The sequence below is a fragment of the Lissotriton vulgaris genome, chromosome 7, assembly GCF_964263255.1.
Source record: "Lissotriton vulgaris chromosome 7, aLisVul1.2, whole genome shotgun sequence".
Lineage (NCBI taxonomy): Eukaryota > Metazoa > Chordata > Amphibia > Caudata > Salamandridae > Lissotriton > Lissotriton vulgaris.
Window position 1 is genome coordinate 1,746,237,450 of NC_141695.1, and position 576,716 is coordinate 1,746,814,165.

General features: G+C 48.6%; 1 protein-coding gene across 1 annotated transcript; it reads right to left on the reverse strand.

Moving 5' to 3' along the window:
• Nucleotides 1-27,746: 27,746 nt before the first annotated feature.
• Nucleotides 27,747-423,915, reverse strand: GRIK5 (glutamate ionotropic receptor kainate type subunit 5). The gene is made up of 19 exons (XM_086929097.1): nt 423,816-423,915; nt 306,897-307,061; nt 304,059-304,156; nt 254,244-254,409; nt 224,317-224,495; nt 217,496-217,549; nt 206,302-206,463; nt 203,062-203,214; nt 190,884-190,988; nt 188,543-188,650; nt 187,385-187,588; nt 185,344-185,457; nt 147,034-147,143; nt 88,631-88,804; nt 76,972-77,137; nt 58,767-58,992; nt 56,274-56,402; nt 44,593-44,714; nt 27,747-29,021 (listed from the first exon to the last, which is right to left on the reverse strand). Exons 1-19 carry the CDS (start codon nt 423,898-423,900, stop codon nt 28,644-28,646), a joined length of 2,898 nt encoding a protein of 965 aa, XP_086785223.1. The 5' UTR covers nt 423,901-423,915; the 3' UTR covers nt 27,747-28,643.
• Nucleotides 423,916-576,716: the final 152,801 nt, after the last annotated feature.

Here is a 576,716-nt window from a genome sequence, read left to right on the forward strand (position 1 = left end):
GCGGGTTCTGGATTAGTGATGAGAGTTGCTGGTCTATGGTCATTTTGCTCCAGCATCTACGGGGGATTTGTTGCGTGCGGTGGTGTGATGTATTCTTTTTGAAGGTGAAGTGGAAGTGGATGCATCTGTGGTCAGTCCAGTGTAGTCCGGTGGAGTGGCTGAAGGAGACGTGGTTGCTGGTGGAGAAGATGGGGTCGAGCGTGTGGCCAGCGAGGTGGGTGGGGGTGTTCACCAGTTGTTTGAGTCCGAGGTTGGCAAGGTTGTCGAGCAGGCTGGTGTGGTTGTTGTCGTTATTTTTCTCCAGGTGGAAGTTCAGGTCCCCTAGGAGGAGGTATTCTGGCGAGGCCAGGGCGTGTGGGCTGATGAAGTCGGCGATGGTTTCGCTGAATTGTGTGTGCGGGCCCGTGGGTCTGTAGATGAGCGTTCCTCTGAGGGGGGTCTTGGGGTTGATGTGAATCTGGAAGTGTAGGTGTTCGGCGGTGGAGAGTGATGGCGATTCCTCTTCCGGTTTGGTTGATGCCGTCCTTCCGGGTGATCTTGTAGCCGTCCGTGATGTCGGGGGCCGAGGAAGTGTTCACCCATGTCTCTGTGAGGAAGGCGATGTCTGGTGATGTTGTGTCGAGGAGGTCTCAAAGTTCGACGGCGTGCTTGTGGACGGAGCACGCCCTCAGAACATCCAGAGTTGAAGCCCACATAAGAAGGCAAGGTGGGCGGCTTTGTTGAAGCTTCATATCAAAGGCAACTTCCTTCGAACATCTTAGACCTTCCAGCGTTGACCTCTCAATGTCCACACCTGCAGGTGCTACTGAGAGACATGGAACTGAGCCGGTCACGGATTCCGAAGAGGAGGACGGTTCAAGGGAAGGTGATTATCTTCACCCATGGCCAAGTGAGTGACCCAATAGAGAGAACCGTTCGTATCATAGACAAAATGGCGCTATAAGAATCACCATCGCTTGCACCATGTGCATCTTCTGCAAGATCCTTTAGGAGTAGGGGAATTGGTGGAAAAGCAAACAGTATCCCCAAAGCCAAAGGGCTGAAGTGGCATCCCCCCCTCCCCGGTCAATCCTGAGGCCCTCCGGTCTCCAGGCAGACATTGGGAAGCCGGATATCAATCCTGGAGGCAAAGAGGTCCATATAACATACAAAATCCATGGGTCTGATGTGGGAAAGTGAATGAAAAGAGACACTAAAAAACATCACACAGAAATATCCGTGGGATAATCCCTTTCAGGACGCAATACCTCATCCACCAAAGGTGGCATGCTTCATCATCTGGGATTCTCCTCTTGGTGGAAACCTAGTTCCACCAAGGGCCACAACCCCCTCTCTGAGAGGGAGGAGCTCAGGGATGTTTTGTATCTTCTCTACAAAGGATTTTCGAAATCCACCAGATAGGAGAGAACTAAGTTGGCGGAGGGCGCTGAGCAGCAAAAAGATAACGTGTAGGAAGTGAAGCTTAAACTAACTAGTGAGAACAAATAGATGCCTTATTTGTGTGCTCCTGCTGTCAGGATTAAAAACAGTGCATTTGCAGTATGGATTTAAACTGCATGTGTCGGACGAAAACAGGAGGTCAATATGTTTCAGCCGTGATAACCCGCAAGGCGTCAAGGCTTTCATCAGGACCTAAGGAGATGCTACTCCACATAAACCAGTGAATAGTGAAGAAAGGTTGTAGATGAACAACATGTGAGAATAGGTACATCCGACACAGGGAAGAGCTTCTTTGTTTTGTTTTATGGCAAGAAACAAAATAGGGTATATGCTCTGTCCCCTCTGGTCCTAAGGAACAGGAACAACTCTCCTTTGTCCATCAGAGGATACATTCCCTGAAGGACAGTTTCCATCCTGAAGTCTTCCTTCAGGAGGGGCATTCTTTGAAAAAAACATGGAGGTCGCAGTTTTAGCTTTAAAACAAAGCCTTCTTTTATTATTTTTTGTTGCAACCTTTATTTATGTGTTTTAGCAGAAGTAAAGGAGAAAACAATATATATACAATAACGGAAATGGTAAATGAAAGAGCAGAGCAATATACAGTTGAGGATCAGTAGTCAGCATGGGTTGGGGTACACCTATTGGAAGCAGACAACTGGCCAGGGCAAAGAGTCAAGACAAGATAGGACAGCCAGCAGTAAGGTGGGTGGAGTGACCTAGAGATAAGTGGAAAGGGCTAGGGCACAGGGCGCCCTGAGGGACCTTCCCATTGCAGTAGAGACAAGAAGGAAAATGGAAGTAGGGGTGGGGGAGAAGAACAGGAGGGGTGGGGTGATGGGGAGATTGAGGGCTAATAAAAAAGTCTTAGGCGGGGTCCCTAAAGTGGTTACACACAAAGGCAGACCATCAAATACACACAAACAGCTATTGTGCTGTAGCAAAAACATATGTCAGCATAGCATTGTAAAAGGCTGATCGCACATGTATAAGTAACCATACTCACCCCCGGAGGGGCAGGCCAGGGGACAACAAGCCACGGGCAGCGGCTAACCATGGGCCAGAACAATATCCCGGACCTACCCGAATATCTCAGGACAACCAGGCACGAGAGCTCGTGAGGTAAAGGTATGTGAGGGGGGCGCTCACTGACGCTCAATCCCATCTGCACCGCCGAGGCACTGAGGTGCCGTGCCCACTGATGCAGGCGCGCAACGCCCATTGGGCTCAAAGGCTTCCGCCCCCTCCCCGTTGTGTGTGGCAGCCCGACCTGAGACAGCTTCCGGGGCACACGCTTGAGTACTTCACAGGTCTTTAAAAACCAATACCATTTACTTGTTGACAAGGGTTGGTTGTGTTTTCACCCCTTCTTAGAGCCCCTTCATCTCCACTCCACCTATAGCTGGAGGAATTACCCCCCCCACAATTTTTATTAGCCCCCCCCCCCGAAATTTGGCTCTAGTTGCACCTCTACACGTATGTACCCCCCTGCGAGCAGACATCAGCCTACGTCTGCACGCGAGAGCGCCCGGAGGGCATCGGAGGCACAGGGCAGGGGGTGCTTCCTAGGGGGCAGCGGAGAGAGACCTACCCCTGCCAGGGCAAGGGCGAGGAAGAGCAGCACATGAAAAGCAATGCTTCATTTGTACAAATGTAAGTGCCAGGGCAGCTCTTAGAAGGCCACCGTAATGTGCACCACCCAGTGCACTGCCAGAGCTGCCAATGACAGTACCAACACAAGTACAAACCATCGCCCATCGCACAATTGTGACATTTCAGACGATTTTAGGCTACTAAATCAATAAGAATTGGGTGGTATAATCTTGTCATTTTTAATGTATGTTGAATTATTAAACGCGCTTGTCCTGCTCATCTTAAAACTAGATGGACAGCACCACCATGTGGTGGACTGTCTTTAGTGCTGGTGCTGAGGATCAGGTGCCGGTACTGAGCACCGGAAACCTCAGCTCAAATTAAGCACTGGCAAGGGCTCTTATATAAAGGAAGAGAGGTCTGCACTTCGCACTGCTTCAGGTATTGCTGTTTTATCATTACGTTTGTGGGTAGTTTTTCGTGAAATGCTATCCTATGCAGTTGTAGTGATCTCTGGCTGCCTCCGATAATAGAGAATACAAATTTTGGCCACTCCCAGGGAAGGGGGGCTAGCTAGCCATTGGTGGAAGTGGCAGTCTAAGTCGGGTGTCTCAATGGTATCATGTAAAAGTGGAAGGTGGGACATGGGAGGGATCACTACGGAGATGTAACTATGGAGACCGGCACACACCACTGATCAATAGCATTGAAACGTTGCGAACGCCTACAGAATATGATGTAGATGGCAACCGGATGTGCCACAGGTCCAGCGCCAATCATGAGGTAACAGGTGGGCCCGATGCAGCTTCCCAGGGTCACCAATACCAATTCTTGAGCACCTTGAAACAAAGGAGCTTCAATCTTGATTCCTGGAGCACCAGATGGTGATCTAGAAGGAGTGATGCCAAATACTCGGATGGATAGTCCCTACCCAGCCAATGTAGCCTGGCGGATTTCAAGGAGGGACCAGTGTGCAGGGTCATAATCATATGAATACAACCAAGAGGGGGGAGAGAGAGAGAGCAAGTGGATTCAGTCTCCTAAGTCTAATTTCACACCCCTAGACAACCAACTCCCTGTGGAGGTTTTGGCATTCGAGAAAGCAATTATGCACGAACTCAAGAACTTGGACACTAAGCAGAAGGTGTTCCAGAATACTAGCAAACTTGAAAATGAGGCAATCAGGGAACTAAGACTTAACAAAAACGTAACCATAAAACCTGCAGACAAGGGTGGGGCAGTGGTTATTCAAACTACTACCGCCTATGACAAAGAGTGCAGGAGACTCCTCTCTGACAGCAGGAACTATCAGGTCTTGGTAGAAGATCCCACTGAGTCTCTGCGAGTACAAATAGAAGGGATGATTGAGGAGGCCCTTGCACATGACTGGCTCACCAAAAAAGAATCCGAATTCCTGGTTCAAAAAAATCCTCGTATCCCCTATTTCTACACTATACCCAAAGTGCATAAAAACCTTGAAAATCCACCAGGGCGCCCGATTGTGTCCGGCATCTCATCCATCCTGGAACCTTTATCTAAGTTTGCCGATGCCTTTCTGAGACCATTGGTGCAAGCTACCGACACGTATCTAAGGGATACAAAAGCAGTGCTGCAACTATTACAGAACCATCCCTTTGATCCTGACTCACAAATGCTTCTGAGCCTTGATGTGGAGAGTCTCTACACCAGCCTCCCACATGATGAGACACTTCTGATTATCGAAGAAGTACTCCACTCTACCCATTGGAAATACCAAACCCCCCGTGGAGTAGTCATGGAATGTATCTCGCTAGCCCTCACAAAAAACTTTTTCGAATACGAAGGCACCTTGTTTTGGCAAAGCCACGGAACCAGCATGGGGAGCACATTTGCCCCGAGTCTGGTGGGACTTTACGTCCATCACTTGGAATCCTCCAAGATCCTTCACCCCAGCAACCCCTTCAGGGGAAGGATCCACACATGGCGACGATATATTGATGACATTTTGGTGATTTGGGAGGGGGATGGAAATTCAATCTCTGAGTTTATGCAATGGCTCAACAACCAGAACCCTTTCCTAAAATTCACCCACCAAATGTCCAACAGCGCAATGGTTTTCTTGGATCTCAATATCTACCATGAAGCAGGTTTTCTGAAAACCGAGACCCATTTTAAACCCACGGCAAGGAACTGCCTCCTCAGGTTTGACAGTTTCCATCCTAGTCACCTGAGGGAGAATCTGCCATACGGGCAGTTCCTCCGCCTACGCCGGAACTGCAGTGATCTGGCTAAATATAAAAGTCAGGCTAAGGACCTCAGCACAAAACTGAGACAAAGAAAATATCCTAACCATGTGATTCGCAAGGCCATGAAGAGAGCTAGGAATAACAATCGTGAAGCCCTCTTGGAAGATAAACCCAAGAAAGACAACCAATTGAGCAGAACAGTCTGTGTCACCACGTACAGCCCAGTAACTAACCAAGTAGCCAAACTGGTCAACAAACATTGGCGCACACTTACAAGCGGCACACTGACACTGGAGAAACCGCTGTTTGCCCACAGACGTGGGAGGAATCTAAAAGACATGCTCGTCCATACAAGACCTCCCCCACACAGAGTGGAACAAACACGATTACAAGGGATACAGGGCCATCACCCGTGTGGCAATTGTAACAGTTGTCACCTCACTAAGAAAAGCCAGACTCTGACCTTCACTAATGGTACTAGTTGGGAACAACGTACATTCACCAACTGTAACAGCAAGAATGTAGTGTACCTAATCACATGTCCCTGCAAAAAAGAATACGTGGGAATGACAACGAGACAAGTCAAAATAAGGATTAACGAGCACAAAAGCAACATTAGATGCAAGAAATCAACCACAAAAATGGCAGCCCACTTCCTTGAATACCAACATTGTGTGAATGAGTTACAGTGGACAGTGATTGAGCAGCTACCCTCAGAGACAGGGCTATTTGAAAAAGAACAGCGGTGGGTGTTCCGCCTCGGGACTGACACCTCTGGGCTCAATGACTCAATTCCTTGGAGCCAACTGCGTTGAATACACAATGACATCTGGCTAGCCGTTTCATGAATTGTATACAGGGTGTGGTTTAAGAACCTGGCACACCTTAAATGACCTGGCAAAACCCTAATGTTGATGGCACAGCCCCAATAAACATTCCTGTGATCTATTTGCGCTTTACTAGCCCCATGCGCTACTTCTTCCCCTAGTCAGTACTGTTAGCATGACCTTATTCATTAATATGGGCGCGCGTTCATTTGCCTCTATTCTTCCTTTTGTCCCCGACTGTATGCAAAAACCGGAGCCGGTGACAGATACCGCTTTCCGAGTACTGCCCATGCGCATTTGATTCACACTAATCTCTAGCGCATGCACGTCTCGGTCACAGCCCCGGGTAACCACGCATGCGCAGATCTGCCTACGCTGCTTCCCTACGCGTGCGCATTTCCCTCCCGCACCGCACCCAGCCCATCGCGCAACACCGGATCCGATGTGCTGAATACCGCCGTATTTGGGCATATTTCCAAGGATAATTAACCAATCTTCCTCCCCTAATAACCAGCCCAGGAGTATAAATAGAAAATCGCCAAACCAACCCCACACTTCACCGGAGCAGCGTTGAGGGGAAGGCAGACGATTTGACCATGCAGCAACCGTGAGTGGGGCTACTCGATCTAGGAGGAGCATTGTGCACTTGTTACCTTGCACTTTTTACCTTCTTCTGATCTTACCACAAATCAACCTAAAACTCACCCTTAATATCCTTTAGGTTGCTTTACTGAGCAGTGAGGAAGGAATCCCCCAATACCACGCTTAGACTCATGAGGTCATCATACTTTGAACTATAAGTAAGCCTTCATTTAACCACTCTCTCCCTCTCCTCATCCATACCTGGGAGACAACTATTTATACTGTAAATGTATGTCTGTGATTTTCTGTATGTCCTTTTTCAATGTCTTTTTTTACAGGGTCTCTGAACCTCATTATGGGTTCTGTTATTTACCCTCATTCACTAGGAAAGCATTTTCTTTCCTGAGTTCCTGGACATCCGACTATGATGTTTATTATGTCTTTTTCCACAGGTTCTCTTCAACGCCAATTGGGCGCAACTGAGCTTACTAATACAAACAACATTGATAGGTACATTTCACCTTTAATTTTATTTTTGTAGAATACACTTTAACATTTCATGTGAGTAAGGTGAGGATAACGTGCATATCCTTGTCCTGAAGAAGGAGTCCTTGTACTCTGAAACATGTTGACACTCTGAATGGTTGACATACCCTAGTACGTATATAATCAACCTCACTCTGCACCTTTTTAATAATACCAGCCGAGGACATAATAAATAATTTTTCCTACGTGCCAGGTATTTTTTAAACTCACTTTTTCACCTCACCTCACTAACTCACATTCTCTCCCTAAACACACACCCTTACATAGTTCACTACCAAGTGCTCCTACGCAGCCGTTAGTTGTAGCACGCCGCATCCCGTAGAGGGGTGCGAAGGCCCCGATGATGAAGCATGACACCAAGGGGCCTGTTGGTGTGTGAGGGGCATTTAAACAACACTGTGTGCTCCCCATCACTTTAGGGACCACTACCACTTTCTAAGTGGATTCCTTTTTGTTTAATCATAGGGTCATAATCATGACCAGGGCTTACGGTTTTATGGTATTTATTTTTTTAACATTTCCGTATGTATTTATTCATATTTATTTTTGGGACATTTTATCTGTATTTATCCATATTTATTTTGTGTTTAGCGGATAAGTTGTAAAACTGTACATGTCCATATTAATTTAACTGATAGGCATGCACTCATACTTTGATATCTTTTGTGATTTTGCTATTTAAGCTACCAAATATTACATAACAATACATCCACTAAATATTAGCATTATACAACAAATGTATGTTGACATATGGTGTTATTTAAAGTAATTTCATCCTGTTTTTTAATTTCTCATGCTGTGCATCTGCTCAGCTGTTGGGTGACAATTCATGAAAGACAGCACGGAGAGTCACATAAAAGAAGCACAATTTTCTGAATGTATCACCTTTTAAAAATAAATGCAGAAAAAACACATTGTTTTCTGCCTGTGTTTATCTGTAAAAATCAGTAAAAACAGACAAAAGGGAGCCTTAATCATAACCCAGTAGAGTCCTGAGACAACCCCCCCTGAACTGGCTCCAGAGCTGAAGATATTGTTGGATGGGGGATGTAGTTATTTCCAGCGGTGAAGGACCCATGGTCTACCAGAGACAGTGAGCCGGTTGTCTCTATTTCCAGTGGTCTGCGCCCAGTAGAACAAATTTGTACCGGAGCTACTGAAAGGATTTTAAGGTGCCAGTCTGAAACAGCTGGCCAAAACACCAAATCCCTTTGTGATAATAAGTCACTCATCAAAATTGCTTATTTGCTATACAAAGTTTGAAATTGTACAACAGTTGAGCTCCAGCGTGTAGACAGGGAAACACGCCAAGGAGATTGTGCGCTAAGGGCCACAATATGAGTGTCGCATTGACCATCGGGTTCCCCACAATGGAGAGATGTATGAGAGGTAAGTAGGCCAGGCCTGTGAGATTAGGGTAGTTCAGGAATTGTCGTTCATTCTTAATCCACATGGGTGCATCCCCAGTCGCAGGTTAATGTGATGGCAGTTGTGAGAGGTGGAAAGCCAAGCTATAGGAGGCCAGATGTGGACGGCAGAAGTCTCCAGTCATAGAGTCTACCAACAGCTGCGAGGCCCATTGACGGGGCCTATGGCCACTCCATATGTATTACAAAACAAAAAGAGTCCACTCAGAATTTACAAAATAAAGTGCTTACTTTCCAAAAGATGACTAAACCCAAGTGAACTCCATAGGTGTGACCAGATGTCTGCCTCTATTTCCAGTAAGAGAGACCTAGGCATACGAAGGGACAGCATCCCATACATATAAGTATATCCAAGGGACACTGTCAGTTGGCCATTTGTACACGATCCCAGAGAGAGAAAGATTCAGGTGTCTCCACTTGAGAAAGTCTTCTCTCATTTATTCTCTCAATGGCAGGCAATTTTCCTCCACAATGCTGTGGAGGCCTCTATTGATAGGGATCCCCAGATATTTGAAGCCCTGAGGGACCCACCCCATGTCATATGACTGAATACACTCCCTGGTGGTAACCTGTACTTCGGGAGCACCACGCATTTAAACCAGTTCATTTTTGTAGCGGCACAAGATTTAGAATTGTCCGATCATAGTCATGGTGGCCGATATCGAAGTGTCCAGTGGGGATAATGGCAACAAGACATCATCTGCGTATAATATTGTCTTGTTCTCTCTATTTCTTAGTTGGGGACCCTCAATCCTTAGGGAGAGAGGAATGGTTGTGGAAAAAGGCTCAAGGGCCAACAGAAAGTGTGGACAAAGGCCAGCCCTGCCGGATGCCTCGATGGATGGTAAGCGTGCTGTACATGGAGCCCCCACAGTTAACAACCACTGCGGCCGAATCATAGAGGAGCTTCACCTTACCAAACAAAATCATACCTATGCCTACAAGACATCATCTGGAGGAGATCGGCCATTCCATACGGTCAAATGCCTTCTCAGCATCCGAGGAGAGAGCTACTCTGGACTCATCATCATCCTTCACATGCCATAACACATGGGCTAGCGTCCTGATAAGGTTACCGATGTTAAGGTCTGGAACAAAGCCCACCTGCATTATATGGACGAGCTGCGGTATCACCTTATGCAGCCTGCCTTCAAGGATTTTGGCCATTATTTTAAAATCAGCATTAACCAATGAGATTGAGCGGTAGCCAGCGCAGTCCAAAGGATCTCTAGTCTCTTTAATAAGGAAGTGGAATGGTATCCGTATTAGAAAGCATCTCTAGGGAGCCCATTGCATCAGCCTCCTGCAACGCCCACATCAAAAGTGGCCCCAGAATAGATTTGCCAGTCCTATAAAACTCGCTAGGGAAACCATCTTCTCCTGGATATTTGCAGGATGGCAAAGCCAAAATGGCCTCTGCCACTTCCTCTTCCATAAATTCCCCCTCCAAGAGCCTCTACCCTCCCTATTGAGAGTGGGGATGTAGAGGTGCATCAGGACATTAGTGATGTCTCCATAGAAGATTGAGCCTCTGAAGTATAAAGAGAGGAGTAAAAAAAGGCAAAGCGATCCGTGATACACCAGGGGTGAGTCCGAATCTCTACCTGGGCATCACAAATCACTGGTATGGCCATTCGTGATTCACGTTAGATTAGTTGTGCTGCAGTCACCGGCCCTCCTTCTCCTCCACTGCAACTTGACTACAGCCTTTTCAGCACTGCCAAGTTGTATGACTTAAGGTGTCATTAAGCCTCTTCCATCTCCTTCTGAGGTGATGGAAGAGGCCACGTATGCAAAAGGCATGTCCTCCAGGAGATCAAGTAGGTGGGCCCTATCGGCCTGATTGTAACCATCCAATCGACCAGTGGGATCCAAAGCTGGATCCGTGGCAGAATCCAGTCACCCGCCACCAGTAGCAGGGTGTACGGCCAAAACCAGTATAAGCCTTGATAGGCGGGTTAAGAAATTAGACTTATCTTCATTAGGAACATAAATAGAGCTCATTACCAATGATTTGTATGTCATTTAGAAAAGGTTCTTTCACCCTTCTTGCCAGTCAAGATCTTGAGCATAATACAAAGAATTTTCTGGTTACTTAGAATGACGACTCCACAATTCTTGAAGGAGCTATGGGAAGGTGCCATCGTGCCAGTAGCTTGCACCATTCTGCCGCTGCCTAATTCAATCCCTCTTCTACTTAAGAGATGTTTGAAGGACAGATGTGTCTATGGTGGCAAAGGCATGGCGCAGCGGCTAGAGCAGCTGACTCCGAAGCGCAGGCTTCACGGTTCGATCGACGGCGGTAGCTCAGCTCAGCACCATGTGAGACTGGGCAACACCTCAATTAATCTGCCCGATGGCCCCAAGGCCTTGAGACCACTAGGGGTGAGTAGTCGACGCTTTACAAATAGCAGATTTATGTGTCTCCTGAAGAAGAGCAATGTTGCTATGTTTCATATTGAGATACTGCAGAACGTTTTCACACTTGATATAGTTTGACAAACCATTCACATTCTATGCAAGAAGAGACAATGATTCAGACATACTTATATGAAGACTGCTGGCTGGGTACTCCCACACAGGTAAGCAAGTAGTGAGTCGATGTGGTAGGATGGTAAGTAGGAGAGTGGTAAGCCCCACCAATGGAAGCCTCGATTGAGGGGAGCACCTCAGGAATCCCCACACAAACTCTGGAAACCTAGGGCCATATGTATCAAGCCTTTTGCGATTCGTTAAGGCCGTGATTCCCAGAATTTCGGCCTTAGCGAATCGCAAACAGCCTTTTTACCGATTTTGGAATGTATGAAAAATTAGCAAAATAAGGAATCGCAAAAAATTGCGATTCCTTATTTTGCTTAAGCATTTAAGGAATCGCAAATTTGCGATTCCTTAAATGCTATGTATGAAGCTTTTCCAATTTGCGATTTCAGGTTTAGAAAACGCAAATTACCACCAACTTGTAGTTGGTGGTAATTTGCGATTTCTTGTAAATATGCACAATTGTGCATTTGTGAGGGTGGCATATGACGCACATACATGCCCTTTGGGCATGTATGTGCGCCATATGCATACATATGTAATTAACAGGGGTGCAGCAGGGTGTCCTTGAGACACCCCTGCACCCTTGAAATAATTCTCAAATTACGATTAGCAAATTGAGAATTCGCAAATTGAGAATTATTTCACAGTCATTTCTATGGACCTCCTGGCCCATAGAAATGAATGGGAAATTATTCCTTATTTGTGAATTCGCAAATTGCGAATTCGCAAACAAGGAATATTTGGAAATCGCTAAAAAATACCGATTTTGTACATACATACCATTTAGCGATTTCTAAATAGCGGTTCCTTAAAATTCGCTATTTAGAAATCGCAAATGGTGATGATGATACATATGGCCCTTAGTGGCAATGCAATACCAGAAAACCAAGAGACCTGAGGTGGAGAAGAAGAACAAAAATGAGAGTAAAAATAGGAAAGAAGGGATAAGAGGGAAGCCCTAAATGGAAAAATAACCTTTCGTTGGAAGCTAGGCCCAGCAACACAGTCAAGGCCCACCCACATCAATGCCTAATTACTTATTTTTTGTTGTACAACTGAAATGAGAGAGGAAACAACTATAATGAGAACAGGTGCAGGGTCAAAGAAACCGATGCACGGGTAGACCCACTGGAATACAACTGTGCAAATACAACCCACACCACACTGGACCAAAAAGTAGTACAATAGAGGTTGGGGTCTAACAAGGCCTTGCAGTTACTGACAAAAGCGTGGTTAATGATAGGGGAGGGTGAAATATTTCATTCCGCCTGATGAATTGGTAGAATTTGGTGACTCGGACTCTACCTCCTGCTCTGGCTCTGCGGATGCGGGGGATCTCTGCGTGGGCGAGGTCTACATAGCAAAGGTTCCTCTTGGGTACGTGGAAGGAGACTCTCTCATGAGGTATTTAGGTCCGATGTTGTGGAAGGATTTGTAGGTGTGGGTGAGCAGTTTGAAGGTGTCTCTTTTCTCGACGGGGAGCCAGTGGAGGGTACGCAGGTGTTGGGTCTTGTGTTGGTGCCGTGGGGTTCCGAGGACGAGTCTGGCTGCGACGTTTTGGATAGTCTGCAGCCTGGCTTTTTTGTTAGTACCACAGAAGCAACCCATATACCTAGAGCAGACAGGGTATACAGTACAGAAAAACAAGTTCTCTCTAGATTTCACTTCAACATACATCTTAAGAAGAATTCTTTGATTGTCAATCAATACAATCACAGACAAATAAATGTCAAAACAGATAATTGTATTAAAAATATGACAATGTATTCAATTTCAAACACTGCACACCTGGATCAATGATAAACTTCAATGGTGCTCCGTGAAAAGTGATCACACAGTACTAGTCGTGCAAAAATAAGGAAAACATAAAAAGTGATCTTGAAATGGGCAGTAGACAATATAATGATCCAAGTACAGTGCTTAGTACAGTGAATGATAACATTTCAAAACAGACATGAAGTCATTTTAGTTCGCTTTCTAGCTCCTGGTGGAACAAATCCTTAGTTCAATGGCTTCATGTCCCTGAGTGTAGAAGGTGTTTCGACCAAGGGGTGATTTAATGGGTCATCATCAGGACACAATTCAATTTGTGGAGGAAACAGTAGATCCTATGTCACTTGGTGAAAAATGATGGAAAAAGTTCCTAATAGGCAGCCCTGAAGGGCAATGGGTTCAGAAATGTCTTGTAACTGATCAAACAGAGAATGTAAGTCCTTTAAAAGTACTTGAGTGGCATAGACAACATACGGCAAAGTTGGAGGAAGCAAAAGAGCTTTATAAGGGAGTTCTTTTTCTGTCTACTACATCTGCAAGCATAGATTTATCAGATGACAGGGAAGAAGTGAGTGCCATAGAGGAGATGATTGAGATTACTTTAGGAACTTGAGGAAATTCCTCATCAAATGTATAAAGCAGATATAATGTTTTATAAAAAAAAATGGGGTACGTCCAATTTAGCAATATCCTTCTGCCCCTTAAAGGGCAATTCTTTATTACTTCAATGGGGGGGGGGGGGGGGGGGTGATCATCTACTGAATGAGTATCATAAAGGGCATGGAGTTCATCCTTCTGCTGAGATTTGTTTCAAAGCCCATCACCAATCTCATGTGCACCAAATGTCCATGTATATGGGCTATTTGCACATATTTGCCCTTGGGTGCCCCCTCACCCTGATTGTCATCCACCCTGCCCTTTATCGTTGCACTGCAAACAAACTGACAACGGCACTAACAGCCGGGGTTCCTTTTTATATGAGCTGACGGGTTACCAAATTTCATCTCGCGAGATGAGCCATGCATCGAAGCAACCATGTGCCTGCTTTCTTGAAGTGTGTTACCAACAAGGACAAGATTGCAGACCCTGAAGCTTCAGAATGGCACACTTCAAGACCTCAAGACACTCCCCAGCCCATCAGTGCAGAATGCACCTCGGAGCCCCGCACATCACTTTTTGTTCACTGAGTGAGATGAAGGTAAGTAAATGAACACATTTATAAATCAATAAAGATTGTGGGTCTGATTTACAAAGGGCCTCTACTCTGCACTCATGGTGGAGGCTTCTTCGTCGTGGGGGAGTCTCTGCTCTCAAGATTTCTCATGGCTGAGTTTTCGCCCGAGTGCGGAGGCTCCCCTGAATCTGTGGAGGCTATGCCACGAGTGAGGAGACCCCCCAAAACTGTGAAGACTATGCCACAAGTGCAGAAACTCCCCTGAAACTGTGGATGCTACGCCACAAGTGTGGAGACTCTCCTGAAGCTGTGGAGGCTATTCCACGAGTGAGGAGCCTACCCCAAAACTGTGGAGGCTACGCCATGAGTGCGGACACTCCTTAAGCTGTGGAGGCTATTCCATGAGTGCGGAGACTCCCCCGAAACTGTTATGGCTATGGCAGGAGTCTGGAGACCCCCCAAAACTGTGAAGGCTATGCCACGAGTGAGGAGACCCCTTCGAAAACGTGGAGGCTATGCCAGGAGTGAGGAGACTCCCCTGAAACTGTGAATGCTATGCCACGAGTGAGGAGACTCCCCTGAAACTGTGGATGCTATGCCACGAGTGAGGAGCCTCCCCAAAAACTGTGAAGGCTACGCCACAAGGAGTGCGGACACTCCTCAAACTGTGGAGGCTACGCCATGAGTTCAGAGGCTCCCCTGAATCTATGAAGGCTATGCCACGAGTGAGGAGACCCCGCCAAAACTGTGAAGGCTATGCCACAAGTGTGGAGACTCCCCTGAAACTGTGGATGGTACGCCACAAGTGTGGAGACTCCCCCGAAACTGTGGGGGCAATGCCACGAGTGAGGAGCCTCCCCCAAAACTGTGGAGGCTATGCCACGAGTGCGGACACTCCTCAAACTGTTGAGGCTATTCCATGAGTGCGGAGACTCCCCCGAAACTATGAAGGCTATGCCACGAGTGCGGAGACTCCCCATAAACTGTGGAGGCTATGCCACAAGTGTGGAGACTCCCCCGAAACTGTGGAGGCTATTCCATGAGTGAGGAGCCTCCCCCAAAACTGTGGAGGCTACGCCACGAGTGCGGACACTCCTTAAACTGTGGAGGCTATTCCATGAGTGAGGAGACTCCCCCGAAACTGTGAAGGCTATGCCACGAGTGCGGAGACTCCCCCGAAACTGTGAAGGTTATGCCACGAGTGCGGCGACTCCCCTGAAACTGTGGAGGCTATGCCATGAGTGCCGAGGCTCCCCTGAATCTGTGGAGGCTATGCCATGAGTCTGGAGTCCCCCCAAAACTGTGAAGGCTATGCCACAAGTGCAGAGACTCCCCCGAAACTGTGGAGGCACCAGCCGACTGGACTACGTCACCAGCCGACTGGACTACGGCAACTCCCTCTACGCCGGAACCACCGCCAAACTCCAGAAGAGACTCCAGCGGATCCAGAACGCCTCAGCACGACTCATCCTGGACATCCCCCGTCGCAGCCACATCTCCGGACACCTGAGAGACCTGCACTGGCTCCCGGTCAACAAGAGAATCACCTTCCGACTCCTCACCCACGCACACAAAGCCCTACACAACCAAGGCCCAGGATACCTCAACAGCCGCCTCAACTTCTACGCTCCCAAACGCAAGCTTCGATAGACCGGCCACGCCCTCGCCGCCGTCCCCCACATCCGAAGAGCCACCACAGGGGGACGGTCCTTCTCCTACCTCGCCGCCAAGACATGGAACTCCCTCCCGACCCACCTCCGCCTGACCCAGGACCACCTCGCCTTCAGGAAGCAACTCAAGACCTGGCTGTTCAAGCAGTAGTGGACCCCCCCTAGCACCTTGAGACCCTCTGGGTGAGTAGTGCGCTATATAAATGCTTTGATTGATTGATTGATTGATTGAGGCTATGCCACGAGTGAGGAGACTCCCCTGAAACTGTGGATGCTATGCCACGAGAGAGGAGTCTTCCCCAAAACTGTGGAGGCTACGCCACGAGTGCGGGCACTCCTCAAACTGTGGAGGCTATTCCATGAGTGCGGAAACTCCCCCGAAACTGTGAAGGCTATGCCACAAGTGCAGAGACTCCCCCGTAACTGTGAAGGTTATGCCACTAATGGGGAGACTCCCCTGAAACTGTGGATGCTACACCACAAGTGTGGAGACTCCCCCGAAACTGTGGAGGCTATGCCACGAGGGAGGAGCCTCCCCCAAAACTGTGGAGGCTATGCCACAAGTGCGGAGATTCCCTCGAAACTGTGAAGGCTATGCCACGAGTGCAGAGACTCCCCCGAAACTGTGAAGGTTATGCCACGAGTGCGGACAGTCCCCCAAACTGTGGAGGCTATGCCACAAGTGCGGAGACTCCCTCAAAACTGTGAAGGCTATGCCACGAGAGTGGAGACTCCCTCGAAACTGTGGAGGCTATGCCACAAGTGCGGAGACTCCCTCGAAACTGTGAAGGCTATGCCACGAGTGCAGAGACTCCCCCGAAACTGTGAAGGTTATGCCACGAGTGCGGAGACTCCCTCGAAACTGTGAAGGCTATGCCACGAGTGCAGAGACTCCCCCGAAACTGTGAAGGTTATGCCACGAGTGCGGAGACTCCCCTGAAACTGTGAAGGCTATGCCACGAGTGCAGAGACTCCCCCGAAACTGTGGAGGTTATGCCACGAGTGCGGACAGTCCCCCAAACTGTGGAGGCTATGCCACAAGTGCGGAGACTCCCTCAAAACTGTGAAGGCTATGCCACGAGTGTGGAGACTCCCTCGAAACTGTGGAGGCTATGCCACAAGTGCGGAGACTCCCTCGAAACTGTGAAGGCTATGCCACGAGTGCAGAGACTCCCCCGAAACTGTGAAGGTTATGCCACGAGTGCGGAGACTCCCTCGAAACTGTGAAGGCTATGCCACGAGTGCAGAGACTCCCCGAAACTGTGAAGGTTATGCCACGAGTGCGGAGACTCCCCTGAAACTGTGAAGGCTATGCCACAAGTGCAGAGACTCCCCCGAAACTGTGGAGGCTATGCCACAAGTGCGAAACCTCCCCCGAAACAGTGGAGGCTACACCACGAGTGTGGACACTCCCCCCAAACTGTGGAGCCTACACCATGAGTGCGGAGGCCCTTTGTGATTCAGGCCCAAAGCGTATTACTTGTCGGAGATAGACACTCACAGACCACACTGGGAAGGAGGAGGATATGTAGACATCACTGTGATGTTAATTAGAATAAAGAGTATACTGTTCATAGCCAAAGTTTTCTTAAAGTGTGAAGAAAACTGTCTAGTGCAAGGGGTCCCTCCTTGAGTAGTAAGGACTGGGACAAGGAAGGCGGGCAAAGGGATAATGAGCTGTGCACTGCAGCTCGAAGTGCATAGATTTAAAGTGCACATTATGCAGGCTGTGCTGATTGAATGTGACCCGGGATGCCACTGTGAAGTAGCAGATGATTTGCCTGTGCATCCCCCTCTCTCTGCGGATGGGCTCCAGGGATGCCCATACTTATGCAGGAAAGGTGCAGATGGTGACCATCCCGCACCCTCACTTGGTCCTGACTTTTGATAGCGCATAGATGGACTTTGGCAAAAGCATGTGACTGCCTGAGCAGGCTCTAATCCTCAGACATGCAGGGCGCGCACTCCACATGATTATAAATTGCGAATGTTGAAAGGGGGCTGAAACAAAAAGTGGCCTTTAACATGCACAATACATGGCTGAATGAAGCCCTTCTAATGCCCACTTCCTTGTGCTGCTGACATGGGCACTTTGCACAATCAGCAGCATCACAGGCCACAGAAATTTAAACAGATGAACTGACAGATCTGCAGTTTCAACTGTTTACATTTGTGTCATATGTAGCAGGAAAAGCAATCATTTCTTATGTGCATGTTGGTGTGGAGGGGCAGAGCCCTAGTGCCCCTATGCATTGTCCACTGTGATTTAGCGTGGTCACTTTCACAACATCATTTAAGGTATCCTTGAACCTCCCATTGTTCTGAAGTAGTCTATAGATCAGGTGGAATGAGCAAGAAAAGATAGCAATGGGTGTTAAAAATTGGGTTACTGGTTGACTGGGGTATGAGTTCTGGTCGAGCAGCAACCACAATCCTCGCCAGGCTAAGAGTAAGCCTGGGTGGGGACCTCCGCTCTGCTCGTGGAGTTTGATGAGTTTTCTGCACTCTGAGTTACACGCTCATCAACATAAAGTTGGCAAGCGCAAGCGAGTGAAATCACCCTCCTGGCGAGATTTCTCAATGCAGGCGGTCGGATTTCTCAATGTGAGTGGCTGCATATGCTCGCGTAGAGAAACCGTCCATTCGCGTTGAGAAAGCTGCCGCTTAAGTAGAAAATCTACACGAGCGTCAGAAAGGAAGCAGCGCCTGCTTGAGCTGTGGATGGTGCCATTTGTGATAATTTCACCCCACGGACAAACACCGCCGCTGAAAAATACAGCGAACTGCATTGTTCTAACGCACTTCGCCGCTTGTGGAGCTCCATGTAGAGTGGCAAGTTTTTTTTTCACTTCACAGAGTTCCACGAAGCAGATTTCTGCCCAGGCGTAGCTAAGAGGCAGGCAACCCTAAATTAACCTGTGCTCCCCCTCTGGTAGCTTGGAACAGAGTAGCCAGGCTTAACATAGAGGCAGTGTGTAAAGTATTTGTGTAACAGGAAAACAGTGATAAAACCACACAAAAATCCCACACCAAGTTAGAAATATAGATCCGACTTTAATAAATAAAACACGACCAAAACAACAAAAATACAATCAGTTGAACTGGAGATATGTAATTTTAAAGATTTCTGTGACAATAACCTCTAAAAGCACAAAGAGCCAATTGTAATTATGTGGTTGTGTTGGGACAAAGTCACAAGTTCTTTCAGGCCGACTGTGATGGAGCATGGGCCGGCTACAGGGACCGATCTAGGTCCGCTGAACACAGTACCTTAAATCCTGGTGCGTGGTCTGCTTAGCGTTGCTTTAAGAGACCTTGCAATGCTGAGCATCAGTTAGGAGAAAACAGTGTGGCAAAGCTTTGCGGTGCTTGGAGTACTGTTGCACCGTTTCCGAGGAGCTGTGTGGCAAGGCTTTTCTGGGCTTGACATTACTTTGCAACGGTTGAGGAGTTGTGCGGCAAGGCTTTGCGGGGCTTGTCATTGTTTTGTGTTGGTTCCAAAGAGCTATGCGACGAAGCCTGGCAGGGCTTGTCGCTGCTCGGCGTCAAAGCCAGTGAGGCTGGTTACTGTGCTGTGAGGTCTTGTGAGGCTTCATGTTGCTTTGCATTGTTTCGATGAGGACTACTGCTTAGCTTAGCAGAGGCACCTTCAGGCTCACTTCCAAGGATCCAGGACTGGGGTGGCACAGTTTGGGAGGGAAGGACTCACAGATGGCAGAGTCCAGGTGTTGGGTTCAAGGTTGTCAGAAGCCTGTTATGTCCCTGTGACTTCTGATCAGGAGGCCTATCAACTATCCCTTGGAGTCACTCTGGGTTCAAGAGATACAGGTCCAGTCCTTCACATCTAGGAGTGTGGGCATCCGGCAGCATGTCAGCACAGCACAGCAGCACTCCTTCAGAGCATAAGTGTTTCAGAGCAGCAATCCAACCAAGTGGCACTCCTTATAGCAGCACAGCTGTCCTTCTTCCTGGCAACGTATCCAGAGGTACAGACGTGTACTGAAGTAGTGTGGTCTGAAGTCCAGTATTTACTCACAGTGGTGCCTTTCATTTGGAGGAGACCTTAAAGACATGCCTTTGAAGTGCACAGAGGTCCTCTCTTCCTGCTGTGGCTTCTGACTCACTACAGTGGGTTATACAGCCCTTTGTGTTTGAACAAGGCACAGCCAATTCAGGTGTAAGTTAGGCTGTGCCCAGCTCTTCCATCCTCTCCTGCCGGGGATTGCCCATTCAGACACATCTACGCTCCCAGTGTTTGCGGCTGACTAGGAGGAATATACAAAGCTCAGCTGTCAACTACATCAAGTCATGTGTTTAGAGACAGCCTACAGTCACAAAAAAGCTAAAGCAAGAAAGTGGAAAATTCCTAAAAGTGGCATTTTCAAAATTGTAATTTAAAATCCAACTTCGCCATAAGCTAAGACTTTAAATTAGGATTCCAGAGACACCAAACTTGAATGAGTTATATCTTCCCATTTAGAAATGACTCTAATAAAATGTAATAAGGTAATCCCAATGCTATCCTATGGGAGATATAGGTCTTTAAGTAGTGATTTAAGGGGGGCCTGGACATCTCCATAAAACCAAGTAGATCTCAACTGTGCATGGGGATAGAGGACCACAATGGTACCAACTGACCTCGGTAAGCTATCAGTGGTGTCTGGCTAGACCAAAAGACATATTTTGCTGCACCAGGAGGCTCAAAGGTCTACAGTGACTGCCAGCCAGATCTCACTGACTATGTCCCATAGGGCACATATGTATCGGTTAAGCAAATATCTGGTGTTGACCGACATCAAGGCTAGGCTGGCTTATGAGAACACTTATTTCCCGAGGTGCCTCCGTCCTTTTCTACTTTGTCATGGGAAGTTGCAATGATGGAGTTGAGGTTCACCTTGCTGGCAGATTACTGAACCACCAAACTCTCATGAGTGGAACGCTGAGTCAAGAAGTCAAGATCACAAGGTGCTAGCATGTGGCATCAGGAAACCTGCCTGTTCACTGCCACGCATGAACAAGGCATTGTCCATGTGCCCACTGGTGTGTCAATCAAGGATTAGTTAAACAGCGACAATTGTTTGCCCAGGTTGCAGGAGCTCTGTAAGAGAATTTGTTTTGACCTCCACAGAGGGAAGTTGTGAATCCAAGAATTCCACTACCCATATAATGACCATAGTGAAGGAAGCACTGCCTTCTGGGATTTGGTCCAGAGGTAGAAGCCAACCGAGTATCAGGGGATGTATCAAGCCAACTAACTCCATGCAAGTCCATATATCAGTTGGACTGGGGCCGTACAGGGGTAACACGTCTGCATCATCAGCAATTACATCCCCAAATGGTCGCAGACTCAATTTCTGCTTCAACGTAGACCTGAACTTATCTGAAGACTTCATCTGTGATGAGGACCTGTTGCCAGAACAGCATTGGGAGTGGCAGCGAGTCTGCACTCTCAACTTTTAGCAGGACTTGAAAGGTTTCTTCTGGTGTTCAGTGACGTACAGCTTCACTTCAAGGTTGTGGATCGCCCTCGCGTTCATAAGGGGGGATTTCTCATCCAACCTGGAGTTATGCCCTGAGCACAAACACCAAAGGCATATCCTATGGGGTCTGTCACAGGAATTTGCTTGTGACAGTGCCTACTTAGTTAAAATCCTGCTGTCTTTGAAGGGGTGAAACAGGATCCTGTTTTACTATCTAGTGCCCCAGGCCCCTTCTGTCCACATCTGAAGCATGAGAGTCTCAAATGTCCCTGCCAGCCCATAGACAGGGCAGTGCTAAATTGTCCACACTGCCTTGAGCATCTGAAGCAGTAGGCCTCATGCTCTTCTGTAACTTCAGATCTATCTCTCGTGTAAAGGCAAATAACCTCGGGTCACTGCTGTCTGATAAAGAAGTCCCCTAGCCACTGTCCTCTGCGTGCACATCTTACTGTACGTTGAGATCAGGAAGAAATAACCCGATGCACATCTCGTCTAGAAGAAGAAGATGGGCTAAGAGTAGAGGTGGGGCCAACCGCAGTTTCTCACACACAAAACTCGCCTCTCTGTAACATTTCACTGTAAATTAAAGCGGCAAACTGCGCAAAAAATAATTTCACATGAGTGATGAGGGTAGAGAGAGGATGGAAATAATTCTGCGCTTATTGCACAACCAACCTGTTGCCTTATTCAGCAGCCAAACAGACAATAACGCCAATTACTGCTCATCAGAGTGACATTCTGTCAGGGGCTTGGGACATCCTGGGAATAGACAGAGCCACAATTCAAGAGGCAAGGGTGTCATGCCTGACTTTGAAGGGACTTCTGGTACATTGCACCAGAAATACAGACTCTTGATCAATGATGTGTCTTTGACACTTGTTACTTGCTAGTTTGAGTAAAGTGCCACTCCTGACTCGATTTCTGCTTCTCAGAAGTGTATCTTGTTATTTCAGATAACACATTCAGTGTTCGTCCCTGTGGTTAAAAACCGCCCTCTAACAGGGGACGGAGGAGCATATTATCAAGCCCCTTATCGCCGCGTTATCAGCACTTTTCTGCCGATAACGCAACGATATTTGCATCGCCCTATTATCAAGGCAGCGTTAAGTCAATTAACGTGGCTTAAAGCCACGTTGATTGACTTAACGCTGCCTTGGTAATAGGGCCCCTTTTCACGATAAACTCATAGTGAAAGGGGGCGTGCAGTGGGTGTTGCAGTGGGCGTTCCACCGCAACACCCATTCACTTTGACGCTGCCACCTATTATCAAGAGAGGCGACAATAGGTGGCAGTGCCGAATTTAAGCACAGGAACGACCTGTTCTTAAGGTGGCGAAACGAGGAGAAAGGCTTCATTTCTCCTCATTTTTGCTTTTTCCATGTGTGCTGCCTTTGCAGCACACATGGAAAAAGCAAAATGCGAAGGTTTGTTTATGTACAGGAAGGTGTCCCTTCCTGTGCATAAACAAACCTCTTATTAAAAATGCCAATTTGTAACTTACATGTGTGCTGCATGAAGCAGCCCACATGTAAGTTACAAAATGGCATTTAAGGTTTGTTTATGTGCAGGAAGGAACACCTTCTTCAACATAAACAAACCTCCCTGATCGCAGACACCCTTGTTCTCTGGTGCAAGGGTGCCTGTGCTGGCGATCAGTTGTAAAAACTACCGCCATCGCAGGGGGAAATGCTAGGCTGCACCATATCCTTGGTAATATGGTGCAGCCTAGAGTGTCCGAAGTGGTGAAGAGAGGCGTTAAGCCAAGATGGCTAACGCCTCTCTTCGCCACTTTGTTGATAATATGCCCCGAAGTTCCCATGCATACCAGTTTTGACATTTTGCGAAAAAGAAGAGTGGAGCCAGGTCTGAAGGAGCAGTAAGAAAGAACTGGCATCAGCATGCAGGGGTGCCATCTATACCGGCTTCGCTCCTTCACTTATAGGGCAGAACAAAGTCAACGCAGAACAGCATGAAACGATGCTCCGATGCGGAGGAACGCTGCTGTGAAAAGCTTCACCATCCAGGGCGGCACCTGGGGAAAACTCTAAAGGTGAGGAATCCGCAGGTAGAAGTAAACATAGGGAAAAATAAATAATCATGATGCTTCAGTTAGTGAAAGTATTAAGGTGTTGAATAGACATATGGGACACATAGGCACGCACACACACACATGCAATGCACACTTGAACAACCAAAGAGACACAAATACGTGTCACGTGGATGTTACAACCCTTTGAGACATGAGTGGGTGTATCAGGAGCAGCCCGTGCAGGTAAGAGTGGTGGGCGGGGTGGGGAGGGGGTGGACAGATGACGACGGAAAATTAAATTTAAAAATAGAAAATAACATACCTTGAGCTTGCTGCATTGCTGACTCAGCAAAGTGGCACGCTTAAGGTAAGTAGTTTTTGTTTTTTTAAATTTAATTTTCCCTCGTCGTCATCTGTCAGGCCGCTCCCAGGGTGTATGCACACATATGTATATGTGTGTCTGTGTGCTTATGCATATGTCTCTGTGTTCATGTGTGTGTGCAAGCGCCTATGTGTCTTTATGTATGTTTACGTATGTTGGGAAGTCTACTTATATTTGCATTTATGACTCCCTGGTATGTGGAAGGTCTCAAGGAGAGAAGCATGTGATGCTTGTGTTATACTGCAAGGCTGCATGAGAAGGCAGAGTTCCTCTTCAGTACATGGTGAGGGAACCCAAGAAGACACTGCATCTGTGCAGAGCTTAGAGGAATAATGTAAAATATCTCACAAGTGTAGTAGATGAAAAGCGACCGCTTGCCTGTCTGCAGAGTGACCCCCATTACTACATAGTATGATGAGGTAGATATCTAATATTATTGTATACACGCTTTTATGGACAAATTGGCCGAAATAAAGTTTCATTGAATGAATGAATGAATTAATATCTAATAGGATACATTCTCTCCACAAAACATAACAGTGCAATATCAGACACACTGGGTGGACACCATCTCCCTCTGCCCATGCACAGAAAGATGACACAGAGGACACACACTGTTACCCAAAACCAGGCAATCAGCACAATCTCCTGTTACTCCCAGGGAGCAGCATTGCACACCAAGGCTGAACACCCTCTACCAGCCTTAACAGGGAGCAGTATTACACACCAAGGCTGAACACCCGCTTTCAGCCTTACCAGGGAGCATCTTTGTACCCACAGGCTGAACATGCTTTCCTGATTCCCATAGACACAATATCCCACCAAGATAATCCACCTGTGAGTCCCTGACCAGCCACTGGGGTTTCACTTCCCAAGGTGTGTTACAAAAAAACAAACAGCTCTGATGGCTTAGAGGGCCAATACGCCCACTGTAGGGGCCTAAGTTCGATCTCATGGTCACAGGTTCAAATCCCATTGGGTCCACTCAGACGTTCATCCTTCTGAGATCGATAAAATGAGTTCCATTGAGTTGGGTAACAATAAACATCTGTAATTCAGCGCTAAAATACTCTAAAGTGCCCTTTATAAATATACGTTATGTTAAAAAAATGATAATATCAAGGATCACAGGTATTTTATCGATGGAACACGAATCATGTAGATCCATTGGAGGCTACTAGTGCAGATTGACACTTGTGCCTTCCATCCAATGCAGGAGGGACCCCAAAGGTCCACTGAGAGCTGTGGATGCTTTGATGTCACATGGAAGGGTTAGGGAAAATATGAGGGCGTGGACGAGTGTCTAAGGGACAGTATTTAACGACCAACTAAACTCCATACCCATAATTCAAATTTTTTATATAACACAAGGGAGATAGTCTATTTAATCAAACTGAAATTCTAGAAGCTCAGAAGGAGTGTTCAACAAATTCAGACAACTTGCCTAGTGCTTGGCATGAGTATGAATTCCATCAGCCCACCATTTTAGCGGAGCCTCATCATCTGGAAAACAAAGGAGTCGGGTCTTTTGCAGCCAATGTTGCCCATAGGCTAGCAGAGTTGGATACCAGACCTATTACTCCTAATTTACTCGGCCAAAGAGCTTTTCGAGATATGTGGGTGCTGATAGAGTGCAGTGCTAAGTGAAAGTGAAGTTAAAAATGATTATAAGGGCGAAAAAATATGTTTATTAAGAATCATCCAAATGTTATAGATAAAACAACCTGATAGTGTGGAGCAAATTTACTATCTCATGGTAATACGTGAGGTCGACATGTTTCAGCCTCTATGGTGATTTATCCGGCTTTCTTCAGGACCTAATAGATGAAATGTGCTACTGCATGAAAAACGTAATATTTACAAATATGTAATAGGAACGTATACATCAGTGGTACAGGACCACCCTACCAGAACGGGATCGCGTGTGTGTTGGACGGTAGGTAAGCATGTACTCTAATTCCTCCTACAACAAAAAGGAAAATTAGACTGATAAGTGAAGAACACAACCTTCTGAATAAGAAGAAAAATAATCGACAGTACTGGCCCTATAAGTGGCTCCATCTATGTGTAAGTTTAATTTATCAATTGTAAAATTACTCACCCAGCTTTCTGTGGGAGTATGCCTCACCTCACCCGGCAACTGCTCGGTGGTTGAGGCCCGCTCTATTTGTGAGTAAAAAAGGGTAACATAAATGATATGAGCATGGTCCCTTAATTCTACTCTTACATCAAATTAAATTAAAACCTAAATCAAATCACAGGGTTTTCGGTAGAAATCACACGCAACACTCATTGCCCACCCCTTTCACGCTAAGCATAGCATGAGAGGGGGACTTATTTACAAGGCAGCGTTAAGCCATGTAAGTGGCTTAACGCTGCCTTGTACATAAGGCAAAGCTCCTATCGCCACAGGAACGTCGAAAAAAGTGTTGTTCCCGTGGTGATAGGGGCTTGTACCTATGCCCCCTGGATGTGTTCCCTAGTGTAGCAGGAAGTGAGAGAAAGTGTTATGAGTTGAAGCATTGTACAATACAAAGAGAGAGTATTAGGAGCAACTCTGATGCCAACATTTGGGGAGATAGGAGGATGATGAATGTTGCTGTAAGGACTGAAGGATAATCCGGGCATAATATAGCCTCATTAGAGCACTTTTGGTCTGTAATGGATTTTCGAAAAAAGAAAAGCGGAGGAAAAATTCTAAGTTGCCAAGAAAAGATAGTGAGTTGGCTCCACTAAGAGGAGATGAGTATTAGCAACCTGAAATGGGGGAGTTTTCAGAAGTGAAAGAGAGTCGAAGTTATGTTGAGAAATTAAAGTTGAGGAATTGCCATGCGTTGAGCGATGATCTTGGGAAGTACAAAGGTGTTAAACATCAAAGTGCATTTAGAGAGAGAATTCTATTCCCTTTAGACACAGCATGTGTAATGTTTCTTTTACATACTTTGAGTGACCTTTGCAAGAAGGGCATGATAGGACCAATCAGTTCATCACCATGGGCGGCACCTGTGGTGATTAGACTAAAACCATCTGTTGGCTTAAGACTGTGTGGAGACCTATGAAGAATAAGCAATACCATAAGGATTGATTTCCATCCATTAGCAAACTTGCACAAGATGATGTTGTTGTTGTTGTAGGATGACATAGTGTTTCAACACTTTTATCATGAGATGAAACTAGATAAACAATCTATGCTAAAAGCATTTCTGTTACCAAAGGCCGGGCTCAGTACAGGTGGATGCCATTCAGTATTGTTCTTGCCATCTCAATCTTGCAAAAATTAGTGATGCAGGTGCTAGAAGCTGTGCCATTGGCTGTGGCATTCAAGGACAATATTCTGCAAGCAAACATATGCCAGGCCTGCAGCTGGAAGAAACATTATTAACATGAAAATGAATAACTGCAAATGTAGTTTTGCCGACGTGGAATACTTGGGTCATAACATGGCTGAAGAAAGCAAAAGAAAACAATGTGAAACCAATTTTGGAAGCTCGAGAGCACACAACGAAACAACAGTTGGTAATCTTCTTGGGGTTGACCGAGTTTTATACATAATTTGAGGAGATTCTAGGTAGGAAGGTAAAATCTTTCTGGAAATTATTGGAAAACACAATATTGTTTTTGATGGTTATAAGAAACAATTTTTCCTGGTGCCTGTGTTAAAATCTTTTGTGATTGGTGAATAATGCACTGCTGTGGTAGACACAAGCAACTGTAGTGTGCATGCAGTTCTGAAGCAACATGATAAAAACAAACAGTGGATTGCTTTATATGGTTTGAGAAGCTTGGGGGAAGCAGAAAAGCAGAAAATAAAACAACAACTCAATATATGCATCAGATCCAAAGAGTTCAGAGTTAAAACTGTCCCACAGAAGGTGAGGGCAGAAAAGGGGGCAGGAGATGAATTTACCTGCCATAACCGTCTTTTCTCCACCCACTCTTGTTACCCCAAAACCAGACCTGCCGGTGAAAGGAGGGTGAAAAGGGACGAGCTCACTGTATTTCTAAGGGTTAAATGAAAGAATTGTGGCCCTTCCAAATCAGTCTCATCTGCCTTAAATACAGTATACCCAGAGCAGGGGGCACACCTCCTCATGCCCCCATGGCATCCTTCCACAACCAACACAGGAGGAATCACCAAAGAAAAGGTCTGAAGTGGTTTATTCCAGCCTGCAAGAATTTCTCAGTTTATAATTGCAGTAAGACCCCACTAGTATGGCACTAAAAAAACATGAAAAGACAAACAAAAAAAACATACGCTAGAAAACCTAAAGAAAAAATAACGAAAGCAACAATTTGAAGAAAAACACTTTAAAAGTTCAAAGCATGTCCGTTTTTTCACTTTAATGTTTTCCATTATTATTCATTTTTAAACGGCTGGGAGCCATGGGCAGGCCGGGCTCCTCCTCTGTTTTATGGAATTTCATGATTTTTTTTTCTGGGTCCATCTTCAAGAGTCCCTTTGTTTTTAAAAGCGCAGAATTTAGACAGTTCCAAAATTCTGAGGCAAGGCGAATACTGTTTTCAGTTTTTTCTTTTGTTTTAAGAAACCCTGAGTTCAACACCAGCTGGCGATGCGACAGCCACGGGGTGAAGGGCACCAGAGTAGTGACTTCCCCGCGCAGAAGTAGGTGTGACGGCCATCTTTTTTATCTGCCCATTCTCTTCTCCTGCCAAATGCCCCCTCCCTTAAAAAAAAACTAAAAATTATCCCCAAAAAATATGACAGTACAATTGCTAGGAAAGGGGAGCAACTTCCCCTTCCCCCGCACCAGGGTGGGGGTGGGGGGCAATGCAAGGTCCCATCGCACGCACAGCGCACACTTGGTGACAGAATCAAATCTAAAGTCAGGGGAATGCAAAACCTCCAAAAAAGCGAAGGCAATTCTGTTTTACCCCAAGTCTCCGCCAATCACACTTCTCTGTTGAGAAGAAGGAAGGCCATGCCAACTCCATGACCTCATTCTTGGCTGGGGATCTCCATTGGCTGTCCTCGCCTCGGCGTGCCCCCGTCGGGTGGCAGCAGGGGTATCCTGGGCAGGTGTGATGCCCGTAACGTCTGTATCCGCCGGCACTCCTGGCAGATGCGGATGTGCGTGCAGCTGCGTGGTGGCCCCGGTGGCTCGTCCAAGAGGCGCTGAGGACCGGGGCCTGGCTCGGTCAAAGCTGTCCCCGAGTAGAGCTTGCCGTTGCTAAGCCTCATCTCTCGGACAGAGCGGAGTGGCTTGGTGAGGGAGAGGGTGGGGCGACCGTGCCTCCGCCGCCGGCGTGAGCGGGAGGTCTTACGGCAGGAAACTGCACTACGGAGCTCGCTCAGCATCTCCTGGCATACAGACACCTGTGGTGGAAACAAAATAATATAATAAATAAATGATGCAGTTCAGAGTTAGATGGGCAGAGGAGAGAAGTTGATATAGGGAAAATGTGAAACATTATATACAAACACACAGAGAACTGAGGCCAGCAACTTCCATGCAAAAATTTTAAGTTAGAAACAGTTTTAGGCCCCAGTAGGAACACAGGCCTCTGCACGAGAAACAGAGCAGATATAGCATGGTACAAAGGACAATGTGTTTAGCTGAAATAATGAGGTCACATAGTTTGTTGAGAGGTCAGGAAGTAGCATGTGGTTAATAAGTTAAGCTACTGCATGTAGCATTGATCATATCTTCCTTCAGACTCGGGAATCCAGAAGTGCTTAAGCACAGAAGCTGCAAAAATAGGTTACCACAATTTCCATCTGCTAGAGAAAAGAGCCAAAATACACCAATCAAATAAGAGCCTTCTCCCTCTGAAGCGCTGAGGTTTTTTACAGCTATAAACTTGAACACGTACATATGAAGAAATACCAGACGTACATCCTGCCTTAGTACATACTGACGCACAGATGCATGCTTCTGCCGAGATCACACCTACAAGTCAGATAGCTGGTCACTCGCTTCTGCAGAAACCACAGCGTCACACCTACCCGGCTACGTGGCTGAATGTAAGAAATCACATAAAAAAGACCAGATAGGCTTGACCAATCAAAGTTGAGCAGGACATAACCATGCGCTGTGCAGTTAGATAAATATATCTTTGCTCCACTTAGATTCCGAGAACCGAAGCCCACATAGGGGTTTCCATGATCATTATTTGAGGCCAGGCCAACCTATATGCACTTCTGTTTCTAAGAAATTGCTACATCTACTGATATTACCTTATATGTCCTGCGTGAACGTTGCTAACGTTAATGGTCAGCTTGTGAATCTTTCCTTTGTGGTGTGGAAGAATAAATAGAGCTGCTTCTGAGCTAAATCTCCAGACATCAAGTTGCAACTCCTCTGAGGTGAGCTGATCTCTCCTGTAGTGTCTGATCCTCACTGCAGTATTGTAATAAACCCATATTATATTGTCAACCTGCTTTTCTTGGTGTTTGTTCAATAGATTTTTCCTCCAACAAAGGACAACGCAAAGGGTGTAGTAGAGCTGAGAGAAGCACAAGACAAAGGGAGTAGTAGTGCAGAGAGAAGGACAACACAGAGTGTGTAGTAGTGCTGAAGAGAGGGTGTAGTAGTGCTGAAAGAAGGACAACACAGAGGATGTGGTAGTGCAGAGAGAAAGGGAAGACACGGGGAGTAGTAGTGCTGAAGAAAGGGTATAGTAGTGCTGAGAGAAGGACAACACAAAGGGTGCAGTAGTGCTGAAAGAAGGACAACACAAAGTGTGTAGTAGTGCTGAAGAAAGGGTGTAGTAGTGCTGAGAGAAGGACAACACAAAGGGTGCAGTAGTGCTGAAGAAAGGGTGTAGTAGTGCTGAGAGATGGACGACACAAAGTGGGTAGTAGTGCTGAAGAAAGGGTGTAGTAGTGCTGAAAGATGGACAACACAAAAGGTGTAGTGCTGAGGAACGGTTTAGTAGTGCTGAAAGATGGACAACACAGAGGGCGTGGTAGGGCAGAGGCCCAGACAAGGGCTCTAGTTGTGCTGAAGAAAGAGTGTAGTAGTGCTGAGAGGACAACACAAAAGGTGTAGTAGTGCTGAGGAAAGGTTTAGTAGTGCTGAAAGAAGGACAACACAAAAGGTGTAGTGCTGAGGAAAGGTTTAGTAGTGCTGAAAGATGGACAACACAGAAGGCGTGGTAGGGCAGAGGCCCAGACAAAGGGTCTAGTTGTGCTGAAGAAAGAGTGTAGTAGTGCTGAGAGGACAACACAAAGGGTGTAGTAGTGTTGATGGAAGGATGTAGTAGTGCAGAGAGAAGGACAATGCCAAGGATCTATTAGTACTGGGAGAAGAACAAGACAAGTGGTGTAGTAGAGCTGAAGGAAGGGTCTAGTATTGCTAAGAGAAGGACAACTTAAGGCATGCAGTAGTGCTGATAGAAGGAAACACAAAGGGAGTAGTAGTGCTGATAGAAAAGGTCTGCAGACACAGTATACGTGTTGAAAAACAGAAAATAATCACACAGGTGCAGTAGTTTTGAGAGAAAAGAAGGATAGAGCATCAAATATAACAGAGCTTGGTGGATAGGAGGCCTATACTCAGGGTGTACTCACAAGAGTGGAGAGAAGAAAAACCACAAGAGTCTAACAGTGGTTAAAAGAGAGAAACACAACACAAAGTGTGGTGAAGCTGAGGTGAGAGGACTACACTGCTAGACAGGGGTGCAGAGGTGTAGAGGAGGCAAGAACACCAAATAAGAGTTCAGGAGTGGTGAAGGGGGAGTCGGAAAACAGAGAGTGTAGCTGGGCTGATAGGAGAGAAGGATTATAACCAAGGCTCCCTGCTTTTTACAAACAAATACACACAGAAAAACATTTATTTTCTTGCCTGTACTTCTTTTTAAATGTGGCTAAAAACAGAAATTGGGTTGCTTTTTGAGTGATTGTAAATACTGCCTGCCATGACTGCCAGCTCATAGGGCAGAGGTTAAAAAACAAAAGAATTGTAGTAAAGAGGCTTAAACTGCAGTAGATGTGCACAAGGGTGATTCTTAATTTTTTTTATTTTCAAATAAGTGCATTGATTTACCTTCTGAGGGTGTTCATAGCAGTGAACCCTGGCCGGCATTTAAACATGAATGCATATTTATCCGTTACATAAATGTAGAAATATATTCATTTCAGGTTCATTTTATGACAAACCCCAAATTAAATACAGATAAAAGTAGCAACAAATAAATATGGATACATTCAGACGGAAATGCCCAAAAAATAAATACCATAAAACTGTGGTCCCCAATTATAAACTCACAGTAGTAGTGGTAAAGGGAGAGATGGATTATGTACAGGAGGCAGTAGTGGTGAGAGGAGAGAAGAAGTAAACACAGGAGGTAGAAGCACCGAGAGGAAAGAAGGACTGAGCACAGGAAGTAGCTTCACTGAGAGGAAAGAAGGACTAAGCACTGGAAGTAGAAGCACCGAGAGGAAAGGACTAACCACAGGAAGTAGGATTACCAAGAGGAAAGAAGGACTGAGCACAGGACGTAGCATAACTGAGAGGAAAGAAGGACTGAGAACAGGAAATAGCAGCACAGAGAGGAAAAAAGGACTAAGCACAGGAAGAAGCATTACTGAGAGGAAAGAATGACTAAGCACAGGAAGTAAAAGCACTGAGAGGAGAGAATGACTAAGCACAGGAAGTAGCAGCATCTAGAGGAAAGAAGGACTGAGCAAAAGAGTAGCAGCACCGAGAGAAAGAAGGACTAAGCACAGGAAATAACAGTACTGAAAGGTGAGAAGGATTTCACACAGGAGGTAACAGTACTGAGAGGAGAGAAAGAGTAACCACAGGAGGTAGCAGTACTGAGAAGAGGGAAGGAATAGCCACAGGAGGTAACAGTACTGAAAGGAGAGAAGAAAGACACACACAGGGGTAGTAGCCCTGTATGACACTCACAGCTGTAGTAATACTGAAGGAGAGAAGGAGAATACATAGGTGTACAAGTGTGTAGAGGGAAAGAAGATTACACTCTGGCTGTTACAACAGAGGATGATATACAGGGGGAAGAAGTAATGATTGGAGAAAAGAACAACACATGCTGTAGTAGAAATGAGTGCAGAGGATGACATTCAGTGTAGTAGCACTAAGTGCAGACAAGAACAACATATGTGTTGTAGTAGAATAGAGGGGCAGAGAATAACGTAAAGGTGCAGTAGTATTGAAAGGACAGAATGAGAATGAATGGTAGTACACAGAGGTCATTTAGATTACTCACAGTGTGTAGTAGTACTGAGAGGGAAGAAGGACAACACACAGGTGTAGTGGTGCAGGAGAAGAACAGGACCACACACATGCTGTTGTTGTACTAAGAGGAGGGTGTACTAACACTGATAGGTCAGAAAGACAACGCTGAGGTGTAGTAGTAGTACTTAAAGAAGAGAACAAATGGGCTCAGGGTTAGCAGTGTGGAGAAAGCAGGATTACACAGAGAGTATATCCTTCTCATTCCTGGGAAGTATATCACACCAGATGTAGTGATGCTGAAAGGAGATCAGGATTACACAGAGGGTGCCGCAGTGCTTACTGGTGACGACAACGCACAGCATCTAGCAGTGGTGAAAAGAGATCAGGTGAGAAGTGCAACACCCAGGTTGTAGTAGTAGTGAAAGGAGATCAGGATTACACGTGGTGTAGCAGAGTCGACAGGAGAGGAAAACATTACTCGGTGCGGTAGTGCAAATGGGAGAGAAGGGTGAAATAAGGGATAGCAGTGTGGAGAGAAGGTCAACACACAAGATGTAGTAGTTGTGGAAGGAGATCAGGATTACACACGTTGCAGGAGTACTCACATGTGAGAAGCATCTCCATTCACTACTACTACCCAGGATGTGGTAGTTGTAGTAGTAAAAGAGTGAGAAATCAAACAGGTAACAGCACGAGGAATCCCTGTTGTTTACAAGAACCCTCACTCACCAACCTAGTCGGTGACATGCTTCATCATCGGGCCCCACCAGAGTGGCCGAGTGCCTCCCTGGTGTGCAGGAGTCGTAGCACACAAGGGAGGCACTCGGCCACTCTGGCGGAAACCCAATGATGAAGCGTGCCACCGACTAGGTTGGTGAGTGAGGGTTCTTTTAAACAACAGGGATTCCTCGTGCTGGTACCTGCTTGATTTCTCACTCTTTTGTTGTTATTGATATTTAAATAGGGGGAATAAGAGTGACTATCCCTCCCTCTCTTGTTGTTATTACGTAGTAGTATTAGTTTTATTAGTAGTGAATGGAGATCAGGATTACACACAGGATGCAGGAGTACTCACTTGTGAGAAGCATTTCCATTCACTACTACTACTCAGGATGTTGTAGTAGTTGAAGGAGATCTGGATTACACACAGGATATAGCCAGGTGGGAAGGAGGTGATGGCACTCAGGGTGCAGCAGTGCAAAAGGGAGGGAAGGGTGACACACGGTGTAGAAGTGTGGAGAGGACAGAAGGACAAGGCAAGTGAAAGTTCAAAATTACACACAGGATGTAGCAGTTTCAACGGCAGTGAGGCACATCCGGTAGGGAGTGGTAGTGCTAAGGGGATAAAAGGATGACGCAGGGAGTAGGATGCACTGATAAGAAGCCTTTCTTCCCCTGGTATCAAGGTTTTCTTGTGTCTGCCTGTCTGTGGTAGGAGCCTGCAGGTACTTACTCTGTATTTGGTCATTGTTTGCCTGTGTTTGTGTATTCAGAGGTGCAACACTGCCCCCTGCAGGGGGGAGGGGCAGCTCTAACAGGGGGGCCCCGGACTCTTGCAGGGCCGCCTATTCATTCCAAGGTCAATGAATATCTGTGAGATATAGGAGACTCAGGGACTCCTCATTACATTCTGCAGGGGCCCCCATTACTCTCCGTTACGCCACTGAGGGCCCGATTCACAATGGGTCTCCGCAGTCGTGGCGGGTTCACCGGCTCACAGCCCTCGTTCAACGCTCTGTCACATTTCTTCTTGTGGAGTCCCTGCATGTGTTTTTCTTGGTGCCCTAGAAGTGCAGAGACACATTTTATTCACCCCCTCCTGACTCTAGAGTGGTAATGTTTGTTGTCACTGTTACTTGGATGAGCTCAGACATTTCTGTGAAGATGTCTAGATCCAGCAGCAGAGGGCACCTGCCAAGCTCTGTCTATATGTATTGTTATGAGGTCTTCTGAGGACTTTATGAATCACATATGGAATATTAAAAGCATCTCTTCAGCGAGAGTCGTGCCCTACTTCACAGGGAATCGATTCATAGCAGCTCACAGATGTCAGTGCCAGGGGGCTGGGGTGGCAGGATTGGATTTACGATGCTTCAAGCAGTGGTACCTTCCTCCCACTGATGAGTCAGGCTGGCTCATTTGCATTTTGTAGCGCATCCCCTGCTCTGCCTCTTCCTGCAGGGTGTTCGTGGCTTGTGTGAAGCTCCTGAGCCAGTGAAAACAAAGTTGATTGATGGATTTCTGTGCCATTTTTCTAAAAATCAATTTCTCCCTGAGAAATGTCCCTGTTCTCACAATGACTTGGACAGTTTAAACAATAACCCAATTAAAAAATCAATGTAAAAATCCTTATGGTTTTATTGATTTCCTGCTTCCTCTTGTGTTTCATTTCTTGGTAAACCACCACAATTTATTCATGGTCAAGAAATATGTTCATTTTTCAATGATATGTATTATTGATTGATTGATCGTAATCCATTTGACGCAACAGTTGTCTAATAACTGCATTTCTCTTATACACTAATGCATTTCAGACAGCCCTGGCCCTCTATCTGAGGGACACTCTATTTTTTACATTATCAAAGCCTTGACCCTGAACCTTTAAAAAGACATTTGTTGTTCAATGAATTCACTAGATAAAAAAAGAATCACTTCGAACCTGATGACTTATTGGATGATAGAACAAGAATACAAGAACAGATTTCACACCAGGGGTTATACAAATCAGATAATAAACCAAACAGTCGAGGATAGCCTCCCGCTAAAACATAATACAATTATTGGAAGAGCCTAATAAAAACACCAAATCCTGATTTACTTTTGTGTCAAAATTCTCTATGTACAGTTTGAAAATCAAGGGAATTTCAACAGAAGGTGGGAAATACTACAAAAGTAACAAGATTTTGGTGCCTTATATAAAGACTCTCCGTTATATGCTTTTCAAAGATCATGCAATATCAGAGATTTATTGATCAACAAACAAAAACACCACACATCAAAAGAGAGTTTAAATGTTCCAAAAAATGTTTAACTTCTGTGCATTGCAACAACATGATACAGAGGAATAACATGATTCATCCACATAAAGGTTTTCTGATATTCCTTTACTGTAATGTGACGTGACACTAAAAACTGTATATATGCACTCAAATGTCCATGCAGACTGTTGTACGTGGGCAAAACAGAGCATAAAATCAAGACAAGAATTTCAGAACATAAGGATAACACAAAGAACTTCAATATTAAATCAAGTGTGGCCACACATTTCATGGACAAAAGGCACATTAAAACACAAACAAGAATTGATTTGTCCAAGAAACTACTCCAGAAGGAAATATGCTGGATCAAGCACCTTGACACACTACAACCCAAAGGAATGAATGATTGTATAGAAATTACCTGTTTTATTTGTAGGATGAACAACAGGCAACTTGAATATTGTATGGTGTTATTGAAATGTTAGATAGTGAATATAACAACAATCAACTAAAATATTGTTTTGCTCAGCTATTTTCAGTACACTACAATTGAATTTGTAGTAGTAACAATACTTAGATGATGTAAACATAAATTGGTAACAGATTGGCTGCACTTAACTCACTCACTGTAAGTTTTACCCTATACCTTATGCAGGAATACTGATAATATACACTAGGTAACCCACCATTTGTACGAAGACAACATACACAAAATACCTGTTGATAAATGTGACTATTGTTTCAATACAACAAGTATCAACAGAGGGAGGTAGAGTATTGAGATAGGATTCTCACTCCACGGGCACTGATAATTAAACAAGAAGAATCCTACTCAGAGTGTACACCTCAGAGGTGGGGGACACCCAGTGTTGTGTTAAATACCCCTCACACACCAACAGGCCCCTTGGTGTCATGCTTCATCATCGGGGTCTTCGCACCCCGCTAGAGGGATGCGGCGTGCTACGACCAGCGACTGCGCGGGAGCACTAGAGTGGTTGACTATGTGTGGTGTGTGTTGTGTGCATGTGCTGGGGTATTTGGGAGAATGTGAGTGAAGGGTGTGGTGAGGATTAAAAAGACACCTGGCCAGTAGGTTGTGAGAAAAAACTTTATTCGAAAACTCTGGCTGGTGCTATTAAAAAAGGTGCAAGGCGAGGTTAGTAGTCTTGATTATGGACTCTACCTCTGGTGTGCGTCAACATGTTTCGGAACTCAGTGTTCCTTCTTCAGGACGGGTGCACAACTTCCCAACCCTACTCACGTGTTTTTTAATGAAAAATGTTGTTATTTTCTAAACTTTAGAAAAAAGTGAAAATTATTTACAGTGATAAACAAGGCTATAGTGTGCCTACAGCGGTTTGACGGGATCATGCGGTTGCATGTCCTGAAAAGAAAAGGAAAAATTTTTGAGTTTGGTTGCCACTCGGGAATGGCTCAAACAAGTGCAGTCACTTGGAGCCCCAAACGGTTAAATAAACCTGTAAAAGAAACACATACACAAAATACATAAAAGACACATTTTTAGTTTCTAATAGTTCTGAATTCATACTCATTTAGACTGTCATGTTTTGCCTCACGAGCATGTCCAGAAAGCCAGGGTAGGTAGATGGACTCCTAATCTGTAAAAGGTTTGAAAAGAAGGATTCAGTCCTTTCCTCACTGTTCTCAATATGTTCAGTGGGTTTTGTCAAAAAGGAAGTTTTCTACTCATACTCACAAAGTCCGCCAAAGTAGGTCTCTTTCCTCCCCGCAATACTCCGCTGGTAATGCTTAGCGTGCAGGGTTGTGGTATATATGGGGCCTATGGCGTTCTATGATTCGTTAATTAACGGATGTGATTTAAAGCCCATATATGGGACATCCGCCTCTGTGCCTATCATGATCCTTGACCTGTTGGAGGGATACCATGTGTCGTTCTGAGCATGTAGAATGAGTTAGTGACTCTCTTTCTAAGCGCGCATGCGCATGGTAGGTTGTCTAGATGGATTTAACTGCCATGCGCATGCGTAGAAGATTAAGTATGTTTAGGTACACTACTCCTTTGTTTACATAGATCTGGCACGGTTCATGATCTGAAAATACAGCATGTTAAACAAAACCTACTGAATATTTTCAAAAAAACAATTTTGCTTGATAGAGTGGAGGAGGTGTGAGCCTGGCTACCATTATTTTGCGGATTAGGAAGGTAAGTTCTGGTACTTTCCATTGTTCTATCCAGACAATTGACCCCAAGGGATGTCGTCATTTAGGCCGTCCAGATGAGTGCCCAAACGGAAAATCCAGCGCTGTTCTTTCTGAAATAGGCTAGTTTCCGAGGGCAAGCGTTCGATTACGGTCCAATGTAGATCGTTGACACAGTGTTCTTTGTCTAAAAAGTGAGATGCCATTTTTGTGGTTGTTTTCTTGCATCGGATGTTACTCTTGTGTTCTCCAATCCTTACTTTCACTGGTCGGGATGTCATGCCGATGTATTCTAGGCCACAAGGGCAGGTGATCATATAGACAACATTTTTTGTGTTGCAGTTCGAGAATTGTCTTTGCTCCCATGATGTGCCATTTCTGAAGCGTATTTCTTTGCTTTTTCGTGTCAGGTGGCAACTGTTACAATCTCCGCATGGGAAATGTCCTTGTACCCCAATGCTGGTTTGTCTGCCCGTGGGGATTTGGCGTGGTCTTGTGTGGACCAAAATATCTTTGATATTTCTGCCTCTGCGATGTGCATACATCGGTTTTTCAAAGTTCAGCTGGCCACAGTTCAGTATTCTCCAATGCTTATTGATTACTTTCGACACCTCATTAGACAGGGTTGTGTATGTTGTGACACATATTGGTCTTTTCTCTACTTCCTTTGACTTGTGATTGTCTTCTAGGAGTGCATCCCTGTGATTATTCTTTGCCCTCTTTAATGCCCTGTTTATTGTTTTAACTGGGTATTGCCTCTGTATCAATTTCTTCTTGAGGTCTTTTGCCTGGTTGTTGAACTGGTTCAGTTCCGTACAGTTTCGTCTGAGGCGTAGAAACTGCCCATAGGGTAGGTTCTCCCTTAGGTGCCTGGGGTGGAAACTGTCGTACCTCAGTAGGCAATTCCTTGAGGTGGGTTTGAAGTGAGTTCGACTTTTCAATCTGCCTTCCTCGCTGTATATGCTCAGATCCAGGAATATCATCTTTGTGTTTGATATCGTGCTCGTGAACTTTAGAAATCGATTCTGAGTGTTCAGCCATGTTACAAACTCTTGGGCACTCTCCATATCTCCATCCCAGATGATAAAAATATCGTCAATGTACCTTTTCCAGGTGTTGATCTGGGAATGGTATGGGTTGTCGGTGTTCAGGATTTTGGTATGTTCAAGATGGTACACATAAAGGCCAGCCAGACTCGGCGCAAAAGTGCTGCCCATACTTGTCCCATGGGTCTGTAGGTATAGTGTTTGGTCGTATTGGAAAAAGTTCTCTTGCAAAGCTATGGAGATGCATTCCATAACCAAATTACGTGGGGTTTGGTATTTCCATCTCTCGCTGAAGAGGACTTCTTCTATAATTTGCAACGTTTCGTCATGCGGGAGGCTCGTGTATAAGCTCTCTACATCGAGGCTTAGTAGGAACTGTCTAGCCGGGTCGAATTGTTTGTCTTCGAGCAGTTGTAATACGGCTTTGGTGTCCTTTAGGTAGGTGCTGGTGGATTGAACCAGAGGGCGCAATAAGGCGTCAGCAAACTTGGATAGTGGTTCAAGAATCGACCCTATCCCGGAGACGATAGGTCTTCCCGGTGGATTGTTGACGTTCTTGTGGATCTTGGGGATGCAGTAAAAGTACGGTATCCTCGGTGATGGTTGCTGTAGGAAGTCTGCCTCTTTTCTACTGAACCAGTTATGGGTTAGACCTTCCTCTACCATTCCTCCGATTTTTACACGTAATCTTTCCGTAGGATCTTCTTGAAGGATTTTGTAATTGCGCTCGTCTGATAATAGACGTTTACACTCCATATCGTATGCCTCAAGGGTCTGTAGGACAATGGCTCCCCCTTTATCCGCTGGTTTTATTATCAGTTCATTATTGTCTGTTAATTCCCTCAGGGCTCGATGTTCATCACCGCTGGTGTTATGAAAAGTGCTCCGGCCACTGGGGTTCATCTGATTAACCTCCGTGATGACCGCTTTTTCAAATGTTAAAATTTCCACCGGTATCGCTGAGTCTGGTGGGCTGAAAGTCGATTTTAACCGCAAGCCGGTGTCTGTATTGTCCTCCGGTGGTGGTTTATCCTTGAAAAAGGCCTGGAGCTTCAATTTCCGAAAGAACTCCTGCAGTTCCATGTTTAGTTTGAATATGTCCGGTTTGTGGGTAGGTACAAACCCCAAACCCTTGTTTAACACACTCTCCTGTGTTGTTGTTAGACTCAACGGTGTTAAGTTGACTATTAGGTTCCTCTCTTTCTTGTCGATGGCTGGTTGGGGAGGGACCCGGTCATGCTCCTGGTTGTTCGTGTGTTGGGCTGTTCCTGGTCCTGCCATGCCACGTTGTTGCCTTTCCGGTTTCTTCCTCGTGTTATCTGGCGTGTGCCTAAAAAAGGCTGCTGTTGTCCTCCAAAAGCCTGTTGTTGGCCATAGAAACCTTCATTATATTCTTGGTTCCACTGTGGGTAGTTCATTGCCATTGGGGTTGGTCCAAACTGGTATGGGTTGAATTGAGGGGGGCCCATATATTGTGGATACTGATTTTGAGGTTGGTAACCTCTCCATCCCCTTTGTTTTGGGAATTGTTGTCTGCGTTGTCTCCATCCACCACGTCTTTGTCTCGATCCTTTGTTGCCACTCGAGTTTGATCCTGACGAGCTATTGTCTGAGACGTCGCTTTCTGCATCGCTGTTTGTGTTTCTGGAGACATAGTCCACTTTGGTATATGGATATGGGGTCTCTGGAGTGAATTTGGCTACATCTTTAGCCAATTTGTTTGTTTTGCTTTGTTTCAAAGTACATTCGAATTCTGTCATCTGCTGGTTCAATTCATCCAGTCTTGTTTTCAGTTCCTCTGTGCTTATGTACGTGTTGAGTTGGACCTCAATCTTATTGATTTCAATTTTCAGTTCATGTGTTATCCTTGCGGCAGTTTTTACTATAAGTACCAACCAGTCCCTCGAGCAGTGCCAGGAAATCAGGGACCATTCTTTTTTAAAAACCATGTCATTTTGAAAAATGAAGGGTTTGTTTTTCACAATTAGTCCTGGTGGAGCCATTTTGTTGCGAAGGTACTCGGTCTTGAAAAGGCCGTGGAGGGCAGCTTTTATTTGGCTGCGTCTCAAGTTCAATAGTTCGTTCCAGTCGTTAGTGTTTGGACCAGTTTCTTGGTTACTCAAACCTTCGAAGAGGTTAGAGTCCGATAGGATTTTATCAATTTCATCCTCAGGAAAGGTAAGGCCATGCTCGTCCTCCATTTCTGAGAAAGGAGTTGGACCGCTGGCTTCTATTGAATATGGTGTGTGTCTTTTATGTGTGTGTTCAGTGTTGTCGGAGCAAAAGGACTCCCGCAGCTCTGCGCTGCCTAGAACAACAAGTATCAACAGAGGGAGGTAGAGTATTGAGATAGGATTCTCACTCCACGGGCACTGATAATTAAACAAGAAGAATCCTACTCAGAGTGTACACCTCAGAGGTGGGGGACACCCAGTGTTGTGTTAAATACCCCTCACACACCAACAGGCCCCTTGGTGTCATGCTTCATCATCGGGGTCTTCGCACCCCGCTAGAGGGATGCGGCGTGCTACGACCAGCGACTGCGCGGGAGCACTAGAGTGGTTGACTATGTGTGGTGTGTGTTGTGTGCATGTGCTGGGGTATTTGGGAGAATGTGAGTGAAGGGTGTGGTGAGGATTAAAAAGACACCTGGCCAGTAGGTTGTGAGAAAAAACTTTATTCGAAAACTCTGGCTGGTGCTATTAAAAAAGGTGCAAGGCGAGGTTAGTAGTCTTGATTATGGACTCTACCTCTGGTGTGCGTCAACATGTTTCGGAACTCAGTGTTCCTTCTTCAGGACGGGTGCACAACTTCCCAACCCTACTCACGTGTTTTTTAATGAAAAATGTTGTTATTTTCTAAACTTTAGGGGCTCCAAGTGACTGCACTTGTTTGAGCCATTCCCGAGTGGCAACCAAACTCAAAAATTTTTCCTTTTCTTTTCAGGACATGCAACCGCATGATCCCGTCAAACCGCTGTAGGCACACTATAGCCTTGTTTATCACTGTAAATAATTTTCACTTTTTTCTAAAGTTTAGAAAATAACAACATTTTTCATTAAAAAACACGTGAGTAGGGTTGGGAAGTTGTGCACCCGTCCTGAAGAAGGAACACTCAGTTCCGAAACATGTTGACGCACACCAGAGGTAGAGTCCATAATCAAGACTACTAACCTCGCCTTGCACCTTTTTTAATAGCACCAGCCAGAGTTTTCGAATAAAGTTTTTTCTCACAACCTACTGGCCAGGTGTCTTTTTAATCCTCACCACACCCTTCACTCACATTCTCCCAAATACCCCAGCACATGCACACAACACACACCACACATAGTCAACCACTCTAGTGCTCCCGCGCAGTCGCTGGTCGTAGCACGCCGCATCCCTCTAGCGGGGTGCGAAGACCCCGATGATGAAGCATGACACCAAGGGGCCTGTTGGTGTGTGAGGGGTATTGTTTCAATACTTCTTTTAATACACATTTCTTGTTTTGGTACCTAGGTAAAAACTTTTTCATATGCACACTCAGTATTTTTTTGCAGGACATAGAGATAACGTTCATCATTTCAATATGGCCTCTACGCTATGGTGATGCGGTATTGACCGGTCACATTATGACACCTGTCTAAGAGATGTTATGGAAGAAACAAGTGAACCACATGGAATGCGCATCATTGAGACGCGCTGGAGGAGACACAAACTAGACTCCACAGTAACTTTTATTCACAGCAGTATCAAAATTGACAGGAATTAGACTCAGTAAGATTGTAATACTTGAGATTTTGACTTTTGATGAATGTTCAGTTGAGGCGGAAAGTGCAATAGACTTTTGCACAACAAATAGTTTAAGAGTAAAGTATGCTAGCAAGGGTTCCATGGATGCACACATGGCAGTTAGTGAAGACATAGAAGGCTTATTCAAATTAGTTTTGAACAGTTAAGAGGAAGAGATTGCAGGTGTTATAATCATATGCTGTTATGTTATGTTGTACAGCATAACAAGTGAGTAAGCACCAAACGGAAATACTATAAGTGAATCCATTGAATAACTTGTCAAATTCCATAGCACTGTATATAGTAAAGAAAAACAAAAGATTTGGATAAAGATAAGTGCTACTTTGATGATGTGTGACACAATATTAGATTGTTTTGTGATTTGATCAATATAGGTACAGTGAAATTTGATACAGATTTTGTTTTGATTTTTTTTTGTATTGTAGATAGAGCGTTCCCCCAGAAAGGACCAGGGAGGTTAGAAATGTGTTAAGGTATAAGAGAAAGACAGTCATTTGACAAATTGTCATGACAAATGGATGATGATCAATCGATCATGGATATAATTGAAAAATGAACTTATTGCATTACCATGAATACATTGTGGTTGTTTATCAATAAATGTAATACGCAGAGGAGCAGGAAATCAATAAAACCAACAAGGATATTTACGTTTGTTCATTGTTTGAATTGTGCAACCCATTGTAGGCGCATATAACCATTGCACCCTGGGACTGCGATCATCAGAGTACAGAGAATAAACCACCTCTTACTTTTTACACCACAGAATGGTTTCTGTGTTGTGCTTCCCAGAGAGATATCACAATAGGGATCTGTGACGTGTCTGTCATGAGGTACATGTTCCTAAGCTTGTTCCCTTTTGTAGTAAGTATTCCCCATTTACTACTAAAATGTAACCATACGTGTGAAAAGATGGGGAGACAAGGACTTTGTTCATAGGTTTGTGCAAAGCATGTTGTAGTATATGAGCAGGACGACTGTAGTAATATTTCATGTGTTACAAATAGGCCCCAGGGTCATTGCAAAGTCTGTGCCTGACTCATAATTCAAGTTAGGACATAAATCCTGTTGACTAGAATTGATGGAGGATGCATTCAAACATAAACCCATCCTAAAACAAAGTCAGACTTGTGCACTATCTGTATATCGTGATACGCAACTGGTCAACTGGCATTCACCAAGCACCCTGGCTGAATAGTATAGTGACTTTGGATTCCACCTCAAACTCAAGACTTTCAACAAAACAAAGACATTCATGGAAAAGTAAGCTTTCCACATGATCTCAGGTTACAATGAAGGGACAACAAAACAAAACGAAAGTTTTAAAAATCTGATAAAGCCTCTTTTGTAAAGATGCTTCTTTAAGGTGCCACATTAGCACTATAAGTCACTCAATTTCCCTATGCTTAAACAACTTTGTAAAGTGATCAGTTGCTCATGTAAAGTGGTCTAATGCCCTTGAGCGAAGTTCCCCCTATATGAAATAGAAAATACAATAAAATAAAATAAATTCATCTTCTGTCTGGTTTATTTCTTTCCTATGGTTTGTGCTTCCTTTTCTGGTTCACCCATTCACTGTTTGCTTCTTTCTTGTCCTCTCTTTATCTATGTCATCTTTTTCACTTTCACCCCTTGTCCTTGTTTTCTTTCCCTATCTTTAGCAATATTTTCCTCTTCTCAACATCTCCCTCTTCTTCCTCTTGATTTTCATTCCTTCCTCCACCACTCCACCCTGTTCACTCTTTTACCTCTTCAGTTTCCGCCGACCGCCGCGTCGACCAGACGAACTCCATGATGGCGACGAAGACCGCAATGATGAGCCCGCAGATGAGGACGACGAAAATACCACCAATGTTCTCCATGCCCAGACCTGAAAGAATGAAAAGAGAAGAGAGGATTTAGGAGATGGTCAAAGTCATAATCAGAGGACACATGATGTTCACAATCTACTGAGAGCCATTGCATCCCTTTGGTAGCAACTCTGGGAGGTGCAGGCTGGCACATATTAGGTGAGTGTTGATTCTCTGTGGGAGCACACCTAGGAAGGGAATGATGTCACACACTAGGTGAGCTACTGCATCTGTACTGGTGCATGGCTGAGAGGTTAAGAAAGGTCCACAGTAAGTCACTTACTGCACTTCTCTGAGAGCACACCTGGGAGGAGAAGAATGGACCACACTGGAGGAATGATTGCATCCACATCTGAAATGCCTGCAAGTTGAAGCCTGGATTAACAGATGAGTCACTGCATCCCTATGGGAGCACCTGTAGGAGGGGAAAGGGGCACACACTAGGTGAGGTACTGCATCTGTGCTGGTGCATGGCTGAGAGGGAAAGAAAGGCCCACAGCTGGAGCGTCACTCCTTTCCTATGCTTTACTAAGTGAGTCACTGCATCCCTGTGGGAGCACATCTGGGAGGGAGAAGATCTCCCACCCTAGGTGAGTCACTGCTTCCACCTGGAGCACACCTGGGAGAGGGAGGATCTCCCATCCTAGGTGAGTCACTGCATCCCTGTGGGAGCACACCTGGGATGGGGAGGATCTCCCATCCTTAGTGAGTCACTGCATCCCTGTGGGAGCACACCTGGGAGGGGGAGGATCTCCCATCCTTAGTGAGTCACTGCTTCCACCTGGAGCACACCTGGGAGGGGGAGGATCTCCCATCCTAGGTGAGTCACTGCATCCCTGTGGGAGCACACCTGGGAGGGGGTGGATCCCCCATCCTAGGTGAGTCACTGCATCCCTGTGGGAGCACACCTGGGAGGATCTCCTATCCTTAGTGAGTCACTGCTTCCACCTGGAGCACACCTGGGAGGGGGAGGATCCCCCATCCTAGGTGAGTCACTGCATCCCTGTAGGAGCACACCTGGGAGGATCTCCCATCCTAGGTGAGTCACTGCTTCCACCTGGAGCACACCTGGGAGTGGGAGGATCTCCCATCCTAGGTGAGTCGCTGCTTCCTCCTGGAAGCACACCTGGGAGGGGGAGGATCTCCCATCCTAGGTGAGTCACTGCTTCCACCTGGAGCACACCTGGGAGAGGGAGGATCTCCCATCCTAGGTGAGTCACTGCATCCTCCTGAAAGCACACCGGGGAGGGGGTTCGATCGCCCACCGTAGGTGAGTAACTGCATCCCTGTGGGAGCACACCTGGGAGGGGAGGATCTCCCATTCTAAGTGAGTCACTGCATCCCTGTGGGGGCACACCTGGGAGTGGGAGGATCTCCCATCCTAGGTCAGTCACTGCATCCCTGTGGGAGCACACCTGGGAGGGGAGGATCCCCCATCCTAGGTGAGTCACTGCTTCCACCGGGAGCACACATGGGAGGGGGTGGATCTCCCACCCAGGTCAGTCACTGTATCCCTGTGGGAGCACACCTGGGAGGGGAGGGTCCCCCATCCTAGGTGAGTCACTGCTTCCACCGGGAGCATACCTGTGAGTGGGAGGATCTCCCATCCTAGGTGAGTCACTGCATCCACCTGGAGCACACCTGGGAGGGGAGGATCCCCCATCCTAGGTGAGTCTCTGCTTCCACCGGGAGCACACATGGGAGGGGGTGGATCTCCCACCCTAGGTGAGTCACTGCATCCCTGTGGGAGCACACCTGGGAGGGGGTGGATTGCCCATCCTAGGTGAGTCACTGCTTCCACCTGGAGCACACCTGGGAGGGGGAGGATCTCCAATCCTAGGTGAGTCACTGCTTTCACCTGGAGCACACCTGGGAGTGGGAGGATCTCCAATCCTAGGTGAGTGACTCCATCCACCTGGAGCACACCTGGGAGAGGAAGGATCTCCCATCCTAGGTGAGTCACTTCATCCTCCTGGAAGCACACCTGGGAGAGGGGGGATCGCCCATCCTAGGTGAGTCACTGCATCCCTGTGGGAGCACACCTGGGAGGGGAGGATCCCCCATCCTAGGTGAGTCACTGCTTCCACCTGGAGCACACATGGGAGGGGGTGGATCTCCCACCCTAGGTGAGTCACTGCATTCCTGTGGGAGCATACCTGTGAGTGGGAGGATCTCCCATCCTAGGTGAGTCACTGCATCCACCTGGAGCACACCTGGGAGGGGAGGATCCCCCATCCTAGGTGAGTCACTGCTTCCACCGGGAGCACACATGGGAGGGGGTGGATCTCCCACCCTGGTTGAGTCACTGCATCCCTGTGGTAGCACACCTGGGAGGGGGTGGATCGCCCATCCTAGGTGAGTCACTGCTTCCACCTGGAGCACACCTGGGAGGGGGAGGATCTCCAATCCTAGGTGAGTCACAGCTTTCGCCTGGAGCTACACCTGGGAGTGGGAGGATCTCAAATCCTAGGTGAGGGACTCCATCCACCTGGAGCACACCTGGGAGAGGAAGGATCTCCCATCCTATGTGAGTCACTGCATCCTCCTGGAAGCACACCTGGGAGAGGGGGAATCGCCCATCCTAGGTGAGTCGCTGCTTCCACCTGGAGCACACCTGGGAGGGGGAGGATCTCCCATCCTAGGCGAGTCACTGCATCCTTCTGGAAGCACACCTGGGAGAGGGAGATTCTCCCATCCTAGGTGAGTCGCTGCTTCCATCAGGAGCACACCTGGGAGGGGGGGTCGCCCATCCTGGGTGAGATGGTGCATGGGAGCACACCTTGGAGGGGGTGGATCGCCGATGCTGCCCCAGCAACTGGCTCCCCAATTTGGGCAAGAGAATTGCCAGGAAAACCAACCTAGAAGGAGAGGTGTGCCCACTTTTGCCAACCCTCTGTGCTTGGCAGTGAATAGTCTGCTTGGTGATGCCCCGGATATTGCTCCAAACCACCATTCTGTGCCTCAGCCCCCCCTTTGCCAAGACCCTTTCCTCCTTTGCTATGTCCTGACATGGCTTTCTCTGACTCAGAACAGAACTTATAATAAAGTGCCTAGATTACCCTCAAGGGTGATTAGCACAATATATAAATATACTTAACATAACATAACAAAACAAAGTAGTCCTATTTTTCAAAAATAAGTTATTTTACCCAGCATCTGCAAACACCAACACAAATTGAAGTGTTTAATTATTTTTTTATTTTTGCCGCTTTATATAGTGCAAACTTAGGGCATCCAAGTGCTTTACAAGAGAACAAGACGAAGAATATAGATAACAATCGACATAAAAATAACGGATAAATTACATAAAATGCACATGAACCCAGCAGATGGAATAAAGAGAGAAAGGTTAGGCGGAATATATATAGATCCATTGGAAAGATCAAAAAGGGGATGTGGAGAATAGACCATAGTTTCCTCCAAAGTGTCCCACAGTCAGGAGGATTTTGAGATACTTTTAAAGCTGTGTGAAGAGCTGGTCAGTCCCTGTTGAGCTCCAGATATTTTCAGTTTTCCAACAAAGTAGGAGGGCGTGGCCTTGTGGAGGGTGTTGCGGGTGATGCTGGCAGTCTTATAATGGGCTCTTGTTTTAATGGGACACCATTGTAGGTTGTGAAGAGTAGAAGAAATGTTATCACATTTATGTAATCTGTCACAAAGCATGCAGCTGTGTGAAGCTCTCCTCTTAGGGGTGCCAGATGTTGTTTAGGGAGATCAGAGAGAAGAAAGTTCCAACAGTTGTGCCTGGAGAGTACCCGTGACTGACTGCAGTTTTCAGGCCCTGCTGAGGAGTGAAATACCTGATGTTCCACAGGAGGCTAGGATGGTGGTGTCTTCCCTTGGCCATTGGTACAATTTGCCTCTGAAGGTTAAGACGATTGTCAAGGATAAATCCCAATTAATTTAGCACCCGGTATAAATGCTGGTTTACAGTTCCGTGGTGAGAAGGATTCAAGCCTCTCTTGTGCGGGGAGGTTGGATTTTTTGAAGAGATTAGAAGAAACATATTTTTGGTTGAGTTGAGTTTGCAGTGATGGTTGGCCACACACTTTTGAACCCTGTTGAGTTGAGTAGAAGGATGTCTACAGGCAAGGAATATCCCAGTGGACCTGAGTATCATCCACATATTGGTGACTGAAAATTCTAGAGTTACTCAGAATCTTTCCAAGTGGTTTGAGATGGAGATTAAACAAGTCTGGGCATAGGTAAACAAGCGAACTTGACAGTGGAGCCCTCTGTTTAACAGAACCTAACCTGATATACCTCTGCTAATATTATCCCCTCTGTCCTTACTGGGGTCTGTGTGCACTCTGAATCGCACCCACTGTCACAATGCTAGCTCCTGTATGAACCTAACAATTTAAAACAAAAGCAAAGGTGCACCATACATCAATTTCAAAACAAGAAGAACAATTATATGGTCCAAATCCAACACTAATGTTCTTGAAGATTTTCTGTTTAATCCATTTTTTATAGTTTAAAAGCGAAGACAAAAAATGTATGTAGCTTTTCACAATGATACCGCCGAGGCGTTTCGTCCTAATACAGGACTTCTTCAGGTTTCGTGTTCGAATGCTTCACTGGAAAATACATGGCATTTCAAGTCACTCAATTCAGTTGCTTCCCGAATTTTGAGGCATCAGTTACTGCAACTTTTCTCCAACAGGTCCAGGTCAGAAAGACATCTCTTTCTGACTTTCTGTAATAAACAGAAAATCTTGAAGAACATCAGTGTTGGATTTGGACCATATAATTGTTCTTCTTGTTTTGAAATTCATGTGTGGTGTACCTTTGCTTTTGTTTTAAAAGGCTGGGGATAGAACTGAGTCCTAGGCAACCCCTTGCTTTAGGTCAGCCTTGCCAGAAACAGAGCCTCCTATATCATCTATTTGTGATTATATTGACAAATAGGAACTGAATCAGTTTAGGACTGTATCATTGACACCCAACGGTTCCTTCAGGATGGTAATCAGGGAATGGTTGTTGACGTATCAAAGACAATCCAGAGGTCCAAAAGCACAGGTAGGTACAAGTTCCCTAAACCAAGGAAGCATAGAGAATCACACTCAATTTGCAGTGAGGTATTTCAGTGCAGTGGTCCTGTCAGAAAGATTGAGAAGAATGTTTGCCTGGATATGCAGGGACAGTTGAGTAGCTACACAGCTCCCTAACACCTTGCCTAAGAAGGAAAGTGTTGAAATTAGATGGAAGTTGTTCGAGCCATTGGTGCCAGCTGTGGGCTGCATCAGGATGGGGACGACCTGGCCAATTTTGAAACAATCTGGGAAAATACCTTGCTCCAGTGAGTAATGTACCAGGGATGCCCAGTATAGGAGCAGCAGCTTGGCTATTTCCTTGCTCAAGGTCCTGGGCAGTGAGTCGCAAAGGTGGGAAAGAGTGTATAACCGTCGTCATTGCCTCGGAGTCTGCATCGAAGTGTGACCAGGTCCATTGGGCTTTGAAGTTCAGCACGTCATTGCCAGGACTGACAGATGTTGGCAGAGTGGAAGGTCAACAGAGTCTACTTTCTCTGCAAAGAAGTTCCCAAAATGTGCTAGCTATGACTGGCTATTGGATTGTTTAATGATGTTGAAGAGAGGTTCTGGATGGTTTTTGGGGACATGGATCCAGGGCCCTGCCCAGGAGGCCAATGCAGCTTGCACCACCCATTACCCCTGTCATTGCTGCCAAAACAACTACATCTCTCTCGCATGTAAATGCGACAGTTCAGATTATTCCAGGTCCCCAAAGCTAAGGGAATGGCTGGGGAGGCAGGTATTCACAATTTTTTTATGTATATTGCATTCCCAAACAACCGTTGTAGCGCTCACCTCAAAATTAGATGAGCAGCGCCACCATGTGGTGGACTGTTCTGAGTATGGTGTTGACAATTAGGTACCTGTGCCGAGCACCGGAAAACTATTAAGTGCAGGTACTGAGCACAAGAAAGCACTGGCTCAAATTAAGCACTGCATGAAGCAGAGTTATGATTGCACATTTAGGAGAAAATGTCAGAGCACGGAGCTGCGCCAAATTTGGAAGTGCTCCAACATTTCCAAGATGCAGGGATGTGCTGTATTCACAAGAATACAGTGCACCCCTGTGTTTTCCCCAGTGCTTGCGCTAAATTGAGCTACCTAGTGCCAGCCCAGTCACCCTTGCACCGTAGTGCTATGGTGCCTACGTTTAAGTGAATGATTGTTTATGCCAGGAAGGTGTCAATTCCTCCACATAAATAACCCATAATGGTGATTTATACTTCTATGTGTGCTGCACTCTGCAGCACACACAGAAGTGGGGAATCACCATTAATTAATGGTTGTTTATGCGCAGGAAGGGTCACCTCCAAGGCATTTTCCTCTTTCTGTGTATACTACAGAATGGAGCACATAAAAAAGCAAAAATGAGGAGAAATAAAAGTATTTCTCATCTTTTCGCCATTCTAATGCCCGCTCTTGCATGGCGCCCCTTTCACGCTAAGTGATGTTTGTAAAGGAGCTGCATTTACAAGGCGGCGTCAAGCCACAAAAAGTGGCTTAATGCTGTTTTGTAAAATGGAGAAGGGCAAAGCGACACCAGAACGTTGCTAAAAGTGACATTCTGGTGGCGATATTCTCTTGTAAATATGCCCCCTGATGTGGTTAGATTCAGCTTGAAGATGTTTAATTTGTAGTTTCTTCTAGCAGCCCTCAGGCTAGTCAGATTAGATGCGGAGCGTGCTTGTCTCCTCATCTCTTCACAGTCTGTTAAGAGAGGAATTGAACGTGATCTCGGTCTGAGTGGTTGCACACAATACGTGAAGAGTATGCAAGGCAAGGTCTATCTGAGTAGTGACTGAACATCATTGGCATGGACAGGTAAAGCCTGATCAGATCATAGCTTCCCATCTGGATACATTTCAAGTCCCACTCATGATGCAAATCCTGCATTCCCATTGGAAGAGCTGCCTGAAGAGGATAAACTGGAGACAGGGATCACCGGTGGAGAAGATTTTCCTCGTGTTCTCCGTACTGGTGTATCGACCAGCGGATGCAGCGCAGGCGGTGCTGGATCTGAGCGTGTCTCCTGACATCCTTCGGGCCCGGAAGCTGATCACAGAGGTCAGATGTCAATCGATAGTAGATCACTCTTAGACTGGTCTACACAATTGTTGGGGTCGCTGGATCTCAGATGTGTGCAGAGCTGACCCCGCAGAGAGACGCGAGGAGGGCTAACTCAAGTATGCCAGGTAACCATGAATTTGGTGACCACTGGGTGATTTGGGAGGTGCCCTCTAGTCCACATTATTGGTGGGTGCAGATGTTGTTTTTGGGAAATATTCCTGAGTCAGAGGAGGGATTTACATGGGGTGTGATCTCGTGCCTCAGAGCTCACCAGGGAGCGTCCATGTCCATGGCTCTCTCTGGCAATTATAATTGTGTTAGAATTACCATTGATTGGAAACTATGGGCCTGGTTTAGATGTTTAGCTCAGCTCCTGCTGTGAATTCTGTGTGGAAGACTGATGGAGATGAGAGATTCTAACAGATAGTTTTGCCAGAGCCTCATCAAGAGGCGTCCAATGTGGAGGCCATCTTGAGCAGTGATCGTTGATCGGATAACAGGGCGCTTCACTTTGTATGGGAAACATCAATCACAATGCAACTTTTACAACGCACTTCCATCACAACGCAACTTTTACAACACAGGATCCATTACAATGCATGCCATTACAACGCATGCCTTTACAACGCAGATGTTATTACAACGCATGCCATTACAACATAAGTATAGGTAAGTATATAATTGTATTAATATTATTTTTATTTTTATTTAATTACAATTTTTTTATTAATTTTCTTAAAATAATTATACACTATCCAACACTTACCCTACTATTACAACCCCCTGGAGTTAGAATGGTAATTTCTACCCCTACACTATCCAGCACTTACCCTACTATTACATCCCACTGGAGTTAGAATAGTAATTTTTACCCCTAAACTATCCAGCACTTACCCTACTGTTGCACCCCCCTGGAGTTAGAATAGTAATTTTTACCCCTACACTATCCATCACTTACCCTACTATTACACCCCCCTGGAGTTAGAATAGTAATTTTTACCCCTACACTATCCATCACTTACCCTACTATTACACCCCCTGGAGTTAGAATAGTAATTTTTATCCCTACACTATCCATCACTTACCCTACTATTACACCCCCTTGGAGTTAGAATAGTAATTTTTACCCCTAAACTATCCAGCACTTACCCTACTATTACACCCCCCTGGAGTTAGAATAGTAATTTTTACCCCTACACTATCCATCACTTACCCTACTATTACACCCCCTGGAGTTAGAATAGTAATTTTTATGCCTACACTATCCATCACTTACCCTACTATTACACCCCCCTGGAGTTAGAATAGTAAGTTTTACCCCGACACTATCCAGCACTTACCCTACTACTACACCCCCTGGAGTTAGAATAGCAATTTTTACCCCTACACTATCCAGCACTTACCCTACTATTACACCCCCCTGGAGTTAGAATAGTATTTTTTACCCCTACACTATCCAGCACTTACCCTACTATTACACCCCCCTGGAGTTAGAATAGTAATTTTTACCCCTACACTATCCAACACTTACACTACTATTACACCCCCTGGATTTAGAATAGTAAATTATATTTTATTAATTAAAAATTAAAATTAATTTAATTACCTTATTTAAAAAAATTGTAATTAAATTACATTTAAATAATATTAATTAAATTATATACTTACCTATACTTACGTTGTAATGGCATGCGTTGTAATGGCTTGCGTTGTAATGGATCCTGCGTGTAAAAGTTGTGTTGTGATGGTATGCATTGTGAATGTATGCGTTGTAACATCATACATCCCTTTGTATAGAGAGTCAAGTGTCTTGGAGGGACAGGCTTGGTACAAACGAGGGGTGGTGAAGGTATTGATAAGACATATGCCTGTGAGTGACAGCCTAGACATATTAACTTTACATGGAATGTGCCTACCAGACACAGGATCGTCACATACTGACATGAGTGCCTTTATGCAGGCAGATGAAGAGGATTTAGGAAGCCAGATCAGTGAAAGAGGAGAGTGGAAGACAACATCCTAGATAGTAGGAGGTGTGAGAGTCGAAAGAAATGAAGCAGGTAGAAAGTTGAGAAATAGTGTCGAGTGGATATGAGCATAGGAGGGAGGTGAGAAGAGAAGTAGGAATGGAAGAGGAGAGGAGAAGTATGAATGGAAAAGCAGAGGGAAGTAGGGATGGAAGATGAGTGTGGATGGAGAAATGGGAGAGCAGAGAAAAAGGGGGATTGGAAAATGGGCAATGTAGAATGGCTACAGATCAGGCTTGCCGCAGACTCTTAAACATAAACGCAAGACCCAACATTGTCTTTGTGCTGATGCTGGGACTTGCAGCTACATATAATTGTGAACTTTTCTCATCTGCCTACTTTAGATGGATGCAAAACTCTGAATAAAAAGGTGCAACTTCCTGAGAATCTGCCAGGATTGCAACCTGCGCCCATGTCCTTCAATGAACCCACTAACCCCCTTCCTCTGGTGACAGGTAATTGCAACAATGAAGGGCCATGAACAGATCTAGCCACTAGGGACCCGTCAATTTGTGTTCCTCGTACTAAAGGAGCCTCCTGGTGGCTACAAGCGGCCTATCACATTGTCAGTAAACATTCTATGCTCAGTTCTCATCCAACACATATAATCAGAAACCATTGATAATGCACAAGAATGAGCCAGAAAGACCTTCTCACTTCTTCTGTCCATGAAGATGAAGGCCCTGTGGCCTTTTGCTTGTTATGTTGTTATGTGTATTTGTGTAACACGCAAGTCACATGGGAGGGTATCCAGGCTCTGACGTGGGTGTTGTATGTGCTGAGTCATAGTGCGGCTTAGGTGAAGAGCGAGGCCTTCTGTTTCTTGCAGAATTCAAGAACTGAGGAGGCTCTGATGTGCCCTCAAAACCCTGTGCATATTCTGGCAGGCAGGGGTCCTTAGCAGATATCTTTAAGCAAAATAAAAACCAAATGGAGGATAATATAGACATTCTGTCTATTACATGGACATCCAGGGCCCGATTCACAGAATTAAACTTAGACCTGAAATCTATGTTTAGACCTGAAGTCTGAGTTCAGACCTGAAGCCTAAGGGCCGAATCCACAAAGGTAAACTTAGACCTGAAATCTTTGTTTAGACCTGAAGTCTGAGTCTAGACCTGAAGCCTAAGGGCCGAATCCACAAAGGTAAACTTAGACCTGAAATCTATGTTTAGACCTGAAGTCTGAGTTCAGACCTGAAGCCTAAGGGCCGAATCCACAAAGGTAAACTTAGACCTGAAATCTTTGTTTAGACCTGAAGTCTGAGTCTAGACCTGAAGCCTAAGGGCCGAATCCACAAAGGTAAACTTAGACCTGAAATCTTTGTTTAGACCTGAAGTCTGAGTCTAGACCTGAAGCCTAAGGGCCGAATCCACAAAGGTAAACTTAGACCTGAAATCTATGTTTAGACCTGAAGTCTGAGTTCAGACCTGAAGCCTAAGGGCCGAATCCACAAAGGTAAACTTAGACCTGAAATCTTTGTTTAGACCTGAAGTCTGAGTCTAGACCTGAAGCCTAAGGGCCGAATCCACAAAGGTAAACTTAGACCTGAAATCTATGTTTAGACCTGAAGTCTGAGTTCAGACCTGAAGCCTAAGGGCCGAATCCACAAAGGTAAACTTAGACCTGAAATCTATGTTTAGACCTGAAGTCTGAGTCTAGACCTGAGGCCTAAGGGCCGAATCCACAAAGGTAAACTTAGACCTGAAATCTATGTTTAGACCTGAAGTCTGAGTCTAGACCTGAGGCCTAAGGGCCGAATCCACAAAGGTAAACTTAGACCTGAAATCTATGTTTAGACCTGAAGTCTGAGTTCAGACCTGAAGCCTAAGGGCCGAATCCACAAAGGTAAACTTAGACCTGAAATCTATGTTTAGACCTGAAGTCTGAGTTCAGACCTGAAGCCTAAGGGCCGAATCCACAAAGGTAAACTTAGACCTGAAATCTATGTTTAGACCTGAAGTCTGAGTCTAGACCTGAGGCCTAAGGGCCGAATCCACAAAGGTAAACTTAGACCTGAAATCTATGTTTAGACCTGAAGTCTGAGTCTAGACCTGAAGCCTAAGGGCCGAATCCACAAAGGTAAACTTAGACCTGAAATCTATGTTTAGACCTGAAGTCTGAGTTTAGACCTGAGGCCTAAGGGCCGAATCCAAAAAAGGTAAACTTAGACCTGAAATCTATGTTTAGACCTGAAGTCTGAGTCTAGACCTGAGGCCTAAGGGCCGAATCCACAAAGGTAAACTTAGACCTGAAATCTATGTTTAGACCTGAAGTCTGAGTCTAGACCTGAAGCCTAAGGGCCGAATCCACAAAAATAAACTTAGACTTCAGGTCTATGTTTACATTTTTAAATTGTGTCCACAGTCTGGAGTCAGGCATAGGCGGAAGCTGAGGAGAAGGGAATCTTATTTTAGGGCGGGCTGCATTTGCGGCTTCGCACTCTGACCTTTGGCCCGATGGTCCTCCTCCTTTGGACACTTGCCGCCTTCCCACCACTTCCGCTTCAGGATCTCCAGTCGGTTGTTCTCCTGCATCTGGAGGATGGCCAGGGTGATCTCATCCCGGAAGGGAGAGCCTGTGGAGGCAGAAGGAGCAGGTCAGTAGCGCCCAAGCTGAATTGGCACTGAAGAGGTTATCCTTGCTCACCCTGTTCTCTCCATTCTTTTCACTCCCCAACACACTCTTCCACTTTCATGATACAGATTCAATTCCTAGTTCCCTCTTCTCCACTACAATGAATGTGCCCTACAACCACTGGGGTGCAGGGCTCCAACTTCCTTTACCTTTCTACTGACTCATATATTCTCCCTCACTTTCGTATCTCACTCTTATCAATTTATTCAACAGTTAATATAATGCACAGACACCGAGGTGATTTCCAAAGATCATTTACTATGACACGGGGTCTTACAATGAACTAAAGATAAACAAAGAGAGGAGGTGAAGAGAAGACTGGGGAAGACCTGGATTTATTGTGCAGGAGAGAGTGGGGGAAGGGGAGGAAAGTGGGAGACAAAAAATGAAGTAAAAATGAAGGTGAGAAGAGGGGTAGGTGGAAGGCAAAAGCAGCAGAGAATAGAAAGAATGGGTGAAGGATGGGAGGCAGGTAAGTAAAGGGGGAAGAGAGCCAGGATTGGAGATAAAGAAGGGGAAGAGGCAGAGGCAAAGAGGGAGAGATGGAATGTGAGTGGGTAAGGGATTGAAAGTGGAGGGTGGGAGAGGAGGGGACGGAACAAAGGTAGGAGTGGGATGGGAATACGGAAGGGTAAAGGTGGAGGGGAGGGGATGACAAACGAGTAGAGAGATGGATGGTGGTGGTTAAGAGGAGAAGATAAAAGCAACATAGAAGAGCTTTACTTAGCAGGATCAGACTATGGGCCAGGTTTTGATGTGGGTGAATGAGATGCTCTTTCATAAACCTGACGGATACTCCGTCCACCATATTACAGTGCATTATATCCTATGCCACTTATAATAAGGTAGACAGGATATCTGTCACATCTGTGACAGAGTATTCCATCTAGGTTCCTCACAGTCACGGCGGCTCTTCTCTTGAGTTTCCCTGCACAGTACATGCCCCACCCTTGCTTCTCCGCTAGGTTCCTCACAGTCATGGTGACTCTTCTCTTGAGTTTCCCTGCACAGTACATGCACCACCCTTGCTTCTCTTCCACTAAGTTCCTCACAGTCATGGTGACTCTTCTCTTGAGTTCCCCTGCACAGTACATGCACAACCCTTGCTTCTCCGCTAGGTTCCTCACAGTCATGGCGGCTCTTCTCTTTAGATCCCTGCACAGTACATGCACCACCCTTGCTTCTCCGCTAGGTTCCTCACAGTCATGGGGACTCTTCTCTTGAGTTTCCCTGCACAGTACATGCACCACCCTTGCTTCTCTTCCACTAGGTTCCTCACAGTCATGATGACTCTTCCCTTTAGTTTCCCTGCCGTCAATTCATCCCACTCTTGTTTTTTTTCCAACAGGTGGTTCACATGTTTGTCTCTTTCCTGGTGTTCATGCAACAACCCAAGTATCTCATCATTTCTCTGTCCTTCACCCACAGATGTTGCTTCTACTTCCCACAGTCTTGTGTGCCCACCATGTGGATATCTTTCCCCGAATCCTGTTGGGAAATGAAGACAGCGGATACTTCCACCCATATCAGAGGTTTTCTGGAAACCACTCCCAACTACCTCCTCGCCTCTGTCTCATTTGCTTCAAGTGAATGTGACAACACAGTGGCACCACTCCCTTTCCTGCAAAATTCTCCCCTTGCTTCTCTACAGAGGGGTCCCTTCACTCCATACTTCCCACTTCGTGGGTGTCTCTACCATTCTCAGGGTATTCTTCCCTTCCTCTGGGTTATGCCTCCAGCATAAGGGCTCTCTCGACAGCTCTCAGTATTACAAAAAATTACGCAGTCTTTCCTCTTGGCCAGTGCCCCATAATGCCACACCTTCTGGCCCTTCCACATCTCCAGAGTCACAAACTTCCTGAGGGCCTCTTCCCCTTCCCTATGGTCTCTCCTCATCTTTCTCCAGCATTCTGATTGTATTTCTCCCTTCCTGGAACACATGTGCACTACTTTTCAAATTGTCTCCCGAATATGGCTCATTTATGACATCTTCCACCCCTCCTGAAGTTCACCTCCATGTCTCTCCCCCAGTCCTTGAATCCATATCTAATTTGCCCACATTACCTGAGCATCACACCCTCTGCTTTCATCAGACTCTCATGTTTTTAGTTGTCTTAGTGTCAATCCCCTTTCCAGGAACCATTGTGCCCACACTTGGGTCTCCCCCCCTTCCTTTTATGCCACCCATGTGCATAGGATCGCCTATAGGTCTGCCCCCTTAACCTGTGACACTTGTATTTATGGGTTCTATGTATCCCTAGGCCCCAACAGTGGTCCCCCTTCTACAGGTCTAGGTGATACTCACCGAGCGGCATGCCGATACCATAGCCCTTGGTGTCCAGGAGTCCTCCGATCTGCGTGAGGTTACAGTTGAGCCGCCGGTGGTACTCGTTCATGGTGGACTCTAGCAGGAAGGCGTACTTAGAGTTGAGGACTCGTGCGATGCCCTCCTCCGTGCTCTTCACAAAGACACTGGGCTGCTTTGAGTGCATGTAATTCCACATCCGCTGGTAAGTCTGGTATCGCGAGTTCTGAGACGTGAGAAACGCAAAGGTTCAAATGATGAACAAAATCTGCATTGGACAATACAACACTCAAACACGAAGAACACTTAGGTATGGACATGTAGGATATCAGCGGAATCTCACCAGATCCCTGTCCGTAAAGTTGGAAAGGCTGAGGCAGAACTATTTTCAGAACAGGTAAAGCCGTCTATCTGTTGCAGCTCCCTGTGTTTTCATCTGCCTACAATGCAACCAGTATGCTCTCCGTGGACCCCAACATCAGGGAATCCCCCAGGATTTCTAGACCCAGCCAGAAAGCAAACATATTTTCAGATCTTGAGGGAGTCACCACACACAGGTCAGAGAATCTGAGTGTTTAGAGATATCCTCACTCAGAGAGCAAAGGTCCATCCAGAAAAAGGATTGCATGTACGGCGAGTGATCAACCCTACGCATACCTGAGATCACGACCAGATGTGACCCTATTAACACGCTTTGCATCTCTGAAATGGAAGCCTCTGTTTGGATCATGGGAGTGATTTCCCATCCGATCTTGGTGCAACCCAGGCATGGATGGCCAAATGAGAAATGATGAAAAAAAGTCTAGTGCTCCAGCACTCATGTGCAGCTAGAAGTCTAGATATGAACATGCAGCGCATCCTATAATAAGGGTGATTAGGGACTTCAAATTCCAGCTCCCACTTTCACCTGTCCCTCTTTATGCCTCCTCCTCATTGACAATCAGCACCCCTAAAATATCTGCCAAGCAATCCAGCAACATTCACCCAAGAACAGGTCATTATAACTCTTTACCCTTAGCTCAGCCCGGCGGGTAATCTGGCGGCAATGACAAACTCGCGTTTGCCCTCAAAACAGGACTACGACTTGAGTGGAAGCTGTGCTCAATGCGTGCATCTACCCAACCTACTTTTGTTAGGTTAACCCTGGCTCAAGTCAGGAGATGGGAGGAAACTGGACACACTACTTTAAGCACCTGTACAAATGGTAATAAGTAGGTGCACAGTCGCTTTACACTTGCGAAAGCAGCAGAGTCGTAATTAGGATGTAGGGTCTTTATTGTTCCTCGGACAAAAACATGGTGTGGTAACTGTGTCAGTGCAGGGGGGAAGTATTTATTGATTTCTGACCTGGAGTGATCAATAAATTGTCCACCTAATTCACTTTTGGTGATTTTTCGACGTAACAATGGATTCACTCAGTATGGCATTTGGTGCAATATTTGAGCACAAAATGCATCCTTTCGTCCATTTTGGACTAACAAATAGAGCAAAAACACAAGTGACATGAACACCGCCATCAGGTTCTCACTTGATATCACCAACGTTATTTCTCAATATTCTCACATGCACACTCACATCACCTTGGTGTCAACTCACCTTGTTTTGGACTTGTACCATTGGGTTTCCACGTGCTTTAGGTGGCCTTCACCTATGTCACATAGAGAGTGTTCGCTCTCCAGCTACAGTTACCCTATTCTATGTGTTTATACCAATATTTGTATCATTCCCAGCCCTGAAGAAGTCGTAGGACTACTTTTCCCTGCCGAAACACGTGTTGGCTGGTTGCGTTTTTACCACAATAAAGGAATATACAGTACAACTCAGGAACTCTGTTCATATGTTTACAGCAACTCTCGTATCAACTTGTTCTAATCTGTATGTGTGCCCAGGATACAACTATAATGAACACAGCCGTTCACATTCTGGTAGAGGGCATTGTTCTAGTGCTAACATTTGCCATGAAGAGACATTTTGAATAAAACGTGTATCACAAACGTGTCGTATTCCGAAAAGATTATGACAGCATAGCAGGAATTTCACCTGGCCTAGTCACAAGTTGATGCGCAAAAACCCTCAACCATGTTTTTGATACATGTAGATGCTCAAGGAAGCCTCCATCATGCTGTGTAATAGCAGATTGAGGATTTAAGACAGCCATATCATTCCTTGGCGAACGCCTAATGAATCCCTACCAAGATTTGGTACAGCATGTGAATGCCTGAAAAAACCCTCTACCATGCTTTGTTGACACTTGAAGAATCCCCATCTGTGCTTTGTTGCAGCAGTTCAATTCTTGATGTACCCGGTGCTGAGCTTCATTGCTTGAAGAACCCTCTGCCATGCTTGGTTGCAGCACTTCAAAGCTCGAAGAGTTTCGCACTATGGTTTATTGTCAGAGGTCAATGCTCAAAGAATCCTGGGTTATGTTTTTTTGCCACAGTTCAATGCTCAAAGAATCTCGTACTATGGTTTACTGCTACTAAGCGTTATTGTCACAGTTCAATGCTTGAAGAATCCTGTGTTATCTTTTATTGTCACAGCTCAATGCTCGAAGAGTCTCGTACTATGGTTTATTGTTACTTTGCTTTACTGTCAAAGGTCAATGCTTGAAGAACCCTTCAATATGCTTTATTGTCACAGCTCAGTGCTTGAAGAACCCTCAACTATTAATTGTTACAGAAGCCCAATGCTTGAATGATACCATGCTTGGTTGCAGCAGTTCAATGCTTGAAGAGTTTCACACTATGGTTTATTGTTACTATGCTTTATTGTCACAGGTCCCTGCTTGAAGAATCCTGTGTCATGTTTTATTGTTACAGTTCAATGCTCGAAGAGTCTCGTACTATGGTTTATTGTTACTTTGCTTTACTGTCAAAGGTCAATGTTTGAATAACCCTGCACTATGCTTTATTGTCACAGTTCCATGCTTGAAGAATGCTGTTTTGTCTTTTATTTACAACAAGGGGTGGTGAGGGACAGAGTCTCTGAATTAAGCAGAAAGCTCTCACCCAGTCAAGAGATCAGGGCTAGATCCAACACCGTTTTTTAGCTCACTGCACCATCCCAGTTTCAGAACCTGGCTGTATGCAAATTAGTCTGTTCCTGTCCCAGTGCATGATAGGAACAGGGCAAACCAAACTCCAAAAGCCAATTCTTACACTGGGAAGGAAACAAGCTCCCGGGGACCGGTTTCTGGCATTACAGCCGTCTTCGGCCCGGTTTGCTTGAATCCTGATGGTGCAATGAGCAAGGGTCTCACATCTGAGAATACCCTTCCACGCTTAGGGTGGACAAAAATATTTACAACAAGGGGTGGTGAGGGACAGAGTCTCTGAATTAAGCAGAAAGCTCTCACCCAGTCAAGAGATCAGGGCTAGATCCAACACCGTTTTTTAGCTCACTGCACCATCCCAGTTTCAGAACCTGGCTGTATGCAAATTGGTCTGTTCCTGTCCCAGTGCATGATGGGAACAGGGCAAACCAAACTACAAAAGCCAATTCTTACACTGGGAAGGAAACAAGCTCCCGGGGACCGGTTTCTGGCATTACAGCCGTCTTCGGCCCGGTTTGCTTGAATCCTGATGGTGCAATGAGCAAGGGTCTCACATCTGAGAATACCCTTCCACGCTTAGGGTGGACAAAAATATTTACAACAAGGGGTGGTGAGGGACAGAGTCTCTGAATTAAGCGGAAAGCTCTCACCCAGTCAAGAGATCAGGGCTAGATCCAACACCGTTTTTTAGCTCACTGCACCATCCCAGTTTCAGAACCTGGCTGTATGCAAATTAGTCTGTTCCTGTCCCAGTGCATGATGGGAACAGGGCAAACCAAACTACAAAAGCCAATTCTTACACTGGGAAGGAAACAAGCTCCCGGGGACCGGTTTCTGGCATTACAGCCGTCTTCGGCCCGGTTTGCTTGAATCCTGATGGTGCAATGAGCAAGGGTCTCACATCTGAGAATACCCTTCCATGCTTAGGGTGGACAAAAATATTTACAACAAGGGGTGGTGAGGGACAGAGTCTCTGAATTAAGCAGAAAGCTCTCACCCAGTCAAGAGATCAGGGCTAGATCCAACACCGTTTTTTAGCTCACTGCACCATCCCAGTTTCAGAACCTGGCTGTATGCAAATTAGTCTGTTCCAGTCCCAGTGCATGATGGGAACAGGGCAAACCAAACTACAAAAGCCAATTCTTACACTGGGAAGGAAACAAGCTCCCGGGGACCACTATAGGTGTGGCAGGGTATACTCAGACATGAGTCCCTTTCTCACTGCACCATCAGGATTCAAGCAAGCCGGGCCGAAGACGGCTGAAATGCCAGAAACCGGTCCCCGGTAGCTTGTCTCCTTTCTGGTGAAGAATTGGCTTAGTAGTTTAGTCTGCCCTGTTCCCATGATGCACTGGGCCAGGGACAGACTGATTTGCATATAGCCAGGTTCTGAGCTGGGATGGTGCAGTGAGATAAATAACGGTGATGGATCAAGCCCTGATCTTTGGACTGGGTAAGAGTGGTCTGCTTAATTCAGACACTCTGTTCATCACCACCCCCTTTTCTGAATCGTTTTTGGCCACTATAGGTGTGGCAGGGTATACTCAGACATGAGTCCCTTTCTCACTGCACCATCAGGATTCAAGCAAGCCGGGCCGAAGACGGCTGAAATGCCAGAAACCGGTCCCCGGTAGCTTGTCTCCTTTCTGGTGAAGAATTGGCTTGGTAGTTCATGATGCACTGGGCCAGGGACAGACTGATTTGCATATAGCCAGGTTCTGAGCTGGGATGGTGCAGTGAGATAAATAACGGTGATGGATCAAGCCCTGATCTTTGGACTGGGTAAGAGTGGTCTGCTTAATTCAGACACTCTGTTCATCACCACCCCCTTTTCTGAATCGTTTTTGGCCACTATAGGTGTGGCAGGGTATACTCAGACATGAGTCCCTTTCTCACTGCACCATCAGGATTCAAGCAAGCCGGGCCGAAGATGGCTGAAATGCCAGAAACCGGTCCCCGGTAGCTTGTCTCCTTTCTGGTGAAGAATTGGCTTGGTAGTTTAGTCTGCCCTGTTCCCATGATGCACTGGGCCAGGGACAGACTGATTTGCATATAGCCAGGTTCTGAGCTGGGATGGTGCAGTGAGATAAATAACGGTGATGGATCAAGCCCTGATCTTTGGACTGGGTAAGAGTGGTCTGCTTAATTCAGACACTCTGTTCATCACCAGCCCCTTTTCTGAATCGTTTTTGGCCACTATAGGTGTGGCAGGGTATACTCAGACATGAGTCCCTTTCTCACTGCACCATCAGGATTCAAGCAAGCCGGGCCGAAGACGGCTGAAATGCCAGAAACCGGTCCCCGGTAGCTTGTCTCCTTTCTGGTGAAGAATTGGCTTGGTAGTTTAGTCTGCCCTGTTCCCATGATGCACTGGGCCAGGGACAGACTGATTTGCATATAGCCAGGTTCTGAGCTGGGATGGTGCAGTGAGATAAATAACGGTGATGGATCAAGCCCTGATCTTTGGACTGGGTAAGAGTGGTCTGCTTAATTCAGACACGCTGTTCATCACCACCCCCTTTTCTGAATCGTTTTTGGCCACTATAGGTGTGGCAGGGTATACTCAGACATGAGTCCCTTTCTCACTGCACCATCAGGATTCAAGCAAGCCGGGCCGAAGACGGCTGAAATGCCAGAAACCGGTCCCCGGTAGCTTGTCTCCTTTCTGGTGAAGAATTGGCTTGGTAGTTTAGTCTGCCCTGTTCCCATGATGCACTGGGCCAGGGACAGACTGATTTGCATATAGCCAGGTTCTGAGCTGGGATGGTGCAGTGAGATAAATAACGGTGATGGATCAAGCCCTGATCTTTGGACTGGGTAAGAGTGGTCTGCTTAATTCAGACACTCTGTTCATCACCACCCCCTTTTCTGAATCGTTTTTGGCCACTATAGGTGTGGCAGGGTATACTCAGACATGAGTCCCTTTCTCACTGCACCATCAGGATTCAAGCAAGCCGGGCCGAAGACGGCTGAAATGCCAGAAACCGGTCTCCGGTAGCTTGTCTCCTTTCTGGTGAAGAATTGGCTTGGTAGTTTAGTCTGCCCTGTTCCCATGATGCACTGGGCCAGGGCCAGACTGATTTGCATATAGCCAGGTTCTGAGCTGGGATGGTGCAGTGAGATAAATAACGGTGATGGATCAAGCCCTGATCTTTGGACTGGGTAAGAGTGGTCTGCTTAATTCAGACACTCTGTTCATCACCACCCCCTTTTCTGAATCGTTTTTGGCCACTATAGGTGCGGCAGTGTATACTCAGACATGAGTCCCTTTCTCACTGCACCATCAGGATTCAAGCAAGCCGGGCCGAAGACGGCTGAAATGCCAGAAACCGGTCCCCGGTAGCTTGTCTCCTTTCTGGTGAAGAATTGGCTTGGTAGTTTAGTCTGCCCTGTTCCCATGATGCACTGGGCCAGGGACAGACTGATTTGCATATAGCCAGGTTCTGAGCTGGGATGGTGCAGTGAGATAAATAACGGTGATGGATCAAGCCCTGATCTTTGGACTGGGTAAGAGTGGTCTGCTTAATTCAGACACTCTGTTCATCACCACCCCCTTTTCTGAATCGTTTTTGGCCACTATAGGTGTGGCAGGGTATACTCAGACATGAGTCCCTTTCTCACTGCACCATCAGGATTCAAGCAAGCCGGGCCGAAGACGGCTGAAATGCCAGAAACCGGTCCCCGGTAGCTTGTCTCCTTTCTGGTGAAGAATTGGCTTGGTAGTTTAGTCTGCCCTGTTCCCATGATGCACTGGGCCAGGGACAGACTGATTTGCATATAGCCAGGTTCTGAGCTGGGATGGTGCAGTGAGATAAATAACGGTGATGGATCAAGCCCTGATCTTTGGACTGGGTAAGAGTGGTCTGCTTAATTCAGACACTCTGTTCATCACCACCCCCTTTTCTGAATCGTTTTTGGCCACTATAGGTGTGGCAGGGTATACTCAGACATGAGTCCCTTTCTCACTGCACCATCAGGATTCAAGCAAGCCGGGCCGAAGACGGCTGAAATGCCAGAAACCGGTCCCCGTTAGCTTGTCTCCTTTCTGGTGAAGAATTGGCTTGGTAGTTTAGTCTGCCCTGTTCCCATGATGCACTGGGCCAGGTACAGACTGATTTGCATATAGCCAGGTTCTGAGCTGGGATGGTGCAGTGAGATAAATAACAGTGATGGATCAAGCCCTGATCTTTGGACTGGGTAAGAGTGGTCTGCTTAATTCAGACACTCTGTTCATCACCACCCCCTTTTCTGAATCGTTTTTGGCCACTATAGGTGTGGCAGGGTATACTCAGACATGAGTCCCTTTCTCACTGCACCATCAGGATTCAAGCAAGCCGGGCCGAAGACGGCTGAAATGCCAGAAACCGGTCCCCGGTAGCTTGTCTCCTTTCTGGTGAAGAATTGGCTTGGTAGTTTAGTCTGCCCTGTTCCCATGATGCACTGGGCCAGGGGCAGACTGATTTGCATATAGCCAGGTTCTGAGCTGGGATGGTGCAGTGAGATAAATAACGGTGATGGATCAAGCCCTGATCTTTGGACTGGGTAAGAGTGGTCTGCTTAATTCAGACACTCTGTTCATCACCACCCCCTTTTCTGAATCGTTTTTGGCCACTATAGGTGTGGCAGGGTATACTCAGACATGAGTCCCTTTCTCACTGCACCATCAGGATTCAAGCAAGCCGGGCCGAAGACGGCTGAAATGCCAGAAACCGGTCCCCGGTAGCTTGTCTCCTTTCTGGTGAAAAATTGGCTTGGTAGTTTAGTCTGCCCTGTTCCCATGATGCACTGGGCCAGGGACAGACTGATTTGCATATAGCCAGGTTCTGAGCTGGTATGGTGCAGTGAGATAAATAACGGTGATGGATCAAGCCCTGATCTTTGGACTGGGTAAGAGTGGTCTGCTTAATTCAGACACTCTGTTCTTCACCACCCCCTTTTCTGAATCGTTTTGTCTTTTATTGTCACAGCTCTGTGTTTGAATAACCCTCTGACATGCTTGGTTTCAGCAGTTCAATGCTCGAAGAATCCTGTGTTATGTTTTATTGTTACAGTTCAATGCTCGAAGAGTCTCGTACTATGGTTTATTGCTAGTAAGCGTTATTGTCCCAGTTCCATGCTTGAAGAATCCTGTCTTATCTTTTATTGTCACAGCTCGGTGCTTGAAGAACCCTCTGCCATGCTTGGTGGCAGCCGTTCAATGCTCGAAGAATCCTGTTATGTTTTATTGTCACAGTTCAATGCTCGAAGAGTCTCGTACTATGGTTTATTGTTACTAAGCATTATTGTCATAGGTCCATGCTTGAAGAATCCTCTATTATGTTTTATTGTAACAGTTCAATGCTCGAAGAGTCTCGTACTATGGTTTATTGTTAGTTTGCTTTACTGTCAAAGATCGTTGCTTGAAGAACCCTGCACTATGCTTTATTGTCACAGGTCCATGCTTGAAGAATCCTGTGTTACTCTTTTATTGTCGCAGCTCGGTGCTTGAAGAACCCTCTGCCATGCTTGGTGGCAGCCGTTCAATGCTCAAGGAATCCTGTTATGTTTTATTGTCACAGTTCAATGCTCGAATAGTCTCGTACTATGGTTTATTGTTACTTTGCTTGACTGTCAACGGTCAATGCTTGAGGAACCCTGCACTATGCTTTATTGTAACAGCTCAGTGCTTGAAGTACCCTCTGCCATGCTTGGTGGCAGCAGTTCAATGCTCGAAGAATCCTGTGTTATCTTTTATTGTCACAGTTCAATGCTCGAAGAGTTTTGCACTATGGTTTATTGTAACTTTGCTTTATTGTCACAGGTCCATGCTTGAAGAATCCCGTGTTATGTTTTATTGTCACATCTCTGTGTTTGAAGAACCCTCTGACATGCTTGGTTTCAGCAGTTCAATGCTCGAAGAATCCTGTTATGTTTTATTGTCACAGTTCAATGCTCGAATAGTCTCGTACTGTGGTTTATTGTTACTTTGCTTGACTGTCAACGGTCAATGCTTGAGGAACCCTGCACTATGCTTTATTGTAACAGCTCAGTGCTTGAAGTACCCTCTGCCATGCTTGGTGGCAGCAGTTCAATGCTCGAAGAATCCTGTGTTATCTTTTATTGTCACAGTTCAATGCTCGAAGAGTCTTGCACTATGGTTTATTGTAACTTTGCTTTATTGTCACAGGTCCATGCTTGAAGAATCCCGTGTTATGTTTTATTGTCACATCTCTGTGTTTGAAGAACCCTCTGACATGCTTGGTTTCAGCAGTTCAATGCTCGAAGAATCCTGTTATGTTTTATTGTCACAGTTCAATGCTTGAAGAATCCTCTATTATGTTTTATTGTAACAGTTCAATGCTTGAAGAGTCTCGTCCTATGGTTTGCTTTACTGTCAAAGGTCGATGTTTGAATAACCCTGCAATATGCTTTATTGTCACAGTTCCATGCTTGAAGAACCCTGTGTTATGTTTTATTGTCACAGCTCAGTGCTTGAAGTACCCTCTGACAGTCTTTGTTTCAGCAGTTCAATGCTCAAAGAATCCTGTTATGTTTTATTGTTACAGTTCAATGCTGGAAGAGTCTCGTACTATGGTTTATTGTTACTTTGCTCTACTGTCTAAGATCAGTGCTTGAAGAACCCTGCACTATGCTTTATTGTCACAGGTCCATGCCTGAAGAATGCTGTGTTTTCTTTTATTGTCACAGCTCGGTGCTTGAAGAACCCTCTGAGATGCTTGGTTTCAACAATTCAATGCTCTAAGAATCCCGTATTATGTTTTATTGTCACAGTTCAATTCTCGAAGAGTCTTGTACTATGGTTTATTGTTAGTAAGCGTTATTGTCACAGTTCCATGCTTGAAGAATCCTGTGTTACTCTTTTATTGTCGCAGCTCGAAGCTTGAAGAACCCTCTGACATGCTTGGTGGCAGCAGTTCAATGCTCGAGGAATCCTGTTATGTTTTATTGTCACAGTTCAATGCACGAAGAGTCTCGTACTATGGTTTATTGATACTTTGCTTTACTGTCAAAGGTCAATGCTTGAAGTACCCTGCATTATGCTTTATTTTCATAGCTCAGTGCTTGAAGAACCCTCAACTATTAATTGTTACAGAAGCCCAATGCTTGAATGATACCATGCTTGGTTGCGGCAGTTCAATGCTTGAAGAGTTTCACACTATGGTTTATTGTTACTAAGCTTTATTGTCACAGGTCCCTGCTTGAAGAATCCTGTGTTATGTTTTATTGTCACAGCTCAGTGCTTGAAAAACCCTCTGCCATGCTTGGTTTCAGCAGTTCATTGCTCGAAGAATCCTGTGTTATGTTTTATTGTCACAGTTCATTGCTCGAAGAGTCCTGTACTATGGTTTATTGTTACGATGCTTTATTGTCACAGGTTGATGCTAGAAGAACCCTCTATTATTATTTGTTGCAGCAGTCCAATGCTTGAATAATACCATGCTTGGTTACGGCAGTTCATTGCTTGAATAATATCATGTCGTACTTTGTTGTCACAGTTCAATGCTCGAAGAGTTTCTTACTATGGTTTGTTGTTACTATGCTTTTATGTCACAGGTCCATGCTTGAAGAATCCTGTGTTATGTTTAATTGTCAAAGCTCGGTGCTTGAAGAACCCTCTGCCATGCTTGGTGGCAGCAGTTCAATGCTCGAAGAATCCTGTTATGTTTTATTGTCATAGTTCAATGCTCGAAGAGTCTCGTACTATGGTTTATTGTTACTAAGCGTTATTGTCGCAGTTCGCTGCTTGAAGAACTCTCTAACATGCTTGGTTTCAGCAGTTCAGTGCTCAAAGAATCCTGTGATATGTTTTATTGTCACAGTTCAATGCTCGAAGAGTCTCGTACTATGGTTTATTGTTACTAAGCGTTATTGTCGCAGTTCGCTGCTTGAAGAACTCTCTAACCTGCTTGGTTTCAGCAGTTCAGTGCTCAAAGAATCCTGTGATATGTTTTATTGTCACAGTTCAATGCTCGAAGAGTCTCATACTATGGTTTATTGTTACTTTGCTTCACTTTCAAAGGTCAATGCTTGAAGAACCCTGCACTACGCTTTATTGTCACAGCTCAGTGCTTGAAGAACCCTCAACTATTAATTGTTACAGCAGCCCAATGCTTGAATAATGCCATGCTTGGTTGGGGCAGTTCAATGCTTGAATGATACCATGCTTGGTTGCGGCAGTTCAATGCTTGAAGAGTTTCGCACTATGGTTTATTGTAACTAAGCTTTATTGTCACAGGTCCATGCTTGAAGAATCCTGTGTTATCTTTTATTGTCACAGCTCAGTGCTTGAAGAACCCTCTGCCATGCTTGGTTTCAGCAGTTCAATGCTCGAGGAATCCTGTTATGTTTTATTGTCACAGTTCAATGCTCGAAGAGTCTCGTACTATGGTTTATTGTTACTTTGCTTTACTGTCAAAGATCGGTGCTTGAAGAACCCTGCACTATGCTTTATTGTCACAGCTCAGTGCTTGAAGAACCCTCAACTATTAATTGTTACAGCAGCCCAATGCTTGAATGATACCATGCTTGGTTGCGGCAGTTCAGTGCTTGAAGAACCCTCTGCCATGATTGGTGGCAGCAGTTCATTGCTCGAAGAATCCAGCGTTATGTTTTTTTGTCACAGTTCAATACTCGAAGAGCTTCATTGTCACAGGTCTATGCTTGAAGAATCCTGTGTTATGTTTAATTGTTACAGCTCAGTGCTTGAAGAACCCTCTGCCATGCTAGGTGGCTGCAGTTCAATGCGCGAAGAATCCGGTTATGTTTTATTGTAACAGTTCAATGCTCGAAGAGTTTTGCACTGTGGTTTATTGTTACTAAGCTTTATTGTCACAGGTTGATGCTTGAAGTACCCTCTACTATTATTTGGTGCAGCAGTCCAATGCTTGAATAATACCATGCTTGGTTGCGGCAGTTCAATGCTTGAATGATAACATGCTTGGTTACGGCAGTCCAATGCTTGAATAATACCATGCTTGGTTACGGCAGTTCAATGCTTGAATGATAACATGCTTGGTTACGGCAGTCCAATGCTTGAATAATACCATGCTTGGTTACGGCAGTTCAATGCTTGAATAATACCATGCTTGGTTACGGCAGTCCAATGCTTGAATAATACCATGCTTGGTTGCGGCAGTTCAATGTTTGAATAATACCATGCTTGGTTACGGCAGTCCAATGCTTGAATAATACCATGCTTGGTTGCAGCAGTCCAATGCTTGAATGATACCATGCTTGGTTACGGCAGTCCAATGCTTGAATAATACCATGCTTGGTTACGGAAGTCCAATGCTTGAATAATACCATGCTTGGTTACGGCAGTTCAATGCTTGAATGATACCATGCTTGGTTACCCAGTTCAATGCCTGAATGATACCATGCTTGGTTACGGCAGTCCAATGCTTGAATAATACCATGCTTGGTTGCGGCAGTTCAATGCTTGAATAATACCATGCTTGGTTGCGGCAGTCCAATGCTTGAATAATACCATGCTTGGTTATGGCAGTTCAATGCTTGAATGATACCATGCTTGGTTACCCAGTTCAATGCCTGAATGATACCATGCTTGGTTACGGCAGTCCAATGCTTGAATAATACCATGCTTGGTTGCGGCAGTTCAATGCTTGAATAATACCATGCTTGGTTGCGGCAGTCCAATGCTTGAATTTCCCTCTTCTTGCTCTATTGTCAGAAGGCGATGCACGCAAATCCTTCCACTACACGTTGTTGTTACCAGTCAAGGCTGAAATAGTCCCTTCCAGGCCTGGCTGACACAGATCGATGCTCAAGTGCTAGAAACCTTTTTTGTATTCATTGTGTCCATTTATTATTTATGTACAGTGCTCACGCTGCCCTAAGGCTGCTGCACTGTTCTTTGCGGTAAAAGGAGGGATGCAGGGTGGCATCTGTGGTGGTAAAACGAAAGGATGAAAAGCATGTAAGAATTAACTGTAGCCAAAAGCGGAAATGTCTTGATGAATGGATTGTGACTACGATTAAAGAATCTTTGAGAGTTAAAAAAAAAAGAAAAGCTTGTAAGATCATGCAGAGCGTAGGTGGTATATTTGGATGAGCAGGAAAGTGCTGTGGGTTTCCAGCATTTTCTGAAGTCTCTATTGGAATGGCTCTCCGGGTGTGCAGCACTGCTCCTGAAAGGACCCCTCCCACACCTGTCCATAAAACCTTTGTTTCCTTGAATGATCTCTCCTGCTCTGGATATTATTGTGTGCTCCCAGCTTCTCTTGCTTCCCTCAAGAGCACAGGTACAGTCCTTCGTCAGCTGTCTGGAAGGTGGCTAGCTTCTTTTCCCCCCTCCATCACTGGTGTCCTTAACTCTGTTCACATAGGCTTTTGAGTTAATTGTCCATTGTAATGTAAAAGCACAATACTGGATCCATTCAGGTGCCCAACCTGTTTCCTTGCTTTCTCTGGGGTTCCTTAGATGCATTTATTTTTGTGCTTTTTTTCTCTAACAGTGATTTCTTCTCTTGTGAGAATCCTTTCAACTTGGTAGTTCCTTATCTTTTTGTTTTATTTCTAACATTTTGTGTTTTTTGTCATTTGAAATTGTAACTCATGTTTTAAGTTCCCTTTTGGACCCACTTTGGTTCTCCCTTAGTTTTGCATGTTACACATTTTAGGCTGCCATTGCTTTGCATGTTCACACATAACACATTTGTTTTTTTGCCATGATATTATTTTAGATATATGCTGCACATGCTATTGTTGTTCAATTCTTCTTCTCAGGATTCAGTCTAAACATTCCGTACAAGGTGGAACAACATGGTGTACTCTTTTCCTTGTGTCTGGTCAGCAACATCTCCTAACGTTATAGAAATAGATTGGTAGCACAGCTGCTGTTTTCTAACACAGGAGTTCTTATCACATAAACTCTGACTTGCCCTTTGAAACACAGAGAGGACAATTCCAGCGGCGGGGACCTGTCTTGGAACAGGAGCACCGGCCTTGAGTAAACAGGGTTTACACCTTTGATGCGGACCATAAGACTACAAATGCCAGGTATGGGGTACGGTGCTATTTCCAGAGCTCATGGATATATGCCTAAGCTCACATAGTGAGGGTAGACTTAGACTGTTATATCATTTGCCACAGTGGGGTTGTTTATTGTATACAGTTTGCTAGTAATGCTGATTACTTTGCTTAGTTGTATATGTCCTCTAATCACAGCATAACTGCTTCATAATAGACTATGATGGTTTCAATAAATATTGTAAACTCTCCTTGTTTTTTTCTTTTGTTTATTGTGGACATGCCTGGTTGAGAAACAAAAGGTGAGGATCTGGTTCCATGGTTCCGTTGGGGACTAGTGGATCATATTCTAGATTCCCAAATCACCTGCAACCCCGGGAAGATTAGGAGCTCAGGTAAGAATCTGTGAGATGGTCAGATTTGGGCCCATGGGTTTTATTAACGTAGAGAGACATAGTCCCTACATCCTGACGTCTTGTTATCCCAAAGCCCAGTTCTGTTTCAAGACAGAATCCATGCGACACTCAGACATTCTTGTTTGCATTTTGGACCATCTTTTTGATTGATTCACTAACCTGTAGAGTAAATAAGCACCTTTATTTATGTTTTCTAAACTATTACTGTGGCTTGGCATTGTTCTTCATCTATTGTTATTTGGTTGGATCACACTGTATCTTAGTCTCTAACCCACATCGTGCATCCTCACTACCTTCGGAGAGTACACACCCACCTCGTGCATCCTCACTACCTTCAGAGAGTCCACACCCACCTCGTGCATCCTCACTACCTTCGGAGAGTCCACACCCACCTCGTGCATCCTCACTACCTTCAGAGAGTCCACACCCACCTCGTGCATCCTCACTACCTCCGGAGAGTCCACACCCACCTTGTGCATCCTCACTACCTTCAGAGAGTCCACACCCACCTCGTGCATCCTCACTACCTCCGGAGAGTCCACACCCACCTCGTGCATCCTCACTACCTTCAGAGAGTCCACACCCACCTCGTGCATCCTCACTACCTCCGGAGAGTCCACACCCACCTCGTGCATCCTCACTACCTTCGGAGAGTCAAGATGCAGCTCGGAACATTATCCCTTTTGAGAGGTAAAACAATAATCTGCATCTGGAATATAACTGTTAAAACGCTGTCACTGCCCCAGGAACAGGAGAGAGATCTGACACAAGGACAGAGGACAGAGGCCACAGGGACCACACTCTTGGAGCAGGAGAGAGGTCTGACCCAAGGCAACAAAGCAGAGAGTACAAGGACCGCTATCCAGGAACAGGAGAGAGGTCTGACCCAAGGACAGAGGACACAGGGACCACACTCTTGGACAGGAGAGACGTCTGACCCAAGGACAGAGGACAGAGGCCACAGGGACCACACTCTTGGAGCAGGAAAGAGGTCTGACCCAAGGCCAGAGGACAGAGGCCACAGGGACCACACTCTTGGAACAGGAGAGAGGTCTGACCCAAGGACAGAGGACAGACGACACAGGGACCACACTCTTGGAGCAGGAGAGAGGTCTGACACAAGGACAGAGGACACAGGGACCACACTCTTGGAACAGGAGAGAGGTCTGACCCAAGGCAACAGAGCAGAGAGTACAAGGACCCCTCTCCAGGAACAGGAGAGAGGTCTGACCCAAGGACAGAGGACAGAGGACACAGGGACCACACTCTTGGAACAGGAGAGAGGTCTGACCCAAGGCAACAGAGCAGAGAGTACAAGGACCCCTCTCCGGGAACAGGAGAGAGGTCTGACCCAAGGCAACAGAGCAGAGAGTACAAGGACCCCTCTCCAGGAACAGGAGAGAGGTCTGACCCAAGGACAGAGGACAGAGGCCACAGGGACCACACTCTTAAAACAGGAGAGAGGTCTGACACAAGGCAACAGAGCAGAGAGTACAAGGACCCCTCTCCAGGAACAGGAGAGAGGTCTGACCCAAGGCAACAGAGCAGAGAGTACAAGGACCCCTCTCTGGGAACAGGAGAGATGTCTGACACAAGGACTGAGGCTCCGGATGGGAATTTAATAAACAGAAATCAGGTCGTAAAACCACTTCCAGTAGAGAAGTGCTGGGGCAAAGACAGAGACCAACAACCACGTCCATCGCAACAGGAAGATCCTTGCATGGGGACTAGGACGGGCATAAGGACATAGCTGACTGTATGCATACTATGACAAGTACACACCAGCACAGAAGGGTACTAAGCATGGGCGAATTTTGCGAATCTTGCATTCGCGAATTTTGCGGATTTGCGAACTCGCAATTCGCAAAATCCGCGAATTCTCGTGAATTTTCGGCTTTTTTTTTTGTGTGTTTGCGCGGGTTTCTGCCAGTTCGCGAGGGTTTTGTACAATTTCGCAAACGCGAACTTACCTGTCGGGTCGCAAGTTTTGTGAACTTGTTGTTTCTACGTGTCCAGCCTGTTTGGGACACTCTTCTTCATCACTGCCACTCTCTGTCACCACTGCCACTCTCTGACTACTCATGCCACCCTCTGGCCCACCCATGCCACCCTCTGTTTCATCACAGCACCCTCTGGTTGTCCAGTCAGTGTACATTATTGTGGCAAAGCAAAGCACACCTTCCCTGCCTCAAGTGACCTGAATTAATTTGGGGCTGATTAATGTGTCACAGAATATTTTTTTAGCTGGCACCTGCTTCCTTAGTGCTTCCTGATTAGTGATCTTTTGCACTTGCTAAGTGCTTTCATTGTTGCAAAATTAGTTACAACACCTGCCCTGCCCCAACTGACAATAATGAATTAGGGGCTGATTAATGGATTTGAACTTCCAGCCTGGCTCCTGCTTGTCTCCCTTAGCTGTAATTCAGGACCTTTGTGGCATATGTGTAACTATTCTGAGGTTCAGAGCAGGGTCACATAATAGTTGCAAGTAGGCAACTGAACTCTGGAGGGGCCCCTCAGGAAGTACTACAGGAAATGGCTACTAATGATGAGCCTGAACTTTTGAACCTGGTAAGTAGTTTCAGTTTTGCTAAGATCGTATTTCTGCAATTTAGCGCTTATTCGCGGGGCGCGAAGTTGTACTGGGAAGCCGCGAACTCACGCGAACAGTGCGAGCAAAATCCGCTGCTTGCGGATTTGCGGATTTTGCGGGAGATTCGCGAATCTCGCGGATTGCGAATTTACCGAAAATCCGCAAAATCCGCGAGCGAAACGGATTTTCCGCCCATGCTTAAAGGGTACACACATTTTTACTGGGACACAGCAACAGATCCATGGTCAAATTTAATACACAGACGGACTGAGTGCAATCACACAGATACTGGGGGGACGCACTAAAGCCTCACACCCCACTGAACCACTCTGTAACCTCAGAACCACTAGACAAACATCTACACTCCAGATCACCTCACAGTGCCATGAAGCCATGTGATAGACAAACACTGTGTGACATTAAACCATGTGACATAACATTACCATCTCAGGTATTACACTGCCCCTGAGCCATGTACACACCTGAGTACCACTGCCTCAGGTAGTCAGAACACCTGATGCATGATGATCAAAGGGAAAAATGGACCAAGAACATCCCAGGCAGACATGGGCAACACACACTGCACAGGGGTGGGTAAATCAACAACAGTGAGTTCAACAACCCCGACACTCACACATTGGGACAGGAACAAAGAAGACTTGCACAATGAAATGGACACAAGTGAGTACTGATCAGACTAACACGGTTTGAGAGATCAGAACTACGCCGGGGCGTAATTTCAATTACGCTGAGTACTCACAGTAATATTGGTAATACTGTATTACCTTTTTACGTGGAATTATCGATAATTATACAATTACTCCTGCCCACATAATGCTGAGTAATTGGGAGCCGGGGGATAAATCCTTCTGCGATATGACATTACCAAGTGTGAGCGGCCGCTCACCCTCGCTATTCACGGTCTACTGCATTTAGAGCTATTTCTTATTGCAAAATGCATCCTGGCATCCAAAATAAAAAAAAGGGGTCATTTTGCGCTAAGGAAATTGCGCTGAATGCTGAGAGCAAGTATGGGGGGGGGGGGGATCCTACCCAAAGAGCACATTTAGCGATTGCTAACGGCTGCACGCGCGTGATAATCATGTTCTGTTCCATAACCACACAAACAGACCCCAGTGCCCACAGTTGTTTCACCTGGAAGAAGGTCATGGTGGAACCCCCCTGGATTGTGCCATACTCGATGTTGGTTTGGTCGGCCAGGTCGTCGGCCGATTCGATGGGCACCTCCATTCGCTGCACTGTCAGGAAGGCGGCTAGGTTGGCAGTGTATGAGGAGATGATGATAAGTGTGAAGGCCCACCTAGAAGAAATAAAATAAAAAGAATTAACCTATAATATGAAAAACCATGAACCTGGGGACACACAGAATAAATGCCAGGATTTTAGGAGACAATACAAAAAAACCACAGGTGATCATGGGGGGCATAGAGAATAAATACAGGAAGGTCTGGAGGATTCAGAATATATAAAGGGGAACCCAGAGGACACATGAAAACTAGAAGGGGACATGGAGGAGACAGTCAAGAAATACAGGAGGTACAGATGACCCAGAAAGTCAATACTGGTGAGCCTGAGGGTTACAAGGATGCCATAAGGATATAGGAGATGAAATAAAAGGTGACACTTGATGACACAAGGAATGCACACAAGAACCCTGAAGGAAATTGAATAATAACTGCTGAACAAGGGTAATGCAGAATTTAAATGCAGATGAGTTTGGAAAACTCAGAGCAGGCAAACTTTTAGGGAGTAACTTTTGGGCCAGAGATTGAGACCCATAGTGGGGCTCTGTGGTCAGAGGAGCTTGCCATGTGCAACCTCCTTTCCAAGCGCCGCTCATCGCACTCTACAGGACTGACGGCGGGGGAAGCTAAATGATCCTTGTGGATTGACAGAACTTTTTGCCTGCCACCTAAGCAGGAGAGTGGCCTCTCACTTGTTTTTTAAGTTTCCTGCCAGTCCCCTACAAAGACATCCTTCCCCCATACATGTGGGACATGAATGCTGCATGTGTGTATCCTTTAAGGTATGTAGAAGACGCGAGTATAGAGTGTGCGTGACACAGATGGCATAGGCACACTCAGATCTGTTTTGTATTTGCTACATTTTTGTGGTACCTAAGTTGAAGGGTTTTAAAGGTCCAGACAATAGATGTGAACTTCAGAGCTCCTCAGACCTTCCAGAGACCCTTTAAAATGGGTTGGACTGAGGACTGTTCACGGGGAGGAGACTTGGGGTCCCATGAAATGGCTGTGATTCATCCTACCCATTGTACCCTTTCCTGGCCCGGTGTTCTCTGGAACGGATAACCCCATAGGTAAACAGGTAGTTAAGTGGAGCAACCTATGTTGCCTCTGCACCCTTTTTTGGGTTCATCCTGGAAGGAGACTCCTGCTTACACTTTGGAACAAAGGTCTGGCTGGACCAGTCCAAGTGGAATAGGCAAAAGGCCAGGAGAGGCTGCGATGGCTCTACGTTGAAGAGAAGAGAGGACCAGATGTTCAGGAGAGATAATGAAGGCGTCCTTGCAGGATAAAGATGCTGCTCAGAAGAAGTGAGGATCCATGAAGTATCTCAGGTCGGATGAGCTGAAAATATCTGCTGGGCACCATGGAACGATTTGTAAGGCCGTGCGAGGGAGGCTTCCAGGGACCTCCGAGGTGCTGCTGCCGTTTGACAAGCCTGCATACCCCCATGGAGGGATGATACATAGCAACGTAAGACCACTCAAGTTCTCCTCTTGCAAGCGCCTCAAACCTGTAAGGTGCTACAAGACTGGGCCAAAGGCTTCACAAAACCCAAGCAAAAGTGCCAGAGGAGATTTGCCCAGATGGAGAGGCCAACATCACAAACTAAGTACACCCGTGTGGTGGGCGCCTAGGTGTTCGCGTAGTGGGTTTGTGTCGGCTGTGAGTACGTCGCAAGACCCACTGAGACACAAGCACCAGAACCTATTGACTGACTGTATGACTGGTGCTGCCTCCGCTCACCTGGTATTTGTGTAGCAGTGCAGATGCTCAGCACATACCTGTTGGCTGGGATGGAGCGAGACCTCAGCTCTTTGAACACCAGGGTTGTGCAGCGCACACCCCACAAGCAGCACAGATCCACAGAAGACACCCATCATCACAGACAAGACCTGGATCGGAGCTGAGTGGACAATGCAAAAGGTGTTTTGTGCTGCAAGGCAGCATAGACAGGGGATCAAAAACAAACCAAGAGAGGCAGGGTTGTTGACTCGAAACAGACCGCACTGGTCGCCAGTTAATCGATTTAGGGCCTGATTACGATCTTGGCAGATGGGATACTCGCTTACAAACGTGGCAACATTCCATCCACTGTATTGCACATGGCGGACATTCCATCCACAGTATTGCACGTGGCGGACATTCCATCCACCGTATTGCACATGGCGGACATTCCATCCACCGAATTGCACGTGGCAGACATTCCATCCACCGTATTGCATGTGGCGGACATTCCATCCACCGTATTGCACGTGGCGGACATTCCATGTGGCGGACATTCCATCCACCGTATTGCACGTGGCGGACATTCCATCCACCGTATTGCACGTGGCGGACATTCCATCCACCGTATTGCACGTGGCGGACATTCCATCCACCGTATTGCATGTGACGGACATTCCATCCACCGTATTGACGTGGCGGACATTCCATCCACTGTATTGCACGTGGCGGACATTCCATCCACCGTATTGCATGTGGCGGACATTTCATCCACCGTATTGCAAGATCCATGGGATATAATGGAATTGTAATCTGACGGACTGGATATACGTCACATTTGTGTCGGAGAAACCCTGTCCGCCAAGATCGTAATCAGGCCCTTAATGTAGCCTCATGTGCATGACGAACGGAAACACAGATCCTACCTGAGGGGGGGATAGTGACGCAATGAGAACACATAGAGGTTGTCCCAGTGGAGTAGCGTAACCTCCTCCCAAAAACAACCGGTTAATAACCACTGTAACTTGTAGCTTTGTGAACCATTAATGCGCAGTATTGCATTCTGTGTGATTGGAAGTTCCATTCCAAAGACAAATCATTGACTGGACGGTCAGCTAATTACTCGTGTTTTATGCGGTGTGGTCAGTTCTGAGCTACTACCTCCACGCCACCTCCCTGAGTGAGTCTTGGAGTGTTCGGCTTCACTACCCTGTGGATAAAGTACTAAAGAGCTGTGGTTGGTGATCAGTTTTGGGTTCAACAGAAAGGCTGAGCCCTGGCACCGGTGGCTAAAGCCTCTGATGGGCACAGTCCCAGCCTGCCTTGGCACTTGTGGACGGTGGCCCACAGGGGACACATCAATGTTTTCCACAAGGGGCTGTGTGGTCAGGAGCAGTTGCAGAAAATCTCAGAGCTCACACTCTTCAGAAATTAACACCGGCCTGCACCTTTCAGAATACCCATGTCCCAGCATGCTCTAATGTGACAAAAATCAAGGGGCAGATCTACAAGGAGGTGCCGCAGCGCGGCACAGCAAGCCCTTTGGCTGCGGAACGCTGCAGCACTTCTGAAGCACAGGAATGCAGCATCTTTACAATGTCGCATCAATGTGCTTCCCCCTGCGCTGGTGCACAAACTGCAGCTGTGCACTGTCACAAGCGCCCTTGCACTGTGCTGTGCCCGGGCCTTGCCTGAACGGTCCGCATACGGCTATAACTGCACTCTGGTGCAAGGGTGCCTGTGTCATGGGGAGATGGTTTTTGTGCAGGAAGGGTCACCTTCATGCACAAAAACAATCACGACAGGCATTTTCCTTTTTCAATGTGTGATTTAGAATGCAGCACGCATTGAAAGAGGAAAAAACGAGGAGAAATCAAAACATTTCTCCTCGTTGTGCCGCGCTACGCCTCCCCTTGTAAATATGGAGAAGTGAAATGCGCCTCCAGTACGTCACAAAAAGTGACGTACTGGTGGCGCAAGGGGCTTGTAAATCTGCCCCAAAAGGTTTAGGCACAGAAAATATTGCTTCACTGTTCCAGGCCAAAAGATTTCATATTATTGTTGATGGCTATTAGCCAATCCCTTTGCAAGAGCTGCTGCATCACAGCCTCCCTGCTGAGGCTCTCAGGGAAGCCTTTATTTCACGCTGACCCAGCAGAGCGCTTATCATGCTAATATTATCGGAAAGAAAATGTAGAAGTCTGCTAATATGGTGATGACGTGAGAGTGAGACCCTTGTTCTGTTAAGGACATGACTGCTATCACATAAAATAGCTTTTAAGTCTATAGCTCACAGAAGAGGCAGCGTGGTGCCCAGCGCTTTAGTCTCCCAGACTTCTAAGCACTCGTCCCTGCCTCACAGCCTTGAGTGTGAGCCTCTTTCCCTCACTGCTGGCTGGACACATCACTGGAAGGCCGTGCCCTGTCTAGGGACTTGTTTCTGTTCGACTTGCTGCGCAGTGGGAACCTTCCGCCTGCGGGGAGTATGGGATTTGAAACCCCTTAAATAGGGGTCGGCCTGCTCACGAAAGGCAGCAGTCCCCTGGTGAACCGCTATTGTTTCATGAACGGTGTTGCTGAGAATGAAAGGCCTGATTCATTCATAATTCCTTCTCATCCAGCTCACATCTGCCCCCCCCCCCCCCCAGGCTCCCTGCTCTTCCCTCGACTGCCTTTTCAACTCCTTTCCATACTAAGTAACCCCGCGCCTGGGATTTGGTGGTTGAATATTAATAGATTTGAGAAGATGCACTGTATCCTCAGCCCCAGATAATTCTGGGTTAGACGGAGTCGGTCCCACAAGGGGGCTGCACGGCGAGACCCCAATCCTATGGGGACTCATCCCTCGCGACCACGCGGGCAGGGTTTGGGGTGGGAGGAACCCTTCAGCGCTGCGCTGGAGAAGCTTGAACTCAAATCAGTTCTTCAGTCTACTCTTCGTGCATACAGGTCAACTCCGCATTCTACCACCGGTGAACGCCGGGCCTCCTCAATATTTGGGAAAGCCAAAGGCCAAGTTGCCACAATGGCCGTTCACGTATCTGATCCGCTGTGCGCTGTAACCGAAAGTTTATAGCCATATGAGGCAAATTCAGGCAAGGCCCGGGCACAATAGACTGAGGCCAAATAAACAGCCTGTAGGGTCGCGACTGAGAAACTCGCTGAAAAACAGATGAACCCATCAGCATTCAGCCGTGTGATGCCATGAGGACCTCTTGGTACCAGCCACTCGTGCGACCGGTCTGATGAAGACTGCTCTGGGTGCAGCTGGAGTCGATCTGTCTGTCCCCAGACCAGATGAACTCTCCTCCAGGGATCAAATAAATGTTGGAAATCCTGACAATGATCAAGAATCGGATCCTTCAATCATACACTCATTCTTTGCCACAGAGATGACATTAAAGTTAGTAAAATGAAAACAACTGGCAGAGTTAGGTGGAGCACTGGGCGAGCCACTACTTGAGTGTTTATTTTTAATTTTTTACTAAAGGTGTAACTTCTTCTTGTTAAGAAGAGCAGTTTATCACTGCTGGAAGCGCAGAGGGGTCTGTAAACCATGGCCTGGCCAGTACTTCTGTGCTTGAGTTTCATGATCTTCTAGTTCTTTTTTTTTTTTGATCAACCGTGAGTTTTCATCACCTTTCAATTCCTGGGTGCTGTCATACATGTGTGTAACAAAAGAGAGTTTTGCGCACATTATGGTGACTTTTATCCCAGCCTCTGGATGCAGGCCAAGGTTAAATTTAAGTGTTTGGTTATATATGTCACTTGTTAGTAAACTGTAAATAACACTGTGGCACTCCGCCTTTGCGTCAATCAAGGCTGCGGTTGATGTCATCTCAGGGATGAATTGTTGCTCAACAGAAAAATCTGACCTTCTGAGATCGCCCCAGGATTGCTTACATGCTCCCTAAAGACATAGATCACAACTTCTAACAACAGGCAACATCCATCCATCAACCATCTTGTAAAACGGTGCATTCAGCCCATTTGTCCTATCCCATCAGTCATGGGAAACCTTCGCCCAGGAGTGTTGGTGGGCGCGATGTACAGTTGGCATCAGCGACAGTACCCCCTTTCCAGACATTGGATGTGTGCGTCAACCCACCATTCTTGGGTGACATCAACGTGCGCCTCTCACCTCTCCATGGCCGTTTGTGTGAGGGTACACTGACACATCATCAAGCAAAGGGTAATTTTTGGAATCCTTCGCCTCTCTGATCTCAACTTCACCGCAAAAGTCAAAGAAGGTCTTTCACTTGTAATAAAGTGTTGAAACACGTGGCTATAACCTTTGCACCCGTTTTAGTCCTGCTTCCAGTATGGTCCGACTGATGGTTGTCAGGCAGCTGCCACTAGCTTACACCTGAATGTACCTCCCTGCTACCTTGCAGCTAATCGTACCTCCCTACTAGTTTGTAGTTGATGGTACCATCCACTACCTTTCTTCTGATAGTACCTCCCTGCTAGCTTGCACCTGATGGTAGCTCCCTGCTAACTTGCACCTGATGGTACCTCCCTGCTAGCTTGCACCTGATGGTAGCTCCCTGCTAGCTTGCAGTTGATGGTACCTTCCCACTAGCCTGTTTCTGATGGTAGCTCACCCCTAATTTGCAGCTGATGGCATTTCCTCATTAGCTTGGAGATGATTGTAGCCCTATTGCTTGCAGCGTGTGGTACCTCCCTGGTAGCTTGCAGATGACACTACCGCTAACTTGCAGCTAATAGTACCTTGCTAGATTGAGGCTGACAGTATCTCCCTGTTACCTTGCAGTTAATGGTACCCCGCAAGCTTGAGGGTGACAGTACCTCCCTGCTAGTTTGCAGGTGATCGGAACTCTACTAGCTTGAAGCTGATGGTAGCTTGCTAGCTTGGAACTAATGCGACCTCCCTGCTAGCTTGCAGCTGATGGTACCTCTCTGCTAGCTTGCAGCTGATGGTACCTCTCTGCTAGCTGCCAGCTGATGGTACCTCTCTGCTAGCTTGCAGCTGATGGTACCTCTCTGCTAGCTGCCAGCTGATGGTACCTCCCTGCTAGCTTGCAGCTGATGGTACCTCCCTGCTAGCTTGCAGCTGATGGTACCTCTCTGCTAGCTGCCAGCTGATGGTACCTCCCTGCTAGCTTGCAGCTGATGGTACCTCTCTGCTAGCTTCCAGCTGATTGTACCTCCCTGCTAGCTTGCAGCTGACGGCACCTGTCCACAAGCTTGCAGTTCATCATATATCGCTAGCTTGAGGCTGACAGTACCTCCCGCTAGCTTGGAGCTAGTGAACCCGCACTAACCTGAGGCTGACAGTACATAACTGCTAGCTTGATGGGGCCTCCCTGCTAGCTTGCATAAGATGGTAACTACATGTGCAAACCAGAGCGCAAAATAGTAGTGACACAAGCAAAAGGGAAGCATAATAAACATACTTTTTTCCCATTGATCACAACCAAGGTCATAATTGGTGCAAAGACATGCCATTCACATATTTTTGACGCAAGCCAGTTTTTGCACCTGTTATCATCCTGTTGGTCTAAATAGCCCAGAAGGGTACCCTATGTGCACATTGTGATGTGAGAATGTGTGAGAATTAAAACACAAATATCCTCACCAAGGACTTTTGTTAAATTCAATAGTTCAAAGCTGCAATGGGGTGGTAGCGACTGACGGGTTGACGGGTGAGCTTCAGCTGGAGACCATGACCCAGACCTCGCTATTCAAAGGAGTTCTGAGCGGGCATCCTTTAGTAAAGGTGAGGAGCCAGAAGGACTGATGTCGATCTCCGCTGTAGGGTAAAGTCATGGTGTCTCCTTCCTGGCTAGCAGAGTTGGCGGGTGTCCTTTCCCACCGAAATGGTGGAGGCCACCTGTGCCTACCTGCCGTACCGATCACCGCACACATCTCCAACAGGTCCAAAGAGCCTTTTACCAGAATGATCATCTTCCATCCTACACCACAGTGCAGAAAGGCCAGTCACATGAAACTAGAGACCACAGCTCTCTAATTTTGTTGTCACGTTTTTTTTAAAAGCCCAACATAAAACACAGGTGTTCTTGATACAATAAAAACAACTGGAGGTGACTGGGGGATTTCGGCTAAGGTAATAAATGAAAAGCTATTCAGATGCCTTCTAATAAGGAATGCTGTCCACCAAAATATTGAACACCTTCAGGGAAATTCAGTGTTATAATTTATGGGATGTTTAATTCCACACCTTAGGGAAGCTTCAGTTCCATATCCTGGGGAAAACTTCAGCTCAAGGCCCCAGGAGAACTTCAATCCCATGCCCCAGGAGAACCTCAATCCCATGCCCCAGGAGAACTTCAATCTCATGCCCCAGGAGAACTGCAATCCCATGCCCCAGGAGAACTTCAATCCCATGCCCCAGGAGAACTTCAATCCTATTCCCCATGAGAACCTCAATCTCATGCCCCAGGAGAACTTCAACCCCTTGCCCCAGGAGAACCTCAATACCATGACCCAGGAGAACTTCAAATCCATGACCCAGGAGAACTTCAATCCCATGATCCAGGAGAACTTCAATCCCACATCCCATGAGAACTTCAATCCCACATCCCATGAGAACTTCAATCCCATGCCCCAGAAGAACTTCAATCCCATGGCCCAGGAGAACTTCAATCCCATGCCCCAGGAGAACTTCAATCCCACATCCCATGAGAACTTCAATCCCACGACCCAGGAGAACCCATGGCCCAGGAGAACTTCAATCCCACATCCCATGAGAACTTCAATCCCACGACCCAGGAGAACTTCAATCCCATGACCCAGGAGAACTTCAATCCCATGCCCCAGGAGAACCTCAATCCCACATCCCATGAGAACTTCAATCCCATGCCCCAGGAGAACTGCAATCCCATGCCCCAGGAGAACTGCAATCCCACATCCCATGAGAACTTCAATCCCATGCCCCAGGAGAACTGCAATCCCACATCCCATAAGAACCTCAATTCTATGACCCAAGAGAACTTCAATCCCATGCCTCAGGGGAACTTTAATCCCACATCCCATGAGAACTTCAATCCATGACCCAAGAGAACTTCAATCCAACATCCCATGAGAACCTCAATTCTATGACCCAAGAGAACTTCGATCACATGCCTCAGGGGAACTTTAATCCCACATCCCATGAGAACTTCAATTCCATGACCCAAGAGAACTTCAATCCCATAACCCAGGAGAACGTCTATCCCACATCCCATGAGAACTTTAATCCCATAACCTAGGAGAACGTCAATCCATGCCCCAGGAGAACTTTGATCCCATAACCTGGGGAAACGTCTATCCTATGCCCCAGGAAAACTTCAATCCCATGCTCTGAGGTAGAGGAACTTCAGTACTCTACTACAGTGGAACTGCAATCTCTTACGCCAGCGGAAATTAAATTCTAAATCTTGGGGAAACTTCAGTCACATACTGTAGGATAACCTCTGACTCATACCTCAATGGAAATTAAATCTCATACCACAGGAGGACTTCAGTGAAGTCCCACACCCTAGAAGGACATCAACCCCATGCTGGAGGACAGCGTCAATCCCATACCCCAAGGAAACTACCCGCTGCTGGAGGCTCTGAAGGTCTGTATACTACCCCTTCTGGAGGCTTTGAGGATCTGTATACTACCCCTGCTGGAGGCTCTGAGGGTCTGTATACTTCCCCTGCTGGAGGCTCTGAGGGTCTGTATACTTCCCCTGCTGGAGGCTCTGAGGGTCTGTATACTTCCCCTTCTGGAGGCTTTGAGGATCTGTATACTACCACTGCTGGAGGCTCTGAGGGTCTGTATATAACTCCCTGTTGGAAGCTCTGAGAGCATGCATGTGCACTACCCCCTGCTGGAGACTCTAAGGTGCTGCATACTACTCCCTACTGGAGGCTCTGTAATTCTACACAATTCCCATTGCTAGCGTCTCTGAAATTCTGCATACTACGCCGTGCAGAAGGCTCTGAGAGTCTGTAAACTAGCACTGCTGGAGGCTCTGGGTCTGTATACTTCTCCCTACTGGAGGCTCTTTGTATCTTTATCCCACCCCCTGCCAGAGGCTCTGAGGGTCTCTATACTACGCCTGTTAAAGGCTTTGAAGGTCTGTATACTACCCCCTCCTGGAGGCTCTGAGGTTATGTATACTGCCCCCTGCTGGAAGCTCTGAGAGTCTGTAAACAACCCCTGCTGGAGGCTCTGAGAGTCTGTGTACTACCCCCTGCTGGAGGCTCTGAGGTTCTGTACACTACCCCCTGCTGGAGGCTCTAAGAATCTGTATACTACCCCCTGCTGGAGGCTCTGAGAGCCTACATACTACTCCCTGCTGAAGGATTTGAGACTCTGTATACTACCCCCTGCCGGTGGGTCTGAGAGTCTATATACTACCCCTGCTGGAGGCTCTGAGTCTGTATACTACGCCTATTGAAGGCTTTGAAGGTCTGTATACTACCCCCTGCTGGAGGCTCTGAGGTTATGTATACTGCCCCCTGCTGGAAGCTCTGAGAGTCTGTAAACAACCCCTGCTGGAGGCTCTGAGAGTCTGTGTACTACCCCCTGCTGGAGGCTCTGAGGTTATGTATACTGCCCCCTGCTGGAAGCTCTGAGAGTCTGTAAACAACCCCTGCTGGAGGCTCTGAGAGTCTGTGTACTACCCCCTGCTGGAGGCTCTGAGGTTCTGTATACTACCCCCTGCTGGAGGCTCTAAGAGTCTGTATACTACCCCTGCTGGAGGCTCTGAGAGAATGTATACTACTCCCTGCTGGAGGTACGAAGGGTCTATATACTACCCCCTGCTGGAGGTACGAAGGGTCTGTATACTACCCCCTACTGGTTGCTCTAAGAGTCTGTATACTACCCCCTGCTGGAGGCTCTGAGAGTCTGAATACTACTCCATGCTCACTTCTGCATACTGCCCGCTTCAGGAGCCTTTGTGAGTTTTTACTCTGCCCCCTTCTGCAAACTGACAATTCAGGATCCCTGGTGAGATCATACCCTGCTCACGTCTGTATAGTGCCCTCTTCAGGAACCTTGTTTATACACTGGACCCTTCCAAATACTGCCCACTTCAGGAGCCTTGGTGAGTTAATACACTGCCCCTTCCAAATATTGTCCTCTTCGGGAGCCTTGTTTATACACTGGCCCCTTCTGGAAGCTCCGATAGGGCATAAACTGCATCATGGTCAGACTGGGACATAGAATAGGTCTGGACCCTAGAACAAAAGTGGCCACATTGGTGAATTCTACCAAGTATGGAGAGTCCTGGGTCTTTATACTGCCCGCTCCTGAAGGCTGTGACTGTTCTACCCTTGCTGGATGCTCTGTAACTATGTCAACTGCCCCCTGCTAGAAACTCTACCTGCCTGAACACTGCCCCTGCCACAGCATCACCTTTTAAGGAGACTGACTCTCTGTATGCTGCCCCCTATTGGTAGCTCTGGTAGTACTATACTGCCCTGCCAGAAGATCTAGTTTCTGTATCCTGCCCCCAGGGAAGGCTCTAATGTGCATATAGTGCTCCTTAATGGAGGTGTATACTGTCCCTCCTAAATGATGAATATGTGCTGTTCCATCTTGGAGCATATCCAGACCTACATAGTGCCACGTCATAGAGTTTCCAGTGTGCCTCTACCGCCCCTGCTGGATGCTCTGGGAATGTGTGTATTCCCATATGAGAGACAGGTTTTGAAAGTCTGTGCACAGACCCCACTCAAGGTACGTTATACAGTGTTTCCATAGCACCACGCGCCCCAGTTACGAGCCTTCTTAGCACTCTAGTCTCTTGGACAGACTGCAAGCTGTCACTGTGGGTGGAAGATAAAACAAGGCACTGGTCACCTACCAGACCCCGCTGACACAGCGGGTGGACAGGGCCCGCGGCATGATCTCCGACCCCTGCTGCATGAAGCCACCCACCGGGAACCAGAGGCTGTTCCCCAGGGTGTACTGGTTCTCCAGCACATTGTGCCGCTCTCGTAGACAAGGGTGAGGGTTGTACCACTCGTAGGGGCTCAGCCTGCAAAAGGAGAAGAGAGGAGTCAGGGAGAAACGGCACCAAAACAACCTGACATTATTACAACCCACCAAACGCTAACCCGCCTGTGCAACCATGCTGTCCATCCATCCTCCCACCCACCAAACTATCCTGGCAGTCACCCATCCATCAAACCATACAACTATCTAACACAACATCTTACCACCCACTCAACCACGCCTCCAACCCATCCATCCTCCCACCCACCAAACTATCCTGGCAGTCACCCTTCCATCAAACAATACAACTATCTAACACAACATCTTACCACCCACTCAACCACCCTTCCAACCCATCCATCCCCACACCCACCAAACTATCCTGGCAGTCACCCTTCCATCAAACCATACAACTAACATAACATCTTACCACCCACTCAACCACCCTTCCAACCCATCCATACTCCCACCCACCAAACTATCCTGCCAATCACCCATCCATCAAACCATACAACTATCTAACACAACATCTTACCACCCACTCAACCACCCTTCCAACCCATCCATCCCCACACCCACCAAACTATCCTGCCAATCACCCTTCCATCAAACCATACAACTAACATAACATCTTACCACCCACTCAACCACCCTTCCAACCCATCCATACTCCCACCCACCAAACTATCCTGCCAATCACCCATCCATCAAACCATACAACTATCTAACGCAACATCTTACCACCCACTCAACCACCCTTCCAACCCATCCATCCCCACACCCACCAAACTATCCTGGCAGTCACCCTTCCATCAAACCATACAACTAACATAACATCTTACCACCCACTCAACCACCCTTCCAACCCATCCATACTCCCACCCACCAAACTATCCTGCCAATCACCCATCCATCAAACCATACAACTATCTAACACAACATCTTACTACCCACTCAACCACCCTTCCAACCCATCCATACTCCCACCCACCAAACTATCCTGCCAATCACCCTTCCATCAAACCATACAACTATCTAACACAACATCTTACCACCCACTCAACCACCATTCCAACCCATCCATACTCCCACCCACCAAACTATCCTGGAGGTCACCCTTCCATCAAACCATACAACTATCTAACACAACATCTTACCACCCACTCATCCACCCTTCCAACCCATCCATCCTCCCACCCACCAAACTATCCTGGCAGTCACCCTACCATCAAACCATACAACTATCTAACACAACATCTTACCACCCACTCAACCACCCTTCCAACCCATCCATCCTCCCACCCACCAAACTATCCTGCCAATCACCCTTCCATCAAACCATACAACTATCTAACACAACATCTTACCACCCACTCAACCACCCTTCCAACCCATCCATGCTCCCACCCACCAAACTATCCTGCCAATCACCCATCCATCAAACCATACAACTCACATAACTTCTTACCACCCACTCAACCATACTACTGCATACCCATTCATCCTCCCACCCACCACACTATCCTGCCAAGTCACCCATCCATCAAACCATCCAACTAACACAATATCTTACCATTTACTCAACCATCCTGCATTATACTCATCCATCCTCCCACCCACCAACCTCTCCCATCATTCACCCATCCATCCTGCTATCAAACCATAGAGCATAACATCTCACCAGCAACTCAACCATCCTGCCACATACCCACCCTCCCAAACACCAAACTCTCCTGCTGGTCACCCATCCATTAAACCATTCAACTATCTAACATAACATCTTACCACCCACTCAACCACCCTTCCATAGACCCATCCATCCTCCCACCCACCACACTATACTGCCAGTCTCCCACCCATCAAACCATCCAACTAACACATCTTACCACCCACTCAACCATCCTTTTCTACACCCACCCATTAAACTCTTACAATTCATCTATACATCACACAACTAACATAACATCTTACCACCCACTCAACCATCCTACCATACAGCTATCCTACCTCCCACCAAACTCTCCTGTCATCCAACCAACTGTCATACAATCTAACCATCTAAGATAACATCTTACCACGCACTCAACCATCCAGGCGTTACCACTAATATATTGATAGCACATGCCACGATCTCATGCTGCCACCCACACTGCACGTAAGACCAACCACCCACCACCATCCACCCTACGCTCTCCCCAATCACCTGATCTATCTAGCTATAAGACCAGGCAGAGAAGAATATTTCCAGAATATTAAAATATAAAAAGCTATTTTATCACATAGCTTGTGTTTTTTCTTTCTGTGTTCAATTTAAAAACAAGAAACTTGTGTTATGTTGATATGTATCCAAGATATCTTTAAGTTCTTTAACTTAGGTGACCCCTCTAGAGGCCAAAGTTGCATGTGCGTCATTCATTCATATTTTCACATACCTAATATATAAATATTTATGTACAATCATCTTTTATTTGCTGTAAAACATTTCAAGATGCTCGCTGAGTCTATGCGCTTTATAAATAATAGAATACATTCTGTTACATTATGGATGTCGATACTGAATTAATGTCACAATTTACATTCTTGAGGAAAGTGCAAAGACAAGAAAATCAATTTTATAACAGTGGGTTCAGAAATCTGCTGATTAGCAACAGTTTTCTTCAGGACAAATGTGTCACAGCAACCGTCATACAGCAGTTGAAGTTCATTGAGCTTCTCACCAGCCCGGATAAACATGTCTCCAGGTCAGCGTTGAGGGTGGCCTGGATAGCCATGTCTCCAGGTCAGCTTTGAGGATGGCCTGGATAGACATATCCCCGGGTCAGCGTTGAGGATGGCCTGGATAGCCATGTCTCCAGGTCAGCTTTGAGGATGGCCTGGATAGCCATGTCTCCAGGTCAGCGTTAAGGATGGCCTGGATAGCCATGTCTCCAGGTCAGCTTTGAGGATGGCCTGGATAGCCATGTCTCCAGGTCAGCGTTGAGGGTGGCCTGGATAGCCATGTCTCCAGGTCAGCGTTAAGGATGGCCTGGATAGCCATGTCTCCAGGTCAGCTTTGAGGATGGCCTGGATAGCCATGTCTCCAGGTCAGCGTTGAGGGTGGCCTGGATAGCCATGCCTCCAGGTCAGCGTTAAGGATGGCCTGGATAGCCATGTCTCCAGGTCAGCTTTGAGGATGGCCTGGATAGCCATGTCTCCAGGTCAGCGTTGAGGGTGGCCTGGATAGCCATGTCTCCAGGTCAGCGTTAAGGATGGCCTGGATAGCCATGTCTCCAGGTCAGCTTTGAGGATGGCCTGGATAGGCATGTCTCCAGGTCAGCTTTGAGGATGGCCTGGATAGGCATGTCTCCAGGTCAGCTTTGAGGGTGGCCTGGATAGCCATGTCTCCAGGTCAGCGTTAAGGATGGCCTGGATAGCCATGTCTCCAGGTCAGCTTTGAGGATGGCCTGGATAGCCATGTCTCCAGGTCAGCTTTGAGGATGGCCTGGATAGGCATGTCTCCAGGTCAGCTTTGAGGGTGGCCTGGATAGCCATGTCTCCAGGTCAGCGTTGAGGATGGCCTGGATAGGCATGTCTCCAGGTCAGCGTTGAGGGTGGCCTGGATAGGCATGTCTCCAGGTCAGCGTTGAGGGTGGCCTGGATAGCCATGTCTCCAGGTCAGCTTTGAGGATGGCCTGGATAGGCATGTCTCCAGGTCAGCTTTGAGGATGGCCTGGTTAGACATGTCTCTAGGTCAGCGTTGAGGGTGGCCTGGATAGCCATGTCTCCAGGTCAGCTTTGAGGATGGCCTGGTTAGACATGTCTCTAGGTCAGCGTTGAGGGTGGCCTGGATAGCCATGTCTCCAGGTCAGCTTTGAGGATGGCCTGGTTAGACATGTCTCTAGGTCAGCGTTGAGGGTGGCCTGGATAGCCATGTCTCCAGGTCAGCTTTGAGGATGGCCTGGTTAGACATGTCTCTAGGTCAGCGTTGAGGGTGGCCTGGATAGCCATGTCTCCAGGTCAGCTTTGAGGATGGCCTGGACAGGCATGTCTCCAGGTCAGCGTTGAGGATGGCCTGGACAGGCATGTCTCCAGGTCAGCGTTGAGGATGGCCTGGATAGGCATGTCTCCAGGTCAGCGTTGAGGATGGCCTGGACAGGCATGTCTCTAAGTAAGCTTTGAGTATGGCCTGGATAGACATATCCCCGGGTCAGTGTTGAGGATGGCCTGGATAGACATGTCTCCAGGTCAGCGTTGAGGATGGCCTGGATAGCCATGTCTCCAGGTCAGCGTTGAGGATGGCCTGGATAGAGATGTCTCTAGGTCAGCTTTGAGGATGGCCTGGATAGCCATGTCTCCAGGTCAGCGTTGAGGATGGCCTGGTTAGACATGTCGCCAGGTCAGCGTTTAGAAAGGCCTGGATAGACATATCTCTAGGTCAGCAATGTGGATGGCCTGGGTAGACATGTCTCCAGGTCAGCGTTTAGAAAGGCCCGGATAGACATGTCTCCAGGTCAGCGTTTGGAATGGCCCGGAAAGACATATCTCTAGGTCAGCATTGAGGATGGCCTGGATAGACATGTCTCCAGGTCAGCGTTTAGAAAGGCCTGAATAGACATATCTCTAGGTTAGCTATGAGGAGGGCCTGGATAGACCTGTCTCTAGGTCAGCCTTTAGAAAGGCCTGGATAGACATGTCTCCAGGTCAGCGTTTGGAATGGCCCGGAAAGACATGTCTCCAGGTCAGCGTTTAGAAAGGCCTGGATAGATATATCTCTAGGTCAACTTTGATGATTACCTGGATAGACATGTCTCTAGGTCAGCGTTTATAAAGGCCTGGATAGACATATCTCTAGGTCAGCGTTGAGGATGGCCTGGGTAGGCTTGTCTCCAGATCAGCGTTGAGGATGGCCTGGATAGACATATCCCCGGGTCAGGGTTGAATTTGGCCTGGATAGACATGTCTCCAGGTCAGCGTTGAGGATGCCCTGGATAGACATATCCCCGGGTCAGCGTTGAGGATGGCCTGGATAGAGATGTCTCCAGGTCAGCGTTGAGCATGGCCTGGATAGACATGTCTCCAGGTCAGCTTTGAGGATGGCCTGGATAGACATGTCTCCGGGTCAGCGTTGAGGATGGCCTGGATAGACATGTCTCCAGGTCAGCTTTGAGGATGGCCTGGATAGACATGTCTCTAGGTCAGCGTTAAGGATGGCCTGGATAGAGATGTCTCTAGGTCAGCGTTGAGGGTGGCCTGGATAGAGATGTCTCTAGGTCAGCTTTGAGGATGGCCTGGATAGCCATGTCTCCAAGTCAGCGTTGAGGATGGCCTGGTTAGACATGTCTCTAGGTCAGCGTTAAGGATGGCCTGGATAGGCATGTCTCCAGGTCAGCTTTGAGGATGGCCTGGACAGGCATGTCTCCAGGTCAGCTTTGAGGATGGCCTGGATAGACATGTCTCTAGGTCAGCGTTGAGGATGGCCTGGATAGGCATGTCTCCAGGTCAGCTTTGAGGATGGCCTGGACAGGCATGTCTCCAGGTCAGCGTTGAGGATGGCCTGGATAGCCATGTCTCCAGGTCAGCTTTGAGGATGGCCTGGATAGCCATGTCTCCAGGTCAGCGTTGAGGATGGCCTGGATAGGCATGTCTCCAGGTCAGCTTTGAGGATGGCCTGGATAGCCATGTCTCCAGGTCAGCGTTGAGGATGGCCTGGTTAGACATGTCTCTAGGTCAGCGTTGAGGGTGGCCTGGATAGAGATGTCTCTAGGTCAGCTTTGAGGATGGCCTGGATAGCCATGTCTCTAGGTCAGCGTTAAGGATGGCCTGGTTAGACATGTCTCCAGGTCAGCGTTGAGCATGGCCTGGATAGACATGTCTCTAGGTCAGCGTTGAGGATGGCCTGGATAGAGATGTCTCTAGGTCAGCGTTGAGGATGGCCTGGATAGAGATGTCTCTAGGTCAGCTTTGAGGATGGCCTGGATAGAGATGTCTCTAGGTCAGTCTTGAGGATGGCCTGGTTAGACATGTCTCCAGGTCAGCGTTGAGGATGGCCTGGATAGAGATGTCTCTAGGTCAGCTTTGAGGATGGCCTGGATAGAGATGTCTCTAGGTCAGTGTGAGAAGTTGGCCTGGTATATAATGCTCACTAGTTCTTAGTGATCACTTTGTACCATGCCAAGCAACCCTTATGATGATGGTTGTAATTCAACCTTGTAGACCAGTTATCCTAGTGGTAACGTGGACAAAGCAGTCTTAGGCTAAACTCTGAAAGGCATGTGAAGCCAGCTGTTATACCATACACAACCCCCCTGAATACCAAATGAAAGGGACACCACACAGATATATATTGAAAATATATATTGATTTATTAACTATAAAATCCCCTGGACTCTTTATGAGCACAGAAGCACAAGCGTAAAATCACAAGACAGTTTAAAATACACAAAAGTTGCACAATATGGATGAGCCCTAGGGGCCACCTAAACCATATACTAAATAAGTGGTATAAGGGATACCAGGAGGAAAGTGAAGAGGCCTAGGGCCTTGGGAATCGCTGGAGATATTCGAGACTGGAGTTAGCTAAGTCGGGAAAGGCCCACGGGACTCGGGTGCAGTGTCCAAAGTGCACGCACTTCTCAATACAAAGTCTATGGTGCGTAAAAAGCACAAAGTTAGAAAGTTAGGAACCTTCCGAGTGACCTACGGAGCTGAAACTTAAAACACAGGCCCTTGGGATGTGTACCAGTGCAGGAGCACCGGCGGAGCTGAGTTACCTCACCCACAGGAAGCGGGTGCACAGGGTCGAAGATGTGTCGGGTTTCGTCACGCTGGTCGATGGTGCTTGGAGCAGGAGATGCTGCAGGCGGCTCGATGAGAAGAGTTCCGGTGGATCCAAGGGTGGATCTGTAGATGTGAAGACCTGAAAGCAGAGGGGACAGTGTTCAAAGTCACTAGCCAGTGACTGCCGTGGAACCAGAGTGGAACCAGGTGATGTCGGGTGCAAACAGGCGTTGTCGGGTAGCTTCTTTCTGCAGCCACGTGGATACCCGGGGTCGAGGACGTCCAGGAGTCGGTCACGAGCTGTCCCACGTAGGCTTCTCGCTGTTGGCGGTGTCGGCGACCTGATTGGAGCAAACAGGCCTTGGCAAATGCAAGCCACGCAGAAGTTGAAAGATGCTGTTCACTCGGACCAGCAAGGTCAGAGCGGGTGCTCCTTTTCACAGGAGCTTGGGTAGGTCTGGAGCAACCAGACCTGCTGTTTAAATCTTCGGGTTCGTCGCCAAGATGGCCGCTGGCCGCGTGGCTAGTGGCCGGGATGGCGCGTCGAGTGGCACAATGCAAAAGGGCCCCACGCAGATCGTGGAGATGCTGGAGGGCTGATCTTCGGTGCAAGGGCTGCTCGGTGGTGGGGGTTCTCAATCCCCAAAGCACAACGTCGAGGATGCCTCAGAAGCTGCGCAGTCAGCTTTTCGGGTGTCTTTCAAGAGGTCCGGTCCCACGTCACTCGGTGCCTCCACGGGTCCCTTCTTCGCAGGGACTGTGGATCGGGCTCTGAGAGGTCTGGGAGTCTGGTTCTTGTCGGGCTCTGGGCTCGGTCTCCGGCGGGAGGCGGCGGCAAAGCAGACGTCGAGTTGCTGGTTGGTGCCTGTGTTCACAGGGTGGTCACTCCTTGGCCACAAGGGAGATTCTTCTTCAGTCTTCTGTGCAGCAGAATGTCGAAGTCCAGTCTTCTTCTTAGTTTTAAGTTGATTTCGGGATGATCTGATCTGCAATGGCACTGCTCCCCCTCTTATTCCAATCTAGGGGGTGGATCACCTACTAGGTCCCTCCTCTGGGAGGAACCAGGAAGGGGGGCGGTTACACCCCCTTTCCTTTGTCCAGCTCCGCGCCAGGACTGGGGCTGGAAGGCCCCAGAACCGGTTTGGGCTGGCCTATGCACGGGGACACCTTGTGTGCCCCGGGCATGTCTGATTCTATTCAGCCCTGTCCTACCCAATACACAAAATCCTGTCTGGGGTGGTGCTCGCACCTCCCAAGGCAGGAAACCCTTTGTCCAGGCCACCATCTGCCGAGTTTCGGTCAGCAGCAGGAGGCCAGACTTGTGTCTGTGGTGGCAGCGTCCATTTTGTGAAGCTGAGGCTCTGTTTAACTTTAACCGGGGTTAAGGCTACACACATGTCGTGTCCCTCTAGAAGGGTGGAATGCTATCCCCGTCGCCAGAATTGGCGAGGGGATAGTATTCCAATTCGTATGACACCTTACTCGACATGTTTTGATAAAGCCAAACCAAAGATAGCATTTAACCGCGAGGATTATAATGCACTTAAGAGTATATGGTATGGCAATATCCCGGAACAGCTTAGGGAGTGGTTCCCGACAGCTGCAGACAGGCTCAGCTCATGCTAGAGCACCATCTCACATATTTCCAAGCACTCTGCCTCCAGGATTGATGAGGCCTTCCATAGGAGTGGCTGATAGGAACATATGTGTCCAGTTTAGGGTTAGGCACAGACATACTGTACCTAAGTAAGAGGTGATTACACCAACTTACCCCAGCTGAGTGATCAGCCAGTTGTGTCAAATATGGAGGCCAGGCCAGGGGTGGCACAATACATGCTGCAGCCCCTGGCAGGCCTTGGCTACACCTATGCCCTGGGTACCTATGGTACACTGTTACAGGGGCCTATAAGGTGGACCAATTCCAATTGTGTTATGCACCTAAGGTACATGGAGTCCATTTTAAGGAGAGAGCAATCAGCCTGGGGCCCTGAATAGCAGGATCCCAGGCCAACTAAGACAAAAACCAGCTAAACACCAGGCAAAAAGTTTGGGGGTAACCATAGTCAGATATCCACCTTCCTACATAACCCCCCCCCAAACGAAAGGAGATAAGGCTATCCTTGACCAGGTAAGCCTATATTGCCTAAGTGGCCATATAAGGAAGTACCAGCTCTGGCTTGGTAACCCCCTGTTTCATGGTCCACTAAGCAATCCCTCACCCTAAGGGTATCTGAGGGTCTCCACCATAGGGAATCTCTACCTGTGGTGTGTCTTTGCAAAGTCAAAGGCTGGTGTTGAGATGGAGTACTGAAGTGAGTTTCCTCTGTAGGGCTCAGCTTCCTCCAATCACTCTCCACCATGTGTGCCTTTCTTTCTCTGACTGAGTTGCACTGTGCTCTCAGGGTCAACCTCCGGCTACCTAAAGCTGGAGGCTGGGTCCCTCTGTTTGGCTTACTGGAGGGACAGGTCAGGTTTGGGCCCTTAGGGTCCCAGGTTTGGCTGTGCCCAACAATATCCATCTGGGGGAGGTCCCTAACTACTTTTAAGGGGGATCCCTCAGGAGTTTTTAAAGCTTGCACCTCACTAGGGCTACTAGTTTCGGTGCCCCTAATCTGCTGATGGGGGTGCTTTATTTGACAGGGGGCCCTTTGGGTCTCACTGTCCTTCTTGTCCTCTGCAGCCCTGGGCTGAGTAAGGCAAGGTAGAGAGGGGCAGGTTACCTGCTCCAGACTGGGTCCCTCCTGAGAAGGGTCCACTGCCATCAGAGGCTCTGTCAGGCCAGGCCTAACAACCTCTGGGACAGTTCCTTCATCAGGGGTAAGATCAGTTCCCTGAGGAGGCTGATCCTTTCCTAAAGTCTGGTGGGAGGGAGATTTCTCTTCCTCCTCAATGCTCTCTGTTTGGGTGGAGTGATCCATCATTTCAGGCTTCACTACCCAGGTATCGGTTTGAGTTTGGGCTGTGGCCATCACAGCCCCACCAACCTTTTCAGGAGGAGACTCAGTTTGGGTATGGGCTGTTACTAGTACAGCCCTGCTACTCTTTCCAGGAGGGAAGTTATCTAAAGATGGGGCTGAGGTTTGCTCAGCCCTCCCAACCTTTTCAGGAAGGACATCTTGAATTGGGGCTGTAGCCATTACAGCCCCACTAACCTTTCCATGGAGATTTACCATTCTAGAATGGGTTTGCTGTTCAACCTCAGCCCAGGCTGAGATTTCCAAATCATTTCCCAGTAGGCAATCTACAGGCAAGTTTGCTGACACTGCCACTCTCTTTGGGCCAGTGACACCTCCCCAGCTAAGATTGACTACTGCCATGGGATGATTGGTTTCCATGCCATCAATGTTTGTCACCTGATATTTGGCATCAGGTAAAAGTTGCCTTGAGGGGACTAGACATTCAGCCACCATGGTGATGCTAGCCCCTGTGTCTCTGAAGGCCTCAACTTTCAAACCATTGATGAGGGGCTCCTGTCTATACTTGCTCAAAGTGTTTGGGCAAGCAGTGAAATTGGCAAACCCCATGCCAGTCTCATAGACAAGAGTATCTGGGTTAGGGGACCTGGATAGGCCAGAGTCCACCTGTCCTCCAAAAGTAAACCCACCCAAATTCTTGGGGGTGCTCCCACCACCTGGGGGACCACTGCTAACAGTGACAGGAGGTGTTGGAGCCTTACCTGGAGGTATATTCTCCTTATTGCCATTCTTGGGACAACAGCTATCTGTTTTGTAATGCCCCACCTGTTTACAGGTATGACAATAAGGCTTTTTCTGGGATGTAGAAGTGTCTTGGGACCCACCCCCATTCTTGGAGTTTTGGGGCCCTGGGGAAGTCTTTTCCTTACTTTTATCCCCACCCTTCTCTTGAGGCTTGGTAGTCTCTTTCTTTTGGTCACCACCCTGGTTCTTAGGCCTGATCCTGGTTCTGACCCATTTGTCTGCCCTCCTACCCAATTCTTGTGGGGAGGTCAGATCAGAGTCAACCAGGTGCTGATGTAGAAGCTGATTTTGACAATTACTTAAGATTTGCTCTCTCATAATTAAATTATACAATCCTGTATAGTCAGTAACCTTACTTCCCAGCAACCAGCCCTCCAGAGCCTTAGTGGCACACTCAACAAATTCAGACCAGTCCTGAGTCTGTGTCTTCTGGGTATCTCTGAACATTAACCTGTACTGTTCAGTGGTTAAGCCTAACCCATCAATCAGAGCACTCTTCAGGACCATGTAGTTTCTAGAATCCTCATCACTAACTGTGAGGAGTCTGTCTCTGCCTCTACCTTCAAAGGAGAGCCACAAGATTGCTGCCCACTGCTCCTGAGGGATCTGCTGTACTCTGCAGGCTCTCTCCATTGCAGTAATCCATTTATGGATATCATCCCCAGCTTTGTAGGGGGGCACAATCTTACTCAGGTTTCTTGTATCAAAGGACCTGTCTTTATCCTTGTGGATATTGCTGCCACCAGTGGGTTCTATTACCCCACTCTCTCTAGGCTGTCTTGCTCTAGCAAGTTTCTCCTTAGCCAGGGCAACCTCTAATTCTTGCCTCTGGATCCTAAGCTCAGCCTCTCTCATCTTGGCCTCATGTTCCCTTCTCTGAGGGCTAGTCATCTCCTTCCTGGAGTGACCATGAGAGCCTCTAGAGACATGGGAGGTATTGGATTCACCTGAGTGATGCCTCCTCCTCCTATGGCCCTGGTTAAGTCCACCTGAGGGTCTGAATGGGTTGTTACCTGATTCATTCCCAAGTTGACTTAAGTTAGCCTGGTTCAGTCTACTGACCAGCACCTGACTATCTCTGTCATCATCTGACTCACTGCTTTCCACCTCCTCCTCCTCTTCTTCTTCCTCTACCTCTACCTGAGGAGCTCCAGTGGTGGAGGCTTCCTCATCTACCAGGATGATAGGGGCAGGGGTGTCTACAGTGTCATCCTCTGAAGGATGGCCTCCTTCAGCATTCCCTGTGGGGTTTGCTTTAGAGGTCTTTAGAGCCTCAGACTGATCCAAGAGCTCTCTTAGGTGGTCTGTAGTAGGGGAAGGCCCTGTCTTCAGACCCCTTAAGACACAAAGCTGTCTTAATTCCTTAAAGGGAAAAATAGCAAATTTGGATGGTGCCCTTGGAGGGTCACTCTCAACAGGAGTAAGTCCACTGGACCCCTCTGCTCCAGACATTGCTCTAGTGTGGGTGGATGTGTTGCAATCTACCTACACTGGTGTTTACCTACTAAACCTATCTAGTAGTTGTAGCTAGGGTGTGCTACTCCCTTTGCTCTACAACAACTAAGTTCAGTAGAACTTAAGTATACTAGTCTTGTTTTATATGTACCTAGCAGGTACCTGTGTGATCTTTCAGATGATAATCTCAAAGATTGTAATGGTAAAACAACAGCAAGCTCAGATCCCAATCCGCTGCTCACCAATGTGAGAAGTTGGCCTGGTATATAATGCTCACTAGTTCTTAGTGATCACTTTGTACCATGCCAAGCAACCCTTATGATGATGGTTGTAATTCAACCTTGTAGACCAGTTATCCTAGTGGTAACGTGGACAAAGCAGTCTTAGGCTAAACTCTGAAAGGCATGTGAAGCCAGCTGTTATACCATACACAACCCCCCTGAATACCAAATGAAAGGGACACCACACAGATATATATTGAAAATATATATTGATTTATTAACTATAAAATCCCCTGGACTCTTTATGAGCACAGAAGCACAAGCGTAAAATCACAAGACAGTTTAAAATACACAAAAGTTGCACAATATGGATGAGCCCTAGGGGCCACCTAAACCATATACTAAATAAGTGGTATAAGGGATACCAGGAGGAAAGTGAAGAGGCCTAGGGCCTTGGGAATCGCTGGAGATATTCGAGACTGGAGTTAGCTAAGTCGGGAAAGGCCCACGGGACTCGGGTGCAGTGTCCAAAGTGCACGCACTTCTCAATACAAAGTCTATGGTGCGTAAAAAGCACAAAGTTAGAAAGTTAGGAACCTTCCGAGTGACCTACGGAGCTGAAACTTAAAACACAGGCCCTTGGGATGTGTACCAGTGCAGGAGCACCGGCGGAGCTGAGTTACCTCACCCACAGGAAGCGGGTGCACAGGGTCGAAGATGTGTCGGGTTTCGTCACGCTGGTCGATGGTGCTTGGAGCAGGAGATGCTGCAGGCGGCTCGATGAGAAGAGTTCCGGTGGATCCAAGGGTGGATCTGTAGATGTGAAGACCTGAAAGCAGAGGGGACAGTGTTCAAAGTCACTAGCCAGTGACTGCCGTGGAACCAGAGTGGAACCAGGTGATGTCGGGTGCAAACAGGCGTTGTCGGGTAGCTTCTTTCTGCAGCCACGTGGATACCCGGGGTCGAGGACGTCCAGTAGTCGGTCACGAGCTGTCCCACGTAGGCTTCTCGCTGTTGGCGGTGTCGGCGACCTGATCGGAGCAAACAGGCCTTGGCAAATGCAAGCCACGCAGAAGTTGAAAGATGCTGTTCACTCGGACCAGCAAGGTCAGAGCGGGTGCTCCTTTTCACAGGAGCTTGGGTAGGTCTGGAGCAACCAGACCTGCTGTTTAAATCTTCGGGTTCGTCGCCAAGATGGCCGCTGGCCGCGTGGCTAGTGGCCGGGATGGCGCGTCGAGTGGCACAATGCAAAAGGGCCCCACGCAGATCGTGGAGATGCTGGAGGGCTGATCTTCGGTGCAAGGGCTGCTCGGTGGTGGGGGTTCTCAATCCCCAAAGCACAACGTCGAGGATGCCTCAGAAGCTGCGCAGTCAGCTTTTCGGGTGTCTTTCAAGAGGTCCGGTCCCACGTCACTCGGTGCCTCCACGGGTCCCTTCTTCGCAGGGACTGTGGATCGGGCTCTGAGAGGTCTGGGAGTCTGGTTCTTGTCGGGCTCTGGGCTCGGTCTCCGGCGGGAGGCGGCGGCAAAGCAGACGTCGAGTTGCTGGTTGGTGCCTGTGTTCACAGGGTGGTCACTCCTTGGCCACAAGGGAGATTCTTCTTCAGTCTTCTGTGCAGCAGAATGTCGAAGTCCAGTCTTCTTCTTAGTTTTAAGTTGATTTCGGGATGATCTGATCTGCAATGGCACTGCTCCCCCTCTTATTCCAATCTAGGGGGTGGATCACCTACTAGGTCCCTCCTCTGGGAGGAACCAGGAAGGGGGGCGGTTACACCCCCTTTCCTTTGTCCAGCTCCGCGCCAGGACTGGGGCTGGAAGGCCCCAGAACCGGTTTGGGCTGGCCTATGCACGGGGACACCTTGTGTGCCCCGGGCATGTCTGATTCTATTCAGCCCTGTCCTACCCAATACACAAAATCCTGTCTGGGGTGGTGCTCGCACCTCCCAAGGCAGGAAACCCTTTGTCCAGGCCACCATCTGCCGAGTTTCGGTCAGCAGCAGGAGGCCAGACTTGTGTCTGTGGTGGCAGCGTCCATTTTGTGAAGCTGAGGCTCTGTTTAACTTTAACCGGGGTTAAGGCTACACACATGTCGTGTCCCTCTAGAAGGGTGGAATGCTATCCCCGTCGCCAGAATTGGCGAGGGGATAGTATTCCAATTCGTATGACACCTTACTCGACATGTTTTGATAAAGCCAAACCAAAGATAGCATTTAACCGCGAGGATTATAATGCACTTAAGAGTATATGGTATGGCAATATCCCGGAACAGCTTAGGGAGTGGTTCCCGACAGCTGCAGACAGGCTCAGCTCATGCTAGAGCACCATCTCACATATTTCCAAGCACTCTGCCTCCAGGATTGATGAGGCCTTCCATAGGAGTGGCTGATAGGAACATATGTGTCCAGTTTAGGGTTAGGCACAGACATACTGTACCTAAGTAAGAGGTGATTACACCAACTTACCCCAGCTGAGTGATCAGCCAGTTGTGTCAAATATGGAGGCCAGGCCAGGGGTGGCACAATACATGCTGCAGCCCCTGGCAGGCCTTGGCTACACCTATGCCCTGGGTACCTATGGTACACTGTTACAGGGGCCTATAAGGTGGACCAATTCCAATTGTGTTATGCACCTAAGGTACATGGAGTCCATTTTAAGGAGAGAGCAATCAGCCTGGGGCCCTGAATAGCAGGATCCCAGGCCAACTAAGACAAAAACCAGCTAAACACCAGGCAAAAAGTTTGGGGGTAACCATAGTCAGATATCCACCTTCCTACAGTCAGCGTTGAGGATGGCCTGGATAGAGATGTCTCTAGGTCAGCTTTGAGGATGGCCTGGATAGCCATGTCTCCAGGTCAGCGTTGAGGATGGCCTGGTTAGACATGTCTCTAGGTCAGCGTTAAGGATGGCCTGGTTAGACATGTCTCCAGGTCAGCGTTGAGCATGGCCTGGATAGACATGTCTCTAGGTCAGCGTTGAGGATGGCCTGGATAGAGATGTCTCTAGGTCAGCTTTGAGGATGGCCTGGATAGCCATGTCTCCAGGTCAGCGTTGAGGATGGCCTGGTTAGACATGTCTCTAGGTCAGCGTTAAGGATGGCCTGGTTAGACATGTCTCCAGGTCAGCTTTGAGGATGGCCTGGACAGGCATGTCTCCAGGTCAGCGTTGAGGATGGCCTGGATAGCCATGTCTCCAGGTCAGCGTTGAGGATGGCCTGGATAGCCATGTCTCCAGGTCAGCGTTGAGGGTGGCCTGGATAGAGATGTCTCTAGGTCAGCTTTGAGGATGGCCTGGATAGCCATGTCTCTAGGTCAGCGTTAAGGATGGCCTGGTTAGACATGTCTCCAGGTCAGCTTTGAGGATGGCCTGGATAGCCATGTCTCCAGGTCAGCGTTGAGGGTGGCCTGGATAGAGATGTCTCTAGGTCAGCTTTGAGGATGGCCTGGATAGAGATGTCTCTAGGTCAGCTTTGAGGATGGCCTGGATAGGCATGTCTCCAGGTCAGCGTTAAGGATGGCCTGGTTAGACATGTCTCTAGGTCAGCTTTGAGGATGGCCTGGATAGAGATGTCTCTAGGTCAGCTTTGAGGATGGCCTGGATAGGCATGTCTCCAGGTCAGCTTTGAGGATGGCCTGGATAGCCATGTCTCCAGGTCAGCGTTGAGGATGGCCTGGATAGGCATGTCTCCAGGTCAGCGTTGAGGATGGCCTGGATAGCCATGTCTCCAGGTCAGCGTTGAGGGTGGCCTGGACAGGCATGTCTCCAGGTCAGCGTTGAGGATGGCCTGGATAGCCATGTCTCCAGGTCAGCGTTGAGGGTGGCCTGGATAGCCATGTCTCCAGGTCAGCGTTGAGGGTGGCCTGGATAGGCATGTCTCCAGGTCAGCTTTGAGGATGGCCTGGATAGCCATGTCTCCAGGTCAGCGTTGAGGATGGCCTGGATAGCCATGTCTCCAGGTCAGCGTTGAGGATGGCCTGGTTAGACATGTCTCTAGGTCAGCGTTGAGGGTGGCCTGGATAGAGATGTCTCTAGGTCAGCTTTGAGGATGGCCTGGTTAGACATGTCTCTAGGTCAGCGTTGAGGGTGGCCTGGATAGGCATGTCTCCAGGTCAGCGTTGAGGATGGCCTGGATAGCCATGTCTCCAGGTCAGCGTTGAGGATGGCCTGGATAGGCATGTCTCCAGGTCAGCTTTGAGGATGGCCTGGATAGCCATGTCTCCAGGTCAGCATTGAGGATGGCCTGGATAGCCATGTCTCCAGGTCAGCGTTGAGGATGGCCTGGTTAGACATGTCTCCAGGTCAGCGTTGAGGATGGCCTGGTTAGACATGTCTCTAGGTCAGCGTTGAGGGTGGCCTGGATAGAGATGTCTCTAGGTCAGCTTTGAGGATGGCCTGGTTAGACATGTCTCTAGGTCAGCGTTGAGGGTGGCCTGGATAGGCATGTCTCCAGGTCAGCGTTGAGGATGGCCTGGATAGCCATGTCTCCAGGTCAGCGTTGAGGATGGCCTGGTTAGACATGTCTCCAGGTCAGCGTTGAGGGTGGCCTGGATAGCCATGTCTCCAGGTCAGCGTTGAGGGTGGCCTGGATAGGCATGTCTCCAGGTCAGCTTTGAGGATGGCCTGGATAGCCATGTCTCCAGGTCAGCGTTGAGGATGGCCTGGATAGCCATGTCTCCAGGTCAGCGTTGAGGGTGTCTCCAGGTCAGCGTTGAGGGTGGCCTGGATAGGCATGTCTCCAGGTCAGCGTTGAGGGTGGCCTGGATAGCCATGTCTCCAGGTCAGCTTTGAGGATGGCCTGGATAGGCATGTCTCCAGGTCAGCTTTGAGGATGGCCTGGATAGCCATGTCTCCAGGTCAGCTTTGAGGATGGCCTGGATAGGCATGTCTCCAGGTCAGCTTTGAGGATGGCCTGGATAGGCATGTCTCCAGGTCAGCGTTGAGGATGGCCTGGATAGACATATCCCCGGGTCAGCTTTGAGGATGGCCTGGATAGCCATGTCTCCAGGTCAGCGTTGAGGATGGCCTGGATAGCGATGTCTCCAGGTCAGCGTTGAGGATGGCCTGGATAGCCATGTCTCCAGGTCAGCGTTGAGCATGGCCTGGATAGCCATGTCTCCAGGTCAGCGTTGAGCATGGCCTGGATAGCCATGTCTCCAGGTCAGCGTTGAGGGTGGCCTGGATAGCCATGTCTCCAGGTCAGCGTTGAGGGTGGCCTGGATAGGCATGTCTCCAGGTCAGCTTTGAGGATGGCCTGGATAGGCATGTCTCCAGGTCAGCGTTGAGGGTGGCCTGGATAGCCATGTCTCCAGGTCAGCGTTGAGGGTGGCCTGGATAGGCATGTCTCCAGGTCAGCTTTGAGGATGGCCTGGATAGAGATGTCTCTAGGTCAGCTTTGAGGATGGCCTGGTTAGACATGTCTCTAGGTCAGCGTTGAGGGTGGCCTGGATAGGCATGTCTCCAGGTCAGCGTTGAGGATGGCCTGGATAGCCATGTCTCCAGGTCAGCGTTGAGGATGGCCTGGTTAGACATGTCTCCAGGTCAGCGTTGAGGGTGGCCTGGATAGCCATGTCTCCAGGTCAGCGTTGAGGGTGGCCTGGATAGGCATGTCTCCAGGTCAGCTTTGAGGATGGCCTGGATAGCCATGTCTCCAGGTCAGCGTTGAGGATGGCCTGGATAGCCATGTCTCCAGGTCAGCGTTGAGGGTGTCTCCAGGTCAGCGTTGAGGGTGGCCTGGATAGGCATGTCTCCAGGTCAGCGTTGAGGGTGGCCTGGATAGCCATGTCTCCAGGTCAGCTTTGAGGATGGCCTGGATAGGCATGTCTCCAGGTCAGCTTTGAGGATGGCCTGGATAGCCATGTCTCCAGGTCAGCTTTGAGGATGGCCTGGATAGGCATGTCTCCAGGTCAGCTTTGAGGATGGCCTGGATAGGCATGTCTCCAGGTCAGCGTTGAGGATGGCCTGGATAGACATATCCCCGGGTCAGCTTTGAGGATGGCCTGGATAGCCATGTCTCCAGGTCAGCGTTGAGGATGGCCTGGATAGCGATGTCTCCAGGTCAGCGTTGAGGATGGCCTGGATAGCCATGTCTCCAGGTCAGCGTTGAGCATGGCCTGGATAGCCATGTCTCCAGGTCAGCGTTGAGCATGGCCTGGATAGCCATGTCTCCAGGTCAGCGTTGAGGGTGGCCTGGATAGCCATGTCTCCAGGTCAGCGTTGAGGGTGGCCTGGATAGGCATGTCTCCAGGTCAGCTTTGAGGATGGCCTGGATAGGCATGTCTCTAGGTCAGCGTTAAGGATGGCCTGGTTAGCCATGTCTCTAGGTCAGCGTTGAGGGTGGCCTGGATAGAGATGTCTCTAGGTCAGCTTTGAGGATGGCCTGGATAGCCATGTCTCCAGGTCAGCTTTGAGGATGGCCTGGATAGGCATGTCTCCAGGTCAGCTTTGAGGATGGCCTGGATAGCCATGTCTCCAGGTCAGCTTTGAGGATGGCCTGGATAGGCATGTCTCCAGGTCAGCTTTGAGGATGGCCTGGATAGCCATGTCTCCAGGTCAGCTTTGAGGATGGCCTGGACAGGCATGTCTCCAGGTCAGCGTTGAGGGTGGCCTGGATAGCCATGTCTCTAGGTCAGCTTTGAGGATGGCCTGGATAGGCATGTCTCCAGGTCAGCTTTGAGGATGGCCTGGACAGGCATGTCTCCAGGTCAGCTTTGAGGATGGCCTGGACAGGCATGTCTCTAGGTCAGCGTTAAGGATGGCCTGGTTAGCCATGTTTCTAGGTCAGCGTTGAGGGTGGCCTGGATAGAGATGTCTCTAGGTCAGCTTTGAGGATGGCCTGGATAGCCATGTCTCCAGGTCAGCGTTGAGGATGGCCTGGATAGGCATGTCTCCAGGTCAGCTTTGAGGATGGCCTGGACAGGCATGTCTCCAGGTCAGCTTTGAGGATGGCCTGGATAGCCATGTCTCCAGGTCAGCTTTGAGGATGGCCTGGATAGGCATGTCTCCAGGTCAGCTTTGAGGATGGCCTGGATAGCCATGTCTCCAGGTCAGCTTTGAGGATGGCCTGGATAGGCATGTCTCTAGGTCAGCTTTGAGGATGGCCTGGATAGGCATGTCTCCAGGTCAGCTTTGAGGATGGCCTGGATAGCCATGTCTCCAGGTCAGCTTTGTGGATGGCCTGGACAGGCATGTCTCCAGGTCAGCTTTGAGGATGGCCTGGATAGCCATGTCTCCAGGTCAGCTTTGAGGATGGCCTGGATAGGCATGTCTCCAGGTCAGCTTTGAGGATGGCCTGGATAGCCATGTCTCTAGGTCAGCTTTGAGGATGGCCTGGATAGGCATGTCTCCAGGTCAGCTTTGAGGATGGCCTGGACAGGCATGTCTCCAGGTCAGCTTTGAGGATGGCCTGGACAGGCATGTCTCTAGGTCAGCGTTAAGGATGGCCTGGTTAGCCATGTTTCTAGGTCAGCGTTGAGGGTGGCCTGGATAGAGATGTCTCTAGGTCAGCTTTGAGGATGGCCTGGATAGCCATGTCTCCAGGTCAGCGTTGAGGATGGCCTGGATAGGCATGTCTCCAGGTCAGCTTTGAGGATGGCCAGGATAGCCATGTCTCCAGGTCAGCTTTGAGGATGGCCTGGATAGCCATGTCTCCAGGTCAGCTTTGAGGATGGACTGGATAGCCATGTCTCCAGGTCAGCTTTGAGGATGGCCTGGATAGCCATGTCTCCAGGTCAGCTTTGAGGATGGCCTGGATAGGCATGTCTCCAGGTCAGCTTTGAGGATGGCCTGGATAGGCATGTCTCCAGGTCAGCTTTGAGTATGGCCTGGATAGCCATGTCTCCAGGTCAGCGTTGAGGGTGGCCTGGATAGCCATGTCTCCAGGTCAGCGTTGAGGGTGGCCTGGATAGGCATGTCTCCAGGTCAGTTTTGAGGATGGCCTGGACAGGCATGTCTCCAGGTCAGCGTTGAGGATGGCCTGGATAGGCATGTCTCCAGGTCAGTTTTGAGTATGGCCTGGATAGCCATGTCTCCAGGTCAGCGTTGAGGGTGGCCTGGATAGCCATGTCTCCAGGTCAGCTTTGAGGATGGCCTGGATAGCCATGTCTCCAGGTCAGCTTTGAGGATGGCCTGGATAGGCATGTCTCCAGGTCAGCGTTGAGGATGGCCTGGACAGGCATGTCTCCAGGTCAGCGTTGAGATGGCCTGGATAGGCATGTCTCCAGGTCAGCTTTGAGTATGGCCTGGATAGCCATGTCTCCAGGTCAGCGTTGAGGGTGGCCTGGATAGCCATGTCTCTAGGTCAGCGTTAAGGATGGCCTGGATAGCCATGTCTCTAGGTCAGCGTTGAGGGTGGCCTGGATAGCCATGTCTCCAGGTCAGCGTTGAGCATGGCCTGGATAGCCATGTCTCTAGGTCAGCGTTAAGGATGGCCTGGATAGCCATGTCTCTAGGTCAGCGTTAAGGATGGCCTGGATAGCCATGTCTCTACGTCAGCTTTGAGGATGGCCTGGACAGGCATGTCTCCAGGTCAGCTTTGAGTATGGCCTGGATAGGCATGTCTCCAGGTCAGCTTTGAGGATGGCCTGGATAGCCATGTCTCCAGGTCAGCTTTGAGGATGGCCTGGATAGAGATGTCTCTAGGTCAGCTTTGAGGATGGCCTGGATAGGCATGTCTCCAGGTCAGCTTTGAGGATGGCCTGGACAGGCATGTCTCCAGGTCAGCGTTGAGGATGGCCTGGATAGCCATGTCTCCAGGTCAGCGTTGAGGATGGCCTGGATAGGCATGTCTCCAGGTCAGCTTTGAGGATGGCCTGGACAGGCATGTCTCCAGGTCAGCGTTGAGGGTGGCCTGGATAGCCATGTCTCCAGGTCAGCGTTGAGGGTGGCCTGGATAGGCATGTCTCCAGGTCAGCTTTGAGGATGGCCTGGACAGGCATGTCTCCAGGTCAGCTTTGAGGATGGCCTGGACAGGCATGTCTCCAGGTCAGCGTTGAGGATGGCCTGGTTAGACATGTCTCTAGGTCAGCGTTAAGGATGGCCTGGTTAGACATGTCTCTAGGTCAGCTTTGAGGATGGCCTGGATAGAGATGTCTCTAGGTCAGCTTTGAGGATGGCCTGGATAGGCATGTCTCCAGGTCAGCTTTGAGGATGGCCTGGATAGCCATGTCTCCAGGTCAGCGTTGAGGATGGCCTGGTTAGACATGTCTCTAGGTCAGCGTTGAGGGTGGCCTGGATAGAGATGTCTCCAGGTCAGCTTTGAGGATGGCCTGGACAGGCATGTCTCCAGGTCAGCTTTGAGGATGGCCTGGTTAGACATGTCTCTAGGTCAGCGTTAAGGATGGCCTGGTTAGACATGTCTCCAGGTCAGCGTTAAGGATGGCCTGGTTAGACATGTCTCCAGGTCAGCGTTGAGGGTGGCCTGGATAGACATGTCTCTAGGTCAGCTTTGAGGATGGCCTGGATAGGCATGTCTCCAGGTCAGCGTTGAGGGTGGCCTGGATAGGCATGTCTCCAGGTCAGCGTTGAGGGTGGCCTGGATAGGCATGTCTCCAGGTCAGCGTTGAGGGTGGCCTGGATAGCCATGACTCCAGGTCAGCTTTGAGGATGGCCTGGACAGGCATGTCTCCAGGTCAGCGTTGAGGATGGCCTGGATAGCCATGTCTCCAGGTCAGCGTTGAGCATGGCCTGGATAGCCATGTCTCCAGCCATGTCTCCAGGTCAGCGTTGAGCATGGCCTGGATAGCCATGTCTCCAGGTCAGCGTTGAGGGTGGCCTGGATAGCCATGTCTCCAGGTCAGCGTTGAGGGTGGCCTGGATAGGCATGTCTCCAGGTCAGCTTTGAGGATGGCCTGGATAGGCATGTCTCTAGGTCAGCGTTAAGGATGGCCTGGTTAGCCATGTCTCCAGGTCAGCTTTGAGGATGGCCTGGATAGGCATGTCTCCAGGTCAGCTTTGAGGATGGCCTGGATAGCCATGTCTCCAGGTCAGCTTTGATGATGGCCTGGATAGGCATGTCTCCAGGTCAGCTTTGAGGATGGCCTGGATAGCCATGTCTCCAGGTCAGCTTTGAGGATGGCCTGGATAGGCATGTCTCTAGGTCAGCTTTGAGGATGGCCTGGATAGGCATGTCTCCAGGTCAGCTTTGAGGATGGCCTGGATAGCCATGTCTCCAGGTCAGCTTTGAGGATGGCCTGGACAGGCATGTCTCCAGGTCAGCTTTGAGGATGGCCTGGATAGCCATGTCTCCAGGTCAGCTTTGAGGATGGCCTGGATAGCCATGTCTCTAGGTCAGCTTTGAGGATGGCCTGGATAGGCATGTCTCCAGGTCAGCTTTGAGGATGGCCTGGACAGGCATGTCTCCAGGTCAGCTTTGAGGATGGCCTGGACAGGCATGTCTCTAGGTCAGCGTTAAGGATGGCCTGGTTAGCCATGTTTCTAGGTCAGCGTTGAGGGTGGCCTGGATAGAGATGTCTCTAGGTCAGCTTTGAGGATGGCCTGGATAGCCATGTCTCCAGGTCAGCGTTGAGGATGGCCTGGATAGGCATGTCTCCAGGTCAGCTTTGAGGATGGCCTGGATAGGCATGTCTCCAGGTCAGCTTTGAGGATGGCCTGGACAGGCATGTCTCCAGGTCAGCTTTGAGGATGGCCTGGATAGCCATGTCTCCAGGTCAGCTTTGAGGATGGCCTGGATAGGCATGTCTCCAGGTCAGCTTTGAGGATGGCCTGGATAGGCATGTCTCCAGGTCAGCGTTGAGGGTGGCCTGGATAGCCATGTCTCCAGGTCAGCGTTAAGGATGGCCTGGATAGGCATGTCTCCAGGTCAGCTTTGAGGATGGCCTGGACAGGCATGTCTCCAGGTCAGCGTTGAGGATGGCCTGGATAGGCATGTCTCCAGGTCAGCTTTGAGTATGGCCTGGATAGCCATGTCTCCAGGTCAGCGTTAAGGGTGGCCTGGATAGCCATGTCTCCAGGTCAGCTTTGATGATGGCCTGGATAGCCATGTCTCCAGGTCAGCTTTGAGGATGGCCTGGATAGCCATGTCTCCAGGTCAGCTTTGAGGATGGCCTGGACAGGCATGTCTCCAGGTCAGCGTTGAGGATGGCCTGGACAGGCATGTCTCCAGGTCAGCGTTGAGGATGGCCTGGATAGGCATGTCTCCAGGTCAGCTTTGAGTATGGCCTGGATAGCCATGTCTCCAGGTCAGCGTTGAGGGTGGCCTGGATAGCCATGTCTCTAGGTCAGCGTTAAGGATGGCCTGGATAGCCATGTCTCTACGTCAGCTTTGAGGATGGCCTGGATAGCCATGTCTCCAGGTCAGCGTTGAGGGTGGCCTGGATAGCCATGTCTCTAGGTCAGCGTTAAGGATGGCCTGGATAGCCATGTCTCTACGTCAGCTTTGAGGATGGCCTGGATAGAGATGTCTCTAGGTCAGCTTTGAGGGTGGCCTGGATAGAGATGTCTCCAGGTCAGCTTTTAGGATGGCCTGGATAGAGATGTCTCTAGGTCAGCTTTGAGGATGGCCTGGATAGCCATGTCTCCAGGTCAGCTTTGAGGATGGCCTGGACATGCATGTCTCCAGGTCAGCGTTGAGGATGGCCTGGATAGCCATGTCTCCAGGTCAGCGTTGAGGATGGCCTGGATTGGCATGTCTCCAGGTCAGCTTTGAGGATGGCCTGGACAGGCATGTCTCCAGGTCAGCGTTGAGGGTGGCCTGGATAGGCATGTCTCCAGGTCAGCTTTGAGGATGGCCTGGACAGGCATGTCTCCAGGTCAGCTTTGAGGATGGCCTGGACAGGCATGTCTCTAGGTCAGCGTTGAGGGTGGCCTGGATAGCCATGTCTCCAGGTCAGCGTTGAGGATGGCCTGGATAGCCATGTCTCTAGGTCAGCGTTAAGGATGGCCTGGATAGCCATGTCTCTACGTCAGCTTTGAGGATGGCCTGGACAGGCATGTCTCCAGGTCAGCTTTGAGTATGGCCTGGATAGGCATGTCTCCAGGTCAGCTTTGAGGATGGCCTGGATAGCCATGTCTCCAGGTCAGCTTTGAGGATGGCCTGGATAGAGATGTCTCTAGGTCAGCTTTGAGGATGGCCTGGATAGGCATGTCTCCAGGTCAGCTTTGAGGATGGCCTGGACAGGCATGTCTCCAGGTCAGCGTTGAGGATGGCCTGGATAGCCATGTCTCCAGGTCAGCGTTGAGGATGGCCTGGATAGGCATGTCTCCAGGTCAGCTTTGAGGATGGCCTGGACAGGCATGTCTCCAGGTCAGCGTTGAGGCTGGCCTGGATAGCCATGTCTCCAGGTCAGCGTTGAGGGTGGCCTGGATAGGCATGTCTCCAGGTCAGCTTTGAGGATGGCCTGGACAGGCATGTCTCCAGGTCAGCTTTGAGGATGGCCTGGACAGGCATGTCTCCAGGTCAGCTTTGAGGATGGCCTGGATAGCCATGTCTCCAGGTCAGCGTTGAGGATGGCCTGGTTAGACATGTCTCTAGGTCAGCGTTGAGGGTGGCCTGGATAGAGATGTCTCCAGGTCAGCTTTGAGGATGGCCTGGACAGGCATGTCTCCAGGTCAGCTTTGAGGATGGCCTGGTTAGACATGTCTCTAGGTCAGCGTTAAGGATGGCCTGGTTAGACATGTCTCCAGGTCAGCGTTGAGGATGGCCTGGTTAGACATGTCTCCAGGTCAGCGTTGAGGGTGGCCTGGATAGACACGTCTCTAGGTCAGCTTTGAGGATGGCCTGGATAGGCATGTCTCCAGGTCAGCGTTGAGGGTGGCCTGGATAGGCATGTCTCCAGGTCAGCGTTGAGGGTGGCCTGGATAGGCATGTCTCCAGGTCAGCGTTGAGGGTGGCCTGGATAGCCATGTCTCCAGGTCAGCTTTGAGGATGGCCTGGACAGGCATGTCTCCAGGTCAGCTTTGAGGATGGCCTGGATAGCCATGTCTCCAGGTCAGCGTTGAGGATGGCCTGGATAGCCATGTCTCCAGGTCAGCGTTGAGCATGGCCTGGATAGCCATGTCTCCAGGTCAGCGTTGAGCATGGCCTGGATAGCCATGTCTCCAGGTCAGCGTTGAGGGTGGCCTGGATAGCCATGTCTCCAGGTCAGCGTTGAGGGTGGCCTGGATAGGCATGTCTCCAGGTCAGCTTTGAGGATGGCCTGGATAGGCATGTCTCTAGGTCAGCGTTAAGGATGGCCTGGTTAGCCATGTCTCCAGGTCAGCTTTGAGGATGGCCTGGATAGGCATGTCTCCAGGTCAGCTTTGAGGATGGCCTGGATAGCCATGTCTCCAGGTCAGCTTTGAGGATGGCCTGGATAGGCATGTCTCCAGGTCAGCTTTGAGGATGGCCTGGATAGCCATGTCTCCAGGTCAGCTTTGAGGATGGCCTGGACAGGCATGTCTCCAGGTCAGCTTTGAGGATGGCCTGGATAGCCATGTCTCCAGGTCAGCGTTGAGGGTGGCCTGGATAGCCATGTCTCTAGGTCAGCGTTAAGGATGGCCTGGATAGCCATGTCTCTAGGTCAGCGTTGAGGGTGGCCTGGATAGCCATGTCTCCAGGTCAGCGTTGAGCATGGCCTGGATAGCCATGTCTCTAGGTCAGCGTTAAGGATGGCCTGGATAGCCATGTCTCTAGGTCAGCGTTAAGGATGGCCTGGATAGCCATGTCTCTACGTCAGCTTTGAGGATGGCCTGGACAGGCATGTCTCCAGGTCAGCTTTGAGTATGGCCTGGATAGGCATGTCTCCAGGTCAGCTTTGAGGATGGCCTGGATAGCCATGTCTCCAGGTCAGCTTTGAGGATGGCCTGGATAGAGATGTCTCTAGGTCAGCTTTGAGGATGGCCTGGATAGGCATGTCTCCAGGTCAGCTTTGAGGATGGCCTGGACAGGCATGTCTCCAGGTCAGCGTTGAGGATGGCCTGGATAGCCATGTCTCCAGGTCAGCGTTGAGGATGGCCTGGATAGGCATGTCTCCAGGTCAGCTTTGAGGATGGCCTGGACAGGCATGTCTCCAGGTCAGCGTTGAGGGTGGCCTGGATAGCCATTTCTCCAGGTCAGCGTTGAGGGTGGCCTGGATAGGCATGTCTCCAGGTCAGCTTTGAGGATGGCCTGGACAGGCATGTCTCCAGGTCAGCTTTGAGGATGGCCTGGACAGGCATGTCTCCAGGTCAGCGTTGAGGATGGCCTGGTTAGACATGTCTCTAGGTCAGCGTTAAGGATGGCCTGGTTAGACATGTCTCTAGGTCAGCTTTGAGGATGGCCTGGATAGAGATGTCTCTAGGTCAGCTTTGAGGATGGCCTGGATAGGCATGTCTCCAGGTCAGCTTTGAGGATGGCCTGGATAGCCATGTCTCCAGGTCAGCGTTGAGGATGGCCTGGTTAGACATGTCTCTAGGTCAGCGTTGAGGGTGGCCTGGATCGAGATGTCTCCAGGTCAGCTTTGAGGATGGCCTGGACAGGCATGTCTCCAGGTCAGCTTTGAGGATGGCCTGGTTAGACATGTCTCTAGGTCAGCGTTAAGGATGGCCTGGTTAGACATGTCTCCAGGTCAGCGTTAAGGATGGCCTGGTTAGACATGTCTCCAGGTCAGCGTTGAGGGTGGCCTGGATAGACATGTCTCTAGGTCAGCTTTGAGGATGGCCTGGATAGGCATGTCTCCAGGTCAGCGTTGAGGGTGGCCTGGATAGGCATGTCTCCAGGTCAGCGTTGAGGGTGGCCTGGATAGGCATGTCTCCAGGTCAGCGTTGAGGGTGGCCTGGATAGCCATGTCTCCAGGTCAGCTTTGAGGATGGCCTGGACAGGCATGTCTCCAGGTCAGCTTTGAGGATGGCCTGGATAGCCATGTCTCCAGGTCAGCGTTGAGGATGGCCTGGATAGCCATGTCTCCAGGTCACGTTGAGCATGGCCTGGATAGCCATGTCTCCAGGTCAGCGTTGAGCGTGGCCTGGATAGCCATGTCTCCAGGTCAGCGTTGAGGGTGGCCTGGATAGCCATGTCTCCAGGTCAGCGTTGAGGGTGGCCTGGATAGGCATGTCTCCAGGTCAGCTTTGAGGATGGCCTGGATAGGCATGTCTCTAGGTCAGCGTTAAGGATGGCCTGGTTAGCCATGTCTCCAGGTCAGCTTTGAGGATGGCCTGGATAGGCATGTCTCCAGGTCAGCTTTGAGGATGGCCTGGATAGCCATGTCTCCAGGTCAGCTTTGAGGATGGCCTGGATAGGCATGTCTCCAGGTCAGCTTTGAGGATGGCCTGGATAGCCATGTCTCCAGGTCAGCTTTGAGGATGGCCTGGATAGGCATGTCTCTAGGTCAGCTTTGAGGATGGCCTGGATAGGCATGTCTCCAGGTCAGCTTTGAGGATGGCCTGGATAGCCATGTCTCCAGGTCAGCTTTGAGGATGGCCTGGACAGGCATGTCTCCAGGTCAGCTTTGAGGATGGCCTGGATAGCCATGTCTCCAGGTCAGCTTTGAGGATGGCCTGGATAGCCATGTCTCTAGGTCAGCTTTGAGGATGGCCTGGATAGGCATGTCTCCAGGTCAGCTTTGAGGATGGCCTGGACAGGCATGTCTCCAGGTCAGCTTTGAGGATGGCCTGGACAGGCATGTCTCTAGGTCAGCGTTAAGGATGGCCTGGTTAGCCATGTTTCTAGGTCAGCGTTGAGGGTGGCCTGGATAGAGATGTCTCTAGGTCAGCTTTGAGGATGGCCTGGATAGCCATGTCTCCAGGTCAGCGTTGAGGATGGCCTGGATAGGCATGTCTCCAGGTCAGCTTTGAGGATGGCCTGGATAGGCATGTCTCCAGGTCAGCTTTGAGGATGGCCTGGACAGGCATGTCTCCAGGTCAGCTTTGAGGATGGCCTGGATAGCCATGTCTCCAGGTCAGCTTTGAGGATGGCCTGGATAGGCATGTCTCCAGGTCAGCTTTGAGGATGGCCTGGATAGGCATGTCTCCAGGTCAGCGTTGAGGGTGGCCTGGATAGGCATGTCTCCAGGTCAGCTTTGAGGATGGCCTGGACAGGCATGTCTCCAGGTCAGCGTTGAGGATGGCCTGGACAGGCATGTCTCCAGGTCAGCGTTGAGGATGGCCTGGATAGGCATGTCTCCAGGTCAGCTTTGAGTATGGCCTGGATAGCCATGTCTCCAGGTCAGCGTTAAGGGTGGCCTGGATAGCCATGTCTCCAGGTCAGCTTTGATGATGGCCTGGATAGCCATGTCTCCAGGTCAGCTTTGAGGATGGCCTGGATAGCCATGTCTCCAGGTCAGCTTTGAGGATGGCCTGGACAGGCATGTCTCCAGGTCAGCGTTGAGGATGGCCTGGACAGGCATGTCTCCAGGTCAGCGTTGAGGATGGCCTGGATAGGCATGTCTCCAGGTCAGCTTTGAGTATGGCCTGGATAGCCATGTCTCCAGGTCAGCGTTGAGGGTGGCCTGGATAGCCATGTCTCTAGGTCAGCGTTAAGGATGGCCTGGATAGCCATGTCTCTACGTCAGCTTTGAGGATGGCCTGGATAGCCATGTCTCCAGGTCAGCGTTGAGGGTGGCCTGGATAGCCATGTCTCTAGGTCAGCGTTAAGGATGGCCTGGATAGCCATGTCTCTACGTCAGCTTTGAGGATGGCCTGGATAGAGATGTCTCTAGGTCAGCTTTGAGGGTGGCCTGGATAGAGATGTCTCCAGGTCAGCTTTGAGGATGGCCTGGATAGAGATGTCTCTAGGTCAGCTTTGAGGATGGCCTGGATAGCCATGTCTCCAGGTCAGCTTTGAGGATGGCCTGGACAGGCATGTCTCCAGGTCAGCGTTGAGGATGGCCTGGATAGCCATGTCTCCAGGTCAGCGTTGAGGATGGCCTGGATTGGCATGTCTCCAGGTCAGCTTTGAGGATGGCCTGGACAGGCATGTCTCCAGGTCAGCGTTGAGGGTGGCCTGGATAGGCATGTCTCCAGGTCAGCTTTGAGGATGGCCTGGACAGGAATGTCTCCAGGTCAGCTTTGAGGATGGCCTGGACAGGCATGTCTCTAGGTCAGCGTTGAGGGTGGCCTGGATAGCCATGTCTCCAGGTCAGCGTTGAGGATGGCCTGGATAGCCATGTCTCTAGGTCAGCGTTAAGGATGGCCTGGATAGCCATGTCTCTACGTCAGCTTTGAGGATGGCCTGGACAGGCATGTCTCCAGGTCAGCTTTGAGTATGGCCTGGATAGGCATGTCTCCAGGTCAGCTTTGAGGATGGCCTGGATAGCCATGTCTCCAGGTCAGCTTTGAGGATGGCCTGGATAGAGATGTCTCTAGGTCAGCTTTGAGGATGGCCTGGATAGGCATGTCTCCAGGTCAGCTTTGAGGATGGCCTGGACAGGCATGTCTCCAGGTCAGCGTTGAGGATGGCCTGGATAGCCATGTCTCCAGGTCAGCGTTGAGGATGGCCTGGATAGGCATGTCTCCAGGTCAGCTTTGAGGATGGCCTGGACAGGCATGTCTCCAGGTCAGCGTTGAGGGTGGCCTGGATAGCCATGTCTCCAGGTCAGCGTTGAGGGTGGCCTGGATAGGCATGTCCCCAGGTCAGCTTTGAGGATGGCCTGGACAGGCATGTCTCCAGGTCAGCTTTGAGGATGGCCTGGACAGGCATGTCTCCAGGTCAGCGTTGAGGATGGCCTGGTTAGACATGTCTCTAGGTCAGCGTTAAGGATGGCCTGGTTAGACATGTCTCTAGGTCAGCTTTGAGGATGGCCTGGATAGAGATGTCTCTAGGTCAGCTTTGAGGATGGCCTGGATAGGCATGTCTCCAGGTCAGCTTTGAGGATGGCCTGGATAGCCATGTCTCCAGGTCAGCGTTGAGGATGGCCTGGTTAGACATGTCTCTAGGTCAGCGTTGAGGGTGGCCTGGATAGAGATGTCTCCAGGTCAGCTTTGAGGATGGCCTGGACAGGCATGTCTCCAGGTCAGCTTTGAGGATGGCCTGGTTAGACATGTCTCTAGGTCAGCGTTAAGGATGGCCTGGTTAGACATGTCTCCAGGTCAGCGTTGAGGATGGCCTGGTTAGACATGTCTCCAGGTCAGCGTTGAGGGTGGCCTGGATAGACATGTCTCCAGGTCAGCGTTGAGGGTGGCCTGGATAGGCATGTCTCCAGGTCAGCGTTGAGGGTGGCCTGGATAGCCATGTCTCCAGGTCAGCTTTGAGGATGGCCTGGACAGGCATGTCTCCAGGTCAGCTTTGAGGATGGCCTGGATAGCCATGTCTCCAGGTCAGCGTTGAGCATGGCCTGGATAGCCATGTCTCCAGGTCAGCGTTGAGGATGGCCTGGATAGCCATGTCTCCAGGTCAGCGTTGAGCATGGCCTGGATAGCCATGTCTCCAGGTCAGCGTTGAGCATGGCCTGGATAGCCATGTCTCCAGGTCAGCGTTGAGGGTGGCCTGGATAGCCATGTCTCCAGGTCAGCGTTGAGGGTGGCCTGGACAGGCATGTCTCCAGGTCAGCTTTGAGGATGGCCTGGTTAGACATGTCTCTAGGTCAGCGTTAAGGATGGCCTGGTTAGACATGTCTCCAGGTCAGCTTTGAGGATGGCCTGGATAGGCATGTCTCCAGGTCAGCGTTGAGGGTGGCCTGGATAGACATGTCTCCAGGTCAGCGTTGAGGGTGGCCTGGATAGGCATGTCTCCAGGTCAGCGTTGAGGGTGGCCTGGATAGCCATGTCTCCAGGTCAGCTTTGAGGATGGCCTGGACAGGCATGTCTCCAGGTCAGCTTTGAGGATGGCCTGGATAGCCATGTCTCCAGGTCAGCGTTGAGGATGGCCTGGATAGCCATGTCTCCAGGTCAGCGTTGAGCATGGCCTGGATAGCCATGTCTCCAGGTCAGCGTTGAGCATGGCCTGGATAGCCATGTCTCCAGGTCAGCGTTGAGGGTGGCCTGGATAGCCATGTCTCCAGGTCAGCGTTGAGGGTGGCCTGGATAGGCATGTCTCCAGGTCAGCTTTGAGGATGGCCTGGATAGGCATGTCTCTAGGTCAGCGTTGAGGATGGCCTGGTTAGCCATGTCTCCAGGTCAGCTTTGAGGATGGCCTGGATAGGCATGTCTCTAGGTCAGCGTTGAGGATGGCCTGGATAGGCATGTCTCCAGGTCAGCTTTGAGGATGGCCTGGATAGCCATGTCTCCAGGTCAGCTTTGAGGATGGCCTGGATAGGCATGTCTCCAGGTCAGCTTTGAGGATGGCCTGGATAGCCATGTCTCCAGGTCAGCTTTGAGGATGGCCTGGACAGGCATGTCTCCAGGTCAGCTTTGAGGATGGCCTGGATAGCCATGTCTCCAGGTCAGCTTTGAGGATGGCCTGGATAGGCATGTCTCCAGGTCAGCTTTGAGGATGGCCTGGATAGCCATGTCTCCAGGTCAGCTTTGAGGATGGCCTGGATAGCCATGTCTCCAGGTCAGCTTTGAGGATGGCCTGGATAGGCATGTCTCTAGGTCAGCTTTGAGGATGGCCTGGACAGGCATGTCTCCAGGTCAGCTTTGAGGATGGCCTGGATAGCCATGTCTCCAGGTCAGCTTTGAGGATGGCCTGGATAGCCATGTCTCTAGGTCAGCTTTGAGGATGGCCTGGATAGGCATGTCTCCAGGTCAGCTTTGAGGATGGCCTGGACAGGCATGTCTCCAGGTCAGCTTTGAGGATGGCCTGGACAGGCATGTCTCTAGGTCAGCGTTAAGGATGGCCTGGTTAGCCATGTTTCTAGGTCAGCGTTGAGGGTGGCCTGGATAGAGATGTCTCTAGGTCAGCTTTGAGGATGGCCTGGATAGCCATGTCTCCAGGTCAGCGTTGAGGATGGCCTGGATAGGCATGTCTCCAGGTCAGCTTTGAGGATGGCCTGGATAGGCATGTCTCCAGGTCAGCTTTGAGGATGGCCTGGATAGCCATGTCTCCAGGTCAGCTTTGAGGATGGCCTGGATAGGCATGTCTCCAGGTCAGCTTTGAGTATGGCCTGGATAGCCATGTCTCCAGGTCAGCGTTGAGGGTGGCCTGGATAGCCATGTCTCCAGGTCAGCTTTGAGGATGGCCTGGACAGGCATGTCTCCAGGTCAGCTTTGAGGATGGCCTGGACAGGCATGTCTCCAGGTCAGCGTTGAGGATGGCCTGGATAGGCATGTCTCCAGGTCAGCTTTGAGTATGGCCTGGATAGGCATGTCTCCAGGTCAGCGTTGAGGGTGGCCTGGATAGCCATGTCTCTAGGTCAGCGTTAAGGATGGCCTGGATAGCCATGTCTCTACGTCAGCTTTGAGGATGGCCTGGATAGCCATGTCTCCAGGTCAGCGTTGAGGGTGGCCTGGATAGCCATGTCTCTAGGTCAGCGTTAAGGATGGCCTGGATAGCCATGTCTCTACGTCAGCTTTGAGGATGGCCTGGATAGAGATGTCTCTAGGTCAGCTTTGAGGGTGGCCTGGATAGAGATGTCTCCAGGTCAGCTTTGAGGATGGCCTGGATAGAGATGTCTCTAGGTCAGCTTTGAGGATGGCCTGGATAGCCATGTCTCCAGGTCAGCTTTGAGGATGGCCTGGACAGGCATGTCTCCAGGTCAGCGTTGAGGATGGCCTGGATAGCCATGTCTCCAGGTCAGCGTTGAGGATGGCCTGGATAGGCATGTCTCCAGGTCAGCTTTGAGGATGGCCTGGACAGGCATGTCTCCAGGTCAGCGTTGAGGGTGGCCTGGATAGGCATGTCTCCAGGTCAGCTTTGAGGATGGCCTGGACAGGCATGTCTCCAGGTCAGCTTTGAGGACGGCCTGGACAGGCATGTCTCCAGGTCAGCGTTGAGGATGGCCTGGTTAGACATGTCTCTAGGTCAGCGTTAAGGATGGCCTGGTTAGACATGTCTCTAGGTCAGCTTTGAGGATGGCCTGGATAGAGATGTATCCAGGTCAGCTTTGAGGATGGCCTGGATAGGCATGTCTCCAGGTCAGCTTTGAGGATGGCCTGGATAGCCATTTCTCTAGGTCAGCGTTGAGGGTGGCCTGGATAGAGATGTCTCTAGGTCAGCTTTGAGGATGGCCTGGATAGGCATGTCTCCAGGTCAGCTTTGAGGATGGCCTGGATAGCCATGTCTCCAGGTCAGCGTTGAGGATGGCCTGGATAGACATATCTCCAGGTCAGCGTTGAGGGTGGCCTGGATAGGCATGTCTCCAGGTCAGCTTTGAGGATGGCCTGGATAGGCATGTCTCCAGGTCAGCTTTGAGGATGGCCTGGATAGCCATGTCTCCAGGTCAGCGTTGAGGATGGCCTGGTTAGACATGTCTCTAGGTCAGCGTTGAGGGTGGCCTGGATAGAGATGTCTCCAGGTCAGCTTTGAGGATGGCCTGGACAGGCATGTCTCCAGGTCAGCTTTGAGGATGGCCTGGTTAGACATGTCTCTAGGTCAGCGTTAAGGATGGCCTGGTTAGACATGTCTCCAGGTCAGCGTTAAGGATGGCCTGGTTAGACATGTCTCCAGGTCAGCGTTGAGGGTGGCCTGGATAGACATGTCTCTAGGTCAGCCTTGAGGATGGCCTGGATAGGCATGTCTCCAGGTCAGCCTTGAGGATGGCCTGGATAGACATGTCTCCAGGTCAGCGTTGAGCATGGCCTGGATAGACATGTCTCCAGGTCAGCGTTGCTGATGATGTACGGCCACAACTTCTTGGAACTTGACATGAGTAAACCTGACCTGCTCGTTGGAAGGATAGCATAGATTACTGGGCACCTGCCCTGCATGGGGTGTTCCTGAATGCAGCCATTGAGTTCTGTCAGATCAGGAGGTCCCCTTAATGGCGCTCTAGTGTCCGGTTCTTTTTTCCATGTGCTCCATCTTCTGTGGAATATACCCCCTTTCTTGCCTCAACCCCAGAATGCTTGCACTGTCTTTCTAGACTCAACTACTGAAAGAGTCTGTTCTCTGGCACTAAAGCAAACCTTCTGCAAATCCACACTGTGTCAAAAACATTGCACACGTATCCGAAATTTGGACAAGATATCAGCTGCAAGTCAGAATTTGCACTGTCTGGTAGGAGAGCAAAATTGCACCTTCGCCTGAACAAGAATGTTGTCTATGGACCAGAGATATCTTACCTTTTTAACGGATAGAACACAAGCTGTCAGCCTGGCATCTTACCCCTCTGTAGCCTGCAAACCCACCTGCATAGTGCCTCAAGGTTCATCACTCAATCCCACCCTCTTCAAAGCATACATGATCTCTCTATCCAGTGTCATCCTCACACACATCAACATCCTCTCCTATGCTGACAAAACACAACTCACACTGTCCCTCTAAGATAACACCCCAAACACAAGATACAAATACATAGCCTGCATGACCTCAGCCACTAACTAAATAGAAACCAACTGTCTCAGGCTTAGCGCTGACAAGACAGAAGTTGTGATCTTTGGCAAGAACATCTCACCTTGGGACTCCAGCCGGTGACCGGCCAAAATTGTATCAATACCCACAGGCTGCACCCATGCCATGAACCTTGGAATAGCATCAACAGCAAACTGGACATGACTGCACAAGTTGGCGCCATCATTGCACCCTGCTTCCACCCCCTAAAGATGCTGAGGAAGATCTGCAAATGGTTCCCAAGCAACACAAGAAAACCTGCCACTCACATCGTAGTCACCAGCAAGTTGGACTACCGGAACACCCTCTACACCGGGATAACCAAGCAACTCAATAGAAGACTACAAACCATCCAGAACTCAGCAGCCAGCTCATGATCAACATCCCACACAGAAATCACATCACACAGCACCTTAGGGAGCTCCACCGGCTACCGAATTACTAATGCACTGATTTTAAACTCCTCACACACACATTCAACGTGCTATACAACTTAGGTCCTACCTACCAGAACAGTTGTATCTCCTCCCATCAACCACCCAGACACCTCCACACTGCAGGACTCCTACTCACACACATCACACACATGCAGAGAACTAGATCAGGACAGGCGTTCTCTTAGATTGCTCTTAAAGCATGGAACGAGGTCCCACTAAACATCAGAGATTTCTCCTCTCTTCTTGAATTCTACAACATGAGTAAGACCTGGCTTTTCAATCCACCAACCTACCATGGGCGGGGCTAGGCACATACACCTGCTCAGAAGCAGGATACCCTCGCGGGTGAGAGTGCGCTTTACAAGTACACATGACATAACATGAGGATATTCTATGTCTTCTTTGAGTTTGCAAAACTCTGATGACTCTGAATCCTACAAATTTGGAGAGATCGTTCCTGTATTTATTAGCTCCTAGACTGTGGCATAACATGCTGATGGACCCCACGAAGAGAAATAACTGTTTGGTTTTAAGAAGGGCCCTAATACGTATCTTTTATGTTAACGTCTTGTTGAGTCTCCTTTGGTTCTTTACTTTGTTTTAGTATCACAGTAGCACCAAGAAGCCTTTCTGGTCTCCATGAGCTCTATTAATAATAAAAAAGAATATTCATAAATGATGGGCCAATCTCTTGACACCTCGCTGCATGGCGGTGTTAAGGAAACGTATACAAATCGCAGAAGCATCACTTTATTGGGTAAACAAGTTACTTGTGTCTACATTGGGAAACGAGTCTGCAAACCAAGATGTCTGGAACTGTTTGAGAATGACAAGGTCTGGAGATTTCTTTTGGGGATTCAAGATTATCCAGCAGGAAAAAGGTCTTCTTTGGTGTGGGACTGGCTCGGCTTCATTGAGTAAGCGTCTTGACTTGGAGGGTCGACCCTTCCCAGCGATGGCCTCCAAGAGAGTGGCCAGGTAGAAGCACATGCTTGAGCTCTCATGGGCTATGTTAAATGTGGGTTTCTCAGAAGCTTTTGATCCTTGCACCTAGTCTGGTAGCAGGAGGGAGGGTGTCCTTCAGTAGGAAGAGGAGATTTGGGTGCCCAATGTAGTAGACTAAGCATGGGCGAATTTTGCGAATCTGGCATTCGCGAATTTTGCGAATTTGCGAACTCGCAATCCGCAAAATCCGCGAATTCTCGTGAATTTGCGGATTTTTTTTTTGTGTTCGCAAGGATTTCTGCCAGTTCGCAAGGATTTCTGACAGTTCGCGAGGGTTTTGTAACAGTTCGCAATCGCGAACTTACATGTCGGCTCGCAACGGTCACGATGATGTTGTTTCTACGTCTGGTTCATCATCATAGGTTCCCAGCACCCTCTGTTTCACCCCTGCCACCCTCTGTTTTACCCATGCCACCCTCTGGTACATCAATGCCTTATGCCACCCTCTGGTTCATCATCACTGTAGATTATGGGGGGAAAAAGCAAGCACACCTGCCTGCTTCAACTGACATGATTTAATTTGGGGTTGATTTATTAATGTGTCACTGTTTTAAAATTCCAGTCTGGCACCTGCATCCTTATCTGTAATTTGCTTTCTGTTGCAGTGCAATTTTATTTTCCAGGACCTTTGTGGCCTACTTGTAGCTATTCTATGAGCCTGCTGTGAGGGTCAGAGCAGGGTCATACAATTGTTGCAACTAGCAACTGAACAATTGTTGCAACTAGCAACTGAACTTTGGAGGGGCCCTTGTCAGGAAGCACTACAGGGAACAGTTACTAATGATGAGTTTGAACTTTTGAACCTGCTTTCACTTTTGCAAAACTCGTTTTTCTGCAGAGCAGCATTACAGCAACTTTAATGCCCCACCAAGCTTATATGAGAAAGTTGATTTCTAATCCAAAAGTTATCCAAAGAAAATCAAAAGGCCTCAAATCTAAAAAAGTGCAGGCAAATGTCAACCTGAGGAGTTATTCTGATAAAAAATAATCATTTTCAGAAGGTCTATGCTGCTTGCTAGTAGATTTCTTGTGCGGAATTGCAATTTTTGTAATTTTGCGAGTGCGAGATTGTTGCTGCCCGCCGCACCTACATGTTCGCAATTGCGAACTTACACCGCAAAGAAAAAAAATCCGCTGCGTGCGAATTTGCGAATTTTGCGGGAAATTCGCGAATCTCGCGGATTGCGAATTTACCGAAAATCCGCAAAATCCGCGAGCGTAACGGATTTTCCGCCCATGCTTATAGTAGACATCACAACAGTCATTTTGAGCAGTGGGCAGTGCTTGTCCTGGTGTGGAGCATTCTGGACGGAATGAGTTTAGTGTTATTCTGGGTGGCATCCTTGGATGCAATTGGTGCTCATGTAAAGCTCTCTGGTAACATTGGGTTGCGTTTGCTCTAATTAAAGCTAAAAAATAAAGACAAAAAAAGACATCCTCCGTCTCTGAGTCTACAGTCTGTACCGCAGCACAGGTGGCTTGCTCCCTGCTATTTCAGCGTATGGCCATCGAGGCGGGCAGTCCTGCCAGTGTTGGAGGTTTGGCAAATGTGTTTGTGACTGTTGTCTGGCTATTGTTATTTTCTTATGGACAATATGAAGAATTGGGGGAGAAATCCTGCTCAAGCATCAGCCAGAATTCTTTTCAGGGTGAACTACCAAGAGTCACTATATTATCCTGTGCTTAACCCTCTGGTCACTTAGCACAAAAGCAGTCTGCGTTAACTGAGGGGCAATGTGTAAAGTATTTATGCATGCATGCAGCACTTAAACAATAATAAAGTGGAAATACTACACAAGATAAATATGGCACACTAATTTAGAAAAATAGAAAACACGTTAGTAAACTATTTGAAAATAAAAACAAGAAAAATACAAGTAGAACTGGAGTTATGAATGTTTTAAGTTTAAAGTGAAAATGAGCGCCTAAAAGATCAAAGCACCAACCGTGGACATCTATTCGTGCCAGACCAGGGCAAAGCTGAATGTTTACGGCAGTTAGAGATGGAGCTGGGTGAGTTATACAAATTGGATCGGGCCTGGTCTAACTTACCTTCAGGCTTAGAAGAAAGTTTGAAGAAAAATATCTGAGAGGGTAAAGTTCAGTGGGGCAAGGCAGCTGTTGGTGTCCAAGAAGGAGGTGTTGCCATCAGAGAGCCAATGGATAAAGTCTTGGTGAAGACTTCTATGTTCAGTCCTGGTCTCTTTTACGGAAGATAAAAATATCCAGTAGAACAAAGCAGCTGGCTATAGAAGACAAGGGCTCCACGAGGTCAGCTACCCCTCCTGTGAGGAGCCATTGAACAGAATTTGCTGCAGCGGAGAAGAACATAGTGGGAGCTGCCATTAAGTCAGGGTGAATAGCAACACTCCTTGGGCAGATTTGAAAGCAGGTAGGCTCCAGTCGCCTCAGTTCTCAGAACAATTTTTGGTAGAAGTATTGGGGAATTTGGTTATTTTGGCACCTTTAGAACCACTTCACAAGGTCCAACTCTGAAGGGACACCACATGGAGGATCAAGGCTTATTCAGACTGGGTCCAGGCGCGAATGCAAGATGTTTGACGCCTTTTCAACCCCCGAGGCTCTGATCAGGAGGCCAGACAACCAGCCCTAGAACTCCCTCTGAAAGTCTTGAGTTCAAGCAGGAAAATAGGTCTCAAGTAACAGGACAGTCCTCTGATGGCACAGGGCAGGCTCCGAGCAACTGGGCCGTAATCTTGGTTCAGCAAGGAATTCCTCTGAAATATACAGCAGGCCACAGGCAACAGGGCATTCCTCTGGGAGTCCTTCCGCAGGTCCTGAAGGGAACTGAAGAGTGTGTCTGTAAGTCTTGATTTTAGACCTGCTGCCAGCTTTGAAGTGAATGAAACTTCTGGAGTACCCCCCGCCCTCCTCCCACAGTATTGTCTTGAAGTTCCTGCGTTCCTTTCCTGGTCCCAGTCTATCTGTAGTCACAATAGACTTGTGTGAAGTTCTTTGTGGGTGAGTTGAGGCAGGGTCTTTGAATTGTAAATGGGGCTGTGCACAGTTTTGCCTCAACCTGCCTGGATGGTCCATCCTGCAAACATCTATCCCCCCTTTGCCTCACTGTCTGGGATGAATACACAAAGGCTAACTACCCCCAGTCATGTGACCCAGAATAAAGGCAGCAGGCACCAAATGGTTAAGACAAGAAAATGGAAACTTTCTTAAAGTGGCATTTTCAAAATTGTGACTTGAAATTGAACATTGTAATTACAGATGTTTTTAAATTACAGTTCTTTTGAGATCAAATATAACATTTTTACTTCTTCCCAATCAAAGATTAGCACTTATTAAATGGTATAGGTAACCCAACGTTGTCCTATTAGTGAAAAACAAATTTAGGCATCGTTACCTACCTACAAATTAAAAGTAAATGTCCAGTTGAAAACTTCACATACAAGCTGCAATGGCAGGCCTTAGACATGTTTAAAGGGCTACTTAAGTGGGTGGCTCGATAAGTGCTGCAGACCCACTAGCAGCAAACTTTTCAGACCCTCTCAACGAGTTGCGAAGTGCTTTAGTCTGTGGCGGATTCTTTCAGTGGGATTCACAAATGGCAGGGAGAAAAAGTCAGATATGTGTTTGTAAGAGTATCTCGATGTATGGACCAACATTTTGTCGTGTATGGTTTCCATAAGGGATCCAGGGAATTACACTGAAAATTCAAGGGTTTCTGCAGACTTTCGGATGTACTGATGTATGACAGTTCATGAATAAAACTATGCATTTGCACATTTGTTGCATTCTCCATGTTTATATATTTATTTAAATGCAGAAGTGCCCCCCTCTGCACCCTCGTTACATTTATGGGGGCTCCCTTATCACTTTCACTTTGGAAAAACACTGACTTACCAAATGTACTTCTGGAAACCACTCCCAGGTTGCAATCCACCTTCAAGGGGTATGTGAATCCCTACAGACGTGGGAGTTTGTAGGTGTCAATCTCTCACGAATGCCACCCCCCCCCCCCACCACCCACCACCCGGTGTCTGCGAATGCAGAATTCAACCACATTGAGTAAATTCCCAGCGCATAAAACCCATTTACAGCGTACAAATTCGGTGAACTGGAATCAATACTTTGCCTTGGCTCTTATTTTTATTGTGAAACCCAAGGTGAACTTCGGTGCACCAGCACCTTTGGGATTCGGACCCAATGTCACCTCAATCTGTCGCTCTGTCTCTCTGCCTCTGCTTATGCTTCGGTCTGACTTCTCAGAGATTCTCCCATTGTCTCTCCAGCTCACTCTTTGTTTCTCTGATCTGTTTCACAGTCTCTCTTCTCCTTCTGTTTCACTATCATTGGCAGTCTCTTTCCCTGATCTACTTTACAGTCTCTCTTCTTCTTCTGTTTGACTGTCATTGGTGTGTCTCTTTCCCTGATCTGTTTCAGTCTCTCTTCTCCTTCTGTTTCCCTGTCATTGGTGTCTCTTTCCCTGATCTTTACAGTCTCTCTTCTCCTTCTGTTTGACTGTCATTGGTGTGTCTCTTTGTCTGATCTGTTTCAGTCTCTCTTCTCCTTCTGTTTCCCTGTCATTGGTGTGTCTCTTTCTCTGATCTGTTTCAGTCTCTCTTCTCCTTCTGTTTCCCTGTCATTGGTGTGTCTCGTTCTCTGATCAGTTTCAGTCTCTCTTCTCCTTCTGTTTGACTGTCATTGGTGTGTCTCTTTCCATGATCTTTACAGTCTCTCTTCTCCTTCTGTTTGACTGTCATTGGTGTGTCTCTTTCTCTGAGTCTCTCTTCTCCTTCTGCTTGACTGTCATTGGTGTCTCTTTCCCTGGTCTGTTTCAGTCTCTCTTCTTCTTCTGCTTGACTGTCATTGGTGTCTCTTTCCCTGGTCTGTTTCAGTCTCTCTTCTTCTTCTGTTTCCCTGTCATTGGTGTGTATCGTTCTCTGATCTGTTTCAGTCTCTCTTCTCCTTCTGTTTCCCTGTCATTGGTGTGTCTCTTTGTCTGATCTGTTTCAGTCTCTCTTCTCCTTCTGTTTCCCTGTCATTGTCGCGCCTCGTTCCCTGGTCTGTTTCAGTCTCTCTTCCTTCTCTTACATTGCCACTGGCCCGTGTCTGCGCTCCTCTCTCTGCTTGTCTCATTGATGCGTCCCTATCTTCTTTTTTTGATAAACTCTCCCAAGCTTTGATGGATGGAGAATCACGGCTCACCTGCCCCCCTCTCGGAGCCAAACACGAGATTATAAAAGATTCAAAGTCTTCGCTGTGGAGCGATAAGGGGAGAGGAGAGGATAAAAAGCACAAAGCAGGCTCCGAGAAGGCACCGGGAGAGCACCTCTGGGGCACGAGAGGGAGGGGGAGAGCTCGCCACTTCCGGAAACGAGGGGGTGAACATTAAATATCAGTGTCGGTGAGATCTGCCTGGGGCCCTGTCGTCGATGGTTTAGATGCTGTGGCAGCCACCCTGGATAGTGGATACACAATCACCATCATCAGAGCCCATGAACCCAGCAACACTGCCTCCGGTAGCTGATGTTTACCAAATGTCTGGCTTGGGGCTGGAATACACATTCTGCCTTTAGATAACTCTCCCAGGACAGCCTAGAGAGAGCAAACACTCTTTTGATTTTCCCTGGTTTGCAGACAACCAATCTCCTGTGTTGGCTGCAGGGAGACCGCTGCACGACCCCCCCCCCCCCTCCCCCTTAAAAGAATGAATAAACCTCGAAAGGTCTATGTGGGTGTTGTCCGGCTGCTGCTCAGCCTGGGTGCCTGGGTGTGAGAATGCTGGTGATTGGATTTTTTTTGTAATTCATTTAATGCCCTGTGTTGCATGTTTTTATTCGAATGTCATCTTGTACATGCTGCCTTTACCTTGTATTCATATTGATTCTGTTTCCCTTTGGAAAACAAGGAGATGTGTTGTACCGGGAGCCTGGTGCGAGAATGCTGCTGATTGGAATGTTGGTGTGTGGGGGGGTCAGTGGGATGAGAGGCTGAGCAGCAGGGAGGCTGCTCCTGGTGGGGCTCTGATGTTACCATCATACCTGGAATAAATTACCTATAAGAATCTACCTGGACTGGACTACATTTTATTACTACAGTGGACCTGGCTGGTGATTACTGGGCATTGGAGATGCAAGCCCCCCCCGCACCTTGGACCACGCTGGAAGACGTCTTCCCTCCTGGACATGGAAGGGCTTCCCTGGACTAGAAGTGCAGCCTGCATGAGGAAGGAGTCAGTGACGTGCCCAGGACTGACCCCCCAGTGACCGCAGAGAGATGAGCTCCTCTGAAGGTGAAGAGCCGCTGGAGTGAAGGCGCAGATCCACCCACAAGGGATGATAGGAAAGTCCTTTTGAGAAGTCAAGAGTAGTGAATGAATACGATGCTCCTTCACCATCACTCACAAGTCACCTTTGTTGCTTAGGATTGAGGCGGATGTCACAGATCACACATTGCGTGCCTTCCTGGTTGCGCCGTGGGATCCGAGACTCCCCTCCAGCACACTTAAGAGTATCCAGAGATACATCAACACCTCCTCTGCCTTGAGCCTGGCAGCCACTGCGGTCCAGAACGCATGATCAAGCATGTAGTAGATCTGCTCCATCAATGTGAGGTCCACCTTGCCTTGACACCCTTGCCCAGGCCAGCAAGGACACACCGGTGAAGGATCTTTCACCCACCACCAGCAGACCCTGCACTACAGCCACCTACGACACCTGGTGACCCTGGCCCTAACCATGAGGCTTCTAAACCCCTGGATCCTCCGGGCAGCGCGGCGTCCAGACCACATTCAAAGGTTCCGAGGCACAGGTGGCTCAGCCTGAATGGTGCGGCCAGACCTTATCGAGGGGTCTCAGTATTGCATGACCATTTGAGCGCGGAGGAGGCTGGGCTGTGCCACCCCTCAGCACTGAACAGGTGTTTCAGAGCTGCCTGCAGATCCCGCAGCATGGGACATGTGTGGGGGGCCCGGTGTCCTCCTGGGCATAGACCGGGCCAAGAGCAGGCCCGTCTGCGCCCGTCCGAGCCCAGAAGAGGCTGGGCCACCCTTCTTGGTTCCCGTATTATTGTGATATTTTCATTCTGTTTTTAAAAAAGGAAAGAGGAACTTGAGCACACATTCTGACATCGCCCAGATAAAACCCCAGACTCCATAACTACCTCACTGACGAACGCCACGGGTGCAGGGTGCAAGCGATACGGAACTTAGTGATGCGGAGGGGAGGCTGGCATCCGCACAACAATCACTGAGAGAAGCCGCTGGTCTCTCCCACGAACTCCGGGGCAGAACTACCCGGAAGCGAGAAGGGAAATGTGTCAACGCCATTTTAGATCCATGTGGGTCCATGAAGCCCTATCGGTTGAAGTCTTTCTTTGCTTTCCCCTGAGACTTCCCCACCCCCAAAGAGGAATGGAAGCAGCGGCTAAAACTTCAAGTAACAAATCTGAGGGAAGAGGAGCCCGGACAGTGCCGTGGATCTGACAAAAAGATCCTTAAAAACCCCGATGTAACCCTGCCTTGGATATAAATAATCTTACGACTGCCACACAGGGTGTGAGGTGCTGGTAAACAAACGCTGTACTCATTGCTGCCTAGATTACAGGAGGTGGAAAGGTTTGCAACCGATAGGTAGATACATAGGGCCTGTTCGCGATCTTTGTGGATGGGATACGGAATGGTAATAAGTAGGGCACAAGTCGTAAAAAAAGAAGTGGGGGACGCTGTCACAGTCACCGGAAGTGACGTCACGACAGGAAGTGACGTCACGAAAGGTGCCGAGCTCCTCGTCCAAGAGAGGCCAAAGAGTGAAGTCCAGCTGTTTGGCAGGGGGGATGGTGTCCCCCAGGTAAAATAAGTTGGGGGATGCCGTCCACCCGCGTGGTACCCCGACTCGAGCCCTGGTAATAAGTCCCTTAGGATGTAATGGAATAGTTATTTGACGTTTGTGACTGAATAACCCTGTCCGCTAGGATCATAATCAGTCACGTAATCAAGATTGGCAAACTTTAGTCAAACATTGTCATGGAATTTGTCTCCAGGAGACAGAGGCCATTAATTGTCCCCATATTGCCGGACGTACTATACTTCAGTTCAAACTCCGGGGGTCCCTTCTATCGAGGGCAAGGCAAAAGAGGGCCTTCTTACCAATGTATCTATTTTGACTTCAGTGGGTGAGTTTAGTAAAATTTTGACTCTCCTTTTTTTCAGGTTATTGGCCTTAAAACGTCGAGAAGTTCACTCCTTTACATATTTAATTTGTATAATATTTTTCCTGGAAATAAAGGTTTTGTGCTAGAAACCTTAGAAAAAGATCCATAAAATATCTGGCCCACAAATGTAGTAATCAACTGTGTTATATAGGGGTGATTTTAATAATATGCATTTTTGTTGTGTTGTAATATGTTTTTATTAAATTATAGCGATTGCACTGCCATTAAATCCGAGAAACATGGAATTTAGAGTTTGATAATAATTGTACTGTTTCATGTGTTACATGAATAAATAAATTAAATGTTTCATATATTCATGTTTGCTTATCCCTGATGTGTGCTTTGTGAGTTTTAACGTTTACCGTTGCCGGGGTTTTTGTAGTACAATCATACATCCCAGTGATTTAACTAAGTACCCTGTTCAGGCCAAAGCATAAACATGTGTTTTTATGCATTTTCAGGAGGTGAAGGGCCCATCTACAACTCTATTACTGATGGTGGCCACCCAAGTGAAAGCCCTATCACTCACTCTTACGTTTGGGACTCTCAAGCCGAAGAACAGACTTGCGTCCAGTAAGGCTCAGGCCACTGCAGTCCCCAACTTCTGAGCTAACTATAGGGGTTCTCCCAGGACAAGTTTCCTGTAAGCCATAGTGGCAAACTTGTGGTGATAGTGAGAAAGCTAGTGCAAAGAGAACACAATAGGAGTGGCGTGGTAGAATCTCTTCCCACCAGTCATTCCGCTGAGCCTACGACTGATTATGAAGGGGGAACATCCTTTACAACGCAGATGTTACCCCGCAGTGCAGTTACGACGCGTCTTTTACAACGCAAGGCGTAACCACAACTTGTGCTGGAGGGCGCTCTAGGGTAAGGAATAGTAGATTTACTATTCCAACACCTTCCCTACTGTACGTAGGCTGGTGTTGGAATAGTAAATGTAACTATTCCTAAGTCCAGCACCCCTACAGCGCAAGCCGTGGTAACGACTTGCGTTGTAAAAGACGCGTTGTAAAGTACCGTGATGTAATACATCGCGTGGTAACAACTTACATCCATTTTGAAGCTGCAAGAGGGGACACAGGAAGTCAGTCGAGAGTAAGCTCCTCATTCTGAGCACAAGACACCAAAAGTTATGTTATGTTATGTTAATTACATTTCTAAAGCGCGTCGATTACCCAGAGGTGTCCTGGCGCTAGCTAGATTTCCTTCTGGCCGAGAACGGAAAAACGGATTTATTGGGACCAAATTATCGGGAAAAGAGCCAAGTTTTTAAGCCCTTCCTAAAGGACAAAAGTTCTGTGGCAATTCTCAGGTGGAACGGCAAATCATTCCAAGCTTTTGCCGTGCAGTGAACAAAGCTTCTGTCACCCTGTAGGAAGGTACCTCCTGACTATGGTTGCCCCCAACTTTTTGCCCTGTGTTTTAGCTGGTTTTTGACATAGTCGACCTGGGACCCTGCCAATCAGGACCCCAGGCCTACTGCTCTCTCTGTAAAATGGATTCCATGTACCTTAGGTACATTTCCAATTGGTACTGGGCCACCTTATCAGACCCTGTTACTCAGGGCATAGGTGTACCCAGAGCCTGCCAGGGGCTGCAGCATGTATTATACCACCCCTGGCTGGGCATCTAAATTTGACACAACTGGCTGCAAGACAGCTGGGGCAAAGTCGTGTAATCACCCTTTGCTGTAGATATAGTATACCTATATCTAACCCTAAAAATGGACACACAGATTCCTATCAGTCACTCCTATGGCAGGCCTTGACAATCCTGAAGGCAGAGTGCTTGGAATCGTGTGAGATGGTGCTCTGGCATGAGCTGAGCCTGTCTGCAGCTTGCGGAACCAAGTCCTAATAGCTGTTCCATGATAACGCATACCATATACTCTTAAGTGCATTATAATCCTCGCGGTTAAATGCTATCTTTGGTATTGCTTTATCAAAACATGTCGAGTAAGGTGTCATACGAATTGGAATACTAACCCCTCGCCAATTCTGGCGACGGGGTTAGCATTCCACCCTTCTAGAGGGACACGACATGTATGTAACTGTGAACCCCGGTTAAAGTTAAACGAAGCCTCAGCTCCACAAAATGGATGCTGCCACCACAGACACGAGTCTGCCCCCCTGCAGCTGGGAGTCCTTCCAGCGAGGGGAGCCTAGACAAAGGGTTTCCTGTCAAGGGCGGTGCTAGCACCGTCCCAGACAGGGTTTTGTGTATCCTGGGTAGGCAGGGCTTTACAGGAAGGTGACTGCTGAGTGGCACCCCGGTGCTCACTACGCATAGGCCGGTCAGAACCAGTTCCAGGGGCACACCAGCCCCTGGCCTGGGGAAAGTCCGGCATGGGAGAGGGGTGTAACCACCCCCCCTCCTAGTCCCACCCATAGGCAGGACCTAGTCACCGGGTCAGCCCCTTTTCTTAGTATAAAGATGGGAGCGGCCCCCCTGTTCAAATTAGATCATCTTTGGAATCAAGACACGACTTTCTACGAAAGGACTTCAAGATTTCTTCTTCAAGATTCTCCCTTGTGACTAAGGAGTAGTCACCCTGCATCCGCAGGCACCATCTTAAGAACACTGCGGTCTGCTGCAAGTCCTTCCTCAGGAATCCGACGACACAGCTCGACGAGACCCGGCTTCCCTGGCACCTCTGACCTCTACTCACCTCTACAGCCAAGCTGAGAACCGTGAGTGCGACGAGACCTCGAGGGACCGACGATCGCCAAGACTGCACGACTTCTTCACAGCAAGCCCGCCGAGTATCCCTCTGGTGAGTGCTTTGGGGTCCGAGAAGCCCCGACCCTGAGCAGCTCCAGCACCGAAGTCCAGCCTCCCAGCATCTCCACGATCTGCGTGGGGCCCTTCTGCTTTTTGCTGCTCACCGCGTTGTTTGGCTACTAGCCCGCTGGCTTGTGGCCTTCTTAGCGACGCCCGACGACATCACTGCTGCTAGTCTGGTTGCTCCAGACTGGCCCTTGCTCCCTTCCAAAAGAGGAGCACCCCGGAACCTACTGGTCCACTCAAGACGCCATTTTAGGTCCACCGCGTGGGCTTGAATTTGCCAAGGCTTTGTTGCCCAATCCTGGGCCCAGCGACGCCAACAGCTTCATCCATCGTGGGACAGCTCGCTCCTCCATCCTGGTTGCCGACAACGCCTCCTGGTCCGTGAGATCTGCAGAGCCCAGCGTCGCCCACTCACCTAGTCGAGGTGACTACCATCCGGTGCCCTCCTGGTGCCACCTGACTACTGGCTAGTAGTCACAAACTTGGTCCCCTCTGCTTTCAGGTATCATCTACCTTCAGGATCCAGGCTTGGATCACTTCGAACTCTCTTCACTGGTCGCCTGCCAGCATCTTTCTTCCAGGCTCCTGGTCCGTCTACGAGGATTCCCGACATCTTTTGAGAACTATGCAGCTGCAGCCCCTGGGCTAGGTAACTTCGGCATTTTGGTGCCCCAGCATAGCCTCACTATCCAAGGGTCAGAATCCACTTTCGTTTTCCTCCTACCAGGTCGGGTTTGCCCGAGAACACTAACTTTGCTTTTACTAGCTACCATAGACTTTGTCCCGCATCACGCGTGAGAGTGCACACTCTGCACCCGAGTCCCCTGGGCCTCCTAGAAGTAATCTAAAGATTCTATAGTCAAGTCCTAGCGATTCCAAAGCCTATTAGTACTGTACTTACCTGCTAGTAATTTCGCATTCCACTTTCAGAGTATATGGTTTTCCGTGCCCCTCGGGCATTTGTATATACTGTGCTAACTTAAGTATTTTCGTAAGAGTTTTGTTTTGTGCTTAGTACCCTGTCCTCATAAAGAGTACAGGGCTGTTGTGATTTTAATAAATACACTGTTTATTTTCATAACACTTGTGTGGTGTCCTTTCACTTGGTATTCAAGGGGTATATGTGTGGTATAACAGCTGGCTTAACACGCCCTCTCGAGTCTTTAGCCTTAGACTGCTCGTATCCACGCTACTAGGATAGCTGGTCTATAAGGTTGACTTACAACCAATCATCAATAAGGGTTGTTGGACTGATACATAGTGATCACTAGAATAGTGAGCACTGCATATCAGGCCACCTTCTCACATTGGTGAGCAGCGGTTGGGATTTGAGCTTGCTGTTGTTTTACCACACGTATCCTAAGAATATCTTGTTGAAAGATCACATAAGTACTTTTAGGTACATATAACTTAGCTTAGAATACTCTGAGTTCTACTGAACCAGCTGTTGCAGCTCCTCAAGGCTTAGCACACCTTGGCTGCAACTCTTAGCAAGGGATCAGTAGGCAAACACATAGTGTAGGTAGGTGCATCACTTACACCACACTAGAAGCATGTCTAACCACGGAGAGTCTACTGAGACCCCTCTGGTGGTTGAGGACCCTCCACAGGCCTCTTCTAGATATGCAGCCCTTAGCTTCCAGGAGATGAGACAAGTGTGTACCTCCAGGAAGCTAAAACAGGGGTCTAACCCCACAATCCCATTTCTGATTGGTCTCTTAGAGACTTATGATGCCAGAAAGGCTGAGAAACTTCTTAGCTCTTCTCATCCAGAAGGGGACATGCCTGCCCTAGAGGGAACCAGGGGTGACCCAGATCTCATCCATCTCTCAGGAGAGGAGGATGATGATCAGGAGACATCTGGGGATGAGGCAGACAAAGGTCCAGAAGTAGTTAGTCAGCTAACTAGGGACAACTTAAGCAGGCATGAGAATGGTACTAGGAGATCCCTGGGACCCCTCTCAGGCCAGCTTAACATTGGGAATGGACGAGTTAGGTCTCTATCAAGAGGCTCTAACAGATCCATTCAAACCAATGGCTCTCAGGCCTCTGCTCTGAGGAGGATGACCTCCCCTCAGAGGAGAATCTATGAAGCCAAGGAAAGGGAAGTCAATCTGAGGATTGAAAGGGAAGAACTTGCCCTGGCCAAAGAAAGACTTGCCTTTGCTAGAGAGCAAGAATTGAGTGGGTCAAAACCCACTGGTGGCAGCAATATACCTAGCAATAGGGAAAGGAGTTTTGATACAAAGCACCTGAATAAGATAGTGCCCCCCTTTAAACAAGGGGATGACATCCACAAATGGATTACTGCTTTGGAGAGGGCCTGCACTGTGCAGGGTGTTCCCCAAAGTCAGTGGGCAGCTATCTTGTGGCTCTCCTTTGAAGGCAAAGGTAGAGATAAGCTCCTCACTACTAGAGTGGAGGATGCTAACAATTACCAAGTCCTGAAGAATACACTGGTTGATGGGTTTGGTTTAACCACTGAACAGTACAGGATGATGTTCAGAGACACCCAGAAAACTCAGTCTCAGGATTGGACTGACTTTGTTGATTGTGCCACTAAGGCTTTTGAAGGCTGGCTACTGGGTAGTAAGGTTACTGATTTTAAAGGAGTGTACAATCTAATTATGAGGGAGCAAATCTTAAGTAATTGTCAGAACCAGTTATTACACCAGCACCTGGTAGACTCTGAACTGACCTCTCCACAGGAATTGGGTAGGAGGGCAGACAAATGGGTCAGAACCAGGGTCAGGCCTAAGAACCAGGGTGGTGACCAAAAGGAGGAATCAACCAAGCCTCAAGAGAAGGGTGGGGATAAATCCACAGAGAAGACTTCCCAAGGGCCCCAAAACTCCAACAAGGGTGGTGGGTCCCAGAACACCCCTTCAGAACAAAATAAACCTTATTGCCATACCTGTAAACAGGTGGGCCATTACAAAAGTGATGTCAGTTGCCCTAAAAATTGCAATAAGGAAAACATACCCCCAGGTAATACTCCCAGACCTCCTGTTACCACTAGTGGTAATCCCCCAGGTGGTGGGAGTGCCCCCAAGAACATAGTGGGCATTACTTTGGGAAACCAGGAGGACTATGGCCTAGCCAGGTCCCCTAACAACACTCTTGTCTGTGAGACTGGCATGGGGTTTGCCAACTTCACTACTGGTCCCCACATTTTGGGAAAGTATAGACAAGAGCTCCTAGTCAATGGTCAGAAAGTTGAGGCATTCAGAGACACAGGGGCCAGCATCACCATGGTGATTGACCATCTAGTCCCCTCTGCTCAACTGACCCCTGGTTTTACTTATCAGGTGACAGTCATTCATGGAGTGAAAAGAAGGCATCCCATGGCAGTAGTCAAGCTCAGCTGGGGTAATGTCACAGGGCCCATGAGAGTGGCAGTGACAGACAACCTACCTGTAGATTGCTTACTGGGGAATGACCTGGAACTCTCAGCATGGGCTGAGGTGGAGCAAGAAACCCACTCCAGGATGATAGGCCTATCCAGAAAGGTTAGTGGGGCAGTAACAGCTACAGCCCCAGTCCAAGCGCCATTCCTCCCTGAAAAGGTTGGAAGGGCAGTGGTAGCCACTGCCCAGGCTTAGACAGACTGCCCAGAACAGGATAGGAGGGCTGTGACAGTCACAGCCCAAACACAAACTGAGTGCCCTCCTGAAAAGGTTGGCAAGGCTGTAATGGTCTCAGCCTCCACTCAAACAGATAGTGTTGTGAAGCCTGAAACAATGGATCACTCCACTCAGACAGAGAGCATTGAGGAGGAAGAGAAATCTCCCTCCCACCAGACTCTAGGAAAGGATCAGCCTCCTCAGGGAACTGATCTGACCCCTTGTGAAGGAACTGACCCAGAGGTAGTCAGGCCTAGCCTGGCAGAGCCCCTGATGTCAGTGGACCCTTCCAAGGTGGGACCCAGTCTCGAGCAGGTAACCTGCCCCTCTCTACCCTGCCTCAGTCAGCCCAGGGCTGAAAAGGTCAGGGAGGCCAGTGGTGGACCCCAAGGGACCCCCTGTCCAACAGAACTCCTTAATTAACAGATTAGGGTCACTGAAGCTGGTAGTCCTAGCCAAGTGAAAATAAATCAGACTCCTGAGGGATCCCCCTTAAAAGTAGTTAGGGAACTCTCACAGCTGGACACTGTTGGGCACAGCCAAACATGGGGCCTAAAAACCCCAAACCTGACCTGTCCCTCCAGTAAGCCAAACAGAGGAACTCAGCCTCCAGCTTTAGGTAGCCAGAGGCTGACCCTGAGAGCACAGTGCATCTCAGCTAAGGAAAGAAAGGCACACATGATGGATGGTGATTGGAGGAAGTTGAGCCCAAAGGTAGAGGAGCCTCCCTTCAGCACTCCATCCCAGCATCAGTCTTTTTCCTTCCCAAGACACACCAAAGACAGAGATTCCCTATGGTGGAGACCCTCAGATGCCCTTAGGGTGAGGGGTTGCTTAGTGGACCATGACACAGGGGGAAACCAAGCCAGAGCTGGTCCTTCCTTATATGGCCACTTAGGTAATAGAGGCTTACCTGGGCAAGGATAGCCTTATCTCCTTTCGTTTGGGGGGGTGGGGGGGGGTTGTGTAGGAAGGTACCTCCTGACTATGGTTGCCCCCAACTTTTTGCCCTGTGTTTTAGCTGGTTTTTGACATAGTCGACCTGGGACCCTGCCAATCAGGACCCCAGGCCTACTGCTCTCTCTGTAAAATGGATTCCATGTACCTTAGGTACATTTCCAATTGGTACTGGGCCACCTTATCAGACCCTGTAACTCAGGGCATAGGTGTACCCAGAGCCTGCCAGGGGCTGCAGCATGTATTATGCCACCCCTGGCTGGGCATCTAAATTTGACACAACTGGCTGCAAGACAGCTGGGGCAAAGTCGTGTAATCACCCTTTGCTGTAGATATAGTATACCTATATCTAACCCTAAAAATGGACACACAGATTCCTATCAGTCACTCCTATGGCAGGCCTTGACAATCCTGAAGGCAGAGTGCTTGGAATTGTGTGAGATGGTGCTCTGGCATGAGCTGAGCCTGTCTGCAGCTTGCGGAACCAAGTCCTAATAGCTGTTCCATGATAACGCATACCATATACTCTTAAGTGCATTATAATCCTCGCGGTTAAATGCTATCTTTGGTATTGCTTTATCAAAACATGTCGAGTAAGGTGTCATACGAATTGGAATACTAACCCCTCGCCAATTCTGGCGACGGGGTTAGCATTCCACCCTTCTAGAGGGACACGACATTTATGTAACTGTGAACCCCGGTTAAAGTTAAACGAAGCCTCAGCTCCACAAAATGGATGCTGCCACTACAGACACGAGTCTGACCCCCTGCAGCTGGGAGTCCTTCCAGCGAGGGGAGCCTGGACAAAGGGTTTCCTGTCAAGGGCGGTACTAGCACCGTCCCAGACAGGGTTTTGTGTATCCTGGGTAGGCAGGGCTTTACAGGAAGGTGACTGCTGAGTGGCACCCCGGTGCTCACTACGCATAGGCCGGTCAGAACCAGTTCCAGGGGCACACCAGCCCCTGGCCTGGGGAAAGTCCGGCATGGGAGAGGGGTGTAACCACCCCCCTCCTAGTCCCACCCATAGGCAGGACCTAGTCACCGGGTCAGCCCCTTTTCTTAGTATAAAGATGGGAGCGGGCCCCCTGTTCAAATTAGATCATCTTTGGAATCAAGACACGACTTTCTACGAAAGGACTTCAAGATTTCTTCTTCAAGATTCTCCCTTGTGACTAAGGAGTAGTCACCCTGCATCCGCAGGCACCATCTTAAGAACACTGCGGTCTGCTGCAAGTCCTTCCTCAGGAATCCGACGTCACAGCTCGACGAGACCCGGCTTCAATGGCACCTCTGACCTCTACTCACCTCTACAGCCAAGCTGAGAACCGTGAGTGCGACGAGACCTCGAGGGACCGACGATCGCCAAGACTGCACAACTTCTTCACAGCAAGCCCGCCGAGATTCCCTCTGGTGAGTGCTTTGGGGTCCGAGAAGCCCCGACCCTGAGCAGCTCCAGCACCGAAGTCCAGCCTCCCAGCATCTCCACGATCTGCGTGGGGCCCTTCTGCTTTTTGCTGCTCACCGCGTTGTTTGGCTACTAGCCCGCTGGCTTGTGGCCTTCTTAGCGATGCCCGACGACATCACTGCTACTAGTCTGGTTGCTCCAGACTGGCCCTTGCTCCCTTCCAAAAGAGGAGCACCCCGGACCCTCCTGGTCCACTCAAGACGCCATTTTAGGTCCACCCTGTGGGCTTGAATTTGCCAAGGCTTTGTTGCCCAATCCTGGGTCCAGCGACACTGACAGCTTCATCCATCGTGGGACAGCTCGCTCCTCCATCCTGGTCGCCGACAACGCCTCCTGGTCCGTGAGATCTGCAGAGCCCAGCATCGCCCACTCACCTAGTCGAGGTGACTACCATCCGGTGCCCTCCTGGTGCCACCTGACTACTGGCTAGTAGTCACGAACTTGGTCCCCTCTGCTTTCAGGTATCATCTACCTTCAGGATCCAGGCTTGGATTACTTCGAACTCTCTTCACTGGTCGCCTGCCAGCATCTTTCTTCCAGGCTCCTGGTCCGTCTACGAGGATTCCCGACGTCTTTTGAGACCTATGCAGCTGCAGCCCCTGGGCTAGGTAACTTCGGCATTTCGGTGCCCCAGCATAGCCTCACTATCCAAGGGTCAGAATCCACTTTCGTTTTCCTCCTACCAGGTCGGGTTTGCCAGAGAACACTAACTTTGCTTTTACTAGCTACCATAGACCTTGTCCCGCATCACGCGTGAGAGTGCACACTCTGCACCCGAGTCCCCTGGGCCTTCTAGAAGTAATCTAAAGATTCTATAGTCAAGTCCTAGCGATTCCAAAGCCTATTAGTACTGTACTTACCTGCTAGTAATTTCGCATTCCACTTTCAGAGTATATGGTTTTCCGTGCCCCTCGGGCATTTGTATATACTGTGCTAACTTAAGTATTTTCGTAAGAGTTTTGTTTTGTGCTTAGTACCCTGTCCTCATAAAGAGTACAGGGCTGTTGTGATTTTAATAAATACACTGTTTATTTTCATAACACTTGTGTGGTGTCCTTTCACTTGGTATTCAAGGGGTATATGTGTGGTATAACAGCTGGCTTAACACGCCCTCTCGAGTCTTTAGCCTTAGACTGCTCGTATCCACGCTACTAGGATAGCTGGTCTATAAGGTTGACTTACAACCAATCATCAATAAGGGTTGTTGGACTGATACATAGTGATCACTAGAATAGTGAGCACTGCATATCAGGCCACCTTCTCACACACCCCTTCAGGCTTTTTTGTGCGTGGCAACAGGACCAGCGTGGCCCCCATTGATGGCAGTTTTCTTTCCGGGATATACCATTGGTAGATAGTCTGGCCCCATGCCTTGGAGGGCTTTAAGAACCATGCATAGAGCCTTAAAACTTACTTGACTCCTTACCGTGAGCCAATGCAATTTTTTTATTTCCTTAGAAATCAAGGAGAATCTCGATGTACCAGTGAGCAGTCTAGCTGCTGCGTTTGGCTACACTTGTAATTTGTTAAAGAATCTTTGTTGAACGTTTAGGTAAAGACTGTAGTCCAGTCTTGCCATGACCACAGCCGTGACCACTGTTTGCCTATACACCGGGGGCAAGAACAGCAATATTTTCCTGAGCATTTTCATAACAAACATTGTTTTCGAAACCACTGAATTTACTTGGGGCTCAAAGGTGAGACTCTTGTCAACTATTACACCCAGGTTTTTAACCTTTTTTGTGGGGACAGGGAGAATACACATCGAGTCCAGTTTGGTGTCCAAAAGTTGGTATTGTTGCTGAACAATATAACCTCGGTTTTACCCGTGTTAACTTTTAGGCAAATTTTGGCAATCCAACTTCCCACTGACAACAAATAAGAAATCCCAACTGAAGCTAGGTCTCCTGCTAAGATTTAAACCAAGGAAAAAGAAAAACATCAGAAGACAATAAACGATGGGCCTAGAAAGGTTAGATTTGAAGGAATGTAAAGACATCCAGTCTTCCAGCACACTGTCCTGTACGAATGAAGGGCTGTAGACCTCAGTTCCATATCACTCGGGGTCACGTGCACAGTAATAGGGCTCATATCTCAGTTTGACACTTGTGATTGACAATGCTTGATTTCATTTGCTGTGTCTGTTTCTCTTCGTTTATTTTAAAGGAGGAGCTGGACAATGGCCTTTCTTTCTTGGTTGCCACCACGTCGTTGTTGTTTCTTACTCCGGCATCAACTTCCTTGTGTAAGTCTTGACTTTTCAACCACAGGACCACCAGAGTAAAGGATTTTAAGGGGTCCTGGCTATCCAAGCTGGCATCAGTGTCCTGCATGATGGTCTGATGAGGACCACAGGAAGTGTCATCATGACCCCGCCCAGCGCTCCCTGCGTATGGCCATTGTGAAGAGACTGATAGTGATTCCCAGAGGTGTTAATACTTCCTGGGTGTATAAGCGAGCACATGGAGTCCCCTTACTCATAGTCAGGGTCGGATTGGTAAGGCGGGCGAGCACATGGAGTCCCCTTACTCATACTCAGGGTCGGATTGGTAAGGCGGGCGAGCACATGGAGTCCCCTTACTCAAAGTCAGGCTCTGATTGGTAAGGCGGGCACTCAGGCAATGGCCGAGCGCGGCCAGTGTTGAAGTTCCAGCTGTGGGCAGTTTTTTTGGCTGCCTGGGGGACCGCTTTAGGCTGTCTCTGCTGTGTTCAGATGTCACCAGCGGGACCGAGTGCCCTTTCTGGAGGCAGATGGTCGTCCATTACCTCACTTTTATCAACGGGCAGAGGTTTCACTCCTGTTCTCTCGCTGGGCCGGCCAATTAATGTGGGCATACTGAGCAGAGGCAGGGTGCCTGAGCAGGGGTGGCCTAACTTGTTTTCAGGTGTTTATGAAACTTTGGCGAAGAAGTGTTTCGAGGAAAGGCAATATGCAAATGTGGGATACTTTTTTTTAGCGTGCCCGGGCTGATTTCTAATCCCAATCCAACCCTGCTCATGGGATACAGAATTGTATCCTCCTGTAACGTAAACCCTATCAGATGCACTACTGCAAGGCCATTCTGCTAGCCACTCATTCTCATTTTAACTGGTCTGTGGTCGGAACTGATATTGGGGGAAGATGGGAAGGGAGAGGATGTGGCGTAACAGCCAGAGCTGCATATTTTGGATTTGGGTACCAGGTCCGAGTCTCAAGTCGGCTCAACCTCCTGTGATTCTGGGCAAATCACTTAATCTTGCCGTGCCTAACAAAAATGAATGTGCCCCGGTGTAATGTAACTGGTGCTCAAGTAAAGTGCTCCAATACCTTCGAGTCGAGTTGGTGCTATAGAAAGCTGCAAAACATCAGACACATATTGCTGTAAGGAAATCATCTGACTGGATTGAGCAGTCTTTGTTACGACTAACTGCTGATCAGACTAGTGTAATTGCATCTGTATCCTGATTATTGCTGTCGGAGCAGTCTTTCTCATCTTTGAGATGACCCAGTGGCAGCTCCACCACTAAGGCGGAGGCGCGTCTACCCACTGCTGCAAAGCAGTGAAAGAAAGAACAAACACAATGATAATAAATAAAGGTTATACATTTTATGTTTCTGTGAAGCGTGGCCGGCGGGCAGGGATGCTCTGCTCTCAGAGCAGGGGAGGAGCGGTTTGCCCCCTCCAAGTGTGCAATGAATGTTTGGCCAGCCCTCTGGGGCCGCCCAAAACAGTCATGCGCACTTTGCATGTTCTCCAGCAGGCTGCATTACAGCCGGAATGGAAAACACGCCCAGGCCCCATTCCTTGGCTGGGCAGCGATCCACAGAGATATATGATACAACAAGTAACATCATACCTACAACATGTCAGTACTATTGGCTTTATCAATGGTTGTTAGTTGCCTAAGATAAATGAGGCGCAACTATGGCTCCCTTGTATAGAATATTGAAAAAGCTTCGACTTAAAGCCCTGGTGACACCACGACAATGTTGCTGCTCCTGAGTTTCAAAAAGAGAAGGGAAATCCAGAGAGAAAATGACTCTCTTTAAATGATTTCCCGTCCCCTTCAACGCTCACCTGGCATGACGTCATGACGTAACTTCTCCACTAGTGAGAAGTGAGCAGTGTGAGCAGCGCACATCCATGTGCCTGCTGTCACTGCAGTCCAGAAAAACGGACCACCTGTGTCTGGGCAGAAAACAGAGACCGATAGAGACCCATTTGGAAACCCCCTTTAAAAACTGTTGGTGCTCAACCCCGGCCACTTAAAGCCCTACTGACGCCCCTACTTGTTGTACATAGAGCACCCCTAGAAAGGGAAGAAACGTAACATGGCTAAGGAAAGGAGACATTGAAAAGAGAAGGAGAGCGCACACTAACAGAAAATGCTCGGGAATCCCGATATTAGCTGCTCCCTTCTCCCAGCCAAGAACCAGTATTCCCCTTGTAAGAGGCACACCCTGAGTAAATATTTAAAACAGACAAGTTAAAAGCAGATTAAACAAGTGCAGGCAGGGTCGAGCAAGTAAAAGTTAGTTGCTATAGGGGTCACAGCCCCTTCTTTTACACCATTTTCCTTTGTCTCCTAGCACAGGGTTTAGGGAAAACCAGATGCAATTGGTTTGGGAGCACTTGAGCACTTTGTTTTGCTCAGCCCCTCTCTCCCTTTCCCTGGACAGGCTAGGGACATCAGCCGCTCCCGAGGGGTGGAGCCAGCATTGTGGAAGGCAGGCCCAGCCCTATTCAGGTCCCAGGTGCAACTCCTCCCTCCCATCTACATGCAGATCTCCCTATTCACCACCGGGCAGCCCCATCCTGGCTCCTGGAGCCAAGCACACCAGGCAGCTCCAGCCAATCACAAGCCAGACAGTTAATTCACATTCACTGCACACAGACATGCCAACTTCTAGAAGTGGCACTTCTACACTAGCCATATTAAATCTGCGCACACCGTCGTGCAGCATTTAATCTCACAATTCGCACATACCAAACTTGTCCCTGCACTCCCGACACATCAGGAACTACCATGGACACATACATCCCCCATGCATTCCTATGGGAGGGCAGGCCAATCTCACCACACGCACTCAGAGTGCGCACGCACTTTACACTGGGACACAGTGTTAAAGTGCGCAGAAGCCAAAAACAACTAGTATCAGGTCACAATTAAAAGCACAAAGTTTAGGGGTGGACCTGCCAAAAGGGCCAAGTCCAACACTGTAGTAAACTCCAACTCATGTCATCAGGGAAGATGCAATGAAAGGTGACACCTTGGTCAACAACATACAACACAAGTAGAGAGGTGAGCAGAGAAAAAGCAGAGGAAGGCTCTGTGGGTACCTACCTGGCAGCCAGGAAGAGGACACAGCTTACGGCCAGGTACGCCAGGAGCATGAACAGCCAGACAGCCGGGGAGAAAGGGTCCAGGAAGGAGAAGTATCCTGGCTTCCGCCCCTAGGAGAAGACGACAGGTCAGGCTGTATTCTATAGACAAAAGGAACAGTGCTTATTGGCTGTACTGGTACGGTACCATTACAGCAGGACTTGACATGAAGTAATGCTACATGGCATAAAATAAAATACTGCGTAAACAAAACACAAGACTACACCCCAAGGACACGCCACGTTAGAGCACGTAAGAGAAAACAAAACATAATAAGCAAAACAGATAAAAATTAAACAAGGCAAATTCAACCCAAAACATATCAAATAGGTGGCAGCTTCATAAGCAGTGCACAGGACGTGCCTGTGATGGAAACAGGGGATGTACCATTCAACAACAGAGTCTACTGCGGCTTACTGGCAGTGGGAGATACCATGTGACAACAGAGTCTACTGAGGATCACTGGCAGTGGAGGATACCATGTGAACAGAATGTGCTGACCTTGGGGGATACCATGTAACAACAGAGTGTACTGAGGCTCACTGGCAGCGGGGGATATCATGTGAACAGAATGTGCTGACGGTGGGAGATACCATGTAACAACAGAGTGTACTGAGGCGCACTGGCAGTGGAAGATACCATGTGAACAGAATGTGCTGACGGTGGGAGATACCATGTAACAACAGAGTGTACTGATGCTCACTGGCAGTGTGAGATACCATGTGAACAGAATGTGCTGACGGTGGGAGATACCATGTGAACAGAATGTGCTGACGGTGGGAGATATCATATAACAACAGAGTGTACTGAGGCGCACTGGCAGTGGTAGATACCATGTGAGCAGAATGTGCTGACAGTGGGGAATATCATGTGAACAGAATGTGCTGACAGTGAGAGATACCATGTAACAACAGAGTGTACTGAGGCTCACTGGCAGTGGGAAATACCATGAGAACAGAATGTGTTGACAGTGGGAGATACCATGTAACAACAGAGTGTATGATGTGCTGACAGTGGGAGATACCATATTACAACAGAGTGTACTGAGGCTCACTGCCAGCGGGAGATACCATCTAAGCAGAATATGCAGGTGATGTATTTCTTTTATTTCTCCAGCAGGATGCACCTTGTGCACTGCAATGGGGGATAGCTTGACTAAGAAGAGCTCTTATTTCCAAAAGACAGAGGATGTAATATTCACAGAGCAGGACGTACCATGGGTTGCAGACAAGAGGTGGAAAGATTCTCTTACAGTGGGATATACCAAGACTACAGAAAGAGCAGGAGCTTCTAACTTCTTACAGATGTCCTGAACCGTGTCTCCACAACCGGTCACCACCACTGATGACGTACAAAATCATTGCTGGACACACAGCCATCCCATTGACAACCTCCACCCAATAAAACCTGGTTTTGTGGGGCAGTGTGTTGCCCAAATGAGGCTATTGTTGAAAAAGTCACATCACATCCCGGCGAAGACATTGCATGTGGCAGTCGGCATTCATCTTCGGGGTGTAATGATAATGCGGGCAGTGGTGTCATATGTGTGGTGCTTTTCGGAAGCAAGCAGACTACTTCGAGGGTTAACAATCTTCTTGCTACTAGAAGGGCTGAGCTAGAGTGCGTGAGGAGAGTCAACGTGATTGGACAGAATCACTACAATAAAAATGTATGTGATTGGAGTCAGAAAAGAAAGAGAATCTGAGAGACATCATTTGTTTGACAGTGAGGGGAGGAAACCCCGGAAGAGCTGCATTGTCATTTATTGCTGAAAGATGTTTACTTCCCTTCTCTGTGCAGCACGGAGAGTATTTAAATGCAAGCTCTATGGTTTACTCTTGCGGTCACATGACTTGGAATTAACACTCCTTTTCCCTAAAAACCTAGGGGCATATTATCAAGGGATTTATCTCTGCATTTTTGGCTTTAAAAGCCAAGAAAGCTGAGATAAAATTATCTCCCTATCAGCAACAGGGTGCTAACACGCAAATTCGCATGTTAGCACCCTTTTTCTCTACGCTTCCCCTTGTATCTCTAATGAGATGCAAAGGGGGCGTTACAGCGAAAAATAATAGGAGAAATGTTGTTAAGCGACATTTCTCCTATTATCAAGGATTTCGCTATCCCTGTTAGTGATAAAAAAAAGCAGTGCTAACCGCGGTTAGCGCTGCTTTTTTTACACCTGGTATTTTCCTGACTTAGCCATGATATCCTATGGAAGGTGGATATCATGGCTAAGTTTGCGAGCCCCTATCATCAAGCTAACGCCAAACTTTGAGAGATTATCGTTTTTTCCAGCGATAATCTCTCAATTGGCAGTAAGCGTGAGGATTTTTATCACTTCTGAGATAAACCTTGCTAATAGCAAGTTATCTCTGCGATCATTTTCGGCGATGCTTAGCGTTAAAAAATTCATTGCTAAGCATCGTTAGCGATAAATATCGCTTAACGTTGGTAATATGCCCCTTCTTGACCCCTTAAATGAGATGCCCTCAGCAGCAGCTACCATGTGACAAGGCAGTAAGAACGCAGCACCCCATCTTTGGGGAGAAGGTGGTAGCGGAGGTAAGGTTCGTTAATGACCTGAATCCCAGGAAGTCCATTTTCCAAGAAATATATTTGTCTTTTTGGGAAGTAAAGCAAGGTTCATTGGAGGTGACACAAGTTAAACAATGATGATTCAAAATGTGTGGCAAAACAGTTTATTTCCAAAACAAAGTGTTTTGAAGTATATAAGCGATTATTACTTTAAACTCAGATCATACTTACAGAATGTCTGAAAATATGGATTATAAGCTTGTTTTAAAAACACCTCACACCTGTGCCGGTCGCACTTAATCACTTGTGTGCCGCTCTGATGACAATCAAGTCCCAGGATCAAGTCTCGAGAACACTTCGCTGCCTCCGGTTCCCAAAAGTACACATGCCCAGAGGGCACAGCAGGGGCTGAGAAGTGGACTGTTTTGGCAACAATCTCCGTCCAGGCTGACGAGGGGGTTTAGGAGGGAATGGCCCCAGCAGGCTGTAAAACTACAACACCCTGCACAAGAGGCTCAAGTACCGTGACTTCTCTGCTGTGGCGGGTGCGGCAACGAAAAACAAAGCTGCCGCCCACCAGTTTGTCCAATCGTCTGAGCTTATGTGTGCTTCTAGTCACCAATAGGGTTGTGCGATTGTGGAAAAGCAGCAGTCAAGACCTGCCCCAGGGATCACCCACGTGATGGCTCGTGCGCCCAGAGTAGACTTACGGGAAGACTGCTTGGGGCACGGCTAATTGATCTGTTAAACTCTGGCCCGCTGAGAATATCCTTGAACTACTGTTCATGGATACTGTATCTCTGACACAAAGCGTTTTAAATTTAAAGGCGCAGTTGCATTCTCATATATGTTAGACAATTTTAGCGGGCTGGTGCTGCCTCATTGGCATTGTGCCTCAACGGCGGCATTGTCAGAGGGGCGCTAGAATGTATAACTAATGTATTTTAATGCAGTGATGCGGACACCAGCATTAAAATGTGTTAGTCCAACGTCTGGTGCATGGTATTTGGCAGAGCTGTAGGTTAGGCGGGCAGTGTGCGTTGAGATGTCTTCGCGGTCAGCAGCTTGCAGAGGAGATTCTGGAACAGCTGGGCAACTCACAAAGTGGGTCTCAGGGGTCTCCATGTCTCTCAATAAGTGTTTGCTTCCTGAGTTTGGACTGAAATCTTCATCTTGGGGAATGCTGAAGGGAGTTCAGTACCCCAGGTATTGGTGCAGCATGGCTCCGGTAGACCCTGGTGTCTCCAAACTTGGCAAGGAGACAGTTCTGACTCGTCAGAGCTGGCGTACTCCTTTTGGTTTGGGTGCTGCATTGGAGTCACCGAGGAGCAGCACGTTGGTAACACCGGATTCTGTGGTTCGGTGTCTGCGGCTGCAGGGGAGTGGTACCTTCACTCCAAGGGAGTTCTTTGGTGATTTGTAGAAGGCCGGAGGGGCTCCAGGGTTCTTGGAGGCCTCACAGTTGCAGGGCGAGATAGAACACCACAATTGTTGAGTCCTTAAGCAGCAGGCAGGGTTTGTAACCAATTTTGTCCTTTTCTTCTCTGTGTACGTTGAATCTAAGTTCAGTGTCCAGGGATGCCACCTTAATACAGAATCCAGGGGCATTACAGGGGGAGACAGATAATGCGATAACCACCGTTAGGGTGTCTACATCCTCTGAGTGACCACTTCCTGTGTGAAGGAGCACTAACCTGACCCTAAATGGTTATTTCTCTCACACATCAAGATGGAGGTAAATGCAAAGTGGGGTCCACATCACCTGCCAAACTTTAGGGGTGGTGCTGGCTGAATTGGGACCCACCTCCTTATTTAACTAGTTTTCCCGCATGTCCTCCCACGAAATATGGATCAGGTTTTACGGGGACCCTCTAAAGGGTCTCCTATGCAGATTTATTAATAAATCAAGCCCTGGATTTATTAAGATGAAATGTTTGGTACCACTCCTCTTACGGTATAGTGAAGCCATCAAGGAGCAAGAAAAATCCAGTATTACGCCCATGTACTCTCTTTGGCTTCCCTGTGCACCTACAATATCTAAGAATGTACCTGATATTGCACGGTTATATCTGCTTATACAGATATTCACCCATGGGATGGCGTGCACCCTGCCTTACGTCTGTATGGCCTTCGGGAGGGGTGACTTACCTATACCCCATGCCGTGTAAGGGGCACTTTCCTACATAGATCCAGAACTTTTTCTACTGTTTTATACACAGTTCCAGAAGTAGACTTCTGCCAGCAGGGAGTTTTGATAGCAAGGACTTGCTAAAAAGCCATGATGATGGGCCAAGAAAACGGCTTCATGAATTCAGGAACAACTGGACACATAGATTCAGTCCAGGGCGAAGAAGAATATCTCACTGTCTCCTTAGCAGGCGGTGGAAGTTCAGTCAAGAGTTATCTTCTTGAAGAAGAAGAATCTTTCCATGTGTTCCTAGCAGGCAGAAGAAGTTCAGTAAAGAGCTGTCTTTGGGAAGAAGAACTCTCAGTGTCTCACTAGCAGGCGGTGGAAGTTCAGTCAAGAGTTATCTTCTTGAAGAAGAATCTTTCCATGTAATCCTAGCAGGCAGAAGAAGTTCAGTAAAGAGCTGTCTTCCGGAAGAAGAATCCCTCAGTGTCTACACAGGAGGCGGTGGAAGTTCAGTCAAGAGTTGTTTCCGGGAAGAAGAATCTCTCTGTCTCCTTAGCAGGTAGTGGAAGCCCAGTCAACTCTTGTCTCCAGGAGGAAGAATCTCTCTGTCTCTCTCTAGCAGGCAGTGGAAGTTCAGTCAAGAGTTGTTTTCTTCCACAGTTGTCCAAGCAAGATCTTACATTTCTCAGGGCTAAGCAAGCAGTCTCAAAACTTGAGCTAACATTCTAATGTTGAATGCCCCAAGACCAGTCTATAAAAGATCCCAGGAGCTCCCACTTTTACTCCAAAGTGATGCTTTTCTTGTTCTTGGTGGCACCCAAACACCATCTCCAGAACGCTTTGTGCCCTAAAACCAAAGCCATCCCAGGCAGGCTCACAAGACAATCCTCCGTCCACTGCCAAATATGCAGCCTCTCCCCCTACTTTAAAGACATCCCAGCCCCACCTTCTAACACCTTCCCACAAACTCAAGCTGGTTATCAGAGACACTGAGTATGCAGTTCACTCTTTTACTTCAGAATAGGTTCTTCTTGATGTAACTAGTCTCTCCAGCCAACTCCGGATGCCATAAGCAGAGAGTTGGCAGAAGCAATATTCATGCGGTGGGACAGTGCTTCGATGCTAAAGCAGAATGACGTTTTATAGAACTGTGCTCTCAACTGTTAATAATGAAACACTTTTGTTCAGACCATGATGATGAATCTTCATTTTCAACTCTGTTCTATGAGAAGAAGGAGGTGAGACAGAAGTTCCCTGAAGACTTTCCAGTGCTGCCCATTTCTCTGTTGATGATTGTAATACATCTTGTAAATTGTATTCCTGAGGTAGAAATCAATTATTGAGTCGGCCCATTATTCATAATGAGGTGTTCCTAATGTGTTTGGGTGGGGGAGGGGCCTTCCCATGGGGTCACATTGTCTCATGAAACTGAGGTTTAACACTGTCTACAATTGTTCATTTTGTGGGCGTTTAGTTGAGGTGCCCACAGTAGCAGTTTGTACTGTGCGAGTGCTGTGGATGACAAGGTGTCTGTCAGTCTGATGGTGTGTATGAGTGTCTTTAGAAATGTGAGACTAGAGTTGTTCTCCTATTGTGCTTTGATGATGCACCTATAGGTGGTTCCAAATACAAATGAAATGTATTCAGAGAATAACAGTTAACTATTAGATCCATGCATGTGGATAGGAAGTGTAACTACTACACCGCCTATGTTGGCAGCATCTTGGTGATGTGTGCCTGGCTGTGTCGCACAGAATGTTGGGCCTAGAAAAGTTCCCAGAGGTCAAGGGTGATGCAGTTTTGTATCCACTGTAGTGTCAATAGAACAGCATCAGAGGAGCCTATTATAAGAGTGGGTGCTATACAACAAACCATGATAGTCAATCAAAGGAGCATTCCTAAGGAGTCCAGCAGGAGTCGCAGAGAAGAAACCCAGGGAAGTGGACAGAATACAACCAGCCATGGTGCGTGGTCCTGGGAGTCCACCAGGGGCGGCAGAGAAGAAACCCAGGGAAGTGGACAGAATACAACCAGCCATGGTGCGTGGTCCTAGGAGTCCACTAGGGGCGGCAGAGAAGAAACTCAGGGAAGTGGACAGAATACAACCAGCCATGGTGCGTGGTTCTGGGAGCCCACCAGGGGCGGCAGAGAAGAATCCCAGGGACGTGGACAGAATACAACCAGCCAAGGTGCGTGGTCCTAGGAGTCCAGCAGGGGCAGCAGAGAAGAAACCCAGGGAAGTGGACAGAATACAACCAGCCATGGTGCGTGGTCCTGGGAGTCCAGCAGGGGCAGCAGAGAAGAAACCCGGGGAAGTGGACAGAATACAACCAGCCATGGTGCGTGGTCCTGGGAGTCCACCAGGGGCAGCAGAGAAGAAACCCATGGAAGTGGACAGAATACAACCAGCCATGGTGCGTGGTCCTAGGAGTCCAGCAGGGGCAGCAGAGAAGAAACCCATGGAAGTGGACAGAATACAACCAGCCATGGTGCGTGGTCCTAGGAGTCCAGCAGGGGCAGCAGAGAAGAAACCCAGGGAAGTGGACAGAATACAACCAGCCATGGTGCGTGGTCCTGGGAGTCCACCAGGGGCGGCAGAGAAGAAACCCAGGGAAGTGGACAGTATACAACCAGCCATGGTGCGTGGTCCTGGGAGTCCACCAGGGGCGGCGGAGAAGAAACCCAGGGAAGTGGACAGAATACAACCAGCCATGGTGCGTGGTCCTGGGAGTCCACCAGGGGCAGCAGAGAAGAAACCCAGGGGAGTGGACAGAATACAACCAGCCATGGTGCGTGGTCCTGGGAGTCCACCAGGGGTGGCAGAGAAGAAACCCAGGGAAGTGGACAGAATACAACCAGCCATGGTGCGTGGTCCTTGTATTCCACCCAGGTGCGGAAAGGAAGAAACTCAGAGAAGTGGACAGAATACCACCAGCCATGGTGCTTGGTCCTGGGAGCCTACCAGGGGCGGCAGAGAAGAAACCCAGGGAAGTGGACAGAATACAACCAGCCATGGTGCCTGGTCCTAAGGAGTCCACCAGGGGCAGCAGAGAAGAAACCCAGGGAAGTGACAGAATACAACCAGCCATGGTGCGTGGTCCTGGGAGTCCACCAGGGGCAGCAGAGAAGAAACCCAGGGAAGTGACAGAATACAACCAACCATGGTGCATGGTCCTGGGAGTCCACCAGGGGGGCAGAGAAGAAACCCAGGGAAGTGGACAGAATACAACCAACCATGGTGCCTGGTCCTAAGGAGTCCACCAGGGGCAGCAGAGAAGAAACCCAGGGAAGTGACAGAATACAACCAGCCATGGTGCGTGGTCCTGGGAGTCCACCAGGGGCAGCAGAGAAGAAACCCAGGGAAGTGACAGAATACAACCAACCATGGTGCATGGTCCTGGGAGTCCACCAGGGGGGCAGAGAAGAAACCCAGGGAAGTGGACAGAATACAACCAACCATGGTGCGTGGTCCTGGGAGTCCACCAGGGGCAGCAGAGAAGAAACCCAGGGAAGTGACAGAATACAACCAACCATGGTGCATGGTCCTGGGAGTCCACCAGGGGGGCAGAGAAGAAACCCAGGGAAGTGGACAGAATACAACCAGCCATGGTGCGTGGTCCTAAGGAGTCCACCAGGGGCAGCAGAGAAGAAACCCAGGGAAGTGACAGAATACAACCAGCCATGGTGCGTGGTCCTGGGAGTCCACCAGGGGGGCAGAGAAGAAACCCAGGGAAGTGGACAGAATACAACCAGCCATGGTGCGTGGTCCTAAGGAGTCCACCAGGGGCAGCAGAGAAGAAACCCAGGGAAGTGGACAGAATACAACCAGCCATGGTGCCTGGTCCTAAGAGTCCACCAGGGGCAGCAGAGAAGAAACCCAGGGAAGTGGACAGAATACAACCAGCCATGGTACGTGGTCCTGGGAGTCCACCAGGGGCGGCAGAGAAGAAACCCAGGGAAGTGGACAGAATACAACCAGCCATGGTGCGTGGTCCTTGTATTCCACCCAGGTGCGGAAAGGAAGAAACTCAGAGAAGTGGCAGAATACAACCAGCCATGGTACGTGGTCCTAGGAGTCCCCCAGGAGCACATAATACACCCAGACATAGAATATGTGCCGATGAGCACAGGCTGGGGTGGGCGAAGACCAATCAAGGAAACCAATAAACTACAGACATACACAAGTTTAAGCGATCAACTAAAAAGGGGTTAAGGCCCAACTGACCGATGTAGGCAACATTAAGGACCTGCAGAGGGAGGGCGTCAGTCAATCATTCTCAGGGTCAAGTGCATTTGCAGCAGAAAAAGAGAAGGGTAAGAATCAAGAGAAGAAATTATGGCAGATAATAGTGGCAGGGGTTCTGGCCTGTTGTCCTAGTAGGGCAGACAGGCTCATAGACAGACAATGGAGAGTACTTTCAGGCCAAAGAAGAGCAGCTATCGAAGGGGCAGATAAAAAAACCGGAAGACATCAGCACAGACACGGTCAGCAGCATGTCAGACCCAGAAAACAACGACGCTGCTCCAGTGAATCGAAATTTTAAACATCCGTTCCCAGTTGGACTTAGACTACCATGTTGGGTCCTATAGAGGTCCCGACACGGAGATGATATCTATGCACCTTGCTCTCCAACAAATGCATACCAGATGGTGACTAAGATAACTTATGGGAACAAACATTTCTGCACATTTTTAATAATTAAAGAGTGCTGTGGTACAACCTGCATTCTTACTTAGATAACATGTCTTTCATGGGGCAAATTTATCCGACAAGAAAAGAAGCGAAAGTGGGGCAAACACAAAGTTTAAAATGTTAAAGTGGTGTATCAGAGTTGGATATGATGGCGACAACTCTATCCAGAGGAGGGTCATTCCCCAATGAGCAGTAGAAACGTGTCCACATCCGCGGCATCAAAGCTCACCTCAGTCCTCGGCTCAAAGCCCCGGTAGGAGAAGCCAGTTCTGCTGACAAGGTAGAGGGGCACTTGGGCATCCATACAGCAGTAAATATATCTGTCTGTGGCAGGTGCTAGTTGCCAACTGAGACCTGGTCATGAGAGGCAGAGTGTCTCAGTCGGATGACTTGACACACAGAGTTGTGTTGGGCGCAATAAGGACGCCACCTGAGGAGGCACCAAACACCACCCACCACACCATGCAAGGCGAGCCTGCCTGAAGAGCTTCTTAGACTAGAGGTCATCTTTGGATGGAGAGGTGGAACAGTGAATAGGTGTTTTGATGATGAGGAAATAGTAGTGAGATTTTAGTTTGAGGCGGCCATCTTGTGATGTGGCGATTTACACCAAATAATACTTACTACTGCACTGATCATTGAAAGTATGTGTGGTTCATGTCCAACAAGAACAAGACTTCTTTATATTCTATCCCTCTGCCCCAACAAATTGACGCTAATTCCTGTTTTCAAACCAGGCCACCTGTTTCTGCACACTCCTGAGCACATACGTGTCAGACAAGGAGGGAGCCATCTTGAAGAATGTAAATCATACGCCAAGCATCTATTATACACTGCTGAAGCGCAGCATTGAACCATCCAGTCTGACAACTAGACACAAGCGAAGACAACGCACCATCTGGCTGCCCCAAGGGACAGTATAGAAGGCCATACTGGAGAGGCAAACCATGACTGCATGATGCCAAGTAATTTCATGGTTTACTAACACAGTAAAAAAGCTGAGCAGCAGGGTCCTTATTTTGAGAGAGCAGTGCCATAAATGGACAAAAGTCTGAAGAAATTGCAAGTCAACAGAGGGAGGTGCCTCAAAGAGAGGGGAACAGGCAAAAAACACATCACAATCAAGGAGAAAAGAGTGCCTTACTACACAGAAGAAAAGGATCAAACAGCTCATGGTTCTTGGCCCACACACACTGCTAAGGCCCAGATGCTAGTTAATATATCCCTTAAACTAGTTAAAAAAAGATGACTCTGAGTGCCGCCACTTTTACTGACTAAAACCAAACTACGCCACTTGTAGTCGAGGAAGACCCACTCAAATCATGTCCTTCCCAGAACAGTAGAGAGAGAAGGCAAGCAGTGCTTAATGTGAGCCGGGGTTTGGGGGGTGGGATCCACCAGCACTCATTTTTTGGGACCAGCAATTATTTTCCCTCTTCACCCTGTGGCCCAGAGCAAGTGAGGGAAAATACAAAAGGAGGAAAGAAGGGGGGAGAGAAAGATGGAAAACAGAGACTAAGAAAGCAGGGATGAAAAAGAACCTAAAAGAGTGACATAAAGGGGCAGACAATGTCTGGTGGTGGATGAAAGAGGTAGAGTCAAGACTTTGCAGCTTTGGCATCTGGCATCTGGTCATTCGATACCAAAGACCGCCCTTATTCTTTTATAAATCAAGCAGTGAAGGAACGAGTCCTGGTTGAAGCAAGAGGGGGGGGAATCTGCAGTTTTCAAACAGGTTGCAAAACTGTGAATTCAATGTTATTGACTAATACAAAACCATTCTTGGCCATGGATGTTCAGATGGACTCCTACAGTCCACCTGAGCTAAGAGTGACATCAAACCATACAGACCTCCTGTTTTTGGACCCAAAGACATCCGAGACTCTATAGGAGCAGGAGCTGGTGGCAGAAGGAGCAGACAAAGTATGGGAGTCTGGTAGTGCTGAGGTGGGAACACAGCATCAGCAGGAGTAGTGCAATAAGAAGGTCTACGAACATGAGATTTGAATGGCGAGGTCGAAGTGATGAATACTAAGCTGAGTTACTTTAATAGTCCTATTAAAATATATCTACAAACTACGGACCTAGTGGCTTATTTATGAGAGGCCTGCACTGCCAGAGTGGCACTTTTTTTGACGCTCTTGCAGTGTAAGCTTCTCAATCTATGAGGTGCCACAAAGCCACTCTGTTTGACTTTCAATGGTTGCATGTCGAGTTCCCACTAATCCTTTGGACAACATAAACTTTGGGAGAGGTGCCTAGACTGATTCCGAGATATGTTGTCCTAGAGACCAGCTAGCTCACAGTGCCACCATTAGCCCCCTTAACACTACCTGGGAGCAAATGGTTTCTGGCAACAATTGAACATGACAACCCTGACACCTCAGGGACTGTGGTAAAAGATCAGAACCTCCTGCTCAGTCACTCATGCTCTTTTGGTCTCAGAGAACGATACAGAGAATACACCGTGGGACGTTTTCAATATATCCATTGAACCAACGTTATTCTTGTCTAGAACACATATGCTGCGATAATCAGTAGACAGAAGCAGATGAAACTGATTACAAGCACCAAAAGAGTATATAGTAGATACAGTTGTACCATGGTGCTAAAACAGTGTATATATTCAGGCATAGAAACAAGACAGTAATCAGGTATATTCCTAATTTGCAAACCCTACTTGGCGTGTACCTACTGTGCATGTAGATGTGAAGCCAAGAATCCCTCCCAAGGGACGATCCAACCCCATTACCTGGTGATAGAGAATGTAGGACCCCATCCTGGTCACGATCTGGACACCCCTCATAGAGATGTCAGACCGCTGCGTCTTGAAGTCTCAGCATGCAGGGACCCTCCGTGTCAGCAGAAGGGCCTCCTTTGCTAATCTATTGGGATGCTCATTATTATAAGAAAAAGCATCCTTGCGATGTACGTGTTGAATAGCGAGGTTATGGATATGTAGATATCCCTGTCACACCGTGGTTGAAGACGGAACAACATGTGTACATTGTGCATAAAGGCCTTGTACTTGGTGTTTGAGGCATTGTGATAATCTTATGCGAAGCCAGATGTATAAACAGAAGTAGTTTCAGAGAAATTAATCTAACATTGTCAAGCACATGAATATGTGCAAAAGGTCACAGCAGAAATGTTACTTACTGTGTAAGAAACGAGCAGCTTTGCTAAACGGCCTAACACGCATGAACATGGAGTAAGACAAAGCAGCACAAATCCCTGCGTTGCCTGCTCTGCACCCGGGAGGCGTTCCAGGGGCGTTCCGGGGGGTTTCCCCACGCAGCACCCATGAATTTTGATGCTGCCCCAGATTTACTTAACCCCTTCGCTGCTCTGCACATTCCCCTGCTGTGCTGGGGGGAGGGGGGGCGCGCGCAGCGCTCCCATGCTCATGACGAGCTCAGCTCGTCACGGCTGCACCCGTTTCTTTAGAACGCTCAGCACAGCAGGGGAATTAGCCCAGCGTGCGAGCGTTCTAAAGGCCATGACGAGCTCAGCTCGTCATGAGCACCGGAGCACTGTGGCTCATGACGAGCTGAGATCGTCATGAGCATGCAAGGGGTTAATCAAGTAAACCTGGGCAACGCCCAAACCTTCTGCCTCCCCAGAGGAGAAATATGTTTATTTCTCCTAAGGTTTTCCTCTGTCCATGTGAGCTGCATTCTGTGCTTCTTTTGAGGGGTTTGATCTTCAGACAGTGCAGCTTGGGAACCGTGAGCAGGGTTTACCACCTTCTGGTTCTGGGAGGTGCTATCCAAAATAATGCCCTAAAGCAGTTACATAGCAGGTTCAATTAATGCACTTTACACACTGCAAGCAGATGAAAACAGGCGTTCTGCTCTGCGCTTCATGGTACAGACCCTGGTACTTTCCAAGCGGTGAAATGTCTACCGGACAAAATATCTGGAATGAGAGAAACTGCAGAAAGCAGAGCACAAAACACCCATTCCACTGGTTATCCCTCATTCTGAGGCCTGAAACATACAACTGGTACTTACTTCAGGCAATACTGGTTATTAGGGGTGCAGGATTTCTGGCCTGAGCAGCTCTTAACTCATAATGAGGGTCTAATAGGAAGGAAGAACTTTCCTTTCAGTTACCGCAGTAGACCTGAGCAGCACACTGATGTTTTTCTTAGTTAAATTTAGTGCACTCGAGCTCCATTGGCGTTTGCACTTCTTTTTAATTAGGTCCATTTATTTTCTGTTTGTTGTTTACTCATTAAGGTTTTTATATTGTTACTTTGCGTGCCTTGGGATACTTTTTGTCCTGTTTTTTGCAGAAGTTTGTTCTTATTTAATAGGGAACTGTGCCTGCCTTGCACCCTTGGGTTTTCTCCAAAGGAATCCATAAACTGCCTTGTACGTTATCGCCCCTGTGGTCATGGTATGAGTCATATCCAAAACTTGTTCGACTTGATAAGATACTGGACTGCCAGACACCATGAGTACCCGTGTAAGGGGACCTCAGTGTCTGGCTGGTTATATCAGATGGCCAGCCATTCTTTCACCCCCATAACTCACATGGGTTCACCCAACTGGTTGAAGAGACAATTCACGTCAGACCCATTGGGCCCTATTCACAGAACTAACTTAAGACAAAATCCTAAACTTAATACTTTTGATATTCACAGAAGGCATTTAGTAGTAGTAAAGTTAGGATTTTGTCTGTAGTTTGACTTAAGACAGACTTAGGACAAACTTAAGACAGATTTAAGACAGACTTAAGACAGAGTTAAGACAGACTTAAGTAAGGATTTTGTCTTAAGTTTGTCTTAAGTCTGTCTTAAGTCTGTCTTAAGTTTGTCTTAAGTCTGTCTTAAATCTGTCTTACGTTTGTCTTAAGTTTGTCTTAAGTCGAACTTAAGACAACATCCTAACTTTACTACTACTAAATGCCTTCTGTGAATACCAAAAGTAGTAAGTTTAGGATTTTGTCTTAAGTTAGTTCTGTGAATTGGCCCCATATACTCTCAGAGTAGGTTCCTCCATCATTGGCTTTCTCGATGGCCAAGAAGTCAAGACTCCTTGTAGCAGCCCCCCATGTGAAACTGAGCTCTGAGGACAGGACATCCCCACTACAAGACCCAGAGGTTCCATATGGTAGTCAGTGCATTATATATGTCAGCCCGTTTTCCCCACTGAGATACTTTCCTGCATCAAAGTGTGCTACCATGTTCAGCCTTGCATGCATTTTCTGGTCAGGCAAGAGCAGGCGGCAATAAATATTGTTGCTGGGAAACACTTTGTCTCATCCCACCTGAAGCTTTGACTAACTAGGGGCGACCCTTCCCGTTTGCTTTGGGACATGTACATTGTTTACAGTTTTGTATCTTTGTTTTCCATTAATATTATGAAAAATAATATATTTAATATATTTAGAAAAACAAAACCCGTTGCCTACCCTCTTTCATAGACACACATAACCTCTTTCCCTTGAGCAACGACAACAAAGACACAATGTTTCCAGTATTGAGATTTAGAAATTTCTGAAGACAAAACTGGCGCGAGCAAAATATTGATTATAAAATGTATAAAAGCTGCACTCCTGCTGGTCGGGCTCTTGTTAGACGAAGTAAATACCTCCACCAGCAGGTCTGCGGGAACAATTTAACCATGTTTATTACGTGAGCATAGAGAAGTAATTATAAGGACCCCATGCAACTCAAGTTTATAAAAAACAAAAAATATATTGTAGGTTTTCAGAGAAAAAAAACCTATAAGCGCAGTTTAAGGAACATTCTTTATAAACCACTACAGGGTGAATGGAAACTCTAGAAAAACGTGTCGTAAGGCATGCATGGAAACTAAGGTAGACAATAGTTTCTTTCAGGAGCCTTCTTCAGGGCTCTTGATTTTGTAACCAGCTTCTTAGAACATCCCGGGTGTGAGGTAGTCCCATGACCGAGGTAGCCCCTAAGACACAGTTTAAGGATTGTGGAAGGCGTTGTTTCGTCTCACACAAGCTCCCATAAAGCCCTTAAGGATTAGGAGCTTGAGAGAGCACGGCGACTCTTGGTCGGAGCAAAAGATTATAATCTTTTCATATTTGTTAAAGGTCTAGCTGGGAGGTGTGAGGGCTTCTAGGAAGAGATTATGGGAAAAATGCTAAAAAGTATTACTGGGATATAAAGCAGTTTAGTCCTTTGCTGATAATAATCATTTGTGTTTCTTACAAAGCTCTTTGTAGTATCCTGTGTGCTCCCATTCCCTGTATGCCTGAGCCGGTGGCTGGAATGCTCAGAGTGGAGGATGTACTAGAATGTTGGTGAGTGACCTGTATTGGAAGCCACATGATAGGCCCATCTGGAGAGCTGATGCCTGAGCCGGTGCCTGGAATGTTCAGAGTGGATGTGTACTAGAATGTTGGTGTGTGGCCTGTATTGGAAGCCACAAGATAGGCCCATCTGGAGAGCTGATGCCTGAGCCGGTGCCTGGAAAGTTCAGAGTGGATGGTGTACAAGAATGTTGGTGTGTCACCTGATTTGGAAGCCAGGAGATAGGCAAATCTGGAGAGCTGATGCCCGAGCTGGTACCTGGAATGCTCAGAGTGGATGATGTGCCAGAATGCTGCTGTGTTGCCTATATTAGAAGCCAAGCAAAAGGGACATTTGGAGAGCAGATGCCTCAACCGGTGCCTGGAATAGTCAGAGTGGATGATGTACTAGAATGGTGGTGTGAAGCCTGTGGTGGAAGTTAGGAGATAGGGACATCCAGAGAGCAGATGGAGCCCGTCCAGGATCAACCCCCTGTTGTTGGAACACAAAGGCCTAACATGAAATAAAGAACTTACCTCCTACCTGAATTGATCCAGACCCCCCATCCAAATTCAATTCTCTTTCTCCTGCACTTCAAACATTTCTAAATGCTTGAAGGTGAGAAGGGGGAGTAAGAAGGTCCCAATCCCTTACTGGCTGTATTATTGAGTTTAATATGCATGAGGTATTTGTCCTTGATAGTGGGTGACCCCCATCCCACTGGCGAGGAAGAAGGATCCAAGGTGGGTCAGGACAAATATAGAATATTGTAATCCAATCACAGAAAAAATTCCCTGACTCAGCTTCTCATTTGCCGTGTTTTATATACAATTGACAGGACTCCTGTATAGGAGACTAATCAAAAATGACAGCCAACATGTGTTTCGCCCCCTTACATGGCCATCCAGCCTGGGGCTTCATCAGGGCTGTGTGTTTACATATACCAAGATAGTGCAGTTGTTGTAGTATTGGACCGTGAAAGAAAAATTACATATACATATACCATGGAAGTGCAGTATGTACAGTGTAGGACAATACAAGAAATCAAGAAATCAATCAATCAATCAAAGACATTTATAGAGCGCACTACCTACCCGTAGGGTCTCGAGGCGCTTGGGAGGGGGGGGTGCCGCTAATGCTCGAACAGCCACGTCTTGAGCTTCTTCCTGAAGGAGAGGTGGTCTTGGGTCAGGCGCAGGTCGGCCGGGAGGGAGTTCCAGGTCTTGGCGGCCAGGTAGGAGAAGGACCTTCCTCCTGTGGTGGCTCTGCGGATGCGTGGGACGGCAGCGAGGGCGTGGCTGGCAGATCGGAGGTGGCGTTTGGGAGCGTAGAAGTTGATGCGGTTGTTGAGGTAGCTCGGGCCTTGATCGTGGAGAGCTTTGTGTGCGTGGGTAAGGAGGCGGAAGGTGATTCTCTTGTTGACCGGGAGCCAGTGTAGGTCTCTTAGGTGTCCGGAGATGTGGCTGTGTCGTGGGATGTCGAGGATGAGTCTAGCCGAGGCGTTCTGGATGCGCTGGAGCCTCTTCTGGATCTTGGCGGTGGTTCCGGCGTAGAGTGCGTTGCCGTAGTCCAGTCGGCAGGTGACGGGGGCCTGGGTGACGGTCTTCCTGGTCTCTGTGGGGATCCACCAGAAGATCTTCCGCAGCATGCGCAGGATGTTGAAGCACGACGAGGAGACGGCGTTGACTTGCCTGGTCAGGGAGAGGGAGGAGTCCAGGATGAAACCCAGGTTGCGTGCGTGGTCCGTTGGTTTGGGTGCGGTGCCCAGGGCGGGGGGCCACCAGGAGTCGTCCCAGGCGGAGGGCGAGGAGCCCAGGATGAGGACCTCCGTCTTATCTGAGTTCAGTTTCAGGCGGCTCGTCGTCATCCAGTCGGCTACCTCTTTCATCCCTCCGTGCAGGTTGGCTCTGGCGGCGGCGGGGTCGTTGGTCAGGGAGAGGATCAGCTGGGTGTCGTCAGCGTAGGAGATTATGTTGAGGTTGTGTTGGCATGCGATGGCCGCGAGGGGGCTCATGTAGACGTTGAAGAGGGTAGGGCTCAGTGAGGATCCTTGAGGGACACCGCAGATGACTTCGGTGGCCTCTGACTTGTACGGTGGTAGGCGGACTCTTTGTGTTCTTCCGCCGAGGAAGGAGACGATCCATTCCAGTGCCTTCTCCTGGATTCCGACGTTGCTGAGGCGCTGCACTAGGGTGCGGTGGCAGACCGTGTCGAAAGCCGCGGAGAGGTCTAGGAGGATGAGGGCCGCTGTTTCTCCGTTGTCCATCAGGGCTCGGATGTCGTCGGTGGCGGCGATGAGGGCGGTCTCGGTGCTGTGGTTGGCACGGAATCCGGACTGCGATGGGTCGAGGGATCCATTCGTCTCTAGGAAGCGGCCAGCTGTTTGTTGACAGTCTTTTCGATGACTTTGGCTGGAAACGGGAGAAGAGAGATGGGGCGGTAATTCTTGAGTTCGGTGGGGTCTGCTGTAGGTTTCTTGAGTAGAGCGCTGAGTTCGGCGTGCTTCCAGCTCTCGGGGAAGGTGGCGGTGTCGAATGAGGTGTTGATGATGTCCCGCAGGTGGGGTGCGATGACAGCGTCGGCTTTGTTGAAGACGTGGTGAGGGCAAGGGTCGGTCGGAGATCCGGAGTGGACGGAGTTCATCATGAGGATGGTGTCTTCGGTGTTGACCGGGGTCCAGGCGCGGAGGGTGGTGGTGGGTGGCGTTGCTGCGGTTGTGGCGTGCGTTGGTTGGGTGCTGAAGCTGTTGTGTTTGTCCGCGATCTTGTTGTGGAAGTAGGAGGCGAGGGAGTTGCAGAGGTCTTGCGATGGGGTGATGTCGTTGTTTCCGGCGTTGGGGTTGGAGAGCTCTTTCACGATGTTGAAGAGTTCCTTGCAGTTGTGTGCGTTGTTGTCCAGTCGGTTCTTGAAAGCCGTTTTCTTGGCGGTGCGGATCAGTTGGTGGTGTTTCCGGGTGGCGAGCTTGAGGGTGGTCCTGTTGTCCGGCGTGGGTTCCTTTCTCCAGACTTTCTTGAGGGCTCGGCAGTTCTTCTTGGAGCTCTTGAGTTCGTCGGTGAACCATGGGGCTCTCTTATTGCCGGGTCTGCTGGGCGGGGTCCTCAGAGGGGCGAGTTCGTCTGCGCATTTGCTGATCCACTTCGAGAGGTTGTCGGTGGCCTGGCTGGGGTTCGCTGAGCTGGCCGGAGGGTGCTGGCTCAGGGAAGCAGCAAGCTGGTCAGCTGTGATCTTGTTCCAGCTTCTTCGGGCAACCTGTGGCTGGTGGTGGTGGATCGTCGTTCTTCTGAAGGTGAAGTGGATGCATCTGTGGTCCGTCCAGTGGAGTTCTGTGGCGTGGCTGAAGGTGATGTCTTTGCTGGATGAGAAGATGGCGTTGAGTGTGTGTCCGGCGAGGTGGGTGGGGGTGGACACCAGCTGCTTGAGTCCAAGGTTGGCGAGGTTGTCGAGCAGGGTGTTGGTGTTGCAGTCGTTGTTGTTCTCCAGGTGGAAGTTGAAGTCCCCCAGGAGGATGTAGTCGGCGGAGGGGAGGGCATGCGGGCTGACGAAGTCGGCGATGTCCTCGCTGAATTGAGTGCGTGGTCCCGGAGGTCGGTAGATCAGGGTGCCTCTGAGGGTGTTCCTCGGGTCGGTGTGGATCTGGAAATGCAGGTGTTCGGCGGAGGGTGGGGTGTTGTCGGTGCTGGTCGTGATGCGGATGGTGTTCTTGTGGATGATGGCGATGCCTCCTCCCACCTGGTTGGCGTTGCGGTCCCTCCGGGTGATCTTGTAGCCTTCTGGGATGGCGATGGCGATGTCGGGCGCTGAGGAGGCGTTAATCCAGGTCTCCGTGAGGAAGGCAACGTCCGGGGCTGTGGTGTCTAGGAGGTTCCAGAGTTCGATGGCGTGTCTGTGGACGGAGCGGGTGTTGAGCAGGATGCACTTGAGGTGGTTGCTGCTGGTGTTTGGCTTGGCGGGTGCTGGTGTCGGGCAGGTCCGGATGCAGGTGAACTTGCAGGTGTTGCAGCTGAAGGGTCCGTGGACGCGTCGTGGGGTGGCTCTGCAGCATCCCGGGAGTCGTCCGGTGTTGAGTGCGGTGAGGGTGGCGGCTGTGTAGGTCAGGCGAGTCGCTCGGGGTCCTCGTGGACCAGGGGTCCTGGCACTGGGCGCGGTCCAGGCGCTGACGGCGTAGACGGGCTTACCTTTGGCGCGCCTTCGGCGCACAATCGGCGCGCCCGCTGCGCGTGACCGCTGCGCGTTCGCACGGTCGCCATATAAGGCCAAGTGCGCGGGTGGGCGGAGCAGCTGGGAGGCGGGAGCGGGGAGGGTACAGAAGAGAAAAAGGGGCGGGGTAAGCGGCGGTGGCGGGAAGCGGGGAGGGAGAGCGGAGGGCGGCGAGGTAGGCGGGCAAACAGGAAGAAAACCACAAAATCGGGCACAAAATCAATAAAAATACAGGCACAAAGGAAGGAAGAAACAAAACACAAAAAAAACAGTCAGGAGAACCGGCAGGCGCTCACAGACCACGCCGCTCGAAGGAGGGGGCGTGGTCAGCGGCAGACGAGGCAAGGGGGCACACGCAGCAGCTGGTGGCCGTGCGGCGCGGGGGTGTCCTACATATATATATATATATATATATATATATAGATATATATATTTATGTCTTTCTTGTAATGTCCTACACTGTACATACTGCACTTCTCCTTGGAAAAGAACCACCTTCATATATATATATATATACATATATATACACACACAAATTATATAGAGATAGATCATATGTCATAAGTGGTGGGCAAGACCATCAAAGGTTAGGGTAGCATCATGCAGTTCATAATGCCAGGCAGGTGTATATATTGTTAAAGGAGAGGAGCGGTTTCAGAGTGGCCAATAACATTTCTAAATGCTTTAAATTGGGGGCGTGGCCGAGATGGCGGCGTAGGAGGACGCGACCTTGGCGATCTCCTCCGGCCCGGGCCCCTAAACACCTTATGCAGAGCTGATCTCCCCCCTCCGTTGCTTGCTGGAGACGGCGGGTGCAGCAGGGAACTGGGAATCTTGTTACGGCCGAAATCTGCGCTCTGGAAGGCACCGACGGAAGACGGTGAAGCTGACCCGAGCTTCGAGAGCCTTGCAGCCGACCGGAAGCGTAGCTAAGCCCACCCAGTGGGTTGACTCGAGCCTGCGGCGTCGCACGGAGGAGGCCGCCATCGCAGCTTGGAGAGGTGCGGGGCTCTGCGCGGATCCGTCTGCGGCCGCGGTGTGGAGCCGCTGGAGGTGGCACGGTGCTGAGGCGGCTGAGGTGGCACGGGATCGGGCCCCGGACAAGAGAGGCGGTCGGAGTCACGCCGCGGACGGGGCTGGAGCGGTGCCGGGAGTCCCGGGGGCCTGCCGTACCGGACCGCAACACAGGATTGTCCCGCCCACCGACACCGCAAGAGGAGTAGCGTGATCTGGGCAGCGGGACTCGGGCCAGGTGGGGTCTCGGGCACCACTGAAGCGACGGCCCCTGGGGTCTTGCTGGCTCCCTTCCGGTTCATACAGCGGAACCCGGCCGGGAGCTGACTGTGGAGTGCTTGGCTGTGGCCTGAAGACACCATTGTGGGACTTTCGTCTACGTCCCGTTCAGCCTGGCGCGGAGGCGGAATTGGCTGGGGTCGGAGCCCCGAGGGACACGAGGTGGAGCATTGATGTGACTGGGGGCGCCAGAGGCTCACAGACCCTTGAAGAAGCGGAGGCCCATTCCTCCGGCCATGTGCTGTCTAGGTGGAAGGAGGCAGCGCCTGACAGTGGTGGAGAGCCTGGAAGCCTACGTGGGCCGGTCTCGGTGCGTAGCGGCTGCCACGGTAAGGGGGCCTCCCCCGAATTGGTTTCCCTTGGCGGAGAGTGGGAGTGGCGGAGCACCTGTGGGCCTGTGCTGTGGAAGTTCTGCGTCTGGCCTGCTGGTGATTGTGCAGTGGATCCGGCCTATCCTTGAGACTGGTGGTATTGTGGGACACGGAGGTCTGCTCTCTCTCCCCCCCGGGCTGACCCAGGCTGTTGTGGCTGCTTTGCTGAGACGCGCGCAGTGCATGGAGTACGTGCTGGCAGCGGATGCGTGGGGGAGTGACGCTTCACTCTAGGACCCTCGGCTCACCAGGGTTGCTCGGGTGACGGGACTAACGGCCGCAGCTAGGTCCCGGGTGAACTTGTGCGATTGGCAGCCGACGGAGTGAGCGGGCGGAAGGCCTACCTCCCCGGAACGGACGACTGGCTGGGGGCCAGGTGGTTTAGTACGCGCCGCCACTGCTGGTGGAGATTGGACGTCTTCCCCTATCGCCAGAATGGCCGGCAATAAAGGAACCAGGAAAGGTGATCGCACCCTACCGGAAATGCTGAACAGGGGCAATACACGGCAGGACCGCGGACAGCATTCCCCAGGCCAGTCCAGCAGCTCGCAGGGGGCGAGCGGAGGAGAGCCGCCGGTGACCAGGTCGTTCCTCGAGTCGCTTTTTAGCTCCTTGCGAGAGGACTTCCAGACGCTCAAGCAGGAAGTGGCGGGAGAGGTGAGAGAGGTTCGGCGGGAGGTCGACGGCCTGGGAGAGAGGGTCTCATCTGTAAAAGAAGCGGGCCACGTCAGAGATGAGGAACTCACGCAGCTCCAGCAGGAAGTGATCAGGCTTCGCGACCAGCAGATTGATCTCCAATCCCATGTGGAGGACCTCGAGAACCGTTCCCGGAGGAACAACATCCGGGTCCGGGGCGTTCCTCTAGGAGAAGAGGGGGAGGATGCGGCGGACTATCTGCGAGAGCTGTTCAGAGACATTCTGGGTGAGCCGACTGATTTTTCGCTTAGGGTTGATAGGGCACACAGAGTGGGCCCGCGGCGCAGGGCCCCGGCGCCTCCCCCCGATCTTCTGGCCTACCTGCCGGACTACCCTCTGAAGGAAAGGATCCTGCGGGTGGCCCAGACAAGGCCTTCCTTGGAGTTCCGAGGTCATAGGGTGGCCCTCTTTCAAGATCTCTCGGTGGTTACCCTACAGAAACGAAAGTCCTTTAAAATTGTGACTGATTTCTTGCGGGAACATGATACTCAGTACTCATGGGGCCATCCCTTTCGTATCATCTTCCGCTGGAACGGGATCTTACATCAGCTGCGTTCCCTCCAGGATACCTGTACTGTGCTGGGTATCACGGCCACTGACGAGGATGCTCCCACTCCGCGTCGACGCCGGGTCACCAGGGATGGCTGGCAGTCGGTTCCGGGCCGCGGGTCCCCGGCCTCTTCAGGGAGGCCTAACTCACCAACTATCCGGGCTGATATGGCTGACGCTGTGAGAGAGGTCGCCAGAGAAATGGCGACGGAAGAGGTTGCCTTGACCGCCTAGACACTCTCCGGGGGGAGATCGACATCGCCTCTTTTTGAATCACAGCTTTGGGGGCCTGGGGGGTTGGGGGGGAGCGAAGGTTGTGTGGTGTCTGGACGTCCACTTTTGAGACTTTTCCATAGACTTGCCTGTTTGGCCGGGCTTGGACAATGGTTCCCCTGTCTCCTTTCTTGAGGAGACGGGGACGGTGGTTTGGGAGGGGGAGGTGGTTTGGGAGGGGGAGGGGTTTTGTTGGGGTGTTGGGGATCCGGGGGGGTTGTGGGAGTTGGGAGTGAGGGTAGGGGTTGTCCAGTGCGCTGTGCTAGGAATTGCTGCTTTGCCTGTGTTTCTCCACATTGTCTCACTCAGCGGCGGTAGGGAGGTGGGTGTGGGGGTGGACTGTGAGGTTGGCTGGTGTGTAGGGAACAGCCCGATTAAGTTATCACTCTCGCCTGGTGCTAATTTACTTAGGACAGCCCACGGACGCGCTGGAGTTCGCAGCATGCAACGGGTTGCCAGGGAGGGAGGGCTGGGGGCTCATATGCCTATTCTTGACCTTTGCTTGGTTTCCGGAAGGGGGGGGGTCTACATACCTTCCATGGACTCCGCACGCTGTACATGCGCTTTCTTGCACTCTACCCACCATGCCTCCTTACACTTGGTCCTGACGCTAAATGTTAGGGGATTGAACAACCCTGTTAAGCGGCGAGCGGTGCTCTCACTGTTAGAAAATTCTCATGCAGACATTTGCCTTCTTCAGGAAACACACTTGCTGGCGCGGGACACACACAGGCTGCGATCTCACAAATTTCCACTCCAGTTTTTCTCCACTTGCAACACTAAGACTGCGGGGGTGGGGATTCTGGTGGCCAGACACTTTAAGGGGGTGCATCTTCACAAGTTTGCTGAACAGAAGGGGAGGTTACTGGCGCATAGGTTCAGAGTTGGGGGCCTCACATTCACGATTGGCTCCCTTTACAGCCCTAATGACAAACAGGAGCGTTTCCTACAGTCAGCTGTGGAAGATGTCACTGCTTCGCCAGACCGACATATCATTCTCGGTGGGTATTTTAATATGGTTTTCAATTCCGCAGCAGATAGGTCAGCGCAGCGCTCTCCACAGGTCGGGGAATTCTCGGCCGGCTGTAAGACACGGCTCGCGGAAGTAGATCTCCTTGACCTCTGGCGTCATTTACACCCCACAGATAGAGACTATTCGTATTACTCTCATGCACACAAGACCTATGCACGGCTTGATCACCTTTTAGTTACGACCCTGGTGAAAACATTGGTCTCCTCGGCTGACATGGGAGTGTTACCCTTGTCGGACCATGCTCCTGTTGAGGCCTCGTTGTGCCTGCCCCCTACTGCCCACCCCTCAGGGATACCCTTTTACATCGGAAGGTGGTAGTGGACCGTATCGAGAAGGTTACCCGTGATTACCTGGCGCACAATGACAATGACGACACCACCCGGGCCACGCAGTGGGCGGCATTAAAAGCCGTCCTCAGAGGGGAATTCATGTCGGTCTCCGCGGCCGAAAACAAAGAGCGGCAGGCCAAGAGGGAGGAGCTTACCGGTAGGGTTCGGGAACTTGAGTTGATTCATAGAAGGACCGGGGCTCCGAGGATCTGGCGGCAACTGAAAGAGGCGAGGAAGCTTCTGGCAGCCTTGGACATGGATTGGGCAGAATACGTGGCTCTTCGGCTGCGCCATGCCTTTTACACAGGGGGAGACCGCTGCGGTAAGCTGCTGGCTAATAGGCTTCGGGCTGCGCGGCAGAGCCAGTCGGTGAAGGAGATCCTCGACTCCGGTGGAAATGTGGAGACGGAGGATGCCCGCATCTCGGCGGTGTTCCGAGGATTCTACGAAACTCTCTACACCGGGGATCCGCCGGATATGACGGCCATATCTTCCTACCTGGATTCGATCACCCTGCCATCCTTAGACGTCCTGCAAGCCGAGCACTTGAATAGGGACATCGGAATAGAGGAGGTGTTCTCGGCCGTTGCCAAACTTAAACACGGCAAAGCACCGGGCCTGGACGGCTACTCCGCCCTTTTTTATAAAACGTTTTGCACGACCTTAGCTCCTGTCCTCACTCGCCTTTTTAACTCTCTCGCGGAACCTGGTGCCATCCCGCCTGATCTCCTCGGGGCTTCCATCGCGGTTATTCCTAAGCCTGGAAAGGATCCCAAACATTGTGAATCCTACCGACCGATATCCCTCTTGAATGTAGACCTGAAACTCTATACCGGGATTCTGGCCAGTCGCCTAGCACTTCACATGCCCGGTCTGATAGATCCGGATCAAGCTGGCTTCGTCCCAGGGAGGCAGACTGTTGATAACACAAAAAGGGTGGTCCATCTGCTGGAGAAGGCTTCTAGGATTCCTGGGGAGAGGATGATGCTGGCGGTGGACGCGGAGAAAGCGTTCGACCGAGTACATTGGCCCTTCCTGGAACAGGTATTGGTGAAGGCTGGCATCGGGGAGAAGTTTCGCACTATAGTCCACAACTGCTATAAAGAGCCGACGGCCGTAGTCCGTGTGAATGGTTATACTTCCACGGCCTTCACTATTGAGAGAGGCACTAGGCAGGGTTGCCCACTTTCGCCCCTGCTCTTTGCTTTATACATGGAGCTGTTGGCCCAGCGAGTCCGGGATAACCCGGCAGTGGAAGGGATACGAATGGGGGGATTCACTCATGCGATCAGCCTTTATGCTGATGATGTCATCTTCACAATAGATACACCCCGGACGGCCCTACCGGCTTGTGTACAGGAACTCGCCGCCTTTGGTGCAGTCTCCGGCTTTAAGATGAATGTAGGGAAATCGGTGGCCCTGGACATCTCTCTGGACCCAGCCACCAGGGAATATCTACAGGGTGGGTTCCCCCTGCTTTGGTCTTCGGAGGCGGTACCGTATCTGGGGATCAAGATAGCGCCCACGTTGCAGGCTATGGTTTTGGCGAATTACTCGGCCTTGGGAGCAAAGATCAGAGAGGAGCTGGCCCGCTGGAACCGCGGTATTCTCTCATGGTTAGGACGGATTGCTGCCGTTAAAATGACCATCTTGCCCCAGGTTCTCTATCTGTTCAGGGCATTGCCGCTTCAGCCGCCGGTTGGGTGGATTTCGCAGCTGCAGTCAGATGTGGCCCGCTTCATTTGGCAGGGGAAGAAGCCCAGGATGCGCAGGGCCTTGTCTTTTTTGTCTCCTGAGGCGGGGGGTCTGGGCATCCCGGATTTTCGTAAGTACTTCCAGGCGGCGCAACTGCGGTACCTGGTGGAGTGGTGCAGATGGGAGTCAGATAAGCACTGGCTTTTCCAGGACCAGGCGGTGGCGGGTAGGCCTCTGCAGGAGATTCCGTTTTTGCACCGCTCCCATCGGCCTAAAAACTTGTATGCCTCCTTCATCACTAGGGTGCCTTTGCGAGTTTGGGACGCTACTTGCCTTAAATATGATCTTACCTCGTTCCCGTCGCCTCTCTCCCCATTGGTAGATAACCCGGCTTTTACTCCCGGAATGGAGAAGGGTGCCTTCGCGCATTGGCGGCAAGCAGGTTGTAGAGCTTTGTGCCACATGTATGGTCCTGAGGGGGTTATTCCCTTCACGCAGTTCCGTCAGGGGTTTTCTCTTCCTGAGACTGAGAGGCACCGTTATATGCAAGCCCGACACTGGGCCCTTCAGCCACAGGTTAGAGAAGCGGCAGATAGGCTCTTCTCGCCATGTGAGAGATGGCTGGTGTCCCGTGCGTCAGATTCAAAGCTAATCACGGATTTATACAGGTTTCTGCAGCTACCCCCCACACACTTTTACAACCCGGGGAGGGAGAGATGGGAGCGGGAGCTTGGGAGGACGCTGAGTCCTAAGGAGTGGGACCAGATTTCCTACAGGGCACGCCACTCAGCATATCATGTGGGCCTTACTGACACTTTCACTAAAGTCACTACCTATTGGTGTTACACGCCGGAGCGTATTCACAAATTTGATCGCAGTAAAGCGAACACATGCTGGCGGGGGTGTGGACATCGTGGTACTCTCACACATATCTTATGGGACTGCCCTCTTTTAGCCGCCTATTGGACAGAAGTGTTGGATGCAATAGACTCTCACTTCAATACTGAGCTTCCGCGCTTCCCTGCATATACCCTCTTGGGGCTCCCGAACGACTTGATGTATCCCCTGAAGTCCAGGAGGGGTAGACAGATCGCTATTGCCTTAGGCTCTGCGGTCCAGAATATTTTGGTTCACTGGCGCACGGCCACACCGCCCACTGTCACAGGTTGGCTTTATAGGTTGTGGCATGTTCTGGGTATGGAAAAGATGTCCCTTATGGTGGCTGGGGACATAGCCCAATTCAACGAGCTTTGGCAACCGTTCCACGCTCTGCTGCTTACGGAGTTTAGAGAACTTACCTGCCCTAGGTATCTTCGCCTCCTGCGGCTCACGAACCCACCGATACCAGACCGATGAGCTGCCGTGGGGTCCCCCCTTTCCTCAGGATTTTTGATTTTGTCATACACATGGGGAGATGGTGATGCACTGGACGACGGGTGGGGAGGGTGGGGGGGAGTTGAGTTGAGATAGTTGGGGGTGGGGGGGGGTGTTTATATGGAAATGTTGTGTCGCACCGGACCTATGCACTCTTTCACCTGCCTGGTTGGACTACCACCGTGACCCGTGATTGTTGGCTTTTGTACTTGTCTAATCCTTAGGTGCTACTGGGAACTTTATGATGATGTGTATTTGTCTTGGTGTGTCATGATGAATAAAATACTTTAAACATAAATGCTTTAAATTATCCAATTTACTGCCCGTAGAAGGGTATAAGAGTGAGTTGTCCACAATAAGATTCAAAGTCATGGCATATCGATGATTGCAAATTCCACCAGCGAGCCCTCAGGTCACCGAGCCTTTGGAGCCAGCCTCTTGGACTAGCGAGCCTTCTGGTCACTGAGCCTTTTGAGCCAGCCTCTGGGACTAGTGAGCCTTCAAATCATTGAGCCTTTGGAGCCAGCCTCTTGGACTAGCGAGCCTTCTGGTCACTGAGCCTTTTGAGCCAGCCTCTGGGACTAGCGAGCCTTCAGGTCACTAAACCTTTTGAGCCGGCCTCTGGGAACAGCGAGCCTTCAGGTCACTGAGCCTTTGGAGCCAGCCTCTGCCACGAGCGAGCCTTCAGGTTACATAGACTTTGGAGCCAGCCTCGGGGACTAGCGAGCCTTCAGGTCACTGAGACTTTGGAGCCAGCCTCGGGGACAAGCGAGCCTTCAGGTCATTGCGCCTTCGGAGCCAGCCTCTGGGACTAGCGAGCCTTCAGGTCACTGAGCCTTTGGAGCCAGCCTCTGGGACTAGCGAGCCTTCAGGTCACTGAGCCTTTGGAGCCAGCCTCTGCCACTAGAGAGCCTTCAGGTTACAGAGACTTTGGAGCCAGCCTCTGGGACTAGCGAGCCTTCAGGTCACTGAGCGTTTGGAGCCACCCTCGGAGACTAGCGAGCCTTCAGGTCACTGAGCCTTTGGAGCCAGCCTCGGGGACTAGCGAGCCTTCTGGTCATTGAGCCTTTGGAGCCAGCCTCTGGGACTGGCGAGCCTTCAGGTCATTGAGCCTTTGGAGCCAGACTCTGGGACTAGCAAGCCTTCAAGTCACTGAGGCCTTTGGAGCCAGCCTCTGGGACTAGCAAGCCTTCAGGTCACTGAGCCTTTGTAGCCAGCCTCTGCCACTAGTGAGCCTTCAGGTCGCTGTGCCTTTGGAGCCAGCCACTGGGACTAGCGAGCCTTCAGGTCACTGAGCCTTTGGAGCCAGCCACTGGGACTAGCGAGCCTTCAGGTCACTGAGCCTTTGGAGAAAGCCTCTGGGACTAGCGAGCCTTCAGGTCACTGAGCCTTTGGAGGCATCCTCTGCCACAACCGAGCCTTCAGGTCACTAAACCTTAGGAGCCAGCCTCCGGGAAAAGTGAGCCTTCAGGTCACTGAGCCTTGGAGCCAGCCTCTGGGACTAGTGAGCCTTCAGGTCACCGAGCCTTTGGAGGCAGCCTCTGGGACTAGTGAGCCTTCAGGTCACTGTGCCTTTTGAGCCAGCCTCTGGGACTAGTGAGCCTTCAGGTCACCGAGCCTTTGGAGGCAGCCTCTGGGACTAGTGAGCCTTCAGGTCACTGTGCCTTTGGAGCCAGCCTCTGGGACTAGCGAGCTTTCAGGTCATGGAGCCTTTGGAGACAGCCTCGGGGACTAGCGAGCCTTCAGGTCACTGAGCCTTTGGAGGCAGCCTCTGGTACTAGCGAGCCTTCAGGTCACTGAGCCTTTGGAGCCAGCCTCTGGGACTAGCAAGCTTCAGGTCACTGAGCCTTTGGAGCCAGCCTCTGCCACGAGCGAGCCTTCAGGTTACAGAGACTTTGGAGCCAGCCTCGGGGACTAGCGAGCCTTCAGGTCAATGAGCCTTTGGAGCCAGCCTCGGGGACTAGCGAGCCTTCAGGTCACTGAGCCTTTGGAGCCAGTATCGGGGACTAGCGAGCCTTCAGGTCATTGAGCCTTTGGAGCCAGCATCGGGGACTAGCGAGCCTTCAGGTCATTGAGCCTTTGGAGCCAGCCTGTGGGACTAGCGAGCCTTCAGGTCACTGAGCCTTTGGAGCCAGACTCTGGGACTAGCAGGCCTTCAAGTCACTGAGGCCTTTGGAGCCAGCCTCTGGGACTAGCGAGCCTTCAGGTCACTGAGCCTTTGTAGCCAGCCTCTGCCACTAGTGAGCCTTCAGGTCACTGTGCCTGTGGAGCCAGCCACTGGGACTAGCGAGCCTTCAGGTCACTGAGCCTTTGGAGCCAGCCACTGGGACTAGCGAGCCTTCAGGTCACTGAGCCTTTGGAGACAGCCTCTGGGACTAGCAAGCCTTCAGGTCACTGAGCCTTTGGAGCCAGCCTTTGGGACAAGCGAGCCTTCAGGTCACTGAGCCTTTGGAAACAGCCTCTGGGACTAGCGAGCCCTCAGGTCACTGAGCCTTTGGAGACAGCCTCTGGTACTAGCGAGCCTTCAGGTCACTGAGCCTTTGGAGCCAGCCTCTGGGACTAGCGAGCCTTCAGGTCACTGAGCCTTTGGAGCCAGCCTCCGGGACAAGTGAGACTTCAGGTCACTGATCCTTTGGAGCCATCTTCTGCCACGAGCGAGCCTTCAGGTCACTAAACCTTTGGAGCCAGCCTCCGGGACAAGTGAGCATTCAGGTCACTGAGCCATTGGAGCTAGCCTCTGGAACTAGCGAGCCTTCAGGTCACTGAGGCCTTTGGAGGCAGCCTCTGGGACTAGTGAGCCTTCAGGTCACCGAGCCTTTGAAGCCAGCCTCTGGGACTAGTGAGCCTTCAGGTCACTGTGCCTCTGGAGCCAGCCACTGGGACTAGCGAGCCTTCAGGTCACTGAGCCTTTGGAGACAGCCTCTGGTACTAGCGAGCCTTCAGGTCACTGAGCCTTTGGAGCCAGCCTCTGGGACTAGCGAGCCTTCAGGTCACTGAGCCTTTGGAGCCAGCCTCTGGGACTAGCAAGCCTTCAGGTCACTCAGACTTTGGAGCCAGCTTCCGGGACAAGTGAGCCTTTAGGTCACACAGCCTTTGGAGCCAGCCTCTGGGACTAGCGAGCTTCAGGTCACTGAGGCCTTTGGAGCCAGCCTCTGCCACGAGCAAGCCTTCAGGTCACCGAGCCTTTGGAGCCAGCCTCTGGGACTAGTGAGCCTTTAGGTCGCCGAGCCTTTGGAGCCAGCCTCTGGGACTAGTGAGCCGTCAGGTCACTGTGCCTTTGGAGCCAGCCACTGGGACTAGCGAGCCTTCAGGTCACTGAGCCTTTGGAGATAGCCTCTGGGACTAGCGAGCCTTCAGGTCACCGAGCCTTTGGAGCCAGCCTCTGGGACTAGCGAGCCTTCAGGTCACTGTGCCTCTGGAGCCAGCCACTGGGACTAGCGAGCCTTTAGGTCACTGAGCCTTTGGAGCCAGCCTCTGGTACTAGCGAGCCTTCAGGTCACTGAGCCTTTGGAGCCAGCCTCTGGGACTAGCGAGCCTTCAGGTCACTGAGCCTTTGGAGCCAGCCTCTGGGACTAGCAAGCCTTCAGGTCACTGAGCCTTTGGAGCCAGCCTCCGGGAAAAGTGAGTCTTTAGGTCACAGAGCCTTTGGAGCCTGCCTCTGGGACTAGCGAGCTTCAGGTCACTGAGGCCTTTGGAGCCAGCCTCTGCCACGAGCAAGCCTTCAGGTCACCGAGCCTTTGGAGCCAGCCTCTGGGACTAGTGAGCCTTCAGGTCACCGAGCCTTTGGAGCCAGCCTCTGGGACTAGTGAGCCGTCAGGTCACTGTGCCTTTGGAGCCAGCCACTGGGACTAGCGAGCCTTCAGGTCACTGAGCCTTTGGAGATAGCCTCTGGGACTAGCGAGCCCTCAGGTCACTGAGCCTTTGGAGACAGCCTCTGGTACTAGCGAGCCTTCAGGTCACTGAGCCTTTGGAGCCAGCCTCTGGGACTAGCGAGCCTTCAGGTCACTGAGCCTTTGGAGCCAGCCTCCGGGACAAGTGAGACTTCAGGTCACTGAGCCTTTGGAGACAGGCTCTGGGACTAGCGAGCCTTCAGGTCACTGAGCCTTTGGAGCCAGCCTCTGGGAACAGCGAGCCTTCAGGTCACTGATCCTTTGGAGCCAGCCTCTGGGACTAGAGAGCCTTCAGGTCACTGAGGCCTCTGGAGCCAGCCTCTGGAGATAGTGAGCCTTCAGGTCACTGCCCTTTGGAGCCAGCCTCTGGGACTAGTGAGCCTTCATGTCACTGAGCCTTTGGAGCCAGCCTCTGGGACTAGAGAGCCTTCAGGTCACTAAACCTTTGGAGCCAGCCTCTGGGACTAGAGAGCCTTCAGGTCACTGAGGTCTTTAGAGCCAGCCTCTGGGACTAGCGAGCCTTCAGGTCACCGATCCTTTGGAGCCAGCCTCTGCGACTAGCGAGCCTTCAGGTCACTAAACCTTTGGAGCCAGCCTTTTGGACAAGCGAGCCTTCAGGTCACTGAGCCTTTGGAGCCAGCCTCTGGGACTAGAGAGCCTTCAGGTCACAGAGGCCTTTGGAGCCAGCATCTGGTACTAGCGAGACTTCAGGTCATGGAGCCTTTGGATTCAGCCTACGGGACAAGTGAGCCTTCAGGTCACTGAGGCCTTTGGAGCCAGCCTCTGGGACTAGCGAGCCTTCAGGTCACTGAGGTCTTTAGAGCCAGCCTGTGGGACTAGCGAGCCTTCAGGTCACTGATCCTTTGGAGCCAGCCTCTGGGACTAGCGAGCCTTCTGGTCACTGAGCCGTTTGAGCCAGCCTCTGGTACTAGAGAGCCTTCAGGTCACTGAGCCTTTGTAGCCAGCCTCTGGGACTAGCAAGCCTTCAGGTCACCGAGCCTTTGAAGCCAGCCTCTGGGACTAGTGAGCCTTCAGGTCACTGTGCCTCTGGAGCCAGCCACTGGGACTAGCGAGCCTTCAGGTCACTGAGCCTTTGGAGACAGCCTCTGGTACTAGCGAGCCTTCAGGTCACTGAGCCTTTGGAGCCAGCCTCTGGGACTAGCGAGCCTTCAGGTCACTGAGCCTTTGGAGCCAGCCTCTGGGACTAGCAAGCCTTCAGGTCACTCAGCCTTTGGAGCCAGCTTCCGGGACAAGTGAGCCTTTAGGTCACACAGCCTTTGGAGCCAGCCTCTGGGACTAGCGAGCTTCAGGTCACTGAGGCCTTTGGAGCCAGCCTCTGCCACGAGCAAGCCTTCAGGTCACCGAGCCTTTGGAGCCAGCCTCTGGGACTAGTGAGCCTTTAGGTCGCCGAGCCTTTGGAGCCAGCCTCTGGGACTAGTGAGCCGTCAGGTCACTGTGCCTTTGGAGCCAGCCACTGGGACTAGCGAGCCTTCAGGTCACTGAGCCTTTGGAGATAGCCTCTGGGACTAGCGAGCCTTCAGGTCACCGAGCCTTTGGAGCCAGCCTCTGGGACTAGTGAGCCTTCAGGTCACTGTGCCTCTGGAGCCAGCCACTGGGACTAGCGAGCCTTTAGGTCACTGAGCCTTTGGAGACAGCCTCTGGTACTAGCGAGCCTTCAGGTCACTGAGCCTTTGGAGCCAGCCTCTGGGACTAGCGAGCCTTCAGGTCACTGAGCCTTTGGAGCCAGCCTCTGGGACTAGCAAGCCTTCAGGTCACTGAGCCTTTGGAGCCAGCCTCCGGGAAAAGTGAGTCTTTAGGTCACAGAGCCTTTGGAGCCTGCCTCTGGGACTAGCGAGCTTCAGGTCACTGAGGCCTTTGGAGCCAGCCTCTGCCACGAGCAAGCCTTCAGGTCACCGAGCCTTTGGAGCCAGCCTCTGGGACTAGTGAGCCTTCAGGTCACCGAGCCTTTGGAGCCAGCCTCTGGGACTAGTGAGCCGTCAGGTCACTGTGCCTTTGGAGCCAGCCACTGGGACTAGCGAGCCTTCAGGTCACTGAGCCTTTGGAGATAGCCTCTGGGACTAGCGAGCCCTCAGGTCACTGAGCCTTTGGAGACAGCCTCTGGTACTAGCGAGCCTTCAGGTCACTGAGCCTTTGGAGCCAGCCTCTGGGACTAGCGAGCCTTCAGGTCACTGAGCCTTTGGAGCCAGCCTCCGGGACAAGTGAGACTTCAGGTCACTGAGCCTTTGGAGACAGGCTCTGGGACTAGCGAGCCTTCAGGTCACTGAGCCTTTGGAGCCAGCCTCTGGGAACAGCGAGCCTTCAGGTCACTGATCCTTTGGAGCCAGCCTCTGGGACTAGAGAGCCTTCAGGTCACTGAGGCCTCTGGAGCCAGCCTCTGGAGATAGTGAGCCTTCAGGTCACTGCCCTTTGGAGCCAGCCTCTGGGACTAGTGAGCCTTCATGTCACTGAGCCTTTGGAGCCAGCCTCTGGGACTAGAGAGCCTTCAGGTCACTAAACCTTTGGAGCCAGCCTCTGGGACTAGAGAGCCTTCAGGTCACTGAGGTCTTTAGAGCCAGCCTCTGGGACTAGCGAGCCTTCAGGTCACTGATCCTTTGGAGCCAGCCTCTGCGACTAGCGAGCCTTCAGGTCACTAAACCTTTGGAGCCAGCCTTTTGGACAAGCGAGCCTTCAGGTCACTGAGCCTTTGGAGCCAGCCTCTGGGACTAGAGAGCCTTCAGGTCACAGAGGCCTTTGGAGCCAGCATCTGGTACTAGCGAGACTTCAGGTCATGGAGCCTTTGGATTCAGCCTACGGGACAAGTGAGCCTTCAGGTCACTGAGGCCTTTGGAGCCAGCCTCTGGGACTAGCGAGCCTTCAGGTCACTGAGGTCTTTAGAGCCAGCCTCTGGGACTAGCGAGCCTTCAGGTCACTGATCCTTTGGAGCCAGCCTCTGGGACTAGCGAGCCTTCTGGTCACTGAGCCGTTTGAGCCAGCCTCTGGTACTAGAGAGCCTTCAGGTCACTGAGCCTTTGTAGCCAGCCTCTGCCACAAGCGAACCTTCAGGTCACTGAGCCTTTGGAGCCAGCCTCTGGGACTAGCGAGCCTTCAAGTCATTGAGCCTTTGGAGCCATCCTCTGCCACGAGCGAGCCTTCAGATCACTGAGCCTTTGGAGCCAGCCTCTGGGACTAGCGAGCCTTCAGGTCACCGTGCCTTTGGAGCCAGCACCTGGGACTAGCGAGCCTTCAGGTCACTGAGCCTTTGGAGCCAGCCTCTGCGACTAGCGAGCCTTCAGGTCACTGAGCCTTTGTAGCCAGGCTCTGCCACGAGCGAGCCTTCAGATCACTGAGCCTTTGGAGCCAGCCTCTGGGACTAGCGAGCCTTCAGGTCACCGTGCCTTTGGAGCCAGCCTCTGGGACTAGCGAGCCTTCAGGTCACTGAGCCTTTGGAGCCAGCCTCTGCGACTAGCGAGCCTTCAGGTCACTGAGCCTTTGTAGCCAGGCTCTGCCACGAGCGAGCCTTCAGGTCACTGAGCCTTTGGAGCCAGCCTCTGGGACTAGCGAGCCTTCAAGTCATTGAGCCTTTGGAGCCATCCTCTGCCACGAGCGAGCCTTCAGGTCACTGAGCCTTTGGAGCCAGTCTCTGGGACTAGTGAGCCTTCAGGTCACTGAGCCTTTGGAGCCAGCCTCTGGGACTAGCGAGCCTTCAGGTCACTGAGCCTTTGGAGCCAGCCAACGGGACAAGTGAGCCTTCAGGTCACTGAGCCTTTGGAGCAAGCCTCTGGGACTAGCGAGCCTTCAGGTCACTGAGCCTTTGGAGCCAGTCTCTGGGACTAGTGAGCCTTCAGGTCACTGAGCCTTTGGAGCCAGCCTCTGGGACTAGCGAGCCTTCAGGTCACTGAGCCTTTGGAGCCAGCCTCCGGGACAAGTGAGCCTTCAAGTCACCGAGGCCTTTGGAGCCAGCTTCTGGGACTAGCGAGCCTTCAGGTCACTGAGCCTACGGAGCCAGCCTCTGGGACTAGCAAGCCTTGGGGTCACTGAGCCTTCAGAGCCAGCCTCTGGGACTAGCGAGCCTTCAGGTCACTGAGCCTTTGGAGCCAGCCTCTGGGACTAGCGAGCCTTCAGGTCACTGAGCCTTTGTAGCCAGCCTCCGGGACTAGCGAGCCTTCAGGTCACTGAGCCTTTGGAGCCAGCCTCTGGGACAAGCGAGCCTTCAGGTCACTGAGGCCTTTGGAGCCAGCCTCTGGGACTAGCGAGCCTTGGGGTCACCGAGCCTTCGGAGCCAGACTCTGTGAAACATCAAGTCACACATGCTAATCTTTTAGTTTGTGCTTGAAAGCAAATCTGAGTTACCATCTTGAAGTAATTTTTTATTCAGCTGGGATTTTAACTAGATGATCTTTTAATGCTTGTGGAACTCTGCCTAGAGGGCTCGGATTTCTGGTGTCCTTGAGTTGATATTGGTGCTGCTTGTGCTGCTGTGTATCAGGGCTTCTCTTCTAGTTTCAGGGAAAGGACCATTCTCAGGATCTTGACCATCTCCAGGAGCTCACGCGTTGGAACTGGAAAGTGTGGAGAGTCCACCTCATGTTGAAGTTTTTACGTAGAGTGATTCGCCCGGTAACTCTCTCTATCCTGGTAGTTGCTCCACCACCCTCTGGTCCCAGGAGCTGTGGCTAATCACCTGTCCATGCCACAGCCTCAGCAACCTCAGAGTCAACACCATTCTGGGAACTGGTACTCTGGTTGTGTAGGCCTGCTCTTGGCTGGGCGCGACAGGATGACTGCGACACTCCTCGCGGCAGCATTGACTTTCCATTGTGTCATAGCCGAGGCACCTGGCGCTCATCATGTGATGTACGTGTGGAGGAGATGGTCAGTCCAGGAATCTGAGCATACACAAACATGAGTAACCCTCTCCACTACATGCAGAGCGCATGCTGCAACCGTACATGTACGTGAATCCAGGCATGTTTGTCTTTGAGGACATGTGTAGCAGTGCTGAGATACATAATATAACAGATAACTGTCAACAACCAGCCTCCGTCTACTTGGCATTATCATGCTCTAGTTTCAAAGATGAAATGCTTCTCTCTCTCAGGTAAGTCGTAGTTCCCTCCCTTAGTAAGTCTGAACCTCAAGTCTGCCTTATTATAACAGTACTGCGTACTATGGTGTAATTTAGGGTCTAGTACCCCCCACCCCAACAGTTGATGCTGTATTTCGTAATGCTGTAAATGTCCACCTTGGAGTGTTTGTCTCACCTTCAACAGCGCAGAGTCATTTTAGGATTACACATTGCTCTGTCCCATGTTGGGCCATGTTCATTCACATCACAGGTCTGTTTCAGTCCAACTGAGTGCTGTCCTGTGGAGGGGCGCTGAACTCAGGGGGAGCGCTGTGTTTAGCAATAACTTATGATTGGAGAGATGAGGGTCACTTTAGACAATGGGAGTGAGAGAATCTGAGAAGACAGTCATGGGGTGTGGGGGCGCCAAAAATGATTGTCCACCTGGTGCCGCCAGCGCTAACGCCGGCCCTGCCCGATCCTAAGCCCTGCACAGTGCACCTCACTCCTTCCTGAGGCCTTTCTTCAGACTGGTGACAAGCTGCAGTGGCATCATCGTTACTAACCTAACTCAAACCTTACCACCAACCTTGATCCTTCAGCAGCCAATAATAGCAAGACTTTGGCAAACCTCTAAATCTCAGCAAATCCAGTTTGACTTGGATCTGTCTACGTCAGACTAAATCCCAGACTGAACACAAATGGGCAGATGGTTGCGACCACATGATCATAGGACATACGTCCTGTGATCACTGTAAGAGAAAGGAGGGAAATCACTGACACAGGATTACTGAAGTGACTACCATAGATCCCACTAACATAGACTGTACCATGAGCTAATGACAGGTCATTGTTAGATGGGATGTACCATGAGCTAATGACGCATCATCTGTAGATGGGATGTACCATGAGCTAATGACGCATCATCAGTAGATGAGATGTACCTTGAGCTAATGACGCGTCATCGGTAGATGGGATGTACCATGAGCTAATGACGCGTCATGGTAGATGGGATGTACCATGAGCTAATGACGCGTCATCAGTAGATGGGATGTACCATGAGCTAATGATGCGTCATGGTAGATGGGATGTACCATGAACTAATGACATGTCACTGGTAGATGGGATGTACCATGAGATAACGACGCGTCAACAGTAGATGGGATGTACCATGAGCTAACGACGCGTCAACGGTAGATGGGATGTACCATGAGCTAATGACGCATCATCTGTAGATGGGATGTACCATGAGCTAATGACGCATCATCGGTAGATGAGATGTACCTTGAGCTAATGACGCGTCATCGGTAGATGGGATGTACCATGAGCTAATGACGCGTCATGGTAGATGGGATGTACCATGAGCTAATGACGCGTCATCAGTAGATGGGATGTACCATGAGCTAATGATGCGTCATGGTAGATGGGATGTACCATGAACTAATGACATGTCACTGGTAGATGGGATGTACCATGAGATAACGACGCGTCAACAGTAGATGGGATGTACCATGAGCTAACGACGCGTCACCGGTAGATGGGATGTACCATGACCTAATGACGCATTATCGGTAGATGGGATGTACCTTGAGCTAATGACACGTCATCGGTAGATGGGATGTACCATGAGCTAATGACGCATCATGGTAGATGGGATGTACCATGAGTTAATGACGCGTCATCGGTAGATGGGATGTACCATGAGATAATTACATGTCATTGGTAGATGGGATGTACCATGAGCTGTATAAAGATGAAATGACTAACATAGGATACACTATGCGGTATGTATGCACCTCTTGTAGGGTGTCATTACCAATGGACACAGCAGGCTCAGTTCTAACTGGGGATTCATTACTTTTGAACATACCATGTGCACTCGGTACAGGATGCTGATTCCAAGCGTCATGAAGGGTTTGGAGAAGTCGATCACCTTCTCCCGCTCTGCGGTGATGGTGAAGGCTGCCACGGCCAGGTCTGCTTTCTGGAAGAGAGAAAAGATGAAACCGTCCTGTTACGCAACACTCAGAACATAAAGCTATCCATCCTATGACCTTATTGAAGATACTCATTAACTGTGTGAACTTCTTTAAAATTCTCAAAGAAGTTAACACCCGTAGGACTGATTCTGAACTTTATCAACGACTTTTATGAGAGCCATCAAGCATTTGAACACCTTGGCACTCTCAAGAGAGTCGCTGCCCCGGTCGTCTTAATGGACACTCCAGTGGAACCCAAAACTAGATGTTTTCACCAGTGATTATTTAAAACGTCTGGAAAAGGGTCTAAGCACCTTTATCATTGACGATCAAGAAACTCAAAAAAATGTGCGCTCAACAAAGCCTTGCTAACCGTGTGAGGATCTAAAGAATTACAGAAAACCCCAATATGGTGTGAAACTCAAGGGACCCAATAACTATGAGTATAACCAAGACAGTCAAGATCAACACAAAACCTTTGAATGTGTCCAAATCTGTGAGTTTTGTGAGGAGTCTAAAAGATTCATTCAAACTGTGGGACCAAGTATGACTCCCTAGGGGACCACCACTGTGAGCATGCCTAGAACTGCCAGGAACTTAATTTAAAATGACTTTAACGGAGACTCTCTTGAGATGTCCAAAGATTTTAGCTTATCAAAGACTCTCAAGAGACTCACAGGCACTAAATTTATCAGATATTCCTATAGACTCGCCACCTCTGTGAGCATCCGTAGAACTCCCAAGAAAATCCTTACCACTGTGTTTATCGCAGACTCTCTTGAGAGTCACCATCTTTGTGAGGTTAACAAAACTTTAAAAATATTCAGGAAAAGTTTATTTATTAGAGAATCTCACGAGAGTCACAAATGCTGTGAGCTTATCGAAGACCATCAAGAGACGCATAAAAACGGAATTAATCAAGACACCAACAGAAAAAGAAACTCCTTGAGCAGAATTAAGACTCTCGAGAGATTCATTAAAATAGGGTTTAACTGCGATTCTCTATAAATTCTCAAACTCTGTGGGCTTTTTACAACTCTGAGGGGGCAGATTGGAGATTCTCTAGAGCCTCGTCAACTCTGGGAAATTATCTTGGGCTCTCAAGGGACTCAGTGCACCTGAGACCATTACAGACACTCGCCTGAGGTTCCCTGGCTGTGTGTATTTAAGACTGCAGAGACTCACTAAGACTGTGAACATAGTAGAGGCTCTCAGAGCTCACTTGGAAGTTCACAAAAGAATTGCCTACTCCGGGAGCCCGTATAGGACATAGAATTAATTCACGAGGCATGGGTACACATTGCACTCTAATCGCATAGACTGACAAGTGCCTTGTGCTTGTCTAAAGTTTGCAGAACTTTGTCATGTGCATCTGAACCCCACAAGAGAAACTCACACACCACCAGGACTTCTCTGGCATTGATAAAGAAGTGAAACACAGACGTTGTGAGCTTATTTGAGATTCACAACATGGACACATACATCCTACGCGTGTGTCTGAAACTCACAACATTGACTCCCACACCATGTCCTCGTCTGAGACTCATAAAACAGATGTGAAACAGATGTGCTTGATCAATACAACTGAGTACAAACCATGTGAGCTGAACTTCAACTAATTTTAAACTCACACAATTGACTCACAAGGCCCTTTGTACACACAGCATTGATTTACAAACAGTGTGTGTGTATTGCAGATTCATATGACAGATGTACAAACCCTTGGTCCGTGTTTGGTACTGAGCTCACAGCATGTTCCGAGAGTCTGCGGCTTGCATCATTGGCTCATGGACCTCATGTGCTCATGCGAGACAAGCAGTAGGGACTCAAACGTATGAACCCATCAACAGCAGCTCTCAAAGCATGTCTCATTCCCTGAAGTTAGCTGTATCTGGAGCTTCACTTGCCCTAGTAAGGGGCAGAGATGCATACCCGGTTGATGAGCTCCCCGACCATGCCCGTCCAAGATCCATTGGGTTCCGGGGCCCCATACAGGGCGTCGTCCACGAGTTTGATGTGATAGTGGAACTTCAGGATGTCCGATAGTTCCTTCAGCATCTCCACGCAGAAGCCCTCGTATTGCTCATTGCCTTCATACTGTTGGAAGTTCCCTCTCCTCATGACGTATGGGTTCTCCTGTGGGAAACAGTGAGGAAAAGGGTGAAATGTGTCAAAATATAGGGACTCTGCCTCAAAACACAGCACTTGGACATAATAATGCCACCTTGAATCACCAGCAACAATCACCACCAGTCATGCATGACCAGCAATGACCACCAATTACCACAGTTACTTCCAACCAGAAATCACCACAAGTCACCTGCTTCTAGCAATCACCTCAGTAGCCATCATTAGTTTGCCACAGTCCGTCACCACCAGCCACCTACCACCAGAAATCACCATTAGTTACTGTCAGTCACCTGCTACCAACACCCAACTAATACCGGCACACTAACTAATATTTGCAATCGGCACAAGTAATGCCAGGTAATCTCTGTGCAGAATACCAGTTGCCCAGGTACAGGGCCAGGATTACACGGTAACCAGACATAGTGCTAAAGTGTTAAAGCTCCACACGGACAGGTCAATGCAATTTCAATTTCATAAGTCTTTATTTCGATTTAGAAATGATAAAAGACAGCAAAAAAGACTGGACATTTACATATTTTAAAAGATAATTCGATAACATATCAAGCAGCAGATTATCATGGTACCATATACCGTTAGAGAGTTATATCAAATTGTAAGCCGTCCATCTAGTGATTAAAACAATAAGTTAAGTACATTAATTGAGTTATTTCATATGTTTTAACATCCGTTGAAAACACATACAATTCATTGTACAAATTTTAAAAGTTTTAAGAATAGAAAGAATATATCTATGTATATACATTTAGGTGGCATGATCACAATAAATAACTTTAAAAAGAGAGACAAATTATCACTATAAACATGATTTACCAGCTCGGATTATCCACATCCAGTCAGGTCAATATACTACAGCCCATCATGGAGCAGAGAAACCAGAGCCTTCACCCTTTCCTCATCCCCCTGCCTCCCGCCAGCTTCAACCATGCTCGAGGGACTCACCAGGATGGTGGTGATGACCAGCGTCTTGTTCTCCAGAGTCTCCGAGGTGTTGAGGTTAAGCGTGGTTGCATTCATTGCCAACGTCCGGTTCGAGTACCAGACCCCCACCTGCGTGGATGTACAACGATAGGCTTGATTCCATTCTTTGGTGAGCGTCCTGAGTCCACCTGAGTCTACCATAACCATTCGAGCCCAGTTCTCACCATCTTAGCATGCAAGAGACCCCAAGACACATCTTATCTACCTTATATGATCCTCTGATAAAATGGGAACTAATCTACATATTCATTCAATCCCTGGTCTCAGTGTCAAAAATGAACTCTAGCGGACTAATGGGAGATCTTATCCTTGCCTATCCTTTACTTGGCATCTGCGAATTGTATTAGTAAGCAGGAAGGCAAGTTGATTCAAAGAGATGGAAGCAGCCAATCAATGGAGCCGATTCACAGAACTAATCTGAGACAAAATCCTAAACCTACTACTTCTGGTATTCACAGAAGGCACTTACAATTTTTAGTATTCTCAGAAATCACTTATGACTCCTACTTTTACGTCCGCAGTTGGGCCGAAAACTCCGCACCCGGACCGTACTCTCTGCACCAGGACCGTACTCTCCAGCTACGGCTGTACTCTCCGTCTCGAGCCGTAATCTCCGGCTTGGGCCGGATAAAGTGTAATCAATGGGCTGGAATGCAATTTTTACAAAAAGGAAGATTATGCATGTGCAATAAAAGGGAGATGAGGTGATGTAAAATAGTTTAGGCAGGGGAAAGGGTATGGCCAGACACTACATCTTAACCCAGAAAAGTTTTGCTCCTTTGCATCATGGTACATGCCGTGCACAATTTGTGCTCCTCTCAGTGTTGACTGCGGTGTCAACACTACAGTCAACACTGAGGGGAGATCAAATTATACCTTGATACAAAGGAACAAACTTTTCTGGGTTATGATGTAGTGTCTGGCCATACCCTTTTCCCTGTCCAAACTATTTTTCATGACCTTCTCTACCATTTATCACACATTCCTCATGTTCCTTTTTGTAAAAATTGCATTCCAGACCATTGATTACAGTTCAGCCGGCCCGAGCCGGAGAGTATGGCTTGAGCCAGAGAGTACGACCCTAGCTATAGAGTACGGACCAGGTGCAGAGATTAACCCCATCCATGCTGGTGACGAGCTCAGCTCGTCATGGAGTACAGCTGAGCTGTACTCAAGACAAACTGAGCTCGTCACCGCCATTGGAACGTTCGCACGCGGGGCTAATTTGTCTGCTGTGCTGAACGTTCTAAAAACGGGTGCGGCCATGACGAGCTCAGCTCCGCTGTGCCTCATGACGAGCTCAGCTCGTCACCAGCATGGGGGCGCTGTGCGCGCCCCCTCCCCCCCGCACAGCGGGGGGAAAACACCCCGCAGCAAAGGGGTTAAGACCTGACTGCAGACATAAGGTTAGGAGTCGTAAGTGATTTCTGTGAATACCAAAAATGGTAAGTGCCTTCTATGAATACCAGAAGTAGTACGTTTAGGATGTTGTCTCAGATTAGTTCTGTGAATCTGCCCCAATGTTCTCTCCTCTCCCATAGCTTTAGGTTTCCTTAGAGTGGAAAAGGCTTCCAGCTGGAAAAGCATCTGTGAACTGAATTTTCAATCAGAAGCAATATTGTGAACATCATAAATACTGTCAGGTGGTGTGATAATGCTGGTGATTTCTGCAAATGTCTCTGGGAGCCTTTTGATGCTTGCTGACACTTTAAGATGTCACTGGAAGTAAATACCAACCCAGAATGTTTGAGAAGAGCTTCGGCGAAAGATGGAGATGTCAGCCGGTGACGCTAATTCTGCTGCTACAATTTCCTAAATATTGTTCAGAAACATCATAATCAGGGTTCAGGCAGTGATTATAATGGTCTGGGTTCTTACATTCTCAAATGAAAGTGCTCTATGTGTACCTACAACCACACCTTCTTAATACCCCAGAAACCAATCCGGACAAAGTTCTGCAGACCAGCCCTGCAATGGAGATGTATGACGTTACGACGCATACTTTTACCACGCATGCCTTTACAACGCGGTTTTTACAACGCATGCCTTTACAACGCATAGTGCTTTGGGGAGCTGGATAGTGAATAGTTTAATTTACTATTCCAACTCCAGTCCCCGTGGATAGTAGGGAAGGTGTTGGATAGTAAATTAAACCTATTCCCTATCCTAGAGCGTGCCCCCAGCGCAATGCGTTGTAATGGTTTGCGTTGTAAAAGTTGCGTCGTAAAGGCACTGCGTTGTAAAAGTTGCATTGTAAAGGTTGTTTACCCTACAATGGAGATGGAAGTGACCTTGGTCTCACCTCTCTGTGGCCATCTTTCGACTTCTCCAGTATTCTCAGGGTGTAGTTGGTTCGCTGTCCTTTGCTGTTGAATTCCACCCTTCCCGTGAGTCCATCATGCTCTACCTGAGGGGGTGCCAGAAAGAAATTAAATGAAGGGGGAGCAGAGCAATGGGCTGAGGAAGAAGGGTGCCAATTACAACAGGAGACAGAGTTAAGGAGACAGAATCAAGGGTTCAGAAATATTTGTGGGTGACCACATATAAAAGAGTGATACATACTTAATGGTGTTGAAACATGGATAAGGAAGCAAGTGGAAAAGCATGGTGTGACTCAAAAGGAAAGAGAAACAACCGTGGAAAACAATAACAGTAAGTGTCCTTAGAGGAAAGGAAGCAGATCAGAAAGGTGCATGCATAGTGTGAAGAATGTATGTATGAGAGAGAGACAGAAAGAGAGTGCCATACACCTCTGAATAGATTTGAATTAAAGGCATTATCAGATCTGAAGGCTGATAGGGGTGAGATTATCAGGAAGGCAGATACAGCGGGCCGCGTGGGTCCGATGGACGATGCTGATTATGAACAGGAGGCACTGACACAGGAGAACAGTGATTTAAAGCAGGAGAAAGTGGCAGAAAGAAAAGTCAGGAACCTGAGCTGTGGCACCGGGCAGCAGTTATATAGTTAAACACTCGAAACGCGTCAAAGTCTCCACTTTACAGGTGTTTTGTTTAGGACTTAAATACTGGGCGTTATTTGTATTTTTACTTTATTTGCTTTTTGCTGTTTTAGCTTTGACTGCTTTTATAGCTTTAGCTGCTACATTTTGATCAGATATATTTATTTGGAACATAAGACGTGATGCAGGCCTGCCATTGGCAATTTTAAATACTTGTGTAAATAATGCTCCCTATTTGGGTCTGATGTAGGCTGACGTTCTACAGGTTTAAGGTAGAGCTGACTGAGAGGCAGATTATGTGTCTTCTGATTCGTTTATGGCCTCATTTAGCACAAGCGAAGGGGGTTTCTGTTTTCCCTTCCTGTGTTTGTGGTGAGTGCTGAGTCTGAGACGGTGAGTCTATAGTACGAAGGTCTGGTTTGAGGAGGTCGGTGTGTTTTTTATGGTTGACTGGATTTGTTTTTTCTTTGACAGTGATGTCAAGTTCTTATCATGTGTTTGTTGCAATAATTAAAATTGTTTGAGTAACAATATGTATGACAGCTTTCTACATGGAAAGGTATGGCTAACTGGATGAGGGGAACATGCATGTTAGTTCATGTTTAATGTTTTCACTTGGTTTTCGTTGAGCTGTTTCTTTTCTTGTGGAGCAATGGGCAGTGGGTGTCACGACTTTTGTTACTTGCTTCAATTATTATTGTGCTCAAAGGTATTTTTGATTTTAAATCATTTGTTTGTGATTTTTCTTTGTTTGGACTTAGATTAACCAAGGCAAATGAAAGGGATGAGATAGCATATTATCAAAGAATAGCAATAAACATCGCTAACCACACTTAGCGCGTTTCTGTTTATCGCCATCTATCGCCGGATTACATCGCTGTGTTCGCAGCGTATTATCAGCGCTTTGCTGACAGGCGATGTAATTCCAGCGATAGAGGACAGAAATGAGAAATAGCGCATGAAATCCAGGAAGGTTTCACAGCACCATGGGGATGCTTGCTGATAGGGGAGTGTGGACCTAAACATACAATCCACCTCCCATTATTGGTATAGCTAAGTCAAATAAAAAAGCAGACGTTAAATTCCAGCGATAAACGCGATTAGCGTGTTTTTTTAATCGCTTCGCGGGTCTGCTGCAGGGTTGTAAATAGCGCAAAGCCGTGTCAGCGTGAATTGACATTGAGTTATGGACGGGAACGCCTACTTTGCATGTCCTCAGCAATATTAATCGCTGACATGCAAAGTAGCAAGGATACACGGGCTAACGCTTGTTAGCGTGTCCTTGGTGATAGAGGGATAAAAAGATTGCCGCTTTTTCGGCGCTTTGTGCCGAAACGGCATCAATTACACCCTTGATAATATGCCCCTCGGTGCTAAACTGCTTTTGAAACTTGTGAGACCCCTCTCGGGGCATATACTTACCAAGACTGTCTTTATTGCAATCATTGTAATGGAGTAAAGGAATCACTTATCTGACTTTTTGTGGACCGGATGTTTATTACTTGCATTACTTTGAAGAAACGGAAGTCATGAATGCTTTGTACTTAATTATGACCTGTCATGAGGTTATGCTTTAAAATTATAATCAATATATGGAGAGAGAATGCAGAATTGTTGTAGCTAGGTGAGGTAATCTTTCAATTTACTAAAACAGATAGGATGTATCTGAATATGTTCACTTTTATGGATAGGATGTATAATCAATATAGTAAGAAAGTATTCAGAATTATGTTAGCTAGGTGCGCACATTTTTAAAATGAGTAAAACTGAAAGATGGATCTGAATGTGTTCAGTGATCCTTCTTATATTTTGAAATATGGGAGAAATGATTAAAATGTTAATAGGGTATAGACTGGACTGGAAATGCAAGAATTGCATTTTCACCAGTATGGATTGGGTGTCTTTGTTTGTGATATGTATTCATGATTGTGTAATATCTACAATGAACACCTCACTGTACATGCCCGGCTCATTTACATCGACTATTTAAAGCGCACACATACTGGACTGATATTTGATGAACAACCTGCTATTCTTTTGAAATTGATATCAAAACAACTATTTGTCAGATATTAACTGATAATGAACATCTAAGCAGCTGTGCATAGAGAACTCAACAACAGTGAGTATCAATGGATGTCCTTGCAGGATTCAACTTTTATTGAGCAGCCACCAACTATACATCATGACGTCATTGAGTATGGAACTCTAATCATCCGTGAATCTAACATTAGTGAATAATGTCAGCCGACTGTAAATCCAGATCTCACACACATTGGCAATCCAACTGTCACCACATCCTAGACTCATCTTCCCTGGGACAACAATTGGACATTGACCAGACGTTGAACCTATCCCCTAACCTGCCTACACATCAGGACTTGGAACCTGCGGAACTTACCCCAGACCGTGGAGACCTAGCGATTTGGCTGATGCCCGGTGGAGCTACCAGATAGCTATAGAGGAGATGGGTTGTGGACTCCTCCTCCCTGCCGTCACCTACCCAGCCGGACCTTGGGCAGATTTTCCCCTCATCTCTACGTCCTATCTTCCTCCTACCCCTTTACCCTATCCTATTACCCTTCCTTGCTAAATTCACCTTGTCCCCTATGTTCTTTAAATGCTTTTCTTGATACTTATGTAACTTTTAACTGATGTAAATTGCAACATTATTGCCCCTCATGTAAAGCGCTCTGTTTCCTTCGGGTCTAGCCAGCGCTATGTAATAATTCATTAATCACATTTGTTCCCATCTAGTACTCTTTCTCTCTTTGTCTACCTCCCTAGCTCCTAGCTCCAATCCACTCTCCCCTGAATCTCTCACCTTGCCTGCTAGTCTGCCTAGCCCCCTGTCCTTTGTGCCCTTTGACTAAGCCCTCCTTCTCCCCTTGTTGGGGAAAGATCCAATAGTTATACTCTGGAGTCTCAGCGAACCCGCTGAGAGAGTCCACAGTGCCAAGGCAGCCACTCACAGCTGAGGTATGGTATGGCCCCCCTTGCCAAAGCACTCCCTCTCCCCTTCTTGGGGAAGGATCCAGTATGTAAGCCTTGGAGTCTCAGAGACCTCTCTGAGAGAGTCCACTGCGTAAAGGGAGCCTCTCGCAACAGAGATAGGGAAGTGATACCACTTCCCTGGGATCACAGCTTACTGGACTTTGGACGTTGCTTTGACTCGTCTACTGGTTTGTGTCCCCGCTCACTTCCCCTCCTCTTTCCATGCGAGGTCCTTCACCCTCCCCTCCTCTTTCCCGCCTTCATTACCTGTCTACTTCCATAGCTCCTTCCCCCTCCCCTGAATCTCTCCCCTTGCCTGCTTTTCCCCTTACATGTTTGTTCTTATTGTTTATCTTGACCTTACAAGTATCTATGTGGCCATGCTCTAAGAACTGTGTAACCTTTGTAACAATGTAACCTGTAACTATGATCTAATGCTCATGTAAAGCGCTCTGATACCTCCGGGTCTAGCCAGCGCTATGTAAAACCTTTAAAATAAATAAAAGTAGTCATCAAATCACAACCCACCTACAATGAATATGTAACCAAATCATACATCAAATACTTATCTGTGATTAACAACTAAACAATCATTTTTCCACAATAAATATTTGACCAATCAAAGATACAGGATCAATAATGCATCCATCAGTCACTTATGATGGACATTCAGCATAATGCACATCCCAAATACATTGATGAACGTGCAACCAACTTCATGTCCAGGACTTGTTAACAAGGAACATTTAAACATACGTATGTAGAGTAATAATATGCAATGACCAAGTCTGCATCCATCTAACTGTATCTCCACGGTGATTCTACAATGCTTCTCGAACGGACTACACAATATGGACCCGTCTACAGTGGATGATGAACCATGTGTGCACCTGAACATAGAACAATCTCTGATAATCAACCCTTGTAGATTGTATGAGTTTTCTCTAACCACCTGAACACAAAAGAAGGGGAATATGTAATAAATGTTAGTTCAAATATTGAGATTTAATTGCTCAAGGCTTTAAATCATCCCCTGTGATGATACTGTAGTGAACTGAGCTTCGGGCTGGACCGACACTGGATATCCAACAGCTTATATATCAAAAACTCCTTTAGGATAAATCTACTAAACTAGACATCTTTAGAATTCAATTACTCACCTACACATGACTCCTTCCATCTATACATCCAGAGCTTCTCTTGGATAATAATGAACCAACAATACATCCATGTCTCACCTAGGATAACCATCCAAACATTTGTACAACCAGGACTCGCCTATAATACATATCAACTCAACTATAAATACAAGAATCAGATACAATCAACATACAAACATCTCTACATGCAATACTCATGTACAATTGGTATCTAAATGTTGAACACTAAGAGCTCATTTACCACGAGCATCTATCCAAATGCACAGTCCACATGATTAATACGGAATTAACTCTTTATCCCCGGCTCATTTGCAAGCAACAGCCAAGTGTTTATACATCTGAGACTCATCTATAGTGAGCATCTAATCAATGGTATATCCTGGGCAAAGGGCACAGCTAAATGGATGCCAAGCCCTCTATACATTCAAGAATCAACTATGCTGAGCATCTAATCTAATGAACAATCCAAGCAGACCTAAAATTTACATTTAACCAGCAGAACTTCCAGTAATCACTAATAGTTAACATCTAAAAGTGAGTACGCAACTAGTTACATGCAGGAGTCATGTATAATGCATGTCCACCCAAAGGCGCACCTAGGATTCACGGATAATAACTCACAATGAGGTATGCATCAAAGACGATAATATCGTGCTCAGGCCATTGAGGATCACAGCGCCAGGATACCCGTGGGGTGACAGTTGCGCTCTATAAATGTGCCATACAATACAATACAATACAAAGACGCGCTGATAATGACACGCAACCGTCTATCCAGGACTCTCTAAAACCAAGTTCAGAGCAGTGCTCATCCCTGTCCTGTTGACCCACTCAGATACCTTCTATGGTCCAGATCATTTGCTCAGCTGTCACTCACTTAGACGTCAGTTTAGGATTTGTCTAGCAGGCTCATTAACTATGTGACCCTATGTGATATGCCAAATTTCCATGCTCATTGCACCATCAGGATTCAAGCAAACCGGGCCGAAGACGGCTGTAATGCCAGAAACCGGTCCCCGGGAGCTTGTTTCCTTCCCAGTGTAAGAATTGGCTTCTGTAGTTTGGTTTGTCCTGTTCCCATCATGCACTGGGACAGGAACAGACTAATTTGCATACAGTCAGGTTCTGAAACTGGGATGGTGCAGTGAGCTAAAAAACGGTGTTGGATCTAGCCCTGATCTTTTGACTGGGTGAGAGCTTTCTGTTTAATTCAGAGACTCTGTCCCTCACCACCCCCTTTTTGTAAATATTTTTGTCCACCCTAAGCGTGGAAGGGTATTCTCAGATGTGAGACCCTTGCTCATTGCACCATCAGGATTCAAGCAAACCGGGCCGAAGACGGCTGTAATGCCAGAAACCGGTCCCCGGGAGCTTGTTTCCTTCCCAGTGTAAGAATTGGCTTCTGTAGTTTGGTTTGTCCTGTTCCCATCATGCACTGGGACAGGAACAGACTAATTTGCATACAGTCAGGTTCTGAAACTGGGATGGTGCAGTGAGCTAAAAAACGGTGTTGGATCTAGCCCTGATCTTTTGACTGGGTGAGAGCTTTCTGTTTAATTCAGAGACTCTGTCCCTCACCACCCCCTTTTTGTAAATATTTTTGTCCACCCTAAGCGTGGAAGGGTATTCTCAGATGTGAGACCCTTGCTCATTGCACCATCAGGATTCAAGCAAACCGGGCCGAAGACGGCTGTAATGCCAGAAACCGGTCCCCGGGAGCTTGTTTCCTTCCCAGTGTAAGAATTGGCTTCTGTAGTTTGGTTTGTCCTGTTCCCATCATGCACTGGGACAGGAACAGACTAATTTGCATACAGTCAGGTTCTGAAACTGGGATGGTGCAGTGAGCTAAAAAACGGTGTTGGATCTAGCCCTGATCTTTTGACTGGGTGAGAGCTTTCTGTTTAATTCAGAGACTCTGTCCCTCACCACCCCCTTTTTGTAAATATTTTTGTCCACCCTAAGCGTGGAAGGGTATTCTCAGATGTGAGACCCTTGCTCATTGCACCATCAGGATTCAAGCAAACCGGGCCGAAGACGGCTGTAATGCCAGAAACCGGTCCCCGGGAGCTTGTTTCCTTCCCAGTGTAAGAATTGGCTTCTGTAGTTTGGTTTGTCCTGTTCCCATCATGCACTGGGACAGGAACAGACTAATTTGCATACAGTCAGGTTCTGAAACTGGGATGGTGCAGTGAGCTAAAAAACGGTGTTGGATCTAGCCCTGATCTTTTGACTGGGTGAGAGCTTTCTGTTTAATTCAGAGACTCTGTCCCTCACCACCCCCTTTTTGTAAATATTTTTGTCCACCCTAAGCGTGGAAGGGTATTCTCAGATGTGAGACCCTTGCTCGTTGCACCATCAGGATTCAAGCAAACCGGGCCGAAGACGGCTGTAATGCCAGAAACCGGTCCCCGGGAGCTTGTTTCCTTCCCAGTGTAAGAATTGGCTTCTGTAGTTTGGTTTGTCCTGTTCCCATCATGCACTGGGACAGGAACAGACTAATTTGCATACAGTCAGGTTCTGAAACTGGGATGGTGCAGTGAGCTAAAAAACGGTGTTGGATCTAGCCCTGATCTTTTGACTGGGTGAGAGCTTTCTGTTTAATTCAGAGACTCTGTCCCTCACCACCCCCTTTTTGTAAATATTTTTGTCCACCCTAAGCGTGGAAGGGTATTCTCAGATGTGAGACCCTTGCTCATTGCACCATCAGGATTCAAGCAAACCGGGCCGAAGACGGCTGTAATGCCAGAAACCGGTCCCCGGGAGCTTGTTTCCTTCCCAGTGTAAGAATTGGCTTCTGTAGTTTGGTTTGTCCTGTTCCCATCATGCACTGGGACAGGAACAGACTAATTTGCATACAGTCAGGTTCTGAAACTGGGATGGTGCAGTGAGCTAAAAAACGGTGTTGGATCTAGCCCTGATCTTTTGACTGGGTGAGAGCTTTCTGTTTAATTCAGAGACTCTGTCCCTCACCACCCCCTTTTTGTAAATATTTTTGTCCACCCTAGGCGTGGAAGGGTATTCTCAGATGTGAGACCCTTGCTCATTGCACCATCAGGATTCAAGCAAACCGGGCCGAAGACGGCTGTAATGCCAGAAACCGGTCCCCGGGAGCTTGTTTCCTTCCCAGTGTAAGAATTGGCTTCTGTAGTTTGGTTTGTCCTGTTCCCATCATGCACTGGGACAGGAACAGACTAATTTGCATACAGTCAGGTTCTGAAACTGGGATGGTGCAGTGAGCTAAAAAACGGTGTTGGATCTAGCCCTGATCTTTTGACTGGGTGAGAGCTTTCTGTTTAATTCAGAGACTCTGTCCCTCACCACCCCCTTTTTGTAAATATTTTTGTCCACCCTAAGCGTGGAAGGGTATTCTCAGATGTGAGACCCTTGCTCATTGCACCATCAGGATTCAAGCAAACCGGGCCGAAGACGGCTGTAATGCCAGAAACCGGTCCCCGGGAGCTTGTTTCCTTCCCAGTGTAAGAATTGGCTTCTGTAGTTTGGTTTGTCCTGTTCCCATCATGCACTGGGACAGGAACAGACTAATTTGCATACAGTCAGGTTCTGAAACTGGGATGGTGCAGTGAGCTAAAAAACGGTGTTGGATCTAGCCCTGATCTTTTGACTGGGTGAGAGCTTTCTGTTTAATTCAGAGACTCTGTCCCTCACCACCCCCTTTTTGTAAATATTTTTGTCCACCCTAAGCGTGGAAGGGTATTCTCAGATGTGAGACCCTTGCTCATTGCACCATCAGGATTCAAGCAAACCGGGCCGAAGACGGCTGTAATGCCAGAAACCGGTCCCCGGGAGCTTGTTTCCTTCCCAGTGTAAGAATTGGCTTCTGTAGTTTGGTTTGTCCTGTTCCCATCATGCACTGGGACAGGAACAGACTAATTTGCATACAGTCAGGTTCTGAAACTGGGATGGTGCAGTGAGCTAAAAAACGGTGTTGGATCTAGCCCTGATCTTTTGACTGGGTGAGAGCTTTCTGTTTAATTCAGAGACTCTGTCCCTCACCACCCCCTTTTTGTAAATATTTTTGTCCACCCTAAGCGTGGAAGGGTATTCTCAGATGTGAGACCCTTGCTCATTGCACCATCAGGATTCAAGCAAACCGGGCCGAAGACGGCTGTAATGCCAGAAACCGGTCCCCGGGAGCTTGTTTCCTTCCCAGTGTAAGAATTGGCTTCTGTAGTTTGGTTTGTCCTGTTCCCATCATGCACTGGGACAGGAACAGACTAATTTGCATACAGTCAGGTTCTGAAACTGGGATGGTGCAGTGAGCTAAAAAACGGTGTTGGATCTAGCCCTGATCTTTTGACTGGGTGAGAGCTTTCTGTTTAATTCAGAGACTCTGTCCCTCACCACCCCCTTTTTGTAAATATTTTTGTCCACCCTAAGCGTGGAAGGGTATTCTCAGATGTGAGACCCTTGCTCATTGCACCATCAGGATTCAAGCAAACCGGGCCGAAGACGGCTGTAATGCCAGAAACCGGTCCCCGGGAGCTTGTTTCCTTCCCAGTGTAAGAATTGGCTTCTGTAGTTTGGTTTGTCCTGTTCCCATCATGCACTGGGACAGGAACAGACTAATTTGCATACAGTCAGGTTCTGAAACTGGGATGGTGCAGTGAGCTAAAAAACGGTGTTGGATCTAGCCCTGATCTTTTGACTGGGTGAGAGCTTTCTGTTTAATTCAGAGACTCTGTCCCTCACCACCCCCTTTTTGTAAATATTTTTGTCCACCCTAAGCGTGGAAGGGTATTCTCAGATGTGAGACCCTTGCTCATTGCACCATCAGGATTCAAGCAAACCGGGCCGAAGACGGCTGTAATGCCAGAAACCGGTCCCCGGGAGCTTGTTTCCTTCCCAGTGTAAGAATTGGCTTCTGTAGTTTGGTTTGTCCTGTTCCCATCATGCACTGGGACAGGAACAGACTAATTTGCATACAGTCAGGTTCTGAAACTGGGATGGTGCAGTGAGCTAAAAAACGGTGTTGGATCTAGCCCTGATCTTTTGACTGGGTGAGAGCTTTCTGTTTAATTCAGAGACTCTGTCCCTCACCACCCCCTTTTTGTAAATATTTTTGTCCACCCTAAGCGTGGAAGGGTATTCTCAGATGTGAGACCCTTGCTCATTGCACCATCAGGATTCAAGCAAACCGGGCCGAAGACGGCTGTAATGCCAGAAACCGGTCCCCGGGAGCTTGTTTCCTTCCCAGTGTAAGAATTGGCTTCTGTAGTTTGGTTTGTCCTGTTCCCATCATGCACTGGGACAGGAACAGACTAATTTGCATACAGTCAGGTTCTGAAACTGGGATGGTGCAGTGAGCTAAAAAACGGTGTTGGATCTAGCCCTGATCTTTTGACTGGGTGAGAGCTTTCTGTTTAATTCAGAGACTCTGTCCCTCACCACCCCCTTTTTGTAAATATTTTTGTCCACCCTAAGCGTGGAAGGGTATTCTCAGATGTGAGACCCTTGCTCATTGCACCATCAGGATTCAAGCAAACCGGGCCGAAGACGGCTGTAATGCCAGAAACCGGTCCCCGGGAGCTTGTTTCCTTCCCAGTGTAAGAATTGGCTTCTGTAGTTTGGTTTGTCCTGTTCCCATCATGCACTGGGACAGGAACAGACTAATTTGCATACAGTCAGGTTCTGAAACTGGGATGGTGCAGTGAGCTAAAAAACGGTGTTGGATCTAGCCCTGATCTTTTGACTGGGTGAGAGCTTTCTGTTTAATTCAGAGACTCTGTCCCTCACCACCCCCTTTTTGTAAATATTTTTGTCCACCCTAAGCGTGGAAGGGTATTCTCAGATGTGAGACCCTTGCTCGTTGCACCATCAGGATTCAAGCAAACCGGGCCGAAGACGGCTGTAATGCCAGAAACCGGTCCCCGGGAGCTTGTTTCCTTCCCAGTGTAAGAATTGGCTTCTGTAGTTTGGTTTGTCCTGTTCCCATCATGCACTGGGACAGGAACAGACTAATTTGCATACAGTCAGGTTCTGAAACTGGGATGGTGCAGTGAGCTAAAAAACGGTGTTGGATCTAGCCCTGATCTTTTGACTGGGTGAGAGCTTTCTGTTTAATTCAGAGACTCTGTCCCTCACCACCCCCTTTTTGTAAATATTTTTGTCCACCCTAAGCGTGGAAGGGTATTCTCAGATGTGAGACCCTTGCTCATTGCACCATCAGGATTCAAGCAAACCGGGCCGAAGACGGCTGTAATGCCAGAAACCGGTCCCCGGGAGCTTGTTTCCTTCCCAGTGTAAGAATTGGCTTCTGTAGTTTGGTTTGTCCTGTTCCCATCATGCACTGGGACAGGAACAGACTAATTTGCATACAGTCAGGTTCTGAAACTGGGATGGTGCAGTGAGCTAAAAAACGGTGTTGGATCTAGCCCTGATCTTTTGACTGGGTGAGAGCTTTCTGTTTAATTCAGAGACTCTGTCCCTCACCACCCCCTTTTTGTAAATATTTTTGTCCACCCTAAGCGTGGAAGGGTATTCTCAGATGTGAGACCCTTGCTCATTGCACCATCAGGATTCAAGCAAACCGGGCCGAAGACGGCTGTAATGCCAGAAACCGGTCCCCGGGAGCTTGTTTCCTTCCCAGTGTAAGAATTGGCTTCTGTAGTTTGGTTTGTCCTGTTCCCATCATGCACTGGGACAGGAACAGACTAATTTGCATACAGTCAGGTTCTGAAACTGGGATGGTGCAGTGAGCTAAAAAACGGTGTTGGATCTAGCCCTGATCTTTTGACTGGGTGAGAGCTTTCTGTTTAATTCAGAGACTCTGTCCCTCACCACCCCCTTTTTGTAAATAAATTTCCATGCACTGACACTGCCAGAGTCATCTATCCGATTCATGCATGCATCGGTCCATCTGTGATTCCATTAGCGCGTGTCTTCAGCGAAACGTCTATCCATGAGCCTTAGAATCATCTGCTATACATGTCCCACCCCTGCTGTGAAAGTGTCCTCCACCTATTCTTCTAGCGGATTCTTCATCCAGGATTCATGAACCATGAGTAGGTATCAAATTCTCCGCCGCCAGCTACATGTTTCTGTTCTGCAACAAACCCTAAACTAACCTGCAACGCACCTGTCAGGTGAACCCACAGACGTATGGATGTCATACCACAAGACACCACGCGACTGCATGGCAGCGTATATCAGACTTGGGTACTCATGTATGTGATGATAAAAGATGAGTGTAAGCACCAAGGGTTTGACATTCATCCAACTATCCAGGACAAGTGCAAAGAGTGAGATCTGCAAGGCTCCAACAAGGGGCTCATAAAAGCCCTCAGGCAGCAGGAACCCATGTCTTGGTCAATCCGTCCACGCTTTACGCCTCGCCGTGCTCTCACCATGCGCAGGTAGTTCATCAGGCTGGTGCCGTGCTGCCAGATCTGGGAGGTCGTGCAGGAGAGCGGCTTCACCCCAATCTCCTGGCTGCGGTTTAGCTCCCTCACGGCGTTCACCACCACATGGACAGCATCGAACATCAGGGCTGCCGACAGCTGAAGGTTGCAGTGCATGAAAGAAAAGGGAATACAGAGGGGGAAGGAATGAGATATCTTACAATAGCAGTGATAGTTGACCAACAACCCTTATGCGATGAAGTGAATCCGCAAATTCAGACAGTCTCCTAGACCCCTCCCCCACAATGCTAGGGATGTGAAAAGAACCTGCAAGACCAGACAAACTCCTGTGCAGCCTTATACTAGAGAGAAGAAGAAGAAGGGGTTGAGTGGCAGGTGAGGCTAGGCCAAAGGTCAAAGATGGCATCTAACTTATATTCCCATAGAGACAGTGTTTATTGAAGAACTCTGTATATCTTTCCAGGAAGGAAGTAGAAATCACTATGAGGCAAAACTAATCGCCGTTTGCAGAAGACTTCTGGGGCCACATTATGCAAAGTGCCCCAGGGGGGCAATGAGCATTCGCTACCTCTTTCAATGCCCTCGGGGCACGTTGGTATTACAGAAGGGGCCACAGACGCTTGTGCAGCCTCTTCTGTAAAACTGAAAGCGCTGGTGCACATACAGCGCCAGCACTTTCTCAAGAGGACATTCCCTCATTTGCAGGGGGCGTGGCCCCATGCAAAAGAGGGAATCCCTTTGCCTCTGCACATGCACATTTTTAAAGACACAGGCGTCGAGGCAAAAAAGCTGCCAAGGAGGGCACTGACAGGCGCCACATAAAAGGTTGGGCACTGTCAGTGGGCCCCTCTGGAGGGTGGAAAGGGGTTGGACACCCCAGACATACCCTTGCAAGTGGGTGCGGTCACTCACTGCACCGGCCTACAAGGGGATATCTTTCACCATAAGATCTGGATCACATGGGCAGATCTGATCTCACCATAAGATCTGGATCACATGGGCAGATCTGATCTTTTACCATAAGATTTGGATCACATGGGCAGATCTGATCTTTTACCATAAGATTTGGATCACATGGGCAGATCTGATCTCACCATAAGATCTGGATCACATGGGCAGATCTGATCTCACCATAAGATCAGGATCACATGGGCAGATCTGATATTTCTCTATAAGACGTGGTCCGTGTGGGCAGATCTGATCTCTCACCATAAGTTCCGGATCACATGGGCAGATCTGATCTTTCACTATGAGATCTGGATCACATGGGCAGATCTGATCTGCCACTATGAGATCTGGATCACATGGGTAGATCTGATCTGTCACTTTGAGATCTGGATCACATGGGCAGATCTTATCTTTCACCTTAAGATCTGGATCACATGGGCAGATCTGATCTGTCACTATGAGATCTGGATCACATGGGCAGATCTGATCTTTCACTATGAGATCTGGATCACATGGGTAGATCTGATCTGTCACTATGAGATCTGGATCACATGGGCAGATCTGATCTTTCACTATGAGATCTGGATCACATGGGCAGATCTGATCTTTCACTATGAGATCTGGATCACATGGACAGATCTGATCTGTCACTTTGAGATCTGGATCACATGGGCAGATCTTATCTTTCACCTTAAGATCTGGATCACATGGGCAGATCTGATCTTTCACTATGAGATCTGGATCACATGGGCAGATCTGATCTTTCACTATGAGATCTGGATCACATGGGTAGATCTGATCTGTCACTTTGAGATCTGGATCACATGGGTAGATCTGATCTTTCACCTTAAGATCTGGATCACATGGGCAGATCTGATCTGTCACTATGAGATCTGGATCACATGGGCAGATCTGATCTTTCACTATGAGATCTGGATCACATGGGCAGATCTGATCTTTCACTATGAGATCTGGATCACATGGGTAGATCTGATCTGTCACTTTGAGATCTGGATCACATGGGCAGATCTTATCTTTCACCTTAAGATCTGGATCACATGGGCAGATCTGATCTGTCACTATGAGATCTGGATCACATGGGCAGATCTGATCTTTCACTATGAGATCTGGATCACATGGGCAGATCTGATCTTTCACTATGAGATCTGGATCACATGGGTAGATCTGATCTGTCACTTTGAGATCTGGATCACATGGGCAGATCTTATCTTTCACCTTAAGATCTGGATCACATGGGCAGATCTGATCTTTCACTATGAGATCTGGATCACATGGGTAGATCTGATCTGTCACTTTGAGATCTGGATCACATGGGCAGATCTTATCTTTCACCTTAAGATCTGGATCACATGGGCAGATCTGATCTGTCACTATGAGATCAGGATCACATGGGCAGATCTGATCTGTTACTTTGAGATCTGGATCACATGGGCAGATCTTATCTTTCACCTTAAGATCTGGATCACATGGGCAGATCCGATCTTTCACCATAAGATCTGGATCACATGGGCAGGTCTGATCTTTCACCATAAGATCTGGATCACATGGGCAGGTCTGATCTTTCACTTTGAGATCTGGATCACATGGGCAGATCTGATCTTTCACTATGAGATCTGCTCTACATGGGCAGATCTGATCTTCTTCACTGAGAGGATGGAAGCAGCAATGCATGGGTTTGGATAATGAGAGACCAACACGTTTGGAAAACACAGAGCAGAGGACCCAGGAAATTAGGAAGAGCTCATTTCATGAAAACCTTCAATTGCCCCTAAAGACACACTTTCAAGTTCTAGAGCATCATGGGCATGAAACTTGAGGCAATCAACAGGAGCTGTGCTATACCGGCGATTTACTGGCTATTGGTCGAGGAAGCAACTGGTAGAAGTTACTCCTACCAATGAAATAATCTGTTTAGACACCAAGCTGGTGATATGGAGCTGAGAGATGATAACTTGTGGCAAGGCTAAATCCTATTGAGTAAATCCAGAAGGGAATTCACTGGTGGAACTTTCTCAAAAATTAAACCTTAAAAATGAGGGAATTAAGCCTACAGATGAAGAAATAATACTGGTGGATTCTCTAACTGACCTCACACGTCCTCCTGAATTTAGATTTATTTTCATTAGCATCCAACTTGAAATCAGGGCAGCTAACTAGTTACCAGATGCCACTAATATCCCTACATTCCCTCAAAGTCAGAATATTAAACAAAAGTTGCCCTGTGGTCGAAACTTTTGGGGAGCAAAGAACACTCACCGCGGGTCCTGCATAGGAGCTGACGTCGCAATTCTCGCGCCAAGACATGTTGAGGCTGCGCACAAACTCCATGTAGAAGGGGTGGCTGGTGTTGAACATTGAGAAACCCAGAATGTTGGACTGCTCATTGACGATCCCGTCCAGGTGCAAGATGGGAAAATCCTGTAGAGTAAATGCAGAGAACGTAAACTTTGATAAAAAATAAGACGTACATCACATGAAATTTTCTATCCCACAAGTGCTTTCCACTGAACACAAGGGAAAGATTGGACATAATTTGCGATGGAATGTTCCATAGTTAGGACAGTTATACACTAGGAACATCCGAAGGATTGACCAAGAATTATTTCCTTATAAAGCGTTTTATAATTTTCTCTAACACTTGTCAGATTGTCTTTCTTAAAGACATGGACAAACGACTGTCAATCAGACCAGTGTGTCCTGGTTTAAGAGACTAAAAGAATGAATGAATATTAAATGTATAAGGCGCTAACTTAGCCCACGGGCGTCAAGTCTCTTACAGGAGAGCAACATGCAGACAGGTCGGAACACTCAGACAGACTTCGAAGGGAACAACCAAGTCTTTAACACCTTTCGAAAAAGAGTGTGAGTGTGTTGTCCAGAAATTGCGTTAGGGAGAGAGTTCCACAATTTGGCTGCAGCAATTGAGAAGACAGTCTTCAGTGGAGAGGATTCTTCACTCAGTTGAGCCCATACACCAGAAGTGACGTAGATGTCTCTCCTTTCCCATGGATTTTGGCTCACTCTGATAAAGAGACCTCTCCCTTCCTTCTCTCTAGAAGACAGACATTGATTCAGAACATGGCAGGGAGGATATCCTTTGTTTCAAGAGTAATCTTCCAAGGGTTGCTGAAGAAGCTAAACGATGTTAACACAGTGGAGAAGTGTGGCTCAGGGGTTAGAGGCGGCAGACCCGGAAGCTGAGATCGGTCCTGGACCAGGGTTCAATTCCCTGCCTCGGCGGGTCTTGGGCTCAAAAATTCCACGGACTCGATAATTCTCGTTCCGGTGCCTACTCGACTCACGGGTTCACACTCTGCGACTCTGGGCAATAGCTTGCTTAATCTCCACTACGGCCCCTCGCGGCGGGATGCCAGGCTTTCACCTTGTGGATACCCTGCTGGGGTTATCTCACAGGTAAATACCAGGACGGGTTCCCAAGGCAAGCGCCTTGATGCCTTCGGGTGATACGTGCGCTATATAAATCGCAATACATGTCCCAGTGCAGCCCTCCAGGAGTTAACTACTAATCTGCAGGGGATGTAAACCCATGAACCAAGCTTTGTACTGTCTTGGACCCAGAGGACCTGACCCGGGCACCTTCCAGAGCTCAAGCAAACAGCGTGTTTGTACCAGTGTTGGGTGCTGCCATCGTTGATGTACACATCCATAAGTGCAGAATATTGTCAATATTTCTGCTATCATTATCTTTATCAATGTTAATACTGTTGATTCATGTTTTTATTGGTTTTATTTTTATTATTACTACTACTACTACTGTCATCACCGTCTTTATCAATGGTATTACTGTTCTTGTTTTTTATTGGTTTTAATGTTCTACTTCTACTACCATTGCTATCTTTATCATGCCTATTATTGTTGATTTTCATTTTTTAATTGGTTTTATTGTTATTATTATTACTACTACTACTATTATCACCATCTTTATAAATGTTATTACTGTTCTTGTTTTTTATTGGTTTTACTGTTCTACTACAACTATCATCGCCATCTTTATCATAGTAATTACTGTTAATTTACATTTTTACTTAGTTTTACTGTTATAATTACCTCTACTACTGTCATTATTATCTTTATTAATATGTGAATGGAAATCTTAAGGATCAGACACTAGCATTCTCAGATTCTTGTCAGGTTTGAGTTTCCGGACATTGCACTTGGCTATTATCTGATATGAAAGTAGAAAGGAGTTGAAAGGTTTACTCTTATGGAAATGTATCCTGTAAATAAAGTCTGAGGGCGTTAATCTCATTAGAGGACCTATGCATTACCATGAGCAGCCCCTGGCACTGAAGCAGTACTCTGTTTACAGGGGCATCCCACACTTCTGGCCAGAGCTGCTGGTAGGAATATCACCAACCGTGCAATAACTAGGGTTAATGGCTGATGCCAAGATCATGAGTGCCATTGTTCAATCTGTTTTAGCCCTCTTATGGCCCTCTAATGAGTAAGTTGTCTGTTGTGAGAGTTGCAGCAGAAGAGTTACAAAGTCGCTACGGATAGTCTGAATTTGTACAATTGGTTCTTCCAGACTGACTTCTTTAGTAGGACTCCATACTCTAGTGCTCTGACAGATTCTGTTCTTCCTCGGATGCCTAACACCCACAATTATGGCTTAGCTTCGTCTTTATTAGAACATGTAGTAATACTGTTGTTATATCCACTAGTGGTGTTTGGAATTTACGTAGTCGCGCTATGCAAAGCTCTGTAAAATGGTAAAAAATCTCTGTGAGCACGCAGAGTTCCCGAACTCGCGGAATCACTTCTTCCGCCCGTTTGCGAAGCTTTTTTCCTGTTTGTTTGCGTGCTCGGGGGAAAATATCTCGCTAACACGCATTTTGAGCGGCAAACAAGCAAAAAATTCTGCGAAGGCGCAGATCGCGGAATTTTTTGCAACTCTGCGTTCTCCACGGAATGCGAAATTGCCCAAATTCCACAAATTCCAAGAGCGGAACGGAATTTACTGCCCAGGCAAAATTTCCACTGTGTACTCCATTGTGTAGACACGCGGCAACATTCTGACTTAAATCACTCAATTTTACATTCAGTCTACTTGAATATTGATTGACTTAAAGACCATAATCTGTGTTTCTGATGTGTTTATGGCTTCCTGAAGTGTTGCCCGTAGCAATTGAAATTTATATATATATATATATATATATATGGCTATCGACAATTCACTATTCTCTAGGACCTTTTGCCAGCCCAGCCCAGGACCTCTCACAACAGGTAGGTAGGTGTCTATTTCTTACTCTTAGGACCGTGATTATAGGTGGGCATTTCTACTCTCCAGCCAGCTCCAACCCCCGCTCTCCGTGCACTCCACGGGCTCTTTCGGTGTGTAACCTGTACATAGTACTTCAATATTCTCTAGAGTGAAATCAGTCTGAGAGTCCAAGTCCCCTTTGTCCATGTCCTCTTTTTGATGAACTTGAGTCAGATTTTAATATGAATGACGTTTGGAAATCATGAGTTCATGTAAAGAGAGATTTGTAGGTGAGCTGATTCTCTACACCGGCTCATCTCTCATATCAGTTCCTGACCAGTTCAGAATGATTATGAACTCTCATCCACGAGGCCACCAGAGATTCCCTCTACTCGCGCGCACCGTCATACTGTCAACCACGTCACACCAGCAAGAACATTCATATTTGTGAATCTCGATGCTCCCCTGGACTGTTTCTTAGTCTTGATACTTTTCTTAGTCTTGATACTGAAAAGGCATTGAACAATGTCATCTGGAATCAACTGTAGAACGTCTTCAGAAGGATGAATGTCAGAGGGTCCTGTGGCCTACGTGCTAGCTGCATGTCCGAGTCTACATACCCATGTGCACTGACAACTTCAGTGAGCAACCAGTGGCGTTCACAAAAGGCACAGGGTCCGGGGGTCCCCCAGCACCTCCACTGATGAGTCTAGAGGAGCGAGAGACGCCCCCACTTCTTTAGACTTGGATCTATCTCCAAGTTCTTGTGCATTAAGACTTGGCCTGCACTTATTAATTGTAAGATGGTGGCCTGCTCCTCACAATCATCTCCTGAAACTTCCCTTCCCAGCCTACTCACCACAATGGCCCTTAATTGAAAAGAAAACTTGGACTTTTAAATATTTATACTTATGAGAATGTTTTCTACTTTTTGCTTAAGTATAGAGTCAGAGTGTACCATCCCCCTTTAGTAAAGTATTAGAAACATTTTCAAAAATTATTCAACTCAAAAATTAATATTAAAAATATTTTTATAACAAATATAATCTAAATTCATTTAATTCCTTTATTTTAAATGTACAACAACATTTTTAAAAATGCAATAGCACTCTTTACGTTAATTTTGAAATACAGCTTTAAATAATACAAATATGTTGAATTCAATTATTCAACTCACAAATAAAGAAAAAATACAGATTTTAGTGTGCACGAATAATTATTAAGTGATCCATAGAATTAGTTAAAACAAATGTAGCTATGTTTTCATAAAACATATTGTTACATTAAAATTAAAAAAAGGGCTTCAAAATATGTCATAATTAAATATTAATATGTATTCATTTTGTATGTTTGGCATTCAGTTACACCTATTTGCATGTTGAACTATTATATGTTTAATAATTTAATTTTGGCTGTGTGCGATGCTGGATTTACTACTTTTATTAGTAGTAACTTACACTCAGATTTTGTGATTAAAGCATAACTTCCTCAAAAGCGTAAATTACTCAAAAGTGTAAATTGCCTACTTTCGAGAATTTAAAACTTTTGAGCAAATTGTTACATTACTTTTTTAATTTAAAATAGTGTGTAACAATATTTTATAATTAAATAATAAATATGCAATATTTTGGAAAGTGACTGACATTAAATTATATGTATTTACATTCTAAACTATATTAAATAATCAAATTTATTTTAACATTATTTCACATGGGCTTTTTATTTTAATTCCCTATCCCTATTCTTTTCTATAGAGGGATGTGGTTGTATCAGGGATTGGCCATGTGTGCTGCTGGACTTACCACCGTTTTGTAGTAGTAACATAACACTAGGATTTCATGAAGAAGCGAAAAGTGGTCTACTTACTTAAAAGCATAAATGACCACAAAACCTATATTACTCATAAGTGTAAATTACCTTTGTGACTGTGGCTCCAAGCTCTCAAGGTGACTCAAAGCGCACCGGTTCTACCAGAACAGGTAATGAGGGATCATTTCAGTGTTAATGTCCACAATCTAATGATCTGATTTGATTTGCGAATTTATAAAGCGCCCGAATGCCCATGGCCGTCTTGGCGCTAAGTCAATATAAAAGTCTCGATCTGCCAGTGTAATGGTGTTCCAACTAGGAAATAAAGAGCCAGGGTTTTACCTCTTTCCTGAATGAAAGTAGTGAAGGGCTATTTGTTATTGTAATTGGGAGAAGGTTCCAGGTCTTAGCTGCCTGCAGCAGGAATCTTCTCCCCCCACCCCCACCCACACCTAACTTGCTTAAATTTAGGGACCTGAATCAGCTTTGCCTGGCCAGATCTCGGGCTCCTGGATGGCGCATACTGTTTCAAATGAGTTTTTAAAATGTAAGATCCTACCCGGTGAAGGGCCTTGTAGGCCAGGCAAACTTCCTTAAACGTTATCCTCTTCTCCATTGGTAGCCAGTGGAGGGATTCTAGTCTGTGGCAACTGGCTCAGATCTGGGAATGTCCAGCCCCAGCCTTGTTGCAGCGTTCTGTAGGCGCTGTAGTTTTGTTAGATGTTGCTTTTGTATCCCAGCATACAAGGCGTTCCCGTAATCCAGCCGAGATAAGGCCAATGCTGTTACTAATGTTTTACCGGAATCTTGGGGAATAAATGGAAATAGTTTTTTTTATCCTTCTGAGGATATACCACACAGTGGAAGACATTTTATTTATCTGAGCGTTAAAGGACAATTTGATGTCCACTACCACTCCCAGATTTCTAACTTTGTCCACTGGAGTGGGGCAGTCGCCTAAGCTCTTTGGCCACCATTTTGGGGACCAAAAATTCATATCTGTCCCAAGCAGCATAACTTTGGTTTTATTACTGTTTAATGTTAGGCAGTTAAGCTGCATCCAGTGAATAATCTGTCTCATGCAGTTGCTAAATCTGACTGCTGTCTCCTCTAGATTATTTGAGACCGACACCACTATGTGGGTGTTCTCTGCATAGGAGACTGGTAGGAAACCACAATTCCTTATTATAGCTGCTAATCGGGCAACATATATATTAAAAAGGGTGGGGCTTAAGGAAGACCCCTGAGGTACCCCGCAATGTGAATTAAAGGATTTGGATGTGGCATCTCCTCATTTAACTGTGAAAGTTCTATCAGTCAAATATGAGGATAGAAACTTGAGTGCCGTCTCGTGCACTCCTACTTCTGCTAATCGGGTCAGGAGTGTATCATGGTTTACAGTATCGAAGGCCAGCGAGAGTTCTAATAAGATCAAGGCGGACCCCCCCCCTTCATACAGTACACTCGTGAGTTCCTCCACTGCCATGATCAGAGCTGTCTCAGTTCCATGTTCCTCCGGGAACCCGTACTGTGAATGGTCCAGGGCATTTACAGAGGTTAGAAATGTTGACAGTTGCTTATTCAGTAGTTTTTCCGGTACTTTCGCTGGAAAGGGGATTCTCGACATTGGTCTGTAGTTCCTGGGATCCTACAGATCCAGATTGGCTTCTTTAGTAACGGGAGGACTGAGGTCGTTTTCCAGGCATCTGGGAAGCAGCTAGATTCAATTATATCTGTGAAAACCAGTCAGTAGATCTGGGAACAGGTGCATCACCTTAGGTGGCAGGGGTCCGTTAGGCCCCCAGACCTAGCTGTCATTTCCACCTCTTTAATCTGTACCCCAGATGGGGGCCGAAAGTGGAACCTTGAGTTAAAGTTTCCAGTGGGCAGGACCGGCTTAGGTTCTACGTGTAACTGTGGGGCAACAGATGTGTTGGTCATTTTGAAAGACTCATATACGGTATTGAATTTATCAACGAAGAACTGACCCCGAATGTTGCATAGTTCAGAGCATCATTCTGTTTATTAGTAGTGAGGTTAGTTAATTTTTTTTACCGTTGCAAATAGTTCCTTACTGGAATTCTTGGCCTCATTTATTTTTTGAGTAAAATGGTTACTTTTTTCCTCTGGAATTAGTTTTTTGTAAATTGCCAAAGAGCTTCTGTATTCGTCTTTCGTCCATTGTTCATAGTCGGCCCTCCTTTTTCTCTCAGCCCTTCTGCATGTTTGTTTTTGCGCCTTCAATTTTTCGGTGAACCGCAGTTCTGAGAGATTTTTCCTCCTAGAGGTAATCCTTTTCAGGGGGGACCGCTGAGTTCAACCAGCTAGAAACCTGATCGGCGGCTAGGATGATGCGTGGGCCAAGCTCAGGAATGGTCCTGGGAAGCTGCTCCTGCAATTTAGGAGAATCAATCTTGGAGCAATCCTGATGGGTGACGTACCTATGCTGTGGAGCAAGGGCTGCTGTGACCTGCTCTACCTTTAAGGTGAATTTTATGACTTCATGGTCTGACCAGGGAAGGGGCAGTATTTCCACAATCTCGATGTTTGTATTTGAGGTGAATAATCCAATCGCGCGTGTGCCCGGCCACGCGGGTATCATGCTTAACAATCTGCTCCGTAGAGATGTTGGACATTGTATCGGTCAGTGATATTGTGTTTTTATCTGAAATCTTTATTGGGTGTACATTGAAATCGCCAAGGATGGTGAAATCTGAGCCGTTTACACTTGATTCTAAGAACGGGCTTAGTAGCTGTAGAAGAGGAGTTTTTGCCCTTGGTGGTCTGTAAATCAGAAACCTTTTAACGTACAATTGTCAGTGACGGTGATCTGAAAGGATACGGTTTCACAGTCTGGGCTGAGCCCCTAGTCTGCAACTCATCTCTAAAGATAATAGCCAAACCCGCCCTCGGTCCCCTTTTCTGTCAGCCCGGATAATCGAGTGGCCTCCTGGTAGAGCTGGTGCTATATCGACATCCGAGGCGTCGTCTGCCCACGTCTCTGGAATGAAAATTAGGTCAAGATTGTGTGTTTTCGTTAATTCGTTCACTTCTGTGTAGTGTTTCACCAATGACTGTGCTTTAATTAGCTCGGCCTTAATGACTTTAGTAGTCTTCCCGATGGGGTGGGTGTGTTGTTGTGTTTGACCAATGATTTTTGTAAAATTAAAAGGCAGCTGGCAGTTTATGCACTGCCTAGTTTCTATCTACATGTTCAAAGTGGGCCAACGGGGTTTGGCCCCAGGTTTAAGCAGGTTATAGCTGGTATATGTTAGTTTCCCAGTATTTACCTTAATTTGCGCAGGGGTTGTGGCCCTGGGCCCGGTGCAGGCGCGGACGGGTCTTTGGCACACTAGTGTCGCGCCCGGTGCGCGCGTCCTCTCTGTCATAGGTTTAAGTAGGGTGTGCAGCGTGAGCGACTAACTCACTCACCACCCAGAAATGCCTCAGAGACCGGAAGTGTGGAAAATCTCTAGCGCCCTCGGCACCCTCCGTACAAACGGCACTGGCCGTGACGGACAGGGGTGGACTGGGGTAAAGCTGACTCAAGTGCGGAGTGCAAAATATAGCAGGTCAGAGTTCTTTTTAAACAAAATGCTCAACCCATCAGATGATATCCAACATTACCACTGTTGGATCGAAAAATGTGTCTTCTGCATTTCTACTACAAACTAAAGAACAATATACTGCAATGTCACCTACATTTTGATGCCTACTCTTGATGCCGGTCAGAGTGCTGCGCTGATTTTGTTAGATCTCAGCGCAGCCTTTAATACGGTTTCACATGACATTCTGTTACATAGTCTGGCGACAGTAGGGATTACCGGTCTTGCCCTGGAATGGTTCCGCTCATTCTTGAAGGACAGATCCTTCCGGGTGTCAGCTTCCCCGTTTCTCTCCCAGTCCCATTCCATCGGCCAGGGAGTCCCTCAGGGCTCTGCACTTAGCCCATCCTTTTTTAATCTCTACGTGCAGCCACTTGCGGTAGTGGCTAAGGAGTGGGACCTGACGCTGGTGTCATATGCAGATGACACGCAGCTGGTCATCACTCTCACCGAAGGACCATTTACTTCGGCCTCGAGATTCAGGAGTGGGCTGGCTGCAGTAGCCCAGTGGATGACGGACAATTGCCTGCAGCTCAATGCAGGCATGACGGAGGTGCTGCTTGTCAGGAGGAATACCAGCTATTGGTACGAGCACTGGCGGCCCTCTTCTTTGGGCACCATTCCACCGCCTAAATCCTTGGTCAAAAACCTGGGAGTCTGGATAGACTCCTCGCTTAGTTTCCAGACCCACTCAAAAAAAGTGGCAGCTACCTGTGTGGGCCTGCTGAGGATTCTCAATCCGATACTCACATTTTTTGACTCAAAAGTCTGGCAACTCATTGTACAATCCACAATCCTCTCTCGTTTGGACTATGCCAATGTTTTATTTTTGGGTGCCAACAAAGCGGAGATAGCGCGATTGCAACAAGTTCAGAATTCGGCGGCAAGAGCCTTGGTGGGTCTTCCCCGCAGATGCTCTGTCCGGGCTACCATAAGCTGCATTGGCTTCCCATTGAATCTTGGATTCAATTTAAAACCCTCACCCTGGCATTCAAGATCCTCAAATCCAGATGCCCAGAACTTCTGCACCCGCTTCTAACACCTTATGTGCCACAGCGCAGTCTGCGCTCATTAGGCCAACACCTAGTGATTGTACCCGCACAAAGCTCTGCCGTATTGGCGGTCGCTCTTTTAGGGTTCTGGGAGCTAAGCTCTGGAACTCCTTGCCATTGAATATTCGCTCCTTAGAAAACCTGTCTGCCTTCCGGAAAGCCGTTAAGACCCATCTGTTCCCCTCTCCTTAGGACTTCCTGTCTCAGCTCTTTCTCCTCTATTGGTATGGTACTGTGGATCCTCAGCGCCGGGACGCCTCTTTGCTGGGGCAGCTGTTGCGCTTAATCAAAATGTTAACATAACATAACATAACATTTCTAGAAATGCTGGTGCGCATGACTAAGAGAGCGAAAAGATAAAGGGGTGAGAGTGCGAGAGAGAGTGGGGGTATAGAAAGGAGAGAGGGGGTAGAGAGACAGAGGTGGAGAGAGAGAGGGGAGCGAGAGGGCAGAGAGAGAGAGAGAGAGAGGGAGAGAGAGAGAGGGGGAGAGAGAAGGAGAGAGAGAGGGAGAGGGAGAGAGAGAGGGAGAGGGAGAGAGAGAGAGAGAGAGAGAGAGAGAGGGGAGCGAGAGGGCAGAGAGAGAAAGAGAGAGATAGAGAGAGATGGAGATAGAGAGAGAGGAGAGAGAGAGGGAGAGAGGGAGAGAGAGAGAGGGGGAGAGAGAGGGAGAGAGAGAGGGAGAGAGAGAGGGAGAGGGAGAGAGAGAGAGAGAGAGAGAGAGAGAGAGAGAGAGAGAGAGAGAGGGGAGCGAGAGGGCAGAGAGAGAAAGAGAGAGATAGAGAGAGATGGAGATAGAGAGAGAGGAGAGAGAGAACGAGAGAGAATGGCAGAGACAGAGGAGAGAGATAGGGCGAGAGAGAGAGAAATAGAGAGAGAGGAGGAGAGACAGAGTGACAAACAGAGGGACAGAGAGAGGGGGAGAGAGAGAGGGAATAAGGAACAATGAAAGGGTTCGGTGGCAAGGAGTGACATATTTGGGAGAAAGGGAGCTAGAGAGAAAGATATTAAGGACGCTAGTGTTGTGTTTTCATTTAGTCGCATCACTCCCCGCCACCCCCACACACACCCCACCGGCAAAATTCTCTGTAGCGCTAGTCAGAGCAGAATGTTACTCCCCAAGAAGCTGCAGACAATAGCTGCCTTCCAGGCTCCTTCCCCGTCCGCCTACAGTAATAAGGCCCTCTGACACCCCCCCCCCCCCCTCCCCCCTTCTCTCCCAAAGGCTCCTGGGGGTTCATGCAGGTTTCCGCCGCTTATATTTCCAGCCCTGAGCTGCTATCTTTAGTGCAGTGAAAGCGCCTCGAGGCCTCCGTCCAGTACCCATTCCGCACAGATCCTCAGATCACGTCACAACAGAAGACTGCCTTCACTAAAGCGCCTCGAGGCCTCCGTCCAGAGTCCATTCCGCACAGATCCTCAGATCAAGTAACATCAGAAGACTGCCTTCACTAAAGCGCCTCGAGGCCTACGTCCAGAATCCATCACTGCCTTCACTAAAGCGCCCAGAGGCCCCGGCATCTGCAGCGTTCGCTGTACGTGACATTTTGGGTCTTCAGGGATTTATCCAAACTATGGTTCACCTGGTGAGTCAGTCAGCGCACATGAGAAGGCAGTGGCATCCACGAGATGCAGTGTTTCACGAGGCGCTATGAAACCCAGTACAAAAGGGGCCCCTGCCCTGGCACAACCAGGGCAGTACAAGTGTCCTGTGCTCAGCCACCGCCCCCTGCCCCTGCTCTCCGCCTCTATCCGACTTACCATCGTGGTCAGGATGTATTTGTAGAGGGCAGAGGTCATGCCGAGCTCGGAAGCCTACGGGAGAGAGAGGCAGAAAACAAGACAGATGTTACACTTGTGATCAAAGTTTAAAATTTTAATATTTGTTTCTTTAAAGTGACCAGTGGGTGGCAGTGCAACCGTACACTATTATTTTCATTGAGGAGCGTTTGTGTAGAGTGGTGTGACCTCTCTCCTGCAGTGCCTGTCACTTCTACAGAACCCAACAGTGTGAGCTTTCGACAGTAGTGCCTGTCACTGGTAGAGAACGTCATGGTGTGAGAACCTGGCAGCAGTGTCCTGCCACAGAACTCACTAGTGTGTGCTCCTACAGCAGTGCCTGCTTACTGGACTCCAGCGGTGTGATCTCCCTACAGCGGTGCCTGTCACTATTACATAACTCAGCAGTGTAAGCTCCTTACAACGGTGCCTGTCACTACTACATAACTCTGCAGTGTAAACTCCTTACAGCGGTGCCTGTCTTTACTACATAACTCTGCAGTGTAAACTCCTTACAGCGGTGCCTGTCTTTACTACATAACTCTGCAGTGTAAACTCCTTACAGCGGTGCGTGTCTTTACTACATAACTCTGCAGTGTAAACTCCTTACAGCGGTGCTTGTCACTATTACATAACTCAGCAGTGTAAGCTCCTTACAGCGGTGCTTGTCACTATTACATAACTCAGCAGTGTAAGCTCCTTACAGCGGTGCTGTCACTACTACATAACTCTGCAGTGTAAACTCCTTACAGCGGTGCCTGTCTTTACTACATAACTCTGCAGTGTAAACTCCTTACAGCGGTGCCTGTCTTTACTACATAACTCTGCAGTGTAAACTCCTTACAGCGGTGCTTGTCACTATTACATAACTTAGCAGTGTAAGCTCCTTACAGCGGTGCCTGTCACTATTACATAACTCAGCAGTGTAAGCTCCTTACAGCGGTGCCTGTCACTGTTACATAACTCAGCAGTGTACGCTCCTTACAGCGGTGCTTGTCACTATTACATAACTCAGCAGTGTAAGCTCCTTACAGCAGTGCTTGTCACTATTACATAACTCAGCAGTGTAAGCTCCTTACAGCGGTGCTTGTCACTATTACATAACTCAGCAGTGTACGCTCCTTACAGCGGTGCCTGTCACTATTACATAACTCAGCAGTGTAAGCTCCTTACAGCGGTGCCTGTCACTATTACATAACTCAGCAGTGTACGCTCCTTACAGCGGTGCCTGTCACTATTACATAACTCAGCAGTGTAAGCTCCTTACAGCGGTGCCTGTCACTATTACATAACTCAGCAGTGTACGCTCCTTACAGCGGTGCCTGTCACTATTGCATAACTCAGCAGTGTAAACTCCTTACAGCGGTGCCTGTCACTATTACATAACTCAGCAGTGTACGCTCCTTACAGCGGTGCTTGTCACTATTACATAACTCAGCAGTGTAAGCTCCTTACAGCGGTGCCTGTCACTATTACATAACTCAGCAGTGTAAGCTCCTTACAGCGGTGCCTGTCACTATTACATAACTCAGCAGTGTACGCTCCTTACAGCGGTGCTTGTCACTATTACATAACTCAGCAGTGTAAGCTCCCTACAGCGGTGCCTGTCACTATTACATAACTCAGCAGTGTAAGCTCCTTACAGCGGTGCCTGTCACTATTACATAACTCAGCAGTGTAAGCTCCCTACAGCGGTGTCTGTCACTATTACATAACTCAGCAGTGTAAGCTCCCTACAGCGGTGCCTGTCACTATTACATAACTCAGCAGTGTAAGCTCCTTACAGCGGTGCCTGTCACTATTACATAACTCAGCAGTGTAAGCTCCTTACAGCGGTGCCTGTCACTATTACATAACTCAGAAGTGTAAGCTCCTTACAGCGGTGCCTGTCACTATTACATAACTCAGCAGTGTAAGCTCCCTACAGCGGTGCCTGTAACTATTACATAACTCAGCAGTGTAAGCTCCCTACAGCGGTGCCTGTCACTATTACATAACTCAGCAGTGTACGCTCCTTACAGCGGTGCTTGTCACTATTACATAACTCAGCAGTGTAAGCTCCTTACAGCGGTGCTTGTCACTATTACATAACTCAGCAGTGTAAGCTCCTTACAGCGGTGCCTGTCACTATTACATAACTCAGCAGTGTAAGCTCATTACAGCGGTGCCTGTCACTATTACATAACTCAGAAGTGTAAGCTCCTTACAGCGGTGCCTGTCCCTATTACATAACTCAGCAGTGTAAGCGCCCTACAGCGGTGCCTGTCACTATTACATAACTCAGCAGTGTAAGCTCCTTACAGCGGTGCCTGTCACTATTACATAACTCAGCAGTGTAAGCTCCTTACAGCGGTGCCTGTCACTATTACATAACTCAGAAGTGTAAGCTCCTTACAATGGTGCCTGTCACTATTACATAACTCAGCTGTGTAAGCTCCCTACAGCGGTGCCTGTCACTATTACATAACTCAGCAGTGTAAGCTCCTTACAACGGTGCCTGTCACTACTACATAACTCTGCAGTGTAAACTCCTCACAGCGGTGCCTGTCACTACTACATAACTCTGCAGTGTAAACTCCTTACAGCGGTGCCTGTCACTACTACATAACTCTGCAGTGTAAACTCCTTACAGCGGTGCCTGTCACTATTACATAACTCAGCAGTGTTAGCTCCCTACAGCGGTGCCTGTCACTATTACATAACTCAGCAGTGTAAGCTCCCTACAGCGGTGCCTGTCACTATTATATAACTCTGCAGTGTACGCTCCTTACAGTAGTGCCTGTCACGGTGATCGGACTACAGCAGTGTGAGTTCCTTAGATCAGTGCCCAGTCACTGTTACAGGCTTCCTTTGGCAGTGTGGCCCCCTCTATCACTGCCATGGCAGTGTGAGCTCCCCTTAGCAGTACCATGGCAGTGTGAGCTCCCCTTAGCAGTACCATGGCAGTGTGAGCTCCCCCTAGCAGTGCCATGGCAAAGTGAGCATCCCCCAGCAGTGCCATAGCAGTGCACGCTCTCCCTGGCTGTGCCATAGAAGTGGGATCTCCCCTTAGCAGTGCAATGGCAGTGTGAGCTCCCTTTAGCAGTACCATGGCAATGTGAGCTTCCTCTAGCAGTGCCATGACACTGTGAGCTCTCTTTTGCAGTGCCATAGCAGTGTGAGCTCCCCAGCAGTGCCATAACTGTGTGAGCTACCTTTACCATTACACTGCCCTTGTGAGCTCTCTTTATCATTGCACTGCCAGTGTGAGCTCTCTTTATCATTGCACTACCAGTGTGAGTTCTCTTTATCATTGCACTGCCAGTGGAGGCTCTCTTTATCTTTGCACTGCCATTGGGAGCTCTCTTTATCATTGCACTGCCAGTGTGAGCTCTCTTTATCATTGCACTGACAGTGGGAGCTCTCTTTATCATTGCACTGCCAGTGTGAGGTCTCTTTATCGTTGCACTGCCGGTGTGAGTTCTCTTTAGCATTGCACTGCCATTGGGAGCTCTCTTCATCATTGCACTGCAATTGGGAGCTCTCTTTATCATTGCACTGCCAGTGGGAGCTCTCTTTATCATTGCACTGCCAGTGGGAGCTCTCTTTATCATTGCACTGCCAGTGTGAGTTCTCTTTATCAGTGCACTGCCAGTGCGAGCTCTCTTTATCATTGCACTGCCATTGGGAGCTCTCTTTATCATTGCACTGCCAGTGGAAGCTCTCTTTATCATGACACTGCCAGTGGAAGCTCTATCATTGCCCTGCCAATGGAAGCTCTCTTTATCAATGCACGGCCAGTGTGAGTTCTCTTTATCATTGCACTGCCAGTGTGAGCTCTCTTTATCATTGCACTGCCAGTAGAAGTCTCTTTATCATGACACTGCCAGTGGAAGCTCTATCATTGCACTGCCAGTGGAAGCTCTCTTTATGAATGCACTGCCACTGTGAGTTCTCTTTATCATTGCACTGCCAGTGTGAGCTCTCTTTATCATTGCACTGCCATTCGGAGCTCTCTTTATCACTGCACTGCCAGTGGGGGCTATCTTTATCATTACACTGCCAGTGGAAGCTCTATCATTGCACTGCCAGTGGGGGCTCTCTTTATCATTGCACTGCCAGTGGAAGCTCTCTTTATCAATGCACTGCCACTGTGAGTTCTCTTTATCATTGCACTGCCAGTGTGAGCTCTCTTTATCATTGTGCTGCCGGTGGAAGCTCTATCATTACAATGCCAGTGGAATCTCTCTTTATCAATGCACTGCCAGTGTGAGTTCGCTTTATCAATGCACTGCCAGTGTGAGTTCTCTTTATCATTGAACAGCCAGTGAGAGCTCTCTTTATCATTACACTGCCAGTGGGGGGTCTCTTTATCATTACACTGCCAGTGGGGGGTCTCTTTATCATTACACTGCCAGTGGAGTTCTCTTTATCATTAGACTGTCAGTGGGAGTTCTCTTTATCATTACATTGCCAGTGGGAGTTCTCTTTAATATTACACTGCCTGTGTGAGCTCTCTTTATCATTACATTGCCAGTGGGAGTTCTCTTTATTATGGCATTACCAGTGGAAGCTCTCTTTATCATGGCATTGCCAGTGGAAGCTCTCTTTATCATGGCACTGCCAGTGGGAGCTCTCTTTATCATGGCACTGTCAGTGGGAGCTCTCTTCACCATTACACTGGCAGTGTGAGTTCTCTTTATCATTACATTGCCAGTGGGAGTTCTCTTTAATATTACACTGACAGTGTGAGCTCTCATTAGCATTACATTGCTAGTGGGAGCTCTCTTTATCATGGCATTGACAGTGGAAGCTCTCGTAATCATGGCACCACCAGTGGGAGCTCTCTTTATCATTGCACTGCTAGTGTGAGCTCTCTTTATCATGGCACTGCCAGTGTGAGTTCTTTTTATAATTACACTGTCGGTGTGAGCTCTCTTCATCATTACACTGGCAGTGTGAGTTCTCTTTATCATTACACTGCCAGTGGGAGTTCTCTTTAATATTACACTGACAGTGTGAGCTCTCATTAGCATTACATTGCTAGTGGGAGCTCTCTTTATCATGGCATTGACAGTGGAAGCTCTCTTAATCATGGCACCACCAGTGGGAGCTCTCTTTATCATTGCACTGCTAGTGTGAGCTCTCTTTATCATGGCACTGCCAGTGTGAGTTCTTTTTATAATTACACTGTCGGTGTGAGCTCTCTTTATCATGGCACTGCCAGTGGGAGCTCTCTTTATCATTACATTGCCAGTGGGAGTTCTCTTTATCATTGCAATACCAGTGGGAGATCACTTTATCATGCACTGCCAGTGGGAGCTCTCTTTATCATGGCACTGCCAGTGTGAGTTCTCTTTATCATTACACTGTCAGTGTGAGCTCTCTTTATCATTACATTGCCAGTGGGAATCCTCTTTATCATGGCACCGCCAGTGGGAGCTCTCTTCATCATTACACTGTCAGTGTGAGCTCTCTTTATCATGGAACTGCCAGTGTGAGTTCTCTTCATCATTACATTGCCAGTGGGAGTTCTCTTTCTCATTACATTGCCAGTGGGAGCTCTCTTTATCATGGTACTGCCAGTGGGAGCTCTCTTTATCATGGCACTGCCAGTGTGAGCTCTCTTTATCATTACACTGTCAGTGGGAGCTCTCTTCATCATGGAACTGCCAGTGTGAGTTCTCTTCATCATTACATTGCCAGTGGGAGTTCTCTTTATCATGGCACTGCCAGTGGGAGCTCTCTTCATCATTACATTGCCAGTGGGAACTCTCTTTATCATGGCATTGCCAGTGGAAGCTCTCTTTATCATTGCACTACCAGTGGGAGCTCTCTTCATCATTACATTGTCAGTGGGAGTTCACTTTATCATTGCACTGTCAGTGTCAGCTCTCTTTATCATGGAACTGCCAGTGTGAGTTCTCTTCATCATTACATTGCCAGTGGGAGTTTTCTTTATCATTACACTGCCAGTGTGAGTTCTCTTCATCATGGCATTGCCAGTGGAAGCTCTCTTTATCATTGCACTACCAGTGGGAGATCTCTTTATCATTAAATTGCCAGTGTGAGTTCTCTTCATCATTACATTGCCAGTGGGAACTCTCTTTATCATGGCACTGTCAGTGGGAGCTCTCTTTATCATTGCACTACCAGTGGGAGCTCTCTTTAATATTACACTGCCAGTGTGAGCTCTCTTTATCATTGCACTGCCAGTGTGAGTTTTCTTCATCATTACATTGCCAGTGTGAGTTCTCTTCATCATTACATTGCCTGTGGGAGCTCTCTTTATCATGGCACTGCCAGTGTGAGCTCTCTTTATCATTACATTGCCTGTGGGAGCTCTCTTTATCATGGCATTGCCAGTGTGAGCTCTCTTTATCATGGCATTGCCAGTGTGAGCTCTCTTGATCATTGCACTGCCAGTGTGAGCTCTCTTTATCATTGCACTGCCAGTGGGAGCTCTCTTTATCATTGCACTGCCAGTGTGAGCTCTCTTTATCATTACATTGCCTGTGTGAGCTCTCTTTATCATGGCATTGCCAGCGTGAGCTCTCTTGATCATTGCACTGCCAGCGTGAGCTCTCTTGATCATTGCACTGCCAGTGTGAGCTCTCTTTATCATTACATTGCCTGTGGGAGCTCTCTTTATCATTGCACTGCCAGTGTGAGCTCTCTTTATCATTACATTGCCTGTGTGAGCTCTCTTTATCATGGCATTGCCAGTGTGAGCTCTCTTCATCATTGCACTGCCAGTATGAGCTCTCTTTATGATTGCACTGCCAGTGTGAGCTCTTTTTATCATGGCCGCCCTCACCACCTACCTTCTTGAGGATAATGTAGGACACTGACGCGTTGGCGTCGATGATGATGGTGGACACCTTGTCGTCACGGATCTCCTTCAGGATCGGGGTGGGGTCATTGTTGTCATCTAACATCCGAATTGACAACGTCTCTCGTGAAATGAGAAACTGCCTGATCAGCTCCTCCAATCGCAGAAGACCTGGGAGCGGAAAGGGTGAGACAGTTACAGGAAGTGAGGTAACATGGCAGTGGTTAATGAGAATCAGCACAGTATTGTGCCTTGTAATATAATAACAGGGCAGCACTGTATAGTGTGAAGCTCTGCACAACGGTGATGTATTTGCAATGGGTATATGCATGCCAGGGAAGGCTGCAATAAAGGGATAGAGCAGTACTGAGCAGTGTGTGCATGGTGTCTGCATGTGCTAGATGTACATGTGCCTATGTGTTATGTTATGTTATGTTAGGGGATTAATACAGCATATGGCTGTCCCAGCAAAGGAGCGTCCCAGCACTAAAAGTCGGAGAGAAGGTGAATGTAATGCTGCTGCTACTGAAACAGACAAGTCTTTACTGCCTTCCTGACCGCCAAAAGATTGGGGATGATTCTAATAGAGAGGCATCGAGGTCCATAGAGTAGGTGGTAAAACTTTAAATGACTGGCCTCCGGCTCTGGCTCTATGGAATCTTGGCATCCACATCAGGTGTAGATCCGCAGAGTGTAGAGCACGGGTAAGGAAAGCGTGGTGACCTAGGTCACTGAGAATCAACGGGCCAGAGCCCGCCAGTAATTTATGAGTAGCACAGAGTGCTTTGAACCGGATTCTTTGCTCAACAATCCACCAGTGGAGTTGACGCAGCACACCCAAAACCGAGTTATACTTAGGCAGAACAAATAAGGTGCGAGCTGCCGTGTTCATCGTGAGTTGGAGCCTATTGGTCACAGATACATAAGCACTGAGCAAGAGGCTGTTACAGTAATCCAACCTAACCAGGATCGTGGCTCGTACAACCAGCTGGCACGTGTGAGGGTCAAACAGACCCAGAATTGGTTTGAGGCCAAGCAGAATGCTGAAGCAGGTCCCTGCCACAGACTTGGCGTGCTCCTCAAAAGAGAGGGTGTTTGTCAACCGAATGGCGAGGTTTTTAACCGAGGCTTTGGGCACGGGATGAGTACCCAACTCCGGCGGCCACCAATTGTTGCCACAGAGATGGGAGTCTCTGCCTAGTAGGTGGATCTCAGTTTTAGATAAATTTAGCTGAAGACACTTCGCCTCCATCCAGCCACTATGACGGCCAGATCCTCCTGGAATTTTACCACGTCCTGACTGGAATCCTTGGTACAGGAAAAGACCAGTTGTGTATCAGCCGCATATGATACCAAATGTATATTACGAGTTTTGGCCAACAAGGCCAGCGGACAAATGTAAAAGTTGAACAGGGTCGGACTCAATGCTGACCCGTGTGGGACACCACAGCACAAAGGGTGTGTCTGTGAGTGGAAAGGAGAAAAGATGACCTGGAAAAACCTGTGTCACACAGAAAAAAAGAAAACTAATAAAGGGCTGTGCCCTTGACACCGATCTCAAGCAGCCGATGGATCAAGATGCTATGTGAGACCGTGTCAAAGGCCGCGCTGAGATCAAGCAGGATGAGCGTAGTCAAGGTGCCCTCATCCATGGAGTCTCTCAGTTGCTCCGTTTCAGCTAGTAAGGCTGACTCCGTGCTGTGCTTAGGATGGAAGCCATTTTGGGATGAGTCCAATATGGAGTGAGACTCCCGATACTGCATCAAAACGCCGTTCACATAGGATTCTGTTACTTTGGCTAAAAATGGCAAAAGGGAAATCGGGCGATAGTTCTCCGGCCTGGAGGCATCAAGAGAGGGTTCCTTCAGGAGGGGATACCATTAGCATGTCTCCAAGTTGTGGAACCTCAGAATTGGAAAGGCAGAGATTAATGAGATCCAGATAGCTAGTAAGGAGGCAGTCCTGATGTTTAACAGAAAGATCTGAGTTGAGAGGGTCATCGGGGGACCCTGATTTAATCTTCATAACAAAAGCCTTGAGGCCGTCTAAAGTAATAGACGGGTATGTAGACATAAAGTTGGCCCGCTTCCTGCAGACTCATCCCTCAACCTAGCAGTGGCTTCACACTTCTCATGGAAGCTATCATAAATACCCCCAATTTATTGATGACATAGGTGGCCAGCACCTCACACTGGTCATTAGAAGTGATGGAACTGTCATTAGTCACCAGAGATTTCATCATATCCTTTAATAGGGAGAAAATAGTTTTCGAGGGATTATTGCTTGTATTAATCTTATTAGCATGGAATGTGGCACGAGTTTTCCGAATCAGTTTGTGATAGATGTTTTTAGTGGCTATGTATTCTGATTTGACCGTAGATCGTCTCCAACGGCGCTCAAGAACTTTACAGTTGTTCCTGGCCTTGGCAAGAGACTCATCAAACCACTCCGGGGACCAAACTTTCTTAGGATGAATCCATTTAGCTGGAATGCATTTATCTAGTGCCTGAATAATCCAAACCAGTACTAGCCGCCTTGATGTCCGAGGAGAGAATGGGCTGAGTGGTGGCAAGAGTGTTGCGGAAGGTAGGAAAATCCAGTTTCTGCCAGGGGCGTTTATTTATTTATTTTATTTATTTTACAGATTTGTAAAGCGCATGGCTGCCCGTGAGCGTCCCAGCGCTAGTGATAGATCAGAAGAGATTTGAGGAAGAGGAGTATTATGGGAACAGCCAGGTCTTGAGTGCTTTACGGAATGGAAGTGGATCGGGCTGGCCCGAATGTCCGGGGGCAGTGTGTTCCATAACTTAGAAGCATTGTATGCAAATAGTCGGCCTCCAGAGCGGGCCTTCCTGATCCTAGGTACGGATGCCAGGTTGGAATGTGAGGAACAGAGGGTTCTGTTAGTTTTGTGAGGGGTGATAAGGTCCTTTAGGATGGGTGGGGCCTTTCCATGCAAGATTTTATGGGTGGTGCAAAGAGCTTTAAAATGCACTCTTTCCTGGATGGGCAGCCAGTGCAGGGATTTGAGGGCTGGTTTGGCTGAGCAACGGCGTTGTGTCCCCGTGAGAAGGCGGGCGGCGGTGTTTTGTACTGTCTGGAGTTTTGCCAACACCTTGTTAGGGGCCCCTAGATATAGGGCATTGCCATAGTCCAAACGGGACACCACAAGGCCCTGAATCAGTAGCATTAGGCCGTGAGTGGTACAGTAACAGAAGGATGTAGTACTGTGTAGTGTGTGCAGGCTCAATGCTTGTGCTGGGTGTATGTGTACTTGTGAGTGATACAATGCCTAAAGGATGCAGTGCGTCTCTACATAGCTTGGTGAGGTGTTATTGAACTGTGGCATAGAAGTGTGGGGGACAGCCAGTCTGAGCGTGGCACCAAAGAGTGTTACCGAGTCTGAACACTTCTTTATGGGGCAGTACTGAACCGTAGCATATAAGTGTGGGGTAAAAGCAAACCTGAGCCAAGCACCAAAGAGGGTTTCGAAGACTAAACGCACAGCTTTATGGGGCAGTACTGAACCATAGCATAGAAGTGTGGGGTGACAGCCAGTCTGAGCATAGCGCCAAAGAGTGTTACCGAGTCTGAACACTTCTTTATGGGGCATTACTAACTGTAGCATAGAAGAGTGGGGTAAAAGCAAACCTGAGCCTAGAACCAAAGAGGGTTTCGAAGACTAAACACACAGCTTTATGGGGCATTTCTGAACCATAGCATAGAAGTGTGGGGTGACAGCCAGTCTGAGAGCAGCGCCAAAGCGCGTCATCAAGTCTGAACACAGCTTTGTGGGGGATTACTGAACCATAGGATAGAATCTCTGTAATCTTAAAACCATTTTCCAGTATTATTTACTTCTTTGAATAGGTGGAAAAAGAGAACTCAATTAAAGACACAAGAGTGGGAAACACACCTGGCTGGGTCCACCTTGGTTTTGTGCAAAGCCCATATGTATTTTACTGACACAGCAGACAGATAAACAACAGGTTTATTCTAGAGTGGCATTTCACACATTGTTTCTGGGCTCAGCGGTATTGACATACTCTTAGACAACAATAAAATTAATACAATTACAACTGGCCCTGTGGACACTGCAACGGATATGCAGCTCTTAGATTAACACAATACCAAGCGCAGGTTAGGGTGGACTCCAAGAGACCCCAGGCTGAGAAGTAGGGTCCGATGCCCGGTGCAGATTAAAGAGATAAGTGTCAATAGCTTGCGGCAAAACAATGCCATGTGAAGCGTGAGTTGCAAACCCCCTTCAAGTGGCTAAAGACAAGAAAGAACACATTGCATTGTGAAGGTCACAGTGGACGCCCTCTTTAGGTGGCCCCAGAAAGCAAAGGAGAACAAACTCCAGTTCAAGTTAAAGTGGACGCCATCTTTAAGTGGCCCCAGGCTGCAAAGGCGCACAAACCCCAGTCCAGGTTACAGTGGACGCCATCTTTAAGTGGCCCCAGGCTGCAAAGGCGCACAAACCCCAGTCCAGGTTACAGTGGACGCCATCTTTAAGTGGCCCCAGGCTGCAAAGGCGCACAAACCCCAGTTCAGGTTACAGTGGACGCCATCTTTAAGTGGCCCCAGGCTGCAAAGGAGCACAAACCCCAGTTCAGGTTACAGTGGACGTCATCTTTAAGTGGCCCCAGGCTGCAAAGGAGCACAAACCCCAGTTCAGGTTACATTGGACGCCATCTTTAAGTGGCGCCAGGAAGCAAAGGAGCACAAACCCCAGTTCAGGTTACTGTGGACGCCATCTTTAAATGGCTACAGGCTGCAAAGGTGCACAAACCCCAGTTCAGGTTACAGTGGACGTCATCCGTAAGTGGCCACAGGCTGCAAAGGAGCACAAACCCCAGTTCAGGTTACATTGGACGCCATCTTTAAGTGGCGCCAGGAAGCAAAGGAGCACAAACCCCTGTTCAGGTTACAGTGGATGCCATCTTTAAGTGGCTACAGGCTGCAAAGGAGCACGAACCCCAGTTCAGGTTACAGTGGACGCCATCTTTAAGTATCCACAGGCTGCAAAGGAGCACAAACCCCTGTTCAGGTTACAGTGGATGCCATCTTTAAGTGGCTACAGGCTGCAAAGGAGCACGAACCCCAGTTCAGGTTACAGTGGACGCCATCTATAAGTGTCCACAGGCTGCAAAGGAGCACGAACCCCAGTTCAGGTTACAGTGGACGCCATCTTTAAGTGTCCACCCGCTGCAAAGGAGCACAAACCCCTGTTCAGGTTACAGTGGACGCCATCTTTAAGTGGCTTTAGGCTGCAAAGGAGCACGAACCCCAGTTCAGGTTACAGTGGACGCCATCTTTAAGTGTCCACAGGCTGCAAAGGAGCAGGAACCCCAGTTCAGGTTACAGTGGACGCCATCTATAAGTGTCCACAGGCTGCAAAGGAGCACAATCCCAAATTCAGGTTACAGTGGACGCCTTCTTTAAGTGGCCACAGGCTGCAAAGGCGCACAAACCCCAGTTCAGGTTACAGTGGACGCCATTTTTAAGTGGCCCCAGGCTGCAATGGAGCACAAACCCCAGTTCAGGTCACAGTGGACACCATCTTTAAGTAGCCACAGGCTGCAAAGGAGCACAAACCCCTCTTCAGGTTACAATGGACACCATCTTTAAGTGGCCACAGGCTGCAAAGGGGCACACACCTCAGTTCAGGTGACAGTGGACGCCATCTTTAAGCACCCCAGGCTGCAAAGGAGCACAAACCCCAGTTCAGGTTACAGTGGCGCCATCTTTAAATGGCCCCAGGCTGCAAAGGAGCACAATTACAATGGATGCCATCTTTAAGTGGCCACAGGCTGCAAAGGAGCACAAACCCCAGTTCAGGTTACAGTGGACGCCATCTTAAAGCGCACCAGGCTGCAAAGAAGCACAAACCCCTGTTCAGGTTACAGTTGACGCCATCTTTAAGTGGCCACAGGCTGCAAAGGAGCACAAACCCCAGTTCAGGTTACAGTGGACGCCATCTTAAAGCGCACCAGGCTGCAAAGGAGTACAAACCCCAGTTCAGGTTACAGTGGACGCCACCTAAAGCGCACCAGGCTGCAAAGGAGCACAAACCCGTAATCAGGTTACAGTGGATGCCGTCTTTAAGTGGCCCCAGGCTGCAAAGGAGCACAAACCCTTGTTCAGGTTACAGTTTACGCCATCTTTCAGCGGCCCCACGCTGCAAAGGAGCACATACCCCTGTTCAGGTTACAGTTGACACCATCTTTAAGTGGCCACAGGCTGCAAAGGAGCACAAACCACTGTTCAGGTTACAGTAGACGCCATCTTTGAGTACCTAGGCTGAGAAAAAAACTTAATGCCTAGTGTAAGTTACAGAGGACACCATCTTTAGGTGTCCTCGATTTGAAAAAGAAATGAATGATACCCTTAAGTTACAGTGGACACCATCTTTAAGTATTCCCATGCTGAGAAGAAACAGCGTATGTGGTTAGACATCTTTAAGTGTCCTCAGGCTGAGAAGGAGCCCAATACCCATTGCATATTACAGTGAAGTCCATCTTTAAATGGCCTCAGGCTCAGAAGGAGTGCAATGGCTTGTGTAGGTTACAGTAGGCACCATCTTTAAATGGCCTCAGGCTTAGAAGGAGTGCAATGGCTTGTGTAGGTTACAGTAGGCGCCATCTTTAAATGGCCTTGGGTTCAGAAGGCACGAAATGCTAGTGAAGGTTACAAAAGACGCTATTTTTAAGAGGCTTCAGGTTCAGAAGGAACACAATGCCCTGTGAAGGTTACAACGGAACCCATTTTAAATGACATTAGGTTGAGAATGGGTGCAATGCTGAGAGCAGTCTAAGATAGGCCAGCTTTAAGTGATATCAGGCTGCAAAGGAATACAGTGTTCAGTGTAGGTAACATCGGAGGCCATCTTTAAGTGGTCTTTGGCTGAGACTATACTGCGCATCAGAACTTTCTTGACTCTTTAGAAAACTAATTTTGATTCCCTCAGCAGGGTTTCAGAGAAGGTGGACATAGCAATATAGGTCAAATGGCAGCTCAGTATCAGATATTAACACAAATGCCTGGTTAAAATGCAAAACTGGGTTCCACAATTACACACAGCGATCAATCAATGCTCTGCTCATAATCTGTGCCTTCATGTAGATCCGCAGCGACCTTTCGGCGGGTGAGCTGATTCCTCAGTTGTAGCACTAAGCGATTAGACAACAACGAGATTGAGATGAGGAACCCATGTTGCATTTATCCCTGAGGTTACTACTCAGAGCATTAGAGTCAGCTGGTGCATCAGGTAGGGTAACGCTCTGCACTGCCGGTGACTCCAGACCCAAAACTATGGTTCACATGGCGCGGCTTCTTAAGGCCTGTTCTCTGGGTCTTTGAATGAAGACGGACTCACACTCACACTGCACGCGTGTGGGCTTGCGTCAGGGCAGACCCAACTACACATGTATGGTGTGTATTGTGTACCCTTGCTGCTTGCTTCCCCATACCAAGAAGCAGGAGGATAAGCCAGTCTTATAGGTGAGAAGAGGCTGTGGTTGGGAAGCATGGGTCTCCAGCCTTCTCAAGTTCAGGGCCCAGGACGAGTAAGGGATGCTCTTGGGGCCTCAGGAAACCATAGCTGATCACTTGTTGACAAGTACAGACAGTCCAGTCCATAGCAGCATCAACAGACTGCCAGTGTATACTGGACATGGGGCCAGGAGATAAGTATTCAGTAGCCCAGCATTGCAGACTTCCTCAAGCAAAGCTGTCAGGTGGGCACACAGTGGTCTATGTTTGTAACAGACGGGTATGCAGCAGAGAATGCATGCAACAGACGGGTATGCAGCAGACTATAGGCCAGATGTAGCAAAATCGGAAATACCGACTCTTAATTACCGAATTTTACCGATTCGGTAATTAAGAGTAGGTATTTCTAATGTAGGTACCAATTCGGTAAATTTTACCGAATCGGTAAAAATCGGTATTTACCAATTCGGTAAATACCGAATCGGTATTTGCTATTGAATCCTATGGGCCTTGAATCCATAGGATTCAATATCAAATATGGATTCGGTATGGTAAATGGCCAAATTCTCCCACCTACATCTGGCCCTATGTCTGTAACAGACGGGTATGCAGCAGAGAATGCTTGCAACAGACGGGTATGCAGCAGAGTATGCTTGCAACACATGGTTATGCAGCAGACTATGTTTGTAACAGATGGGTATGCAGCAGAGAATGCTTGCAACAGACGGGTATGCAGCAGACTATGTTTGTAACAGACGGGTATGCAGCAGAGTATGCTTGCAACAGACGGGTATGCAGCAGACTATGTTTGTAACGACAGGTATGTAGCAGAGTATGCTTGCAACAGACGGGTATTCAGCAGACTATGTTTGTAACAGACGGGTATGCAGCAGAGAATGCTTGCAACAGACGGGTATGCAGCAGACTATGTCTGTAACAGACGGGTATGCAGCAGAGAATGCTTGCAACAGACGGGTATGCAGCAAAGTATGCTTGCAGCAGATGGGTATGCAGCAGACTATGTTTGTAACAGACGGGTATGCAGCAGAGTATGCTTGCAACAGACGGGTATGCAGCAGACTATGTTTGTAACAGACGGGTATGCAGCAGAGTATGCTTGCAACAGACGGGTATGCAGCAGACTATGTTTGTAACGACAGGTATGTAGCAGAGTATGCTTGCAACAGACGGGTATTCAGCAGACTATGTTTGTAACAGACGGGTATGCAGCAGAGAAAGCTTGCAACAGATGGGTATGCAGCAGACTATGTCTGTAACAGACGGGTATGCAGCAGAGAATGCTTGCAACAGACGGGTATGCAGCAGAGAATGCTTGCAACAGACGGGTATGCAGCAGAGAATGCTTGCAACAGACGGGTATGCAGCAGACTATGTTTGTAACAGACGGGTATGCAGCAGAGTATGCTTGCAACAGACGGGTATTCAGCAGACTATGTTTGTAACAGACGGGTATGCAGCAGAGTATGCTTGCAACAGATGGGTATGCAGCAGAGTATGCTTGCAACAGACGGGTATTCAGCAGACTATGTTTGTAACAGACGGGTATGCAGCAGAGTATGTTTGCAACAGATGGGTATGCAGCAGACTATGTCTGTAACAGACGGGTATGCAGCAGAGAATGCTTGCAACAGACAGGTATGCAGCAGACTTTGTTTGTAACAGACGGGTATGCAGCAGAGAATGCTTGCAACAGATGGGTATGCAGCAGACTATGTCTGTAACAGACGGGTATGCAGCAGAGAATGCTTGCAACAGACAGGTATGCAGCAGACTTTGTTTGTAACAGACGGGTATGCAGCAGAGTATGCTTGCAACAGATGGGTATGCAGCAGACTATGTCTGTAACAGACGGGTATGCAGCAGAGAATGCTTGCAACAGACAGGTATGCAGCAGAGAATGCTTGCAACAGACGGGTATGCAGCAGAGAATGCTTGCAACAGACGGGTATGCAACAGACTATGTTTGTAACAGACGGGTATGCAGCAGAGAATGCTTGCAACAGACGGGTATGCAGCAGACTATGTCTGTAACAGACGGGTATGCAGCAGAGAATGCTTGCAACAGACGGGTATGCAGCAGAGAATGCTTGCAACAGACAGGTATGCAGCAGAGAATGCTTGCAACAGACGGGTATGCAGCAGACTATGTCTGTAACAGACGGGTATGCAGCAGAGAATGCTTGCAACAGACAGGTATGCAGCAGACTTTGTTTGTAACAGACGGGTATGCAGCAGAGTATGCTTGCAACAGATGGGTATGCAGCAGACTATGTCTGTAACAGACGGGTATGCAGCAGAGAATGCTTGCAACAGACAGGTATGCAGCAGACTTTGTTTGTAACAGACGGGTATGCAGCAGAGAATGCTTGCAACAGACGGGTATGCAGCAGAGAATGCTTGCAACAGACGGGTATGCAGCAGACTATGTTTGTAACAGACGGGTATGCAGCAGAGTATGCTTGCAACAGACGGGTATTCAGCAGACTATGTTTGTAACAGACGGGTATGCAGCAGAGAATGCTTGCAACAGACGGGTATGCAGCAGACTATGTTTGTAACAGACGGGTATGCAGCAGAGTATGCTTGCAACAGACGGGTATTCAGCAGACTATGTTTGTAACAGACGGGTATGCTGCAGAGTATGTTTGTAACAGACAGGTATGCAGCAGAGTATGCTTGCAACAGATGGGTATGCAGCAGAGTATGCTTGCAACAGACGGGTATTCAGCAGACTATGTTTGTAACAGACGGGTATGCAGCAGAGTATGTTTGCAACAGATGGGTATGCAGCAGACTATGTCTGTAACAGACGGGTATGCAGCAGAGAATGCTTGCAACAGATGGGTATGCAGCAGACTATGTCTGTAACAGACGGGTATGCAGCAGAGAATGCTTGCAACAGACAGGTATGCAGCAGACTTTGTTTGTAACAGACGGGTATGCAGCAGAGAATGCTTGCAACAGATGGGTATGCAGCAGACTATGTCTGTAACAGACGGGTATGCAGCAGAGAATGCTTGCAACAGACAGGTATGCAGCAGACTTTGTTTGTAACAGACGGGTATGCAGCAGAGTATGCTTGCAACAGATGGGTATGCAGCAGACTATGTCTGTAACAGACGGGTATGCAGCAGAGAATGCTTGCAACAGACAGGTATGCAGCAGAGAATGCTTGCAACAGACGGGTATGCAGCAGAGAATGCTTGCAACAGACGGGTATGCAACAGACTATGTTTGTAACAGACGGGTATGCAGCAGAGAATGCTTGCAACAGACGGGTATGCAGCAGACTATGTCTGTAACAGACGGGTATGCAGCAGAGAATGCTTGCAACAGACGGGTATGCAGCAGAGAATGCTTGCAACAGACAGGTATGCAGCAGAGAATGCTTGCAACAGACGGGTATGCAACAGAGTATGCTTGCAACAGACGGGTATGCAGCAGAGTATGCTTGCAACAGACGGGTATGCAGCAGACTATGTCTGTAACTGACGGGTATGCAGCAGAGTATGCTTGCAACAGACGGGTATGCAGCAGACTATGTCTGTAACAGACGGGTATGAAGCAGAGAATGCTTGCAACAGACGGGTATGCTGCAGAGTATGTCTGTAACAGACGGGTATGCAGCAGAGAATGCTTGCAACAGACGGGTATTCAGCAGACTATGTTTGTAACAGACAGGTATGCAGCAGAGTATGCTTGCAACAGACGGGTATGCATCAGACTATGTTTGTAACAGACGGGTATGCAGCAGAGAATGCTTGCAACAGACGGGTATGCAGCAGACTATGTCTGTAACAGACGGGTATGCAGCAGAGAATGCTTGCAACAGACGGGTATGCAACACAGTATGTTTGTAACTGACGGGTATGCAGCAGAGTATGCTTGCAACAGACGGGTATGCTGCAGAGTATGTTTGTAACAGACGGGTATGCAGCAGAGAATGCTTGCAACAGACGGGTATGCAGCAGACTATGTCTGTAACTGACGGGTATGCAGCAGAGTATGCTTGCAACAGACGGGTATGCAGCAGAGTATGCTTGCAACAGACGGGTATGCATCAGACTATGTTTGTAACAGACGGGTATGCAGCAGAGAATGCTTGCAACAGACGGGTATGCAGCAGACTATGTCTGTAACAGACGGGTATGCAGCAGAGAATGCTTGCAGCAGACGGGTATGCAGCAGAGAATGCTTGCAACAGACGGGTATTCAGCAGACTATGTTTGTAACAGACAGGTATGCAGCAGAGTATGCTTGCAACAGACGGGTATGCATCAGACTATGTTTGTAACAGACGGGTATGCAGCAGAGAATGCTTGCAACAGACGGGTATGCAGCAGACTATGTCTGTAACAGACAGGTATGGAGCAGAGTATGCTTGCAACAGACGGGTATGCAGCAGACTATGTCTGTAACTGACGGGTATGCAGCAGAGTATGCTTGCAACAGACGGGTATGCTGCAGAGTATGTTTGTAACAGACGGGTATGCAGCAGAGAATGCTTGCAACAGACGGGTATGCAGCAGACTATGTCTGTAACTGACGGGTATGCAGCAGAGTATGCTTGCAACAGACGGGTATTCAGCAGACTATGTTTGTAACAGACAGGTATGCAGCAGAGAATGCTTGCAACAGATGGGTATGCAGCAGAGAATGCTTGCAACAGACAGGTATGCAGCAGAGAATGCTTGCAACAGACGGGTATGCTGCAGAGTATGCTTGCAACAGACGGGTATGCTGCAGAGTATGTTTGTAACAGACAGGTATGCAGCAGAGTATGCTTGCAACAGACAGGTATGCAGCAGAGAATGCTTGCAACAGACGGGTATGCAGCAGAGAATGCTTGCAACAGACGGGTATGCAACAGACTATGTTTGTAACAGACGGGTATGCAGCAGAGAATGCTTGCAACAGACGGGTATGCAGCAGACTATGTCTGTAACAGACGGGTATGCAGCAGAGAATGCTTGCAACAGACGGGTATGCAGCAGAGAATGCTTGCAAAAGACGGGTATGCAGCAGAGTATGCTTGCAACAGACGGGTATGCAGCAGATTATGTCTGTAACAGACAGGTATGCAGCAGAGTATGCTTGCAACAGACGGGTATGCAGCAGAGAATGCTTGCAACAGACGGGTATGCAGCAGACTATGTCTGTAACAGACGGGTATGCAGCAGAGAATGCTTGCAACAGACGGGTATGCAGCAGAGAATGCTTGCAACAGACAGGTATGCAGCAGAGAATGCTTGCAACAGACGGGTATGCAACAGAGTATGCTTGCAACAGACGGGTATGCAGCAGAGTATGCTTGCAACAGACGGGTATGCAGCAGACTATGTCTGTAACTGACGGGTATGCAGCAGAGTATGCTTGCAACAGACGGGTATGCAGCAGACTATGTCTGTAACAGACGGGTATGAAGCAGAGAATGCTTGCAACAGACGGGTATGCTGCAGAGTATGTCTGTAACAGACGGGTATGCAGCAGAGAATGCTTGCAACAGACGGGTATTCAGCAGACTATGTTTGTAACAGACAGGTATGCAGCAGAGTATGCTTGCAACAGACGGGTATGCATCAGACTATGTTTGTAACAGACGGGTATGCAGCAGAGAATGCTTGCAACAGACGGGTATGCAGCAGACTATGTCTGTAACAGACGGGTATGCAGCAGAGAATGCTTGCAACAGACGGGTATGCAACACAGTATGTTTGTAACTGACGGGTATGCAGCAGAGTATGCTTGCAACAGACGGGTATGCTGCAGAGTATGTTTGTAACAGACGGGTATGCAGCAGAGAATGCTTGCAACAGACGGGTATGCAGCAGACTATGTCTGTAACTGACGGGTATGCAGCAGAGTATGCTTGCAACAGACGGGTATGCAGCAGAGTATGCTTGCAACAGACGGGTATGCATCAGACTATGTTTGTAACAGACGGGTATGCAGCAGAGAATGCTTGCAACAGACGGGTATGCAGCAGACTATGTCTGTAACAGACGGGTATGCAGCAGAGAATGCTTGCAGCAGACGGGTATGCAGCAGAGAATGCTTGCAACAGACGGGTATTCAGCAGACTATGTTTGTAACAGACAGGTATGCAGCAGAGTATGCTTGCAACAGACGGGTATGCATCAGACTATGTTTGTATCAGACGGGTATGCAGCAGAGAATGCTTGCAACAGACGGGTATGCAGCAGACTATGTCTGTAACAGACAGGTATGGAGCAGAGTATGCTTGCAACAGACGGGTATGCAGCAGACTATGTCTGTAACTGACGGGTATGCAGCAGAGTATGCTTGCAACAGACGGGTATGCTGCAGAGTATGTTTGTAACAGACGGGTATGCAGCAGAGAATGCTTGCAACAGACGGGTATGCAGCAGACTATGTCTGTAACTGACGGGTATGCAGCAGAGTATGCTTGCAACAGACGGGTATTCAGCAGACTATGTTTGTAACAGACAGGTATGCAGCAGAGAATGCTTGCAACAGATGGGTATGCAGCAGAGAATGCTTGCAACAGACAGGTATGCAGCAGAGAATGCTTGCAACAGACGGGTATGCTGCAGAGTATGCTTGCAACAGACGGGTATGCTGCAGAGTATGTTTGTAACAGACAGGTATGCAGCAGAGTATGCTTGCAACAGACAGGTATGCAGCAGAGAATGCTTGCAACAGACGGGTATGCAGCAGAGAATGCTTGCAACAGACGGGTATGCAACAGACTATGTTTGTAACAGACGGGTATGCAGCAGAGAATGCTTGCAACAGACGGGTATGCAGCAGACTATGTCTGTAACAGACGGGTATGCAGCAGAGAATGCTTGCAACAGACGGGTATGCAGCAGAGAATGCTTGCAAAAGACGGGTATGCAGCAGAGTATGCTTGCAACAGACGGGTATGCAGCAGATTATGTCTGTAACAGACAGGTATGCAGCAGAGTATGCTTGCAACAGACGGGTATGCAGCAGAGAATGCTTGCAACAGACGGGTATGCAGCAGATTATGTCTGTAACAGACGGGTATGCAGCAGAGTATGCTTGCAACAGACGGGTATGCAGCAGAGTATGTTTGTAACAGACGGGTATGCAGCAGAGTATGTCTGTAACAGACGGGTATGCAGCAGAGTATGCTTGCAACAGATGGGTATGCAGCAGAGTATGCTTGCAACAGACGGGTATGCAGCAGAGTATGTTTGTAACAGACGGGTATGCAGCAGATTATGTCTGTAACAGACGGGTATGCAGCAGAGTATGCTTGCAACAGACGGGTATGCAGCAGAGAATGCTTGCAACAGACGGGTATGCAACAGAGTATGTTTGTAACAGACGGGTATGCAGCAGAGTATGCTTGCAACAGACGGGTATGCAGCAGAGTATGTTTGTAACAGACGGGTATGCAGCAGAGAATGCTTGCAACAGACAGGTATGAAGCAGAGAATGCTTGCAACAGACGGGTATGCTGCAGAGTATGTCTGTAACAGACGGGTATGCAGCAGAGAATGCTTGCAACAGACGGGTATGCTGCAGAGTATGTCTGTAACAGACGGGTATGCAGCAGAGAATGCTTGCAACAGACGGGTATGCTGCAGAGTATGTTTGTAACAGACGGGTATGCAGCAGAGAATGCTTGCAACAGACAGGTATGAAGCAGAGAATGCTTGCAACAGACGGGTATGCTGCAGAGTATGTCTGTAACAGACGGGTATGCAGCAGAGAATGCTTGCAACAGACGGGTATGCAGCAGAGTATGCTTGCAACAGACGGGTATGCAGCAGAGAATGCTTGCAACAGACGGGTATGCAACAGAGTATGTTTGTAACAGACGGGTATGCAGCAGAGTATGCTTGCAACAGACGGGTATGCAGCAGAGTATGTTTGTAACAGACAGGTATGAAGCAGAGAATGCTTGCAACAGACGGGTATGCTGCAGAGTATGTCTGTAACAGACGGGTATGCAGCAGAGTATGCTTGCAACAGACGGGTATGCAGCAGACTATGTTTGTAACGACAGGTATGTAGCAGAGAATGCTTGCAACAGACGGGTATGCTGCAGAGTATGTTTGTAACAGACGGGTATGCAGCAGAGAATGCTTGCAACAGACGGGTATGCAGCAGACTATGTCTGTAACAGACGGGTATGCAACACAGTATGCTTGCCACAGATGGGTATGCAGCAGAGAATGCTTGCAACAGACGGGTATGCTGCAGAGTATGTTTGTAACAGACGGGTATGCAGCAGAGAATGCTTGCAACAGACGGGTATGCAGCAGACTATGTCTGTAACAGACGGGTATGCAACACAGTATGCTTGCCACAGATGGGTATGCAGCAGAGAATGCTTGCAACAGACGGGTATGCTGCAGAGTATGTTTGTAACAGACGGGTATGCAGCAGAGAATGCTTGCAACAGACGGGTATGCAGCAGACTATGTCTGTAACAGACGGGTATGCAACACAGTATGCTTGCCACAGATGGGTATGCAGCAGAGAATTCTTGCAACAGACGGGTATGCAGCAGACTATGTCTGTAACTGACGGGTATGCAGCAGAGTATGCTTGCAACAGACGGGTATTCAGCAGACTATGTTTGTAACAGACAGGTATGCAGCAGAGTATGCTTGCAACAGACGGGTATGCAGCAGAGAATGCTTGCAACAGACGGGTATGCTGCAGAGTATGTTTGTAACAGACAGGTATGCAGCAGAGTATGCTTGCAACAGACAGGTATGCAGCAGAGAATGCTTGCAACAGACGGGTATGCAGCAGAGTATGCTTGCAACAGACGGGTATTCAGCAGACTATGTTTGTAACAGACAGGTATGCAGCAGAGTATGCTTGCAACAGACAGGTATGCAGCAGAGAATGCTTGCAACAGACGGGTATGCAGCAGAGTATGCTTGCAACAGACGGGTATTCAGCAGAGTATGCTTGCAACAGACGGGTATGCAGCAGACTATGTTTGTAACAGACAGGTATGCAGCAGAGTATGCTTGCAACAGACGGGTATTCAGCAGAGTATGCTTGCAACAGACGGGTATGCAGCAGAGTATGTTTGTAACAGACAGGTATGCAGCAGAGAATGCTTGCAACAGACGGGTATGCTGCAGAGTATGCTTGCAACAGACAGGTATGCAGCAGAGAATGCTTGCAACAGACGGGTATGCAACAGAGTATGCTTGCAACAGACGGGTATGCAGCAGAGAATGCTTGCAACAGACGGGTATGCTGCAGAGTATGCTTGCAACAGACAGGTATGCAGCAGAGAATGCTTGCAACAGACGGGTATGCAACAGAGTATGCTTGCAACAGACGGGTATGCAACAGAGTATGCTTGCAACAGACGGGTATGCAGCAGAGTATGCTTGCAACAGACGGGTATGCATCAGACTATGTTTGTAACAGACGGGTATGCAGCAGAGAATGCTTGCAACAGACGGGTATGCAGCAGAGTATGCTTGCAACAGACGGGTATGCAACACAGTATGTTTGTAACTGACGGGTATGCAGCAGAGTATGCTTGCAACAGACGGGTATGCAGCAGACTATGTCTGTAACAGACGGGTATGCAGCAGAGAATGCTTGCAACAGACGGGTATGCAGCAGAGAATGTTTGTAACAGACGGGTATGCTGCAGAGTATGTTTTTTAACAGACGGGTATGCAGCAGAGAATGCTTGCAACAGACGGGTATGCAGCAGACTATGTCTGTAACAGACGGGTATGCAGCAGAGAATGCTTGCAACAGACGGGTATGCTGCAGAGTATGTTTGTAACTGACGGGTATGCAGCAGAGTATGCTTGCAACAGACGGGTATGCAGCAGACTATGTCTGTAACAGACGGGTATGCAGCAGAGAATGCTTGCAACAGACGGGTATGCTGCAGAGTATGTTTGTAACTGACGGGTATGCAGCAGACTATGTCTGTAACAGACGGGTATGCAGCAGACTATGTCTGTAACAGACGGGTATGCAGCAGATTATGTCTGTAACAGACAGGTATGCAGCAGAGAATGCTTGCAACAGACGGGTATGCTGCAGAGTATGTTTGTAACAGACGGGTATGCAGCAGAGAATGCTTGCAACAGACGGGTATGCAGCAGACTATGTTTGTAACGACAGGTATGTAGCAGAGTATGCTTGCAACAGACGGGTATGCTGCAGAGTATGTTTGTAACAGACGGGTATGCAGCAGAGAATGCTTGCAACAGACGGGTATGCAGCAGACTATGTCTGTAACTGACGGGTATGCAGCAGACTATGTCTGTAACAGACGGGTATTCAGCAGACTATGTTTGTAACAGACAGGTATGCAGCAGAGTATGCTTGCAACAGACGGGTATGCAGCAGAGAATGCTTGCAACAGACGGGTATGCAGCAGAGTATGCTTGCAACAGACGGGTATGCAGCAGACTATGTCTGTAACAGACAGGTATGTTTGCAATCAATCAATCAATCAATCATATCATTTGTAAAGCGCACTACTCACCCGTGAGGGTCTCAAGGCGCTGGGGTGGGGAATGCTGCTACTGCTCGAAAAGCCAGGTCTTGAGGAGTTTTCTGAAGGTCAGCAGGTCTTGGGTCTGCTGTAGGGGGGTGAGGAGGGTGTTCCAGGTCTTTGCGGCGAGATGGGAGAACGATCTGCCGCCTGAGGTCGCTCTTCGAAAGCGGGGGACTGTAGCAAGGGCGAGGTCGTCTGTTGAGGTACGTTGGTCCGGTGTTGTGGAGTGCCTTGTGTGCGTGGGTGACGAGCTTGAAGGTTATCCTCTTGTTTACCGGGAGCCAGTGCAGGTCTCTCAGGTGGGGTGTGATGTCGCTGCGGCGAGGGATGTCGAGAATCAGGCGTGTAGAGGCGATCTGGATGCGTTGGAGCCGTCTCATGAGTTTGGCCGAGGCTCCTGCATAGAGGGCGTTTCCATAGTCCAACATACTGCTGACAAGGGCCTGGGTGACTGTTTTTTTCGTTTCAGTGGGGATCCACTTGTAGATCCTACGGTGCATGCGGAGGGTGTTGAAGCAGGAGGAGGAGACGGCGTTGACCTGTTTAGTCATGGAGAGGGTGGAGTCGAGGATGACCCCTAGGTTGCGTGCGTGGTCGGTGGGTTTTGGAGCGGTTCCCAATGCGGTCAGCCACCAGGAGTTGTCCCAGGCCGAAGGGTTGGATCCGAGGATGAGGATCTCCGTCTTGTCTGAGTTCAGCCTCAGTCGGCTGTTCCTCATTCATTCAGCAACGGCCTTCATTCCTTTGTGAAGGTTGGTTTTGGCGGTGTGGGAGTCCTTGGTGAGGGAGAGTATCAGCTGGGTGTCATCGGCGTAGGAGAGGATGTTGAGGTCATGCCGATGGGCGACATAGGCGAGCAGTGCCATGTAGATGTTAAACAGAGTTGGGCTGAGGGATGAGCCCTGGGGTACGCCGCAGATGATCTCGGTGGCTTTGGAGCGGAAGGGGGGAAGGCGGACGCTCTGTGTTCTGCCTGAGAGGAAGGAGGTGGTCCAGTCCAGGGCCTTCTCTTGGATCCCAGCGTTGTGGAGGCGTGTACGTAGTGTGTGGTGACAGACCGTGTCAAAGGCGGCTGACAGGTCCAGGAGGATGAGGGCCGCCGTTTCTTCGTTGTCCAGCAGGGACTTGATGCCATCGGTGGCGGCGATGAGGGCAGTCTCGGTGCTGTGGTTTCTGCGGAACCCAGACTGAGAAGGGTTCAGGATGTTGTTAACCTCGAGGTAGCGGGTCAGTTGTTCGTTGACGGTCTTCTCGATGACCTTTGCTGGGAACGGGAGCAGGGAGATGGGCCGGAAGTTCTTGAGGTCCTTGGGGTCCGCCTTGGGTTTCTTGTGTAAGGCGTTGATCTCGGCATGCTTCCAGCTCTCCGGGAAGGTTGCTGTCTCGAAGGAGGTGTTGATGACTTTCCGAGATGAGGTGCAATGGATGTGCTGGCTTTGTTGAATGTGTAGTGTGGGCATGGATCTGACGGAGATCCGGAGTGGATGGTGTTCATGATTTTGATGGTGTCATCGTCGTTGATGTCGGTCCAGTAGAGCAGGCGGTTGGTGCGGATGATGGTCGTGGGGGCGGAGGTCTCAGTGGTTGTCGGGCAGTCGTGGCATTGAAACTGTTGTGGATGTCTGTGATCTTGCGGTGGAAGAAGGTGGCCAGCGAGTCGCACACGTCTTGCGAGGGTGGGACGTCGTTGGTGTTGGAGCTGGGGTTGGAGAGTTCCTTCACGATGTTGAAGAGCTCTTTGCTGTTGTGCGCGTTTTTGTCTAGGCAGTCTTTGAAGTAGGCTCTTTTAGCGGATCTGATGAGGTGATGGTGTCTGCCGATGGCATTCTTGTGGGAGGCGTGGCTGTCCGGTGTTCGTTCACGGAGCCAGATCTTCTCCAGCTTTCGGCAGGTTTGCTTGGAGGCCCGGAGGTCTTCAGTGAACTAGCTGGCTTTCTTGTTGGTATGATTGGAGGGTTTCTTGATCGGGGCGAGGGTGTTGGCGCAGTTGTTGATCCACTGTCTGAGGTTGCGGGCGACGGTGTCGGGGTCGGTATGGTCGGCGGGTGGGCTCTGGGCGAGGGTGGTGGTTAGCTGGTCTTCGGTGACTTCGCTCCAGCAGCGGTGAGGCATCTTTTGGGTGCAGTGGTGCGTGAAGGTGAAGTGGATGCAGCGGTGGTTAGTCCAGTGGAGTTCGGTGGTATGGTTGAAGGAGACATGGGGGCTTGCAGAGAAGAATGGGTCAAGCGTGTGACCGGCGGAGTGTGTGGGTATTGTGACGAGTTGTCTGAGTCCGAGGTTGGATAGGTTGTCGATCAGGGTGGTGGAGTTGGTGTTGTCATTGTTCTCGAGGTGGAAGTTCAGGTCCCCTGGAGGATGTAGTCCGTGGACGCGAGGTGTGCTGACGAAGTCGGCGATGGATCGCTGAACTGTGGTCGGGGTCCGGGCAGACTGTAGATGAGGGTTCCTCTGAGGGTGTTGTTGGGGTCGGTGTGAATCTGGAAGTGCAGATGTTAGGCAGTGCTGAGGGTGTCGTCGATGTTGGTCCAGACTCTGAGAGTGTTCCTGTGGACGATGGCGATTCCTCCTCCCACTCTGTTGGTGCGGTCCTTGCGGGTGATCTTGTAGCCTTCCGGGACGGCTATGGCTATGTTGGGTGCCTAGGCGGTGTTCAGCCAGGTCTCCGCCAGGAAGGCGACGTCTGGGGAGGTTGAGTCGAGTAGGTCCCAGAGTTCAACGGCATGTTTTCGGGCGGAGCGGGTGTTGAGAAGGATGCATCTGAGGTGGTTGGATTCTTTCCTGGTCGGCAGCCTGGTGGGGCGGATGCTTGTGAAGCTGCAGTTCTGGCAGGTGAAAGCTCCGTGGGTGCGTTTCGGAGCAGCCAGAAGGCAGGTGTGTGATGGTCCGGTGTTGAGTGTGTTGAGGGTTCTGGCATCGTAGCGGTGTCGGGCGTCGTGGCCTTCGCGGCGGGAAAAATGGGTGGGGGCCGCGGGAGAACTGGGCACAGGAAGGAAAAACAAGTTTAGGCAAGAAAACAAGTTCAGGCACAGAGGAATAAAAACAAGTCTGGGCAAGAAAGCAAGTACAGGCACAGGGGAATAAAAACAAGTCTGGGCAAGAAAGAAAGTTAGGCACAGGGGAAAAATACAAGATTAGGCAAAAACAATGCAGGCAGAGCCGTGCAGCAGCGTGGGGAGCGACCTGCCTGCGAGCAGGGTCATAGATCACCATAGATGGTTATGCAGCAGGGTATGCTTGCAACAGACGGGTATGCAGCAGACCAGACTATCCTTGCAACTGATGGGTATGTAGCAGAATATTTATTGGCGGTTGGCCAGTTTCTCCGTCAGGAAGATTGAGTAAATTACTTCATCCCCCTGATGGAGGTGCTGCCTGACAAATTTAGAAATGATCACCAAGCTGGCAGACATTTCTAAAGCATTGGCAGGAACCGCCGTCTCAGCGTTTCCCATCAATGATGTTTATAGTTTGGTGCACAGCTCTGTCAACATGACGGAGCCGTGACCAAACTGTTTTCTGTTCTTTTTTTTCCAAAATGGAAATCCCAAAGTAGGATTTTCTTTGTGAAAATGAAAAATAAAAATGTACCCTTGCTTTGGGAGTCCTCTCCCATAATGAGGGGGACATTTTGCAGCTTCCACTACCCCTTAACACCAGAGTTTTGCTGATAGTGATGGGCAGGGAAAACGAACCTCAAATTCCACCCATCTAAATTAACTGGGTGGAATTAGAGGTCAGCCTGATGGCCCTTACTCTGTAGGGCTGTCAGAGGTGTTTAATCATGGCGGAGACGGAGTAGTCTCAGCCATGATTTTTTTTACTTGAATTTTCCAAAATTACAATCACACGAAAGCAAAAGAAATCATACGATTTCAAAAAGCATAGCATTAAAGTGTAGCGATACAGGTAAAAACTGCATACAACTTCATACATGATATTGCATCTAAGAGTGGTCATGGCTAAACCCATGCAATCTCAAGATATATATCTGTACCTAATAATTCCAACAGAATAAACAGTTATTTGAAACAGTCATTTAGAAAGAGATACATTCATCCAGGTATGTCTTTAGTTATCTGAAGATCCAGTGGGTGCAGACTGCTCTCGTGTAGGGGCACTATTGCTGTCCTGCGTGGCCAATAGGTAGGTTTGAAACTGTTACCAAATATCTACAGGCCGAGAAGCCCGCGGCTGCAGTTGTGGATACGTACCGCTTGTGGTATTACAATATGTCATACCATGAAGCCACGCATTGAGTGTCGGGGACTGTGTGCAGGCCCGTTAGAGATCCACAGCACGCATGGCGATAAGGAGTGCTATAGCGACAAAACGGTGCTTGGATTTGGGCAGATCATGAACATATCCCAACAGCGCAGGTATCGGCGACGGTACGACTTCGACCTCCACCATCTTAGATATTTCCCCAAATATCGATCTCCAACAACCCTATGTTCTAGTGCAAGTCCCGTCATGTGTGCAAAGTCGGCATCCAGAGAGCGACATCTCAGGCACACATCAGGACGAGAGGGGTCCATGCTATGCAGTTTACTGGGGGTCATGTACGCCCTCTGTTGTGTTCCCGAGGGTCCGCCCCCGAGGTCCGGAGGGGCGGACAAGTTGGTCATGTGACCGCTCTATAATAAAAAGAGGTCGGGCACGTGAGAGGGCGCTCAGAGACACGCGCCGACCGACCAAGCAACTTTATTCCCAGTGTCTGGCTGAATTCATTCTAGGGCCACGTGCTAGGCCTAGTCAGGGTAGATGTCCCTTGAGCGTAGATCACCCGACACAACAATTGGCGACGAGGGTGGTGATCGATTCCCCGCTCGGGGTGCGTGTGTGTGTCCCTGTTGGGGTGAGGCGGCTGCGGGCGCTACCACGTGTCCGCGGTGCTCGTGCCTTACCACCGCACACCACCCGCTTTGCCTGCCTGGAGGAAAGACTCTGATCCCTGGCTCTCTTCAGGTGAGCAGCGCCGGCCTGCATCTCTCTGCAGCGCGCAGGAGTCTGATTGGTCGCGCGAGGTGCGTCCGGCGCTCCGACTGCCGCTGGAGCATATCCCGGCTGCCCACGGACATCCTCCCGGGCGTCCAAAGGGATGGCCAACATTCCGCCCATTGAGCCGTTTGTGGTGGAAGGTGCGCCGTCCACTCTCGCACCGAAGTGGAAAGAATGGGTGGACAGGCTCTTCATATTCTTTGAGGCCACCAAGGTCCATAAGGAGCAGAAGCGTGCCATGATCCTCCATCTTGGTGGCAAGGACATTCACTCCATCGCCCGCACACTTACGGAAGCAACTCCCAAAACCCACCACACGCTCATAAACGCACTCAATGCGCACTTTGAACCCATGGCTAACCAAGACTATGAACGGTTCATCTTCAGACAAGCGCGACAACTGCCAGAGGAATCGCTGGACGCCTATCACTCTCGGTTGAAGAAACTAGCACTAACGTGTGGATTTCAGGATGTCACGGAGGAAATCAGAGGCCAGATCATTCAGGGTTGCGCTTCTGCTAAACTGCGCGAGAGAATTCTGGAGGAGTCGGGGAAACCCCTCCCAGACATTCTCACGCTGGGCCGCACGAAGGAGCTGTCCAAGGCCAGGGCAGCCCACATGGAAGCAGCTCTGCAGGTCAACATGAAAGTGGAACCAGTGAACAAACTGCAGGTCCGCCCACAGCCCAAATGGGTGAAGCGAACAACAACTCCGCAGGGCGGAGCTTCGGCACAATCATGTGGGTACTGTGGAGGCCCGAGACACCCGGCACCAGAATGTCCAGCACGGGGCAAGATATGCTCCGGGTGCGGAAAAATGAACCATTTTGAAAAGGTGTGTCGGTCCAGAAAGTTCAGCAAGCCCCGCCAGACAGTACACGCGGTGGCGGAGCCTGAAGGCGCGGAAGGAGGACCCAGCAACAGTGATATGGACGACGACGAGGAGGAGCGGTCCGTACACAAGGTGCACATGATCGGCACGGCCACCCGACACACAAGGACACTACCACAGTGTGCAATACAAGTAGCGGATCAGGACATCATGGCAACGGTGGACACGGGCGCCTCAATAAATCTGATGAGTGCGTCCCTCTACGGAGACATGGCTACTCCACCCAGCCTCCGCTCCACTCCGATCACCGTTTTTGCTTATGGCCAGGACGTGCCCCTCCGCATTCGAGGAAAGTTCAAAGCAGCAGTCCGACACGGAGACAAGATCACGCGTGCCAACATCTTCGTGTCGGAGGAAGGCCAAGGCATGCTCCTGAGTTGCCGGACGGCAGAAGACCTGGGAGTGGTCTCTTTTGCGTTTGGGGTGCACGAGGAATCAGTGCAGCAACTGATTGCAGACTTTTCGGACCTATTCGAAGGGATCGGCCGCTTCAAGGGTCGGGAAATACACCTGCATGTGGACCCCACCATCCAACCGGTGGCCCTGCGACACCGGCGGGTCGCGTTTCATTTGAGGCCACTGGTTGAGGAAGAACTACAGAAGCTGGAAGCCGCGGGCATCATTGAAAAGGTGTCCGGACCTACCCCCTGGGTATCGCCCATCGTGGTCACCCGGAAACCCAAGCAGCCGGGAGCGGTCCGGATATGTGTGGACATGCGCCTCCCCAATGCGGCCATCAAAAGAGAACGACACATCACCCCCACGATCGATGACCTGATCGGAGAGATGGCCGGGGCCCGGTGGTTTTCCAAGTTGGACCTCAGGGCGGGGTACCATCAGCTCGTGCTGGATAAAGAGTCCCGGAACATTACGACGTTCTCCACTCACATCGGACTGCGCAGGTACACCAGACTGAGCTTCGGAATATCCAGTGCTGCCGAGGTGTTCCAGAATGTCATCCAAGAGCTCATTGCTGGCATACCGGGGGTGATCAATGTCAGTGACGATATCATGGTGCACGCAAGGACAATTCCTGAGCACAACGAATGCTTGGCACAGGTGTTCCGCAGGCTCCGCAGCGCTGGACTCACTCTGCACCGAGACAAATGCGAGTTTCTTCAGACCAAGCTGGGGTTCTTCGGCTACGTGTTCTCGGCCGATGGCGTCAATCCTGATCCGGACAAGGTCAAGGACATCAAAGATGCACCTCCGCCCACGACTGTCACGGAAGTCCGAAGCTTCCTCGGGATGGTGAATTACTGTGGTCGCTTCATAAGAGACCTAGCCAACCTGACCCTCCCTTTACGTGATCTAACCAAAGACTCCACGCCATGGAACTGGGGACCGGAGCAGGAGAGGGCATTCCAAAACATCAAGAGTGCGCTGTCCAGCAACACCACGCTGGCGTTTTTTGACCCCAGACACTTCACTCTTATCGCAGTAGATGCCGGACCGGCGGGATTGGGGGCTGTCCTGATGCAGAGAGCCCGAGACGAGATAGATTGGGCCCCCGTCGCCTTTGCCAGCCGGTCCCTCACGGACACAGAACAAAGGTACTCCCAAATTGAAAAGGAAGCCATCGCGATTCATTGGGGATGCCGGCACTTCCACCTATATGTATATGGCAAACCTTTCACAGTAGTAACGGACCACAAGCCGCTGCTGTCGCTGTTCTCAGGTACCTCATCCAAACCACCCCCCAGAATTGAAAAGTGGATTTTGCAATTACAGGAGTACAACTGTACCATTGAGTACCAGCCAGGGGCAAAGAATCCGGCGGATTATCTGTCACGACACCCCCGGGCGGCCACCCCCGAGGAGATGGAGGAAGCTGAAGAGACGGAGGCCTATGTGCGATGGGTCGTGGCCAGATCATGCCCGCGCCCCATATCCCTGGAAGAGGTGGTGAGCGCCACGGCTCAGGACGCCTGCATACAGCGGGCCAAAGATCTGCTTCGGACGACCAACTGGCAGAAAGCCAGGGAGAGCTGGAAGGCACTCACACCTGAGGCCCAGAAAATCATGGACGGTCTGTACCACGTGAGGGCTGAACTGAACGAGGACGCGGCGGGGTGCCTCCTGCGAGGGCATCGTCTGGTGATCCCGACGGCTTTGACAAGCCGAGTAGTTCAGCTGGCGCATGTAGGGCACCAGGGAATGGTTAAGACAAAGGCCCGGCTGCGGACAAAGGTGTGGTTCCCGCTCATGGACGATATGGTGGAAACTGTTGTGCGCACATGCACGGCCTGCCAAACTACAGGCGACAGCCCCCGTGAAGCCCCCATCATCGTGGAACCCAGGCCCCGAGGCCCTTGGGAAAGGGTCAGCATGGATTTTGGCAGCCTTCCGGATGGTCGGCACACGCTAGTGATGATCGACGATCACTCCAAGTACCCGGAAGTCGAAATCATCACCAGTACCAGTGCCGACTGTGTGATTCCCAAGATAGAGAAAATCATTGCCACCCATGGAGCCATGAGAGAACTCAGAACGGACAATGGGCCGCCCTTCCAGGGTCAAGACTTTGCAGACTATCTCTCGTCCCTAGGAACCCGTCACAGGCGCATCACCCCAAGGTGGCCTCAGGCCAATGGAGAGGCCGAGCGGTTCATGAGAACTTTAAATAAGGTGATCCGCATCGCGCATGATAAAGGACAGTCCGTGGAAATGGCCATTTTCACCTTTCTCCGTAGCTACCGCCAGACCCCTCACTCCACAACGGGGGTAGCTCCTGCACACCTCCTCCTAGGGCGGGTGATAACGGACTCCATCCCTCATCACCCCCAGTGGGCACCTGAATTGATAAATGAACAGACAGTAGAAACGAGGAGACGGGCTGCCTATGACCAGATCAGCAAGAAACGTAGGGCTGTGGCCCCCCATTTCAAGAGAGGTGACTTAGTGCTCATAAAAAATCGGGCCACTGGTGGCAAATTTAAACTCAGTTATGAAAGACGACCATGGCGAGTCAGTGGTGTGAAGGGCACCCGCATCACAGCCACTCGAGGACGAGACAAGGTGACTCGCAACGTGTCTCACTTCAAGCTCTATCACCCGTCGAGCAGCGAGCCAAGGCGCCAGCCAGGCGACAGAGAAACCGAAACTGCAACTACGTTGCCACCTGGTGAATCAACATCTCAGCCCGAGGTCAGGCCACGTGACGAGCAGCAGGTTTCTAGTGAGGATGTGGGTGGAGACACGGAGGCCCTGAATGAGGCCCCAGATCCGGAGGGGGCCGACAACGAGGCGCCAAGCCACGAGGTGGAGGCTGGAACAGAGCCGATGATTCAGCGAGGGTCCCAACGCCAGCTACGTGCCAACCCCACCCCCTCCAGCTGGCTGAGAGACTACTTTACGTAAGACTGTTCTCTTTTACATATGTGCCCGTAATGTTTGAACTGAAGGTGCTAGCATTTTGAAAGACGCTGAAGGTATCGGTCCTGATGCTAGTGAGACCATGGGTTTGATCAGACCATGTTTGCGGTGTTGCAGTGTGTTCTTGGTTTTGTTGTTTTTCTTGTTTTTAGGAGGAATGTTGTGTTCCCGAGGGTCCGCCCCCGAGGTCCGGAGGGGCGGACAAGTTGGTCATGTGACCGCTCTATAATAAAAAGAGGTCGGGCACGTGAGAGGGCGCTCAGAGACACGCGCCGACCGACGAAGCAACTTTATTCCCAGTGTCTGGCTGAATTCATTCTAGGGCCACGTGCTAGGCCTAGTCAGGGTAGATGTCCCTTGAGCGTAGATCACCCGACACAACAGCCCTCCACAGAAATTTGAAATGCAACAATTTGTGCCGATGATTTGGAGACACCCGACGAGTTTGTGCACAGCTCCGACCCCATTGCACATCTGTCAACGGATAATCCAAATCCCGCTCCCACGCCGCCCATACACCCGTATCGTGGAGATTGAAAAATCAGGGGGTTCCAAAAGGTAGCTATCCAGGCATCCACATAACGCCCTCTGCACTCTCAGAAGCACAAAGTGATCCACCATAGTAGCCGTTCTAAAACGGGGGTCTTCAGTACGTGAAAAAATGTACCCTTGAGGGAACAGATCGCCAAATGTGATCAGGTGAAATTTGGCCAGTGTGTGCTTCAATAGGGCCTCTTGCAGTATGGGAACCCAACCATTACCCGCAAGCGGCAACGCGGGGTTCACAATACGCGAGCACCGGGCACCCACGGCAGCTTATGCCAAGCCCTGCTGGTGGTAGAAACTGTCTGGATGTCTTGCGGGTCCTGAGGTAACCCTGGTGGTAGCAGAGGATTAAGCGGAGCCGGGAGCACCAAGTCGGCCTCAGGCCTGTAGTATGGGAACCGAATATCTGCACAGTGTCAAGGCAAAGCTCGCCTGTGTAACCAAGTAATACATCTGAAGATTTGGAACACCAAACCCCACCTTTCATATATCAGTACCAAAGTATCCCAGCCAATAGGGGCTTGTTTACCACCCCTCACCAGTCTCAGCCGTGATTAAACCTAAGGTCCGCCAGTATATACATTTGGGGGGCAGCATCAGTCTTTGTTGCAACAGAATATCTACACTGACAAGATATAAATCGGGCATGTGTTTGTAACAGACGGGTGGGCTGCAGACAAGCAACAAGCGGACATTCAGCGAACTATGGTTTGATCAGACGGGTATTAAGGACTATGCTTGGACCAGGTGGGTAGGCAATGGACTATGTTTGAACCAGGTGGGTAGGCAATGGACTATACTTGGACCATGTGGGTAGGCAATGGACTATGCTTGGACCAGGTGGGTAGGCAGTGGGCTATACTTGGACCATGTGGGTAAGCAGTGGACTATGCTTGGACCAGGTGGGTAGGCAGTGGACTATGCTTGGACCAGGTGGGTAGGCAGTGGGCTATGCTTGGACCAGGTGGGTAGGCAGTGGACTATGCTTGGACCATGTGGGTAAGCAGTGGACTATGCTTGGACCAGGTTGGTAGGCAGTGGACTATGCTTGGACCAGGTGGGTAGGCAGTGGACTATGCTTGGACCAGGTGGGTAGGCAGTGGACTATGCTTGCAACAGACAGTAAGCAGCAGACTATGTCTGGACCAGACGCGACCACATCAGACATTGCTTGCCACTGACATGTGTCCAATAGGCTACAGTTGTAGCAGACAGGGCTATAGCCCATCATCGTTGCACTGCTCGTTCCAGAATGGTACACAAGGTGCAGTGTTAACATAAGAAAGATACCGAATATTTATTGCATATACAGCATACATGTGGACTGCTTACTGGAGATACATATACAACAGAGTCTTCAAACTGGGGGGTGGGATTCCCTGTGTCGTGCTGACTTGATCATGGGGGCCCAGACACTGGTCAAGAGGAGCATCCTGTTGGAAACAATGCTGTGCTTTCATTGAGAGATGGCACAGACCACTCTGTAATGGGCCATCTTTATATTTGTGTGTGACTCATAGTGTGGCTGAAAGTAGGTGTCAGAAGTGCAGTAGGTCAAAATACCCCACAACTTCCCTCCCCATTTCAGATAAAGGAACACTTCATGGATGTTGGCAATCATCGATTTCAATTTTAAAAGGGATAACTGAGCATAACTGCAAAGTGTGACCTAAGAAATATGTTTAGAGCTGCTACTCCTACAGAATTAGTGTGATAAAATGTGCTTTTCATTCTGAGGCTCTGATTCCATCATTGTTGACATGAGGGCATGGCATTAAATAGTTTGAAGACCAATGCTATACAGTATACCTTGCACATAGCAGATGGAGGGTATTCAGGACAAGATGCGTATACGTGATAAATGCACAGCAGCCTTCCAGCAGTCAAGCCAGTGCAACCCTCTCTTCTGAAAACAAGCTGGCATACTCTCCTTACAACATATAGTTGTACGTGATGCATGATTATATATACAAGGCGCGTTCTTTACAGCTCTAAACAGCATAAACAGCTCTATGCGCAGCATCGTTCTACCCATGGGGAGGCAGAGGTTCCAGGCAGAAGATCCCACTGGGGCTTGACTTACACTCAGCTTTCGCACAGATGAGGCTGACAGAGGGGTTGTTAAAGGACTTGAGGATGCGCGACACCGCCAGGCTGATGTCTTCGTTGCTGGGGTACAGGCTGACGGAGGCGAATCGCAGGTACTGGAGCTTGGGGGTTTCCTCGGGACCCACCTTCACGTGAGGAATCTGGAGGAAGAATAAAGACCAGTGTGAGGGAAGGTCCTGGCAGAGAGAAAAGGAGTCAAGGAAAAGGGTTCAAAGGTCCTGGCGGAGAGGAAGGAGTCAAGGGAAAGGGTTCCAAGGTCCTGGCAGAGAGGAAGGAGTCAAGGAAAAGGATTCAAAGGTCCTGGCAGAGAGGAAGGAGTCAAGGAAAAGGGTTCCAAGGTCCTGGCAGAGAGGAAGGAGTCAAGGAAAAAGGTTCAAAGGTCCTGACAGAGAGGAAAGAGTCAAGGAAAAGGGTTCCAAGGTCCTGGCAGAGAGGAAGGAGTCAAGGAAAAGGGTTCAAAGGTCCTGACAGAGAGGAAAGAGTCAAGGAAAAGGGTTCCAAGGTCCTGGCAGAGAGGAAAGGAGTCAAAGAAAACGGTTCAAAGGTCCTGGCAGAGAGGAAGGAGTCAAGGAAAAGGGTTCAAAGGTCCAGGCAGAGAGGAAGGAGTTAAGGAAAAGGGTTCAAAGGTCCTGGCAGAGGAAGGAGTCAAGGAAAAGGGTTCAAAGGTTCTGGCAGAGAGGAAGTAGTCAAGGAAAAGGGTTTAAAGGTCCTGGCAGAGAGGAAGGAGTCAAGGAAAAGGGATCCAAGGTCCTGGCAAAGGGAAAAAGAGTCAAGGAAAAGGGATCCAAGGTCCTGGCAGAGAGAAAGGAGTCAGGAAAGGGTTCAAAGGTCCTGGCAGAGAGGAAGGAGTCAAGGCAAAGGGTTCAAAGGTCCTGGCAGAGAAGAAGGAGTCAAGGAAAATAGTTCAAAGGTCCTGGCAGAGAGGAAGGAGTCAAGGAAAAGGGATCCAAGGTCCTGGCAGAGAGAAAGGAGTCAGGAAAAGGGTTCAAAGGTCCAGGCAGAGGAAGGAGTCAAGGAAAAGGGTTCAAAGGTCCTGGCAGAGAGGAAGGAGTCAAGGAAAATGGTTCAAAGGTCCTGGCAGAGAGGAAGGGGTCAAGGAAAAGGGTTCCAAGCTCCTGGAAGAGAGGAAGGAGTCAAGGAAAAGGGTTCAAAGGTCCTGGCAGAGATGAAGGAGTCAAGGAAAAGGGTTCAAAGGTCCTGGCAGAGAGGAAGGAGTCAAGGAAAAGGGTTCAAAGGTCCTGGCAGAGAGGAAGGAGTCAAGGAAAAGGGTTCCAAGGTCCTGACAGAGAGGTAGGGGTCAAGGAAAAGGGTTCAAAGGTCCTGGCAGAGAGGAAGGAGTCAAGGAAAAGGGTTCCAGGTGCTGACAGAGAGGAAGGAGTCAAGGAAAAGGGTTCAAAGGTCCTGGCAGAGAGGAAGGAGTCAAGGAAAAGGGTTCCAAGGTCCTGACAGAGAGGTAGGGGTCAAGGAAAAGGGTTCAAAGGTCCTGGCAGAGAGGAAGGAGTCAAGGAAAAGGGTTTAAAGGTCCTGGCAGAGAGGAAGGAGTCAAGGAAAAGGGATCCAAGGTCCTGGCAAAGGGGAAAAGAGTCAAGGAAAAGCGTTCCAAGGTCCTGGCAGAGAGTAAGGAGTCAAGGAAAAGGGTTCAAATGTCCTGGCAGAGAGGAAGGAGTCAAGGAAAAGGGTTCAAAGGTCCTGGCAGAGAGGAAGGAGTCAAGGAAAAGGGTTCCAAGGTCCTGGCAAAGAGGAAGGAGTCAAGGAAAAGGGTTCAAAGGTCCTGGCAGAGAGGAAGGAGTCAAGGAAAAGGGTTCCAAGGTCCTGACAGAGAGGAAGGAGTCAAGGAAAAGGGTTCAAAGGTCCTGGCAGAGAGGAAGGAGTCAAGGAAAAGGGTTCCAGGTCCTGACAGAGAGGAAGGAGTCAAGGAAAAGGGTTCAAAGGTCCAGGCAGAGAGGAAGGAGTCAAGGAAAAAGGTTCAAAGGTCACGGCAGAGAGGAAGGAGTCAAGGAAAAGGGTTCCAAAGTCCTGGCAGAGAGGAAGGAGTCAAGAAAAAGGGTTCAAAGGTCCTGACAGAGAGGAAGGAGTCAAGGAAACGGGTTCCAAGGTCCTGGCAGAGGAAGGAGTCAAGGAAAAGGGTTCAAAGGTCCTGGCAGAGAGGAAGGAGTCAAGGAAAAGGGTTCGAAAGGTCCTGGCAGAGAGGAAGGAGTCAAGGAAAAGGGTTCCAAGGTCCTGGCAGAGGGAAAAAGAGTCAAGGAAAAGCGTTCCAAGGTCCTGGCAGAGAGGAAGGAGTCAAGGAAAAGGGTTCAAAGGTCCTGGCAGAGAGGAAGGAGTCAAGGAAAAGGGTTCCAAGGTCCTGGCAGAGAGGAAGGAGTCAAGGAAAAGGGTTCAAAGGTCCTAGCAGAGAGGAAGGAGTCAAGGAAAAGGGTTCAAAGGTCCTGGCAGAGAGGAAGGAGTCAAGGAAAAGGGATCCAAGGTCCTGGCAGAGAGAAAGGAGTCAGGAAAGGGTTCAAAGGTCCTGGCAGAGAGGAAGGAGTCAAGGCAAAGGGTTCAAAGGTCCTGGCAGAGAGGAAGGAGTCAAGGAAAATAGTTCAAAGGTCCTGGCAGAGAGGAAGGAGTCAAGGAAAAGGGATCCAAGGTCCTGGCAGAGAGAAAGGAGTCAGGAAAAGGGTTCAAAGGTCCAGGCAGAGGAAGGAGTCAAGGAAAAGGGTTCAAAGGTCCTGGCAGAGAGGAAGGAGTCAAGGAAAATGGTTCAAAGGTCCTGGCAGAGAGGAAGGGGTCAAGGAAAAGGGTTCCAAGCTCCTGGAAGAGAGGAAGGAGTCAAGGAAAAGGGTTCAAAGGTCCTGGCAGAGATGAAGGAGTCAAGGAAAAGGGTTCAAAGGTCCTGGCAGAGAGGAAGGAGTCAAGGAAAAGGGTTCCAAGGTCCTGACAGAGAGGTAGGGGTCAAGGAAAAGGGTTCAAAGGTCCTGGCAGAGAGGAAGGAGTCAAGGAAAAGGGTTCCAGGTGCTGACAGAGAGGAAGGAGTCAAGGAAAAGGGTTCAAAGGTCCTGGCAGAGAGGAAGGAGTCAAGGAAAAGGGCTCAAAGGTCTTCAGAGAGGAAGGAGTCAAGGAAAAGGGTTCAAAGGTCCTGACAGACAGGTATGAGTCAAGGAAAAGGGTTCCAAGGTCCTGGCAGAGAGGAAGGAGTCAAGGAAAAGGGTTCCAAGGTCCTGGCAGAGAGGAAGGAGTCAAGGAAAAGGGTTCAAAGGTCCTGGCAGAGAGGAAGGAGTCAAGGAAAAGGGTTCCAAGGTCCTGACAGAGAGGTAGGGGTCAAGGAAAAGGGTTCAAAGGTCCTGGCAGAGAGGAAGGAGTCAAGGAAAAGGGTTCCAGGTGCTGACAGAGAGGAAGGAGTCAAGGAAAAGGGTTCAAAGGTCCTGGCAGAGAGGAAGGAGTCAAGGAAAAGGGTTCCAAGGTCCTGACAGAGAGGTAGGGGTCAAGGAAAAGGGTTCAAAGGTCCTGGCAGAGAGGAAGGAGTCAAGGAAAAGGGTTCCAGGTGCTGACAGAGAGGAAGGAGTCAAAGAAAAGGGTTCAAAGGTCCTGGCAGAGAGGAAGGAGTCAAGGAAAAGGGCTCAAAGGTCTTCAGAGAGGAAGGAGTCAAGGAAAAGGGTTCAAAGGTCCTGACAGACAGGTATGAGTCAAGGAAAAGGGTTCCAAGGTCCTGGCAGAGAGGAAGGAGTCAAGGAAAAGGGTTCCAAGGTCCTGGCAGAGAGGAAGGAGTCAAGGAAAAGGGTTCCAAGGTCCTGGCAGAGGATAAGAAGTCAACGAAAAGGGTTCCAAGGTCTTTGCAGAGGGGAAGATGTTAAGGGAAATGGTTCAACTGTACTAACAGAGCGTAGGAAGTCAAGGAGGGCGCTCATTGGTCCTGGCAGAGAGTAAGTAGTCAAGGAGTAGGGTCTGAGGTCCTGGCAGAGGGTAAAAAGTCAAGGAGATGGGCTCAGGGATGCTGGCAGAGGGGAGAAAGTCAAGGAGAAGGGCTCAGAGGCCCAGGCCGAGAGTAAGAAGTCAAGTAGTGGGGGTCAGAGGTCCTGTCAGAAAAGGAAGGAAAGTGTGATTCAAAGAAAAAACAAAAAAGAAGGAAAGGACATTTGTACAGGTAGGAATGAGGAAAGAAAAGAAGAGCACTTGCAGGTATTTCGAAAGCATCCATGGAGTGTCCTTCCCTTGAACACTAGACATCTTTGCCCGAAACATTCTCTAGATGCATCTGAGGCAAAGCTTGCCATGCCCACACAAACCTTACAGGGAAATACTAAACCAAAAATGTAAAGGAGACTCCTACTTCTAACTTTATGTGAACTTCTGAGTTTGTGGCAGATGACAGTTCCAGAGATGAAGCCCCCTGACGGCTAGAGATCGTGTGGGCCAATCTCAGCCCTGCACAGGCAGACGTAGGTAAAGCCCCTCGAAGGACCACTTCATCTGGGTGAGGTGAGTTACAGGACTGGTCTCTGAATTAGGAGACCACCTGGCAGAGACCACTCGAGGCCTGTAGGAGCTCAGAAGTTCCGTAGATGCCAAGAAAATATACTCCCAAAACCAATTAGAGATTCCGTAAGATTCAGTAAAATCTAACCGAATCGCAAACTGGGTTTGATAGATTAAAAAAAAAACATTTTAGCAGTCGGAAAGGCTCTTATTTTACAAATAGGAGCCTCACCAACAGCACAATATATTCATACACGAGGGCCTCAGACTGGTAAATCAGGACCTTTTACTTCTGATGTCCTGATTATTAAAATTACTATTGACCCAAAACTGAGCACCAGGCACACCCCTTTCCCACTTGATCCTCAGCATAGCAAAGTTAAGCACTCAGGGAGTGGTATGGGGTGAGAGACTTAGAATATTCAATAAACTAATACAAGTAAATATGGGGGAAGGGGTCCCCAGGGCCTAATAAGGTTAGGGAGGGGGGACATGAAGCCCTTCCCTTTAAAAAAGAAAAAGCCCTTGGGGATAGGGTTCCACTCCCCATGGCCTTATAAAGCTGGGGTCCCCAGGGCCTAATGGGCTTAATTAGGTTCAGAGAAGGGAGCTCCTTGGCCTCCCTTCACTTTAAATCATACGGTCCTTGGGTCCCCAGGGTCCAATGGGCTTAATTAGGCTCAGGGGGGCCATATGCCCCCTCTACCCTTTCAAAAACATATGAGCCCCGGGGTATTGGCTTTATGTATGTACAAAATATTACTTTACTTTTAAAAAATCAAAAAAAATCACTGAAAAAAATAAAGGTTACCGTAACATTATAGTTAGGTGTGATAAAAAAACATCTGTTTTAAAAAAAAAAACATTAGAAATTCACTGAAAAAAACAAAGGCTAAAGTAACGTTATAGGTAGGTGAATTTGTCAGTGACAGCATTAACATTTTGAACTAAAAAAACACAGAAATTCACCAGTCATAGTTAGCAGAGCTAACTATAACTTGCACCCTGTCAATCACTGCTTATGATTTCGTATATTACATCACTCATGACATGTTCGATGACATAATTTATGACATCACTGATGACATCTCAAATGACATTACTGATGACATCACTGATGACATTACTGATGACATCATTCAAGCTTCTTTTGTTCATATTGCTCTATAAAAAGGGTATAGCATTAGAGCTCTGAAAGTGAGTACAAAATAGCTCAGAAGACTATGAGGTATGATCAAAGCCATCACAGAAACAACTCCATTAGGTGTAGAAAGCATGGGTTATGTGCCACATTAACCATATACCATACACTTCACGGTTAGCATAGTTCACATTAACTATCAACCACAGATCTATGAGAAACCCTCATTGCATACAGTGTTCAATCTGTATACAAATGTTAAGAATAAGCCAAGTTCATAAAAATACTGAACGTCTGTTCCAAAATGAATGGCCCATTAAAGGCAGATTTTATCAGTATCAAGCCCCTGACAGTCACTGAAACTAGATTGAGAAATTAAGTTGATATGAGTAGAGAAGTGGGTACTGTAAACAGTATTCACTCTATGGAGAGAGTGTACTCTGTACCTCACAGGTTGGAGACAGTGAAACTCTCATGAAAAATAAACTACAGAGTATTCAAAAGTATCTACTAAGAATAGTGTACACTCTATGCAACAAAGACACTATTCGCTAAAAATAAGCAATGTCTGAAGGTGCTAAAGATACCTGTTGCCTTCATACTGAGGTCGAAAACTTTACAGATAACCCATCTTTGAAGCAAAACAAGCACACGTACATGTGTCAGTACCTGGTGCACAAGGACTTCTATCTTAGGTAGAAATGATCATGCTGACACTGTTCTGTCTAATAACTCATGGCCGCTTACAATACTTAGTATGTTGCATGTAGAATCTTTGTCCTGTTGCAAACTTTTTCTGCAGTTGGTAAATATTTGTGTGGAACATAATGGACACAAGTTGTCAACTGTCACCTGCACACAGGGTTACTCTTCTATGCAAGCATTTGTAATGTGTTCAATACCTCTATACACAATCGTGCATTAGGGGCAGATGCGTTTTGTAAACACTTAGGGCCTTATTACGAGTACCGGAGTCCTGGCACTGCTGTACTTGGAGTGGCGGTCTTCCCACCGTGGTCCACCTGCCGTATTTTGTGTGGAGTGGTAGAACCACCAGCAGCCCACTACAACACCGGTGGCACCGCCACGATCATGGATCCCATGGTGCCTGCGATGTGATGAATGAGGAGGAATGGAGGTGGTGCCGATCCTGGCACTGTTGTCCATTTTATGACTTGCCCTTCTGCAAGCCTTTTCATGGCGGTGCTCCCGCCATGAAAAAGCTTGCAGATGGGCAAGGAGGAGACAAGGAGGAGACCCCCAACAGGGCCCTCAGGCAAATCTGCACATGCATGGGGCACATGATGTGCCACCCCACAAGTGCATGGTTATGCGTGCACGGCATGGCTTGCATGACATTGTGCATGCCACATCGTGCGCGGACAAGCATTCTGCACTGTCACAGCAGCGGTTTGCTCTCTAGGCTCTCCTATGAGCCTAACATACCCGTCCTGTGACACCGCCCGCCCTGGATTATAATCCAGCGGGCGGGTGCACCAAAAATGTGGTGCTCTTCGTGGGACCGAGGTGGTGCCAGTCAAAGACCACCAAACTCTGAATAAGGCTGTTAAAATCCTTAGCTGGACCCAGGCTGCACACAATTTGGTAGACAAGTAATATGGTACTTATCCGCCACCATCTAAACTATACAAGAAACTAGCACACTCATTGGATGATGTAATCAGTGATGTCATTAATAATGCCATTTGAGATGTCATCAGTGATGTCGTAGAACATGTCATGAGGGCTGTAATATGTGTTGTCATAAGCAGTGCAAGGCGGCGGCTCAAGATATACTGAATTTCTGAGGTGTTTTTTTTAATTCAAACATTAATGTTGTCACTGACTAATTCACCTCACTACAACGTTCCTTTAACCTTTGCTTTTTTCAGTGAATATATATATATATATATATATATATATATATATATATATATATATATATATATATATATATATATATATATAACACACAAACCTTCTTGGCAGAAGGATTAACGGGACGAACTCTCGTATTTAAGAAGTTTTACTCTTTTTTTATTCAATTTTTAGCCTTCAGATAGTGTTAATGCAGCAAAAGACAAACACTGATCCAAGTGTTTCGGGAGCACTTCTCCCTTGCTCACGATCACCTGATCACAGGAAGCCAGTCATTTTAAAGTTACAGTGTAACATTTCCCGCTTAGTGTGCATATTGTCTCTAGGCATTCTGGAGGTTGTAGTTTTAATTAAAAACAAGTGTGGTTCTTTGACTTTCAACATTGTACCTTATTACTTTTCAGTTAATTTGCACTGTATTTTTTATATACATATAGTATCTGCATTTCTCATTGTCCAACAAGTCTCAATTTCCTTTATTTTTTGTTCTGCTTCAATTTTTGTAATTTTCAGCTTATTCTTTTCCCTTTAGTGGGAAGTGATCATGCCGTTTGTTATTGAATAAAGTGTTTCCTGAACGTCCCCTGCGTGGCCTTCACTCTTTCCCTGGGAGGAGACTTTTTGGACATTTTCACGTTTGCCAGCAACGTGACTTGGAGGCTCCCGCTGCGCAAGTGGCCGCGGACATTACTGGCAGCTGCTTCGGCAGGTTCTTTGTTGTGTCCGAGGTATCGGGAAGTCCGTGGCCAGCCTCTACATCCAGGAGCATTGGGAGGCAGCGAAACGTAGGACGGGATGTACTTTACACTCCTGCCTCTGCCGGTACTTTGACCTGGAGCATGGGGCGGCAGCGGAGTCAGGGGACGTAAGGAGACATGGCGATATCATTACCCACAGGATATAGGCGTTTTCAAACACCGGTTGCTGTCCTGCACACGCCATTCCACTTTGGACAGAATTCCCCCGTGCAGCACCTACCTGGACTATTGGTGCATCCTGGGACCTGCAGTTTCTACAAATTGCGGTCTGGTGAGCAAAGATAAGGAAAGGGGGCGGAGCGTATCCCCACCAATGGGGAAGTGGCAGGACCTGTATATTTCGGTGTTTCTAAAGCCGCCTGAACATGAAGGCATCAGAAGAAGGCCAGTGTCGGCCGAAATGCATCATGCCGTTTGTTATTGAATAAAGTGTTTCCTGAACGTCCCCTGCGTGGCCTTCACTCTTTCCCTGGGAGGAGACTTTTTGGACATTTTCACGTTTGCCAGCAACGTGACTTGGAGGCTCCCGCTGCGCAAGTGGCCGCAGACATTACTGGCAGCTGCTTCGGCAGGTTCTTTGTTGTGTCCGAGGTATCGGGAAGTCCGTGGCCAGCCTCTACATCCAGGAGCATTGGGAGGCAGCGAAACGTAGGACGGGATGTACTTTACACTCCTGCCTCTGCCGGTACTTTGACCTGGAGCATGGGGCGGCAGCGGAGTCAGGGGACGTAAGGAGACATGGCGATATCATTACCCACAGGATATAGGCGTTTTCAAACACCGGTTGCTGTCCTGCACACGCCATTCCACTTTGGACAGAATTCCCCCGTGCAGCACCTACCTGGACTATTGGTGCATCCTGGGACCTGCAGTTTCTACAAATTGCGGTCTGGTGAGCAAAGATAAGGAAAGGGGGCGGAGCGTATCCCCACCAATGGGGAAGTGGCAGGACCTGTATATTTCGGTGTTTCTAAAGCCGCCTGAACATGAAGGCATCAGAAGAAGGCCAGTGTCGGCCGAAATGCATCATGCCGTTTGTTATTGAATAAAGTGTTTCCTGAACGTCCCCTGCGTGGCCTTCACTCTTTCCCTGGGAGGAGACTTTTTGGATATATATATATATATATATATATATATATATATATATATATATATATATATATATATATATATAAAGCAGCCAGTCCCGACCTTGTCCGGAAGCAATCAGGCTTCCCCGACCCCCGCCCGCCCCGACATTGTGCAGCAGCCCGGCCCCCCGCCCGCCCCGACATTGTCAAGCAGGCCGGGCCCCCGCCCCCCCGTCCCCCGCCTGCCCCGCCCCCCGCCTGCCCGGAGCCTTACCTTAGCCGCCGCTCCTCCCCGGCGCTCCTCATTTCACTGCACATTGTGCAGCAGCCCGGCCCACCACCCGCCCGACATTGTCAAGCAGCCCGGGCCCCTGCCCCGACCCCTGCCTGCCCCGACCCCTGCCTGCCTTGACCCCCGCCTGCCCGGAGACTTACCTCAGCCGCCACTCCTCCCCCGCTCTCCTCATTTCACCGCTCCTCGCCGCTTTCCGCTCCTCACGCCTGTCCGCCGGTCCTCACCGCCATTCCACCATTCCGCCGTTCCTCACCGCTCCTCCCCCGCGCCATGTCCGCCGCTCCTCCTCGCGTTCTTGGACGCCGCTCCTCCCCGCGCTCCTGACGTCTGCACGCAGGTCACGGCCGGCACTACTTCAAAGGGACTACTTTTCTTTTTAATAACGCATATTTTTATACTTTATATAGCCTATGTCCGTCTGCGCACCATGACGATTACAATGATGTATCGGGTGTGTGGATTGGCGCTGTGGTTCCCGAGTTTACCCGCCTCAAAGGTGCAAAGTTCTTCCTTTATATTAGTAGTATAGATATAGATATAGATTAAAATGCATTTAATTTTTTAATAATTACATGTATGATTGCATAGTTTTTAAATTCAAAATAGGTGATTGAAATATTTTATAGTTAAATCTTAAAAATACACTATTTTTAAATCTATTTATAATATGAATTGTATTTATTTATTTTTAACTGTTTTAAATAATTTAATTTGCTGTATTAACTGGTTTTAAGTCCCTACACCCCTTATTTTCTATGGGAGGATGTTGTAATATCACTGGTTGAACATATGCACTGCTGAACTTACTACTTTGAACACTGAAACGTAGTAAGCTTACTCATAAGTGTCCGTTACTTTTGTGAATCCGGCCTGGTGCCTAGAGCGTTCTCCGCTCTCAGAACACCCTTCAGAGCGTTATAGCTCATTCCTCAGAAAACATTCAGCTCTCCCTGCATGCCGATGGTGATATTACCCCTAACTGAGGGCCCCAGGACCTTATCAGCGCTGGAGGCAGGCCTCGGGGCGCTATCAGCACCCCCTGCAGGTGTCAGAGAGTTTAGCAATGCCTCACAATAGACCATCAGTGTGACAGCACTTAGTTCTGACAGCAGACTTCAGGGCGCTGCAGCACCGGCCTCGGAGCGCTATCTATCTACAGTGCAAGTAGCACCTCTGAGCGCTTTCCTCCCACCGCACCTCGGGGCGCTATCCTTCTATCGCACCTCGGAGCGCTATCCTCCCATCGCACCTCAGAGCGCTATCCGTCCAGGGTGCAGGCAGCAGTCCCCCTCCCTCCTGCTTAGGCGACAAGGCTCTCGCTGTGGCTCTTGCAGCGCTGAAAAGCCCTTTGTGCTCCCCACACCCCTCCATTAGGGCCAATCAGGGCATGAGACGGGGCCGGGCGCCCCGCTCCAGAGGCCGCACAACAGAGGCCCAGTGACTGCGGCCTGGCACTGGCTCGCCCGCCCCTCACCTTGGCCCCTCTCGTCGCCCTCGGCCGCTTTACACTGCCATTACCCGTGCCCTGCAGTTGGCCTTGTCAGTGCACCTGACCCCGGCCCGCCAGGGATGCATGACTGAGCGGGTCTGGACCCGTCCCAGGCTGTGGGCGGAGTCCTGCCCCTAGCCCGCAGAGTGCCCTCTAAACTGCAGTCTGTAGTCACAGCAGTGTGCAGCACCATGTCTGGTACACCTGTAACTACAACAGTACTCAGCACGTGCAGCCCGGGCCCCCGCCCGCCCGCCCCGACTGCCCCGACCCCCGGCTGCCCGGAGCCTTACCTTAGCCGCTGCTCCTCATTTCACCGTCCTCGCCGCTTACCGCTCCTCCCGCCTGTCCGCCGGTCCTCACCGCTCCTCCCCCGTGGCATGTCCACCGCTCCTCCTCGCGTTCCTGGACGCCGCTCCTCCCCGCGCTCCTGAAGTCAGCAGGTCGCGGCCGGCGCTACTTTGAAGGGACTACTTTTTTTTATATTCATTTTTTAAATAACGCATATTTTTATACTTTATATAGCCTATGTCCATCTGCACACCCTGACGATTACATTGATGTATCGGGTGTGTGGATTGGTGCTGTGGTTCCAGAGTTTACCCGCCTCAAAGGTGCAACGTTCTTCCTTTATAATAGTAGTAAAGATATATATATATATATATATATATATATATATATATATATATATATATATATATATATATAAATATATATATATACATACACATGTACCTGTATGTGGAGGTAAATATATGCACATGTATGTGGAGTTAGGTGTATGCTTATCTTCATGATATTTGTGCAATCCATATTCTGGCTGCAATATCTGTGTGGCACATTATTTAGAACTTGATATTCTGGGAGTATATTGTGAGCTCGCTCAGCCCGAGAAGATCTGTGAGTAGAAGTGTGGCAATGGAGACATTATCATGCGTCTCCAGAACGGATCTTCTGCCTCCGCGTCCCAGCGCGCGTCTCCGTAACAGAATACATCCCACTCATGAATAGACTGCGGTTCATTGAGGTCTAGTATCTGATGGGAACCGCAGTGCATCGACCATGGGTTTCCAATCTGTTGAGCCTTATCAGTTGCATCACGCCTCATGGCTTCTGACACCAGCCGGCATCTGCAAGTCCCGGCGCCAACGCTCAATCATGGCGGCCTCATAGTCTCGCGGGACTTGGTGATGTGACTTTCTACCAACAACCAAGTCACTGAAGGGAATCTGTAGCTTATTCAATCCTTCTTTGGTCTTCTTATGGCGACTCTCTAAATCCTCTGCATTCTTTAGCCAGGAACTCTCCTGTGGCACCAAGAAGACACTTATTTGCTTCTCTGTAAAAGTCACAACATCTGGATTTTTTAATCAGCTCTGGAACTAAAGCAATAGGAGCTGAAAAGAAACTATTAGGATGTAAGCTGAACTTTGTGTCAGTGCATTGAAGCCAGCGTGTAAGTGTGTGTGTTACAAATGTAAAAAGGGCCGCAAACCTGGGTTTTAATTAAGCAAGCTACCATAGGCAGGGCAAGGCACACACACCTGCTCAGCACCAGGACTACCTTGCGGGCGATTGAGCCCTTTACAAATACACAGAAAATATTAGTTGGTGCTCTTGCACACAGGGTACAGATAACTTTATGGTAAAACGTGCCTCCGAAAAGGGCATCCAGGACCTTTTTCTGATGCGCACTGTTGCATTCTACGAAGTGTGGACAGTGTGACGTGCGTGCACTTTAATATCTTAAACCGAGCAGTGAGTGGAGCATTCTATACAGGCAGGCGGGCCTGTCTAATACGAAATCAGTTGTGTCTTCTTTCGGGTCTCCTGCCATGCAGGTAACCCATCCTGCTTTGTACTTTGACCCTCGGTATTGGAATTTGGTGCAGGCTAGCGCACCAAGCCACCTTGGTGCACTGCCCTATATCAAAGTGAAAAGATAGGAATGCACCATATTTATGCAATACGGTGCATTCATGTCCTTTGTTTCTGCGCCGGTGCCGTTTCGGCAGCCGAGCGCCAACGTAGGCCCCCATGCACCATGTGCCGTCGTTGCAGGCAGGGTTTTTTCTGTGCAGGGAGTAGCATCTTCCTGCACAAAAACAATCCACTGAGGCGTTTTCCTCTTTAAACGAGGAGAAATAAACATATTTTTCCTTGTTACACCTCACCTCGAGAGGAGTACGGATTTGAAGCTTCCTCAGGTTTTCTTCACTTTATATATCTGGGGCAGCGTGAAATTCCATGGGTGTTGAATGTGAAAACCTACAAAAACGCCCATGGAACGCCTCCCGAGCATAGAGTAAGGCAGCACCGCGATTTGTGCGCTGTTGCCTTACTCATAATTTATGAGGCCACCCTCAGGCTGGCTTAGATCGTACTGACAGCCCTGCGACCCGCATGGACCGCTTGACGTGGTGCAAAAGTGATGCAAGGTTCTCATAAATAAGCCCCTTTGTCTCATGCCTGGTGGAATATGCCTCTTGACCTTGCATCCCGTTACCCCGCATGTTGTTTCAACAGGGTTCTTACAATGACTTGTGGAGGGGGGCGCTGGATGTTGGAAAAGTACAATTTACTATTTCAACCCCAGTCTGTGTGGGCAGTAGGGAATGCGTTGGATTTTAAATCCAACACCTTCTCCCCCTTTCGCAAGTCGTTGTTACGCCTTGCCCGGTATTGGTATGGGTTGTTACCACGCGGTTGTTGTAACAACCGCTTTGTTACAACATGCGGGGTGATGGATGCGGGGTTATGGTTGTTTACCGCCTCGTGTCCTCGTAAAATGAGGCCGAAACACCGCATTGGGAATTGCCAACACCGATGAGTTTGGATTGTCCCCGGTGAGGTTTAGGCCATCTATACCAGTCCTGCAGATCAGAATTGGACAATTATTACTTCTTCCGTGTGGGCGCCTGGGCTATGCGGTAATTGAGCACATGTGGTAATGCTGGTGTAGGCCTGTACACCTGCTCGTGACACTGGCCAATTAGATTGCGGACCTGCGCAGAAAGGTGGCTCAGTGTGGGAAGGGAGGCTGAAAGTTTTATCTGTCAGGACGGAACTTTACACCTGTGTGCAGTGGAGAGAGTAAGAGAGCACACACAGGCCTTGCAGGACCCCTCACTGCACATATGAATCAGAGGGGAGGGGGGCAGTGCTGCAAAGCCCAGGCTTGTTTTCAGCTTTGCAGTGTTTCTAAACTTTAAAAACTGTACAATAAGAAAAAACACAAAGAGCAGGAGAAAACCCTCACTAAAAAAACACCTTGAGTGAAAAACTCACACAAACAAAAATATTTCTCAAGAAAAGCCCCTCCTCAAAACATGTTTTAGAGGACAAATGTCTCTTTTTTAGTCAGAACACATATTGCAAGTGCAGTTGAACAAAGCTAGAGAGCTCGACAAGCTTTGTAAAGTTGGGAGTTTCTCAACTACACTCAACTTTAGCGGCAAAAGTGTGTGGGCGTCTCTCACCCGCACAAACCTGGGGCAGCTCAAACACCACTTTTTGAGGCGTAACTCAACATGACGATAAACCCTCGAACTGACATTTTTAAAACATTGTTCTAAAAGCATAAACATGGCCTTCCTTCATCCATGCTGGTGCTTACCTTGGCCCGCGAGATATTTGAATTACACCTATGGAATTTCCATAGTTCCAGAATGTTATTTTATGCGAAATTCGCAAAACGGCTTGAAATGTTTTGCATTTTGCACTGTCAGGTAATTTGTGTGCGCAAGAAGATAATCAGCGCAGAAACGACCTCGGCTACAGACATTTCTTCTCAAATCACGATTTGCATTGGAGGGTCAGATGTACGACCATTTGCTTTTGTGACTCGCAAATTGAGAGTCGCAAACGCAAATGTACAACAGTGTCAGAGACACTGTTAGTGATTCCCAATGAGGTCCCAAAATGCGAAGCACATGAATATTGATGAGCCACTCGCAATTTGCGACCCCATTGGGAATGGCTGGCCCTCCCAAGGATGGTGGCCTGCTGGGCTCAGAAGACATCCATGTCTGGGACTGCGACTGCTTTTGAATTAAGCAGGTTTTTTTTTGTTGCAGCTTGTTTTCCTTAAAGGAAAACAGAATTCATTAAAAAAGAAAAATGAAACGTTTTCATTTCATTTTTTAAGGGCTCCAGTGGTCCCTGGGACCACTGCCTGCCCCTAAAAAATATTTTCCCATGCATTCCCAAAGGGTATTGGGGTCCCCTGGGGACTCCTTCCCGTTTGCAAATGCTTTACCACCTAATTGAAGTAGGTGGTAAATTGCGATTGTTTTACGACCGCAATTGCGGTTGCAAAGCAGTCATACATAGGGCTAAGACTCGCTATTAGGAAGGGACAGCCTTGAAACACCCCTTCCTAATAGCGAGTCGCAAATCATAACTTGCGAGTCGCAACTAAATTGCGACTAACTAATTAGGGTTTGTACATGGCTCTTCAATATTTTTGCATGTGTAAACGGGTCGCAAACCCGCTGGCACATGCAAAAATACATCGTCCATCTCGCCCTAAATCCCAACCCAACATGGTGCTATGGCGCTATGGCGCTATGGCACTATGGCACTAGGGGTGGTGGCCAGGTGCCAGTAAGTGTATAGATTTCAAGTTATGCCACAGAGGGGGTCGTCTACAAACATCTCTACAAATTGTGTATTACACCATGGAGGGGAGAAGGTGCAAACAGCGCTCTTGAATGTGCATTATGTCACTAAGGGGAGGGAGGCATGTACCAACAGCAATATAGATTGTGTATCATGCCAAAGTGGGGAACAAACAGCCACAGTGATTGTGTTATTCCAATGGGGGGTAGTTTACTGCATCCATATTGATCCAGTTTTGCATCAAGGGAGTGGTGTGGCCTCTGCTTGGCTCTAACGAGCAGAGAGGCTGCTAGAAGCCCTCCTCAGCTCCGGAAGGATCGATAGGCAGCACGCGGCATGCGGCGGGTCCTCGGGCGCCATTTTAGAAAAGCCTCAGGGAGTCCTTGACACCAAGACCCACTAACCACTTATCCTTTTCCCAATACATATCAGAATCACTCATTATTGATCCAGGAGGGAAGTTCTCCCGTGGGGTGCCTGGGACTGTGCTTCTGGCCGCTAAGCCTGGAGGCACCACTGCAGCCGGCACTACCCTTCCAGAGACAGAGATGTTTTAATGCATTGATTTTTTCTTTCTTTCTGGGTTTTATAGAGTGCAAAGTCTACTCGGAGGTATCAGAGCGTTTTACAGAGTAATCACAACAACAATAAAATGAGGTCCATGGAGAATAGATAAAAGTATATAGTAACGGTAAAAAGGGCAAACGGTAAACAACGGGATATGTAGGCAAAGTAGCAAGTGCCCAAGTTACATACAACGTAAATAAAAATATATATCAACATTATACAAAAGAGATATCCGATAAACAGAGGAACGCGGGTGTTAGAAATGGGATCTCTGGTTGGCTAAGGTTTGCGCCAAAGTCAGGCAGAGACCACCACTCTAGCCTGAGGATGTAAAGTTCTGAGAAAGACATAGTAGGGAGTTGCACCGGTAGGAAGAGTAGGTGCAAGTATGTCTCCGAGGTAGTGAATGAGCATGGCAACATAGTACTTAAGATCATAAAACGAGCACTTTACAGAGTAAGTACAACAGTAGAAACTTGAGATACGTAGAGAGCAAATACAATTACGGCTTAGCGGTAAGAAAGGAGTCGTTGAATTACAGTGGAGAATGTAAGCAACAGCGGAAGGATCCAAAGTTCCATAAAGTGTGCGTGAAAGTACTTAGCAACAATAAGTCAAACAAGAATACAAGTGGAACAAAGTCTGGTCTCAGTGGAATGCCTACCGTGGAAATATATGTACTCCCCCTCAAGATTTAATCCCCGATGTTTCCTTATCCCCCTGAGCCGCGTTCCATGTATTGTTTATCATATGTAATTACTACATTGCTTTCCCACTGTCCCCCCGCATCCTACTACAAATGTATGATTTATAACGAATCACTCAGAGACTCATTCTATACGGACACATGATTGTAATCGATATGACATTGCCTTGGTTTATGTTATTGTTTTTTATTTGTTTGTTAATAAAAATTTAAATAAAAAAAAAAAGAATACAAGCGATACAGTACATATAAGTTCTGCAATAGATGAGGAAGGGACATGTAGGAATAGAGTGAGTCAAAGCACAGGATTTCCTGAGCAGTGATGTATAGATCTACGTGAGGAGTAAAGTGTAACATAGGTTCAGGACTCTAGCAAACAACGAAGGGGCAGGAGGCAGCGGAGGGGGGGGTGGAGTCTAAACAGAGAGTGGGGCTTGGTCAAGTCCTCGGTGAGAGAAGAATTTGATGGAGACAAAAATGTTTGCTTCTTTCCTGAAGAGGGATATGGATGGGTTGCATCTGATCTCAGTAGGGAGAGAGTTCTAAATGTTTTTTTGTCTTGAATTATAGTGGCTTGAGAAGTAAGGTGCTCATACTTCTTGAGGACCTGTTTCTGCCATAAAGAGTCAGGGTCTGGGACAGGTAGGAAGGGCTATTATGGTTCAGCGCTTTATGGGTCAAGCTCTTGAAATGCATCCTGGCATTGAATGGCAACCAATTCAGAGCTCAACGGTCAGGGGGGTGTGATCACTTTTTTTTGGAACCTGTGATGAGCCTGGCTACCTAATTAAGTGGAGCTTTAAGGGAAGCAAGTAATGTTTTTGGGAGGCCCACTAGGGTAGCGCTACATTGTCTTGTTTTGAAAGCACAAGTGCATGAGTCGCAGATGTGAGGTCGGCCACGGAGAGGTATGGTTTATGTTTCCTAAGGATATGCAGCAGATGGTTAGCTCCTCTAGTGATGACGCTGATGTGTTTTTGCATGGTGAGATCTTTATCTAGAGTAATGCCAAGGGAATTGGCGGAGTTGACAACATGTGGAGTGCAAGTCAGGGTGGAGAGAAGGAGGGGGCGTTCTTTGGTGCTAGAGGTGGTAGTGGATGGTGTGATCAGTAAGAATACAGTTTTAAGGGCTTTGAGTTTGAGGTGATTGCGAGTCAGCCATTGTTGCGTTAGTATTGGGGTATTATTAGGGTGTGGATGTTCTCAGGGGATGTTATTCTCATGTAGAGTTGGGTGTCATCAGCATACAAATGGTAGGAGATGTGGGAGCATTTGAGAATATCGATTGGGGGCAGGGCCGGACAGGCTACCGGGCCATTCTAAGTAAACAATGGAAAACCAAATGGTTTTAAATCATGCTTTAAAAACATTTGTTTAGCTTTGTTTATTTAAAAGCCAATGCAGGTCCCCATTAACAAAATCAATCCCCTAACGCAGTGAAATCAGCCCCCAGCTTGGCAGCACACTAAAATGCCTGATAGCCAGTCCGGCATTGATTAGGGGCTTCAGGTAGAAGTCGAACAATGTCAGGGAGAGGTTAGAGCCTTGCGGGACTCCCAGCTCAGATAGAGTGTGATTAATTAGGAAGCACTGCCACCTGTTAAGTAGAAAGGAAGAGAACCATTTTGGCACCATGCCAGAGAGGTCCATCCTCTGTTTTTGGAAGTTGAGCAAGGCAGCATCGTTGATGGTGTCAAAGGCTGCTGACAGAGCTAGTAGGATCAAGAGGCAGGATTCATTCAGGTCAAGCCAGTGCAGGGCATCGTCGACAATGTGGACCTTAGCAGTTTAAGCGCTGTAATCTGAACGGAAGCCAGATTGGCAATGGTCTAGAAGTTGAAATTGTTCAATTCGATTGTGGAGCTTTACGTGCACACATTTGTGTAGGAGTTTGGTGAGAGTAGGGATGTTGGAGATGGGTTGGTGGTTGATGGGGTCGGAAAGGTCGGAGTTGTTTTTTTAGGCTAGGGGTAACATGACCAATGTTGAGGCAGTCGGGAAGGGAACCTTGGGCAAGAGAGGCATTGAGTGTGGAGGTGAGGGGATCAATGAAGTGGTTAGAGTATGTCAAGGAGGTCACGATATTTAGAGTGCTAATCTTATTAAGGCTCATGAAGCTAGACCAGGTTGCATCATTTTTGGGAGAGATGATGCACTTATACGGGCGGGCATCATGTCCGAGTGTGTGGGGGTGTAGGAGGGGTTGTGGCAGAATAAGATTGAGAGCATTCTAGATATCGTTAGTGATTAATGACGTTTTCTCAGCGAAAAAGTTGGGAAAGGATTCACAGTTAGGGGGTGCTTTCTTGTTAGTGGAAGCTGGATCACTTTTGAAGGTAGATTTGTTTATGATAATTTTCTAACAATTTCCTAGGTCTATTAGTAGCAGAGAAAAAACGTTGCTTAGGTGTTCCTAATGCACTTGTTGTAGGCAAGTGTCTTTGACACAGGAGTCTGAGGTTGGCCATGGAGGGGGTGTGTCTCCGGAAAGTCTGAGGAGTCGCAGTTCTTCATTAATGTCACTGTTGAACCAAGGGTTGGTACGATTGGACGAGATTCTTTTTAGCTGCTTAGGGGCTATGATGTACATGATATTTGAAATGTATTTGAAATAGCGATTCGTGAGGTCTTGGGCTTTGGTCATAGTGGGAGGAGGGAGAAAGGATTTGTAACTAATAGAAGATAAAGAATGTGAGTTAATTTTTCAGGCATCATGGGTCCAATGTTTGTCTTTCTTTGGTTGGCTCTTGGAGGTGATGGCTTCTATATTTAGGGAGAAAGTGACGCAACGGTGGTCAGTCAACTCACAAGGAAGAATGGAGTCAACATGCAAGATGCAAGATGTTCTCGTTAGCAATGATTAGGTCAAGGATGGCTCCTTTCTTACGGGCTGGAGGGTTACAGGCTTGGATGAGGTTGAGGTCCTGGAGAAATTATTTACAACAGTTCACAAGCGGGTCATTGATATAGTTCCAAGGAAGGTCTGGATGGAATGATCATCAATGCTGGAGGAGATAACCTCCATTATCTGTTTAATGAAATAGCGATTATCACTGGGTGGCTGATAGTACGAGTGAAGGGAGCACTTTGAGTTGCTGGCGGTATAGATGTTGATCTTAAGGTGCTCACAGGAGGCTAAAGAAGAAGTGTGAGATTGAGGCTCTGTGAATACAGGCAAGGCCACCACCCAGGCGACCAGGCCAGTCTAGTCTGATGATGCCATACCTAGGGGGGACCAAAATGTCCAAGGAGGGAGTGGAGGAATCGTTTAACCAGGATGCTGTGAGGATTTCAAGGTCATGGTCGAGGCTATGCACAGATATTTCAGCCGTGTGTTTCACAGCTGAGCGGCAGATAAATAATACACATTTCAGGGGTGTGTTAGAGGTTGTCATATTAGAGGGCATGTGGGAGATGAGAACTAGGGTGAGGTTCGATTTGTTTATAGGCCTAGTCTTGGTGTGGGATGACCATGTGGTGAGGGAGATGATACTCTCAATTTTAGTGGTGGGCCGGGTGAGATCTGTAGGGGAGGGATTGTAGGAGTCTAGAAGGTTGAGTATATTGCCATTTGATAGCAGTCTGAATAGCATATTGGGTCGGGAGGAATGATTGAGGATGGGTACGATCCTTCAGGAAGGCTGAGAGTTTCTAGTGTTGGCTGGGATACAGTCTGAGTAGTGGTTGGAGATGGAGGGGGTGTTTTAAATAGGTGTTGAGTTGAGGGGGTCTCTTGTGTTTAAGGTTGGAGGTGATGCAACATAGTTTGAGAATATCTGCTCAGATCAGATGCAGTTTGTAATTTATAGTGTTGAACATTGAGACATAAGACTGCATTGCCAAGAACTGGCCTCCTTCTTTGTGGAGAATGTACGTGCGATTTATAGGTCCTTTCCTTCTATGACCTCTTCCCGTACTCACACTCCTTCTAGACCAGGGCTGACCTCTAGTCCTATGGTCATCCCTGAGATTTCTTACGAGGAGCTTAGTAGGCTGAACGCGAAAATTAAATCTGGTTCTCCTGCCCACCCTCTAAAGCCTGATCAGTTTAGGGAGTCCTCCTTACTTTTTCTGATGCCTCTTCATCAGATAATTAACTCCTCCTTCTCGTCCGCCATAGTGCCGGTGCAGTGGAAACAGGTTTGAGTGTCCCCCATTCTCAAAAAAACATCTTTTGACTCGAATAAACCTGAGAATTTAGGGCCTATTTCTCTTCTTCCCTGGGTGGCGAGGGTTGCGGAGGCACATGTCAACATCACACTCACCAACTTTTTGCTCTCTAATAACATTCTGGATGCAACGCAACGCAGCTTCCGCTCCGGTCATAGTACAGAGACTGCGCTCCTGGCCATGACTGAACACCTACGGACCATTCTCGATTCTGGTCAAACGGCGGCACCGATCCTGCTGGATCTTAGTACCGCCTTCGACACGGTTTCGCATGGTGTTCTGCTCCAACGTTTGGAGGAGGCAGAAATTTCGGGGCTGGCTCTGGAATGGTTTAGATCTTTTTGATCCTTCCGTGTCTCTACTCCCCCATTTCTATCCCTGGTCTGTTCCATTGAGCATTGGGTTCCTCAGGGTTCGGCTTTGAGCCCCACATTGTTTAACCTTTATGTTCAGCCACTAGCGGCAGTCGCCAGGCAGTGGGATCTTTCAATGGTCTCATATGCGGACGACACGCAGCTAGAGGTTGCACTGGTAGAAGGTTCTACCCTGAATGCCTCTAGGTTCAGAAGCTGCTTGATGGCCGTGGCTGAATGGATGGCTTTTTAATTATTTGCAACTAAATGCGAATAAAACTGAAGTTTTGCTAGTCGGCAAGAATGCTAGCCTGTGGGGTGAGCACTGGTGGCCGAATGCTTTAGGTAAGGCCCTAGAACCTATGAAGGAAGTCAAGAACTCTGGGGTGTGGATGGACTCCTCTCTTAGTTTCTGTATTCACACTAAAAAAGTGACAGGTACATGCTTCGGCCTTTTACAAGGTTTTAAACCTATTCTGAAATTCTTTGATTCGTCAACTCGTCAGCTGATAGTCCAGTCAACTATTCTTTCTCGTCTGGACTATGCTAGTTCCTTGTTATTGGGGGCTAATCAAGCTGAGATCATCCGGATGCGGCGTATCCAAAACGCGGTGGCTAGAGCCTTAGTAGGACTTCAACGGTTCTGTCCTATCGCCGATGCCATACGGACACTTCATTGGCTCCCTATGGCAGAGCGGATCCAATTTAAGACTCTTTGGGCCCGATGTAGGTAAATCCCATTTACCGAATTTGAAATACCGAATTTTACCGATTCGGTATTTCAAAATCGGTAAATGGGATGTAGGTCCCAACATCTGGAATCGTTACCGATTCCTTACAAATTCGGTATTTACCGATTCGGTAAATACCGAATCGGTATTTGCTATTGAATCCTATGGGCCTTTGAAGCCCATAGGATTAAAGTCAAATATCGAATCGGTATTTACCGAATCGGTAAATACCGAATTTGGCAAGGGTGCAGGGGGTGTCACTTTGACACCCTCTAGCACCCCCAAAACGGGCATGTGTGCAATGTGGCACACAGACATGCCCTAAGGGCACGTCTGTCTGTCACATGGCTCATGTGTACATGCACAGATGTGCATGTACACAGGAATCGGTATTTTACCATGGATTTGTATTCCATGGTAAAATACCGATTCTGTAAGCCATGTGCTGATGGAACATTGGCTACCTACATTGCATTTTCGGTAATTTTACCGAATCGTTATCATTACCGAATCGGTAAATATTACCGTTTCAGTAAATTTACCGATTCGGTAATGATAACGATTCGGTACAATTACCGAAAATGTGCCCCTACATCTCGATAGCCCTTTATCGATCGGAAACGCCCGAAAATCGGTATTTTCGGCCGATTCCGAACGGTAAAGGGCTACCTACATCGGGCCCTCAGTCTTTCTTTTAAGATTCTGAAACTTGCCACACCTAATCTGCTCTGCAATTTGCTGACACCATATGTTTCACCCCACGCACTGCATTCTGTGGGGCAGCATTTGGTCACTGTTCCCCGGGTGAAGCGTTGTCGAGCGGGGGACGCTTCTTCCGCAATTTGGCAGCCAAATTGTGGAACTCTGTGCTGGTTCATATACGTGGACTGGAGGGTTTGTTGGATTTCAGGAAGGCTATTAAAATAAACCTCTTTCCTCTAAAATAGTCTATTCTGGCCGTTGTTATGTTAGAGCTTCCCGTTGTAGTAATCAGTTCTATTTCTCTGTTGTTGGAAGCGCCGGGACGCCCCTTTCCTGTGGCAGCTGAGAGCTATATAAACTCCTATAACATAAAAAAACATTGAGAGGTTCCAGGATGGGGAAGCGCTGAGGTGGGGAGGGAGGGGCAGTGATTAGGGGGCTGCTGTTGGTGAGGTTCACCATCGAAGCCTTGGTAATGGTTGGACGAAAGGCTGTGGAGGATTGGTGAAATCTATTGATAGGAATGTGCATACGTGGGACTCTGAGGGAATGGGGAGAGATGATGTCAGACTGGTGTGGATGAGGGGGGATAGGAGTAGGTAATGAAGCTATCAGACTGGAGTAGTTGATGGAGGAGATGGAGTTGACAACTGTAATTGGTAATTACTGTGCCCATGGACTGGTGGGCGACCACCTTGGGGGAGAGATGGGAGTGGGGGGATGGTGGACTTTAAGTGTAGTAGGGGAGAGGGGGTTTACTACGGAGGGGTAGTCTGAGGGATTAGGTGTGAGGATAGGAAGGGGAGTGGCAGTTTCAAGTTTGTGTTTGAGGTAGGAGAAAAGATCAGAAGATGGAATGAGTATGGTGCCGTTGTTGTAGATGGAGATTGTGGTATTGCTGTGGAACAGCATGGAGGGCGTGATGGTAAGTTTATGGTCATGACAAATTTTCTTCGTTATAGTGGTGTTGAGTGAGGAAGAGAGAACATTAATCCATTCGGAACGTCGGATTGCTTGATAAGATGAGGCCCTTGAGTTTGGTGTCCTTATTATGGTAAAAGTAGCGTTCGGTGAAAAGAGTTTCTTTCCTAAGGTGTAGGATCTTATGTTTGAGGTTTCAACCCTATCCATTTTTGGATAGGGTTGGGGGTGGAGTTTATTACGAATGAGGCATGTACAATGAAATGGTCACAAACTCTCAGGGCAGAGCTTTGATTTACACTGTTGCACAAGAACGCCAATAGCAAAGGTGACATAATTACGATTAGAAATATTCAGCAACTTAAGCTACAATTTCAACCCTAAGTGCATGTTTTATTTGACAATTTTGCACTTGTCTAAAAAATATCTACCACATTTTTCTAAGCATTTTGGTCAGACGATAAATTCCACCGCAAATCTTGTTATTGCAAGTAAAAATAGCTAAATCCAAACTCAAAAACAAATAGCTTTATCAATGCTTGTTTATGTTTTCTTTTGATACTATTTGACTAGCAGACATCAGGAAGCTTGAGCTTTATGTTTTTGTGTGCCTCAGTTTCTGAAGCTTTAAGATATAATTTTGAAAATTGTTTGGCATCATAAGGGATTGAATGAGTTGAAAATGGTAATGAATGAACGAATGAGGTGATTGTATAGCGCACAGCTACTACTACAGTGTCCCGGCACTCAGGTTTATGGCCAAAGGAGAGGTCGACATAGTTAATCTTTGAACAGATGAGTCTCCAGTTGTTTACCGAACAGTTTTTTTTTTATCAGGATGGATCCCAGGGGGAGAGGAAGCTACTTCTAGGGCTTGGCTACCAGAACTGAACAGGCAGGGCTGCCCGCTTCTTTCTTCTGATGGGGGGATTGGCTGAAGATGGGTCGACTCTGAACGGAGGGATCTTCCGGGGCAACACAGAAGATCCACAATTAGGGGTGTGGGACCAATCTTATAAAAACCCGAGTGTGCTACGGTCAAGGCATTAAAGATGACCCTCTTCTCTACTGGGAGCCAGTGGAGCTGTTTACGGTACTGAGGGGGACATAGGAAGTATAAATGGTAAACAGGCGGGCATATTCTAGATCCTTTGCAGTTTATGCATAAGATAGTTGGGGAGTCCAATGTATAGAACGTTGGCAACGTCCAACCTCGACATTATTAATGCCTGTACCACCATATTCTGGCCTTCCCATGGAAAGATTGTAACCCGTTTACCGGGGCAAACATTCTGCCGCGGTGCGGGCGTTCTGAAGGGTGGGCGGTGCTGCGTCGGCCAACGGTCATTCGCAGCACAAGAGAGGGAGTGCTCCCGTCGGCCATTGGCTGACGGGAGCACGGAACGGGTTAAGGAATTTCCTCAACATCCTTAGGATACAGCATGTGGAAGTGATCAAAGCAACGCTATGGGATTGAAAGGATAGGTGTGTGTCATTAGGATCCCCTAACTTCCTGGCCAGTTCAGTGGGGAGGCAGAATGGTGCAACGGGCTGGCCATGCCCCTAGCCATCCGAGGAGAGGATTGCCACCAAATAACTAGGTCTGGACAGTGTTCATGGAGGTTTCAGAGTTTTATGTGGCGGAAACTTGACCTGAAAGTATCAGGTTTCAGAGCTCTTTACATGAGCACCTGTTGCATTACATGAGGACACATTCCTTTTTGTTAGGCACGGGGAGATTAAGTGATTTGCCCAGAATCTTAGGATGTTGCGTGTCATGGCCGGGACTCGAACCCGGTTCCCCAGATTTGAAATCGACTGTTCTAGCCCGTTAGGCCACATCCTCTCCTTTTCTGCTATGCGGAACTCCACGAAGTCCTGAAAAGAGTGAGGTAAGTTGCGCTGCTCGTGCTGAATTTTAGTGCCGGGAGTTTGCCCCGGGGTAGAAAATCAGCCCAAATATCACCACTAAAAGGGTCCATCTGTTGATTATAGTCAGAAACCCACTATAAGACTTTCTGTTGCATGGGACGAACAGAGAATAGAAAATGCATTCCAAAATTTGAAATGTATACCATTAGGACAATAAACATTGCAGATTGAGAATTGGGTATCATGAATCTTAAGGTTTAACAGAAGCCATCTCCCGTTATCATCCTTAACTTTGGTTAACAATTGTGCACATAACAATTTATGAAATTATATTATAACACCATTCTTATTATTCATGGCAGGAGAGGGGAAACACTCCCAACCCAATATCTGCGTAAAGAGGATTTATCTTGCTCTCAAAGGTGTGTCTCTTGTAATAAGGCCACGTGACATGTTAACTTTGATAAATGTGACAACACTCTTTGCTTCTTGACTGGGTTATGAAGACCCTTAACATTCCATGAGACAATACGCAAACCATTCATCGAAGCAGTATATAAAAATCTAATAAGAAGTTCATCATGAAACTGTAAAAGATAGATATCACAACCCACCATAACAAATATGAAAAAAGCGGTAGAAGTTTGAGTACGCATGACTACCAATATACAACAGAATATGCCAAAAAGAAAAAGAAGAAGAAAAATGCCAAAGAAGTGCCCTGAGTGTCTGGACCAGGGATGTTATCTTGTGCACGAGGAAGGTGTTGAGTGCCTTGACCCAGTATCTTATCTTGTGCATGAGACAAACGCCTGAGTGTCTTGATCTGGTATGTTATCTGGTGTACGAGACACGGGCCTTGAGTGTCTTGACCAGGTATATTATCTTGTGCACAAGATACGTTTGTACACTGCATCCTCCTGCTGGCTCTCTGTCAGCATGTGCAATGTTTACAGTGATTCCACTCTCCGTGCTCATGATGGGGACGTTCTACTTTGGTCAGTTGGAGCATGTCCTGGCGAGACGACGGAAGTGGCTTATGTGTATAACCTCTTCGCTGCGGATGACGAGCTCAGCTCGTCATCAGCCACGGTGGTCGTGTGCGGATGACGAGCTGATCTCGTCATGTAACGCGATTTTTTCAAATTTGCCGCACACAGCGGGAAAAGCTGCTGCAGCGATGCGGTTAAGTAAAAAATAAACTTGCTTGACTTTTCACCACCTTCTGTCTGGAGGATACTTACTACATAAACTGGTAACGATCTAGGCCACCACAGAGCCCATGCAACATTGAGATTATACAGCGATTCAAGGTAATCCCGCTGGATGTCTCAGCGACGTTCAAGCCTGGTAACTTAGGAGCGCTAGTATGCTGACGGACACTGCCTATGTGGCCGGTGAGCTCTTATATTTTGGCACAGTTCAGCATGCCATTTTCCGGAGTTTTCTCCCAGCAGCGCATGTGTGGAGTTAGTCATCTAGCGCACGCCCTTACTTTGCGGCCATTTTAGCTCAGCCCAACTCGTCACTAAAATCAGACCAACACGCTCTAAAGAGGCGTACACCCAGCACGCTCCGGCCATTTTAAAGAGTCGGGAAGCATTAATAAACAAGGGCCCTCTAGCTCCATTCCTGCCTGCATTTCAACAAGAAGATTATAGTCTAACGCAGAACTTTTTGGTGACAGGCACAACTGTGCTTGTGCAGCCAAATTTGCTACAGTGACAGGCACACTTGTTGTTTTCTTAGCCGTCTACATTTCTGCTCCTTTTTCAGCATTGGTTCAGCGTAGTATACTGCTGCAATTCACGAAGACAAGCATATCTGCGCTTCTCTAGCCTTATCTATTACAGTGTTTCATATATATATACATATATATATATATATATATATATATATATATATATATATATATATATATATATATATATATATATACATATACACACGCCAATTTAACTTCCAACATTTCTTAACATGCTGGGAGTTCATACAGTCACCTTTTTGGATAATTGCCTGTTTATTCGCGGTGATGCATACATTTGAATACATGTCCAGCTGGAACAAGGGGGACAGGCACTTCTGCTGAGCATCGGAAACCAGTTATATGTCGGCGGTGCGCACCCTGTTAGTGCAGTTTTGAACAGTAGACTTCTTAAGTATAGTGTTCTTCACAATAATTAATATGAGCCCATTCTCACATGTGTGTGAAGTACCACAGAACACAGGCATGGTGGGGAAAGAGCAGTACTGTTGCATTTTATAACCAGTTTTGATACTTTATTGTCTTTGCAATTGTGGATTGCTGTATTTCCATTAGACATTGCTGTTCAGTGGCAGTATATCACCTTGGGAATGAGTGTCCTTCAGTTTTTTTTTTACAGTCTTGCAGTCAGTAAATGCGCCACCTCCATTTCTGGAATCACCTGGAAATCCGCCAATTCCATGGAAACAGTGGTTCAGCGCCTCTGAGGTGTAGCTAGGAGCCGTGGGTGCTTCTCGATACAGACCAGAGAGAAAAACGTTCTTACTACCCAATTCACTGGGTTTTGAAGGCAGGGGGGGTTTTAAAAAATTGAAAAAAATTGGTTTTGGCGGAAGGTGAGGTGGTGGATGAATATCAAGAAGTGATTAAGAAATTGGTGTCAAAGTGTGACATACAACCCAGTTTAGGAGTCCTACGACACAAATTCTTCAAGAGTCTACAATTACAAAATGAGAATGCGGATGCACATATCAGTGTGTTAAAGGACATTATCAGGTACATGTATCAATGTAGGCTTTTGCGATACCTTAATTGCGATTATTAAGGAATCGCAATTAAGGAATTGCAAAAGCCTATGCATGTAGGAATCGCTATAAAATTTGCGATTCTCAAACATTCCTTAATTGCAATTCGCAAATTGCAAGTTGCTATTAAGGGATGCCTTCCCATTCATTCCTATGGGCCTACAGGCCTACAAAAATGAATGGGAGATTGCATGCGCAATTTGTGAGTTCCAATAGGTACTCGCAAATTGCGCATCCAATTTCAAGGGTGCAAGGGTGTCAAAAGGACACCCTGTTGCACCCCAGAAATTGCTCTGAGTACACATGTTGCGGACACACATGCCCAAAGGGCATGTGTGTGTGTAACTTACAACTTTGAAAAATGCACTTTAGTTCATTTATCATAGTTTTTGCAAATTACCATCAAGTTCAACTTGATGGTAATTTGCGCCCCCTAGTGGCGAAATCGCTATTCTAAAGTGGTTCTTGCATTGCATTTAAGGAATCGCAAATTGCAAAATTAATTGCGAATTTTCAAATTGTGAGTGCCTAGAACCTTGATACATCGCAAATGCCCTTTTTGCGGGATCAAACGGCCAATTTTTGTGAATTGCACCGTTTGCGCTTGCAACAATGGTTGGTGCATGTACCTGTATGCTCCCAGTGTCAATTTGGAGAATACACTGATCAATTGATTAGGGATCAGTCCATAGGAAATGGCTCTGAGAGGCAGATACAGCAGAAACTACTCACTATGAGCAATCCTTCTTTGGAAGAGGTGGAATAGTTGCCAAGAGTGTTGAGTTAGCTCAACTGTCTTTGAAAGAATTGGATGTCAACCCCACAGTAAAGGAAAGTAGTTTTAATGCTGCTCGAGTCGAAAGGATAATACAAATTATGATAAAAGCTTCTTCAAATGCACTAACATTTGTATCAGAAGTGGTAACCCACCACATAACAGAGAGGGCGACGATTGTCGGGTCAAAAATATGTCTTGCAGTAAATGCGGAAGGTAGGGCATGCCAGGGAGGTCAAACAAGAGGGATCAAAGTGAACGGAGTAATGAAGCAAAGGAGCAACAAATTGTGAAGGATTTTAGGACATGATTGTGGTTGTTTCGGAAGATTAACCTGTATGTGGTGGCCCGAAAGAGTGTGTTGATCCATACGTAGATATTACTGTGGGGAACGAGGTATTACATCTATTGGTGATTCAGGTGCGCGTACAACAATGATCTTGCACAATTTGTTCTCCAAAACATGGGGAAAAGGGAGTTGTCTACTCCAGATCATGTGCCTGTGTCATAAGAGGGAAGGAGAATTGACTTAGAGGGTTTCTTTGTGGAGGTGCCAGCATTTAAGGGGCACAGAATACAAGGCAACATCTTTGCGGCCATAAGGGGTCTCAACATTTTGGGCTGGTTCCACCAAGGGCTGTTTGGCATGGTACTCAAGCCAGGCGCTAGAGAACAAGTCCTGGTTATTAAAGACATATCTGTCAGTGGCTCCATTGAAATAGGCCTGGGCGGTAAATTCTGTTCTGCTCGCGGAATTTCAGTAATTTGGGTAATTTTGTGTTCTGCTTAGAACGCGCAATTGACAAAAATTCCACGATCCGCAACTTCAAGGATTTGTTGCTTGTTCACGCTTTCAAAATGCTTGTTCGCAAGATATTTCCCCCTGAGCATAAAAACAGCATCCGCAAACAGGAAAAAAGCATTGCAAACGGCGGAACAAGCAATTCCGCGTGTTCGCGAGAACTCTGCATTACCGTTTTGCAGAGCTTTGCGAAGTACGACTATGCAAATTCCTCCCCAAGTTCTGAAAGTTTTTGCACAGGATTTGGGGAAAATACAAGGCTTCAAACATAGGATAAATGCCAAACAGGGAGCAGGTCTGGTCAAACACAAAGTTAGATCAGTACCTTTAAGTCTTAGAGAAGATTAAAAAAATACCTAGCGTCATTGCAGAATAAAGGTGTGATTGAACTCATTGAATGCAGTTTGTGGTTATTGCCCCTGGTTTTGTCCTGCAAACGTAAATGGTGATATGCATTTAAGTATAGATTTGAGAAGCCTTAATAAATAAATATGGGTTGACTCTCATCCTTTACCCAAACTAATGATTTGTTGGATGAATTGTGTGAGGCAGACTGGTTCTCTAAATTATACCTCACCTCAGCGTACCATCAGGTGGTGCTGGAGGAAACGTCACATCCTTTTACTGCTTTGAATCCACGTTTTGGCACATGCTGGTTTAGCAGAATGCCTTTTGGGCTGGCTTCTGCTGCATCGGTCTTGCAGCAGATAATGAAACAGTTATTAAGGAGCCTTCCTGGTGTCGTGGTTTTCCAGGACAATGTTTTGTTTTTTGCAAAACATACAGAAGATCATGACTCTGGTTGTCGGTGCCTGCGGTTTGCAGGGGAGTAGCTCCTTTACTCCAATAGAGACTTTCAATGTTGGTCGAAGTGATGGTAGGCTACCGAAGACCTTGTTAGTTCTCTTCATCGCTGGATGAGTGACTTTGTTGCGATTTTCGAGAGAGGGCTGAGAACGACAAGTCCAAGGTTCTGCTGCAGTCTCGCCAGGCAGTGACGCTTTGTTATCCTTCTTCTGTTTATCCGTATAATCTGAGTGCTTGGGCTAAGAGGTGCCACCTGAGTACTCAATTTAGGGGCATATACTGGGAGTGACAGGTAGTAGTCAATGGGTTACCTACCTTTAGGATGCCTACACCCTCCATAGGATCACTTCACATGGGAGATGGGCATAATACTGATCCTAGAATTCTAATTCCATCCAAAACAAAATAGAGGAATTTGAAAAGTGGTTTACACATCAGCTGGCCCACCCTAGGAGTGGTGCTGGCTGAATGTGGGCACACCTTCTAATCTTACTGATTTTCCCACCTGTTTTGCCACCAAAAAGAGGGGTCAGGACAGGGGGTGGGCACCTCCACTATCTAGAGAGGACCGGGTTGCATATCAAAGGGACAGGGCCTTTGAAGCATCTCGCCCTGGGATGCCCATCCTGCTTGGTTTGAACACCTCTGCCGAGAGCAAGCTTTGTTCCCGACCTCCGAGAGCAAAAGCTATCACCTCAGGAGGTCAGAAACTTGTCTATGGTGGCTGGCTGATTGAGACCAGTGAGCCAACACACTAGTAGTCAGTAGGTTTTCAGGGGGCACCTCTATGGTGCCCTTTGGGTGCATCTATTAATAAATCCAGCACTAGCATCAGTGTGGGTTAATTAAGATGTAGCATTTGGTACCAAACACCTTGAGGTACAGTGCAGCCATCATGGAGCTGGGGAATTCGTAATGACAGGTGTCCACCCATGTACTCAAGATGGCATCCCTGCACACTCGTAATATCTGTGGGTGAACTTAGATCCCATGGAGACACATCCACTCAGGCAGATTTGACACACATGGGTATAGTGCACCCTGGCTTTGGGCTATAAGGCCTGCCGTGGTGGTGACTTACCTAAACTGCATGCAGTGTTTTGCTGGCATGGCACACAGAAGTGTGTACCATGTCAACTCTTCGGTTTATTGACACCAAGACCCGAAGGCTGCAATGGAAGTTTGCATGAGCGTGGTGAGGAGTGATCTAGTGTGGCACAATTCATGCTGCAGCCCTCAGTGACCCTCTTTAGGTCTAAGGTCCTATTTGCCAGGGGCATCACTTACTAGGGACATACAAGGGTGCTAAAGGGGTCCCAATTGTGGAACAATGGGACAGTTTAGGAAAAGAACACTGGTGCTGGGAGTCTGATTAGCAGGAACCGAGCACACTTTCGGTAAAGATGCATCAGATACCAGGCAAAAAGTGGGGGTTAACCTTGTCAAAAGAGGTCCTTTCGTACATTATGCAAAAAGCAAAGTCAGCAATATGTATAAAAAAAGACAAAAGAACCACAAGTGTAAAAGCAACACCAACTCGCATTCTGGTCATTTGGGTTGTTCCGGGGCACCCACACTACAATTGTGGCACCAAGCATTATTACACAACACAGTAGTATTGTTAAGGTGACCAGGCATCCTGCATTTGCTGGGACAGCCCCGCCTTATCCCCAGCTGTCCAGCAGATTTGGCTCATGTCCCGGTATTAGGAGAGAGCGGCCTGAAAACAGCAGGAGGCGCTGTTATGTGTTCCAAAGCAGGGCTAGTTAGCAGCTCTTCTCGGAAAGCATTTTAATTAACAAGAAAGATACTGGTCTTAAGAATTGCCTTTTATTTCCTTAATATAGGGTGACCAGATGTCCAGGATTTGCAGGGACAGTCCCATTTTTTCACCGGCTGTCCCAGCATATTGTGGAAAATGTGGCTCATGCTCCAGTTTTTAGCGAGGGCTGATTGAAAACAGTGGGAGGCGTGTTTTCACGTATTCCAAAGCTGGACAGTTAAGAGCTGTTACAAGAAAGCAGTTTGATTAACAGATATGATACTGACTTTAAAAGTGTCATTTTGTTTCTTTTCTTAGTTTCTCTTCTGTGGTTCTATGTTGATGTGATTCTGTCTAGGCTTGGGTGGAGTTGCATAGGGTTCTCTATGCAAAACTCTGCAAAGTTCTTCGAAGTGACAAAAGAACTTTGCGCGCTAGACAGAGTTCTGCAAGCGGCAGAATCTGGTCACGCCGTTCGCATGGATTTTCATCGCCGGGTGTTTGTCCCACAATGTAAATTCGGCACAAATGGCACACTGTGCATCGCAGGATGCAAGAGGGCGCTATTTCTATTCTGCCGTTCGAGTAGATTTTCTTCTCGAGCAGCAGCTTTCTCAACGAGAACGGAAGGTTTCTCAAACATAGAGGGCGCAACCATCCGCGACCGCCCGCATTGAAAAATCGACCGTCCACGTTGAGAAACTCGCCAGGTGGTGGATATTTGGAGAGCGAGGAAAACCTACCTCAGCTACGCGGAGCAGAGTTTTTCGGAACTCCACGTGCTCAGCGGAGCACAGAAAGCTCCACACACTCCGTGAACGCGCAGAGTTCACCGCCCAGGCCTAATTTCTGTCACTCGGTTAATGTAAAATTTTAGTCTTTCTATTTTTCCGAAATGTCCCAGTTTTTGGTTTTATGAAACACAGTCACTCTTCCTTGGTACTTCCTTGTCTGTTTCTATGTTAATGAGCAAAATGTTTCCGTGCCCCTCACCAGGTGTGAAATTATAGTGCTTTTTTTATTTTTGCAAAATGCCCCTGTGTTTGGCTTTTAAAATCTGTTCACCCTAAGTATGAACGGTGTCATCATTTCCCGATGTTCTCGCCAGCGTTATTTCCATTTTTCTCTGGCCTGCTCAACAGATTTCACAATCTCTCTTCCTACGGGGCTTCCAGTGTTTTCTTTAAGTCATTTCATGATAAAAGCAGAAAGCATGAGCTGTTTCCTCAGGAAGCCAGAGAAGGAAACTTCTGCCTGCCGTGTTATCACTGTGGATAAAAATATGAGACAAGTGTGTCCCTGTCGACCACAAGATGGCGTAGTTGGTTCACAATCGCTGATTAATGGGCCTGTCTTGCCTCGGTGAAGACCTGCGTTTTTCTCCAGCAGACACAGACCCGTCCCTAGCGGTGGGAGAGGCGTTGAGCCTGGAGAGCAGTGATAGTCGAGGCCCGGCCCTAGCAGTCACTGCAGAGGCCCTTCCTCAGCAGCAGCAGCAGCAGCAACACAGGCCCTGCCTCAGCAGTGACAACAGGGCAGTGAGAATAGAGGCCCAATCTCGGCAGTAACCGTAGAGGTCCTGTCTCAGCAGTGATGGTAGTGGCCTTTCCCGAGCTGTGGTTGGAGAGCAGTGAGATAGAGGCCTCAGCAGTGACAATGGTGGCCCTGCCTCAGCAGTAAACATAGAGCCCCTGCCTCAGCAGTGACCGTAGAACCCCTGCCTCAGCAGTGACCGTAGAACCCCTGCCTCAGCAGTGACCGTAGAACGCCTGCCTCAGCAGTGACCGTAGAACCCCTGCCTCAGTAGTGAGCATAGAGGCCCTGACTCAGCAGTAACCGTGGAGCCCCTACCTCAGCAGTGACCATAGAGCCCCTGCCTCAGCAGTGACCGTAGAACCCCTGCCTCAGCAGTGACCGTAGAACCCCTGCCTCAGCAGTGACCGTAGATGCCCTGCCTCAGCAGTGAGCATAGAGGCCCTGCCTCAGCAGTAACCGTAGAGCCCCTGCCTCAGCAGTGACCGTAGAGCCCCTGCCTCAGCAGTGACCGTAGAACCCCTGCCTCAGCACTGACCGTAGAACCCCTGCCTCAGCAGTGACCGTAGATGCCCTGCCTCAGCAGTGACCCTAGAGGCCCTGCCTCAGCAGTGACAACAGGGCAGTGAGAATAGAGGCCCAACCTCAGCAGTGACCGTAGAGTCCCTGCCTCAGCAGTGACCATAGAGCCCCTGCCTCAGCAGTGACCGTAGAACCCCTGCCTCAGCAGTGACCATGGAGCCCCTGTCTCAGCAGTGACTGTAGAGGCCCTGCCTCAGCAATGACTGTAGAGGCACTGCCTGAGCAGTGACTGTAGAGGCCCTGCCTCAGCAATGACTGTAGAGGCCCTGCCTCAGCAGTGACTGTAGAGGCACTGCCTGAGCAGTGACTGTAGAATCCCTGCCTCAGCAGTGACCTTAGAACCCCTGCCTCAGCAGTGACCATAGAGCCCCTGCCTCAGCAGTGACCGTAGAACCCCTGCCTCAGCAGTGACCATAGAGCCCCTGCCTCAGCAGTGACCGTAGAGCCCCTGCTTCAGCAGTGACTGTAGAACCCCTGCCTCAGCAGCGACCGTAGAGCCCCTGCCTCAGCAGTGACCTTAGAGGCCCTGCCTCTGCAGTGACCGTAGAACCCCTGCCTCAGCAGTGACCATGGAGCCCCTGCCTCAGCAGTGACTGTAGAGCCCCTGCCTCAGCAGTGACTGTAGAGGCCCTGCCTCAACGGTGACCGTAGAGGCCCTGCCTCAGCAGTGACCGTAGAGCCCCTGCCTCAGCAGTGACCGTAGAGCCCCTGCCTCAGCAGTGACTGTAGAGCCCCTGCCTCAGCAGTGACCGTAGAGCCCCTGCCTCAGCAGTGACTGCAGTGACCGTAGAGCCCCTGCCTCAGCAGTGACCGTAGAGCCCCTGCCTCAGCAGTGACCGTAGAACCCCTGGCTCAGCAGTGACCATAGAACCCCTGCCTCAGTAATGACCATAGAACCCCCGCCTCAGCAGTGACCGTAGAGCCCCTGCCTCAACAGTGACCGTAGAGGCCCTACCTCAGTAGTGACCGTAGAGGTCCTGCCTCAGCAGTGATGGTAGTGGCCTTTCCCGAGCTGTGGCTGGGGAGCAGTGAGATAGAGGCCTCAGCAGTGACAGTGGTGGCCCTGCCTCAGCAGTAACCATGGAGCACATGCCTCAGCAGTGACCGTAGAGCCCCTGCCTCAGCAGAGATGGTAGTGGCCCTGCCTCAGCAGTGACTGTAGAGGCCCTGCCTCAGCAGTGACCGTAGAGCCCCTGCCTCAGCAGTGACCGTAGAGCCCCTGCCTCAGCAGTGACTGTAGAGACCCTGCCTCAGCAGTGACCGTAGAGCCCCTGCCTCAGCAGTGACCGTAGAGGCCCTGCCTCAGCAGTGACCGTAGAGGCCCTGCCTCAGCAGTGACCGTAGAGGCCCTGCCTCAGCAGTGACCGTAGAGCCCCTGCCTCAGCAGTGACCGTAGAGCCCCTGCCTCAGCAGAGATGGTAGTGGCCCTGCCTCAGCAGTGACCGTAGAGGCCCTGCCTCAGCAGTGACCGTAGAGCCCCTGCCTCAGCAGTGACCGTAGAACCCCTGGCTCAGCAGTGACCATAGAACCCCTGCCTCAGCAGTGACCATAGAGCCCCTGCCTCAGCAGTGACTGTAGAGACCCTGCCTCAGCAGTGACCGTAGTGGCCCTGCCTCAGCAGTGACCGTAGAGGCCCTGCCTCAGCAGTGACCGTAGAGGCCCTGCCTCAGCAGTGACCGTAGAGCCCCTGCCTCAGCAGTGACCTTAGAGCCCCTGCCTCAGCAGAGATGGTAGTGGCCCTGCCTCAGCAGTGACCGTAGAGGCCCTGCCTCAGCAGTGACCGTAGAGCCCCTGCCTCAGCAGTGACTGTAGAGGCCCTGCCTCAGCAGTGACTGTAGAGACCCTGCCTCAGCAGTGACCGTAGAGGCCCTGCCTCAGCAGTGACCGTAGAGCCCCTGCCTCAGCAGTGACCATAGATGCCCTGCCTCAGCAGTGACCGTAGAGGCCCTGCCTCAGCAGTGACCATAGAGCCCCTGCCTCAGCAGTGACCGTAGAGCCCCTGCCTCTGCAGTGACCGTAGAGCCCCTGCCTCAGCAGTGACCGTAGAGCCCCTGCCTCAGCAGTGACCGTAGAGCCCCTGCCTCAGCAGTGACTGCAGTGACCGTAGAGCCCCTGCCTCAGCAGTGACTGTAGAGCCCCTGCCTCAGCAGTGACCGTAGAGCCCCTGCCTCAGCAGCGACCGTAGAGCCCCTGCCTCAGCAGTGACCGTAGAGGCCCTGCCTCTGCAGTGACCATAGAGGCCCTGCCTCAGCAGTGACTGTAGAGGCCCTGCCTCAGCAGAGACCGTAGAACCCCTGCCTCAGCAGTGACCGTAGAGCCCCTGCCTCAGCAGTGACCGTAGAGCCCCTGCCTCAGCAGTGACCGTAGAGCCCCTGCCTCAGCAGTGACTGCAGTGACCGTAGAGCCCCTGCCTCAGCAGTGACTGTAGAGCCCCTGCCTCAGCAGCGACCGTAGAGCCCCTGCCTCAGCAGTGACCTTAGAGGCCCTGCCTCTGCAGTGACCGTAGAGGCCCTGCCTCAGCAGTGACTGTAGAGGCCCTGCCTCAGCAGTGACTGTAGAGGCCCTGCCTCAGCAGTGACAACAGGGCAGTGAGAATAGAGGCCCAACCTCAGCAGTGACCGTAGAGTCCCTGCCTCAGCAGTGACCATAGAGCCCCTGCCTCAGCAGTGACCGTAGAACCCCTGCTTCAGCAGTGACCATGGAGCCCCTGCCTCAGCAGTGACTGTAGAGGCCCTGCCTCAGCAATGACTGTAGAGGAACTGCCTGAGCAGTGACTGTAGAGGCCCTGCCTCAGCAGTGACTGTAGAGGCCCTGCCTCAGCAATGACTGTAGAGGCACTGCCTGAGCAGTGACTGTAGAGGCCCTGCCTCAGCAGTGACTGTAGAGGCACTGCCTGAGCAGTGACTGTAGAATCCCTGCCTCAGCAGTGACCTTAGAACCCCTGCCTCAGCAGTGACCATAGAGCCCCTGCCTCAGCAGTGACCGTAGAACCCCTGCCTCAGCAGTGACCATAGAGCCCCTGCCTCAGCAGTGACCGTAGAGCCCCTGCTTCAGCAGTGACTGTAGAACCCCTGCCTCAGCAGCGACCGTAGAGCCCCTGCCTCAGCAGTGACCTTAGAGGCCCTGCCTCTGCAGTGACCGTAGAACCCCTGCCTCAGCAGTGACCATGGAGCCCTTGCCTCAGCAGTGACTGTAGAGCCCCTGCCTCAACAGTGACTGTAGAGGCCCTGCCTCAACAGTGACCGTAGAGGCCCTGCCTCAGCAGTGACCGTAGAGCCCCTGCCTCAGCAGTAACCATAGAGCCCCTGCCTCAGCAGTGACCGTAGAGCCCCTGCCTCAGCAGTGACCGTAGAGCCCCTGCCTCAGCAGTGACCGTAGAGCCCCTGCCTCAGCAGTGACTGCAGTGACCGTAGAGCCCCTGCCTCAGCAGTGACCGTAGAGGCACTACCTCAGTAGTGACCGTAGAGGTCCTGCCTCAGCAGTGATGGTAGTGGCCTTTCCCGAGCTGTGGCTGGGGAGCAGTGAGATAGAGGCCTCAGCAGTGACAGTGGTGGCCCTGCCTCAGCAGTAACCATGGAGCACATGCCTCAGCAGTGACCGTAGAGCCCCTGCCTCAGCAGCGACCGTAGAGCCCCTGCCTCAGCAGTGACCGTAGAGCCCCTGCCTCAGCAGAGATGGTAGTGGCCCTGCCTCAGCAGTGACTGTAGAGGCCCTGCCTCAGCAGTGACCGTAGAGCCCCTGCCTCAGCAGTGACCGTAGAGCCCCTGCCTCAGCAGTGACTGTAGAGACCCTGCCTCAGCAGTGACCGTAGAGCCCCTGCCTCAGTAGTGACCGTAGAGGCCCTGCCTCAGCAGTGATCGTAGAGGCCCTGCCTCAGCAGTGACCGTAGAGGCCCTGCCTCAGCAGTGACCGTAGAGCCCCTGCCTCAGCAGTGACCGTAGAGCCCCTGCCTCAGCAGAGATGGTAGTGGCCCTGCCTCAGCAGTGACCGTAGAGGCCCTGCCTCAGCAGTGACCGTAGAGCCCCTGCCTCAGCAGTGACCATAGAACCCCTGGCTCAGCAGTGACAATAGAACCCCTGCCTCAGCAGTGACCATAGAGCCCCTGCCTCAGCAGTGACTGTAGAGACCCTGCCTCAGCAGTGACCGTAGTGGCCCTGCCTCAGCAGTGACCGTAGAGCCCCTGCCTCAGCAGTGACCGTAGAGCCCCTGCCTCAGCAGTGACCGTAGAGCCCCTGCCTCAGCAGAGATGGTAGTGGCCCTGCCTCAGCAGTGACCGTAGAGGCCCTGCCTCAGCAGTGACCGTGGAGCCCCTGCCTCAGCAGTGACTGTAGAGGCCCTGCCTCAGCAGTGACTGTAGAGACCCTGCCTCAGCAGTGACCGTAGAGGCCCTGCCTCAGCAGTGACCGTAGAGCCCCTGCCTCAGCAGTGACCGTAGATGCCCTGCCTCAGCAGTGACCGTAGAGGCCCTGCCTCAGCAGTGACCATAGAGCCCCTGCCTCAGCAGTGACCGTAGAGCCCCTGCCTCTGCAGTGACCGTAGAGCCCCTGCCTCAGCAGTGACCGTAGAGCCCCTGCCTCAGCAGTGACCGTAGAGCCCCTGCCTCAGCAGTGACTGCAGTGACCGTAGAGCCCCTGCCTCAGCAGTGACTGGAGAGCCCCTGCCTCAGCAGTGACCGTAGAGCCCCTGCCTCAGCAGCGACCGTAGAGCCCCTGCCTCAGCAGTGACCGTAGAGGCCCTGCCTCTGCAGTGACCATAGAGGCCCTGCCTCAGCAGTGACTGTAGAGTCCCTGCCTCAGCAGAGACCGTAGAACCCCTGCCTCAGCAGTGACTGTAGAGCCCCTGCCTCAGCAGTGACCGTAGAGCCCCTGCCTCAGCAGTGACCGTAGAGCCCCTGCCTCAGCAGAGATGGTAGTGGCCCTGCCTCAGCAGTGACCGTAGAGGCCCTGCCTCAGCAGTGACCGTAGAGCCCCTGCCTCAGCAGTGACCATAGAACCCCTGGCTCAGCAGTGACAATAGAACCCCTGCCTCAGCAGTGACCATAGAGCCCCTGCCTCAGCAGTGACTGTAGAGACCCTGCCTCAGCAGTGACCGTAGTGGCCCTGCCTCAGCAGTGACCGTAGAGCCCCTGCCTCAGCAGTGACCGTAGAGCCCCTGCCTCAGCAGTGACCGTAGAGCCCCTGCCTCACCAGAGATGGTAGTGGCCCTGCCTCAGCAGTGACCGTAGAGGCCCTGCCTCAGCAGTGACCGTGGAGCCCCTGCCTCAGCAGTGACTGTAGAGGCCCTGCCTCAGCAGTGACTGTAGAGACCCTGCCTCAGCAGTGACCGTAGAGGCCCTGCCTCAGCAGTGACCGTAGAGCCCCTGCCTCAGCAGTGACCATAGATGCCCTGCCTCAGCAGTGACCGTAGAGGCCCTGCCTCAGCAGTGACCATAGAGCCCCTGCCTCAGCAGTGACCGTAGAGCCCCTGCCTCTGCAGTGACCGTAGAGCCCCTGCCTCAGCAGTGACCGTAGAGCCCCTGCCTCAGCAGTGACCGTAGAGCCCCTGCCTCAGCAGTGACTGCAGTGACCGTAGAGCCCCTGCCTCAGCAGTGACTGGAGAGCCCCTGCCTCAGCAGTGACCGTAGAGCCCCTGCCTCAGCAGCGACCGTAGAGCCCCTGCCTCAGCAGTGACCGTAGAGGCCCTGCCTCTGCAGTGACCATAGAGGCCCTGCCTCAGCAGTGACTGTAGAGTCCCTGCCTCAGCAGAGACCGTAGAACCCCTGCCTCAGCAGTGACTGTAGAGCCCCTGCCTCAGCAGTGACCGTAGAGCCCCTGCCTCAGCAGTGACCGTAGAGCCCCTGCCTCAGCAGTGACTGCAGTGACCGTAGAGCCCCTGCCTCAGCAGTGACTGTAGAGCCCCTGCCTCAGCAGCGACCGTAGAGCCCCTGCCTCAGCAGTGACCTTAGAGGCCCTGCCTCTGCAGTGACCGTAGAGGCCCTGCCTCAGCAGTGACTGTAGAGGCCCTGCCTCAGCAGTGACTGTAGAGGCCCTGCCTCAGCAGTGACTGTAGAGGCCCTGCCTCAGCAGTGACAGTAGAGGCCCTGCCTCAGCAGTGACCGTAGAGGCCCTGCCTCTGCAGTGACCGTAGAGGCCCTGCCTCAGCAGTGACCATAGAGCACCTGCCTCAGCAGTGACCATAGAGCCCCTGCCTCAGCAGTGACTGTAGAGGCCCTGCCTCAGCAGTGACCGTAGAAGCCCTGCCTCTGCAGTGACCGTAGAGGCCCTGCCTCAGCAGTGACCGTAGAGCCCCTGCCTCAGCAGTGACCATAGAACCCCTGGCTCAGCAGTGACCATAGAACCCCTGCCTCAGCAGTGACCATAGAGCCCCTGCCTCAGCAGTGACTGTAGAGACCCTGCCTCAGCAGTGACCGTAGTGGCCCTGCCTCAGCAGTGACCGTAGAGGCCCTGCCTCAGCAGTGACCGTAGAGCCCCTGCCTCAGCAGAGATGGTAGTGGCCCTACCTCAGCAGTGACCGTAGAGGCCCTGCCTCAGCAGTGACCGTAGAGCCCCTGCCTCAGCAGTGACTGTAGAGGCCCTGCCTCAGCAGTGACTGTAGAGGCCCTGCCTGAGCAGTGACTGTAGAGTCCCTGCCTCAGCAGTGACCGTAGAACCCCTGCCTCAGCAGTGACCGTAGAGCTCTGTCTCAGCAGTGACTGTAGAGGCCCTGCCCCGGCAGTGACTGTAGAGGCCCTGCCTCAGCAGTGACCATAGAAGCCCCGCCTCAGCCATGAACGTAGTGCCCCTGCCTCAGCAGTGACCATAGAACCCCTGCCTCAGCAGTGACTGTAGAACCCCTGCCTCAGAAGTACCCGTAGAGCCCCTGCCTTTGCAGTGACCGTAGAGCCCCTGCCTCAGCAGTGACGGTAGAGGCCCTGCCTGAGCAGTACTGTAGAGGCCCTGCCTCAGCAGTGACCGTAGAACCCCTGCCTCAGCAGTGACCATAGAGCCCCTGCCTCAGCAGTGACCATAGAGCCCATGCCTCAGCAGTGACCGTAGAGCCCCTGCCTCAGCAGTGACCATAGAGCCCCTGCCTCAGCAGTGACCGTAGAGCCCCTGCCTCAGCAGTGACTGTAGAGGCCCTGCCTGAGCAGTGACTGCAGAGGCCCTGCCTGAGCAGTGACTGTAGAGGCCCTGCCTCAGCAGTGACTGTAGAGGCCCTGCCTTAGCAGTGACTGTAGAGCCCCTGCCTCAGCAGTGACTGTAGAGCCCCTGCCTCAGCAGTGACTGTAGAGCCCCTGCCTCAGCAGTGACTGTAGAGCCCTTGCCTCAGCAGTGACTGTAGAGGCCCTGCCTCAGCAGTGACCGTAGAGCCCCTGCCTCAGCAGTGACCATAGAGCCCGTGCCTCAGCAGTGACTGTAGAACCCCTGCCTCAGCAGTGACTGTAGAACCCCTGCCTCAGCAGTACCAGTAGAGCCCCTGCCTTTGCAGTGACCGTAGAACCCCTGCCTCAGCAGTGACTGTAGAGGCCCTGCCTGAGCAGTGACTGTAGAGGCCCTGCCTCAGCAGTGACCGTAGAACCCCTGCCTCAGCAGTGACCGTAGAACCCCTGCCTCAGCAGTGACCGTAGAACCCCTGCCTCAGCAGTGACCGTAGAGCCCCTGCCTCAGCAGTGACCGTAGAGCCCCTGCCTCAGCAGTGACCGTAGAGCCCCTGCCTCAGCAGTGACCATAGAGCCCCTACCTCAGCAGTGACCGTAGAGCCCCTGCCTCAGCAGTGACCGTAGAACCCCTGCCTCAGCAGTGACTGTAGAGGCCCTGCCTGAGCAGTGACTGTAGAGGCCCTGCCTCAGCAGTGACCGTAGAACCCCTGCCTCAGCAGTGACCGTAGAACCCCTGCCTCAGCAGTGACCGTAGAACCCCTGCCTCAGCAGTGACCGTAGAGCCCCTGCCTCAGCAGTGCCCTGCCTCAGCAGTGACCGTAGAGCCCCTGCCTCAGCAGTGACTGTAGAGCCCCTGCCTCAGCAGTGACTGTAGAGCCCCTTCCTCAGCAGTGACCGTAGAGCCCTTGCCTCAGCTGTGACTGTAGAGGCCCTGCCTCAGCAGTGACCGTAGAGCCCCTGCCTCAGCAGTGACCATAGAGCCCGTGCCTCAGCAGTGACCGTAGAACCCCTGCCTCAGCAGTGACTGTAGAACCCCTGCCTCAGCAGTACCCGTAGAGCCCCTGCCTTTGCAGTGACCGTAGAACCCCTGCCTCAGCAGTGACTGTAGAGGCCCTGCCTCAGCAGTGACTGTAGAGGCCCTGCCTGAGCAGTGACTGTAGAGGCCCTGCCTCAGCAGTGACCGTAGAGCCACTGACTCAGCAGTGAATGTAGAGGCCCTGCCTCAGCAGTGACTGTAGAGCCCCTGCCTCAGCAGTGACTGTAGAGCCCCTGCCTCAGCAGTGACTGTAGAGCCCCTGCCTCAGCAGTGACTGTAGAGCCCCTGCCTCAGCAGTGACCGTAGAGCCCCTGCCTCAGCAGTGACCGTAGAGCCCCTGCCTCAGCAGTGACTGCAGTGACCGTAGAGCCCCTGCCTCAGCAGTGACTGTAGAGGCCCTGCCTGAGCAGTGACTGTAGAGGCCCTGCCTGAGCAGTGACTGTAGAGGCCCTGCCTCAGCAGTGACTGTAGAGGCCCTGCCTCAACAGTGACCGTAGAGCCCCTGCCTCAGCAGTGACTGTAGAGCCCCTGCCTCAGCAGTGACTGTAGAGCCCCTGCCTCAGCAATGACTGTAGAGGCCACGCCTTAGCATTGAATGGCCTCTACCAGCCCTCTGTGGGTTAAGGTCGTTCTCAAGTAGGAGGGCAGTCCTCTGGTAGGAGAATGGCAGTCCCTTGTGAAGAATGTGGGTGTTCTTTTGGACTCCAATCTCACATACTCCCATCACATGGGTAAGATGGCGGGGAAATGCTATGGCATATTGAAGGTCCTGCGTAAAATCTTGGATTTCCTACCTATTAGAGACAGGAAAACTTTGGTCCATGCACTGGTTACGTCCCATCTTGATTATGGGAATGCCCTGCTCTGTGGCCTCAGTAAAAGGGGAATGACCCAGTTTCAATGTGTCCAAAATGTGGCGGCCAGGCTTGTTCTGAAGCTGCAGAGAAGGTCTTCAGGAAAATGTGTGCTTCAGATCCTGCACTGGCTCCCCATGCGGGAACGCATTCGGTTTAAGACCATGTGCATTAGTCACCGCATTGCACATGACAGGGGCCCGACCTACCTTCACAAGTTGCTAACTATCTACCGTCCTAGGCGCCATTTGAGATCCATGGGCAGTATGCAGTTTGCGATACCCCGCATTTATAAAGCACGGATGGGAGGGCGATCTTTCAGGTTCCTGGCCAGCAAAGAATGGAATGAACTTCCTGTTGAGCTGCGGATGGAGCCGTCAGAAACCAGGTTCCGGCAGAAATTGAAGACCTATCTATTTCCTGAAGATTAGTATAAACTTAGGGTTTCTCTTCCCCTATCCCCTCTCCGCGGATTGATCTTGTTTTTTAACTGTGTTGGAACGCATCCTAGCGCAGAGATGCACTGTTTTTAGTGTATTCAGGCGCTTAATAAATGTTTTTATTATTATTTTTTCTGGGGAGCAAGGCTGTCCTTCTTCTATAATGTCCACACGTCCAGGAGTGTACTGATATGTGGCTCTGAGATTCAACATTTCTACCTGGGGCCAGCCTTTTATGTGGGCGGGATTCCCTATACTACCCTCACATCTAGGTCTGGAAAGTTATTTTCTTCCTAGGTCAAGGCTCCAGAAAGTCTGGGGTGACAAAAGACAGGGCAGTTCTGGTGTCAGATTACTTTGTGTGTGCAGGAGCTAAAGCCCTTTGTAATATAAGTGCACAGGGCACAGTTCCACCTCCAGCTATCCTGGCAGAATGGCCCTTCCTGTCCATACCTAAGCCTCTTTTGTGTCACAGAGCCCAAGAGGAGGGTCATTCACAGTCATGACTCAGGACACTGCCAGAAGGCACCAATCGCTCAGACAAGAAAAATGACATTTTCAGAATTGTGACATAAAATCCGAATTTACAATTTAAGAGGATTTTAAATTACAATTTATTTGAGTATAAACATCATACCCCCACCTGCTTCCAATCCAAAGTTATTACTTATTAAATATAATAAGGTAACTCAGTGTTAGTCAATGGGAGAGATTGGCCTTACAGTAGTGAACAACTTATTTAAGAGTTTTTTTACTACCAGGACCTATAAAACTTAATCCCACATATCCCACTTTTTAAATGCAGTGCACCCTTCCCTTTGAACCTTTAAGGCCTACCTTTGAGGGGTCTAATAAGTATTACAAAGTAAGATTTAGGCCAGGCAAAAGATGTATTTTGCCAGGTCCATTTGGCAGTTACAAAATTGCACCACAGTCTTCATTGGCTGGCCAGAGGCATGTTTTAAAAGGCTATTTTAGTGGGTGGGACAATGAGTGCTTCAAGTAAGTAAATGAGTAAGTATGTATTTTATTTTATTGTTTTCAGTTATTTATAACCATAACAATTTACAAAGCGTTATAACATTTCATGGTAGCGAGTGAATAGTTTCATCATCTTATTTTATATCACCATAAAACCTAACAAAAACCATGGGATCCCAATATGAAAGTTTCATCTTAAGCAAATAAATTCCTACATTATTTTCTCAAATTAGTGGGCTGGTAATCACAGACCACCTATTTAATCTGTGTAAAGTGCAGGTAGTAAGAATTCTGAGTGACTCGACCACAGTTACCAACAGGTTCATAAAGTGCATTAATTATTGAGAACATGCTGAACATTCAGCTCCAATTGAAACCAACCAGCAAAAGTGCATTATGATTTAAATACTAGTACTATTCTTAAAATAAGAGTAAAGACAAGCAATAAACAACTTAATCTACAAACATCGCTCTTGTTAAATAACTTATAGACCTTTTTCATACACTAAACAATCCTGAAAGTTAACTATGGCTTATCCCTGGTGCATTTGTTACTAAGAGCCCAATCAGCAGACCGCAACAATTAAAACAACTTGGCAAAGTGTAGTATGAAATAAACAATTAAAATGTTCTTAAAATAGCATTAATAGCAAGATATTGCAACTTTATTCAGCAACAGCATCCTTATTAATGATGTTGTAAGTATCCCTCAAAAACGCCAAAAACCTAGATGTTAGCTGTACATCGTCCCCACTCAGACACATTGTTATCGCTTTTTTAAATTTCCTTAATTCTAAATGGAGGAATATTGGTTTTAGCTACCAGTGCCTTAAATCCTTCAAGCCTCTACAAAAGCACACTACATGCACCAGCAATTCTTGCTTATAGTCACACAGTCTGGAGTTGGGAGCGGAAGATCCTTTCAGATGCCATGTTTGTACGCTTACAAGGGTATCATTCCACACCTCAGTCTCATAAGGACTTTTTTGGGGTCTCCGCTCATATGGCTAGATAGATAAAAGGCCTTCCCAGTGGGCTGCTAAAAGTTTGCACACAGACCCAAATGAAACTTCAGTGCCAACTCGTGCCGATCGTCCTTGACATATTTTTCTTTGCATTTTTTACAAGAATTTTAGGACCCAGTTTCGGCAGACAATTTTGGTCAGGCTGTCTCTGGAACCAAAAAAGAAACTTAGGGCTCCAATTGGAACATTTGATCCCGCACGTATAGGCTTATCAATTCCGTTATAGATCCAGTCGGGGCAGCCTGGAGCTTGAGAGAGTACCCCAGGAACCTTGCTTTAGCCGTAATCAATGCATAAGCTGAAATCCAGTTAAATATCTGCATTGGGTTTTGTCCAACCAGGTAGCTAGATGGTCCTTAAATGTCAACAAGCCCTACATACACAAGTGAGGTTTGATTTTTGTTGGGAGATTAGGGGGTGTGCTGGGTGGGTTGAAGTTTGTCTCTCTCTGTAGATGCCATAACTTGCCATCACAAAAATGTGAGAAAACTGTGTTTTTCTTTACAAAGTTTTAGATTTTCAAGGGATTCTGGGTAACAGAACCTTGTGAAATCTACACAACTCACCCCATCCTTGATTCCACTGGATGTCTAGCTTTTCAAACCTGTACATGGGCTGGTAGAGCTACAGCCCAAAATCCACAGCTGGGCACATTGCAAAAAAGAAAGGGTCAGTTTTCTGTGGAAAAATGTTATGTATCTATGTTGTGTTTTGAGGCGTTTCCCGTTGGATACTAGTCCTACCCACACAAGTGAGGTGTAATTTTATCAGGCGACTTAGGGGACTGCTAGGTGGGTGGAGGTTTGTGGCTCCCTCCAGATTCCAGAACTTTCCATTACAGAAATGTCGGGACATTTTTCTTTCTTCTTTTTGTTTAATAAAGTTTGGGCTTGGCAAGTGATTCTGGGTAACAGACCCTGGTGAGAGCAACACAAATCGCCCCATCCTGGATTCCTCTGGGTGTCTAGCTTTACAAAATATACAGGTTTGCTAGGTTTCCTTAGGTGCCGACTCAGCTAGGGTCCAATATCCACAAGTTGGCACATTGCAAATAAAGGGTCCGTTTTCTGTGGAAAAATTTGATCTAACCATGTTGTATTTTGGGACATTTCCTGTTGGGTACAAGGCCTACCCACACAAGTGAGGTACCACTTTTATCTGGAGACTTTGGGAAATGCGGGGTGGGTAAAGTTTGTGGATCCACACAGATTCCAGAACTTTCCATCAGAGAAACGTGAGAATTATTATTTTTTTTTTAACAAAGTTTGGGATTTGCAAGGGATTCTGGGTAACAGAACCTGGTGAGAGCTATACATGTTACTACATCCTGGATACTCCTGAATGTCTAGTTTCACAAATGTGTGGGTTTGCTAGCTTTCTGTGGGTGCCAAATGAGCTGGAAAACCAAAATCCACAGGTGCACACATTGCTAAAAAAAAGGGTCAGTTTTCTGTGGAAAAATGTGAAGTGTACATGTTGCGTTTTGGGCCATTTCCTGCTGCAGTTACTAGGTCTATCCACACAGGTGAGGTACTATTTTTATCAGGCAACTTGGCGGACTGCTGGGTGGGTGTAACTTTGTGTCTCCCTGCAGATTCCAAAACTTTGAATTTAAGGAAATGCTGTTTTTTTCTCCAAAGTTTGGTCTTTGCAAGGAATTCTGGGTAACATAACCTGGAGAATCCCACAGGAATCACTCCATCATGCATTCCCCAGGGTGTCTAGTTTTTAAAAACTTTACAGGCTTGCTAGGCTTCCCCATGTGCTGGCTCAGCTGGAGCCTAAAATCCACAACTAGACAAATTGCAAATAAATGGTCAGTTTTCCGTGGAAAAATGTGATGGATCCACGTTGCGTTTTGGGCGGTTTCATGTCGTGGGTACTAGGCCTACCCACACAAGTGGGGTAACATTTTTATTGGGAGACTTGGGGGACTAATAGGTGGGTGGAAGTCTGTGGCCCCCTGTGGATTCACAGAAATTTGAGGAAAATGTGGTTTTGTTTACAAAGTTTGAGTTTTGCACGTGGTTCTGGGTAACAGAACCTGGTGAGAGCAACACAAGTCACCCCATCCTGGATTCCTCTGGGTGTCTACTTTCCAAAAATGAATTGGTTTGCTAGGAATTCCCTAGGTGAAGGCAGAGCTAGGGTCTACAATCCACAGCTAGGCACATTGCGAAAAAAGGGTCAGTTTTCAGTGGAAAAGTGATGAGTCCACAGTGCGTGCTGGGCGATTTCCTGTTGCAGGCACTAGCCCTACAAACACAAATGAGGTACCATTTTTATTGGGAAACAGAATAGTAGAACAAGTTTTATTACCAATTGACTCTATTTGCATTTCTGCCTTTCTAGCAGCCAAGGGGTGAACTTTCCTCTAGGTCTTTGCTTAAAGCTCAGTAAGACTCTTAGCAGGATTGCCGGAATGCGCAACATGTAAAGCTTCAGCCAGTGTCTCGCTCTGTCGATTCTGTCTAATTAAGTAGTATGGTCGATAAATCTATACATATAAAAAGGAAAGTATGTCTGTTTGTCCTTTATGCATTACTACACCATTCATCCGATCGCCATGAAAAATGTGTTAAATATTGGCCCCCTGGACACCCAGGGCCCTCATAATCTTTCCAATACTGAACGCTTACAGTTTCCGGTGCGACTCGCTTTTGCAATGACCATCAACAAAGCACAAGGACAATCGCTGCAAGTGTGTGGACTAGATTTGGAGAATCCGTGCTTCTCACATGGACAACTGTATGTGGCCAGCTCACGCGTCGGAAAACCTTCTGATTTATTCGTGTACGCACCAGATGGAAAAACAAAAAAAAATGTGTATCTACAAGCACTCGAATAAATAAACAGAATTAAAACAACACTTTAAAATGTTTTCCATATTAAAATGAATACGTTTCAATAAAAATGACACAATGTAAATTGAATGTTATCATAACAAGTTTCCTTACATTTCCTTTCTTCTGAGATCGCAGCAACGCGGGACGGGTAAGCTAGTACTGTATAGAAAGGTAGGGTGTCTTCTTTAGCTGCAGCTTCAGCCAAGGAGGAGAGAATAATACCAGGTTATCCTCTGTACCATCCTCGCATCTAAACTTTGATTGTGTAATGGGAATAAATGCTCACGATGCAGCCCATTCTTCTGAGTTGGAGGTCAGGGCTTGAGTGAAGCACTTACCGTTCACATCAAGAAGTGCAATCATTATGAAGGAGGCCGGTGGATTTGTTGGGCCTTTTGTCTAGGGGAGTTAATCCAAAACCTCTCCTCAGACTGACCAGTGGTCCCTTAGTGTGAACAAACAGTGCTGCTCTCCTCCTGAGAGTGAGGGCCACAATGAAGGATGCTTGTTTCAGTTCCTCACCTGACATTTTACCACATCCTCCCCAAACAGCCTCTTGAGGCAGACAATCCAGGGACACCCTCAAGGGAGGCAGTGAGCAGACCCACAAATCCCTCTGTCTCACAGCAGCACAACATGCACATGCAGCTCCTGGGGCATCAAAGGGCACCCCAAGACACCCCTCTCTCACCTCCTTCTCCCCACAGATGTGGCTGACGGTGGAGGCCGAGGCGGGACTGGCGGACGGTCCCAGGACAGACACAACTCCTTTAGGTAAAATCTGACACACTGAGAAAAAAAGAAAGAGAACAAACATCACAAGAGTCAAAACATGACAATGCCAACCCCTGCCTACACAGCTGTAGGTCCAGTGACCACTGATGGCCCTGTGCTCACTGAACGCAGACTGAGTGCTGGCTAGCAGTGATCCCAGCTCACTGAAACGAGAGTTTCACACTCACTGAAACAAGAGTTTGATCTGCTCTTGCTGAAACCAGAACCAGGGATTCATGCTCACCGAAAATAAGACTGATGGGCCAGTGGTCCCTGAAATTCTAGGTCATATTTGAATGCTCACTGAATATACATCAAGAGCCCCAGGCTCACGTGACCTGCTCTCAATTTGAGACTGTAGACCCTCTTCATTGTCACTAAAGTGGAACCCATGACACTTTGCTCACTGAAACAGAATGCTTTGAGCTCACAAAAATCCCACACAAAGGGTACAATTCATAAATGTTTAGACCAAATGTCTAACTTAGACTAAAAGGCTAACTTTACTACTAGTAAAGTAAGACTTTAGGTCTAAACATAGACTTCAGGTCTAGACTTAGACCAAAAGGCTAACTTTACTACTAGTAAAGTAAGACCTTAGGTCTAAACATAGACTTCAGGTCTAGACTTAGACCAAAAGGCTAACTTTACTACTAGTAAAGTAAGACCTTAGGTCTAAACATAGACTTCAGGTCAAGACTTAGACAAAAAGGCTAACTTTACTGCTAGTAAAGTAAGGCCTTAGGTCTAAACATAGACTTCAGGTCAAGACTTAGACCAAAAGGCTAACTTTACTACTAGTAAAGTAAGACTTTAGGTCTAAACATAGACTTCAGGGCTAGACTTAGACAAAAAGGCTAACTTTACTACTAGTAAAGTAAGACTTTAGGTCTAAACATAGACTTCAGGGCTAGACTTAGACAAAAAGGCTAACTTTACTACTAGTAAAGTAAGACTTTAGGTCTAAACATAGACTTCAGGGCTAGACTTAGACAAAAAGGCTAACTTTACTACTAGTAAAGTAAGGCTTTAGGTCTAAACATAGACTTCAGGGCTAGACTTAGACAAAAAGGCTAACTTTACTACTAGTAAAGTAAGGCTTTAGGTCTAAACTTAGACTAAAAGGCTAACTTTACTGCTAGTAAAGTAAGACTTTAGGTCTAAATAGAAGGCCCGATTCACAAAGGCAATCTGAGACTAAAGTCTAACTTTACAACTGTTGGTATTCACAGAGGCCATTTATGACCCACGGACACCCCCCAAGGCTGTCTCCTACTGAGATTCACTCTCTATCAGCCGACCACACTCGGGATCCGCTGCCTCGAATTCATTCACTTCCTGGATCACAACGGTACTCATCACCATTGACCCGGACCAGGAAGTCTTTTCGGATCCCTCATTTAAAGGTCCGGATACTTCTGCAAATTTGGAACAAGAACCAAGCCCGACACACGGTTGTTGCCGTCCACCAGTGGATTGCTCCTCGCAATCGGCCCTCAGCACTGCCCACGACCCAGTCCTGATGAAGATCCTGAACTAACTAGGATCGAAACGCCGTCGACCTTCCAGCGCAAATACAGGCACGAGATACGAAGCGGTTGACCACATTGAATACTTCAATAATGAACTTTTAATCTACTTGGAACCGCCGTATACCAAATATCTCACTGTATATTTATTCACCAGTCACTTTGCGCCACCTACGCTGTCTCACATTGTCACATGCGTCGCTATATTGGTTTTCACTGTTACACCTAGAGCACCACGTACAATTTGGGTTGTTTTTCAGTTCTTGTGATTTATATACCTCAGTGCTGCTATAACTGCAACTTATAACTCTGTTTCACTTTTAAATATTTGTATATAAAATGATGCTTCTAGCACATGTCAGAATCATATAGAGCCTCCTTGTTTCCTTCCGGATAATGTTTTTTGCATATCTTTAATAACTGTCTTCAATCAATACCAGTTGGGATACTGTTTTGCTTACATCTCTCTCACACACACACACTCTGCAGTACTCACTAGTGTCCGTGGTCTCGTACTGACTCTCTCTGCCCCTCTCTCTCTCTCTCTTCTTCTCTCTCTCACACACACACACCCTGCAGTACTCACTAGTGTCCGTGGTCTCATACTGACTCTCTCTGCCCCTCTCTCTCTTCTTCTCTCTCTCACACACACACACCCTGCAGTACTCACTAGTGTCCGTGGTCTCGTACTGACTCTCTCTGCCCCTCTCTCTCTCTCTCTTCTTCTCTCTCTCACACACACACACCCTGCAGTACTCACTAGTGTCCGTGGTCTCGAACTGACTGTCTCTGTCTGTCCCTCTCTCTCTCACACACACACACATACCCTGCAGTACTCACTAGTGTCTGTGAGCTTGTACTGGCTGTCTATGCCTCTCTCTTTCTCTCACACACACACCCTGCAGTACTCACTAGTGCTTGTGGTCTCGTACTGACTTTCTCTGCCTCTCTCTCTCTCTCTTTCTCTATCTCTCTCACATACACCCTGCAGTACTCACTAGTGTCCGTGGTCTCGTACTGACTGTCTCTGCCTCTCTCTCTCTCTCTCTCTCTCTCTCTCTCTTTCTCTATCTCTCTCTCTCTCGCTCTCTCTCTCTCTCACTCTCTCTCTCTCTCTCTCTGTCTCACACACACACACACACTGCAGTACTCACTAGTGTCCGTGGTCTCGTACTGACTGTTTCTGCCTCTCTCATTCTCTCACACACACCCCCTGCAGTACTCACTAGTGTCCGTGGTCTCGTACTGACTGTCTCTCTGCAGCTCGAAGATGTCCACCTCCACGCGGGCCTTGGCGGATGTCTCGCTGATGCTGTTGATGTGCTCTCGGGCTAGGGCGAGTGCCAGGCGCTCTCCGCGGCCACAGACTGTCTGATCATCAAGGATTGCGGCTGCAGGGAGAAGAGAAACAAACAGAGGCTGAGGAGACTTCGGGGGTGAGGAGAAACGGCGAGAAGACGAGAAACTTAGAGGGGAAGAAAGAAAGGGAGTCAGGAGAACCGGCGAGAAGAGGAGTAACAGTAAAGTGAGTCGAAAGTGAGTGAGGAGAAACCATGAGGGGAGGGGAGAAAGGGAGTCAGGAGAAGAGGCGAGAAGAGGAGTAACAGTAAAGTGAGTCGAAAGTGAGTGAGGAGAAACTATGAGGGGAGGGGAGAAAGGGAGTCAGGAGAAGAGGCGAGAAGAGGAGAAACAGTAAAGTGAGGAGAAAGTGAGTGAGGAGAAACCATGAGGGGACGGGAGAAAGGGAGTCAGGAGAAATGGCCAGAAGAGGAGAAACAGTAAAGTGACTCGAAAGTGAGTGAGGAGAAACCATGGGGGAGGGGAGAGAGGGAGTCTGGAGAAATTGCCAGAAGAGGAGAAACAGTGAAGTGAGTCGAAAGAGAGTGAGGAGAAACTGTGAGGGGAGGGGAGAAAGGGAGTCAGGAGAAATGGCCAGAAGAGGAGAAACAGTAAAGTGACTCGAAAGTGAGTGAGGAGAAACCATGAGGGGAGGGGAGAAAGGGAGCCAGGAGTAGAGGCGAGAAGAGGAGAAACAGTAAAGTGAGGAGAAAGTGAGTGAGGAGAAACCATGAGGGGAGGGGAGAGGGGGAGTCTGGAGAAATGGCGAGAAGAGGAGAAACAGTGAGGTGTGTTGAGAAAGGTAGTGAGGCAAAAATGTGAGGTGAGGCGATGAAGGCAGTGAGGAGAACATGCAAGGTGAGGAGATAAAGAGGTGAGTAGAAACAGTGAGGTGAGGAGCTAGGAGGGAGAAGAAACGGATAAGGAGAAACAGAGAGGATAGGAAATAAGGGGAGTGAGAAGAAACAGTGAGTTGAGGCAATGAAGGGAATGAAGAGAAACAGCTAGGTGAGGTGAAACCGCGGGGTAGGAGAAACGAGGAGGGGAAACAGGTTGGGAAGGAGATAACAGTAGTCCTGGGCAGGGTTCCCAGAGTTCCGCGAAGTGACCAAAAAACTCTGCTGCAGCTACGCGGAGTCCTGCAAGCGGAGGAGTCTGTTCGGTTGTGCTTATCATGCTGATTTCTAGGGCCAGGTGTTTGTCCGTGCTGGAAAATCAGCGTAAAAAGTACCATTTGCAGCGCAAGAGGGCGCTGCTTCTTTCTGCCGATAGAGTCGATGTTCAACTCGAGAGGCAGCTTCCTCGCTGCGAACGGAAGGCTTCTCAACTTGAGCGGTAATGGCTTCCCCCGACCGCCTGCATTGAGAAACCTCGCCAGGAGGTGGTCTGGAGTAAGATTTTCCTCGCTCGCGCTCACCAACTTAGCAGGCGAGCACTATTAACGTTGGCAAGCACTTGCGGGGGAAAAACTGCTCCACGTTCTGAACTGGACATACTACATGGAGCACAGAGTGGGAAAACCTCTGCAAACTCCGTGAGTGAAGTGGAAGTTTAGTTCCAGGCCTAGATGAAAGCGTGAGTAGAAACAGTGAGATGATGAGAAAAAAAGGGGGGAGGAGAAACAGAGTGGGAAGGAGATAAAAGTGTTAGGAGAAAGAGTGAGGCTATGAGATAAGGATGTGAGAAGAAACATTGAGGAGAGGATATAAACGGAGAAAAAGTGAAACAGAGAGGTGAGGATATAAGTAGGTGCGATGAAAAAGCAATGTGGGGAGAAACAGGAAGGTGAGGAGGTAAAAGAGTGAGGAGAAACAGCGAGGCAAGGTGCAAGACGGACAGAAGAAACAGTGAGGAGAGGATATAAATGGAGGTGAGGTGAAACAGTGAGGTGAGGGGATAAATGAGTAGGTGAAACTAGTAGGGGAAACAGGGTGTTGAGGAGATGAAAGGGTATGGAGAAACAGTGAGGTGAGGGGATACGTGGGTGCAATCAAATAGCAATGTGAGGAGAAACAAAAAGGTGAGGAGATAAAAGAGTGAGGAGAAACAGGGAGGAGAGGTGACGAGTGGGACAGAAGAACCAGTGAAGACAGGATTTAAAGAAGGCGAGGAGAAACAGCCAGGTGAGGTAATATAGAGGTGATAAGAAATAATTAGGTGAGGCAACAAAGGAGGTATGGGGAAACTGCAATGTTTGAGAAACACCGGGGTGGGGAGATATGTATGCAGCCACAAGAAACAGGGGAGGCAATAAAGGAGGTGAGGAGAAACACCAATATGAGGAGAAACAGAGAGGTGAGGAGGCCAATATGGAGTAAGGAGCAGTGGCAGCTCGTCTTCAATGGCGGAGGAGCGTCGCCCCACTGCCTGGCGCACAGCCAGCAAAGGAAAAATAAAAAGATACACAAGCATCTTTTATTATTCGTTTGACAGCTTGTGCATGGAAGCGCGTGGCATATGAGGGGGAGGAGTGCTTATGCAATCACTAGACCCTAGGTGCTCTTGTGTGTTTGGCCGGCCGTCTCAGGCCAAAATGCACATGCGCACTTATGTTTGTCCAGCCTGGCTGCATTCAGCTCCCGGGCTGGAGAAACCCCCACAAACTCCCTGGTCTGAGGAGCACGTCCTTTCTGCCCACTCAGACCAATCCCAGCGTTGCTCTGCAGCACAGGGATTGGCTGGGAGTCTGTCCCAGGGGCTGCTGGGACCCAGGAAACGGGCAGCAGGAACAAGAGAGCGAACAGTCTGGTTTCTTAGTGAATATTTACTTGTTGAACTGGGAGGCCCAGCTTGGAAACGGAGTTCTGGAGCCTGAGTTTGAACAGTTATTATAATTTCAACAAAAGAACGCTGGCATAAAAGGATGGAGTGTCTGAAAGCACACCTTTTATTCTTTTATCTACATTTGTTCTTATCTATTATCGCACATGTATTTTTTGTTCAACTGCACCCCTCCACATTTAATACCATATTTCATTGATACTGTCCCATTCTGTATATTTTTAATGTTTTAAAACTTTTATTAACTCGGAAAAAAGTGTTAAGGAGTGACACCAGCTGGAAAATGTTAGTCATGGCCACTGGGGGGCGCTGAAGAGAAATAAACCAACGTATTACTTTCTGTTTCAGATGGAGTCAGTAAAGCTGTTTTAGGGCGTGGATGAGGCCCCCTCAGAGAGTACTCATCTGCGGAAAGCAGCTCCTGTGAGAGAGGAAGTGTCAGCCCAGTAGAGACTGGTCCAGAGGGGAGAGGCAGCTCCAGCAACAAGAACTAGAAGGCTGCTGAGGGCCGGTGCAAGTAAAACCACCAAGAAAACTGGCACAGCTGCTGGTCTCCAGGGAAGAAGCTACAGAACATAGCAGGGATGGTCAGAGCCCTGCTCTAAAAAAAACAGCATTACGACAACACATCTCAATTGAAAGAGATGAAGCTCTGGTCGCAGCTCTGCCTCTTGCCCACAGTGTGATTTCAGGCAGTTGCCTTAAGAAGCCGTGTGATCATCAAACTAATGGCCACTCCTGCTTCAAAGTGATACCCATTCTGACGCATCTATCGCGACTTCGATTTTTGGTACAGTGTCATCAGCCAGAAACGGGGTTCTTATTATTCTCCAAAAAGCCTGGCTGTTTTTTTCCTGAGCACTAGTGTGGAGTTCGTCCCAAATGGCTTGCTTAAGTTCCGCTTTTCTCTTTTTTCTAATTTTATGATATTCCTTTCTTAGGGCGGATATAGTATGGGGGTCCCTTTCATCTTTATTTAGAGCTAATTTAAGTTTTGAATGAGCCTGGGTACACTCTTGATTGGACCAACCTTTTGTTCGGGATGGACCAGCTTTGTGTTTTGCTGTGAGTAGAGACTTTATTTTGTCCATGATTTGCGCAAAGTTATTAAGGAGTTCCTCATCTTCTGTCGACGTAGCAAGGCGTTTCTTGATTTGGGGATATACTGATTTTATCAGATCTTTAGTGGTTTCCTCAGGATTTATCTTCCCCCACTTTATTGAATACCCATTTAATTTGCCCATGTTTATATTTTCTTGGGTCAATGCACTAGCTATCGTCATGGGAAGAGTCTGTTGACGATTTAAAGTCAATTCCATTTTGAGTATGGCGTGGTCACTTTGGGAGTTGGGTATGACTTTGAAGCTTTTTACTCTAGGTTGTAGGCTTGCTGATATTATAATGTAATCGACCGTGGTACTAAAACCTCTTCCTATATAGGTCGGTGCTAGTGAGCTGGTTCTGTGATCCATAGTATTTACTATTTGGAGGTCCAGATCTGATAGGAGATCGTTCATTGTTCTACCCAGATTATTGTGTGCGAAATGGATAAGAGAGTCACCTTCCTCTGTCACCATATCAGGACATTTTTGCTTTGGGTGAGTACATTGATGTAAGTTAAAGTCACCTGCCCATATTATGGATACTACACCCCTTGCTCCTTGTTTCTGTCTAAGGGTAGTTCGTTTTTTATGAAGGTGAGCCAAAACTCTCTGAAGTTGTAATTCCTCAAGGTTATTATAGAAGTTGATGATGGCTACAAACTCTTTTTTTGATAGAGAGATACCGATGATCTGGAAGTTGGGGTCCAGCTCAATGATATTGATTTTTATGTTTTAAATGGTGTTAGCTACATAGATATTTAATCCTCCCTTTGGTCTTCCCTTTTGTCCCACCAGCGCAGGGGAGAAGTATGTCTTATACCCCTGTATATGCTGTTCTAGTTGTGACCATGTCTCCTGTATACAGACTATTTGATGTCTGTGTACATGGTACATGATAGTCCCATCCTCCACCTTTGACCGTAATCCTGCAATATTCCAGGAGATCAGGCTCAAAGTTGGTGGGTTGTTTTTGGGGGTTTTATCTGTTTGTTGATTGCTAGGAATAGCTGGGTCTTCAGGGATTGGAGGGGTGTCTGGGAATGGCAGCGAATCAGAAGTTTTTGGGGAGTGCTCTTTTGGCTGTGGTGGTCAGTCGACACACTCTAGGCCACTATACATATTTGTTAGAGGTAGACCGTTCCAGCCATCCCAACGTGGGGGTTCTCTATAATTTCTCCACTGCTCTTGCCCTCTCCATTCGTCCCTTTCTCTGCCTCGATGATGAGGGCCTACTGTATACCAAGGTCCCTCTATTTGCGAGGGGGCATCTTGAAATGTGGGTGGGTAGAAAAAAGAGAGACGTTTTATTCCTACCCCCCCCCGTTTATGGTATGGCCTTCTCCTGAGCAGATATGTTCTACTATTCTGGGGTCCTCGAAAGTTATTAGGACGCAGTCCCCCTGTATTGATTTTCTACCATGCCCGACCCAAGGGGCTCTTCTGACCATCAGGATTCTGGTGGAGCAGTAGGGGGGTGGTGGTGGGCGATTTATGCTAAGCCAGTGTTGTATTTTGTTTTTTAATGACTAGTTTGGTTCGTGTTTTTGATCCGTGAGCTCTGGTACCCCTGTCAGTATAGCAACAAAGGGACTCGCTTCTGGTGGAAGTGTTACTGGTCTTATTACTGGCCGTGTCTCGCCCTGTCGTTGTGTTTCTCTTGGTCGGTGTGATTGAGGTTGTTTAGTTGAAGGTTGTGTACTTTTTGTAGCTGTGGTAATAGAAGTACTGGGGGTGCTATTATTTCCTGGTGGGATTGTTGCAGGTACAGTACCTGATGATTTAGTGTTGGTTGGAATTGTAGCTAGGGATTTCGGAGCTGTAATAAGTACAGGGGTCAAATTTTTTGCAGTAGGGATAGAGGTCGAGTTTTTTGTTTGGGCCAGAGAGGTTATGTTTGCCGGTTTTTGTGCTCCGGGTTTTTGTACTTTTCTTGAGTTTTGTTCGCAGTTTGAAGCAGAGTTAACTTTTACCGAGGCTGAGAGTTCTGCTACAGCATTTTCTAATTTTGCGAGGGTATCTTGGATGGGTGAGAGGGATTTATGAAGAAGATTTTCAATTTTTTCCAACAAGTCAAGATTGTAATTACAATCGGTTTTATTTATTGGGGAGTCCTCAGCTGCTATCATTAAATTAATCGTGGGTGAGACTTCGTGATGTATACTCACATTATGCCTGCTCTGGTTACCCAGCAAAGGGGGACTAAGTGTGCTTCCTACTTCCTCTGTTGCGGATGGAGTTTGTTTTTTCGTTGGTATTTTATTTGTCTCTGCAAGGTTCTTTTTCTTTTTTATGGCCCCCTCCCTCCTCCCTCTTTCCTGTCTTACCTCCTCTGGTGTGGGGTGTGGAGCTAAATCAGGAGTTTTTTCTAAGTCGGAGTCATCTATCAGTTGAGATTCTGAGAGTTGTGACACCGATAGATCCACTATATTTGGGAGGCTCTGCCTGTTGTTAATCGCTCCCTCGCTATGTCTCTGGCCTTTGGGAGGAACTGGTGTTCTAGCAGTTGCTATGTGGCCCATTGAGGATCGTCGGGCTTCCAGGAGGTCTTGGGATACTCTCCGTTCTATGAGTGTAATGCTCTGATCTATAAAGGTGTTAGCCTTGGTTATAAAATTATCTATAGGGCCTGTTAATTTTCCTTTCTTTGCTGCCGTCTTGCTTCTGCTTCCTCTTGAGGACATATTTGTGCTGGTAGGGATATTGAGTAGGGAAATTGTAGGTTTAAAGTTAGGGGGGTGGCCCAGCCCGGCTCTATCCGGCCTCTAACGGCCTAAAACGGCCCGCTCTTTGCCCGGTCTTAGCCCGAGCTGCGACCCGCGCGCGTCCCGCGTCGCGGGTGAAATATTGGTGGTTATGTAGTTGTCGGTGATGGGCGTGTCCGTGGGCGTTGCCGCCGGGGGAAGAGGAACCAGCTGAGCAGCGTGATGGTTGCTGGTCCTCGCAGTCCCCCGGCTTGCAGGTGATAGGTAAAGCCCAAGCCTCGAACCCTTAGGACTCCAGCTGGGAGCGCTAGACTGACGCTGCCGAATGCAGGTCACTCTCACACCAGCGAGTCCTCGGGGAGGCAGCAGTTAGATGAGCTGAGAGCTTTGAAGTTGCGCGGACCCTGGCTCCGTCCTCAGCGCAAAACAAGCTGCAGAATTCTATGAAGGCGAGTGATAATGACCCAAGCTCAGCCTGTGGTGTAAGCATGTACGGTGCATGTGCCCTAAGTGCAGTGCCTAATTTGAGCCCTTGGTTTCTGGTGCTCAGCACGGCACTTCATCATCAACACCGGCGCATTTTATGAGCACCAGTTATGGACACATTTATTTATGGTGGGAGATTAAGTGATTTGCCCAGAATCACAGGATGTTGAGCCGACACTGAGACTTAAACTTGTTTTTTCAGCGCCAAGATCGGCAGCTCTGGCCATTATGCCACATCCTCTCCCCATTGTCATGGTTAGAAGTTGGTTCTGTTTTAGGCAATGCTAACAGGAGAATGTGCCGGAGATGCCCAGACATGGGTCCTGGGCTCTCTTTGCCACTGGATTCAAGCTAGCCTCAATGATGAGGGGCGTTGCCCCGAAACCGGTCCCAGGATGCTTGTTTCTGTTCCAGGGAGGATCTGGCTTGGCAGTTCGGACTGGACTGTTCCCATGAGGCACGGGGTCAAGACGGATTTGCATATGGCCATGTCTGAACTGGGGTGTCATGGTGAGCAGAAGAACGATGGATTTAACTCAGATACCTTGACTGGGGGTAAACTTTTGATTTTCTCTGCATTCCGTCCATCAATTGTGTGTCTTTTGCTTTCTAAACAAGAGAAATGGGCTGGTGCAAGCTGCCTCCTGACGAGAGTCCTGCACTTTTTGTTTTACAAATGTGCCCCATGTAGGGTTTATAGGCCACTTTCAGTTGATGGGGCTGGAAATCCAGATGTTTTTCACAACAGAATTGAACTTCTTTAGGGCCAGAAAGGCTGAGGTTGAGTTTGCCATATCTGTCACAAGCCTCCATGTGTGACTTACTTTGCCCCAGCTCACACTGCATTTTAGAGGCAGCAATGTGACAGTAACCAAGTAACCTACTGGAAGTCACCAACAGGTGGCAGTCAAGTGCGAATAGAATGCCATAGCGTATCATGCCCAGATGTGCCAGTCTTCTCCCTAAGTGGGCTTGATAACGGGCACTTATCACAGGATCTGCAAACACCTGTCCCATCTCTCCCCCAGGTGCGCATATAGTTGGTAAGGCTATACTCTTAAATTGTCATTGTATTTTCATAGCATTTAATACCCCTGTTGAGGCACCAAAGTGATTTTTGGCGACTAACGCGCTACTCCAGAACCCAAATAAATTTAGTGGTGAATTCGTTTTGGAAAATATTAATTCATTTGAGTCTGTTAGTTGGATTGAAAAGGTTAGTGGAGGGATAGAAGAGGGAAGAGTTTAGAAAGTGTTTATTGGGAGGTCACATTCCTCGTCGGAGATAAATTCATATTATTACGCCTTCTAACCCTGCATCACAAATGACTCGAAAAACAAAGGCCCTGGTTATGACTGGTTTGTTAGAATCCTCTTCATCCCTAACCCTTGGAGTTACCTTCGCCGGGCGTCTCACTCATTTCAAGGGGTGAAGGGGGAACATTGGGGTTACAGGAGTGAACTGGCATTATTGTGCTAAATCTCACGTTTATGCTGGTGTTTCACACAGAGATTTTGGCTGCTTTTCCTTGTGAAATATCTACAATGTAGAACTGCACAGGGCCCTTAACTCCAGTCTCCAAGCCACAGGACTTAAGAGTCCACTTGAAAGGAAGGTCGAAGGAATTCAAACAGTGGCAGCAGGCAGGGTAAATTAATAAATGGTCATACAGCTCATAATAATGAATTGTGAACACATCCAATTTAAATATGCCACTATTTAATGTCAACATGGTGGTTCTTCAAAGGGCCGGATACCACACAAGAGCATGCCAGGAAAATAGGGGCTTATTTAGAGTTTGTGTGGATATAGGTCTCTCAGGTACTGGTCAGTTCTCTGCTGCTGCTGTCATCAGCTGTGCCTCACAATCATCTTCGCACTACTGCTGCATGACTTGTAATGGGCAGCTTATCAATGCATTTAGATTTCTATGACTGGACCATGGTGATTCATTTCACCTGGGACTTCCAGCGTTCTTCTTTTGGAAACACCAGTGTATCCAGAACATTGCAGACAGTGTTGTCCGTAGCTTTTGGAAATTTGATCATGGCACCAAGAGCAGATCATATTACAGACGGTTGGCTTCATTTTATACGGCACGGGGAGATTAATTGATTTGCCCAGAATCACAGGCTGTTGAGCCGATGCCGAGATTCGAACCTGGGGTATATTAGCAACAAATAGCAATATTTATCGCTAAATGCGCTTAGCGCATTTTTTTTATCGCTGTCTATTGCCGGATATTATAGGAGAGATAACATTCTATTGGCAACGTTTATCTCTAATGCAATAAAATATCCGCTGATAGCGGCTCAATGCGTGAATATCGCTGGAAATACAGCGATATTCAGGCATTAACGCTAATGGGGACTTAACCTGAATATCCACCTCCCATTGGATATACAGGATTAAGTCATGGTCTGAGCAGGCGTTAGGTTCTGGCGATAATCGCGCTTAGCACAACTTTTTTAATCGCACAGCCTGCCTTGCTAATAGGCGATAGCTGTGTTAGTGACTGCTTTCAATCGCTTACAGGTTGGGTACGCCCACTTTGCATGTCATTAGCGATAAATATCGCTGACATGCAAAGTGGGCCCTAAACCGGTCGCTATCGCCTAAAAGCTGTCGCTAACTGCTGTTTGCGGCAACTTGCTAAAAGGGCGATAAAATTATCGCCACTTTAGCAGGAAAAAGTCCCTCTAAAGCGGCGATAGTGCCCTTGCTAATATGCCCCCTGGTTCTCCAGTTCCAAAGTAGACAGCTCAGACTGTGAGGCCCGATCTCCTCCCCTTGCCACAGCACATTCTGTTTAAGGCTTTCTGCCTTGAATTTTATGCACATTACCCTCTCCAGTCCCAAAAATATGAAAGCTTTCCTCCAAGTCTCCAGCCGTAATGATGCCTCCGAGTTTAAGCACACCCCCCAGGGCTTGCTCTGCCCTTTACATCTAATCACATATCTGGAGGAAAGTCTTTAAACCCTCACTCTTGTTGAACTCTCCTCAGGTTACTTTCTTCAAGTGACATTTCCAGAGAGCCTTCAGGCCTATGTGTTCTCTGTAACTGCTGCTCAGCCAATCATCTGTCAGGCCAATCAAGTGAGCTCCTTCCAGTTTTCAGCTAGGTGAAGTACATGGGATTGGAGAATCTGGCAGAGCAATATGTGCTGCATTGAGATGAAAAATAGTATAAAAAGTAGATTGAAACTGGCACCCTGTTATTAGAACATTGCAATCTGTGAGCTTCGCATGGGTTATTGAGAGCCATAATCACGTTTTGTTGTTCGGTAGCACAAGTCCTTTCACATATTTTAGACCTATCTTTTAACTCTTCCAGAGCTTGGTATGTCTCCATATATCTATTTTACATTAACCATCTTTTTTTTAAAAATATTTTTATTAGATTTTTTTAACCATATTTTATGCCAGAAAGGCAGAGTAGAAAACAACAGATATTATAGGAAAAGAGTAAAAAAATAGAATGGGCTGCAAGGACAACAAAAGAGAAAAAAAAACAAAAAAACAGTTTCCCTTAAATCCAGTCCGTGACTGGAGCCCAGATCTTAATACCAGCGGTCCTCTTTTTCCGACCCTTGGTCCTATATAAAGCCAATTCAAGATTATACATTGCTAAAAGAAGAGCGTGCCACGTGGCAAAAGAGGGGGGATCGGGGCTAATCCAATCATGCGTGATACATGCGCGCACTAGCGCCATACAGATGAATACAAAACTTTTTCTGTACTCAGACATTGTATTAAGACATGGATCTGACGTTACACCTAACACAACCAATTCCCCAGTTATAATTTGCGGTGTACCCAACAATAGTCCCAAAAATTGTTCAATGGAGGAGAAAAAGTCAGCTAGCTTTGGACAAGCAAAAAACATATGAACAGCGTCAGCAGCAGCTTCACCACATCTGCTGCGCGTAGTCCCAACCGTTGCTCCCCATTCAGCTATCTTGCCAGGCGTGTAGTACAGATCCTATAGAGCCATGTAATGTTGGGAACGCATCCTTCCTGTCATCAGAACCCTATTTGCTAAACTTATTGATTCCTCCATATTAGCTATGTCAATACCCAGCTTTGTTGCCCATTTTTTTTGATGGTGCTCTAGATCGTCAGGAAGTGATATGATAAGTTGTGCATAGAATTGCCTATCGGTGTTTTTCTAAACATACTTTACGTTAACCATCTAGCTAGATTATTACCAATGTTTGTTTGTTGCCTGAATCGGGCATAGAAACACAGAATACATTTGCCCATCAATCAATCAATCAGGATTTGTAGAGAGACTAATCGCCGGTGCAGGTATCCAGGTGCTGGGTACTTGCTGGGATCAGTCGAAGGACCAGGTCTCGAGTCCATGTCTGAATTCAGAGAGAGAGGGTGATGGACGGAGGTGCGGAGGGAGGTCATTCCAGGACTTGGCGGCGAAGTAGGAGAAAGAGCGTCCGCCTCTGTTGCTTCGGCAGATGCGAGGAGTGTGAAGAAGCGCGAGGGAGGCGGAGCGCAAGAGTCTGGGTGGTTGGTGGAAGTTCTGGTGGTGGTTGATATATGCTGGTCCCTGGTCGTGGAGGGCCTTATAGGAGTGTGTCAACATCTTGAATTGGCACCTTTTCTAGATGAAGGGGAGAGAGGATGGTATCTGAGGTGGGGGATGGGGGTCCATTTAGGGAGGTCCAGGACAGTCTGGTAGCTGTGGTCTGTATCGTCTGGCGTCTCTTCAGGAGTTGGGTGGCGAGTCCTGCGTAGAGTGCGTTGCCATGGTTCAGCTGGCTGGTGACTAGAGCTTGAGTGACAGCTTTCCTGGTGTTGACGGGAAGCCATCTGAAGATTTTCCAGAGCATGGGGAGGGTGTGGAAGCAGGAGGAGGAGATTCCATTGATCTGTCATTTCATGGTGACTTTGGTGCCAGGATGATGGCGAGGTTGCTGGCTTGCTCTGTCTGCAGGGTGTGGGTCCTCGTTCAGAGAATCACCAGGTGTCGTCCCATAGGGAGGTGTTTTTACCAAAGATCAGCACTTCTTCTTGTCCTCGTTGAGCTACAGGCAGTTGGTCTTCATCCAGGCGGTGATGATCATCATGCAGTTCTGGAAGTTGGTCCTAATGGTGGAGGGCTCTTCCGACAGTGAGAGGTTAAGCTGGGTGTTGTCTACATAGGCCATGAGGTTGAGGCAATGGGTTCATATGATGTCGGTCAGGGCGTCATGTACGTGTTGGACAGGATGGGGTTAGGGGATGAGCCTTGAGGGATGCAGCAGATGATGCTCTTCAGTTCCAAGGTTAAGGATGGAAAGAAGATCTTTTGGGTTCATCCTGTGAGAAAGGATGCAATTCAATTAAGGGTGTATCAATGGATACAGTGTCAAACGCTGCTTAGAGGTCGAGGAGGAGGATCGTGGCCGCTGGTCCATAAAACCTTCTATCCACTGGATTACAATTCCCATGAATATCTGGGAACATCCCAACTGGGGTGACATCAATACATCACAGCACTGCTCATGGATGCCATGGGAATAAGGACTTTTCAATGCCCCGGCTCACTGTCATCAAACCATGACAGGGCTGACAGGACAGGAAAACCATTCGGTATAGGGGCGCGTGACATCCTTGACGACGTGAGTAAGGGTACGCTGATCCCTACACTTTTTTCAATGCCTACCATAACATGAGTAACTTTTTCTTTTGATTTCCACTCTGTTTATGGCTGATCTTCAACATGGCTGTACATTACTCATTATCAGTGTGTGCCTACAGGGGCACTGCCCCCTTCTCCACCAATGCTGCCTTCAGTGTTTCCCAAATAAGGTATGATAAATTTGTTGTTTAAAAGTGCAGCCATTTACTTTTTAGCCAGTTGATAACACATTTGCATGCACCTGAGTGCATGAAATCACCTCCCACACCACTGAGATGCTATATTCGAGTTATTATGTTTCACAAGGGAAGCAGTGGTGTGCTAGGGCTTATGATGTTCATGTGTTTTCTGCAAGACTACAATGGATTTTATATCACAATCATGGATATATAATGAGCTCACATCAATGTATGCATAATTATGAATGAATACATATGTTTTTCCCAACAAGAATCAAGATTGAATATTGCTCCAAGTGATTGGGCTAGTAAGCCAGTTAATGTATGTAATTAGTGTTGTGTGTTGTTTGTCAGAACTGGTGGAGTGGGTGAACCATAGCTGCCTTAAACTAAATGCTGAAAAAAGAGAGGTTTTGATTTTAGGGATGCAATATTCGATCTGGTACTCTGCATGGTGGCCTGCTGCTCTCGGACGGCTACTGGAGCCCAATGCGAAAGTCAAAAACCTCTGCATCTGGTTTGAGGCAAGTCTCTCATTGGAAAGGCAGATCACCAGTCTAGCTGGGAAATATTTTAAGATTTTGAAAACTTGAAAAAGGTTTTGACACTCCAATCGGAAATCGCTAGAAAGCCCGTCGTTTAGGCACTGGTAATGTCCAGACTGGACCGCTGCAATGTGCTATATTTGGGAGTCACACAATGCAGATTGCAGACACTACAGTGGGTGTGGAAAGCCGCAGCTCATCATCTGCTTAACCTCCTGAGGAGACCACCTCGCGTCCAGCCCTCGCCAAACTGCACGGGCCGCCACTGGACAAGAGTGTCTTTTAAAGCACTGTGCTACTGTCATAGAATCGTGAATGGAAATGGACCCCGCTAGCTGCATTCTCTGGTCAAACCCTGTATGCCTGCAGAAAGCTCAGGTCTGCAGGGGTCTTTTAGCGGATGTCCCCACTGTAAAAGGAGTGCGTATGGGAGGATGTTCTCTTAGATGGTTGGCCACCAAACAGTGAGATGCCCTGCCCCTGGTACTAAGACAGGAGAGCAATGAACTGACCTTTCCGAAGAATGTTAAAACCTGGTTATTAAGACAGATATAAATACTATCCTTAGAGTGTGCTTTATCGGTGCAGGACTTGACACTGAAATCCTAGAGCGGGGACACTTCAGTCGAAGTAACAAGGTGTTTTTATAAAATGTGTTACTATTCTTATTATTTTCGTCTCTCTCCCTTAATCAAAGAGGCAGACAGAAGATTTAAATTCTGTGGCACTTTTGTTGTCCTGCTGAAGGCCCTGGCCTCCATTCGGCTATCTTTTTATGGGCTGAAACATGTTGACACATGTATAGGGTAACAGGGACATCATCCCCAATTTTTACCCCCTCATTTGTTTTTTAATCACACCTGAACATCCGCAAATAAAGGGATACTTTGGTACTTCAAAGTATTTTAATTTTCTTTAAAAACCACAGTTGGTGTTTATATTCAAAGTGCTCCCTGGAACATGATCAAAATCATCCAGGTTTTTAGGGACCAGTATGAGACCCGTTAATGAAGCATGCCACTACTAAACTGGGTGAGGGTCTAACAAAAAACAGTTTTGCATCCCTTGAATAGGGGGTGGCTGAGTGAGCTAAAGAACGGTGATGGATTAAACCCAGATCAGTTGACTGCGGGTGAGTGTTTGATTTGCTCAAACGCTCCGTCCATCATCCCCTTTTGTTTCGCTTTGTTCGCCCTAAGTTGATAGGGTATGCTCAGACGTAAGTTCCTTGCTCACTTGGCCACTGGATTCAAGATAGCCTGGCTGATGAGGATTATGAATCCGAAACCGGTCCTCAGTAGCTTGTTTCCGGTCCAGGAAAGACATGGCTTAGCAGTTCGGGCAGGACTGTTCCCATGAGGCACAGGGCCAGACTGATTTGCATATGGCCATGTCTGAGCTGGGGTGGCTGAGTGAGCTAAAGAATGGTGATGGATTAAACCCAAATCAGTTGACTGGGGGTGAGTGTTTGATTTGCTCAAACGCTCCGTCCATCATCCCCTTTTGTTTCGCTTTGTTCGCCCTAAGTTGGCAGGGTATGCTCAGACGTGAGTCCCTTGCTCACTTTGCCACTGGATTCAAGATAGCCTGGCTGATGAGGATTATGAATCCGAAACCGGTCCCAGGGTGCTTGTTTCCGGTCCAGGGAAGACATGGCTTGGCAGTTCCGGCTGGATTGTTCCCATGAGGCACAGGGTCAGACTGATTTGCATATGGCCATGTCTTAACTGGGGTGGCAGAGTGGGCTAAAGAACGGTGATGGATTAAACCCAGATCAGTTGACAGGGGGTGAGTGTTTGATTTGCTCAAACGCTCCGTCCATCATCCCCTTTTGTTTCGCTCCCTTGAATAGGGCGACACACACAAAGAAATATGACTCTGCTAGGAATATTTGTTGGATGTGGTATAGCCAGTGATGTGTGTTGAAATATCCTGTGCAGCTGCACACTGGCACTATGTGTAACCCGAGCAAAAAATGTACTCCTTTTTTTTTGTTAACGTCACCAGAAGGAGAGGGCAGCAGAGGGGCCCCCTTTAGCCTTCTCCAGTGCTCAGACCTAGGTGAAACACCTCTGGAGCCTCTCATAACATTACAATGCTCCTCACTATGGCTTCCCACCACACACCGTGAGGCGCCCTGAAGCACCCCTAGACAGTCTGCAGGCCACAGGCGCGCTTGGGTCCGCAGGGCCCTAGGTGGACTCTGCTCTTCATCCTTAGGGATTCCATGTCTCTTTCTCAGATCTTCCCCTGAGGTGCTTCTCTGTCCTGCTTCTCTTCAAGCAGCCCCTCTTCTGTGTTTATTAGACTGCAGCAGCAAGGCTCCAGGGTCTGCTGGGGGCACTTCGCCATTATTACAAATGACGTCATCAGACTAGCTCCTCCCTCTAAGAATCAGACCCACAGCAGGGTGAGGATACAGGGCGTTTATAAAGCCGGGTAGGAGGGTGAGATCATGCAGGGAAGAGAGACAGATACAAACCATAAGCGGGGGGGGGGCAGTGAGCAGTCAGAGAGTCAGGGTTTTCAAAAATGTGTAATATTGCAGTCCACATGCAAGAGACGCGTCTGTAGTTCATCATCAGTCAAGTATATGTCATCGACGTACGAGAAGGCATCGGGTCGACCTCATGCAAAAGAGACACTATGCATGCCGCAAACTCACCAGGGCTATTCTTTTATCCCATAGGCAATCTCGCATATCGGCGCGGATTGCCCAGCGCACTGAATGCAGTCAAACCACGGCTCTCAGGAGCCGAAGAGTGGCTGAAGAAGCCGTTGGAAATATCCAAGGTAGTTTTGTACTTTTTTCGAACTATGTTGTTCACTAACTCGGAGCTATGTGTGTTCTGAACTGCAAAGGTACAAACATGACTGTTCAAATGTCTGCAGTCTAAAACTATACGATATGAACCAATATGAACTGAGACAGTAGGATGGGGGAGACACAGAGCAGTATCCTAAGGAGACAGTAGGATTGGGAGACGCAGAGCAGTATCCTAAGGAGACAGGAGGATGGGGAGGCACGAGCAGTATCCTAAGGAGACAGTAGGATTGGGAGACGCAGAGCAGTATCCTAAGGAGACAGTAGGATTGGGAGACGCAGAGCAGTATCCTAAGGAGACAGTAGGATTGGGAGACGCAGAGCAGTATCCTAAGGAGACAGTAGGATTGGGAGACGCAGAGCAGTATCCTAAGGAGACAGTCGGATGGGGAGACGCAGAGCAGTATCCTAAGGAGACAGTAGGATTGGGAGACGCAGAGCAGTATCCGAAGGAGACAGTAGGATGGGGAGACACAGAGCAGTATCCTAAGGAGGCAGTAGGATGGGGAGACGCAGAGCAGTATCCTAAGAGACAGTAGGATGGGGAGAAGCAGAGCAGTATCCTAAGGAGACAGTAGGATGGGGAGACACAGAGCGGTATCCTAAGGAGACAGTAGGATGAGGAGACGCAGAGCAGTATCCGAAGGAGACAGTAGGATGGGGAGACGCAGAGCAGTATCCTAAGTAGACAGTAGGATGGGGAGACGCAGAGCAGTATCCAAAGGAGACAGTAGGATGGGGAGACACAGAGCAGTATCCTAAGTAGACAGTAGGATGGGGAGACGCAGAGCAGTATCCAAAGGAGACAGTAGGATGGGGAGACGCAGAGCAGTATCTTAAGGAGACAGTAGGATGGGGAGACGCAGAGCAGTATCCTAAGTAGACAGTAGGATGGGGAGGCACAGAGCAGTATCCAAAGGAGGCAGTAGGATGGGGAGACGCAGAGCAGTATCCTAAGGAGACAGTAGGATGGGGAGACGCAGAGCAGTATCTTAAGGAGACAGTAGGATGGGGAGACGCAGAGCAGTATCTTAAGGAGACAGTAGGATGGGAAGACGCAGAGCAGTATCCTAAGGAGACAGTAGGATGGGGAGACACAGAGCAGTATCTTAAGGAGACAGTAGGATGGGGAGACGCAGAGCAGTATCCTAAGGAGACAGTAGGATGGGGAGACACAGAGCAGTATCTTAAGGAGACAGTAGGATGGGGAGACGCAGAGCAGTATCTTAAGGAGACAGTAGGATGGGGAGACACAGAGCAGTATCCGAAGGAGACAGTAGGATGGGGAGACACAGAGCAGTATCCTAAGGAGACAGTAGGATGGGGAGACGCAGAGCAGTATCCTAAGAGACAGTAGGATGGGGAGACGCAGAGCAGTATCCTAAGAGACAGTAGGATGGGGAGACGCAGAGCAGTATCCTAAGGAGACAGTAGGATGGGGAGACACAGAGCAGTATCCTAAGGAGACAGTAGGATGGGGAGGCACAGAGCAGTATCCGAAGGAGACAGTAGGATGGGGAGACGCAGAGCAGTATCCTAAGGAGACAGTAGGATGGGGAGACGCAGAGCAGTATCTGAAGGAGACAGTAGGATGGGGAGACACAGAGCAGTATCTGAAGGAGACAGTAGGATGGGGAGACGCAGGGCAGTATCCTAAGGAGAAGTCGGATGGGGAGACGCAGGGCAGTATCCTAAGGAGAATGGAAGGATGGGGAGACGCAGAGCAGTATCTTAAGGAGACAGTAGGATGTGGAAACGCAGAGCAGTATCCGAAGGAGACAGTAGGATGGGGAGACACAGAGCAGTATCTGAAGGAGACAGTAGGATGGGGAGACGCAGGGCAGTATCCTAAGGAGAAGTCGGATGGGGAGACGCAGGGCAGTATCCTAAGGAGAATGGAAGGATGGGGAGACGCAGAGCAGTATCTTAAGGAGACAGTAGGATGTGGAAACGCAGAGCAGTATCCGAAGGAGACAGTAGGATGGGGAGACACAGAGCAGTATCCTAAGGAGACAGTAGGATGGGGAGACGCAGAGCAGTATCCTAAGGAGACAGTAGGATGGGGAGACGCAGAGCAGTATCCTAAGGAGACAGTAGGATGGGGAGACGCAGAGCAGTATCCGAAGGAGACAGTAGGATGGGGAGACGCAGAGCAGTATCCTAAGGAGACAGTAGGATGGGGAGACGCAGAGCAGTATCCTAAGGAGACAGTAGGATGGGGAGACGCAGAGCAGTATCCTAAGGAGACAGTAGGATGGGGAGACACAGAGCAGTATCCTAAGTAGACAGTAGGATGGGGAGACGCAGAGCAGTATCCTAAGGAGACAGTAGGATGGGGAGACGCAGAGCAGTATCCTAAGGAGACAGTAGGATGGGGAGACGCAGAGCAGTATCCTAAGGAGACAGTAGGATGGGGAGACGCAGAGCAGTATCCTAAGTAGACAGTAGGATGGGGAGACGCAGAGCAGTATCCAAAGGAGGCTGGTAGGATGTGGAAACGCAGAGCAGTATCCGAAGGAGACAGTAGGATGGGGAGACACAGAGCAGTATCTTAAGGAGACAGTAGGATGGGGAGACGCAGAGCAGTATCCTAAGTAGACAGTAGGATGGGGAGACGCAGAGCAGTATCCTAAGGAGACAGGAGGATGGGGAGACGCAGAGCAGTATCCAAAGGAGACAGTAGGATGGGGAGACGCAGAGCAGTATCTTAAGGAGACAGTAGGATGGGGAGACGCAGAGCAGTATCCAAAGGAGACAGTAGGATGGGGAGACGCAGAGCAGTATCTTAAGGAGACAGTAGGATGGGGAGACGCAGAGCAGTATCCTAAGGAGACAGTAGGATGGGAAGACGCAGAGCAGTATCCTAAGTAGACAGTAGGATGGGGAGACGCAGAGCAGTATCTTAAGGAGACAGTAGGATGGGGAGACGCAGAGCAGTATCCTAAGTAGACAGTAGGATGGGGAGACGCAGAGCAGTATCCAAAGGAGGCAGTAGGATGGGGTGACGCAGAGCAGTATCCTAAGTAGACAGTAGGATGGGGAGACGCAGAGCAGTATCCTAAGTAGACAGTAGGATGGGGAGACGCAGAGCAGTATCCTAAGTAGACAGTAGGATGGGGAGACGCAGAGCAGTATCCAAAGGAGACAGTAGGATGTGGAAACGCAGAGCAGTATCTTAAGGAGACAGTAGGATGGGGAGACGCAGAGCAGTATCCTAAGGAGACAGTAGGATGGGGAGACGCAGAGCAGTATCCTAAGTAGACAGTAGGATGGGGAGACGCAGAGCAGTATCCTAAGGAGACAGTAGGATGGGGAGGCACAGAGCAGTATCCAAAGGAGGCAGTAGGATGGGGAGACGCAGAGCAGTATCCAAAGGAGACAGTAGGATGGGGAGACGCAGAGCAGTATCCTAAGGAGACAGTAGGATGGGGAGACGCAGAGCAGTATCCTAAGGAGACAGTGGGATGGGGAGACACAGAGCAGTATCCGAAGGAGACAGTAGGATGGGGAGACACAGAGCAGTATCCTAAGGAGGCAGTAGGATGGGGAGACGCAGAGCAGTATCCAAAGGAGACAGTAGGATGGGGAGACGCAGAGCAGTATCTTAAGGAGACAGTAGGATGGGGAGACGCAGAGCAGTATCCTAAGGAGACAGTGGGATGGGGAGACACAGAGCAGTATCCGAAGGAGACAGTAGGATGGGGAGACACAGAGCAGTATCCTAAGGAGACAGTAGGATGGGGAGACGCAGAGCAGTATCCAAAGGAGACAGTAGGATGGGGAGACGCAGAGCAGTATCTTAAGGAGACAGTAGGATGGGGAGACGCAGAGCAGTATCCTAAGTAGACAGTAGGATGGGGAGGCACAGAGCAGTATCCAAAGGAGGCAGTAGGATGGGGAGACGCAGAGCAGTATCTTAAGGAGACAGTAGGATGGGGAGACGCAGAGCAGTATCCTAAGTAGACAGTAGGATGGGGAGACGCAGAGCAGTATCTTAAGGAGACAGTAGGATGGGGAGACGCAGAGCAGTATCCTAAGGAGACAGTAGGATGGGGAGACGCAGAGCAGTATCCTAAGGAGACAGTAGGATGGGGAGACGCAGAGCAGTATCCTAAGGAGACAGTGGGATGGGGAGACACAGAGCAGTATCCAAAGGAGACAGTAGGATGGGGAGACGCAGAGCAGTATCCTAAGGAGACAGGAGGATGGGGAGACACAGAGCAGTATCCTAAGGAGACAGTAGGATGGGGAGACACAGAGCAGTATCCAAAGGAGACAGTAGGATGGGGAGACGCAGAGCAGTATCCTAAGTAGACAGTAGGATGGGGAGACGCAGAGCAGTATCCAAAGGAGACAGTAGGATGGGGAGACGCAGAGCAGTATCTTAAGGAGACAGTAGGATGGGGAGACGCAGAGCAGTATCCTAAGTAGACAGTAGGATGGGGAGGCACAGAGCAGTATCCAAAGGAGGCAGTAGGATGGGGAGACGCAGAGCAGTATCCTAAGGAGACAGTAGGATGGGGAGACGCAGAGCAGTATCCTAAGGAGACAGTAGGATGGGGAGACGCAGAGCAGTATCCTAAGTAGACAGTAGGATGGGGAGACGCAGAGCAGTATCTTAAGGAGACAGTAGGATGGGGAGACGCAGAGCAGTATCTTAAGGAGACAGTAGGATGGGGAGACGCAGAGCAGTATCCTAAGTAGACAGTAGGATGGGGAGGCACAGAGCAGTATCCAAAGGAGGCAGTAGGATGGGGAGACGCAGAGCAGTATCCTAAGGAGACAGTAGGATGGGGAGACGCAGAGCAGTATCCTAAGGAGACAGTAGGATGGGGAGACGCAGAGCAGTATCCTAAGTAGACAGTAGGATGGGGAGACGCAGAGCAGTATCTTAAGGAGACAGTAGGATGGGGAGACGCAGAGCAGTATCCTAAGTAGACAGTAGGATGGGGAGGCACAGAGCAGTATCCAAAGGAGGCAGTAGGATGGGGAGACGCAGAGCAGTATCCTAAGGAGACAGTAGGATGGGGAGACGCAGAGCAGTATCCTAAGGAGACAGTAGGATGGGGAGACGCAGAGCAGTATCCTAAGTAGACAGTAGGATGGGGAGACGCAGAGCAGTATCCTAAGGAGACAGTAGGATGGGGAGACGCAGAGCAGTATCCTAAGTAGACAGTAGGATGGGGAGACGCAGAGCAGTATCTTAAGGAGACAGTAGGATGGGGAGACGCAGAGCAGTATCCTAAGGAGACAGTAGGATGGGGAGACGCAGAGCAGTATCCTAAGGAGACAGTAGGATGGGGAGACGCAGAGCAGTATCCTAAGTAGACAGTAGGATGGGGAGACGCAGAGCAGTATCTTAAGGAGACAGTAGGATGGGGAGACGCAGAGCAGTATCCTAAGGAGACAGTAGGATGGGGAGACGCAGAGCAGTATCCTAAGGAGACAGTAGGATGGGGAGACGCAGAGCAGTATCCTAAGGAGACAGTGGGATGGGGAGACACAGAGCAGTATCCGAAGGAGGCAGTAGGATGGGGAGACGCAGAGCAGTATCCTAAGGAGACAGGAGGATGGGGAGACACAGAGCAGTATCCAAAGGAGACAGTAGGATGGGGAGACGCAGAGCAGTATCCTAAGGAGACAGTAGGATGGGGAGACACAGAGCAGTATCCAAAGGAGACAGTAGGATGGGGAGACGCAGAGCAGTATCTTAAGGAGACAGTAAGATGGGGAGACGCAGAGCAGTATCTTAAGGAGACAGTAGGATGGGGAGACACAGAGCAGTATCCGAAGGAGACAGTAGGATGGGGAGACGCAGAGCAGTATCTTAAGGAGACAGTAGGATGGGGAGACGCAGAGCAGTATCCTAAGGAGACAGTAGGATGGGGAGACGCAGAGCAGTATCCTAAGGAGACAGTAGGATGGGGAGACGCAGAGCAGTATCCTAAGGAGACAGGAGGATGAGGAGACGCAGAGCAGTATCCGAAGGAGACAGTAGGATGGGGAGACGCAGAGCAGTATCCGAAGGAGGCAGTAGGATGGGGAGACGCAGAGCAGTATCCTAAGGAGACTGAGAGGATGAGGAAACGCAGAGCAGTATCCTAAGGAGACAGTAGGATGGGGAGAAGCAGAGCAGTATCCTAAGGAGACAGTAGGATGGGGAGACGCAGAGCAGTATCTTAAGGAGGCAGTAGGATGGGGAGACACAGAGCAGTATCTGAAGGAGACAGTAGGATGGGGAGACGCAGAGCAGTATCCTAAGGAGACAGTAGGATGGGGAGACGCAGAGCAGTATCCTAAGGAGACAGTAGGATGGGGAGACACAGAGCAGTATCAAAAGGAGACAGTAGGATGAGGAGACACAGAGCAGTATCCTAAGGAGACAGTAGGATGGGGAGACACAGAGCAGTATCCTAAGGAGACAGTAGGAAAAGAAGACGCAGAGCAGTATCCTAAGGAGAATGGAAGGGAAGACGCAGAGCAGTATCCGAAGGAGACAGTAGGATGAGGAGACGCAGAGCAGTATCCGAAGGAGACAGTAGGATGAGGAGACACAGAGCAGTATCCTAAGGAGACAGTAGGATGGGGAGACACAGAGCAGTATCCTAAGGAGACAGTAGGAAAAGAAGACGCAGAGCAGTATCCTAAGGAGAATGGAAGGGAAGACGCAGAGCAGTATCCTAAGAGACAGTAGGATGGGGAGACAAATCGCAGTATCCTAAGGAGACAGAAGCATGGGGAGACACAGAGCAGTATCCGAAGGAGGCAGTAGGATGGGGAGACACAGAGCAGTATCCGAAGGAGACAGTAGGATGGGGAGACGCAGAGCAGTATCCGAAGGAGACAGGAGGGTGGGGAGACACAGAGCAGTATCCTAAGGAGACAGTAGGATGGGGAGACACAGAGCAGTATCCTAAGGAGACAGGAGGGTGGGGAGACACAGAGCAGTATCCTAAGGAGACAGGAGGGTGGGGAGACACAGAGCAGTATCCTAAGGAGACAGTAGGATGGGGAGACACAGAGCAGTATCTTAAGGAGACAGTAGGATGGGGAGACACAGAGCAGTATCCTAAGGAGACAGTAGGATGGGGAGACACAGAGCAGTATCCTAAGGAGACAGGAGGATGGGGAGACACAGAGCAGTATCCTAAGGAGACAGTAGAATGGGGAGACACAGAGCAGTATCCTAAGGAGACAGTAGAATGGGGAGACACAGAGCAGTATCCGAAGGAGACAGTAGGATGGGGAGACGCAGAGCAGTATCCTAAGGAGACAGTAGGATGGGAAGACGCAGAGCAACATCTGAAGGAGACATTAGGATGGGGAGACGCAGAGCAGTATCCTAAGGAGACAGTAGGATGGGGAGACGCAGAGCAGTATCCTAAGGAGACAGTAGGATGGGGAGACGCAGAGCAGTATCCGAAGGAGACAGTAGGATGGGGAGACAAATCGCAGTATCCTAAGGAGACAGAAGGATGGGGAGACGCAGAGCAGTATCCGGAGGAGACAGCAGGATGGGGAGACGCAGAGCAGTAACCTAGGAGACAGTAGGATGGGGAGACATATCGCAGTATCCTAAGGAGACAGTCGGATGGGGAGACGCAGAGCAGTATCCTAAGGAGACAGTAGGATGGGGAGACGCAGAGCAGTATCATCAGGAGACAGTCGGATGGGGAGACACAGAGCAGTATCCTAGGAGACAGTAGGATGGGGAGACACATCGCAGTATCCTAAGGAGACAGTCGGATGGGGAGACGCAGAGCAGTATCCTAAGGAGACAGTCGGATGAGGAGACGCAGAGCAGTATCCTAAGGAGACAGTAGGATGGGAAGACGCAGAGCAACATCTGAAGGAGACAGTAGGATGGGGAGACGCAGAGCAGTATCTTAAGGAGACAGTAGGATGGGGAGACGCAGAGCAGTATCCTAAGGAGACAGTAGGATGGGGAGACGCAGAGCAGTATCCTAAGGAGACAGGAGGATGGGAAGACGCAGAGCAACATCTGAAGGAGACAGTCGGATGGGGAGACGCAGAGGAGTATCCAAATGAGACAGTAGGATGGGGAGATGCAGAGCAGTATCCTAAGGAGACAGTCGGATGGGGAGACGCAGAGCAGTATCCTAAGGAGACAGTAGGATGGGAAGACGCAGAGCAACATCTGAAGGAGACAGTAGGATGGGGAGACGCAGAGCAGTATCTTAAGGAGACAGTAGGATGGGGAGACGCAGAGCAGTATCCTAAGGAGACAGTAGGATGGGGAGACGCAGAGCAGTATCCTAAGGAGACAGGAGGATGGGAAGACGCAGAGCAACATCTGAAGGAGACAGTAGGATGGGGAGACGCAGAGCAGTATCCTAAGGAGACAGTAGGATGGGGAGACGCAGAGCAGTATCCTAAGGAGACAGTAGGATGGGGAGACGCAGAGCAGTATCCGAAGGAGACAGTAGGATGGGGAGACAAATCGCAGTATCCTAAGGAGACAGAAGGATGGGGAGACGCAGAGCAGTATCCGGAGGAGACAGCAGGATGGGGAGACGCAGAGCAGTAACCTAGGAGACAGTAGGATGGGGAGACATATCGCAGTATCCTAAGGAGACAGTAGGATGGGGAGACGCAGAGCAGTATCATCAGGAGACAGTCGGATGGGGAGACACAGAGCAGTATCCTAGGAGACAGTAGGATGGGGAGACACATCGCAGTATCCTAAGGAGACAGTCGGATGGGGAGACGCAGAGCAGTATCCTAAGGAGACAGTCGGATGAGGAGACGCAGAGCAGTATCCTAGGGAGACAGTAGAATGGGGAGACACAGAGCAGTATCCTAAGGAGACAGTCGGATGGGGAGACGCAGAGAAGTATCCAAATGAGACAGTAGGATGGGAAGACGCAGAGCAGTATCCTAAGGAGACAGTCGGATGGGGAGACGCAGAGCAGTATCCTAAGGAGACAGTAGGATGGGAAGACGCAGAGCAACATCTGAAGGAGACAGTAGGATGGGGAGACGCAGAGCAGTATCTTAAGGAGACAGTAGGATGGGGAGACGCAGAGCAGTATCCTAAGGAGACAGTAGGATGGGGAGACGCAGAGCAGTATCCTAAGGAGACAGGAGGATGAGGAGACACAGAGCAGTATCCGAAGGAGGCTGGTAGGATGGGGAGACACAGAGCAGTATCCTAAGGAGACGGTAGGAAAAGAAGACGCAGAGCAGTATCCGAAGGAGACAGTAGGATGGGGAGACAAATCGCAGTATCCTAAGGAGACAGAAGGATGGGGAGACGCAGAGCAGTATCCGAAGGAGACAGCAGGATGGGGAGACGCAGAGCAGTAACCTAGGAGACAGTAGGATGGGGAGACACATCGCAGTATCCTAAGGAGACAGTCGGATGGGGAGACGCAGAGCAGTATCCTAAGGAGACAGTAGGATGGGGAGACGCAGAGCAGTATCCTAAGGAGACAGTAGGATGGGGAGACGCAGAGCAGTATTCTTAGGAGACAGTAGGATTGGGAGAGACATAGCGGTATCCTAAGGAGACAGGAGGATGAGGAGACGCAGAGCAGTATCCGAAGGAGACAGTAGGATGGGGAGACGCAGAGCAGTATCCTAAGGAGACAGTAGGATGGGGAGACACAGAGCAGTATCCAAAGGAGACAGTAGGATGGGGAGACGCAGAGCAGTATCCTAAGGAGACAGTCGGATGGGGAGACGCAGAGCAGTATCTTAAGGAGACAGTAGGATGGGGAGACGCAGAGCAGTATCCTAAGGAGACAGTCGGATGGGGAGACGCAGAGCAGTATCCTAAGGAGACAGTAGGATGGGGAGACGCAGAGCAGTATCCTAAGGAGACAGTGGGATGGGGAGACACAGAGCAGTATCCGAAGGAGGCAGTAGGATGGGGAGACGCAGAGCAGTATCCTAAGGAGACAGGAGGATGGGGAGACGCAGAGCAGTATCCTAAGGAGACAGTAGGATGGGGAGACGCAGAGCAGTATCCTAAGGAGACAGTCGGATGGGGAGACGCAGAGCAGTATCTTAAGGAGACAGTAGGATGGGGAGACGCAGAGCAGTATCCTAAGGAGACAGTAGGATGGGGAGACGCAGAGCAGTATCCTAAGGAGACAGGAGGATGGGGAGACACAGAGCAGTATCCTAAGGAGACAGGAGGATGGGGAGACGCAGAGCAGTATCCTAAGGAGACAGCAGGATGGGGAGACACAGAGCAGTATCCTAAGGAGACAGTAGGATGGGGAGACGCAGAGCAGTATCCTAAGGAGACAGTAGGATGGGGAGACGCAGAGCAGTATCCTAAGGAGACAGTAGGATGGGGAGACGCAGAGCAGTATCCTAAGGAGACAGTAGGATGGGGAAACACAGAGCAGTATCCTAAGGAGACAGGAGGATGGGGAGACACAGAGCAGTATCCTAAGGAGACAGTAGGATGGGGAGACGCAGAGCAGTATCCTAAGGAGACAGTAGGATGGGGAGACACAGAGCAGTATCCAAAGGAGACAGTAGGATGGGGAGACGCAGAGCAGTATCCTAAGTAGACAGTAGGATGGGGAGACGCAGAGCAGTATCTTAAGGAGACAGTAGGATGGGGAGACGCAGAGCAGTATCCTAAGGAGACAGTAGGATGGGGAGACGCAGAGCAGTATCCTAAGTAGACAGTAGGATGGGGAGACGCAGAGCAGTATCCTAAGGAGACAGTAGGATGGGGAGACGCAGAGCAGTATCCTAAGGAGACAGTAGGATGGGGAGACGCAGAGCAGTATCTTAAGGAGACAGTAGGATGGGGAGACACAGAGCAGTATCTGAAGGAGACAGTAGGATGGGGAGACGCAGAGCAGTATCTTAAGGAGACAGTAGGATGGGGAGACGCAGAGCAGTATCCTAAGGAGACAGTAGGATGGGGAGACGCAGAGCAGTATCCGAAGGAGACAGTAGGATGGGGAGACGCAGAGCAGTATCCGAAGGAGACAGTAGGATGGGGAGACGCAGAGCAGTACGAAGGAGACAGTAGGATGGGGAGACACAGAGCAGTATCCTAAGTAGACAGTAGGATGGGGAGACGCAGAGCAGTATCTTAAGGAGACAGTAGGATGGGGAGACGCAGAGCAGTATCCTAAGGAGACAGTAGGATGGGGAGACAAATCGCAGTATCCTAAGGAGACAGAAGGATGGGGAGACGCAGAGCAGTATCCGGAGGAGACAGCAGGATGGGGAGACGCAGAGCAGTAACCTAGGAGACAGTAGGATGGGGAGACGCAGAGCAGTATCCTAAGGAGACAGGAGGATGGGGAGACACAGAGCAGTATCCTAAGTAGACAGTAGGATGGGGAGACGCAGAGCAGTATCCTAAGTAGACAGTAGGATGGGGAGACGCAGAGCAGTATCCTAAGGAGACAGGAGGATGGGGAGACACAGAGCAGTATCCTAAGTAGACAGTAGGATGGGGAGACGCAGAGCAGTATCCTAAGTAGACAGTAGGATGGGGAGACGCAGAGCAGTATCCTAAGGAGACAGTCGGATGGGGAGACGCAGAGCAGTATCTTAAGGAGACAGTAGGATGGGGAGACGCAGAGCAGTATCCTAAGTAGACAGTAGGATGGGGAGACGCAGAGCAGTATCCTAAGGAGACAGTCGGATGGGGAGACGCAGAGCAGTATCCTAAGGAGACAGTAGGATGGGGAGACGCAGAGCAGTATCCTAAGTAGACAGTAGGATGGGGAGACGCAGAGCAGTATCCTAAGGAGACAGTAGGATGGGGAGACGCAGAGCAGTAGCCTAAGGAGACAGTCGGATGGGGAGACGCAGAGCAGTATCTTAAGGAGACAGTAGGATGGGGAGACGCAGAGCAGTATCCTAAGTAGACAGTAGGATGGGGAGACGCAGAGCAGTATCCTAAGTAGACAGTAGGATGGGGAGACGCAGAGCAGTATCCTAAGGAGACAGTAGGATGGGGAGACGCAGAGCAGTATCCTAAGGAGACAGTCGGATGGGGAGACGCAGAGCAGTATCTTAAGGAGACAGTAGGATGGGGAGACGCAGAGCAGTATCCTAAGTAGACAGTAGGATGGGGAGACGCAGAGCAGTATCCTAAGGAGACAGTCGGATGGGGAGACGCAGAGCAGTATCCTAAGGAGACAGTAGGATGGGGAGACGCAGAGCAGTAGCCTAAGGAGACAGTAGGATGGGGAGACGCAGAGCAGTATCCTAAGTAGACAGTAGGATGGGGAGACGCAGAGCAGTATCCTAAGGAGACAGTCGGATGGGGAGACGCAGAGCAGTATCCTAAGGAGACAGTAGGATGGGGAGACACAGAGCAGTATCCTAAGGAGACAGTAGGATGGGGAGACGCAAGAAAAAGCAGTATCCTAAGTAGACAGTAGGATGGGGAGACGCAGAGCAGTATCCTAAGGAGACAGTAGGATGGGGAGACGCAGAGCAGTATCCTAAGTAGACAGTAGGATGGGGAGACGCAGAGCAGTATCCTAAGTAGACAGTAGGATGGGGAGACGCAGAGCAGTATCCTAAGGAGACAGGAGGATGGGGAGACACAGAGCAGTATCCTAAGTAGACAGTAGGATGGGGAGACGCAGAGCAGTATCCTAAGGAGACAGGAGGATGGGGAGACACAGAGCAGTATCCTAAGTAGACAGTAGGATGGGGAGACGCAGAGCAGTATCTTAAGGAGACAGTAGGATGGGGAGACGCAGAGCAGTATCCTAAGGAGACAGTCGGATGGGGAGACGCAGAGCAGTATCCTAAGGAGACAGTAGGATGGGGAGACACAGAGCAGTATCCTAAGGAGACAGTAGGATGGGAAGACGCAGAGCAGTATCCTAAGGAGACAGTAGGATGGGAAGACGCAGAGCAGTATCCTAAGGAGACAGTAGGATGGGAAGACGCAGAGCAGTATCCTAAGGAGACAGTAGGATGGGGAGACACAGAGCAGTATCCTAAGGAGACAGTAGGATGGGGAGACACAGAGCAGTATCCAAAGGAGACAGTAGGATGGGGAGACGCAGAGCAGTATCCTAAGGAGACAGTAGGATGGGGAGACGCAGAGCAGTATCCTAAGGAGACAGTAGGATGGGGAGACACAGAGCAGTATCCAAAGGAGACAGTAGGATGGGGAGACGCAGAGCAGTATCCTAAGGAGACAGTAGGATGGGGAGACACAGAGCAGTATCCGAAGGAGACAGTAGGATGGGGAGACACAGAGCAGTATCCTAAGGAGACAGTAGGATGGGGAGACACAGAGCAGTATCCAAAGGAGACAGTAGGATGGGGAGACACAGAGCAGTATCCTAAGGAGACAGTAGGATGGGGAGACGCAGAGCAGTATCCTAGGAGACAGTAGGATGGGGAGACGCAGAGCAGTATCCTAAGGAGACAGTAGGATGGGGAGACGCAGAGCAGTATCCTAAGGAGACAGTAGGATGGGGAGACGCAGAGCAGTATCCTAAGAGACAGTAGGATGGGGAGACGCAGAGCAGTATCCTAAGGAGACAGTAGGATGGGGAGACACAGAGCAGTATCCTAAGGAGACAGTAGGATGGGGAGACGCAGAGCAGTATCCGAAGGAGGCAGTAGGATGGGGAGACACAGAGCGGTATCCGAAGGAGACAGTAGGATGGGGAGACACAGAGCAGTATCCGAAGGAGACAGTAGGATGGGGAGACACAGAGCAGTATCCGAAGGAGACAGTAGGATGGGGAGACGCAGAGCAGTATCCTAAGGAGACAGTAGGATGGGGAGACGCAGAGCAGTATCCTAAGGAGACAGTAGGATGGGGAGACGCAGAGCAGTATCCTAAGGAGACAGTAGGATGGGGAGACGCAGAGCAGTATCCTAAGGAGACAGGAGGATGAGGAGACGCAAAGCAGTATCCTAAGGAGACAGTAGGATGGGGAGACACAGAGCAGTATCCAAAGGAGACAGTAGGATGGGGAGACGCAGAGCAGTATCCTAAGGAGACAGTAGGATGGGGAGACGCAGAGCAGTATCCTAAGGAGACAGTAGGATGGGGAGACGCAGAGCAGTATCCTAAGGAGACAGGAGGATGAGGAGACGCAAAGCAGTATCCTAAGGAGACAGTAGGATGGGGAGACACAGAGCAGTATCCAAAGGAGACAGTAGGATGGGGAGACGCAGAGCAGTATCCTAAGGAGACAGTAGGATTGGGAGACGCAGAGCAGTATCCTAAGAGACAGTAGGATGGGGAGACACAGAGCAGTATCCGAAGGAGACAGTAGGATGGGGAGACACAGAGCAGTATCCTAAGGAGACAGTAGGATGGGGAGACGCAGAGCAGTATCCTAAGGAGACAGTAGGATGGGGAGACGCAGAGCAGTATCCTAAGGAGACAGTAGGATGGGGAGACACAGAGCAGTATCCTAAGGAGACAGTAGGATGGGGAGACACAGAGCAGTATCCTAAGGAGACAGTAGGATGGGGAGACACAAAGCAGTATCCTAAGGAGACAGTAGGATGGGGAGACACAAAGCAGTATCCTAAGGAGACAGTAGGATGGGGAGACGCAGAGCAGTATCCTAAGGAGACAGTAGGATGGGGAGACGCAGAGCAGTATCCTAAGGAGACAGTAGGATGGGGAGACGCAGAGCAGTATCCTAAGTAGACAGTAGGATGGGGAGACGCAGAGCAGTATCCTAAGGAGACAGTCGGATGGGGAGACACAAAGCAGTATCCTAAGGAGACAGTAGGATGGGGAGACACAGAGCAGTATCCGAAGGAGACAGTAGGATGGGGAGACACAGAGCAGTATCCTAAGGAGACAGTAGGATGGGGAGACGCAGAGCAGTATCCTAAGGAGACAGTAGGATGGGGAGACGCAGAGCAGTAGCCTAAGGAGACAGTAGGATGGGGAGACGCAGAGCAGTATCCTAAGTAGACAGTAGGATGGGGAGACGCAGAGCAGTATCCTAAGGAGACAGTCGGATGGGGAGACGCAGAGCAGTATCCTAAGGAGACAGTAGGATGGGGAGACACAGAGCAGTATCCTAAGGAGACAGTAGGATGGGGAGACGCAAGAAAAAGCAGTATCCTAAGTAGACAGTAGGATGGGGAGACGCAGAGCAGTATCCTAAGGAGACAGTAGGATGGGGAGACGCAGAGCAGTATCCTAAGTAGACAGTAGGATGGGGAGACGCAGAGCAGTATCCTAAGGAGACAGGAGGATGGGGAGACACAGAGCAGTATCCTAAGGAGACAGGAGGATGGGGAGACACAGAGCAGTATCCAAAGGAGACAGTAGGATGGGGAGACGCAGAGCAGTATCCTAAGGAGACAGTAGGATGGGGAGACGCAGAGCAGTATCCAAAGGAGACAGTAGGATGGGGAGACGCAGAGCAGTAACCTAGGAGACAGTAGGATGGGGAGACGCAGAGCAGTAACCTAGGAGACAGTAGGATGGGGAGACGCAGAGCAGTATCCTAAGGAGACAGTAGGATGGGAAGACGCAGAGCAGTATCCTAAGGAGACAGTAGGATGGGGAGACACAGAGCAGTATCCGAAGGAGACAGTAGGATGGGGAGACGCAGAGCAGTATCCAAAGGAGACAGTAGGATGGGGAGACGCAGAGCAGTATCCTAAGGAGACAGTAGGATGGGGAGACACAGAGCAGTATCCTAAGGAGACAGTAGGATGGGGAGACGCAGAGCAGTATCCTAAGGAGACAGTAGGATGGGGAGACACAGAGCAGTATCCTAAGGAGACAGTAGGATTGGGAGACACAGAACAGTATCCTAAGGAGACAGTAGGATGGGGAGACGCAGAGCAGTATCCTAAGGAGACAGTAGGATGGGGAGACGCAGAGCAGTATCCTAAGGAGACAGTAGGATGGGGAGACGCAGAGCAGTATCCTAAGGAGACAGTAGGATGGGGAGACGCAGAGCAGTATCCGAAGGAGACAGGAGGATGGGGAGACGCAGAGCAGTATCTTAAGGAGACAGTAGGATGGGGAGACACAGAGCAGTATCCTAAGGAGACAGTAGGATGGGGAGACGCAGAGCAGTATCCTAAGGAGACAGTAGGATGGGGAGACACAGAGCAGTATCCGAAGGAGACAGTAGGATGGGGAGACACAGAGCAGTATCCTAAGGAGACAGTAGGATGGGGAGACGCAGAGCAGTATCCTAAGGAGACAGTAGGATGGGGAGACGCAGAGCAGTATCCTAAGGAGACAGTAGGATGGGGAGACACAGAGCAGTATCCTAAGGAGACAGTAGGATGGGGAGACACAGAGCAGTATCCTAAGGAGACAGTAGGATGGGGAGACACAAAGCAGTATCCTAAGGAGACAGTAGGATGGGGAGACACAAAGCAGTATCCTAAGGAGACAGTAGGATGGGGAGACGCAGAGCAGTATCCTAAGGAGACAGTAGGATGGGGAGACGCAGAGCAGTATCCTAAGGAGACAGTAGGATGGGGAGACACAGAGCAGTATCCTAAGGAGACAGTAGGATGGGGAGACACAAAGCAGTATCCTAAGGAGACAGTAGGATGGGGAGACGCAGAGCAGTATCCTAAGGAGACAGTAGGATGGGGAGACGCAGAGCAGTATCCTAAGGAGACAGTAGGATGGGGAGACACAGAGCAGTATCCTAAGGAGACAGTAGGATGGGGAGACACAAAGCAGTATCCTAAGGAGACAGTAGGATGGGGAGACGCAGAGCAGTATCCTAAGGAGACAGTAGGATGGGGAGACGCAGAGCAGTATCCTAAGGAGACAGTAGGAGAGGAGACGCAGAGCAGCATCCGAAGGAGGCTGGTAGGATGGGGAGACGCAGAGCAGTATCCTAAGGAGAATGGAAGGATGGGGAGACCCAGAGCAGTATCTGAAGGAGACAGTAGGATGGGGAGACGCAGAGCAGTATCCTAAGGAGACAGTAGGATGGGGAGACGCAGAGCAGTATCCTAAGGACACAGTAGGATGGGGAGACCCAGAGCAGTATCTGAAGGAGACAGTAGGATTGGGAGACGCAGAGCAGTATCCTAAGGAGACAGTAGGATGGGGAGACGCAGAGCAGTATCCTAAGGAGACAGTCGGATGGGGAGACGCAGAGCAGTATCTTAAGGAGACAGTAGGATGGGGAGACGCAGAGCAGTATCTTAAGGAGACAGTAGGATGGGGAGACGCAGAGCAGTATCCTAAGGAGACAGTAGGATGGGGAGACACAGAGCAGTATCCAAAGGAGACAGTCGGATGGGGAGACGCAGAGCAGTATCCTAAGGAGACAGTAGGATGGGGAGACACAGAGCAGTATCCAAAGGAGACAGTAGGATGGGGAGACGCAGAGCAGTATCCAAAGGAGACAGTAGGATGGGGAGACACAGAGCAGTATCCTAAGGAGACAGTAGGATGGGGAGACACAGAGCAGTATCCGAAGGAGACAGTCGGATGGGGAGACGCAGAGCAGTATCCAAAGGAGACAGTAGGATGGGGAGACACAGAGCAGTATCCTAAGGAGACAGTAGGATGGGGAGACACAGAGCAGTATCCGAAGGAGACAGTAGGATGGGGAGACACAGAGCAGTATCCGAAGGAGACAGTAGGATGGGGAGACACAGAGCAGTATCCTAAGGAGACAGTCGGATGGGGAGACGCAGAGCAGTATCCAAAGGAGACAGTCGGATGGGGAGACGCAGAGCAGTATCCTAAGGAGACAGTAGGATGGGGAGACGCAGAGCAGTATCCTAAGGAGACAGTAGGATGGGGAGACGCAGAGCAGTATCCAAAGGAGACAGTCGGATGGGGAGACGCAGAGCAGTATCCTAAGGAGACAGTAGGATGGGGAGACGCAGAGCAGTATCCTAAGGAGACAGTAGGATGGGGAGACGCAGAGCAGTATCCTAAGGAGACAGTAGGATGGGGAGACACAGAGCAGTATCCGAAGGAGACAGTAGGATGGGGAGACACAGAGCAGTATCCGAAGGAGACAGTAGGATGGGGAGACACAGAGCAGTATCCTAAGGAGACAGGAGGATGGGGAGACACAGAGCAGTATCCTAAGGAGACAGTAGGATGGGGAGACGCAGAGCAGTATCCTAAGGAGACAGTAGGATGGGGAGACGCAGAGCAGTATCCAAAGGAGACAGTAGGATGGGGAGACACAGAGCAGTATCTGAAGGAGACAGTCGGATGGGGAGACGCAGAGCAGTATCCTAAGGAGACAGTAGGATGGGGAGACGCAGAGCAGTATCCTAAGGAGGCAGTAGGATGGGGAGACACAGAGCAGTATCCAAAGGAGACAGTCGGATGGGGAGACGCAGAGCAGTATCCGAAGGAGACAGTAGGATGGGGAGACGCAGAGCAGTATCCTAAGGAGACAGTAGGATGGGGAGACACAGAGCAGTATCCTAAGGAGACAGTAGGATGGGGAGACACAGAGCAGTATCCGAAGGAGACAGCAGGATGGGGAGACACAGAGCAGTATCCGAAGGCGACAGTAGGATCGGGAGACGCAGAGCAGTATCCTAAGGAGACAGTAGGATGGGGAGACGCAGAGCAGTATCCTAAGGAGACAGTAGGATGGGGAGACACAGAGCAGTATCCGAAGGAGACAGTAGGATGGGGAGACACAGAGCAGTATCCGAAGGAGACAGTAGGATGGGGAGACGCAGAGCAGTATCCAAAGGAGACAGTCGGATGGGGAGACGCAGAGCAGTATCCTAAGGAGACAGTAGGATGGGGAGACGCAGAGCAGTATCCTAAGGAGACAGTAGGATGGGGAGACGCAGAGCAGTATCCAAAGGAGACAGTCGGATGGGGAGACGCAGAGCAGTATCCTAAGGAGACAGTAGGATGGGGAGACGCAGAGCAGTATCCTAAGGAGACAGTAGGATGGGGAGACGCAGAGCAGTATCCTAAGGAGACAGTAGGATGGGGAGGCACGAGCAGTATCCTAAGGAGACAGTAGGATGGGGAGACACAGAGCAGTATCCTAAGGAGACAGTCGGATGGGGAGACGCAGAGCAGTATCCGAAGGAGACAGTAGGATGGGGAGACACAGAGCAGTATCCAAAGGAGACAGTAGGATGGGGAGACGCAGAGCAGTATCCTAAGGAGACAGTAGGATGGGGAGACACAGAGCAGTATCCGAAGGAGACAGTAGGATGGGGAGACACAGAGCAGTATCCGAAGGAGACAGTCGGATGGGGAGACGCAGAGCAGTATCCGAAGGAGACAGTAGGATGGGGAGACACAGAGCAGTATCCTAAGGAGACAGGAGGATGGGGAGACGCAGAGCAGTATCCTAAGGAGACAGTAGGATGGGGAGACGCAGAGCAGTATCCTAAGGAGACAGTAGGATGGGAAGACGCAGAGCAACATCTGAAGGAGACAGTAAGATGGGGAGACGCAGAGCAGTATCTTAAGGAGACAGTCGGATGGGGAGACGCAGAGCAGTATCCTAAGGAGACAGTAGGATGGGGAGACGCAGAGCAGTATCCTAAGGAGAAGTCGGATGGGGAGACGCAGGGCAGTATCCTAAGGAGAATGGAAGGATGGGGAGACGCAGAGCAGTATCTTAAGGAGACAGTAGGATGGGGAGACGCAGAGCAGTATCCTAAGGAGGCAGTAGGATGGGGAGACGCAGAGCAGTATCCTAAGGAGGCTGGTAGGATGTGGAAACGCAGAGCAGTATCCGAAGGAGACAGTAGGATGGGGAGACACAGAGCAGTATCCTAAGGAGACAGTAGGATGGGGAGACGCAGAGCAGTATCCTAAGGAGGCAGTAGGATGGGGAGACGCAGAGCAGTATCTTAAGGAGACAGTAGGATGGGGAGACACAGAGCAGTATCCTAAGGAGACAGTAGGATGGGGAGACACAGAGCAGTATCCTAAGGAGGCAGTAGGATGGGGAGACGCAGAGCAGTATCCTAAGAGACAGTAGGATGGGGAGACGCAGAGCAGTATCCTAAGAGACAGTAGGATGGGGAGACGCAGAGCAGTATCCTAAGGAGACAGTAGGATGGGGAGACGCAGAGCAGTATCCTAAGGAGACAGTAGGATGGGGAGACACAGAGCAGTATCCTAAGGAGACAGTAGGATGGGGAGACACAAAGCAGTATCCTAAGGAGACAGTAGGATGGGGAGACGCAGAGCAGTATCCTAAGGAGACAGTAGGATGGGGAGACGCAGAGCAGTATCCTAAGGAGACAGTAGGAGAGGAGACGCAGAGCAGCATCCGAAGGAGGCTGGTAGGATGGGGAGACGCAGAGCAGTATCCTAAGGAGAATGGAAGGATGGGGAGACCCAGAGCAGTATCCTAAGGAGACAGTAGGATGGGGAGACGCAGAGCAGTATCCTAAGGAGACAGTAGGATGGGGAGACGCAGAGCAGTATCCTAAGGACACAGTAGGATGGGGAGACGCAGAGCAGTATCCTAAGGAGACAGTCGGATGGGGAGACGCAGAGCAGTATCCTAAGGAGACAGTAGGATGGGGAGACACAGAGCAGTATCCTAAGGAGACAGTAGGATGGGGAGACACAGAGCAGTATCCAAAGGAGACAGTCGGATGGGGAGACGCAGAGCAGTATCTTAAGGAGACAGTAGGATGGGGAGACGCAGAGCAGTATCTTAAGGAGACAGTAGGATGGGGAGACGCAGAGCAGTATCCGAAGGAGACAGTAGGATGGGGAGACACAGAGCAGTATCCTAAGGAGACAGTAGGATGGGGAGACGCAGAGCAGTATCCTAAGGAGACAGTAGGATGGGGAGACACAGAGCAGTATCCTAAGGAGACAGTAGGATGGGGAGACGCAGAGCAGTATCCTAAGGAGACAGTAGGATGGGGAGACACAGAGCAGTATCCTAAGGAGACAGTAGGATGGGGAGGCACAGAGCAGTATCCGAAGGAGACAGTAGGATGGGGAGACGCAGAGCAGTATCCTAAGGAGGCAGTAGGATGGGGAGACGCAGAGCAGTATCCTAAGGAGACAGTCGGATGGGGAGACGCAGAGCAGTATCCTAAGGAGACAGTAGGATGGGGAGACACAGAGCAGTATCCGAAGGAGGCAGTAGGATGGGGAGACACAGAGCAGTATCCTAAGGAGACAGTAGGATGGGGAGACACAGAGCAGTATCTGAAGGAGACAGTAGGATGGGGAGACACAGAGCAGTATCCGAAGGAGACAGTAGGATGGGGAGACGCAGAGCAGTATCCTAAGGAGACAGTAGGATGGGGAGACGCAGAGCAGTATCCTAAGGAGACAGTAGGATGAGGAGACACAGAGCAGTATCCAAAGGAGACAGTAGGATGGGGAGACGCAGAGCAGTATCCTAAGGAGACAGTAGGATGAGGAGACACAGAGCAGTATCCAAAGGAGACAGTAGGATGGGGAGACACAGAGCAGTATCCTAAGGAGACAGTCGGATGGGGAGACGCAGAGCAGTATCCTAAGGAGACAGTAGGATGGGAAGACGCAGAGCAACATCTGAAGGAGACAGTAAGATGGGGAGACGCAGAGCAGTATCTTAAGGAGACAGTCGGATGGGGAGACGCAGAGCAGTATCCTAAGGAGACAGTAGGATGGGGAGACGCAGAGCAGTATCCTAAGGAGAAGTCGGATGGGGAGACGCAGGGCAGTATCCTAAGGAGAATGGAAGGATGGGGAGACGCAGAGCAGTATCTTAAGGAGACAGTAGGATGGGGAGACGCAGAGCAGTATCCTAAGGAGGCAGTAGGATGGGGAGACGCAGAGCAGTATCCTAAGGAGGCTGGTAGGATGTGGAAACGCAGAGCAGTATCCGAAGGAGACAGTAGGATGGGGAGACGCAGAGCAGTATCCTAAGGAGGCAGTAGGATGGGGAGACGCAGAGCAGTATCTTAAGGAGACAGTAGGATGGGGAGACGCAGAGCAGTATCCTAAGAGACAGTAGGATGGGGAGACGCAGAGCAGTATCCAAAGGAGGCAGTAGGATGGGGAGGCACAGAGCAGTATCCGAAGGAGACAGTAGGATGGGGAGACACAGAGCAGTATCCTAAGGAGACAGTAGGATGGGGAGACGCAGAGCAGTATCCTAAGGAGACAGTAGGATGGGGAGACGCAGAGCAGTATCCTAAGGAGACAGTAGGATGGGGAGACGCAGAGCAGTATCCTAAGAGACAGTAGGATGGGGAGACGCAGAGCAGTATCCTAAGGAGACAGTAGGATGGGGAGGCACAGAGCAGTATCCGAAGGAGACAGTAGGATGGGGAGACACAGAGCAGTATCCTAAGGAGGCAGTAGGATGGGGAGACGCAGAGCAGTATCCTAAGAGACAGTAGGATGGGGAGACGCAGAGCAGTATCCTAAGAGACAGTAGGATGGGGAGACACAGAGCAGTATCCTAAGGAGACAGTAGGATGGGGAGACGCAGAGCAGTATCCTAAGGAGACAGTAGGATGGGGAGACGCAGAGCAGTATCCTAAGGAGACAGTAGGATGGGGAGACGCAGAGCAGTATCCTAAGAGACAGTAGGATGGGGAGACGCAGAGCAGTATCCTAAGGAGACAGTAGGATGGGGAGACACAGAGCAGTATCCTAAGGAGACAGTAGGATGGGGAGACACAGAGCAGTATCCTAAGGAGACAGTAGGATGGGGAGACGTAGAGCAGTATCCTAAGGAGACAGTCGGATGGGGAGACACAGAGCAGTATCCTAAGGAGACAGTAGGATGGGGAGACGCAGAGCAGTATCTTAAGGAGACAGTAGGATGGGGAGACACAGAGCAGTATCCTAAGGAGACAGTAGGATGGGGAGACGCAGAGCAGTATCCTAAGGAGACAGTAGGATGGGGAGACGCAGAGCAGTATCCAAAGGAGGCAGTAGGATGGGGAGACGCAGAGCAGTATCCTAAGGAGACAGTAGGATGGGGAGACGCAGAGCAGTATCCAAAGGAGGCAGTAGGATGGGGAGACGCAGAGCAGTATCCTAAGGAGACAGTAGGATGGGGAGACGCAGAGCAGTATCCTAAGAGACAGTAGGATGGGGAAACGCAGAGCAGTATCCTAAGGAGACAGTAGGATGGGGAGACACAGAGCAGTATCCTAAGGAGACAGTAGGATGGGGAGACGCAGAGCAGTATCCTAAGGAGACAGTAGGATGGGGAGACGCAGAGCAGTATCCTAAGGAGACAGTAGGATGGGGAGACGCAGAGCAGTATCCTAAGAGACAGTAGGATGGGGAAACGCAGAGCAGTATCCTAAGGAGACAGTAGGATGGGGAGACACAGAGCAGTATCCTAAGGAGACAGGAGGATGGGGAGACGCAGAGCAGTATCTTAAGGAGACAGTAGGATGGGGAGACGCAGAGCAGTATCCAAAGGAGACAGTAGGATGGGGAGACGCAGAGCAGTATCCTAAGGAGACAGTAGGATGGGGAGACGCAGAGCAGTATCCTAAGGAGACAGTAGGATGGGGAGACGCAGAGCAGTATCCTAAGAGACAGTAGGATGGGGAGACACAGAGCAGTATCCAAAGGAGACAGTAGGATGGGGAGACGCAGAGCAGTATCCTAAGGAGGCAGTAGGATGGGGAGACGCAGAGCAGTATCCTAAGGAGACAGTAGGATGGGGAGACGCAGAGCAGTATCCTAAGGAGACAGTAGGATGGGGAGACGCAGAGCAGTATCCTAAGGAGACAGTAGGATTGGGAAACGCAGAGCAGTATCCTAAGGAGACAGTAGGATGGGGAGACGCAGAGCAGTATCTTAAGGAGACAGTAGGATGGGGAGACACAAAGCAGTATCCTAAGGAGACAGTAGGATGGGGAGACGCAGAGCAGAATCCTAAGGAGACAGAAGGATGGGGAGACACAGAGCAGTATCTTAAGGAGACAGTAGGATGGGGAGACGCAGAGCAGAATCCTAAGGAGACAGTAGGATGGGGAGACGCAGAGCAGAATCCTAAGGAGACAGAAGGATGGGGAGACACAGAGCAGTATCCTAAGGAGACAGTAGGATGAGGAGACACAGAGCAGTATCCTAAGGAGACAGTAGGATGAGGAGACACAGAGCAGTATCCTAAGGAGACAGTAGGATGGGGAGACGCAGAGCAGAATCCTAAGGAGACAGTAGGATGGGGAGACGCAGAGCAGAATCCTAAGGAGACAGAAGGATGGGGAGACACAGAGCAGTATCCTAAGGAGACAGTAGGATGAGGAGACGCAGAGCAGTATCCTAAGGAGACAGTAGGATGAGGAGACACAGAGCAGTATCCTAAGGAGACAGTAGGATGGGGAGACGCAGAGCAGAATCCTAAGGAGACAGAAGGATGGGGAGACACAGAGCAGTATCCTAAGGAGACAGTAGGATGAGGAGACACAGAGCAGTATCCTAAGGAGACAGTAGGATGGGGAGACGCAGAGCAGTATCTTAAGGAGACAGTAGGATGGGGAGACGCAGAGCAGAATCCTAAGGAGACAGAAGGATGGGGAGACACAGAGCAGTATCCTAAGGAGACAGTAGGATGGGGAGACGCAGAGCAGTATCCTAAGGAGACAGTAGGATGGGGAGGCACAGAGCAGTATCCGAAGGAGACAGTAGGATGGGGAGACACAGAGCAGTATCCTAAGGAGACAGTAGGATGGGAAGACGCAGAGCAGTATCCTAAGGAGACAGTAGGATGGGGAGACGCAGAGCAGTATCCTAAGGAGACAGTAGGATGGGAAGACGCAGAGCAGTATCCTAAGGAGACAGTAGGATGGGGAGACGCAGAGCAGTATCCTAAGGAGACAGTAGGATGGGAAGACGCAGAGCAGTATCCTAAGGAGACAGTAGGATGGGGAGACGCAGAGCAGTATCCTAAGGAGACAGTAGGATGGGGAGACGCAGAGCAGTATCCTAAGGAGACAGTAGGATGGGAAGACGCAGAGCAGTATCCTAAGGAGACAGTAGGATTGGGAGACGCAGAGCAGTATCCTAAGGAGACAGTAGGATGGGGAGACACAGAGCAGTATCCTAAGGAGACAGTAGGATGGGAAGACGCAGAGCAGTATCCTAAGGAGACAGTAGGATTGGGAGACGCAGAGCAGTATCCTAAGGAGACAGTAGGATGGGAAGACGCAGAGCAGTATCCTAAGGAGACAGTAGGATGGGGAGACGCAGAGCAGTATCCTAAGGAGACAGTAGGATGGGAAGACGCAGAGCAGTATCCTAAGGAGACAGTAGGATGGGGAGACGCAGAGCAGTATCCTAAGGAGACAGTAGGATGGGGAGACGCAGAGCAGTATCCTAAGGAGACAGTAGGATGGGGAGGCACAGAGCAGTATCCGAAGGAGACAGTAGGATGGGGAGACACAGAGCAGTATCCTAAGGAGACAGTAGGATGGGGAGACGCAGAGCAGTATCCAAAGGAGGCAGTAGGATGGGGAGACGCAGAGCAGTATCCTAAGGAGACAGTAGGATGGGGAGACGCAGAGCAGTATCCTAAGGAGACAGTAGGATGGGGAGACGCAGAGCAGTATCCTAAGGAGACAGTAGGATGGGGAGACGCAGAGCAGTATCCTAAGGAGACAGTAGGATGGGAAGACGCAGAGCAGTATCCTAAGGAGACAGTAGGATGGGAAGACGCAGAGCAGTATCCTAAGGAGACAGTAGGATGGGGAGACGCAGAGCAGTATCCTAAGGAGACAGTAGGATGGGAAGACGCAGAGCAGTATCCTAAGGAGACAGTAGGATGGGGAGACGCAGAGCAGTATCCTAAGGAGACAGTAGGATGGGGAGACGCAGAGCAGTATCCTAAGGAGACAGTAGGATGGGGAGGCGCAGAGCAGTATCCGAAGGAGACAGTAGGATGGGGAGACGCAGAGCAGTATCCTAAGGAGACAGTAGGATGGGGAGACGCAGAGCAGTATCCTAAGGAGACAGTAGGATGGGGAGACGCAGAGCAGTATCCTAAGGAGACAGTAGGATGGGAAGACGCAGAGCAGTATCCTAAGGAGACAGTAGGATGGGGAGACGCAGAGCAGTATCCTAAGGAGACAGTAGGATGGGGAGGCACAGAGCAGTATCCGAAGGAGACAGTAGGATGGGGAGACACAGAGCAGTATCCTAAGGAGACAGTAGGATGGGGAGACGCAGAGCAGTATCCTAAGGAGACAGTAAGATGGGGAGACGCAGAGCAGTATCCGAAGGAGACAGTAGGATGGGGAGACGCAGAGCAGTATCCTAAGGAGACAGTAGGATGGGGAGACGCAGAGCAGTATCCTAAGGAGACAGTAGGATGGGGAGACGCAGGGCAGTATCCTAAGGAGACAGTAGGATGGGGAGGCACAGAGCAGTATCCGAAGGAGACTGAGAGGATGAGGGAGACATATGGTGAGGGTCAGCGACAGGATTGAGAATCACTGCGGCGACGAGAGTCACAGTAAGGTGTCTCTCGACTCTCGCCTCTGCTCGTGATTCTATTCTGAGCGGCTGGACTCAGCACGACCAACAATGTACTGAGCACCGAAGAAAAGGAAATTACTGGCCGCTGACCTCTGCAGTTACAGGCCACTGCTTCTTCAGCAACCAATTACTGGGAAACAAACAGACAAGCAAGCGGTGCTCTCTGGACGGTGTGCTTTACAAATGGACTGTGTGACTGTATACAGCAAGGCGCAGCACTGCCAGCAACAAGGAGAAACACTTAATGCCAACATCGGCCCATACCGCCGACCGCTCACAACAATTTCCCATAATAACAGACACCACACAATGTTTTGTTGGAGAAAGTTGTTGCAGCTTTATTTGCATAAACATTATGCCAACATGTTGGGTTATCTTACGGGCGATCCAGGGTCAGGCCGCCCCTCGCGACCTGCCCACCTGATGCCATAAACCCCCTGCGGTGTTAACAGCGGGGTGTTGTCAATTCTAGGGGAAGGGCTAGACCCTCCCCCTGGCGGACCTCCAGTCCACCCCTTACTCACGCCCCTCCTCACTATGGGGGGCTGAGCGTTGCAGGCAACCCCCGGTTGCTCAGGTCCACAACCGCCCGAAGGACTAACGGGGCTCAGCACTGTCAGTGAAGAGCAGATTCACTGTGTGACTGCAGGAGGGCTCAGCGCTGTCAGTGAAGAGCAGATTCACTGTGTGACTGCAGGAGGGCCCAGCACTGTCAGTGAAGAGCAGGTACACTGTGTGACTGCAGGAGGGCTCAGCACTGTCAGTGAAGAGCAGATTCACTGTGTGACTGCAGGAGGGCTCAGCGCTGTCAGTGAAGAGCAGATTCAGTGTGTGACTGCAGGAGGGCTCAGCGCTGTCAGTGAAGAGCAGATTCAGTGTGTGACTGCAGGAGGGCTCAGCACTGTCAGTGAAGAGCAGATTCACTGTGTGACTGCAGGAGGGCTCAGCACTGTCAGTGAAGAGCAGATGCACTGTGTGACTGCAGGAGGGCTCAGCGCTGTCAGTGAAGAGCAGATTCAGTGTGTGACTGCAGGAGGGCTCAGCGCTGTCAGTGAAGAGCAGATTCAGTGTGTGACTGCAGGAGGGCTCAGCACTGTCAGTGAAGAGCAGATGCACTGTGTGACTGCAGGAGGGCTCAGCACTGTCAGTGAAGAGCAGATGCACTGTGTGACTGCAGGAGGGCTCAGCACTGTCAGTGAAGAGCAGATGCACTGTGTGACTGCAGGAGGGCTCAGCGGTGTCAGTGAAGATCAGATGCCCCTGTGTGACTGCAGGAGGGCTCAGTACTGTCAGTGAAGAGCAGATGCCCCTGTGTGACTGCAGGAGGGCTCAGCACTGTCAGTGAAGAGCAGATGCCCCTGTGTGACTGCAGGAGGGCTCAGCACTGTCAGTGAAGAGCAGATGCCCCTGTGTGACTGTGCAGGAGGACTCAGTGCTGTCAGTGAAGAGCAGATGCCCCTGTGTGACTGTGCAGGAGGGCTCAGCACTGTCAGTGAAGAGCAGATGCCCCTGTGTGACTGCAGGAGGGCTCAGCACTGTCAGTGAAGAGCAAATGTACTGTGTGACTGCAGGAGGGCTCAGCACTGTCAGTGAAGAGCAGATGCCCCTGTGTTACTGTGCAGGAGGACTCAGCACTGTCAGTGAAGAGCAGATGCCCCTGTGTTACTGTGCAGGAGGACTCAGTGCTGTCAGTGAAGATCAGATGCCCCTGTGTGACTGCAGGAGGGCTCAGTACTGTCAGTGAAGAGCAGATGCCCCTGTGTGACTGCAGGAGGGCTCAGCACTGTCAGTGAAGAGCAGATGCCCCTGTGTGACTGCAGGAGGGCTCAGCACTGTCAGTGAAGAGCAGATGCCCCTGTGTTACTGTGCAGGAGGGCTCAGTACTGTCAGTGAAGAGCAGATGCCCCTGTGTTACTGTGCAGGAGGGCTCAGCACTGTCAGTGAAGAGCAGATGCCCCTGTGTTACTGTGCAGGAGGGCTCAGCACTGTCAGTGAAGAGCAGATGCCCCTGTGTTACTGTGCAGGAGGGCTCAGCACTGTCAGTGAAGATCAGATGCCCCTGTGTTACTGTGCAGGAGGGCTCAGCACTGTCAGTGAAGAGCAGATGCCCCTGTGTGACTGTGCAGGAGGGCTCAGCACTGTCAGTGAAGAGCAGATGCCCCTGTGTTACTGTGCAGGAGGGCTCAGCACTGTCAGTGAAGAGCAGATGCCCCGTGTGACTGTGCAGGAGGGCTCAGCACTGTCAGTGAAGATCAGATGCCCCTGTGTTACTGTGCAGGAGGGCTCAGCACTGTCAGTGAAGAGCAGATGCCCCTGTGTGACTGTGCAGGAGGGCTCAGCACTGTCAGTGAAGAGCAGATGCCCCTGTGTTACTGTGCAGGAGGGCTCAGCACTGTCAGTGAAGAGCAGATGCCCCTGTGTGACTGTGCAGGAGGGCTCAGCACTGTCAGTGAAGAGCAGATGCCCCTGTGTTACTGTGCAGGAGGGCTCAGCACTGTCAGTGAAGATCAGATGCCCCTGTGTTACTGTGCAGGAGGGCTCAGCACTGTCAGTGAAGAGCAGATGCCCCTGTGTGACTGTGCAGGAGGGCTCAGCACTGTCAGTGAAGAGCAGATGCCCCTGTGTTACTGTGCAGGAGGGCTCAGCACTGTCAGTGAAGAGCAGATGCCCCTGTGTGACTGTGCAGGAGGGCTCAGCACTGTCAGTGAAGAGCAGATGCCCCTGTGTGACTGTGCAGGAGGGCTCAGCATTGCTAGGGACAAGCAAATGCACTGTGTGACTGTATGCAGCATTGGCACAGCATTGTTAAGGACAAGCACATGCACTGTGTGACTGTATGCAGCCTTGGCACAGCAGTGCTAGGGACAAGCAAATGCACTGTGTGACTGTATGCAGCCGTGGCACAGAATTGTTAAGGACAAGCAAATGCACTGTGTGACTCTATGCAGCAGGGTTCAGCACTGCCAGTTAAAACACAATGCCAGTACACCTCTCTGCATGGGCAGAGAGACTGGGCACTTCCCAGGCCTGCCACATCTCCAGTAAATCCACTCCCTCCACAGGAAGATCAGCACCAAAACAGTGGGGGTGTCACGCTCAGAGCATCTCATGAGGCAGCACTTCCAGAAAAGTTGGCCAGGATGAACTGAGGCTCAACATAAATAGTATCAGTGTACGTGTGGGGACAGCTGTGGGGGGGTGCTGTATGTGGACTGCACCCATGTGAGAAAATAGTTTGCTGGTGGAGTGGGCTGATAAACACTCAAACAGCAGCTGAAACCCTTGCCAGAGTGAACCACAAAAAGTCACTGAACTAACCAATGCTCACCTTCTGGTAGCTGGGCACAGCTGTTAGGCTTTATTTAGAGGCAGCATGTATTTATGTATGTAGCACTTAAACAGTGATATACTGGAAACATAACAAAAGAAAAATCCCACACTAATTTCGAAAAACTAGAGTACATTTTAATAAATTGCTTGACACCAAAATGACAAATATCCAATCAGCAGAACTTAAGTTATGAATTTTTAAGGTTTAAAGTGTAAAATAGCGCCTGTAAGGTCAAAGAGCCAATCGCAGACATCTAATCGCATGAGACCGGGGCAAATTCAAAAGTTATGGCCAACTGCAATGGAGCGTGGGTCAGATATATGACGTGGATTGAGACAGGCCTCATCTTACCTTAAGATTTAGAAGACATTTTAAAGAAAAATGTCTGAGATGGTAAAGTTCAGCAGGGCAAGCTAGCCGGTCGAGACCAAGGAAGCGGCGTTGTCATCAGGAAGCCTCTGGATGACGTCACTGTGAAGATTTCTATGTATTGACTTAGTATCTTTTATGGAAGTCAAAAATCTCCAGTGGGACAAAGCTGCAGGATGTTGTCGGCGAGAGCACCATGAGGCCCTATATCCCCTCTGCGGGGAGCTGCTGAACAGGATTTGCTGCTGCAAAGGTACAGGTACCGGGAGATGCTTGAAATTCAGGCCGACCTGCAATGCACCTTGGATGGCTCGGTGAATAGGTAGGTCTCCTCTCAGAGCTCCTTTTGGCAGATCATTTTTAATGTCCAAAGTTTCCGAATTGAGCTTTCTGGGCACCTGTAGCACCACTTTGAAGGGTCCGGGACTGAAGGGGCAACATTTGGAGGGCCATGACTCACTCAGGCTGGGTGCCAAAGCAGTTTCAAGATGGTTGGAGCATTTTCTATCCCTGAAGCTCTGATCAAGAGGGAAGCTAACTATCCCTTGGAGTCACTCTGGGAGTCTTGGTTCAAGCAGGAAAGCAAGTCTAACGCAGCCGGGCAGTACTGTGAGGGCACAGGGCAGGCTTCAGGCAGCAGGGCAGTACTTGTAGTACGGTATGAAAAACAGTGGTCCTTAACCCAATTTATAAGTGTTCTAATCACCAACCTACAATCATGATTTAAGTCTATTAGTTTTAGCCGCAACCTTCCGGCTTGATGTATTAATACATTGTTTTTTAGGTATAAGTGCAACAACCAAAACAATTACTTTGAAAAAAGGGATTTTTAATTCCATAAAGCCATACAGTTCAGGAGGTGCAAGGGAGTTTACTCCTAGAACGTGCAAAGGGAGAGAGAGAGAGTGCTTTGGTGATGGAAGGGTAAACAAGGTTTTTGTGAAGGGTGAAGGCAAAGATAAAACAGTTCAAGAGTGGACTTATTAAACACTTTAAGTCCTTGATCACACTGGCCACAATTGTTTCAAACGTAAATATAATACCATTCAGTTTGACAATACACAATAAGTTCTTGTGTCGCACGTATTCGATGAAAAGGGCGTGGTCCAGGTAGGGCGTGGATGGGCGTCGACGTTTCGACCCGGCTTAGGGGCTTATGGGTAAGTGAATGCTTCAGCCTGCGGGTCTTCTTTAGGATAGAGTGTAACCTGTGTACCAGGGTGTTGTACCTGTAGGTAAATTAAAGGTCTGTCAGGGTTGTGCACTACAAAGGGAAAAAGGCTAAAAGTCCCTAATCCTACTCAGAAAGGCGCGCTTACCCGTGGAAAAGTTAAGGTAAGTGCATTTGTTTTCCAGTCAATTGTCGGGTCTTCGTATAATGGCTTGTGAAGATGGGATCCTCCAATGAATAGGAAACGTAATTATGATCCAATCAGACACATGTACTCATCTGGAATTGAAGATGAGGGATTAGGGCTCTAGGTGCACAGCAATCTCAGGTTACAGCATGCTAGAGTATCCCACCCCCAGATCTAAGGTATGGGAACTGGCTGCAGAGGCTAGCAAGGTGTTTAGTTAAAGAACTCAGGAGGCCTGGTGACCCAAGTTTGAATTCTCTATAAGTACCGGGACGTGCATAACCCCGTGCAGCTAGCAGGGGGCCTAACACGTGTGAGTCTGGACTGGGATAAGGAGGGAAGTACTTACCCAGGTCCAAATGTAACAAGGATCCCTATGTGTGTAGGCCGCTGCCAATAAAATAGAACGGCTGTGGTTAAAATTACATCATTAATAATGCGGGCTCAATTAGTGCAGCTGTGCTTGGGTTCACGGGGTGGACCAACATCTTACCTCCAGGGCCGGACTGGGAACGACAACTGGCCCTGGCAAAGTGCTCGGCTGCCCCCCCTCCCCACTCGAGGGGGGGTTGTGGGTGCCGCCGAGCTCTTTGCCGGGGCCGGTTTTCAGCCGATTTTGGTACAGGGCCGATTTTGCAGCTATGTGAATTTAGGAGTTTTTCACTACCAGGACATGGAAAACTTAAAAGTACAGGCCCAATTTTTTTAATACAATGCACCGTGCCCTATGGGGCCTCTGTGGCTTACATTAGGAGTGACTTATATGCAACCAAGTTTCCAGTTTCAAGCCTGGTCAGGAATACTTTTTGCCAAGTTAAGTTGGCATTTTAAAACTGCCCACAGGCTGCAAATAGCGGACCTGAGACATGTTTAAGAGGTTTCTTAAGTTGGTGGCACAATAAATGCTGCAGGTCCACAAAGAGCATTTAATTTATCATCCCTGGGTATATGTTATGCCACTTTACAATGGATGTATATGTAAATTATATATGCCAATCAGGTGTAAGACAATTTTACCATGTTTTAGGGAGTGAGCACACACACTTAACACTGGTGAGCAGTGGCAAAGTGCACAGAGTCTAGTGCTTAATTTGAGCCTGTGGTCTCAGTGCTGGGCACCAGCACTTAATTGTCAGCACCAGCTCTAGTGACAGTCCAGCACATGGTAGCACTGCCTGTTTCATTTTGAAATGAGCACAACGACTGTGTTTATTAAATCAAATCGCATTGAAAATGAAGAATACCAGCCTCTCACTCCATTATTAGAGCTTTGTGTGGCCCGAAATAGTCTGAATTGTCACGCTTGTAGGAGTGCGATGGTTAGGTGTTATGTTGGTTGTGTCATTGGTAGTGCTGGCAGGGGCGGTGCATGGTGTAGGCTGCAGTGCCCTTCCGACAAGGGCCCTGGTACTTATTTATTTTACAGGTTAAGCACTGACAGGGTCCTAAGACCAACAAAACCATATTCAGCAAAACAGGAGAGCAGAAGGCGAAATGTTTGGGGGTGACCCTGCAGAGAGGACCAAGGACAACAATCTAGCTTTGGGGCAGGTTTAAGACTGTCCTCAAGGTTCTGGTGGCCACCTGCTCACAAATATGGCGCTGTGGTGACATATCGTCCCACGTATGTGTGCTCTCTCCCCTCTCTCCAGCACATGCTGTAAGGCTTCTGCCTTACTTCAGCTTCATAAAGCGCTACACCTGACAACAGGCTGAGAGGTGTACCCGGGCCAGGAAACCAATCACTGCTGCTTCTGACATTCCGGATATGACGTCACGCGGAGGTCAGAGTCGACGAGGTGTTCAGACAAGTGTAAGTGAGACTAGTGAAAATGTACAGATTGTCGGCAGTATCTTTATTTCAGGTGATTCATATCATGAAAGCACTTCAGAGAGAGGCCTGTCTCTCTCATCTCAGAGGGGTCCTTTCATACTGAAGGCAGGTGAGGGCAAGAGCTTCAGTGGGGCTCATTCACTCCTGACTCCCATTATCATGACAAAGAGGCCATGAATGGTGGGGGCAGAGAGAGGAGAGCGGCAGAGGCTCTGAGGTTAGGAGATCAAGGGAGTACATGAAAGAGCAGAGGAGGGAGAGATCTGGGCACACTTCAAAGGAGGTGGGTGGCATCTTTTTGGCACTGCCCCTCTGGGAGCCAGGCTCATGTCAGACCTGCGTCTCCATCAGCAACACTCTGCCTTCCGCTGGCTTGTCATCGTTGTGCGGTCATGAGGTTGTGGTGTCTGTGTCAGCATTGTGTGTATATTGAGGTTATGGTCTTGGTGTCAGCATTGTGTGTATCATGAGGTTGTGGTCTCAGCTGTGTGTGTATCATGAGGTTGTGGTCTCAGTGTCAGCATTGTGCGTATTATGAGGTTGTGGTCTTGGTGTCAGAATTGTGTGTATCATGAGGTTGTGATCTCAGTGTCAGCATTGTGTGTATCATGAGGTTGTGATCTCAGTGTTAGCATTGTGTGTATCATGAGGTTGTGGTGTCAGTGTCAGCTCTGTGGATGCCATGAGGTTGTGGTCTCAGTGTCAGCATTGTGCATGTCATGAGGTGTTCTCAGTGTCAGCGTTGTGTGTGTTACGGGGTTGTGGACTCAGTGTCAGCGTTATGCATGTCATGAGGTTGTGGTCTCAGTGTCAGCGTTGTGGATGTCATGATGAGGCCTCAGTATCACCATTGTGCTTGTCGTGATGTGGTCTCAATGTCAGAGTTGTGAGTGTGATATTGTGGTCTCAGTGTCAGCATTGTGCGTGCCATTAAATTGTGGTCTCAGTGTCTGCATTGTACATATCATGATGTGGTCCCAGTGTCAGCGTTGTGCATGTCACGAGGTTGTGGTCTCAGTGTCAGCATTCAGAGGGTCAGGAGGTTGCGGTCTCAATGTCAGCGTTATGCATGTTACAGGTTTGTGGTCTCAGAGTCAGTTTGTGTGTTTCATGATGTGACCTCAGTGTCAGCATACTGCGTGTCACAAGGTTGTAGTCTCAATGTCAGTGTTGTGAATGTCACAAGATTGTGGTCTCAGTGGGAGAATTATGCGTACCATGATTTGGTCTCAGTACCAGCTTTCAGCGTGTCATGAGGTTGTGGTCTCAATGTCAGCGTTGTGCGCATCATGATGTGATCCCAGTGTCAGCCTTGTGCATGTCATGAGGTTGTGGTATCAGCGTTGTGTGTGCCATGATGTGAGCTCAGTGTCAGCAGTGCGCGTGTCATGATGTGGACTCTGTGTCAGCATTGTGTGTGACATGAGGTTGTGGTATCAGCGTTGTGGTGCCGTGAGTTTGTGGTCTGAGTGTCAGCATTGTGCATGGTCTCAGTGTCAGCATTGTGCATGTCATGAGGTTGTGGTGTCAGTGTTGTGCATACCATGATGTGAGGTCAGTGTCAGCAGTGTGCGTGCCATGATGTGGTCTCAGTGTCAAAATTGTGTATGTCATGAGTTTGTGTTATCAGTTTTGTGCGTCCCGTGAGTTTGTGGTCTGAGTGTCTGAATTGTGCATGGTCTTAGTGTCAGCGTTGTGCATGTCATGATGTGGTCTCAGTGTCAGCGCTGTGGATTTCATGAGGTTGGGGGCTCAGTGTCAGCGCTGGTGATGTCATGGGGTTGTGGTCTCAGTGTCAGCGCTGGTGATGTCATGGGGTTGTGGTCTCAGTGTCAGCACTGGTGATGTCATGGGGTTGTGGTCTCAGTGTCAGCGCTGTGGATATCATGAGGTTGTGGTCTCAGTGTCAGCATTCTGCGTGTCAATGATGTGGCATGTGTCAGTGTAGTGCATGCCATGAGGTTGTGGTCTCAGTGTCAGCGTTCGGCGAGTCATGAGGTTGTGGTCTCAGTGTCAGCATTCTGCGTGTCAATGATGTGGCCTCAGTGTCAGCGTAGTGCATGCCATGAGGTTGTGGTCTCAGTGTCAGCGTTCTGCGAGTCATGAGGTTGTGGTCTCAGTGTCAGCATTCTACGTGTCAATGATGTGGCCTCAGTGTCAGCGTTCTGCGAGTCATGAGGTTGTGGTCTCAGTGTCAGCGTTCTGCGAGTCATGAGGTTGTGGTCTCAGTGTCAGCGTTCTGCATGTCATGATGTGGCCTCAGTGTCAGCTTTGGAACTATCTCACGGTTATGTTCTCAGTGCAAACATTATGCCTATCAAGATGTGGTCTCAACGGCTGCATTGTGTGTGTCTTGCGATTCCGGTCTCAGTGTCAGTATTGGCGTGTCACGAGGTTGTCATCTCAGTTTCAGCGTTGTGTGTTTCATGATGTGATCTCTGTGCCAAAATTGTGTGTGTCAAGAATTGGGGAAGAAGGCAGACCATTGAGTCAAGACTAGGGTGACCCAAACTTCTGCGGGGGTGACCAAAAGAAAGCGGTTATCATGGGGTGATCCCCAGAAGACAAAAGCGACCAGCCCTGGTGTGGTTCCTGACTGGCTCCCACCCATCTGCACCTCCAGACAGGTTTCTGGACCCCTGGGTAGAGAGCCTGAAATAAAGCACATCCTGGGCAGAGGTGTCATGCCTCCCCGGGATGGGCAGGTTCCAGGAAGGGGAAGCTTCCAAGGCTTGCTGCCTTCGTTAGCTGCCCCCAGCCTCGGCTGCTATCAGCAGCTGGCTTCTACCGGTGCTGATCCAACTTTGAGGGAAGTATTGGTGGGAAAACCTAGTGAGAAAGGGAGGTGTGCCCACCTTTGCCAACCTCACCTCTCATGGGGGAGGCATGTGAAGCACACATCCCAGTCCCCTTCAACTTGAAGATTAGGGAACTCCCCCAATCAGGACGAGGCAAATGCCCCCCTCCACCCGCAGGGTGGCATAAGAAGGGGTGTAGATAGCCCAGGGAAGGGATCCATTACCTGAGAACAGATGGATGGAAGGACAGACAGAGGGAAACAAGGAAAGGTGACAGGATAGAATTACGTGAGAACAGATGGATGGATGAAAGGATGGACAGACGGAAACACGAAAGGTGGAGGGACGGAATAACGTGACAACAGATGGATGGATGGATAGACACACGGATACACGGAAAGGTGACAGGATAGAATAACGTGAGAACAAATAGATGGATGGAAGGATGGACAGACAAAAACACGGAAAGGTGAAGGGACAGAATAACGTGAGAACAGATGGATGGATGAAAGGATGGACAGATGGAAACACAAAAGGTGAAGGGACGGAATAACGTGAGAACAGATGGATGGATGGATAGACTGACAGACGGAAACACTGAAAGGTTGAGGGATAGAATAACGTGAGAACAGATGGATTGTTGGATGGACTGACAGACGGAAACACAGAAAGGTGAAAGGATACAATAATGTGAGAATAGATGTATGGAAGGGTGGACAGACGGAAACACGGAAAGGTGGAGGGATAGAAGAACGTTACGTGAGAACATATGGATGGAAGGAATCTCAATGGATGGAAAGAATAAAGAAAGGATGGAAAGATAAAAAGGATGATGGATGGATGGAAGGGAGCAGCATGAATGGATGGATGAGTCAATTTAAGAGCAATGAGAGCTATTCTAGAAAGCGGTGGGCTCACGTGCCTCTTATGACTTTAAGGTTTAGTGAAAGGGGTGGGGTTTGATTTTCTGGGTACTCCCTTGGGTCAGACCCCCCAAGACGCCCCTGCACCCCGGATCCGGGCTGCTGGAATATGAGCAGGCGGAGTAAGAGGCCGGAGGCAGCGTGTTTATCAATCAGTAGAAGAGCCTGTGAAGGCTCCTCCGGCTGCCTCCGTCCCCAGGGGGGTGGGGGGTCCGGATACAAAGCCCAGGTGTTGCTCCCCAAAAGGGGTTCACGGTGGGGTGAGATCTCACCTCAGAAGCACCTGGCAGCCGCCGAAGCCGAGCATGACACTGTCTCCCCGGCCCCTTCAACCAGCTCTCCGTCTCTAAAGAGAAGGGCCCCAAATATGGTTCAAAATAAATCCTGTCCATCTGTGCAGCGGCGCCAGCTGTGCGCGTCCTCCAGGAAAGGACCTTCACCTCAGTACAGAGTATTTATTTTATACTGAATAAACAAACACGAGGTACCTGGTCAGATTGCTTATCTAAGAGTTGTGTCGCGCCAAGGAGACCACTACACCAAACTGACCTCCCAATGACAATACTGGGTTAGAAAAAGTCCCAGCAGCCCACCCTTATTGGTGGAGTGTCGTCATGTGGGATATGGACCATGAACCAAGATTGTCTCCTAATGCATCTAGTAATGATGCAGGGATAGGTTCTGGAAGGTGATCTTCTTAACCCCAGTATTGCAGAGGTAGGACCAATGGGGTGCAGTGCTAGTGAAAACCAAAAATAAGGGTGATTTAAAATTGGCTCCTAGGACAAAAAATATGTTTATTCAGTATTGTCCAGGGTCAAGAGTAAAAACAACGCCTATAGTCTTAAAAATGGCTATATCATGGCGTAGTGCATAGTGGTCGACATGTTTCAGCTCGGGGGACAGCTAGTCCGAGCTTTCTTCAGGACCTTAAGATGTTATGCATCTGCACTGTTAGAGACAAGTGGTGTAGTTAACATATTGGATTAGTCCTACCGGATCTTTGAGCCCAAAGTATTCCTTGGTACTGGTAGTCATCCAATTGGTCTGGATTTTCCTAAAATAGAATGTGAGAGGCAATTGGTGAAGCAGTGGTACTTCAAAGGACACAACACAACTAAGAATAAGCAGTGGCTGCAGAAGACTTTTCTCAGCCCTACAGAAGCTACATATGTCTTCTGATTTATAACTCAATTAGTTACACATTATTCGTAAATCTATGTTCTACTTACCCAGCAATCTCTGGGAAAGCGCCTCACCTCACCCGGCACCCACTCGGGAAAGAAGGAGGCCCCGCTCTGTTAGAGATGGAAAAGTATAATGACCTCTAATGAACTAGTCTATTGAGGTACAGAGTGTGTGTACTCAACTTATCCATATATATGTATTTGGGCACTAACTAAAACTAGTTGATTAAAAAGAGACTCAACCCAGACAAAGACACATGGTAGGTGACTAGGCTTGGAAATAAAACTTGATGAAAAAGGTGGGTTCTATAGATGGGCTATAGATGCAAGTTAGACCCACATGCAGAAATATGAGTGGGAGGGACCAAGACAGGCTGATTTGGTGGTAGTAGGACAACTAAACTAACATACAATAAACCACACTCTTTAAAGTTAATTTAAACAATGCCACAGCTTAATACCACAAGTGCCAAAATCTCATGGTCAGCTGGATCCATACCTGTCCGTCGGTGCCCCTGTGGCCAGCGTCCGAGTAGGAGTGAAGGTGATCTCAGCTATGCAATGCTGGGTTAAATACACCCTCTAATTGATTAATTAGCAAAAAAACGCGCGAAAAAACGGCGTTTTTTTACGAAAATGACCTGCCCATTGGTCTTTGCTAACCGGCCAGTGTTGGTGGTGGAAGCTGGAATAGGAAGCGCATGCGCTAAAGATTAGCGCTGTGAGGAGAGACTACAGCACATGCGCTAAGAATTAGCGCTGTCGATAATTGCCAAGGCGTCTGCGCGTGTGTTAGGAAATGGAATCTGGACGCGCATGCGCCGTGTACCGAGTGAGGACGCTCTGCGCATGCGTACATGAAGTACACCGTTCGTGTGTTTACTTTAATAGCGGCATCAAATAGAGTCTAACGATGTGCGCGCATGCGTCACACCAGCGGTATAGTGCGCATTTATGAGGAAAAACTCACCAATGTGTGTTGATGCTGTAGCTATTATGTCACAGAATGCGCTGCAGTTTGTTGGATGCTTTGTAGAGTATGTATATGCGTGTCAGCGATGAGCAGAGGCTCATGGAGAATGTTGAACCACAGAACAGCATAATAAAAACAGTAATCTATGTTGTTTAACCAAAATTAGATATGCAGTGGCAAACTTAAATGGGGATAATGATCCTCATAAGGTGCATGCAAAAACTAGGTTATACAACTAAAGCTTCCCTAAGTACCATTAACACTGCACGGCCAGCTAGTTAGTCCAATGGTCATTATGGATATATACTGTATATATTTTGTTCAGACAAAAAAGAGGGGATATGTAAGACAATCCTATATAGGGAAGGCACCAGTAAAGAGAAGTGGAAATGGTCCTTACACATATTGACTCAACAGTAGGTCATATATCTTTGACTGTTGTATATGTTGTGAACACAGCCATGATTGGTTATAAAGATGACCATGGGATATCATAGTTGAGCCCCTTGGAATCGCTTTGTAGCTGAAATACCCATTTCTGCTCTTTCTTGAACAGGAATTTAGAGACGTCATTTATATGAGTGGGGATGTATGGATGTTCTAGAACCACCCATCTCATGTCGTCTGCTGTATGTTTATTGCTTAAGAAGTGGTTAGTCAGTTTGGTTGCCTGCTTGTGTCGCCTGATAGTGCTCCTGTGCTCACCAATCCTGATTTTGATCTTGCGGGTTGTGTAGCCAATATATCTGAGGGAACAAGGGCAGGTGATCATATAGATCACATTCTCTGTGTTGCAGTTAGTGTGTTTTTTAAGGACCCAAGTCCTCCCTGAACCTAAATCAATAGTGTTGGTTTTGCTAGTCAGAGGACAAACACTACAAGATCCACATGGGTGATGCCCCGTGACAGGTGGAAGATTCCATAAAGTGGTTGGTACTGTGGTGTTTTGTAACCTGGGTCTTGTATGGACCCATGTGTCACGTAAGCTTGGAGCTCTTTTAAATGAAAAGAGAGGTAAGGGGATGTTAGCATTTGTGGTATTGAGAATCCCCCAGTGTTTTCGCACTGCTTTCTGAAGTGTATTTAACCCAGCATTGCATAGCTGAGATCACCTCCACTCCTACTCGGACGCTGGCCACAGGGGCACCGACGGACAGGTATGGATCCAGCTGACCATGAGATTTTGGCACTTGTGGTATTAAGCTGTGGCATTGTTTAAATTAACTTTAAAGAGTGTGGTTTATTGTATGTTAGTTTAGTTGTCCTACTACCACCAAATCAGCCTGTCTTGGTCCCTCCCACTCATATTTCTGCATGTGGGTCTAACTTGCATCTATAGCCCATCTATAGAACCCACCTTTTTCATCAAGTTTTATTTCCTAGCCTAGTCACCTACCATGTGTCTTTGTCTGGGTTGAGTCTCTTTTTAATCAACTAGTTTTAGTTAGTGCCCAAATACATATATATGGATAAGTTGAGTACACACACTCTGTACCTCAATAGACTAGTTCATTAGAGGTCATTATACTTTTCCATCTCTAACAGAGCGGGGCCTCCTTCTTTCCCGAGTGGGTGCCGGGTGAGGTGAGGCTCTTTCCCAGAGATTGCTGGGTAAGTAGAACATAGATTTATGAATAATGTGTAACTAATTTAGTTGTAAATCAGAAGACATATGTAGCTTCTGTAGGGCTGAGAAAAGTCTTCTGCAGCCACTGCTTATTCTTAGTTGTGTTGTGTCCTTTGAAGTACCACTGCTTCACCAATTGCCTCTCACATTCTATTTTAGGAAAATCCAGACCAATTGGATGACTACCAAGGAATACTTTGGGCTCAAAGATCCGGTAGGACTAATCCAATATGTTAACTACACCACTTGTCTCTAACAGTGCAGATGCATAATATCTTAAGGTCCTGAAGAAAGCTCGGACTAGCTGTCCCCCGAGCTGAAACATGTCGACCACTATGCACTACGCCATGATATAGCCATTTTTAAGACTATAGGCGTTGTTTTTACTCTTGACCCTGGACAATACTGAATAAACATATTTTTTGTCCTAGGAGCCAATTTTAAATCACCCTTATTTTTGGTTTTCACTAGCACTGCACCCCATTGGTCCTACCTCTGCAATACTGGGGTTAAGAAGATCACCTTCCAGAACCTATCCCTGCATCATTACTAGATGCATTAGGAGACAATCTTGGTTCATGGTCCATATCCCACATGACGACACTCCACCAATAAGGGTGGGCTGATGGGACTTTTTCTAACCCAGTATTGTCATTGGGAGGTCAGTTTGGTGTAGTGGTCTCCTTGGCGCGACACAACTCTTAGATAAGCAATCTGACCAGGTACCTCGTGTTTGTTTATTCAGTTGATAGAAGGGGTTTGAGTTACCGTGGTCATTAAACTTTCCCCTGTTGACCCCCCCACCCTCTTTTTCTAGTATTTATTTTATACCTCATTGGTCTGATGTTTGCATTGACGGCCACTATTGCCCATACGAATTACTGATTTTACTCAAGTTTCGCAATGGAGCAAAATAATGTTTTAAAATGATTCTCAAACCCTGTGGCTGCCTCACAGAACCCTTCTCTTTGCCACCAGCTGATGCGTTTATTAAACTATCAATAATTTCCTCTTTCCATTTTGCAAAGGCCATGTTTGTTTCTAATTGCCATGTGTCCTGATGATGACCATCAAATGCTGAGGGGGTTGAAACGCTGTCGACGTTATCACTGTTAAGACTTACATGTAATGCTTATTAATGGTGTGATGGGGGATATTATTTGTACACAGACATACTTTGTCGGTTCTTCCTTGGCACACAGCTGGGTATCCCCTTGCTTGTGAAGGGTCTGTACCCTCTGTCCAGCCGGCCCTTGCGGGCTGCTGGGATAGACGGTGTTTACACCCAGAAGGTCTACCCAGGCTGTTCAACCTTTCGCTTTTCAAGAGCCTGCGCCCATCCTGAGCTGCGCGGATGCCCCGATCCCGGCGCCGGCCGACGCACGTGTTCCCCTGGGCAGGGACCCGCGCACTTGCTCCATTATAATGGGCGCTATCGTCCCGGCTGCCCCAGCAGTGCGAGGCCCGAGACCCATCATTCACGCGGGCCCGAGGCGCAGCGATCAACGAGGCCGGCACTGAAAGGCCAAAGCAATATGGATGAGAAACGAGAACGCGTCCGAGCCGCCTCGAGGAGCCCGGGCCGAGAGCGGGAACCAGAGTGGACAACTTATCACCGGCAAACAGGCAGGTGTCGGGGAGGGGCTGGGAGTCTGCAGCCTGCCTGCCACCAGCCTGCTCGGCGAGCCAGGGAAGCTGCCTGCTCCGGTTGACTCAGAGCACACGGGTTGTAGCAGCGCGGGATGCGCCGCTTCTGTCGGAGCAGAGACCAGGCTCATTTACATGTGGTTCATCCCTGTCTGTGGGGTGTGGTAAGCAAAAAAACAATGGACTGGAATGTGGCGAAATTAACTCAAGGGTCCCATCCATCAGATTAGTGTAGAATAGATATGTCTCTCTACCTGGGAGGTGTGCCAGGGTGTGGCTCAGACCTCGAGGTGCCACAGAAGCCACACTGCACCTGGCGGGGGGTGGAGCCCACCGTGGCTGGGACTGGACGCTTCGTGCTCCTGTTGGAAGGAGGCCTGGCCTGGGGTTCTGGTCTGGACTCTTCCCAGTGACGGGGCCAAGACTTATTAGCATAAAAATAAGCACTGTCCGTAAAGGTGCAGAGAATCGAAAAAACGATGGACCGGAATGTGGCCCAGAGTTAATGAGCAGTGGGTGAGGTTAAGGACAGCATTCTATCCATCCCACTTGTGGCACGGCTTCGAGGCGCAGCTCTTACAACGCCTGTTGATCTCAGACCTTAAAACTCTGTAAAGAAGGGGTAGCAGAGTACTAGTTCTCTCACCTCACATGATTGGTTGGTTGGGGTATCATTCCACCTCCCGTGGGACTAGTTTATATCTCAAACTACACAGAATCATTACACTTTAATTTACTTCACAGATGGGTTGTATACATAAACAATGCGTTTTTTGGGGGTTTTTTTTTTGCATTTCAGTGCTGGAACCCTTTTCACAATGTTTTTTTTTTAGTCAGGGCTCAAAATGCAAGCCATACGTGTTGGCGTTTGCAATGCTTGTTTATTTCTGGCATCCAATATACGCAGTACTAGATGAAAACCCCATCATTCGTACTCTACAAAGAGTTAATACTAGGTCTGGGCGGAGTTCGCAAAGTTATTAAAAAGACTCTGCCAAACTACGCGGAGTTCCGCGAACTGCACCGCGAGGTGCAACAATGGGCTCTGCAACTTTCTGCCACGTGAGTAGATTTTCTACTTGAGCAACAGTTTTCTCAACGCGGATGGTCACGACCAGCCGCCACCGCATGTTTTGGGAAAATCTCACTGGGTGGTCACTTTGTACCTCATTCTGGTGGGGTGTGGTCTGTGAGGGGTCACTCTGTGCCTCATTCTGGTGGGGTGTGGTCTTTGAGGTGTTCCCCAGCCTCCCTGGAGTGGTGATGCCCAGTGTGCTTTGATCTGTGAGTGGTCACTGTGTATGCCTCCTTCTGGTGGGTGTGGTCTGTGAGGGGTCACTCCATGCCTCCTTCTGGTGGGTGTGGTCTGTGAGGGGTTCCCCAGCCTCCCTTGGGTGGTGATGTCCAGTGTGCTTTGGTCTGTGAGTGGTCACTCTGTGCCTCATTCTGGTGGGGCGTGGTCAGTGTAGGGTTCCCCAGCCTCCCTGACCAGTGCAGCCAGCCCACCTCCCCTGAGGTCTGATGCCCAGTGTGCTTGTGGTCTGTGTCTGTGAGTGGTCACTCTGTGCCTCATTCTGGTGGGGTGTGGTCTGTGAGGGGTCACTCTGTGCCTCCTTCTGGTGGGTGTGGTCTGTGAGGGGTTCCCCAGCCTCCCTGAGCAGAGCAGCCAGCCCACCTCCCCAGAGGCCTGATGCCCAGTGTGCTTTGGTCTGTGAGGGGTCACTCTGTGCCTCCGTCCGCTGGGGTGTGGTTTGTGAGGGGTTCCCCAGCCTCAGTGGATCGGTGACACCAGCCCACCTCCCCAGAGGCCTGATACTCAGTGTGCTTTGGCCTGTGAGTGGTCACTCTGTATGCCTCCTTCTGGTGGGGTGTGGTCTGTGAGGGGTTCCCCAGCCTCCCTGGAGGGGTGATGCCCAGTATGCTTTGGTCTGTGAGTGGTCACTCTGTGTGCCTCCTTCTGGTGGGGTGTGGTCTGTGAGGGGTTCCCCAGCCTCCCTGGAGGGGTGATGCCCAGTGTGCTTTGGTCTGTGAGTGGTCACTCCTTGCCTCCTTCCACTGGGGTGTGGTCTGTGAGGGGTTCCCCAGCCTCCCTGGAGTGGTGATGTCCAGTGTGCTTTGGCCTGTGAGTGGTCACTCCATGCCTCCTTCTGGTGGGTGTGGTCTGTGAGGGGTTCCCCAGCCTCCCTGGGGTGGTGATGTCCAGTGTGCTTTGGTCTGTGAGTGGTCACTCCATGCCTCCTTCTGGTGGGTGTGGTCTGTGAGGGGTTCCCCAGCCTCCCTGGGGTGGTGATGTCCAGTGTGCTTTGGTCTGTGAGTGGTCACTCCTTGCCTCCTTCCACTGGGGTGTGGTCTGTGAGGGGTTCCCCAGCCTCCCTGGAGTGGTGATGTCCAGTGTGCTTTGGCCTGTGAGTGGTCACTCCATGCCTCCTTCTGGTGGGTGTGGTCTGTGAGGGGTTCCCCAGCCTCCCTGGGGTGGTGATGTCCAGTGTGCTTTGGTCTGTGAGTGGTCACTCCATGCCTCCTTCCACTGGGGTGTGGTCTGTGAGGGGTTCCCCAGCCTCCCTGGAGTGGTGATGTCCAGTGTGCTTTGGGCTGTGAGTGGTCACTCCATGCCTCCTTCTGGTGGGTGTGGTCTGTGAGGGGTTCCCAAGCCTCCCCGGAGTGGTGATGTCCAGTGTGCTTTGGCATGTGAGTGGTGACTCTGTGCCTCCTTCTGGTGGGTGTGGTCTGTGAGGGGTTCCCCAGCCTCCCTGAGCAGTGCAGCCAGCCCACCTCCCCTGAGGTCTGATGCCCAGTGTGCTTTGGTCTGTGAGTGGTCACTCCATGCCTCCTTCTGGTGGGTGTGGTCTGTGAGGGGTTCCCCAGCCTCCCTGGAGGGGTGATGCCCAGTGTGATTTGGTCTGTGAGTGGTCACTCCTTGTCTCCTTCCACTGGGGTGTGGTCTGTGAGGGGTTCCCCAGCCTCCCTGGAGTGGTGATGTCCAGTGTGCTTTGGCCTGTGAGTGGTCACTCCATGCCTCCTTCTGGTGGGTGTGGTCTGTGAGGGGTTCCCCAGCCTCCCTGGGGTGGTGATGTCCAGTGTGCTTTGGTCTGTGAGTGGTCACTCCTTGCCTCCTTCTGGTGGGTGTGGTCTGTGAGGGGTTCCCCAGCCTCCCTGGGGTGGTGATGTCCAGTGTGCTTTGGCCTGTGAGTGGTCACTCCTTGCCTCCTTCCACTGGGGTGTGGTCTGTGAGGGGTTCCCCAGCCTCCCTGGAGTGGTGATGTCCAGTGTGCTTTGGCCTGTGAGTGGTCACTCCATGCCTCCTTCCACTGGGGTGTGGTCTGTGAGGGGTTCCACAGCCTCCCTGGAGTGGTGATGTCCAGTGTGCTTTGGCCTGTGAGTGGTCACTCCATGCCTCCTTCTGGTGGGTGTGGTCTGTGAGGGGTTCCCCAGCCTCCCTGGGGTGGTGATGTCCAGTGTGCTTTGGTCTGTGAGTGGTCACTCCATGCCTCCTTCCACTGGGGTGTGGTCTGTGAGGGGTTCCCCAGCCTCCCTGGAGTGGTGATGTCCAGTGTGCTTTGGCCTGTGAGTGGTCACTCCATGCCTCCTTCTGGTGGGTGTGGTCTGTGAGGGGTTCCCCAGCCTCCCTGGGGTGGTGATGTCCAGTGTGCTTTGGTCTGTGAGTGGTCACTCCATGCCTCCTTCTGGTGGGTGTGGTCTGTGAGGGGTTCCCCAGCCTCCCTGGGGTGGTGATGTCCAGTGTGCTTTGGTCTGTGAGTGGTCACTCCTTGCCTCCTTCCACTGGGGTGTGGTCTGTGAGGGGTTCCCCAGCCTCCCTGGAGTGGTGATGTCCAGTGTGCTTTGGTCTGTGAGTGGTCACTCCATGCCTCCTTCTGGTGGGTGTGGTCTGTGAGGGGTTCCCCAGCCTCCCTGGGGTGGTGATGTCCAGTGTGCTTTGGTCTGTGAGTGGTCACTCCATGCCTCCTTCTGGTGGGTGTGGTCTGTGAGGGGTTCCCCAGCCTCCCTGGGGTGGTGATGTCCAGTGTGCTTTGGTCTGTGAGTGGTCACTCCTTGCCTCCTTCCACTGGGGTGTGGTCTGTGAGGGGTTCCCCAGCCTCCCTGGAGTGGTGATGTCCAGTGTGCTTTGGCCTGTGAGTGGTCACTCCATGCCTCCTTCTGGTGGGTGTGGTCTGTGAGGGGTTCCCCAGCCTCCCTGAGCAGTGCAGCCAGCCCACTTCCCCTGAGGTCTGATGCCCAGTGTGCTTGTGGTCTGTGCCTGTGAGTGGTCACTCTGTGCCTCCTTCCGCTGGGGTGTGGTCTGTGAGGGGTTCCCCAGCCTCCCTGAGCAGTGCAGCCAGCCCACCTCCCCTGAGGTCTGATGCCCAGTGTGCTTGTGGTCTGTGAATGGTCACTCTGTGCCTCCTTCTGGTGGGTGTGGTCTGTGAGGGGTTCCCCAGCCTCCCTGGGGTGGTGATGTCCAGTGTGCTTGTGGTCTGTGTCTGGTCACTCTGTGCCTCATTCTGGTGGGGTGTGGTCTGTGAGGGGTCACTCTGTGCCTCCTTCTGGTGGGGTGTGGTCAGTGTAGGGTTCCCCAGCCTCCCTGAGGTCTGATGCCCAGTGTGCTTGTGGTCTGTGCCTGTGAGTGGTCACTCTGTGCCTCCTTCCGCTGGGGTGTGGTCTGTGAGGGGTTCCCCAGCCTCCCTGAGCAGTGCAGCCAGCCCACCTGCCCAGAGGCCTGCTGCTGAGGCACACAGGCCTTCATGTGCTCTCCAGGGCTCAGGGGAGCTGAGCTCAGCACTTGGACACATTAGGAATTCCTGGCCGCTTTATCTTCCTCCCCCAGCCACCTCTGGCTGCAGATGAGCGATGCCCAAGGGTACCGCCAAGGACTCCTCCCCCTGCAGCCTGGCGGCGCGGTAATAGCCCCAAGCAGCTGCCAAGAGCACGGCTCGCCCCTCCTCCGAGGAGAGAGGTGTGACCGTGGGCCTGGTGTCCTAGCTCCGCACAGCTGTGTTGTAGATGAGCACATCTACCAGACTAGTTTGGAGAGGAATGTGTTTGCAATGCGGTTGGTAATTCGTGTTAGTATACAATGAAGTTGATGAGTCATGTTAGCAGTCCATGAAATTGCTGAGTCATGTTAGAGTGCGATGCACTTTGTAAGCCTTATTAGTGTACGCTGCTGCGGATGCGTCATGTCAGTATGTCATATGTTTGGCCAGTCATGTTACTCTACCATGTAGTTTATTATGACCCATGTTAGTGTTCACCGAGGTTGGGGAGTCCTGCTTCTATCCCGTTCGATTTAGGAGATATTATTCATTACAATGCCCGTTGGTCGTTGACACATTACTGTGCCAGGTGGTTGGCGAGTCATTGTTACTGTACCATGTGCCTGATAAGTCATTGTTATCGGAACCTGTGGGTGATGAGTCATTGTAACTGTACCACGTGGCTGATGAGTCATGGATACCACCATGTGGGTGATGAGTCATGGATACGACCACGTGGGTGATGAGTCATGGCTATTTTACCATGTGGATGATGAGTCATGGATACTGTACCATGTGGATGATGAGTCATTGTTATCGTAACGTGGGTGAATGGTCATGGACACTACCATGTGAGTGATGAGTCATTGTAACTACCACGTGGCAGACGAGTCATGGACACTACCATGTGGCTGATGAGTCATTGTTACTGTACTATATGGATGATGAGTCATGGATACTACCAGGTTGCTGATGAGTCATGGCTACTGTACCATGTGGATGATGAGCCATGGATACTACCTGGTTGCTGATGAGTCATGGCTACTGTACTATGTGGATGATGAGTCATGGATACTACCAGGTTGCTGATGAGTCATGGCTACTGTACCATGTGGATGATGAGTCATGGGTACTGTACAATGTGGATGAGGAGTCATTGTTATCATAACATGTGGGTGAGGAGTCATGGATACTACCATGTGGGTGATGAATCATTGTAACTGTACTACGTGGCTAATGGGTCATGCATACTACCATGTGGGCGATGAGTCATTGTAACTGTACCACGTGGCAGACGAGTCATGGACACTACCATGGGGCTGATGAGTCATTGTTACTGTACCATGTGGATGAGGAGTCATGGATTCTACCACGTTGCTGGTGAGTCATGGCTACTGTACCATGTGGCTGATGAGTCATGGCTACTGTACCACGTGGCTGATGAGTCATGGCTACTGTACCACGTGGCTGATGAGCCATGGCTACTGTATCATGTGACTGGCAAGTCATTGTCACTGTACCATGTGGGTGATTATTCATGGTGGTATACTGTATGGTTGATAAGTTATGTTAGTTTGCTGTGTTGTTGATGAATGTTTTAGTATGCATTGTAGTTAAATTATAATATAGATGACAATTGATGAGTCATGCGTGTACTATGTGGTTGATGAGTCATTGTTTATACAATGTGAGTGAGTTTAAGTGTTGATAGTTTTCCATTTGGTGGCTATGTGACATCGCCTGATATGTGGTTGTTGGTCATGTTAGGTTATCATATAGTCCATGGTGAGTTAATTTAGTGTCACATGTGGCCAATGGTCAATGTTTGTGTATGTTGTCCGAGATGAGTGTAGGACACCACATTGTTAAGGCAGCACACTGAGAGAAGCACCCGTCTTGTGACGTGTGGCTGACATCTCACAAGGTCAGAACAATCTGACACTTAAAAGGCAGACTCATTTCCATGACAAACCCCTCCTCTCTCTTGCTACCTTGCCTCAAGCAGCAGGATTTCCTCAGAGAACTGCATGTGTTACAGATGCAACATCAACAAAACAACTGGAGATAGTAAACAAAGGACTTCGCTTTCACACTAGAGATGGAGACAGAGAGACGTCAATAGACAAAGTTACATAAAATGGAAAATATTGGAAGTACAGATCAGTAGATCTTGAGAAAGCAAAACATGTTTCCAACAAAACAAAGGCACAGTAAACTTTACTGGGATTTTGTGGGGTTCAGGAGACTGGGATGGGCGCACCGTTAGGGGCAGGTCTCCGGGGCAGCAGTCATCTAAAGTATGGTGGGTCATCTCAGTCAAACTCTTTACCACTGGAATCAGAACGAGTCTTGGGGTCCGGCATCATGAGGAGAAAAGGATGAAAGCTGTGCCAAAAAAGGGATTTTCAAGATTTGAGCCATATTTAGTCTGCGCCCCCGCTGTAGACTGGAACTTGATGGTCAAAGCTAAGAGCAGGGCAGCTAAAATACAGCTGTTAGGGCTGTGTCACTCACTGGGAGGGTTCTTGCCTTGTCCCTCTTTGTCACAGGCAGATGTTTTCTTCCAACCTTAGGAAACGTTGTGTCATATCCTAACTCTGCACACTTTAAAGAAAGTTTCTTGGGCATCAGTCTACTACAAGCACCACGATAGACCCTCTGAATTCCAGATCAGAACCACAGTAAAATGTCCAGTTGCAACTGGTTCCTGGTATTTCTCTGCAGCGCCCTTTCCTACAAGGTCTGGTGCGCCCCACTGGCACAGGGTGGAGGTTTCACAAGTGCAGGCAGGAGAAGCACCGCTGCTGGTCTTTCTCTGACTCCAGGGCTGTCAGCACTCACCTGGGCTCAGAAGTCCATAATAACGACCAAGAAACACGCATCCTTGGCACTTAAAGCCGCATCTCAGACCCAGGGAATTGAGATACCGCTACAGAGGCAGGTGTTCAAGCGGCAAACTGGAAAATATTGGAAAGGCTTTTTTATTTTTGTGTGTAGCCATTTCTGGGCGGCGAGGTGGCCAAGATTGGACATTTAAAGGCAAGCCTGTGAAAAGGGTGCATGAGATAAAAGGCAAGCCTGTGAAAAGGGTAAAGGAGATAAAAGGCAAACCTGTGCAAAGGATACAGGGGATAAAAGGCAAGCCGTGAAAAGGGTAAAGAAGATTAAAGGTAAGCCTGTGAAAAGGGTACAAGATATTAAAGGCAAGCCTGTGAAAAGGGTAAAGGAGATAAAAGGCAAACCTGTGCAAAGGATACAGGGGATAAAAGGCAAGCCGTGAAAAGGGTAAAGAAGATTAAAGGTAAGCCTGTGAAAAGGGTACAAGATATTAAAGGCAAGCCTGTGAAAAGGGTACATGAGATAAAAGGCAAACCTGTGCAAAGGATACAGGGGATAAAAGGCAAGCCGTGAAAAGGGTAAAGAAGATTAAAGGTAAGCCTGTGAAAAGGGTACAAGATATTAAAGGCAAGCCTGTGAAAAGGGTACATGAGATAAAAGGCAAGCCTGTGTAAGGGGTACATGAGATAAAAGGCAAGCCCGTGAAAAGGGTAAAGGAGATAAAAGGCAAGCCTGTGCAAAGGATACAGGGGATAAAAGGCAAGCCCGTGAAAAGGGTAAAGAAGATTAAAGGTAAGCCTGTGAAAAGGGTACATGAGATAAAAGGCAAGCCTGTGCAAAGGATACAGGGGATAAAAGGCAAGCCTGTGAAAAGGGTAAAGAAGATTAAAGGTAAGCCTGTGAAAAGGGTACATGAGATAAAAGGCAAGCCTGTGTAAGGGGTACATGAGATAAAAGGCAAGCCTGTGAAAAGAGTAAAGGAGATTAAAGGTAAGCCTGTGAAAAGGGTACACGATATTAAAGGTAAGCCTGTGCAAAGGATACAGGGGATAAAAGGCAAGCCTGTGAAAAGGGTACAGGAGATAAAAGGCAAGCCCGTGAAAAGGGTAAAGAAGATTAAAGGTAAGCCTGTGAAAAGGGTACATGAGATAAAAGGCAAGCCTGTGCAAAGGATACAGGGGATAAAAGGCAAGCCTGTGAAAAGTGTACATGAGATAAAAGGCAAGCCTGTGAAAAGAGTACATGAGATAAAAGGTAAGCCTGTGAAAAGGGTACAAGATATTAAAGGTAAGCCTGTGCAAAGGATACAGGGGATAAAAGGCAAACCTGTGGAAAAGGGTACCAGAGATAAAAGGTAATCCAATCCAATCCAATCCAAAGATTCTTTATTTCGGCCATTTAGGCCGTAAAAGATGCATAAAAACATACAAACATACAATCATTTGATGACATTTAAAATTTGGGCATATGAAATGCATAAAAACATACAAGCAACAACATTTCATAACATTGGGCGTGAGGGTAAGACATAGTGCATTGTGATTCAATGACCGCGAAAGCTGAAGGTTACAATGGCACAGGGGGGTAGGCATACAGTCCTATGGTGGTCTTGCTTTGAGCAACTTGGACCTAATGCGCCACATGGCCAAAATATATTTTGCAACTGCGAATACAATGTGAGGGGAGGGATCAGTTTTCAGTATTCTGAACGATGTTGCACAGTTCCTTATACCCATGTTCCTACATAGGGGCACAAGCCAATGTTTCCTAGGTGACTTGTAGGAAGGGCAGAAAAACAGAACATGGATTTCCTCCTCATCGCAGGAGTTACAGCCGGGGCATATTTTGTATAAATAGCTTCCTTGCCAAAGTCGGGTAAATAAAGTCCGTAAAGGTTTCAAACTTATAAGAATTTTTGGATTCAATAAAACGTTGGGTTAAAATGCCAGTGCGGGGTGCAAGCACATGGGAGGCAAGACTTTGTTACTTGTAAGCTTCCACGAGTCTTTTCCGGGGGACCCTATTACAGCCTAATTCCGGGGCCTCCCACAATTCGTTGAAGCCCAGCCGGAACAGTTCTTGCTTGACAAAGGATAGCCAAGGGATCTTGTCACTATGGTTTAAATTCATGACATGCACAAGATCTTGCCTGTAGTGTTTTAGCTCATTTGTTGACCAAATTCTGTGCCAGAATCTTAATGGTTTAGATTCAAGGTCCTCCCTAATAGACGGTAGACCCAGATCTAGTCGTAAGGGAAACAGAGGAGTTGCAGTTGGGAGGGCCAGAAGACGCCTCAGAAAGTTATTTTCCACACACATCAACTCATTTGCAGCTTGATGTCCCCATAGTTCGCTGCCGTATAGTGCAGCTGACTTCGCTTGTGTTTTATACATTTCAACTGCAGGAGCTATGGGTTTATAAGTTGAGGTGTTCGTGACCCTTAAAATAGCCCCGGACAGTTGAGAAAGCCTTATTCGCGAACTTGAGATCTGTGGTCCCCAGGATAGGTTCTCATGCAGGGTAACGCCCAGGTACTGGAATGTTTTTACCCTCTCCAGTACTGTGAAATTCAGGGATGGGTTGGGTCTAGTTGTGGGGGAGGGGTTGAAAATCATGAATTTGGTCTTCCCTGTGTTGATCTCAAGACCATACTGCCTACAGAAAAGACCAAACCCATCTAGGATTCGCTGAATTCCCATAGGGGATTTGGAGAGCAGGAGGGTGTCGTCAGCAAACATGATTGCCGGCACCCTCCTGCCCGCCAAAACCGGGGCGTCGCTGTCCCTAACGTCAACTAAATGTGTGATGACACTATTAACGTAAAGACAAAAGAGTGTAGGCGCCAGGACGCATCCCTGCCTAACCCCCCTGGAAACAGGAAATCTTTTTGACAGAACTCCATCCCTCCCACATCGTACCTGGGCAAAATTACCCTCATGGAGTCTTATTATGGCCTGTAGTAGGTGGGTGGGAACTCCCATCTCCTTAAGGACCTCCCAGAGTTTTTTCCGTGGTACCAAGTCAAATGCTGACTTCAGGTCTACGAACACCATGCACAATCTCCCTCCCTCAATCCTCACCGATTTCCAAAAAAGGAGGATGAGGCGGAAGATTTGGTCCATGGTGGACGTATTCTTCCTGAAGCCAGCCTGGAGGGGGCTTAGGATTTCATTTTCCTCCATCCAGTCCAGGAGTTGGTCCAATAGAAGTCGAGAATAAAGCTTTTGGGGGACATCTATGAGGCTGATCGGCCTGTAGTTGGAAGGGAGCAGAGGACAGCCCTTCTTGAAGATAGGGACTATCTCTGCCCCCAACCAAGTACAGGGGATCGCCATTCCACGTGCAATTGAATTGAAAAGGATGTGGAAGTATGGCACCCAGATCTCTGGTTGGGACCTAAAAAGGACACCTGGTAATTTATCAAGGCCCGGGGCCTTTCGCAACGCTAGGCCGTCTATCGCACTGGCCACTTCCCCCAGACTGAACTCCAAGATGTCTCCAGGGAGGGATAGGAGTGCTGCGACAACATCATCGGTATTCTCTGAGCTATCTACGTAAAGTTTACTAAAGTGATCTTCCCATATGGATGCTGCAATATTAGGCTCAACTGCAGCTTTGGGTTCTCCTGAGCCAGTATTAACTAGTAACCAGAATCTTCTAGAGTCCTTGGTTCTTAGGGCTGTTGAAAGGTCCTGCCATCTATCCCAGTCCCAATCTGACCTCGCACGGGCCATTGTGGCCTTATACTGGCGCCTCAGGTCGGCCACCCTGGTCCGAGCAACACCTTCTTTAACTGCGGTGATTAGGTCAGATTTAGCCTTTCTACATTCAGAGTTATACCAGGAGGAGGTTCGGGTCTTTTGCTCAGGCTTCACCACCTCAGGGTAGAGAACCTCACCTAGATCTCCCACTAGGTCTTCATGAATAAGAGCAAAAGTTTTGTCAAAATCCTGAGAACTAGATTGGCTAACTAGCTCACCCAGAGCCTCAAATTTTGGCAGCACAAGCTCGTAGATTTTCCTAATATTTTCTTCGGAATTTGAAAATTTCTCCCATCTCACCCTACGCCTATTGGAGGTTAATACCAGATTACCCAGATCATCTCTATCCTCGAGGGGTAGAGGTCCGGGATTTGCTGGGGGATGAACCAAGGAAAGTAGGAGAGCATTGTGGTCACTATCTGTATGGGGGATTATTTTAAAATCCTCTACCTTTGGCCAGAGACTAATATCTACGAGAATGTAGTCTAGTCGTGACTCGTGATTTTTCCTATTGAATGTGCATTTTGAGGGAGAGTCTGAGGCTGTTCGTCCATTGCAGGCTCTTAGCGCAAAATTGAGGGTCAGGGACGTAATTTGGACCGCAAGTGGGGACCAGGATCTGGGGTGGGGCGATTGACACACTGGAATACCCCAGAAATTGTCTTCTGCCGTAAGAGCCCCTTCCCTCAAGCCCTCTAAGGGCTCGAAGTGGCAGTTAAAATCTCCACCCATTACCACCTTATAATCAGTCGGCAACTGACCCAGAAAGGACGAAAGATCTTCTAGTGTGGTGGACTCCGCCGTAGGGCCAACAGGGCGGGAGTAGACGTTTATAATTGCCAATTTAGGGGCACCTGGCCAGTTCAGTACAACACACTGAATGTCTTGCGAGGACGTCGCTATGGTCTCCGCTGTGCAACCAATGTGACACGCTATCCACACCGCCAGACCACCCGAGGGCCTCCCCTTACCATTCCAGGTAGCCTTAATTTCAAAAATTGCGTAACCAATTTTAGACATGGGTTCCCTCGCCCATGTCTCTTGAAAGAGACAGGTGTCACTATTTATTGCTAGGGAATCCCAATCTTCAGTGTGTATTTTATTGGCGATGCCTGCAACATTCCATGACAATACCTTCAGAGCTTTAGAAGGAGTATTAGGTTTAGGTCCCTGCGTCCCCGTAATGCCACTATCATTGTTTGCATGCGAGATAGAGATCCCAGGAAGAGGAGATGGACTCTGGTTAGATGGAGCTGGAGGAGTTGGAGTCGGGCCAGGGGAATCACATGAAGTCTGTGGAGGGGAGTGTGCACCAGAGAAATAAGATTTATCATCTTGTACACATAACCCCCTCTCTGGAGCAGGAAGACTAGGGGAGATGCCCAGGCGTCAATCGCAGGAGTCCAAACCAGAAAAAGCTTCGAATCTATTGCTAACTTCCAAGGGAGTGAAAGGGAGCAGGTGATCCATCCCCCCTGTTTCAAGAGCATAGTCCGACCTCCTAAAGTTGATTCCATAGCCCCTTTGCGGAATGGTTTCCCACCCAGATACATTCTTTGGGGCCATGGGGCCAGACAACGGGGGGAAATAATGATTGTTATGTTTATGGCCTAGGGTGCCTGGCTGGGCCATAGGTGGCCAGGGGCATGACATGGGAGCTACTAAGGCTCTTGGATAAAAATAAGTGAGGTCACAGGGCATAATTGATTTGCCTAGGTTCCCAGGCATCCAGCTCAAAATATGCCTAACAGCTTCAGGATCCCTAAAGTTGACCACAATCAAATCGCCCTCAATGTCTTTCTCCCGCCCCCCAACCAGGGGAGTCGGCGCACGTGCACAATGTCCCCGTTAATATTGCTCGGGAGTGGTCTATTCTTGGACAACCAGTACATAGTTTTATTTTTAAGCTGTTGAGGACCTTCTCGCTTGTCTGGGTCAAGTGTGGGAACACCCGTGAGCACCACCACATAGGGTAGTGCTTCAGGAGGAAGTTCAACCTGAGGAATCCTACGTTTTGCCACTCTACTTAGGGATTCCCTCTCTCCAGCCAGCCGCAATGGTCTTGCAGCCGAACTGTTTCCACCCTTCGGGATGGCACCATCCGCTTGCGTGGCTGGTCGGGATGGAATAATAGAGGTTGTAGTCCCTTGAGGATTATGGGTCACTGTTTTGGTAGGAGCATTAGGCTTTGGGAATAAGACCGTTGTGGTGGTAGTGGATACAGTGTGAGCCGCCTTGGCTGAAGTAGGTTTTAGGGTATTGGGTAAACCAACCGTAGCCAATGCTGGAGTAGGAATGGGAGGGGCCTTCTGTTTGTCCGGTTTGTTAAGAATAGCCAGTTCCAAATTCCCCAACCGGTGTTCGATAGCCAGTAATCTGTCTAAGATAGGAGAAGTGAACGTCCTGAGCATTTGCTCAAGAAGCTCCAGGGTGGGGGCAGTCGGCTGAGTGTCCGTGATGTTAGTACTTGTAGAGGCAATGGCGATTGTAGGTGAAGTTTCTTGTGGAGTCACTAAAGTAATTTCGGGTCTTGTGTCCACTACTGGTTTAGGGGCAGGAACTAATCTCCCCCCCTTTCCCCTTGCCGAATTCAGAGTGGCTAATTCTGCCCTTTTGAAGAGAACCCCCCTTCCTCCTTCTCTTATTGGGAGGTGGACCATGAACTTTCGGGACCTCTATCTTCCTTGATTGATTTTTAGCGATGTTTTTAGCAGTGTGGAGGGCAGCTGATGTAACTTCCTGGCCTACGCCAGAATTACAGGATGGAGAGGGAACGGTAGTAGGGGAGCTATTTAGGGCCCTAGGTAAAGATGGTAAAGGAGAAGTGTCCCTTAAGAGTTCAGGAATTCCCTGGGTTGCAAAAGAATCCTCAGTAATAGGGGCCACCCCTGAACTAGATGTTAAAGTAAGCGGGGTTGATGTCAGAGAGAGTCTAGCTTTATAACCTTCGATGGAACGGCGGCGCTCCACCCTTCTCTCAGCTAAGGCTTCTTCCCTGTCAATTTCAGAAGTCGATTTCTTAAAATAGTTATCTAACGTGCCCTTATTGAGGTTTCCCCCCCCCCCCAGAGTACTAGGTGAAGCAGTGTCCATATTGGCAGGGGATTACACGACTATGGAAATGCTGGAGCCTGGGCAGGAATATCAAATTGGAAACACAAGATACTTAAAAACTTTGGCCCATGGAAGGGTAGAAGACAAAGGAGAGAAAAAAAACCTATCCAAACAGTGGTACTGAGACAAAAACTAACCCAGAATAGGTGAAATCACCAAACGGAATGCTACACACAGGGAAACTGTCAGCACAGCTATATGTATAATGAACTCAGGTCTATGGGGAAGCAAAATGGGGGAGAAAGAGACAGGGCCCAGCCCAGCCTCCCTCAGCCACCTAACGGCCACACAACGGCCCGCCCTTTGCCCGGGCTTAGCCCCGTGCTAAGTCCCGCGCGCGTCCCGCGATGCGCGTCTAAAGCGTCAGTTATGAGGCAATGAGAGGAGGCGGGGCACGCCCGGGAAGAGGCACCAGCTGTAGGCAATCAGAGGAATGCTGGTCCTCGCAGTCCCGGGCTCCCGCAGTGTGTGTCCTCGCAATCAGGCTCTTCCACAGTCAATCCCCTCAAACAGAGCCACAACGAAGGGAAGCAGCAAAGAGGCCAACGAATGGCAGGGCGGACCACAGAACACCAGAATCCTGCTGCGAGCGGCACCCCGCTGTAGACTGGAACTTGATGGTCAAAGCTAAGAGCAGGGCAGCTGAAATACAGCTGTTAGGGCTGTGTCACTCACTGGGAGGGTTCTTGCCTTGTCCCTCTTTGTCACAGGCAGATGTTTTCTTCCAACCTTAGGAAACGTTGTGTCATATCCTAACTCTGCACACTTTAAAGAAAGTTTCTTGGGCATCAGTCTACTACAAGCACCACGATAGACCCTCTGAATTCCAGATCGGAACCACAGTAAAATGTCCAGTTGCAACTGGTTCCTGGTATTTCTCTGCAGCTCCCTTTCCTACAAGGTCTGGTGCGCCCCACTGGCACAGGGTGGAGGTTTCACAAGTGCAGGCAGGAGAAGCACCGCTGCTGGTCTTTCTCTGACTCCAGGGCTGTCAGCACTCACCTGGGCTCAGAAGTCCATAATAACGACCAAGAAACACGCATCCTTGGCACTTAAAGCCGCATCTCAGACCCAGGGAATTGAGATACCGCTACAGAGGCAGGTGTTCAAGCGGCAAACTGGAAAATATTGGAAAGGCTTTTTTATTTTTGTGTGTAGCCATTTCTGGGCTGAGAGGTGGCCACGATTGGACATTTAAAGGCAAGCCTGTGAAAAGGGTACATGAGATAAAAGGCAAGCCCGTGAAAAAGGTAAAGAAGATTAAAGGTAAGCCTGTGAAAAGGGTACATGAGATAAAAGGCAAGCCTGTGAAAAGGGTACATGAGATAAAAGGCAAGCCTGTGAAAAGGGTAAAGAAGATTAAAGGTAAGCCTGTGAAAAGGGTACACGATATTAAAGGTAAGCCTGTGCAAAGGATACAGGGGATAAAAGGCAGGCCTGTGAAAAGGGTAAAGAAGATTAAAGGTAAGCCTGTGCAAAGGATACAGGGGATAAAAGGCAAGCCTGTCAATAGGGTACAGGAGATAAAAGGCAAGCCTGTGAAACGGGTAAAGAAGATTAAAGGTAAGCCTGTGAAAAGGGTACATGAGATAAAAGGCAAGCCTGTGCAAGGGGTACATGAGATAAAAGGCAAGCCTGTGAAAAGAGTACATGAGATAAAAGGCAAGCCTGTGAAAAGAGTAAAGGAGATTAAAGGTAAGCCTGTGAAAAGGGTACAAGATATTAAAGGTAAGCCTGTGCAAAGGATACAGGGGATAAAAGGCAAGCCTGTGAAAAGGGTACAGGAGATAAAAGGCAAGCCCGTGAAAAGGGTAAAGAAGATTAAAGGTAAGCCTGTGAAAAGGGTACATGAGATAAAAGGCAAGCCTGTGCAAAGGATACAGGGGATAAAAGGCAAGCCTGTGAAAAGGGTAAAGGAGATTAAAGGTAAGCCTGTGAAAAGGGTACAAGATATTAAAGGTAAGCCTGTGCAAAGGATACAGGGGATAAAAGGCAAGCCTGTGAAAAGGGTACAGGAGATAAAAGGCAAGCCCGTGAAAAGGGTAAAGAAGATTAAAGGTAAGCCTGTGAAAAGGGTACATGAGATAAAAGGCAAGCCTTCGCAAAGGATACAGGGGATAAAAGGCAAGCCTGTGAAAAGGGTACATGAGATAAAAGGCAAGCCTGTGAAAAGAGTACATGAGATAAAAGGTAAGCCTGTGAAAAGGGTAAATGAGATTAAAGGTAAGCCTGTGAAAAGGGTACAAGATATTAAAGGTAAGCCTGTGCAAAGGATACAGGGGATAAAAGGCAAACCTGTGGAAAAGGGTACCAGAGATAAAAGGTAATCCTGTGCATAAAAAAGGGCAGGTATGAAGCAGTCACCAGGGACAGAAAAATCAAAGAAATGGGGAAAGGGGGAGCAAGGGCGGAGCTCCCCCCATCAAAAGTCGATTGGATGCCACCAGCGGCTGACTGCAGCCTCTTTTTAAAACTCTTACTTCCAGCGGGTAAAATAAAATGAACTAAAGTACCAGGGGGCACAAGCTACGTTACACGAGGCCACCACATGTTCCACCCACAGCCCAGACAGAGAGCTCTGCCATGCTAGTTCCGTCAATGCCCACCACACCTTCGACGAGTCCACCTCACCCAATAAAACACCCGCTGGCTGTGAGAATGGCCGGCACGGTCAGATATTTTTATTCATTGATTCACATCCAATTATTACACACTGGTGCGCTTGTGCGCTGCTAAAAAAAATGGACAGGCAGCGTCCCCAGGAGGTGGACTGTCAAAAATAAATGAGAGTGTTAAGGAATAAGCGATGTTGCCAAACGCTGTCAAACACTGGCACAAATTAAGCACTGCATACTTCTCATCTGTCACTACCAGTGCTTTAGATAAGACCCTTTGCAATGTTTTGAAGACCAGAAAAAGGCAAAAAAAATAAATAAATGAATAAAAGCCTGGAGTTAATAGATCATGGGTGTTAAACATAAAATATATTAAAAAGGAGACTGGAGGCTGTTAAATTCTAGTTTGCGACATCAACATTATCGGCGCCATCTTGTCCCTTTTCAGGCTTGTATGTGCGCGTAAGTAGCAGCCATTTTGAATGCCATGGCCTCTCTGCCCACTGCCGATAGCCAGCGCGTCTCTCTCTCCCCCTAACCTCGCAAGCATCCCCCCTGCACGCTGACAGCCCCCGCTCTCACATGCTTGGTCCATAAACCTCCCCTTCAGCGCAACCCTGCCTCAGAACCACATCCCGTTCCCAGCTAAACACCTCCCCCCATCCCTTTCATGATCTCGTATCCTTTGATAAACCCCCTTTCCTCTGTGCCCGATTGTGCTGCTCGTTCCCAGGCCGCCCCCTGGCCCTGCGGATGCAGTTTATTGCCCCCATACAGTAGGAAGCTTCTCTCATCAAAGGATCCACAACTGATCAAAGCCCCCACCCCATGAGATCCGATCAGCCGCACACATTCCAGGAATCGGCGGAATGTCTAGCTGCGTGACAGTCATCACCCGTTGAGACCGGGGTGGGGACTTCTACTGTAAATGCATGTGGGAACAGGCATGAAGCGGGGATTCCGAGGATGTCTTTCCGTACATCAAAGTATTTGCAAGAATGTGCCACATGTAATAAACTGCAATAAAGACCATAAACCTGTGTATAAGAGGCCAGGCCTCAGAGATGCGGGTAGAGCACCTCAAGAAGATACCCTGTTGTCTGATTTGATGTGTTCTGCTCCGTCGGAATAAACTCCTGTTTCCTGCCTTCCAGTCTCCAGCGCCTGCCTCTTTGTTTGATAGATTCGAGTGGTTTGAGAGGCGGTTAACGCCGGGCAATACTTAAAGGTTCTTGGTCGACATTGGCCCTACCTTTTTCTACAATTGGCGACCCCAAAGTGGAGCCCATCAGTGACACGTTGTTCCGGGAGAGGTCCTGACGACAGAGTGAACGACTGCAACGATCGGGAGAGCTCCTGCCCGATAGACCCTCGTCTGGCAGCCGATCATCCGAACTTCACTGGTTCCGAGCAGACCTCTCTCGAGTGATCTACGGTCCTGACTGGGAACCAGCAGGAGTGCCGCGACAGTTACGGAGAATAGAGGATGATCGGGCGCTGGATGCGGAAGACGAGAAACTGTCCATGCGGTCCGGGTAAGGTCGTGTAACACGACAAATTGCGAAACGATTATTTGGAAAATACTAGTATTACTCTTTGATTGTTTGTTCTTTTGAGATATTCTCTGCCTGCAAACGGGGAAGAATAGAAATATTCTCTCTTCCTTTGCAGATAGTGATGGGTAGGTAACGCAGACTTTTGTCCCCCGTTGTAATCTGTCGTGCCTATTTTTCTCCCCACTGATTGATTGATTGTCCGAACATTGACTGTTCGAAGTTGGTTCTTTTGAGACATTCTCTGTTTGCAAATAACGTAGAATAGAAATATTCTGTCTAGTCTTTGCAAGTAGTGAAGGATAGGTAGTGCGGACCTTTGTCCCCCGTTGTAATCTGTCATGCCTATCTTCACCCCACTGATTGGTAGTTGGTTCAGCCCGGACCGCTTATTAGAGATGAACGATCCAGCTCCACTGGAAGGCACCCCTAATAAGGACATGTTCATGAAGCATGGACTAATCGCTATAGCCTCTAGCAAGCTATGGCACAAATATACAAGAAAGGATCAGGGAAGTCAGTGGCCACTGATAGGATCCTTCGATGATGACAAAATGAATGCGCTGGAAACAGCCCTTCGTAACAATAAAACAACGCCCACTATGCTTGATAGTCTCGGCATGTGGCGCAAAGAAACAGAACAACGCAAAAAGAGAAACAAAGTCAGATTAGAGAAAGAACTACGAAAAGCAGCTCACCTAGCTGACAGAAAGTTAGAGGAAGAGATGAAGGAGAGAGGAAGCCAAACAAAAGCAAGAGTCCGAAACATCGAGTCAGTGTCCTGTCAGAACACCCTCTATGATCGACCCCGAGTTACCCTTGAAACAGCGAGCAAACGATGATCTATTACTAGGTCCTCCGATCATCTACATGCCCCCTCCATATGCCCCTTCCCGACCCTTAGTACAGCACCCACCACCCCCAAGCACAGATGAGAATGGTACCAGGGCCTCGGTCCTCATGGCCTCCGCGCCGACCGAACCCCTTATACTCGATGCAGCGCAAGCAGCAGTATTAGACAACCCTGAGGCCCGAAAGAAAGATTCCACTAGAATAAACAGGTTGAGCAAGGATGAGCGAGCAGGGATCGACAAGATAGTAAAGACACTAGTAGAACGGAAGGAGAGTGAGGAGTACGTAATGGATATGTACAATTCATATGCTGAGAGCCACAGACGACACTTTGTCATACGATTTTGTTACCATACCCTAAATGCTTATGAGGACCGAGACAAAGGTCCCGAAAGCTAAACGACTCTGTACAGAAAGGTTGACATTGGGGACGAGAGCGAGTGTGACGTGGCGGTCCTCCTTACGCGTACGCTTGATGTTTTCCGCCACCTCACTGAAAAGGGGTTGGAAGCTAAAACTACGACTCCTGTAACGACCGAACCTCAAATAGAACAAGCTAGTGCCATGATGCCTATAAGCGAGGCCGCTCCCTACTGGGTTCCCCCACGAGGTCTGGGAACGCACGATGATGTTAACCATCAAGATGCGAAAGGGAGGGTAGTTTATAACTGGATCTACCAACCATGGGATCGACAAGATATCCTGACATTCCGAAAATCTCTGCCCGATTTACGGAAAAACCCCTCTGCCTTTTACACTGAATTAGGTACAGCGTTAGGTTCAACGATTATGACCCTAGCTGACATCGATTTGTTTTTCGGGTTATGTCTGCCAGCTGATGTGTGGAAGCAAATCCGGAAAGTCGACCACCTTGAGCTGTTCGGACATACCTGGTCACAACTCGATGGCATAGACAGACAACGAGAGCCTGGACAGAAACCTTGGAAATCCATTTTAGAACTCCCAGACAAAATTGTACAGAAACTGACAACCCTGATCTCAGAAAAGAAGGTGGACTGGTCGATAGTGACAGCCTGCCGCCAGAAACCCCAGGAAGATGTGTCAGAATACTTCTCCCAGTTCAAAACTGTGTTTTCCGATTACAGCGGCCAGGACATGACCACTGCAACCGGACATCATCTGTTTGTTCAGAACTATGTCAAAGGTCTGTCACAGGAGGTCTCTCAGAAACTACAGGCTAGTGAGAGTAGTTGGGCGGCCTCCAAACCTGCGGCTATCCTCCAGATGGCCCAGTATTATGAGCATCAGAAAAATGAAAATGATAGGGCGACCGATAAAAAGAAAAAGGACTTGAAGGAGAGGGTGATGATCGCACATTTGCAGGGGATGACTATAGGATGAGAGCAGTACAAGGGAAATTACCAGTCGAATGCTCCTAGAAACCCACCCCCTAAAGACCGTACACCCGCACCCTATGTTGGACGTAAAGATATTGATGAGAACCAGTGTGCATTTTGCAAGGGATTCGGCCATTGGAAATCCCAGTGTCCGGTCCTGTTAGAAATGAATAAGAATAGGGACACCAGAGATGTAGCGGGTGGACCAAGAAATAGAGGACAGGGATGAGGGTCCACGAATGACACCAATAACGACAGGCCAGGCAGAACGAACACATTTGACCGTCCCGACAGAACCAGTACCAACAGTCTGACTGTGACGACACTCACGACTTCGCATAGGACTGCCAAGGGCAAGGGAGGGATCCAGTCAAGCTCTATGTTGACCAGCAAGGTCCTTATGTCACCGCTAAGGTCCTGGGTACGAAGTCTCCATTTCTGGTAGACACTGGCGCAATACGTAGTGCGTTATCTAAACGACTGATTCCAAGGGCACCCTTGTCTGGCTCACTTGTAACATCGATAGGTTTCGATGGAACGCCCTCCAATAATCCCTTGTCCACACCGATCTCCTTTGACCTAGAAAATAATACCACTGACACGACTTTTTTGATCTCATCCAACTCCCCTGATGCCATTATGGGACTTGACTTACTGAAGCATTTCCGAGCTACCATTAGGTGTTCGCAAGATGGAGTTTGGGTCTTTCTGTACGATAACCCGGCTCTGCTCAGACTTTGTCCTTCCCGACGCATGTTTTCCATCTCTGACGCTGACTCGTCCTTACTTGACACTCTACCTCCATATCTGTGGGCCAAGACTGACTCAGACGTAGGACGCATGATGGTCGACCCAGTGCACATAACTGTTCGACAGGATGCAATACTCCCAAAACTTCCACAATATCGGATATCGCCCGAGGGCAAGAAGGCATTGGTAAAGATTATCCAGTCCCTGATAGATGCAGGAGTGGTAGAGGAAGTAGTTAGCAATGTTTGCAACAGCCCTATCCTACCCATTATAAAGAAGCAAGGTGAAGGAGATGAGAAAGCGTACCGCTTCATCATCGACCTACGAGAGGTCAACAAAGTAGTTATACCTCAGTACCCCGTAGTCTCAGACATCACCACTATTCTGACTCTGATTCCTTCCACTGCTACCACCTTCACTGTCATTGATCTCAAGAACGCTTTCTTCTCTATCCCCATCCACCTAGACAGTCGATACCTCTTCGACTTCACCCTAAAAGCCCGCTCGTATAGATTCTGTCGAGCACCCCAAGGCTACACTAAAAGCCCCAGCATCTATAGCAAGGCCCTCAAGAGACAACTGGACGCAGTCCAGTTACCCGATGGAGTGGTGTTGATACAGTACGTCGATGATATCCTTTTGGCGGCCGACACCACTCCTCTTGCAGTCACAGTCACCATCCAACTCCAGCACTTCCTTGCGGAAAATGGCCACAAGGTCTCCAAGAAGAAGTTGCAATTCTGCCAACCCCAGGTCACTTACTTAGGCCACCTCTTGTCCAAAGACGGGAGAAAGCTTACACCCGATCGAATTCAGACCATTCTAGAGACCCCTGTCCCTAAAACCCAGAAACAAGTCCGCTCCCTGCTAGGCCTCACTTCCTTCTGCCGGCAGTGGTTGCCAAATGTTAGCCTCATTGTGAAACCACTGCTTTCCTTGCTGGCTAAAGATGTCCCCTTCCCGCTCCCTTGGACCCCTGAGTGCCAATCCTCCTTCATAGAACTACAAGATGCCCTCAGCTCAGCCCCCGTCCTAGGAACCCCCGATTACACGAAGCCCTTCTCCCTCTACACTCACGAAAGGGAGGGATGCGCTTTGTCTGTCTTGACCCTGTCCATTGGCCCAAAGCAACGCCCATGCGCTTAATTCTCTGCCACTCTTGACTCCGTAGCCAGAGCCTTGCCTGCCTGCCTTCGAGCTGTAGCTGCCGCTGCTATCTCTATCCGACAAAGTGAGTGGATCGTACTCTCTAACTCCCTCATGGTGCAAGTACCCCATGCGGTTGACACCCTCCTGAACCAGACTAAGACGCAACATCTGACTAGCGCACGACTGACTGGGTACAAACTGACTCTGCTTCCACCCCACATCACCCTGAAAAGATGCACCACGCTGAATCCGGCCACCTTGTTGCCCCTACCTGAGAACGACCCCAATGTGTCCCCTATACATGACTGTGTGACCCTCACAGACGAACAGACTAGGAGTAGGGTTGACCTCAGAGACAAAGCCTTACCAGACCCTGACGGAGAACTGTGGGTGGATGGCTCTTGCATCAAACTCCCCGATGGCACCACCTCAGCTGCTTATGCATTTACCACAGCCCGAACTGTAGTAGAGACAGCCCACATCACCCAATGATCTGCACAGGCAGCAGAACTGATTGCCCTCACACGAGCATGTATCCTAGCAGCAGGAACCACAGCAAACATTTACACCGACAGCCAGTAGGCCTTCAGGGTGGTTCACCATTTTGGGCTCCTATGGAAGGAGAGGGGATTCCTGACCTCACACGGCACACCCATCTTACACGGAGATCTAGTCTCTGCTCTGACTGAAGCGGTCCTCCTTCCCAAGCAACTTGCAGTAATCAAATGGCAGGCACACAAAAAAGTGACAGACATCATTGGGCAGGGGAATGCACTGGCCGACATCGCTGCCCGAACCACGGCTGAGAATAGGACAATGACACGCCTGTATGTGACCAGGTCACAAGCAGAAAATTGGACGGACGCTAGGGAGACTATTAGAGACATCCAAATGGCCAGCTCACCACGCGAATTGACTGAATGGGCACGGGTGGGACTGAAAGACGATGAAGGCTGCTGGCGGACAAAAGACACGAACAAATGGTTGCTACCTAATTCATACCTGATCCCCATACTGACGATGGCACACTCTCCTGCACACACAGGATCTGCCCCTATGACCAAACTTGTCTCCAAAGTTTGGCACAATGACAAGATCGCAGACTCTGCTAAACCTCTGGTCTAACAATGTCTGATATGTCTGCAACACAACCCTGGGAAAGGAACTGTAGTACCCCGGGGAGGGTTTGGGGTTCCCAATCATCCATTTGAAGTCCTGCAGATGAACTACATCCAACTAGAAAGATGCCAAGGTCTGAAGTATGTACTTGTTGTCGTGTGCGCATTTAGCAAGTGGGTGGAAGCCTATTCAACTTGCGACAACACTGCCAAAGTACTACTGAAAGAATTCTTCCCTCATTACGGCCTTTGTCAAATTTTGGGGAGCGACTATGGCCCCCACTTCGTAGCCGAAGTTATCCAACTCATCTTGAAGGGGTTGGGTGTAAAACAAACATTTCATGCAGTCTTCCACCCCCAATCTGCTGGACTAGTTGAGCGACACAATGCCACACTGAAACTCAAACTAGCTAAGATAGTGGCTACCACAGGACTGAAATGGCCAGACGCTCTCCCACTGGCATTGCTATCATTGCGTTCCACCCCCACCAAACACCATTTGACACCTTACGAGGTCGTTTTCGGCCAGCCCATGACCGTCTGGTCTGCACCAAAACCAACTTCCATTCACGACGTCCCGGACGTCCTAATGTCTGATTATCTGTACAACCTGACTAAGACACTGTCTGTTATCCATCAACAGGTGTTGCATGCCATTCCTGATGCTTCCAGGGGCCCCAGACACGACATCCAACCCGGTGATTTTGTCTTGGTCCGGAATTTCCAGCATGCAAAGTGTCTGGAACCTCGGTGGACGGGCCACTGGCAAGTTTTGATCAAAACCCGTACAACTCTTCGAGTGGAAGGCAAGCGGAATTGGCTACATGCACACCACTGTAAAAAGATCTCCTCAACCCTGACGACGACCGAAGACGTGAACACCCAAGAAGAGCTCCTGAACAAAGATCGACCATCCCTGAGCTGTTACCCTGATAAAGAGATGCTTGAACGGACAGAATTTCCCGATCCCACTGTGCCATCCAGAGAAGGGTATAACTTGCGACGAAAGGAGGAAGCTTCGGCTAAGCAGACCACTGACTAAGTTACCATTCTCAGGTCGGTGGCCTAACACTACTAAGGCTGCCAGGAGAGAATCCAAACGAAGTTTGTGGTTCTGCCTGCTACCGAGCCCCTTGAAGATGATGGAAGCGGCCGATATGAAGATGATGGAAACCCCCGACACGAAGATGATGGAAGCAACCGGATATCCGAAGACTCACTATAGAAACCCAAAGACTGACAAAATTCACAGCTCAAAGACTATTGCTCTCTTTATCGCCCTTCTCTTTTGCCTCCTCCTCATGACCACCCTCTGGATCGTGGAAGAGAGCGCACCAGTCATAAGATATTTCTGACCACTGCACAACCTACCACAATGAAAGAACATTACCTGGTCTCTCTTTCACCTCAACTCAGAGAAAGACGTAAGGAGTTTTGGAACAACTCCTTCGTGCAGCTGCTGCACCAGCACAATCTTGCCACCAATGCCGCCAACTGCTGGATCTGTGGGTTGCTACCCCACGCCACTGGACATTCCATCCCCTTCATCCCTTCACCTTTCTCAGTTCACGGCTCCTGCCTTGCTTGGCTGATCCTCTTGCAAGAAAGCTACAGGGATAATGCCACTTCCAGCAGAACTATGGCACATTTCTTTCATGGGGTCTGGCAGAACAAAACAGGGAGAACTGCTGCACACTTCTGCCCTCTGACATCCAACAACTCCATTCATATGGACATCCCTGTCAAAGAACGGATTGAAATGCAGGTGTTCAACAACCCAACCAGACCCCCCTTCTCCTACCTCCGGAAACGAACAGCTGCCACTCTGACTGTGGCCCTATCTGTCGTCAATGTATCAGGTCTTATGTGCATCAAAGGACTTGGGACACAGCTGGTAGGCTACAGCGCCTGCCGCATCACCAGAACTTTGGACTCAACAGATCCACCCTCCTTTGTCACTTCTCCTAATATGTACTTTGTTTGTGTTACAAAAGCTTACACCTGGCTCCCCAAAGGCGCGGGGGGGGTACCTGTTACATTGCTTTCATTCTTCCTCCGACCTATGTGGCTCCAGCAAACCATCACCGACAGAGGCGAGCAAAAGACATTGAGCAAGCGGACTCCACCGGAGCACAGTTCCTGGACGCTTTGAAGGGACTTGTTCCACTCTGGGGTCCGATGGCGAACAGCCGTGCCATTCGACATTTGACCCAGGCAGTTGAAACGACAATGAACATTACAGCTGGCATCCTCACGAACAATACAGCCGAGCTTCAGGCGGTCCGCCTGGTGGCTCTTCAGAACGGCCTTGTTCTAGATGTGGTTCTAGCGGATCGTGGAGGAGCATGCCATATTATTGGGTCCAGCTGTTGCACCTACATACCGGACAATTCACCCTCAGTGTACAAAGCCATTGAACACCGCCACAGACTTTCCTCAGAAGTTCACCAAGAACAAGAAGAATGGTTGCTTGGGGGTTGGTTCTGGAGTACCGTGAAGAACTGGGGGTGGAGGTTATTTATGATCATACTGATACCGATTGTCATAATATGTGGATTCTGCCTGGGTATTCAATGCTTGCCGCCCCTGTGTTCACTATGTGCAAACTGTATCTGCCCTAAGACTCTGGAATTTGAAAAGGAACGCATGAAAGCATTGTACGATGTCGAGGTTAGGAATATAATGGGGATAGACATAGACTGACAAGCTGGCTAGATATGTTGAAAAGGGAACACTGTTAAAATCTAGTTTGCGACATCAACATTATCGGCGCCATCTTGTCCCTTTTCAGGCTTGTATGTGCGCGTAAGTAGCAGCCATTTTGAATGCCATGGCCTCTCTGCCCACTGCTGATAGCCAGCGCGTCTCTCTCTCCCTCTAACCTCGCAAGCATCCCCCCCGCATGCTGACAGCCCCCGCTCTCACATGCTTGGGCCATAAACCTCCCCTTCGGCGCAACCCTGCCTCGGAACCACATCCCGTTCTCAGCTAAACACCTCCCTCCATCCCTTTCATGATCTTGTATCCTTTGATAAACCCCCTTTCCTCTGTGCCCGATTGTCCTGCTCGTTCCCAGGCCGCCACCTGGCCCTGCGGATGCAGTTTATTGCCCCCATACAGTAGGAAGCTTCTCTCATCAAAGGATCCACAACTGATCAAAGCCCCCATCCCATGAGATCCGATCAGCCGCACACATTCCAGGAATCGGCGGAATGTCCAGCTGCGCGACAGTCATCACCTGTTGAGACCGGGGTGGGGACTTCTACTGTAAATATGTGTGGGAACGGGCTTGAAGCGGGGGTTCCGAGGATGTCTTTCCGTACATCAAAGTATTTGCAGGGTTGTGCCACATGTAATAAACTGCAATAAAGACCATAAACCTGTGTATAAGAGGCCAGGCCTCAGAGATGCGGGTAGAGCACCTCGAGAAGATACCCTGTTGTCTGATTTGATGTGTTCTGCCCTGTCCGAATAAACTCCTGTTTCCTGCCTTCCAGTCTCCAGCGCCTGCCTCTTTGTTTGATAGATTCGAGTGGTATGAGAGGCGGTTAACGCCGGGCAATACTTAAAGGTTCTTGGTCGACATCGGTCCTACCTTTTTCCACAAGGCCAGGAGCTAATTATGGTCTAGTGCCCGTGCTCTTCTATTGAGTCGTTACACCAAAAATGGGGGTCACTGTTCCGTCGATGTGGGTGCTGAAAAGTCACCCTTACACCGATATTTGAGGAGGAAAGGAGAGTAGGTGAAAGAAGGGGGTGGGAGAAGGGGGGAGGGGGAAGGAACAGACCTGGGTCTGGGACCCACTTTACAGGGGGAAGAGCAGGTCGGGTAGGTGCTGGGAGGCGAGATACTACGCAATCTCCCGTGAAGATATGGGATTACCGGCGCCCAAGCCCATGAAGCAATTCTCCATGTTACTCGGAGGTGTAAGGGTGACTTTTCAGCACCCACATCATCAAGGGAACAGTGACCCCCATTTTTGTTAAACATAAAACCCTCCGGTCAGATCTGGGACATATTTTCAGTTTATCTAGACAAGTTAATAAAACTAAATATAAATAATTTACATAGAAGTCAGCCTAGTTGTGTTTAAAATTTTATTTTTAGACTTGAAGACACATAATCAGGCCTGGGTCTGAAATTCCCCTCCGCTCGCACAGTTTGCAGGGTTTTCCCACTCTGCACTCCGCGTAGAGCACGGAGTTCTGAAAAACTTTGACGGGCGAGAAAAATCTTACTCAAGACCACCTCCTTGGGAGAATTCTCAACGTGGGAGTTCGCGGATGGTAACTGCCGCTTGCGTTGAGAAACCTTCCCTTCCCGCTGAGGAAGCTCCCGCTGTAGTAGAATTTCTACTCGAGCGGCAGAAAGAAGCAGCGCCATCTGGCGCGATGTGTAGTGCCATTCGCGCTGATTTCAGCATTGACAAAAAAGAAAAAGGGCTTTTTGCTAATGCTCTGCGTAAGTTCTGCTCCAAGGGAGGGACAAACACCAGAAGGGGAGGGGAGCCTTCGAATAAGAAGCAAGCAAATATGAATGTCAAGACAGCCAGCCAATGTAAAGAAATGGGTTGTGTAAAGCCCACAGGGCTATTGGTATTGGCCACCATATGTTTACGACAAAGGACAAGCTGTCTGTGGGCAATCTCTCAAAGCTAAGGTAGCGAAGCTCTCATCTTCAACCTCCCCTACTCAATAGATTTCAACTTACTACAGAGGTCATTTGTAGTGTTGCTTTCATGTTTACACATGATAGTAAAGCAGCTTAGCAGAGTCCCTGCAGAGGGTGCCTGTGGCCTGGGAAGGGGGGGGGGGGGGGTGGACCCCATCCCAAGTGGGCAGCCCTAAACCATCAGAGTATATTTACAACAAGGGGTGGTGAGGGACAGAGTCTCTGAATTAAGCAGAAAGCTCTCACCCAGTCAAGAGATCAGGGCTAGATCCAACACCGTTTTTTAGCTCACTGCACCATCCCAGTTTCAGAACCTGGCTGTATGCAAATTAGTCTGTTCCTGTCCCAGTGCATGATGGGAACAGGGCAAACCAAACTACAAAAGCCAATTCTTACACTGGGAAGGAAACAAGCTCCCGGGGACCGGTTTCTGGCATTACAGCCGTCTTCGGCCCGGTTTGCTTGAATCCTGATGGTGCAATGAGCAAGGGTCTCACATCTGAGAATACCCTTCCACGCTTAGGGTGGACAAAAATATTTACAACAAGGGGTGGTGAGGGACAGAGTCTCTGAATTAAGCAGAAAGCTCTCACCCAGTCAAGAGATCAGGGCTAGATCCAACACCGTTTTTTAGCTCACTGCACCATCCCAGTTTCAGAACCTGGCTGTATGCAAATTAGTCTGTTCCTGTCCCAGTGCATGATGGGAACAGGGCAAACCAAACTACAAAAGCCAATTCTTACACTGGGAAGGAAACAAGCTCCCGGGGACCGGTTTCTGGCATTACAGCCGTCTTCGGCCCGGTTTGCTTGAATCCTGATGGTGCAATGAGCAAGGGTCTCACATCTGAGAATACCCTTCCACGCTTAGGGTGGACAAAAATATTTACAACAAGGGGTGGTGAGGGTCAGAGTCTCTGAATTAAGCAGAAAGCTCTCACCCAGTCAAGAGATCAGGGCTAGATCCAACACCGTTTTTTAGCTCACTGCACCATCCCAGTTTCAGAACCTGGCTGTATGCAAATTAGTCTGTTCCTGTCCCAGTGCATGATGGGAACAGGGCAAACCAAACTACAAAAGCCAATTCTTACACTGGGAAGGAAACAAGCTCCCGGGGACCGGTTTCTGGCATTACAGCCGTCTTCGGCCCGGTTTGCTTGAATCCTGATGGTGCAATGAGCAAGGGTCTCACATCTGAGAATACCCTTCCACGCTTAGGGTGGACAAAAATATTTGCATATAGCCAGGTTCTGAGCTGGGATGGGGCAGTGAGATAAATAACGGTGATGGATCAAGCCCTGATCTTTGGACTGGGTAAGAGTGGTCTGCTCAATTCAGACACTCTGTTCATCACCACCCCCTTTTGTAAATCGATTTTGGCCACTATAGGTGTGGCAGGGTATACTCAGACATGAGTCCCTTTCTCACTGCTCCATCAGGATTCAAGCAAGCCGGGCCGAAGAGGCTGAAATGCCAGAAACCGGTCCCCGGTAGCTTGTCTCCTTTCTGGTAAAGAATTGGCTTGGTAGTTTAGTCTGCCCTGTTCCCATGATGCACTGGGCCAGGGACAGACTGATTTGCATATAGCCAGGTTCTGAGCTGGGATGGGGCAGTGAGATAAATAACGGTGATGGATCAAGCCCTGATCTTTGGACTGGGTAAGAGTGGTCTGCTCAATTCAGACACTCTGTTCATCACCACCCCCTTTTGTAAATCGATTTTGGCCACTATAGGTGTGGCAGGGTATACTCAGACATGAGTCCCTTTCTCACTGCTCCATCAGGATTCAAGCAAGCCGGGCCGAAGAGGCTGAAATGCCAGAAACCGGTCCCCGGTAGCTTGTCTCCTTTCTGGTAAAGAATTGGCTTGGTAGTTTAGTCTGCCCTGTTCCCATGATGCACTGGGCCAGGGACAGACTGATTTGCATATAGCCAGGTTCTGAGCTGGGATGGGGCAGTGAGATAAATAACGGTGATGGATCAAGCCCTGATCTTTGGACTGGGTAAGAGTGGTCTGCTCAATTCAGACACTCTGTTCATCACCACCCCCTTTTGTAAATCTAAACCATCAGAGGGCAGCCCAGGAGCTTAGATACAACCAGGGCACGAGTCGGGGTACCACGCGGGTGGACGGCATCCCCCCACTTATTTCCGCCGTCCACCCTGCTAAATCAAAACCGCGTCAGCCACCGGCTTGGTATGCTGAGACAGGGGCACACGAAAGCATTAAATCCGTTTCTAGCCAAAGATGCTACGTGCGATCTGCAAAGACTGGAATGCACAAAGCATGATTGCGCCTATGTTTAAAAGTAAGGCCGGGAGGAAACCGAGTCCAGTGCGCTGGAAAGTTGAAAAGTTATAACGCAGAATGTGAGAAGCCTCTGCCCCCTGATGGGGCGCCTCGAACTCTTCCTCGAGGATAAGAGCAGCCCACCCCGCCCATTGTCATTCTGTCTGCGGCTGATTGCCCCATACAGAATGACAATGGGCCAGTTTAACTGAGCTGTTACACCCTGCTCTCTTTAGCTGTCCTTTTGCCCCCATTGGTCTGCCTTGGTCTTCTTCCTGTGAGTGTCGTGATTACGGTCATTAGGCACATGCTGTGAAGACTGCCCTGGAGCAATCTGTTAAATGCCCAGTGTTTCACACCAGTTGACCCATGCTTGCCAGGGCCGCAGGAGCAGCGCTGATCAAATAATTTCAAACCTTGCTCCCGCACAATTGGTGCCTGCTGCAGATTCACCAGGTCACCCACGTCCAGATTTGCCTCCAACACGCTTTCTCGATCCCAAAACGGCAGTTCTTTCCTTTGAAGATTATGCGCTCATGTTTTTAGCTTTAATACCTTTATAATCAACGGAAACCACCTTAAGCCTGATGTGATCTGTGGTCTCATGGTTATTTTTTAGGAGATGTTAATTCATACTTCCCTGCCCCTCCAAACTGTTCCACACTTTCGATCTGTAAACAGTTAACCCCGTGCTCACCAGTTTCAATACACAGATGCTTAATAATTAATCTATCAATGGCTCGTAGTTAATAAACCCTAATGACGGATGCTCCCTAACTTCCTTGAAGTGTATTGTCTTAAAGGCAATTGGAAGCTTTGGGGTGAAGTTGGTGCTTCTGCGGGACGCTGTAGTTGGTAAACACCTTTGTTGTACTTGGCTGTCTCTTGCGCGTTAAATGATGCGTTAGTTTTAGGTTTGGCCCAACTCATGCTTTCTCAAAAGTTTATCATAAACATGAATTTATACATAGTGAGTGAAACCATAATGGAGCGAGAAAGGTAGGATATATGGACGGATGAGTTAAAGCATGGATGAATGATTGGCAGAATGGATGGGGGGAATGGGTGTCTGGATGAGTGAAAGGAAGAATGTAAAGATGTATGTGTGAAAGAATGCATACATGAGTGAAAGGGGGGTGGAGAACTGGGAGAAAGGATGGATGGATGGATGAGTGTAAAGTTGAATGGGTATATGGATGAGTGACTGGTTGATGGATAAGTAAGTGAAAGGATGGCTGAAAGGGCAAATGGGTGGATGGATGGATGAGTGAGTGGATGGATGGAAGAGTGGAAGGATGAGTGAAAGGTTGGCTTGGATGAAAGGGTAAATGGCTGGATGGATGAGTGGATGGATGGGTGGAAAAGTGGATGGATGAGTGAAAGGATAGATTGGGTGAAAGGGTGGATGGTGGATGGATGAGTGAAAGGGTAGATGGAGGGATGGATGAGTGAAATAATGGATGGAAGGATAGATGATGGATAAGTTTGCAAATGTTTGGATATGGATGGGCACACAGATGGAAGGACAGAATGAATGGTGAAAGACTGAATTATGGATGAAAGAATTAATAGATGACAGACTATAAATTTGAAATGGTGGATATCAGGAGTTAGATGGAAGGATGAATGGCTAGATCCTTGGACAAGAGAGCTCTTCTGGGGAGGGCTGTGATGACTTATTTGCTTTCTTGGTGCCATAGGAGCTTTAGTTCAAAGTGGGAGGTATTTTAATTTTCTGGCTACTCCCTTGCTTATATGTTACTATTCAGTATTTGCTCTGTGCTTATGTGTGGGATCTATACATCATACATGTCACATTTTGAGTGACACCCAACTGCTACTTGAATGTTACACTAATAATTGTAAATGTTTGCATGTTTTGTTTTAGGGAAAGCCTCATAGTGCCATGAGCTGTGCTTGAGATGTATATTGTGCTTGTAGCAAAAGGCAAAGCGTCAAAAATAAACGAAGTAATAGTGTATCAACAGTGCCTTCTTTAAGAAAGCTGCCTGGAAAAGCACCTTTGTGACTTCGTCAGCTAATGCAACTCTCTGGAAGCCTACATAAGCAAAGTCAAATTCCATATTTTAATTACAACTTGCTGAAACACCCATAATGCGTTCCCTATAGCGGGTTCATCACAGCAATCCTCCCTTTAGTTGGCCTATGCGTGCCGCATTACATCTTACAATGGCACTTAGATATGAGATGCTAGTAACAGAGACTATCCAGGCAGATCTTCCTGACCACTTCTCTCACCAAACATGCCTGCTGAGGACCATGAGTTGTAAACAAAATATCGGACTGGACAACCCAGTGCAGTAACCATATAAATAGATTACTATCATATGAAGTACAACCAAAAAACGGCACAGTTGCTCAAAGCTGCACGCATACCGAAAAACCATAAAGTGCACGATCTAATCTAAACTTATTTTGACTTGTACTTAAATGGTTGTCTATTTACTCACTTTTATACTATTGTGCAACTTCCTCTGATGTGTCTGTAAAACGTACCTTTTTTCCTGAAGTTTTGTCCTGAATTTTGACCTTGTGTCCTGAATTTTTGTCCTGAATTTTGACCCTTTGTCCTGAATTTTTACACTTACCGTCCTGAATTTGCACCCATGCCAGTTGGTCACCCTAGCTGTGCAGGGGCAGGGTGAGGTCGAAAGCAGAGCCCACGAACCTCGGATTCCTACACAGAGAGTAACCCGTCTCAAGGGAGGGCCACTGGAATTATGCGGTTGTGCGGCCACAATGTTTTTTGCATATGTATGGATCTGCCGCATTTGCCACATAATTCAGCAACTGCTGCATAATCTGTAGATTTTAACAAGAAAAAAAATCTAGCTAACACAGTTCAAAAGTTACTAAAATGAAGGGACACGTGTTGCTGCGCGGAGAAAGGCCCTTTGCAAAGCTGGGCTGGTCGTCTTTCTGTTGCCTATTGCTATGTTTGGGTGTTAAACTGGGTACTAATGAGGTGCAGCCTATGCACATACAGTGTAAACAAGTGTAAAAATGACAAAATAATGAAAAAATACTATCAGAAAATGTGCCGCGTTACACTGCATAATTTGCCGATTCTTGTCACATAATGTTTCCCTCCCTGCCGCCTAATTTTGCCCTCTCCTTCCGCATATTTCCAGTGGCCCTCTTTATAGCTGTTTAGAAGCATCCAAGCGGGTGAGTTTTTCCACAGGGCTGCTTTGTCTGAGGCCACTGAGGGCTTATTCATAACATAACATAGAACAGGAAAGTGATTTTTTTGAAGGCAGCACTTAAAATGGTCTGAAATCCCAGCCACCTTCAACTCACCAAATAATCGCATAATTCCGGTGGCCTTGACAGAGAGGCACTCGGGCACCAAACAGAGACCATGCTGTGCGATTCAGAGGATTTTAGTTTACATAGGCCACGCCTCTTCTATTGGTCAAACGCCTTGTAAAGACCCTCCACCTTTTTCATCCCACTTAATGCCCTGGTAACAGCACTTTGCATTGTGGATCTCTGAGTTAATACTAACCAAAAAACCAAACCATCTAAACTACAAGTCCCACATTGCAACCTGCTGTTCACTAAACAGCCAGGACTGGTAGGCAGCGGTAGAAGTGGGCGGGGACGGAAGGGCACGGCGTGCCCCTACTTCTAAAAATAATTTCAGCACGTTCCCCTACTTCTTTCTTTGAAAAAAGCATCCCGGGACGGAGAGAACAGTCCTACTAAAAACGAGAACTTTTTTAGGTTTTGCCTGGCGAAAGATGTATCTTGTTGACCCAAGTTAATGCCCGGCAGCTCCATTGTCTTCAGCCAAGATTCCCAATGTTAGATTTATGTTCTGATTTGTTACCTTTGCTGCAAATTGTAAAGCGCTCTGATATCCTTCGGAATCAAGTTTGCGCTATATAAAACTTTATAAATAAAATAAATAAATCTAGCCACAGCTAAAGAGAGGCAGCTGGGACAAAACTATTTAATACAGAGTCGCTAGTTTACAATAGGTGGGGAGATAACATATAACACTCATCGATAGAATAACGTGAATATGGAGCCCTACTGTGTGTAATAGTCATTGTCGAGTGTGGGAAGCAGCCTCTCTGGGAACCTGTAATGTATAAAAAATCTTGCAGTCAAACTTTCCTGTAGCATTTTGAAAATGTGTTCATGTCACCTTCGCTCAATTAAGGCTACACTGCCATCCGGGACCACAGCACATTTTGTTTAAGGCTTTCAGTCTTGTACACTAGCCATCTTACCATAGTAAGGGTTTGTTTCGGAAAAATAAAAATGTCTCCTACCCACAGGGAGATTTTCCCCTACAAATGGTGGGCAGTGTTATTTTTTCCTGCCGGGCATGGCAGACACTGAGTGGTCTGCCTCAGCAAATCCGCCCCAAGTAGGCAGACCTTTTTAAATGACAATGAATTTTATTTGTGTGTTAATTATCAAAACAGAGTGATGTCACGTGATGTCACGTGATGTCACTTCCTGTCGTGATGTCACTTCCTGTCGTGATGTCACTTCCCGTCGTGATGTCACTTCCTGCCGTGATGTCACTTCCTGTGACCACGCCTACCTTGGAGAGTCCCCCCACTTCTTTTTTTAGGACTTGTGCCCTGGATACAACTGGCTGGCCAGACAGTTCCCTAATTCTTCAATGACCAGTCCTCACCTGCTGACTCACCCTCTGGAGACAGAACTCCCCCTCCCACCCACTTGAAAGATGGGATAATACCACATTTGTAAGTAGAAAATGTATGTATTTTCAAGACAATTAAACATATTTAATGACTCACATATAATTGTGTTCCTGTGGATTTTTAAAGACCTTTCTGAAATGTAACCTTCTACCTAGCATGCAACTGATGCCGCCCCAGCTCTGCCACCTTTTGGAAAGATCCCATAGTCTCTACCGGTCACCAGAAAAGAACCTACCCCTCACATGCCTGTGCGCCCCCCCCCCCCCCCAACAAGTGCAGACCCATCGCCCTGTCCTGGTTCCAAGATAGCAAGATGTCTTACAGCTTCAACACAAAGAGGTGGGCGAGCCACTGAAAGCTTGAGCCAGGCCCAGCTCAGGATCCTCTTGAAGCCTCGAGCCCAAAACGAGCCGAGCTTTCGAGTGGCTTCTGCCTGCTTCCCACGCTGTAACCTCAGGCGCTAAGAATTTAAGGCAAAACATTAACTTTTGATTCAAAACAGGAGAGTGAGAAGGATACCCACCTGGTGCCTGAATAGTGCGATGTGAAACCGGAACATCTGATCCAATCCTGGAGTCACCTATTGACCAAACTGTGTGATCTGAGGCAAAAAGCGTATTTATCTGATTCTCCATTTGCATCGCTGTCACACATGAGAGTGAGTTCAGGGGGTGCACTCCAGAAACACCTCTTGTGTTTGATTAAACAGACTGCACAAAGCCATGCTGACCCGTGTATAAGACTCTATGTCAATACATGGGGCACACATGGCACTGAGTGACCTGCCTCTCAGCTCATCTTTAGCTTTGTTCTCAGGGCGGAGGGCAGGGCAGGAATGTTTCCAAGTTCATGTTTAAAAACTCTCACTTTTATAAAATGCCTCTCAATGCAGTGATGTAGTCATGTTCTACCGTCCAAAGCTTCCCTGTGATAAAACATTTACACTTTTTGAAATTTGAGGAGCTTTATTATCATTCTGCATGATGTTAGTTGCATGATTTTCATGCCCAATGTTTTCTCGGCTCGGCTCGTGCTGGGCTCGTCCAGCCGTGCGCCGTTCGGCTCGCTCCATTTGTTAGAATGGCCTTCTCTCTATCAACACAAACGGCCTTCACTGGGTTGCAGATTTCAACAAATGCGCTAAAATGGCCTTGCTGCCAGGAAAATATGGAGAGCCCAAAAGGCAAAACCTTGTTTAGCTTGGAGCTCCGACAAGAGTCCACTGGGCTGCCTGGGAGCAGTATGTGATTAGCTTCGATTCTCTGTACTGCGCCCCCCCCCCCCCCGTCCCCCGCCCACGTGCACCCCCCCCCCCAATCATCTTCAAAGGAAGGAAAAACACTGGGGGAGCTGAGCTGGCTGAGGGGTGACCCCGAGGTGAGGAGCAGTAGAGAAGAGCCTGACTCATCACTGCTCCACCAGGGAGGGGCGGGGGCGAGAGGGAGTGAGGAGAAGAAGGAAGGGTAAACAAGCATTGGTAATGCATTGGTTTTGCCTATGTCATAAATAAGGGGCTATTTTCATCAGTCATCGTCTGGGAGAAGGAACGAGCTTGATGACAGATAACAGGAGTGGAGAGGGTGTAATGCAGTGGCCAGAGCTGCTAACTCGAGAGCTGGAGATCCCGGTTCGAGTCTTGGCGGTGCCGCGCAACATCCTCTGATTCTATACAAATCACGCCCGGCTGCTGCACCCCGCACCAGTCCTTCCAGAGACTCTGGGCCTCATTTATGAGGCCGTGCGTCACTTTTACGCCGCCGGTGCATCACTTTTTGTGACGCACCAGTAGCGTAAAAAATGTGCCTTGTTGCACCATATTTTCAAAGTGACGCATATAGGTAGATGCGTCACTTTGTAAACCCCTGCGCTACATTATACCTGCGCCGGGTATAATGTATGCGGGGGCGTTCTGACGCAAGAAAGGGTCATTGAAGTGATGCAGTGAAATCTATGAGATTTCACTGCACCACTTCTAGGATGTAAATGCTTAAATTTATTACGCATGCCTCACAGCAGGCGTAAGACTGCCGCAGGCCCTTTCACATGGGGCTGGCCCCATGTGAAAGGACAAATTGCTGGAGTTGCGTCACTTTAGCGTTACCCTCCAGTGCTGTATATTTCTGTACTCAGTTCTAAATTAAATGGCTTAATTTGCTTGTACCAATGGCTGAATTCACCTGTCCCATTGACTGAATTCACCTATACCAGTGACTGAATTCACCTGTACCAGTGACTGAATTCACAAGTACCAATGACTGAATCCACATGTGCTAGTGACTGAATTCCCCTGTACCAGTGACTGAATTCACTGGTACCACTGATGGAATTCACATGTGCCAGTGACTAAGTTCACCTCTACCAGTAACCGAATTCACATGTACCAGTGACTGAATTCTCCTGTACCAGTGACTAAATTCACAAGTACCAATGACTGACTTCACCTTTACCATTGAGTGAATTCAACAGTCCCAGTGGCTGAATTTCCCTGTGCCACTGACTGAATTCACCAGTACCAGTGACTAAATTCACCTGTACCAATGACTGAATTCACCATTGCCATTGGCTGCATTCACCAGTACCAGTGCCTGAATTCACCTGTACCAAGGGGTGAATTCACCTGTCCCATTGACTGAATTCATCTGTACCAGTGACTGAATTAACCATTACCATTGGCTAAATTCATCTGTGCCAGTCACTGAGTTCAACTATACCAGTGACTAAATTCACCTGTACCAGTGACTGAATTCACCTGTACCAGTTACTGAATTCACACGTACCAATGACTGAATTCACATGTGCCAGTGACTGAATTCCCCTGTGCCACTGACTGAATTCACCAGTACCAGTGACTAAATGCACTTGTACCAATGACTAAATTCACCATTACTATTGACTGAATTCACCGGTACCAAGGGGTGAATTCACCTGTCCCATTGACTGAATTCATCAGTACCAATGATGGAATTCACATGTGCCAGTAACTGAGTTCACCTGTACCAGTGACTGAATTCACCTGTGCCAGTGACTGAGTTCACCTGTACCAGTGACTGAGTTCACCTGTACCAAAGACTGAATTCATCTGTACCAGTGACTGAATTCACAAGTACCAATGACTGAATTCACCTGTACCAGTGACTGAATTCACTGGTACCAATGATGGAAATCACAAGTACCAATGACTGAATTCACCTGTACCAGTGACTGAATTCACTGGTACCAATGATGGAATTCACAAGTACCAATGACTGAATTCACAAGTACCAATGACTGAATTCACCTGTACCAGTGACTGAATTCACTGGTACCAATGATGGAATTCACAAGTACCAATGACTGAATTCACCTGTACCAATGACTGAATTCACCTGTACCAATGACTGAATTCACCAGTACCAGTGACTGAATTCACATGTGCCAGTGACTGAATTCACTGGTACCAATGATGGAATTCACCTGTATCAGTGACTGAATTCACTGGTACCAATGATGGAATTCACATGTACCAGTGACTGAATTCAGAAGTACCAAATACTGAATTCACATGTGCCAGTGACTGAATTCCCCTCTGCCAGTAACTGAATTCACCAGTAATAATGACTGAATTCACCATAACCATTGACTGCATTTGCCAGTACCAGTGCCTGAATTCACCTGTACCAAGGGGTGAATTCACCTGTCCCATTGACTGAATTCATCTGTACCAGTGACTGAATTCACCTGTACCAATTACTGACTTCACCCTTACCAATGAGTGAATTCACCAGTACCAGTGGCTTAATTCCCAAGTACCAATGATGGAATTCACATGTACCAGTGACTGAATTCAGAAGTACCAAATACTGAATTCACATGTGCCAGTGACTGAATTCCCCTCTGCCAGTAACTGAATTCACCAGTAATAATGACTGAATTCACCATAACCATTGACTGCATTCCATTGCCATTGGCTGCATTCACCAGTACCAGTGCCTGAATTCACCTGTACCAAGGGGTGAATTCACCTGTCCCATTGACTGAATTCATCTGTACCAGTGACTGAATTAACCATTACCATTGGCTAAATTCATCTGTGCCAGTCACTGAGTTCAACTATACCAGTGACTAAATTCACCTGTACCAGTGACTGAATTCACCTGTACCAGTTACTGAATTCACACGTACCAATGACTGAATTCACATGTGCCAGTGACTGAATTCCCCTGTGCCACTGACTGAATTCACCAGTACCAGTGACTAAATGCACTTGTACCAATGACTAAATTCACCATTACTATTGACTGAATTCACCGGTACCAAGGGGTGAATTCACCTGTCCCATTGACTGAATTTATCAGTACCAGTGGCTGAATTCACCTGTACCAATTACTGACTTCACCCTTACCAATGAGTGAATTCACCAGTACCAGTGGCTTAATTCCCAAGTACCAATGATGGAATTCACTAGTACCAATGGCTGAATTCACCTGTACCAAGTGCTGCAGTGCTGTGCCTTTATTTTCGTGTACATCCGCTCCCTTTGCTACCAAAATTACGAGCGCTCAGAAACTGGTCAATGCTGTTTTTGAGACCTACAATAGGAACTTGGTACAGTTTTCTCAACACCACAAACAAAGTCGTCTTCCAAGTGCACGCGACTGGCAGGGGTAGAGTCCAGAAACTTCCTGTTGGACACCAGTAACACAGTGCTGTTTGACTGCGACGGGGTCCTCTGGCGCGGGGACCAGGCGGTCCCACGGGCCCCACTGGTCATCAGTGGCTAGCAGGTCTTCATCACTCACAAGAGCTTCAACGCCCAGCAGATGTACCCCGAGAAGCTGTCCACGATGGGCTTCAGGGTCCCCAAGGAAGATGTCTTTGGCACCACCTTTGGACAGCTGTCCGCCGGCGCAAGTTCGCCAAATGAGAGGGTAAGGCCTACTTAATCTGCGGCAAAGTACTCAGCCAGGAGGCAGTATGGGCAACTGGGCTGGGGTGAGCCGCCACCCTGAAGTGAGGGGCGTGGTGGGTCCAAAGAGCATTTCTGCTACAGGTAGGTCGCCAAGGCACTGGGCCCACCCTACCACTTCCTGGCCACCAAGGCAGACCCCCGGCTCCTAATGGTAGGGGGGAGAGCTGGACCAGGGAAAGATAGAGGCTGGCAAGATTTGCTATAACACTCTAGCTGTGTTCATGTAAGTGAAAGGAATTAGACTACAACTCCCAGAATGCACTGTTTAGCTGAATTAAAAAAAATCTCACCTATAAAAGTAGTGTTTTGTCCACGCGCACTGTCTAGCAACTCAAGAGCAGGGCGGAGCATGTGTGATAAGGATTAGTACACGCAGCTGGCAACGTTTGTGACCTGAATTGTGGCAATGTTTTGAACTCACTGCACTCATTTTATCGCACGTAGTGGGCAGCAGCGGGATAACTACCCTCTCTTCATTTAACATAGCGCTATCGCATGTATGATGTTTCTTCGCGTACATTCACCACGCATGGTTTTACAACGTGGTCCTGACCGCGTTGTTACCACGTGTGCCATTACATCGCAAGTCGTTTCAACGACTTGCTGTAGGGGGCGCACTGGACTTGGGAATAGTATTATTACTAACCTACTCCAGTTTGTGCAACAGCAGGGAAAGTGTTAGATTTAAAATCCAATCCATTCCCTGGTGTTGCACGCCCCCTACAGCAAGTCATTGATTCGACGACTTTTGATGTAATGGCACACGTGGTAACAACAAGGTCGTTATAACAACCGCGTTGTAAGGCCAAGTGTTGTGGAACAGCGTTGTAAACATGGGCGTAGGAACTGTGGGGGACGCGGGGGACATATCCCCCCCAGATTTTGGAGTGGGGGGGACACAGGGGACAAGGGTGGGGGGACGAGGCGTCAAACAAATTTCCCATCTACCTCCTGAGAGGGAGATTACAGGCCATTGCGTGACCTAATGGCCCTGCACTTGACCTGGCGCCTCTTCAGTTAGCTGTCTGTGAGCCGCCAATGATCGATAGTCACAGGTGACGTCAGAGGCCACTCGCCCCCCTGCCTCTGCCCTTTTGAACTCTTTGTGTGGCGCAGCACCCCTGAATTCTTTAGTTCTCACCTCAGCCGGCCTCGGACTCCTCGCCCCGTATCTGTTGCCGGATGAAGACGAAGGGCTGCAGCAGGCTCCCACCAAGTGTGAGGTCCCTCCTGTGAGTACCCATCCCATTGAACTGACTGACATAGGGGCAAGAGCTGTTACACTGCATTGCCAGGGGCGCCTGGTGACATTTGAAAGTGGTGGGGGTGTGGGGTGTACAGCTTGTGACTGAGTGCATTATGGCGAGCAAGCACAGCAAGCAAACCTTACTTGCCCTGCTAATGGCTGAAGGGAGTAACAAAATGTGCAGATGACATTACCGTGCAAAAATAACTGCTCATTTTCCCCACGAGCTGCTTAATGCTGGATTGAATCAAAACACAATTATCTTCATGTAATAACCGGAGTACAATAATTTGGTAGGATGCACAGAAATGCTTTTCAGTACACATCCACGAGGCCTGCCTTTACATATAGAGTAGGCGAAACAGAGATTTGGCAGGGAAAGCGCACTATTGATTAATGGCACTCTCTTCGAAGTACCACAAGCCTGATCCCTCACCAGCACGCTGGTCCTTTTTTCACCTCCTCAGAGCCCAGTTGTGTTCTCTTCACACCTCCTTGTGATTTCTCTTTCTGACCACAGGTACCCCACACTCCTTTCCATTCTCTTGAATTCTGTCTCCAAACTTTGCTTGCCCTTTGATCTACAAAGATCCTTCTCTTGATCCTCTACATCTCTCTATTAAGCTCTGCCTCGCTTCCCTCGGGCCCTTCTGTAGCTCAAAAGTACCTATCCGTCTGCACACATCTGTGCCCAACCTACAGGTCAAAAGCTGTGACCTTGGATTTCACAGAGGGTCAATGATTGTAAATTTCCTTACAATCATTTTGCTAACAGCAGAAAAGGGGCAAGTGTTCTGTTTACATCAGATCCCCCCATTCCAAATAGGCCTCACGAAAACCTTTGCCATTTGCCAAATTTCAGGGCAGCCATGACAGCCCTTTCGAAAAATATAAATGCACACAGATACATGATTAGACACGCAGAAACGAACGTCAATAGTATTTGTTTGCATATGTATTATTAATTCTAGGCCTGATTGCATTTTATTAATCAGTGGTCCGACAAGTGTAAATTATTAGTTAACACAAAGTTGTGATTATCGTAAAAAGTCCCGTAATCATCCCTGGCCAATAATTTAGTCCACACATTACAAGCACCTCTCCAACACACGTTTAGCAAGGGATGGGGTTGGGTGGGACGAGGGGTAGCAGGGAAGGGTGGGAATTGGGGAATTACCAGTTATCACTAGTAATAATGACAACCATAATAAAGGAAGGTAATTCCAGACATTGCAGTACCGTCCGCGTGCCACCTCTCATTGGGGCACTGAGGCTGGTGCAGGCTTTGTGGTCACGTGCCTGGGTTGGTGAAATATTGTAGGCGCGCAGCGGCCGTTTCAACTCTCTCCTCCGGTTCAGCAGCACCATTATTTTCACAATAATCACTTCGAGCCCGTCTAAGTATTCCTGCTTTCAAAATATTCAGTGCAGACAATACCTTCAGAGTTCAGGATATCTTTAGCCTTGTTAAATCAGACCTTGGGATGCAGTTTAGAAAAATATGCAGTCACGGCCGTCATTACGGGCGCAGGCGGGTGGGGGGAGAGGTGGAAATGGGGTCTTTGCGGGTGTATGGGGGGCTCCAGTGAGTTGTCCAGCAATGACATTACACAACATAACACAATGATGCAATGCAACCAGTGCGCTGCTGAAAGGAGGAGCTGTGTCGGCTTAGATGTTCTCATCATGTCACAATCCCAGTGCTGTTTAACTGGGTGCGCACTCATGTATTATGGGCTTAAAATAAACGACAAAACACTTACTGCTGCCATCTAAGTTATATATGTGCTGATGTACATATCACTGCTGACTCAGCATTTCATCCTTCTGAAGTCGCTTTACTGAACACCAGGCGCTGGATGTTGTGCAATAAAAAAATGTCATCGTTTCTGGTGCCATTTAGATATAATATAGGGCCAAATGTATCTACATACCCTTTTGCGATTTCCTAATAGCGATTTTTAAGGAATCGCTATTTAGAAATCTCAAAATGGTATGTATGTAGAAATTAGCTTTTTTTTGCGATTTCCTAAAATTTCTTAATTGCGATTAGCAAATTGCTAATCGCAAGTAAGGAATTATTTCCCATTTCTACGGGCCAGGAGGCCCATAGGAATGAATGTGAAATTATTCTCAATTTGCGAATCGCAATTTGCTAATCGCAAATTGAGAATAATTTCAAGGGTGCAGGGGTGTCCAAAGGACACCCTGTTGCACCCCTGAAATAAGCATGGGTGCACATGTGGTGCACATACATGGCCTAAGGGCATGTATGTGCATCACATGGCACTTTGAAAAATGCTAAAATTGGCATTTTTCAAGAAATTCGCAAATTACCACCAACTTGAAGTTGGTGGTAATTTGCGATTCCTTAGGGACAATTAGCAATGCTTTTTTTGCATCATACATTGCATTTAAGGAATCGCAAATTTTGCGATTCCTTAAATGCAATCGCAAAATAAGGAATCGCCAATTTTGCGATTCCTTATTTTGCACCACATTATGCTTAATACATTCCATTTAGCAAATTTGCATTCGCAAAGGCCGAAATTCTGCGAATTTCGGCCTTTGCGAATGCGAATTTGCTTGATACATATGGCCCTTGGTCTATTGATTTAAGAGATTAATAGACTCTATCCACACACTGACATGCACAAGCATAACCTCTCCCCGCTCCCTCCAATACCATAGGTTACAACATTACAGTTGCGTCGAGGCCAGGTGGAGGGTTGTAAATGTCACCGGAACCCCAAGGCCGCTTCATTGGAGAATAACACAAGTTATCCAATAGGCGGCTTTCTATTATTTGTTTGAAGCAAGTTGCACTCAAAAAAATGTCCCCAGAAAAAAAGCGTTTTTTTTTAAACGATGATGGACTCAGTTGACCTGCATAGAATAGCAAAATAATTTGTCCTCTGCAATAAACGGCGCAATAAATTATTTGGCTTTTCAAAATAAAGTTCATAATTTTAAAACAGATTCCTGCAGCAAGAAAAAATATTTCTAATTTGTCCGATTGCATTTTGAGATGTAGGAATGTCGCTAAGAGCGTTTAGTTTATTATTCCTTTTTTTGTCCCGCCTTTGTTTTCTTGGTGCATGAAGATGCAAGATTCATATACATATTTTTTCCCATTTGGTCTTTATTGTGAATGTAAATAAAAATAAAGCATACTTGCAGACTGTGACTACTTGCCTGCCTTTCTCAATATTTCTCTTCATAACTATGCGATTGGATACGTTTAACGCGCGTACGGTCTCGCACAATGGGCGATTTGTATAGGGTCACTGGAAAGTCCACCAGGTTGTCCCTGTCCCCCCCAGAAATTTAGTGTCTCCTACGCCCATGGTTGTAAACGCTGTTTCCCGCGCTATCTGTAATGCATACTTTTTCCACCGAGCTAATCTGTATTCTCGTGCCTGACACTCTGCTTAAATTACATTATTGAATTTTCCCTTGTCATCGTCTGTAGAAATTCCACCCTGGCCCACACCGTGTTCTGCATGTATTAAACATGTTAAGAGCAAACTTTTCATGAAACTCCAAGAAAAATAAGAGCCATTGTGACACTCTGCTTATTCTGCACCAATGCAAGCATTCACACCGCGGTCATGTCCATGCACCGTGGCACCTCTGCCGGCCGCAACCTGGGCCAATACGATTAAAGTTCTGCGGGACCAGTGGGCCCAAGGCGGCCAGGCGTATGTCGGGCTGGCCGTCGCAAGACAGCCGGCCAATCCGAAATGTGCACTGGCAGCAGTCATCCTGCCATTGCAGCATTCAGCCCCCCCCCCCCCCTGCCCTCACACTTGCGCTGTGAGCCGGCGGCAAGGTAAAATGGCATTGCCACGCCATTTTATTTCTTTGTGCATACCTGCTTAGCTCACAGCAGGTGGGGCGACACTCCTCCGCCCTTCAGGAGGAACCATTCCAGCAGGTAACCAACTTTTAGAAGATCCCCTTTCGAACAGGGGCTTTCACATCTCTATTCCTAAATTCCTGCCCGTCATCTCAGTTTAGTGCTTCACAGCGCACACAGCAAAGACTAGTTATTCTCTATTGGTTGATTCATAAAAATGATTACCAATAAAACATTGATGCCACATCTATAAACCAATGTATTAAACATGTTAAGCATAACATTTGTCAATTAGCTAAGACCATCTAGCAATTCCATACAACTCTAATAGTTTAGGCAACAGAACGATAATATTCTTTGGAGGTTACATACCGTACTGGGACATTGATACCACATATACATGTCTTAAACACAGCAGTTCATTGGTCATACTAGAAATAACATGTAATAATTAGCTAGCACCGTGAACAATATGATAAAACTGTAAACATTATGAGTCATTGTGCAAATGAGCAATAAAGTGCCTCCGTCCTTACATACCTTCTATAAAACCAGATCTTAAAATAGCCGGTACTGTGACCAAAATAGAACCGTAACATATATTAGTACATTGCAGAAAGTACTAAAATGAAATGACTGTGCTCCACGCGGGTCTATGAAGATTTCACACAGAACTCAGCATCTGATCAGCTAGAACAATAAACGTGGTAAATAGGCCAATTAAACGGGTTGGTCTCCCATATAAACAACAGATTATAGTTCTGCGCCATGTCCTCCCTCCATGATCGTTAAACAAAGGTTTTAGCGAAGTTCGCCCGCCGTGTCTGAAGAAGGCGAGGGCAGACACACACTAGATGCAATGAAGATACTTTAGAAAAACCACAAAATCTACAACAATTTGCTGACCATTGTTGTATCCTTTATCAGAAAGGAGGGAGAAGGAGGAGGTAGCCAGGTTCAGCCTCCTTAGTTTAAATTTACCGTACAGAAATCTGTATAGGACAGATCATGGGAACCCAGCCAAAGTGAAAGGCAAATAGGCTTATCTCAAAATTTGGGTGTGCCTAGGTTGAAAAAGAAAAGAAAATTGCTTTTCTTGAGTCCCCCCACTCACCCAGGGTTGTATCTGTCTTGGGGTGCCATCTTTGCTGTATATCTACCAAATCCTATCTTAAGAGGTAAATCCCTTCTAAACCGTTGTAGATGAGCCCTTAGAAAAGCTTTAATCTCAAGTTTCTCAAACGTGTTAATAACAGTCCAGCACGCTTGTTTTACTGCCAATAACTCTTTATCCTGCATTAAAGATAGAAATTGTGTTGATTGGTTTAATAGGTGCTTGATCAAGGCTTTATTTTCATCCAAATGGCCGACAGGTTGAAGATTGCAAGTACTTAGACTCTCTGATCAATAGGATCTCCCAACACTTGTAGGATCATATTTTGTGATTCTTGCCAACACAAATTTGCAAGAGTGCCTGGGTCAGAGAAAAAAAAGAAAGGTAAACTTTTTAACAAAACAGATTGTCTCACTAGTTTTGGGGCTGTCAGGCCAAATGCTAATCGGATTTCTGTATGACCAATTTTCTTCGGAATCTTAAAAATAGACTTAAAAGTTCTAATTTGTAACTCATCCAAAGTTTGGAATCCTTCCCTCTGAAGATGACTATTCAACAGGCCTGTGAAGGAATCATATTTTGCCAGAAAAGAGAGGTTGGATGAATTGAGAGAGTTATTCATAAAGTCTTCATTCTCTTCCTCACAGTGACCTTGTACCAAGGGACCATTCTCAAGGATGGTTTCCTCTGGAGTGAGAGTCGGTTTCTGAAATACCCAACGTGATTTCTTCCAATTACAGATATTGGACTAAAAGAATCAATTTCTATTCTGTTCTTCAGCAGTTTGGGGCTGTTTTGTCTTGAACTTCTTGGTCTATACGGTTACCTAACATATTTCTACCATCCAAGTCTAATTTTGACGACGTTAATGATATCGCTTTATCAAAGGCGTGAGTGTCTCTTGGCTTGCATTTGAAGCAGTACCAGATGCTAGATCAATAACCGTATTGTTCATGTTCAAACTAAGATCCAGGGGGCATATGTATGTAATTTACATTTTGCAATTCTCAAATAGCGATTTTTAAGGAATCGCTATTTGAGAATTGCAAAATGGAATGTATGTAATAAATCGCATTTTTTTTGTGAATCTCAAAAATTCCTTAATTGCGATTAGCAAATTGTGAATCGCAATTAAGGAATGAGTGTCCCATTCATTCTTATGGGCCAAGAGGCCCATAGGAATGAATGGGGTTACATTCTCAAATTGCGATTTTTTGTGAGAAAATCGCAATTTGAGAATCGCAATTCCAAGGGTGCCAGGGTGTCCAAAGGACACCTGTTGCACCCCTGGAATGAGCCTGTAAGTACATGTGGCGCACAGACATGCCCTAAGGGCATGTCTGTGCGCCACATGGCAGTTTGAATTTTTTTTAAAAACATGCATTTTAACAGAAAATCACAAAATACCATCTACTTGGAGTAGGCGGTATTTTGCAATTCCTTAAGCCAAAATCGCAATCTGCAAGGCACCCCTACATAGCATTTAAGGAATCGCAAAATTGCGATTCCTTATTTTGCTATGTGGCCCATACATACCAAAACGGCTTCTTACATATGCCCCCAGGTCTATTATATCTGGGAATGTGAAAGTGTTAACTTCAGTCAATAGTCCATTCACGGTCCGCCCAGATTGTATGTGACACTTATTTGGGTTGGTGTTGGAAGGCAGAAGTCTTGCTTACAATGCACTTCAGCCTTTACGATCATTGAGCGGTAACCCCCCGCCGAAGTAGACATTGCATTGCTGTCCACTAGTAGTTGACTCAAATTTAGGCATCTTGGAAGAATACAAGGGTGGTGGCTTACTTTCATTATCCTTCCCCTGGACTGTTGCACAATTGTTTATTATTGTTAGAGATTTTTTAAGACTTATCTCTGTTGACATGGCCATAGTTGATTGCCTTCCAATAGCCTTCATAGATTTTTCAGAAGATTTAGAGCAATTTGCAATGGTTGGCTGGGAGAAAGCCGCTACTTTGATTTGGAGAACCTCCTGCCAGTGGGAACTAGGCGGGACCTAGTGTGATTTTTAAATATCCGCCCCCACCAGGGGAATGTTTGAATCAGTGCCGAATGCTCCCAGTGCTTGTAGTTCTGGTGACAACAGCGAAAATCATTATCCAGTTACTTTTAAATGAATATAGCTCCTTACAATGCATGCGATTTGATCGCATTCCATTACAACGGAGTTGTTACAACGACTGCGTGGTAAGTACACAATACCAATACATCGCAAGTCATTACAACGACTTTCAGTAGGGGGCACCCTGGACTTAGGAAAATTAGTATTTACTATTCCTACTCCAGCTTGCACAACAGCAGGGAAGGTGTTGGATTTTAAATCCAAACCCAGTGCGCCCCCTAGAGCAAGTCATTGTAATGACTTGCAATGTAATGGTATTGCGTACTAACAATGCGGTCGTAAATTCCCATCTGGTTAGTTGAATAATTCTCAAGCACATTCTCATGAGTGACCAAAAGGGTCTGAAAAATCGTTGTATTTTTTGCAGTTACCAATCTGTAGATGGTGAACTCTGTTTAGGGGAGTTTAGAATTTGAAAAACTGACTTTGGCAACATTTGTGAATTTATTTTTCAAACATTGACAACTACACAAATATTGCAACGTTGAAAAATATTGAGGAGGAAATGCTGCAAGAATAAAGATTTGCAGGTCAAATGTCGAGCGTAAACCCTGAACATTTGCGAAGAATTCAGAAAAATCTTTGCACATTTGTTTACATTTGGAAGAAATGTTCAGCAGGTGAAGTTTTGTGAAGGTGCTATCCTAGGCTAACATTGTATTCATATTATAGCACTGCACGTTGGTTCCGATGTGACACTGTCTCTAGCTCTGACCTGTCTCTTTGGGATCAGAAGTCGGAGCCGCAAAGACATGTCATGTTCTCTCTGCCTCATGTTTACTGCGCACGCGCCACAGGTAAGCCACGGAAGTCCAGAGTCCTAGTCTGTCCTCAGGGGGCCCGATTCACAGAACTAACTTAAGACAAAATCCTAAACTTACTACCATTTTGGTATTCGCAGAAGGCACTTACTCATTTCGGTATTCACAGAAGGCACTTACTCATTTCGGTATTCACAGAAGTTAGGAGTCCTAAATGCCTTCTGTGAATACCGAAAGTCTTAAAGTTAGGATTTTTCTCAGTTCAGGAGTGCTAAAGTTAGGAGTCCTAAGTTTACTACTACTAGTAAATGTGAATACCAAAATGGTAGTAAGTTTAGGATTTTGTCTTAAGTTATTTCTGTGAATCGGGCCCTACGGTCACAGCAGGAAGTGCCCAGGAGGTGCAGCGCCACCTCTGGGCTAATGTGGAACTCCCATCCATCACCATGCTTGGGAGGTGGGCCGGGGGCACGGGCGTCTGTAAGACTGTGAACATTCATCTATTGATCATCGATCAGTGATCCGCCGCCAGGTCCAGACAGCAGCTGTACTCTCTGCTCCAGGAGGCTGCTAGGATCAGCCGGGGAGAGATCGATACAGCCGAGCCGAGGAACAGTGTCAGCAGCAGGGACTACTGCCAGCTCCGGTCTGGGGGCCCCACCCTGCCTGTGTGATCTGAGGGCACCAGGGGGCATGAGAGCATGAATGCCCCCTCCAGAACCTGAAGAGAGGGCCTGGCACCACAGATCTCTGCTGACCTCAGCATGAAGAGAAGGTGCCACCAGCAGGGACCACTGCCAGCTCCGGGCTGGGGGCCCCACCCTGCCTGTGTGATCTGAGGGCACCAGGGGGCATGAGAGCATGAATGCCCCCTCCAGAACCTGAAGAGAGGGCCTGGCACCACAGATCTCTGCTGACCTCAGCATGAAGAGAAGGTGCCACCAGCAGGGACCACTGGCAGCTCCGGGCTGGGGGCCCCACCCTGCCTGTGTGATCTGAGGGCACCAGGGGGCATGAGAGCATGGATGCCCCTCCAGAACCCGTAGAGAGGGTCCGGCACCACAGATCTCTGCTGACCTCAGCTTGAAGAGAAGGTGCCCCCAGCAGGGACCACTGGCAGCTCTGGGTAGGGGTGGGCTGGGGGCCCCACCCTGCCTGTGTGATTTGAGGGCACCAGGGGGCATGAGAGCATGGATGCCCCCTCCAGAACCTGAAGAGAGGGCCTGGCACCACAGATCTCTGCTGACCTCAGCATGAAGAGAAGGTGCCCCCAGCAGGGACCACTGGCAGCTCTGGGTAGGGGTGGGCTGGGGGCCCCACCCTGCCTGTGTGATTTGAGGGCACCAGGGGGCATGGAGCATAAATGCCCCCTCCAGATTTTCTTTCTGTCTTCTCTTGCTCTTGGAAATGGCAGGTTCGATCTTAATGTTAGACTTGGAAAAGCTTTGATTGGGTGGGGGTGCACCCCAAAGTGTGCTTAAGCTTCATGTGCGGGTGGGATCAGCCTTCGGTACCCAAGTGTCCGGTGTGTGTGAGGAGCTACGGTGACCCATTACTTGGTTAATTATGTCGATATCTGTTAATCAGCAGTGCCAATGGATGTACAGAACAAGCGGGTCTTCAGTGCTTTTCCAAATGTAAGACTTTTCTCCGAGTCTTACGTCTTGTGCATCCGAAGATGGACAAAGATGACTTCACACTACTGTCTCTGGGTCCTGGAGAGAGAAGGGTTGATGACAAAGTGCAGATCCCGCGAGTGGGCCTTGGAGCCTTTAAGGACAGACCTGGCAGAGGCCCGTGAGTGCTGCGTGTCATGGATGCGCTTGTGCTTGTTTCCTGCAGGGTGAGGCGAGCCGTGCAGCTCCACCGAGGCAGGTGGGTGCCGGTGACGGGGAGCAGTTAGAACTCCTTCTGTCACCGGATTAGAGGAACAAGGACATGAAGCGAGGGCTTGGGGCGTTGAATGAAGGCACACGGCCAGAGAAGGGAACACATCAGTCCGCAGCAAGAAAGGGCGGGAGCTGCCACGAGGCTTAGGAGGGACTTGGCAGCCGCTCTGGTCAGACTGTTATCAAAGGTAAGCTAGGGATACCTGGCAGGGAACGCTACAGGAAAATATGTTTACTTTGCGGACGTGACCGTGGAGTAAGAACCAGCGGGTCCTTTTATGGTATTTACACTGTCGCCCCACTCCCAACGTGTACTGACATCTATCCATCCATCCATGAATCCATCCACCCATCCATCCATCCATCCATCCATCCATCCGTCCATCCATCCATACATACATACATACATTCATTCAGCCATCCATCCATCCATCCATCCATCCACCCATCCATCCATCCATTAATCTACCCATCCGCCATGCAGCTTTAGCTCAGTGTTTTCCATCTATCCATCCATCCAGCCATGATCCATTAATCTATCCAGCTTTAGCTCAGTGCATTCCATCCATCCATCCACCCATCCACCCATCCACCCATCCACCCATCCATCCGTCCATCATGCAGCTCCAGCTCAGTGCATTCCATCCATCCATCCACCATGCAGCTTTAGCACAGTGCATTCCATTCATCCATCCATCATCCATTAATTCATCCAGCTTTAGCTTAGTGCATTCCATCCATCCATCCATGCATCGATTCATCCATCCATGCATCCATCATCAATCCACTAATCCATCAATCAATCCGCCCATCCACCATGCAGCTCCAGCTCAGTGCATTCCATCCATCCATCCACCATGCAACTTTAGCGCAGTGCATTTCAACCATCCACCCTTCCATCCATTCACCCACCCATCCATCCACCATGCAGCTTTAGCACAGTGCATTACATCCATCCATCTTCTCTCTTCCCTTCTTTCCTCTCTCTGTTCCTGCTCTCTGATCGCTTCCTCTCCACCCCCACCCCTTCCCTTTTTATCTCCATCTCTTGATGCCTCTCTGTGCCTGATGCAGTTAAACGCAGGGAGCCTGGAAAGTAACCAACGAACCAGGAAGGGTCCTGGGATTCCAAGACCGGGCTCTAGCCCGCCGGGGACATGCCCGGTGGAATAGTGGCCAGCCCGACCCTGCTTCACGGAGGTTGGAAAGTTTGACTAGTCACCCTTTCCCTTGCCTTCGCCCAAACAAAGCTTTTTGTTTCAGGTTGAGAGAAGTTTCTCCACACAGTGAGACATTGTTCTTTATAATTGAACCCACCCAAGCTTGAAATCTATGTCGATTTTTTATCTGTAAGTTGAAAAGATTTTCTAGGGACACGTGGCACTGCAGATATTTTTCTTTGCAAATTAATCTTTTGTTAGATTTTCTGTGTTCAATAGCATTATTCAGAAACTGAACACTGAACGACCAAGAGTGCCGCAAAGGCATCTGCAGGTGAAAGAGCCAGGGGCTCATATTTGCAGGTCCTGATAATGGCTGTGTAGGGTTTTAACTATGCACACGTTGTCCTGCATTGTGGGGACTTGCTTCCGACAATACAGAGTGAGATTCTCTTAGAGTCTCTGACTTTCTGGAAATTTAAGAAAAAATGCAGTTACAGAAGTCAGAGAGAAAGGTTTTTAGAAGCAGGCAGTCCTGTTGGTGAATCGCCATCTGCAGGAAATGCTGAAAGGGGCAGAAGGGATGTGATGTCAACATACAGGTTAGAGCCCTGGGGGCTCACGGGCAGTCTGGAGATAGCAGAGGTGGTCTCTTTGGGGCAGGAGCAGCCATGGCCAATATCGGTGCTGTGCTCACATGGCCCACGGGTGGGCGAGAAATGTAGAAACCCAAATGGGCTATCACCAAGTGGGGTGGTTCACACACTCCTCATTGGTACTTTCTTGCTGCCTGAAAGGTCTCGGGTGAATACATTGCAGGCTCAAAGGCACATTTTACGCTGCCTGGTCCTAATTCTGGTGTAAATATATGTTCTCTTAAGTCTGGATTTACAAGTGAGCTCAGAAGAGGCAACTGTTTTTTTATAATACAAAAATTATCTGTGGAACCATTTTATTAGCGTTAAAAGAAGGGTATTAGCGATACAAATGCATGGGGCAACCACAAGGAGAGTTTATATCCGGAGAGTTAAAGTGAGGTTAGGGCGCCCCGCCAGAAGTAGGGCATCTCTTCAGTCTAACATATACAGAAACAGACACACACACAATGCTCACACCCACTCATAAACACACCCAAACACACACACACACAAACAATCAAACACACACTGCACACACCTACTCATAAACACCCCCAAAGACACACACACACTGCAGACACACATTCATAAACACACCCTAGGCAATTTTAAAGCAAGGAGGGAGGTCAGCGCAGTACCTCACTTATTTTACAATGAGGGTTTCCGGTTTTATGGTATTTATTTTTCTAACGTTTCCGTCTGTATTTATCCATCTTTTTTTGGGGGCCACCGTATTGGCATTTATCCATATTTTTTATATGTTTTGAAAATAAATAGGGTTGTAAAATGATATATTTCCACATGGATTTCACTGATAAATATGCACTCCTAGTTTTCTGCCTGTTGTGTTTTAGCAAATTAAACAGCCAAATATAGTGAAACTCTACATCCACAGGTAAATATCAGCCTTATAAGACAAATATATGTTAACGTATGCCTGTATTTAGGGAAATCCCACCCTGTTTTTTACCTTTCCATGCTATCTACCTGCTCAGCTGTAGTCCTGGAAATCAGAAGGAAGCATGGAGAGTCACCCACATAAAACACTATTTTCTGCATTTTCATCCTTTTTTAAAATAATTACAGACAGGAACCAAATTGTTTTTTGTCTGTATTTATCTGTAAAAATCAGTCAAAATGGAAAACTAGAAGCCTTATTTACAATCAAGACCCGGGGAGGTGGCGGTCACCAGGACCATAAAAGGACTACGGACGGGGGCTGCACGGCCCCCTCCTTATATTTTCATTATCGCCTGGCCCGGGGAGTCTGAGCTCCCCATGGCCCATATCGGCAATGGGCATATAGATATAAAACTAAGACCCCGGACCTGGCCTAACTCGGGGTGACAATATAAACAAGCACTTCACTTTTTATCTTCTATTTTTTTGTTTTCACAGGAATTCATGGATCCTCACGATTTTAATGACAAAATAAAACAAAAAATGCTTTTCGGCCTTGACGCGGTCCTTGGGGGACCCCACCACCAGGCCTAGAGGGTCAGGGTATTCATACCTGGCCCCCTTCTCTTTATTTTTACCTCTTTGTTTGTACCTTGGGGTTTCCCCGTGACAGTATTACTAGCCTTGTGGTTTCACCATTTTGTGACCACTTGGTATATGAGGAACTACTACTACTCTGATTGTCAAATATATGCAAAAGCACACACACACACACACACACACACATGCATGAACAAGCACACCTGTACACATGCACTCACACGCACGCACACCCACTAACATTCTAGACTTACTAATACACTTGCAACACACAACTATAAAGGAATCCCCCATAATATCACAAGAACCGTCTTAAAAGCCACACAGACTGGGACAGCAACATCATGTGAATTGTGCGATATGGGTCACTGGTTATAAAAAAGATTGAGGTCAGGTAAATAGCTCCCTTTTTCTTCCGACAGGAGGCGCATGAGGTAGATATCACGTCTTTCCTTCCGACAGGAAGTCATCAGGTAGCTATTGCCCTATTTCTTCTGATAGGAAGTTCATCAGGTTGAGATTGCCCCTCCGACAGGAATTTCATCAGGTACACCTTCTGACAAGCACTGGCGTTCTGAAGCAAGTAAGCCTGTAGAAGAGAAGCAGTGAAATCTATAAGATTTCACTGCGCCACTTCTAGGACGCAAATGCATCAATATCTGACGCCTGCCTCACAGCAGGCGTAAGACTGACGCATTCACATTTTACATGGGACTTGCCCATGTAAAAAGGACGCATTGCTGGAGTTCCGTCACTTTTGTGACACACACTCCAGCAATGCGTCACTTTTGCGCCTACAGATACGTCAGAAATACTGACGTATCTGTAACTCCTTGCGACATGATGCATCATACAGTAAATATGACGCATCAGGTATGTCGCGAGGAGGGCGCACTGAGAAGTGACGCATCGCTCTTTTCACGCAGCGATGCGTCACTTTTCATAAATGAGGCCCATTCTGTTCAGCATCAGAGCATACTGGGAATTACATCAAATTCATTCGTTAACCATAACTCATAGAATTAATTTACACTCAAAACCAACGTAAGTATCAGAGTGGTACAACAAAGCTTTCCCCTAGATGTCTTAGGGATACTGCACACTTAACCGACATGTTCGGATTTTATGTGTGACGTGTGTTAGATATTGGAACCTTGGCTTTGGAATACTTACCTGGACGCAGCAGTTAGATTTGTCTTCTTGCTCTTAAAAATGTTATTTTACAGCGTCTGCTGCGGCTTAACCCCCTCTAAGTCGACAGCAATGCCATTATAACAAGTTGCTATGGCGGCAGAGAACAGATTCCACAGAAGTGCTTAAGTGAAAAAAGAGCCCGCAGAAATTGATTTATTGGAAGAGCTGGATGTGCTAAGCTGCGAATTAATGATATTCGAGGAAATCAAATCGGATGTTTTAATGAATAAGAAGTGGGAAGAAATCTGAGCAGATCCGTCTCTTTCCTCAAGAGAAATTGGACTAATTGTCCTTTTCGCGTCCTCGCTTTTTGTTGAATATTTGTAGTGGGCGGGGCATAAGAATGCGCGGGAGAACTGCACGGACACAGCGACGAGAGCAAAATAACAGGACTGCAGGATTACAGATGCAACAATGAGAACGTAGGGGCATATTATCAAGGTGGGCGAAATGAAATTATCGCCGCTTTAGCGGCCGTTTTCGGCCGCTAAGCGGCGATAATTTAGTCACCCTATTAGCGAGCTGTCACTAACATCAGTTAGCGATAGCTTTTAGGTGATAGTGAGCGGTTTGGGGCCCGCTGTGCATGTCAGCAATATTTATCGCTAATAGCATGCAAAGTGGGCGTACACGTACCCAACCTGTTAGCAACTAAAAACAGTCGCTAACATCGCTATCACCTATTATCAACGCAGGCGTAGCAATGGAAATATCCGCGCTAAGCGCGAATATCTCCAAAAGCTAACGCCTGCTCAGACCAGTTGTTAGTCATTATATCCAATGGGAGGTAACTTCGAGGTATTCTCTTTTTATATTTTCTGCATCTTTGCGGGCGGTGCTGCTCTGGTCTCGGAACAGGGCAGGGAGGAGTGGCTTGCTCACTCCTAAGTGTGCAATGACTGTTCCTCAGCCCTATCAGGCCGCCCAAACCAGTCATGCGCACTTTCCCCGTTCTCGAGTTTTGGACTCGTCAGAGTAGTCATCAGATGAGAACTGGTGGCCTTCCAAGGTCTTTTTAAAACCCAATTAAAACATTTAACCCATGTAGGAGATACTGACTTCTGTGTGGTGTGTCTGCAATTCGCAAAACCATGAATGATTGGTCAATATCCTCAAAGTCAGGCACTTTGCTTTGTCTGCTGGACTTACCCTTTTTTAAATCTTGTCAACATGTCTCTTGGAACCGTACCTAAAAGTTAGGGTGTGCTTTGTGCAGTCCATCTCCTACCATCGGCTGGCCTTCGTCACTTTCTATTGGTTGCTTCTTATCCAGTGACTACCTTTCCTATTCTCATGTGTCTTCTTCTCCCGGATCATAGATTTTAACTCTCTGTGTGGTTGGGTGGCTTGCATCCTTTCGCTGCTCACATTCAGGGTACTACTTTTTTCTTTTTCATTCAGCATTCCATGGGAGTGCATGTGTTTTCTTGGTCTCCCCCTCGCGTGCTGCCCCCCTCAAACATTAGCTGCCAGTGGTCCTCCCCACCCTTCTTAGTGGGGCATAATGAAAGAATACCCTGTAAACGTGTTTTTAGCCTCTGCATCCGACACATTGCACGAAAGCACAGTACTTTGTACACACTGATGTTCATGACGCCGGGGGAGGGGCTGGGGGCCCTCACTGAGCTGGCATCGGAGGGAAAAGGTGCATTAACCCTGACTGGAAAGGCCATCTCTTCCCCTTAGGGCCCAAAACCCTACCCCTTGGCCACTGCAGAGGACCCACTGGCTGAGCATTTGGTTGAGTCTTGAGTGCTGCTGAAAGCAATTGTTACCCTGGAAACCATTTCCTTAAAATTCTGAAACTTTCTTATTTAAAAAAAAATTCTGTTCAGAGTTTCCTGAAGAAACATATGTGAAAAATTAAACCACGGTACTTATAAATATTGAAAATGTAAATTTCGTTTCTACATTTGAAGTACTTTAAAACGTGATTGTTTTTTCTCCAGTATTACCAATTTTTGTTTCTCGTTTTCTTGTAAATAAAGCTTACAAACAAGCAGTGGCAAAGCCAATAGCTTGGCTCTTGTATTATTAATGCAAGACATATTGGCTTAGCCAATGCTTGTTTAATGCACGCATTGCCTGGCACCAGCCAGTGAGGGTGCTGGCGCGGACTCTCTACGGACTCACCCATGCGCAGGGAAGACAGCACTTGCTGGCTGGGCTCGGTCAGGCTGAGAATGAGCAGCAGCAGAAGGGCGGGAGGGTGCAGCATCTTCTACTCTTCCTCATGGAGAAGGTTTGGGTAGCAGCCTCGCTGACGCCACCTGCAGGGCAAGAGAGGGAGCGCATTCAGGAATCACAACTCATAGCCACAGCCCATAATACCACAGAGATTTCAAAACAGTGCTGCCCACACCAGAGATTTCACAGCACCAGCACACTGCTCCCCCAAAAACAGTGACCCCATCCCTCAAATGATCGAAAACCGAGTGATGAAACCAGAGTTTAATAAACAGGTGCGGAAATATTCTGGTCACCTGCAAACCTTGCAGCACTAAGCGATGTGCAACCGTCCCTGGTACCTCAAAACCCTCATAACGCTTTGGGCCTGATGGTAATGTGTACCCCTCAAAACCTACACTGGGTTTGACGGCCGTAAACAACTGGACGCGTGCAGTGTATTTCAAACGAGCATGGAAAATGTTTACAATTTGCTTCTGCACTCTTAAGGGGCCCGAGTCAGAAAAATAATCTGAGACAAAATCCAAACTTTACGACTTTCGGTATTCACAAAAGGCACTTAGGGCCCGATGTAGGTGTCCATTTACCGACCGGTAACGGCCGATTTCGGCCGTTACCGACCGGTAAATGGACATTCCTGATGTAGGTGAGCCATTTTACCGATTCGGTAAATTTACCGAATCTGTAAATTTACCGAATCTGTAAATTTACCGAATCGGTAAAATACCGAATCGGTATTTTTTACCGATTCGGTCATTTCCTAATGTAGGTGGGACTCTTCTGAGTCCCACAGGCCAGTCAGATTCGGTATTTTACCATCCAATCCTATTGGATGGTAAAATACCGAATACAGGTGTGCATGCACATGTGTGCATGCACACCAGTGCCATGTGACACACAGACATGCCCTTAGGGCATGTCTGTGTGCCACATGGCACACGTGCCTGATTTCAGGGTGCTAGAGGGTGTCAAAGTGACACCCCCTGCACCCTTGCAATATTCGGTATTTACCGATTCGGTAAATACCGAATCGGTAATGCCCATTGATTCCTATGGGCTTCAATGCCCATAGGAATCAATGGGCATTACCGATTCAGTATTTACCGAATCGGTAAATACCGATTCCTTCCGATTCGGTAATTTTTTAAATTAAATTACCTACATCTGCCCTTCTCTTTTTTACCACTTCATAGATACCGATTCGGTATGATTCGGTATTTATGAAGTGGTAAAAAAGATTTACCTACATCGGGCCCTTAGTAGTAGTAAAGTTAGGAATCCTAACTTTACCACTACTAAATGCCTTTTGTGAATACTGAAAGCCGTGAAGTTAGGCTTTTGTCTCAGATTACTTTTGTGAATCGGGCCCAAGGAAATTGAGTGAAAACACACGCAAATCTATTGAAACACTTAATAAAATTCCTAAAATAGAGAAAGAATGAACATTTAAAATACACTGATGAAACACCTAAACTGCTGAAGCCACCCCCTGATACATATATGTGCTATTTTATGTTTTAAGTGATGCAACAAAGTAACATTTGGTGCAGTTTTACCAGTAAAATAAGTGAGACTTTCTTAGGATAAAAATAAAAAGTTGAGAATTTGTAGGAAATGGTTCCCAGCCCCCGAAACAAAAAAAAAAAATTGCTAGAAGAGCTTGTTAGAGGTGTGATTGATAAAAACATATCACCATGTCGCTGATTTATGAATAGCAAAAATAAGAGTTTCACAGAAATCTGCCAGAGGAAGTGCAGTTGTGCGAAGCCTTTGTGTAATGCTAAGTTCAAAAAGAAAGTTGGAAGGTGCACTCGTTTTGAAGTCAATACAGGCAGCGTATAGAGTTATTCAATAATTATTTTCTTTTATTCAATAGATCTTTTAAAACTGGCACACAGCCAACACGTTTCGTTCCAGATTCTTTGCCAGAGGGAACTTAATCAGGGCTCCTATCTTTTCTGTTAGGAAAATACCCATAAGGGTGTGTATATTACGAGAATCCAATCACATAGGGCATAAGTTAACTCCATGCGCGCTAGCGGAATTCCGCTCTCATGCTGTGATTTGCGAAAACGCATGTTACGTGACGAGCTGGGCTCTGAATCAGCGTGCGAGGAGGCTACGCCATGACGAGCCCAGCTCGTCATCAGCGTGGAAGGGGTTAAACCTCAATTTGTGGTGTGTACAGTAAGGTATCTCGTAATTTCAACTATTAATCATATGCTCTGTGTGGAAATGCGATGTACCTCCCTTTCGGTTTGATGCACAGGATTTCTCACGGCTCCAAATTAGCGGACGTGAGAACTTAATATATATTGAGTGGCATCAAATAATTTTTTTTATTCACCAATCAGCAGTACAGTGGCGAATCGATGTATAGGCTGATGAATGGGAGGATCTGCATGTCGTGGTGTGATAACCGGCAGCCTTTGTGTAATACTGTTTACAACACACCAGAGCTTTAAATGGACTCGCGTCACGCAGTGATTGACAGTGCAGGGTCTCTAGACAGACCCCGCACTGTCAATCAGGTGCGCCGCGACCACTGCGGTGAAAGTGCTTCAGTCCCACCCAAAACTCTGGTACATTTCTTGTTAACTTTATTATAAATACAGACACAAATAATGAAATATAACAGAACAAAATACTGGCCAGGTGGCAAACTTAGGGGCTGATTACAGCATACAGGGGCGAACAGGAGGCAAGTAGGGAGAAAACCAGTGAGAAAATGTAAGAGACTTGTGGAGTAAGCGAGAAGTGGGCGTAAGAGGGGCAGAACTAGCGAGAGAAGTGCAGAGGATGGGTAAAGATGAGAGGCGAGTGGAGCAGACACGTTGATGTAAAGGCACGGAACCAGCAAGAGACAGGAAGAGCCTGGTCAGAGGAAAAGGGCAGTGGCTGGGCTTTAAATGGGCCGGCACTCACAGGTACTGAGTACCAGCACTTCTTATTTGCATCACTATAAGTGCTGCACTTCTCTACTGCCGAGGAGAGTACCGACACCCATGAAAAGTAGGCTCACTTGGTGCAACTGCTGGCGAGCACTAGGCTGTCAGCGTTGGAACCTATCTGACATCCAAGACCCTTCTGTACTCCTGAGCTGAGCTGCTGCTGAACTCATCACCCTGGGCTTTTTGCCTGATGTCTCTGTGTTCACCATCACACTGTGCTTGACAGTGGAGGGCCTGTTTAGGCCCTGTGCAGTTAATCACATTCACACTGTTGTGTGGATTTGTGCAAACACAGGTATGGAGCCAGCAGGCTCACAGCGGCTATTAAAATAACAATGGGAGGTAAGTAGTTTAAAATGGCTTTAATCCCATCTGAGACTTTGTGTGAGTGTTTGCATACGTCTGTGTGCTTGCCTGCTTGTGTGTGCCTGCTTGTTTGTGCCTGTTCTTCTGTGAGAGAAGGAGGGAGGGAACCAGGACACTCTCAGGAGATATTTTAAGGTGAATGTGGGGAAAGCTTTTGTGTACGCATGTGCTTGTTTCTTTCTGTGTGTGCACACTTGAGAGTATATAGTATTGTGCCAAACAACAACAAATAACGGGATGGCATTAAGAAGCAGCAAATATTACAAAACAAGGGCTTTCATTTTGTGTAAGGAGTTAATCTGTTTTTTTGACATAAATGCATTTCTCATGTTTGATATGCGCTGAAAGAAACTGGTACAGAAGTCATTATGTCTGATCCCATCTTGTCTGTAGCCCCGCCCCGCGCCCTGCCCACTTCCCACACCTCTAGCTCATTTTAATGAGTACCAGCACGTATTTTTTCCCCATTTAAAGCACCACAACGCAGACAGCCTTCTTTTCGGCGTGTGTTGGAGACCACACTCCAGGGGCAGTGGGAGTTTTAGAGCACATTTTTGGTTGAACACAGAACTGGAGCCTCTGTCAGATCTAATTAAGACCGGGATACAGACCCAGCATGCACTTAGGATGGGAGGGCGCAGACATGCACAGACAGAGCTCCAGACAGGACACACAGACACGTTGCAAGACAGTGAGACAGCAGAGAATGTTGTCTCCCTGTGTAAATGAGGCGCAACAATTACACCAGGACGGCTGCATAAACTGCACTTTAATCCTACGCTCTTGGCTCTGAACTACAAACACAGTGAAAAATACAGGTACACATGTTTGAGGTGCCAATTTTCATTCATTAAAAAGGTTACTTTCAGACCCTTGCACAAGTAACACTCTCTGTAGCCTGCATAGATGCATGGACGCACGGAAGCATAGATGTGTAGATATATGGATGCATAGATGGAGAAGTGTGGCTCAAGTGGTTGGAGCGGCAGTCCCTGATGCAGAGGTCTGGCCTGGACCAGGGTTCAATTCCCCGCCTCGGTGGGTCTTGGGCTCAAATTTCCCTGGACCTGACAATTCTCGCCTCTGTGCCTATTCCAATCATGGAGTCCCACTCTGTAACTCTGGGCAATAGCTTGCTTAATCTCCACAACGGCCCCTCGCAGCGGGATGCCTGGCTTTCACTTTGGGGATGCCCAGTAATGGGTTATCTCGCAGGGGAATACCAGGACGGGTTCCCTAAGCAAGCGCTGGGACGCTTTCGGGCAGCCATGCGCTCTACAAATCAAATTTCATTTCATTTCATTCATAGATGAGTGGTTGCATCGTTACATGGATGCAGGGATGTATACATGATGGATGACCAGATGCATGCATTGATAGATGCATAGATGCATGCATTGATGGATGTATGGTTGTATACATGATGGATGCCTAGATGCAATTCTTTGTTCATCAACCGATATTCCAGTGGTAAAGAACTCCAGAGTTTAGGGGCAAGGTGGGAGAAGGATCGTCCTCCCCATCTCTCACTCCTGACCTTCGTTAACTTTTGAAGTTCCTCTGTGCTTGAGCGCAAACACCTGTTTGGAATGTAAGGGGAAACTAGACTCTCGATCTTTCTGGGACCCTTATTATGGCAAACTCAGTCGTTTTTTGACCAGTATTTTGAAGTTTTTTTCTGGCCTCTACTGGGAGCCACTGAAGCCCAGTTAGGTGCTTTTTCACTGACTCCCATCCCGTGCCGGAGCATTGCACAGCAGCCGCGCAGCTGCATTCTTCTGCACCACCTGCTATCTATGAGTCACATATTTGGGTGCCACCAGGAATAATGAGTTTCCATAATCTAACCGCGAGGTGACTAAAGAAAGGGCCACTGTCTTCCTAAGCTGTGTAGGAATCCTGTCTAGAATTTTACAATGATTTCTGAGTAGTCCAAAACAGGTAGCTCCAACTTTTGCAGCCTGTGTCACCATGGAGAGATCCATTTCTAGCCAGAAGCATAGATTTTTTATTATTTCTTTGGATATAGGTGGATTGCCTAGGCAAGCAGGCCAGTCTGTGGTGGGCCGGGGTATTGCCTTACTCCCCAGGAACAGTAACTCTGTTTTGTCCCCATCAAATTTTAGACAGCTTTTTCTCATTCACTCAGTGACTTTTTCCAAACAAGAAGATAATCCCTCAGCATCCTTGATATTTTTTGGCTCCAAGGAGATAACCAACTGAGTGTCATCAGCATGGGACGTCACAGAGATGTAAAACTCCAGGGCAATCTAAGCCAGTGGTTCCATGTACACATTAAAAAGCGTAGGGCTCAAAGAGGAACCCTGTGGTACCCCACACTTCAGTGACATAGTCTTGGAAAGGGTAGTGTTCTCCGGTGCTTGAAATGATCTATCTTCCAAGAACAATGTCAACAATTTCAGCATAGTGCCCTGTATCCCAATGTCTGAGAGCCTTCTACGCAATATATGACGTTCTACCGTATCAAAGGCGGACCTCAGATCCAATAGGAGCGAAGCAGCTGATTTTCCCTGGTCTAACGATCTTCTGAATTCCGCCACCACCACCAACAGAGCAGACTCTCCATTCTGTCTTTCCTGCTCATTTTTTTGCCATCTATTTTGCCTCTTCTGCTCTGTTTAGGTCTCGCTTACGCAGCATGCATGCGCTGCTTAGGAGGGGACCTCTTGGAATCGATCAGCTTTTTTGCCGGAAAACGTGCACGCTTTGCATTGCTTTCAATTGCAATGCTTGCACGTTTGGCATTTCCCTTACGGGAGCGAGCTTTGGTGACATCTGTTTGTAATTATCTTGCAAACAGATGGTGCCCCTTCTCTCTCCCGCAAGGGAAACACTGTTTGTGCTCTCGGCCGCACTCCCCCACCCCTCCCACTTGTTTACCGAGCGTCAGTTAACCCGCGGCCTACGCCGAGAGAGTTTTTTCTACTTGTTGGGGCTTCCTCGTGCTTCAATGTTTTAACTATTTTTAGTTCATGTAATTTGGATTATGCCCAATACATGTTTAGTTATGTTTAGGATTAACTTTTTTATTAGAACTAAAATAACACCTCTTGGGATGTTAACGTACTGCAGAAATAGTTCACAAAACCCCAGTGCATTTCCCAGGCAGTGCAGCTTTTGCGTGGATAATCACACTATTTGATGTGTAAGGAACAGCAGCCAGGGTTTAAGTTACTTAATGCAACCCATGAAGATCTCCTATTGAATGAGTGCAGCTTATGCGGCAAAGTTTTATTGTTTGGTGCTTTGGTGGGTTCACTTCATTCATTTTATAGAAACTCAAGCTGTTCAGTGTCAGGGGTGTGCAACAACCTCACAATGCGTACTCTAAATGGAGGGCATTGATAAAAGTTGATAGTATTCTCCAGTAGTACTCATTTTATCCAAATAGGAAAGATGAGATGCTGAGTTGGTTCAATCTGTGTTCAAATTGCTGTGATCAAGGCATACTCTGATTCATGCATTACCCCACTGAGCAGGCGCAGGATTAGGGGAGACATGACTAAAGTGAGCCAGGTTTCCTAGAAAGTGCCTTGCAGCTCCTCCTCTCCTCCTCTCTGCAGAGACCCTGCCTTCTGTTAAAATTGTGTTTGAGGAATCAGTGCAGCGGTTTCCAGGCAACCTGGTACTGAGCACTGCGAGCAAAGTCCTCATTCATCCTAAGCAGGCGCCGTACCGAGTCCAACTCTCGGAACAGCACTGGGATGATTTTAACCCCATGCGCGCTCGTGATGGAACCGTTCCGTCACGAGCCTCGGGTGGGCTGAGCAGGTGACGGAACGGTTCCGTCATGGCCCGCTCGCCGCGCCTGCGCGGCTCGAATTCCGTGTGCGCGAGCGTTCTATTAGGCGGACGGGGCCCTGACGGAACCGTTCCGTCACAAGCACAGCTCACCCAAGGCTCGTGACAGAGCGGTTCCATCACGAGCACGGGAGCGCCGCGCGGCCCCCCTCCCCCTTAGCACTGCGGCAGACTAGCCGGCGCAGTTAAGGGGTTAAATCCTATTTGATCTGTTGACAATGTTTTTATTTTGTCATAGGCAAAATTGCTAGAAGGAATCCTCGCTTAAATGTTAGATACCATAGTGGAGCTCATGCCAAATGTCTTATACCTATGCAGTGCATAGTGGAGTCCCAGGTAGCGATGGAAACAGCATAATACCCTGATTTGCAGCTAGCAGATGTAATATCCGCTTTCCTCTCTCGACAGTTGTCGGTGTTGTTTCCCCATCCCTCTGAAGCTGTCTTTGTTTTTTCTTCGTCTCTGTAACTGTATTGGCATTTATATAGCGCACTACTTACCCGTAGGGTCCCAAGGCGCTTCGACCGCTGCGAAACCCTTCCTGGCTTCCCTGAGAGATGGTCCCTTAATGGGTATCTCCAGGGTGAGACCAGGCATCCCCGGCGGTCTGGTGGGGCCGTTAGTGAAGATGAGGCAAGCTAATGCCCAGAGTTGCCGAGTGTGATCGCTGATCAGAGTGGGCACCGAGGCGAGAGAATTATCGAGTCCGCTGACCCTGGTCCAGAAACCTGCCGCGCCGGGAATCGAACCCTGGCCCCGGGCCGTCCTCTGCTCTCGGGTCTGCCGCCTCTAACCAGTGAGCCACACTACTTCACAAGGTCTCTCTGAAGCTATGTCTCTTTATTATTTTATCACCACGTGGTATGAAACCTCAAACATTTGAGCCAGTACAGTACAATACCCTCCCTGTTGTCCTCCGTGTTTGACCTTTATGTCTCTCTCTCTTCAGCCCTGCAGCAGAGTGGAAGGAAATCTCCTGTTATATGTAGCGCCTCGTGTGGCTTTCCTCACCGCGCGCTACATTAGTAGTATTTGTTTACAATGGAGTCGAGCTCCTGTCCACCGGAGTCATCTGGTGGAGTTAGGAGTGTTGTCTTACGTTGATCTTCATCAAAGCCTCAGTCGGACAGAAGACCTAAGGCCGGTTTTCGTTTTCCATGTTGGTTGTGGCAGCTCACACCGAGAGCGCCTTCTCATTTGTCGAGATAGGCACACTTACTCCCACCTGTTTCGACAGCGATGAATTGTGTTCATTATTGCAGAGGGTGTGAATAGAGAGAGAACAAGCATTGGCATAGCCAATAGGTCTCGCCTTTGGTACCTGCTGCATAACTAAATACTTAAAAGGCCCCAAAGGCGAGACCTATTGCCAATGTTTGTTTTCCTTTTCTGCTCTTTTCTCTGCTCTCTGTTTTTCCTTTTCTGCTCTTTTCTCTGCTCTCTGTTTTTCCTTTTCTGCTCATTTCTTCCCTCTTCCCACTGTTTCCTCAAGGCCTGGCTTTTTGACAGAGAGCTTGCAGCCCATTGCCCAGATACCACCCCCCCCCCCCCCGGTGACAGAGCCACATCTGTCAATATCCCATCATCTGCAGCTCTGCAATGGCTCCCAGTAGAAGAGAGGTGTATGTTTAAGGCTCTTTGCATCTGTCTCGGGCTCTCTCAGATTGAGGGCCGTCTCTGTGTTCTGCCTCCGCACCGCTGGCGACTGCTGTGAGAGTGAGAGAAGCTGCCTGGGGTTCAGATCTTTTATGATCCTGGACTAACATCTGGGAGAGCCTCCCTTGAACACCAGACCGCAAACACGTGTGTTCACCTTTGAGAATAAACAGAGGTGCTTGTCTATGGGAGTGGGATCTGGGGCCACGAAGACGACAGATGACATCCAGGTGTGGTTATTGATCCTGTAAAGAGAGGTCCACAGACAGGCATGAAGACAAGTTGGAGCAGCCTTAGAAAGACTAGATATGACGCCACAAGAACCTATCTGGAACGATCTCAGGGAAAGCAACACATCTCCACTTCAGGCATTACCCAGAACCCCGAGACACATTCTTTAGCTATGGTGCAAGCGCACAACCAGGGCGACCAGTGGCCACGTACAGCGCCAGTGACCACAGGCTGCAGACAGAGCAAGACACAGAAGGATCCAGTGATCTCAACCAGTGACCAAGTACAGCGCCAGCGTCCACAGGCTGCAGAATGAACAAGACACAGAAGGATCCAGTGATCTCAACCAGTGACCAAGTACAGCGCCAGAGTCCACAGGCTGCAGACAGAGCAAGACACAGAAGGATCCAGTGATCTCAACCAGTGACCAATTACAGAGCCAGTGTCCACAGGCTGCAGACAGAGCAAGACACAGAAGGATCCAGTGATCTCAACCAGTGGCCACGTACAGCGCCAGTGTCCACAGGCTACAGACAGAGCAAGACACAGAAGGATCCTGTGATCTCACACAGTGACCGAGTACAGCGCCAGTGTCCACAGGCTGCAGACAGAGCAAGACACAGAAGGATCCTGTGATCTCACACAGTGACCGAGTACAGCGCCAGTGTCCACAGGCTGCAGACAGAGCAAGACACAGAAGGATTCAGTGATCTCACACAGTGACCAAGTACAGTGCAAGTGTCCAAAGACTGCAGACTGAACCAGACACAGAAGGATCCAGTGATCTCTACCAGTGACCAAGTACAGCGCCAGTGTCCACAGGCTGCAGACTGAACCAGACACAGAAGGATCCTGTGATATCAGCCAGTGACCAAGTACAGCGCCAGTGTCCACAGGCTGCAGACTCAACCAGACACAGAAGGATCCAGTGATCTCACACAGTGACCAAGTACAGCGCCAGTGTCCACAGGCTGCAGACAGAGCGAGACACAGAAGGATCCAGTGATCTCACACAGTGACCAAGTACAGTGCCAGTGTCCATAGGCTGCAGACAGAGCAAGACACAGAAGGATCCAGTGATCTCACACAGTGACCAAGTACAGCCCCAGTGTCCACAGGATGGAGACTGAACATGACACAGAAGGATCCAGTGATCTCAACCAGTGACCAAGTACAGCACCACTGTCCACAGGATGGAGACTGAACATGACACAGAAGGATCCAGTGATCTCAACCAGTGACCAAGTACAGCGTCAGAGTGTGGTGATCTGCATTGTCTACTGCTTGTTGTGATTCCATCCTTAGCGTTGTGGGGGCGTTGTGGAGATTAAGCAAGCTATTGCCCAGAGTTGCAAAGTGGGACTCCATGATTGGAATAGGCACCGAGGCGAGAATTATCAAATCCGTGGAATATTAAGCCCAAGACCCGCCGAGGCGGGGAATTGAACCCTGGTCCCGGGCTAGACCTCTGCATCAGGGTCTGGCGCTCTAACCATTGAGCCACACCATTGAGCCAGACTGAACAAGACACACAGATCCAGTTTTCTGAACCAGGGACCAAGTACAGCGCCAGCGTCCACAGGCTGCAGATGGAGTAAGACACAGAAGGATCCAGCGATCTCACACTGAGGCAACCAGTGGTCAGGCACTGTGCAAGTGACTGAAGGCCACAGACTCAACAAGGCACAGAGTTATCCATTGATCACACACTAAGGCAACTAGTAACCAAGTACAGTACCAATGGCTGCCAACAGGAAACAAGCAGAAGCAAACCCAAATACTCAATTTCAGAGAACGGGGGATATACAACAGACTACAGATACTACAAGTGGATTTGTGTGCATTTAACACATTTTTTGTTTTATACATCCGTTGTATTACGCACCAAACTGCGGAAAGGTAATACCACCTCCCTGCATTGGACAGGAGATGCCATTAGCAAAAAAATGCTGGTGCCAATTTTCCATAAATAAATGCAGAAAAACATGCAGCAACCTAATATTTGCAAAGTAATACTCAGTTTTTTTCATTTCACAATTATTCAAGATCAATGAAAGTGGAAACATAATGACTGCAGTGGAAAAATGACCCCAAATCACTCAGTAATATCTATATGAGAGGCAGGGACAAGTAATATCGTCAGGGTCCCCGGAATTATGGGATTGTGCGGCTGCATGGTTTATTGCATAATTATGGATTTTCCGCATTTGCCACATTATCCATCACCTGCTGCATAATCTGCATATTTTAACAAAAAAATATGTTTCTAGCTCAAATGGGTCAAGGGTTACTAAAAGCCCAGTGACACTTGCTGCTGTGGAGGGAGAGGCCCTCTGCAAAGGTTGACTGACCACCTTTCTGTTGCTTATTGCTATATTTGAGTGTTATTGCGACCAATGACCCGACAGTGTTAACAAGTGTAAAAATGATAAAATAATGAAGTGCTAATACCACTAAATGTTCCGCCGCATAATTTGCTTTTATTGCTGCATAATTTACTCAAACCTGCCCATAATTTGGCACTCCCTTGCCGCATAATTCCAGTGACCCTAAATATAGGCAATACAACTCTAGAATCCCCTCCTGGCAAAGACAAGAAGCGTTCAGGAGCCCCTGGAAGACAGGCTGTTCCCAAGGCGATGCCGCAAAGGCCAGATAGAAGCACCTGCAACCAGCAGGAGAGAATGGGCAAAACAGATCTGAAGATGGCGCCCAGCACTGGAACCACCATGTGAGGAAGAAGAACATGCACAGCGATCTCTCAATATAGTTTCCTGCACTCCATGCATAAGTACAGCTACACACATGCAACGGTACAGTATATATGTAACCTGACTTGCATGCATGACACAAAAACACTACAGTGACACATTTCTTTACACCCACAGTGCTTAATTTGTAAAAAAATATAAGTGCCAGGGCTCTCGTCAGCAGGTAATTGCAGCTTGAACCACATATTGCCCCTGCCAGCGGCACCCATGATAGTAACAGCACAACTGTTAACCATCACAATGCTAGAAATGTGGCAATTCAGACTATTTCAGGTACCCTAAAGCTATAAGAATGGCTTAAGCGAAAGCTGATGGTAATTTTTAATGTATAGTGAATTAATAAATAACTGTTGTTGTGGTAGTCTCTAAAATAGACAGACAGCACCACCTTGTGGCAGACTGTCACACGCCCCTGTGTTCACAATTAAGTGCTGGTGCTGAGCACCAGAAACCTCTGTCTCAAATTAAGCACAGTACCAGTGCATACCTAAGCATCCTAACTCTTACCTTCTTAGTGCTTTTGCATTATTACACACCAAGGTGCAGCAACAAAAACACAATATTAGTACAACTGTGTTCCTCTTAAATGACATCACCAAACCCTACTCAACTGTGGTACGCAATGGACAGACTCTTCTACTCAACCAACCCCATAAAGGAGCAGGTAACCTGTCCTCAAGTGCGCTTTGTACCTTGTCATGGTTATGAAGGCTTTATAAATACAACTGCCATATAATACAAGTAACGACCAAGCACAGGGAAGTCACAGCAAGGTAGGGATTGAAGCAAGCAGGGACAACCCTGTGGAGTTAAAGGCAAAGGGATGTGACGAGTCCCCTCAGCTGGAGACAGAAGAAGGCACTCATAGATCGTGGCCAGATTCACCGACAACGCGAAGTCTGCACTACACCAGAATACTGCATCCTGATTGGTTCCTTGCCGGTTGATATCAACCAGAGAGATTCATAGCCAGAAGCAGAGATAATCTAAGCCCATGTATCATAAGCTCCTGATTCCATAACTTCTGCCTGCGCAGATGGCAGGGATCTAATGAAGCGCTGTGGCAGTAACCTATATCAGAGCGCGAGCGGCACTAGAAGATATGCCGCAGAACAACCTACAATCCTTCACCTTCCCGAAAAGCTGGACGACTAGGAAGATACATATGGATCTTGGCGAAAGTGACAATGGTTGTAAAACCAAAGTAAGTGCCAAGAATGATAGCTTAAAGTGCCTTACCTGCAGTGCTTAATTTGAGCAGGTGGGTTCCGGGGCGCAGCACCAGCACTTAATTGGTTTCCGGTGCTCAGCACTGGCGCTTAATTGTCAACACTACACTTATGACAGTCTGCCACATGGTGGCACTGCTCATCTAATTTAGAGATGAGCAGAACAAAGGTTATTTATGAATACAATGTACATTAAAAGTTGCTAATACTTGCCTCCCAGCCATTAGCTTTGGGGACCTGGAATAATCTGAACGGTCGCACTTGCAGGCGAGGGAGGTGGTAGAATTTGTTTTGGCAGCGATGACAGGGGCGATGGGTGATGCAAGTCACAGGGGGCCTCCTGGTCAGGGCCTTGGCACGTATTATTTGACACGTCAAGCACCGGCCTTCAGTCTGCAAAAATACATTTAAACTGTGCAATGATCCATCAAAGGCTTCATTTTGTTTTACCCATTATTTAGTAAACATATGGAATGCAAAGGGTACGGTTTTAAGAAAGCATGCATTGGTTTAATTAGTAACATTTCCTTTTTTTCATTTGAATGTCTCACAGTTCGGGAAAGTGGAAGTAAATAAAATGGAAATCAGGCACTTGAAGTGCATAATAACACTTCAGTTTCTCAAATGTTTGCATAATTACACAAAAGCAGATTACTCAAATGTAGACTCACTTAATAATTATTCATATATTCATAATAGGCTCACCAATACATAATTTAAAAATGTGATTGGGAGTAATTACAATACTTGTTTCCCTTTTCTCTTGTAGCCCTCAGAAGCCCACCCCAGTACGATTCAACAGAGAGACCATGTGACAGCAGGAGACAAGACAGTGGAATCTCAGCCACACAAAACACCTGCTATCACAAAGCACTCCTCAGAATGTACAATAACATGAAAAACACATTGCACAGTCATATTGTGAATTACATCCAAAACGACAGGGGTCTGATTTACAATAACAGTAGAAGGAAGCACTTCCGGCTAATCTGATTTACAATAGCAATAGGGGAAAGCACTTCCGGGTAATCTGATTTACAATAGCAACAGGGAGAAGTACTTCCGGGTAATCTGATTTACAATAGCAACAGGGAGAAGTACTTCCTGGTAATCTGATTTGCAATAGCAATCGGGGGGAAGCACTTCCAGGTAATCTGATTTACAATAGCAACAGGCAGAAGCACTTCCGGGTAATATGGCATACAATAGCAATAGGGGGAAGCACTTCTGGGTAATCAGAATTACAATAGCAATATCGAAAGCACTTCGAGGTAATCTGATTTACAATAGCTATAGGGGGAAGCACGTCCAGGTAACCCTCCATACAATAGCAAGAGGGGGAGCACTTTCAGGTAATCTGGCATACAATAACAACAGGGAGAAGCACTTCCATGTAATCCGATTTACAATAGCAATAGGAAGAAACACTTCTGGGTAATATGACTCACAAAAGCAATAGGGGGAGCACTTCGGTGTAATCTTGTTTACAAAAGCAATGGGGGGGAGCACTTCTGAGTAATCTGACTCAGAAAAGCAATAGGGGGAAGCACTTCTGGGTAATTTGACTCACAAAAGCAATAAGGGGAGCACTTCTGGGTAATCTGTATCATAATAGCAATAGGGGGAGCACTTCCGGGTAATCTGACTCACAATAGCAACAGGGGGAAGCACTTCCAGGTAATCTGACTCATAATAGCAATAGAGGAAAGCACTTCCAGGTAATCTGACTCAGAATAGCAACAGGGGGAAGCACTTCCAGGTAATCTGACTCATAATAGCAATAGAGGAACGCACTTCCAGGTAATCTGACTCATAATAGCAATAGAGGAAAGCACTTTCAGGTAATCTGACTCATAATAGCAATAGAGGAAAGCACTTCCAGGTAATCTGACTCAGAATAGCAACAGGGGGAAGCACTTCCAGGTAATCTGACTCACAATAGCAATAGAGGAAAGCACTTTCAGGTAATCTGACTCATAATAGCAATAGAGGAACGCACTTCCAGGTAATCTGACTCATAATAGCAATAGAGGAAAGCACTTTCAGGTAATCTGACTCATAATAGCAATAGAGGAAAGCACTTTCAGGTAATCTGACTCATAATAGCAATAGAGGAAAGCACTTTCAGGTAATCTGACTCATAATAGCAATAGAGGAAAGCACTTCCAGGTAATCTGACTCAGATTAGCAACAGGGGGAAGCACTTCCAGGTAATCTGACTCACAATAGCAACAGGGGGAGCACTTCTGGGTAATCTGTATCATAATAGCAATAGGGGGAAGCACTTCCGGGTAATCTGACTCACAATAGCAACAGGGGGAAGCACTTCCAGGTAATCTGACTCATAAAAGCAATAGAGGAAAGCACTTTCAGGTAATCTGACTCATAATAGCAATAGAGGAAAGCACTTTCAGGTAATCTGACTCATAATAGCAATAGAGGAAAGCACTTTCAGGTAATCTGACTCATAATAGCAATAGAGGAAAGCACTTCCAGGTAATCTGACTCAGATTAGCAACAGGGGGAAGCACTTCCAGGTAATGTGACTCAGAATAGCAACAGGGGGAAGCACTTCCAGGTAATCTGACTCACAATAGCAACAGGGGGAAGCACTTCTGGGTAATGTGGATTCATTTGTTTGGCCAATTAAACCCATGTAAATGTTACAAGCCAATGAGACCGCTCGTCTCTTTAATTCTACTCCTGGGCCTCGCTCCAGGTGTAAGAAACAGCCAACAAGATACACATTGTGCCTTTAAAAGCAGCTAGCTGTCACTAACTAATTATACGCTTAAAAGTCTTTGTTCCAGAAACATAAAATACAATAATTTCAGGTACAGAATGCATAGGGTGTGGTCAGGCCCCTTATCTCTTGGGCAAGCTGCCAAGTGTGAGAAGAGACTGAGAGCCAAGCTTATAACCCTCCATGTCTGAGTATCTGGGGGCACAGTCCACTCATACCCGGTCCATGTCTGAGTATCTGGGAGCACAGTCCACTCATACCCGGTCCATGTCTGAGTATCTGGGAGCACAGTCCACTCATACCCGGTCCATGTCTGAGTATCTGGGAGCACAGTCCACTCATACCCGGTCCATGTCTGAGTATCTGGGGGCACAGTCCACTCATACCCGGTCCATGTCTGAGTATCTGGGAGCACAGTCCACTCATACCCGGTCCATGTCTGAGTATCTGGGAGCACAGTCCATTCATACCCGGTCCATGTCTGAGTATCTGGGAGCACAGTCCACTCATACCCGGTCCATGTCTGAGTATCTGGGGGCACAGTCCACTCATACCCGGTCCATGTCTGAGTATCTGGGGGCACAGTCCATGCATACCCGGTCCATGTCTGAGTATCTGGGGGCACAGTCCACTCATACCTGGTACATGGAGGTGTAACAGGAGCACAGCCGAGGGCTTCAACAAAAATTGTATCGAGGCAAAAGGCTCTCTACAAAGGGCCCAGTGAATGCCAGGGATTGTATTGTTTTGTATTTATATAGCATTTACGACCCCTGGCGAGGCCTCAAAGCGCTTTTTTGCAACGAGCAACGCGCTACTCCGTATTCCAAGAAGGATTAGTGTTGCAGTAGTATAGGGATATATGAAAGTAATTTGAGTGGTGGATAGGTTAGTCAATTATTTGGATTCAGAAGGTTAGCAGAGGGATAGAAGAGGGAAAAAGGTTTGCATTTATATAGTGCTTGTTTCCCCGGATGGGGTGTTGAAGCATTTTTTTGGCGAGTAGCGCGCTACTCCAGAACCCATACAGGATTAGTGGTGAATTAGTATAGTGAAAAATAAAAGTAATTTGAGTGGTGGATGTTAGTCAGTTATTTGGATTGAGAAGGATAGCAGAGGGATAGACATTCACTCATACAGCACACAGGCAGAATTCTCTTTTTTCAGCTTCTGTAAAACCACCTAAGTGCAAGAGACAGAATATTGGTGCAGTATGTTGATTTTTCATCCGCATGGTGGCAGAAAAGGACACCGTTTGGCTTTGCTCTATAATATTGGCGACCAAGATGAACAATGCAAGTTTTTACTGGAAAATTACTGTGAAAAATCTTCTTAAAAACATTTATAATCTCAACTTGTCTGCAGATAAACAAAAAGAATATGACAACTCATCTTTACCAATAATACCCTATGTTCAGAGATTAGAGGGCTTCCATCAAATGTATATTAACAGCATTATCATTATTAGTATGAGCATTAGTTTAGTATGAGTATTAGTGTGAGTATTAGTATGAGCATGAATATTAGTATTAGCTTGAGTATTAGAATGAGCATGAGTATGATATGAGCATTAGTATGAGTATTACTATTAGTCCCAGTTCTAGTATTAGTAGTAGTAAGAGCATTAGTACTACTGCTAGTATTAGTTTTAGTATTACTACTAGTATTAGTATTACTATTAGTATTAAGCACTCTTTCACCACAGCATCCTGGCTTTAGGAGCAGAGACAAATGAGTGAAAAGAAGAAGAGAGTGAGGGAAAAAAAGAAAAGTTGACATCAGAGAAAATAAAAACAAACATCCAGGACAGGATCACTGACAGAATATCCGAAACACAAATATCGTGTGGACCGTATTTAGTGTCAAAAATATCTAGGACCAAAATATCGAGAAGGAAAGTGCATACAGGTAAGTACAGATTTACTATTCTTAACTCCGCATCCCCTTACCTTGAAGATATATATATCCTCAAGGTACTTACAGTGAAGCTATATATAGTCAACTTTGATCACCTAGTGAACCGTACCTTCATGCTATTTTTGTCCTCGATATTCCTGACACAATATTTTTTTTTTCAATATTTTGTCTGCACACCCAGGAGAGCAGATAAGGTTGCAGATTCTTTACATCTACCTGCAGGAGAGGTTCCTCTGTCCACAGAATCACGTTTAAGGGGCCGGGAGATGCTTCTACTCAGCAGCTAACACACACCGCTCCCAGAGCTGGAGGCAGTTGTAAAAGGCCAGTCTGCGTACAGCTTGGAGTGCGGAGGTAGGCAGACCAAACAGTTATGCGCAAGATATGGCCCTGCAAGAGATCCAGGTATCTCCAAAGCTAGGACTAAGATCTCATAATAAGATCTCGATTTTTGCAGAAGTTAAATACCTTCTAGAAGCATGGTGTCTGATTTTTTTATCACAATGGCGCTGTGTAGAACAGTGGGAATGATGGTAGCCGCACTAGTCAACCTCATACTGAGCACGCGCCAGATACATCTCTCGGATAACTTCTAGAGCACGATAAACAGTCTGATCTCCGCCTGTATCTGGAAAGACAAAGAGGTATAATCCCACTGCAGAAACTAAGAAGTAGCAAATCCAGAGGCGGGGTGGACCTCCCAGTCTTCTCTCTATGTCAGACAACTTCTACGGCCAGACAGGTCACCTGGTGGCCAACAGCGGGTTCTTCAAGCATCCCTCCATGGGCAGCACAGAGGCTGACCTGGCTACATCCCATTCCTCTTAAGAAGACTCGCACCATACTCCAGGCAGTTCTCCATTTATCGAAAATAATAAAAGAATAATAAATGTCATTAAAAAGATGGACAATGCTTTACCAATAAAATTAAAAATTCCGACATCCCCTGGATTTGGTTTAATCCACTCACTATGCTAAACTCCCAAACTGTCTTCTGGGAGAAGTGGTATCCTCTTGTTAAAAAGGGTTCCAAAGACAACCGGTAACCAAAAACCCTTTTATGTTGCCCGGCGGTATCGCCTCTATGACCCACCGATATTAATTAATGAAGAAGCAGGCGCTGGAGACTGGAAGGCGGGAAACGAGGATTTTATTCTCTCCGGAGGAGAACACATCAATTCAGACAGCAAGTATCGTCACGAGGTGCTCTAACCACATCTCTGAGGCCTGGCCTCTTATACTGGAGTTTACGACCTTTATTACACATAACATATTCTCGCAATACTTTAGTACTAGAAAGAACATCCTCGGAATCTCCCCTTCAGACCCGTTCCCACATACATTTACAGTCGGATTCCCCACCCCGGTCACAACAGGTGATAGTTGTCACACAGCAGGGCATTCCGCCGATTCACGGAATGCATGGGGTTGATCGGATCTCATGGGGTGGGGGCTTTGATCGGTTCGGGGGTCTTTTGATGGGGAGGGGAGGCTTCCTACTGTACGGGGTAATAAACAGTATCCGTAGAGCCAGGTGGCGGCCTGGGAACAGGGAAGACAAACGGGGATACAGGAAAAGGGGGTTTGCATCAAAAGGGTTTGAGGCCATGAAAGGAATGAGGGGAGGTGTCGCGCTGGGAACAGGATGAGATTCAGTGGTGAAACTGCGCTGGAGAGGGGTTTATGACCCAAGACATGAGAGAGCGGGGGTTGTCAGTGTGCGGGGGAATGCTTGTGAGGTTAAGAGAGAGAGAGAGAGACGCGCTGGCTATCAGCGAGGGGCAGGGAGGCCATGGCATTCAAAATGGCTGCCGCTTACGCGCACGACTGGGCTCGAAAAGGGGGCAAGATGGCGCAGATAATGTTCACCAAGATTGTATTCATTTTTCACAGTCCTCCCTTTAACATTTCCAAGACATCTTGCTGGCCTATTTCCTATCTACACCTATATGCAGCAATCACAAGTAAGGGAGAGGGGACTTAGGCAAAGGAACTGCGCATATACATCATTTTATAAACATCACATTGAAAAATCTCATCATCTAGTAAGCGGGTTCATTGTTAAGTTGGTTGCAGGAAAAATCATCATAATGCAATATCAGACTAGAATTACACAGTGAGGGCGTCGGGTACAGATCATAGAATAAGAACTGGTGAGTTATCATATAAGTAAGTCCTTTGTATACGGCGGGTGCATAGTCAGTCCAATGGCGATTGGGAGAGAAAGGAGATACAGTAAAAAAAATGTCAGAGTTCTCGTTGTCCTTTGTCGTCTTCTGTCAGCACTGTTGAGCATCTGGATTACCTATCAACAGAAATGTTCATGTGGATTGAGTCGTTGGAGGTCTGCGGGCAGGGGTACTTTTTGTTTTGTTTCGCCAGACCCCATAGGAGCAATGCGTTACGGTTTTGGAACAGGTGCACTTTCTTTTGTAGCGCAGAGCATTGATTTGCAATAAAAATGCGATTGTTCCAGAATTGTGAGATCTGTTCGTGTCTTGAGTCTCTGTGATGGGCATTTCCTGTTGCTTCCATCATCTTCAGGGTGTTTGGTAGCGGGCAGAACCACAGACTTTGTTTATCTTTTCTTCGGGGGCGACCCTTGGTGGAGTTCTAGGTCACCGTTCTGGGGTTTAACATAGTTCGTGGTCTATTTAGTCGGAGCTCCCTCCCTTCTGACGCAGGGAGTACTCTTCTCTGGGTAGCTCAGTAGGATTTGAAGGAACTTGGGAGTTCGGATGGAAAGGTGCGGGTGTGAACAGTCCTTATGGTAGGTCGGAGGAGGAGGGGATGGAGCAAGGCCAAGTCGGGAACAGATCAGGGGGAGGCGGAGAGTTTTCGACAGGCGAGTCCGTAACCATGTTCAGAGAGCGGGGGCTTTTGGCACACGTTGATCATATAGCAGGGGCTTCAGGTCAGCCCTTTCCTTAGCTTTGTCTGAAACCATGCCCCGTCCGGCGTCTCCTTACTGCTGTGGTCTCGCCTCGGCCTCCGTCGCTGATGTTCCACAATCCGCTGTCGGGCCGCGTGCTCCCACATCCGGTCTCTTTCTCCTCCGACAGTGATACCCTTAAATGAGTTTTGAAAAGACAGTCTTTAGAGATATTGCAGAAGAAGGTAATTACATAAGTCTAATTCTCTCCCAACACCAAGCAACTGGGGTAAGCACTCGCTACATTGGAGATTCTTGCGGCTAGCGTATAAGCAATTGATGATGGGTTTGCTGGATTCCTTACAACTTCCTTTTGTGGCTAATTCTTTGGCGCTATGATGGTTATTACGTTCATTTGTAATAGGTACGAGGTCTGGTACTCATTTATTGCATAAGTCTATTATAGTTGATGTCAGTTCTTCTGGTAGAGACCTATTTCCCTAGTACGGGTCTTGCAAGGCTAGGCTGGTCTTCAGGGCTTTGTATTTTACGAAAAAGTGTAACGTGCTAGTCACCGTAGTCTGATAGGCACCCTTCTGGGGGGTGAACATAGGCTAAACAAATCTGCATTTCCAAAAAAACATTTTATTATCAACCAGGCTTACTGCAACAAGTTCTTTCGATTTTCAATCTAATTTTCAACTTTGCACACATCCTTCTAACTTTCTATATAAATCCTCGCAACCTGGTTACTACAAAAAACTCGGGAGGGGTGGTTTGAAACAATAATTATTAAACTTATCCTCCGGGAAGGAGGGATCTTATGGAAAACGATGAGGAACACAGCGAATCGGAGCAAGGGGCATTCTTCAAGTCCTCGTTCAGGGTGGCTGATACCAAACTGGGGGCATTTTGGGTAGATGGGGGTGTCTCGGTCATTTCTTATAGCTTGGGGTACGGGGACAATTTGCAATGGGGATGGTCGCATTACTACAGACACATTTTATCATAGAAACCACTGACAAATAGGTCCCTGAGAGTGGGTCAAATTTAGAGAACCTTTGTCGTCTTACCTGTCCCTTTCCTATCGGCCAATTTAAATTTCATCCATATTTTAGTAGAAAAGGAGAGGTAGTAACGTGGTACCGATACAATTTTATTTAGGACAAATTTGTGCAAATACTTGTGGTATTTGGGGCCAATTAGGAGGTGCACCAGGTTCGCCAATTAGGTGCCAGTTGCTAGGAAGAGGGAAAGCGTGGAGGGGTGGAAGAGTGAGCGAGAGAGAGAGAGAGAGAGAGAGAGAGAGAGAGAGAGACAATAGGCCAAGCAGTACACGTGTGGCATGGGGAATGACCGTGTATTGTTTGGGCTATTTAGTGCGTTACCTAACGTTTTAGACGTTTCGGGTCTGAGTTAGGAGGTAGAAGGCATGCAGTTTTGGGACAGAAGAGAGTTAGGTCAGGTAAAAAGGCCGTGAAAGCGTCCTTGTTGCGCCATTTCGCAGCGCTAGTCCGTCTTCATGCATCGGGCGTGACGTGGTTCCAGGTCCCTTATGATACTCTGATCGGGATTCTAACATAATCTGCAGAGGGAAAAAGGGGGAAAAAGGGAAGGTAGGGGGACAACATTCGAACACATCAAATGTATGGGCACGAAAGTCCTTTACTTACCACATACTCGTACTTATCTCTTCGGGATATAATCCCTTAGGGTTCTGGTTTCCTAAGGTCCTGGGGGCAGGCAATGTGATAGGTTGTTCATGGGAAGGTTCGAGGGTGGCATTAAGGATCGTGTGTAGGGAAACGTTTAAAAAAGAATCAGAGGTGCCTAGCGTGAGGTACCCGGGTTTGTAGATGTATCCGGCCTTCGGGATCCCTAAATCATTCCCAAAGCTGTGATGTTCTAAGGCATATCAGTTCGTCGTTCAACCCTGTACCTTAGTACCTTCGATCACCATATCTTTATAACAATTTATCAATCACCCCGCTTTACTTTACCCATTCTCAGAAGTCGAGGTCCTTCTTCATACGTTAGTTCCTGGGCTTAGTCGCATATTCTGGAGGCAACGTATCACACCTTTGAGTCGATCATTAATCCAGGGCCGAACAACCATTTCTTCAGATAACCTTAAAAAGAGGAGCAGAATGGTTGCGCACAGAAAAACCCTCCCACCGATACCCACATTTACAAAAGTATGCGATGCTTATTCATAGTTGTTAAAACCTTTATTTGCAGAATTATTCAGTACGTGAAATGTGAGAGCGCAATTCATATTTTGGCCTGATATGTCGTCGATGGAAGCACATACAGTAGGGGGTTATTTTGTAGCACAAGAACATGTAAAAAACCTTAATTTAATTATTTGCAAGTAACCAAAAATTATTTCATTGCGTGACGAGGGAATCAGGGGCATTTCAGTTCATAAATGGAAACACAGTCGAGCTCATCGTAATCACATTTCCTAGATATATATACCGTGGGTATGTATCATAAGCGACGTTATGTATCAGTTACAACAAATATCAAAAATAGATTGTTCATTGAAATCAACATTTTACGGAACCCTTCTTAAATGTTCGCCAAGTGAACCCTCCTCCCTTTAACATCGAGTGCGCGATGGTTCGTACATATATATATATATATATCTTAGTACATCAAGTTTCATTAGCTAAGGAACACCACGAGGCATTCGTTAGTTTCCATTGATACCAGCGCCATTTTGGGCGAGGCCGGTTTAGTCCGGAAGTAGCATCAGGGGCAAAATATCCCCGACAATTGGCGGTTGGGCCAGAGTCCCTTTCGGCAGTTCAAAAGAAAGCTGTGCTAACAGAGGGGCTGGTGGTGTGGACTGTCAATCAAGAGAGGGAGGGAGTAGAGTCTTTCTTACCGGGTCATGTTGATGTTCAGCCGGAACTTACTCAAGTTCGTTAGCCCATAATGTTCCTGGGTGGTTCAGACGGAAGCTGATGCAGACACGAGAGCACCGCCATCTTGTTGCTGTGCCGTGGTTATTTCATTTGAGATCAATGCAACTGTTCCTCACCGGAAGCCTGAAGGGGTCGAGGGCCCTTGGGACTTTGGTAGAATCTTCAAAGTCGAGGGGATGTTTGTCGATGGTGGGGGCTTGCGCCCGGGTGGGCAAGTGCCCGAGTTGCAATTTCGGACAAAGTTACTCCAGCGGCCTAGACCCGCCTTTCGAGGGCCCAGGCGCCATTTTTGAGACCCTGTGGCAGCCACCTTTGCCGTATCCATCAGGAGTGGAAGAAACTTCTTGTGATGGCGAAAGACAGAGCATCATGTTGCTGGAGCAGGACATTTTGGTTCGGGGCGCCAGGGTGCAGCGGTGGAGCCTTCGTCTGGGGAGGTGAGGGAGGCTCACCCGTGTCGTCTCTTCCTCCCTGCCCACCCTGCATCCGTTCGATGGAGGAATTCGTGATGGCCAGACCAGAAGATACGAGGGAGGGGGTCATTTGCAGCCGCCCCCTCCCTACCTGCGGCCCGGGGGACGCCATCCCTGGAAGGGCAGTATGGGAAGACCATTTCATTGCCTGCTTTGTGGAGTCTCCGGTACCTCCTCGCCGGCAATCTCTTTTTGGCCCCTGGTTGCTGGCAGGCCCCGCCCCACACGTGCTAGGTGTTCCGGATGGGCGGGACCATCGAACTGTTACATTGGAGGACTTCCGGAGTGAGCATAACACGTTTTGTATTTTTCCTATCAGTAAAGTTTGTTTTAGTGAGAGTTCTACTAGTTATTCTATTTACCGTTGGTTGTGTGTTTTCTTTACCGTAATTAAATCCTAAGTTTATATAATAGACGCTTGGCTTCCTTGAGTCTTTTCTTTAACGGGGGGTTGTTTACACTGACCTGCAGTTGTGTTTGTTTTTCAGAGTGGGGGAGCAACAGAGAGCAATCAGTCCCAGAATTCTAACATGTCGTTAAAATTGGCCTGACGAAATCTGTGCCACCGGGCATAGTCAAACGGGGTGGTCCTGTCTATTCTGTCTGCACTAGTCTGATTGGTTTTTATCTCACGTCTTTTTCCTTTCTGTCGGTCCGTCCTTTCTGTCAACCCTCCATTCTTATCTATGCTTTGCAGAGTCGGGCATTGGGCTTTCCAGTGTCCCAGACATTTACAGAAAGCACATTGGTTTTGTTTTAAATCTGTCCGTCCTGTGCGTAATGTCGGGGGATTACCTTCAGATCGTTGTGTTCCGGGGTTGGCTTGTCGGCACATCCCTTTACACCATTCGCTTTTCATGTTTACTCCTCGGGACTGTGCCATCGCTGGCCCTTCCCTTTGCCTACTAGACGTTTGGAGGGTTGTCCGTCGTGTCCCTTCATCCTGTCTTAATTCGTCACCTTCCCTTCGTCGTGTGGCTTCTTTGCGCCACATACCGAGACTATCGAGCATAATAGGTGTTGTTTCATTCCTACGAAGGGCTATTTCTACTGTTTCTATTTTGTCGAGATCGAAGGATCCTTTCAGTGGCCACTGTCTTTCTCGATCCCTTTTCGTATATTTATGCCAGAGCTCACTATAGACTATAGCAATTAATCCATGCTTCATGAACATGTCCTTATTAGGGGTGCCTTCCAGCGGAGCCGGATGGTTCATCTCTAATAAGCGGTCCGGGTTAAACAGGCTACTAACCAGTGGGGAGAAGACAGGCATGACGGATCATAATGGGATAATAGTCAGCACTACCTATCTTATCACTGCGCGCAAAGACTAGATAGAATATTTCTATTCTACGTTGTTTGCACGTAGTGAATACCTCATGAATCAATTCTGAGCAATCAATCAACGTTAGGTCAAAAATAAAAAATCAATATGGTCAATGGGGAGAATAAGTAGGCTCGCAAAGGTTCGCGTCACCTACCCTTTCACTATCTGTAAAGAGGGGACCTAATCTTCCCTGTTTTCAGACAGAGAATCTCCAGAAAACAATCTATAACAGTTAATCAGTGGGGGGGGGAGGGGCAATTGTTCAGTGGGGGAGAAAGATAGGTCCGACGGGTGCGTACCTATCCTTCGCTGTTTATAAAGGGAGAGCCTGTTGTTTCTCCGTTTGTAGACAGTGAATCTCCAATAAATTAACAAAGAGTAATACTAGTATTTTCTCAACAATTATCAATTACTTTCAATTATCTATCACTTTCGCAATTCGTCGTGTTTACACGACCTTACCCGGACCGCATGGACAGTTTCTCGTCTTCCGAATCCAGCGCCCGATCGTCCTCTTCTCTTCGTACTTCTCGTGGCACTCCTGATGGTTCCCAGTCAGGACCGCAGATCACTCGAGAGAGGTCTGTTCGGAACCAGTGAAGTTCGGATGATCGGCTGTCAGACGAGGGTCTATCGGACAGGGTACCTTCCGATCGTTGCAGTCGTTCACTCTGTCGTCGGGACCTCTCCCACTGGATCCACGAGTCGCTGATGGGCCCCACGTTTGGGACGCCAATTGTTAAAAAGGGTTCCAAAGACAACCGGTAACCAAAAACCCTTTTATGTTGCCCGGCGGTATCGCCTCTATGACCCACCGATATTAATTAATGAAGAAGCAGGCGCTGGAGACTGGAAGGCGGGAAACGAGGATTTTATTCTCTCCGGAGGAGAACACATCAATTCAGACAGCAAGTATCGTCACGAGGTGCTCTAACCACATCTCTGAGGCCTGGCCTCTTATACTGGAGTTTACGACCTTTATTACACATAACATATTCTCGCAATACTTTAGTACTAGAAAGAACATCCTCGGAATCTCCCCTTCAGACCCGTTCCCACATACATTTACAGTCGGATTCCCCACCCCGGTCACAACAGGTGATAGTTGTCACACAGCAGGGCATTCCGCCGATTCACGGAATGCATGGGGTTGATCGGATCTCATGGGGTGGGGGCTTTGATCGGTTCGGGGGTCTTTTGATGGGGAGGGGAGGCTTCCTACTGTACGGGGTAATAAACAGTATCCGTAGAGCCAGGTGGCGGCCTGGGAACAGGGAAGACAAACGGGGATGCAGGAAAAGGGGGTTTGCATCAAAAGGGTTTGAGGCCATGAAAGGAATGAGGGGAGGTGTCGCGCTGGGAACAGGATGAGATTCAGTGGTGAAACTGCGCTGGAGAGGGGTTTATGACCCAAGACATGAGAGAGCGGGGGTTGTCAGTGTGCGGGGGAATGCTTGTGAGGTTAAGAGAGAGAGAGAGAGACGCGCTGGCTATCAGCGAGGGGCAGGGAGGCCATGGCATTCAAAATGGCTGCCGCTTACGCGCACGACTGGGCTCGAAAAGGGGGCAAGATGGCGCAGATAATGTTCACCAAGATTGTATTCATTTTTCACACTCTGGTCATTTCTCCATCAAAGCTCCGGCTGCACAAGAAACCCCTCTTCATTTGCTATTCTATAAGAAAGCTTCCACCATCAGCCATCTGACTTTTATAGTTTCTTAAAGCTAAAAGTTGCACTTAGGAAACTCAGGGGCATATTACCAACCACTAGCGATAATTATCGCTATGTTGGCTTAGCGGCAATATTTTTATCGCCGAGCTGCGGCGATTTTTATCGCTTAGGAACCTTGCTACTAGCAAGGTTTATCTCCTAAGCGATAAAAATCGGCCGAAATGCATGAATATCGCTGAAAAGTCAGCGATATTCATGCATTACCGAGCTAATGCTCTTAGCCATGTTATCCACCTCCCATTGGATAACATGGCTAAGAACTGCTCAGGGCAGGTGTTAGCTTTTGGAGATATTCGCGCTTAGCGCGAATATCTCCAAAAGTTGGTAATAGGAGATAGCGATGTTAGCGACTGTTTTCAGTCGCTAACATCTTGGCACGCCCACTTTGCATGTCATTAGTGATAAATTTCACTGACATGCAAAGCGGGGCCCAAGATGGTCGCTATCTCCTACTAGCTGTCGCTAACTGGTGTTAGCGACAACTAGGTAATAGGGAGATAATTTTATCTCCGCTTTCTTGGCTTTTAAAGCCAAAAAAGCGGAGATAAACCCCCTTGATAATATGCCCCCTAGTGTCATCCACTCCTCCAACTTCATAAAATTCCTCCAAAATATTGCAAATAAATACCATATTCCATCTAAAATCTATCATCCATGGACAAGCGCACTACCCTGAACAAGGCAAGCATTCAAACTAATGGGGTGAATCATGTATCTCTCATAACATTCCCCTCTCCTCCCCAGACGACTGAGGAAAAATGTGGAATTCCCCGCTAACATACAAAATATCTCCTTTTCTACCTACCGTAAATACTGAGTAATTCATAACTCTCTCTGGACACCCAGGAAGCTGCACAGACTTGGGCTGACAGACTCAGACGTATGCTGGCACTGGGATGAGTATTTGGTGAATTACAACACTTAGCACAAAAAACTTAGTTTCATTTCCTAAATATTGACTCCTTAGAAATCTCAATATAGGCAATTCAAAAAGACGTGTATATAAATAGACATTCCCTAATAGCGATTCCTACAGAGTATTTGGAAATTGCTATTTAGGAAATACCAAACCATTCCAAACCAGGCCTGTGGGCCGTTAGGAAACTGCAAATTATGAAATGCTGAAGCGAGGGTGTCGTTGGGTCTACGGCTCCACTTGCTGCTCCCTGAAGATAGTGGAGCCCTTGAAAAGCACACAGAATGCCCTCGGGGCACGAGTGCACTTCATAGCACTTAAAAAAAGCATTTTGGATTTTTGTTTTCATATAGCACATGGTTACCATTGACTATGAGTTGATGGTAATTGCATTTCCTAAATGCCCAATTCGCATTGAGGAAATGCTTTGTACAGGTGCAAAGAAATCACAAATAGGAAATCTCTATTTGCGATTTCCTATTTAGAGAATCGCAAAATGCAATTTCTACTCAAATTTTGCCATTCATGTCATTTTAGGGCGCAAGTTTGCGATGTCCTTTGTGCTGACAACAATGTACATAATAATAACGTCTGCGATGGAAGAAGTTGGACCTATGGAGAAAATGAAACCTCCAGGAAATATTGTAAGACAAACTCACCTTAGACCTGATTTTGAGTTCGGTGGACGGGTTACTCCATCCCAAACAAGACTGCTATCCCGTCCGCTGCATTACAAGTGCGTTGTATCCTATAGCAGATGGACAGGATATCCGTCACATCTGTGATGGAGTAACCTGATGTCTGTGATGGAGTAACCTGATGTCTGTGATGGAGTAACCTGACGTCTGTGATGGAGTAACCCAATGTCTGTGATGAAGTAACTCGACATCAGTGATGGAGTAACCCGACGTCTGTGATGAAGTAACCCGACATCTGTGATGGAGTAACCCAATGTCTGTGATGAAGTAACCCGACATCAGTGATGAAGTAACCCGACATCAGTGATGAAGTAACCCGACGTCTGTGATGGAGTAACCCAATGTCTGTGATGAAGTAACTCGACATCAGTGATGGAGTAACTCGACGTCTGTGATGAAGTAACCCGACATCTGTGATGGAGTAACCCAATGTCTGTGATGAAGTAACCTGACATCAGTGATGAAGTAACCCGTCGTCTGTGATGAAGTAACCTGACGTCTGTGATAAAGTATCCCGACGTCTGTGATGGAGTAACCCAATGACTGTGATGAATTAACTCGACATCAGTGAGGAGTAACCCAACGTCTGTGATGAAGTAAACCGGCATCTGTGATGGAGTAACCCAATGTCTGTGATGAAGTAACCCGACATCAGTGATGAAGTAACCCGACGTCTGTGATGAAGTAACCCGACGTCTGTGATGAAGTAACCTGAGGTCTGTGATGGAGTAACCCAATGTCTGTGATGAAGTAACCCAACGTCTGTGATAGAGTAACCTGTCCTCTGAACTCTAACCTAGAGCCTTTGTCTCTTAACTAACTGTTCCTTCCTAACCTAGGAGTGGACTTTAGTTTTTCCTTTTCTTTTCCTCTAATTCTACTTTCTTCCCCTTTACTCTTTTTCTATGCCATTCTTGACCTTACTCTATCTTCTACCAATTGTAATCACACAATCTCCTTTAGGTCCATCATGTTTTTTCCGTCACTTATAACCCATTGTACACCAATCTCTTGTTACAACCTCTGCTGCCCATGCAAACCTTTAATAGACCATGTATTATCTATTCTTGTTTTTTCAATAAAAATTCTTATGAAATAAAAAAAGGACTACACGTCTTAAACTGGGGCTGTCAGCAGTTTTTTTTTAATTAATGCCATGATAGACTTTCTTGTCCCGCTTGAGTCCTCATCAAGTGGCCCTTGACTTTGAAATAGCAGATGGCTTCTGGTAGCCACCCTTTATAAAATCACAGTCTCAGATATCTGTAAAAAGCTGCTGGTCCTACCTCCCGGCCATTTCCTGGCATTCCTGTGATAAAGAGACCCATCTTGTTTATTCCACAATTTACCACCAATCTGCTTTGCACCGCTGTGCTCTTTTGACCCGTATTGACCCCTGAAGCCCTATGCCAGTGCAGTCTCAAAGCATGGGGTCACCTCCTTCAGCAGAATGCCAGCTGGCTGATTAACCGATTGCTTATGGTTGCCCTAGCGAGTGCCCACCTCGCTTATTTGTGATTATTTTGTCCCCTGGCAGGTGCCCACCCTGCCAGGGTGAAGAGGGAGACCGGAGATGTGCCCAGGAGTTGCTGGCTGGAGGAAGTGATGTGCTCCCGCGGCCCAGGGCTCCCGTAGCTGTGGAGAGCCCCGGGGCCGCCAACCAGGAAGTGCGGCCAGTCGAGGAGAAGGAGAGAGGAGTTGCGGGGCCCCGGCAGAGAAGTCCTGCGCCGCCTGCCCCGAGGAGCACCGCAGAAGGACAGCAGCCCGGTGAGTGGAATCGGGCTGGGGACTCCGGGCGGGTGAAGGTGCGAGTGCAGCACTCAGGGCGGCCCCGAATGGCAGTGGGCCGCGCCACCGTTCTTCCCGAGCCCAGATGGCTCCAACGAGGGGGCAAGTTGTTTTTCGAGCCCCGAGAGGCTCAGGGACATATTTGAGTTGGTAGAGCCCACGAAGCTCTAAAGAGGGGCCATATTTGTTTTAAAGAGCCTGAGTGGCTCAAGGGCATGTTCGCCTTAAGGAGCTAGATGGCTCCCACGCCCCATTATGTCTCAAGAGCCTGTGTGGCTCCAGCATTTGGCCGCAGTATTTGTTTAAGAGCGTGTGTGGCTCCAACGTTTGGGGCATGTGTGATGTCCAGAGCCTGTGTGGCTCCAACGTGCGCAGTTCAGAGCCTGTGGGGCTCCAACAGAGGGCGCAGATTTATTCTAGGGGCTGGTGACAGCCCCTGTCGCAGTTTGTTTCCCAGCTGCCCAGCAATTAGTGGGCAGCTGCACCGTTTAGATCTTGGGATGTTCCCAGGTGCCCAGCAAGTAGTGGGCACCTGCAACATTTAGGTTTTGCGCCAGTGGCGCACCCCTGACTGGCGCTGCATGGCAGCGCACCCTGACATTCTGGACACAGGTCTTTTTAGTCCCTTTATAAGATGGGGGCTGGTATGTGATTTTATTTAGGTGCAATGTGATTATCTATGTGATGGTAATTGCCTAATGTGAGTCTTGCGCAATGTGATGTGGTGCTAGGAAATGTAATGCATTTAATATGATTACGCACCTGATCTTACACCTCTGAATGTTTTTATGCATCATGTGTCTTCCTTGATTTTACACCTCTGAATGTGTTGGTTTATGCATCATGTGTTTTCCTTCCCTGCACCTCTGAATGTGTTTTTGATGCATCATGTGTCATGTTCTTACACCGCTGAATGTATGTTTTATGCATCATGTGTTTTTCCTTCCCTACACCTCTGAATGTTGGTTTTGCATCATGTGTAATGTGTTCTTACCTATACCCCTAAATGTAATTTATTCTTAGGTGGTTGTTCTTTCTAGTACAGGTGGTCCTAGTGAGGTCCTGGTTCCCTGCGTGACATTCTCCTAAGGTGTTTAGGGTTGCGTAGGTGGTACTTACCTGTTACCAGTAGTTACTGGTTGTGATTTATATTTGCTAATTTGTGCTACAGTGATTTTATATCCTATATTCTATTTTCTACTTAGTGCTGATTCTGACAGTGGCCCATGTGGCCCTGTCCGGTGTACATAATCCCTTGTGAATATTGCCTGTGCCAGTTGGCACAATGTACATGTGTGACTTCTATCTGATGTGTTTTTACAATACAGAAGTTAATTTTATATAACCTTGTGTGGAGTTCCTTTTGTGGTGTGCCTAGGATGTTGTTGCTGTTGTGTGCTGGCGCAAATGCTTTACACATTGCCTCCGGGTAGGCCTGTCTGCTCGTGCCAAGCTACCAAGGGGGTGAGCAGGGGTTATCTTGGCGTGTGACTCCCTTGCCCTGACTAGAATGGTGGTTTCTGCCTGACTTTGGCGTCAGCCCTAGCCCACCAGAAATAGCCAGTTCTAACAGCGTGCATCTACGCTCCTGGACGCAGCCTTGAGTCAATAGGGCACGCGCACTGTGGGCGTGCATCTACGCTCCTGGACGCAGCCTTGAGTCTATAGAGCCTGCGCACAGTGGGCGTGCATCTATGCTCATGGACGCAGCCTTGAGTCTATAGAGCACGCGTACAGTGGGCGTACATCTACGTTCCTGGATGCAGCCTGGATTCTATAGAGCACGCGCACAGTGGGCGTGCATCTACGCTCCTGGACGCAGCCTTGAGTCTATAGAGCCTGCGCACAGTGGGCGTGTATCTATGCTCATGGACGCAGCCTTGAGTCTTTAGAGCACACGCACAGTGGGCGTGCATCTATGCACATGGACGCAGCCTTGAGTCTATAGAGCACGCGTACAGTGGGCTTGCATCTACACTCCTGGACGCAGCCTTGAGTCTATAGAGCACGCGCACAGTGGGCGTGCATCTACTCTCCTGGACGAAGCCTTGAGTCTATAGAGCACGCGCACAGTGGGCGTGCATCTACTCTTCTGGACGCAGCCTTGAGTCTATAGAGCACGCGCACAGTGGGCGTGCATCTAAGCTCCTGGACGCAGCCCTGAGTCTATAGAGCACGCGCACAGTGGGCGTGCATCTACTCTTCTGGACGCAGCCTTGAGTCTATAGAGCACGCGCACAGTGGGCGTGCATCTAAACTCCTGGACGCAGCCTTGACTCTACAGAGCATGCGTACAGTGGGCGTGCATCTACGCTCCTGGACGCAGCCTTAGGTCAATAGAGCACGCGCATAGTGGGCGTGCATCTACGCTCCTGGCGCAGCCTTGAGTCTATAGAGCCTGCGCACAGTGGGCGTGCATCTATGCTCATGGACGCAGCCTTGAGTCTTTAGAGCACGCGCACAATGGGCGTGCATCTATGCTCCTGGAGGCAGCCTTGAGTCAACAGAGCACGCGCACAGTGGGCGTGCATCTACGCTCCTGGACGCAGCCTTGAGTCTATAGAGCACGCGCACAGTGGGCGTGTATCTACGCTCCTGGTCACAGCCTTGAGTCAATAGAGCACGCGCACAGTGGGCGTGTATCTACGCTCCTGGACGCAGCCTTGAGTCTATAGAGCACGCGCACAGTGGGCGTGCATCTAAGCTCCTGGACGCAGCCTTGAGTCTATAGAGCACGCGCACAGTGGGCGTGCATCTACTCTTCTGGACGCAGCCTTGAGTCTATAGAGCACGCGCACAGTGGGCGTGCATCTACTCTCCTGGACGAAGCCTTGACTCTATAGAGCACGCGCACAGTGGGCGTGCATCTACTCTCCTGGACGCAGCCTTGAGTCTATAGAGCACGCACATAGTGGACGTGTATCTACGCTCCTGGACGCAGCCTTGAATCTATAGAGCACGCGTACAGTGGGCGTGCATCTACACTCCTGGACGCAGCCTTGAATCTATAGAGCACGCGTACAGTGGGCGTGCATCTACTCTCCTGGACGAAGCCTTGACTCTATAGAGCACGCGCACAGTGGGCGTGCATCTACTCTCCTGGACGCAGCCTTGAGTCTATAGAGCACGCACACAGTGGACGTGTATCTACGCTCCTGGACGCAGCCTTGAGTCTATAGAGCACGCGCACAGTGGGCGTACCCTCCTCGCCAACAACATCACTTGACTGATGACCAAGTAAAGAGGGAGGGGCCGTAAGCTGGGGGCTGGCAGCACGAGCAGACATATAAACCAGAGCATGACAAGAGCTGTCAGCAGCTGGCGTGGGCCTTATGAAAAATGTCTTCGCCTGTCCTGGGCGCCCGTTGTTTATAATGTCCCAGCCTGGGGAGGAAGAGAAAGAGGAGAGGGGGAGATACACTGGAGGGAAGGAGGGCGCAGGGGATAGGGGAGAAGGGAACATGATATAAAACGACATTAGGATTGTGTTCTGGCACTGATAGCCCCAAGGGGCCATTAAACCTCCAAGGAGGCTCTCAAGAAGGACAGATGGGGCATAAGACAGAAGGAAGAGGCTGTGAGAGCAAGGATGGAATAGAGGGGTGGAGAAAGGGGGGCAGAGGAGCCTGAGTGAGGAATGCTGGAGGAAGTAAGAAGTGACAATGTCTTGAGAGGTGTTTACCTGTGTGGTGAAGAAAGACCACATTTAAACAGCAGACTTGGCACGGATGCCAGGGAGCTGAGGGGACTGCCATCTTCACACCTGCTTGAGTGCACTCACACTGGCACCGCTACGAGGAGAAACAGACTCTTAATAGGGCAACCCCCCTCAGGAGAGAATATTTAGCAGCAGAAACACGTCCCAGCATCTAACGACAAACCCCAAAGGTGGCAGAGGAATGCTGCGGAATATTTGTTATTCTGTGCCCCTGGCAGAGCGTCAAAGACTGGAGTAGAAATGAGACGTGAAATAGAACAGAGTGGGAGGGAGAGGGGGTGGGGGAATGAGAGAGACTCAGAGGGGGAGAGAGAGAGAGAGAGAGAGAGAGAGAGAGAGAGAGAGAGAGAGAGAGAGAGAGAGAAGAACATAGAGTAATAGAGAGAGAGAAACCTTTCAAGCCACGAGAGAATAGAGTGGGAAAGAGAATGAGAGAGACAGCGATAAGCAAATAGAGCAATAGAGAGACCCCTTGTAAGACTGTAAGTCACGAGAGAAGAGAGAATGAGAGAGAGAGAGAGAGAGAGAAAGAGGGGGAGAGAATAAGAGAGAGATATATAACAAATAGAGCAATAGAGAGAGGCCTTGTAAAAAACTAAAGTTTTGAGCTGCAGACCTGCCACGTCATAGGGTATACCACCGTGAGTCACACGACAACAGCTCTCGTCTTCCGGTGAAAAGCTGGTATCACACGATGAGCACGTGATGAGGAGGAACCCCCTCGTCAGAGGGTTTCCTGCTCGTGTGAAGGCTCTGGACATATATTGAGGGGTTTCATCAACATTTCTGGGTCACTTTCAGAAGCATCAAGAGCCCGTTAGTGCTTTTGGGGGTGGAGGGGAGTCTGCCGAAGAGGCTAGCGCCTAGAACGTAAATGGTGCAAGAGGTACCAGACCCTAGATAAAGACATTGACTTACATGCGCCCAAGAAGTCCCATAGGCAGATCAGACTATCCCGGACTCAATTCTTTGCTCAAACGATAGAACGGGCGGGAAACTCCTCTTGTGAGATTTTCAGAATAGTCAAATCGCTCACGTCCTTAGAACGCGTGCCCGCGGTTCGGACCCCTACCATCGACAACTGGAATCAGATTGCTCATTTTTTGTCTGGGAAAATCTCCTCCCTCCACACCTCCTTTCAGAAAAAAGTCAAGAACTACAGTTTCCCTCCTCATGGAACTTCACCCCATTCCCCACTGGAAGGCTCCATTAGTAAGGAGAGCATGGGGTTGGGGAAACTTGCTCCCTGGCTGCTAAAATTGAATCAGGATCCCCCCTAGACTCAGCATCACTGGCAATGCTGGAACGAGGGCTTACGGCTATAGCCCCAACATTTTGAATCAGGCCAACTACCACCAGATTGGAAACACACCACGGTGGTCCCCTCCTTAAGAAGCCCTCGCTGGATCCCTCTAAGGCAGAGAACTTTCGACCAATTTCGATGTTACCCTTCTTTGTAAAGTCGCCTAAAAACATGTAAATCAACAACGAATGAAGTTTATTGATGAGAAAGATCTCCTTCATGAGATCCAATCAGGTTTCAGACAGCACTACAGCACCGAAGCCGCACTCTTGCTAGCTTCACAGACTTCACGCATCTTGGCGGGTGAAGGCAAGACTGCTGCTCAAGTTATGCTAGATCTAAGTGTGGCTTTTGACACCAAATCCCACGGCCTTCTTTCAGAACGGCTGTGGAAACAGGGTATTGCCGGACGAGCCCTTAAATGATGCGCCGATTTTCTGCATAATTTCTCCTACCAGGTGATTCAGAAGCCGTGCACCTCGGAAACCATCGTCTTTCGGCAGGGAGTGCCACAGAGTTCAGCTTCGAGCCCATCCATGTTTAACCTGTATCTGCATCCGCTGGCGCACGTGATCGAACGCCACGAGTGAGGATCGTGTCCTATGCAGAGTATACCCAGCTGATCATCACACTGGCGCAAGATGATGGTAGTGCCGCAGCTAATTTCAAGACCTGTCTGGTGGACCTTGCGGCTTGGATGACCTTCAGCTGCTTGAGACTAGATGCAGGCAAAACAGGCATTTTGGTGATTGGGAAACAGCCCTCATTAGGGTCCTCTGCTTGGTGGCCTAGTGAACTGGGCCACGCTCCAATTCCCAAAACTAAAGTTAAAAATCTGGGTTTCACATTTGACTCTTCCCTATCCTTTGACAGTCAGATTCCTGCCACTGTCGCCACCTGTTTTGGAGAACTAAACATGCTCCATGAGATTACCGGAATTAACCAATCACGGCGGTGATCCAGACCCTGCTGGTATCCCGTCTAGATTATTGTAGTGTACTCTACTTGGGTATCTCTAAAGGCCGGCCGGAGATGCTTCAAAGGGTGCCAAATGCTGCGGCCCTTGTGTTACAAAACAATCCTAAACACGCTTCTATAAGTTCAGGACTTGCCCACCTACACTGGTTGTCTATCAAGCACAGCGTCTCCTTTAAAGCACAGCATACTGAACCAGAGAGACCCAAGACACTCTTTGTCTTCTGATCAAAGCTTACATTCCTGACCGGCATCTCAGGTCCTCTGGGGCTGCGCTGACCGTGATCTCCAGAAAGAACAGAGTGCGCTTAGGGGTCAGCTCCTTCAGATTCCTGGCTGCCAAGCACTGGAACTCCATGCCATAGGATCTGAGAAATCAGCTCTGAAAAGATCTAAAGACATGGCTATTCAGGCAAAAGTGAGCAGAGTTGTAGTCCCCAGTATATGACACAACTTGAACAGGACAACAGGCCCTAGTGCTGACATCCTAGCGTGGGCACACTCCATATAGAGTAACCAAGCGCCTTACAAACCCCCTAACATGACAGTATAACAGGCCAGAGTCTCAGCCCCACCCCTTCGCGTTGGGCCTGCCCCTCCATTGTCGGACATACAGTTATGGCCTAAAACCCCACTCCCTCAGACCTCAACCCTCAAAGGTCCATCTCACACGTGTATGTATTTTGAATATTGGCAGGTTTTCAGCTGTGAGTGTTATACAGTGTCCTCTCCATCAGCTTTCACTCTCAGTTCAGCCTGTTTTGCATCTTGCATTTTGCAGGGTCTGACTAAAAGGGCAAGATTCACAAAGGTAACTATCGCTTTTGAGTAAGTTTACACTTTGGAGTAAGTTTACACTTTGGAGTAAGTTTACACTTTGGAGTAAGTTTACTGTTTTCCATATTCACAAACTCTCCGGGTAAACTTACCATATAAGTGTAAGTTACCTGCGTCCACCCCAGACTGATGCCATTGCCTCCCTCTTGTGAGTGGGGACATCCTCCCTAAATGCCTCTTTGACCCACCTTAAAGCCCTCTTACTCCACCCTAGTCCCATCCCCTTCACTAGTAAACCTGCCTCGTTTCCCACCCCCTCCCTGTGTCCCTTCCACACTTACCGCTAGCATCTACACCTGCATTTGAGGAGACTGCGCAGTCGGAGTGTAGAACTCCACACATGCAAGTATATGCAAAATGCACGCTTTGCAGCATGTTTTGTAGTGCAGCAAAATGTTGTACAAAGTGCAGTTTGTGAACCAGGTCCAAAGAGACACAGCAGCAAATCTTCCAACTTCAAAAAACGTTTGACTCTGTGAGGAGAGGGCGGGGCGTCATCCTATCAGGCGCTCCTGCACCCTCCCTGCCAGTCTCCTCTGCACAAACAAACGCCAAAAAGAGACAAAGGCGTGCCAGCGATACTGCTGCTACTGCCCTGGGATGTTTTCACAGCCAGCTGCGGGCATCAGCTGCTGAGAGCTGGAAACCCACTCAGTTCAGGAGGTTTTAGCCTGCCTTCCCTCCATGGCATGATGCCAGCCCTTCACGCTGTGACCATGATAAGGGGGTGATATAGCATGAGAATCCCTGGCACCGTGTGAGCTGGCAGGGCTGCCCAAGGTGTCAGTTTCTGATGTGCTCCAGAGGAGCCTCAGATGTCTGCTAGTTGGGTGCGCCCAAGGGAAGCCTCAGCCAAGTGCCCGCTGCAATCTGGGATCGCGAACCACCCCTGGCAATGACGTCCGACCGGCCTGGGGCCGTACTGGGGCTGGCGCAAACAGAGCCGCGGCGCTTTGTTACAAGTGGCCGATTTCGCAGATTTTGCAGCCCTGCTGCAGAACCAGACCCCAGAAACGGCCCCACCCTGTCGGCCGACGGGGAAACACCTGGTGCCCGCTGCGGCCAGTCCGGCCCTGGCTGCAATGAACAATTTTGACATAATATCTTGTTTACACTGTGGGCACAGGGTCAGCTGTAGTTGATCACTGATAGAATATCGGATACAAAAATATTATGTGAACAGAATATTGTGTCAAAAATATCAAGAATTAAAATATTGAGAATGTAATTTCAAATAGGAAAGTATAGATTTGCTATTCTTAACTCCAGATCTACGTACCTTAAAGATATATATATTGTCAAGGTACATATATTTTGAGTTATGTATAGTAAAAATGTGCTTACCTATAGAAACTCACCTTCACAATATTACTGTCCTCGATATTCTTGACATGATAACTTGCCCACACAATATTTTTTCCAGAAATGTTGTCTAAACCCCGCTGTACTCTCGGCCACCGCGGAGGCATCAGGAAGCAGCAGTAGCCAAACATTGTTCCCCTTGAACAACCACACAAGGTGAGTAGAAGGTGATCGACACCTTTCATTTCGATTGATTGCGGGGACAATAGCCTGACTCATCCACAGGGAGGTCACAGGACACACACATGAGCGTGCAACAGCATTTACACAACTTCCAGCCCTGGAGACACTGCTGAGCTCAGCCTGACCATAGATGGAGGTGATACCGTCTGTCTGGAAGAGCCTGGGAACTGTGGTTGAACACATAAACTTTTGCACCAACCAAAACTCTGTGAGATTGTCACTGTAAACACTTCAGTGGAAAGTGCACATGACCCAGAGTGTAAAAATGGGTTTTGGTCTGACTCCTGACTTCCTGTTCACATTGGGGCCCTGTGCACAGAGATCCAAGCCGCTCCACTGTGTTGCAGCCATTTCAAAGGGGCACCTGGTGGGGGCTCATGGCCACGCTCAGGTGTGGTAAGTGAACGCCGTACCCTCTGGGCAGGGAGACCCTGAATGAAGAATCCTCTGTATTGTACATTTACTTCGACATCCAGAGGGGGTGGTCTGCCTGACAGGACAAAGTGCCTGTACCGTAAGGTCTGCCTTAGCCGACTCTGATGGAACCTGCCCCTGTGGCTCCAACCTGGGTCCATCACAGCCCCTGACACTCAGCCTCATCAAGTAATAGTAAGAAGGGACCATCTTAATATCCAAGACTAGGTGCCATGTTGGCTCCTGCATCTTCAAGGATTAATTGTGTCTGGCAACATTGATTTCCAAACCTTGAGACCCTCGCGGGTATGTAGTGCTGTGAAAAATAAATTCGAACTTGGTGAACATTATCGGCGCCATCTTGCCCCCTTTCCAGGCCCATTCGTGCGCGTAAGCGGCAGCCATTTTGAGCACCATGGCCTCCCTGCCCCTCACTAATAGCCAGCGCGTCTCTCTCTCTCTCTCAACCTCGCAAGCATTCCCCCGCACGCTGACAACCCCCGCTCTCTCATGCCTTGGGTCATAAACCCCTCTCCAGCACGGCTTCACCACGGAATCCCATCCTGTTCCCAGCGCGACACCTCCCCTCATTCCTTTCATGGCCTCAAACCCTTTTGATGCAAACCCCCTTTTCCTGTGTCCCCGTTTGTCTTCCTCGTTCCCAGGCTGCCACCTGACCCTGCGGATACTGTTTATTACCCCGTACAGTAGGAAGCTTCCCCTCCCCATCAAAAGACCCCCGAACCGATCAAAGCCCCCACCCCATGAGATCCGATCAACCCCACGCATTCCGTGAATCGGCGGAATGCCCTGCTGTGCGACCACCATCACCTGTTGTGACCGGGGTGGGGAATCCAACTGTAAATGTATGTGGGAACGGGTCTGGAGGGGAGATTCCGAGGATGTTCTTTCAAGTATTAAAATATTACGAGAATGTGTTATGTGCAATAAAGGTTGTAAACTCTAGTATAAGAGGCCCGGCCTCAGAGATGTGGTTAGAGCACCTCGTGACGATACTTGCTGTCTGAATTGATGTGTTCTCCTCCGGAGAGAATAAAATCCTCGTTTCCCGCCTTCCAGTCTCCAGCGCCTGCTTCTTCATTGATTAATATTGGTGGGTCATAGAGACGATACCGCCGGGCAACATAAAAGGGTCTTTGGTTACCGGTTGTCTTTGGAACCCTTTTTAACAATTGGCGCCCAACGTGGGGCCCATCAGCGACTCGTGGATCCAGTGGGAGAGGTCCTGACGACAGAGTGAACGACTGCAACGATCGGAAGGTACCCTGTCCGATAGACCCTCGTCTGACAGCCGATCATCCGAACTTCACTGGTTCCGAACAGACCTCTCTCGAGTGATCTGCGGTCCTGACTGGGAACCATCAGGAGTGCCACGAGAAGTACGAAGAGAAGAGGACGATCGGGCGCTGGATTCGGAAGACGAGAAACTGTCCATGCGGTCCGGGTAAGGTCGTGTAAACACGACGAATTGCGAAAGTGATAGATAATTGAAAGAAATTGATAATTGTTGCGAAAATACTAGTATTACTCTTTGTTAATTTATTGGAGATTCACTGTCTACAAACGGAGAAACAACAGGCTCTCCCTTTATAAACAGCGAAGGATAGGTACGCACCCGTCGGACCTATTTTTCTCCCCCACTGAACAATTGCCCCTTTTGCCCCATTGATTAACTGTTATAGATTGTTTTCTGGAGATTCTCTGTCTGAAAACAGGGAAGATTAGGTCCCCTCTTTACAGATAGTGAAAGGGTAGGTGACGCGAACCTTTGCGAGCCTACTTATTCTCCCCATTGACCATATTGATTTTTTATTTTTGACCTAACATTGATTGATTGCTCAGAATTGGTTCATGAGGTATTCACTACGTGCAAACAACGTAGAATAGAAATATTCTGTCTAGTCTTTGCGCGCAGTGATAAGATAGGTAGTGCTGACTATTATCCCATTGTGATCCGTCATGCCTGTCTTCTCCCCACTGGTCAGTAGCCTGTTTAACCCGGACCGCTTATTAGAGATGAACCATCCGGCTCCGCTGGAAGGCACCCCTAATAAGGACATGTTCATGAAGCATGGATTAATTGCTATAGCCTATAGTGAGCTGTGGCATAAATATACAAAAAGGGATCGAGAAAGACAGTGGCCACTGAGAGGATCCTTTGATCTCGACAAAATAGAAACAGTAGAAATAGCCCTTCGTAGGAATGAAACAACACCTATTATGCTCGATAGTCTCGGTATGTGGCGCAAAGAAGCAACGCAACGAAGGGAAAGCGACGAATTTAGAAAAGGTGAAGGGACACGACGGACAAACCTCCAAACGTCTAGTAGGCAAAGGGAAGGGCCAGCGATGGCACAGCCCCGAGGAGTAGACATGAAAAGCGAATGGTGTAAGGGGATGTGCCGACAAGCCAACCCCGGAACACAACGACCTGAAGGTAATCCCCCGACATTACGCACAGGACGGACAGATTTAAAACAAAACCAATGTGCTTTCTGTAAACGTCTTGGACACTGGAAAGTCCAATGCCCGACTCTGCAAAGCATAGGTAAGAATGGAGGGTTGACGGGAAGGACGGACCGACAGAAAGGAAAAAGACGTGAGATAAAAACCAATCAGACTAGTGCAGACAGAACAGACAGGACCACCCCGTTTGATTATGCTCGGTGGCACAGATTTCGTCAGGCCAATTTTAACGACATGTTAGAGTTCTGGGACTGATTGCTCTCTGTTGCTCCCCCACTCTAAAAAAAAAAAACAAACACAACTGCAGGTCAGTGTAAACAACCCCCTGTTAAAGAAAAGACTCAAGGAAGCCAAGCGTCTATTGTATAAAACTTAGGATTTAATCACGGTAAAGGAAACACACAACCAACGGTAAATAGAATAACTAGTAGAACTTTCTAAAACAAACTTTACTGATAGGAAAAATACAAAACGTGTTATGCTCACTCCGGAAGTCCTCCAATGTAACAGTTCGATGGTCCCGCCCATCCGAAACACATAGCACGTGTGGGGCGGGGCCTGCCAGCAGCCATGAGCCAAAAGGAGGTCGCTGGCGAGAAAGTCCTGGAGGCTCCGCCAAGCAGGCAATGAAATGGTCTTCCCATACCGCCCTTCCAGGGATGGCGTCCCCCGGGCCACAGGTAGGGAGGGGGCGGCTGCAAATGACCCCCTCCCTCGTATCTTCTGGTCCGGCCATCACGAATTCCTCCATCGAACGGATGCAGGGTGGGCAGGGAGGAAGAGGCGACGCGGACGAGCCTCTTCCACCTCCACAGGTAGGAGGCTTCCCTGCCCTGGACCGGCGCCGATGTCCTCCAGCCGGGCGACGGCCATATACCTACGCTGCACAGGAAATATAATGTCCGGCTGGTATATTTCCATAATACAGGACATACAATGCCCGCCTCGTATATTTTCTCAGAACGGGACATACAAGACCCGGCTGGTATACTTGCGTAGCACAGGACATACAATGTCCGACGGGCATATTTGCGGAGCACCGGATGTACAGTGGTCCCCCAAGAGTCGGAATCAGGGGTGTAGGGTGGTCATCATGTGCGCCCCTGATTCCAAGAGACGGCGTAGGATGCACCGGGAGAGGAGGACAGCACGGTGAGCCTCCCTCACCTCTCCAGATGAAGGCTCCACTGCTGCACCCTGGCGCCCCGAACCAAAATGTCCTGCTCCAGCAACATGATGCTCCATCTTTCGCCATCACAAGAAGTTTCTTCCTCTCCTGGTAGATACGACGAAGGGCGGTTGCCGCAGGGCCTCGAAATGGCGTCTGGGCCCTCGAAAGGCGGGTCTAGGCCGCTGGAGTAACTTTGTCCGAAATTGCAACTCGGGCGCTTGCCCACCTGGGCGCAAGCCCCCAACCATCGACAAACATCCCCTCGACTTTGAAGATTCTACCAAAGTCCCAAGAGCCCTCGGCCCCTTTTAGGCTTCCGGTGAAGAACAGTTGCATTGCCCTCAAACGAAATAACTACGGCACAGCAACAAGATGGCGGTGCTCTCGTGTCTGCATCAGCTTCCGTCTGAACCACCCAGGAACATTATGGGCTAACGAACTCGAGCAAGTTCTGGCTGAACATCAACATGACCCGGTAAGAGAGACTTTACCCCCTCCCTCTCTTGATTGACGGTCCACACCACCAGCCCCTTTGTTAGCACAGTTTTCTTTTGGACTACCGAAAGGGACTCTGGTCCAACCGCCAATTGTCGGGGATATTTTGCCCCTGATGCTACTTCCGGACTAAACCGGCCTCGCCCAAAATGGCGCTGGTATCAATGGAACTTACGGGTGCCTCGTGGTGTTCCTTAGCTAATGAAACTTGATGTAATAAGATATATATGTATATATATGAACCATTGCGCACTCGATGTTAAAGGGAGGAGGGTTCACTTGGCAGACATTTAAGAAGAGGTTCTGTAAAAATGTTGATTTCAATGAACAATTTATTTTTGATATTTGTTGTAACTGATACCTAACGTCGCTCATGATGCACGCCCGCGGTTTGCATTTAGGAAATGTGATTACGATGAGCTTGACTGTGTTTCCATCCATGAACTGAAATGCCCCTGATACCTTCGTCACGCAATGAAATGTTTTTGGTTACTTACAAATAATTAATTAGACCTTTTTACATGTTCTTGTACTACAAAATAACCCCCTACTGTATGTGCTTCCATCGACGACATGTCAGGCCAAAATATGAATTGCGCTCTCACATTTTACGTACTGAATAATTCTACAAATAAAAGTCTTAAAAGCTATGGATAGGCCCCGCGTACTTTTGTAAATACGGGTATCGGTGGGAGGGTTTTTCTGTGCGCAACTGTTCTGCTCTCTTTTTAAGGTTATCCGAGAAATGGTTGTTCGGCCCTGGGCTGATGGTCAAAACGAAGGTATGATACGCTGCTTATGAAGAAGGACCTCGACTTCAGAGAATGGGTAAAGTAAAATGGTGTGATTGATAAATTGTTATAAGGATATGGTGGTCGAAGGTACTGAGGTACAGGGTTGAACGAAGAACTGGTATGCCTTAAGAACATCACAGCTTTGGGAATGATTTAGGGACCCCGATGACCGGATACATCTACAAAACCGGGTACCTCGCGCTAGGCACCTCTGATTCCTCTTTTTAGCGTTTTTTTACTACACACGATCCTTAATGCCATCCTCGAACCTCCCCATGAACCACCTATCACATTGCCTGCCCCCATGACTTTAAGAAACCAGCACCCTAAGGGATTATATCCCGAAGAGACAAGTACGAGTATGTGGTAAGTAAAGGATTTTCGTGCCCTTACATTTGATGTGTTCGAATGTTGTCCCCCTACCTCCCCTTTTTCTCCCCCTTTTTCCTCTGCAGGTTACATTAGAATCCCGATTAGAGTATCATAAGGGATCTGGAACCACGTCACGCCCGATGCATGAAGACGGACTAGCGCTACAAAATGGCACAACAAGGACGCTCTCACGACCTTTTTACCAAATCTAACGCTTTTCTGTCCCAAAACTGCATGCTTCCCACCTCCTAACAACAGACCCGAAACGTCTAACGTTGGGTAACGCACTGAATAGCCCAAACAATACACGGTCATTCTCTATGTCACACGTGTATTGTTCGGCCTATTGTCTCTCTCTCTCTCTCTCTCTCTCTCTCTCTCTCTCTCTCTCTCTCTTTCTCTCACTCACTCTTCCACCCCTCCACACTTTCCCTCTTCCTAGCAACTGGCACCTAATTGGCGAACCTGGTGCATCTCCTGATTGGCCCCAAATACCACAAGTATTTGCGCAAATCTGTCCTAAATAAAATTGTATTGGTACCACGTTACTACCTCTCCTTTTCTACTAAAATATGGATGAAATTTAAATTGGCCGATAGGAAAGGGACAGGTAAGACGACTAAGGTTCCCTAAATTTGACCCACTCTCAGGGAACTATTTGTCAGTGGCTCCTATGATAAAAATGTGTCTGTGGTAATGCGACCATCCCCATTGAAAATTGTCTCCGTACCCCAAGCTGTAAGAAATGATCGAGACACCCCCATCTACCCAAAATGCTCCCAGTTTGGTATCCATCAGATCCCTCCCTCCCCGAGGATAAGTTTAATAATTATTGCAAACCACCCCTCCCGAGTTTTTGTAGTAACCAGGTTGCGAGGATTTATATAGAAAGTTAGAAGGATGTGTGCAAAGTTGAAAATTAGATTGAAAAACGAAAGAACTTGTTGCAGTAAGCATGGTTGAAAATAGGATGTTTTTATGTAATGCAGACTTGTTTAGCCTATGTTCATCCCTCAGAAGGATGCTTATCGGACTATGGTGAATAGCACGTTGCACTTTTTGTAAAATACAAGGCCCGGAAGACCAGCCTAGCCTTTCAAGACTTGTACTAGGGAAATGGGCCTCTGCCAGAAGAACTGACATCTACTATAATAGACATATGACAAATGAACGTAATAATCATCAAAGCGTCAAAGAATTAGCCAACAAAAGGAAGTTGTAAGGAATCCAGCAAACCCATCATCAATTGTTTATACGTAAGCCGCAAAAATCTCAAATGTAGCGAGTACTTACGCTAGTCGCTTGGTGTTGGGAAAGAAAATAGATTCATGTAATTACCTTTTTCTGCAAAATCTCTAAAGACTGTCTTTTCAACACTCATTTAAGGATATCACTGTCGGAGGAGAAAGGGACCGGATGTGGGAGCACGCGGCCTGACTGCGGATTGTGGAACATCAGCAACGGAGGCCAAGGCGAGACCACGGCAGTAAGGAGTCGCAGGACGGGGCACTGTTTCAAACAAAGCTAAGGAAAGGGCTGACCTGAAGCCCCTGCTCTATGATCAACGTATGCCAAAAAGCCCCCGCTCTCTGAACATGGTCACGGACTCGCCTGACGCCAAACTCTCCGCCTCCCCCTGATCTGTTCCCGACTTGGCCTTGCTCCATCCCCTCTTCCTCCGACCTACCATAAGGACTGTTCACACCCGCACCTTTCCACCCGAACTCCCAAGTTCCTCCAAATCCTACTGAGCTACCCAGAGAAGAGTACTCCCTACGTCAGAAGGGAGGGAGCTCCAACTAAGTAGACCACGAACTGTGTAAAATCCCAGAATGGTGACCTAGAACTCCACCAAGGGTCGCCCCCGAAGAAAAGATAAACAAAGTCTGTGGTTCTGCCCGCTACCAAGCACCTTGGAGATGATGGAAGCAACAGGAAATGCCCACCACAGAGACTCAAGAAACGAACTGATCTCACAATTACCCCCAACGACTCGATCCACATGAACATTTCTGTTGATAGGTAATCCAGGTGTTCAACAGCGCCGACAGAAGACGACAAAAGGACAACGAGAACTCTGATATTTTTACTGTATCTCCTTTCTCTCCCAATCACCATTGGACTGACTATGCACCCACCGTATACAAAAAGGACTTACTTATATGATATGACTTTTCCCTGCAACTAACTTAACAATGAACCCGCCTACTGACTGATGAGATTTTTCAATATGATGTTTATAATGTGATGTTTACGTACAGTTCTTTCACCCAAGTCCCCTCTCCCTTACTTATGATCACTGCATATAGGGGTAGGTAGGAAATAGGCCAGCAAGATGTCTTGGAAATGTTAAAGGGAGGACTGTGAAAAATAAATTCGAACTTGGTGAACATTATCGGCGCCATCTTGCCCCCTTTCCAGGCCCATTCGTGCGCGTAAGCGGCAGCCATTTTGAGCACCATGGCCTCCCTGCCCCTCACTAATAGCCAGCGCGTCTCTCTCTCTCTCTCAACCTCGCAAGCATTCCCCCGCACGCTGACAACCCCCGCTCTCTCATGCCTTGGGTCATAAACCCCTCTCCAGCACGGCTTCACCACGGAATCCCATCCTGTTCCCAGCGCGACACCTCCCCTCATTCCTTTCATGGCCTCAAACCCTTTTGATGCAAACCCCCTTTTCCTGTGTCCCCGTTTGTCTTCCTCGTTCCCAGGCTGCCACCTGACCCTGCGGATACTGTTTATTACCCCGTACAGTAGGAAGCTTCCCCTCCCCATCAAAAGACCCCCGAACCGATCAAAGCCCCCACCCCATGAGATCCGATCAACCCCACGCATTCCGTGAATCGGCGGAATGCCCTGCTGTGCGACCACCATCACCTGTTGTGACCGGGGTGGGGAATCCAACTGTAAATGTATGTGGGAACGGGTCTGGAGGGGAGATTCCGAGGATGTTCTTTCAAGTATTAAAATATTACGAGAATGTGTTATGTGCAATAAAGGTTGTAAACTCTAGTATAAGAGGCCCGGCCTCAGAGATGTGGTTAGAGCACCTCGTGACGATACTTGCTGTCTGAATTGATGTGTTCTCCTCCGGAGAGAATAAAATCCTCGTTTCCCGCCTTCCAGTCTCCAGCGCCTGCTTCTTCATTGATTAATATTGGTGGGTCATAGAGACGATACCGCCGGGCAACATAAAAGGGTCTTTGGTTACCGGTTGTCTTTGGAACCCTTTTTAACAGTGCGCTTTACAAATGATTGATTGAATCTTCACGTAGTTGTTTCTCTGAAGCCCCGGCTTCCAGATCTTGCAGAAGGACTTTTTGCAACAGTGTCATGGTGCCCACATCCTGCAACGTCCGGCATCTACAAAGAGGGCCACACCCCAGTAATATGGTTTTATGGTTGCCACCCGTCCTCTCATCCTGGAAGCCACAGACCCGGATCATCCTTTGCCTTGACCCTGAGGGTCTCCAGAGACGGAAGATACATAGAAGTGCACATTTGCCTTTCTCAATTAATCAGCAGACAGTGGTTCAAAAGCTCACAATCACAAGAGTTCCAACACTTGCCAATCGAAAAGCAATAGATTATCCATCACATGTCTCTGAATATGGCCCTTTTTAGCTAGAAGACAACACTGTTTTATGACTTCGGTGCATAATCCTCAAGTAAGTATAAAACGGGGCAGTTCGACATACCTGAAAATCTTACTGTTTACAGCACATCATGGAGGCTCCTAACCAGGCCAGAAACACCTATAAAATGATCAACGGAATCACAAAACCAGAGCAAACAAAAATACTATTTGGGAAACTCTTAGCCAAATTTCCTTCAAACCTGTGAGTACAGTCATCCGGGCAACTAAGCCAACAGCAAGTCCTGCACCAAGTGAAAAGATGCGTTCTTTACCTTAGCAACCAATCCCATCCAGGCAACATTCTTCAACGATACATGACCAGAGAGCACAAGGCACTGCATACATGACCAGAGAGCACAAGGCACCGCATACATGACCAGAGAGCACCCGGCACCGCATACATGACCAGAGAGCACAAGGCACTGCATACATGACCAGAGAGCACAAGGCACCACATACATGACCAGAGAGCACAAGGCACCACAGGCACCGCATACATGACCAGAGAGCACAAGGCACCGCATACATGACCAGAGAGCACAAGGCACCGCATACATGACCAGAGAGCACAAGGCACCGCATACATGACCAGAGAGCACCAGGCACCGCAGATGTATGGACTTCTACAGTTTGACAAACCCCAAGAGCTATAAATAATGCAACCAGAACACAACTACTGGAAAATCAAATTTCAGACACCTGACAACAAGAGACCCAACCAATCCCTGCCCCTTCCCCAACAGATGTCTCGTAAGCAATGTTCCTTCTAATGTGTTTCCTCTGTGTGCGGCAGTGCCAGCTCTCCGTGCACCGCAGCCAAGGCTCTGCGCGCCAAGCACGCGTGTGTAGCACGCAATTATGTAAATCTGTGGCAATTACCACTCCAAACTTTTGTTTACATTGAGAATGAAAACAAGTGCATTTCTCAGATATAGCTCTATTTAACAGGGTCCAAAAACAGTTTTGCAAAGCGGATACCGACCATCCTTGGTTTGAATGGTTTACTCTGGTTGCTCCTATGCACCAACCCCCTATCAGCTGGGTGGATGGGGGCATAGAGGAGACAGAGAAATGAGAGATAGAGTATATGGTCTGAGAGTGTGTGCACATGAGCAAGACTGTAGGAGAAGGTGAGTGAGTGAGTGTGTGACAAAATGTTCATCAGCAGCTATTTATTCAATGGAAGTATACAATATGGCTCATTATTACATTGTGATGTATTACATAGCGTGCTTTTACAACGTGGTCGTTACAACGGCCTCGTTGTTAGTACACAATGCATTTACATCGTAAGTCATTACAGCGACTTCCACAAGGGGGCGTGCTGGACTGAGAAATAGTATTATTTACTATTTCTACTCCAGTTTGCGCAACAGTAGGGAAGGTGTTGGAATTCATTTCCGATACCTCAGCGCCACCTAGTGCAAGTCGTTGTAATGACTTCGATGTAAATGCTTCACGTACTAACAGCTAGGTCGTTGTAATGACCATGTTGTAATAGTAGCGCGATGTAATGACAGCATTGTAAATGCTGTTTCCTGGAAATATAGTAATGGCGTATTGTGTGCAGTAAAAACCAGAACAACAATACTCACGGCCCCTGGAATTATGCTGTAGGGGAAAGCACCAAATTATGCGGTGGGGTTGACTAAATTATGCAGCAAGACCAGGCAAATTATGTGGCATAACACAGCACATTTTTTGCATTGTGTTACAATTATTTTATAATTTTGTTACACATTGTAATACTGACTTGCCAATGATTTCACAGTACCAGTTTTCCTACTAAGTACAGAAGTAAGCAATTGAAAGATGCCCCGCTAACCTTTGTGAAGGGCCTTCCATACTTGCAAACAAATGTCACGTTTTTAGTAACTTTTGGCTTGTTTTGAGTTAGAAACAGTTTTTTGGGGGTTTAAATCTGCAGATTTCGTGCTAGAGGATGTATTATGTGGCAAATCCACAATTATGAAAATAAGCAGTGGCCCTTGTAATACCTTATACTTCTTATGCTGCGTTGTACTATGTGCTTGTACAAGCCCACCTTGCATAGTTTTAGCCTAGTGATTCTTGTGTAACCTAATAGTGTGTTAAGGGAAGAGAAGGGAGCCCACAGATGTAGTGCAGTAGAAGTTTGTGCTATGAGTCTTACAATACAGCCTATATTTCATAGCTCCTGTGGAAAAGTAGAGCGTCCTACAGGGATGCTGATGGGACAGAGGCGAAAGCGACAACTATTAAATAAACACAAGACTTTTTTTGTTCAGCGCACATTTTGAATGCAAGTATTTGGAAATGCTTTCATATGTGAACAAACAGGATACTCAGTGAACAGGTATGTGAGCGGTATCACACACTTTAGTCAAACATAGATTGACCGTACATTTTCCAGTTACACGCTGAGCAATTCAGTCACCAGATATTTGGGGCAATTTTACGTAGCGAGAGCCTAAGGCAGATATAGCCAGCGCTTACGTTGATGTCCTAATGTCTTCTTCTTTTATCACAAAAAGGGATTCACAGCAAAAGACAACTTTGCATGACATGTATTTAGGCAAGATTCCCTTTAAGGATTGCCTTAAAAAAGGCCCACGGCACTGTTTCAGTGTCGTGTCGTGTCTGGGATATGTCGGCGCTGGCCACTGGCCGCATGAACACATGGAGTCAAGATTTCCTTCTCGGAGTCGGCAATCAGGAGCTTCTTATTGAGTGCTTAGGAACAAGCAGAGCTTCTAGTTAGGGATGACGTCATATATCACAACATGGCTTCCCATTAAAAGAATGAAAGAATGTGGGAAAATATGTATGCTAGCCTTAAAACTATGGCAAGACCTCCTCTCTATGCTGCAAATGGAGGTGGGTTACGTCAAGCAGGGACGACTGTACAAGGTTGAAAAACATTGACCAACCCTCTCTGTGAGTTCATTCACTACCACCCTCCAACCATGCCCCTCATTTCTCCAAAGCCCCTCTCTGACATACATTAAATGTTTTATAGATGTACTCATTGTTCCCTCACAGTCACTTCTGTGATCTGCATGGCACACGTCAGTCACACGTTCTCTGCAGGCGACAAAACTCCATCCCCCTCCTGCAGGAACATTAATCACCAGAGTTATCTTGACATTTTAATTTGTTGCCTGAAGACTGCTGGACACCCAAGGAAATTTGCAGCACCTTCTTTTGAACCCAAAAGTTATTTTTAACACAATGCCCCCCCTTCACCCCACAAGGTGATTGCCAGGAGCTACTGCACCAACGCCCTAAATCTGGCCCTGATGGAACACACACACAGCAACAACAGTAAAAAAGGAAATCGTTAAAAGGCAATAAAAAAGCAGTAGTGAGCTCCTGAAAAACGTCGATTTTTACCAAGTGCATGAACAGGAACCCGGCTCCCAGTCCGAGTGTAATGTTCCCTACCTAGATGGATGGGGGTGGCAGGGTGTGGGGGGGGGTGGCAGAGGGAGAGAGAAAGAACATAGGGCCTGATTCACAGAACTAACTTAAGACAAAATCCTAAACTTACTACTTTTGGTATTCACAGAATGCATTTACTACTTTTGGTATTCACAGAATGGATTTACGACTACTAACTTTACGTCTGCACTCGGGCCAGAGATTCCGGCCCGGAGGTGGAGATTTCAGCCATGGCGTATACTGAAACCGGCCAGGAAATGTTAGACCTTTATTCCACACATTTGAATCTTAATTTAGAAATGATAGAGCGACTCACGTTGTTAAACAGAGATCACTCTATTCCACTGACCAAGGCTGACTCTCACTCGTAAAGAAGAAGAGAAGACTTGGGAAGGAGTAACAGCTCACTTGTACCAGCAGCTTTACATAAAGTAAGGTCAGGCGTGGACAGCCGAGCTGCTGCAAACTCCTGATTACCACAGAGAAATTGCAAGTTTTAACTGAAACATGGCTGAGGGGAGGCTGTCATTCACAGATGGAGACCTCGACCTCCCAGACTCTGAGACCCGACCCCCCCAGACACTGAGACCCCAACCCCCCTAGAATCTGAGACCCCGACCTCCCAGAGTCTGAGACCCGACTCCCCAGACTCTGAGACCCAATGCCCCCAGACTCTGAGAACCCAATCCCTCCAGACTCTGAGACCCGACCCCCCCAGACTCTGAGACCCTGATGCACCCAGACTCTGAGACCAGACCCCCCAAACTCTGAGACCCTAACCTCCCAGACTCTGAGGCCTGACCCCCAGACTCTTAGACCGTGACCCCCAGACTCTGAGACCCTGACCCCCAGACTCTGAGACCCCGACCCCCCCAGATTCTGAGACCCCGACCCCCCCAGACTCTGAGACCCGACCCCAGAGATTCTGAGACACCGACCCCCCAGACACTGAGACCTCATCCCCCAGTCTCTTAGACCCGATGCTCCCAGACCCTAAGATCCCGATCCCCCAAAACTCTGAGACCCTAATCCCCCCAGACTCCAAGACCCCGATCCCCCCAGACTCTGAGACCCCGACACACCCAGACTCTGAGACCCCAACCCTCCAGACTCTGAGACCCTGACCCCCCCAGACTCTGAGACCCCGGACCCCTCAGACTCTGAGACCCCAACCCCCCCAGACTCTGAGACACCAGATCCCCTCAGACTCTGAGAGTGGAGGATGGAGGCGTCAACGACTGTGGGGTGGACAAGCTGCTGCCAGTATTCACAGCTCATAGGGGGTTATTAACAAGTGCTAAAATCAATATGAAAGGACGAAATCATTGCTCTAAGAGCTCGGTAATAAAGGGAATATGACAGCCCGTGTTTTGATTTATTGCCCACAGTTGTTAAGCCATCTCTTTATTGACTGGCTTGATGAACTGGTGACCCAATCTCTGATAACATGAAGTACTTAAGTGAGGTTAATGTCTGGGCAGACTCAGTTAAAGACGATTAAGCCCTTAATATTATCAAATTGTTGGGCCTGCTGGCTTTTAGCAGGGGGTAACCGCGCCCATACTTAAAGCTACACCTGTTCTTCAATTGATTTCTTCAAGAGACTTCTTGGACTGATGAATTCTGATATCAACATATAACTAAGCCTGGGCGGAGCTCGCAGAGTTCTGCTTGCGGAACCTCGCGAAGTGCAAAAAGCTCTGCAGCGCAACACAGAGCTCCGCTAGTGGCACAGTGCGTTAGATAAATGCCGTTCATTGTGATTTTCAGTGCCAGGTGCTTGTTCGCGCTGTGCAATCATCGTGAACGGCACCATGCAGAGTGCAAGTGGGCGCTGCTTTCTTTCTTCTGCTTGAATAGATTTTTACTCGAGCCCTAGCCTTCTCAATGCGAACGGACAGCTCAAAGCAAGCAGACACAAGCAAACGTGACCACTCGCAATGAGAAATCTGACCTCCCACGTTGAGAAATCCCTCCGGGAGGTTGATTTTCCATGCTCGTGGTTGACCAACTTGATGTTGACGATCCCAAACAAGGAAAAATCTCACCAGGAGGTGGATTTTCCTCATTCACGCTCGCCAAGTTGACATTGATGAACGGGAGCGAAGAAAAAACTCTGCGAGCTCCGCGTAATGCAGAGTGAGGAAACTCCACAAACTCCGTGAATGGAGCGGAGTTCACAACCCAGTCTTACATAAAACATCTTTGCTAACCCAGCTTGCGTTCTAAAAGAGATTGATTCTGCAAACTAAGTTGCAAAGTTTTAAAAAGGAAACATCACTTGCTTTAGGTGCAAGTACTCAATTAAAGGCATTTTTCTGCAGCCTAAATTCAAGAACAGTTAGTGATTTACTCTTGAGCTAAGATAGCAGAAAAATCAACTAAAAAAGATTGAAGTAATTTGGAAAATAAACTAAGATCAGGCTGATAAGCCTAGATGTACCCAAGCTCTACGCAAGTGTAACTATTCGATCCGCACTGCAATGAAGAGATATTACGCTAAAGAAACCGACAGCTAAAAATGCCTTCAAGGAAATCTTTAAAAGCATTGCACGACTAAATAATCCAGTAGAGGTGGAAGATGAGTTTAGCCCCAATAAACAAGTGGTCAATTATGTAATTTTTGTTGCAAACCAAGAAGGTCCAGCAGTAGAGCCCCTTGAACAGCCAGACCCATATTGGTTGGGCACAGACAGTTTCTTGAGTTTCTTCATATCTTTGTGAATAATCTTATAACTTTGATCGGATGCCATACACCATCTTGTGCTCCACTGGATGAGTGTCTTGCTCACCTGCTAAAAAACATCGGGCAGAGGGGTGGCCCCTTTTTAGGTCAGAGTCTACCACACAGCGCTGCTGTCTGGTGGCTAAAAATATCTTGAGGACATTCCGAAAGCTTCCCTGGTAATACATTCCGCCTGTTGCTTCCCATTGGCTTTGTGGTTTGTAACTCACATTTTCTATCTTTCTCTCTGCTGACTTTATCCTCCCAAAAAGCAAAGCCTTTTCACTTTACCTCTATTTGCACTCTTCCAGGAGTGCTCCTTTCTGTAAACAGGCCTGTAAATATTGTTTATTTATTTAACTCCTTGAACGCTCATGGCGAGCTCAGCTCGTCATGAGCCACGGTGCTCGTGTGCTCTTGACGAGCTGAGCTCGTCATGACCCTTTGAACGCTCGCACGCTGGGCTGATTCCCCTGCTGTGCGAACGTTCTACACAAACGGGTGTGGTCATGACTAGCTGAGCTCGTCATGAGCACGGGGCGCTGTGCACGCCCCCCGCCCCCAGCACAGCGGGGGAATCCGCCCCGCATACAAGGGGTTAAGAATTTTCCGTAGCGCTGGGCAGACCTGAAGGTATCAGAGCCCTTTACCATATTTATTGTGATGCAATTGGACACACAGTATTACAATAAACAGCATTGTCTTGTGACGAATCCTGTTAAGCCCTGGAGGTGATATTCTTATCTTGTCACATTTGCTGTTTGTTTAAAGACATACGTCAAATGTAGGTTCTGTCTTTGAGGGAGCTTGGTGTTTACTTTTCTTTCTTTGTATTAAAAGTGAGAGTATTTATGTGACAATCTTGCTGGATACCGGTGGTAGGAATTTTTTTTTTCTAGCCCATAACAACATTTTCATGAACTGTGCCAGTATTCCAAAATATCTCAGAATTAGGAACGTAAAAATTAAGCAATTTTTTGTTAATTCGGGTGTGTTGGAAACAAATAATTTAATATGATCAAAACAAATCAATACACTATGGGCCCGATGTAGGTAAAAGGGATTTTCCGATTTCAAAATACCGAGGCGGGCCGAATCGGTATTCTGAAATCGGAAAACGAGATGTAGCAAACAAACGGCGAAATAATACCGATTCGGTCGGCATCGGTAATGTGAATCGGTACGTTCCGAATCGGCACGGACCGAATCGGAAAGTACCGAATCGGCTACCACCGATTAGTAAATAGCCGAATCGGCTACCAACGATTCGGAAATAGCCGAGTCGGTAAAATCCGAATCGGCAATTAACGAATCGTAGCTATGAAAACACACCCATGGCCAAAAAGCCCATAGGAATGCATTGAAGAAACCGAATCGGTAAAATCCGAATCGGATAATACCGAATCGGATTTTTCCGATTCGGTAAAAGCCGAATCGGCAAAAGCCGATTCAGCCAATGAGGTGGCTCCCCCTCCCCCACCCAAACAGGGAGTGGCAACCCTGGCAGGTGCAGCTAATTAAGAACTTTCTGGAGAGCCAGCCTGAGCTGAACACTCACAGTTAGCAGCAGTGGGAGTAGGAGGTTGTGAACTGTTCTGAACAAGATGGCAAACCAGAGTGAGAGCCAGAAGTCCTCCCAGAAGAGGAAGCCTAAGTTCAGCACCACCGAGCTGCAGGTGTTGGTTGAGGATGTGGTGAGGGTGCACCGGCAGCTATTTGGAAAGCTGTCCCTCAATGTGCCAGACAGCACCAAGAGGAGGATCTGGAGCGAAATCGCCCAAAAGGTGAATGCTGTGGGTGTCACCCCCAGGTCCCTGGATGAGCTGAAGAAGCGATTCTATGACATCCGCAGCCTCACAAAACGGAAGATGGCAGAGATCCAGAGGCAGGCTGGAGGCACTGGTGGAGGCAGGAACCCGGCGCCACCCCTCACAGACCTCGAGGAAATGGTCTCCACCACCATTGAGAGGGAGAGTGTAACCGGAATTGGGACCCTGGACAGCTCAGCCAGAGCTACAGCTACAGGTAAGAAGCATGCGCATCATGACACACCCTACCAGACACCTCCCCATTAGACACAATGCATAGGCAAACCCCAGCACAGTACTGTAACCAACATACAAGAGACAAGCATCATGGTACATGTAGTCAGCAGAAGTTAGCAAACTATGGCAGTGCAGAATCACAAGACAGGAAACAGTGGAACACATTCTAAGGAGATGCAAGGACATGTGGAATGCTTTAATTGTACTGACTGTAATACATCGGCACTCAATTTACAAATGCTTCTTTGTACCTAGGGGCACCATCAGGCGGACAAACAATGTCAACAGAGGCAGCAGCACCATCTGACACTGCACTCGCAGGGCCGAGCACCAGCCAGACTGCCGAAGAGGAGGAGGACGAAAACACCATAGGGCTTGGTATGGAGGGAGACCTGGTGATAGACTTTGAAGCACTGCACTCCCCACAAATGCCGAGCACACCCCCCTTGCAGTTCTCCCCAGAGAACTCCCCGACAAGGGACCTCCTTCCACCTACACCAGCCCCTGCCACGACCATGGCTGTGGCACCAGTACAACCTGTCCTGGGAGCAGGGGCTCAGGCCCCGGCCAGCACCACACCCCCACCAGTGGCACCCCAGCCCACTCAGCAGGCCGGCAGCAGCAGTACCCGGCGCCGTGCCATCCCCACCACTGCAGCACCAGCACCGGAGGGCAGTGTCTTCCTGGGCCTCGAAGGAAAGATGGTAAAGATACAAAGGCTGCAGGCGAAATCCATGATGGCATGCCAACGCCAGCTCCTGCAGCACAACCTGCAGATGGGGGAAATGGTAAAAGGATTTCAGGCCTTCGTGGATTCAAACAAGGAGGTAGCAGCAGGTTTAGGCAGGCTAACCACTGCCATAACCCAATTATGTGGCAGACAGGAGGAGCATGAGCTGGTGCGCAGGCGGGATGCCCGGGTGCTGAACCGCTCCATGAGCCGCCTTGCAGCTGCAACGGCACAACTCTGCCAGCGCAGTGCCAACATGGAGTCTAGCCTCACACAAAATACGGCGGAGTTAACAAGGGGAATGGCCCGCATCACCACGGCAATGGAGGCCATGATCATCTCTAACACTGCCGCAAATCCTGCCCTGGACCTGGGGGATGCTGGGGACAGCAGCAGTCGCATCAGCCCGGCCAGCGCTGCGTCAGAGCCACGCAGGAGCACCAGGCGCTCCGCAGATGCCGCTGGTCATTCTGAGGGGGCTGAGGGACACCCCAGTGGGGCTGCCAAGCGGTCAAAGAAATAGCCTTGCAAGGGCGGGTGAGGCAACCTGGACCTTGGACTTTTGTTTTCTTTGCCATTACACCTTTTTTTTGTTGCACATCAGTGCAGTAACTGTGTTGCAACAGTATTAAAAATTGTTTTTTCACAACAACCATTTAGCTGTCTTTGCATCTGTACTCACTCAGAAATAGTTTTCTGTAATCTCCTCACGTCTGTATCTGCCATCACTTGGCGTACACACCCCAGATGGCTGTGTCAGTGGCACAGCTTCGTCGTCGTCATGGTCCTCGTAGTCAGACAACTCCACCTCAGTGCCCTTCTTCACCGCAAGGTTGTGTAACATTGCACATACAGCTATGATCTTGCAGCAGGTGATGGGGGTATACTGCCTTGCACCTCCACTCTTGTGCAGGCATCTGAATCTACTTTTCCAGATGCCAAAGGTCCGTTCGACAACATTCCTTGTGCGTATGTGGGCCCGGTTATACCTCCTTTGGCTGGGTGTGGAGGGGTTGAGGTAGGGGGTGAGTATGAATGAGCGGAGGGCATATGCACTGTCGCCTGGAAGAGAAAGGGGTAACATTACACACATGCATACATGTATTCCACCTAGCTACTGTGTGTTATGGGGGTCTGATGATGTGTCTCACCTAGGAGGTATCCTTCACCAAATTCGCCAGCCATCAGCCGTGCATAGATGCCGCTCTGTTGGAAAATATAGGAGTCATGGGTACTCCCTGGAAATTTTGCTACCAGGTCTGTGATGGTGCACTTCGCATTGCAGATCACCTGCACGTTGATGGTGTGTGTAGATTTCCGATTGCGGTATATGTATTCTGTGTCCGCTGGTGGGCATATCGGAATGTGCGTGCCATCTATGCAGCCAATGATTTGGGGAAATTGTGCCATCTGGTAGAAGTCAGCTTTGGTTTGTAGCAGTTCTGCGTGGGTTGCAGGGAACAAGATGTATTGGTCCATCCTGTCTATCATGGCGTCAAGGAATGTGTGGAAGAACCTTGACAGGCTGCTCTGGGTCACTCCTCCTGCCGCTGCAACCCCACTTTGATAGCTGCCAGACGCCAGCAGGTGTAGGCTGCATAGCACCTGGACGTGTGCTGGGATGGCGTGTGCCCTTGGGGTGGGGTGGTCCAACAATGGTTTGAGGTCCCTGATGAGCTCAAGTATGGTGTCAGAGTCCAGCCTGTATCTCTGTAGGATCTCAGCCTCAGTGAGCATGAACAGGGTTATCCTCTGTCTGTAGACCTGTTCATTTCTTAGCCATTCCCTCTGTCCTTCCTGCTGTAGCCGTAGCCGCCTCGCAATGACATAAAAAGCTGCCATCCTGCAAGTTGCAATGCATTTTGGGGCTGTTTTTATGGGTTGGAGTTGGTTACCACCTGATTGTAATCCATGGTAAATACCGAGTGATTTCTACCGATTTTGAGCCGAAATCGGTGTTTCTGTGCCTCCCTACATCTCCCCATCTGTCCGAATCGGGGAATTTCCCGATCGGTGATTCTACCGAATCGGTAGGTTCTCCGATTCGGCTTATGTCCGATTAGGTTCATCTACCGATTCGGTACATGGACCGAATCGGTTAATTTCCGATTCGGTGTCACTACCGATTCGGTACGAGGACCGAATCGGATAATTTCCGATTCGGTGTCACTACCGATTCGGTACGTGGACCGAATCGGATAATTTCCGATTCGGCTTCACTACCAATTCGGTACGAGGACCGATTCGGATAATTTCCGATTCGGTGTCACTACCGATTCGGAACGTGGACCGAATCGGTATTTGCATCCGATTCGGTGTATTACCGATTCGTTACATATCCGATTTTCGGTATGTACGTATCGGATTCTTTCCCATTCGGTACTCATTCCGAATCGGTTTTCGCTCCGATTTTGAGTTTTTTCATTGCCCTACATCTCGATGGCTGTTTACCGATCGGTAAGGGCCCAAAATCGGGAATTTCGGCCTTTACCGATCGGTAACGGCCTACCTACATCTGGCCCTATGTCCTTCCATTTACACCCATTCTCATTTGTACGCTGTGTAGTTTTATTAGTAAAACTGTATATCTGTGCTAATGTAATGGTCATTTCAATTGAAAATGAGTTGCATGTATTGACAGTGTGCTATCACACCATGCACACCCGACTCTTTACCACTCCACTCTATTCTGCACCATTCCAAACCACTGCACTCTACTCTGCACCACTCCACTTTTCACCACTCCATGCCACTGCACTCTACTTCACTCTGTACTACTCCTCTCATTGCCATTGCACTCTACGCCACTTCAGTCTACGCCTCTCTACTCTGCACTACTCCACGCCCGCCAATGCACTCTATGTCACTCTACTCTACACCACTGTACTCTTGCCCACTGTACTCTACACCACTCCAGTCTAGGCCACTCCACTCTTCTATGCACATCTCCAATCTGCACCGCTGTACTCAATGCCACTGCACTTTACACTACCCCACTCTACTCTATGTCACTGCACTCCACACTTCTGCACAATACTCTACTCTGCAACACTGCACTCTATGCCACTGAACTCTACACCATTCTATTCTGCACTACTACATTTTATGCCAATGTACTCTACACCACTGCACTCTGCAGCACTCCACTCTACGCCACTGCACTCTATGCAACTGCACTCTACAACACTGAACTCAACTTTCTACCACGCCACATCATTCCGAACTGCACCACTATACACCACTGCACTCTATGCCACTCTACTCTACACCATTGCACTCAATACTACTGTACTCTATGCCACTCCAGTCTGCACCAATGCACTCTACACAACTACTATGCAACACTCTAATATGTACGACACTGCATTCTATGACGCTGCATGGTACACAGCTCAATTCTATGCCACTACTGAACACCACTGTAAACAACTCCACTCTAAGCCACTCCAATGCATGACACTTTACTCCACTCTCCTCTACTCCAATACTTTTAGCCATGCTGAACAGCAGTCACACTTCTGTACAACATGGCTAAAACACATTGTAAAGCCAATAGCTCTTACATAGGTGAGACATATTGGCTTTGCCAATGATTGTTATTTATGGCATTATTATCTTTGAGGCCCGGTGGTTGTTCCTGGGGGAGTTTAATAAAGCTGTCATGCATCCTCTTGTTAGGGTGTAAATTCTGATGACCCCACAAACGTCTGACCAATTTATTTGCAGTAATTGAAAAAGATATAGGAGATACTAGTGACATCCCAAATGCTAAGCATGGGCGAATTTTGCGAATTCGCAATCCGCGAAATTGCGGATTTGCGAATTCGCAATCCGCAAAATTCGCGAATTCAAGCGAATTTGCGGATTTTTTTATTTTTGCCAGTTCGCGGGGCACTTTGCGTGTTCGGGGGTGTTCGCGAGGCGCTTTGGTTTTCGCGGGTTTTTTTCTTTGCTGGTTAATCACTGCCACCCTCTTGTTTTTTATGCCCATCTGCCCTCTGTACCACTCGTTTCTGTGCCCTTCTGCCCTCTGCCCCACTCATTTTTTGTCCCCTTCTGCCCTCTGTCCCACTTTTGTGCCCTTCTGCTCTCAGCCCCACTTAGAATGGCACCGGCAAGCTGCCAGCGCCATTCTAAAATAGCTGCAAATAGCTTCAACAGGAAGCACTAATAGATAAAGTAAAGCAGGTGCTGGAGTTGAAGGTCAAATTAAGTTACACAATCATTAATCATCCCAAGTTTGGGGTGATTAATGATTGTGTAACTGAATTTGAGCAGCACCTGCTTTACTTTATCTATTAGAGCTTCCTGTTGAAGCTGACTTTTGTAACTATTTTAGAAAGGCTCTGGCAGCTTGCCGGCGCCATTCTAAAAGAGTTACAAAAGTCAGCTTGAACTTTTGACCCAATCCGTTCCGCTCGCGGATTTTGCGGGAAATTCGCGAATCTTGCGGATTGCGAATTTACTGAAAATCCGCAAAATCCGCAAGCAGAACGGATTTTCGGCCCATGCTTACCAAATGCAACACTATAGAAAGGGAAACAATGCCTCGGAAGAGGACCGTGCAGGACTCCCTCTGGGTGTTAGATTAGAAACATTGGTAACATCTGTAGGGGATGATCTGAGGATGACGCTGGACGAGTGTAACTAAGACGTGGTCGTCTTATAAGATTTGTCGGCCATCTTTGATGCTATTGAATGCCACATTTCAAATTTAAAGGCTAGCTGAGACAGTGGTCAGAGGTCCTGCCCTCGATTGGTTCTCATACTTCCTTGAAGGTCTGGCCTAAGCAACTCACCTTGGCTCACTCAGCTCAGAGGCGAAAGAACTAAGAAATAAGATGAGGTGTTCCCACGGTCTTTTGGTCAATAGCTCTTCTCTGATCCAGCCTCTATCTTCAGCCGTTGGCAGCTGTACTTCTGGACACCCGGGTGACTACCTTTACGTATGCCGATGATACCAAGCTGGGGGTCAGTCTTAAAACTAATCAGGCTGCCAGAAGCAATCAGGAATAGTAGAGTGCGTCAGAGTCCGATGGGTAGATATTTGATTAAACGGAATTTGAGATCTTTCTTTTCACTGCTAAAGTCAACCTGGGGAGGCCTCGCTTTGGCTTCTATATATGGGTGTTTGTGGCCCCTCCCTCATTGTAGGCAGTAAGGAATTGAGGGATCTTGGTGGATTAAAATGAAGACCTTAATCAGCGTGTGGCTTCTATAGTTAAAAGCTGCTTCTCAATCTTAGAAATTGTGGCGGATCCTTTCTTTTCTCTCGTCTCTCCGTGGGATTACTGTAGCGAACAACTTTGGGATGTCGTTTCAAATGGCGCAGTGTTACCCCAGGGTGTCCGAGTCTAGGGGTAAGGGTGAATGCCACTGCCCAGTGGAAGAAGTAAATAAGAAAAGTCAGGTTTTGGGTTTCTTGCTGAAGCTGGAGTGGTTTAAGGAGGCTTTGAGTCCAGGGACAGGATGTTACCAAGTTTGGATGAGAAATGGGGAAGTGTCTGGACTCCTGATCTGTTTTGTTCTGGCAGGGTCGATGATGACAACTTTGAAAGAAGAGGAGCGGAGGTTGAGAGATGAGAGATACGTTTGTAGGTGTTGACAAACATTGATTATGTTGATCATGTTAAAGCTCTCACCATAGGTGAATCACCACCAATATTTAAATGTCAGTCATGTTCTTGGATTCTCCACCAGTATTTTATGGAATGAACTCAAATGAACACCCTAGGTATTATACGTGTAAGGTTATGAGAACGCCCACGCCCTCCATATTTCATCAGACGCTTCTTCGTGTGGATGTTGAGCGAAAGAACCATCCAGTCTTCATAGCCTGGACTGCGCAATCACAGCTTGATTTTGGCAATTCCATTTATTGAGGACTACCCAAGAAGCTATCCGAAACGTGTCGGTGGTTCTGGATTTCCATCAGCCTTTGTGGTTCTAGTAGCGGAGTTGTAGAATAGTAGTGCACTAGATGTGCAAGTTAAACCCACTCTCCTAATTAGGAGCTAGCTGAAAACATGGCTTTTTACTGAATAATAGATGATAGGTAACTAGGAGACGGCTCCCCCTGCTTTGTCTGAATCCTGCTCCCATATTTTAGTGCTTATTTGCTTAGGAAGCACCAAAAGACTATTATTCCTTTACTGAGTGTTTATAACTCCAGAAACGCCAGTAAACAATTTCAAATGTATGCTGACGATGCACACATTTATTTCCCACTAGAAAAAATCCTAAAAAGGGAAGCAGCATCTCAAATTGTTTGGGATAGATCTACTGTTGCATGAAAATAAAATATCTTTGACTAATTGGACCCCAGCTGGAGGTTGTGATAGCAGCCCCTTGTCTAAATCGATCTCACCATGTGTTTGGTCCACAGAGATGGCTGGTGCCTCCTCGCGGAATATCTGGTTAGACCTGTGGAGTCTGTTTCGACCGGGAGCCGTCCTTCGGCCAACAGAGAGGGTTGAAGCCTCCTCAGCAGCATATCTGGTTAGACCCAGGGAGTCAGTTTCGACAGGGACCCGTTGTTTGGCCAACAGCGATGGTTGTAGCCTCCTCACCATCATATCTGGTTAGACCTTGGGAGTTGATTTCGACCAGGAGCCATCCTTTGGCCAAAAGAGATGGTTGTAGCCTCCTCGCGGAATATCTGGTTAGACCCGTGGAGTCTGTTTCGACCAGGAGCCGCCCCTTGGCCAACAGAGATGGTTGTAGCTTCCTCGCGGATTATCTGGTTAGACCCGTGGAGTCTGTTTCGACCGGGAGCCGCCCTTTGGCCAACAGAGATGGTTGTAGCTTCCTCGTGGAATATTTGGTTAGACCCTGGGAGTCTGTTTCTACCGGGAGCTGCCCTTTGGCCAACAGAGATGGTTGTAGCTTCCTCGCGGCATATCTGGTTAGACCCAGGGAGTCTGTTTCTATCGGGAGCCACTCTTTGGTCAACAGATTACAACCGTGAGACAAAGAATCCAACATCCTCCTCATGATAAACAGAACAGGTCTCTTATGACTTCAACTAAATAATAGAACTGTATACCAAACAAAACGGTGGATATGCTTCTTGATCTGCACATCAAAATATTCAGTATTAGTAGGATCCGCACTAATTTAACATTGTGTCCATTTTTGTCGGGTGCTCCTGTGGTGCCGAAATACCCACCCACCTTGGGTATTAATCAACTAGAACTACAATGTTGTCTCGAAACAACTCTCTACCATACGCACCAAAGCACACCAATACCAAGTCACTATAATCCTCAATACATAATATGATCAAGACAGCGCAGTCAGTCCATGTAGTTTCAAAGATAATGCTCCAATAAGCGATCCACAGCTGTTGCGGTGTCCAATCATTCACATTTGATCCAAAACGGATAACAAATGGTAGCCGACACGTGTTTCGTTCTCCTTGACTTTCTCAAGGCTGCAAAATTACATATATAAACACTTTTGTGATACATTATTTTATTTCAAAACTAAAAACCAGTATGTTATTAAAAACTGTGCCTCATTGGACTTAGCAAATTGAGTACAAAATCACGAACCATGGTGCGAAAAAACTGTGGCTTCTATTTTTATAGGAGAAAGAAAGACGACTGTGCACAATAGTAAATAATAGAACTAAACTGTTTGGGCCCGGCTGCTGCCTCATGCAATTTAATCTACACCAAAGACGGGCATTGGAATCTCCATAGGGTTTAAAACGAAGCTGACATACTTTATCAGAATTTGAGACCACCTTATAGCATCAGCTTTGAGAGAGAGAACAACTGCTACCAGTGCAACAAAGGGATAAATTCAAAGTGCAGCACATTGTGTACAAATCTAGTTGGAGAAAGGGCCCTAGAACCTCTGACAACTCACTCCCTGTCTTATTCACAGACACAATTTCAGATCCAATCAACACAAGATCGAGCAACAAGTCGAGACACAAAAACGGAGCACAGCAGAGTTCAGGGCTCACGACTTTGGCAGTACTTGGCCTCCATCCTCGTCGCCACTGATGTGAGATACGGTAGACGAGAATTTCATCGACTAATATATTTATTCCATTGATGTAGCGGGGGAAACGGGGGACAATATCTCAAGCACCCGCGTCAAGCCCGGACCAAGTGATTCCCACTAGGTTAACCGTTGTCCTGGAATCTTATTTGCGAATCTGCCGGACAGGAACCTTTGGGCACACAACACCAGGACACAGCACCACGCCTGCTTAGCAGCATTCAAGAAGCATCCTGGTCACCTTGTTGCAGGACAGTTTCAGATCACTGCCAAACTCCACCAGGACTCGCCCCCCCTCCCCGCTCCCATTGTTGGGACTGGCCCAGCATCAAACCTAGGAGTCTGGCACCGCTCGTGTAAACCGAAGGACACACTAGGGGGCCGATTCACAGAACTAACTTAAGACAACATCCTAAACTTACTACTTTTGGTATTCACAGAAGGCATTTAGTAGTAGTAAAGTTTGGATTTTGTCTTAAGTTTGACTTAAGACAGACTTAAGACAGACTTAATAAAAACTTAAGACAGACTTAAGACAAAATCCTAACTTTACTACTACTAAATGCCTTCTGTGAATACCAAAAGTAGTAAGTTTAGGATGTTGTCTTAAGTTAGTTCTGTGAATCGGGCCCTAGGTGTCCACTCACCATCACTGACCCTTCAGCCTGACATTGACCCAGCTTTCTTAGCACTGGCAAGTTGCCTTTGTGACATGTTCAGTACTATGTATAAAATTAAATATCTAAGATTTGTCGTGATATGAAAACGCTGCCCTCCCCCTCACGCGCACAGACGCACACACACACTGTTGTCTGCCAGAGCAATGACCCACATTTTTAAATGTTGGAGGCTCGTGGCCAGGGGCAGTGTGAAAATTTCCCTCTGAATGTGACTTTTTTTGTTTAATTGTCCCTAGATTTTGAATTGAAGTATAACGTTCCAAGCAGACAGATTGTGAACAGAAGCCTCTGAAAGGAAAGAGGAGTGAATGGGGCCAAGAGGCGGGGCTGCAACAGCTGGTGTCAAAGCAGGTAGGTGATGCCCTTTGACCTGGTGGAGGAACTACCGTCCTGAGTGACAGCTCAGAGCAGTGAGGTGGCCACGCACCGGGCTCCTGCACTTCATTTCATTGCTAGATTTTCCCGCAGATTATACTGGTTTTTTCCATTAATCAATGTGTTTTAATATAATAATATCATATTTACCACTGTGCTTTCCAAAGATTTTGACATTGTTTTTTGAAGATTCTCTGCTTCACCAGTCTGAGTTTGTCACCATATATTGAATCTCCGTGTTTACCTCTTCTATTGCATTCATCTATGTTACCGCCATGTGTTAACCACTTCATTTTCATCACCGTTTTCCCGACTCGCAATTTGAACTTCTCTTTTACTTTCACTTTTTTAGCCCATTTTTAACTACTTTGGTTTTATAGCCCCATATTTATTTTCCATTCCTGTTTTTTCTTTTTTCCTTTTTTTTTGCCTTCTTCACTGCTCGTTTTTATCGCTGCACCTTTAGGGCCCTTTGTTTACTGGAACTTTACGGCTCCGTTTTTAGTTCTCTGCTTTTACTGCTTCCCTGTGTTTAATGCGTTGTGCTTTTGTTTTGCTTCGCTTTTCCACCTTCCTTTTACTTCCCTGTGCTTTACTGCCCGTTTTTCAAAGTTATGATGTTACTACCTCTTTATAGGGAAATCAATCTCAGTGCCATGTTTCCTCATTATTTTGTTCTGCACATCTGGGGAGTTTGACCTCTGCCTCCACACGTGCTCTTCATTTATTTACAAACATTTTATTCAACATTTCCATCACCGTCACTCGGCTAAATCAACTGTCCATATAAGGGTTTGGAGAAAGGATAAGGGATCAGTCTTTATGGAGTGACGTCATCATTGTGCGCCTGGCACGTAGCTTTCACTTTCATTTACAGACTGAGTGCAGCGCAGTCAATCCATTCCAGTCAGAGCTCCATCTGGGACTTAAGTTAATAACCTGTTAATGATCTAATAAAAGCCTGTGAGCTGCTCTCCCTCACCGGAGGTGGATGGGGACCCGAGGGCTCAGTGCAGGAAGGGGGGAGTAGAGGCGCTCAATGGAGACCCCCTGACTCTCCTGTGAGCTGAGGCCGACAACATCCGTGAGCTGCAGAGGGGCAGGAGGGGTCCCTGCCAAGGCAAACCTGTGCGGAGGGGGGCAGAGCGGAGGTGCCCGCACATGTCGACATTTGTAAACATGAGAACCTGTGCGGAGAGTGTCGGAGCTGAGGCGCCCCCAAATGCCAACATTTGTAAACACGAGAACCTGAGCGCAGAGGGTCGGAGCTGAGGCACCCCACATGCCGACATTTGTAAACATGAGAACCTGTGCGGAGAGGGTCGGAGCTGAAGCGCCCCCACAGGCCGACATTTGTAAACATGAGAACCTGAGCGCAGAGGGTCGGAGCTGAGGCACACCCACATGCCGACATTTTAAACATGATAACCTGTGCGGAGAGGGTCGGAGCTGAGGCGCCCCACATGCCGACATTTGTAAACACGAGAACCTGAGCGGAGAGGGTCGGAGCTGAGGCGCCCCCACAGGCCGACATTTGTAAACATGAGCACCTGAGCGGAGAGGGGCGGGGCTGAGGCACCCCCACATGCCGACATTTGTAAACATGAGTACCTGTGCAAAGAGGGTCGGAGCTGAGGCGCCCCCACATGCCAACATTTGTAAACATGAGCACCTGTTCGGAGAGGGTCGGAGCTGGGGCACCCCACATGCCAACATTTGTAAACATGAGCACCTGTGCAAAGAGGGTCGGAGCTGAGGCGCCCCCACATGCCGACATTTGTAAACATGAGCACCTGTGCGGAGAGGGTTGGAGCTGAGGCGCCCCCACACGCCGACATTGGTAAACATGAGCACCTGTGCAGAGAGGGTCGGAGCTGAAGCGCCCCCACATGCCGACATTTGTAAACATGAGCACCTGTGCAGAGAGGGTCGGAGCTGAGGCGCACCCACATGCCAACATTTGTAAACATGAGCACCTGTTCGGAGAGGGTCGGAGCTGAGGCACCCCCACATGCCAACATTTGTAAACATGAGCACCTGTGCGGAAAGGGTCGGAGCTGAGGCACCCCACATGCCGACAATTGTAAACATGAGCACCTGTGCGGAGAGGGTTGGAGCTGAGGCGCCCCCACAGGCCGACATTGGTAAACATGAGCACCTGTGCAGAAAGGGTCATAGCTGAGGCGCCCCCACATGCCAACATTTGTAAACACGAGAACCTTAGTGCAGAGGGTAGGAGCTGAGGCGCCCCACATGCCGACATTTGTAAACATGAGCACCTGTGCGGAAAGGGTCGGAGCTGAGGCACCCCACATGCCGACAATTGTAAACATGAGCACCTGTGCGGAGAGGGTTGGAGCTGAGGCGCCCCCACAGGCCGACATTGGTAAACATGAGCACCTGTGCAGAAAGGGTCATAGCTGAGGCGCCCCCACATGCCAACATTTGTAAACACGAGAACCTTAGTGCAGAGGGTAGGAGCTGAGGCGCCCCACATGCCGACATTTGTAAACATGAGAACCTGGGCGCAGAGGGTCGGAGCTGAGGCGCCCCCACATGTCAACATTTGTAAACATGAGAACCTGTGTGGAGAGAGTCGGAGCTGAGGCGCCCCACATACCGACATTTGTAAACATGAGCACCTGTGCGGAGAGGGTCGGAGCTGAGGCGCCCCACATGCCGACATTTGTAAGCATGAGCACCTGTGCAGAGAGGGTCAGAGCTGAGGCACCCCACATGCCGACATTTGTGAACATGAGCATCTGTGCGGAGAGGGTCGGAGCTGAGGCGCCCCACATGCCGACATTTGTAAACACGAGAACCTTAGTGCAGAGGGTGGGAGCTGAGGCGCCCCACATGCCGACATTTGTAAACATGAGAACCTGGGCGCAGAGGGTCGGAGCTGAGGCGCCCCCACATGTCAACATTTGTAAACATGAGAACCTGTGCGGAGAGGGTCGGAGCTGAGGCGCCCCACATGCCGACATTTGTAAACATGAGCACCTGTGCGGAGAGGGTCGGAGCTGAGGCGCCCCACATGCCGACATTTGTAAACATGAGCATCTGTGCGGAGAGGGTCGGAGCTGACACGCCCCCCACATACCCACATTTGTAAACATGAGCACCTGTTTGGAGAAGGTCGGAGCTGAGGCACCCCACATGCTGACATTTGTAAACATGAGCACCTGTGCGGAGAGGGTCGGAGCTGAGGCGCCCCCACATGCCCACAATTGTAAACATGAGCACCTGTTCGGAGAGGGTCGGAGCTGAGGCGCCCCACATGCCAACATTTGTAATCATGAGCACCTGTGCGGAGAGGGTCGGAGCTGAGGCACCCCCTCAGGCCGACATTTGTAAACATGAGCACCTGTGCAGAGAGGGTCGGAGCTGAGGCGCCACTACATGCCAACATTTGTAAACACGAGAACCTGAGCGCAGAGGGGGGGAGCTGAGGCGCCCCCACAGGCCGACATTTGTAAACATGAGCACCTGTGCAGAGAGGGTCGGAGCTGAGGCGCCCCCACATGCCAACATTTGTAAACACGAGAACCTGAGCGCAGAGGGGGGGAGCTGAGGCGCCCCCACAGGCCGACATTGGTAAACATGAGCACCTGTGCAGAGAGGGTCGGAGCTGAGGCGCCCCCACATGCCAACATTTGTAAACACGAGAACCTGAGCGCAGAGGGGGGGGAGCTGAGGCGCCCCCACAGGCCGACATTTGTGAACATGAGCACCTGTGCGGAGAGAGTCGGAGCTGAGGCGCCCCCACATGCCGACATTTGTAAACATGAGAACCTGAGCGGAGAGGGGCGGGGCTGAGGCGCCCCCACATGCCGACATTTGTAAACACGAGAACCTGTGCGGAGAGGGTCGGAGCTGAGGCGCCCCACATGCCGATATTTGTAAACATGAGCACCTGTGCGGAGAGGGTCGGAGCTGAGGCGCCCCCACATGCCAACATTTGTAAACACGAGAACCTGAGCGCAGAGGGGGGGAGCTGAGGCGCCCCCACATGCCGACATTTGTAAACATGAGCACCTGTGCAGAGAGGGTCGGAGCTGAGGCGCCCCCACATGCCAACATTTGTAAACACGAGAACCTGAGCGCAGAGGGGGGGAGCTGAGGCGCCCCCACAGGCCGACATTTGTGAACATGAGCACCTGTGCGGAGAGAGTCGGAGCTGAGGCGCCCCCACATGCCGACATTTGTGAACATGAGCACCTGTGCAGAGAGGGTCGGAGCTGAGGCGCCCCCACATGCCAACATTTGTAAACACGAGAACCTGAGCGCAGAGGGGGGGAGCTGAGGCGCCCCCATAGGCCGACATTTGTGAACATGAGCACCTGTGCAGAGAGGGTCGGAGCTGAGGCGCCCCCACATGCCAACATTTGTAAACACGAGAACCTGAGCGCAGAGGGGGGGAGCTGAGGCGCCCCCACAGGCCGACATTTGTGAACATGAGCACCTGTGCGGAGAGAGTCGGAGCTGAGGCACCCCTACATGCCAACATTTGTAAACATGAGCACCTGTGCGGAGAGAGGGTCGGAGCTGAGGCGCCCCCACTGGCCGACATTTGTAAACATGAGCACCTGTGCGGAGAGAGTCGGAGCTGAGGCGCCCCCACTGGCCGACATTTGTAAACATGAGCACCTGTGCGGAGAGAGGGTCGGAGCTGAGGCGCCCCCACTGGCCGACATTTGTAAACATGAGCACCTGAGCGCAGAGGGTCGGAGCTGAGGCACCCCCACATGCCGACATTTGTAAACATGAGCACCTGTGCGGAGAGAGGGTCGGAGCTGAGGCGCCCCCACTGGCCGACATTTGTAAACATGAGAACCTGAGCGGAGAGGGGCGGGGCTGAGGCGCCCCCACATGCCGACATTTGTAAACATGAGAACCTGAGCGGAGAGGGGCAGGGCTGAGGCGCCCCCACATGCCGACATTTGTAAACATGAGAACCTGAGCGGAGAGGGGCGGGGCTGAGGCGCCCCCACATGCCCCAATTTGAAAATATGAAAAGGGGAGATTTTGCAGAAAGAAACAGGGGAATTTGTTTTTTACCAGTGACATGCATTGAAGGGGAGAGCATTTTAGGTAGAAGAAAGCTAAAATAAAGGCAGGCCTAGCTGTGAAATTTGGGGGTCTCCCGCACACGCCAACATACTAAAACTGGAATGTGGGAGATTTTGAAAACAAAGATCAGGGGAATGTATTTTCCCCATTGATTTATATTGGAGGAGAGGCAGTTTAGGCTACAGATAGTTAAAGGCATTTTAGGAGTTAAAAAATCGCGTTCATCTCGCCTGCATCTGGTCTGTTGACATGTATGCCGACCCCATGAGGAGGAGCAGAGGGACGTCTGCACTGAGGGAGGAAGGACAGAGGCATGCTTGCACTGAGGGCGTTAGGGGCAAGGTGCACCAGCACTGTGAGGGACAGCGCAAAGGCGCACCAGAACTGAGAGGGATAAAGCAAAGGCGCACCAGAGAGGGACAGAGTCAAGGCGCACCAGCAATGAGAGTGACAGAGCCAAGGCGCTCGAGAGGGACAGAGCCAAGGTGCACCAGCACTGAGAGTGACAGAGCCAAGGCGCACAAGAGGGACAGAGCCAAGGTGCACCAGAACTGAGAGGGACAGAGCCAAGGCGCACCAGAACTGAGAGGGATAGAGCCAACGCGCACCAGCACTGAGGGCGTTAGGGGCAAGGTGCACCAGCACTGTGAGGGACAGAGCAAAGGCGCACCAGAACTGGGAGGGACAGAGCCAAGGCGCACCAGCACTGAGAGGGACAGAGCCAAGGCGCACGAGAGAGACAGAGCCAAGGTGCACCAGAACTGAGAGGACAGAGCCCAGGCTCACCAGAACTGAGAGGGACGGAGCCAAGACGCCCAAACTGAGAGAAACAGAGCCAAGGCACACCAGAGGGACAGGGCCATGGCACACCAGCACTGTGAGTGACAGTGCCAAGGCACACCAGCACTGAGAGGGACAAAGCCAAGGTGACCAAACTGAGAGGGACAGAGCCAAGGCACACTAGAACTGAGAGGGACAGAGCCAAGGCGAACAAGCACTGAGAGGGACAGAGCCAAGGCGAACCAGCACTGAGAGGGACAGAGCCAAGGAGACCTGAACTGATAGGGACAGAGCCAAGGCGACCGAACTGAGAGGGACAGAGCCAATGTGCACCAGAACTGAGAGGGACAGAGCCAAGGCGTACCAGCACTGAGATGGACAGAGCCAAGGCGCCCAAGAGAGACAGAGCCAAGGCGCACCAGCACTGAAAGGGACAGAGCCAAGGTGCACCAGAACTGATAGGGACAGAGCCAAGGCCCACAAGAGGAACAGAGCCAAGGCGCACCAGCACTGTGAGGGACAGATCCAAGACACACCAGCACTGAGAGGGAAAGAGCCAAGGCTCACCAACACAGAGATGGACAGAGCCAAGGCGCGCAAGAGGGACAGAGCCAAGGTGCACCAGACTGATAGGGACAGAGCCAAGGCGCACAAGAGGGACAGAGCCAAGACACACCAGCACTGAGAGGGACAGAGCCAAGGCGACCCAACTGAGAGAGACAGAGCCAAGAGACACCAGCACTGAGAGGGACAGAGCCAAGGCAACTCAACTGAGAGTGACAGAGCCAAGGTGACCAGAACTGAGAGGGACAGAACCAAGGCGCACCAGCACTGAGAGGGACAGAGCCAAGGCACACGAGAGGGCCAGAGCCAAGGCACACCTGCATTGAAAGGGACAGAGCAAAGGCGCACCAGAACTGAGAGGGACAGAGCCAAGGCTCACCAGAGGGACAGAGCCAAGGCGCACCAGCACAGTGAGTGACAGAGCCAGGGCACCCCAGCACTGAGAGGGACAAAGGCAAGGTGACCGAACTGAGAGGGAAAGAGCCAAGGCGACCAGAACTGTGAGTGACAGAGCCAAGACACACCAGCACTGAGAGGGACAGAGCCAAGGCACACCAGCACTGAGAGGGTCAGAGCCAAGGTGACCGAACTGAGAGGGACAAAGCCAAGGCGCACCAGCACTGAGAGGGACAGAGCCAAAGTGCGCCAGCACTGAGAGGGACAGAGTCAAAGTGCATCTGCATGGATAGGGACAGAGCCAAAGTGCACCGGCACTGAGAGGAACAGAGCCAAGGCGAACGAGAGGGACAGAGCCAAGGTGCACCAGCACTGTGAGGGAAAGAGCCAAGGTGCACCAGCACTGAGAGGGACAAAGCCAAGGCACACCGGCACTGAGAGGAACAGAGCCAAGGCGCACCAGCACTGAGAGGGACAGAGCCAAGGCGTACCAGCACTGAGATGGACAGAGCCAAGGCGCGCAAGAGAGACAGAGCCAAGGCACACCAGCACTGAAAGGGACAGAGCCAAGGTGCAGCAGAACTGATAAGGCCAGAACCAAGGCGCACAAGAGGGACAGAGCCAAGGTGCACTAGCACTGTGAGGGACAGATCCATGACACACCAGCACTGAGAGGGAAAGAGCCAAGGTGCCCCAGCACTGAGATGGACAGAGCCAAGGCGCGCAAGAGGGACAGAGCCAAGGTGCACCAGCACTGAAAGGGACAGAGCCAAGGTGCACCAGAACTGATAGGGACAGAGCCAAGGCGCACAAGAGGGACAGAGCCAAGGCGCACCAGCACTGTGGGGGACAGAGCCAAGACACACCAGCACTGAGAGGGACAGAGCCAAGGCGACCCAACTGAGAGAGACAGAGCCAAGAGACACCAGCACTAAGAGGGACAGAGCCAAGGCAACCCAACTGAGAGTGACAGAGCCAAGGTGACCAGAACTGAGAGGGACAGAACCAAGGCGCACCAGCACTGAGAGGGACAGAGCCAAGGCACACAAGAGGGACAGAGCCAAGGCACACCTGCATTGAAAGGGACAGAGCCAAGGTGCACCAGAACTGAGAGGGATAGAGCCAAGGCTCACCAGAGGGACAGAGCCAAGGTGCACCAGCACTGTGAGTGACAGAGCCAGGGCACACCAGCACTGAGAGGGACAAAGGCAAGGTGACCGAACTGAGAGGGAAAGAGCCAAGGCGACCAGAACTGTGAGTGACAGAGCCAAGACACACCAGCACTGAAAGGGACGGAGCCAAGGCACACCAGCACTGAGAGGGACAGAGCCAAGGCGACCAAACTGAGAGGGACAAAGCCAAGGCGCACCAGCACTGAGAGGGACAGAGCCAAGGTGCACCAGCACTGAGAGGGACAGAACCAAAGTACATCTGCATGGATAGGGACAGAGCCAAAGTGCACCAGCACTGAGAGGAACAGAGCCAAGGGGAACGAGAGGGACAGAGCCAAGGTGCACCAGCACTGTGAGGGAAAGAGCCAAGGTGCACCAGCACTGAGAGGGACAGAGCCAAGGCACACCGGCACTGAGAGGAACAGAGCCAGGGCGCACCAGCACTGAGAGGGACAGAGCCAAGGCGACCAGCACTGAGAGGGACAGAGCAAAGACGCACCAGAGAGGGACAGAGCCAAGGCGCTTCTGCATGGAAAGGGACAGAGCCAAGTCGCACCAGCACAGCGCGGGATAGAGCCAAGTTGCACCAGCACTGAGAGGAACAGAGCCAAGGCTCACCAGCACTGAGATGGTCAGTGCCAAGGCATACCAGCACTGAGAGGGACAGAGGCAAGGCGACCAGCCCTGAGAGGGACAGAGCCAAAGCGCACCAGCACTGAGAGGTACAGAGCCAAGGCACACAAGAGGGACAGAGCCTTGGTGCTCCAGCACTGAGAGGAACAGAGCCATGGTGCTCCAGCACTGAGAGGGGCAGAGCCAAGGCGCACCAGCATTGAGAGGGACAGAGCCAAGGCGCACCAGCACTGAGAGGGACATTGCCAAGGTGCATTAGAACGGAGAGGGACAGAGCCAAGGCACACCAGCACTGAGAGGGAAGGAGCCAAGGTGCACCAGTACTGAGAGGGACAGAGCCAAGGTGCATTAGAACGGAGAGGGACAGAGCCACGGCACAACAGCACTGAGAGGGACATTGCCAGAGCGCATTAGAACGGAGAGGGACAGAGCCAAGGCACCCCAGCACTGAGATGGACAGAGCCAAGGTGCACCAGCACTGAGAGGGACAGAGCCAAGGTGCACCAGCACTGAAAGGGACAGGGCCAGGGTGCACGAGAGGGACAGATCCAAGGCACACCAGCACTGAGTGGGACAGAGCCAAGACGCACGAGAGGGACAGAGCCAAAGCACACCAGCATTGAGAGGGACAGAGCCAAGGCACACCAGCCCTAAGAGGGACAGAGCCAAGGTGTACCAACATTGAGAGGGACAGAGCCAAAGCACATGTGCATGGAGAGGGACAGAGCCAAGGCGCTCCACCACTGAGAGGGACAGAGCCAAGGCGCACCAGCACTGAGAGGGACAGAGCCAAGGCGACCAGCACTGAGAGGGACAGAGCAAAGACGCACCAGAGAGGGACAGAGCCAAGGCGCTTCTGCATGGAGAGGGACAGAGCCAAGTCGCACCAGCACAGCGCGGGATAGAGCCAAGTTGCACCAGCACTGAGAGGAACAGAGCCAAGGCTCACCAGCACTGAGATGGTCAGTGCCAAGGCATACCAGCACTGAGAGGGACAGAGGCAAGGCGACCAGCCCTGAGAGGGACAGAGCCAAAGCGCACCAGCACTGAGAGGTACAGAGCCAAGGCACACAAGAGGGACAGAGCCTTGGTGCTCCAGCACTGAGAGGAACAGAGCCATGGTGCTCCAGCACTGAGAGGGGCAGAGCCAAGGCGCACCAGCATTGAGAGGGACAGAGCCAAGGCGCACCAGCACTGAGAGGGACATTGCCAAGGTGCATTAGAACGGAGAGGGACAGAGCCAAGGCACACCAGCACTGAGAGGGAAGGAGCCAAGGTGCACCAGTACTGAGAGGGACAGAGCCAAGGTGCATTAGAACGGAGAGGGACAGAGCCACGGCACAACAGCACTGAGAGGGACATTGCCAAAGCGCATTAGAACGGAGAGGGACAGAGCCAAGGCACACCAGCACTGAGAGGGACAGAGCCAAGGTGCACCAGCCCTAAGAGGGACAGAGCCAAGGTGTACCAACATTGAGAGGGACAGAGCCAAAGCACATGTGCATGGAGAGGGACAGAGCCAAGGCGCTCCACCACTGAGAGGGACAGAGCCAAGGCGCACCAGCACTAAGAGGGACAGAGCCAAAGTGCACCAGCACTGAGAGGAACAGAGCCAAGGGGAACGAGAGGGACAGAGCCAAGGTGCACCAGCACTGTGAGGGAAAGAGCCAAGGTGCACCAGCACTGAGAGGGACAGAGCCAAGGCACACCGGCACTGAGAGGAACAGAGCCAGGGCGCACCAGCACTGAGAGGGACAGAGCCAAGGTGCACCAGCACTGTGAGGGAAAGAGCCAAGGTGCACCAGCACTGAGAGGGACAGAGCCAAGGCACACCGGCACTGAGAGGAACAGAGCCAGGGCGCACCAGCACTGAGAGGGACAGAGCCAAGGCGACCAGCACTGAGAGGGACAGAGCAAAGACGCACCAGAGAGGGACAGAGCCAAGGCGCTTCTGCATGGAGAGGGACAGAGCCAAGTCGCACCAGCACAGCGCGGGATAGAGCCAAGTTGCACCAGCACTGAGAGGAACAGAGCCAAGGCTCACCAGCACTGAGATGGTCAGTGCCAAGGCATACCAGCACTGAGAGGGACAGAGGCAAGGCGACCAGCCCTGAGAGGGACAGAGCCAAAGCGCACCAGCACTGAGAGGTACAGAGCCAAGGCACACAAGAGGGACAGAGCCTTGGTGCTCCAGCACTGAGAGGAACAGAGCCATGGTGCTCCAGCACTGAGAGGGGCAGAGCCAAGGCGCACCAGCATTGAGAGGGACAGAGCCAAGGCGCACCAGCATTGAGAGGGACATTGCCAAGGTGCATTAGAACGGAGAGGGACAGAGCCAAGGCACACCAGCACTGAGAGGGAAGGAGCCAAGGTGCACCAGTACTGAGAGGGACAGAGCCAAGGTGCATTAGAACGGAGAGGGACAGAGCCACGGCACAACAGCACTGAGAGGGACATTGCCAAAGCGCATTAGAACGGAGAGGGACAGAGCCAAGGCACCCCAGCACTGAGATGGACAGAGCCAAGGTGCACCAGCACTGAGAGGGACAGAGCCAAGGTGCACCAGCACTGAAAGGGACAGGGCCAGGGTGCACGAGAGGGACAGATCCAAGGCACACCAGCACTGAGTGGGACAGAGCCAAGACGCACGAGAGGGACAGAGCCAAAGCACACCAGCATTGAGAGGGACAGAGCCAAGGCACACCAGCCCTAAGAGGGACAGAGCCAAGGTGTACCAACATTGAGAGGGACAGAGCCAAAGCACATGTGCATGGAGAGGGACAGAGCCAAGGCGCTCCACCACTGAGAGGGACAGAGCCAAGGCGCACCAGCACTGAGAGGGACAGAGCCAAGGCGACCAGCACTGAGAGGGACAGAGCAAAGACGCACCAGAGAGGGACAGAGCCAAGGCGCTTCTGCATGGAGAGGGACAGAGCCAAGTCGCACCAGCACAGCACGGGATAGAGCCAAGTTGCACCAGCACTGAGAGGAACAGAGCCAAGGCTCACCAGCACTGAGATGGTCAGTGCCAAGGCATACCAGCACTGAGAGGGACAGAGGCAAGGCGACCAGCCCTGAGAGGGACAGAGCCAAAGCGCACCAGCACTGAGAGGTACAGAGCCAAGGCACACAAGAGGGACAGAGCCTTGGTGCTCCAGCACTGAGAGGAACAGAGCCATGGTGCTCCAGCACTGAGAGGGGCAGAGCCAAGGCGCACCAGCATTGAGAGGGACAGAGCCAAGGCGCACCAGCACTGAGAGGGACATTGCCAAGGTGCATTAGAACGGAGAGGGACAGAGCCAAGGCACACCAGCACTGAGAGGGAAGGAGCCAAGGTGCAACAGTACTGAGAGGGACAGAGACAAGGTGCATTAGAACGGAGAGGGACAGAGCCACGGCACAACAGCACTGAGAGGGACATTGCCAAAGCGCATTAGAACGGAGAGGGACAGAGCCAAGGCACACCAGCACTGAGAGGGACAGAGCCAAGGTGCACCAGCACTGAGAGGGACAGAGCCAAGGTGCACCAGCACTGAAAGGGACAGGGCCAGGGTGCACGAGAGGGACAGATCCAAGGCACACCAGCACTGAGTGGGACAGAGCCAAGACGCACGAGAGGGACAGAGCCAAAGCACACCAGCATTGAGAGGGACAGAGCCAAGGCACACCAGCCCTAAGAGGGACAGAGCCAAGGTGTACCAACATTGAGAGGGACAGAGCCAAAGCACATGTGCATGGAGAGGGACAGAGCCAAGGCGCTCCACCACTGAGAGGGACAGAGCCAAGGCGCACCAGCACTGAGAGGGACAGAGCCAAGGCGCACCAGCACTGAGAAGACAAAGCCAAGTCGAGAAGAACATTAGAGGGACAGAGCCAAGGCGCACCAGCACTGAGAGGGACATTGCCAAGGTGCATTAGAACGGAGAGGGACAGAGCCAAGGCACACCAGCACTGAGAGGGACAGAGCCAAGGTGCACCAGCACTGAGAGGGACAGAGCCAAGGTGCACCAGCACTGAAAGGGACAGGGCCAGGGTGCACAAGAGGGACAGATCCAAGGCACACCAGCACTTAGTGGGACAGAGCCAAGACGCACGAGAGGGACAGAGCCAAAGCACACCAGCATTGAGAGGGACAGAGCCAAGGCACACCAGCCCTAAGAGGGACAGAGCCAAGGTGTACCAACATTGAGAGGGACAGAGCCAAAGCACATGTGCATGGAGAGGGACAGAGCCAAGGCGCTCCAGCACTGAGAGGGACAGAGCCAAGGCACACCAGCACTGAGAGGGACAGAGCCAAGGTGCACCAGCACTGAGAAGACAAAGCCAAGTCGAGAAGAACATTAGAGGGACAGAGCCACGGCGCACCAGCACTGAGAGGGACAGAGCCAAGGCACACCAGCACTGAGAGTGACATACTCAAAGCCCGCCTGCACAGGACCAGGTTGAATGATTCACTGCACACGTCTGAATGACAGGAGCCCACCGCATGTTTGACTTTGGAGGACAAATGTACAAAGGGGCCTCGTTCGTGGACACGTGGTTACCAAGGACCAGGGACGGTGGTCTCTCATGGGCCAGAGGGGGAAGCTTGTGAAATCATCAAAGACGTACTAACCACAGAGAAGTGACCCAAGAAGGCCTCTCCTGGACCGGCATCTGTCAGAGCCGACACCGCTGGAAAGCGCTCGACTGAAAGGCTCCGAAAGAGGGACTCGGTGATTCCAGAGGTGCGCAATGCCTCAGCTCACAAGGTCACGTGACACGTTGGTGCTCAGCGACAGGAGATACTGACGGATGAACAGGTTTGTGGCCTTGGCAACAGCAACGCACATAACCTGAAAGTAGCTTTGTCTTGCCGATGCAACTAGCTGAGTGTGAGGCGTTAAACATTCATGCACAGCACGCGCAGGAAGCGGTGGGTGCGAGGGCAGACACACTGTCCTCGGTGGAGAGGAGCAACATTGTCTGCAGTTTCACACCCTCTGCGCATGCGTCATATACTGATGGTAAAGTGCGACCTCTGTTCCAAGGGAGGTCCTCTGCAGCAGTGATCACAGATGCAGCATGGTTCATGGGAGGCCACCTGCAGAGTGTGCCAGTGACATCAGAGCTGGCATGGTCCATGGGAGGCCACCTGCAGAGTGTGCCAGTTATACCAGATGCAGCATGGTCTATGAGAGGGCACCTGCAGAGTGTGCCAGTGACTGCAGAGCTGGCATGGTCAATGGTAGTCCACCCGCAAAGAGTGTCAGTGACCTCAGATCCAGCATTGTCCATGGGAGGCCTCCTGCAAGTTGTGCCAGTGACTGCAGAGCTGGCATGGCTCCATAGGAGGTCAGCGCGTCCCTCCGAACAAGACACAGACCCTGGTGAGCTCAACCAGGCGATGACCGGAACAGGACCTCTCCAGTGGAGGTCCTTGAAGCACTGTTGTTGTACAGATGCAGCAGTACCTTTAGTGCCAATGGAGCAGGAGAAATGGGATAATCTGAAACAGTTCTTTTCAGTGATGCAGAGCTGATAAAAGTCCCACCGGAGCCGCGTCATTAAGCCCTAAGGGTGTGCGTGGGATGAAGTGCAGAACTATGGAGGAGCAGCATGCTAGCTCTATGCTTGGCAGAAACTGGTTCCAGACATTAAGCACGCAGAGTGTGAAATACAACATTACAATGCTGTGCTGGAAACAGAGAAATACCCAAGGGGATCAGTCGCGCAACTGAATTAAAAGTTAACCACCGCTTGCAACCTTGAAAAGAACGATTTAGTGCAGGTGGAACTGCATCCAGAAATACAATAAAGCTTCTACAAAGCCAAATCAGCTCCAACTTTACTAATGAGATAAGGTATCTCGAAATACAGGTGTGGGAAGCACAGGGTACCTCTCAAGATAGACCAGACTTAGAAGGCATCACCCATTGTGTTGGTAAGAAAGAAGCATGGGGTCATACAGGTGTGCGGGAATCTTTATACGACCCTAAACAGTGAAGTGAAAATTGACTGTTTACTTACTTATTTACTTCAGCTTACGAAGATATAATGAAATAAAGCAGTAAAACCAAAAGTTAAAAGGTGAAGTAAAATAATAAGAAACAATATATAGTTTAAAAATTACAGTAAGCAATCTGGCTGTAGCAAAATTCACATCTCCATTAGCACTCTGAGAGAACTTAGTAAAATATAGCGGTGTGTATGACACACAACCATATTTTCTAACAACTGTTGCAACATGTCTCTTTTCACAGATCTTTATATATAAGTCAGTCCATCGCATTTTGCAGTGAGTTTAACTTAAACCCACAAGAACAAACCCTATTGACCTTTTGCATTAGTCCATGTATTCTGCAGGTAGGGTTTGCACCTACTCAATTGTAAAACTGATTTATGTATGTTTTTACCATGGAGAAGGCTCACATATGGATAAGGAAGCTCTGCCCCCAACTGACCAAAAAAAATGGGGCAATAGAACTTTTCTTTGTTAGATAATCAATGTCTGCATTTATTCCTTTCGATTTGATCTGGATCTAAAGTAGGGGTGGGCGGAACACGCGGAGTTTGACTCTGTGGAATTCCACTGAGTTACATCAAATTTTGCAGAGTTCCATCAATCAGCAGAAATAGACATGACAGGCTGCTCACGCAGCAGACAGTGCAGCTACTCAAGTTGATTTGGCTGTCGATTGAGTAGATTTTCTACTCGAATGGCAGTCTTCTGACTGCAAATGGTCGCAACCGCCCATATTAGAAAAATTTCACTGGATGTCCTCCTCGTGACTATAAATCATGCTAGGGAATGCTAAATCTTGCTCGCGCTCGCCAACATACAATTCTGGAGCCACTTGCGTGAAACAATTCCGCAATGTGCCGATTGGCAGAATTTGGCCAGAACTCTGTTACAAGAGTAACTCAGAATCATCAAAATTCTGCCAATTCGCCAAAAAAGTTCTGCTGCCCGATCTATTATGAATGCGAACAGGCTCCCTGCGCAAAACCTGCCAACAGGAAGATAATTTTCCCAGTTTTTTGTATCTTTAAGCAAATATAAATATATTGCACAACGTGATTGTGCTAAAAGATTCCACTGAGTTAACTGACATTCCAGCCCCAGGGCTTGCATCAAAGCATTGAAAAAGGAGGAACATTGTTTTCAAACTCCAGTTTTTACATCCTTCCACTGATCTCTGTTGTCAAGTACTAACAATTCTGCCCCAAATAGACCCTGCAGGATAAACTTCCCCTCGAGGACTTTAAGAATGGGAAAATTGGCGAAGCCCCATCATTTGTTTTTTTAATCAATACTTTTGAGTGCATTGATTGCACTGTTTCATTTTTGCTATCACCATTGAAAGATGGAGGTCTCATGGTCGATTATATGTTTAGACTTAGCACAGATATGTGCGCACTGAAACCTGTTCGAGTCGACTCCCTTCCAGCCCCAAGGCCCCCTCTCTTTGTCTTTAGTAGACAGCAGTACTTTTGTTTCATCTATGTTGATCGTTAACGTGTGTTGTGCTGACACAAGGGCCTGATTCACAGAACTAACTTAAGACAAAATCCTAAACTTACTACTTTTGGTATTCACCGAAGTTAGGATGTTGTCTTAAGTTTGTCTTAAGACAGACTTAAGTTAGGATTTTGTCTTAAATCTGTCTTAAGTCTGTCTTAAGACAAACTTAAGACAAAATCCTAACTTCTGTGAATACCAAAAGTAGTAAGTTTAGGATTTTGTCTTAAGTTAGTTCTGTGAATCGGGCCCAATGTTCTTTGTGACCCAACTTGGCAGGAGCTTATCACGACTATATTGACGTCACATAGCAGACATGTAATGCGTGTAAACTAGTCTTGAAAACTAGCACCTTAGCTAAAGTATTTGTCAAGTCAGCTGAATATAAACTTAATAAAGATGGCGCCAATACTCACACCTGATCCTTGACAGTATTTACAACAGCACAAGGGGTCAGACTTCCACCTTAAATGCATCCTACCTGCACCCAGGAGTCTGAATATCGGGCCCGATTCACAGAACTAACTTAAGAAAAAATCCTAAACGTACTACTTTTGGTATTCACAGAAGGCATTTAGTAGTAGTAAAGTTAGGATTTTGTTTTACGTCTGTCTTAAGTCTGTCTTAAGTCTGTCCTAAGTTTGTCTTAAGTTTGTCTTAAGATTGTCTTAAGTCTGTCTTAAGTCAAACTTAAGTTTGTCTTAAGTTAGTTCTGTGAATTGGGCCTGTAGTCTTTGAAGAACAGCCAAAAAGCCATGTGGGGGAATCCGTGCTCTGAACTTCTCCTGTGGGGTCTTTTGATCCTTTACAAGTTTACATCAATGTAGAATGAAAGCCCACAAAGCAACCTTTATAGACGGCACCATGGTCTTCATATAGCGCGGGTGCTGATGCCACAAGATGTCTGCTGGGATTCAGGAGCCCTGAGCAGTGGACCCCTGAGTGTCAGAGGACCATTCCAGGCATCCCAAGACATGATCATCGCATCCTGAAGGCTGGTGCAGCCTCGTTCAGGAACTATAAATAAACTACCACATGAGTGATGCCTTGTCAAAGACATTTCTCCTTTCTACAAGTGAGTTCTGGCCTCAGATGGCACCAGGACACAGAGGCCACCTTACTACAAGTGAGCGCTGGTATCAGATGGCACCAGTACACAGGGGCCTCCTTACTACAAGTGAGCGCTGGTATCAGATGGTACCAGGACACAGGGGCCACCTTACTACAAGTGAGCGCTGGTATCAGATGGTACCAGGACACAGGGGCCACCTTACTACAAGTGAGCGCTGGTATCAGATGGTACCAGGACACAGGGGCCACCTTACTTCAAGTGAGTTCTGGCCTCAGATGGCATCAGGAAACAGGGCCCACCTTAATACAAGTGAGCGCTGGCCTCCGATGGCACCAGGACACGGAGGCCACCTTACTACAAGTGAGCGTTGGTATCAGATGGCATCAGCTCACAGGGACCACCTTACTACAAGTGAGCGCTGACCTCAGTTGGCACCAGCACACGGGGGCCACCTTACTACAAGTGAGCGCTGGTATCAGATGGCACCAGGACACGGAGGCCACCTTACTACAAGTGAGCGCTGGTATCAGATGGCATTAGCTCACAGGGACCACCTTACTACAAGTGAGCTCTGGCCTCAGATAGCATCAGGACACGGGGGCCACCTTAATACAAGTGAGCGCCGGCCTCCGATGGCACCAGGACACGGGGGCCACCTTACTACAAGTGAGCGCTGGTATCAGATGGTACCAGGACACAGGGGCCACCTTACTACAAGTGAGCTCTGGCCTCAGATGGTACCAGGACACAGGGGCCACCTTACTACAAGTGAGCGCTGGCCTCCGATGGCACCAGGACATGGAGGCCACCTTACTACAAGTGAGCGCTTGTATCAGATGGCATCAGCTCACAGGGACCACCTTACTACAAGTGAGCGCTGACCTCAGTTGGCACCAGCACACAGGGGCCACCTTACTACAAGTGAGCGCTGGTATCAGATGGCACCAGGACACGGAGGCCACCTTACTACAAGTGAGCGCTGGTATCAGATGGTACCAGGACACGGGGGCCACCTTACTACAAGTGAGTTCTGGCCTCAGATGGCATCAGGACAAGGGGGCCACCTTAATACAAGTGAGTGCCGGCCTCCGATGGCACCAGGATACGGGGGCCACCTTACTACAAGTGAGCACTGGTATCAGATGGCATTAGCTCACAGGGACCACCTTACTACAAGTGAGCGCTGGCCTCAGATTGCACCGGGACACGGGGGCCACCTTACTACAAGTGAGCTCTGGCCTCAGATAGCATCAGGACACGGGGGCCACCTTACTACAAGTGAGCGCTGGTATCAGATGGCACCAGGACACGGAGGCCACCTTACTACAAGTGAGCGCTGGTATCAGATGGTACCAGGACACAGGGGCCACCTTACTACAAGTGAGCGCTGGTATCAGATGGTACCAGGACACAGGGGCCACCTTACTACAAGTGAGCTCTGGCCTCAGATGGTACCAGGACACAGGGGCCACCTTACTACAAGTGAGTTCTGGCCTCAGATGGCATCAGGACACGGGGGCCACCTTACTACAACTGAGCACCGGCCTCAGATGGCACCAGGACACGGGGGCCACCTTACTACAAGTGAGCGCTGGCCTCAGATGGTACCAGGACACAGGGGCCACCTTACTACAAGTGAGCGCTGGCCTCAGATGGTACCAGGACACAGGGGCCACCTTACTACAAGTGAGCGCTGGTATCAGATGGCATCAGCTCACAGGGACCACCTTACTACAAGTGAGCGCTGACCTCAGTTGGCACCAGGACACGGGGGCCCCCTTACTACAAGTGAGCGCTGGTATCAGATGGCACCAGGTCACAGGGGCCACCTCACTACAAGTGAGCGCTGACCTCAGTTGGCACCAGGACACGGGGGCCTCCTTACTACAAGTGATCGCTGACCTCAGATAGCACCACATCACAGGGTCCTCCTTACTACATCTGAGCGCCGGCCTCAGTTGGCACCAGTACACAGGGGCCACCCTACTACAAGTGAGCGCTGGTCTCAGATGGCATCAGGACACAGTGGCCGCATTACGACTAGTGAGCTCTGGCCTCAGATGGCAGCAGGATACAGGGGCCACCTCACTACAAGTGAGCGCTGGTATCAGATGGCACCAGGTCACAGGGGCCACCTCACTACAAGTGAGCGCTGACCTCAGTTGGCACCAGGACACGGGGGCCACCTTACTACAAGTGAGCACTCTTATCAGATGGCCTCAAGACACGGAGGCCAAGTTACTACAAGTGAGCTATGGCCTCAGATGGCATCAGGACACAGGGGCCTCCTTACTACAACTGAGCGCCAGCCTCAGATGGCACCAGGCCACAGGGTCCACCTTACTACAAGTGAGCGCTGACCTCAGTTGGCACCAGGACACAGAGGCCACCTTCCTACAAGTGAGCACTGGTATCAGATGGCTTCAAGACACGGAGGCCTAGTTACTACAAGTGAGCTCTGGCCTCAGATGGCACAGGACACGGAGGCCACCTCACTACAAGTGAGCACTGGTATCAGATGGCACCAGGACACAGGAGCCTCCTTACTACAAGTGATCGCTGACCTCAGATAGCACCAGGTCACACGGGCCTCCTTACTACAACTGAGCGCCGGCCTCATATGGCACCAGTACACAGGGGCCACCCTACTACAAGTGAGCGCTTGTCTCAGATGGCATCAGGACACAGCGGCCGCATTACGACTAGTGAGCTCTGGACTCAGATGGCAGCAGGATACAGGGGCCACCTTACTACAAGTGAGTTCTGGTATCAGATGGCATTGGGGCACAGGGGTCACCTTATGACAAGTGAGCGTCGGCCTCAGATGGAACCAGGACACAGGGGTCACCTTAATACAAGTGAGTGCTCGCCTCAGATGGCACCAGGACACAGGGGTCACCTTACTACAAGTGAGCACTGGTATCAGATGGCACCAGGACACAGGGGCCACCATATTACAAGTGAGCGCTGGCCTCAGATGACACCAGGACACAGGTGTCCCCTTACTATAAGTGAGCGCTGGTATCAGATGGCATCAGGACACAGGGGCCACATTACTACAAGTGAGTTCTGTCCTCAGATGGCATCAGGACACAGGGGACACCTTACTACAAATACGGGCTGGCCTCAGATGGCAACAGGACACAGGGGCCAACTTACTACAAGTGAGCGCTGGCCTCAAATGGCATCAGGACACAGGGGCCACCTTACTACCAGTGAGCGCTGGCCTCAGATGGCATCAGGACACAGGGGTCACCTTACTACAAGTGAGTGCTGGCCTCAGTTGGCAACAGGACACAAGGGCCTCCTTTCTACAAGTGAGTTCTGGCCGCAGATGGCATCAGGATACAGGGGCCACCTTACTACAAGTGAACACTGGTATCAGATGGCATCAGGACACAGGGGCCACCTCACTATCAGTGAGCGCTTGCCTCGGATGGCACCAGGACACAGGGGCCACCTCACTAAAAGTGAGTGCTGGCATCAGATGACACCAGGACAAAGGGGAACCCAAGGGCACATATGAGCACAAGACAAAATAATGCCCTCACAAGCCCACGTTTTCATAAAAGATACAAAAACCTTATTTAAGCCAGCTCTATGACTCAAGATACAATAATACCCTCGCAGCCTGGCTCTTTCACAAGATACAATACTACACTCGCAGCCCGACTCTTTCACAACATACAATAACACCCTCGCAGCCCGGTATTTTCATAAGATATAATAACACCCTCACAGCCGGTTTCTTTCACAAGATACAATAACAACCTCGCAGCCTGGCTTTTTCACGAGATACAATTGCACCCTCGCACCCTGGCTCTCTCACAAGATACAATTGCACCCTTGCAGCCCGGTTCTTTCACAAGATACAGTTGCACCCTCGCAGCCTGGCTCTTTCACAAGATACAATAACACCTGCGCAGCCTGGCTCTTTCACAAGATACAATAACACCCTCAAAGCCCAGCTCTCTCACAAGATACAGTTGCACCCTCGCAGCTTGGCTCTTTCACAAGATACAATAACACCCTCGCAGTCCGGCTCTTTCACAAGATATAATAACACCCTCGCAGCTGGGTTCTTTCACAAGATACAATAACGACCTTGCAGCTCAGCTCTTTCACAAGATATAATAACACCCTCGCAGCCCAGCTCTTTCACAAGATAAAATAACACCCTCGCAGCCTGGTTCTTTCAAAGGATACAGTTGCACCCTTGCAGCTCAGCTCTTTCAGAAGATATAATAACGGCATTGAAGCTCAGCTCTTTCAGAAGTTACAATAACACCCTTGCAGCCCGGCTCTTTCACAAGATACAATAACACCCTCGCAGCTTGGTTCCTTCACAAGATATATCAACACCCTTACAGCCTGGCTCTTTCAAAAGATACAATAACGCTCCTGTGGTTGAGCTATTTCACAAGATGTAATAAGTCCCTCACAGCCCACCTCTGTCACAAGATAGAATAACACCCTTGCCGTCTGGCTCTCTCACAAGATACAATAACACCCTTGCAGCCTGGCTCTTTCACAAGATACAGTTGCACCCTCGCAGTCCAGCTCTTTCACAAGATACAGTTTTACCCTCGCAGCCTGGCTCTTTCACAAGATACAATAACGGCATTGAAGCTCAGCTCTTTCACTAGATACAATAACACCCTCCCAGCCCAGCTCTCTCACAAGATACAGTTGCACCCTCGCAGCCTGGTTCTTTCACAAGATACAATAACGACCTTGCAGCTCAGCTCTTTCACAAGATACAGTTGCACCCTCGCAGCCTGGCTCTTTCACAAGATACAATAACACCCTCACAGCCCAGCTCTCTCACAAGATACAGTTGAACCCTCGCAGCTTGGCTCTTTCACAAGATATAATAACACCCTTGCAGCCCGGCTCTTTCACAAGATACAATAACGCCCTCGCAGCCTGGTTCTTTCACATGATACAATAACACCCTCGCAGTCCGGCTCTTTCACAAGATACAGTTGCACCCTCGCAGCCTGGTTCTTTCACAAGATACAATAATACCCTTGCAGCCTGGCTCTTTCACAAGATACAATAACACCCTCGCAGCTGGGTTCCTTCACAAGATACAATAACACCCTAACAGCCTAGCTCTTTCACAAGATACAATAAAACCCTGACAGCCTAGCTCTTTTACAAGATACAGTAACACCCTCACAGGCCAGCTCTTTCACAAGATACAATAACAATTCAATTCAAAAATTCTTTATTTCGGCCATTCTGGCCATAAAAGAGTGCAGAGAAAAACATGATAAGAGCATTATATATAAAATCCATATACATTAACATGATAAAATCCATGGAAACATATTTACATCTTTGCATGTGAAATTTTAATCAAAGTAAATGATCCTTAGAGTTCTATATCAATTAATTGGCGACGCTTGGACCACATGGCTAACAAAATACTTAGAAAGTGCAAATACAATGCAACTGGATGTGTCAGTCTTGAAAATTCTAAAAGCTGGCAAACAGTGTTTAAAACCTACATTTCTGCAAAGTGGAACCAGCCAAAACTTCCCAGATTTGATGTTAGCTGGGCAGAAGAGGAGAACATGAAGTTCATCCTCTGTGTCACAGCTGCATCCGGGGCATGATTTATCGGTAGAGGCTGTCTATTTACTAGTAAAGGCTTTTAGAGTTAAGGTGCCATATCTCCATTGTAAAAAAAGTTTCCTTGCTAAAATCGGAATAACCACATCCATAAAATTCTCAAATGAGTAAGAATTTTTGAAAGCTACAAAAGATTTAGTCAGAGTACCAACATCAGAAGCACCGATACCAGAATTTTGTATTTATTCCATAAAAATTTGAGTTAGTGACTTGCGCAAAACTTCTCGACAGCCACTTTCCGGATTATCCCACAGGGCGAGAAGGCCTAGTCTTGAGAATTCATGTTTTATAAATGTCAACCAGGGAATTTTTGCAGAGCTATTATAACTTAATATCTGCTTAAGCTCTTGCCCGTAATTTAACAAATCTGTTGTTGTCCATAGCCTGCACCAGAACCTAAGAAGCCTTAAGTGCACGCTCATCTTCTATTGGGACAAGTCCTAAATCTAACCTTAGTGGGAGGAGCAGGGTACTCTGAGGGAGTGCCAGCAACTGCCTTAAAAATGTAGTAACTGTTTTGGCAATAGCAGACCCACATAAATGCCCCCACAACTCCCCACCATAGAGAGCAGGAGCCCCTGCTTGGGTCTTGTAAATCTCCAAGGCTGGGCTCACTGCCTTATCTGTGGATGTGTTTGAGACCTTGAGAATACCACCCGCCAGCTGTGACAATTTCAATTGGGATTTGACCTGTTGGGGTCCCCAAGAAAGTTTTTCATCTAAAGTGACCACAAGATATTGAAAGATCGCAACCCTTTCCAACCTCACACTACCCAGGATCGGACTCAGACGGGTGGATTCCGGGGTGTTAAATATCATAAATTTTGTTTTATTGGCATTTATCTTGAGGCCACGACTATGACAAAAGTCCATAAAGCCATTCAGAACGCGTTGAATTCCCATGGGGGACTTGGAAAGGAGGAGCGTGTCATCAGCAAACATGATCGCCGGAACCCTCCTTCCTGCCAACCTTGGGGCGTCATTATTGGGGATGTTGTCCAGGTGCGAAATAACACCTTTAACGTAGAGGCAGAACAGGGTTGGTGTCAAGACACAGCCCAGTCTCACACCTCTACCAACAGGGAACCTTGGTGACAGCGCCCCATTCGTACCACATCTAATAAATTCCCCTCATGTAACCTCATCAGCATCAGCACGTTCAAGATTTGTGGTGGAACTCCAAGTTCATTAAGAACCCCCCAAAGTTTGCCCCGTGGGACTTGATCAAACGCGGACCGGAGGTCCACGAACACCATGTAGAGGCTGCCACCCTCGATCTTTGCCGTTTTCCAATACAATAGTATCAGGCAAAAGATCTGGTCCATGGTAGGCGTGTTCCTCCTGAACCCCGCCTCAAGAGGACTTAGAACATCATGTTCCTCCATCCATTCTAGCAAGCGATCCAGAATCAGCCGCGCAAAGATTTTTCGCGGAACATCTATGAGGCTGATGGGCCTGTAATTGGCTGGGAGAAGAGGAGAGCCCTTCTTATAAATCGGGACTATTTCCGCTCCCAGCCAAGTACAGGGTATCTCCATGCCTCTCACGAAAGCATTAAAAATAATCAGCAGATATGGGCCCCAAATCTCTGGTTGATGCCTGAAAAGATCTCCCAGAAGTTTATCAAATCCTGGAGCCTTGCCCACTGCAAGTTTGACTATCGCATGGAATACCTCCCCCAAGGTAAACTCTAATGTATCGTGTTGGTTATTTAAAACTGCGGGTGCCGTGAGACCATCTGTTAGATGGTCATCTAAATATAAAGCTTTAAAATGTGCTTCCCAAACCGATGGTTCAATATTGGGTTCTATTGCTGGTTTTGGTTCCCCTGAGCCTGTGCTGACTAATGTCCAGAATCTGCGGACATCCCTTGATTCCAGAGCAGTGGTAAAATGAGACCACCTATCCATATTCCATTCTTTTTTTGCATTACCCATTGTCTCCTTGTAACGCATTCTCAGAGCACGGATTTTAGAAGTATTACTAGCAGACTTTACTGCCAGAATCAGCTCCACCTTAGGCTTTCTACAGGCTGAGCTGTACCAGGACGAAGCTGGTGTTCTTTTCCTCCTCACCGGAACCTGGGGATTAAGAACCTCTGCCAGACTTAAGACCAAGTTCGAATGGATAGACCGTAATGTTCAGTTGAAATCTACCGTTGAAGTTTTGGTGATTAAGGCCTCAACCTCCAATAGTCGAGGGAGAACTCGACTTTATAATTTAGCTAAGTCATCTGGAGACCCCAACAATTTACCCCATTTTACCCTGCATCTATTATTTGATAAAAGCAACCTTTCACCCGTTTCATTCAAATCTGGAATTGGAGTTTCCATCGAGCCCGGAAAAAACATTTCCAAGGATAGAGCGTTGTGATCACTGTCTGCCCTGGGAATTACCCTGAAATCAATAACTTTGGACCACATCCTTGTTTCAACCATGATCTAGTCTAAACGAGATTCTTGGCCCCTCTTATTGAAAGTATAGGTCGATGGAGTATCGGACGATGTACGCACGTTGCAGGCCCTTAAGGAATTGTTTACGGTAAGGGCCATGATCTGGACTGCCAAGGGGGACCAGGATTTTGGGCGTGGAGATTGACAAGGTGTAATAGCCCAAAAATCATCCTCGCCCATAAGGGCACCCTCACTCATTCCCAAAAGTGGCTCATAGTGACAGTTCACATCACCAGCCACCAAAAGGTGGCAATCACTAGGCAGTGTACTCCGGAAATGAGATAAAATGTCAATGGTTGGGGGACTCAGATGCCAGACTATCGGGGCGTGAATATACATTCACAATGGCTAGTTTAAAAGAATTTGACCATTTAATGACTATACACTGTATATCGTCAGAGTAAGTGACCAAATTCTCCGCCATACAACCGAGATGGACCGCGACCCAGATGGTGAGGCCACCTGAAGTTCGTCCTTTCCCTCTCCACCTGGCAGGAACATGAAATGTGGCAAATCCTACTCTATAGTGTTCATCCCTGGCCCAAGTCTCTTGAAAGAGACAAATATCATAATGCTCCACCAGGGACCCCCACTCTGTGCAATTTAATTTATGCGTCAGGCCCGCCACATTCCACAATTGTACTGTCATCGACCTCAATGAAATAGCATTGCTGTCGACTACAGCACTATCCATAGCTACTCCTTTGCAAGGATCCCGAGCGGGGGACTGCGCTATATGAGGCAACACTGGGCTCCCCAGTTCCTCAAGGCCCATCAACCCATCAGGCACCTGGATGTAAGTAAGGGCATCTATTAACATGGTAGGCGAACAACTGCTAGGGAACTCCGAGACTCCATCCAACTTTACGGAGCTCGTGTGTTGGGAAAAGGAGACGGTATACAGATTACTATGCTTTACTCAGTCTACCATATCCAGGCTACTAAACCGATTGTGGATGGGTAAGTAGCTCTGAGCGGGTGTTCGCCTGTACCAGCCCCTCTCTAGTCTACCTCCGCCACGATGCGTAACCAGGTACCATTCGCCTCCACAATCTGATGATTCGTTAGAAGGATAAAAGAAGGACAATGGAAGGGATTGGATGGTAGACCAGGTACTGTTAGAATTCCAGCTACAAATATATTCCACAGTTCGAGGGTCCCTAAAATTAACATGCACACAGTCGCCTGTAATAGTTTTAGGACTAAGACCCACCCAGGAAAGCCTACGTACCATCAATATTTCGATAGTAATATCAGAGGGTAGTGGTCCGTTGATGTTAAGCCAGTGGGTTACTTTATTTTTTAAAGACAAAAACGATTCCTGAGCTGGGTTACTTATTTCAGGAATCCCTGTCAGTACTACCAAATATGGGCTAGTTTCAGGCAGTAAATCGATTCTGGAGGCACCCTGAGGTGCTGCGGCGACTCAAATCTGCCCGTTCTCCTTTGGTTTTACTGTGGATTCTGGGAAATTAATTCTCGGGTTTTTGGATAATGCAGGCAGGGCGTCTGTAGTAATACTAGATGAGACTCTAATAGAATCTGAGGTTGGCAACACAGTAGAAGGAAGGGCATTATCCGTTACAGACCCGTCTGAAGCAGAATTCAAATGGACACTACTCGATTGTGAGCCAATTGACCTTGTCTTGTCGACACTGCCCCATAAGACTAGCTCAAGCTGAGTAAGCTGGTACTCAATTCGCCCTAGTCTCTCTTCCAGCGGCCCATGTGTGGATCCCAGCAAGGCACCCAATTTCTTGGACAAATGGTCCTCAGACATCATGGTACCACTTGCAAGCTGGTCCGCGTCTGGGTCCACTGGCCCCGGGCTCACTCCCATTGGTGGTAAAGGGCCATGGCCATGGCTGGACAAATCACTCATAGCATCACACACATTGTTAGTAGAAGTAATGTCACTGTGACCCAACCCTTTTGCAAGTTTAGACTTTCTACCCCAATTAGCACCCATGGCTGTGCGCTTTCTTTTTGGTTTTGCACCCGCATGTCTCTCCCGAGGAATTCGATCCCTTGATATCTCGGGCAAACAAGGCAGAATAAGAGGATCATTAGAACTCGGGGCTTCCGATGTTTGTGAGCAAACAATCAATGAATGGTGTTCAAGCTCCTGAGAACAGGGTGGGGTATGAAAATGACCGGTACAAAAGTTAAGTTTGTCTGGCTATCGCGCTCAGGTGAAGGAACAGTAGCAAAGTTACCCATTGAGGAACGTTTGGCCATGGCAAGGTCTTGCGACACCCTACGCTCTATTAGAGTTATCCCTTGATCAATAACTAAGTTGGCTCTAGTTATAAAATTGTCCAAAGTTCCTGTTAGTTGACCTCTAGCTGCCATAGTTTTATTCCTTGTTTCACGTGCGGCCATACTGCTAATCAGGAAATCGGCCACAGGGTACTTACAACTTGCGCAGGGAGAGGGGGATCAGCTGAACAGCGAAAGAGGGATGGCCCGGTACGGGCTCTCTCGGTCTAAAACGGGCCCGCCCTTGGCCCGGGCTGTGCCCGGCGCACGCCCGCGACGCGGGGGCATGAGCCAAGATATAGGGCGTATTGAGGAGGGAAGCGGCTGCCGCGAAGAGGGGGCTGCGAGGCGCTGTTTTAGAGGCACCAGCATCAGGGCTGCTGGTCCTCGCAGTCCCACAGAGAGTCCAGGTAGCAACAAACACACCACTCCGAGCGATACAATAACACTCTCACAGCCCGGCTCTTTTACAAGATACAATAACACTCTCACAGCCCGGCTCTCTCACAAGATACAATAACACTCTCACAGCCCGGCTCTCTCACAAGATACAATAACACTCTCACAGCCCGGCTCTTTCACAAGATACAATAACACTCTCACAGCCCGGCTCTCTCACAAGATACAATAACATTCTCACAGCCCGGCTCTTTCACAAGATACAATAACACTCTCACAGCCCGGCTCTCTCACAAGATACAATAACACTCTCACAGCCCGGCTTTTTCACAAGATACAATAACACTCTCACAGCCAGGCTCTTTCACAAGATACAATAACACTCTCACAGCCCAGCTCTTTCACAAGATACAATAACACTCTCACAGCCAGGCTCTTTCACAAGATACAATAACACTCTCACAGCCCGGCTCTCTCGCAAGACTCGATATGGCCCTCACAGCCCAGGGCCCGCGGCCCTCACAGGCAGGCGAGGCTCCTGAATGCTAATCAGGCTGCTCCGCTGTGGGTTTCCATGTTACATGAGCGGCCATTTACAGGCGGAGACAATTAAACATCCTTTCTTCCTGTGGAGCCAGCCTCGCTCTTCCTCCCGCTGAAAGGAACAAGACAAGATGAACAGCCCTGCCGGGGAGGCGACGCCGCGGAGGGCAGGTTACTGAGGATGGGGGGGGGGGGCGCACGGGGCCATTAATGAAGCCTGTATGAGAGGCCCGAGCTCTCTCTCCTGACCCCTGCGTGACCCCGAGACTCAGCGCCTTCAGACTACTCCACTCCTTGCTCTCCAGTCCTTGCAGGAGCGAAGGGACAGCTGCTCGTCCACCCCCATCCGCTCCCCCTACACCATAGCGCCGAGAGTCGGCTAGTGCTGGGAATGGGATGAAATATTTGGGACCCCAGAAACTGGTGGATGGGAATGGTGGGAGGGACAGCATGAGGGTGGGGGCCATTGGGATTCAGCGGCGACGATGACGCGCGTGTTAAGAGCGCAGCCTGTGTGTGAGACTGCGTGAATATTAATGTCACCGACGCAGCACCGAAGGGACTGACACGGAAGCCATGTTGGCAAAGCCCCCCCGTGATCACGCCGGCTACAATTGGAATATATTTTAAGGAATAAAGGCACATTCTGCAGAGATGATGCGGTATCACAAAGTCTCGGTTAAATAATAGAGGGGAGGTCGTTTATGAGGTGGACGTGCCTGCTGCAGAGCAGTCAGGTAACACGTAAATCACACACACGCTGAGTTACTACTCTTGTTGCAGGACTCGTGAAACTCGATTCGACCAGGACAATCATGGTAAAATAGCTAAATGTTTTATGCACCAGCTGCAAACAGCTGCATGTACACTGCAAGAGATGGGCCTTTACTCTAAGCATGGGTGGAAAATCCGTTCCGCTTGCGGATTTTCGGTAAATTCGCAATCCGTGAGATTCGTGAATTTCCGGCAAAATCCGCAAGCGGAACGGATTGGGTCAAAAATTCAAGCTGACTTTTGTAACTCTTTCAGAATGGCGCCAGCAAGCTGCCAGAGCCATTCGAAAATAGCTACAAAAGTCAGCTTCAACAGGAAGCTCTAATAGATAAAGTAAAGCAGGTGCTGCTCAAATTCAGTTACACAATCATTAATCGCCCCAAACTTGGGGTGAATAATGATTGTGTAACTTAATTTGACCTTCAACTCGAGCACCTGCTTTACTTTATCTATTAGTGCTTCCTGTTGAAGCTATTTGTAGCTATTTTAGAATGGCGCTGGCAGCTTGCTGGCGCCATTCTAAGTGGGGCTGAGGGCAGAAGGGCACAAAAGTGGGACAGAGGGCAGAAGGGGACAAAAAATGAGTGGGGCAGAGGGCAGAAGGGCAAAGAAACGAGTGGTACAGAGGGCAGATGGGCATAAAAAACGAGAGGGTGGCAGTGATTAACCAGGCAAAAAAAAACCCCGCGAACACGCAAAGTGGCCCGCGAACACCCGCGAACTCGTAAAAATTAAAAAAATCCGCAAATTCGCACGCATTCGTGAATTTGGCGGATTGCGAATTTGCAAATCCGCAAATTCGTGGATTGCGAATTCGCAAAAATCGCCCATGCTTACTTTACTTGCCCTTTCCTTATTTTCAGAATGATCATTGGGTAACAATGAGTTGTAATAAACTCGTTTTTCTCGTCATTATGAGGATGCCTAGCTGAGTCTTTCCCTTTGAACTATGAACAAATAATAACATTCCAAGCCAAGGGAAGTGACACTTGCGCAGTCACACGGCGATTTGAAGAATACGAGGGTCACTCAGTGACCCCGCCTGGGAGACTGCTGACCCCCTGCACACAGGGGCTTAGGCCCCCACCCTGGCAGGTGTCCCGGTGTGTCATGTAGCTCCTACAAGCCTGCTCCAGTTTAATCATAGCAACTGGATCGGAAACTGACCGGTTCCCACTCTGTCCCAGCGCTCATGACAGAAACCGAGTGACGTAAAGGCAAAGTGCGGAGTCAGACAGGGCTGACTTCAGGCTAGCGCCTGGACTCAGCCTGTGTGCTGTCCGGGGAGATGTCTGCCTAAAAAGGCGACTGCTGAACTTTGAACTGGCAGCAATAAGAACATGGAGTCACCCTGTTCCCTAGGAACCTGGGTACTCATAAAGCTACCATTGGTTCTCTTTGGTAAGCTCTGAAAATACCTTTTAGAACCTAGACATTCCTTTATAAGACCAATAAAAAACAAATGGAAACATTCATAATAGTTAACAAAAGAAAATACAGCACACCTACAACAATTTACAAAAATATATACATTTATTTTTAAATAGAATTTTTTACCACATTAGGGGCCAGATGTAGGTAGCCCTTTACCGATCGGAATCGGCCGAAAATACCGATTTTCGGCCGTTTCCGATCGGTAAAGGGCTAGGGAGATGTAGGTGCACATATTCGGTAATTTTACCGAATCGTTATTATTACTGAATCGGTAATAAGTACCGATTCGGTAATAATTACCGAATCGGTAATATTTACCAATTCTGTAAAATTACCGAAAATCCTATGTGGGTAGCCAATTTTCTATTGGCACATGGCTTACAGAATCGGTATTTTACCATGGAATACAAATCCATGGTAAAATACCGATTCCTGTGTACATGCACATATGTGCATGTACACATGTGCCATGTGACAAACAGACGTGCCCTTAGGGCATGTCTGTGTGCCACATTGCACACATGCCCGTTTTGGGGGTGCTAGAGGGTGTCAAAGTGACACCCCCTGCACCCTTGTGAATTCTTTAATTACCGATTCGGTAAATACCGAATCGGTAATGCCTAATCATTCCTATGGGCTTCAAAGCCCATAGGAATGAATGGGCATTACCGATTCGGTATTTACCGAATCGGTAATTAAAGAATTGTTAAGGATTCGGTAACGAATCCAGATGTTGGGACCTACATCCCATTTACCGATTTTGAAATACCGAATCGGTAAAATTCTGTATTTCAAAATAGGTAAATGGGATTTACCTACATCGGGCCCAAAGTTCTTCACAAAATTAATTAATACGAACTGTCATAAATAAACCAGACAAACACAGCAACAATACAAAAACAATTCAATAAGTGACTGAAGTGACAAAATTGCAACAAATAACATATCAAATTCCAACAAAACAGGACAATGACATCAATTATCTGTCCTTCTCTGGTCTTTCACTATAACACGCATTATCTATTTGTTTCCTAGTCATAGGGGCCAGATGTAGGTAAAATAGATTTACCGATTTTTAATTACCGAATTTTACCGATTCGGTAATTAAAAATCGGTAAATCTAAGGGGTGGATATGTAGGTATTCCAGATGTGCTGGAATACCGATTCGGAAGAATTCGGTATTTACCGATTCGGTAAATACCGAATCGGTAATGCCCATTCATCCCTATGGGCTTTGAAGCCCATAGGAATGAATGGGCATTACCGAATTGGTATTTACCGAATCGGTAAATACCGATTTTCACAAGGGTGCAGGGGGTGTCACTTTGACACCCTCTGGCACCCCCAAAACAATCTCTGGTGCCATGTGGCAGGCATACATACCCTAAGGGCAGGTCTGCCTGTCACATGGCATAGGTGTGCATGCACACATGTGCATGCACACCGGAATCGGTATTTTACCATCAAATTGGATTTGATGGTAAAATACCGATTCTGTAAGGCCTCTGGGACTCTGAAGAGTCCCACCTACATCTGGGTGCCTCAGAAACGGTAAAATTACCGAATTTCTATTTTACCGAATCGGTAAAATTACCGAATCAGTAATTTTACCGATTCTGTAAAATAATGCCCCCTACATACCTGTCACCCATTTACCGAGCGGTAACGGCCAAAATCGGCCGTTACCGCTCGGTAAATGGCCTCAAACGGCCACCTACATCTGGCCCTATAGAGAGCCTGAACATGAGCCTGTTTCACATCAATATGATAGTTCATATTAATTAATTTCATGAAGAACTTTATATGATAAAATACTCAATTTAAAAATAAATGTATATATTTTTTGTAAATTGTTGTAGCTGTGCTACATTTAGTTTTGTTAACTATTATGAATGTTTCCATTTGATGTTCATTGTTCTTATAAAGAAATGTCTAGGTTCTAAAAGGTATTTTCAGCGCTTCCACAGCTGAACTTTGAACTGGGGCTGGGCGGAACTCAGTGGCATGGCTTGCCCTTTGGCCACCAGTGGCGGTTCCTGCATTTGCTGCTTGGCGGCAGCCGCATTGAAGAGCGGGGGGAAGGGGACCGGGGAAGGGGAGCTGGGAATTGCTGGTGGCGATTGCTGTCCCGAGATGGCAGGTAAGAGCGGGGGAGGCTGAAGCCCCAAAACTCGCACCGCCCCGGACGGACCGCCCATCCTGCTCCCCCTTGCTATGCCACTGGCAGGACTTGATTCCCCAAAGTTACCCAAAATCTCTGCGAGATTACGCGGAGTTGCTCCAGTGGTGGAGTAGTGGCATGTCACACTGCTCACACTGGTTTTTAGTGTTGGTAGCTTGTCCCACACTGTATAAACATCACAAATGGCCCCACATGGTGCACCAGAGGGGGCTGCCTTTTCTGCCAGTTGAGTAGATTTTCTACTCAAGTGGCAGCTTTCTCGCCACAAGTGGCAGATTTCTCGACGCGAGCAGTAGCAACCTGCTGCGACCACCCACATTGAGAAATATCGCCAGGAAGTGGTCTAGCGCTTGATTTTTTTGCTCACGCTCTGACCCGCTCGCAAGAAAAAACTCAGCGGAATTATTCAGAAAATCTGCGCTCCAAGTAGAACACAGAGTGAGCAAAGATTCTGCGAACTCTGCCCGAGAAGCGGAGTTTACCGCCCACCCCTACTTTCTAAACGTGGTAGGAAGTAACCCGCTGCTTCCCGCTGGATCTAACCAGCTAATAAAGCAAGGGACCCTGGTGTCATCCAAGGATTTGGGGATCTCCTGCCAAAAAAATATTGGTATCAGCAGGCCCAAATGATGAATTTTATAGCCCTAAGTTCACTTAAATGCTCTAAAAATCGGTAAGTCTAAAAGGGGTAGTAATGAAGCCCTACCCCACTTAGAAGCCAGAGTACTGAACACCAAAATATCAGGGTGCAAAATGTCACGGGTAAAACCTCGACAACTAGAACATCATGACGGAAAGTGTATATTGGTAAGTACAGATTTACAATATTTAACTCCACATCTTCATATCTTGATGAGACACATATACATCAATATGAGACATTGCAGCTGTGACACTGATTGGCCCAAGAAAATCTAGAACAGCAGCAATGTCCAGGGTTGAAAATGAGGCATCAGCTGTGGCGGCAACTAGAAGCCAAGGAGAGGAACTGACAGCTGTCTCATGTAGAATCACAGGAAGACATAGACAACAGTGACACCTAGCCACTAGGGTGCGGTACTGCAGCTGCAAGTGGTTCAAGGGAAACCTGCACTACAGCGACACCTAGTGATCAACTGAGGCGACAGCAACAGGAAAACCTAAAGACAGACGAGGGGTGCTGGAGGCAGTGACACATAGTGTCAAAGACAAGTATGGGCAGTAGGCCCTCATGATTTGAGTGACTCAGTAAATGGGCGCGAATGTCCCTACCCCAGGAGTTACCAAAACGGAGGGGGGTACTGGTAACTCCAGGGGTGTGGAAAATACAGCACATTATGGGTTGGACAATCAGACTCCACTAAGAAATTGGAAGTTACTGGGGCAATCAGTATTTCTTGGTCCTATTTCCCCAGTAATTCCTCATTTCGACAGAACTTTCACCAGTATAGTTCAGCTGATGTCGAGGTGAAAGATAAACTGAAAGTTAAGAGACCTGGAGTGTTCCCGCTGACATCTCACTCCAGTCATGCTGGTAACAGTTGTTATTGACCCCATCGGAATTAAGAGGTCACACGTAGTGACGAAATTAGTGTTCAATGACAGAGGCCTAGGTCCTTCCACTCATGATATCCAAAGAGAAGATTGGCAGTGCCTAGGGACCTAAAGGATGCTTTGGCAGTAGATATAAGGGTGAAAGAGAGGCAAAGGTAGCAGTGATTCAAAGTGACCATATAGAGGCATTGTAAAGAGGAGAAGGGTTAACCCAAAGAAGTCGCTGGGACCTGGGTAACTAGCGTTAAGGATAAGGGGTCCCAGTGAAAAAGAGAAACATACTATTTGGAAGTCATTTAAATAAATCAGGTCAACAAAAAAATGCATCTATAATGTTTAATTCACATTATAGGCAGAAAGGCAGTAATAAGCAATTACTAGAATTACAAAATTGTAGTTGTATATGTGCCCCTGGGGGGGGAAGGGGGAGACGTGAAATTGTGAGGGTAAAGTGGGAGGGAATTCGTGACAGTAAAAACACGGTATTGATCAAACAATAGAATAGGTTCAATGTCAAATATTCAGTGAAACAAATAACGAATAAATATAGAGATTTCACAATACACATGCCCCAATGTCCATATTATACAAGCATTGTGGGTTGGATGGGGCTGTGTTTAAAGACAAGGACGTATGTCGACGTTTCGACCCTATAGGAGCAGGAATAGTTGGACTCCTTGCAATTGGGTCTTCATCAGGACGGGGACTGGTGGGGCAGACAACCTATTATTAGAAAATCGAGTTAAATATAATATTTAATAAAGAATAAATCTCTAGTAAGTAGTGGGTAGACACATCATATGCAATTAAAGGCGTACCTGAAATAATCAGTTCAGGAGGTTAGAATTCCAGGAGAGAGAGTCGATGAGGAGTATTGTATCCTGGGAAAAATTATTAATATGCCAATTAAAATAGTCAAGTTGATTGTATCTATTTTATAAAGGGAAAAGAGATTGTCGTAAGACTTACATGAAGTCCGCTATTCATCGAAAAAGATCCGGGTACTGGATAGGGAGAGCCACTCATCCGAATCTATGCAAAGGGGAACAGCATTTACAATTGGGCCAAGTCAAGGCGGAGGGAATCGGAATTGAAATTGAAGGGCGACAGCGCTTACCGAGTGGTGTTAGGCTTTTCGCTAAACCCACGGTTAGAAGGATAATGTCCGATTCAATCGGGAACGGTATCCTGTAGTGTGGGGAGAGAGTAACGGGGCGCCATTATAGTTTGAATAACGGAATGAAAGAATCATTAAAATGATAGTTGGAGGAGCCAGTAACTAGCAAGGCTTACCGGTCACAAACGCTTTGGCGTTTCTCTCGGGAACCTCGAGGCAAACAGGGAACTTCCTGATGCCGCAGTTGACATGGCAACAGGAGGTCACGTGGGAAGGGGTAATGGAAGAAAGACTTCGAAGAGCCATTCGTAACCAAGGAGATCAGATTGTTTAGAATAACGATTAGACCAAAGACGAACGACTTCGAAGGAATAGTTTACCAAGGTATAAGGAACCTTTATAAGTGGACAATATTTCTGGCCATCATGAGGAATACGGATAGGGAGTGAGATAAAAAATTCACATTGTAGCTTAGACTATTCCGACCACTGGTGAGGTGGAAAACCTCCCTGTCAGGTGATGATAAATGTGGATATCATAAGCATAGGGCATTTATCATAAGAATAGGGCATTTACAGTCAGAATAAGATTAGTAAAACTGCGTACCTATCACATGACGGTAAAGGCAGTTTCCACTATTGACCATTGAGTAATTGATGTATATTCACGATATACGTTCATATAAAATGAATAGATCGGCCAGTTTATCATAGGGCAGTCAATGAGTATTGGGACGAGAAATGTACTGCGTACCTGTCACATGACGGTATAGGCAGTGTCCATCTATCTCACGCATATAATTATATTACCATGGTCGAAGAGAAAAAATCACATAATATGATCAATATAAACAGTTGGTTAACATAATTAGAAAGCTGGTAAACATGATTATGTTAGAGTAGCGAGCTGTGAGAAGGAGCTATCTCGTTCATTTAGACCAGTGTCAATGGAATCGAAAAAGAACATCCACTTAAGTTCCCTGATGTTTAGTATGTTCGAGATATTACCTCCCCTTGGGCCTAGGTTAGCTTTCTCAATCACAACCCATTTTAGGCTGTCAGGTGGATGTTTCGCTGATCTGAAATGGTCTACTAGTGGGGCACCCGCCACTTCGCATCTGATTCTACTCATGTGTTGTAGGACACGTTGTTTGATTTTTTGTTGGGTTTGGCCAATATAAATGAGTTCCTCACGTGGATAAAACCAGACGACATTCTAATAATTTGGAATGGTGATTCCAACACGCTTACTGAGTTCCATAGCTGGCTGAACCAACAATCACCTCATTTACAATTCACCATCACATCCAACAACCAAAGTATTGATTTCTTAGATATCACCATTTACCACTATCAAGGCCAACTGCTAACTACACTCTACAGAAAATCATCGGAGAGGAATTCCCTACTTCAATATAATAGTCACCACCCACGTGCCCTAAGAGACAATCTCCCATTTGGTCAATTCTTACGTGTTCGTAGAAATTGCTCCACAAAGGAACACTACTTCCAACAATCGGAAGACCTGTCGGACCGTTTACAAGCACGTGGCTACCCCAAAAGACTGATTACCAAAGCCCGTAAAAGAGCCTGGTTTTATCCACGTGAGGAACTCTTGAAGACAAAAGACTCAACCTGCACCCAAGAGGATCGCATTGTTTGCGTCACAACCTTCTCTACCAAGAGTAATCAAATCAAGAAGATTGTCAATCACCACTGGCAACTGGTTGCAGATGATATCCAACATCCAGGCACCCCTCTACATGCCTTCAGGAAATCCAAAAGTGTTAAGGACTATGTAGTGCACTCTCTGCTTCCGACCAGGGAAATCCCAACCATCAGGTCACTTTGGAATCTCCAGCCGGTCACTGGCCACTTTAAATGTGGACAATGTAAAGCCTGTAGTAGCTCTATACAGACTAAGGAATTCCAACATAACCGGAACACAATCCAATTGAAGTCCTTAACTAATTGCAACACTTCAGTTGTGATATATGCGATTGTCTGCCCTTGCAATCTCATTTATATTGGCCAAACCCAACAAAAAATCAAACAACGTGTCCTACAACACATGAGTAGAATCAGATGCGAAGTGGCGGGTGCCCCACTAGTAGACCATTTCAGATCAGCGAAACATCCACCTGACAGCCTAAAATGGGTTGTGATTGAGAAAGCTAACCTAGGCCCAAGGGGAGGTAATATCTCGAACATACTAAACATCAGGGAACTTAAGTGGATGTTCTTTTTCGATTCCATTGACACTGGTCTAAATGAACGAGATAGCTCCTTCTCAAAGCTCGCTACTCTAACATAATCATGTTTACCAGCTTTCTAATTATGTTAACCAACTGTTTATATTGATCATATTATGTGATTTTTTCTCTTCGACCATGGTAATATAATTATATGCGTGAGATAGATGGACACTGCCTATACCGTCATGTGACAGGTACGCAGTACATTTCTCGTCCCAATACTCATTGACTGCCCTATGATAAACTGGCCGATCTATTCATTTTATATGAACGTATATCGTGAATATACATCAATTACTCAATGGTCAATAGTGGAAACTGCCTTTACCGTCATGTGATAGGTACGCAGTTTTACTAATCTTATTCTGACTGTAAATGCCCTATTCTTATGATAAATGCCCTATGCTTATGATATCCACATTTATCATCACCTGACAGGGAGGTTTTCCGCCTCACCAGTGGTCGGAATAGTCTAAGCTACAATGTGAATTTTTTATCTCACTCCCTATCCGTATTCCTCATGATGACCAGAAATATTGTCCACTTATAAAGGTTCCTTATACCTTGGTAAACTATTCCTTCGAAGTCGTTCGTCTTTGGTCTAATCGTTACTCTAAACAATCTGATCTCCTTGGTTACGAATGGCTCTTCGAAGTCATTCTTCCATTACCCCTTCCCACGTGACCTCCTGTTGCCATGTCAACTGCGGCATCAGGAAGTTCCCTGTTTGCCTCGAGGTTCCCGAGAGAAACGCCAAAGCGTTCGTGACCGGTAAGCCTTGCTAGTTACTGGCTCCTCCAGCTATCATTTTAATGATTCTTTCATTCCGTTATTCAAACTATAATGGCGCCCCGTTACTCTCTCCCCACACTACAGGATACCGTTCCCGATTGAATCGGACATTATCCTTCTAACCGTGGGTTTAGCGAGAAGCCTAACACCACTCGGTAAGCGCTGTCGCCCTTCAATTTCAATTCCGATTCCCTCCGCCTTGACTTGGCCCAATTGTAAATGCTGTTCCCCTTTGCATAGATTCGGATGAGTGGCTCTCCCTATCCAGTACCCGGATCTTTTTCGATGAATAGCGGACTTCATGTAAGTCTTACGACAATCTCTTTTCCCTTTATAAAATAGATACAATCAACTTGACTATTTTAATTGGCATATTAATAATTTTTCCCAGGATACAATACTCCTCATCGACTCTCTCTCCTGGAATTCTAACCTCCTGAACTGATTATTTCAGGTACGCCTTTAATTGCATATGATGTGTCTACCCACTACTTACTAGAGATTTATTCTTTATTAAATATTATATTTAACTCGATTTTCTAATAATAGGTTGTCTGCCCCACCAGTCCCCGTCCTGATGAAGACCCAATTGCAAGGAGTCCAACTATTCCTGCTCCTATAGGGTCGAAACGTCGACATACGTCCTTGTCTTTAAACACAGCCCCATCCAACCCACAATGCTTGTATAATATGGACATTGGGGCATGTGTATTGTGAAATCTCTATATTTATTCGTTATTTGTTTCACTGAATATTTGACATTGAACCTATTCTATTGTTTGATCAATACCGTGTTTTTACTGTCACGAATTCCCTCCCACTTTACCCTCACAATTTCACGTCTCCCCCTTCCCCCCCAGGGGCACATATACAACTACAATTTTGTAATTCTTGTAATTGCTTATTACTGCCTTTCTGCCTATAATGTGAATTAAACATTATAGATGCATTTTTTTGTTGACCTGATTTATTTAAATGACTTCCAAATAGTATGTTTCTCTTTTTCACTGGGACCCCTTATCCTTAACATATAGAGGCATTGACAGGATGACACCAAGAGACCACAGAGAGGCACCCACAACAGTGGCGCCTAGTGACCACAGATATGCATCATCAGCAGTGGCACCGAGTGACCACAGAGCGGCATCACCAGCAGTGGCACCTACTGACCATAGAGAAGCATCAACAGCAGTGGCACCGAGTGACCACAGAGCGGCATCACCAGCAGTGGCACCTAGTGACCATAGAGAGGCATCAACAGCAGTGGCACCTAGTGACCACAGAGAGGCATCACCAGCAGTGGCACCTAGTGACCATAGAGAAGCATCAACAGCAGTGGCACCTAGTGACCACAGAGAGGCATCACCAGCAGTGGCACCTAGTGACCATAGAGAGGCATCAACAGCAGTGGTACCTAGTGACCACAGCGAGGCATCACCAGCAGTGGCACCTAGTGACCACAGAGAGGCATCACCAGCAGTGGCACCTAGTGACCATAGAGAGGCATCACCAGCAGTGGCACCTAGTGACCATAGAGAGGCATCAACAGCAGTGACAGCTATTGACCACAGAGAAGCATCAACAGCAGTGATCCTAGTGACCATAGGGAAGCATCAACAGCAGTGGTACCTAGTGACCATAGAGAGGCATTAACAGCAGTGGCCCCTAGTGACCATAGAGAAGCATCAACAGCAGTGGCACCTAGTGACCATAGAGAGGCACCAACAGCAGTGGCACCTAGTGACCATAGAGAGGCATTAACAGCAGTGACACCTATTGACCACAGAGAAGCATCAACAGCAGTGATCCTAGTGACCATAGAGAAGCATCAACAGCAGTGGCACCTAGTGACCACAGAGAAGCATCAACAGTAGTGGCACCTAGTGACCACAGAGAGGCATCAACAGCAGTGGCACCTAGTGACCACAGAGAAGCATCAACAGCAGTGATCCTAGTGACCATAGAGAAGCATCAACAGCAGTGGCAACTAGTGACCATAGAGAAGCATCAACAGTAGTGGCACCTAGTGACCACAGAGAGGCATCACCAGCAGTGGCACCTAGTGACCATAGAGAGGCATCACCAGCAGTGGCACCTAGTGACCATAGAGAGGCATCAACAGCAGTGACAGCTATTGACCACAGAGAAGCATCAACAGCAGTGATCCTAGTGACCATAGAGAAGCATCAACAGCAGTGGCACCTAGTGACCATAGAGAGGCATTAACAGCAGTGGCCCCTAGTGACCATAGAGAAGCATCAACAGCAGTGGCACCTAGTGACCATAGAGAGGCACCAACAGCAGTGGCACCTAGTGACCATAGAGAGGCATTAACAGCAGTGACACCTATTGACCACAGAGAAGCATCAACAGCAGTGATCCTAGTGACCATAGAGAAGCATCAACAGCAGTGGCACCTAGTGACCACAGAGAAGCATCAACAGCAGTGGCACCTAGTGACCATAGAGAGGCATCAACAGCAGTGACACCTAGTGACCACAGAGAAGCATCAACAGCAGTGATCCGAGTGACCATAGAGAAGCATCAACAGCAGTGGCACCTAGTGACCATAGAGAGGCACCAACAGCAGTGGCACCTAGTGACCACAGAGAAGCATCACCAGCAGTGGCACCTAGTGACCATAGAGAGGCATCAACAGCAGTGACACCTAGTGACCACAGAGAAACATCAACAGCAGTGATCCTAGTGACCATAGAGAAGCATCAACAGCAGTGGCACCTAGTGACCATAGAGAGGCACCAACAGAAATGACCCGAGTGACCATAGAGAGGCATCAACAGCAGTGGTACCTAGTGACCACAGCGAGGCATCACCAGCAGTGGCACCTAGTGACCACAGAGAGGCATCACCAGCAGTGGCACCTAGTGACCATAGAGAGGCATCACCAGCAGTGGCACCTAGTGACCATAGAGAGGCATCAACAGCAGTGACAGCTATTGACCACAGAGAAGCATCAACAGCAGTGATCCTAGTGACCATAGGGAAGCATCAACAGCAGTGGTACCTAGTGACCATAGAGAGGCATTAACAGCAGTGGCCCCTAGTGACCATAGAGAAGCATCAACAGCAGTGGCACCTAGTGACCATAGAGAGGCACCAACAGCAGTGGCACCTAGTGACCATAGAGAGGCATTAACAGCAGTGACACCTATTGACCACAGAGAAGCATCAACAGCAGTGATCCTAGTGACCATAGAGAAGCATCAACAGCAGTGGCACCTAGTGACCACAGAGAAGCATCAACAGTAGTGGCACCTAGTGATCACAGAGAGGCATCAACAGCAGTGGCACCTAGTGACCACAGAGAAGCATCAACAGCAGTGATCCTAGTGACCATAGAGAAGCATCAACAGCAGTGGCAACTAGTGACCATAGAGAAGCATCAACAGTAGTGGCACCTAGTGACCACAGAGAGGCATCACCAGCAGTGGCACCTAGTGACCATAGAGAGGCATCACCAGCAGTGGCACCTAGTGACCATAGAGAGGCATCAACAGCAGTGACAGCTATTGACCACAGAGAAGCATCAACAGCAGTGATCCTAGTGACCATAGAGAAGCATCAACAGCAGTGGCACCTAGTGACCATAGAGAGGCATTAACAGCAGTGGCCCCTAGTGACCATAGAGAAGCATCAACAGCAGTGGCACCTAGTGACCATAGAGAGGCACCAACAGCAGTGGCACCTAGTGACCATAGAGAGGCATTAACAGCAGTGACACCTATTGACCACAGAGAAGCATCAACAGCAGTGATCCTAGTGACCATAGAGAAGCATCAACAGCAGTGGCACCTAGTGACCACAGAGAAGCATCAACAGCAGTGGCACCTAGTGACCATAGAGAGGCATCAACAGCAGTGACACCTAGTGACCACAGAGAAGCATCAACAGCAGTGATCCGAGTGACCATAGAGAAGCATCAACAGCAGTGGCACCTAGTGACCATAGAGAGGCACCAACAGCAGTGGCACCTAGTGACCACAGAGAAGCATCACCAGCAGTGGCACCTAGTGACCATAGAGAGGCATCAACAGCAGTGACACCTAGTGACCACAGAGAAACATCAACAGCAGTGATCCTAGTGACCATAGAGAAGCATCAACAGCAGTGGCACCTAGTGACCATAGAGAGGCACCAACAGAAATGACCCGAGTGACCATAGAGAGGCATTAACAGCAGTGGCCCCTAGTGACCATAGAGAGGCATTAACAGCAGTGGCACCTAGTGACCACAGAGAGGCATCAACAGCAGTGATCCTAGTGACCATAGAGAGGCATTAACAGCAGTAGCATCTAGTGACCATAGAGTGACATGAACAGCAATGACCCTAGTGACCATAGAGAGGCATTAACAGCAGTGGCACCTAGTAACCACAGAGAGGCATCAACAGCAGTGATCCTAGTGACCATAGAGAGGCATTAACAGCAGTGGCCCCGAGTGACCATAGAGAGGCATCGACAGCAGTGACCTTCAACACTGTTGAAAAGGGAGTAGAATGTTGCCTCCCCTAATGTGTCTGCTTCCCACTTCTCTTTAAATGATCTAAGTGCTTTAAGGACTCTCCCTGAAAAGATGGAGGCTGAAATTGTAAATTCTGAAATTATTAACACATGGGATCAATGTGCCCCCAGATCAGGAAGCAAGCCAAATAGGAAAATGGCTCCTGAAAAATGGTATTCGCCAGAACTCAGACTATTAAAAAGAAAATGTAAATCACTGGAACACAAGTGGAGATTCTCTAAAGAAAACAGTGCCAGGCTATTATATAAAGTGGAACTAAAGATCTATCATAATGCCCTTAAATGCACCAAGAAACCCTACTTCGTGAAACGAATAGACGATAACAGCAGTTCACCTTCGGAGCCATATAAAACAGTGAAGGAACTCTGTAAACCAACTAGTACGCCCCAAACTCTATTGCCCTCGGCAGACAACTGCGAGAAAATCAGCAACTCCTTTGTTGATAACATTTGCAAAATCTATTCCTCATTTAAAATCCAACCCACCTTAGATGAATTAGACGGGGAAACTCTGTCCCCCCACCCAAAGCGTGCTCATACTTAAGTAGCTTTGTCCCCTTCTCAGAGGAGCAGGTCTCAAAAGCAATGCCCGAGGTCAGTTCGGGATCCCTGCTTGACCCATGCCCACACTTTATCTTTTCTCCTCTTACATCGGTTTCATGCCCTTACGTTTCCCACATTTTTAATAAGTCCCTAGACCCCTGTGTTTCCGAATATTTGGAAGCAAGCCTTTCTATCCTCATTGTTAAAAAAGCGGGTACTGAAGTCTGCAATCCTGAAAACTATCGACCAATCTCTCAGCTCCCATATCTGTCCGAAGTTCTGGAGAGGTTGGTCAACAATGAGTCGACATTTTAGAGTCTAATGAGCTCCTGGACCCCATGCAGACTGGCTTTAGAGCTGTGAACAGCACAGAAGCCGCCTTACTAGCGGTATTAGATAATACCAGATTCCCGGTGGAAGAGGGCAAAGCTGCCGCACTGATCCTCCTGGACTTGTCGGCGGCTTTCGATACCGTACCTCATGGCCTCCTGCTGAGCATTTTACAAGAAAAGGGACTACACTCTAAAGCTCTTCAATGGTTGAGCTCCTTCCTAGGTAACAAAACGCATGGAGTACAAATGGGCCTCGTCTCCTCTCACCCACAAACAATCAATGGTGGTGTCCCGCAAGGAGCCTCTTTGAGTCCAGCCCTTTTCAATGCGTATGTCTCCTCGCTGGCCAAGATCGGCAAGAAATTGGGCTTTAATATCTGTTCCTATGCGGATGACGCGCAGCTGCTGAGAGCCTCTGATGAAAGACACAAGGGCACAAGGAGCAACTTGATGAACTGTCTCTCACTGTCTGAAGCTAATCGACAAGAAGTCCGAGATCCGGCTTTTTGGAGGAGCTCACCTAGTTTGGGATGCTACCTGGCGGGTCCCTGGGATCGGACCCTGAACCCAAACGGGTTGTAAAAACCTTGGCATCCTTATTGACAATGCATTAACCATGCAAGATCAACGCTGAGTTCAGTGTGGGAAATGCTTTGCTATGGTAAAGCTATTAAGAAGACTCTTCTTATGGATCCCTCTGAACGGTCGGAAAACCATCACCCAGCTTTATTTTCCAGCCAATTTGATTATGGGAATGCGCTCTATGTAGGCATGGCAGACTACCTATTTTCTCGATTGCAGGTGCTCCAGAATGCAGCTGCCAAGCTTGTCTGTAATAAACACAAATATAGCTTGGCATCAGAATGTTTGCAGGAGATTTATCGGCTGCCCAAGTTCAAGCTCCGGTGCTTTGCACGGAGAGCGTTGCACTAAGCTGGCCCCAGAATCCTGCAGGACAAACTCGAATTCCATGCTCCCACACGACAACGGAGGTCTTGCAATCACTCCCTGGCTAACAGCAGACGCATTAGGAAAATCCAAGCAGGGGGCCGCTCCTTCTCTCCTTTGGTGGCCACTCACTGGAATCAACTTCCTTTGGACCTTACTAATGACTACATGTCATTTAGGAAGAGGCTGAAAACACATCTATTTCCTAGGATGTCATTGTGGACGTTCCGCAGTCTAACGCTGAGGGTCTTCTGTTGATGTCTTTGCCATCATATCATCTTCATTCAGGTTATAGCTTTCCTAGCGCCGTGATATCCCTTTGGGATGGTTGTTGCGCTTAACAAACAGAAAATACTGACACCAAGTGGTATATTTACAAGGGGATATCACCACCTGAGCGCCACTTTTATCAACATTCTGGTGGCGCTATCCCCTACCCCTTATTTACTTGACGTGGCTTAAGACTTCCTTGTAAATACGGCCCCTTTTCAGGTTCACTTAGTGTGAAAGGGGCGTGCAACGGATGTTGCAGTGGGTGCTCTGCTGCAACACCCATTGCTTTTGACGCTGCCTCATATTTACAAGGCTGGGGCAGCGCCAAAAACGAAAACCCGAGAATACCAGGTCTTAGGATGGCAATATGAGGAGAAATTATTAATTTCTCCTCATGTTTTTGCTCTTTCCATGTGTGCTGCACTCTGCTGCACACATAAAAAGAGCAAACCGCCCAGGCCGCAAGTCCCAAAAAAAGAAGCGGGGGCGCTGACGTTACAACAGGAAGTGACGAAAGATGGCTTGCACTCAGTTGCAGTTTATAGTTATCAAGTTCCCGGTAAAATGAGTGGGGGGACGCCATCCATCCGCATTGCACCCCGACTCGAGCCCTGAAATCGCCTGTAAAGATGCTTCATGTGCAGGAAGGCGGCACTTCCTGCACGTAAATAATCTCCCCTGCAGTGCAGACACCCTTGCACCCTGGCGGCAGGGGGTCTACGCTGGCGCTAGACAGCTTTATTAGAGCCATCGCTAGGGGAAACACAGGGGTGCGCTGTATTTTTGTGCTCTGCATTTTAAAAATGTTGAAGTGTTGCACCACGCTCCAACATTTAGTTGTAAATAACCCCCCCCCCCCCCCGCCCCCCCCGTTTTATAGAGGTAGAAGTGGGGGAGCTTTGGGCGGAGGTTGGGGGGCGGTGGGAACCGGCGCTCTTTGACACTCTGCCCCTCTGTGTCATCTCATTTCCCGACTCCTGCATCCGCCCCGAGCCCGTACTTTGCTGTACCAGGTTTGCTGTATTTTTGATTCTGCAGACAGGCTCTTTTTCCTCCTGGCTGAGGCTGACCTCTGACCCTTGGCCTCCACTTCGATGCTCGACGCCGGGCCGGCCCCTGGGTCCGACCCTTCTCGGCGCCGAGCGCTAGACGTCGATAGCGCCGACGCGCGGGGAAGTGTTCTGTCGAAGACATAAAGGCCTTTTACTTGCCTCCAATCTGCTGAAAATCAAATGGAACGTCGATAATGTTCATAAAAAGGCTGCAGAGGCTATTACTGCTTTTGACAAATTGAAGCTAGCTCCGAGGACGGCGCGGGGTCTGATAGGCCGCCTGGCGCTATTTTAGAATGTGTTCAAACACGGGTGGGGGCGTCGAGGGGGCTGATGGATCCTCACGTCTGAAATCTCCCCAGATGCTTCCGGCGATCATAAGAAATTACCAGACAGCTCACAGTCGGGCTCGGTTCCCATAAGTGGCAGAAAATCACACTTTTCTTCCTTAATATTAGCGAGACTCATGAGTGAACGAGAAAGTTGTAAAATATGTGTTTTTGTTCAAAGTCCTTCTGGGTCATCCTGAGGATTCGTGTCTGCCTCCCCTCCTACAGCACACGTCGGGTCTTTTAAGCAGGGACGCTCGGAGGGTTGAGCACATGCTGCACAATAGTCACACTTTGGGGGTGTGCAGGGGTTGCACGCGTGTATTCCTCCTTTCCCAATCTTTTCATTCATTCCCATCAATGGGCACATTTTCCTTAGATACTACAGCACCAATTGATTTATAAGAGCAGATTTATTTTTATTATCACAAGCGTTCATCCTTTTTTGCTCATTTTTCATTTATCCATTATGCAGTTGATTCTTACAACAAAGGACAGAACAGCCGACACGTGTTTCGCCCTGTTTGGCGAGTACGGCCAGGGCTTTCTCAAGGCTAGTTTGAATTTTTTTCCTTTTTGCCAGGCAGCAACGTATCATATATATTCATGGTCACATGATGTTGTATGCATCATCCATAGTCCTAATGAAATTTCAAAGAGCAGTAGTCGTCAGTTCAGGAATCGCCAGGTAAATCCGCTAGGGGGTGTGTGCGTTATGGTTCCGCAGATTATCAAATGTTCACAATGAGGGAAAGGGGAGGTGGATAGACCAAGAATCAATCATTACTGTACACGTGGGGCACGCGCTGGTGATGCGACACCATTTTACACAGCGATTAGTGTAGACGTAGTTTAAACTACTGCACACGTGGGGCACGCGCTGGTGATGCCATGCGCACCTCGTGACGGAGGCAGCACTGCCGATCAACCCTTGTAGGCGCAGATGAACCATGTCCGAGCCTTTGCAGAATCTTAAAACGTGAACAAATGGCCGATATTTTACTCTGCAAAAGGTGGTAACCCTACCCTTCTACAGGCCTAGTGTCCATAAGAATGTGCAAATAATGTAGGGTACACTACTGCACACACGGATCACACGCTTGTGATGGAGCACTGTCTTCTACAGCTACCAGAGTAGATGTAGGTTACACTACTGCACACAGGGGTCACACGCTTGTGATGGAGCACTGTGTTCTACAGCTACCAGAGTAGATGTAGGTTACACTACTGCACACAGGGGTCACACGCTTGTGATGGAGCACTGTGTTCTACAGCTACCAGAGTAGATGTAGGTTACACTACTGCACACAGGGGTCACACGCTTGTGATGGAGCACTGTCTTCTACAGCTACCAGAGTAGATGTAGGTTACACTACTGCACATGGGGTTCACTCAGTGGTGATGGGAGGCTGGGTTCTGCAGTTACCAGCATAGCTGTAGGTTACATGTAGGTTACACTACAGCACACACAAGTCATACGCTTTTGATGCAGTGCTGTGTTCTATAGCTACCTGTGTAGTCATAGGTTACACTACTGCACACGCGGTATACGCACTTGTGTTGGGATGCTGTGTTCTACAGCTACAAAAGTATATGTAGGTTACACTACTGCACATGCGGAGCACGCGCTGGTGTTGGAACACTGTGTTGTACTGCTACGAGAGTAGACGTAGGTTAAATTTTCTCAGATCATAAATACACCTGCAGTACAGGCAGGAGACACGCCTCTTTTTCTGCCCCTATCTGCCAGTGGCCCATGAGTGCAGTAGTAGACCCTATTACCGCACACATGGGACACCTGGTGGTGTATGTTCAATAAGTGCCCTGTTTCTATCACTCTACACTTGTCATCCGCAGGAGGGGCAGAGGTCTTGTCATGTTTCTGACCCTGTTATGGCACACACCGGTTACATGGGTGGCAGCGAGGAGAACACTGTTGTATGTACTGGTCCCATGATGACAAACATGGCTACTGTTGGGGCATGTGAGATGCTGTGGCAACAATTGATAGACGGAATGCTGAATAAATCAAACATTCATCCGCAGTCAAAATATCTGGGTTCCATCCATCCTTCTTTTGTTCACCAGACCACCCCAGTTTGGACTCAGCCATATGCAAATCAGTGTTGACCCTGTTCCTTGTAGGAACAGTCCAGCCTAAACTGCCAAGCCAGGTCCTCCCTGGGCTGAATAAATCGAACATTCAACCTCATTCAAAATATCTGGGTTAAATCCATCGTTCTTTTCCTCACCCTGCCACCCCAGTTTAGACCCAGCCATATGCAAATCAGTCATGACCCTGTGCCTCATGGGAACAGTCCAGCCGAACTGCCAAGCTGGGTCCTCCCTGGACTGGAAACAAGCATCCTGGGACCTTGGTGAGCAAAATAACGATGTCATAAACCCAGGTCTGGGACTGGGGGTGAATGTTTGATTTGTTTAGCAGTCCATCAATCATTTGTTCTTTTTGCATTTGTCGCCCTAAGTGCGCCGGGTATGCCCAGACGTGGGTCCTGTGCTCTCCATGCCACTGGATTCAAGCTATCCTGGTTGATGAGGGCTGTTAGCCCAAAACCGGTCCCAGGATGCTTATGTCTGGTCCAGGGAAGACCTGGCCTAGCAGTTCGGGCTGCGCCCATGGGGAGCAGGGTCAAGGCTGATTTGCATATGACAGGGCCCAAACTGGGGTGGAATGGTGGGGAAAAACAATACATTAAACTCAGATCTGTGAGTGGGGGTGAAGGTTTGATTTGTTCAGCAGACCCGCATGGGTCACGGGGAGCCAGCGGGAAGCGATCATGGGCTTGGCTTGTGCCCTCGCGCCAGTAATGCACACTTGGCGGTGCCAGGCGTGAGAGATTAAGGGGCGAGCTTCACTGATCCCCCTAATGCGTGTCTGTAAACATTTACACAGCACAAGATACACAACCTCTAAATACCAGGCTCACAACAAGCTCCGATCTGTGCCAGGAGCCCACAGGCGGTGCCCGGCTCATCCAGGATAAGCCAGGCTGAGCCCTGAGGCTCGCAGGGTGGCATGGTGCCTCCAGTTCACTGCCTGCTGTTGGCTGCTGGAATATGAAGGGCACAGCTCTTCTCAGGCTTTTTAAAGCAAAACATAAAAAAGGGCAAGAACCCGTTACACACACTAGGTGGCATGCTTCATCACAGAGGCACCCCTCGCCCGCGCACCGCAAGCTAGGCCAGCACCACCTCAGGTCTTCTCTGTTTTTGTGATTATCATGTTTAGACGTTGCTGTCCTGTTATGATCTCTAAATAGATAACATTCTATCTGGAGATGCTTCACTTTTTAATATTGAGGCTCAATTTCACATGGTTAAATCATACGGTAAAGGGGGTCACTCCACACTGTGTTAGTGCTCAACATGTTTCAGCCCCATAAATTGAAGCCTAGCAGACAAAAGGCATTCTTCAGGACTTTAAGAGATGCAGAATGTGGAGTTTCATTACACCAGGAGTCACTGAAACTTGTAAAATAGGGGCACGTGATTGTGGTTCACAGGGAGTCAGTGAGGCTTGTAGAGCAGGGGCATGTGGTTGTGTTTCACCAGGAGTCAGTGAGGCTTGTAGAGTAGTGATATGTTGTCGTGGTTCACCAGAAGTCAGTGAGACTTGTAGAGTAGGGGCATGTGGTCCTGTTTCACCAGGAGTCAGTGAGGTTTGTAGAGTAGTGATATGTTGTCATGGTTCACCAGGAGTCAGTGAGGCTTGTAGAGTAGGGGCATGTGGTCGTGGTTCACCAGAAGTCAGTGAGACTTGTAGAGTAGGGGCATGTGGTCCTGTTTCACCAGGAGTCAGTGGGGCTTGTAGAGTAGGGGCAAGTGATTCACCAGGAGTCAGTGAGGCATGTAGAGTAGGGGCATGTGGTTCACCAGGAGTCAGTGAGGCCTGTAGAGTAGGGGCATCTGGTCATGGTTCACGAGGAGTCAGTGAGGCTTGTAGAGTAGGGGCATGTGGTTGTGTTTCACTAGGAGTCACTGAGGCTTGTAAAGTAGTGATATGTTGTCGTGGTTCACCAGGAGTTAGTGAGGCTTGTAGAGCAGTGCATGTGGTCATGGTTCACCAGGAGTCAGTGAGGATTGTAGAGTAGGGGCATGTGGTCGTGGTTCAACAGAAGTCCGTGAGACTTGTAGAGTAGGGGCATGTGGCATGGTTCACCAGGACTCAGTGAGGCTCGTAGAGTAGTGATATGGTGTTGTGGTTCACCAGGAGTTAGTGAGGATTATAGAGTAGGGGCATGTGGTCATTGTTCACCAGGAGCTAGGGGCATGTGGTCGTGGTTCACAAGGACTCAGTGAGGCTTGTAAAGTAGGGGCATGAAGTCGTGGTTCACCAGGAGCCAGTGAGGCTTGTAAAGTAAGGTCATGTGGTCGTGGTTCACCAGGAGTTAGTGAGGCTGGTAGATCAGGGGCATTTAGTCATGGTTCACAAGGAGTCAGTGAGGATTGTAGAGTTGGGGCATGTGGTCATGGTTCCCCAGGAGTCCGTGAGGATTGTAGAGGTGGGGCATGTGGTCATGGTTCACCAGGAGTCAGTGAGGCATGTAGAGTAGGGGCATGTGGTCCTGGTTCACCAGGAGTAAGTGAGGCTTGTAGAGCAGGGGCATCTGGTCGTGGTTCACTAGGAATCAGTGAGGCTTGTGGAGTAGGGAGGGGCATGTGGTCATGGTTCACAAGACTCAGCGAGGCTTGTAGAGTAGGGGCACGTGGTCATGGTTGACCAGGAGTCAGTGAGGGTTGTAGAGCAGGTGCATGTGGTCTTGGTTCAACAGGAGTCAGTTAGGCTTGTGGAGTAGGGGCATGTGGTTGTGTTTCACAAGGAGTCAGTGAGGCTTCTAGAGTAGGGAGGAGCATGTGGTCATGGTTCACCAGGAATTAGTGAGGTTTGTAGAGTAGGGGCATGTGGTCCTGGTTCACCAGGAGTCAGTGAGGCTTGTAGAGCAGGGGCATCTGGTCGTGGTTCACTAGGAATCAGTGAGGCATGTGGAGTAGGGAGGGGCATGTGGTCATAGTTCACGAGACTCAGTAAGGCTTGTAGAGTAGGGGCTTGTGGTCATGGTTGACCAGGAGTCAGTGAGGGTTGTAGAGCAGGTGCATGTGGTCTTGGTTCACCAAGAGTCAGTGTGGCTTGTAGAGTAGGGGCATGTGGTCGTGGTTCACCAGGAGTCAGTGAGGCTTGTAGAGTAGGGGCATGTGGTTCACCAGGAGTCAGCGAGGCTGGAAGAGTAGGGGTATGTGGTTCACGAGGAGTTAGTGAGGCTTGTAGAGTAGGGGCATTTGGTCATGGTTTACCAGGAGTCAGTGAGGCTGGTAGAGTAGGGGCATGTGGTTCACTGGGAGTCAGTTAGGCTTGTAGAGTAGGGGCATGTGGTCATCTTTCACCAGGAGTCAGCGAGGCTTGTTGAGTAGGGGCACGTGGTCGTGGTTCACCAGGAGTCATTGAGGCTTGTAGAGTAGGGGCATTTGGTCATGGTTTACCAGGAGTCAGTGAGGCTGGTAGAGTAGGGGCATGTGGTTCACCAGGAGTCAGTGAGGCTTGTAGAGTAGGGGAATGTGGTCATGGTTCACCAGGAGTCAGTGAGGATTGTAGAGTTGGGGCATGTGATCATGTTTCACCAGGAGTCAGTGAGGCTTGTGGAGTAGGGGCATGTGGTTCACTGGGAGTCAGTTAGGCTTGTGGAGTAGGGGCATGTGGCATGGTTCACCAGGAGTCAGTGAGGCTTGTAGAGTTTGGGCTTGTGGTCGTGGTTCACCAGGAGTCAGTGAGACTTGTAGAGTTGTCGCATGTGATTATGGTTCACCAGGAGTCAGTGAGGCTTGTGGAGTAGGGGCATGTGGTTCACCGGGAGTCAGTGAGGCTTGTGGAGTAGGGGCATGTGGTTCACTGGGAGTCAGTTAGGCTTGTAGAGTAGGGGCATGTGGTCATCTTTCACCAGGAGTCAGCGAGGCTTGTTGAGTAGGGGCACGTGGTCGTGGTTCACCAGGAGTCATTGAGGCTTGTAGAGTAGGGGCATTTGGTCATGGTTTACCAGGAGTCAGTGAGGCTGGTAGAGTAGGGGCATGTGGTTCACCAGGAGTCAGTGAGGCTTGTAGAGTAGGGGAATGTGGTCATGGTTCACCAGGAGTCAGTGAGGATTGTAGAGTTGGGGCATGTGATCATGTTTCACCAGGAGTCAGTGAGGCTTGTGGAGTAGGGGCATGTGGTTCACTGGGAGTCAGTTAGGCTTGTGGAGTAGGGGCATGTGGCATGGTTCACCAGGAGTCAGTGAGGCTTGTAGAGTTTGGGCTTGTGGTCGTGGTTCACCAGGAGTCAGTGAGGCTTGTAGAGTTGTCGCATGTGATTATGGTTCACCAGGAGTCAGTGAGGCTTGTGGAGTAGGGGCATGTGGTTCACCGGGAGTCAGTGAGGCTTGTGGAGTAGGGGCATGTGGTTCACTGGGAGTCAGTTAGCCTTGTGGAGTAGGGGCATGTGGCATGGTTCACCAGGAGTCAGTGAGGTTTTATTCATACATTCCCCGACTCAGCTAAAAACCTTGCTGAAACAGGCATCGTGGGAACTCTGCTTTAAATCGGATAAGAATGTATTACAAGAAAAGGGGGGTTGTGATCTCCTTCTTAATTCTTACTCTATGAAGCTTGCCCAACCATATGTCACATGGAATATTCCACATGGAGTCCGAAGACTATGGTTTCTCCTAAGATATGATTTATTACCTTTAAATTTACTTTTATCTAAATGGAATGGATCTTCTCCGATATGTAACCTTTGTAATATGAGTGTTCAGGATCAAACTCATGTTCTGTTGATATGCCCTGCACTGCGCTCATTGCGGTTGAAATGGTTAAAGCCAATATGTCTCCAACTCGGTATTTCTAATGTAAATATCTTCCTGCAGGCTTTGTATTTCCCCCCAAATGAAATGTTTTGCTTCTATATTTTTAATTTTTTTAAAGGTTTTTTAGCTATTTATTAATGAGATATGGAGGTGTCTGGTGTTGATTATTCTTGTCTGTTGTTAATCGATGCAAACTGTCTTGTGATATTCTATTGTATTTTATGTCTAGTTTGTAATTGTACAATGTATCTTATGTGGCCCTCTTTGAGAGCCAAAACATAATAAAATAAATTGAAATTGAGTCAGTGAGGCTTGTAGAGTAGGGGCATGTGGCATGGTTCACCAGGAGTCAGTGAGGCTTGTAGAGTTTGGGCTTGTGGTCGTGGTTCACCAGGAGTCAGTGAGGCTTGTAGAGTTTGGGCTTGTGGTCGTGGTTCACCAGGAGTCAGTGAGGATTGTAGAGTTGGGGCATGTGATTATGGTTCACTAGGAGCCAGTGAGGCTTGTAGAGTAGGGAGGAGCATGTGGTCATGGTTCACGAGGACTCAGTGGGGATTGTAGAGTTGGGGCATGTGATCATGGTTCACCAGCAGTCAGTGAGGCTTTTAGAGTAGGAACATGTGGTCATGGTTCACCAGGAGTCAGGGAGGCTTGTAGAATAGGGAGGAGCATGTGGTCGTGCTTCACCATGAGTCAGTGTGACTTGTAGAGTAGGGGCATGTGGTCATGGTTTTCCAGGAGTTAGTGAGGATTATAGAGTAGGGGCATGTGGTCATGGTTCACGAGGACTCATTGAGGATTGTAGAGTTGGGGCTTGTGGTTGTGGTTGACCAGGAGTCAGTGAGGGTTGTAGAGCAGGTGCATGTGGTTCACCAGGAATCAGTGAGGAATGTAGAGTAGGGGCATGTGGTCATGGTTCACGAGGAGTCAGTGAGGCTTGTAGAGTAGGGGCATGTGGTCATTGTCCACCAGGAGTCAGTGAGACTTGTATAGTAAGGCCATGGGGTCATGGTTCACCAGGAGTCAGTGAGGCTTGTAGAGTAGGGAGGAGCATGTGGTCGTTGTTCACCAGGATTCAGCTAGGCTTGTAGAGTAGCGGCATGTGGTCGTGGTTCACCAGGAGTCCGTAAGGCTTGTAGAGTATGGGCATGTGGTTGTGATTTACCAGGAGTCAGCAAGGCTTGTAGAGTAGGGGCATGTGGTCGTGGTTCACTAGGAGTCAGAAAGGCTTGTAGAGTAGGGAGGAGCATGTGGTACTGTTTTAACAGGACTCAGTGAGGCTTGTAGAGTAGCGGCATGTGGTTGTGGTTCACCAGGAGTCAATGAGGCTTGTAGAGTAGTGAGGAGCATGTGGTCCTGTTTCACCAGGAGTCAGTGAGGCTTGTAGAGTATGGGCATGTGGTCGTGGTTCACCAAGAGTCAATGAGGCTTGTAGAGTAGGGGCTTGTGGTTGTGTTTCACCAGGAGTCAGTGAGGCTTGTGGAGTAGGGGCATGTGGTTAACCAGGAGTCAGCGAAGCTTGTAGAGTAGGGGCATGTGGTTCCCAGGAGTAAATTAGGCTTGTAGAGTAGGGGCATGTGGTCGTGGATCACCAGGAGTCAATGAGGCTTGTAGAGTAGGGGCTTGTGGTCGTGTTTCACCAGGAGTCAGTGAGGCTTGTAGAGTAGGGGCTTGTGGTCGTGTTTCATCAGGAGTCAGTGAGGCTTGTAGAGTAGGGGCATGTAGTTCACCAGGAGTCAGCGAGGCTGGTAGAGTAGGGGCATGTGGTTCACCAGGAGTCAGTGAGGCTTGTAGAGTAGGGGCATGTGGTCGTGGTTCACCAGGAGTCAGAAAGGCTTGTAGAGTAGGGAGGAGCATGTGGTACTGTTTCAACAGGACTCAGTGAGGCTTGTAGAGTAGCGGCATGTGGTTGTGGTTCACCAGGAGTCAATGAGGCTTGTAGAGTAGTGAGGAGCATGTGGTCCTGTTTCACCAGGAGTCAGTGAGGCTTGTAGAGTATGGGCATGTGGTCCTGGTTCACCAAGAGTCAATGAGGCTTGTAGAGTAGGGGCTTGTGATTGTGTTTCACCAGGAGTCAGTGAGGCTTGTAGAGTAGGGGCATGTGGTTAACCAGGAGTCAGCGAGGCTTGTAGAGTAGGGGCATGTGGTTCCCAGGAGTAAATTAGGCTTGTAGAGTAGGGGCATGTGGTCGTGGATCACCAGGAGTCAATGAGGCTTGTAGAGTAGGGGCTTGTGGTCGTGTTTCACCAGGAGTCAGTGAGGCTTGTAGAGTAGGGGCTTGTGGTCGTGTTTCATCGGGAGTCAGTGAGGCTTGTAGAGTAGGGGCATGTGGTTCACCAGGAGTCAGCGAGGCTGGTAGAGTAGGGGCATGTGGTTCACCAGGAGTCAGTGAGGCTTGTAGAGTAGGGGCATGTGGTTAACCAGGAGTCAGCGAGGCTTGTAGAGTAGGGGCATGTGGTTCCCAGGAGTAAATTAGGTTTGTAGAGTAGGGGCATGTGGTCGTGGATCACCAGGAGTCAATGAGGCTTGTAGAGTAGGGGCTTGTGGTCGTGTTTCACCAGGAGTCAGTGAGGCTTGTAGAGTAGGGGCTTGTGGTCGTGTTTCATCAGGAGTCAGTGAGGCTTGTAGAGTAGGGGCATGTGGTTCACCAGGAGTCAGCGAGGCTGGTAGAGTAGGGGCATGTGGTTCACGAGGAGTCAGTGAGGCTTGTAGAGTGGGGGCATGTGGTCATGGTTCACCAGGAGTCAGTGTGGCTTGTAGAGTAGGGGCATGAAATCATGTTTCACCAGGAGTCAGTGAGGCTTGTGGAGTTGGGGCATGTGGTCGTGGTTCACCAGTAGTTAGTGAGGCTTGTAGAGCAGGGGCATGTGGTTCACCAGGAGTCAGCGAGGCTGGAAGAGTAGGGGCATGTGGTCGTGGTTCACCAGGAGTCAGTGTGGCTTGTAGAGTAGGGGCATGAAATCATGTTTCACCAGGAGTTAGTGAGGCTTGTGGAGTAGGGGCTTGTGGTCGTGTTTCACCAGGAGTCAGTGAGGCTTGTAGAGCAGGGGCATGTGGTTCACCAGGAGTCAGAGAGGCTGGAAGAGTAGGGGCATGTGGTTAACCAGGAGTCAGTGAGGCTTGTAGAGTAGGGGTATGTGGTTCCCAGGAGTCAGTGAGGCTTGTGGAGTAGGGGCTTGTGGTCGTGTTTCACCAGGATTCAGTGAGGCTTGTAGAGTAGGGGCATGTGGTTCACCAGGAGTCAGTGAGGCTTGTAGAGTAGGGGTATGTGGTTCCCAGGAGTAAGTGAGGCTTGTAGAGTAGGGGCATGTGGTCGTGGTTCACCAGGAGTCAGTGAGGCTTGTAGAGTAGGGGCTTGTGGTCGTGTTTCACCAGGAGTCAGTGAGGCTTGTAGAGTAGGGGCATGTGGTTCACCAGGAGTCAGCGAGGCTGGAAGAGTAGGGGTATGTGGTTCACGAGGAGTCAGTGAGGCTTGTAGAGTAGGGGCATGTGGTCATGGTTAACCAGGAGTCAGTTTGGCTTGTAGAGTAGGGGGATGTGATCCTGTTTCACCAGGAGTCAGTGAGGCTTGTGAAGTTGGGGCATGTGGTCATGGTTCACCAGGAGTCAGTGAGGCTTGTAGAGCAGGGGCATGTGGCATGGTTCACCAGGAGTGTCTATCCGACAGGCTAGGCCATTCTAGGGAGCACAAAAACAACCACACTGAGTTGTTGAAGAAAGCCCTCACTCACCACCTGGTGATGACATGCTTCATCATTGGGCTCCACCAGAGAGACCTAGTGTCTCTTTGGTGTGCTGCAACGCCAGGATTACTGCGGAGCTGGATCGTGAGTTAAGGGCGTGTTGAATGTAATTGGGATTTAGTGAGTGTTGGGGGTATTTAAAATAGTCAGTAGTGCATCAAAAAACTTTATTAAGTGACCACTAAAGACTCAGGAATTAAAATATGTGAGGAAACAGTCCACTTTAATTGAGTGGGGGTTCCTAAGAGTGAGTCGACATGTTTCTTGCCATCGAAACGGTGTTAATTTACCCGGCAATTCATCAGGACTGTGTGTGGAAAAACCCTGGCGGTATGGGCACGCTAAGGCCCACCCTTACGTAGGGGCGTGAGAGTGAAAAATAGGAAATTAAGTGAAAAAGTGCAAAAAAATTAGGAATGAATAAAATATTCCTAATTACTCCTGGTTTAGGAGGCTTCTACTTATCGTTTCTGCACCTGAAATAAAAGACAGAGACAAACAAGTAGGACGAAACAAACAGTTAGTATTTTAACCTGGTTGTTGTTTACTGTAAAATACGTGCTCCAGACGTGATAGTCGTACTGGCCGTGGTTGAATAGCGCTATGTTTAACACCACCTCTTAGCCCTGGGTTCAGATGAACTAGGAAAAGTGCGGTGTGCTATTCGTGACAAGGGCTAGTTGTGACTATGGGTTAAAAAGGTGAGAATCTTCATAGAAGATAGTCAGCTAAGCGATCAAAGTAAATGTTCTAGTAGGATCGCTTTAAAATTAAAAATGTCTCACTTAATTGGTGTTGGGAATAAACACCATGGGTCTCAGGAGGGGGGTGGAAGCGTATTCGGCACACCCTGTAACATGGCAAAACAAATGGGGAAAAAAAGGCAAAATCAATATAATACCCTTCGGTACTTTGGAGTGTAAGCACTACTTAGCTTTAGGTTGGTAGGTGGAATCCACTTACGCCCTCGACGCTTAGCACCCTCAGTATGCCTACGTCGCCCTCGAACCGGACCCCGACGATGTAGAGGTGGGATCGGTTTGTTGTTTATAAGCAAAATACCTAGGCGGTAATTGCTTCCGGGTGGGTGTGGCTACGTGACTAGGCAATCCCTTGTTTGGGCGTGGTTAGCTGTCATGAGGTGCAGGTTAGCCAGTAGACCCGCACTGAAGATATTGACGTGTGGGTCACATGAGTGCGGTTGCTAGGTGACTGGGGCACAACAGTCTCCGAACAGAATGCAGAAGTGTTTTGAAGACGTGCGAGTGAAAAAGTAAATTCACGTACGTCAATGTCTTCGGAGTTACATTAAGCCCGATGGTAAGTTAAGGGTGGGTATTCATAGTATCCCTAATGCCGTGTGGGAAAACTACTAGGAATAGAAGACCCAAGCTAGTGACTCTGCAAAAGGATTTTAAATAAAAGATCGTGCTGTTTATCTGTATGTCAGAGATTGTAAGACGTGATCCTGTTTCACTTTATCACAGTATTCCAGGGAATATCATCATTAAGACCTCTCTGGTGGGTACCCAGCCTGTAAACCCACCGTTGTTCTTTTTCAAAAAGCGTATTTGTGATATTTGTTGGGCCAATCACATGTTCGATGACAGTCCATCGCATGTCATTAGGAGTGTGGTTCTGTTCCAAGAAATGGCGGCTCATTTTAGTGGTCAGTTTTTTACACCTTATGTTAGAGCGGTGTTCGCCTAGCCTCTGCTTTACTTTGCGGGTTGTCATACCTACATAACGCAGGTCACACGTGCATGTGATCAAGTAGATGACGTTTTGGGTGTTACAATTAGTGTGACCTTTTTGTGTCCATATTTTTCCCGGCTCAAGCTGTAGAGTTTTAGTGTGAGTTGTAAGATGACACACACTACAATTTGCACAGGGGAAGTGTCCAGTAATTCTCGGTAAGCCCCAGGTGTCTGTGATTGATCTTTCTGTGATGGGATTTTCCATTTTGGGACGAGTATGTACAAGAGTGTCCTTCAGGCTGCGTCCTTTCTTGAAGGAAAATAATGGTCTCTCCCAATCTGTTTTGATACTGGACCCAATGCGCCAGTTTTTATTGATGGATTTCTTCATGTAGTTGGACATTGTGCTGTATGTAGTCCCACAGGTTAGTGGTATGGTTTCACTGTTATTGACCTTGTCTTCAAGAAGAGACTCACGAGGTTGGTTGCGGGCCCTCTTGTAACCTTTATTCAAGATCCCGGTTGGATATCCTCGTGCTTTGAGCTTATCCGTTAGATCTGCAGACTGGGTCTTAAAGTCTTGGAGGTCAGAACAGTTGCGTCTTATTCGCAAATATTGGCCGTATGGAAGGTTTTCTTTCAATGGCCTGGGATGAAAACTTGTGAACTCAAGTAAGTTGTTGCGAGCAGTCGGTTTCTGGTATGTCTTGGTTATTAATCTGGTCCCTGAGATTTGAATCCTGACGTCCAGGAAGGTGACTTCGGTTTTGCTCAGTTCCGAGGTAAATTTGAGGTTGGTATCTAGTGTGTTAATCCAACCTAGGAAGGCCTGTAGTTGTTCATCACTGCCTGTCCAGATTACCAGGACGTCATCAATGTAACGTCTCCATATTTTAATGGAGGACGTGAAAGGGCCATTGGGTTGGCTGATGTGTTTAGCCTCGAAATCGGCTACGTACAGACCGGCTTCGCTAGGGGCAAATGTACTGCCCATAGATGTCCCCGTAGTCTGTAGGTAGAGGTTGTTTTTATAGGCAAAAAAGTTCTCGTTTAGTGCTATAGTAGCACAATTTAGTATGAATGTCTTTGATGCCTGATACTCCCAATTTACTGAGTCTAGAGCCGTCCCCAGGACCCTGATGGTATCGTCCTGGGGGATGCTGGTGTACAGACTCTCGATGCCCAATGTTACCAGGGTTACAGTGTTCTCTGGGAATTCAATGTTTTGCAGCAGCTGAAGTAGGCTTTTTGTGTCCTTTAAGTAGGATGGCGTGTTTTGTACTATCGGTTTCAGATAGTGATCACAGAATCGTGAGAGGGGCTCTAGTAAAGACCCGATTCCCGATACGATTGGTCTTCCTGGTGGTGGTAGACCGTTTTTGTGTGTTTTCGGTAGAGTATAGAAGTAAGGAATTACATTCTCACTCGTGCTTAGGAAGTCGGCCCACATTTTTCGAAATTTCACCATTTTCTTCAGCTCTCTTAACCAGATTGGTAATTCGGGTTCTTAAGTCTTGAGTGGGGTCCTGAGTTAGAGGTGTATAGTTCTCCTATCTGCCAGGAGAACTTCACAAGCCTTTTCATAATCTGTCGTATTCTGGATTACCAACCCACCGCCCTTGTCTGCCGGTTTTATCGTGATCTTAGGGTCATTTTGCAAGGATCTTAATGCTTGGTATTCCTCTGTGCTGAAATTGCTGTAGGTTGTTGTGTCCTGGTAGGTTTCTAGATCCAGAAAGACAGTCTGCTCGAAGGCAGTTATGGCTGCTGGGACGGTTTGGATGGGAGGATTAAAGGTGGAGTTCAATCTCAATCCAGTGTCTCCTTTTCCTGATGCTTCATTCGGGTCTTCATTACCTTCAAAGAAGGCTTTGAGTTTAAGTTTGCGGAAGAACGCTGAAAGTTCACAGTGTAGTTTGAACTTATCAGGGCGTGCGGTTGGTACGAAACCCAGACCTCTTTCTAAGACTGCGGTTTCGATTGGGGACAAAATTTTGTCAGACAAGTTATTTATAAGGCTCAAATTCCGCTCGACCCTGGTTGTTGTTCCCTGTTGCGGGTGTGATTGCTCACTGCATCGTTGTCCTCCCATGACACATGGTTCGTCGTTTGACCTGTGCCTCTTCTCTTTCCCCTTCCTCTCCTGGCCTGGTCTAAAAAAGGCCGGCGATAGCTTGGTTGAAAATTGGGAGGTGGAAAGAATCCTGGGTTCCAGCCCATCATGGGGTATGGTGGTTGGTGAAAAGGAATTTGGCGACCCATTGGTTGCATTTGGGGTGGTGCTTGCCATCTTGGTGGTTGATTTTGAAAATTCTGATGGCCGCGGTTGTATCGGTTACCCCTATTTCCTCGTCTTCTTCCCTGTTTGTATGACCCTGTGCTGGATCCACTGCTGTTGGATGTGTTGTCGTCGGACTGGTCATCATTAGTTGAGTTGTGGGGAGGTGGAGTATATGTTGCAGCTGAGTATGGATATACCTTCTCATACTCTAATTTTTTCAGATCTTTCTGAAATTTGTTGACTTTAGCTTGTGTCAGATTGTCTTTGTATTCATTTAACTCTTTATTTATCTCGTCAAGTTTTTTCTTGTAGCCAGTTATTGTGGTTTTGAACTTCGACTGAGTTTCTTGGATTTCTATCTGCAGAGCTTCAGAGAGTCGTAAAGCTGTTTTTATAATCAGGGCGAGCCAGTCGCGGGTGCAATGCCACGCGATCATGGCCCACTCCTTTCTAAATGTGGCATAATTTAGAAAGATTCGCGGAGCATTCATGACGAGTAGCCCCCGTGGTGCTATGTTTTTCAGGAGATAGTTTTTTAGTATTGTGCCATGGAGGATAGTTCTTATCCTGTCTCGTTTAATTTCAATCTCAGAAGCTCTGCAGATAGAAATCCAAGAAACTGAGTCGAAGTTCAAAACCACAATAACTGGCTACAAGAAAAAACTTGACGAGATAAATAAAGAGTTAAATGAATACAAAGACAATCTGACACAAGCTAAAGTCAACAAATTTCAGAAAGATCTGAAAAAATTAGAGTATGAGAAGGTATATCCATACTCAGCTGCAACATATACTCCACCTCCCCACAACTCAACTAATGATGACCAGTCCGACGACAACACATCCAACAGCAGTGGATCCAGCACAGGGTCATACAAACTGGGAAGAAGACGAGGAAATAGGGGTAACCAATACAACCGCGGCCATCAGAATTTTCAAAATCAACCACCAAGATGGCAAGCACCACCCCAAATGCAACCAATGGGTCACCAATTTCCTTTTCACCAACCACCATACCCCATGATGGGCTGGAACCCAGGATTCTTTCCACCTCCCAATTTTCAACCAAACTATCGCCGGCCTTTTTTAGACCAGGCCAGGAGAGGAAGGGGAAAGAGAAGAGGCACAGGTCAAACGACGAACCATGTGTCATGGGAGGACAACGATGCAGTGAGCAATCACACCCGCAACAGGGAACAACAACCAGGGTCGAGCGGAATTTGAGCCTTATAAATAACTTGTCTGACAAAATTTTGTCCCCAATCGAAACCGCAGTCTTAGAAAGAGGTTGATAAGTTCAAACTACACTGTGAACTTTCAGCGTTCTTACGCAAACTTAAACTCAAAGCCTTCTTTGAAGGTAAGGAAGACCCGAATGAAGCATCAAGAAAAGGAGACACTGGATTGAGATTGAACTCCACCTTCAATCCTCCCATCCAAACCGTCCCAGCAGCCATAACTGCCTTCGAGCAGGCTGTCTTTCTGGATCTAGAAACCTACCAGGACACAACAACCTACAGCAATTTCAGCACAGAGGAATACCAAGCATTAAGATCCTTGCAAAATGACCCTAAGATCACGATAAAACCGGCAGACAAGGGTGGTGGGTTGGTAATCCAGAATACGACAGATTATGAAAAGGCTTGTGAAGTTCTCCTGGCAGATAGGAAGAACTATACACCTCTAACTCAGGACCCCACTCAGGACTTAAGAACCCGAATTACCAATCTGGTTAAGAGAGCTGAAGAAAATGGTGAAATTTCGAAAAATGAGGCCGACTTCCTAAGCATGAGTGAGAATGTAATTCCTTACTTCTATACTCTACCGAAAACACACAAAAACCGTCTACCACCACCAGGAAGACCAATCGTATCGGGAATCGGGTCTTTACTAGAGCCCCTCTCACGATTCTGTGATCACTATCTGAAACCGATAGTACAAAACACGCCATCCTACTTAAAGGACACAAAAAGCCTACTTCAGCTGCTGCAAAACATTGAATTCCCAGAGAACACTGTAACCCTGGTAACATTGGACATTGAGAGTCTGTACACCAGCATCCCCCAGGACGATACCATCAGGGTCCTGGGGACGGCTCTAGACTCAGTAAATTGGGAGTATCAGGCATCAAAGACATTCATACTAAATTGTGCTACTATAGCACTAAAAGAGAACTTTTTTGCCTATAAAAACAACCTCTACCTACAGACTACGGGGACATCTATGGGCAGTACATTTGCACCTAGCGTAGCCGGTCTGTACGTAGCCGATTTCTAGGCTAAACACATCAGCCAACCCAATGGCCCTTTCACGTCCTCCATTAAAATATGGAGACGTTACATTGATGACGTCCTGGTAATCTGGACAGGCAGTGATGAACAACTACAGGCCTTCCTAGGTTGGATTAACACACTAGATACCAACCTCAAATTTACCTCGGAACTGAGCAAAACCGAAGTCACCTTCCTGGACGTCAGGATTCAAATCTCAGGGACCAGATTAATAACCAAGACATACCAGAAACCGACTGCTCGCAACAACTTACTTGAGTTCACAAGTTTTCATCCCAGGCCATTGAAAGAAAACCTTCCATACGGCCAATATTTGCGAATAAGGCGCAACTGTTCTGACCTCCAAGACTTTAAGACCCAGTCTGCAGATCTAACGGATAAGCTCAAAGGACGAGGATATCCAACCGGGATCTTGAATAAAGGTTACAAGAGGGCCCGCAACCAACCTCGTGAGTCTCTTCTTGAAGACAAGGTCAATAACAGTGAAACCATACCACTAACCTGTGGGACTACATACAGCACAATGTCCAACTACATGAAGAAATCCATCAATAAAAACTGGCGCATTGGGTCCAGTATCAAAACAGATTGGGAGAGACCATTATTTTCCTTCAAGAAAGGACGCAGCCTGAAGGACTCTCTTGTACATACTCGTCCCAAAATGGAAAATCCCATCACAGAAAGATCAATCACAGACACCTGGGGCTTACCGAGAATTACTGGACACTTCCCCTGTGCAAATTGTAGTGTGTGTCATCTTACAACTCACACTAAAACTCTACAGCTTGAGCCGGGAAAAATATGGACACAAAAAGGTCACACTAATTGTAACACCCAAAACGTCATCTACTTGATCACATGCACGTGTGACCTGCGTTATGTAGGTATGACAACCCGCAAAGTAAAGCAGAGGATAGGCGAACACCGCTCTAACATAAGGTGTAAAAAACTGACCACTAAAATGAGCCGCCATTTCTTGGAACAGAACCACACTCCTAATGACATGCGATGGACTGTCATCGAACATGTGATTGGCCCAACAAATATCACAAATACGCTTTTTGAAAAAGAACAACGGTGGGTTTACAGGCTGGGTACCCACCAGAGAGGTCTTAATGATGATATTCCCTGGAATACTGTGATAAAGTGAAACAGGATCACGTCTTACAATCTCTGACATACAGATAAACAGCACGATCTTTTATTTAAAATCCTTTTGCAGAGTCACTAGCTTGGGTCTTCTATTCCTAGTAGTTTTCCCACACGGCATTAGGGATACTATGAATACCCACCCTTAACTTACCATCGGGCTTAATGTAACTCCGAAGACATTGACGTACGTGAATTTACTTTTTCACTCGCACGTCTTCAAAACACTTCCGCATTCTGTGCGGAGACTGTTGTGCCCCAGTCACCTAGCAACCGCACTCATGTGACCCACACGTCAATATCTTCAGTGCGGGTCTACTGGCTAACCTGCACCTCATGACAGCTAACCACGCCCAAACAAGGGATTGCCTAGTCACGTAGCCACACCCACCCGGAAGCAATTACCACCTAGGTATTTTGCTTATAAACAACAAACCGATCCCACCTCTACATCGTCGGGGTCCGGTTCGAGGGCGACGTAGGCATACTGAGGGTGCTAAGCGTCGAGGGCGTAAGTGGATTCCACCTACCAACCTAAAGCTAAGTAGTGATTACACTCCAAAGTACCGAAGGGTATTATATTGATTTTGCCTTTTTTTCCTCATTTGTTTTGCCATGTTACAGGGTGTGCCGAATACGCTTCCACCCCCCTCCTGAGACCCATGGTGTTTATTCCCAACACCAATTAAGTGAGACATTTTTAATTTTAAAGCGATCCTACTAGAACATTTACTTTGATCGCTTAGCTGACTATCTTCTATGAAGATTCTCACCTTTTTAACCCATAGTCACAACTAGCCCTTGTCACGAATAGCACACAGCACTTTTCCTAGTTCATCTGAACCCAGGGCTAAGAGGTGGTGTTAAACATAGCGCTATTCAACCACGGCCAGTACGACTATCACGTCTGGAGCACGTATTTTACAGTAAACAACAACCAGGTTAAAATACTAACTGTTTGTTTCGTCCTACTTGTTTGTCTCTGTCTTTTATTTCAGGTGCAGAAACGATAAGTAGAAGCCTCCTAAACCAGGAGTAATTAGGAATATTTTATTCATTCCTAATTTTTTTGCACTTTTTCACTTAATTTCCTATTTTTCACTCTCACGCCCCTACGTAAGGGTGGGCCTTAGCGTGCCCATACCGCCAGGGTTTTTCCACACACAGTCCTGATGAATTGCCGGGTAAATTAACACCGTTTCGATGGCAAGAAACATGTCGACTCACTCTTAGGAACCCCCACTCAATTAAAGTGGACTGTTTCCTCACATATTTTAATTCCTGAGTCTTTAGTGGTCACTTAATAAAGTTTTTTGATACACTACTGACTATTTTAAATACCCCCAACACTCACTAAATCCCAATTACATTCAACACGCCCTTATCTCACGATCCAGCTCCACCGTAATCCTGACGTTGCAGCACACCAAAGAGACACTAGGTCTCTCTGGTGGAGCCCAATGATGAAGCATGTCATCACCAGGTGGTGAGTGAGGGCTTTCTTCAACAACTCAGTGTGGTTGTTTTTGTGCTCCCTAGAATGGCCTAGCCTGTCGGATAGACACTCTTTTTTTGATTATTGATTACTGACCGGGGAACAAGAGTGTCTGCTTACTCTCCCTACCTCTCTTCTTGTTACGCATGGTTCACCAGGAGTCAGTGAGGCTTGTAGAGTAGGTGCATGTGGTCGTATTTCACCAGGAGTCAGTGAAGCTTGTAGAGTAGTGAGGAGCATGTGGTCCTGTTTCACCAGGAGTCAGTGAGGCTTGTAGAATATGGGCATGTGGTTGTGATTTACCAGGAGTCAGCTAGGCTTGTAGAGTAGGGGCATGTGGTCGTGGTTCACCAGGAGTCAGTGAGGCTTGTAGAGCAGGGGCATGTAGTTCACCAGGAGTCAGCGAGGCTTGTAGAGTAGGGGCATGGAATCATGTTTCACCAGGAGTTAGTGAGGCTTGTGGAGTAGGGGCATGTGGTCGTGGTTCACCAGGGGTCAGTGAGGCTTGTAGAGTAGGGGCATGTGATTCACCAGGAGTCAGCGAGGCTGGAGGAGTAGCGGTATGTGGTTCACGAGGAGTCAGTGAGGCTTGTAGCGTAGGGGCATTTGGTCGTGGTTCACCAGGAGTCAGTGAGGCTTGTAGAGTAGGGGCGTGTGGTCGTGTTTCACTAGGAGTCAGTGAGGCTTGTAGAGTAGGGGCATGTGGTTCACCAGGAGTCAGCGAGGCTGGAAGAGTAGGGGAATGTGGTTCACGAGGAGTCAGTGAGGCTTGTAGAGTAGGGGCATGTGGTCACAGTTCACCATGAGTCACTGTGGCTTGTAGAGTAGGGGCATGTGATCCTGTTTCACCAGGAGTCAGTGAGGCTTGTGAAGTTGGGGCATGTGGTCATGGTTCACCAGGAGTCAATGAGGCTTGTAGAGCAGGGGCATGTGTTCGTGTTTCACCAGGAGTCAGTGAGGCTTGTAGAGTAGGGGCATGTGGTCGTGTTTCACCAGGAGTCAGTGAGGCTTGTAGAGTAGGGGCATGTGGTTCACCAGGAGTCAGTGAAGCTTGTAGAGCAGGGGCATGTGGTCATCTTTCACCAGAAGTCAGCGAGGCTTGTTGAGTAGGGACATGTGGTCGTGTTTCACCAGGAGTCAGTGCGGCTTGCAGAGTAGGGGCATGTAGTTGTGATCACGAGTGTACCTCAGTACACCCTGTTTGCCCCATCACACCTCCCTAAGTTAGCCGTGGCCATGGGAATCATTGCATTGCACAGCTGTAGTGTTTTTTATCGTTGGATTGTTTCCACATTCATCCTTACGGAGGGCTATGAGGAGTAGGGCTCTGTGTAATTGACGTAATTCTCTCTAACGTAATTCCACATAATTACTGCAAAATATCTCATCATTATGGGTAATTGTGTGAGAAGCGCAATCCAGAATGTAGGACTATATCTTTAGTACAAAATGCCCCCTTGCAGGCCCAGTTCTAGCGGGTGGGTCGGGTGGGCCAGGCCCACCCAAACAGGAGCCTTGGCCCTCGCAGTGGCGGCTTGAAGGCAGGCGCGCAACGGCATTGGGCTCAAAGGGCTGTGCGTGTGTGCGTGTCTGCGCCCGGGCTGAGACAGCTTCCCAGGCGAACACACACACAGGTCTTTAAAAGACCATTGATATGTTAACGAGGCTTTGTTTCGTTGTTCGCGCCTTCGTCTCCACATGGCGAAAGGCGACACATCTTTTCTTCGTCAATGGTCACCTTTGCTTACTCTTCTGCTGTATGGACATTTCTTTTTCTATGTAGTGCAGGAGAAAAGAAGTTTGTTTATTAATATTCACTTTTCCTGACCCCTGCAGTTGCTTTTATCATCAGGTCACACAAAGTTTATTTTATGGAGAAGGTAAGAGAATGTGTTACTATTTGTTTTTCTTTTTAAAATCTGCACAGGCCAGCAGGACACATACTTCGTGTGTGCTTCATTTGAACAGTTTTTATCATCATCAAGGCTGATGCAGGACAACAATAAGACAATACAAAATGCCCAGATAATGCCGGTGATTAATGATCCTGTGAAAAATTAGTACAAGCTTGGTGAACATTATCTGCGCCATCTTGCCCCTTTTCGAGCCCATTTGTGCGCGTAAGCGGCAGCCATTTTGAGCACCACGGCCTCCCTGCCCCTCGCTGATAGCCAGCGCGTCTCTCTCTCTCCTAACCTCGCAAACATCCCCCCCCGCACGTTGACAACCCCCGCTCTCTCATGCCTTGGGTCATAAACCCCTCTTCAGCGCAGCTTCACCACTGAACCCCATCCTGTTCCCAGCGCGACACCTCCCTTCATTCCTTTCATGGCCTCAGATCCTTTTGATACAAACCCCCTTTTCCTGTATCCCCGTTTGTCTTCCTTGTTCCCAGGCCGCCACCTGGCCTTGCGGATACTGTTTATTACCCCGTACAGTAGGAAGCTTCCCCTCCCCATCAAAAGACCCTCGAGCCGATCAAAGCCCCCACCCTATGAGATCCGATCAACCCCATGCATTCCGTGAATCGGCGGAATGCCCTGCTGTGCGACAACCATCACCTGTTGTGACCGGGGTGGGGAATCCAACTGTAAATGTATGTGGGAACGGGCCTGATGGGGAGATTCCGAGGATGTTCTTTCAAGTGTCATAGTATTGCGAGAATGTGTTATGTGCAATAAAGGTCATAAACTCTAGTATAAGAGGCCAGGCCTCAGAGATGTGGTGAGAGCACCTCGTGATGATACTTGCTGTCTGAATTGATGTGTTCTCCTCCGGAGAGAATAAAATCCTCGTTTCCTGCCTTCCAGTCTCCAGCGCCCGCTTCTTCATTGATTAACATTGGTGGGTCATAGAGGCGATACCGCCGGGCAACAAAAAAGGGTCTTTGGTTACTGGTTGTCTTTGGAACCCCTTTTTTACAATTGGCGTCCCAAACGTGGGGCCCATCAGCGACTCGTGGATCCAGTGGGAGAGGTCCTGACGACAGAGTGAACGACTGCAACGATCGGAAGGTACCCTGTCCGATAGACCCTCGTCTGACAGCCGATCACCCGAACTTCACTGGTTCCGAACAGACCTCTCTCGAGTGATCTGCGGTCCTGACTGGGAACCATCAGGGGTGCCACAAGAAGTACGAAAAGAAGAGGACGATCGGGCGCTGGATTCGGAAGACAAGAAACTGTCCATGCGGTCCGGGTAAGGTCGTGTAAACACGACGAATTGCGAAAGTGATAGATAATTGAAAGTGATTGATAATTGTTGAGAAAATACTAGTATTACTTTTTGTTAATTTATTGGAGATTCACTGTCTACAAACGGAGAAACAACAGGCTCTCCCTTTATAAACAGCGAAGGATAGGTACGCACCCGTCGGACCTATCTTTCTCCCCCACTGAACAATTGCCCCTTCCCCCCATTGATTAACTGTTATAGATTGTTTTCTGGAGATTCTCTGTCTGAAAACAGGGAAGATTAGGTCCCCTCTTTACAGATAGTGAAAGAGTAGGTGACGCGAATCTTTGCGAGCCTACTTATTCTCCCCATTGACCATATTGATTTTTTATTTTTGACCTAACATTGATTGATCAAAATTGATTCATGAGGTATTCACTACGTGCAAACAACGTAGAATAGAAATATTCTGTCTAGTCTTTGCACGCAGTGATAAGATAGGTAGTGCTGACTATTATCCCATTGTGATCCGTCATGCCTGTCTTCTCCCCACTGGTTAGTAGCCTGTTTAACCCGGACCGCTTATTAGAGATGAACCATCCGGCTCCGCTGGAAGGCACCCCTAATAAGGACATGTTCATGAAGCATGGATTAATCGCTATAGCCTATAGTGAACTGTGGCATAAATATACGAGGAAGGATCGAGAAAGTCAGTGGCCACTGAGAGGATCCTTTGATCTTGACAAAATAGAAACGGTAGAAATAGCCCTTCGTAGGAATGAAACAACACCTATTATGCTCGATAGTCTCGGTATGTGGCGCAAAGAAGCCACACGACGAAGGGAAGGCGACGAATATAGAAAAAGTGAAGGGACACGACGGACAGCCCTCCAAGCGCCTAGTAGGCAGAGGGAAGGGCCAGCGATGGCACAGCCCCGAGGAGTAGATATGAAAAGAGAACGGTGTAAAGGGGTGTGCCGACAAGTCAACCCCGGAACACAACGACCCGAAGGTAATCCCCCGACACTACGCACAGGACGGATAGATTTAAAACAGAACCAATGTGCTTTCTGTAAATGCCTCGGGCACTGGAAAGCCCAATGCCCGATTTTGCAGAGCATAGGTAAGAACGGAGGGTCGACAGAAAGGACAGACCGACAGAAAGGGAAAAGGCGCGAAATAAAAACCAATCAGACTAGTGCGGACAGGACAGATAGAACCACCCCGTTTGATTATGCTCGATGGCACAGGTTTCGTCAGACCAATCTTAACGACATGTTAGAGTTCTGGGACTGATTGCTCTCTGTTGCTCCCCCACTCTGAAAAACCAAACACAATTGCAGGCCAGTGTAAACAACCCCCGTTAGAGAAAGGACTCAAGGAAGCCAGAAACGTCTATTATATAACTTAGGATTTAATTACGGTAAAGAAAAACACACAACCAACAGTAAATAGAATAACTAGTAGAACTCTCAAACAAGCAAACTTGACTAATAGGAAAAATACAAAACATGTTATGCTCACTCCGGAAGTCCTCGAAATGTAACAGTTCGATGGTCCCGCCCATCCGAAACACATAGCACGTGTGGGGCGGGGCCTGCCAGCAACCATGGGCCAAAAAGGAGATTGCTGGCGAGAAGGTCCTGGAGGCTCCACCAAGCAGGCAATGAAATGGTCTTCCCATACTGCCCTTCCAGGGATGGCGTCCCCCGGGCCGCGAGTAGGGAGAGGGCGGCTGCAAATGACCCCCTCCCTCGTATCTCCTGGTCCGGCCATCACGAATTCCTCCAGCGAACGGATGCAGGGTGGGCAGGGAGGAAGAGGCGACGCGGACGAGCCTCTTCCACCTCCACAGATAGGAGGCTTCCCTGCCCTGGTCCGGCGCCGATGTCCTCCAGCCGGGCGACGGCCTGGTATATTTCCGCAGCACAGGACATAAAATGCCCGTCTGGTATACTTGCATAGCACAGGACACACAATGTCCGACGGGCATATTTACGGAGCACCGGATGTACAGTGGTCCCCCAAGAGTCGGAATCAGGGGTGTAGGGTGGTCATCATGTGCGCCCCTGATTCCAAGGGGCGGCGTAGGATGCGCCGGGAGAGGAAGGCGGCACGGACGAGCCTCTCTCACCTCCCCAGACGAAGGCTCCATTGCTGCAACCTGGCGCCCCGAACCAAAATGTCCTGCTCCAGCAGCATGATGCTCTGTCCTTCGCCATCCCAAGAAGTTTCTTCCACTCCCGATGGATGCGACAAAGGTGGCTGCCACAGGGTCTCAAAATGGCGTCTGGGCCCTCGAAAAGCGGGTCTAGGCCGCTGGAGTAACTTTGTCCGAAATTGCAACTCGGGCACTTGCCCACCTGGGCGCAAGCCCCCACCATCGACAAACATCCCCTCGACTTTGAAGATTCTACCAAAGTCCCAAGAGCCCTCAGCCCCTTCAGGCTTCCGGAGGGGAACAGCTGCATTGATCACTAATGAAATAACCACGGCACAGCAACAAGATGGCGGTGCTCTCGTGTCTGCATCAGCTTCCGTCTGAACCACCCAGGAACATTATGGGCTAACGAACTCGAGTAAGTTCCGGCTGAGCATCAACGTGACCCGGTAAGAAAGACTCTACCCCCTCCCTCTCTTGATTGACGGTCCACACCACCAGCCCCTCTGTTAGCACAGTTTTTTTGAACTGCCGAAAGGGACCCTGGTCCAACTGCCAATCGTCGGGGACATTTTTTTCTTGATGCCACTTCCGGACTAAAACCGGCCTCGCCCAAAATGGCGCCGGTATCAATGGAAACTAACGGACGCCTCGTGGTGTTCCTTAGCTAATGAAACTTAATGTACTAAGATATATATATGGACCATTGCGCACTCGATGAGAAAGGGAGGAGGGTTCACTTGGTGAACATTTGAGAGGGGTTCCGTAAAATGTTGATTTCAATGAACGATTTATTTTTTGATATTTATTGTAACTGGTACATAACGTCGCTTATGATGCACACCCACGGTTTACATCTAGGAAATGCGATTCCGATGAGCTTGACTGTGTTTCCATTTATGAACTAAAATGCCCCTGATTCCCTCGTCACGCAATGAAATGTTTTTAGTTACTTGCAAATAATAAATTAGGCCTTTTTACATGTTCTTGTACTATAAAATAACCCCCTACTGTATGTGCCTCCATCGACGACATATCAGGCCAAATTATGATTGTGCTCTCACATTTTACGTACTGAATGATTATACAAATAAAAGTCTTAAAAACTATGAATAGGCATCGCATACTTTTTTTGTAAATATGGGTATCGGCGGGAGGGTTTTTCTGCGCGCAACCGTTCTGCTCTTTTTTTAAAGGTTATCCGAGAAATGATTGTCCGGCCCCGGATTGATGATCGGATCCCAGGTATGATACGTTGCCTCCAAAATATGCGACTAAGCTCAGGGACTGACATATGAAGAAGGACCTCGACGTCTGAGAATGGGTAAAGTAAAGCGGCGTGATTGATGAAATGTTATAAAGATATGGTGGTCGAAGGTACTGAAGTACCGGGTTGAATGAAGAACTGATATGCCTTAGGACCTCACAGCTTTGGGAATGATTTAAGGATCCCGATGGCCAGATACATCTACAAAACCGCGTACCTCACGCTAGGCACCTCTGATTCCTTTTTAGCGTCCCCCTACTCACGATCCTTCATGCCATCCTCGAACCCCCCATGAACCACCTATCACATTGCCCGCCCCCCTTGACTGCAGAGACAGAGACCCTAAGGATTATATCCCGAAGAGATAAGTACGAGTATGCAGTAAGTAAAGGACTTTCGTGTCCGTACATTTGATGTGTTCGAATGTTGTTCCCCCACCTCCCCTTTTTTTTTTTCCTTCCTTTTCCCCTCTGCAGATTACATTGGGGTCCCGATTAGGGTACCGTAAGGGATCTGGAGCCACGTCACGCCCGATGCATGAAAACGGACTACCACTGCAAGACGACACAAAAAGGACGCCCTACCCAATGCACGACCTTTTTATACCAGATCTAATGCTCTTCTGTCCCAAAAACTGCATGCTCTCTACATCCTAACACAGACCCGAAACGTCTAACGTTGGGTGACGCACTGAATAGCCCAAACAATACACGGCCATTCTCCATGTCCTATGTGTACTGTTTGGCCTATTGTCTCTCTCTCTCTCTCTCTCTCTCCCTCTCTCTCTCTCTCTCTCTCTCTCTCTCTCTCTCTCTCTCTCACTCTCTCACTCTTTCACCCCTCCACACTTTCCCTCTTCCTAGCGACTGGCACCTAATTGACGAACCTGGTGCACCTCCTGATTGGCCCCAAATACCACAAGTATTTGCACAAATTTGTCCTAAATAAAATTGTATCGGTACCACGTTACTACCTCTCCTTTTCTGCTAAAAATGGATGAAGTTTAAATTGGCCAAAAGGAAAGGGACAGGTAAGACGACTGAGGTTCCCTAAATTTGACCCACAGCCAGGGAACCATTTGTCAGTGGCTTCTATGATAAAATATGTCTGTGGTAATGCGACCATCCCCATTCCAAATTGCCTCTACACCCCGAACAGTAAGAAATGATCGAGACACCTCCGTCTTCCCAAAATACCCCCAGTTTGGTGTCAGCTGCCCTGAACGAGAGCCTGAAAAACGCCCCCTGCTCTAATTCACTGTGTCCCTAATTGTTTTCCATAAGATCCCTCCTTCCCCGAGGATAAGTTCAATAATTACTGCCAACCACCCCCCGAGTTTTTATAGTAACCAGGTTGCGAGGATTTATATAGAAAGTTAGAAGGATGTGTGCAAAGTTGAAATTTAGATCGAAAATCGAAAGAACTTGTTGAAGTAAGCCTTATTGTAAATAAAATGTTCTTATGTAATGCAGACTTGTTTAGCCTATGTTCACCCCTCAGAAGGATGCCTATCAGACTATGGTGAATAGCACGTTGCACTTTTTAAAATACGAAGCCCTGAAGGCCAGCCTAGCCTTGCAAGACTCGTACTAGGGAAATGGGTCTCTACCAGAAGAACTGACATCTACTATAATAGACGTATGCAATAAATGAGTACCAGACCTTGCACCTATTGCAAATGAACGTAATAACCATCAAAGCGCCAAAGAATTAGCCAGCAAAAGGAAGTTGTAAGGAATCCAGCAAACCCATCATCAATTGTTTATACGTTAGCCGCAAGAATCTCCAATGTAGCGAGTGCTTACCCCAGTTGCTTGGTGTTGGGAGAGAAATAGATTTATGTAATTACCTTCTTCTGGAAAAACTCTAAAAACTGTTTCTTTCAAAACTCATTTAAGGGTATCACTGTCGGAGGAGAAAGAGACCGGATGTGGGAGCACGCGGCCTGACTGCGGATTGTGGAACATCAGCGACGGAGGCCGAGGCGAGACCACAGCAGTAAGGAGACGCAGGACGGGGCACTGTCTCAGACAAAGTTAAGGAAAGGGCTGACCTGAAGCCCCTGCTCTATGATCAACGTGTGCCATAAAGTCCCCGCCCTCTGAACATGGTTACGGACCCGCCTGTCGCAAACTCTCCGTCCCCCTGATCTGTTCCCGACTTGGCCTTGCTCCATCCCCTCCTCCTCCGACCTACCATAAGGACTGTTCACACCCGCACCTTTCCACCCGAACTCCCAAGTTCCTCCAAATCCTACTGAGCTACCCAGAGAAGAGTACTCCCTGCGTCAGAAGGGAGGGAGCTCCGATTAAGTAGACCACGAACTATGTTAATCTTAGGACGGTGACCTAGAACTCCACCAAGGGTCGCCTCTAAAGAAAAGATGAACGAAGTATGTGGTTCTACCCACTGCTGAACGCCTTGAAGATGATGGAAGCGACTGGAAATGCTCACCACACAGATTCAAGAGACAAACAGATTTCACTATTCTGGAACAATTGCATTTTCCATTGCAAATCTATGCTCTGCATTAAGGAAGAAGATGCGCCTGCTCCAAAACCGTAACGCATCGCTCCCATGAGGTCTGGCGAAACAAGACAAAATGTACCCCTGCCCGCAGACCTCCAACGACTCAATCCACATGAACATTCCTGTTGACAGAACAAATTGCAATCCAGGTGCTTAACAGTGCCAACAGAAGACGACAAAGACACCGAGAACTCTGACATTTTTATTTTTTCTATATCTCCTTTCTCTCCCGATCACCATTGGACTGACTATGCTCCCATCGAATACAAAAAAAAGGACTTACTTATATGGTAACTTACCAGCTCCTATTCCGAATGACTATCTATGATCTGTACCCAACGCCCTCGCTACGTAATTCTAGTCTGATATTGCATTACGATGATTTTTCCTACAACCAACTTAACGATGAACCCGCCTACTAGATGATGAGATTTTTAATGTGATGTTTATAATATGATGTATATGCACAGTTCCTTTGCCTAAGTCCCCTCTCCCTTACTTATGACCGCTGCAATAGGTATAGATAGGAAATAGGCCAGCAAGATGTCTTGGAAATGTTAAAGGGAGGACTGTGAAAAATTAGTACAAGCTTGGTGAACATTATCTGCGCCATCTTGCCCCTTTTCGAGCCCATTTGTGCGCGTAAGCGGCAGCCATTTTGAGCACCACGGCCTCCCTGCCCCTCGCTGATAGCCAGCGCGTCTCTCTCTCTCCTAACCTCGCAAACATCCCCCCCGCACGTTGACAACCCCCGCTCTCTCATGCCTTGGGTCATAAACCCCTCTTCAGCGCAGCTTCACCACTGAACCCCATCCTGTTCCCAGCGCGACACCTCCCTTCATTCCTTTCATGGCCTCAGATCCTTTTGATACAAACCCCCTTTTCCTGTATCCCCGTTTGTCTTCCTTGTTCCCAGGCCGCCACCTGGCCTTGCGGATACTGTTTATTACCCCGTACAGTAGGAAGCTTCCCCTCCCCATCAAAAGACCCTCGAGCCGATCAAAGCCCCCACCCTATGAGATCCGATCAACCCCATGCATTCCGTGAATCGGCGGAATGCCCTGCTGTGCGACAACCATCACCTGTTGTGACCGGGGTGGGGAATCCAACTGTAAATGTATGTGGGAACGGGCCTGATGGGGAGATTCCGAGGATGTTCTTTCAAGTGTCATAGTATTGCGAGAATGTGTTATGTGCAATAAAGGTCATAAACTCTAGTATAAGAGGCCAGGCCTCAGAGATGTGGTGAGAGCACCTTGTGATGATACTTGCTGTCTGAATTGATGTGTTCTCCTCCGGAGAGAATAAAATCCTCGTTTCCTGCCTTCCAGTCTCCAGCGCCCGCTTCTTCATTGATTAACATTGGTGGGTCATAGAGGCGATACCGCCGGGCAACAAAAAAGGGTCTTTGGTTACTGGTTGTCTTTGGAACCCCTTTTTTACAATCCTGCTGGAGGGCAATCATTTGCCTGTTAGTAGTTTTTAAATGCAGATGAACTGTATTTTATGTGGAAGCTCAGTGGGTTACTGCCTTTGTCACGGAGATCCTGGTGTTACTTCCGGTTCAGACGTTACAATCCTAACATAGGACAGCGACCAATGAACTGTCACCAAAGAGCTGCACACAAACATGAATGGTAGAGTTCGAACTTCCTCAGTCTTTCATTATTCTAATGTTGCTAAAATGAGTTTTTTTGGGCAGATATACATTTTTATCAGTGAAGCTGACCCCCATGGAATACTCTTTAAATCCTAAGGTTGTGTTACCCCAGACCAAACCCTCTTAACATATATTGCCCACCAGTGTGGCTGACATGTGATTCATACACCTTGTAATCCTCATTAGCTTATATGACATTCCCTATAGACTGATTTACATACTTGTATGACTCATCGTCGCTGTATAATGTGTGCGTGAAGTACTGACACACACTACACCAGAGGTCTTCAAACTTTTTTACTGTGAGCCCCCCCTCGCGAAATATTTTGAAGTTGGGCCCCCCTCCAAAGATTTATGAAAAGACTGTAGAATGCAAAAAGAGCCGGGCTGAGCACAGGGTGTGTGTATGAGGTCATTTCATGGGCAGTTTTTTAGTATCTCATAAGCCACACTAACTGTGAGACTTATGAGAAAATATACTACAAAACCTGAAATAGAGGAAAAACCTACTCCCTTATTTGGGGTTTTGTGAACCCCTCCCATTCCTGGGCCCCAATGGAACTGCACCTTCTGCACTAATCATAGCTGCAGCCCGGAGTAGCAGGGTATCTCCTCTGACTCTTTCACCCCCTTCCCGCCAAGCATGGCCGTCAACCCAATTTTGAAACACTGTCTCTTTCAGAACAAATTAGATCCCATGTGTTTCTCGCCTCTTTGCAGCAATGGTGCCCTCAGCCCTAATGTGCTCCAGCATGCTTCTATTCTAAAGTGTGACTGGCATAATGTGAGCAGGGGGACCTTCACACTCTTGTGCAGGGCACAACTGCATCTGCCTCACTAAGAAGAGCTAATGCCTTGTGCAGCAGGACGTCTCCTATGCCCCTTGCTAACCCACCATCCGCCTTTCTATCTCTGAGGCCTTAGCTAAGGTATCTCCTCTGCTTCAATGTTCTTCTCTCTGGTGTCATTGGTTCAATGCTCAAAGCAACATTGGCACAACAAGGGAGCATTGAGCCCTAATATAAGACAGGAATGATGTAGAACAGCCATAATAGGGGCTCAGTTGGCACCTCACACCCTTGGGACCTTGTGACACTGCACCCGCAGGAGCATTTGCACCTATTCCTCTGCCCACAATACTAGGCTATTTCTGCTATTTCTGAGGCCTAAAGCAGGCTGTCTGCTCTTTTCTGTAAAACAAACAGGAAAAGTCCCACATTTCGTCCCCTCTGTTGCTTGGGACACGTTCCCTGTGCAGCATAGGGGACTTGGGCCCCAATACCAACCAGGAAAATGGCTCCCTTCTCCCCCCCCTTTTCTGCAAGTGACATAGCCTTAATTGGAGTGTAACGACTCCTCACACCAAAGCCCCAGTGCCAATGATGAGAAACATTTATAACTTTTTTGAAAGATAATGTTAGGATGCCGGTTCTTGAAAAGTGTCCTTTAATGGACTTATAAAAATGTCTACACTAGGTTAGCTATTATGAAAATGTATTCTTGGGAACTGTGTGTTTTCATAATATATACCAAATTATTGTGTGCCAGCCTATTTTATGCTGTTACAACTTGAAAAGAATTACTTAAATATGTTCAGTGTTTTCTGTTACTTGTTAGGACCTCAGACCACTGCAAATCTATGTCAGTATTTTGTACTGTGGCAAGTTGAATTCAGTTCTCTGACTCTAATCTCACAAAAATACATCTGCAGTGACAGCATTAACCAATAAATGTTTCATAACTGAAAGAGTGCATTTGCCAACCATTAATTTAATTTGCACTGATTTTTTTATATAAGGAGTAATTTAAGAGCATGTGCAGTTTCTTTATGCAGTTGCCCTGAATTTAAAAAACGTAACAAAATACTTCTCAACCACAGCACTCAGGAACACAATTGCTGGCACGACTCATAACTTAATGTCATGCAAAAATTAGAAAAATCACAGACAACTGGTATTTCGTTCTGTTATTAACACATACTTTAAATAGAAAATGTTAAAAGGAAAGACTTTAAAATGTGTTCTACTGTTGGCCTAATGACCTCTGAATGATAACGAAAGTAGCTGGACAGAAAAGCCATGCTAAGAATGAATGCCATGTCCAGGCCTTTGCAGAATCTTAACACGTGAACAGATGTCGGGCATTCACCGTGAGCGATGGCAGTTCTATCCTCAACCGCTTCATGCAAATGAAGACGGCCTGGAAAGAAGATAAACAAAGAAAGCCACACTTTCAGGCCATCGTCATTATTTACAAGTATTTTGTGAAGCATTTGCGCCCCCCCTGGGAATGCCTCCACAGACCCCCAGGGGGGCGCGCCCCACAGTTTGAAGACCTCTGCACTACACTGATGTGAGCAGCGCTATTCAATAAATGAAATGCATATGAGGGAGGGGCTACCGAGAGACGAGGGGCGCTGGAGGAGGGTGGTAGTAAGGGAGTTCAAGAAGGAGGTCTTGAGGGGGAGGGGCTACCGAGAGATGAGGGGCGCTGGAGGAGGGTGGTAGTAAGGGAGTTCGAGAAGGAGGTCTTGAGGGGGAGGGGCTACGGAGAGGTGAGGGGCCTTGGTGGAGGGTGGCAGTGAGGGAACCTGAGGAGGAGGTAGTGGGAGAGGCTATGGAACGATGAGGGGCACTGTTAGAGGCTGGCAGTGTGGGAATCCGAGGAAGAGGTCATGGAGTGGAGGGTGAGCTGGTGAGAGATGAGAGGCACTGGTGGAGGGTAGCAGTAAGGGAGTCCGAGTAAGAGGTCATGGTGTAGAGGGGGAGCTAGGAGTTGATGAGAGGCACTGGTGGAGGGTAGCAGTGAGGGAGTCCGAGGAAGAGGTCATGGGGTGGAGGGGGAGCTAGGGAGAGATGAGAGGCACTGGTGGAGGGTAGCAGTGAGGGAGTCCGAGGAGAAGGTCATGAGGGGTAGGGGCTATGGGGAGATGAGGGGCGCGTGCGGCAGTGAGGGAATCCGAGGAGGAAGTCAATAGGGGGGCCATGGAGGGATGAGGGGGACTGTTGGAAGGCGGTAGTAGAGGACTTTTTGGGAGAAAGAGGTAATTGGTGTGGCACCAAAAAAGACTTTGGCATCAGCGCTAAAGCCGGCCCTGTCTTGGCCTTTCTGTTTTTGTTTATTTAATTAGCAGTCGGGTCATAAGGGCTACTGTGGAACATACTTTAAAGTGTGTGCTAATTATATTTACTGCTATATTCAATGTTTTAAGTTTGAAGGTGATTTTACTAATGTTTTTACTGGGAAAAATGAAAGTGGAGCCCGATGGTGCCTGTAATGGGGCTGGGGCCCAAGGCCAGCTGCGAGATAAGGTGCACTGGAGAGGAGTAGTGGGTAATGAAGCCTGTAAGGGAGTGAGTGCGTTGCAAAGTCCGGGGTCAGGTGGAGGGAGGTATGAAAAGGGATTCTCCCTGACGGCTCGCACAGAAGTGTCACTTGCCTGATACCCCCACTTCAGAAACCTCCTCTTCCCATCAAGGAACATTACATGGAGAAAACACTTTTTGAGAGTGATAATATTTAGAAAGAGACTTGGAAAAGAGTGCATTTTACTGGGCCTTGTAGGACTAAGAAGAGATAAAGGAGGGCCCTGAAGCAGGCCTGCCCAGACATATATGCGACAAATCGAGCCCGCAGTGGCCCACCTAAATGCACCCTTGGCCCACCCAAATAAAAATTCCTGGAGCCGGGCCTACCCCCTTGTTGCCCAAAGCCGAGAAATCTGGGACAAGTTTTACTCTGGAAGATAGAAAAGTCTGTGCTAATTAACCGTGGGCGTAGCACTTCGCTCCGCTCACGGAGTGGGCGTAGTGTTGCCTACTTCGCGCTTCACAAAGTAGGCGTAGTAGGCAATACTACGCCCACTCCGTGGCAGCGCGAAGTTGCCCGCCACCCGCCTCCCTCCCGCCCTCTTGTACAACCATATTTTTAGTATTAAATACAGTAAAATAAAAAAAAAAGAAGTTACCTTGGATGCGGCGTCCCGGGGCTCCCTCTTCCTGTTGACCTGCCGACTTCTTCAGACGAATGCGCATGCGCGGGCGCCCGCCCCACTTCATGGAGCTTCGCGTAGCCCCACTACGCGCACTACGCCCACCCTTAGTGCTAATAGCATTGCTTTCCTTGCTTCCACTCAAGACATTTATCATTTTTGGTGAGTAACATTTTTAATATGACACCGTGAAACTGCATCTTTTCCTCCAAGTCATCAACAATTACAAACAGCTGTATAATAATGCTTCATAAGGTGATGCGTGTTTTAATTGTATTGAATAGTATGTAAAAAAAATGAAATGTGCCTCGCCACATAATTTATTTAACCCTGCCATATGGTTTGAGCCTCCATGCCTTATAATAAACCCAGGGCCCCGGGCACTGGATGAGGCGCGTGCAAGGCGTACACGACATATAACCGACCTATTTGCATTTCTGTTTGTTTTTAGCAGCTCAGAGAGACCTGTGCTGGCTGCAAGGTGACCCTGCTTGCAATGTCAATACATAGAAAGGAAGGCCTGCGCTCTGCCTTTCATCTTTAAAGCCTCCATGTATTTGTTGCGATAGGGAGTGGGATGTCGCGCCAGCTCCCGTCTCATTGGACGGCCGGGAGAGGAGCCAAGCAGCAGATGCCTGGAGGAACCAGCCAATCAGAAGCGTCAACCATCAGCCTCAGATGAAATCCCAAATTAGGCCTCCGCAGTGGGGGACTATTTTTAGAGCCGCCGTCGCCTCGCAATGTTTAGTGTTTAAATGTACCAAATGAGAGGGACTTGTACACACCTGCTGATCATGGGAATAAACGCGTGTGGAGGGACAGGGGACAGCTATGAAGGGGGGGGGGGGCGTGAGAAGGAGGGGGGCGTGCGTCATGAGACGGTCGGTGTGCGTGTGTCTGGGATGGGGGAAGGACACAGCATGCTTTATTCTGAGATGCTGCCCGCCTGTACTTCCGGCCTGCTTGTGTCCAAGCCATCCCGTCCCTCTGTCTTGGCCTGGATGCCTGGCTTCTCTCCACACTTCCTGCCAGCCTCCGTGACCGGAAGTGATGTCTCTCTGTCCTGTTTGTGGGCCTGAGAGGAATCTGTCCTGCTGATCGGAGCATTCCTTAGCTCAGGGCCTGTAGACAGATGCCTTGGGACCAGAGCTGCCGACTTTCGAGCTGGGGAACCAGGTTCGAGCCTCGGCGCCGGCTCAGCATCCTGTGATTCTTGGCAAACCGCAATCTCCCAGGGCCTAAAAATGAATGTGTTCTTGTGTAACATATCTGGTGCTCATGTAAACCGCTCCAACCTTTGGGTCAAGTCCACGCTATATAAAAATCACCCCAGAAAAATAAAAAATGCACGGGTAGCCAGTGGGTAGATGGATGCATCTGCGTGGATGGGTGCATTGGTCTACATGGAGGGATCGCTGGAAGAGTGGAGTAGCAGGGTGAATGTATGGAGGGGCGTAGGAGACACTATATTTCTGGGGGGGACGGGACAACCTTGTGAACTTTCCATTGCCATAGGTAACACCTTCCATCTATATGCTGCTAGTGCCCTGTCCATAAGGCAATAATAACCTCCAGACTGTCAGATCAGCAGCACACTTAACACATACACGCACACGCATACATTCTCACTACATCTCTTGCACTCTCATACATTTGTGCTCTGTCACATACACGCACACCCACACATTCTCTCATGCACACATTCTCACTACATCTCTTGCACTCTCATACATTTGTGCTCTGTCACATACACGCACACGCACACATTCTCTCATGCACACATTCTCACTACATCTCTTGCACTCTCATACATTTGTGCTCTGTCACATACACGCACACGCACACATTCTCTCATGCACACATTCTCACTACATCTCTTGCACTCTCATACATTTGTACTCTGTCACACACACTCACTCACACACGTTCTCTCATGCACACATTCTCACTATATATCCTGCATGCTCATACATTTGTACTCTGTAACAATCACACACTGACACACACACATTCTCTCTACATCTCTTGCACTCTCATACATTTGTACTCTGTCACACACTCACACACGTTCTCTCATGCACACATTCTCACTATATATCTTGCACGCTCATACATTTGTACTCTGTAACAATCACACACTGACACACACACATTCTCTCTACATCTCTTGCACTCTCATACATTTGTACTCTGTCACACACTCACTCACACACGTTCTCTCATGCACACATTTTCACTATATATCTTGCACGCTCATGTATTTGTACTCTGTCACACACACTCACTCACACACGTTCTCTCATGCACACATTCTCACTATATATTTTGCACGCTCATACATTTGTACTTTGTAACAATCACACACAGACACACACTGACACTCACACACATTCTCTCTACATCTCTTGCACTCTCATACATTTGTACTCTCACACACACTCACACAAAAAACGTTCTCTCTTGCACACATTCTCTCTATATATCTTGCACTCTCATACATTTGTACTCAGTAACAATCACACACAGACACACACTGACACTCACACACATTCTTTCACACATACATTCTCACTATATATCTCTTGGTCTCTTTTGTACATTTGTACTCTGTCACACTCACCCACGGACACACTGCCACTCATGCTTGCATTAGTCAATCTGCTTTTAGTGTGTTAGAAAAGCGTGCCCTGTTGCTTCTGCTATACCTGCCTTGCCTTTTTCGGAAGCTTAATTAAAACTTATTCTCTGTATACTTTTCAATAATAATAATAATAATATATTTTCTTGTCAATGTTTGCTACAAGTATGATGTGAATAAAAAGTGCACTTCCTTAAAATAGCTGTGTGGAGTTTATATTTGGTTTCACGTATGGATCAAGCAGTTACAGTATTGGAAATTAACGAATCCATGCACTAATACATGATATCACATCCCACAACTGACCTTAAGAAATGCTTGACTTCTTCAGCAACCATCGATTTAATCCAGTAACACTTTACATTTTTGGGTTTTTGAGACCCAACTTACATTGTAAAACAACAAACTACATGTCCCGGAATGAAGCATTGTGGTGAATGGAGAGCCAGGAATGGGTGAAGGTGTCACCCGATCCTCAATCCAGCGCGTACCCCCAAAACTTCAGCCATAGTCTCCCTCTTTGTGCCATCCCACATTCTCAGTCCGCTCTCCCTTCTTGCACCAGCCCCGTTGTTGAAGATGGAATTAAGTAGGCATCTTGTACCAAGGAAAGAGCAGGTACTCTGTGGGTGCCTTTGTAGAAATATGTGTATATTCATGAGAGCTGTGTAATACTTGTATGTGCAGAGTGAGAGGTGTGCTCATGTAAGTACTGAGTGATGGTGAATAGTGTGAGCTTGTGCAGCATGAGTGGTGTGAGTGTAGGGTGAAAAATGTGTCAAAGTGAGTATTGGGTGAGATGCAAGAATGCAATGTGAGAGGAGGGACCATGTGTCGGGTGAGAGGAGTGCCTGCAGAGTGAGAGTAGAGAGTGCAAGGTGGTGTGTGCAGTGTAAATGCAGGGTGAGTGGTGTGTCTGTATGTGGTGCTGGATGAGTGTTGAGAGTGAAGGGTGATCTGTGAGAGTGAAGGGAGAGTGCATGGTGAGAGGATGTAGTGCAGAGTGAGGGTTTGTCCCTATGAGTTCCGGTAGACTATTAAATGTATAAATGCACACTGCAAGAGGACGAAATGCAGGGTGAGTGGTTTGACTCCACAGTGAGTTCTGTGCTTGCTTGTGTGGTGTAAGTGCAGTGTGTGGAATGTGCCTATGTGAGTGAAGATGTTTGTGAAGGTGTGAGTGAAGGGTGAGCTGTGTGAGTGACAGGAGTGCCTATGTGAGTGCACAGCGAGTGATAGTTGAACATAGGGTGAGAGGAGTGGCTGCAGAGTGAGTGATGTGACATGCAAATTTGGGTGCAGGAGAAAGTGCAGAGTGGGAGGAATGAATGCATGGTGGGAAATGTGCTTGTTTGAGTAAGATTGCCAAGTGAGCAGTGAGAGTGACAGGTGAGTGAAGTGTCACATGAGTGCAGGGTCAGTGGTCTTCTCGTGTAAGTGCATGATGGAAAGCGTCAGTGCATGGTGAGTGGTGTGAGTGCAGTTTGATCCCTGTGAGTGCAGGGTGAGCAGTGGCAGTGTGCTGATGTGACTGCAGGGTAATTGGAGGGAGAACGGCATGAGTTCATGGCGAGGGGCATAAGTGCAGTATGGTTGGTGTGAGTGCTAGATGAGCTGTGTGCTTATGTGAGCACAGGGTAAAAGGAGGATGCACGGTGTGATTGTGGGGTAACAGAGTGAGTGCAGTGCAATTACTGTGAGTACAGGGTGAGGTGTGAAAGTGACAAGTGTGAGGAGTGTCATGTGCGTGTAGGGTGACTGAATGCTCATGTGAGTGCAAGGTAGGAAGAAGGTGATTGATGTGAGTGCATGGAGAGCAGTGTCATCGCTGTGAGTGCAGGGGGAGTGGTCTTCTCGTGTAAGTGCATGATGAAAAGCGTCAGTGCATGGTGAGTGGTGTGAGTGCAGTGTGATCCCTGTGAGTGCAGGGTGAGCAGTGGCAGTGTGCTGATGTGACTGCAGGGTATTTGGAGGGAGAACAGCATGAGTTCATGGGAAGAGGCATAAGTGCAGTATGGTTGGTGTGAGTGCAAGATGAGCTGTGGGCTTATGTGAGCACAGGGTAAAAGGAGGATGCACGGTGTGAGTGTAGGGTAACAGAGGGAGTGCAGTGCAATTACTGTGAGTACAGGGTGAGGTGTGAAAGTGACAAGTGTGAGGAGTGTCATGTGCTTGTAGGGTGAGTGAATGCTCATGAGAGTGCAGGGTAGGAGGAGGGTGATTGATGTGAGTGCATGGAGAGCAGTGTCATCGCTGTGAGTGCCGGGGGAGTGTAAAAGGGAGGGGTGAGTGATAAGAATGAGGAGTGAGTTGTCTGAATGCAGGATGTATTCCAAGACACCCACAGTAACTCAGCATTGTATGGACGGCTGGCGTAGGGTTTCAGATACGTTAAACTACTGCTATTAGGGCATCAATCAGGGATGGAGGGAATATATAATGTGCTGATCCGTCAACAAACCTTCAGTCTCCTCATCAGGGTCGCCATCTGACCGGAGTCCTCCCGGCACACCAGCATTTTGATGTCCCAGCCAGTACAAAAATAAGCAAAATAACCTAAAGCAGGTATTTTTCACCCTTATATGTGCATGCTTGAAACAGCAAATACAAATAGAAAGCACTTTTAGATGTGTTCTAGGGCGGCATTAACAATCCATAACTAATAGTTGCAGTTTGAGTTTAATTATACAAAAGGAAACAAAGTCAGAAAAGTCATGCTACAAATGAACACACCCCATTTTATTTGCAGCCCTATTTAGTTTCAAGTCGAGGCCTTTACAGACTCTTTAAACAACAAATAGCCAGCATTTTTCTTTTGGAAAGGTGGCCTTGTCACTAAAAGCATTCTCCTACTGTGACTGTAAACATTGAACACAAATGTAAGGAATAGTGAATAGGCAGAGTGGGGACCCAGGAGGTACTGGAACCAGTGAACAAACAATCAAAGCCTGTTAACCACTTCCAAAGGGATGTAAATGGTCTTTTTAAGACCTGTGAAAAACCTGAGTGTGGGGGAGATGAGACTCCAGACACTGCCCAGTGGAGCCAACAGCAGCTCAAGCTGAGACACAGATCACAGGTAACTGGAGGCAGGTCACAGGTCAAGGGCAGGGCCATCGCTCTTGTCTGTGCTAATGGCCCTGCACCTAACAGAAGGGAGAGGGGGCATTCT

Excerpts from the sequence above, each read along its gene's own strand:
- GRIK5 (XM_086929097.1), bottom strand. The coding sequence starts at position 423,900 with ATGCTGCACCCTCCCGCCCTTCTGCTGCTGCTCATTCTCAGCCTGACC. Across the intron at positions 224,496-254,243 it reads CATCTGTGCGAAAGCTGAGT|GTCTTCTGCGATTGGAGGAG; the intron begins GTAAGTCAAGCC and ends TTCCGCTCCCAG. Across the intron at positions 56,403-58,766 it reads TGGTATCGGCATGCCGCTCG|GCTCTCCCTTCCGGGATGAG; the intron begins GTGAGTATCACC and ends CTGCCTCCACAG.